This window comes from Budorcas taxicolor, chromosome 2 (assembly GCF_023091745.1).
Source record: "Budorcas taxicolor isolate Tak-1 chromosome 2, Takin1.1, whole genome shotgun sequence".
In the NCBI taxonomy this organism is placed as follows: Eukaryota; Metazoa; Chordata; class Mammalia; order Artiodactyla; family Bovidae; genus Budorcas; species Budorcas taxicolor.
This window is the reverse complement of record NC_068911.1, coordinates 26,963,271-27,539,986: the sequence shown is the minus strand read 5'-3', so window position 1 is coordinate 27,539,986 and position 576,716 is coordinate 26,963,271. Positions and strand designations below refer to the sequence as shown.

The following is a 576,716-nucleotide window of genomic DNA, read 5'->3' as shown; positions in this document are numbered from 1 at the left end:
AGGGCACTGTCCTAGACACTGTTCTGGAGACATCAGCAGATATCTACTGGAAAACTGGAAAATAGTCCCTCCTTAATAAAAAGAGAAAGAATGAGCCTCTCTCAATACCCTGGCTCACCCATCTTAACATCTTTTTCTTCTCTTGGAAGGCAGTCATAGTGCCTGGAGCTGTGGCAGCCATTTTGCAACCATGAGACAACAAACACGAGCATAAAAAACCATTAAGCTAGAGACTGGAGTCCGTACTGGAAGTGATCTGGATCTTTAATGGCATAATTGAGTTGCTGAAACAAACCAGGAGTGTCTGCCTCTAGCCTTCTTGTTAGTGAGATAAGGGATGTTTACATTGTTTAGGCAACTGTTGATTAGAATTCTATCACTTATAGCCAAACAGAATCCTAAGTCTTTCGAATTCAATCCCCCTGTAATGTTCCCAGAAGCTGTCTCTTCCTCACCAAACTCTGTTCCTTGCCATTTCAGACCTGCTCATCTTTCTCATCTGAGCTCTAGCTCCAGCCACTTAACAAGGCTCCCTGCCTCCGTTCTCACCCAGACTATCTCCCACTCAGCAGCCTCTGTGATATAATGTTCCTTCCCAATTTGTGCACCTGACAAATGCTTATTCATCCTTTAGGAGCATTTAGGGTCAAAAATCAATCACCATGTCCTTTGAGAATCCATCTCAGTTTTCCCAGGAAACTTCACAGCTCCCTTCTCCTTTTCCACAGGTGGTACTATTTCCATATACATTTCCGAGTCCTCCTTCCTCCAGTCTTGTCTCTTCCACTATGGTACCTGTATCTCAGTAGAGCCCTGTTTGTCCAGGTAGCCTGTGGTCAGAGACTTCTTATTCCTTTTGTGAACTTAGCATCTAGCACAGCCTTTGGCACCTCCTAAGAACTCCATAAATATTCATGGAACAAACTCAGCCTTCAAGGCACAGGAGATAAGGTGGTGAACAAGACAGAATGGCCCCTTCTACGCTCCCGGTTTACCAACTCCAGCTCAAGAGACTCAGTAAACAAATGATTGCAGACACTTAAGCTTGGAAAGTGTGCGGGAAGCTACCAAGGGAATTAGCAGATGCTGTGAGGAGTGTAACACGGGATCTAATTTAGACTGTGGAAGGAGAGGTCAGACTAGGGCTCCCCGAGGAAGACACTCATGTATATTAAAACCCTCAAGGCCATGCAAGGGGAAGAAATTGAGTTTTTCCAAAGAGCTAGAAAAGAGTCATTGGGTCTGCAACACAGTGAGGAAGGGGAGGAGGGATGGGAGAGGTTGCAGGAGGTGACTAGGGGCCAGACCACAGGGAAGACCACAGACTTGGAAAACTGTGGGAAGGCTTTTTCTCTTTAATATAAAAAGTGAATTTTTTCGTGTTAAAAATGTCCAATTGTGTCACATGTGGTGTATGTTTTAAATAAATTTAGTCCAATAATCCTGACATACAGAGAACATTGATCATCAAATTATCAAATCAATAATACCTTTCTAGCATTTATTAATAATGCGCACATAGCTTATCTTATTATTGGAATGAATTAGCATCTATTTTTCAGATGAACTGGAGCACACAAAACGTTGGTCGTTCATCTTAAATTTCAGTTTTAAAATAACGGGCTGTGGTGACATTTGGTTTAATTTTTAAAAGTATTTTTATGGTGAGACTTCCCTGGTGGTCCATGGGACCATGGTTAAGTATTCACCTGCCAACGCAGAGGACACAGGTTCGATCCCTGGTCCAGGAACGAAGATCCCACATGCCGTGGGGCAGCTAAGCCCGTGTGCTTCAACTACTGAGCCAGAGAGCCTAGAGCCCGTGCTCGGCCATAAGAGAAGCTACGGCAACAAGAAGCCTGTGCACGACAACGGAAAGTAGTCCCCACTCACCGCAACTAGAGAAAGCCCGAGCGCAGCACAGACTGGTGAAGACCCAGCACAGGCATGAATAAATAAAGTATTTGATGGTGGGAAGACCACTTAAAGTGAGATCTGGCCTCTTAACACGATTGAATTGTCCAACAGAGGATGGTTGCACGGCAGGTCTCCAGATCATAAGTGCCACGTTGCACGGCAGGTCTCCAGAGCTGAACCACGTGACTTCACTGAACCCTATAGCCGCTGATTAGCAACTTCCTGTTTCCTTCCCCACACACCCTGGAACCATCATGCCAGTCCTTGAGTCTACGAGTTTGCCTATTTTCGATGCCTCGTATAAGTGGTCTTTCCGTGCGTCTTTCTCGGATGGGCTTATGTTGTGCTTAGCACGGTATCCTCAGGGGTCGTTCATGTGATTGCGGAGTCGCACAGTGGCCTTCTGACTTATGGCTGAACAGCACAGTGATGTTTGCCTCTACCGCGTTTTCTTCGTTCATCTGTTGACGGACATCTCGGTGGTTTCCACCCGCAAAGGATTTTTGATGTTTCTCCCAAGTGCAATGGGGAGTGACTGGATAGTTTCAGGAAGATGGGGTGACAGTGATCTAATTTACATTTAAGAGAGTCGCTCTGCTGGCTCTGAGGAGAAGTTATTGGAAGGAAACAAGAGTGAAAGTCGAAGGTCAAGTTAGGAGTCCATTTCAGGGAAAGATGACAGCTTGAGTTGGGGAGACCGCAGTGGGCTAGGCAGATAGGAGGGAGGTTTGGGAGTCAAATTGACAGGACTCGGTGACAGGTTGGATGGGGAGCTTGGGGAGCAGGTGAGACAGTTTCAGACACGCAGCGCTGTCTACCTTCACCCTCCTGCTTGGCTGCCTCCTGACTTCTCTTGGGACATGGAGCCAGGGTCATCCGTCTCTGAGTGGCTGCCAGGCTTCTCCTTGCAAACAAACCTGCTTTGTGGGAACAAGGTCAAAGGGACGCCTTTCCTTCTAGAAAAATCAATGAAACTCATAAACCAGAAGAAAAAATATTAAACCTGCCTGCCTTTCTTTCCACACATCTGTCCGTACAGAAAGATGCATGTGCCATTTCCTAGTAATTAAATCATACAGTTGAGAGGAAATGCAAGGGATCATTCAATTCTCCAAACTCTGTTTCCCAGGGAAGATGCTTCTCCTCTGCCTCCCACCCCCGCCCCCAGGAGCCAGGTGTGTGCAGAGCACCGCCAGCCTCCCTCTGCAAGCGCTGCTCCTCGTGGCTGTGGTTCCTCTGACCCAACCTCAGTCGGGACTTCCTGTTTTGCCCTCTCAGAGCCCCCTCCACCCTCTAGCACTTATCACTCTGTATTTAAATAATTAATCGTGTAGGCAGTTACGCGATGTCCCATTAGGATGGGAGACATGCCTGGTGAGCTCAGGCTGCTTTCAGAGTTCAGACTTATTTAACAGCGCTGAATTAACTCACTCCTGGGGCTCACCCAGACATCTGAGCACCCCCTGAATCATCTCATGTCCTTGTGAAAGGGCACTCCGAACCCCAGCCAGCACCCTCGCCCACCAACTCAGAGGAAATTCTCCCATCTCAAATCTCGGCTCTGATGCTTACAAGCTTGCATAGCTGAGCTCTCTACTTCTCTGTGTCTTGTTTTCTGCAGTGAGAACTGTACCACTCACCACAACATAGAGGTGAAGACCCTGGCGTCAGTGTGGTTCACGTTCACATCCCAGCTCTGCCACTTCTCTGCTGTGTGACCTTGGGTGGGTCACTTAACCTCTCTGAATCTGCGCCTGCTTTTCTAAATTGAGCCTCAAGAATATGCATGACATAAGAATGCTTTGAAAATTAAATGAGGCTTTTTTTTTTTAGATTGCCTCAAATTTGGCATTTATTTGATGCCCAATAACTGTTAACTGTTATCATGATTATGGCTTGTTTATCATCTCACATAACTGTTGCAAAGAAAGCACTTTAGTGTGTGAAATAGATGCTTAAATGGCACCATTATCAACACAGGGGACAACAATGGCTGGCCCTTGTTGAGTGCTTACTAGATGCCAGACATATTCTCAGTGGTTTACTTACATAAACTCAGCAACCTTGAGCGGTGTTGATAATATCCCCATCTTAATATAGGGAAATTGGAACAACTCAACAAACATTAGATAATAGTATCATCAACAAACATTCAACCAGCACCTGCTATCTGGCACGTACTACACTCAGCACAGAGAATACAAATGTTCCCATCTAGAAACTCACAGACCAGGAGAAGAGGTAAATAAACACGTAACTAACTTAAAGTGCTCTGCTCACAGCATGAATAAAATTGTATGCAAATATTGAGTTAATAAGCAATTTTTCTGAGACGTAGGAGAGAGGATTAAACTGAAAATATAGAAGAGAACTATGTAAATATGAATGCATGCACAAAAAAAGGAAAATCGTATCATTAGCAGTTGGAAATAGCTCCTCAGCTATCTGACCAGGTAAGAAAGAACATGCTTCAGGTCAAACAATAAAGAATCTGCCTGCAATGCAGGAGAGCCAGGTTTGATCCTTGGGTCGGGAAGATTCCCCTGGAGACGGGAATGGCAACCGGCTCCAGTATCCTTGCCTGGAGAATCCCACGGACAGAGGAGCCTGGTGGGCTACGGTCCATGGGATCACAAAGAGTCGGACACGACTGAGCAGCATTAACATTTAATGGACTTGATGGTGATGGGTGCTAACAGAGGAAAAGAGAGCCGGATAAGGTGGGAAAGATGAGTCTTGGGAGGGAGAGTGGAATTATTATGTATATAGCATGTTGTAGTCACAACAAAGCACCTCAGCCTGGGGATCCTAAACCACAGGCATTTATTTCCCACAGTTCTGGAGGCCAGAAGTCCAAAATCAAGGTGTTGGCAAGGTTGCATTCTCCTGAGGCCTCTCTCATTGGCTTGCAGATGGTGGCCCTTTGCTGCCCCGTCACATGTCTCCTGGGGTCTCTTTTTGTGCCCCAATCTTTTCTTATAAGGACACCAGTCAGACTGGATTAGGCCCCACCCCAACAGCCTCATTCTAACTGCATTACCCATTTAAAGACCTCATCTCTAAACACAGTCACATGCTGAGGGACTGGGGCTTAGAATGTCAATCTATGGATCTGGAAGGAGGGGAACAGACAGCATGCAGTCTGTAACAGGTTACAGAAGGCTTCATTCATATGCTTACACATGATGGGAACTTGAGGGAAGCGAGGAGTCACATGGACATTGGGAAGAGTCTTCCAGCAGAGTAACAGCAAGGGTTGGCTTGGGTAGGAACTGACCCAGTGACTTTGAAGAACAATAGGAGACAAGAGCGACTCAAGCTGACTGAGTGATGCCGTCAGAGAGACACCAGGGAGGATGAGTCTTATAGTCTGTGCTTAAAACATGCATTTTATTCTTGGTGCAGTAGATGGGATTTTGGAGAGTTTTGAACAAAGGGATGATACAGATTGCATTGCTCTTGGTTTTAGATGATTGCTCTGGTTGCCACACTGAGAGCAGAGTTCAGGGAGGCAAAGGAAGAGAAAGAGAACTGGTTATGAAGCTGTTGCCAGAATATGGGCAAGGAATAAGCGTGCCCTGAGTCCTGGTGTCAGTCCCGCAGTAGGTGGCAGGTAGCCAGGTAGAATAGGAAGGTTTTGAAAGTAGAGCTGAGAGGACTTGCTGATTGGTTGGATGTGGGTCAAAGGAAAGGAGGAGATAAGGAGACCCCTGTGTTTTGCCTGGACCACCAGAAGGATGGAGCCTTGTTTCCTGAGATGGGAGAGGCTACAGTTGGACAGGTGGGAAGCAGGTAGGTTGGAACCCATTGGACCATTTGGTGTGAGCTTTGAAGAACAATAGGAGACAAGGCACCTGCAGAGATACTGAAAGAGTTTCAGCAGAGACATCTAGATTTGGAAGCAGAAACTTGAGAACCATCAATGTATATACACCTTGGCCTCCTGATGCAAAGAGCTGACTCATTGGAAAAGACCCTGATGCTTGGAAAGATTGAAGGCAAGAGGAGAAGGGGATGACGGAGGATGAGAAGGTTGGATGGCATCACCGACTCAATGGACCTGAATGTGAGTCAACTCCATAAGATAATGAAGGATAGGGAAGCCTGGCATGCTGCAGTCCATGGGGTTGCAAAGAGTTGGACATGACTTAGGGCTTAATAACTGAACAGCAACAATGTATAAACAAATACTCTGCAACACTTGAGACTAGAAGATACCGTGGACTGGATGAAAACAGAAAAAGAAAAAAAAGCTCTGAGGAATTGCTCCCTGGACCACTGCAAGGCTAAAAGCAGAGGCTTCTAGCCAGGAAGGCCATGAACTCAGAAGGGGAAAATAAAATGCATCTTCATTTTCACCGACTCCTAACTGAAATTTGATATGTCCCTCAATTATGAATGAAGAAATAAAACACAGCAGCATTAAGTATTAGTGACCACATCACCAATAGGAATCACAGCTAATTATCATGTTACTAGTGTTACCAGTATTTCAAAATATCATTCACACTTATCACTATTTAAAAATTAGGAAGTCTTTAGACTTGCCACTGAATCTTTTCCTTTAATGTGTTAATAAAGAAGCCCATATATTACCATTTCACACATTTGTTTCATTAAATATTTTGATAACTTTTTAAATGAAATTTGTTTGCAAAGGCAATGCATTTTATGGATTTTTTACAAATCATTATTCTGCAAAGATATCCACAAGCTTCGTCTGCCTGCCAAAGAGGTCCAAGCCACCAAAAAAAGGGGGGGGGGGGGGGAGGGCTCAGTTTTCTGGTTTAATGGCTGAAGAATCAACAAAGAAATTTGAAGAGGAGCCAGGCCCAGACTGATTCTGCAAACCTGGTTCTTCTCCCTGCCTCCGCCCTCCCTTCCTGATGACCACATCCTATTTATCTAGCCCTTGTGTTCAGTGCAACTTGGATTCTAAAATGAGCAAGCCAGAGCCTCTTCTCCCAATGACCCTGTTTTCCAGAAAGGGCACAAGTACCCAAACAGACATTCTACTCATCAGACACTCTTGCAACTTACAAATGATACTCAGGCGCTCTGTGCAAGCTCCCAAGACTATACTTTATAGCTTTCAAATGCAGGTTTTTACTGCCAGGGAGCAGAGAATTGACACTGTCATTGTGTTCTTTTGTGGCTTACTTTCTTCTGGAAGTATTCAGCTCAGAGAGGAGATCTCTTTGGAGAGGGTAGTCTTTCTGTGCTGAATTCATCACAGGAGTAAGTCGCTTAAAGAACACCTCCTGCCTCACGGGCTGCTCAGGATAAGAAGCTCCGTTCCTCTTGTGACTCTTCTGTTTTCTCCTCACTCACTTAAGTCCCTTCCCGGCCCAGGCTGGAGTTAGGGATGGGGGAGGGGACCAACAGCAAGAGCTATTTTCATTGTTCTTTTGCAGATTTTCTATCCAGAACCTCATGGGTGCCGTTTACTCCACTCCACCTCTGAAAATAGAAGCACCAGAATGTTCAGATCCACATTTTGGGCCCTGTAGCTTGAGGCCTTCTATCTCACTGATGCCATATTTGGAGCTAACAAATGGCTGAGTAGATTTTCCTGGCTCACACCCACTGTCTCGAAGCAGCAATCAGGCGGGGAGGGACATCTCAGAGCATCATCTGCACCACAAGAGGAAACCCAGAGCGTCAGAGAGCAACACCCTGGCTGTACGGCTAGGTGTGTGCTAGGTGTGAGCTCAGTCGCTGCAATTGTGTTGGACTCTGTGTGCGACTGTAGCCTACCAGGCTCCTCTGTCCACGATTCTCCAAGCAGGAATACTGGAGTGGGTTGCCATGCCCTCCTTCAGGGAATCTTCCTGACCCAAAAATGGAATCCGTGTCTGTTCTGTCTCCTGCGTTGGCAGGCAGGTTCTTCATCAATAGCACCACTTGGGAAGCCTTGTACTGTTGGGAGATGTCTTCATATCCCTTTTCCATGGCTTCCAAAAGTAATATAGAAAAGAGTTTATTGCAAAAATAAATAAATAAATATATATATATATATATATATATATATATATGTCTATTAAGAATCTAGGAGACATCCTGGGCCAGCTTCATTTTCTTCCATTGTTAAAATGGGGGAGATGGTCTCAACTGCATGAAAGAATGTATGTGTGAAGAGTGGGATGTATGAATTTGCCTTAGTTGAGAGAAGACTGTCTCATCTTGGAGAAAATATCTTGGTAAATACTTTAGATTTAAAGGGCAAAGGTAGAAGGCATGAGACCCCAGAATCTCCAGTGATGGAAGACTTGGCTCAACTGCTTGGTTTAGAAATAGACAAGAAATAGAAAAGAATAGACATACCCTTTAATAAACAATGGGAACTTTCTTTTAACAACGTACAGTGGAGTGGGAAAGGCCTTTCCAACCATCTATCTATTCAACAAACATCTTTAAGTGGCAGGCACTGGTCTAGGTGCAAGGATCCGTGTTTCTGTCTTCAGATGACTTTCCATGAATATAAATGAAGAAATAAGGTGTAAAAGTAAGGCAGCAAGAGGGGCTTCCCTGGTGGCCCAGTGGTAAAAAATCTGCCTGCCAATGCAGGAGATACAGGTTCAACCCCTGATCTGGGAAGATTCCACATGCCGCGGATCGACTAAGCTCGTGTGCCACAACTACTGAGTCTGTGCTCTCAGAGCCCTGGAGCCCCAAACTGTTGAGCCCACGAGCTGCAGCTACTGAAACCCACACACTTTACAGACCGTGCTCTGCAGCAAGAGAAGCCACCACAGTGAGAAGCCCGAGCATTGGAGCAAAGAGGAGCCCCTGCTCGCCGCAATGAGAGAAAAGCCCAATTGCAGCGATAAAGATCCAATGCAACCAAAAAAAAAAAAAAAAGTGCTGGTGGTATTAGTACAATTCAGCCATTCTGTTCTCTGCTTCCCTGGAATAAGACAGGGCATTTTGACCATCTGTGGATGCGCAGTCAGTCATAATGCCTGTGCCAGTTTGTCACACCTGCCTGTGAGGTTTCTACCAGCATCTGATGGGTAGAGGCCACCGTTAAAGGTCCTACTATGTGTACAACAGCCCCCACAGCAAAGAGCTATCTGGCTGAGACGCCAATAGTGTGGAATCTGAGAAGCCCTGCTGTGGAGGGAGTTGGCAACGTGCACGCCCGTGTCCACTCTTACTCACGCATGCATCCTTTAAACCGATGTTTGTTGAGACGACACTATGTCCAACACTCTGCTGCATGTCAGAAAGGCAGCAGTGACCAAGAGACGATCCTTATTCTCATGGAGAGTCCTTGTAAGCTGAGGAGGAAAAGTCACTCCACGAATAATTACTTAAGAGTTATGGTGCAGGACACGAAACAGTATATGGTCCAGTGTGGGAGCTGGGAAGACTGCTCTATGGATGCGGCCTCTGAGCTGATGCTGGGAGGATCTGGTGGTATTTAACCTATGACCTCAGTATTCCAATCATTGTGTGTTGGGCCACTGGGTTCAGCAGCTCCTTGGCATATAACTATTTGTGAAATCAGAGACAGATGGAACAGCACGGCAGATAGGAACATGGATTCTGAAGCCAAACTGCCTTGGTTTGTAACCACCTTGGGTGACTTCCCTGCCTCAGTTTTCTCATCTGTAAAATGGAGATGAAAATAACACCTACCTTGTTGGTTCCTGGCGAAGGTCAAATGAGTGAAAAAAATCATTGAATAATGGGAAACACTCATACAGTAAACTCTACATAAGTACTGGTGATTATTAGAGTAAATATTGTTATTTGCAAGGATCAGGTCTTCTCCACTGAAATCTGTCCCACTTCTCTGGGAAATGGTGAGATAGCACATGCCTCAAATGGGCTAACCACTAAAGTACTTACCTGCTCATATTTTCTATGTAATCTCATCATTTTTAAGTGAATTTGACCATCTTACTTTAACAGCAACAGCACCTGAGGCTGGGGATGGGACCTACATTCTTCTTAGAAAAGTGAACAGTTAGTGTTTGACCTGCAGGGGGCAGAATGTCAAAGATGCAAAATCCAATTGCTCTCCACTGGTAGTATTTTTGACTCACTTTCATAATCTTGATTCTTTAAATCCCAAAGAATCCCAAATTCTTTGCATAAACACATCCAAATTTTCCCTTCTATGAAGCTTATACTCCATAAAAAGGAGTAACATGTTATTTTTATAGCAGGTACTAAAATACTCTTTAGGGGATCCTATCTTTTTTTGAAAAACACTTTGATAAGCTTTAACTGTAGAAGGACAATTTAAAAAAAAGAGATAGATGACCAGGCTTGTACCCCAGACATTTTGAGTTGGGAAAAGTGAGAGAGAGAGAGGAAATGGGAAACGTCACAGAAGAAATCCTGAAAAGAGTCCAGGAATGGTCAATTTAAAGAAAAATCAGAAATAGGCGTAACTGAAGGATTTTTTAGATCACATGTTCCTGAAAGTCAATTTTCAAGTTGTGTGCTGAGTAGAAATCATCCATCACCTTAAACTTTCTTTTTAGATGGCTACACACCATATTAAAAAGCAGAGACATTACTTTGCCAACAAAGGTCCATACAGTCAAAGCTATGGTTTTCCCAGTAGTCATGTATAGATGTGAGAGTTCGACCATAAAGAATGCTGAGTGCCAAAGAATTGATGCTTTTGATCTGTGGTGTTGGAGAAGTCTCTTGAGAGTCCTTGGACTGCAAGGAGATCCAACCAGTCCATCCTAAAGGAGATGAGTCCTGAATATTCATTGGAAGGACTGATGTTGAAGCTGAAACTCCAACACTTTGGCCACCTGATGCGAAGAGCTGACTCATTGGAAAAGACTCTGATGCTGGGAAAGATTGAAGGCAGGAGAAGAAGGGAACGACAGAGGATGAGATGGTTGGATGGCATCACCAACTCAGTGGCATCACCAAACATGGGTTTGGGTGGACTCTGGGAGTTGGTGACGGACAGGGAGGCCTAATGTGCTGCGGTTCATGGAGTTGCAAAGAGTCAGACACGACTGAGCGAATGAACTGAACTGAACTGAACTAAACACACCATATAAACATCTTTTGTGAATTCTCGGTGCAGAAAGTTAAGGAAAAGTTTCTGGTGTCCATATCTGCAGAGTCATCCTCAGAGTGAGACTGTGGTGAGATTAATAGGTAACTAGAGGTATCTTCCCTGGTGGCTCAGATGGTAAGGAATCTGCCTGCAATGAGGGGGACCCAGGTTTGATCCCTGGGTCAGGAAGATCTCTTGGAAGAGGGAATGTCTACCCACTCCAGTATTCTTGCCTGGAAAATCCCATGAACAGAGGAGCCTGGCGGGCCACAGTCCATGGAGTCGCAAACAGTCAGACACAACTGAGCAGTTAACACTGTCACTCACTTTCAAAGATAACCTTAAGAATATATGACCCTGGAATCTAAAGAAATCTCGGAGCAGAGATTAAATTTTCCAGCTGAGTGTGGGATGGGGGTGGGGGTTTGTCTCAATAGTAAGAAAACAAGGAAGGATGTTCTCAGATGAATTGTGAGTCACATGCCCCTTTCTTTTGTAATGTTTCACACTGCAATACATGGATCACAGGAGGAAATAGTTTATGGACCATTCTTATGATTCTTTGGGGCAGTCAGACATAAAAGTCAATAAAAGAAGACATTAGGTGCTCAAAATAAAGTAGGTGAAAGCATAAAAATCTCAACCTAAAAACTTAGAGCCTAACTAACTAAAAAAAAAAAAAAAAACCTTGCTAACTGAAACAAATAATTCAATAAAAAGGCAAGAATGCACTGGTTGTACTGATGTAAGCTTCACTTTCCTTTCTATATAAATAAGGTATTATTTATTCATTTTTAGCATTATTTTTTGAATATTTATATATTTATATGGCTGCTCAAGGTCTTAGTGGCAGCATGCAGGATCTTTGGTTGCAGCACGTGGGACCTAGTTCCCTGACCAGGGATGGAACCCGGGCCCCCTGCACTGGGAGCTCAGACTGTTAGTCACTGGACTGCCAGGGAAGTTCCTAAAAAGATATATTTAAATTTTTATAAGAACTTAGTCTTCTCTGAAGGTGTCTTGTTTTGCCTGGGCTCATCACCCTGTAGTTGACATCTTTCTGAGATGAGAAGAGATAGAAACAAGAAAAAGCTGCAGGTATCCCTTGTTGCCTTGAGCATCATTTTACCACACTTCCCAGATGGTTTGTTTATTTGTTTTGTGAATTGAAGGTTTGTGACAATCCTGCATTGAGCAAGTCTATTGTCACCATTTGCTCAACAGCATTTGCTCACTTCACATCTCTGTGTCACAGGTTGGTAATTCTCAAAGTAGTTCAAGCTTTTTTGTTATTATTATCTTTGTTATAGTGACCTGTGATCTATGATGTTATTATGACTCACTGAAGGCTCAGGTGATGGTTAGTACTTTTTAGCAATAAAGCATTTTTTAATTAAGGCATGTACATGGGATTTTTTTTGGAGAAGGAAATGGCAACCCACTCCAGTGTTCTTGCCTGGAGAATCCCAGGGATGGGGGAGCCTGGTGGGCTGCCGTCTATGGGGTCACACAGAGTCGGACACGACTGAAGAGACTTAGGAGCAGCAGCAGCAGCATGGGACTTTTTTAGACCTAATGTTTTCCCACACTTAACAGACTACAGTACAGTGGGAACATAGCTTTTGTATGTGCCGGGAAACCAAAAAATCCATGTGACTCAATTTAATGCAATATTCACTTTATTGCATTTATCTGGAGCCACATCCACCATATCTCCGAGGTATGCCTGAACCCCAATTTAAAAATGAGGTGCTTTCGAGTGTTCAACATGATTCAATTCAACCAGAAAATTCTGGAATCAGCAGAACTGTATAGAAAGAGCATGGACGATTCATTCTGGCAGCTCTGTGCTGCACTTCTGGTTCTGGGTGGCCGCAGGCAAGCTGCTAAGCCTCTGGCTCCTGGAGACTCGGTGTCTCCCACTCTCATGCGGGTGGAATGGTGCCCACCTTACAGGCTACTGGAAACATCAGATGAGACCAAGAGGGGTGCATGTATCCGTCTCCAGGTGATTCTCATTATTCGCAGGAGTCAGGCGCCATAACGTTGTAAGAAAACCAATTCAGTGAACACTGAACCGTCGCTGTTAGGGGAAACACAGACTAGGGTCCTGTGAGACTCTGGTCATGGCATTTTCAACAAACCATCAATATATCACTTGGTTTTCAGTGTGTGTGTGTGTGTGTGTGTGTTTAAAAGCACTTGAATATTCAGGGCGATCCTAAAATGTTGCTCTCAGGGCCGCAACACTGTGACCCCAGCATGTCATCCAGCCATTCTCTCCGTAAGGCGCATCCATGCCTTCTTGCTCACCAGACAGCACCCCAGCTCGACACGTGCGGATCACTGTAAACAGTAAAATCCCCAATAAAAAGTGCAAAACTGCAAGAGCAGTGGTGCTAAACAGACTTCAAAAAGAGCACTCGTTTACAGTATAAGAACTGAAACGACAAAACCTGGCTGTTTCATCAAAGCTGCATACATCAGCTGGAATCTGCACAAGAGTGGCTGGAATTTTTTGCAACTCTGTGCGTGGCTGTGAAGGATCACCAAAGTATTGCAAGTTTTGATTTGGGGATGACGGGTACATTGTCTTGGGCAGCAAGATCAAACCAGTCAATCTTGAAGGAAATCAACCCTGAATATTCATTGGAAGGACTGATGTTGTGAAGCTCCAATCCTTTGGCCACCGGACGCGAAGAGATGGCTCATTGGAAAAGACCCTGATGCTGGGAAAATTGAGGGCAAGAGGAGAAGGGGGGTGACAGAGGATGAGACGGTTGGATGGCATCACTGACTCAATGGACATGTGTTTGAGCAAACTCCAGGAGATGGTGAAGGACAGGGAAGCCTGATGCACTGCAGGTCATGTGGCTGCGAAGAGTCAAACACAACTTAGCCGGTGAACAACAAGTAAGTTGTAGCGAGTAGGCAAATTTGCAGATACACAATATGGAAATAATGAGATTGTGTTGAAATAGGTAGATCTGTGTGTGTGTACTTAGAACTGAATAAATGCTTAGTTTCCCTCTTTCTCTTTTCTCAATAATGTGCTAGACATGACTGGGGAACCAAGGAAATTTGAGACAAGCATGTACAATCCCAGGTTGTCAACAGCGGGAGGGGGGGGGTGGGGGGTGGGGGGAGGGGGGGGGAAGCAAACAAACACAAACAGCAGCTGAAAATTAATTAAGATAGGAATTATAAGCAGCCCCTCACAGCCTGAGGGGTGCCACAGGAAGTGGGTGATTAACGGCCACCTGCCTGATTCAGGCAGTAAGGTCTACAGCTGGAATGCAGGCAGGTCTTAGCATAAGCCTTGCCTCCCTCCTCCGAGGAAGGTGGTCCTGGACAAACAGAACATTGGCAGTTCTTCTTACGGCTTCTAGAGTGGAATTTGTCTCAGTGGTCATAGGCAAGACCTCTCTCACCAGCTGTGTGACCTTAGGCATACGGCTTAACTTCTCTGAACCCTGGGAGCTATGTGTGTGAAAGTCGCTCAGTCGTGTTCGACTCTTTGGGACCTCGTGGTCTATACATTCCATGGAATTCGCTAGGCCAGAATACTGGAGTGGGTAGCCTTTCCCTTCTCCAGAGGATCTTCTCAACCCAGGAATCGAACCCAGGTCTCTTTCATTGCAGGCAGATGCTTTACCAGCTGAGCCACCAGGGAAGCCTTGGGAGCTAGAACTTAGATGTTAAATTCCACTCTCCATCCAAAGGAATGCCCATGATCTTTTGGAAGAGCGCTGATGGATCTGGAGGGGATCTTGTTTCCTGTGCATTGAAATCATCAGAGAAAGGATTTGGAAGAGATCCTGTGAACGGCTGTATCAGCAGCGGACATATGCGTGCTCTCTGTGACCAGCCCCTAACACACAGGTACTGTTAGGGAATGAATAATTGTGTCCCCCCAAAATTCATAAGGTGACACCTAACCCCTAAGGTATGGCATCAGGAGGTGAGGCCTTTGGGAGGTGATTGTGTTATGAGCATGGAGCCCCCATGAATAAGATTAATGTCCTTATAATAAGGACCCCAGGGCTTTCCAGGGGGTGCTATGGTAAAGAATCCACCTGACAATACAGGAAACAGAGGAGATGTGGGTTCGATGATGCCCTGGAGTAAGAAACGGCACCCCACTCCAGTATTCTTGTTTGGGAAATTCCATGGGCAGAGAAGCCTGGTGGGCTACAGTCCGTGGGGCCGCAGAGTTGGACACGACTGAGAGGCTGAGCACACTGAACATACAATAACCCCAGGGAGCTTCCTCCCTGTTACAACGGCCTGAACAGACAGAGACAGGCGCTTGGTTTCCTTCTCTGTGAAGCAGAGGTAATAATAAGGCCGACTGCAGGTCCTTTGTGGAGTTGCTGTCAGTTATTACACGGCAAGCACCAGAAACAAGGCTCTGGAGGATCTCAGCAAACACCAGTCACTAGCAATAGTCATAACCACAGTGGCGGGAAAAGCAATGTGAGAGTGTTGTTCCCTTCCTTCCCAAGCCTCAGCTCATGCCCCAGGTCTGGAAACAGCCACCTGTAGATGGCGAAACTCCAGAAAAAAAGGTTCTAATTCCTGAGCCCTTCCATGAGCCAGGAGCCAGGCCAGCTCTTTGCAAGCATGATCTCATAACATTTGCTCTTTTCATAACAAGGCTTTCTCAACTGCAGCCCTACTGACATCAGGGCCAAATATTTCTTTGCTGGGGACCGGTCCTGTGCACTAGGAAGTTGAGCAATATCTCTGGCCTCCAATCATCAGGTCTCAGGAGCATCCCATCCCCCCCCCACCCCCCCCCCCTCCCCACTGCCATGGCAATCATAGATGTCTGCAGACTCTGCCACGTGTCCCCTAGGGGGCAAAGTGTCCCCGCATTGAGAATCTCTCTGCTTTACATTCTCTTTGTTGTTGTTCAGTCGCTCAGTCATGTCCGACCCTTTGCGACCCCATGGACTGCAGCGTGCCAGGCTTCCCCATCCTTCACTATCTCCCGGAGCTTGCTCAAACTCATGTCCATTAAGTCGGTGATGCCATCCAACCATCTCATCCTCTGTCACCCCCTTCTCCTCCTGCCCTCAATCTTTCCCAGTATCAGGGTCTTTTCGGATGAGTCAGTTCTTCAAATCATCTTTACAAAGCTATAATTCTCATGGTTGTTTTTCAGATGAATAAATGACATTTAGAGAGTCAAGCTACCAGCCCACCTGCTAGGAAGTGAATTTATGACCAGAACCTCTTTTGCATGCCCAGGGTGAGAATTTATGAGTTACTGATTTCCGTGCCTTTCTACTGAGCCTTTGACACTGTTGATTGTCACAGAACTCTGGGGCTGGAACTGTGTTACTGAGAGACGGTGCCCTGTTTCACGAACCCTTTCAGAAGGCCAGAGGGCCATGGCGCCCTGAGGTCCTCCTGTCTCCCACCTCCTCTCTGGCCACAGCTTGCCCACCAAGATTTTTCAATGTCATTCGAGTCTGTTCTTACCCAGCCTGCAGTTCCTCCAGCTGCCGGAGCGTCTGTGACTGGAGGCTTGACTTTCTCGTGTTTGAGGATTTCATCTAAAGGATTCAGACAGACGATAGACAACTGCCTTCTCTCCTGCTGTGTCTGGGTGACAGAATCTATCCATTTCCTTCATAGTGGATAGGACAGTGCTTTGAGACTCTGGACCAAGGACTGCCAGTTTTATCTAACCCAAAGGCCTTTGTTATAATAAGTAATATTAATGGACTCCTTACTGTCCCCAAGTGAAACCCACACGTAATAGAGCCTATCTCTACTCATAACTATTAAAAATGTCACATTACATAAAAATAATCTATTAGACTCTGTATTTCAATATGTAACTACTCAGGCATGATTACAATTAGAAAGCTTAGGGAAATAATGAAACGTGTAAACCTGCATGGGCTTCCCCGGTGGCGTTAGTGGTAAAGAACCCACCTGCCGATGCATGAGACATAAGAGACACAGGCTCAATCAGTGGGTCAGGAAGACTCCCTGGAGAAGGAGATGACAACCCACTCCAGTATTCTTGCCTGGAGAATCCCATGGCCAGAGGAGCCTGGGGGCTACAGTCCACGGGGTCACAAAGAGCCAGACACGACTAAAACGACTCAGCACACACAGACACACAGAAACCTGCATACACCAGCACCACGACTGGGGCAACTGCAAACCCAGGTGTCAGGGGGCTTGGATTTGGTGATTCAAATTCACGAGCAGTGTGGCCAGTGGTAACATGATTTTCTGAGATGGTGAATAACTCTTACTACGGTTCTGAACGTATAGAGTACACACTTGCCTTGATTTTCACAGTATCTTTAGAGAGTTTAACTTTCTGGAAAATTTGATATATATTAAAAGTGCAAAAAATACCATGTTTAAATTTAAAAGACTTCTTTTAGCAATAGACTTAGATAGTAATAAATGGATTTTTCGCCTTTACAAATTGCTGAACGTTGAGCAGGATGGCAGGATGGCCCCAGGCATCGCTGGCAGTCTCGTTTCCTGGACTCTGCCTACCAAATATGACTAGGACCCTTCCATCGTCATCATGATAACAAAAAGTGCTCCCTAAGTCCTCCAAATGTCCCCCAAGGGCCAAGGGGCAGTGCTACTCCGAGGAGCACCGCTGGTCTTACCTTCAGGTAGCATTCTCCCAGCTTTCCAGCAGCCTCAGTTCACCTCTTCTATTCTGGTTCAACCCCCCAGGCCCAGTCCTCATCGCCTGTAAGCAGGTCTCAGTACCCACTCCCCGAGCACTGCCCTTACTTTCATCTCTGTCTTCGTTTCTGCCCCCTGGTGAGTTTCCTCTTGGGCTGTTAAGTTTGAGTGGGTATCCTCGTGTTTCTATGATGCGTTGTCCAGCCTAACTAGGCATCTGAGGCAAGAGAATTTGCTGTCAGCCTCAGCTTCACCCGATAATTTACTGGGAATCACGTGTGATTCCATTTTCTCCCTGTCTCACGGCAGCTCCTGTCCTCATGGCGACGTTGTTCAAGTATGGCCATTGCAAGTCCACCCCACACTTCTGCTGGTCATTCACCCCAACCACCCCAGACCGGGGTTTCTCAAGTCCACCATTTTTAGTCATCACACCCCTGTTAGGACACCTGTTCCAAGTTTTTCATGATTGAGCCCTTGGTTTCTAACTCACCCCTGCAGTGTCAGGACATCTGGTTCTAGAAAGTTCTCAGTCATGGCCTCACACTCACCCGGAACCAACCTGCCCCCCATGACAACCTGGTCTCAGCCCCCTCCCCAGCCCAGCTTCTCCCTCTCTGCGGTGAGTCTCCCAACTGCCCACCCCCAGGGCATCCCTCGGGATTTGTGATGACATCAGGCAGGACCACATGAGTTAGGATTTCCCTGGTGGTCCAGTGGTTAAGAATCTGCCTTCCAAATGCAGGGGACATGGGGGTTCGATCCCTGATCAGAGAACTAAGATCACACACGCCGTGGAGCAACTAAAGCCCATATTACAACTACTGAGCCTGCGAGCCACAACTAGAGAGTCTGTGCACCACCGTGAAATAAATAAAATACTTTTAAAAAAAACAACACATGAGTCAGCAGAGATATCCCATAATCTTGACCCTCAGGTACTCAGGGGTCAATGTGTCAATCCCTTTCTCCCCAGAAGGGGTCTCAGCTGTGCCCTGCTCCCTGTAACAACCCTCTGTATTAGTTTTCTGTTGCTTCTGTAATAGATGGCCACACTCTGAGTGGCCTCAAACAAATGAATTCTCTATTGTTCTGGAGGTCAGACCTCTGAATCGAGTCCTGAGGCTAAAGATGAGGTGTCGACAGAGTTCATTTCTTCTGTTGACGCCAAGGAAGAGTCTGTTTCTTTGCCGTTTTCAGCTTCTAGAAGCTTCCTCAATCCTTGGCTCATGGCCCTGCATCATATGGTGTTTTCTTCCTCTGCTTCCATCATCATCCCACCTGTTCCTCCACTGACCTCCTTGCCACCCTTCCATATGATTACATTTAGGGCCCACCCAGATAATCCAGGGTCACGCCGTCCCCAGCAAGATCCTTACCAGAGCTAAAGAGCTCCTCCTGCTAAATAAAGGAACATTCCCTGGATCCAGGAATTAGGACTTGGGTATCTTTGGGTGGGTGAAGGGGCATCAGTCAGCCCACTACACTCTCCACCACTTTATAAAAGAGAATGGGAGTGCTGAGGCCATCAAACTAGAGAAGAAAAATGTTTACAAGCTGTTGCACACACCTAGGCTTTCCACAATGACTCAGCAGGTAAAGAATCTACCTGCAGTGCAGGAGACACAGGAGATGTGGGTTCAGTCCCTGGCTTGCGAAGATCCCCTGGAGGAGGAAATGGCAACCCACTCCAGTCTTCTTGCTGCCCTCTCACCATTGGACAGAAAAGGAGCTAACAAGGTTTACATGGAAGTTTCTTGTCTTGTATTAGTAATCATTACAAGAATGGGTCTCACCTTACTATGAATCTTGCTGATAAGAAGTACAGAATTCTAACAACAAACAGAACACACTTTCTGTGCCAAGTCTATACCTGTTTTATCTCCTTTGAATTACCCTCGAAAGCCTACTGGTGGTACCTTTCCTATTTTCTGGACAAGGTAACTGAGGCACAGCTAAGTAGCTTGTCCAAGTTTTCCAAGTTAGTGAGAGGCAAATCTATAATTGGGAGCCACACACATTTGGACTTAAGAGCCTGCTTCTAACAAGCCTGCAGATCATTCTGCTGCCCAATTCTACCACATTGCTGTGTGACCCCAAGTCAGCCCCCTTCCCTCTCTTGGTGTTGGTTAAAGCAGAAGTAATAAGCTAGGTCAGGATTTCTCAACCCTCACTCTACTGACATTCCGGTGGCGGGGCCTGTCCAGAGCACCATAGGATGTGGAGCAGCATTCCTGGCCTCCGCCCACTAGATGGCAGGAGCATCCCTCCTTGCACCCCCATCTCCATTGTGATAACCATAGATGTGGAGGACAGAATCTCCCCTGGTTAAGAAACACTGAGCAGTCACCCACCAGGACTTGCCAAACTTAAAATATTCTGAGATCATTTCTTTCCATCTTTCTTTAGCTTCAATTTAGGAATCGCTTTATATTCAGGAAGCTCTCTCAGCAGGCAAGAGTTCAAATGCAATGTGCAAGCTAACCAGTCTTATAAATTAGCACAAACATATGTCAGTGGTAATTAATTAAATACCTCCATTGCATCACTAATAGCACTGGCTGAGGACAATATTACCATTCAGAGTATACTGTTACCATTTCTCAGTTTTGTATCACATGAGGTATAAGAGTAAACAGTTTGTTTAGGGGTTTAAACAAAAGCTGTTGCTTTTCATGTTGAAGGAAAGAGGAATCTCCCCAAATAGAATCAGAGTCTGCTCACCCTCCAATCTTGCCACTTTCTGCAAAATCCTCTCAAGGAGTCAATTTACATACAGTGGACAAAAAAACAAAAAAGACTGGCCCTCAGAGTCAGCTTATCTTTTTCCTTCTCCCTGTGGTCTCAGGATTGTGAGCATGCCTCTTAGCTTCAAGATTTTCCATTACATTGTTATAGAAGCTCTCCAGCCCAACTTCTACCTGGCACATATATACTGTGCTCATATCATTTGACTTCATCTCCCATTTAAATGAGTTTGGGGTTCTTTGGGTACTGACTGAAGCAACAAAAAATATAGACAAATGTCCAATTTTGTATTCCAATTCTACCACTGGTTGCATGATTCTGGGCAAGTGGTTTAATGTCTCAGCCTCTGTTTTATCATCTTTAAAATGGGAGTGTTTTATCATCTTTAAAATCCACTTATCTCATGGATTTCCATAAAGATTAAACTAAATCATATCTATTAAGCATCTAGATAGTGCCTGGCAGGTACTGGTGGCTCCCTTTTGCCAAAGTGATGAGTCAGAAGGCAGAGAAGTGGCTTTGGGCTTCCCCCTTAGCTTCTTCGGAGAAGGCAATGGCACCCCACTCCAGTACTCTTGCTGGAAAGTCCCATGGATGGAGGAGCCCAGTAGGCTGCAGTCCATGGGGTCCCTAAGAGTCGGGCATGACTAAGCGACTTCACTTTCACTTTTCACTTTCATGCTTTGGAGAAGGAAATGGCAACCCACTCCAGTGTTCTTGCCTGGAGAATCCCAGGAGTGGGAGAGCCTGGTGGGCTGCCATCTATGGGGTCACATGGAGTCGGACATGACTGAAGTGACTTAGCAGCAGCAGCAGCAGCTTAGCTTCTTGCTCTCACGATTAAAGAATAGAGCTCACGTACATGAGATGATCTATATGTATATTAAGAGAAGGAAAGAGGTAGAATAGTCAGTCTGTGAATAATGAACATCTGACTATGCATAATCACTTTGGGAAACACAGATCCTAACGTCTGACTCCATGCTGGCTTTAAGCAGGATCAAGTGTCCAGCTTGATCATGAGCTCAGTCTGGGAAGCTTCACCACACACAATTCACATGCACATGTGGTCAGCCCGAAAAATCAGATCCACTGGGCTACCAAGCTCCAGAGGAAAGAACAGAAGAAATATTCCATAGGAGTAAGTTTAAGTTTAGCAAGAGAAACTATTCTTGTGTGTGTGTGTGCTAAGTCGATTCAGTTGGGTCCAACTCTTTGCAACCCTATGGATTGTAGCCCAGCAGGCTCCTCTGTCCATGGGATTCTCCAGGCAAGAATACTGGAATGGGTTGTCATGCCCTCCTCCAGGGATCTTCCCGACCCAGGCCTCTATTAAAATAGCTATCAGTTCTTTGGCTAATGACCCCTTTCACCTCCTGTATCAGTAAGCTTTTACTAGGTTATGCTATGCAAAAGCAACCCACAAATCGCAGTGGCTTACAACTTAGCTTTATTTCACCACTTCTTCATATTCTTGGAGTCACAGATCTTCTTCAACTCTATTCCACATATATTCTCATTTCAGGATACAGGTTGAAGGAATAGCATCTGTCAAACAAAGCCTCGTGACAATCATGGGGCAAAGGGAAAGAGAAAGAGATCTGACTGAAACACACATTTCTAAAACTGTTCTTTGAACGTGCTTTGCATTACATCTACTCATACGCCATTGGGCAGAGCAAGTCATGTGGATAAATCTAACATCAATGGGTCAGACAACAGAAAGAGCTAGTAAATATGTAAGGACACATCTCTGAATTGTGTTTGGGGTAGAGGTGGCTTATGCTCCAAGCATTTCCAAGCCTTCTCTGATTTCAAACAAATTTTCAATTTTGAGAAGACAAACCAAGTGAAAGGCTTCTTATACACACAATGAGAAGGCGCACTCTCAAAGTTCTTCCTGAAGGTTCTTAAGGTCTATGGACTCCAACTAGGGTCTTTCTAACAGATTTCCAACAGATCTTGCAAATCTCTAAATTTATTTTTGCTAGAGCAGGGAGGTATTTGTTTATGAGGACAATAACCCATGACAACATCTTTTTCAGGTATCTTTGTGGCTTGTAGGCATTTCCAGCAGAGGACTATTACAATTTCTTTCTAGACTTGCTACGGCTATGAAAAGAATCTGCCTGCAATGCAGGAGACCCAGGTTCAATCTCTGGGTCAGGAAGATCCCCTGGAGAAGGGAATGGCAACCCACTGCAGTATTGTTGCCTGGAGAATTCCATGGACAGAGGAGTTTGGTGGGCTATAGTCCATGGGGTCCCAAAGAGTCAGACACAACTGAGTGGTTAACACTTTCACTTGCTTTCATGGCTATGACAGACTTCACATTAGTAAAAGATGAAAGACATATAGACAGAATGGGATATGTATGCACCTTGGGAGGAGTGGGCCCCGAAGGAATATAGAAATGCTGTCACCAAATAATAAAAAGGATGGTGAACAGCCAAAACAACAAGGATTGAGGAACACCAGCTCTTCCACTGGTTCCGGAAATTTCCTCCACGTCTAAGATGCTTTAAGTCTAAGTTTAAAAGTTAATTTCTCTACCCAGACTTCAAACCAACAGCAAAATCATTTTCTAAGTATGATACTTTCCTTTACACCACTCACTCTCCCCACTGCCACTAGGAAAGAGGATCCCAAGTTGTCCCTCATTAACTATTTTATTCAAACAAAGGACCCTTTTCTTCCAATTCACTAGCTCCCCCACCACCCCAAATCCCATCACTCATCTTCCCAGTTTTCTGATTTCCCTCATTTCCCCAATGACTTTCCTTGGAAAACTTTGCTGTCCTTGCAGGTCTAAGTCAGCATTCTGAACATTCTTGCAGCAGCAGTATGAATGTTCACACTGAATGTGTTATGTTCACTAAAGGAAAAAAGCTCACTCACTTTGTTATCACCAATAACTATCTATCATATTGGCTACCTAAGGAGTCCCTGATAATGTTCTAGGCTTTGTGCTCCAGAGTTTTCACTTGTGTGAATCACCTCTGAGTATAGGAGAGAATATGACTCCAATTGAAGAGCTGAATCAGATGGGGGCTCAGAAATGTGAAGTGCGTGCCCAAGGTCGCAGAAGCTAGAAACTGGCAGAGCAGGCATTTAAACTCAGTTTTGCCTGATCTCCGTGTCCATCTTCCTTCTATATCATGCTTGCCTCCAAACAAATACTGGATGAAACAAGCATTATGAAGGGCATGCCACGCTGGGCCGGAACAATGCCCATTAAGGGGAATTCACACCTACCTTGTACTTCCTGCACACTTCGATTCACTCAACAGACTGAGGAATGGAACAGGAGACACTTATTCCTCTCCAGACAATAAATCATTGGCTTTCTATCTGTCACCAGCTCGATTTCCCAAAGATTTGTTTTCGTCACTTTAATGAATTATTGGATCACCTGGAAATTGCTCAGAATTAACCTGTGGCTGGCATTAATGGGTCTGCAACACAAGTGTCAAGCTCTCTCTAACCAGTCCTATGCATCCTTTTACAAAGAGACCGGCTGCCTAGCACAAGGCGGTTCATTTAGTCTGTTGCTACGTCTGCCCGGGTCTGCTGCGGGGAGGCGAATACGCGCCGGAAGAGCCTGCAGCGAACAAAATGGCGTCCTCTCCCCCAGGGGCCCCTGGGCGCTGCCTGCTGCTTCCGCCCTGCCACGTGGGTGGAATCACCATAATCCCATTATGACTTGCCACACCATCCTCAGTTCTTTGGAGAGCCTTAGCAAGCTTCGAGCTTCTTTACTAGAATCCACTCTGTGTCTTAAACATGCTTGAGTCCTCTAAGCTTTTAACTCCCATCTATCCCGAATTCGAACAGTTCTCTCTATCTCCCCTACTTCCAGCCTTCTCGAGCTACCCCTACTTCACGCCTCAAGAGCTAGCATAAAGCAAATTCTTTGTTCTCCCGGCTTCCACTCTCAACCTTCAATATCCATTCACTACAGAGTGGCTAGAGTGATCACTTTAAATCAGATCATGCCAACTTCCACTAAGCTTAAAGTTCCCCGTGGCTGCCCACTCTACTTGACAGAAAATCCCCAAGAGCCTCCAAGACCTGGCTCTGTCCTCCACACCAACTCCTTATCTAGTACCTTGCTCCAAACTCTCCTTTGGCTCCCATCACTTGGGCCTTTGTCCCTCCCACATTTCACTCTCCTTTTCAGTCTCGTTTTGCTAACAGTCCATCTACAGCGCTATGACAGAGCGAGGCACATAGCAAGTACTTACTGTGTTGACTCGATCAATTAATCGGTCATTTTCAGAGTCTTAAGAAGATGGTGGAGAACGGGGAAATTGAGGGCTGCTGATCCCTGTGAGTGGTTTTGCAACAAAGCTCCACTCATGAGAAGCCCCATCGCTCACTGAGCTCCTCTGCTCCCTCCCTTCATGCTCTGGTGTTAATTTCCAGGTGGTCAGTCGACTCTCTAGATGAGGAAGTGGTACACTTCTGCAAAGGGCTGGATGGTAAACATTTGCCCCATTCAGTAGATGTGACAGAGAACCCATGCTGCCTTTTCCAGGAGGCATTCAATCTCTGTCACAACTTCTCTACACTGCCATTGTAGGGCAAAAGGTCATAAACAACAAGTAAAGGAACAGGCCTTATATTGACAGTAAAACTTTATTGACCTCCTGCAGGCTGGAGCTGGTCCACTGGCTATAGTTTTCCAAATCCTGTTTAAACTACAAGTTTCAGGAGTAACCGTAATACAAGGCTGGCCACCACTCACTAAGGGCCCACTGAAGAAGGTCCAATACAGTAGAGATGAGAATTCACCCACTGCTGTGGCAATCAAGAAAGCCCTCTCCATGGTCTTCCCTTCCTGGGAGAAGTCTTTCACATCATAAATGTTGGAATCAAGCCTGTCATCTATTACAGCTTCCTCCACAGGCAAGGTATCCAGCCATGAGTGTGTGTTGGTCACTCAGTTGCATCTGACTCTTTGTGACCCCATGGACTATAGCGCACCAGGCTCCTCTGTCCATGGGATTCTCCAGGCAAGAATACTGGAGTGGGTTGCCATTCCCTTCTCCAGGGCATCTTCCTAACCCAGGGATCAAACCTGGGTCTCCCGCATTGCAGGCAGATTGTTTATCATCCGAGCTACCAGGGACAAGTTATCAAATTATTTCTCCTATAAAATGGAACAAAAGCCCTTAGAGTTTTTTTAAAGAGCAAAGGAGACAATGTTAAGTGATTCCAGGTGAAGTGAGAATCACCCAGCAAACATGTAAACACATGTGCAGGCACATGCCCTGCAAATACAGTTTTGATTGTCAGTTTGCTCAGCCAACAACCTGGCTTTTGTCCTCCCAAGTGATGTTTGCAGTCTAGAGGCACAGCTGAATTGCTCAGGACAACAGATGACATTCTTTGTAATGCTTTAGGGAAAGAGGCGAGAGAAAGATGAAGCAACTGGCAAGAAGAGAAGATTTGAGTTAAAAAAAAAAATGAAAACAGGTGTTTGAAAGGGCTTTTCATGCTGTATGTGATATCTGATATAAAATCTCTCCCTTCACCACCCATAAGACTTTCTTATTACTGCATTGGGGAGTTGGATCCATTTGATTTTTAGGGGGCTTTAAGGCATGAGCTGAGGACAAGTGCTCCCTTGCCTGGCATATTCAAGATTCAGTAAATGCTAGCTGGGCTTCCCTATTTGATAGCTCAGACAGTAAAGAATCTTTCTGCAATGCGGGATACCTGGATATGATCCCTGAGTCAGGAAGGGAATGGCAACCCACAGTTAGTTCCCTTCCCCTTCTACCTTCATCATTTTGCCTTTACAAAAAAAAAAAAAAAAATCTTGGTGATTCAGACTCAATACCAAAAATCAGTAAGTCTCAAGTATGGATGTTTGTTAAAGGAACAGAGTAATTCAAATGAGGCTTGCCCGATAGAGATCCCTCAAGGACACGCAAAGATGGCAATAGAGATCCCTCAAGGACACATAAGAATGGTTTGCAATTAGCATACTCATTCTTAATATATAAATGGGTTATTCTAAAGTGCTGAAGTATGCTTAAAAGCGATTTGATTCTCAGTAGTTCAGGCATTCTCTTTGCAGCCTTTCCTCCATGCTGTTTACATTTCTCAAGAATGGGGAAACCAGAGACCAACCCTTCACCTGAATTATAACAAATTACAAGTTAATAATTATCCCAGCACTCCCTGGGAGAGAGAACTCAAATTTGAGCCCTGGGAAAGAGAACTCAGCTGGGTTCCAGTTGATATTTTCCCATATGTGTTTGTTTGATCTTGAATAAATCACCTATTCTGTCTGGGTTTCAGTATCTTAACATATTCAAAAGCATCTTGTGTGTATTGATTGGAAAATTTAATATTGTTAAAATGTCAGTATACTGAAAATGATCTACACATATTCTTGACATTGTCTAACATCTGAGCTGTGACTCATCTCCTGGGTGAGGTGCTCTAAAAAGTTATCATTTTTGTTACTTGTCCTCCCCTTGTCCTGGAAATATGTGTATGCACACACACGCATGTGCGCACGTGCACACGCGTGCACGCACACACACACAATTTACCTCTTTTCTTGCTAATGTTTTTGATATCATATTTAAGAATTTGGTGCTAAAGCCAAGATTGTGAAGTTTTACCTTTATGTTTTCTTCCAAGGATTTTATGGTTTTAGCTCTTATATTTAGGTCTTTGATCCCTTTTGAGCTGAACTTTGTCTGTGGTGTGAGTTTGGGATGTAACCTCATTCTTTTGCACATGAAAATCCAGTTGTCGCAGCACCAGCTGTTGAAGAGACAATTCTTTCTCCACTGAATAGACTTGGCACCCTTGTCAAAAATCAATTGGCCATAGATTTATTTCTGGACTCTCAATTCTATTCCATTGGTCTGTATGTCTATCCTTATGTCAGAAGCACACTATTTTAATTATTATATCTTTGTAATAAGTTTTGGAATGGGGAAGTATGAGTTCACCAACATAATTATTTTTCAAGATTGTTTTGGCTACTCAGGCCCCTTGCAAATCCATATAAATCTGAGGAACAACTTTTTCATTCCTGCAAGAAAGGCCATTATAAAACTCATAGGCTATTGAATCTGTACATCACTTCTATGTATTGACTTCTTAACAATATTAAGTTTTCCAATCCATGAACACAGGATGTATTTTTATTTATTTAGGTCTTCTTTAATTACTTTCAGTAGTTAGAATAATTACATTTTTGTAGTTTTCAAGATATAAATATTTACCTCCTTGGTTAAATGTTTTCCTTTGATATTTTGTTCTTTTGATGCTATTATACAAGGGATTGGGCTTCCCAGGTGGCAGTAGTGGTAAAGAATCCACCTGCAATGCAGGTGATACAGGACACTTGGCTTCAACCCCTGGGTCAGGAAGATCCCCTGGAGGGGGGCATGGCAACCCACTCCAGTATTCTTTCCTAGAGAATCCCATGGACAGGGCTATAGTCCACAGTGTTGCAAAGAGTTGGACACAACTGAAGCAATTTAGCAGGTATGCATGCTTTCTTAATTTTCTTTTTGGATTGTTCATTTGCAGGTGTATGTATTCAATTTGTGTTAATTTTGTCCTCTGCAACTTTGATAAATTTTATGTTAGCTCATCAGTAGCTTCTTTGTAGATTCTGGGAATTTTCTGTGTATAAGGTCATGTTGTCTACGAACAGAGATAATTTCCTATCTTCTTTTCCAATTTGAATGCTTTTCATTTCTTTTTCTTATCTAATTGCTCTGATGAGAATTTCCAGTACAATGTTGATTATCAGTTAAAAACAGGCATCCTTGTCTCATTCCTAGTCTTAGAGAAAAAGTTTTCAGTCTTTCATCATTGAATGTGTTAACTGTAAGTTTTTCAGGAATGCCCTCTATTATGTTGAGGAAGTTTCCTTTATTCTATGTTTTTTTTTTGAGATTTTTTAACCATTAAAGGGTGTTGGATTTTATCAAATGCCTTTTCTTTATCATCTGAGATGATTTTTTCATCTGAGATGATGTTTTTCTTCATTCTATCAGTTTTATGTGTTATATTGACTGACTTTCTTGCATTGAGCCACCCTTGCATTCCTGGGATAAATCCCACTTGGCCATGATATATAATCTTTTTAATATGCTGTTAGATTCTACTTGGCAGTATTTGTTGATTTAAAATAACATTTTTAATAAAAGTCAAATCCTCAGAAATCCACTGTAGCCATATTGTAATGAACAGGAGCTCTCTGTCTCCTGCCTACATATAACTAACTTATCCTCTTAGCAATTGCACTAGATTTTTACTTTGCTGTATACATGATAGCTTAAATAACTGATCTTTTATATTCTTAAACATATATATGTTCTTGCATGTGCCTGTGCCCATGCGTGTGTGTGCACGTGTGTGTGTGTGTGTGTGTGTGTGTGTGTTGTTGAGGCAGTACAGCACAATAGTCTACTCCAGGCTTTGGAAGCAAAAATCTCCCAAAGTCAGAAAGATCTGCACTCAGCTCCCAGTTCTGCCACACACCATTTGTGAGAGCCTTATCAATGTCTTAGCTTCCCTGAGCTTCAGTTTCATCACAAGAACAGTTTCATCTCTAGCTCTCAGAGCTGTTGAAAAAAAAAAAAAGAACAAACGAGAGTCTGTATGCAAAATATTTAGCACAGTGCCTAGTATAGGACAGAAAGTCTCAATAAAAAGAGCAATGTGCTTATCAGAATAATTTAGATTTAACAAATTACAAGTGTGTTGTTTATGCATTTTTTTCTCCCTGGGAGGTTAGTTTTGTCGGGAAAAGCTGCTCAGTTAACATGAACTTGAAGTGGCGGCTGTGGTTACACCTACTCAGCAAGATGTGCCAATGAAATAATTCCATCAGGCATCCAGATATGTTCACAGAGAAGACTGACTGGAAGGATGGACATCTTACTCACATGCTGAGTGCAGTGGTTCTGCTTTGTCAGCATGGGAAGGGAGGCAGTGCTCAGCCTCATCTAGCCTGATATTTCCTCTCTGATCTCCATTCTGGGCCAAGGGGAGGTGCATTCCATCACTAAGGTGGTGGATGACTTCCCAGGAAGGAAGCATGGCTGAGTGGGTATCCTAGACTAGAAGCTGTTGGAATTAAAAAAAAAAAATCAAGTATTTGAGCTGCAGTCTAAAGTCATGGCCTTGATTACAGACTAAAAGAAGAGAAACTGTTTATACCACTGCCTTGTTTCTCGGTCTTTTCTGAAGAAATGGTACTCTGTTTAGGGTAGACTCACCTTTCTGCAACACCCCATGTGAAAGAAAAAATTGCATCCAATTCCAGAAATGATGCAGCAATTATAAAAGCTGCAGTATGCGCAAAGAATCACTATGACCAAAGTTCAGCATTGGGGTGATTGTATGCTGGCTAAGAGCAAGGGCTCAGCCAACGGAACGCCTCCCCTGAGGTCCACAATGTCCCACCAGTGACCTGTTAGCTGTGTGATCTTGAACAGGGCACTTCCTCTCTCTGCACCTTGGTTCTATCCTCTGTAAAATGGTGTAATAATAAAAGCTCCTGGGGGAGGAGTAGATGAGGCTATGTGTTAAGCTCTGAGAGCAGTGCCCAGAACATCATAAGTATTCAATACATAAGAGTGATGATTCATTTAGCTAACATTTATAAGAGTTCATGACAGTACTCCCAAAGGGTGGTTGTGAGAAACAAATGAGATTTCACAGCTCAAGTGCTTGGAACAGAGTCAGCGCTCAAATCAAGGTTTACTATCAGTATATTAAGGGGAAGAAACAAAATACTGATACAGAGCATGATCTCATTTTTCAAATATGCAGAGGAAGGGGAACGGGTACAAAGCTCCTTCTTCTCCTTCCCCGAACCCCTGGTGTTGCTCCAGAAAATCTCAAATACCTAACAACACACTCCACCCTGGAGTGTTAGGAAGAGCAGGTTGCATGTAGCTGAGAAGCTTTCAATACCCAAAGGCAAGAGTTTCCTAATGGGATCGTGGGCATCTCCACCAGCTGTGCCAGATTCTGACCCTCATTCAAGACCCAGGTCTCTTGGAACAGAGGTCTTCACCCTGCAAGTCATGGACCCCTTTGCAGTCAGAAAGCCCATGACTCCTTCTTACAGTGATGTGTTTAAATGGATAAGACAATCTACACGGGATTACAAAAGAAGCCTATAACTTGACATAAGCTGTGATTTTTATAGGGCTTCCCTGATAGCTCAGCTGGTAAAGAATCTGCCTGCAGTGTTGGGAGACCTGGGTTCGATCCCTGGTTTGGGAAGATCCCCTGGATAAGGGAAAGGCTACCCGCTCCGGTATTCTGGCCTACAGAATTCCATGGACTGTACAGGTCACAGAGAGTCGGACATGACTGAGCAACTTTCACTTGCTTCATGATTTTTATAAGTGAAAGTCACAGATTCTACTAATACCATTATCATTTTTGTTTGTATTCATAACTGATTGAAATGCTAATTTTTAGTAGAAGTTAGTTAAAACTGAAATGTAAAATTTCCTCTTTCAATGCACAGACTCCTGAATTTTATTCACAGATATTGTGGGTCAGTGGTCCAGAGGTGAGAAACCTTGCTGGGACAAATATCTACTAGGCCTGCCCTCTTAGGCTTCCCTGGTGTCTCAGACAATAAAGAATCTGCCTGCAATGCAGGAGATCTGGGTTCAATCCCTGGGTCAGAAAGATCCCATGGAGAAGGAAATGACAACCCACTCCAGTATTCTTGCCTGGGAAGTCCCATGGACAGAGGAGCCTGGGGGGCTGCAGTCTGTGGAGTTGTAAAGAATTCACGACTGAGAGACTAACACTCAGGTAGGCTGACTGAGTCGTTAAGATTTTGTTGTTTATTTCAGGAACAGCAGACGTTCCATTATGCTCCTTGAAATCTAAGTGAATTGATTCAGAACACATAGCTTATCACCTTCTTTTAATTATGAGATTGAGAAAAACTACAAGTGCACCTTATGTTGAGGGGAAAATCCATCTAATTGGAATTGAATGGTATCAACAGCTAATTCTTTTTTTTAACACAATGATTCTACATAGAGTAAATTGGTTTGGCTGATCAATGGAAAAGAATACTCTTTTAGGGCTTAATGAGAATAATTCCTTCTTTCCTTACAAAGTTCTCACAGCTAGACGGATGTTCCTCTTATCAACAAGTTTGGAAGTGATGCTACATTGCTTTTCATTACAGAAAACAAAACACACAACCTTTTCTGAACCTTTTCAGCACCACAGATTTTATATGCACACACATGTGTGCACATGGATATGAGTACATTTTATCCCAGAGTTATGAAACTGTGATAAATAATTCTGTACCTAACAGAGAAAGCCTTTTGAGATTCTTTCCAGCAAGAAACAGCTAGAAGAGGTGAAGGACACAAGAGGCTAGAGGGAGTGAGAGGGCAAAGCGATTCCTGATTCCCCTGAAACAGACATGTTTCCTTTTCTATCTTCCATGATCAGATTAGTTACGGTGACTTTGCTATCAGGGAAACCATCCTTAGAACATTTAGCCCAGTTTCAAGGATCAAAAAAATAAAAAGAGTTACAGAATGTCCCTCTTTCGATTTTTCCCTGCCTATGATTATCTGTTGCTTCTCAAAGCTGAATCCTGAATATAGTCATTTCCTACTGTATCTGCAGCACAGACCCAGAGGACACACTTTTCCTAAATATATGCTATTTAACAATTTAGCTAAGTAAGGGCATCTCAGAATAGCCTGGTATAGGTTATGTGCATGTGTGCTAAGTCACTTCAGTCATGTCCAGCTCTTTTCAACCCTATGGACTATGTGGCCCACCAGACTACTCTCTGTCCATGGAATTCTCCAGGCAAGAATACTAGAGTGTGTATACATGGCAGTGCCCTCCTCCAGGGGATCATCCCGACCCAAGGGTTGAACCCGCATGCATCTCTTACACCTCCTGCACTGGCAGCTGGATTCTTTACTATATGCATCACCTGGGAAAGCCCCCGGTATAGGTTGGGCTGTGGTTATTTCAATACAAAACCAAGTCAAAAGTTCAATTTTGTCAAGACAGTCAATTCTAGGAAGATAAAAAGGAATAGAACTATCTATGAGGGTGAAAATTCTTCAGTTCAGTTCAGTTCAGTCACTCAGTCGTGTCCGACTCTTTGCGACCCCATGAATTGCAGCACGCCAGGCCTCCCTGTCCATCACCAGTTTCCGGAGTTCACTCAGATTCACGTCCATCGAGTCAGTGATGCCATCCAGCCATCTCATTCTTGGTCGTCCCCTTCTCCTCCTGCCCCCAATCCCTCCCAGCATCAGGGTCTTTTCCAATGAGTCAACTCTTCGCATGAGGTGGCCAAAGTACTGGAGTTTCAGCTTTACCATCATTCCTTCCAAAGAAATCCCAGGGCTGATCTCCTTCAGAGATATGGACTGGTTGGATCTCCTTGCAGTCCAAGGGACTCTCAAGAGTCTTCTCCAACACCACAGTTCAAAAGCATCAGGCTATTGAAATCATTCAATTTTATCTTCCAGGACAGTCTAAAGAGGGAATTGAAAGCCTACTTGAACTTAAGACTAAAAAATTCAATATGTTTATGGATGTTTGCCTCATATATGTCTATACTATGTATGTGTTCACCATGATCGTGCCTGTATGTGTCTGACCCTCATGTCTGTGTGTATGTCAGTGCTGATGTGCATTATGGGTGAAATGATCAGCAGATGTTGCCTTTGCCTGGTCTCCAAGATTATGTTTTGTGGGTTGCTTACAAATGCCAGCAAAGAAAATTCAGCCATGCTTAGTATAGTCAAGAGCCCTAGATGTTGAGAATCTGAATCCCTGAATCGATGAGATACCGTGACACTGCATTTCGATGAGCAAAGGTGGAGAAGTTGAGTTACAAGTAGGAGTTTTGGCAGCAAAAATATCATTTTAATATTCTGCTGGCAGCTCTCTACAATGGATGGATTGTAGAGCTCATCTACCTCGGGATGGATTTTTTAAAGACAAACCTTGAGACATTTTGTCAAGTGAATGAACATTAAATAGAAAAGTATAGGAGACACGGATGTAAAAGCTGATTGATACCAGGCTGGGGAGGACCCAGAATACCAGGTTGAAGCAGATGGCCTTGGAGAACCCATCAGTGGCTCTGGCCAAGCAAGGCATGGCACAATGGGGGGCAGATATGCCATAACCAGGGAGGTTCTGGCATTGGCATGGACCAGTGTGGGTGCATTATAACAGGTACACTGGGTGGTTCTTCATGGAAATGGAACTGAGTCAACATGAGTCCCAGTCCTCCACTGACTGCACAACTCCAGACTCTGCTTGGCTCTCAGCTTCTAGAATTGTCTAAATGCTCATTCCCATTTATTCTTTCATTAGTTCATTTAACCCATGTCCATTATGGGTCTACCATGTTTCAGGCTCTCTCATCAGCACTGGGATTTGAGCAGTAAATGGAAGCAAACCAAATACCTGCCCTTGTAGTGTGTCCATTCCTACTGGGAGGAGATAGAGACAAGATATACATAAAACTAATAAATTATATACTATGTGAGGCAAGAGTAAGCGCTTGGGAGAAAATCTGATAACATAGACAAGGGAGTTGGGAAGAGATGGGCAGCTGAGAAGTTTAGATCAGGGAAGATCATGATGTTCCAGGGAAATGCGAGGATGTAAGGAGCAAGCATGTGTCTGAAGAAAGAGAACTTTCAGCAGAGGAAACGGCAAGTTTAGAGGCCCTGAATTGGGAGCTCGTCTGCCATGCTCAAGAGATTATGAAGAGATCAGCGTGTCTGGAGTGAACGTGGGGGAGGTGAGGTCAGAGAGATGAAGGAGCTCACAGTAAAGGCATTGATTCGATCTGACTTCTAGAAAGAGTGAGCTACAGGAGGTGGGGAACAAAGCTCGCATTCTTCAAACCAGCATTAGGACCAACAGAACTAAAGGACATTACAGTTGCTGGCATGTTTGCTCAGAGCCCTTCACAGTTGGTAACAACATTGACAAGTTGTACGGTGAGCAGGGTTCCTTGTGTAGTTTCCAGACAGTCTGAATTTAGAGCCCCTGAAAAAGCAGAATCCAGTTGGTTGGAATCTCTGCTCATCTTAAAGGACCTGAGGTCTGTGGTCCAACATCTGCCAACCCTTTCTCTCCAGACGATGGACTCATCATCCAGTTGGATTGATCCACTAGGCACTGAGGACCCGGGGTGGGGGTGGGGGGCAACCTAAAATACCAAAAACCTGATTTTGAGGGAAACTATGAGGCTCAGGCTCCCCTTCATTCTGCCCTGGTTCTGCCTTCTTTCCAAGCACATCTGGATTTCAAAGGAAATTGAAGACATGTGGCACCAGTGAGTCACAGATGTTGAACCCATCAGATGGGTTTTACACAATCCATTTGCTATTTCAGTTTTTTTTGATCCTAATATCTCCTTCCTTTCCTTTCGTTTTCCTCCTCCTTCTTCTTATAAACATTCTTCTTACATGCAGAGATAGAAAGTGTTTTGGTTGTTTTATTTTTTGGCCAACCAGAGCCCTACCTAGGCTTCCCTGGTGGCTCACCTGGTAAAGAATTTGCTTGCAATGCAGGAGAACTGGGTTCCATCTCTGGGTTGAGAAGATCCCCTGGAGAAGGGAAAGGCTACCCACTCCAGTATTTTGCCCGGTGAACTCCATGGACAAAGGAGCCTGGCGGGCTACAGTCCATGTGGTCACAAAGCGTCAGACACAGGTGAGTGACTAACACACACACATAGGACCCTACCTTCCTCTTCCTGCTGATGCCACTTGGCACAACCTCCAAACTGGCTTCTTGTCCAATTAGTCCCCTTTCTCGCCAGGAGGAAGACATCTCACTCCATCTTTGACCCTTCCAGTCCCACGTCTGCCAGATCCACAACAAACAGAAGGTGAGGGTCTTTGTGGTTCTTCTGGGAGAAGCTATAATTTGGCAGACTTTGTAATTTGGGGATTTTTATCTTTATTCTGTAAATTACCTCAAAGGGGATGTCCCTTAAAGAGAAGTGGTGCATTAATAAGGTTTCACAGTGTGGAACAAGTCATCACTTGCTTATGTGCTCAACTGCTGTTTGAAGAGAAATGGTTCTTGCTTGGAAAGTGTATTTTGGCAGGGTGTATAGTATAATAGACATTCAAAAATCTTGATTCAATCCAGTTTGGCATTACTTGAGAGCAATCTGGCTTGAAAAGATTTGAGAGTAGCTATGAGTTTGGCCTTGTCCACTTTAAGAGTCCTTGGGTTTGGTGAGACTTTATGAGCATGTAAAGTTGTCCTCACTAAAATATCTCCCTTCTCATCACAATAACACACTAATTCTCTCTGTTCCTTGGAGGGCCAATAAGTCCATATCTCATTTTTGTTTGCAGTTAAACACTTGCACATCTTTGCTCCACTTAGGACCCACCTCAGTGGTCCTAAAACTTAGGTAGCTTATCCAATCCAAATGGAGTCAAGCATCTTAAACAAGGAGCAGACTATTGGAGCCTCTTTACACCATCACTGTTGTTGTTGTAGCTACAAGATATTACTGTTGAAGATCAGTTCTGCACAGCTCCGAGGTGCTCCACGTTGGAATGTAAATCCCAACAGAAGCTTCAGCGGTTCTTTGAGGAAAAACAATCCCACTTCCGTAAGATTCAGCATAGCCAATGGTGTTTTATGCTCAGTTTTGTAAAACTGTATTTCTTTAACACTCCAGAAATCAGCCACTGGCCTCAGGCACAGAGCATGATATTAGGGTGTCTGAGTTGGTGGGAGCTTACTGCACCCAACAAGGCTATACCCAAAATATCTCTTCTTTATAAAACCACAGACTCTATTTTTGAGCTTAGCACGATAATGATCTCAGGGCTGTAATACAGTTAGGACTTCCGCTTTCTTTAAAGTAATCTGATTTCAGGGGTATTGTTCTCGCCTGCCCATTTGACTTGGTCAGAGCCTCCTGTCAACCTGGTCAGATCTGTTTAACTCAGAGTGGAATAGCAGAGATGAGCTACCTGCTGAATAACACCCCTCCACAACACACACACACACACACACACACACACACCCCTCTGTCGCAGGAGGACCCTGGACCCAGATGAAAAACTACATTTCCCAGCTTCCCTTGCAGGAAGGAGCAGCCAATGAGAAGGGAGTAGAGGCCATTGGGTGAGATTTGAGGAAAACGGCTGATCTTTTCTCCTTGCTTCCATCTGGAGGCCAAACTTGTGAGGTGAACCCCACACCTCACCAAAGTTCTCTTGGATCATGAAGTGACCTTGAGGATAGAAACCATTAATTAGGTAAGGATGTTAGAGTGAGGAAATAGGAAGACTTTGGGTCCCTGATGACCAGGAACTTCTGGAAGACCTCAGACTGCCTTTAATTCATCTTTTAGCTGGACTCCTCAAACTTTAATGTACATACAAATCATATGCTAACATGCAGACTCTGATTTGGGAGATCCAGGGAGGGATGAGATTCTCCAATTCTCACATGATTCTAGATTAAGGTTCCCAGATAAAACACAGAAAAGTGAAAGTGAAAATCACTCAGTTGTGTCCGACTCTTTAAGACTCTATGGACTATACAGTCCTTGGAATGCTCCAGGCCAGAATACTGGAGTGGGTAGCTGTTCCCTTCTCCAGGGGATCTTCCCAACCCAGGGATTGAACCCAGGTCTCCCACACTGCAGGCAGATTCTTTACCAGCTGAGCCACCAGAGAAGCCGAAGAATACTGGAGTGAGTAGCTGTTCCCTTCTCCAGGGGATCTTCCCGACCCAGAAATCGAGCCAGGGTCTTCTGCATTGCAGGTGGATTCTTGACCAGCTGAGCTATTAGGGAAGCCCTTAAAACACAGAGCACCCCATTACATCTAAATTTCATATAAACAAGTAAGTTTTTAGCATAAATATGTTCTAAATATAGATGCATGAGATATACCTATGCTCAGAAAAATTTGTGTAACTATGACCCAAATATCACGCAGTGAGTTAACAGGGGAACATCCTTTTAGGTACAGCAAAAAATGTATATCAGCTCTAAGGAACTTAGACTTCACAAAGTGGGTGGATTTATAGTGTTTTTATTTTTTTTTAGTATTGATAGCAAAGGAAAAAAGCACCCAATCTAAGTCAGATTTTTAAAACATCAATGGAAAATGTACTTGGGATACTCCTGGACTGCAAGATGAGATGTCCAGCAAGTCACCATGAGCAGCAGCTGGGGCATCAGCAGTTTGAGGCCAGAGGACTCTCTGCCTGTCTCCCTGATGTTGGCTTTTGTCCTATTTGTGCTTCTGTCTACTCACTATGAACCAGCTTCTTCTTTTTCCCACTGGCTCCTAATCCTTCTCTATTTTCACCTTGTCCAGATTTTCACCACCATGCCAGCCCCAACTCCAGGTCTCCTGGAGTAAAAGAGGCACCATGACGACTCAGGGCATGGACTCAAATTCACAGAGTGGTTCCTCATTGTTGCTGTTAATACAATGGTAGGGACGTTGTCATACTCTGTGCATTAGCTTCCTTGTCTGTTAAATAGGGAGACAGTGGTACCCACCGTGTAGGATTGCTGTGAGTTTGAAATAGACCAGAAACTGACACAAAGTAAGCACTAAATAAATCCATACTGGCTGCTATCACAGCATTGCCTTGACCTCAAGTTCTCATTAGTTTTAAATTTCTGGGTGGGAGGAGGAGGATCTGGCTTCCTCAGCTCCCTGGGGCTGTCAGTGCAGGGGCTGTGAGGAGGTTAATGGTGCCTCTGGGAAGGTGAGACCTCGGTGCTGTGGGAACCCAAAAAAAGAGCATCAGCCTTGCCTTATTTGGAAACAGCATCACAGAGAGGTGAGACTGAGCATCCTGAAGACATGCAGGGGGTTTCCAGGAGGGAGAGGACAAGAGCATTCCAGGCAGAAGCGTAGCAGAGCAGGATGAGCACAGCCCTTAGCACGTGGCTATTTCTGTGCCCCATTACTCTACACTGCATTACTTGGCAACAGGTCTTACTCAGCCATTGCTTGGTCTCTCAGTGGGCCCCGCCCACAAGCAACCAACTGTCAATGAGCGACCGTTACTTGTCATGCTCACCTATTGGTCAGTGTCGCAGTGGGCCCCGCCCACAAGCAGCCACCTGTCAATCAGCAACCCTTCGTTGTCTTGGTCAGCGCGGCAGTGGGCCCTGCCCACCAGCAGCTGTCAGTGAGGGACCACTGGGGAAGTGACTCAGTCAAGGGTCAGTGGTGTGGTGGTCATCAGGTGGAGAGTGAGGTTAGAGGCAGATTCAGGCCTGCTCCCAGAGGCCCTCCAGCTCACCCAGCCTTGGGCCAGTGGGTGAGCTGGAGGGGTCCAGAAGCAGACTGGAGAAAGCGTCCTGCAGGGGTTCAGTGCCCTTACTAAGGCCCCCACTAGCCTTGGCCGAGGCCTTGAGGCAATGGTGAAGCTCTCCCTCACTCCTCTGTGGCCTAATAGCAGAGGCCATCTGCCTGGGTCACAGTCTGTCACGGCCTCTGCGCTTAGCTGGCCTGCGGAGACTGAGGCCAGTTGGGCTGGGCGCCTGGCTCCCTCACGGACGACAGCTGGGCAGGAGCGGGGAACCTGGCTCTGAGGGAGCTGCCAGTTGAGATCTGTCTGCACTTAACGAGGACTGGGACCTTGGAGGGTGAAAGCTGTGCCTTGGGACTTTGTCCTTTCTTGGTCAGAACAGAGAATAACACTTGTTTTGTAGAGATTTACAGAAAAATCATTATCTGACCATGACCTGACCTCAAGAACAAAGGTTCTGACACCAAAGAAGTTAGCAACAACCAACAGGAGTGAGACAGGAAGGAAGGAGAGGTTCACCGCTGCCTTAAGACCTGAGCCAAGGTAAGTGGGGGGCCTTAGGGTTCTGGAGCCCTGTAGGATGTAGTCCCCAGTCTGTTACAGCTCACCCACTGGCCCAAGGCTGTGTGAGCTGGAGAGCCTCTGGGAACAGGCCTGAATCTGCTGCTAACATCACTATCCACCTGATCACCACCACACACTGACCCTTGACTGAATCACTTCCCAGTGGTTCCTCACTGAGAGTTGCCAGTAGTTGTACCCCCTCACCTTTTGCTTTTAAAGGGGCTTGCTGAAAGGTTTCAGTAACTGTGGGGTTCTTAGGCCATGAGCCACCCATCTCCTTGTATAAATCTGTAATAAACCTTTCTCTTCCAGACTCTATAATGTTTTAGTTTTGATGGGCCTCACTGTGCATCAGACACATAGACTTGAGATTCGGTACCAGAAGGAAGACCTTTAAACAAAGGAACAGAAAGTGTGGCAGAGCTTGATACCCTCTTGGAGTTTCACTAGCCCAGCAGTAAAGACATGTTATGAGATGGAACAGCAAGAGGTTAAGATGAGGTCAACAGGTAAGATAAAGAAGGCCCTTCATTGGCAAACTCAGGAGTCTGAACTTCATTCAACTAGTAATTGAACTATCTCTGCCCGGAGTCCAGGAACTCCTCAAGATCCCTTATGCTTGATCAGAGGTCTGTGAGCTCACTTTGAGAATTTTTCTTAGAAAATTTCTGGTGGGATAATTAGGGAAAAGTTAACGTCACCTTTCTGAGCCTCACTTCTCTCATCTGTAATATGACAATAATAATCACTGCTGTATGTTGTTCAGTCACTGAGTCATGTCTGAATCTTTGCAACTCCATGGACTGCAGCATGCCAGGCTTCCCTATCCTTCACTACGTCCTGGAGTTTGCTCAAACGCGTGTCCACTGAGTTACTGATGCCATCCAACCATCTCATCCTCCACCCTCTTTTCCTTTTGCCATCAATCTTTCCCAGCATCAGGGTCTTTTCCAGTGAGTCAGCACTTCCCATCAGGTGGCCAAAGTATTGGAGCTTCAGCTTCAGCATCAGTTGTTCCAATAAGTATTCAGGGCTGGTTTTCTTTAGGATTAACTGGTTTGAGCTCCTTGCTGTCCAAAGGGATTCTCAAAAGTCTTCTCTAACACCACAGTTCGAAAGAATCAATTCTTTGGCGCTCAGCCTGCTTTATGTCCAACATCCATACATGAATGACTACTGGAAAATCCATAGAGACTTTTGTTGGCAAAGTGCTGTCTCTGTTTTTTAATATGCTGTCTAGGTTTGTTATAGCTTTTCTTCCAAGGAGCAAGCATCTTTTAATTTCATGGCTGCAGTCACTGTCCACAGTGATTTTGGAGCCCAAGAAAATAAAATCTGTCACTATTTCCATTTTTTTCCCCATCTGTTTTCCATGAAGTGATGGGATTGGATGCCATGATCTGAGTTTTTTGAATGCTGAGTTTTAAGCCAGTTTTTTCACTCTCCTCTTTTACCTTCATCAAGAGGCTCTTTAATTTCCTCTTCACTTTCTGCCATTAGAGTAGTATCACCTGCATTATCTGAGGTTGTTGATATTTCTCCTGGCAATCTTGATTCCAGCTTGTGAAACATCCAGCCCCACATTTGACATGATGTACTCTGCATATAAGTTAAATAAGCAGGGTGACAATATACAGCCTTGATGTACTCCTTCTCCAATTTTGAACAAGTCTGTTGTTCCATGTCCAGTTTTAATTGTTGCTTCTTGACCTGCATACAGGTTTCTCAGGGGGCAGGTTAGTTGGTCTGGTATTCCCATCACTTTAAGAATTTTTCACAGTGTATTGTGATCCACACAGTCAAAGGTTTTAATGTAGTCCATGAAGCAGAAGTAGATCTTTTTCTGGAATTCCCTTCTTTCTCTGTGGTCCAACAAACGTTGGCAATTTGATCTCTACCTTTTCTGAATCCAACGTGTACATCTGGAAGTTCTCAGTTTACATACTGTTGAAGTCTAGCTTGAAGGATTTTGAGCATTACCTTGGTTGCATGTGAAATGAACACAATTGTGTGGTAGTTTGAACATTCTTGGGCATTGCCCTTCTTTGGAATTGGAATGACAATGGATCTTTTCCAGTACTGTGGCCACTGCTGAGTTTTCCAAATTTGCTAACTTCTTGAGTGTAGCACATTAACAGCATCATCTTTTAGGATTTGAATTAGCTCAGCTGGAACTCCATCATCTCCAATAGCTTTATTCATAATAATGTTTCCTAAGGCCCACTTGACTTCACACTCTAGGATGTCTGGCTCTAGGTGAGTGGCCACACCATCCTGGTTGTCTGGGCCATTAACACAATAATAATAGTGCCTGCCTTATTGGGTTTTAAGGATCAAATAAGTTACTATATGGCAAGTACTAAGAACAGAGCTTGGTGCATAGCAGTTGCTCAATAAATTCATTACTGTTATTCTTATTAGTTCAGTGAAGTTTAAAAAATGAGTCTGGGCACTTTTAGGTCATTTGGGTGGCCCACTTATAGCCTGAGACAACAATGGGATTATAATACCTGTGTTTGCATTAGTATTTGTGATCCCACTGGTACCACTTAGCATATCTTCATCATTGTGGATTAATGGAGAAAGAACAAAGGTGGATTTTATCCATCAAGGGTGTTTTTTTGTAGCAGGTGAGGTTCCTATAGTGTCAGGGTATGGTGTTCCAAAAAGGTGCCCCATCTTGTTCATACAGAGGAAAGTGATGGAGGACTGACTCCCAGAGCACAAAACAGAATCTCCACGAGAAGGAATCTACATCACTGCAGCCAGCAGGGTGCCATAATGTCTCTGCCAAGGGCACTTTAGTTTTGGCACAACAACATCATCCATCCCATTAAATTAATGTTATTAATTTAAATGTTATGGGTTTCATAGTCTTACATTTTTAAATTTATAAATTTGGCTTTTGTTTTATAAGAGCTATTAGCATATGGACTATATGCCAAGCTTTATGTTGGTACATATTTAAATAACAATATATTAGTAAACATAATTTAGGTCAATACTAGGAGTCTTCAATTTTTGTATTATCATTATTACTCACATTTGAGAATATTGTAGACAGCCGGGAGGGCGTTGAAGAGCTGAAGTCTGTGTTTCAGAAAATCCAGGAAGTGTAAGGTTCTGTTGTCTCAACAGCACAGGTTGCTATGAGAAACTAACAACCTTGTGGAAATAACACTATGTTTTCTTGTCTGGACTCCGCATCTGGAGTAGGTAACCAGCACTCGTGGTTTGCTTGGGAGCAGGGCCAACTTCATGAGCCTATGACATGTGCAGGGTCCCACACTCAGAAGGAGACCACATTTCCTATAATGCCCTGTCGTCACAGTCCTGAAATTCTTCATTTTGAACGAGGGCCCTGGTCTTTCATTTTGCATTAGGCCCTGCAAAATTACATAGTCGGTTCTTCCTGGACGGAGGGGATTCCCTGAACATGGAGCATCCAGTGCTAAAATCAAGACCATCTTAGCAAACTGGGAGGGTTGGTCACCCCAACGGGCACCTGGTGGCTTTACTCCCAGTCTCCTGGCTGCTTCAAGAGGGCATCTGGCAGGGGATCTGTTGAGCTCTCAGGTCAGGAGGATGCACACACCAGGCTCAGGATTCAGTTTCCCAGGGAGCTGCTCACTGCAGAGCTGGCGGATGACTGGAGATGGCTGCGGAAGCAGCTGGATCTCATTTGGCACTAGGAGTGAGTCAGTTGGGGAGGAGATGGCCTGGCTCCTTGTAAATTGTTGGGACACACCAAACGAAACAATATCTGCACATGTCTCCTGGCAGGCTTACTTTTTCCAAAGTTAGCAGAAATCCCCTGACTGCCTCAAGAAGTAAAAGATGCTGCTTCACCTGCAGCAAAATCCCCAGCAGGATAAGGGCCTGACTTATCCATAGCCAGCTCCCAGATCCAGCCTACCTCTACAGTCTGCAGCTTAATCTCAGGTAATAGGTAATCAAGGAAGAAAAGAAAAGAAAAAAACACACACAGTTACTATTTTAGCTGTCAGGCCTCCCTCATCCAAAAGAAGGAAGGTTCAAGGAACAGAGAACAGAAATGCTAAGGTCATAGGGAGCCACAGAAGTAGAAGCCTCAGGCCAAATACTTCTCTGCCATTGCAGCAAAATGCCTTGCCTTTCCTCAGAAGGTACTCATGGCCATTCAATGGCGACTAAAAAGAGTCATCCCTCTCTGGAGTTTAAGCCAGTCTTTTAAACAGCATCAGGCTACATGATCCGCTGGACTTCTGAACACAGAATCAGTTCAGTTCAGTTGCTCAGTTGTGTCCGACTCTTTGAGACCCCATGGACTACAGCACGACAGGCCTCCCTGTCCATCACCAACTCCCGGAGCTTGTTCAAACTCATGTCCATTGAGTTGGTGATGCCATCCAACCATCTCATCCTCTGTCATCTGCTTCTCCTCCTGCCTTCAATCTTTCCCAGCATCAGGGTCTTTTCCAATGAGTCAGTTCTTTGCATCAGCTGGCTAAAGTATTGGAGTTTCAGCTTCAGCACCAGTCCTTCCAATGGGTATTCAGGACTGATCTCCTTTAGGATTGACTGATTGGATCTCCTTGCATTCCAAGTGACTCTCAAGAGTCTTCTCCAACACCACAGATCAAAAGCATCAATTCTTTGGCCCTCAGGATTCTTTACGGTCTAACTCTCACATGACTACTGGGAAAACCATAGCCTTGACTGTATGGACCTTTGTTGGCAAAGTAATATCTCTGCTTTTTAATATGCTGTCTATGTTGGTCATAGCTTTTCTTTCAAGGAGCAAGCGTCTTTTAATTTCATGGCTGCAGTCACCATCTGCAGTGATTTTGGAGCCTGTGTCTCATGCTTTCCAAGAGCTCTTTTTCATATGTGAATTGTTATTTGGAAAGTATTATTTATATATATTTATATATATATATATATATATATATATAAAGTCCCTTCAGTCGTGTCCTACTCTGCGACCTCATGGACTGTAGCCCGCCAGGCTCCTCTGTCCATGGGATTCTCCTGGCAAGAATACTGGAGTGGGTTGCCATTTCCTTCTCCAAGGGATCTTCCTGACCCAGGGATCAAACCTGCATTTCTTAAGTATCCTGCATTGGTAGGCAGGTTCTTCAGCACTAGTGCCACCCGGGAAGCTTATATATATATATATATATATGCATGCCGTGCCTGTCCACTTTTCTTTGAAGGAAGTGTCCATGATCAAACATATTTGAGGACTATTGGCTCAGATGTCTTAAACCATGAAGGCAAAAGAAGCTGTAAGTTTCCATTCAGGCTCTTTTTTCCTTCCCACCATTCAGTGGACTATGTGCACCGGCTGTGCAGATGACATCATAAAGATGCAATGAAGAAAGGCACACAACTGATGTCCCCCTAGGATCAGCAATCTGATGCAAGAGCCAGGGAGACACATAGAAGGATTTAATCCATGTTGTTTAGTAAAAGACGGAGAGTGGGATTTAAACAATGGGTAAGGAGTTGTTGGGTGAATACAGAGCAGAAAGATACTTTAGGCAAAAGAAAGAATTTGAGCAAAAATATGGAGAGAATAGTATTCAGTTTGTGGTTTAGACAAGGATGCTAGTGGGGAGAGTGGAGCTGAATGTTTTTTTGGCTGATAGTAGTGAGGACAGAGGAGGTGGAAGAGGACGGATGGGCTGTTGCCTACAACAGTGCTTGCAGCCTGGTAGTGAAAATGCAAGTCGCTCAGTTGCATCCAGCTCTTTGCAACCCCAGGGACTGTATCCCTCCAGGCCCCTCTGTCCATGGAATTCTGTAGGCATGAATACTGGAGTGGGAATATAAGGGAATATTGGAGATGCCCTTCTCCAGGGGATCTTCCTGACCTAGGGATCAAACCTGGATCTCCTGCATTGCAGGCATATTCTTTTCTGATAAGGGTTCAATAACTATTTTTTGAGTGAATAAAGAAAGAAATGAATGAAAGACAACCTTGAATGCCAGGCTAAGGACATAAAATTTAACTGTAGGCAATGAGAAGTCACAATAATAATACTAACTGACATATATTATCTTCAGTAGTTTTGAGAACAGGAGGTGAGCTGCTCGGAGCATCACTTAGGGAAAAACAGGGCACAAAATACTGCATCACGGCATAGATTCTGGGTTGGATGGGAGACATTAAAGTCCGACTTCTATGTTCCTCCCCGGTGGCTCAGCAGTAAAGAAATCACCTGCAATGCAGGAGACAGAGGTAGACCCGGGTGCAATCCCTGGGTCGGGAAGATCCGCTGGAGGAGGAAGTAGCAACCTACTCCAGTGTTCTTGCCTGGAAAATCCCACGGACAGAGAATCCCGGTGGGCTACAGTCCTTGGAGTCACAAAGAGTTGGACACGACTGAGCACAGTATACATTACATTGTATCTACCCTGATAGAGCTTAAATTACTTTGGTGGAAACTGAGGTTGTAGAAACATCAATGCCAGAAAAACAAGGAAATGTAGAGCCAGGAAGGAAAAAGCAGGGTAGTGTGAAATACAACAAGGAGGAGGGCTTCCGTAAAGCATTCCTACGTCAGGTGAGAATTGAAGGCTTACAATCAGTTCACCAGGCAAAGGGAGTAAAGCAAACATTTCAGGCAGAGGGACCCTTAATGCAAAAAGGGCTTTGGTGAAGGAGAGAAAATGAAACAAAATAACAACAGTAGCAAAGCTGGTGTGACTGCAGCGTTGTGAGTCAAACTGAGAAGTGTGGGCCCTGATAGGCTGGAAACAGGCAGGGGCCAGTTTTGAGCCAGGCCTGGAAGACTTTGTTAAGGATTTCCATTCTCAACCAAAGAGCAAAAAAGGGCCACTACAGGGTCTAAGCAAAGGAGTGATGAGCTTCAATTTATGACTTTTAACAGATCACAGTCAAGGGCATGAGTCCAGATGATTTGCCCCTGGATCAAAGACCTGCTTATCTTTCTTTCCTCAGGATAGTCAGATGACGTGCTTTTGTTTGCTAGTGGTATAACTCTGGAATACAAGTGTATTAACCATATAGATTATGGTTAGGTGATTCCAGAGTTCACTCAGCAACTCAGCAATAGCTTCTCTATAATTCTTTGTCCCTTTCCTCATTGTGCTAAGTTGGCTGCCACGGCTCCAAACATCACGTCCTCACTTGACAATATGCAAAACAGAGAGAGGAGAATGCCTTCTACTCACATCTTCTCCCTCCTCTTTTATGAACAAAAGGTATATTTTCCAGAAACCCCTCTGCAAATTTCCTCTTTATGGAGATTTGGTCACTGGGCACACCATCATGTCAAGGGGGATGGTAAGGCAGTGATCAGGGAAGGAAGGAGGGAAAGATAAGGATTACTCAATGTTGCATTTCACCTCTTTCCCTCATTGCACAAGAGGGTGATTATCTGCTTTTGGACAGCTTTGCTGTGGGGGAAATTCAGGAGGCAGATATACTTGTCTATCTGCATACTTAGCTCGTTGACCTTAAATAAGGCATTGGGGAAAACAGTATAAAATAATGTAATAAACACTCATCCAGCTTAAGGAAAACATCTCAGCAACCATGGGACCCCCGATTACTCTCTATAAGATCATCTCCATCCCTTTAACCACAATTTTGTATTTGAAGCTTATAATCCCTTGAATTTGAGCATGCCTATTACATGTTTATATCCTGAAAAGATGGGCCTTCCTGGTGGCTCAGCTAGTAAAGAATTTGCAATTCAGGAGACTCCCGTTCAATTCCTGGGCTAGGAAGATCCCCTGGAGAAGGAATAGGCTACCCACTCCAGTATCCATGGGCTTCCCTGTGGCTCAGACGGTAAAGAATCCATCTACAATGCGGGAGACCTGGAGTCGATCCCTGGGTTGGGAAGATCTCCTGGAGGAGGTCATGGCAACCCACTCCAATATTCTTGCCTGGAGAATCCCCATGGACAGAAGAGCCTGGAGGGCTACAGTCCATGAGGTCACAAAGAGTTGGACATAACTGAGTGACAAAGCACAGCTCAGCACATCCTTAAAAGACACATGGTAATCTTTGATATATTGTTGAAACTTGATACGAAAGGATCCTGTACTAATACACTCTTTGGCAGTTTTTTTCATCCACACTGCTTCCTTCCCCACATTAAAGATGGTATGCATATCTCTAGTTCATTCAGCTTAACTGACATATACTCTTTCAATGTTTAAATATTTCAGTTTTTTTTTTTCATCCTTTCTCTCACTGACAGACATTTGGGATTAATAGCATTTGTTTCCACTATTACAAATGGATATTTTTGTATATGTTTTTGTATATTCCTCTGTGTACATGAGTATGTTTCTCCAGGGCATATAATGGGAGAATCGCTATATGGAAAAAGCACAAAACTGAGAGTCAAACCCCCTAAGACTGGATTATACCAACAGTTCTGCCATCTTCTCACCTCTTTGGTGAGTCCCCTAACTGCTCTCCCCCAGGTTCTGCATCTGTGAACCACGGGATAATGATGTCGTTATGAGAATCATTATGAAAATTAAATTAAATCGTGTCCACTGAATACCTAACAGAGACCAGGCACAGGGTAGGTTTGTGTCCCCCGCTACCTCCCCCAGCTATTCCCTCAGTACTTCAGCTGTTTCATTATTTATAAAATGGTGATTGTATTCCTCATCTTGCTAACTACCCAGAATCAAAGGGGATGCGGCAGTAGGTAAAAATCTTATGAAATTGCTGCCTTTATAAGACAAAGAAGTTCTAATAGCAGCAATCTGTCACACAATTCAGCATGATATATTGAAGTGCTTTGAAAGTGAAACCCAGCATTCATTCATTCGTCAGATATTTTTTGAGATCTGCTTCACACCAGGCACCGGGTCATCAAAGGCTGAACAAAGAGACCCAGACATGGACTCCCAATCCTGCAAAGAAATGTGGTGAACAATTATCACACAAATACGTATAAAATATGCTAAGTGTGAGGAAAGAAAATAATAGCTAGTAATAATAATAACAATGGCAAGTAATCTTGGTACTACCCGTCCTGCCCGGGAGCTAATGTAATTCTCACAACAACCCTGTGAGATTGATATTATTATTGGGCATAATATCAATTATTATATTGATATAATAATAATATGATATTATTATAGCAGGAAGCAAATGGCCTAATCCAAGGTGCAACTGAGGTGAATGTAATGAATGGGATATTGACCAAGGTGTAGGCAGGGCTGAAGGAAACCCACCAGGATGGGGAGACTGCCAGGGGCTGGCAACATGAGGGAGCTGTGACCTCCTTGGTGCTAAGGGAATATGGCGGGGGCATTTTCTAGAACTTAGTACAGAGCTGCCCATCAAGAGCCTGGAGAGGGAAAAGAGCCACCACCTCGCAGGCAGGGAGCTGGCTGAGTAAACCGTGTGATGTCATCTCCATCTGCCTTTCATTGACTAAATCCAGCCAGAGGACAGGGCAAAGCATTGACCAGCCCAAGGGAGCACAGAGGAGGGCGAAAAGGGTGGCCAGACAGGGAACCTGCAGTACCAATCATTATCCATATTAACGAATGACGGTGAGGCACAGGGAAAGGAAAAAACATTGTTGAGATCAAGGATAATCACAAGCAACCTTTTGCTGCTATGTGTGATCCAGGAGGGCTTCTCAGAGGAGTTGACCCACCCAGTGAGCAGGGACCAGCAGAAGAAAGAATGTCCAGAGAGGGTGTGCACAGGTAAAGATCCTAAGTGAGGGAAGTTCCCGTTGTGCTGGACAAATGGGAAGAAGGTCAGCTCAGAGTGACTGCAGGATTGGAGTCAGGTGAATAGAGGCACCTCACCGAGTATTACCGTGATTGCAAACCGACTGGCTCCAGAGGAACATGGCTGAAAGGCCCCTGACCGCTTTCCTCTCTAATCTGGATTCACAAAGGCCCGCTGTAGACACCAGGGTGGTTTCTCCTCACCGGGTCACGCCGCTGGTGCGTGGTCACCTAAGAGTGGCCAACTCCTCGGCGGGAGGTTCTTGGCAGGATGCCCGGGCCAGACCGGCTGAGCTTGGCTGGAGGCTGCAGGACCCTGCCACGGGGCCGTCAATCCGCTCAGCGATGAGCGCTGCCTAATGGCGTGGAACGTGTTTAAAATGCAACCCAGGTGCCAGACCCTATTCTACATGCAGTACCATTAGGGAGGCTCCATCCTCGGCCGAACAGGACTCCCGTATCCACAAGGGCACCACTTAGAGTGAGACTGGACTGAAATTGATTTTGGAGGAGGGTGACCTCCCCGAGTGAGGAGCAGACGGAAGGGAAGCGGGGAGCATCTCTGCTCTGGGCACCGCCAGGCAGTCACTATGGGTCTCAGTTACCGCTGGTTCCTCACTCTTGCCGGTGCCTGCAATGGACAAGGCACCCGTCAGAGGGGAAAACAAAGTCTTTCAGCTGTTAGCTTGTTGGAATCCAGGTGCGGGCCTTGTCTAATTTACATATTTGTTTTAATAATTTGTATGTATGTATATCCACTGGAGAATCCCAGGGACGGGGGAGCCTAGTGGGCTGCCGTCTATGGGGTCGCCCAGAGTCGGACATGACTGAAGTGACTTAGCAGCCAGCAGCAGCATGCATGTATATATCCACCCATCCACTCATCTATGTATGTATGCATGTGTCTACCTATCTATCACAGATAACCACAGGGCTCACATTTTTTTTTATTGCGTATTCCATTCAAGGAATGGTTGTAATCACTTTAATTTATTTCTTCCTCATAAAACTCCTGTGAGCTAGGTACTATAATAGTTTCCATTTCATGATGGTAATATAGAGGCACAGAGTATTGATGTAGCTTGCCTAGAGGCATTCAACAGCTAGTAAATTAGAAAGTGGAGATTTGAACCCGAAAAATATGACTTCAGAGGAAGGCTAAAGGATCTGTAAGTGACCACATGCATATCCTCCACCTTAGATTTATAATCGTTGCTACATGGAAATTTCTGCTCTCTCTCCTTCCTCTTTGTCTCTCTCTCTCTCCATACAATACAATGCTATATGTAATTGTATCTCAATGAAGCTAGGCAATAAACAGAGTTAGATGAGAATATATTACTCACAGAAGATGCATGCTGAGATATTAAGGTTGAAGTTTCATGCCATACAGAATTTATTTGCAAACAGTTCAGAAAAATATTCAGAAGACAAAAAGATGGCCAACAATCACAAGAAAAGATGGTCAGCATCGCTAATTCTCAGAACTGTAATGAGGTATCACCTCACTCTGGTCTGAATGGCCATCATTAAAAAGTTTACAAGTAGTAAATACTGGAGAGGGTGTGGAGGAAAGGGAACCCTCCTACACTGTTGGTGGGCATGTAAATTGGTGCAAAAACTATCAAAAACAGTATGGAGTTTCCTTAACAAACTAAAAATAGAACTACCATATGATCCAACAATCCTACTCCTGGGCAAATATCCAGAAAAGATGAAAACTCTAATTAAAAAAGCTACAGGCACCCCAGTGTTCACAGCAGCACTGTTTACAATAGCCAAATTATGGAAGCAATGTAAATATCCAATAGATGAAATGATAAAGATGTGGTGTGTACCTGTATCTGTATATATATGTGTATACATATATACATAGTATGCTGTATATATATATAATACATATGTACATATATACATATATTTAGATAGATAGATATATACATATGGAAAGTGGAAGTGTTAGTCACTCAGTTGCGTGTGACTCTTTGTGACCCCAGAGACAGTCCCAGGCAAGGATACTGGAGTGGTTTGCCATTTCCTACTCCAAGGGATCTTCCCAACCCAGAGATCAAATCAGCATCTCTGGGATTGGCTGGTGGAGTCTTTACTGTCTGAGCCACCAGGGAAGCATATATTACAATATTATCCAGCTACAAAAAAAGAATGGCTCATGAAAAGAATGAAATAATGCCTTTTGTAGCAATATGCATGGACCTAGAGATTATCATGCTAAGTCAGACAAAAACAAATAAATGAAATGACTTACATGTGGAATCTTTAAAAAAAAAAAAAGACACAAATGAACTTGTTTACAAAACAGAAATAAACTCACAGACATCAAAAGCTAACTAATGGTTACCAAAGGGGAAAAGGGGAGAGGGATAAATTAGGAATTAAATTCGTGGCTAACAGATACACACTGCTGCTGCTAAGTCGCTTCAGTCATGTCCAACTCTGTGCCACCCCATAGATGGCAGTCCACCAGGCTCCACCATCCCTGGGATTCTCCAGGCAAGAACACTGGAGTGGGTTGCCATTTCCTTCTCCAGTGCATGAAAGTGAAGTCACTCGGTCATGTCCGACTCTTCGCGACCCCATGGACTGCAGCCCACCAGGCTCCTCTACCCGTGGGATTTTCCAGGCAAGAGTACTGGAGTGGGGTGCCATTGCCTTCTCCGAGATACACACTACTATATGTAAAATAGATAAACAACAAGGACCTACTGTATAACACAGGAAACTATATTCAATATCTGTTTAAGAATTGAGAAAGAATTTTTATGGAATCACTTTCCTGTACACCTGAAATAAGTCAACTAAACTTCAGTGAAAGAAAGACAAGCATGTGTGTCAGTGTGTATGTGATGAAAGCTTTTAAGATCTACTCTCTTAGTGACTTTCAACTATACACCATAGTATTGTAAACGATGGTTGCCACGCTGTGTACTGCATCCCCAGAACTCATTCACTTCACAGCTGAAAGAGTGTGCCTTTTGACCTCATTCCCCGCAACCCCACCCCCACCTCTGGCAACCTGTTCTTTGTTTCTATGAGTTCAGTTACTTTCGATTCCACATATAAGTGAAACCATCCGGTTTTTGTCTGTCTTTGCCTGACTTATTTCACTTACCGTAATGCCCTCAAGGTCCATCCTTTCCACAGACAACGAGATTTCTTTCTTTTTTATGAATGGCTAATATTCCTTTGTGTATATGTACCACTTTTTCTTTATTCATCCATCTGCAGACACATATCCATGTCTTGACTGCTGTGAATAATACTTCAGTGAACATGGGATAGTGATTTCATTTCCTGTGGATATTTACCCAGAAGTGGAGTCTGGATCATACTGTAGTTCTTAATTTTTTTGAGGAATATCCATACTGTCTTCCATAGTGGCTTACCAATTTTTATTGTCACCCACAGTGTACAAGGATTCTCTTTTCTCTCCATCCTCAATAGCACTTTCTTTTCTTTTTGATGATGACCATCCTAACTTGTGTGCAATGATATCTCACTGAGGTTTTAATTTGCAATTCCCTGATGATTAGTGATATTGACCATCTTCTCCTGTATCTGTTGGCCATTTGAATATCTTTTTTTTTTTTTTTTGAAAAATGTATATTCAGGTCCTTCCTCCATTTTTAGTTGCATTATTTGGATTTTTTTTCTTTTTACTGTTGAGTTTGTGTTCTCAAACCTTGCCAACTACATGTGAACACGCTGTCTTGTGATTTCTTTTCAGCTAGTAATCAGTTAAATCCTCAGGGAAGCGAGGACTTTAAGTGGTTGTGGCCAATAGAAGAGACTCAGAAAATCTGAGCAAGAGAAAGTCCTTTGCAAGAGGCAAGAAGGAAGTAAAACCCAATTTCACTGAAGGTGAACTATCTTCAGCTGAGTGGTTCTACACTTTTTTCCTTGATTATTGAAACTTGCAATGCATGAAGGTAAATTTCAATCCCACCTTCCCTGTCTCTGCCGAAAAAATTCCAGCTCGCCATCAAGATGCCCAAACATCAGATAATTTCCTGCCTTTGTTGATTCATCTAGAAATTTCTCTGCCACTGCTGCAAGGCCACTTAGATATGATTCTATTTCCTTCCCTTGGCATCTTTTACATTTTCTCTAGCCATGAGTGGAATATTTTTCAAGTCCTGTCTGCTATTTGTTTTTTTTTTTTCCTGCCCCAAGCCCATCTTCTTGTTCCTGATAGGTGGCAGGAAAGCTGGTCTTTCTGACAGCTGGATAGGCTTAAATAGATCACAGCCCATAATGGGACCCTACAATAAATAGCTATATTGCTCTGAGCAATGGCCTTTCTCAGAATGAGTTATAAAGCTGGCTGACGTAGTAGCATGGCACATTTGTACACCATAACTCCTGTTCAGTATGTTGTATTCCACGGGGAGCATCCTGAGACAAAATACGGTATTTTGCAAAATCCTGCATGAACTATCTATTTGTGCAGAGTTTTAACAAAAGTTCCTTCTCGAGCCTTGCATGGAGCAGGGGTTTGAAGATGATAATTCAATAGCAATATTTATTGAGTTCTTACTGTATACCAGGCACTGTGCTAACTATTTTGCATGCCTATATCTCATTTAATCCTTGCAATGGGTCTCTGAATATAGGTACTGCTATCATTTTAGTTTCACCAATGAGGATCGGAAAGGGGAAGTCATCTGCCCCACCCCCAGAGTTTCTAATTCAGTATATCTGAGATAGAGAACTTGCATTTTCACCAAGTCTCCAGGTGATGCTGCTGGCCTGGGCCATACTTGGAGAAGCACTGAGAGGTTTTTTGATGTTGCTTTTCATTTTTAATGTTTTTATTGGCCTATAGTTGATTTACAATGTTGTGTTCGTTATCACTGAACTTTTGATTAGCCCTTCTCCTGCCGGTGCTTTTTCGCCTCTTCACCTGGATGGACCCGCACCACAACTCAGACCATAAGTTGCCTTCTCCCCATTTAAGACCTGAGATCCCGAACAGGGAAGTGGCTTACTCAGGAAGGACCAGATGTGGCTGACTTCACGTTCACCCGTCTCTACACTAAAGTGCAGCTAGCTTCTGAAGTAAGAAGCTCCCATGGACCTAGATGCATGGAGGGTTTCTGAAATAAATTTTGTTGGAAGATTCTTGACATGGATTTTAAAATCTGTAGTCAGGCAGAGAATCTTGGTTAGGATTTGCCCATTGCTATCCTGGGATCAGGATGCTGTGTAGAGCATGAATAAAGCAGAGACATTTATAGTGCTTCTTAATCCAACCTGGATATTTTCTCACATGGAGCTGGGGAGGAAGGTCGCAGACACTTGCTCCTCCCTATGTATTTGAGGGTCCCTGACTCCACTGCCCCTGCCCAGAAATGATGACCCTATTCCTTCTCAGCGCTGTGAATGGCCCTCTGGTGGACTGAGAGAGTTAATGCAATTTCTGACAGGTTTAAGCCAGGAAGCACAGAGCAGTAGACTGACTTGGCTGCATGGAAAGAGCCTCAATCCTGGCTCTGCATCGGAATCACCTGAGGCAGGTGGGAAATGCCAGCAGCCAGCCCTGACGCCAGAACTGCTCGTGAAAGTGAGCTGGGGGAATCCAGCGTCTCAGGCACCCCGGCTTTAAGAAGTGTTCCAAGCGAATTCTAAGATCAGTCAGGCAGGGGTGAGAACTGCTGAAGCGTGAATCAGAATCCCCTAGAGAGCTTGTTAAACCATAAATTTCAGGGCTCCACACCCAGAGACTTCAATTCCCTGGGTCTGGGGAGGAGGAGAATAATTTGCATGTCTCACCCGCTACCAGGAGATGCTGACACCTGTCTCTTCGCCATACCCTGCAGAGCAGTCATGCTCATCCGTGTCAGTTTCAGAGAACTGAACTCAGAACACAGAACTGAACACCTAACCAGTTACTGGCACATTCGAGATGAGAATTCAGGTCTTCTGACTTTTGCCTGAGGCATGCTTTGCTACTTTGCCCAGAGTCTTCATTCAGCCATTCAGCAAACATTAATTAAGGACCAAATAAGTAGTAGGTGCTATTCTAGATTCTGGAGGTTTAGGATGAGACAGACAGACACACTTTCTGGCCTCCCAGAGCCTGTAGTCTAGTGAAGTGGTTCCAACCACAGGTGATTTCATGCCTGTCCCCATCTGGGACACTTGGCAATGTCTAGAGACATTTCTGGTTGTCACAACGGAGATGGAGGGGGAAGGATGCTACTAGTGTCTAGCGGGGAGAGGCCAGGGATGCAGCTAAACATCCTCTCTGCATAAGAGAGCCCCTGCAACACAGGGACCCAAATGTCAATGGTGCTGAGATTGAGGAGCCCTGAGATAGTGGGTAAGACAGACACACAAACTGGCAACTAAAAGACACGAGAGGTAGAGAGTACGCAGAGCAGGAAGACACGGTGTCCCTACACAGATACACCAAATTATAGCGACCTATGAGAACGATCTGAAGACTAGCAGAAAATATTTTCCACAATTAAAGATGTGAAGAAGGAACCACAGTGAGATGGGTAGGAGGGACTGAGGAATGATATAGTCAGGACCCTTACCCCCAGATCAGCCACCCACAAACAGGAGGAATATCACAGTCCTAGGCGTTCTACCCAAGGAGCAAGGGGTCCAGCCCCCACATCGGGCTTCCCAGCCTGGGGGTCCTGCACCAGGAAGGGCAGCCCCCAGAATGCCTGGCTTTGAAAACCAGTGAAGCTTGTGTTTAGGAGAGCTAGAGGGGTATTGGGAACAGACTCCACTCTTAAAGGGCACACACAGAATTATCATCAGCTCTGAGTCTCAGTGTCAAGACAGGAGTTTGAAAGGAGCCCAGGTCATACACTTGGCCATCTTGGAGAGCCTCCTGGAGAGGCAGCAGGCACTGAGACTCCCCTTGGGGAGACACACATGGCAGGCAGCCATGGGGGAGTTTTTCTACTGTGATAACGCCAGCACTGGAAAACACCATTTAAAAATACTCCCTTTAGTGAATCAGCACTAGGGACCCAACCCCACCCACCAGTGGACCAGTCCCAGTGCTGAGTGCCCCCAGGCTGTACTGACAGCCACACAGGGACCTAGCCATGCCCAGCAGTGAGCCAGCAGCAGGCCCGTGTCTCCCAGACCACACAGCCAGCCATGCATGAAGCCCATCTGGCCTTCCAGGGGCCCCACAGTCCCTGAACAGGGCACCGCCTCATAGCTTCCCAGGTTGGGGGCCTGCTCTGCAGAAATCAGCCCCACCACAACAGAAGGACACAAGCAGCCCGCACAGGCACCGCTAAAGCACACAGGTCTGGAGACCAGAGACGAGGGTGCTGCGGGGCCCCATAGGATGTCTCCTATGCACGGCCACATCTTCAAGATTGGGAAACATAACTAACCTTCCTAGCACACGAAATAAACACAGAGAACTGGGCAAAGTGGAGGGACAGAGGAACGTGCTTTAAATGAAGGAATAAGGCATATATACCCAAAAAGAACTAAACAAAGTGTAGATAAGCAAGCAAACATGCATTAATAGGATCATATACCATGATCAAGTGGGATTTATCCTATGACTGCAAAGAGGTTCAATTTTGCAAATCAACCAATGTAATACACCACCTTAACAAACTGAAAAATAAAAATCATGTAACCATCTCAATATGTGTAGACAAATCTTTTGACAAAATTCAACATCCATTTATGATGAAAATTGTCAACAAAATGGGTATATAGGGAACATACTCTCTAATAATAAACATAATACAGGGCATACCTAACAAGCTCACAGCTAATACCACACTCAATGGTGAAAAGCTGAAAACTTTTCCTCTAGGATCAGGGACAAGACAAGGATGTCCACTCTCACCACTTTTAGTATTGGAAGTCCTCACCACAGCAGTTAGACAAGAAAAAGAAATAAAAGAAATCCAAGCTGGAAAGGAAGAAATGAAAATGTCACTATTTGCAGATGACATGATACTATACACAGAAACTTCTGAAGACACTACCAAAAGCTCTTAGAACTAATAAATGATTTCAGTGAAGCCTCAGGATACTAAAATGATACACAGAAATCTGTTGCATAGAAATACACTAGTAACTTATTCTCAGAAAGAGAAACTAAGGAAACATTCTCACTTACAATTACATCAAAGAGAATAAAATACCTAGGAATAAATTTAACCAAGGAGGTAAAAGGTTTGTACTCTGAGAATTATAAGATGTTGACAAGAGCAATTGAAAATGATTGAAACAAGTGGAAAGATATAGCATACCATGCTCACGTTTTGCAAGACTTTGTTAAGATGACTGTATTACCCAAGATGATCTACAGATTCAATGCAATCTCTATCAAAGTACAAAAAGCATTTTTCACAGAACACAAACAAGTCATTCTAAAATTTGTGTGAAAACATAAAGATCCTGAATAGTCAAAACTGTTTTGAAAAAGAAGACAAAGCTTGAAGTACCACACTCCCAATTTCAAACTATACTACAGAGTTATAGTCATCAGCACAATACTGGCATAAAAACAGACACACAAATCAGTGGAACAGAATAGAGAGCCCAGGGAAAAAAAAAAAAACCTCACACCTACATGATCAATTAATCTATGAAAGGGGGCTCCCCAGGGACCTCAGTGATAAAGAATCCACCTGCCAATGCAGGAGATGCAAGAGATGAGGGTTCAATCCTTGGGTTGGGGAGATCCCCTGGAGGAGGAAATAGCAATCCTCTCCAGTATTCTTGCCTGGAAAATTCCATAGGCTAGGGTCCTACATAGCCCATGGGGTCTCAAAGAGTCAGACACAATTAAGTGTGTGCACGCAAACACACACACACACACACACACACACAATCTATGACAAAGAAGGCAAGGATATACAATGGGGAAGAGACTGCCTCTCCAATAAATGGTACCGGGAAAACATGCAAAAGAATCAAATTGGACTACTTTCTCATACCATATGTTAAACTCAAAATGGATTAAATACTTAAATGTTAATACCTGAAGCCATCAAACTCTTAGAAGAAAACATAGGCAGTACACTCTTTAACACTGATCTTGGCAATATTTTGGGGGGCCTCAGGCAAAAACCCAAAAATAAACAAGTAGAACAGCATCAAACTGCAGAAGTTTTGCATAAGAATCTATCAGCAAAATGAAAAAGCAGCCTCCTGAATGGGAGGAGACTTTTGCAAGAAATGTATCTGCTAAGGGGTTAATATCCAAAATTTACAAAGAACTAAGATGATGCTGTGAAAGTACTGCACTCAATATGCCAGCAAGTTTGGAAAACTCAGCAGTGGCCACAGGACTGGAAAAGGTCAGTTTTCATTCCAATTTCAAAGAAAGGCAATGCCAAAGAATGCTCAAACTACCGCACAATTGCACTCATCTCACATGCTAGTAAAGTAATGCTCAAAATTCTCCAAGCCAGGCTTCAGCAATACGTGAACCGTGAACTCCCTGATGTTCAAGCTGGTTTTAGAAAAGGCAGAGGAACCAGAGATCAAGTGGCCAACATGTGCTGGATCATGGGAAAAGCAAGAGAGTTCCAGAGAAACATCTATTTCTGCTTTATTGACTATGCCAAAGCCTTTGACTGTGTGGATCACAATAAACTGTGGAAAATTCTGAAAGAGATGGGAATACCAGACCACCTGACCTCCCTCTTGAGAAATTTGTATGCAGGCCAGGAAGCAACAGTTAGAACTGGACATGGAACAACAGACTGGTTCCGAATAGGAAAAGGAGTACATCAAGGCTGTATATTGTCACCCTGCTTATTTAACTTCTATGCAGAGTACATCATGAGAAACTCTAGACTGGAAGAAACACAAGCTGGAATCAAGATTGCTGGGAGAAATATTAATACCCTCAGATATGCAGATGACACCACCCTTATGGCAGAAAGTGAAGAGGAGCTAAAAAGCCCCTTGATGAAAGTGAAAGAGGAGAGTGAAAAAGTTGGCTTAAAGCTCAACATTCAGAAAACGAAGATCATGGCATCTGGTCCCATCACTTCATGGGAAATAGATGGGGAAACAGTAGAAACAGTGTCAGACTTTATTTTGGGGGGCTCCAAAATCACTGCAGATGGTGACTGTAGCCATGAAATTAAAAGACGCTTACTCCTTGGAAGAAAAGTTATGACCAACCTAGATAGTATATTCAAAAGCAGAGACATTACTTTGCCAACTAAGGTCCGCCTAGTCAAGGCTATGGTTTTTCCTGTGGTCATGTATGGATGTGAGAGTTGGACTGTGAAGAAGGCTGAGCACCGAAGAATTGATGCTTTTGAACTGTAGTGTTGGAGAAGACTGTGTTGTTTTCCAAACTGTGACTGTTTTCCAAAGAAGATTCCTCAGAAAATTTAAAATAGAGCTGCCATACAGTTCAGCAACTTCATTCTGGGTATTTACTGGAAGAAAACAACACTGGACTGCAAGGAGATCCAACCAGTCCATTCTGAAGGAGACCAACCCTGGGATTTCTTTGGAAGGAATGATGCTAAAGCTGAAGCTCCAGTACTTTGGACACCTCATGCGAAGGGTTGACTCATTGGAAAAGACTCTGATGCTGGGAGAGATTGGGGGCAAGAGGAGAAGGGGACGACCCAGGATGAGATGGCTGGATGGCATCACGGACTCGATGGACGTGAGTCTGAGTGAACTCTGGGAGATGGTGATGGACAGGGAGGCCTGGCATGCTGCGATTCATGGCGTCGCAAAGAGTCGGACACGAGGGAGCGACTGAAATGAACTGAATACAGCTCAACATAAAAACAAAAAATTTAAAAATGGGCAGAGGACCCGAATAGACATTTCTAAAGAAGACATAAGATGACCAACAAACATATGAAAAGATGCTTGATATCACTCATAATCAGAGAATCCAAACCAAAAGCACAGTGAGATACTACCTCACACCTATCAGAATGACAATCATCAAAAAACAACAAACAGCAAGTATTGGCGAGGATGTGAAGAAGAAGGGATCCTTGTGTACTGTTGGTGAAAATGTAAATTGGTGTATCCACTGTTTTCCAAAGAAGATTCCTCAGAAAATTTAAAATAGAGCTGCGATACAGTTCAGCAACTTCATTCTGGGTATTTACTGGAAGAAAACAAAAACACTGAAAAAAAGACATGCACACCAATGTTTATTGCAGCACTGTTTACAATAGCTGCACAATGGAAGCACCTTAATTGTCCATCGACTGATGAGTGGATAAAGATGTGTGTGTGTGTGTGTGTGTGTGTGTGTGTGTGTGTGTGACGGAATGTTACTTGGCCATAAGAAAGAAATGTTGCCAACTGTGACAACATGGATGGATCCAGAGGGTATATACTATTTTACTACATGAAATAAGTCAGACAGAGAAAGACAAATACTGGGTGATCTCAATTATGCCTGTGTGCTCAGTTGCTTCAGGCATGTCCAACTCTTTGCAATCCCATGGACTGCAGCCCTCCAGGCTCCTCTGTCCATGGGGATTCACCAGGCAAGAGTACTGGAGTGGGTTGCCATGCCCTCCTCTAGGGGATCTTCCCAACCCAGGGATCGAACCTGCGTCTCTTATGTCTCTTGTATCGGCAGGCGGGTCCTTTACCGCTAGCACCACCCGGGAAGCCTGATCTCAGTTATACATGGGGTCAACAAACAAAGCAAAATACAAAGAAACAGGCTTATAGACACAGAGGACAATGGGTGCTTTCCAGACGAGAGGAGGAGCAGGGTCGGAAACAGTGAAAGTGATAAAGAGTACAAACCTCTAGATATAGAATAAGTCATCCATGGGAATGTGATATACAGCATTAGAAACATGGTCAATAACGTTGTAATAACTTGTTATGGGAACAAAGGGTTACTAGACTCACGGCGATCATTTCATAACCTATGCAAATGTCAAACCACAGTGTAATATACCTGAAACATTACACTGTGTGTCAACTACATGTTTTTTTAAATGTGAATGTTTGCCAACTGGAATTATCTCTCTCCAGAGGAATTTATTGTATTTTCAGGTAATTAAATATGTATCTGTCCCATTTAACTTTAATTGTCACATTATATTCTATGTAACACATGGCTGTAATTTTTGAAGCATTCCCAGCTGACGGGCATACACAATGTTTTCTCTCCTGTTGCTAATACAAACTGTCATTTGGTACAATCTTTAAAAATTTTCTATGGATATGTACTCATTTTTGCCATTAGAGATACCTTAATATATGCAATAATTATTTGTGCTAATGGTAAAGTCATTTTTGAATTTTATGTATGCCAATGGCCAAGTCATGATGCAGTTGAAATCCTCTGAAAAAAGTCTTTACGAGTTTGCTCTCCAGTCTGGAATGCTGCCTTTTGCCAAGCCCCCTAGTTCTCAGTGCCCAGTCAGGAGACTGTGGAACTGGGGATAGAGGTGATGACATAGAGCACGTTAGAGTCATCTGTTCATTGAAGGTTTTCTGGCTTTTGTTTCCTTCTCCTGCTGATGAGTTTCACATTAGCCACAAACAACACAGATAGACTTCAACATAGGATTGTATAAAAACTTTGATATCTTTCCACCAAGAAAAACCACTCAGTAACACAGGAATCATTGATCCAGGAAACAATGTGGATGAATCTCAGGAGAGTTACCCTGAGTGAAAAACTTCAAACCCAAAGTATTACATACTTGGTCATTCCACTCATATGACACTTCTGAAATGGCACGTTTATAGAAATGGAGGACAGATAACAGTTGAATGGTTGCCAAATGTTAGGTGGTGGTGATAGCTGGAGGTAAGTGATCATGGCTATAAAAAGGCAACCGGGAGGATAATTGTGATGATGGAAATGTGTATCTTGAACCATATCAAGTCAATGTTCTAGTCTGTAGAGACTACAGTTTGACATTGTGGAAACCTGGGCAAAGGACACAGGGGATCTTTGTGTATTATTTTTTGCGGCAGTGAGTGAACATAAAATTATCTTGAAATAAACATTAAATAATACACTGTGGATGACACCTGTGATGGAAAGAGTTGAGAGTGCTCTTGGATCCAGAGAAAGACACTTAACCCACAGATATGGGATTTGGAAGGATTCCAGGGAGAGGAAACCTCTCAACAGAAAACAAAAAGATGAGTCCACTGAGAGAATAAGGGATTGGGGCAGAAAGAAAGATTCAGACAAAGAAAACAGCATGTGCAAGGAAAAACAAAGCATAGTAGGGGAATAAGACCGCTCACTTACCTTTTCTGAGCACACAGCATCCATCAACTATTTTTTTGGAAGCACTGTACAATCATCATGCATTTAACACTTAAAATCACCTTAAAAGTAAACACTTCTATTATCCTCTTGTTAAAGACATGGCACCTGTGGCCCAGAGAGGTTAAATGACCTGCCCGAGGTCACACAGCTGATATGTATTGGAGCTAGAATTAGAACCAGGCATCCTAGCTCCTAGACTACCTAACTTTGATCACTTTTCTACACGGAGATGATGATTCACTATTTGAGAGCTTGAAGGTAAAGGGGTGGGGGTATGGATGGGTATGGGGAAGGTGGGGCCAGGATGTAGGGGACAGGCTGGCATGGTCATATGAGACACCTGAGTGGCAAAGGCACCAACTAACAGCAGTGGGAAATCACTGAAGGGTTTAGCTGGAAAAAGGGATGTATTTAGATATTCAGGAAGTAGCATTGGTCAGGGAAGAACCAAGATTAAGAGTGAACTGAGGCAGAGGAAGCTTTTAAATTCATGATGCTAGAGCAAATACTGGCGCCCTTTGAATTCCAGGAGAAGATGTGCATTTCCAGGTTTCTTGGGACATTTCATCCAGCCAGTATCTCTCCCGAGTGTCAGCAGATCAACCGTCAGCCTGCGACAAGATCAGAACAAAGTGGGGAACAGGCTTCATTGCTACATTTCAGAAGGAGTCTTCTCTGTGGCCAGCCCACAAGTATCATTTAGCCCGCTAGCTAACTAGAAGCTTTAAAATAACAGAATTGTTTAGTAGTAGAAAAACACAGTTATTAGCTCTGATTATAGGGGAATCTGATGGGGCCATGAGCGTGCTCTGCCTGTCTTCTCCTAACTGGCAATTTCAAGCTGCCTCTTTTCCCCCAGATTTCAGAGAAGGAGGCACCCAAACCTTGCAAACAGCTCCGCATTGTTTATTTGTTATTTTTAAACAAATCAAACGGAAATTGATCTGCCTTCTTGGGAATGCACGGTGGCTGCCAAATGGTCTGGCTCTCCGACAGGTTTTTGTGGCGAACACCATCCGTTAGCCGTGATCGCTCCAATTGTGAATAATCAGGGAACTAATTACGGGCCTTGTGGCATCGCCCTCACCAGCAGGTAACATAATTCACTACTAAGTGGGGTGAAAATGAGCCTCCCGTGCTTTGAAGGAAGCTGTCAGTCCCCATAACATTCCAACAGTTCGCTAGTGCAGGTTTCCCTCAAGGAAGATCTAGCGAGCCTCAGCTTCAGGGAGAACGCTGACCATCTGCCTGCCTGTCCATCTGACCATCTGTCTACCTGCCCATTCCTTCCTTCTCAACATGTATTTATTGAGTCTCTAAGTCAGGCAAGCCAATGGAGTTTGTACCCTACAGGCTAGCCAAGTAAGTAGATAAAGGACATCATTGTTTAATGGTGATAAAGCCTGGAATGAAAGGCAAACACACATTCCCATAGAATAGATTCCTTAGAAGGGAGGCATCTCTCAAGAGACACCATTTCCCAGAGACGTGATGGATGAGAAAGATGTGGTCCAGCTAAGATCAAGGAGCAGAAGATTCCAGCAAACGCAGAGGCCTGAGGAAGGAGCAAGCTCGAGGTTCAAAGGCTGGAGTAGGTTGAAAATGGACCAGGTTGAAAGCAGAGAATGTAGGGAACCAGGCTGGTGGTGTCTGCTGTGCAGCCATCGCCAGGAGCTTAGGTGTATTCTGAGGGCAGTGGGATACCCCCAGGGAGTGTCAAGAAACAGAAAGGCAAGATGAGTGTAAGAACAAGTGGAAGATGGGGGAGCAGGGCAGGAATCCTGGGCGTGTTCTGGAGGTGGAGCCCAGAGGCGCTGGTGATTTTGTTTGAATGATGAGCATCGTAGGTCCTTGGACACATCACTCCATTTCCTTCTGAGACCAGAGCTCTCTCTGTAAAGGATCATTCCCCTCACCCTGTATTTCTTAAGCATCTGCTGAGCCTGTGGGTTGGAATTCTCCTTTTAGTGCTGTCTACTGGAATATTCAAGGGCAAGAGGTTTTTTCTTTTTTGAAAATCACGGTGGTTTCCAGAAAGACTGCCATACAAGTAGGAAACAATACGAATTGGTTTTGGTTTTAATTTATTTCCAGGTCACAAAAACCTCACAAATTCTCATGAGAAGTGATATGGACTGCCTTCTAGAAAAATGCATATGCTTATAAGATCTTCATATGGATACAATCTGTGAACACTCTGGGGATTCGTGAGCCCCCAGTAAATATTCCTGCCTATCAATTGACAGGACACGGAGCCCCTTAATCTGGAAATCTTTAAATAATATCCCCATTGTCAGCAGACCTGGCCACCAAAAGTTCTTGCCCGAAGTAACAGAATCAAGGGCAATGCCTCAAGGGTATACATTATCTCATCCAGTTGAAAATGGAGATAAACTCTCGCTGTTGAAACCAAATGTGGAGGAAAAGAGTCAAGAGCCAGCCAAGTGTCGGGTCTGCCTTGGCCCCACACAGGACAGACTAGTGATCACAAATGTTACCTGAGCACCAGGCAGCTGGGACTCAAGACCAGCTCTGGGGCTTGCTAAGCTGTGCGAGCTTGAGTGAGGCAGTATGTCTTCTAAAGTTTCATTTGTCTCTGGAAGGGGGACGACCATAGCACTTTCCTTCCAGGTTTGGGGGGAAGATTAAATAAGATCATGTCGACAATATGAACTTCCCACGGTCATTATAAGCTGAGCAGGTCTGGGCGAGTTAAGACAGCTCAGAGCCTCCTGTAACAACGCACCTCCCCTACTGGGCTGGAGTTTTTGGAGAATCAAAGGGGAGAATGTACACAGAAACCCCCTTTATATCCCTAATGGACAATACTTACACTGCTGTTGCTCTAAGGAATCATCAAGACGGGCTTCTGAAGCTCCCCTGCTCATAAAAGGGAGGGTCTATGATTTAAAGCAAATAAACAAATTTTCCTTTTAGTCTGTTGCAACTGCCTTTGAAATCATTGATGACATCCTAAGCAACTGGGGCTGGAAATTTTTCGCCTACACTCATAAAGCAGGTTGAATAGAATGATTGTTGAATTCAGCTGAGGAGCTGGTGAATCACAGCTTGCTGTTGGGTGTGTTCCAATATGTGGCCACATCTGGATAAGCAGGATCTGCATGGGGGAGACTCGGATCTGGAGACGTCTGGTCATGTGAGGTTTCTCCTTTGATTCTTGCCTTTGTGTTTAAAAGGCTTCTGGAAGTCCTTCTTCATTAGTAGGAGCTAGGGGACAGTGGAAGATTTGGTGAGTTCAGACCATGCCGGCATCACTGGTGTCAGGGTGACAGCTCCTGTCACTGCAGGGGCTGGACAAGGACAGGGCACGGGTTGCATACTTAGTCTAAAGCAGCACTGACCGCTAAACATTTGTATGCCCATAAGGAGAAGCTAAAGGCAAAGGAGAAAAGGAAGTGAAGTCACTCAGTCGTGTCCAACTCTTTGCGACCCCCTGGACTGTAACCTACCAGGCTCCTCCGTCCATGGGATTCTCCAGGCAAGAATACTGGAGTGGGTTGCCATTTCCTTCTCCAGGGGATCTTCCCGACCCAGGGATTGAACCCGGGTCTGCCGCCTTGCAGGCAGACACTTTAACCTCTGAGCCAGCAGAAAAGGAAAGATAGACCCATTTGAATGCAGAGTTCCAAAGAATAGCAAGGAGAGATAAGAAAGCCTTTCTCAGGGATCAATGCAAAGAAATAGAGGAAGACAACAGAATGACTTAGAAGACTAGCGATCTCATCGGAGAAGGCAATGGCAGCCCACTCCGGTACTCTTGCCGGGAGAATCCCATGGACGGAGGAGCCTGGTAGGCTGCAGTCCATGGGGTCTCAAAGAGTCGGACATGACTGAGCGACTTCACTTTCACTTTTCGCTTTCATGCATTGGAGAAGGAAATGACAACCCACTCCAGTGTTCTTGCCTGGAGAATCCCAGGGGTGGAGAAGCCTGGTGGGCTGCCGTCTATGGGGTCGCACAGGGTCGGACACGACTGAAGCGACTTAGCAGCAGCAGCAGCAGCAGCAGAGATCTCTTCAAGAAAATTAGAGCTACCAAGGGAACATTTCATGCAAAGATGGGCTCAATAAATGACAGAAATGGTATGGACCTAACCAAAGCAGAAGATATTAAGGAGAGGTGGCAAGAATACAAGAAGAACTATACAAAAAAGTGCTTCATGACCCAGGTAATCACAATGGTGAGATCACTCACCTAGAACCAGACATCCTGGAACGCAAAGTCAAGTGGGCCTTAGGAAGCATCACTACAGACAAAGCTAGTGGAGGTTGAATTCCAGTTGAGCTATTTCAATTCCTAAAAGATGATGCTGTGAAAGTGCTGCACTCAACATGCCAGCAAATTTGGAAAACTCAGCAGTGGCCACAGGACTGGAAAAGGTCAGTTTTCATTCCAATCCCAAAGAAAGGCAATGCCAAAGAATGCTCAAACTACCACACAATTGCACTCATCTCACATGCTAGCAATGTAATGCTCAAAATTCTCCAAGCCAGGCTTCAACAGTACATGAACCATGAACTTCCATATGTTTAAGTTGGATTTAGAAAAGCCAGAGGAACCAGAGATCAAATTGCTAACATCTGTTGGATCATGGAAAAGCAAGAAAATACCAGAAAAACATCTATTTCTGCTTTATTGACTATGCCAAAGCCTTTGACTGTGTGGATCACAACAAACTGTAGAAAATTCTTAAAGAGATGGAAATACCAGATGACTTTACCTGCCTCCTGAGAAAACTGTATGCAGGTCAGGAAGCAACAGTTAGAACTGGACATGGAACATCAGACTGGTTCCAAATTGGGAAAGGAGTACATCAAGGCTGTATATTGTCACCCTGCTTATTTAAGTTCTATGCAGAGTACATCATGAGAAATGCTGGGCTGGAGGAAGCACAAGCTGGAATCCAGATTGCTGGAAGAAATATCAATAACCTCAGATATGCAGATGACACCACCCTTATGGCAGAAAGTGAGGAAGAACTAAAGAGCCTCTTGATGAGAGTGAAAGAGGAGAGTGAAAAAGTTGGCTTAAAACTCATTATTCAGAAAACTAAGGTCATGGCATCCAGTCCCATCATTTCATGGCAAATAGATGGGGATGGAAACAGTGGCTGACTTTATGTTTGGGGCTCCAAAATCACTGCAGATGGTGACTGCAGCCATGAAATTAAAGATGTTTGCTCCTTAGAAGAACAGCTATAACCAACCTAGACAGCATATTGAACAGCAGAGACATTACTTTGCCAACAAAGGTCCATCTGGGCAAAGCTATGGTTTTTCCAGTAGTCATGTATGGATGTGAGAGTTGGATTATAAAGAAAGCTGGGCGCCAAAAAATTGATGCTTTTGAACTGTGGTGTTGGAGAAAACTCTTGAGAGTCCCTTGGACTGCAAGGAGATCCAACCAGTCCATCCTTAAGGAAATCAGTCCTGAATATTTATTGGAAGGACTGATGCTGAAGCTGAAACTCCAATACTTTGGCCACTTGATACAAAGAACTGACTCATTAGAAAAGACCCTGATGCTGGGAAAGACTGATGGCAGGAGGAGAAGGGGATGACAGAGGATAAGATGGTTGGATGGCATCACCAACTCTATGAACATGAGTTTGAGTAAGCCCCAGGAGTTGGTAATGGACAGGGAAGCCTGACATGCTCCAGTCCATGGGGTCCAAAGAGCTGGACACGACTGAGCGACTGAACTGACTGAACTGAAACTAGAATATTTTCTCGATGTAGCCACTATGGAAAACAGCATGTGTGCATGCTCAATTGCTCAGTTGCATCCAACTCTTTGCAACCCTGAGGACTGTAGCCCTCCAGTTCCTGTGTCTGTCCAGGAAAATCCTGGCAAGAAAACTGGAGTGGGTTGCCATTTCCTTCTTCAGGAGATCTTCCTGACTCAAGGGATCGAACCCACATCTCTAGTGTCTCCTGTGTTGACAGGTGGATTCTTTACCACTGAGCCACCGGGGAAGCCCCAGAGAACAATATGGCGCTTCCTAGAAAAAAACAAAAGTAGAGCTGCCATATGATCCAGCAATCCACTCCTGAGTATATACCTGGAGAAAACCATAATTCAAAAAGATGCATTCAACCCAATATTCATAGCAGCACTATTTATGATAGGCAAGACATGGAAACAAGCTAAATGTCCATCAACAGATGAACAGATAAAAATGATGTATATTATATTATATATATATATATCAATGCAGTATTACTCAGCCATAAAAAAGGATGAAATAATGCCTTTTGTAACAACATAGATGAACCTAGAGATTACCATACAAAGTGAAGTAAATCAAAGACAAATATCACGTATCGCTAATATGTGGAATCTAAAAAAACTGATGCAAAGGAACTTATTTACAAAGCAGAAACAGACTCACAGACATAGAAAATAAACTTATGGTTACCAAAAGGGAAAGGTAGAGAGGAGGGATAAATTAGGAGGTTGGGAGCAACATATACACACGACTATACATAAACTAGATAAACAACAAGGACCTACCATATAGTACAGGGAACTATAGTCAGTATCTTGTGATAATTTATAAGGGAAAAGAATCTGAAAAAAATATATATATATATATATATCTTTGTACTTTGCTGTACACCTGAAACAAATACAATGTTGTAAGTCAACTATACTTCAATTTTAAAAACTCATATTACGAATTGAGGGCTTCCTTGGTGGCTCAGTGGTAAAGAATACAGCTGCCAGTGCAGGAGACATGGGTTCGTTCCCTGGTCCAAGAAGATCCCACATGCCTCATGGCAACTAAGCTCCTGCGCCACCTCAACTACTGAAGCCTATGCATCCTAGAGTCTGTTCTCCATGAGAGGCCATCGTAGTGAGAAGCCCGTCACCGCAGTGAAGAGCAGACCCTTCTCTCTGCAACTAGAGAGAGCCCGAGAGTACCAATGAAGACCCAGCACAGCAAATAAATGAATGAATTAAGTTTTTTCAAAAAAACAATATTGAATGGCAAGAGAAGCTATTATGAATTATGTTCCCTCCCTCCCAAAAAGCCATGTTGAAGTCATAATTCCCAGGACCTCAGAACATGAATTGTTTGGACACGCGGTTGCTGCAGACCTCATAGTTAAGACGAGGTACATTAGAGTCAGGCCACATGAAGACACAGACACACAAAGAGAATGTCACATGAAGACAAAGGCAGGGTGATGCAGCTGCCCACCAAGGAACGCTAACAATGGGCAGCCTCCGCCAGAAGCTAGAAGAAGGCAAGGAAGAATTCCCTGTAGGGTTCAGAGGGATCACGGCCCTGCAGGCACCTTGATCTCAGACTTCTAGCCGCCAGACTATGAGACAATATATTTCTGTTGCTTTAATCCACCCAGGTTGTGGTACTTTGTTTCGACAGCCCTAGGAAATGAAGGCAGGGAGCTGTTAATGCTATATTGCTAAGTGAAAGAGCAACTGATAAATCAGAGCACAGACTATGATCTCATTTATATAAAAATCATGGTTATGTAATTTTAAACAACAGGAAAGATATACAATAAAATACTACCAGATTTATCACTAGGGGATGGGATAGCAGGTTTAAATTTTTGTTTATTCTTCTAATCCATATTTTGAAATTTTTCAAAACAAACAGATGATTAGTATAACAGGAGGAAAAGATTATTTTTTACAACAGAGATAAATTGCCCCTGGAAATATGCTCCTCGCACATACACCTTATACCAACAAACAGCATACTGAATTTGCTTCCTAAGGTCTCAGCCTCTCTTGCCCACACATGCTCAGACTATGACTGTTCACTGAGAGAGGAGCAGAGGAGCACTGAAGGAGGAGGGTTTATCCCTCTTCCTCTTATAATCAGTGGCTCCCCAGTACCATCAGAGCACAAGCCAAGCAATATCTATCATTCCCAACTCCTGACAGCATCTCCACTCTCATTTCCTATTCACAACCACACTCCAATACTGATCAGCTTAAAACACACACACACACACATCACTTGTACTTATCCGGGTAGTAATATTTAGCCTCATTTCTTAATGAATCTTGTGTGTTGCTCTTCAGTCACTTAGTCGTGTCTGACTCTTTGTGACCCCATGGACTGAAGCACGCCAGGCTTCTCTGTCCTTCACTATTTCCAGGGGTTTGCTCAAACTCATATTATCAAATCAGTGATGCCCTCCAACCATCTCATCCTCGGTCATTCCCTTCTTTTGCCTTCAATCTTTCCCAGCATCAGAGTCTTTTTCAGTGAGTTGGCTCTTCACATCAGGTGGCCAAAGTATTGGAGTTTCTGCTTCAGCATCAGTCCTTTCAATGAATATTCATGACTGAGTTCCTTTAGGATTGACTGGTTTGACCTCCTTGCTGTCCAAGGGACTCTCAAGAGTCTTCTCCAGCACCACAGTTTGAATGCATCAATTCTTCAGCACTTAGCCTTCTTTATGAGCCAATTCTCACATCCATATGTGACTACTGAAAAAAAACCATAGCTTGGACTATATGGGCCTTTGGTGGCAAAGTGGTGTCTCTGCTTTTTAATCTGCTGTCTAGGTTTATCATAGCTTTTCTTCCAAGGAGCAAGCATCTTTTAATTTCATGGCTGTAGTCGCCATCTGCAGTGATTTTGGAGCCCCCCAAAATAAAGTCTGTCACCGTTTCCATTGCTTCCCCATCTATTTGCCATGAAGTGATGGGACTGGATGTCATGGTCTTAGTTTTTCTAACATAAAACCATGTTCTGCCATACCTTAGTGCCTTTGCTCATCCTGTTTTCTTTGGCAAGTATGACCTCTCCAGCTGAGTTCCAGTCATCCTTAGATCCTTGACTTAAATACCAGTTTCTCCAGGAAGCCCTCCTTGATGCCTCTGCTTCTTTAGGTTTTGTTGGGGTTCTTACCCTGTGTCGTCACATCATCTGGGTATCCTGATGCCCCATCTCTAGTTGTAATCCTGGCCTCCTTCTGTTTCTCCCACTGCAGCTTCGATTCCAGGAGGACAGGAAACAGTCCCTGATCATCTCTGTGCTCAGAGTGACTGGGCCTGGTACATAGTAGCAGCTCAATAAATTCTTGTTAAACTGCTTAGAAGCCCAGATAGCTGAAGGCAATATGACTGTTGGACTGTGTTATCTAGAGACTGCATCTCCTTGCTCCTGCCTTTGCCCCCTTCATCCCACCATCCACAAACCAAAGATATCATTTTCACTTAAGTTTAGGCCACCCTACATGGGTCCCCATTACTCTTAGAATAAAATTCAAATTCCTTGTCATGGAAAATAAGGCCCTACAGGATTGCCTCTGACAATGCTAGCCTCAGCTTATATGGTAGAGGTGCTATGAAATTTGCTGAATGATGAAACAGATGGTAGGTAGGTGGATAGATGAGTGGATGGATGGAGGGATGGAGGGAGTATAAACTTACAGGAAGTACAACTTGAGTATTTATTTCTCTTCAAAGAAACCCTTTGAAAACATTCCATAGCAAGGGAAAAGTAGAAAGGACATTCAATTTTTAGTTTTACCACTGATTATCACCTCTTTTTTCATGCATTTTGCCGCTCTGGGACTCAGTGGTCTTGTCTTTTCACAGGGCATTAAGTTAGATGGTTCAACAAAGTTCTCTGGAGATGCTTCTATGACCAGGTCCCCAGGCATCCACAGGGTATTGCCTAATGATGCCTTCCTCATCTACTCTCATCTCTTTTTTTCTCTCTTCCAATCCCACACTGGTGCCTCAGACAGTAAAGAATCTGCCTGTCATGCAGGAGACCCAGGTTTGATCCCTGAGTTGGGAAGATCCCCTGGAAAAGGGAATGGCTACCCACTCCAGTATTCTTACCTGGAGAATTCCATGGACAGAACAATCTGGCCGGCTAAAGTCCATGCAGCCACACCCAGTGGGACATGACTGAGCAACTAACACAACCCCACAGTAGGGAAAATTCTGCATAACCATTAAACTTTGCTTTAGTGGACTTTGCTTTTATTGACTGATGACTTCAGTGTCTCATTTCTTCCTCCCAGCTGCCCATCAAGGTGTCTTTCTTAAAAAAAAAAAAAAAGTTTTATTCCCAAGAGGAATTTTCAAGCCAGCTAGCAAGATAATGGAAATTTCCCTACGAAACAATATCCCTACCAATCACTGAGCAGAGAGAATGTCTGAAGAAATTTTCCATTGCAGGATTCAAATGTCCCTACGACATTTCACTTCAAAGTCAGATCATAGCTCCCTCATATGATTTTTTTCTCACAGCTAGAATTTCACCTGAAGTTTTCAGTTGTAGGTCAGAGGTCCCCAAACACTCTAGAATCCATTCACTTTCCCTCACCTCCTGTTCTGCTGATGAAATCTCGGCCAGAGTCACCTCCTCCCTGAACAAAGGGGATGACCTCCAAATTGGTCTCCATGCCTCCTCCACTCCCCCTCGAAGATATTTTTGCCACACAACTGGCAGCACATTCTTTTTTTATTTAACAATGTAAACTAGGGGACTTCCCTGGTGGTCCAGAAGTTAAGAATCTGCCTTCTAATGCAGAGGACACACCCTGGTGGGGAAACTAAAGTCTCACATGCAAAGGGGCAGCTAAGCCTTGGTATTGCAACTAGAGAAAGCTGGCATACCACAACAAAGGGCCTATACACCCAAAATAAAATAAATATATATATATATAAATATTTTAAAATAAAAATTAGTGCATAATAATATAAATTGAGCCGCCATTGTGGAAAATAATTTGTCTGTTCCTCCAAACAGGAACTATGCTCTATGTGCGTTAGACATAGAATGCCCATGCTTGTGTGCATGCTAAGTCATTTCAGGCGTGTCTTGCTCTTTTCAAACCAATGGACTGTAGCCTGCCAGGCTCCTCTGTCCATGGGATTCTCCAGGGAAGAATACTGGAGTGGGTTGCCAGGCCCTCCTCCAGGGGATCTTCTTGACCCAGGGATCGAACCTGCATTTCTGATGTCTTCTGCGTTGGCAAATGAGTTCTTTACCATTAGTGCCATCTGGGAAACCCAGAACGTGCATATGACTCAGCAATTCCATTCCTAGGTAGAGACCTTCAAGAACTGAAAACAGGTATTCAAACAAAAACATCTGCAAAATGTTCACAGTAGCACTATTCACAAAGTTGGAAACTATCCAAATATTCATCAACTAGTGACCGCATCAACAGAATGTGGTCTATCCTACAATGGGATATCATTCAGCCATGAAAAGTATAGGTCACATATTGTAGGATCCCATTTCTATGAAGCATCCAGAACAGGTAAATGAATAAGAGACAGAAAGCAGATTAGTGGTGAGCAGGGCTGGGAGAGTGTTACTCAATGTCTACAGCTTTCTTTGGGGTGATGCAAACGTTTTGGAACTAGAGATGGTAGTTTCACAACATAGTGGATGTACTAAATGTCACACAATCGTGCACTTTAAAAATTACTTAATTTTATGTTAGGTGAATTGTACCTGTATTTACAAAAAGTGCAAATCAGTCTATGTCACCGAATGACAACTCTCCAGTGGCTTCTCCTGAGAATCTGAGTCAAGCGCATGCTTCTTCCCTTCAGGTGAGTTTCCAGAATCTGGTTCCTACCTACCTCACACTCTCAGTTTTTGTCTTCTGCCTTGTAACCACAACCTCCAGCCACGCCGGCACCCATTGGGCCCAACTCCTTCCTTCCCCAGGGCCTTTGCTCCTACTCTTCCCCCTGCCCGTGAAGTTATTTCCTAATCTGCAAAGTTCCTCCTCCAGGCAATTGCCTTAAACATTGTCCCTTTGTGGACACTCCCTTTGATGATTTCTCCTAATATTGCCTTACATTTCATCTCTGTTGACCTCATTATCTTGCTTTATTTTTCTATTAGCTCTTCTCATCTGAAATTATTGTATTAACATGTATTTTTTAATTAAGGTAAATACACATAGGGCTTCCCCGGTGGCTCAGTGGTAAGAATCCGCCTGCAATGCAGGAGACTCAGGAGACTCACGTTTGACCCCTGGGTCAGGAAGGTCCCCTGGAGGAGGGCATGGCAACCCATTCCAATATTCCTGCCTGGAGAGTCCCATGGGCAGAGGAACCTGGCGGGCTAGAGTCCATAGGTTCAAAAAGAGTCCAACACGACTGAAGCAACTTAAGCTGCTTGCACATATAACATAAAATCAACCGTGTTAAGTGTATAGCGTTGGCATTAGGCATTTTCACAGTATTATACAACTACCACCTATTCTAGTTCCACAATGTTTTCATCACCCCCAAAGGAAACCTCGTGCCCATTAAGCAGTCACTCCCATCTTCCCTCTTTAGCCCATGCCTCTGACAGTCTATTCTCCGTCTCTATGGATTTACCTATTCTGAACATTTCATATAAATGGAATTGTACAATATGTGGGCTTTTGTGTCTGACTTCTTTCACTGAACGTAACATTTTCAAAGTTCATCTGTGTTGTAGCAAGTATCAGAAGTTCATTCCTTTTTTTAAAAAAATTATTGGAGTATAGTTGGTTTACAATGTTGTGTTGGTTTCAGATGTACAGTAAAGTGAATCAGTTATACATATATAGATATCCATTATTTTTTAGGTTCTGTTTTCATATAGGCCATTACAGAGTCAGAGAAGGCAATGGCACGCCACTCCAGTGCTCTTGCCTGGAGAATCCCATGGGCGGAGGAGCCTGGTAGGCTGCAGTCCATGGGGTCGTGAAGAGTCGGACATGATTGAGTGACTTCACTTTCACTTTTCACTTTCATGCATTGAAGAAGGAAATGGCAGCCCACTCCAGTGTTCTTGCCTGGAGAATCCCAGGGACGGGGGAGCCTAGTGGGCTGCCGTCTATGGGGTCGCACAGAGTCGGACATGATTGAAGCGACTTAGCAGCAGCAGCAGCATTACAGAGTATTGAATAGAGTTCCCTGTGGTACGCAGTGGGTCCTTATTAGTTATCTCTCTTATATATAGTAGTATTTATATGTCAGTTCCAATCTCCCAGTTTATCCCTTCCCCTGCTTACCTCCTGGTAGCCGTAAGTTTGTTTTCTACATCTGTAAATCAATTTCTATTTTGTAGACAAGTTTTTTGTACCTTTCTGTTAGATTCCACATGTAAGAGATATCATACAATATTCATCTTTCTCTGTCTGACCTTCTTCACTCAATGTGACAGTTTCTAGACCCACCCATGTTGCTGCAAATGGCACTGTTCCGTTTTTTGATTGGCCAGGTAATATTCCACTGTGTATATGTGCCACACCTTTATCCATTCCTGTCGACAGACATATAGGAAGGAGAAAAGGGTGGTCTTCAGTTTAAAGCAACAGTGTCCTTTGCTACGTTAGTGTCCCTTCAGTTAGGCTCCAGCTTAGGCAAAATTCTCTCCCAGGACTTTCTGAAAATAGCTCACTTCACTGAAGGAAATCCAGTGTGCAGGAAAATGTTTTGGAAAAACTGCGAGCTTCCAAGGAGCAGGAGAGAAGCTTGGAAAGAATGTGGGTGCATCTTGCCAAAGAGTGGGATCCACATCGACCTTCACCCAGCTCCACAGAGCCCCCAGAGCACTTGCTGTCACCATCCCCCTAGCCGGGGCAGAGAGAAAGGAAAGCTTTTTCCATCCCAGGCTCAAAGCCATGCAATCAAGGATGTCGCCAAGATAATACACCCCCTCAGGATCTTAATCCCCAGGTGGATGAGAGCAGACTTAACGACTCCAGGACCAGAATTAGAGCCCGAGCTATTAAGTGCTTCATGACTCTGGTGAGGGAACAGATCACTTAGTCCAAGTCTATTAAAATATGTAATAAATGACAGCAGCTGGTAATGGCTCCAATATGGCAACTTTAGCAAAAAAAAAAAAAGGAGAGAAAGAAGACATTTTACAGTTGGATATTGTCCTGTCTCTTTTTCTTTCTGTGTGTCTCCCTCCTCTGCCTACACGTATGTATGTACATGTGTGCACACACAGATGCACAGACACATACTCACACAAGCACACACACGCACACCTTTACTGGAGCCCCATGACACTTTCCTCTGCAGAGAGGCCAGAGGAAGAACATTATAAAGTCAGACACAATTGGGTTAGCATCCCATCTTTTCCGCTAATCAGCTGTGTGAACCCAAACAGCTTACTTTACCTCTCTGAGCCTCTATTTCTTTTCTTGTAAAACAGGAAGCTCAATAATGCTTAGACCAATCCCCATGGCAAGCATGACACAGCTGCTGGATCAGGTGCACCCCTGAAGTTTGTGGGGTGAGTAAGCCTCCTTTTTCATCCCAAGGAGCCTAGGTGTCAGGGGAAGGAAGGGGCCCAGGGCTCAGGATGCCGTTTTTCAGAGTCATGGCAGCCATGTCCAAGGAAAGTCATCTCAAAAAGAAGGCCAATTGGAGGCATTTGGTGATAATTAGAAATCACAAAGAACAACGCGTAACCCAGCAATCTTTGAAATACGCATTAGCGCAAACCCTTCAGGCAAAGGCAAAGCGAGCCACAGCATCATTCAGCACTAGAATGCAGACTGACACGCTTTAATCCAGCTCTTAAATTTTTAATTATATTAATCTAATTTTAGACAGTAATGAGATTGTGGTGCACAGCCTTTATTTCCATTTCAGGTTGTCTCCTTTCCTTCTCAATCACCCACACTCTCCAACAGCGCCAGGCACTGGAGCCAGCCAGCTCCCTCTTCCTCGGAATGCTGGTGATGGCTTCCCAATGCCTCTGCCTGGCAGCTCAAAGCATGGTCTGCCCACCAGCAGCAGCAGCGTCACCTGGGAGCTTGTGAGAAATGCAGATGCTCAGGCCCTGCCCTGAATCAGAATCTGCAGTTTCAAAAAATCTGCCAGGAGTCCATTAAAGCATGAACTACTGCATTTAAGGACCCTCAAGACAGTGGGTGATCTTTCTAAACACAGCTGGCCCCTGGAACCCCGGGGCCACGGTAGGCTGCAAACCTAGCCAAAGCCAACTCCTCACGCTTCCTGAGTTTCTGTAGTTGTTCTTATTTTAATCAGGCATGGAGATGTGAGTAAGCACACCATCCTTTGGCAGCACAAGACTAGTTCTTTCCCTGTTGGCAGCTGCAGCCAAAGGGGCCCTGGAAAGAATAAATCTGGTGCACCTTTACTCTATGTTGACTGTGCCAGGTCTTGTTCTCAATGCTTTGAAAGTGAAAGTCACTCAGTCGTGTCCAGCTCTTTGCAACACCATGTACTATACAGTCCATGGAATTCTCCAGGCCAGAATACTGGACTGGGTAGCCGTTCCCTTCTCCAGGGTATCTTCCCAACCCAAGGATTGAACCCAGGGCTCCCGCATTGCAGGCGGATTCTTTACCAACTGAACTGCCAGGGAAGCTCAAGAATACTGGAGTAGGTAGCCTATCCCTTCTCCAGCGGATCTTCCTGGCCCAGGAATTGAACCAGGATCTCCTGCAGTGCAGGTGGATTCTGTATTGGGGGAGCTACCAGGGAATTCTCAATGCTTTATTGGTAATGAAGTATCCCTTGCAGCATCCCTGGGAAGTGGGTGCCACTATTAGCCCCATTTCACAGATGAGGCCTAACCAAGGTAAGTGAATTTTCCAAGGTCACAGGCAGGCTTGGAACCCAAGAGTCTGATTTCAGAGCCTGAACCTTATCAATTGTGTGCCCCCACAGGGGCATCAACCTACGTGAGACCCTGATTCCTTCACTCAGCAGATATTTTCTGAGCCAGGAATGTGCCAATCACTGGGGGGGAGGACTGTAAGTGAAGACAGAGAGTTCACCTTGGGGATCTAGGTCTAGTGGGAAAGAAGGACATTAACCAGATAATTACACACACACACACACACACACACACAGTATGCATATGTGTCCTTACCGATGGAGAGGGCATTAGATAGAAGAGGCACAGAGTGCTCTAAGAATAACTAGCTGGGGGACGTGCCCAGTGTGGGTTCAGGGTGGGGCCCCCACCCAGGAGACCTTTGAGCTCAGGGATGTTTGAGCACAGGGCTCATGGAAACATTCGCTAACAATGGGACATGAACAGTCCAAAAAGAAAAGGTGTGAGGGTATGGGAAGCAAAGGGGGTGGAAAGAGACAGGCCCCACCAGGAATGCCTCAGAGACCATGCTAAGAGCGTCATTATCCATGGCATCCTTCTCTTCACAATTTCCTCCCAGCACAATTTCCCCTCTCCTGCCTCACCATACCCCTGCTTCCTTGCCCCTTCTCCAGGGTCTTCCCTTCCTCTCCTTCTCCTCCTTCTTGGTCCAGCCCTGCTCCATGTCGGCACTGATCTGTGGCTATAGTCATCAGGTCAGGGCTTGTTGCATACGAGGAGCCTAATTCCAGCAGGCTTAAACCGGAATGGTCTAGCTTCAGGAGCAGTTGGATCCAGGTGCTCTACAACAGCATTGGGAATTCCTTTTCTCCATATTTGGACTCAGATTTCTTGAGCTGGCCTCATCTCCAATGAGTTCAATGGCCCTCTGCAGCTCCAAACCTAGACATCCCATTGGCTTGTTACCAGCCAATATTACAAGCTGATATTTTCCTGGCTCAGCAAATATCTCTCCTAATGGTTCTGTGACCTTTCCAAGGAGAAGTCCAGCGGCCCAGCTTGGATGATACATCTGTCCCCAAACTAGTCACTCTAGCCAGGATACATTAATGCTTTGGTTTGCCAAGCCAGGGGACGATCCCTGGAGCCCAAGTTTCCTAAAGGATCATAAGAAAGAATTTGAATAGTTGACATTTCAGGCATAATGAGCATGTGGGGAGGGGCTAGAGGAAAAAGAACCATGGCTATCTTCTGGGTGCCCTTCAATACTTTGCTTGCAATCATCCTTGACAGTTGCTAATAGCAGGGGCAACTGAATCATTCTTTATTGGAATTTGCTTCAATTATAAAATGCCATTGGTTATTTTTATCAGTAAAATATAAAAAGTAGACTTTTATCAGAAAACACAGGCTTGCTTTAGAAATGTCAGTGTGGTAAGGACAGCATCTTAAAATCAACAGGATTTATCAAGGGTTCTGCTAGTAAGCATGAGGTTTGGGGTGAGGTGCAGAGAATTAAAAAAGTAAATTCTCACCTCATTTTCCCAGAGTTACCATGTTCTGCTTCCTAACCCCTAGCAAGGTTGGTTATGATAGCTGATAAGGCTATATTCATTATCTACTGAGGCTAAAATTCTGTATCTTGGTGGAGAGAAGAAGACAGACAGACAGAAATAAGGTTGATAGAGACAGAGCAAGAAACCAAAAATAAGTACATAAAGATTGGGTTACCATTTACAAGACAGTTTAGGGAGATGCCCCAAGTATGAAGTTAGTCATGATTTCCTTGTAAGTGGGTATGATTCTTGTGCCAGAGGGCAAGAAGCATTTTGATCTCAAAAATTCTAAAGAATTACGGACTGTTTCTGTTTCTGGGAGGGAAGAGGGAAAAAAAAGCAGATCAGAGCATCTTCCTCGTTCCCAAGACAGAGCTGGCCAGCAGCCTCCGTCTCCAGGGGGAAGCGCCGTGGCTCAGGCATGTGGCCCCTGCAGCCAATCCACACACATCCACCCCGCACTGTTGTTGACAAGACGTTTACAAATTCAGGGAGAGAAAAATGTGGTCGTTTATACTGCCATGCTCTAAAGCTTGACATCAGTGGAGCTACCGGAGTCCATGAATCACCGAAGGAGGTAAAAATCCAATAATCGTGGCAAAGTTAAATAAATTACACTTCATCCATATCATGGAATAATATGAAGCCATTAGAAAAGTGAGCTAGACCTCCACTGAGTGCCACAAAAAGGCCTCCAAGAAATACTAAGTTAAAATAGAAAAGCAAGTTGCAGAACAAGACATATAGTATGAGTCCATCTATTTATGCTAGGGAAAAATAGCTTTGCATGTAAATGCATAGGTAAAGGATTTGTACCAAACAATACCAGTGACTATTTCCTGGGAGGAACTGGGCATAGTAGGATTGAGATTTCCATAATTTCTTTATCTATTTAGATTTAGATAAAGAAACAGTTTTCTACTACTGGGCTCTGTTTCAAGGGAAAACAATATCTATATATCTATATTATATCATATACATGATATCATTGTACTTAGCCATGTGAGAAATGACAATGGAAGTTAGCAATCTGGGGAAACAGAAAAAAGTTAATTTATTTACCTCCAGCCTCATTAACATCCCCTGCCCGTCTACCACCAGAACTACTGATACCCTACCTCTGGCCACACTGGCCGCTGCGGTTCTCCTTTCCAGGCTGGAATACTCTCCATACCATCACTTTCCACCTTTCTGCTCTGTCTACAGGGCTGTGCTCATACAGAAGCATTTTGTTCAGAAACATGTAGAATCAAGAGATAATACTGTTACCACAATTCCCACGGTGCTTCAGTCAGGACAGGCAGGGTTATGCTGCAGTAACAAGACAGCCCTAAATCCCAGTGCTTCAGAACGGCAGAGCTTTACTTCTTGCCCATGTTTCATGTCAGATCTTGCCACAGATCAGAGCTGACTCTGCTTCAAATTGTCTTCAATTCTGGGGTAAGAGTTTGGCCTCTGGCACATCCTCTAGGATGTTGCTAGTTTCCTGTTAAAGGCAAAATGAGATCAGGGTGAATGACACAATGGTTCTTAAAACTTCTTCCTTGGAAGAGAAGAGGCTCATGTCACTTCTGCTCATATTTCAAAGACTCAAGTCTCATGGCCAAGGCCAATACCAAAGGGTCAGAGAAGTGTGAGCCTCCTGGGGTAGGGACATATGATGGGGAGGAGGCAGCAGATATTTTCCAACAGTAGTATATCCCCTCATGCATGATTTTCAAAGACTTGAACCACAGCAAATGTCCCTGGAGGGCCTGCTATATGCTAACTACTGTACCACTTGAGGGGATATGAAGACAATTCATAATGTTAAAATCTAGACATTTTTATGCCTTATGACAACAGATACTATGCTAACATGTTGCATGAATTAACTCATTTAATGCTTAAGTCAGCTATTATTGGGGATGAGCAAGCTGGGGCTGAGAAAAGTCAAGTCATTTGCTCATATGCACACAATCCCTCTCCTCCAGGAGTTTAGTCTGCAGGTATCCTAGGATGTGTCCCAGACTTGGAATACGAAAACTGCTCAAGACTTCATGTTCTTCAAGAACTTATTTATAGACTCAATCACCCACCACATATACGAACTGAGCTGGGTTCTTAGGATGCTTTAGAAGAGAACTATCACCAGGACATTAGTTCTTCCTGTTACTCTATTAGCTATAGGACCTAGGGAGTTACTTTCCTCATCTAGATCTGAGGATGAACGTGGAGCCTGCTCTTTATTCAATGGGATCTACACAGCACCTCCTCTATGCCAAACAAAGTTCTAGGTATCAGTGCCGCAGCAATGAGTGGCTCTCCCTCCATCCTTATTGGGGGCTGAGAGTCTAGTGGGGGAGAAAGAAATTAATCAATATATAACTTAATGATAATATAATAAGTTCTATAAAAAGTAGTAAGGCAGAAAAAGGAGTTTGGTGATGAGGGTACTATTTTAAATAGAGTGGTCAGTAAAGAACTTACTGGTGAATTGATACTTCAGCAGAGACCCAAATACGGCAAGTGACATATAGTCATGTGAGGTTTTAAGGGAGCATGTTTCCAATGGAGAAAATAGCAGATACAAAGCCTGTGAGGCTAGGCTGTGTCCCCCGTGTGTGGGAAACAGAGGAGGCCAGTGTGGAATGGCTGAAGCCAATAAGCAAGGAGGACTCTAGTAGAGACAGACAAGTGGGACCACATCATAAATGATCCCATGGGCTGTGGAAAGGGGTTTCAGTTTCATCAGCCATGAGGGTGAAATGAGATAATTCCTGGAAAAGTGCTTAGCACTTCACCAAGTGTGTAGAGAGCCTGCAACAAATGAATGGATATCAGTTCTTCATATCATAAGTGCCTAAAGATGTATGCAAGGCCTTTATGTGCTAGGCATTTTCCTGGAAGCTTGGGAATCACCAGGGCATGTGGCACACAAAGATGCTCTCATGAAGTTTGATTTGAACATGAGAATCAGACAACAAAATAGATAACTATAACAAACAAACAAGTAAGTGGTGAGGTGTGTTGTAAAAGGGGCAAGTGCTATGTGTAGCAGGTTAGGAAGGGGGTTCAGGCACAGAGCAAGGTGGTGTCATGCTGTGATGTTAAGTCCTGTTGAATGGGTGAGTAGGCTTCATGAGAATGAAGTCTCAGGTGAGGACTTCAGGGAAGCAGATTTCTGGGGGAAGAGCATTTCAGGCAGAGGGAACCACTGGAGCAAAGCCCTGGAGGTGGGGGTGTCACTGGTGTATTCACGGGACATCAGTGATGCCAGAGAGGAGCAGGGGATGAGGTCACAGGGGTGATGGGAGCCAGATCACGCAGGGCCTTGTAGGCCATTGTAGAAACCTGGGCTTTTGCTCTGAGTGCTGAGGGTACCACCAGAGGGCTCTGGGCCAAAGACAGATAGGCTCCAAGGTAGGTTTTAACAGGGTGGCTCCAACTGCTGGTTGAACAGGCGGCTGCTTAGAAGCAGGAAGACCATTAGGAAACTGATGCAGGAATCCAGGTGGGAGATGCTGGTGGCTGTGGCCCAGCTGGTAGTGGGAAAGGAAAGGAAATTGAAGTCGCTCAGTCATGTCCGACTCTTTGTGACCCCATGGATTGTAGCCTACCAGGCTCCTCCCTCCATGGGATTCAAGAATAGGATTCTGAGTATATTTTGAGGTTAGAGCTCCCTCCTCAGGCCCCTATTTCCTCTACCCCCAACCTCTATTATTCCTGCCATAAACAATCAAGGAGAGGGGAGCCCACCATCAGCGTCCCATGCCTAAGCTCTAAGCTCAGGACGTTGCACGCGTCTCTATTCCCTGCTTTGCTGGAGAGCTCTCCATTTATTGATGGCAGCTGCTCCCACCTCTGATGGCATGGAATCAGCTCCATTAAGCCCAGATTGGCAATGTGAGGCTGGGCGAGAGAGGAGCACAAAATGAAGATGCCAGCAGCAGAAAGAAAGACAGCCCTTGTACAAGAGGAATTTCCTGTCTCAGTCCTCTCCTGGTGTTATTTCTAGAAGCCCCCACCCCTTTAACCCTATATACACCCGCTTAAAGTCTTGAGAGAGTGATCTTCCCTGGTTTCTTGTTGTCAAGCAGACATGCATATTGGGTCTTTCTATTTTAAAGAAATAACGTATTCGTAGTTTCCCATGTCCCTTCATCTATTCATTTTGCAAATAATTTTTTTTTAGTGCCAGGCATTCTGATAAGTGATAAAGATAGAGTGGGCACAATCAATACAGCCCTTGACTGCACAGAGCATATAATTGAGTAGAGAGACAGATAATGAATAAGTAATTCAACCTGTAAACAGTGGAACACTGTGGTCAAGAGGAAGCAGGGCTAAGGATGCAGGCTTTGGAGATAGCTGTTTGCTGGAAGATATCAGGAAAAACACCTAGCCACTCTGTGCCTCAGTTTCTTCCCTTGTGAAAGGAGGTATAATAAGACTGCCTACTTCCCAGATTTGTTGATGGATTGAATTCACATGTATACAGCTCTTATGAAAATATCCAGCACATAGGAAACATTGTCTCAATGTTTGTCACTATTATTATAAGCATTTAATTCAGGTTATGATTATTCTGGGCTTCCCAATGGCTGAGTGGGTAAGTAATCCACTTGCAATGGAGGAGATACAGGAGATGTGGGTTTGATCCTTAGGTCAGAAAGATCCCCTAAAGGGGAAAGTGGCAACCCACTCCTTTATTTTTGCCTGAAAAATCCCATGGACAGAAGAACCTGGCAGGCTACAGTCCAAAATGTCTCAGAGTTAGACGCGACTTGAGCACAAGCACAAAACAATGATAATTCTTTGAAAGGACTGTATAGCTTTTGTACAAAGGTAGAGAAGGTCAAAATGTGTGGAGGGCAGTCTCTCCACGGAGGCCCTGAAGGACAATGAGGAGGCACCTTTGCAAAAGTGTAGGGGGAGGGGCCACAGGGCAAAGTGTTTGAGCAGAGAGAAGGGTGATGGGCGAAGACTCTTGTTCAGGGGACAGGATGGTTTGGTGGCGGAGCGGGGTGGGGCGGCTGTGGAGAGGGTGGTACAAGGCGCATGAGCCTGCAAAGTCGCCCGGTCCTTTCCTGCGGCAGGAGGGCAGGTGTTGGGGAATTGACTGAAATAGCCAATAGCAAGCTTATTGGCTCAGGAGATTTTGACACGGATCCTTGTCACGTGGTCTTGCCAAAGCCCAGGTCACTGTCAATCACTGCAGGTACTTGCCCTCTTTTCCTGCTTTGTCTACTGATAATCCCTTTGAAGACCCATATCCAACGCACACCCCAGCGACCCAGCATCTGCCCCACCCCTTTGTAGCGTAGTTTCTGATGTGGGACTTTGACCCCGAGCATATATGATTGGATGAGAAGGCAAAAATGGGCCAATCAGATTCTCCCCGGGGAATTTTGAGTTGTAGTGTCTGATCATTTTTGCTTGTCAGCTACTGAGACTAGGTCTGAGAGACGCAGCACCGCTTACAATAGCTAGAACACGGAAGCAACCTAGACGTCCATTGGCAGACGAATTGATAAGCGAGTTGTGGTACATATACACAATGGAATATTCCTCAGCTATAAAAAAGGAATCCATTTGAGTCAGTTCTAGTGAGGTGGATGAAACTCGAGCCTGTTATATGGAGAGAGAAAATGAAGAAAAAGGATGGTAGCCACGTTTGGGCTGTGGGCAGGAGAAGCAGAAAAGCTACTCTGCACAGAAAGAGTGGGGAAAATAAAAAGCAGATCGGCTGAGAGCAGCAGAAAGGAGGGAGAATGCAGCTCCAAGAAAACAGAGAATAGAGGAGCCTCAGACCCTGATCTGTTCAGTTCCTGGATCTTGAGTCCAGATGAGCCGCAAGAGGTACCCTTGTGCTGATCAGGCTTAGACTGATTTGAGTCAGCTTCTCGGGCTTGCAACCCAGCACCCCCTGAGTGCCTCCTTGACCATTCCACAAAATGCCAATTACATTGTTGAACTTCTAGGTCTAGGGAGTGGGCACAATAAAGTTTCATGGACACTCTGAAAAATCTTCCTTGAGTATTTTATTTTATATTTGCTTTCTTGTTCTAGGCCAAGATTTCTTTTTTTATTGAAACATTATTTACAATGTCATGTTTATTTCAGGTATAGGAAAATTGATTCAGTTATACATAAAAATATATATCTATTCTCTTCTAGACCATTTTCCATTATAGGTTATCATAAGATATTGCATGTAGTTCCCCATGCTACACTGTATTTGTTACTTATCTATTTTATATATAGTAGTTGGTATATTTTAATCCAAACTCTTAATTTATCTCTCCGCCCCCTTTCTCCTTTGCAACCATAAGCTTGTTTTCTATGTCTGTGAGTCTATTTCATGAGCCTTTTGAAGTAGAAAATTCTCCGTAACTAATACATATGCATTCCAACAACACAAAATCCAGCTCAACATGTAAGCTCTTTGTACATGGGTTACACCAACAGCAATAGTTTTAGGTGGTTTATCCTAGAATTTCTACATACCTGGGCATTTCATTGACTGAAATATTTGAAGGAGCATAGATCATTTGGACATTGTACAAAGAGATCTATCTGCAGAGTAGAACTCATAGATTTATTTTTTAAACTTTCTTTTCCTGATTAATTAGTTGTAGAATTAATACTAATAGTTAATATTTATCAATTAATTATTATATGTCAGATACTGCTTTGGGGGCTTGACATGAATTAACCTATATCATTCCCATAGCAATCTTATGATATAGGTGCTATCATCCTCATTTAAGGGGGCTTCCCAGGTAGCACTAGTGGTAAAGAATCCACCTGCCAATGCTGGAGCCCCAGGAGATTGGATCCCTGGGTCGGGAAGATCCCCTGGAGGAGGAAATGGCAACCCACTTTAGTACTCTTGCCTGGGAAATTCCATGGACAGAGGAGCCTGGTGGGCTACTGTCCATGGGGTTGCAGAGAAATGGGCATGACTGAGCAACTAAGAACAAACATCCCCTTTTAAGATGGGAAAACTGAAGCACAAAAGATGAAGAAACTTGCCCAAGAGCATCTGTTAATAAATGACAAAACTGAAGTTAAACCTCAGTTGTCAAGTTCCAGAGTCTAGGCTTTCAGCAATCACACTACTTTTGTTCCATGCTCTCCATTTCATGATCTACATAGCTGGTTGCATAGCTTATTTTTATAGCATTATCATATTTCTGATAGTTACTATTTTATTTCTAACACCTCTGAGGTGTTAGAAGGGTTCTTTCCCCATCTTCTCTGCTACCACCTCATCCCTTCATCCCCAAATGTTTGGTAGATGTAACTACAAGGCATTATTTGCAGATGAAACAGTAAAGCCACTAGGTAAATAATTTTTTTACCCAAGGAAATGAAAATGGTAGCATTTATTTAGTACTTAGAGTACGCCAGGTTTTGCCAGTTGCAATCAATATTTCATTTAATTCTTAATTTTCCTTGTGAGGAAAATTACTTCCTCTCCCTCACTTTGCAGACAGTAAAACTCAGACTTGAAAAGATAATGTGACTTGGCCAAGGTCACAGAGCTAGTATATCATGGAGCCAATATTTAGACTCCTATCATAGGACACACATGTGCACACACGCCAATTACCAAGACCCGTGGCCCCAGAACTGGAAGGAAGGACAAGATAGAGCCCAACACAAGCCTTGTAATTCAGACCAGTCCCTCTTGAACCCTAGAGACTCATGCCTGAATGCTAAAAAGTACAGGCTACAGCAAAAGAGGTCACAACCAAAAGGTAATCCAGGGGCTAAGATTTCACCTTCCAGTGGGGGGAGTGCAGTTTGATTTCTAGTTGAGAAGCTAAGTCACTGCAGATGGTGACTGCAGCCATGAAATTAAAAGACACTTTCTCCTTGGACGGAAAGTTATGACCAGCCTAGATAGCATATTAAAAAGCAGAGACATTACTTTGTCAACAAAGGTCCATCTAGTCAAGGTTATGGTTTTTCCAGTGGTCATGTATGGATGTGAGAGTTGGACTATAAAGAAAGCTGAGTGCCAAAGAACTGATGGTTTTGAACTGTGGTGTTAGAGAAGACTGTTGAGAGTCCCTTGGACTGCAAGGAGATCCAACCAGTACATCCTAAAGGAGATCAGTCCTGGGTGTTCATTGGAAGGACTGATGTTGAAGCTGAAACTCCAATACTTTAGCCACCTGATGCAAAGGGCTGATTCATTCGAAAAGACCCTGATGCTGGGGAAGATAGAGGGGAGGAGGAGAAGGGGATGACAGAGGATGAGATGGCTGGATGCCATCACTGACTCAATGGATATGGGTTTGGGTGGACGCCGAGAGTTGGTGATGGACACGGAGGCCTGGCGTGCATGGCCTGGCATCATGGGGTCGCAAAAAGTCGGACATGACTGAGCGACTAAACTGAACTGAACTGAGAAGCTAAGATCCCGCAAGCCTCACAGCCAAAAAGCCAGAACATAAGAACAAAAGCAATATTGTAACAAATTCAATAAAGACTTTAAAAAAAGGGGGGGTTGTTTTGGTGAAATTTCTGGGGACATTGATTGCACCTAAGGTTAATAGTAGGCTCAGAAGTATTTGTTTCAACAGGGACTTTTGGGTTGAGTTGACATTGTGCTTCCAACACCATCTCATCACCCTTGGTGCTAATGGTGTTCTCATCCCTCACCCAGAGGGGACAGTGCCGAGCAGAAAGAAAAAAGCAGGCTTCATAGGATGGCCAAGCAAACTGTGCTTGTGAGGATAGGCTAGACATTCCCCCAGGGGCTCTTAGAAATGGTGAGGTTGCTGGTAATAACATATTGGGGGCTTCAGGTGGAGACGGGGGTTATCGCCACTGGAAGTAGAAACAAGGTTCCAGGGTATGTGTCCAAGATGATGAAGGTATTCTTGTCGCATCATGGTCCATCACACACAGACTGAACACCCATCAAAACAGCACAGCTTTATCACCCCAAATTCACAGAACACCTATCGGGTGCTGGACACTGTGGGGTCAGCACTCACGACAGAAGAGGCAGTACATCCACAGGTAACCAATCAAGGTGAGGCCATCAGATAAGAGCAGTGACAACAGGCAAAACAGTCGAAGGTGCTTTCACACATTCACATGTGTCAGCAGTATACTAGGAACTTCATTGACTCCAACCCTCATAAAAGCAAAAACAAACAAACAAAGACAATAAAAAGCAAGGTAGATGTTAACAGTCTCCAAGGATGAGAGGACTGAGGCTTAGAGAGGTGAATAATATTCTCAAAGCCACACAGCCAGGAAGCAGTGGTACCAGGATTCAGGCTTCAAGATCCCTCTGGCTCCTGAGCCCAAGTGTGTCAACATCTGGCTAATGTTTGTCAAGTTGCTTTTCTTCCTTACAATGGACCCCAGACATTCATGGAGGTGTTCCCTTGGAGAGACTCCACTCTCACCCCATGAGATGACAAAGGTTGATGCTTGAAGAACACAGAGAGGTGAGGAGACATCGCTGTCTCCCCAGAAGCATTCTAAGCGTGCGTGCTTGTTCCATAAGTTTCTGTAGGTGAGTTTGATCTGGCTTTTATTTTTTCACGAAGCCCATAAATAGTTGATGTGGTGAGGCTGACCACCTAGCCATCCTTTCTATGGTAGGGTCTGCCAGTTTCATAAGGCTGGGAGACATGTTTTAGCCTAAAATAAAATGTCTCAAACACAGAGCTGCTAAAATAAGCGTTTCCTCCCTCCATGGGGAGGCAGGAGGCAACATGAGCAAATGGGAAGGCCAGGCATTGTCCATGCCTGCAGAGACCAGAGTCTCAGGCTTGGGACTCCAAGCAAGGCTGCATGCCAAACTCCTCTTCCCAGCTGGAGACATGGAATAGAAATGCAGGTAGGGAAACGTCAGTGTCAGGTTTCTGATTTTCAAACAAAGAAATCAGTTCAGGATGGTGTGCGCTGAAAAGAAACATATTAGAAGTAAATTGTGAACCCGTAGGATCTTGGCCTGCAAAAAAAATATGCAGTGGATTGAATCCTGGCCTGCAAAAGAATATGTCCATGTTCTAATCCCTGAAATCTGTGAATGTGATCTTCTTTGGGAAAGTCTCTGAAGAGGTAATTAAGGTAAGGATCTTGAGATAAGAAGACATCATTCTGGGTTATCCATCTGTGTCCAAAATCCAATGACTGCTGTTGCTGTTTAGTCATTAAATTGTGTCCAACTGTTTGAGGCCCCATTGACTGTAGCCCACCAGGCTCCTCTGTTCATGGGATTTCCCAGGCAAGAATACCTGAGTGGATTGCCAGCTCCTTCTCCAAGGGATCTTCCTGACCCAGGGATGGAACCCACATCTCCTGCATTTGCAGGGGGGTTCTCTACCACTGAGCCACCTGGAAGACCTGCAAATCCTTAAGCAGCAGAGATTTGACACAACTGGAAGTGAAGACACAGAGCAAACGGGAGACCACGTGACCAAGGAGGCAGATTGAAGCGATGGGGCTGTGAGTCAAGGCTTGCCAACAGCCACCAGAAGCTGGAAGAAGCAAAGACCCAATTCTCCCCTACAGCCTCCAGAGCAAGCATGGCCCTCTGACACCTTGATTTTGAACTCCTGACCTTCAGAAATATGAGGGAGCAAATTTTGTTGTTTTGACCCACCAAGATTGTGGTCATTTGTTACAACAGGAAATGAATGCCCATGAAGAGAACCAAGTTTTGAGGCTCTGCTTAGGATAATCCTTAAACTCACACTGCAGAACTGGTGCAGCAGAGGCATCACCACCCCCATGGGGGGCTCCATGGACCTTGCAACGCCAGCCCCTGGGATGCTCTACTAAGCCATTGGCCCCTGCCGACCCTGGAAGCTGGAAGAAAGCTGCTGCCGTTATGAGTGAACCAGCTTTCAAGGCAACGTCTGTACCAAGCAATCTGATTGGTGGAAGCAGTGTAATATGCTTTCACTCTAGCTGCAAGGGAGATGGGAAAGGCAGCATCTGGCTTCTGTTGTAAAAGGTGGGAACTTAGAGCAGGTAAATTCCCCAAACACAGGAAGTTACCGGGCAGTCAAAAAGAGAGAAGGGTATTCTCTAGAGGTGACTTGCTGAGCAAACCCCCATCCTATTCCCTGACTCCTCCTGTTCAGCATCTCCAGGTATTAGCAGCCCCAGCCTCAGGTGTAATAAGGCATGGATATAATAAACTGGAAGTGCATCCCAGGTGCCTCAGTGCTAAAGAATCCACCTGCCAATGCCAGAGATGCGGGTCGATCCCTGGTTAGGGATGATCCCCTGGAGAAGGAAATAGTAACCCACTCCAGTATTCTTGCCTGGGAAATCCCATGGTCAGAGGAGCCTGGTAGGCTATAGTCCTTGGGGTTGCAAAAGAGTCAGACATGACTTAGCAACTACACAGCAGCAGCATACGAAACTGTCAGGCTTGCTCCCCCAATTTCATTATTGCAGCAGCTGGGTTTTGTTTTCACTTTTGTTTTTCAGTGTTGACTTACCCTTTGTTGTTGGCGTTTGCTTCCTATTGAAGGCTGTGAGGTTACAGGTCACATTGCATGGTCTGGCCCCACCACTCTCCTCGCTGCTCCCTTGGCTGCAAGCCACACTGACCTCTCTGTTGCTTCTTCTTCTTCCTCTTTGTTTTAATGACACCATGTAATCTTTTTTGGACTGCAAGGAGATCCAACCAGTCCATTCTAAAGGAGATCAGCCCTGGGTGTTCTTTGGAAGGAATGATGCTAAAGCTGAAACTCCAGTACTTTGGCCACCTCATGCCAAGAGTTGACTCATTGGAAAAGACTCATGCTGGGAGGGATTGGGGACAGGAGGAGAAGGGGACGACTGAGGATGAGATGGCTGGATGGCATCACGGACTCGATGGACGTGAGTCTGAGTGAACTCCGGGAGATGGTGATGGACAGGGAGGCCTGGCGTGCTGCGATTCATGGGGTCGCAAAGAGTAGGACATGACTAAGCGACTGAACTGAACTGAACTGAATCTTTTTTATAATATTTATTTCATTTATTTGGCTGCATTGGGTCTTAGTTGCAACACTCCAGATCTTCACTGTGGCACACACGCTTCTCTCAAGTTGTGGCTCATGGGCTTATTTGCCCTGTAGCATGTGGGATCTTGGTTCCCTGAACAGGGATCAAACCCATATCCCCTACATTGGAAGGTGGATTCTTAACCACTGGGCCACCAGGGAAGTTCGTCCACTGTTTCTTGAATATGCCAGGAGCCATTTGACAAATTCCTGCCTGAAATTCACTTTCCTTGAAACTGATATGATTCACCACCTCACTTGGTTCAGCTTCAGTTCTTGGCCCAAGTGTCATCTCTTTTGAAAACCCTTTCCTCACCACCCAGTTTGAAATAGCAACCCCTACCCATCATCTCCATCTTTCCACCCTGCTTTGTTAGTAAAAGCACTCATCTAACCAGTGTAAATTGCATTTATTTGCTTGTTTTTTATGGCTCCTTACCCTCCATAAATTCCACGGGAAAAGGATCTTTTTGTTTTGTGTTCTGCTGGGTCCCCAGTGCCTAGGGATAATTCCTGGCATGTAGGTGGTGCTCAGTAATATTAGTTGAATGCAGAAATCATGTTATCACTAATAGTTTAAATATTTTCTCTCCCCCAGTAGGATTTAGCCATTTTTACAAAATGATTCAATCTTATTATTCTGTATTCCCCTCGGAGCCTAGCAGAGTGCTGAACTCATAGAGGACCCCAGGGAGTATTTGCAAGAAGAATAATTGAGTAGGCAAGCACATTCACACTCTTGTTAAACCCAAACACTTGTGTATACAAGCAAGATTCTCAAGTGGAGATTTCTCCTAATGGTATTTCCCAGCTTTAAGCTGGCATCCAGTATAATTAGATCTGCCTTTCTATAGCTCTATTCTTACGTACAGACAGCCAATGTGGTTTTGTACACATAGTATCTGATTCTAGTAGCAATAAGCGTCCACCAAACTTGCATGTTTTTACTCATTAACAGCAGAGTTCTCTTTTCCCTCAAAGATTCCCTGGAGGAGGACATGACAACCCACTCCATTATTCTTGCCCAGAGAATCCCTTGGACAGCAGAGCCTGGTGGGCTACAGTCTGTAGGGTTGCAAAGAGTCAGACAGGACTGAAGTGACTTAGCCCGCATGCACGGGGCCATTATGAAAAGAGGTTTCTTAATATTTATGTACACACTATATTTACATTATGCATATATTACATAATTATATACATTATATTTATAGCATATATTATGTTTTAAAATAATATATAATATTATAATATTCCCAGGTGGTGCTAGTGGTAAAGAACCCGCCTGCCGTTGCAGAAGACATGAGATGTGGAATCTTATGGGTGAGGAAGATTCCCTGGAGGAGGGCATGCCAGCCCACTCCAGTATTCTTGCCTGGAGAATCCCATGGGCAGAGGAACCTGGCGGGCTACAGTGTATGGGGTCACAAGAGTCAGATAAGACTTAGCGAGTAAGCCACCAGCACTAAACACTGTCTTCCTTTTACAGAGAAACAAAAGGTTGAGAACTATTAACAAACATGTTTGGCACCATCCTGAGATGTTCTATATAATATTTTTAGTAATTACCACTGGTATTTATGTTCATCAATCTACAGAATGCTAATATAAAGGAAAGTTCAAGGTTGCTTAAGGAAAGTAGGATGTGTAGTTTAATAAAGGAGGTATGAGGAATGAAATTGCATTTTGTTAAGGGAAAAGGAAAAAGGTCTGACTTATAAGTGTGTGTTTCTGAATGGGAAAATAAAGTTATAGATACAGAAAGGGATGAGAACGGTTTGTGGAAAGTGGGCCCATAGAGAAGAGTTTCATACATGGTACAAGTTTCCTAGGGATGCTGAAATGCCTTTGGTAACCGATTTGAAGTTTATTTACTTCTCAAGCAATCTCTTCTGTATTTGCCTTTGAAATATTTTATTGTTACTTTGGTTAAGTGAATATTGTTTCACGATGACCTATGTGCCGATCTGAATGTGTGTTCAAAACGCTTTGATATTTTTGACAGAATTTCATAACATCAAATTCTAATTGCCAAGAGAACACACTGATCATAAAAAGCATCCTCTTCCAACAATACAAGAGAAGACTCTACACATGGACATCACCAGATGGTCAATACCAAAATCAGATTGATTACATTCTTTGCAGCCAAAGATGCAGAAGCTCTATACAATCAGCATAAACAAGACCAGGAGCTGACTGTGGCTCAGATCATGAACTCCTTATTGCTAAATTCAGACTTAAATTGAAGAAAGTAGGGAAAACCACTAGACCATTCAGGTATGACCTAAATCAAATCCCTTATGATTATACAGTGGAAGTGAGAAATAGATTCAAGAGATTAGAGCTGATAGAATGCCCGAAGAACTATGGACAGAGGTTTGTGACATCGTACAGGAGGCAATGATCAAGGCCATCCCCAAGAAAAAGAAATGCAAAAAAGCAAAACAGTTGTCTGAGGAGGCCTTACAGATAGCTATGAAAAGAAGAGAGGTGAAAGGCAAACGAGAAAAGGGAATATATACCCATTCGAATGCAGAGTCTCAAAGAATAGCAAGGAGAGATAAGAAAGCCTTCCTCAGTGATCAATGCAAAGAAATAGAGGAAAACAATAGAATGGGAAAGACTAGAGATCTCTTCAAGAAAATTAGAGATACCAAGGGAACATTTCATGCAAAAATGGGCACAACAAAGGACAGAACTGGTATGGACCTAACAGAAGCAGAAGGTATTAAGAAGAGGTGGCAAGAATACACAAAAGAACTATACACAAAAGATCATGACCCATATAATCACGATGGTGTGATCACTCACCTAGAGCCAGACATCCTGGAATGTGAAGTCAAGTGGGCCTTAGGAAGCATCACATGAACAAAGCTAGTGGAGGTGATGGAATTCCAGTTGAGCTATTTCAAATCCTAAAAGATAATGCTGTGAAAGTGCTGCACTCAATATGTCAGCAAATTTGGAAAACTCGGCAGTGGCCACAGGACTGGAAAAGGTCAGTTTTCATTCCAATCCCAAAGAAAGGCAATGCCATAGAATGCTCAAACTACTGCACAATTGCACTCATTTCACAGGCTAGCAAAGTAATGCTCAAAATTCTCCAAGCCAGGCTTCAACAGTACATGAACCATGAACTTCCATATGTTCAAGCTGGATTTAGAAAAGGCAGAGGAACCAGAGATCAAATTACCAACATCTGTTGGATTATCAAAAAAGTGAGAGAGTTCCAGTAAAAATCTACTTCTGTTTCATTGAGTATGCCTAAGCTTTTGACTGTGTGGATCACAACAAACTGTAGAAAATTCTTAAAGAAATGGGAATACCAGACCATCTGACCTACCTCCTGAGAAATCTGTATGCAGGTTAGGAAGCAGCAGTTAGAACTGGCTATGAAACAACAGACTGGTTCCAAGTTGGGTAAAGAGTACATCAAGGCTGTATATTGTCACCCTGCTTATTTAACTTATATGCAGAGTTCATCATGAGAAATGCTGGACTGGATGAAGCACAAGCTGGAATCCAGATTGCTGGGAGAAATATCAATAACCTCAGATATGCAGATGACACCACCCTTATGGCAGAAAGCAAAGAACTAAAGAGCCTCTCGATGAAAGTGAAAGAGGAGAGTGGAAAAGTTGGCTTAAAATTCAACATTCAGAAAACTAAGACCTGGTCCCATCAGTTCATGGCAAAAAATGGGGAAACAATGGAAACAGTGAGATACTTTATTTTGGGGGGCTCCAAAATCACTGAAAATGGTGACTGCAGCCATGAAATTAAAAGACGCTTGCTCTTGGAAGGAAAGCTATGACCAACGGAGAGAGCATATTAAAAAGCAGAAACATTACTTTGCCAACAAAGGTCCATCTAGTCAAAGCTATGGTCTTTCCAGTAGTCATGTATCGATGTGAGAGTTGGACTATAAAGAAAGCTGAGCGCCAAAGAACTGCTAGTTTTGAACTGTGGTGTTGGAGAAGACTCTTGAGAGTTCCTTGGACTGCAAGGAGATCCAACCAGTCCATCCTAAAGGAAATCAGTCTTGAATATTCATTGGAAGGACTGATGCTGAAGCTGAAACTCCAAAATTTGGCCATCTGATACAAAGAACTGACTCATTTGAAAAGACCCAGATGCTGGGAAACATTGAAGGTGGGAGGTGAAGGGGATGACAGAGGATGAGATGGTTGAATGGCATCACCAACTGGATGGACATGAGGCTGAGTAAGCTTCAGGAGCTGGTGATGGACAAGGAAGCCTGGCGTGCTGCAGTCCATGGGCTCACAGAGTTGGACACGACTAAGCAACTGAACTGAACTGAACTGAATGAAGTTCTTTTGACCTTTAGCTAACTTTGGGGTACTTCAGAGGGCCCGGAGGCATTTCTCAAGTGAGAAATTAATTAGGTTCATTTGGTATGGGATGTATTGTCAAAAAGTTACAAATATCATGGTTATATTGTATGATAAGTCTTACTATTGCAAGATTCTAGAGATTATATAGAATTCATAAAGATCTGATATGATATATCCTGATAAACTGTTATAATTCATAATTCTAGTTATTATATGAAAGTGTTACATGTCACAGCCGTAAGCAAGTTACTTTTTAAAACAGATTTTAAATGTGTCTTAACTCTTTTTGTCATTATGGACTAGATAGCTATGATTTCACTCTGATGCTTTGGTAAAAAAAAAAAAAAAATACTACCACCTTTTCAAGGTTTATAGGAAAGACCTACTAAGATTAAATTAATATTAACCAGATAAACAAATTTTGTTATTAACAGTAAGCTGTTCTCAGACTGGAATTTAGTTTTCTCTCTCTGCTAAGAGAACAAAGTTTTCTTGGTATGTGGCTTTTGATAACAGACTATGTGAATTTTTGCCTTTAAGTGATTTATATATTTTTTTAATCTTTTGCTACTTTGTAAAGTAAATAAATATTATTTCACAATGATCTATGAAGATTGTGGCACACACAGATACAGTTCATTCTGCTTCTTCAAAAAAATTAACCCCCTCATTTTGCTATCCTGATGTCCTTAGGACACGGCAACAGTCTAGTCCTAAATCAAGGAATTTAAAATGGGTTAAACCATAGCTGTAAATCAAACAGTCAGGGTTATGGGAAATCCAAGATGGCTGCATGGCTTCTCCTGGTTCCCTGACCATCCTCATTTTTAATAAATTTATTTATTTTAATTGGAGGCTAATTACTTTACAATATTGTAGTGGTTTTGATGGGATAAAGCCTTCCCTGGCTGCAGGGTTGTGCATGTGTGCTAAGTTGCTTCAGTTGTATCCGACTCTTTGCAACCCTATGGACTATAGCCTGCCAGGCTCATCAGTCCATGGGATTCTCCGGGCAAGAATACTGGAGTGGGTTGCCATGCCCTCCTCCAGGCAATCTCCCTGACCCAGGGATCGAACTCACATCTCTTACATCTCCTGCATTTGCTGGCATGTTCTTTACCACTAATACCACCTGGAAAGCCCACCTGCATGGTTAATGCCTTCACACACACAAAAATTATGTATTTCACTGAACATTAAATTCTAGTTTTGTTACTTTGAAATCTATGTTGACTAAGACTTACTTCCCAGATATTTCCTTGCTGTTATCAAATATTCTGTGAGCTACAAGGAAGGGACATAAAATTACATGTGTTTATCAATGAACCATATGCTAATTGAAGCCTATGGCAAAAACAGCAAGGCAAAAGAGCGCCTTTATGCTTCTGGGTTGGGCAATTTCCAGAGACTGGTAGAAATTACACTACCTTTGAAAAACAGCTTTGACTTGTTTGGGGGCTTTGATTGATATGAAGCAATTGACTATAGATCACCCTATAATAGTAAGACCTCAAGTACCAATCATGCAATGGTTACTAATACAAAGTTCACCCAGAACCCACAGGATTGGGCAAGGCCAGGAATCCAGCATAATTAAATGGAAGTGGTATATTCAGGACTGAGCCAAACCTGAGCCACATGGAGTCACTGCCTTCCATGACAATGTCCTAAATTCCTACAGAAGGCCTTGAGCAAGAGGCTGTAATTAGACCTGAGGTAACTGTCTTTTTTTCTTTTAAATTAATTATTTTAGTTGGAGGATAATTACTTTACAATATTGTGATGGTTTTTGTCTTACATCAACGTGAATTGGCCACCAGTGTACATGCGTCTCCCCCAAGCTGAATCCCGCTCCCCTCTCCTTCCCCACTGTATCCCTCTGGGTTGTCCCAGAGCACCGGCTTTGGGTGCTCTGCTTCATGCATTGGACTTACACCGTTCATCTGTTTTATGTACGGTAATGCATATATTTCAATGCTATTCCATCAAATCATCCCACAACGGAACATTACTCAGCTATAAAAAGGAACACATTTGAGATAACTGTTATTGCTGTTGTTTAGTCACTAACTCATGTCTGACTCTTTTGCGACCCCATGGACTGCAGCCCATCAGGCTCCTCTCTCCATGGGATTTCTCAGGCAAGAATAGTGGTGTGAGTTGACATTTCCTTCTCCAGGGGATCTTCCTGACCCAGGGATCAAACCCGGGTCTCCCACATTGCATGCAGATTCTTACTGCCTGAACCACCAGGGAGGCCCATTTCTTTAATTATGAATCTCATTAAATCTGTTATTTTACACTATCCAATTTGTCAACATATTAAGCATAGAAGATTGCCACAATTAATCAAGGTACAATTGGCACATTACAAGCTGCCTTGGCAAATACAGAAAATTGGTTATATTGGCTCATTAATTCGAGATAAAGGATGCCAATATAGGTGCATGGCTGTGGACACATATTCTGGATATTTAGTGGCCATTCCCTTTGGGAAATCCAAAAAGACTAATACTATAATTTCATGAAGGAGTTATAGACCCAGACTACCAAGGAGAAATCTGAGTAATTGTGCAAATTGAAGGAAAGAATGATCTATTTGTTAATAAGCATAATCAATTTGCAAAATTGTTGACTCTTCCATATGAAATTGCCAAAGTACAAAAAAGAAGAACCTCTCATCTTATTCCACTCCAGTATTCCTACCTTGAGAATTCCGTGAAAAAGCAAAAAGATATGACACCAGAAATGACCCCTTCAGGTTGGTAGGTGTCCAATATGCTATTGAGGAAGAGCAAAGAAATAGCTCCAGAAAGAATGAAGAAGCTGGACCAAAGTGGAAATGACACTCAATTGTAGATGTGTCTGGTGGCAAAAGTAAAGTCTGATGCTGTAAAGGACAATATTTCATAGGAACCTGGAATATTAGGTCTGTGAATCAAGGTAAATTGAACACAGGGGAAACAGTAGAAACAGTGTCAGACTTTTTTTGCGGGGGCGCTCCAAAATCACTGCAGATGGTGACTGCAGCCATGAAATTAAAAGACGTTTACTCCTTGGAAGAAAAGTTAAGACCAACCTAGATAGTATATTCAAAAGCAGAGACATTACTTTGCTGACTAAGGTCCGTCTAGTCAAGGCTATGGTTTTTCCTGTGGTCATGTATGGATGTGAGAGTTGGAGTCTGAAGAAGGCTGAGCACCGAAGAATTGATGCTTTTGAACTATGGTGTTGAAGAAGACTCTTCAGAGTCCCTTGGACTGCAAGGAGATCCAACTAGTCCATTCTGAAGGAGATCAACCCTGGGATTTCTTTGGAAGGAATGATGCTAAAGCTGAAGCTCCAGTACTTTGGCCACCTGATGTGAAGAGTTGACTCATTGGACAAGACTCTGATGCTGGGAGGGATTGGGGGCAGGAAGAGAAGGGGATGACCGAGGATGAGATGGCTGGATGGCATCACGGACTCGATGGACGTGAGTCTGAGTGAACTCCGGGAGATGGTGATGGACAGGGAGGCCTGGCGTGCTGCTATTCATGGGGTCACAAAGAGTCGGACACAACTGAGTGACTGAAGTGAAACTGAAAGCAGAAGATGGCAAGAGTGAACATCGATATTTTAGGAATTAGTGAACTAAAAAGGACAGGAATGGGTAAATTTAATTCAGATGACCTTTATATCTACTATTGTGGGGAGAATCCCTTAGGAAGGTGGGAGTAGCCCTCACAGTCAAAAAAAGAGTATGAAATGCAGTACTTGGGTGCAATCTCAAACATGACAGAATGATCCTGGTTCATTTCCAGGCAAACCTTTCAACAGCACAGTAATCCAAGTCTATACCCCAACGACTAACACTGAAGAAGCTGAAGTAGAACGATTCTATGAATAACTCCAAAACTTTCTAGAACACCAAAAAAAAAAAAAAAAAGATGTGCTTTTCATCATAGGTGATTGGAAAGCAAAATCAGGAAATCAAGCGATACCTGGAGTAAAAAGCAAGTTTGAACTTGGAGTACAAAATGAAGCAGGACAAAGGCTAACAGAGTTTTGCCAAGAAAACACACTGGTCATAGAAAACATCCTCTTCCAACAGCCCAAGAGATGACTCTACACGTGGACATCATCCAACACAGATTGATTGTGTTCCTTGCAGCTGAAGGTGGAGAAGCTGTATACAGTCAGCAGAAACAAGACCTGGAGCTGACTGTGGCTCAGGTCACGCACTCCTTACTCCAAAACTCAGGATTAAATTGAAGAGAGTAGGAAAAACCACTAGGATACTTAGAGTGCTCATGCGTACTCAGTCACTCCAGTCACACCCAAGTCTCTTTGACACTGTGGAGTGTAGCTCTCCAAGCTCCTCTGTCCATGGAATTCTCCAGGCTAGAATTCTGGAGTGGGTTGCCATGCTCTCCTCCAGGGGATCTTCCCAGCCCAGGAGCCAAACCCACATCTCCAACGGCTTCTGCATTGCAGGAAGATTCTTTACTGCTGAACCACCGTGGAAGCTCAGACCATACAGGTAAGACCTAAATCAAATCCTTTCATTCCAATCCCAAAGAAGAGCAGTGCCAAAGAATATTCAAACTACCATGCAATTGCGCTTCTTTCACATGCTAGCAAGATAATGCTCAAAATCCTTCAAGCTAGGTTTCAACACTATGTCAACCAAGAGCTTCCAAAATACAAGCTGGATTTAGGAAAGGCAGAGGAACCAGGGATCAAATTACCAATATCTGTTGGAACATAGAAAAAGGGAATGCAAAAAAAAAAAAAAAAAATCTACTTCTGCATCATTGATTGCCCTAAAGCCTTTGACTGTGTGGATCACAACAAACTGTGGAAAATTCTTAAAGAAATGGGAATACCAGACCACCTTACCTGTCTTCTGAGAAACCTGTATGCAGGACAAGAAGCAATAGTTGGAACCATTCATGAAACAATGGACTAATTCAAAACTGGGAAAGGAGTATGACAAGGCTTTATATTGTCACCCTGCTGATTTAACTTCTATGCAGAGTACATCATGCGAAGTGCAGGACTCGGTGAATCACAAGCTGGAATCAAGGTTGCCCAGAGAAATATCAACAACCTCAGATACACATGACATCACTCTAATGGCAGAAAGTGAAGAGGAACTAAAGAGCCTCTTAATGAGTGTGAAGGAGGAGAGTGAAAAAGCTGGCTTAAAACTCAACAACCAAAAAACTCAAATCATAGTATCCAGTCCTATCACTACATGGCAAATAGATGGGAGAAAAATGTAAACACTGTCAGATTTTATTTTTCTGGGCTCCAAAATCACTATGGATGGTGACTACAGCCACAAAATTAAAAGATGCTTGCTCTTTGGAAGAAAAGCTATGACAAACATAGACAGTGTATTCAAGAGCAGAGACATTACTTTTTCTGACAAAGATCTGTATAGTCAAAGCTATGGTTTTTCCAGTAGCCATGTATGGATGTGAGAGTTGGATCTAAAGAATGTTGAGTGCCGAAGAACTGATTCTGTTGAATTGTGGTGCTTGAAAAGACTCTTGCGAGACCCTCAGACTGCAAGGAAATCAACCAGTCAATCCTAAAGGAAATGAACCCTGAATATTCATTAGAAGGACTGACACTGAAGCTCCAATACTTTGGGCACCTGATGGGAAGAGCCGACTCTCTGGGAAAACCCTGATGCTGGGAAGGGTTGGGGCAGAGGAGAAGGGGGTGACAGAGGATGAGACAGTTGGAGTGCATCAGCAATTCAGTGGGCATGAGTTTGAGCAAACTCTGGGAGACAGTGAAGGACAGAGAAGCCTGGCACGCTACAGTCCATGTGGTCACAAACAGTTGGACATGACTTGGTGATTGAACAACAGCAACCCACCTTATTAACAGTTAGAGGTGATGGAAGGTTTGGATCCACAAATGAGATACATGCAATTGGAGCTGAAGTCTGTGTGAAGGAAACTAACCATCTTCCCATATCTGCTGATGCGACTTCTCAGAGGAAGAATACCGTATTACTGATGATATCCAACATGAAACATGGAAATATGTGCCATTAACCCCTGTTATTCTCATAAATAGATTATTCTTGAAAGCCTAACTATAAAGTGGATTGTCATTCATGCCTCAACCGCAAGGGTAGGCTACAATTAAAAGAAAAATATGTGTATCAGGGATGCATGTATACCTGCGGCCGATTCATGTTGATATATGGCAAAAACCATCACAGTACTGTAAAGTAATTATCCTCCAATTAAAATAAATTAATTAATTTTAAAAAATTTTTAAAGAAAAATATGAAGAAAGCTCTTGGGTATTCGTCAGCTGGAGAAACACGGGCTGGACCTCAACTCAGGATAACTTCACCTGTCCAATGAAAGCTCTGTCCTTTCTTAACCTTGACTTTCTAGGGACAAAATTTATCAATATGCTAGATTACACATCACTGGTAAAGATATAGCTCAAGCCTTGAACACAAGTATTATGTGCCAATTTCATCTGTTACTTTAATAGTTGTACCCACTTACTGATAGACCGTGACAAAGTTACTGAGGGACTGCTATGTGGACCAAGGGAAGGGCTACCCACCCCAGTATTCTGGCCTGGAAATTCCATGGACTATAGTCCATGGGGTTGCAAAGAGTCGGACACAACTGAGTGAATTTTGCTTTCACTTTCATGTGGACCGAGGTCTCATGTTTGGGAATCCTGCTAATTGGAGAATTCCACCAACTTGTGAATGGACTATCTTCCCTAAATCCTTTGATATGTTTTTTGAAATAGCCCCTCAATTTATATGTATTGTAACCAGTCGATATAGAAGCTACTTCTGTGTATCAATGAGGAGCTCCTTTTTCCAGCAGCCTAACACATGGAATGGGACCACCTATTACTTCCCTCCTCCCCAAGTGTGCGTGCATACGCGGTTGCTTCAGTCGTGTCCAACTCTCTGCAACCCTATGGACTATAGCTGCCAGGTTTCTCTGTCCATGGGATTCTCCAGGCAAGAATACTGGAGTGGGTTGCCATGCCTTCCTCCAGGGGGTCTTCCTGACCCAGGGATTGAACCTGCATCTCCTGCATTGCAGGGAGATTCTTTACTGCTGAGCCACTGGGGAAGCCCCTACCCCCATGAGAATTCAGGTACTGCGGACTCAAATGTTGTTCCCTACTCTTTCTTTTCCTAATATTAACTTCCCCTCAGAATCCTTACCTAAGATTTTGCAAGGAACCATTTGCAAAATTTCATAGCAACCATAATGGCAACTCAATAGAACATTCTGTTGTTACTACTATTTTTGCCAATAAGTTAATGGATGTAGGAGTTGGTGTACAAAAATATACTTCTCATTCATGGTGGGACGTTTTCTTTTCTAAATGCCCTACTTCTCAAAAATTGTTTGCTGCATTGTTTAACCCATTCCTGTTTCTTTGATCACTTTATTTCTATTGGCTATCTGAAATTGTTATTTGACTTACAGAATTAAGAGGACAACTTGTGTTCTGTTGCCTTCTTCCTATACTCTTCAGCCTCAACTACCCTGAGCCTGACTAGTAGGGAAAGTAAAATGGAGGTTTCAGAAGCAGGAGAGCAGGCCTCTGACCTGCTTCTGACCTGCCTGGACACTGCCTGGATTCCATGCTTGCCTGCCAGGAATCACAGCAAGTCAGGCAGCACTTTGAATAAGAAAGCCCCTGAGGGTCTGGTCAATCTCCGGGGTCTAACAAAATCCTGAGACTCACAAGGTGAAACAAACAGCTTAGCCTGGGATTATAGACAGGAACCCCAAAACTCCAGTTTGAAGTCTCACTCACGGAGTGGACGCACTGCCAGGGACCTTTTCCCAACTGGGACTCCAGATTGTGGTTACTCGCAACTTCCCAGGACGCTGTTTGAAGTCTGGATGTGGGTCAGCCCGATTTGGTGGTGTACGTGCTGTTACTGTTCTCCGCTGTTTCTACTTCTCTTTTCTTTTAATGACTGTGTATTGAAATTAAATTAAATAATCCTCAATTAAATATTAACCTTTATTTGGGTGTACCAAATGGTTTCTTTTGTTCACAAATCCTTCGAACAGGGAACTAAAGTAAAACTTTTGGCAAGACACATCCATCAGTCTGCAATTCCTGGGGGCCTGCTCTGCAGCAGGCACTTGCTGGGCACTGCGGTTGCGCAGTGAGAGTGACTGCCAAGGCTGACCAAGCCAGCAGACCATTCATACCCTTCAGCCCCTGGCTGTGGCCTGGCTGGGTGCCTTTGTACAGTGCGTGAAGGTACAGCCCTGACCTTTATCTTCATGGCGTTACTCATCGAAAGGTGGTGGGGGCGGGGAATACCTGAGTGTACTGAATACGCCACTCATATAAGAGTGAGAAGAGAGGCACAGGAGTGCGTGAAAAAGGAAACTAAGCCAAATCATGGGGAGCCAGGGAAATCTTTCCAGATACAATATTTGATCTAAGATGAGATGAACAAGTGTAAATGGTGCAGTGTGTGTGTGTGTGTAAGAGAAACAGGGGCAAAATCCGGAACCCAAGCTAAAGGAAGAACTTACAGGAAGAAGAAGCTTGATGCTCAAGGCCCTGCAGAAGTCCAGCAGAACAGGTGCCCAGCAGGCAAAGGGAGGAGCAGTGTGCAACTCAGGTGAGACCAGGCCGCCTTCAGTTTAGTCTCAGCAACATTATGCTAAAGACAAACCTAAATCCCCAAGAGAAGCTGGGCAGAGTGATAGGTATCTTTCCTAGAGAATAGAAGCCATCAGCCCCCTCTCCTGAAATTCTCCATCAGCCATCTTTCCCAGGGCTTCAAGAACTGTTATGTGAAACCGAAAACGATGTTCTGCCTCTTAATCAAGGACAGAAGAGGAAGTGTGTCTAAGTGACTCTCCTCTCTCATCTTTGTGTTAGTTACATCTGAGTATGTCTTTTTTTTAAAATGAGACATTTATTGCTTTTTGAGCATCAATCTAGTAATAACCCTGACAGTCTCCACGTATGAGACCCATTTACTATCACTCCATCTTCCCAGCATTGCCTGCAAGTATGGCAACGACAGATTATTTTTAGCCATCCTTTCTCAACATTTTTCGTTAACTCGACATTGATGAGGGGTTGCCCTGAGCAGTGTCCCTTGCCTAAGTTCTGGCTTTTTCATCCTTACTGCAGAAAGTGAGACAAATATTTACACAGGACCCTGCAGGCTGTATTATGTATTTTGGATTTTTTCCTAAAAACAATAGGAAGCCAGTGGAGGATTTTGAACAGAGGACTGTGATGTGATTTGTGATCTGAAGTAAGAATAGTTCACCTTTCTCGACTCAGCATAAAAGTTTTCCCAAGGCCAGGAGAGATCACCTTTTTCAAGTTGCCGACTCCACATCTCAAAAGAAGGCAGTGTCTTGGGTCTGGCCCCTTGCTCTGGGAGGCAGTCTCTCAGCCCTGTGAACACCGTGGGCCAGGTGATCCTATCCTGTGGGCAGCTGTGTGTGGTAGGATGCCTGCCAGCATCCCTGGCCACGCCTCACTAGATTCTGGTAGTAACACTTCAGGTCCAACAACCAAAAACGCCTTCATCTTATCAAGCGTCCTCTGGGAGGAAGCTCTGCTGCATGGCTTAGTACTTACACTTTTCTCACTTCATCATGGGGTTATCACCTAAACGCCATCTACCCAAGATACATAGAAGGATCAGTTTCCGTGGATATTGACATTTAAGCCCTCCGTTTAAGCTCTGGTGGAGTTTATTCTTTCATCAATGAGACTTAAGGTGCTCACTGATCTTTCAACCACCTTCTGGGAACCTTTGTCAAGTCCCGTCCCATTCACCTGATTCGTATCCTCTTAGCTTGAATGGGTTCCCCTTTCTCAGTTCTGTGGGCATCATCCAGAGTGCAGGGGTCATATACAGACTTGGACATTGGGTAGCCATGAGATAACAAATATATTTTCCTATACTTGGAACTGCAAGGCTTCTTATGATTTACTGGGGATGTCTCCAGGCTCCTACATTGTTTGAAATTTTTAAGAAATGACCTTGAACATAAATGAGTTTTCACTAACAAGTGAGAGAATTCATATTTCTAAAGCAGGAAGCCATCCTAAATACTTTCCAAAAAGAGGTCTATTGTACTCACTAGGGAAAAGGAGGTTCAGGCATATACCCTTGATTGACTATATTATTCAGTCATTTCAGACTCTCTAAAAACACCCTGGGCTTGGGATTCTCTATTTCCAAGCTCCCTGTGCTCACTAATTTTTCTATAGAAGAGCAGGTGGCCCAGCTGCCACAAAGTACCTGGAGTTTGGTTTATTGGAAAAGAGACGACAGAATGTCAATTTCCCTCCTAACTGTGTGTCATCGTCAGGAATCAAATAAGCAATTACACAAGGCTAAATTGAATTCATTTCAAATTCAGATGGGCGGCCTGCACCTAGGATGTCCCACCAAGGGGACACAGCCTTTCTGACTACGTATATAGTGACAGCAAGGCCACAGATGGTGGGTCTTTGAGCCATGCTGCCTCTCCCCTGCTCAGGGTTGCCCTCAGATTGTCACTAAAACAGTTTCCGGCCTGGACTTCCCATATCCACTGTCCTGATCTGTCATGCCCTAGCTACTCCAAGACTAGAGCTGTGAAAAGTGGCAGTGAATGGCTCTAATGATGGAATTTTAGGCAACAAGTGTAAGTGTGGGGATCTGTCCATAAAGGATCAGCCCCTTTGTGGCCCCTCCTGGGGCTTCTCTGGAGCATCCTTCCAGCTGGTCCTGCCAGCTACCACGGTAGTCTTTGAAGATGAGAAAAAGAGGAAGAGGTTGAAAGAAAGGCTCATTTTTTTAAATGTCAGTCATAGGATGGTACAAAATTAAATGAACTAATTCAGTTTAGCCCATTTAATTCTTGATTCTCTAAAATAGGTATTGCTGCAATTTTCTCCATTTTTACAAAATCTTAGTTGACAGAGACTCTCACTGTATACTCATGTTCTCTACTATATCTCTCTGCTTTTGTTGGTATTTGTTTTGAACCACGTAACTGATTATAATACAAAAGGAGTTCTCACACTGTTGTGAAATTTCTAGGCCTCACATCAAACTCCCCAAACTGGGGATCTAGCAAACGTACTGGGTATCTCCAGGGAATCTGACTTTGAAGGACAGTGGGATTTGATTATTGAATTTCCATGGGACTGGGGGAGACAGAGACTCTTGGAGGGCACAAACAAAATCTTGTGCACACCAGGACCCAGGGGAAAGGAACAGGGACTCCACAAGAGGCTGAGCCAGACCTGCCTGTGAGCATCTGAGGGTCTCCAGTGGAGGCGAGGCTGGCAGTGGCCTGCCGTGAGGACAGGGGAACTGGCCGCAGCAGTCGTAGGAGGCACACGTTGGCACAAGTCCTCTTGGAGGTCACCAGTAGCCCTACCAAAGAGCTTGTCAACTCCAGGACTGGGTCACCCAGGCCAAACAACTAACAAGGAGGGAGCACAGCCACACCCATTAGCAGACAATTGGATTAAAGATTTACTGAGCATGACCCCAACCACCAGAGCAAGACCATTTTCCCAACAGCCAGTCCTTCCCATCAGGAAGCTTACACAATCCTTTTATTCTCATCCATTAGAGGGCAGGCGAAAGAAGCAAGAACTATAATCCCACAGCCTCCAGAATGAAAACCATAATCACGGAAAGCTAACCAAAATGATCACATGGATCACAGCCTTGTGTAACCTGATGTGAACTGGACGTGAAACAATGTACTGGTTCAAAATTGGGGAAGGAGTGCGGCAAGGCTGTATGTTGTTCCTCTGCTTATTTAACTTATATGCAGAGTACACCATGCGAAATGCGGGGCTAGATGATTCACAAGCTGGAATCAAGATTGTCAGGAGAAATATCAACAACCTCAGATACACAGATGATATCACTCTAACGGCAGAAAGCAAAGAGGAGCTAAAGAGCCTCTTGATGAGGGTGAAAGAAGAGAGTGAAAAATCTAGCTTAAAACTCAGCATTCAAGAAATGAAGATCATGGCATCCGGTCTCATCACTTCATGGCAGATAGATGAGGAAACAATAGAAACAGTGACAGATTTTATTTTCTTGAGCTCCAAAATCACTGTGGTTGGTGACTGCACCACGAAATTAAAAGACACTCGCTCTTTGGAAGAAAAGCTATGACAAACCTAGACAGCGTATTAAAAAGCAGAGATGTTATTCTTACGACAAAGGTCTGTAGAGTCAAAGCTACGGTTTTCCCAGAAGTCATGTATGGATGTGAGGGTTGAAAGATAAGACTGAGCACCAAAGAGCTGATGCTTTCAAATCCTGGTGCTGGAGAAGACTCTTGAGATTCCCTTGGACTGCAAGGAGATCAAACCAGTCAATCCTAAAGGAACTCAGAGAATATTCATCGGAAGGACTGAGGCTGGAGCTGAAGCTCCAATATTTTAGCAACCTGATGTGAAAAGTGGACTCATTGGAAAAGATCCTGATGCTGGGAAACATTGAGGGCAGGAGGAGAAGTGGGTGACAGAGAATGAGATGGTTGGATGGCATCTCCGATTCACTGGCCGTTAGTTTGAGCAAACTCTGGGAGATAGTGAAGGACAGGGAAACCTGGCGTGCTGCAGTCCATGGGGTTGCAAAGAGTTGGACACAACTTAGTGACTGAAAAATAATAACTTTTTATAGCTATTGGGCTGTAAGCAGGAGTGATCCACATCACTGCCGGGCCAATGTAGTTAAGAGGCCTCCTCCTTGCCTCTCTTCTCCTATTGCAAGAAACATGGAGGCCGTGTGGTCCAAACAGTGCAGTACCAAGATGGCCGAGGGCACTATTAATTATGCTTATACACTCATGTTTTTTAAATTAATTTATCTATTTTAATTGGAGGATAATTACTTTACAATATTTTGATGGTTTTTGCCATACATCAGCATGAGTTGGCCATAGGTATACAGGTGTCCCCCTATATTTGAGAGAGTTTTTAGAAGGTTGATACTTCTCGCACATCCCAGCCAAGTTCCTTTCCCCTTCTTGTACACTTTCGGTAACAAAGGTCTCACCACCTTCTGAGCTCCTTGTAAGTAATTCAGCTGTGTCTCCAATAATCCTTATTCTATCCTTGGGAGCCACACAGATCAATGATCTTTGCTCATAAGCAGAACATCTTTCTCAGGATTTGGGCAGAAGTACTCTGTCCTCTGTGAGTTTTCCTTTTCCCCAGCTTAGTTGTTTAAGCCGTTCCTTCCCTGGTGGCTCAGACGGTAAAGCATCTGTCTACAATGTGGGAGACCCAGGTTCAATTCCTGGGTCGGGAAGATCCGCTGGAGAAGGAAATGGCAATCCACTCCAGTACTATTGCTAGGATAAATCCCATGGACAGAGGAGCCTCGTAGGCTACAGTCCATGGGGTTGCAAAGAGTTGGACACGACTGAGCGACTTCACTTACTTACTTACTTTCTTTTGCTTGGTGTTGAGTTCATTCACCTCTCATAGCTCAAGTAGTAAAGCAGAAGCCCATAGAAGGAAGTGATGCATCAAAGTATAAATTATTCCTTAACGACAGAATCTGGCATTGAATTGTCTAAGTTCCAGAAAGGAAAGGATTTGAGTCTATTTGATTCACTCACTGTTGTGTCCTAGGACAGTGCTTAGCATATTGTATGTACTCAGTTAACATTTATTGAGCAAATGGATGAACCCAAGAGTCCCAGCTCCCAGTCATTTTTCTTCTTTTTCCTTTAAACAGCGTAAAGAAATCAACAGTCAATCATAAATTCCATGCTATACTCCTATCCAGGAACCCCCAAGCACAAAACACTATAACACATCTATAATCCAAATAGAGCAAGTATCAAATAGGCTTGGGCTTATAAGGCATTTAAACTTGCCAAAGAAGATAGTGTGTGTCCATGTATATATAAAGATGATGGTGAACGTATGGTTGACCACTCCACCTTCCATCCCCATAGCCTTAATTTTGTTGGGTCTTTAGTAAAGCTGTTCTCATGGAGAGTGTTGCAGATGCTCTGTATTCTAATTCTCTCCACCAGTATCATGATAATCACTAAAGTCTTATTAAGACACATGTATTTTGAGGCATATTTCAATAGTTTGGATAATAGCTTCATGCATTAGAGTTAAGCACAATAACAAAATGTACCTACTTTTTGACATTAAAATTGTTATATACATTTTTTTTTTTTTTTTTTTTTTTTTTGCTGCAACGTGGCAGTATAATGCAGAGAAGGCAATGGCACCCCACTCCAGTACTCTTGCCTGGAAAATCCCATGGGCGGAGGAGCCTGGTAGGCTGCGGTCCATGGGGTCGCTACAAGTTGGACACGACTGAACGACTTCACTTTCACCTTTCACTTTCATGCATTGGAGAAGGAAATGGCAACCCACTCCAGTGTTCTTGCCTGGAGAATCCCAGGGATGGCAGAGCCTGGTGGGCTGCTGTCTATGGGGTCGCACAGAGTCGGACACAACTGAAGCAACTTAGCAGTAGCAGGCATTATAATGAGGGTAAACTTTTCTTTTGAAAAGATGAATACAATTCTGAAATGAAAATGAGTCCTGGTTAATAAAACCACAGATAAGTATACCTTTACATGATGCCATTATGTTTAGTCATAATTTAAATATGTTTGTCTTACTGCCCAGTGGATGAGGCAACATCTTCCTGGGAAAAATGTTTGGGGGGATGGGTGCAGATCCCAGCTCTGACATGAGCTATTGTGATCCACCTTTTCATTATGTGTAAAGTGAGAATAAGATAAAATTCATTTAAAAAATGCTTTTGGAACTCCTAAGATATGTCATGAACTGAAAGTTTGTTTCCTGTAGTAAAGGGAAGAACAGTCACCAAATAGCTAGTTATCTGAATGACTAAGTGGGTAGGTGGTTGGATATATATGTAGGTGGATGGTTAAATGGATGGATGGATGGATGGATGGATGGGTGAATGAATAAATGGATGAAAGATGAATAGATGAACAGCAAGATAGATAGGAAGGATGGTGGAGAGTTTTTCTTTGCATTTTCAGGATTCTCCTCTTTTATCCAATAATAGCAATCCAATTCTCCTTAGGGAATCACTCTTCATCAGTCTCTGCCCATATATTTCACATGCCTCTGGCCATAATCGTGACCAAAAGACCTATTTTGACCAGTGAGACCACTGAGACTGATTCAAGGCTAGGCAGAGCCCAAAAGCTCTAATTCCAGAACTAAGGCAGGTGTGACCTAGAGAGAGGCAACTGTTTTCTGCTGGACTTGTATTTGGGAGGCTTGGCTCTTGCTTGGTAGGCTGTGGGTGAGGACAGAGAGAGCTTACCTAGGAGTAAAATCACCAGAGAAGAAAGCAGTGGAGTGGGGAGTAAAAAGCAGAATACTGATTAAACGACTTGAACATCTGATTTCTGCCATGCCTGATACAAACATCTAGGCTTTGGAACTCTTGAGATTTTATATCTCCCCCTTTTCTGGCATAAGTTTTTCTTTTGGTTGTTTGCAATGAAAAGAGTTTTTGTTTTGTTTTGTTTTGTTTTGTTTTTTTAAAGAAAGAAACAGATACCTAACCCAGGAGAGGGCCTCAGCTATTGCACAATGTGTGGTGGAGGTTGGATGCCAATCATGGCGTTCCATTCACTACCTCTTGGACGAGTAACCACAGCCTGTGGGCCATGTGACCTGCCTAAACTCTGGGATATATAGTCTAACTTCAAATTCAACAATTTGAAAGTCAGCTCCACAGGGCTACTTCTCAAATATTGATATTTAATATTTAGTTTATCAGTCTAAATATTTGCATTTCAATGGCCAAAGAGAAAGGCCAAACCTTTTACTGATGGCCATCCATTCAATTGAGTAAGTAAACTCAGTTGTGAGAATGTCTCCCTTCCTGCCGAAGAACTTAATAAAATGATTCCATCTTGAATTTGCTTTGAATGAACCAAAAGAATGTAGATGGTAAACATGTTTATTTTCCCTGAAGCAGTTCTTGTGTATAAAGTGTTGCCCAGCATTGTTTTTGATAGATGATATCCTCTCAGGATCTTTTCAGCTTTAAAATCATGAGGTTACATGAAAAGAGCAGTGAGAAACTTCTCTTAGCATCATCATGTAAAATCCTCCGAGCTCAGCACAGTGCCCAGCACAGAGAAGATTCTCAGTAATTATTTGGTGAATAATTGATGAATAAATTTTGTCTCCTCCAGAATTCTCATCCTTTACCTGCTCAGTTAGGAAGACCCTGACAGGCAAGGCTCACAAGAGGCAGTTAGATCCCAAAGAAACAGTCCCAGAGAGTAAAATATGTCCCTTAAAACTCCTTTTCAGTTACCCATGCTGTAAAAAAGCAGATGTCTCAGTATGTCCAACTGAGTCCATTTTCCATCCATCTTGAACAGACTACTGTGTCTTGGGCTGAGCAAGTGATGAAAAGGCTGAGTTCTGTTTAAGCAAACCCCGCTGACTATAAACAACAGCCTGGCCCTCAGTATGGGGAAACACTTGTACTATGAGAGGCAAAGGGATGAGAGGAGGGATCTGTAGAATCAGATTTTCCATCTTCTGCTTTCTTGGACTGTGAGTGGGATGGAGGTTGAAGTGATGTATGTGATTTAAAAGAGGTGGGGGTTCAGGATGGGGAACACATATACACCCGTGGTGGATTCATGTCAATGTATGGCAAAACCAATACAATATTGTAAAGTAATTAGCCTCCAATTAAAATCAATAAATTTATATTTTTTAAAGAAAGAAAAAAAGAGAGTATCTCTCCTCTTCCCTGGTCTCCTTCTCCTCCTTCCCTCCCTCCCTCTCTCCCTTCCTTTCTGTCCCCTCTCTCTCTCAACTCTTGCCCTCCCCACTACCCAACCCCATATAGTATAATTTTGGATAATGAACATATACTTCTGATGCAGCTATATTGCACAATTACACTTTCACAGACCAAAGGCACAAAAAGGAGGGTTCACTCTGTCCCCTGATGCCCATCTCAATACAGAACCTTTCAGGGTTGATAGAAAGTATCCTTCCTCCTTCCATATTCTGGTGATCTTGAGGAAGCAGAAAGATCAGAGGAAAATGCTTCAAGCAAGCTCCATATTAAACTCTGAAAACCATCATGGTTCATTCTTTTCCCATCCAAATAAAACCCCTGTCTTTACAGTAAATGCGATGAATAGAAACAGCATCCTTGGAGATTTATATACATCTTGTAGGCTTCTCCCCTACCCCCGCCCCTTTCTCTCTCTTCTTCCCCATCTTCTTTTCATTTTGCAGTGCAACAAAGTTTCACAAGGAAGGGTTTTATAGGAAATCCATGTCTGGGGATTTATTCAGGCTTTTATCATAAATTATGGCAACACAGAACCAGTCTCTTGCTATACAGCTCCAAGTATTTCAACAAGGTGATTACAATGAAGTCCTCGGCTCCTCAGCTGGAGTAGAGCTTGTGAGTGTGCAGCTGTTCTCCCAGATATGAGTGAGACAAACGCAGTACAAAAGCTTCCTTTGATGAGAAGGCAAGGCTGAGTTTTGGAAGGGAAGGCAGTCTTTTTCCCCAAAGAATACTATGTTGAAATAGAAGTGTCTTTTTAAAACCCAGATCAGCATCGAATCTACAGGGCATGGAAATGACAGCACACAAGGCTAAAAAGCCTCCCTGGATGAGAAATGAACTCGTCCCTTGATTCATCTTTGCAGTTAATATAATGACCTTTAAAATCGGGTTGCTGAGAATTGGACAAAGTTTTTAAAAAATCAAGCATGAAGGCCCTGAAAAGATGATAAGGGATTGTTGAAATGCCTGCTAATCAGGTGCCATGCCATCTGTGACCTACAACATAAACCAAGGGAGCAACTGAGCCATTTTCCGCACTGTTTTTGGATAAAAATCTAATGTGAGAATGAAGAAGTACTTCAAAGATCAATTTCCCTTTTGAGCTAAATTTCTATGGTCCATCCAACCCTAGATGCAGCCTCTATGGAGGACATCAGGGATGGTCAGAGGTGCAGCTAATCATCTCAGATGAGCACGGTGGTCCCCTTCTTCTATTAGATGATGCCATTGATTCATCTGGGCTTTCAGCAGGAACTTGTGAATCCTTTCTATTTCAACAGGTTGAGTTTTATCTGCAGAAGCCTGGATCTTCTTTGTCCTTCATTTCTCAACGTCACTGCCAGCTCCTCCAGACGTCCTCCCAGGCCACTTCACTGGAAGACTCTTCCCATACCTCAGTCACCAGCTACCATTCCCCATTTTATTTTCCTCGTGTGTTTAATATCTATACTTTCTCATTAACATAACCCACTCCAGTGTTCTTGCCTGGAGAATCCCAGGGATGGGGATTCTCTAATTCTGAGAATCCTTGTCTGTCTTATTCACCATGGTGCTGGTACTGAGAATAATGCCTGGAACCCTTGCAACACTGAAAAATTAATTCTGAATAAAGAAATGGCTATCCTTTCTAACAATTTTTCCACGTGTACTTTACTTTGTGTAAGCCAAATATATTTTTATATGATATATAAGATTCTTCCAGTTAATAAAGAAAGTGTGATATGTATATATGTATGTATGTGTGTGTGTGTGTGTGTGTGTGTGTATATATATGGGCTTCCCTTATATATAGTATATATATATGGGCTTCCCTTATGGCTTAGCTGGTTAAGAATCCGCCTGCAATGCAGGAGACCTGGGTTTGATCCCTGGGTTGGGAAGATCCCCTGGAGAAGGGAAAGGCTACCCACTCCAGTATTCTGGCCTAGAGAATTCCATGGACTGTATAGTCCATGGGGTTGCAAAGAGTTGGACACAACTGAGTGATTTTCACTTCACTTCACTTCATATATCTATACATATGGAATACTACTCAGTCATCAAAAAAGAATGAAATAATGTCATTTGCAGCAACCCGGAAGAACCTAGAGATTATCACACTAAGTGAAGTAAGCCAGAGAGGGAAAAACAAATTCCATATGATATCACTTATGTGTGGAATCTAAAATATGACACAAATGAAACTATCTAAGAAGGAGACTCATGGACACCGAGAACAGACTTGTGGTTGCGAGGGTGTCGAGGGGAGAGACGGATTGGAAATTTAATATTAGCTGGTGCAAGCTAGTATATATGGACGGGACCAACAAGGGCCTACTGTGTAGCATGAGGAACTATATTCAATATTCTGTAATAAACCATAATGAGAAAGAATATATATGTATAACTGAATCACTTTGCTATGCAGCAGAAATTAACACCTTGTAAATCAACTGTAGTTCAATAAAAAAAATTTTAAAAAGGAGATTCTTCCTCTTGGAATTCCACGAAAACATCCTGCAGCCAGCTCCACGAGGGCATGAAGGGACAAATTCACCCTCTCTCTTTCAGGAGCACAACAGATACAGTTGGAAACATGAATCCACCTTGGAAACTGTCGAGGCAGCTGTGGCAGGTCAGATCTTCTAGAAGCAGCTGTTGGCTTGGAGCCTGGGCTACAAGGTGTTTATTAGGAATCAACACCTGGGAAAAGAAGCAGGTTGGAGATAGGGGTGGTAAGAGGTGGAATCACAATGCAGGCATGTCTTAGCTATGGGGCAAGTGCTGGGTGACATCAGAATGACCCCAATGAGATCTTAGGTCATACCCCTGCTTCACTAAATCATAGTCTGTGGGCTGACTGAGGGCCTGAATCTCTGGAGCTGGGGCTGACCCAGAAAGAGCTGATAGCTGGAGATCATCTTCCAGTTACACTCCCTAGAGCTGGGCAGGGAGTCCTTCTTCCAAGGACCACCTGGTCAGGACACCTCCCCAACACTTCAACGTTGCAAACTTCAAGTGCAAACCAGCCTTTCCGGAAGACTGGCTACTGGGAGTCCACTGAGTTCCCACTGTCTTTGGAGATGAGCCGCAAATAGTCCAATTCTTAAATTAGAAGTCACGTCCTATAAGTGCTTGCTGACTTGACAGCAGCAACACTGACATAATTTCACAAATAATGATGTTATCTGAGGGAAAAGTTGCATTAGATCAATTACCACTCTATTTCAGTGCCATCTCAGTAGTGTTCAGTGTTTATTTCAGTTCACCTATTTTTAAACCAAAGCTCTCAGGCTTCTGAACCACAGCCATGAACATACCTTCCTTTTCTAGTCCTTGACAGCATCTTAGCCTCTTGCTCACACTGTGAACTAAAGACGATGATTTGAATATCACCCACCCCAATCTTACTTCTCAGTTGCCTTTCTTTGTGTCCTTTAATTCGGGGGGAGGGGAAGTGGTTTTTCAGCTACAAGGAGAGTCAAAAGCTTAAGGCTCAAAAAAGAAAGGAGAGAATATTGATATCTTAAGAGAATGAAAGGAGATGATTTTAAACTGAGACAAGAGAAGGTTTGGATTATATTAGGAATATTTTCCTACTGGAGAAGGATGTTGAAAACGGTTGGGCTGCCAAGAGAAATCGTTAGACCGCACACCAGTGTGGCTGGGGTTTGGGACTCAATTGTGTTGCCCCCAAATTCACCTGTTGATGTCCTAACCCCTTCTCCACACCTTAGAATGTGAACTTTTTTGGAACTAACTACAGAGGTTGAAGTGCAACCATTAGAGTAGACCCTAATCCAAAATTACTGGCCTCTTTCAAAAAGGGGAAATTTGGACGTAGATGAAGTGCAGGTGGCTGCGACCTGTGCACTAAGCGCAGGCGGCTGCGACTGGCGCACTAAGCGCGGCCAAGAGGAGCTACCCCACGTCCAAGGTCAGGGGCAGAAGCCGGGAGGACCCCATGCCCGAAGGGCAGCGGGCAAGAGGAGTTACCCCACATCCGAGGTCAGGGGCAGCAGCCGAGAGTGCCAGGCTCCAACAGCGTAGGAACGGCCGGGAGCAGACACCCCGCACCCAAGGCCAGGGGTGGCAGCCGGGAGGAGCAACCCCACGTCCAAGGAGCTGTGGCTGCGTGGGCGCAGGAGGGCCTAGAGGAGCTATCCCACGTTGAAGGTCAGGAAGGGCGGCAGTGAGGAGATACCCCTCATCCAAGGTAAGGAGCAGCGGCTGCACTTTGCTGGAGCAGCCGTGAAGAGATACCCCACACCCAAGGTAAGAGAAACCCAATGAAGATGATAGGTGTTGCAAGAGGGCATCAGAGGGCAGACACACTGAAACCATACTCACAGAAAACTAGCCAATCTAATCACACTAGGACCACAGCCTTGTCTAACTCAGTGAAACTAAGCCATGCCCGTGGGGCAACTAAACACGGGCGGGTCATGGTGGAGAGGTCTGACAGAATGTGGGCCACTGGAGAAGGGAATGGCAAACCACTTCAGTATTCTTGCTTTGAGAACCCCATGAACAGTATGAAAAGGCAAAATGATAGGATACTGAAAGAGGAACTCCCCAGGTCAGTAGGTGCCCAATATGCTCCTGGAGATCAGTGGAGAAATAACTCCAGAAAGAATGAAGGGATGGAGCCAAAGCAAAAACAATACGCAGCTGTGGATGTGACTGGTGATAGAAGCAAGGTCCGATACTGTAAAGAGCAATATTGCATAGGAACCTGGAATGTCAGGTCCATGAATCAAGGCAAATTGGAAGTGGTCAAACAAGAGATGGCAAGAGTGAACGTCGATATTCTAGGAATCAGCAAACTAAAATGGACTGGAATGGGTGAATTTAACTCAGATGACCATTATATCTACTACTGTGGGCAAGAATCTCTCAGAAGAAATGGAGTAGCCATCATGGTCAACAAAACAGTACGAAATGCAGTACTTGGATGCAATCTCAAAAACAACAGAATGATCTCTGTTCGTCTCAAAGGTAAACCATTCAATATCACGGAAATCCAAGTGTATGCCCCAACCAGTAATGCTGAAGAAGCTGAAGTTGAACGGTTCTATGAAGACCTACAAGACCTTTTAGAACTAACACCCAAAAAAGATGTCCCTTTCATTATAGGGGACTGGAATGCAAAAGTAGGAAGTCAAGAAACACCTGGAGTAAAAGGCAAATTTGGCCTTGGAATGCAGAATGAAGCAGGGCAAAGACTAATAGAGTTTTGTCAAGAAAATGCACTGGTCATAGCAAACACCCTCTTCCAACAACACAAGAGAAGACTCTACACATGGACATCACCAGATGGTCAACACCGAAATCAGATTGATTATATTCTTTGCGGCCAAAGATGGAGAAGCTCTATACAGTCAACAAAAACAAGACCAGGAGCTGACTGTGGCTCAGATCATGAACTCCTTATTACCAAATTCAGACTTAAATTGAAGAAAGTAGGGAAAACCGTTAGACCATTCAGGTATGACCTAAATCAAATCCCTTATGATTATATAGTGGAAGTGAGAAATAGATTTAAAGGCCTAGATCTGATAGATAGACTGCCTGATTAACTATGGAATGAGATTCGTGACATTGTACAGGAGACAGGGATCAAGACCATCCCCATGGAAAAGAAATGCAAAAAAGCAAAATGGCTGTCTGGGGAGGCCTTACAAATAGCTGTGAAAAGAAGAGAAGCGAAAAGCAAAGGAGAAAAGGAAAGATATAAGCATCTGAATGCAGAGTTCCAGAGAATAGCAAGAAGAGATAAGAAAGCCTTCCTCAGCAGTCAATGCAAAGAAATAGAAGAAAACAACAGAATGAGAAAGACTAGAGAGCTCTTCAAGAAAATTAGAGGTACGAAGGCAATATATCTTGAAAAGATGGGCTCAATAAAGGACAGAAATAGTATGGACCTAACAGAAGCAGAAGATATTAAGAAGAGGTGGCAAGAACACACAGACGAACTGTACAAAAAGATCTTCATGACACAGATAATCATGATGTTGTGATCACTCATCTAGAGCCAGACATCCCGGAGTGTGAATTCAAGTGGGCCTTAGAAAGCATCACTATGAACAAAGCTAGTGGACGTGATGGAATTCCAGTGGAGCTATTTCAAATGCTGGAGATGATGCTGTGAAAGTGCTGCACTCAACATGCCAGTAAATTTGGAAAACTCAGCAGTGGCCACAGGACTGGAAAAGGTCAGTTTTCATTCCAGTCCCAAAGAAAGGCAATGCCAAAGAATGCTCAAAGTACTGCACACTGGCACTCATCTCACACGCTAGTAAAGTCATGCTCAAAATTCTCCAAGCCAGGCTTCAGCAATACGTGAACCGTCAACTTCCAGGTGTTCAAGCTGGTTTTAGAAAAGGCAGAGGAACCAGAGATCAAATTGCCAACATCCGCTGGATCATGGAAAAAGCAAGAGAGTTCCAGAAAAACATCTACTTCTGCTTTATTGACTATGCCAAAGCCTTTGACTGTGTGGATCACAATAAACTGTGGAATATTCTGAAAGAGACGGGAATACCAGACCACCTGACCTGCCTCTTGAGAAATCTTTATGCAGGTCAGGAAGCAACAGTTAGAACTGGACATGGAACAACAGACTGGTTCCAAATAGGAAAAGGAGTCCGTCAAGGCTGTATATTGTCACCCTGCTTATTTAACTTATATGCAGAGTACATCATGAGAAACTCTGGGCTGGAAGAAACACAAGCTGGAATCAAGATTGCCGGGAGAAATATCAATAACCTCAGATATGCAGATGACACCACCCTTATGGCAGAAACTCAAAAGAGGAACTTTTGAAGAGGAATTCAAAAGCCTCTTGATGAAAGTGAAAGAGGAGAGTGAAAAAGTTGGCTTAAAGCTCAACATTCAGAAAACGAAGATCATGGCAACTGGTCCCATCACTTCATGAGAAATAGATGGGGAAACAGTGGAAACAGTGTCAGACTTTATTTTGGGGGGGCTCCAAAATCACTGCAGATGGTGACTGCAGCCATGAAATTAAAAGACGCTTACTCCTTGGAAGAAAAGTTATGACCAACCTAGGTAGCATATTAAAAAGCAGAGACATTACTTTGCTGACTAAGGTCCGTCTAGTCAAGGCTATGGTTTTTCCTGTGGTCATGTATGGATGTGGGAGTTGGACTGTGAAGAAGGCTGAGCAATGAAGAATTGATGCTTTTGAACTGTGGTGTTGGAGAAGACTCTTGAGAGTCCCTTGGACTGCAAGGAGATACAACCAGTCCATTCTGAAGGAGATCAGCCCTGGGATTTCTTTGGAAGGAATGATGCTAAAGCTGAAACTCCAGTACTTTGGCCACTTCATGTGAAGAGTTGACTCATTGGAAAAGACTGATGCTGGGAGGGATTGGGGGAAGGAGGAGAAGGGGACGGCAGAGGATGAGATGGCTGGATGGCATCACGGACTCGATGGACGTGAGTCTGAGTGAACTCCGGGAGTTGGTGATGGACAGGGAGGCCTGACGTGCTGCAATTCATGGGGTCACAAAGAGTCGGACACGACTGAGTGACTGAACTGAACTGGACATAGATATAGACAAAAGATAATGTGAAGAGACATGGGGAGGAGAGGGACGGTGTTCTGAGATGACTATTCGGCTGTTTCTCCCTCCCTAGCTCCCCACCCCCCCCCCACCATGGGTTTCTCCATTACTCTTACTTGACTACAGCAATTACAGCATTCCTGACACCAGATGTGGGTGGGATTTCCCCCACCAAGCACTTTCTGCCACACCCGCTGGATGTTCCTCAATTTCACTTCATTCTGACACTGTCTACCTGGAGACAGTATCAGATCGTATAGGTGAAGAGCTCCGTGTCACAAGATTGCCTCACCCTTCTTCAGATGCCAGTCACAAGTTGTAGGTCTCCAGATGAGCCACAACTTCTGTCCAGCATGGCCACAAGTCAGGAATTCCCATAACCTCCTCCTGCTTGGACTGGATGATTTACTAAAACTCGGGGAAACATACTTACCTGTTTACTAACAGTTGTGACAAAGGAGACAGATGTACAGCCAGATGAAGAGATAAATATATAGTGAGGTCTGTGAAGGTTCCAAGCTCAGGATCTTCTGTCCCTGTGGAGCTGGGATGAATTACCCTCCTGAATGGGCTGCCCAGGTGGCGACAGTGGTAAAGAACCCGCCCGCCAGTGCAGAAGACATTAGAGGCCTCGGTTTTATCCCTGGGTTGGGAAGATCCCCTAGAAGAGGGATTGGCAGCCCACTCCAGTATTCTTGCCTAGAGAATCCCCATGGACACAGGAGCCTGGGGGTCTATATCCTGTAGAGTCAAAAAGAGTCCAATACAACTGAAGCAACGGAGCACGTACACACACGCCATCCTGAGTATTCACTGGAAGGACTGACACTGAAGCTCCAATACTTTGGTCACCTGATGCAAAGAGCTGACTCATTGGTAAAGACACTGATACTGGGAAAGATTGAGGGCAGAAGGAGAAGGGGGTGACAGAGGATGAGATGGTTGGATGGCATCACCAAGTCAATGGACATGAGTTTGAGCAAACTGTGGGAGGTAGTGAAGGACAGGGGAGCCTGGTATGCTGCAATCCACACCAGACACAACTGAGGTTGCAAAGAGTAGGACACAACTGAGAAACTGAACAACAGCAGCAACCCTCCTGGTACATGGATGTGTTTGCCAATCTGGATGCTCTCTGACCCCCGTACTATTGGAATTTTATGGAGGTTTCCTCATGTGACCATGGTCCATTATTAACTCCATTTCCAGCCCCTCTTCCCTCTCTGGATAATGGAGGCCTGGGGCTGAAAATTCCAAGCTTCTAAATCATGGCTTGGCCTTTCTGGTGACCAATCTCCCATCCAGGAACCATCCAGGTGCCCATCCAGAGTCACCCCAATAGAACAAAAGATGCTCACAAGGCTTTCAGGAGCTCTGGCCCAGGTAACCGGGACAGAGACCAATTTATATGTTTTCTATTATCTCACACCCTAAAATTCTAGGTTGAAACCCCCATCCCCAATGTGATGGTTTTTAGGGGTGAAGCCTTTGTTTAAGCTCCTCAGTTTCTGCAAATTTGTTAAGGCAGCCCTAGCACACTAACCCAGATGGATGGGATCAGGTGAAGGCTAGGTGATCCTTATGAACTGTCCTAGCTCCATGCTGAAGGACTCACTGAGTCTCAGAAAGCAAGGGGATTTAACAGAGTCCTGCTGTCCATGAGAATACGAGAAAATCATTTCCCCCTCCCTTTACCCTTCTCTTGACTCCTTTACCTTTTCGTCCCCTGCCCTTGGGTCTCTCTGAGATGTGTTGGTGTAAAACATGGGATTTCCTGCATTTCAGGGCTCTTGCATATCAGATAAGCATAAAAGATAATCAGTGTGCAGATGCTGAAGAGGGGAATGCATAGGACAGCACCAATAAAGTACAGGCACATCGCACGTGATCAGCAGACAGACACCGTAACCATCAATATTGGGGTGAGCAAGAGCTCCACATTATACTTTATCTGCTGTAAGTAATGATAAGAAATTGTAATTAATGGGTGAATCATTATTAATATTGGTAAATCAAAGTCCTCTTTTAATCTCTCTGTCATTCCTGGGATGTGTCATAAATCTCACAAGCCTCAGTTCAAAGCCTAGATCTATCATTAACAGGTGACAAGACCCAGGTAAGGGGCTTAAGGCATTTGCAGAGAGAAAGATATGGAAGGGGGGCCCTGAAGACACTGAACAGGGGCTACAGGCTGGGGAGACAGACCCATCCTGATGAAATAAGATGAAATAAGGGAAAAGAGAGTAGAGAATGTAGTAACTGGGCCATGGCAGATTCATGTTGATGTATGGCAAAACCAATACAGTATTGTAAAGTAAAATAAAGTGAAAAAAAAAAAGGACAGGGAAGCCTAGCGTGCTGCAATCCATGGGGTCATAAAAAGTCAGACAAAATTTAGTGACTGAACAAAAAAATAATAAGTTGAACACATTAGAAAATGGAAAATTTGGAAATAAAAATTAAAATATATTGAACCAAAAAAACACCACATCTGGGTAACTTTGGGGAAGAGGCAAGAGGAATGATTATTTTGTTTCTGACACCCCTCCATGCCCCACTCCGGCTGGTTAGTATTGAAGGCAGAGCCCTTAGTCCTGAACACCAAGCTCCTTACATCTTTTATCCTAAGCTTTTATTTTATATTGGAGTATAGCTGATTAACAACATTGTATTAGTTTCAAGCAAAGTGATTCAGTTATACATATACACATTTCTGTTCTTTTTCAAATTCTTTTCTCATTTAGATTGTTATATAATATTGAGCAGAATTCCCTGTACTATCCTATACATCCTTGTCAGTTATCCTTTTTTTTCAATAAAATGAGACTTTTATTGACATTTGATAAACAAAAAATTTGAAAAACTCCACAGTAAAATACTGTAGGTTTTACTGTAAAAATGCTATTTTTCTGGGTTAATATTTCACAGTATACATTTCTTAACAGAAGGAAACAGTAATCACACTTAAAACCTTCTATCTAATAAGGAACATGTGGAAACAGAGCTTTTTCATCGATGAATTTTAAGCTATGAAAACTATTCGCTAAGAGGTATGTAGTGCTGATAACGAAAGAAGTCTCATATTTAGCATTTTTCTCCCCATCTTCCCAGAAACTATCAAAAGATCAGATTCTATGGGTGATAGAAAAATGACAAGTTTCAGATGTTGCTATTCAAAAGTTTGAACCTTGGCAGCTGGAACCCAGATGGGGCCCAGTGAACTTCTGCTAGGGTTGCCATAACAAAGCATGTAGACTGGATGCTCACACTACGGGCATTTATTTTCTCACAGTTCTGGAGGCTGGAAGTTCACGGTCCAGGGTGTTGGTTTCTTCCTAGGTCCCTCTCGTCAGTTGGTAGATGGCCATCTTCTCCAGGGTGTTCCTTCTGTCCGTGTCTGTGTGCAAGTTTCCTCTTCTTATAAGGAAATCCATCAGACTGGATGAAGGCACACCCTAATGACTCCATTTTAACTCAACTACCTCTTAAAGACTGTATCTCCATATCGCATCCTGAGATTTTGGGAGTTAGGATTCCCAGATGTGACATTTCAGGGAACACAGTAAAGCCCAGAGAAACACCACCACCCCCTCCTCCCCCAACCTGTGTTTCCTCGCAGTTTGAAATGCATGCCATTGATAAAGTAGCATGGTTTCAGATATGACCTGGGCTGGTGTAACGACACTGAAGCAACTCTCTTTCCAGATGTCTTCCAATCACTCTGACCAGCTAGGGAGACTGTCTCAGCTAGGTGCTGACGACTTTAACACTTCTCCAGACCTTACAGGTCTGTTCTTTTAATAACGACAGCTATCAAGCTAACTAACTAGAATAAAAGCCTGGCTTATTTTCCATATATTTGTTTTTCCAGTGACTTCCTCATCAAGGCCAGGAAAAACAGCCTTTCCTTTTAAAGAACTTTATGACATTTCCTTTTCAAATAAATGTACCTTTTAAAAGAAGAATGAGTCCATCTAAAGAGCAAATCAGAGTCTGAATGGTTCACAGAAGTGATAGTCTGCGGAGGATTTCTGCAATGACTGAAGTTTAGGAGACTTTTGTCTCTATTGTAGCCACAGGAATGACAGAAACAGAAAGAATCCATAAATCAAAGGCTGAGAAGAAAAAAATTCCTGAAGGGATGCTGCAGCTAGGAATGGTGGGGCAATTCTGTAGGGTCTCAGGCTAAGATTCTGGGGTCTTAAGCCAATGCTACAAAGCTGACTGGCCATTTCACACCAGAGGAGTGGGTCGCCTCATTTGGGAACCCTTTCCTTTTCAGCCTTCAGCCTCTGAATCCCACCTGTTCTCCTATTTCTCCATCCTGGACAGGACTAAGAGTGGGTCAGCATCAATAGAGCTTTTCTGAATTTACTGAAGCCATCCCACCAGCCAGGGTCAGGATGTCGCCCTGGGTGGTTCGTCAGAACCCAGACATCAAATGTTGTCCTGGGCCTGCATCAGTCCAGGAGTTCTCTGGAGTGAGGAACTCTCCATTGAAAGATGGCCATAGTGACCTGAGCCAGACCTCAGCAAAGCCAGGGAGAGGACACTTGGGGTCTTCTACCTTCTCGTCCTTCACCCAGCTTCCTAGTCTGGGTACTTCCAAATCTTTCCCCACTTCCACCCAAGTTCATATTCTCAACTAGGTAGCTAAGATCTGCCTGCCATATCAGTCAGTGTTTGCCAGAGAAACAGAATCGACAGGATCTGTGTGTGTGTGTGTGTGTGTATGGAAAGAGGTTTATTGTAAGGAATTGGCTTACAAAATTATGGCATTACGGAAGCCGGTAAGCCCAAACCTAGAGTGGGGTTGGCTGGCTAGGGACCCATGAGTCAATGGGACAGTACCAATGTGAAGGCAGTCTGCTGGAGAATTCCCTTTGGCTCAGGGGAGCCCAATCTTTCTGTTCTATCCAGGCCTTCAACTGATTGGATGAGGCCCACCCACATTACTGAGGCGACTGTGCCATATATTCGCTATATCTCTGGACTATTTCTGCCAGCTCAATGATGGTCACTTAAGCCTTGACATACCCTCTGTATCCTGCAGCTTGAAGGAACCAAATTTCTATCCACGTTAATATTCCTGGAGAAGCATCAACACAGGAGGCAAAAGGAGTGAGGGTGTCCCACGTGGAGTCAGCATGCCTGGTTCAGAGGTTGGGGTTGGCCTTGTAGAGACAAGGTTTCCCAGGTGGCTTAGATGGCAAAGACTGCCTGCAATGTGGGAGATCCAGTTTCAATCCTTGGGTCAGGAAGATCCCCTGGAGAAGGGAATGGTTACCCACTCCAATATTCCAGGGACAGAGGAGCCTGGTGGGCTATAGTCCATGGGGTCGCAAAGAGTCAAACATGACTGAGCAACTAACACTTTCACTTTCACACTTGTGGGGACAGGAAAGGATGTCCCTCTCTCTCTGTTTCCACTGTGGGCCCCAGAACAGTTCCCCTGAAGCTGCTGGGGACACCTGTTCTACTCACCTGTTGTTCCCCTCTAGTGGATCCCAGGATCCAGGTGCAGGGACAGGTACCGGGGAGTCACACTGGGGTCACAGGTCCAAGACATAACTTCTAGCCCTGTGTTACCAACAATAAAGTTGATACTTTAACAGTTATTTGTTCCTGTGCCTATTTCTCAATTGGTTCATAATGCAAAGGTGAACACATGATGTTTACAAATTGCACATGACAGGGGACAACTTCTACTTTGTGGGTTAGTCAAGAATTAACGAGTAGGAGCAGCTCAGAGAAAATGACCCTCAGCAGCGAAGTCAGAGTCTGCTTTGGGTGAGATGGTGTGGACTACATCCCACATCCTAACCCACTGTGCTTATCAGACAGTTAGTTGTAGGCTGATTCTGCCCCTCTGCATGGGGAATTGCAACCAGTTTACCCAACAGACACAGGGGATGGCAGGAGGTCTGCAGAATGCATACTGCGGTTGATCAGTTGGCCAGTTGTTCTGCTCATTTTTCCCTTCATCAAGTATAGTTTAGTTTTGTTTCTAGGTAATTAATTTCTATAAAGACAGGGAGGAAACTATGAGGGAATTGGCAGGCCAGTAGGGAAACAAGATCTCTCCATACATCAGTCACTTCCAAAGAGTGAATTCTTCAGCTCCAAGACCAGCAGAAGTCATTTGATCTATTTAACAACACAGGATTCCCTGAGTTAGTCCCATTTATTTCAATGCTGAGGTTAGTGGGCTAATGGGGATCAAGGTCTCAGCCAACAGCTTGCTGGCTGCTAGTCTTTTGTGTTGAAAAGATACCTTGAAAATACATAGACTCAAAAGCTCATAGGAGCAAATGTATCCTGGGGAAGATGGAACTCTAGGCCAAGCATGGGGTGTCTCTTAGTCACCTATTGTAATGCAATCATTGATCACTTCATCTAGAATATCTCTCTCTCCCACACCAAAAAGTTACTTGCTAAGCTCTTTCCCATTTTTTTTTTTTACTTCCTATCTATACCCTGAAATATTTGGAGAGAGACTTTCTTGTTTACACAGAAAGTCATGTATTGTATGATCCCTCTTATGTAAAATATTCACAAAAGGTAAATCCATGGAGACAGAAAGTAGATTAGTGCTTGACAGGAGCTGAGAATGGGAACAGAGATGAACTGTAAATGGGCATGTGGCTTCTTCTAGTGGTGATGAAAACGCTCTAAAGATAGATTATGGTGATGGTCATGCAACTCATTAAGTTTGCTAAAAATGATTATACAACTAAAATGGATAAATATTAGTCTATAATTTATACTTCAATAAAGTTGCTTGTAAATAAAATGAGGAAGAAAGAGGACTCAGGGAGTTGCTGATGTTTGCTCCCATTCTCTAGGCCTGTCGGTTTCCATCAGTCTCTCTGGCTTCCACCTCCAGCTAAGATCTCTTGGCCTCAAGGCTTTTTCTGGCCACCAATACTCACTCTGCCCACATGTGTGGCAGACTAAAGTGCCAAGGAATCCATGTCCTTTGAGAGCAACCTTCAACCAATAGCTGCTAAGAATTGGTGTACAAATACCTTATCAATTTAAATGTAAAAAGCTCTCTGCCCTAGAGGCATGTTTTGTATGGTACTTCCCAGAGTTCTCCAGGTGGACCTGAAATTCCAGTTTCCTGCAGTAATGACTTGCTCCAGGAGATACATTTTACAGGCTTCCTTCCCTCCCTTGCCTCCATTTCCCACTCCTGTACTGACATTTCATACCAAATTACTTCCACTTAAATCTTTGTCTCAGAGGCTGGTTTTAAGGTAACCCACTAAAGAAGATGTGTTGGAAATTGCAAAGAAGTAACAATCATTTAGATTGGAGTTGATCGATCCCTAGACTTTGGAGTCAGATTGCCTAGGTTGGAGCCTCAGCCCTACTTTACTACTCATGTGACTTTAAGTTTCTCTATTCTAAAATCTCATATCACCTCTGTGTCTAAACAGGATAACTATGCCATCTCAGTCACAGGGATGCTGGGAGGATGCAGTGCAGGGATACAGCTGGAGCTCTTAGAAGAGGGGCTGGCACATAGTAAATGTTTAATAAGATGTAATTATGTGTGATTTTATGAGGCAATGACTGGTCTACCAAATAATAACAGACATTGGAACCAAACCGAAAAAGAGGGTAGGGGTGGGTCTTTCTGGAGCTCAGCCATAGAGGGTACGTTTGTAGCCAAGATCGTAACGCTTTGGGCTTGTTGCTTGGATGACACCCTCACCAAATAACACCAGCCACTCTGGGGGTGGGCAGACAATGGAACAGACAGTGCCTTATTTTGTCTTGATGACTAAATGGGATTACCTATTCCTCCAAAGGGACCCATTTTCCTAACAGTAATTATCAAAAATTAACAGGATTAGCTTTATGACCTTCTGAAAAGTAGAGGACACTATCATATTTTATTTCGTTCCATGTTGAGCCCACGTTGTTTATTGGATCATATTTTATTTGGTTCCATGTTAAGCCCAAATTGTTCATTGGATCAATAAGCAATCCTGCTGTGACTGTGTTACTTTGAAAAGTGGTTTCCTTTCTCTTAGCCTCAGTCGTCATCTGTCAAAAGGCAATAAAAATACTCAACTTAAAGGGATACCCTGAGATGTTACAACTCACTGTATGTAAAGAGACTCGTGTATAAGGTCTAGCATGGAGCAGATAGCCAACATTTACCCTCTTGTCCTCTCTGGTGATGCTTCTCCAGCGATGTTAACTTGGAGAGAAGTTGGGCTCTTCAACCTGTAGGAAATAGGGCATGTGTCAAAGCAGAGGTGATGATCATTAAATTGACAGAAATAATCCAGCAGGCCCAGCAAATGTGTGGCACACCCCCCCATTCCCCGTCCACGATAACAGCAGACATTACTAATCAATCATTCCTCTTTTCATTTGAGTTTGGATACAGTTCCAGAATCTTTTCCAGCAGAGCACTCAAGGCCACCACTACCAACTGATGAAATTTGGCATGCAAGATGAAAGTTATTTGCCAACCTCTAGTGTAAGCTTAAAAATAGTGACATTTACCACAAGGTCTGGTATTCAATAAACACTTAATAAATAGGTGACTAATGAATAAATGCAGTGAGATTAGTTAATACTGCCATCACCTATGTCTTCATTAGCAATCTCACTCAATGATCAAGTCCAAATTCCTCCAACGTCCTCCTCCCATAATGTGAATATTTCCTTGTGGTTGAAGGATTTGGAGGAAACCTGGAAAGCTCATAACTATAGGTTCAAAGGAACCTCCTATGAAAACACATATATTGGTATTATCTCATCTTGGGAGATTAAAGCTCCTTTGAGTTACAGCATTTTTATCTAGTGCTGGCTGCACAGAAACTTCTGAGATGTGTAAGCTTCTGAAGCAGCGCTTATTCTGGCAACAAAGGAGAAATCCTTAATTGGTAGAACATAGCCAACTATTTTCTGACCAGGAGGCACATCTCAAAACTGCATGTCAGGAGGATACTACTGAGCTGAAATGCTGAAGCCGATGGTGATCTCCTTAGGAAATTGGTTTTAGCCATAGGAACGACTGCCCTTTTAAAACAAAAAGACCAGCATCTGACATCAAGTCTGTAATTCCAAACATCCCATACTATTAGTCACAGCAAGATCAATTCTTGGTCCAATGTTCGCTTTTTTTCTATTATAAATTTAAAGGTATTAATTATATTTATACCATTATGAAATTCAAACATATTCATTATAAATGCAAAAAAAAATTGAAAGAAGAAAACAAAATTACCATAGATTCACTACTCAAAGATAGTCAGTATTGGACTTCCCTGGTGGAGCAGTAGATAGGAATCCACCAGCTAATGCAGGGAACATGGGTTCGATCCCTGGCCTGGGAGGATTCCAAATGCGGGCGAGACAGCCTGCTCTAAAGCCAGTGATCTGTAACAAAGAAACCATCACAGTGAAAAGTCCATGTTCCACAACTAGGGAGTCGCCCCCCTCACAGAAACTAGAGAAGCACACAGCAAGGAAAACCCAGCCCACCCAAAAATAAAACAAATACATAATTAAAAAGTCAACTGTGAAAGCTGACCTGCATCATTAATTTTTAAAAAATAGATAGCATTAAAATATGGAGCATTTCCCCATTGTCATTTTTCTATGCATAAATAAGCATGTTTGTGTATTACATGTAAAGACTTTACATTCTACTTTTTTGTTCTCCAATTTAACTTAACATTTCTCCATGTTTTTGCAAACTCTCCACACATATTTTAGTTGTTGTATAAACATTCCAATAAGTGAATATGCCCTAATTTACTTAACCTTTAGATGATACTGTCCAACATTAGGTTATTGCTGATGTTATTTCTATTGTCAAAATGCTATGATGACTTATTTGCATATAAGGTTTTTTCTGTATATATGAATGTATGAGTGTTTCCTTGGAACACTTAGATTCTAATTCGCTCTTTGTCCTTCTCTCTCTCTTTCTCTCAGAGGTATAGAATACATAAAATGATATAGTATGCACATTTCAAGTGTAGAGCTCAACTACTCTTTACATATGTATCCAGGTACCACTATCCAGTCAAGGTGTAGTATTTTTCCAGCACACCAAAAAGTACCCACGAGTCCCTTCTATAGCATGATTTTTCAATAAAAATTTGCGCGTAGCACCCTACAAAGAAACACGTCTCCTTCTTTGTCCTACAAAATTAACAGTTTCTTTTCTGACCCAGAAAAGTCAGAATCACTATCACTGTGTTTGATTATAGTGATGTCTTCCTTTCCCATCACTCTGGAACCTCGGTGTATGCTAGGTCCCTCTCAAAGATGCTCAGAGGTTGCTACCACCATCCTTAAAGGAACTCAGAGGCACGCTAGTCAAACTCTACAAATGGCATTTAGTCCTCCTTCCATCTGTCCTTGGCATGTTGTTTAGAAAGTTTAAAATACTACTTATTTTCTCTCCAGTTTAATAAATGGCTTTGGAAGAAGCCAGTGATTTTCTCTCTAGCAGTTGTGGAACTTGATAAAAATAATTTGTGAGATGATAACTCACCAGGGATAATTGTATGAATGCCAAAATAAAATACCTATGTATACAAATAAATGAGTAAAAATTAGAAAGAAGAAAAATAAACAAAGACATTTCTCTAATTCTTTCCTTGATCTAATTCTAAATTACCACCACCCCATTATCATCATCACCATCATGTTTATTGAATACCTGCTGTGTGCCAGACATTACCTAAATTATTTATATACATTTAATTCTCATTTGATGGATAAGGAAAGTGAGGCCATATGCCACACAGGAAGTAAGTATCGAGATTGGCATTTGAACCCAGTGTGGTTGCCTCTGAGACTAGCCCATTTAGTCACCAAGCCATACCTCTGCTGAGGTAACGCACACATGAAGTTCTAGGTAATGGTGATTCACTGAGCTACCATTTAGATTTCCGACAACTTACCTATTTGCAATGGTATATGCCAATTCTGGGCTTCCTAGGTAGTTCAGTTGTAAAGAATCCTCCTGCCAAACAGGAGATGCGAATTCGATCCATGGGTTGGGAAGTTCCTCTGGAGAAAGAAACAGCAACCCACTCTGATATTCTTGCCTGGGAAATCCCATGGACAGAGGAGCCTGTCCAGCTGCAGTCCACGGTGTCGCAAACAGTCGGACACAGTTTAGCAAGGAAACAACAACAACAACATGCCAATTCTAAAATAAGGAAGCCTGCACTTTGTATCCTTGATAAAATAGGTTCCCTATGTTCTATACAGGTTGTAAACCAATGTGGAAAGGAGCTTTATTGTGGCTTAATTTACATACTGTAAAATTCACCCGTTCTGGCATATTTACAGTTATGCAGTCACTACCACAGTCTAATTTTAGAACATATCGATCATCCCCCAAAGAAATCATGAACACATCACAAGTCGCTTTCCATATCCCCCTTTTCCCAGCCTCTGCCAACCACTAAGCTGTTTCCTGTCTCAATGGATTTGCCTCTTCCAGACATTTCATAAAATTGAAGTCACGCAGTACATGGACTTCTGTGTCTGGCTTCTTTCTTGTCCATGTGGTGGCATGAATCAGTCCTTCTTCCCTTTATGTTATGCAGCAGTTGTCCAGCGTGCCATCAATATTTTCACCACACTAAACAGCTTTCTCATTCTTTCCCAGTATATAAAGTTGAATTTGTTCAAAACTGCATTTCTCTCTCAGATCAAGCGCTGCCTGACCTCCACACCTTATTCTTAAAGAGTTGCTTACTCCTTTTTTTTCCTTTCTTTCTTTGTCTCTTCTGAATTTTTGTTGTTTTAGTTTGATTTACTTATACTCAAGACCTTAATACATCTGGAATTTTCTTGTACATTCCCAGAGGAAAATCTGTTAGGCCAGGAACTTACTTTACAAAGGCCATATTCCCTACTGGATTCAGATATCATCTTTGTCATATAAAGTGTTTTCTGTAGGAGAGCTAAATGATCTACCCACATTTTTCTATTTCAAAACCAGCAATAACATATTTATTTGCTACATTTGACTTATATTCTGACGTAAGTTGAAGCAAATCTATCCTTGCCATTTATTTGTTTATTGGCTATTTTAGGGCATCTCCTTTTCCATTTGTTTAATCCAGTTTCCTATATCCCCTCTCCTCATTACTAAAACCAAATTGTTAATATTATAATTGATTCTGGAATTTTAATTTAATTTCACTAAATTTTACATCGCACTTCCCCATTCAAAAAATATGGCATTTATTTCCATTTGTGTGGATCTTATTTTATGACATTCAATGAAATTATGACAATAATTTTCTAAAATAGTTTTCTTCATAGAATTCCTGAGCTTCTCTTCTTAACTATACACCAGGTTATTTTATAGTCAGTGCTACTGTGATTGGGATATTTTTCCATCTACATTCTCCCCATATCCATTTCAAAGTCATTATTGTTAGTACAGAGAAAAGCTATTAATGTTTATATAATTCTGTTCTTTCTAGTCACCTTGCAAATACTAATGCTAGTAAGATTATTGTCTTAATTTTTACAGAGATTTAATTTTGAGCAAAAGGAAAAAGGAGGTGGCAGAGGATGAGATTGTTAGAGAGCATCACTGACTCAATGTACATGAATCTGAGCAAACACCAGGAGTCAGTGAAGGACAGGGGACCCTGGTGTGCTGCAGTCCAGGGGTGGCAAAGAGTCAGACATGACTTCATGACTGAACAGCAACAAATTTTTACTAGTTTCCTTAATACACAAGCAAACCATCAGTAAAAATAAAGAGTTTAAATTTTCTTTCCAATGCTTACACTGATTATTTTATTTTCTTATTTTAATCATTTGCAAGAATTTTGTAGCTATTTAAATAATGCACCATTTGGAATACAGTTTTTTATTCATTAACTTATATTTAGGCAATTTCCTTCTATTAGTGGTTTATTTGTTGATTTCTTAGGAATGGCCACCGATTCAAATGGCTTTTCAGCTTCACCTCTAATATTGATGTAATGAAAAGATTATGCTGATACCTCCCCTGATCCAAACCACCCTTGAATTCCTGGAATAAATCCTCCCTGGCCATAATACTGTATTCCCTTGGTGCCAATAGTTTAGTGAAAATGCTTGCCTTTATTCATAAAAAAAGTAAACTTATTCATAGTTTTATCTTTCGGTGCTACCCATTAGAACTGGGTTTTGAATGAACTGAAACACTTCTAATTACTTTCTGTGGGCAAGGTTATCAACCCTGGCTACACATTAGAATCATCTGGAGAGCTACTGTTAGATACTCATGCCTGGTACAACCCAAAGCTATTGAATAGGAAACTCTGGGGATGGGATTTGAACATCAGTAGTAAGCAACAACTAAAAACAGATCTGGAACATTGAACTGGTTCCAAATTGGGAAAGGAGTTTGTCAAGGCTGTGTACTGTCCCCTTGCTTATTTAACTTATATGCAGCATCAGTTCAGTTCAGTTCAGTTGCTCAGTCGTGTCCAACTCTTTATGACCCCATGAATCGCAGCACTCCAGGCCTCCCTGTCCATCACCAACTCCCGGAATTCACTCAAACTCACGTCCAACGTGTTGGTGATGCCATCCAACCACCTCATCCTCTGTCATCCCCTTCTCCTCCTGCCTTCAATCTTTCCCAGCATCAGGGTCTTTTCCAATGAGTCAACTCTTTGCATGAGGTCACCAAAGTATTGGAGTTTCAGCCTCAGCATCAGTCCTTCCAATGAACACCCAGGACTGGTCTCGTTTAGGATGGACTGGTTGGATCTCCTTGCAGTCCAAGGGACTCACAAGAGTCTTCTCCAACACCACAGTTCAAAAGCATCAATTCTTCGGTGCTCAGCTTTCTTCACAGTCCAACTCTCACATCCATACATGACCACAGGAAAAACCATAGCCTTGACTAGATGGACCTTTGTTGGCAAAGTAATATCTCTTATGCTATCTAGGTTGGTCATAACTTTCCTTCCAAAGAGTAAGTGTCTTTTAATTTCATGGCTGCAATTACCATCTGCAGTGATTTAGCCCCCCAAAATAAAGTCTGACACTGTTTCCACTGTTTCCCCATCTATTTCTCATGAAGTGATAGGCCCGGATGCCATGATCTTCATTTTCTGAATGTTGAGCTTTAAGCCAACTTTTTCACTCTCCTCTTTCACTTTCATCAAGAGGCTTTTGAATTCCTCTTCACTTTCTGCCATAAGGGTGGTGTCATCTGCATTATCTAAGGTTATTGATATTTCTCCCAGCAATCTTGATTCCAGCTTGTGCTTCCTCCAGCCCAGAGTTTCTCATGATGTACTCTGCATATAAGTTAAATAAGCAGAGTGACAATATACAGCTTTGACGTACTCCTTTTCTGACTTGGAACCAGTCTGTTGTTCCATGTCCAATTCTAACTGTTGCTTCCTTACCTGCATACAGGTTTCTCAAGAGACAGGTCAGGTGGTCTGGTATTTCCATCTCTTTCAGAATTTTCCACAGTTGATTGTGATCCACACAGTCAAAGGCTTTGGCATAGTCAATAAAGCAGAAATAGATGTTTTTCTGGAACTCTCTTGCTTTTTCCATGATCCAGCAGATGTTGGCAATTTGATCTCTGGTTCCTCGCCTTTTCTAAAACCAGCTTCAACATCTGGAAGTTCATGGTTCATGTATTGCTGAAGCCTGGCTTGGAGAATTTTGAGCATTACTTTCCTAGTGTGTGAGATGAGTGCAATTGTGTGGTAGTTTGAGCATTCTTTGGCATTGCCTTTCTTTGGAATTGGAATGAAAACTGACCTTTTCCAGTCCTGTGGCCACTGCTGAGTTTTCCAAATTTACTGGCATGTTGAGTGCAGCACTTTCACAGCATCATCTTTTAGGATTTGAAATAGCTCAACTGGAATTCCATCACCTCCACTAGCTTTGTTCATAGTGATGCTTTCTAAGGCCCACTTGACTTCACATTCCAGGATGTCTGGCTCTAGATGAGTGATCACACCATTGTGATTATCTTGGTCATTAAGATCTTTTTTTGTACAGTTCTTCTGTGTATTCTTGCCATCTCTTCTTAATATCTTCTGCTTCAGTTAGGTCCATACCAGTTCTGTCCTTTATCGAGCCCATCTTTGCATGAAATGTTCCCTTGGTATCTCTAATTTTCTTGAACAGATCTCTAGTCTTTTCCATTCTGTTGTTTTCCTCTATTTCTTTGCATTGATCACTGAGGAAGGCTTTCTTATCTCTCCTTGCTATTCTTTGGAACTCTGCATTATATGCAGCATACATCATACAAAATGCTGGACTGGATGAAGCACAAGCTGGAATCAATATTGCAGGGAAGAAATGTCAGTAACCTCAGATACACAGATGACACCACCCTTATGGCAGAAAGTGAAAAGGAACTAAAGAGTCTTGATGAAAACAAAAGAGGAGAGTGAAAAAGCTGACTTAAGACTCAACATGCAAAAAACTAAGGTCATGGCATCCAGTCCCATCACTTCCTAGCAAATAGATGGAGAAACAATGAAACAGTGAGAGACCTTATTTTCTTTGGCTCCAGAATCACTGCAGATGGTAACTGCAGTCATGAAATTAAAAGACACTTGCTCCTTGGAAGGAAAACTATGACCAACCTAGAGAGCATATTAAAAAGTCAGAGACATCACTTTGCCGACAAAGGTCTGTATAGTCAGAGCTATGATTTTTTCAGTAGTCATGTACAGATATAAGAGTTGGACCATAAAGAAAGCTGAGTGCCTAAGAACTGAAGCTTTTGAACTGTGGTGTTGGAGAAGACTCTTAAGAGTCCTTTGGACTGCAAGGAGATCAAACCAGTCCATCCTAAAGGAAATCAGTCCTGAATATTCACTGGAAGGACTGATACTGAAGATGAAGTTCCAATACTTTGGCCACCTGATACCAAGAACTGGCTCTTTAGAAAAGACCCTGATGTTGGGAAAGATTGAAGGCAAGAGGAGAAGGGGACGACAGAAGATGAGATGATTGGATGGTATCATGGACATGAGTTTGAGCAAGACTTTGGGAGTTGGTGATGGACAGGGAAGCCTGGCATGCTGCAGTCCATGGGGTAGCAAAGAGTTGGACATGACTGAGCAACTGAACCAAACCGAACTGAACTGAGTTTTAAAAAATATGCCAGGTGAGTCTGTCATTTGGTCAAGTCTCAAAATCACTGTCTGTGATTTGCAATTATTTGAATAATATTGGAGCACCAGCGACTGGGCACCAACTAGCTGCTCTGGGAATCTGGCCTTGCAAACCAGTGGTCAACACCAGCCCCAGACCCTCCCGGCCCTGTAGCCATCTGCCATTGGACACAGCCCTATTCACGAGAATTCTGGCACCAGCACCAGCTGCTGTTGACCCCAAAGGGAGCTACCCTAGGGCCCAGCACAACACAACAGCAGGTCAGCATCCTCTGTATGAGGCAGGATCTGACTGCCAACTGGGCCAGGGGCCAGCCCTACCCACCAGTGTGCCAGCAGCAGTCAGCACTCGCACAGCAAAAGGAAACATTCCGCCTGTGTAATGGGTGACCCTAGAATGTATAGCTTTTGTGTCCAGAGGGAAGTATGCTGTTGGGATTCAGGATAAATCTTACATAAGGCCACTTCTCCAAGACCTGGAAATTTAACTAACCTACCTGTGGCATGTTAAATCTCTTCAATTGTGTCCGACTCTTTGCAATCCTATGGACTATCAACTGCCAGGCTCCTCTGTCTGTGGCATTCTCCAGGCAAGAATACTAGAGTGGGCTGCTATGCCCTCCTCCAGGGGATCTTCCCAACCCAGGAATCCAACTGGCATCAATTATGTCTCCTGCACTTAGCCATCTGGGAAGCCCTACCTACTATGTGGACATAAATACAGTAAATTAGGCAAAAGTAGGAGACTGAAGCATATGTTTCAAATAAAGAAAAAAAGATAGAACTCCAGAAGAAGAACTAAGGGAAGTATAAATAAACAGACTGATAAAGAGTTCAAGGTAATGATTTAAAAGATGCTCAATGAACTTAGGAAAAGAACTGATGAACATAATAAGAAGTTTAAAAGAGTTAGAAAATATAGGGAAGACCCAAACAGAGCTAAGGAATGCAATAACTAAAATGATTTTTTTAAAGACAGCACTAGACAAAATCAACAATAAAGTAGATGGCACAGAAGAATAGATCAATGAATTGGAAGGCAGAGTAGTGGAAGTCTGAAACCCAAGCAGAATAGAAAAATAGAAAAAATTTTGGAAAAAATGAGGACAGACTGAGAGGCCTCCGTGATAACATCAAGCATATTGACATTTGAATTAAAGGGGACCAAAAGGAGAAGAAAAATAGAGAGGGGGAAGGTGATTTATTTGAAGAAATAAAGGCTGAAAAATCTCCCTAACTTGGGGGAAAAAAAACAAGCTTTCAGGTGCAGGAAGCACAGAAAATTCCATACAAGATGAATCCAAAGAGGTCTATGCCAAGATACATTATACGTAGCAAAAATTTAAAAAAATGAAAGGAGAATCTTAAAGGCAGCAAGAGAAAAGCAACTAGTTAGATACAAGGGGACTCCCATAAGACTATGAGTTGACTTTTTAATAGAAATCTTGCATGGTAAAAGAGAGAGGCACAAGATATTCAAAGTGATGAAAGGAAAAAAAAACCTAAAACCAAGAATACTCTACCCAGCAAGGCTATCATTCAGATTTGAAGGAGAGATAAAGAGTGTTACAGACAAGCAGAAGCTTTCAGTTCAGCACCACTAACCTGGCTTTAAAGAATTGTTGAAGGGACTTCTCTAAAAGGAAAGGAAGAGACCATGAATAGAAATATAAAAATTACAAAAGGATAAATCTCAGTCATAATGGCAAGCATATAGTAAAGCTAGTGGACTAACTACTTACAAAGATAGTAGAAAGGTTAAAAGATAAAAGTAGTAAAGTCATTTACATTTACAATTGGAGAAGGAAATGGCACCCCACTCCAGTGTTCTTGCCTGGAGAATCCCAGGGACGGGATTCTATGGGGTCGCACAGAGTCGGACACGACTGAAGCGACTTAGCAGCAGCAGCAGCAGCAGCAGCAGCAGCAGCAGCAGTTAAACGATACACGAAACAAAAAGATGTAAAGTAGAATGCCAAAAACGTTAAGCACTGAGTGGGGGAACAACAAGTCAGAGTTGTTAGAAGACGCTGAAACTTAAGAGATCATCAACTTAAAACCCCATATAGTTACATATAAACCTCATGGTAACCACAAGCCAAAAATCTGAAAAATAAATCCAAAACATAACATAAATAGGCAATCATTGAACCATGAGGGAAAAGACAAAAGAAGACAGGAACAAAATTGTGCTACAAAGCAACCCGAAAACAATGAACAAAATGGCAATAAGAACATACCGACCAATAATTACATTTTTTAAAAAATTATATAACATTTATTAAGTAGAATAATGCACTCATTCAATTAGGAGATGTGTCCAGTACCAATAATCTCCTTAAATGTAAATGAACTAAATCCTTCAATCAAAAGACATAGATTGGCTGAGTGGATTTATAAAGAGGTGTACATATATATCATACAGATGTATAGATATTTATGATGTCTACAAGAGACTCACTTCAGATCTAAAGGCACAAACTGAAAGTGAGGGGATACAAAAAGGTATTCCATGTAAATGGGAAAAAAGGAAAGCTGGGGTAGCAAATAATGCTTACATCATGCAAAATAAACTTTAAAACAAAGACTGTAACACAGGCAAATCAGGGCATTACATAATGATACAGAAAATCCATCAAAAGATGTAACAGTTACAAATATATATGCATCCAACACAAGCACATCTAAATAAATATCAAAAATATTAATATCAAACCCTAACAGGAAAAACTGACAGTAATACAGTATACTAGGGCACTTTAACACCCCATTCACACTAATGCACAGCTCATCCAGACAAGAAACCAATGGGAAACACTGGCCTCAAATGACACCTTATACCTGATGAACTTAGTAGCTGCATACAGAGCGTTCCAACCCCAAACAGTAGAACACACATTCTTTTCAAGTACACACGGAACATTCTCCAGAAAAGAACATATGCTCAGCCACAAAACAAGTTTCAATAAATTTAAAACCACTGAAATCATACCACGCATCTTATTCAACCACAGCAGTATGAGATGAAATCAACTACAAGAAAAAAACCCTCAGAAAAATACACAAACATCTGGAGGCTAAACAATATACTGCTAAACAACAAATGGGTCACTGAAGAAATCAAACAAGAAATCAGAAAATATTATATGGAGGCAAATGTTAATAGAAACAAAACATTCCAAAATCTCTAAAACAGCTCAGGAAACAGGAAAAATATCAAATAAACAATATAACCTTACACCTAAAGGAACTAGAAAAAAAGAACAAATGAAACCCAAAGTTAATTGAAGGAAATATATAATAAAGATAAAAGCAAAAACCAAAGAAACAGAGGCTAAAAAATACAATAGAAAAAAAAAAAACACAATGAAACTAAGAAGTGGCTCTTTGAAGATTTTTTTTAAATGGATAAACTTATAGCCAGATTCATCAAGTAAAAAATAGAGGACCCAATTAAATAAAATCAGAAATCAAAAAGAAGAAGTTATAGCCAATGCCACAGAAATTCAAAGGATCACAAGAGATTATTGTGAACAATTATATACCAGTAAAATGAACAACCTAAAAGAAATGGATGAATTCCTGGAAACATATAATCTCCCTAGACTGAATCAGGAAGAAATAGAAAATATAAACAGATCAATTACTCAGAATGGAATCAAATCAGTAATTTAAAAAAAATCTCCCAAAAAACAAAAACCAGGACCAGATGTCTTCACAGGTAAACTTTACGAAACAGTAAAAGAAGGGCTATACTGAACTGAACTGAACTGAATACCTGTCTGGGTATTTACCTGAAGAAAACAAAAACACTGATTCAGAAAGAAGTGTGCACACCAAAGTTTATCATGGCCTTATTTACAATATCCAAGACATGGAAGCAACAGAAGTGTCCACTGACAGACGAAGGAAAATTGTACATGTGTGTGTGTGTATAGACACACAGACACACACACAATGGAATAACACTCTAACACAGCGAAGAATAAATTCTTGACAATTGCAACATCCCAAACAGATCTAGAGGCTAAAGTGCTAAGTTAAATAAATCAGACAGAAAAAGATGAATACTGTATGATTTCACTTATATGTGGAATTTTAAAAACAAAGCAAATAAACAAGCAGAGCAAAACAGAAACAGATTCGCAGATACAGGGAACAAATTGTTGGCTGCTGGGGTGAGGGGCGGTGGGGATGAGCAAAATAAAGGAGGAAGATTAAGAGTCACAAACTTCCAGTTAAAAAATAAATAAGCTACATGTAAAATAATGAAATTAGAACATTCTCTAACACCATACACGAAAGTAAACTCAAAATAGATTAAAGGCCTAAATGGAAGACCAGATACTATGAAGCTCCTAGAGGAAAACACAGGCAGAACAGTCTGACATAAATCACAGCAATATCTTTTTGATCTGTCTCCTTGAGTAATGGAAATATAAAATATAAGCAAAAATAAACAAATGGGACCTAATTAAACTTGAAAACTTCTACACAGCAAAGGAAACCATAAACAAAATGAAAAGACAACCTACAAAATGGGAGAAAATACTTGCAAATGATGTAACTGACAGGGGATTAATTTCCAAAACACGTAAACAGATCATACAGCTCAATATATAAAAAAATTTTTTTTAATGGGTAGAAGAGCTAAATAGACATTTCTCCAAATAGGACATACAGATGGTCAAAAGACAAAGATCCACATCTGTAATTATTAGAGAAAAGTAAATCAAAACTGCAACAAGATAGCCCTTCACACCAGTCAGAATGGCCTTAATCAAAAGTTTACAAATAATAAATGCTGGAAAGGGTTTGCAGAAAAAGGAACATGCCTACACTGTTGGTGGGAATGTAAATTGGTATAGCCATTATGGAGAACAGTCTGGGGGCTCCTTTAAAAACTAAAAATAGAGGTACACTGTGACCCTGCAATCCCAACTCCTAAGCATGCATCTGGAGAAAATCATAATTTGAAAAGATACGTGCACCCCAGTGTGTACTGCAGCACGATTTACAATAGCAAAGACATGGAAGCAACTTAAATGTCTATTGACAGATGAATGAATATATTGGTACAATGGAATATTACTCATCGTAGAAATTATCATTCTAAGTGAAGTAAGTCAGATAGATACAGAAAGATGAATATCATAGGATATTATTTACATGGGGAATCTAAAAAAAAATGATACAAATGAACTTATACACAAAACAGAAATAGACTCACAGACATAGAAAACAAATTTAACGTTACCAAAGGGAAAAAGGGACTGGGGAGAGAAAAATTAGGAGTTTGGGATTAACATACACACACTACTACATATAAAACTAAAAAATACATAATCAACAAAGACCTGCTAAATAGCACAGGGAACGATACTCAGTATTTTGGGAAAAGGAATCTGAAAAAATTAATATATATGTATGCATAGTTGAATGATTTTCTATATACCTGAAATTAACACAACATTGTAAATCAACTATACTTAAATTAAAGAAATAAAATAAACTGAAACAAACATGCAAATAAATAAGTCACAGGATAGAATGTACAGCACAAAAATGTAATCAATATGTATGGTGACTGATATTAACTGGACTTACCATGATGATCACTCTGTAACGCATCAAATCACTATCTTGTACACCTGAAACTAATATAATATTATAAGTCAATTATACTTCAATAGAAGGTAATTGGAGCAATTTGCTTTTCATATGACATTATATAGAACTCAGCTAAGAATCTCTCTGATCTGCAGCTCTTTTAGAATGCTAAACTTTTCATCTCTTTTAAGTAATTGGTTCCTTCAAATGTTCTACCTTTTCCAGAGTCATTTTATATATATATATATTTTTTTTTTTCCAAAAAAGTAGCCATTTCATATGACCAAACTGTCTTCCTGAGTCAGACTTATGTGGGGGTTTAATCTGATATTTTCATTTTTCCAATTAAAATTTTTAAATTGATATATAATTGATGTATAACATTATATGTATAGCATTAGTTTCAGGTGTACAACATAAGATTTGATATTTGTATATTGCAAAATGATCACTATGAGTCTATTTATGATCCATCACAATCAGTCAGTTCAATTCAGTCACTCAGTCCTGTCTGACTCTTTGCAACCCCATGGACTTCAGCATGCCAGTCTTCCCTGTCCATCACCAACTCCCAGAGTTTGCTCAAACTCACGTCCAACGTGTTGGTGATGCCATCCAACCATCTCATCCTCTGTCATCCCCTTCTCCTCCTGCCTTCAATCTTTCCCAGCATCAGGGTCTTTTCCAATGAGTCAACTCTTCACATGAGGTCGCCAAAGTATTGGAGCTTCATCGTTAGCATCAGTCCTTTCAATGAATATTCAGAACTGATTTCCTTTAGGATGGACTGGTTGGGTCTCTTTGTAGTCCAAGGGACTCTCAAGAGTCTTCTCTAACACTACAGTTCAAAAGCATCAATTCTTCGGTGCTCAGCTTTCTTTAAAGTCCAACTGTCACATCCATCCATCATCATACATAGTCATAATTGTTTTTTCTTCTGAATGAAGATTTTTAAGATCTGAATTTTTTAACAGCTTTCAAATGTATAATACAGTATTATTAATTATAGTCACCATACTTCACAATACATTCCCCAGACTTATCTATTTTATAACTGGAAATTTGTGCCTTTTGATTCCTTTCACCCAATACGGTATTTCAAAAATGAGCTTTTGAGCTTGTTTTCTTTTATGCTGTTCGTGCCTTCTGTTCTATTACATCAGATTTTATAAGTATTAATTTGCTGTTCAGAATGTTTTATTGTATTTTGTTCTTATTCTAACATCTTGGGGTTTATAACAAGTTCTCTTATTGTTTTATTAGTTATTCTTTACAGTAAAGCATTGAAGTTTATTAATTTTTCTCTGACTACAGCTTTTATTGTATTTCATAGACGGTTATAAACTGTCACTTTATTTATTGCTTTAAAAAAGATTGAATTTTGTTGTCTAAGATTGTGTGTCTCAATTTTTAAGTTCTAAGAAATGAATTTCTAATATTATTGAATTATTATCAGAGAGAATTTGGCTAGAATAAAATCTCTTTATTTCATTTGTTGAGACTTTATATTCAGATATCATGGGTACTAGAAAACAATACTTTCATTAATATAAGTCTGTTTCTGTACATATATATTGAGTTTTTAGGTTGCAATTTCTCCTGTCCTTATATATTTTTATTTCTATTTTTTTCTTTATATGGTAAAGAAGAGCATTGATTTCTTCAAAAACATATGTATTTTTTTCATCAAGTTCTGATTATTTTTCTAATAGTTTTCAGTTTTTGAACTTGGTGTTACTTTGTGTTTGGCACGGGTTCAAGTGAGTTTTAACCATAACTCATTCATTTAAGCTCCAGGCAACCCTCGGAGGACGCTAAGAAGGATGTGAAACAACTTTGCACAGCTTCAAAGGTAAGATAAAAGGAGCAGATTCAGGGTCCAAACTGGGATGGTTTGGATACAGTCTTGTCCTCAAGTAATACCCTGCATCTGACATCTGTGGCCTGGTTGACTTTCCACTCTTGCAAATGATCTCCTCATTATACTACTACTCTTGGAACTAAATCCAGTGGGTCCCAGCTAGTGCCAGGCTCAATCCAGGACTCAGCACCCTTGTTGAGATGTTTTTGGATTATGTCTAAAAATGTGATTAATTCATTGATCTATCTAAAATATAGTTCAACACCTACTATGTGCCAAGGATTTAGTGCTGGAAGTAGAGTAGTGAATAAAACTGATTCTACCTGCCCTCATGGGGCTTATAATCTATGGGGTGAGATGGTCATAAAGCAAAAACTGTAATAAATGATTTTTTCTTTTTTATAAAATAATAGTTATTTATTTATCTGGTTGTGCCTGGTCTTACTGCGGTATGTGAACTCTTAGTTGTAGCAGGTGGGGGGTCTAGTTCCCTGACCAGGGATTGAACCTGGGCCCCCTGCACTGGGAGCCTGGAGTCTTAGCCACTGGACCACGAGGGAGGTTCCATAAATGATTTTTATACAAAAGGAAATCAGTGCTACAGTAAAGGTGATTAGGAGTGTTGACTGCAGTTTCACTAGGATAGTCAAGAAAGGCATAAATGAGCTGACATGGGTGCACAAGCTTGAACAGGGTGAAGGAGGGAGGTGTGCAGAGATCCTCTGCAGGGTTGTAACTGGTGAAGAATTTTCTATACCGAATGAATAACCAGGGCAGTGTCATGAGAAAGGCCTGACTGGTGTGTTTCAGAGACAGCAAGGAAGCCAGGGTAACGGAGGAGCGTGAGCGACAGGGAGGGGAGCTGCTGCTCAAGGTGAGAGATGATGGGCTTGAGAGCAGTTTCATTGTGTGTGTGAAGCCCAGGGGGAGGACAGGGAGCAAGAACCTTGTTTAGGAGAAAGTAGGGAAGTGCGTACTGGAGACAGGGAGTTAGGTAACTCTTCTGAGGACTTCTGCTGCAAAGGGAAGAGAAACACGAGAAAGCAGGACCAAGAGAGGACTTTGGTTTTGACCAGAGAAGTAGCAGTAAGTTTGAATCCTGAAAAGCATGCTACTCTAGAGAGTGGGGAGGCGAGAGAGGGACGTGGTGGAGTGATGTCCAAAAACCAAGAGAAACAGGGGCATCTCGTGGGCAAATGAGAGTGGGCTAGCCAGGAGCCTGGCTAGCATGTCCACCAAAACATGGCGGATGCAATGAACACTGAGGTATGTGTCTTTTTGAATTATGTACCCCAGTGTTCATTGCAGCACTCTTTACAATAGCCAGGACATGGGAGCAACCTAGATGTCCACTGACAGATGAACGGATAGAGAGGACGCAGCACATCTGTGCAAAGGGATATTACTCAGCCATAAAGAGCAACGAAATTGGGTCATTGGTAGAGATGTGGAGGGACCTAGAGTCTGTCATACAGAAGGCAGTGAGTCAGAAAGAGAAAAACAAACATTGCATATTTATGCATATATGTGAAGTCTTAAAAAAGAAAGGTACAGATGAACCTATTTGCAGCGCAGGAATAGGAATGAAGATGTAGAGAATAGCATGTGGACGTGGAGGGGAGGGGAAGGTGGGATGAATTGGGAAATTAGGATTGACATATATACACTGCCACGTGTGAAACAGATAGCTATGGGGACCTGCGGGAGGTCAGCTCAGTGCTCTGATGACCCCGATGGGAGTGATGAGGGGGGCGGAATGGAGACCCAAGAGGGAGGGTTAAATATATACATATAGTTGATTTACTTCATTGTATAACAGAAACTAACACAACATTATAAAGCAATTATACCCCAATAAAAAATACCTTTTGTCGAAGCACAGGCAGGGGAGTGTGGAAATGAGGCAGAAGGAGCTTGTGGGAACCCTTTTCTGCTTGCTTTCTCCTTCTTCAGTGACCCACGAAGCAGGTCCTCAGGCAGGCGAGGGAGAGAGGGGGTATCAGAGACTGAAGGGCATGGGAGAGTTACTGGACTAGCAATACATGGAGGGACAGAGCAGCCTCAAGGGCCCACCTGAGGCGCATGGTTGTAGAGGAGAACCTGTCCCTTTATGACGGCTGTGGGACGTGACACCCAAGAGCAGGGCAGCTGTGTTTCTTAAACATGGAGGGCATCACTTCGCCCTGAGAGAGAACTACTCAAGCTTTCAAAGAGGAGCAGAGACAGATGTTCAGACAGACCTGTGTGTTCACATCTCTGGTTCCAGCTTCTTCCCAAGGCATAGCTTTATCCGTAACCTTCTTTCAGTTAGGTTGTTCGATTCCATCCCATATCTCAGTGTACCAACTGTAGAAACAGAAGCCCAGTTTGCGTGGCTTCAACCACCTGAGTGTTCATTCTCAGGTCTGAAACAAGGAGCAAGGGTGGGCCATATGCAGTAGATCACAAAGGCATCAGGGACCTAGGCTGATTCTCTCCTTCTGGCTCGTTACTTCTGAGTAATGACTTCTATCCTCATGGTCCTAACATAGCTGCTGGAGTTCCAGCTATTGTTTCTACATTCCAGAAAGAATGGAAATAGCAAGGGATTAGAGGGCACTCACTAACTGATTTAGCACCCTCTCCCAAAGGATATCTTGGAAGCTCCACAAAGACATCTATTGCTCTTTCTTTGATCACCTCAAACTACAAGGAAAGTTGGGGACCATTGTTTTCTGCTTGGGCATATCATCACCCTAAATAAATCAGGACTTTTTATCAAACAAGAAGAAAAGAACAGGTATTTGTCAGGCAGCTTGCAGACTGAAGCATATCCACTTTTCCCTTGAGTCTTTTTGAAATGGATTCCTGAGGTATACAAGCAAAAGGGACTTGAGCTACACTAAGGAATAACAACAGGTACAAGGTGAATTGAGATGAGGGTGAAAAACAGAGGCTGCAAACAAGATGGAAATGAGTTTGGGGTACAAGGCTGAAGCTACAACTTAAAGACACACGGACTAGACAGAAACACTGGCAACACACTGAACTTCTGAGAGGGGTAAAGTTGATAAAACAAAAGCGAATTTGGACAAGAAAATGTTTGAGATAAAATACACCAGTTCAGTTCAGTCGCTCAGTCGTGTCTGACTCTTTGCAACCGTGTGGACTGCAGCACGCCAGGCCTCCCTGTCCATCACCAACTCCCAGAGCTTATTCAAACTCCTGTCCATCGAGTTGGTGATGCCATCCAACTATCTCATCCTCGGTTGTCCATTTCTCCTCCTGCCTTCAATCTTTCCCAGCATCAGGGTCTTTTCAAATGAGTGGTCTTCTAACCTTTTTTTTTTTTTTTTGTAAGATGGTATCCCTTTAACTTTTTACTTTATTAATGGCCTTTTTGCTAACTCATTCTATATTCTCATCATACCCAGGAAAATTGTCGAGTTTTCACTAATCATTGTTTGAAAAAATCCAAAACGACAAAAGAACTTCCATGAATTAGGTAGCATTTTTCACTTACACGTTACAAGAGCATATATACACATTTGATAAAAACAGATCTAACCTTTACTTATTCAGTCGACAGATGAGGGAGCTTTAAAGAAATCAGATTCCCTAAAAGCTGGATTTCATGAGATAGTTCTTGAAACACTCCGGTGGAACCCTGTCAGTGAGGTCCTCTTGACCAGCCTGTTGAAACTTGCCCTATCCTGGTCATTCTAATAGATAGCCCCTTACACTTTTCTTCACTCTTTACTCTCTGATAGTACTTGTTCACATATTTATTTGCTCATCTTGGTTGCATGTATAATCATAGAATTTAGAATGCAGTCTCCAGGAGGGCAGGGACCTTCCATGTTTTATTCAACGCCCCCTGCATGAGCACCATCCTGGGTATCATAGGTTCTTGATAAATATTTGGTGATTACTACTGTTAACACTCTCCGTACAGGGCTTGGCATATGATAAGTGCTCCGTAAACGTTTAACTCTCACCATCACAGTCATCATATCATCATCCACTGTCATCACTGCTGTCCTCCCACAGTTCTAAGCCTATAGCCCCAGGGACCAGATCGTGCACCACTAATACACACAATAATGGAGAGGAAAAGGAAACCCACTTCAGTACTGTTGTCTGGAGAATCCACGGACAGAGGAGCCTGGAGGGTCATAGTCTGAGGGGTAGCAAAGAAGCAGATGTAACTGAAGCAACTTAGCACGCATGCAATACACATAGTATACGCTTATTTTGAAGAGAAAAAGTCTACCAAGCTAGTTTGAGACTTGGACCCTTTTCAACCATCACATAAATGAGAGGCTCAGTTCAGTTCAGTTCATTTCAGTCGCTCAGTCGTGTCCGACTCTTCGCGACCCCAAGAATCTCAGCACGCCAGGCCTCCCTGTCCATCACCAACTCCTGGAGTTCACTCAGATTCACGTCCATCGAGTCCGTGATGCCATCCAGCCATCTCATCCTCTGTCATCCCCTTCTCCTCCTGCCCTCAATCCTTCCCAGCATAGTATTGAACAAAGGCTGTGAGAAGACTGGGCGTGGAGAAAAGGGCTGGTACAGAACAAGGTCAGATAATCCCCTAAGCAGTGGTGGTGGTGGCTGATTGTCACGCATCCTTTCCTTAGCTGGTGTCTCTTCCTCTCTCAGACCACTCTCCAGTCCTGACCAACCCCCCCACCCCGACCCCTATGCTACCCTGGCAAATCGGTGGGATCTTCTTCTACACGGGACAGATGCCAGACCCAGTTAGGACCCCCACTTATTCTAGTTGTCTCCTGCAGATCTTATCTGCAGGCAAGTATTACACACTGTCAGAGGAATGTTATTTGCTACCTAGAGCTCCCTCTGCTGATACAGTGGGCAGACGGTTCTCCGGAAAAGCCGCAGGTTTCAGAAGCACAGCTGGGCGTCTAGCGGGGCATGTCACCTGCGTCAGCCTGTGGTCTGATCAGAGGCCGTTTCCTTCTCTTGGGTGGGGTTGAGGGTGATGGGTGTCCATGTCCTCATGTGTTTTGGGGAGCCCTGGGGCAGGGGATTTCAGCATCCTGGCTCTTCTGACCTCTACGTGCCCAGGAACCCTGGCGCTTGCACGTGCTTGTTGGAGAGTCAGGAATTCTTGGGGGCAGGACAATGGATGGATGTTTCATGCATAACTCTCTAACTGACATTCAGGAACAGGTGACCCTTGTTTATGATTTCTGTCTGAAGCAGAAGTGAAACCTAAGGGGAGGTTTTAAATTTTTTAAGAGCAAAGTCAGAGTCAATTTGTAGAGTTTGGGTAAACAAAATAAACTCTGCAATAAACCAAAAAGAAACAGGGACATGATTGAGATTTCAAAAAAATAAAAATTATGTATTTGACTTTATTTATTATTCAGCTGAAGTTTATTTAGATTTAGAAGAAGGCATGTCAATCCCCAGTCTCAGGTGCCTTCCGTCAGAACTACTGGAGAGAAAGGGAGGGCATCTCCTTTATAGACCAGCCTGCTAACATTCCTTCAATTCTGCCAGTGGTCAGTACCAATATCTTATAGGGAATGTATTATGCCACTCCACTGCCTCTGCCCTCTAGTAGCCTTTGTGTGTGTGTGCTTAGTCATGTCCAACTCTTTGCAACACTTGGACCATAGGGCGCCAGGCTCCTCTGTCCATAGGATTTCCCAGGCAACAATACTGGAGTGGGTTTCCATTTCCTTCTCCAGGGGATCTTCCTTACCTAGGGATGAAACCCGAGTCTCCTGTGTCTCCTGCAATCCAGCCAGATTCTTTACCACTGCGCCACCCAGTAGCCTTAAGACATGGATATTAGTCTTCTTCACCTTTTACAAATGGAAATGCTGAGGCTTGGTAACACTAAACAACTTGTTTAAACTCATACAGCTAAAAAGTTGCTGTGATGAGGTCTGTGAACTTCAGGTATCAGGCTCCTCGCAGCAGCTGTCTTGCTGCTGGAGGAACATCCCAGGCTCATTGCAGCAGCATGTCTGTTATTGGTGTTCATTGTTCAACCAAAGTTGACTCTACCCTGCATTATGGAAAGTGCCAGAAACAGCAGAGATGAATGAGACCAGTTCCCTAACCTTGGGGTGCTTGGCAATCCTCCATGCAAATCAAGGACTAGGTTGAGTGCCACTTCTTCCAGGCTGCTTTCCCTGACTACTCTTTTTTCCCTCTGATATCTTTAGACACTGCCCTACTGTTACAAAGGAAATGAATAATATCTTACCTTTAATGAGCACTTACTGTGTGCCAATCTCTATAGAAAAAAATCTTTATATGCGTTATCTCATTTAATCCCTATAAGAAATCTATGAGCAAAGCCCTATTATCATCCCACCCCATCCATTTCACAGAGCTTCCCAGGTAGTGTAGTGGCAAAGAATCCACCTGCCAATGCAGGAGACTCACATTTGATCCCTGGGTTGGGAAGATCCCCTGGAGTAGGACATGGCAACCCACTCCAGCATTCTTGCCTGGAAAATTCAATGGACAGAGGAACCTGGTAGACTACAGTCCATGTGATTGCAAAGAGTTGGACAGGACTGACTGAACACAGATGCACCCATTTTACAGATGAAAAACTGAGGCATAAAGAAGCAAAACAACTGATGCCGAAAGTCTCAGTTGAAAAGCGGCCCAGCTGGCAATCTGTTTGACAGCTCCTTGAGGGTAAAGACTCCCCCGACTCTGCCCCGCCGGTTTCCGTCTGATCCCCTAGCCTCGTGCTGGGAAAACCAGGATCTCAGAACTACTGATTCACTGATTTACTCTCCCCTCACTGAAAAGTGGTGATAAAACAAGATTCAGGGATGGGGCAGGGAAAGGTATCCCACAAATCAGCTAGAACGTCTTCAGAGCTCTGGCTCTCAGTTAATGCAAGCGTAGGAAGCATACTTAAAAAGAAAAATTCCTTAGGGAATCTTCCGCATTTCTATATCACACTTGCCCAGCATGATGCCTAGCACATAACAGGGTCCAATACATCTGTGTTGAATGACTGAATGAGCTTTTAAAATTCTCAAGAAACTTGCTGCTGTTGTGAAAGTCTGCTGCTGCCAGACGCTTAGGCATTACCTGGGCCCCACAAAGATGCTTGAGGTACTGCTGTCTTGATCTGTCTCAGGACAGGAAAATAGTCCCTAGGATCCCGCTTTCCCATTCCCTCTATCTCAGGTGATTTTTCATCCTGAAAACCTCACGTAAGCTGTTTATGGCATCCATAACCTGCCAGAGCTTTTAAACCTCTTTTTGGGGCGGTATTTTATGCGTTGAGATAAACAACTCTCTCTTTCTCCAGGGACCCAGGGGGCTGGATTCTTAACCTCACTCCAGCCTGTGGCTCTCGAGAGAGCTGAACAAGAGTGTGGGCCCCAAAGGACTGTGGTTAAACAGTCCTTTGGTTAAACTGTGCCACGTGGAGGAAGCAGATAACATCACTGCTGCCTAGAGAAGAAACACAGCAGAACCATTGAAGCAAAGATGGGCTAGAGGGCAGGGATGTCAAGTGTCTCCAGGGCAGTCCCGGCTGGGCTGGGAAGCTCTCTTTAGATACTAAGCAGGAGTTCTGGGGACACGACATGATGATCTTGGGGACCATCTCATTGAATTCTTCATTTGGCTTTAAAGAAACTGAAGTCCTGGGAAAGGAGTGGCCTGTCCAAGTCAGGTAAGCATCACAGTGACTTCATAGAGTAGAAGCAACCTTCCCTGCACCTATTCCCACCTTCCCGTAAGACCTTGATCCCTATAGATTCTATAGGGTGGGTGGAGGGAAGCTGGCTTTGCCCCAGTGCCAGAGGAGGTGTATGGGACCTTGGCCAAGCTGATGAGCACATTCTATCTTTCTGGCCACAGTGCTTGGTTTAGGGGTGACCTGTGACCCGAAGCTGGCTCAATCAGAAAGAATATGTGGACCTTTGAGGAGAATGCTGGGAAATCCTGACCTTCCTTCTCTTGGGCTAGAAATGAACAAAAGATACAATTAGTCTGAGCAACTGATGCCAGGCTGTGACATGAAGAGAGAAACTCAGGATGAAGCTGGCCTCATGAAAGGCAGAGAGGAGAGACGGAAAGAAAAGCAGTCCCAGGACATAGTTCTGAGTTGCTGGATCAAACCTCACCTGATGCCTTTTCTCTGGAACATTTGGTTATATGATGCAGTAAACTCTATTTTTAAAGACATAATAAATGTTGTATTACTTGTAACCAAAATAGTCCCAGGTGATAAATAGATGGCCAAGACTTTTGCCTCCGTTCTATCTCACTCCTGGTTAGATGGGCTGAGTCCAAGGGGGCGGCCTCTATGCTTGGCCACATGCCCAGCCAGGCTTGGATAGTCTGAAAGCTGAGCCTCGTCTGGAGTTTAGATCTCCCTAGTTGGCATTTTACGATGCCAGTTCAGGGAAATGGGTTGGCTTGTTACATGGATCCAGAAAGCACCTTCTCAGTGGCCACCCCCACTGCACGCTCATGAACCCAGAGCACTTCGTGCACGTCTCCAAAGCAACACTGACCTCACTGTTAGTTAGTGACCAACATGCACAACTGGCTCCTCGAGACTCCAGGCTTGCTGAAGGGGAGGTTAAGCCTCACTCACCTTTGGATTCCTGCACTTTGCCTTGATGTGCACAGACTGTTGTTGAGCAAGTGAAACAATCTCTTCCCTGCCTCCTCATTATTCTTTCACTTTCTTCCCTTTAAAGTTAGGATCAGGTAGAAGAACACAGTGGATAAGATGCAAAGCCTTCACCCTGAGTCCCCAATTCACAAGCTGGGGGTTTGATCTGCTATGGTTTTTGGATAGTGCTGAGTCTTATCTGGGACACCCACTCCTACTATGCACTCACCACGTGCTCAGGGCTGCTGGGCAAGAGGACACCGGAGGGAAAGACTGGAAAGACTGAGTCAGAGATGGCTGACGATGAAACTTGAGTCCACTGGGATCTGTGAGCCTAAACCCTCATTGACAGAGGAGGACGCTCAGGCCCAGGGAGGAGTTCTTGGCTCAAGGTCACCGGGACAGTCCAGCCTTGATGGGAAAGAACTTGACTTTGCGAGGTAAGACCCACTTGTTCTCTCAGGAGGTGAGTCTTGGGCAGTCAGTCAGGAAGGCGAGCTTCAGGGTGGATGAGAAGGACCTGGTGGAAGGCAGGGACAAGCCTTTGGGGCTTGCAGCCTAAGGGTTGAGGAACTCCACGGAGTCTCTCTCTCCCCAGGAAAGCACTTGTTTGCCAACTGGGTTTCGAAGTCTCCTGGCTTGTTGGTCCTTAAGGATCAGAGGAGTGACTCAGTGAAGCACTTAGCACATCTTTGGCACTAGGGGACGGGGTGTGATTCAGGAGTCACGCACACTCCAGTGTAGCCTCCTCCCCTCCCCTTCAAGCTAGGGATCCAGGGATCGGCCGCGTGAGCCCTTTCCCTGGCTCAGACACTCCTGACACGTTTTTCGCGTCTCCACCTGCCAAGCAGTCTCTGCCCAGAGAAGACGCCTGGACCGCAAACTCCGGGCGGGGAGCTCGCTCCACTCAGCTGTTTCGTGCTTGCTTCCCACATGGAAGGCTGGATCTCAGGACCCCCGAGCCTCCCGACCTCTGAGCGGGCCCGCCCTCACCCCAAGCTCCCTCTTCCTTTCACGCCTCCGGCCTCGTCTCCTCTGCCGCGGGCGGGGACTGTCCCCCTTCCCCCCACCCACTCCCGCCGGGGTCCGCGGGACCCGGGGCCCTCTCTGCTCGCCGCCGCCCCCTTCCTCTCCCTCCTGCTTTCCCCTCCCTCGCCCCGCCCCCAGGCCCGCCCCTCTCCGCCCAGGCCCAGGTCGCCCCCGGCCCGGTGCCCGCAGCCCCCGCGCCCCCCGGCCCGGGGCAGGGGCTGCGGGGCGGGCGAGCCCCGAGGCCGAGGCCCCCGCCCTCCCCGCGCGCCCCGCCCGAGCGCGCGCACCCGCCGCCCCCCTCCGCGGCCTCCGGCTCCCCGCCTCCCCGCCTTCCCCTCCTCCTGGTGACGTCCGGGTCCCTGCCCGTCTGAAAACTCCGCGCCGCGGCGGTGGAGGCGGCGGCGGCGGCGGCGGCGGCGGCGGCGGCGGCGGCGGCGGAGGAGCAGCGGCGAGCCGAGGCGGCGGCGGCGGCCCGAGCGGGAGCCCAGGCGGCGGCGGCGGCGGCGGCCGCGGGAGCCGCGGGGAGCGCGGGGGCGGCCCGGAGCGCCCCGGGTCCCCGCGCCCCGCTCGCCCGCCGCGCTCCGAAGATGGTGGCGGCGCCGTGCGCCCGGAGGCTGGCCCGGCGCTCGCACTCGGCGCTGCTCGCGGCGCTCACCGTGCTGCTGCTGCAGACGCTGGTCGTGTGGAATTTCAGCAGCCTCGACTCCGGGGCAGGGGAGCGCCGCGGGGGCGCAGCGGCCGGCGGTGCGGAGCAGCCGCCCCCGGCCCCGGCCCCGCGCCGCGAGCGCCGGGACCTGCCCGCCGAGCCGGCTGCAGCCCGAGGAGGAGACGGTGGTGGCGGCGGAGGAGGACGGGGGCCCCCGGCGCGGGCGCGGGGAGGCGGCCCCGGAGCACCCCGCGCACAGCAGCCGGCCAGCCGAGGGTCACTGGCCGCGCGGGCGCTGGTAAGATGCCCTTTCGGCTCGCGTCCTGGAGGGAGCGATGGAGGGAGGGAAACCGGAGGGCTGGCGGCCGGACCCCACGCTCCCCGCCCCCCAGCCCTTGAACCCCGCTCCTCAGATCGGGACTCCCCAAGCCTGCTGACCCCACATCTCTTTCCCCTGGAAGCCGGGCCTGGGTCCCTGCCCCATCCCTAGTCTGAGGACTGCCCCCTGGGGGTCTGGGGAAGTTATCTCCAGAGGAGGCGCTTTTGGGGGTTACCGGAGCCTGGCTGGGTGCCTGTCCCCGTCACTCTAGCTGGGCGCCCCGACTTGCTCTGTGCTTGTGGGTGTTGCTGCCTCGCCCCGGGTCTGAGCGCCTAGACCGTGCCGGGATCCGCAGCCGCTGTTCCGGCGGTGGTGCTCAGCGCATCTCTGGTGTTTGCCTAGCTGCGTGCACACCACTCAGTCCTCCGTCTGCTGCCTCGTTGTCTTTGCCTGGCCTGAGAGGGGTCTGGGATCAGTGTCCCAGGTCCTCACCCGTGGCCCGGAGTCAAGACTCTGTCTCCAGTGCCCGGTCTTACTTTGAGTCTCCTGTTTTGCGTCCCTGGATGCCTGAGACTCCTCTCTCCCTTGTCCATGTCTAACCTTGCTCTCTCCTGGTGCCCTGTCTCCAGTATCAGGGCATGGCCCCTTCTCCTAGGCGTTTGTGTCCAGCTCTCTGTCTTCGTGTGTGGCTCATTCCTGTCACCAGCTGTGTATCAGATCACAGCACCTCAACTTAGGCTTCTGTGGGTTTACTTTGCCCTCCTTGGGTGTGAACAATCCAGGCTCTGAAACTGTTCCTTCCGCAGATCTTCTGGGGCCATCTGGGTGTCTTCTACCCTGCCCCCGACCTCTCCCGGGAGGCCTTTTGCACCTTCTTTGGCCCACCTTGCTTAGCCCTCTGAACTCAGAGCACACAGGAGAGGTCAGAGTCCCCAACTTTGAGCCAGGGTCTCAGCACCCTGTGGGCGTGTCTGTCTTCAAGCTTACGGATGTGTCTGTATCTTCATGATGTGTCTGTATCTTCATCTCTGCCGCTTGCGCATGGAGCTTCTCCCAACCCTCGGGGACATTAGACACCAGGGGGTAATTTCAGGCTCTTAGGCACTGAATGCATGTCTCTGTCACCTGTCACTTTGGGAGCCTTCACTGAAGGCTGCCTTCAGACACAGCATGATGCCCTTTGATCTGCCAAACTTTGGAGGCAGAGAGGCACCCTTCTTTGCCAGAGTGCAGTTCTTTGTGTCTGTGGGCTGAGCCAGCCCAAGGCGTGATGCGATGGCATTTCACGTTGCTGGCTGGTCTGTGTGGGTAGCAGGGAGAAGTCTTTTCCTCATTCCGGGGGAGGAGGATGGGGTGAGAGTCCCGGTGGGGAACCAGAATGTTCAGAATGCCTCTTATTTGTAGCAAAGGGTACTCTCAGACACTGCCTTTGAACTCCAGGAGTGGATAGTGATGTGTTTGGGCAGAAATGCAATTAGAAGTTCTTTCTGGAGTCGGAGCCCTACGGGGAGGTGGGGTGAGAGGAGGTTCAGGACAGGCACTGCTAGCCCAGTGTGGGAACATGTAGGATAGCCATGGAATTGTGGTGCTAACTGTATCCTTTGCATCTGGGGTCCAGATGCGCTTCAGGAGGCGCTTTTCCCCATGCACATACCACCTGTTGAAACAAGTAGAGGGAGGGAAGCAAGCCTGGTTGGCTGATTCCTCCCTGGGTCTCTGACATTTGGGGTCCTACATCCACATCTGCTCTCTGGGTGTGCAGTTCTGTGTCTTCCTCTCTCATCCTCCAGCTGGGCGGTGCTGAGGTTAGCAGTTGGGAAGGTAGGAAGGAGCATGCCTCTTTTCCTTTTCTATTCCTGTTGGGATGCCGGTTCCAGCAGCTGAGGTGCTTTGCTTTTCTGCAACTCTGCTCTCATCTGCAAGTTCAGTGACTGTCCCCCTGCACACACCTCCCAGGGTCTCAGTTCATTCCAATACAGACACATCTGTATTTGTTATGCCCCTTTTTTCTGTCCTCCCCCCTTGTTTGTGGCTGTCTACCATGCAGTTGTTCACTGCCGTCTCGCCTGGATTTGTACTGGATATTTAATCTGTTCGTCTGTGTCCTTGCTCTTCCCTTCCCCGATGATGTCTACCCCCGTGCCCTATCAGATCCTGTAATCACAGCGCAGACCTGCAGGGTGGAGCCGGGGGCCCATCCTTCTGTAGCTGTGCCCACCCAGCCCCTGCCCTTCCATGGAGCTCAAGGAGACCAGAAGGGGGCAGGCTGTTCCCAAAGTCTGGCTTTGCCTGAGCTTAGATTGCAGCCTAGGAGGAGAGGACCAGGCCGTTTGGGTAGGCCACTGAGGCCCTCAGACCATGCGGTCTGTTTGCAGACCCCATGGAGGCTGCTGGTGCATGATGCCTCGGAGGGAGATTGGGGAGTGAGACTTAAAAAAATTCCCCGTGACTTTACAGAGCTGGTGAGGCGCATGCTCGGGAGATGATGTTTCAGCTCTGTGCTCTGAAGAGGGTGGGGTGGGCAGTTGTGCTTTTGGATGCAGAGACAGCACTGGTGGTAGTGGTGGTGGTGGGTATGTCTCAAAGAGTGTCAAGCCGACACTGTGTTCAGGTTATTTTCTAAACCAGACTTCGCTGCTTCCTTGTGCTCACCTTTCCAGAGCTTCTGCATTTGTACTTTTTCTGTTTGGGGAAGGGCCTGATTGTCGTTTTGGTGCATTTTGAGATGCCAAGAAGAAACACCCAGTTTCTCAAGCAGACAGAGCCAGAGAGCTTGCGGATGGTGGCAAGACGGGCATTTCCCTGAAAGATTTGCAGGCTTTGCCTCTCAGCCTCTCCCAAAGCTCTTACAGATTAGAGTTGTTGGGCGGATGGCAGCTGAGTTCCCTGGCTGTGGCACTCATTCCTTCACCGGGTCTCCAGTACGCTCTGGGTTTTACTGTCATCTCAGAATGTAAGAAACAGATGGGCTCACTTATAAAGGGAGTGAAAACGTCGAGGGGAGTGTCAGAAAGATCACACTACAGGTTCTGAATCAATTTGGGGGAGAATGAAAGAAGCTGTGTGTTAATGTAATGAATGTTTATTTTCTTTCCCCTTGCCTCCAGTGATCCTCTGAAGTCCTCACATTATTGCTTGAGTCCTTAGATAAACTATTACTCAGTAAGTTTCATTTAAGAAACCTACTTTTTTTATTGTCCTGACACACAGACACAGACACACACACACACACACACACAGGCACAGGCACACACACGTACATACACTTAAAGTAGAATGGTCTTTCTGTGTTGTCTGACCCCTTTGAAATGTTGATTTTTCGGCAGAAATTCCTCATACTTCACATTACTCAGATAACTCAGGACTTTTTCAGACATTGGCAGTGACTTTGAAAAATTGGTTCACTGTATCCAGATCGCCTCTGGTTCTAACAGCCTCAGAGGCGTAGCTTTTCTTTCTATCCAAATGTTTTGAGACCAGAGAGAACAGAGGGTAGTTTATTGATGGTTCGTTTTTCTCACTCTCAATGGAGTTTTATTTTGCTTGAGCAGTGCATTACACTTTGTATACAGAAATATGCATCACTGAACAATATTTATCTTGATGCAAATGCTGCCATCTGCTTAATCATATCCTGAAAAATGTTAAATAAAATAGACAAATAAAGGTAGAAATTATTATATGCATATATATGTAATATTTACACTCACTTTCCTTCCAGTATTTTTACACTTTAGACATTCTCTCTAGTTCATCAACTCTTTTTATTTTAACCTTCCAGAAGGTTGAGTGACAGATGCTTGCTGTTTTGCAAATAGGAAGCCAAACTGTAAGTTCCTTTTTGCTGGGGATTGTCCAACTTTGATCCATCCTGTTAATAGAAAAGGAAATTATTTTGATCTCGAGCAGATATCTGACATCATTGTGTATGTGTGTGTGTGTGTGTATTTCCCCAGAAACAACATATCCTTAAGCAAGTGTCTGTCCTCCCACCCAGAGCTATTTATGATCAATGGGGCCATAAATCTACATGCAAAAAGAGGAAAATGCACGGTGCCGTCATAATTGGACTGCCTGGTCTCTAGCTTGGTCAACACCGCCCTAAGACTTGTCACTTATGATAAATCCTCCATTTTTTTCATTTGCATCTCCCACTTCTATTGCTTGCAATCCCTATCTACCAGAACCAAAGAGAAAATGCTTTGAGGAAAATGAAAAAGTGAATACAAACTCAACCTCATAAAACCCAAGCTCAAAGGAAGGGCTGTGGGAGCAGGCGAAAAGTCACAGGAAACCTGTGCCAGGCCCTGGTACGAGAGACAGAAAGGCGTTGGTTGCTAAGTCCTGTCTGACTGTTTGTGACCCCATGGATTGTAGCCTGCCAGACTTCTCTGTCCTTGGGATTCTCCAGGTAAGAATACTGGAGTGGGCTGCCATTCCCTTCTCCACGGGATCTTCCGACCCAGGGACTGAACCCAGGTCTCTAGCATTGAAGGCAGATTCTTTCCCATTTGAGCCACAGGGAGGGATACTCAGGGGACAAAGGCCTCGTTAATTGCCCTTGGGTCCACTCCTGCCAGGTTCAGATCCTGGCTTGGTTCTGGGCCATCCCTGGGATCTTGGGCAAGTTATTCTAACTTCATCCCTCTGAAAATCGGGGCCACCTCATGGGGTTATGTGAGGATGAAATGTAATAAGACGTGTGAGCCAGTTTGTGCCTGGCACATAATAAATGCTCAAATGTGAGCCATTATTCTTAAAAAGAAACTCTTCATATGTTTGAAAATAAGCAAATTTTTGCAATTACTCATTTTTCCAAGCCAAGTAGGGTTTGAGTGTAATCCAAGGCAGTAGAATGCGTCCAACTCCTCTGTGTGTCAGCCTTGGAGCAGGATGGAATGTGGGAGAGACAGGAGTACTAACATTTATGGAGTGACAACTGTATGCCAGGCATCCTTTGGGTGTTTCACATCATGATGTTAATTGCTCAGACACACACAGTAATTCAAGATGAAGGAAAGGGTTGCATACAAAATTGAGACTACAGTCTCCTGGCTAGAAATCACCAGTTTTCTGGGTACAGTCTTCAACAGTATGTGAACGGAGAGCTTCCAGATGTTCAAGCTGGATTTAGAAAAGGCAGAGGAACCAGAGGTCAAATTGCCAACATCCATTGGATCATAGGAAAAGCAAGAGAGTTCCAGAAAAACATCTACTTCTGCTTTATTGACTATGCCAAAGCCTTTGACAGTGTGGATCACAACAAACTGTTGAAAATTCTGAAAGAGATGGGAATACCAGACCACCTGACCTGCCTCCTGAGAAACCTGTATGCAGGTCAAGAAGCAATAGTTAGAACCAGACATGGAACAACAGACTGGTTCCAATTTGGGAAAGGAGGACGTCAAGGCTGAATATTGTCACCCTGCTTATTTAACTTCTATGCAGAGTACATCATGCAAAATGCCGGGCTGGAAGAAGCACTAACTGGAATCAAGATTGCTGGGAGAAATATCAGTAACCTCAGATATGCAGATGACACCACCCTTATGGAAGAAAGTGAAGAAGAACTAAAGAGCCTCTTGATGAAAGGGAAAGAAGAAAGTAAAAGAGTTGGCTTAAAACTCAACATTCAGAAAACTAAGATCGTGGCATATGGTCCCATCACTTCATGGCAACTAGATGGGGAAACAATGGAAATAGTAAGAGACTTTATTTTCTTGGGCTCCAAAATCACTGCAGATGGTGACTGAACCCATGAAATTAAAAGACGCTTGCTCCTTGGAAGAAAAGCTATAACCAACCTAGATAGCATATTAAGAAGCAGAGACATTACTTTGCCAACAAAAATCTGTCTAGTCAAAGCTATGGTTTTCCAGTAGTCATGTGTGCGTGTGAGAGTTGGTCTAAAAGAAAAGCTGAGTGCTGAAGAATTGGTGCTTTTGAACTGTGGTGTTGGGAGGAGACTCTTGAGAGGCCCTCGGACTGCAAGGAGATCCAACCAGTCAATCCTAAAGGAAATCAGTCCTGAATATTCATTGGAAGGACTGATGCTGAAGCTGAAACTCCAATACTTTGGCCACTTGATGTGAAGAACTGACTCAGAAGAGACCCTGATACAGGGAAAGATTGAAGGCAGGAGGAGAAGGGGACAACAGAGGATGAGATGGTTGGATGGCATCACCAACATGCTGGACGTGAGTTTGAGCAAGCTCCAGGAGTTGGTGATTGACAGGGAAGCCTGGCATGCTGCAGTCCATGGGGTTGCAAAGAGTCAGACACAACTGAGCTACTGAACTGAACTGGGTACCAGTTACATGGTGGGGATAATGAGGGCTCTGCAGGTGTTATCTCACTGTCTCAATGAATCATCTCAACTCTGTGGGATAGAACTGTTACTGTCCCTCAGTTCAATTCAGTCGCTCAGTCGTGTCCGACTCTTTGCGACCCCTACTTGATAGGAAAAATGGGGCTCAGAGTGGAAAAGCAGCTTGCCCGCTAAGATTGTGCTGAGGAGCAGCGGAACTGGAATCCAGACCTAAGACTGCCTCATTCCACTCAATGTCCAGATTTCAGAGTGCCTTGTCTGTAGAGGTCTTTGAAAAACCCTATATGCAGCTGGGTCATTGCTGAAAATCTTCATATCACCTTCCTTGTTGCAGATTCATAAAAATGTGCCAGCCCTAGAAAACGAGCAGATACGCAGTTTTTCTTGAATCAGGCCCCTGAATAATGAGATCAGGTAGAAGGGCTTCCCTGGTGGCTCAGACAGTAAAGAATCTGCCTGCAGAGCAGGAGGCTGAGGTTCGCTCCCTGGGTCAGGGAGATCCCCCTGGAGAATGGAATGGCAACTCACTCCAGTATTCATAGGGAAATCCTATGGCCAGAGGAACATGGCAAGCTACAGTCCATGGGGTGGCAAAGAATGGGACACAGCTGGGTGACTGCCACTTTCCCTTTCAGGAGGGTAATCATAATAATAGCAGTGATGCTTCTGTAGCAGTTATGGCTTACCAGCAATTGTTTTAGTTCTTATGTATTTTATTTCTTCAAGGAATGTACTATTACGTTTCAACAGCCAACAGTCATGATACTTAATAGAACCAGGCCCTGTTTGAGGTGTTTCACAAATATTAGCTCATTTAAACCTCACACTACAGTGAGGAAACTGAGATGTGGGGAGCTTAAAACAGTTTTCCCAAGGGTCACAGTACCAATGGCAGAGCTGGGATTTGAACCCCGGCAGTCTGTACTCTCAATCATTCTATTCCACAGCCTCCCTCTTCTAAGCATCTTGTGAAGGTCCCCAACCTTGGAACCGCAGACTTCATTTAAGGAGGCACATAGGTAATTGATTCAGTCACAATTTGCCCAGTCCCAAGGACAGGATTTTATGGTCCAGAAAAAGAAGGTATCACCCGTTAGTGAAATATGCATCGTGCACACTAGGGAATAATTGAACCTGAACTGCTGGAAGTGGAGTTGGTGGAAGAAGGTGTTTTGAATTCAGCTCCCCCTGCCAGGGGAGGAGGGGAAGAGGGTGCTACACAGGCTTCCTTGGCCAGAGGGACAGCCTTTCATTCATGGTCAGCGGGCCTCCTGCCTCTCTGCTCACCCATGACTTGCCCCCAGGAGCCTGGATGAAGCTGGAGGTGTCACCAGGAACACGCAGTCCGACTGTCTTTCGGGCACTTCCTTCCTTCCGCCTGCAACAGGAACTGTCCGTTTGCCCGCAGATACTGATCGAGTTCTGTCATTCTGTTCTGTCTCAGCCCTGGTTTGTCCCAGGCAGGTGACTGCTGGCTTATCTCAGCGTCTCATCCAGGCTGATGTGTCCAGGGATGTTAATGACAAGCGTTTCTCCCCCCAGGGGATCCTTTGCTGTAATCCTTGGCCACGCATCACGTGGTTTAAGCCCAAACAAGTTGAGCTCATGGGGCAGAAAAATTGATGCAGACATCCCCTACCCAAGGGGTACAGACATCGTAACTGTGATCCTGATGACGAGGAGGACTTCTGTTTATTGAATGTTTGCCTTGCTCTTGACGCTGTGGAGATACTGAGAAGACACGATCTTATTGAATCCCTGTCCTGCAAGTTATGGACCACTAGTCTCATCTCTGTTTCATCTCTGATTACAAATAAGGAAAGCAAAGCAACGAGTTGTATGAAAGTTAAAGAGCTGAGAGGCAGCCAGACTAGGAATTGAAGGTTGGTGGTGACTCCAAAGGTTGAGTTCCTTTGTTCCAAAGGTCTCTACCCAGTTCAGAGTCAGTAAGTCCCTTGTTCTTCACACCTGCCCTCTCTCACTTCTCTCCTTTCCCTATTTGCATGCATGCATGCGCGCATCCATCGACAAGCCCACCCTTCCACCCACCCTCCGCTCCAACAATGCCGAGCACTGAGACTGCCTTTGTGAAATAGGGCAGTTGTGCCCCTGCCCTCCTGGAGGGCCAGTCCAGCTGGCAAGGGTTGGAACCACGGCCTGTCAACAGAGAGGTTCCCCTCTGGTCCTAGCCCAGTTCACTGTACAGTGGCTTCTTTGGGACACAAGAGAAAGGTGTCCTCCATTAGATGGGAGCCAGGAATAGTGTGTTTCAGGAGCCTGAAAGCCCTCAAGTCTCCTAATACCCGCCCCAAAACTGCCAGACTTGAGGCTGGCCTGTCCCATCTGTGGAGTTCAAGCTCATTTTCTTCTGGTTGAATAGGGAGCCCAGAGATGAACGCAGAGGTAAGGTTTGTGGGGAGTGCAGGTTGCTGCAAGTTGCAGGGCCTGGGAGGCGTGTCATGCAGTGTTAGGACGGAGGATCAGTGTGTCATGCACACGTCCCTTCGCCTCTCTGGGGCAGGGTTTCCTTGTCTGTGATGCAGGGACTTTCCTAGCTGGAAAGGCATGGTGATAGGGCACCGCCTCCCGGCTCATGGTCCCTGCTCCCACCGTCCCCGATGTAGCCTCACCATGAGGGATGCTTGCAAGATGGGCCCTCATGCTTGTAGCCCGTGGGTAGGTTTTATTTAACCCCCACTGTCTTAAAATAAAAAATGCACCGAAGTGTAAGGGTTAGGATAGAAGACAATGTGGTCGTTTGGAATGCCTTAAAAAGTCGAGATCTGACAGCCCGGGGCCACATTCTTTCCTGTTGTTCACTGGCCAAGTCAGAATGGGCTTCCTGGGATCCTCCAGGTTCCTGAGACACCCCCCACCCAATATCTCTTCCTTCACCTGTGACGCCTGACTCGGCCCTTTTGGCTGAGAAGTTTGCAGCCTCTGCCTGGAAGATGTCTGTGTTCACTGTGCTGAGCTAAAAATAAGTGTCTGTGGTTCTTTACAGTGATCCGCATGTGGCTTATTCATAGCACTTCATCTCGATTGCGTTTACCTTCCCCTGTGTGATGGACGTTTCCTTCCTTCTCTCCCTGCCGTTACTGTACTCCCAGAATATGCAAATTCTTATGCGTGTTAGGCATTAAGACATGGTGAAAGAAGTGTCCGCCACAGGAATAGAGCCATGCATTCTACCGTTTGGTCAGCCGGCTTCCCTTTTGCGGGGGGTGTAGGTCATGCCCTGTTTTGAATCATCTGCCTTCACTTCTCTGTGCTCCTCACCACCTTGTGCCCTCCTCCCCCAACAACACGTGTTGGGATGTTGTGAGTTGTCAGAGAGCTGGCCTGGGGGCTGGACGAGGGGGTAGAACAGTGTAATATCCTGGAGTGTCTTAGCTCAAGTGCCGACTCTGTCAAGGGGCAAACCCTGACTTTCACCTCTTTGTGTCTTTTTTGGCATTTCTGCCAGATGATGCTAATAAACCCTGCCCTTCCCTAGACTGGGTTTTGAGGATGCGATTTGATAAATAGATGAGAAAGTGTATTGAGGCTCAGAAACCCTGCATGAATGTAAGGCGGTGCTCCTGTCTTCAGCCTTGAACAGAAGAATGTGTGAGCAGTCAGACTAGTTGGCTATCACTGTGTAATCCCTGGTGGAGCAAGAGAGAATGAGTGAGTAAAATCCATCAGAGGTTTCCCATCTGTCCATTAATTCAACAGGTAGTGCTTGGCGCCTGCTGTGTGCACTCTACAAAGTATGAGGGGAAAGTCAGCTGTGCCTGCTCTCATGGGGTTTATGGTCTAGAGGCAGAATGACCCCCAAACACACACATCTTTAAAAATATCAAGTTGTTCCAAATACAGTGGCTTACAGTTCGAGTGCTGAGAGAAGATACGAGGCCATGTGTGAAGATTTATTCACGATGCAGTTGATTCATTTTATTTAGTTTCGCTTGAGGACTTATTTTGGATGGATATCTTTTGCTAGAATAGCTCTAGACTGACCCCAGGAATCCCAAATGTAGTATGCATGTGGATTCTGATTCATGTATGATTGAAGGTGCTTTGTGGGCACACAGTCTCTATTATAGTAGCTTTTAATAAAGAGTTTGTATTCATAGGTGTGCAACATTTATTTCCTAACTTTTGCCTATATTTTTAAATGTTTTTTAACCAAAATGTATATACACAAAAGTACACATTATTCTAAATGTACAGCTTGATGAATTTTCATGTAGTGAATACACTCAGTAACCTTCACCAGTTAAAGCAGAGATATCACTTTGCCGACAAAGGTTCATCTAGTCAAAACTGGTTTTTCCAGTAGTCATGTATGGATGTGAGAGTTGGACTGTAAAGAAGGCTGAGCACCAAAGAACTGATGCTTTTGAACTGTGGTGCTGGGAAAGACTCTTTACAGTCCCTTGGACAGCAGGGAGATCCAACCAGTCAGTCTTAAAGGAAATCAACCCTGAATATTCACTGGAAGGACCAAGGCTGAAACTGAAGCTCCAGTACCTTGGCCATCTAATGCAAAGAACCAACTCATTGGAAAGGACCCTGATGCTGGGAAAGATAGAAGGCAGGAGAAGGGGACGACAGAGGATGAGATGGTTGGATGGCAGCTATCACCAACTCAATGGACATGAGTTTGAGCAAGCTCTGGGAGGTGGTGATGGACAGGGAAGCCTGGAGTGCTACAGTCCATGGGATGACACAGAGTCAGACAGGACTAGGGATAGAACAACAATAACAACAACAGCCCCCACCCAGACCAAGAAGCAGGGCACCTGTGACCTCCCAAATGCACTCAGCCCTTGCTTCTTGGTGAGGGTTTTTGACACTTGACATGGCTGTATATATCTTTAAATGTATATTAGGGAAAATAGGGAACTAGAGCCAGTCAAGCAAAATGGTCATGTCAGGGCCCTTACTGCCTAGCATGCAGGTCAAGTGACATTTAAGTAAAAATGTTGGCTGACATGTTGAAAACACCTAAATTATAGTACCTAAGCATATTGTGCTAATGCTAATCCTGACCCCAATTTAGAGGTATGATTGATGGGGGCAATGGAATGACCAAGGTTTGGTAAACATTGGCTTAACCAGTTTGAAGATACCCTGCACTTCTGGTAAACAGCTGTGTTGTTTTGTTCTCAAGTCCAAGTGGAAAGGATTTAAGCTAGATGTTGGGAGGAACTGTGCTCTGGGTCTGTTTAGGTGGACGTCCCTGTCGTGGGCCCTCTCTGATGTTCTGGGTCACTGTCTGCAGCACTCCTGTAGTTATGGAACATCCCAGGCCTGTCTTCTGGACTCGAGTCTGAACCCTTCCTGGCGTCTCTTGGCTTCGCGCTAGGCCTCTGCTTCACACTGACTCTTTGTACTCTGGTCCCCCGTGTGTTGGACATGAATTAGGCATGATGAATGGGTCCCCAATCGGGCCCATAATGAGTACATTAACTTAGCCCTGAACCAAGACTCTGTCTTCAGAACCAGGATAACAGAACCGCAGCACTGGAACAGCAATTCAAAAGGGCAATGGAGACAACTAATCATTTTATAAAGAGCAAGAGAGGAAGCAATAAAGAGAGAGCCCAAGGACAGCATGGTAATTTCCCAAAGTCTTAGCACTCAACCAGACTCAACGTTAATAAAATAAACAAATGTTTTTGGTAATGGAGAGCTAATGTATACATTATTTAAGGGGAGTATTAAAACCAGATTAGATAGATCAAGTCATACAGTGGTTACCTCATTAAGCCTCCTTTCTTTGGGGATCTGGAAAACTTGTCTCTTTTCCTTCTTTCCTTGTGAAATGGTGCTTTATTAATTAGAAATGTAATGGGACATCTTTTTTTTTTTCTTCTTCCCAGACTGGTGGCTGTTTTCTATTTATTTTTTAATGTAGGACCATGCTTTGCAGATGTTCTCTTTTAAATAAAAGCCTATTCATTGTCTCTCTTCCTCTCTCTCTTTTATCCCCAGCTCAGAAGGGGCAGCTGTTAGGAAAGGCACAAACAGAGAGCCCTGTTTGCTTGTCATCAGGCATTACAGAGGATTCCATTCCCCCATGTAAAATACTCCCCTTACCTGCTTTTTCTCGTCGTCCTGCTGAAGAATAGTTTTCAAATTGCTATATCTGATTCCCTCTTGTTTAGAAGAAGAGGTGATGACAGAGGACAGGGTGGAGATGACCTCAGGGTGGCTCTTATGAAATAAAAGCTGGCCTGTTTGCAGATGGGCATGGATGATTATTAACTCCTCTTAGGACAAGTGGTGACTGCTGTTTGACTTTCTTTTAGAGTGAAAAAAAAAAGATCACGGGGCACAAACAAATGCTTTATTAGAGCGAGCAGGTGGTAGAAACCCCAACAAAAGTGGCTGCTGGAAAAAACAGGTGAAGGGAGCCGGGGCCTATGCGTTGGATCTGAGTTACAGGTGGAATAACAGCAGCAGCATAGAGCTGGCTTTCTTCTCTTTGCTTTCTCTTTTTTTTTTTTAAGTTAAATTACTCTCCATCATTTTAAAATCAGTGATTTCAAATAGACATCTGATTTGAAGTTGCTATTAAAATTTTTGAAATTCTGGCCTTTCTTCCCGAAGAGGTAATAATTTTAGGGGGCAGGGGAGTGGGGTTACCCTGCTTTCCATTTTGCCACGGCTCCCACCAGTCTACCTGACTTACGTGTGTTTCTTGCAGGACCGCTGTTAGGATTTGTTTATTACTCTCAAAATACTACTACTACTACTATTATCTATTAAATACTTTGTGCGAGGCACTGTGCTAAGCAGCATATCATGAATTATCTCATCTAATCATTCCAACCGCCTTACGATATTATTCCCATTCACAGATGAGGAACTGAGGCACAGAACTGCTCAGAGTCGTAGACAGTAGACTTGGAATCTAAACTCAGGCAGTGTAGCTGGGAAGCCTGTGTATCAGATCACATGCTTAAACTGCACAAAATGTTTTAAGAAAGCAATTCTGGTGAGGAATTCTTCACTATACCTCTGCAAAAAGGTAGCACTGTTTGCCCATTGCATGAATGGAACTGCTGAGACACATCAAGTTCAAACCATGATGTAAAATGCAGATCGTGACTCACTGTCTCTAAAGAGAGCACGGGCATTAAAATGACCGTGGACTTAAGCACTGGTGAAGCTGGCACTCTGGCTGTGGTAGAAGGACCCCCGCCAGGGTGCCCGCCATCCTCTCACGCAGAGCAGGGTGGGGTAGTGGCCTCTACCCTGTATCCTTGTGGCTGCGAGGTAGCACCTACAGGGTAACATTTTGATAAGTTGCTGAGCTGTATTAAAATAATAATTACAGCAGTAATTACAAGCATGGATTTTGGTGAGACTCAGCTGCTGACCGCGAGGGAAAATAATTAACTGCATATTCTCTCAGAATCACATGGAAGCCAGACCTGGCCTTTTTTCTTTGTGTGGGTCCAGCGCGGGGTCTTTTGCAGGTTGAAGGCCACATGTTTTGCCAGATGCTATTTACATTCACAGTATGGATGGCAGATTTCCACACTAGGAGGAGCTGGTCATTGGGCTAACATCATAGCTTCCCATAAATACAGACAGAAGTGACCTGATGGGGATCCATGGGCGCACCATCCTTTAACTCATGAAATGCACCTCACCCTGGAAGCAAATGCAGAAACAGCTAGAGGGAAAGTGATCTAAATCTGCTTTTAATAAATGTTTTTAAATACTCTAGCATTGGCCACTATCTGACCATGGTGATAGATGTGTAGCTAATTTAACTGGATGGCTGTGGGTCTCTTTAAATGTCTGGTTTTGAAGCTGGTTAAATGGTCCTGCCTTGATTTTAACAACTTGCTAAATTTCACTTAAAATAGAACATACGTACAGAAAAGGGCAGAAATTGTGAATGTACAGCTCAACCAAGGGCCCACATTTGAGTAACAAGGACTCCGATCAGAGCCCACAGCGTTACATCTCCCTCCTCCCCAGGGTCCTTCTTATTTCCACTTCTAATCCCTACGTCTCCAAGGGTAACCTTTGTCATGACTTCTGACCCCATAAGTTATTTTTGCTTCTTTTTAGAAATAGAATCACGTGGTCTGCACTCCCTTTTGCCTGGTTTGTTTTGCTGAACATCATTTGTGATTACATTTTATGAGATCACATCAGTGGTTGGCAGACTATAGCCCGTAGGCCAAATGCAGCCCGTTTGTTGTCTGTTTTCATAGGCTTGTGAGCTAAGAATGGATTTCACATTTTGAAATACGTGGGGGAAAAAAATCAAAAGAAAGATATTTTGTGATATGAGAAAGGCACTGAAATTTAAATGTCAGTGTGTATCAATAAAGCTTTATTGGAACCTGATCATGTCCATTTATTACATACCAACTGTGGCTGCTTTTGCCCCCTAAAATGGCAGAGTTGAATAGACTAAACAAAGGCCAGAAGATTTACTATCTGACATTTTACAAAAAAGTTTCTGACTCTCTATCTGCATTGTTTTGCTGCTGCTGCTGCTAAGTTGCTTCAGTCGTGTCCGACTCTCTGTGTGACCCCATAGACGGCAGCCCACTAGGCTCCCCCGTCCCTGGGATTCTCCAGGCAAGAGCACTGGAGTGGGTTGCCATTTCCTGCTCCTTTGCATGAAAGTGAAAAATGAAAGGGAGGACACTCAGTCGTGTCCAACTCTTAGCGACTCCGTGGACTGCCGCCTACCAGGCTCCTCCGTCCATGGGATTTGCCAGGCAAGAGTACTGAAGTGGGGTGGCATTGCCTTCTCCGCGGCATTGTTTTATGTATTTGCAATTGTCTGTTTACATGGCTCTATAATATCTCATTGTGGAGCATACCACAATTTGCATATCTGTTCTGTTTATTGGGAAGATCCCAGTTTTTGGTCATTACAAAGAGCACTGCTACGTACATTCTTGGGCAGGCCTTTAGGTTAAAAAGAAAAGAAAAAGATGTTTCATAAGCATTTCTATGGGTATTTATGTAGGAGAGGAATTGATTTAACTGCTCTTCATCATTTGTTTGTTTGTTTTTTTAATGGGTTGACTTGACAAGTGTATTTAAAATTGGAAGTCTTACTTTCCCTACTAGGGAGTAAGGCTCGGTGATATTTTCATGTATGGAAGCTCTGAAACCAGGCTTACTTTAAAAAAGGTAATTAGTCTTGCAAAATTGAGCATCCATAGAGCCGCAATTCATTAGTGGATTACTGTTCTTCCACCTCAGTACCTTCAAGGATATTGGGAACATGCCTGATGTTAACTGCTTTAGTTGGTTCTGGGAATGGTACCATCATTGAATTTCTTATACCGAAGCCATATTGTCCAAAGGCTGCTTATCTTTATGCAGCCAAACAGGTCTGCCAGAATTAGGAGAGTTTTTCTGATGTCACTTTCTGCTTTGATTGACTTCTGTTTATCTCTGGCTGTTCTGGTTTTCTTGCTGGGCAGTAGATGAATACAGCTCTGCGTCTCCAATAAGATCTCTAGCCTTCAGTAGCATATGTCATTTTGCATCGAAACAGCGAGCTGAAATGCCCCTTCAGGGACTGCAGACATTGTATGTGGCCATAGCAATGGAGCTCAGAGACTCCCCCTAAGGAGCTGCCTTGCTGTGCGTTGTCAGGATCTTTTAGCAGCGTCAGTCCTGCGTCAGTACCTGCACCGCTGGTCCTTTTCCATTAGCTGTCCTACTTTTGTAGGCAGAGGCCCTGACAGAGTGGAGAGAAGAATGTCAGGATTCCCTGGGATCCACTTGTCTTTCAGGTTTGCTTGGCACTGGCTGACAGATGGCTTAATACTCTTTCTGGGGCTCCTCAAAAAGTCGTAGCAGCTTCCTTTTTCAGACCGGCCCACTTTACAGGGGGTAAAGTCTTGTTTGTTTTAATCTTGCCTTCTGTTTGTGCCTTGTGCAATTAACAGAATTCAGGAATGTCACCAGAGAAGATGTCACCAGAGAAGGTGCTCAGAGGATGTTTTCGTATTTCTTTTGGAAGACAGCTGCTTCTGTGGTGGAGGAGTTAGTGGAATTGAAATGCAGTCTCAGCTAAAATGTAATGGTACAACTGGCTCAGTCTCAGGCAGCCTCAGTTTTAGTCTTTAAAATGGGTTTGTAGAGCAGTGCCATTACAGGTAAAGTTCCTAGGTGTTGAATTTCTAGATAGGAGAACTTTAATCTTTAGATTCTGATAGATTTTCCCCCTCCTTAATAGTTTGTTTACTTTCTTTCTTTGGATTACTTTTGAAAAGATAAACTTTTTTGGTAAGTATTCTATGAAACTGTTTACAAAGGTATATGTGTGTTTGTGTTCTAGGAGAAGCCTTTTCTTTCTAAAGATTCTTTTCTAGATGTTCTATGATGCCTTAATTAAAATGGATAATTTGTCTCAAAAGAGATGTAATAGATTTCAAAAGTAGAAATCATCCAGGCTTGACTTATAAAACAATAAGACATATTAAAAATTAGCCTTCTAAAAGGCTATCACTTAGAAAATTTAAACAAAACAACAAAACTCTTCTATATAACTCTTTAAGGAGAAATCAAACTTGGAATTTTAGATTCTAGGGTGATGGATGAAAATGAGAATACTTCATGTCAAAACCTGTGGGATGAGGCTAAAACTGTGCCCAGAGGAAAATTAATAGCCTATTATAAAAGCACTTTATTTATTTTTAATATAAGTTTATTTATTTTAATTGGAGGCTAGTTACTTTACAATATTGTACTGGATTTCGACGTTAAATGCAAGGGATGAAAATGATGGTTTCCAATTTTTATTTAAAAATCATCATTGAGAACCTGAAAGAATATAAGAAAGGGGCTAAATAGAAATAAAAACAGGCATTCATGAAACAGGACCCAAACATGGTAGCGTTTTTCTACAAGATCCTCTAACTATGAAGCACAGAATATTGATCTCGTTCCTCTTAGGGTTAGAACCTGTGAATGGGCTGGGTGTTCCTAACTCACATTGTCTGCTCTGTGCTTCTGTTCTGGCTGTTGAGTAAAGGAAGTGGTGGGTAGCAGGAGAAGTCTCTGAAGTTTCGTGTTATTTGGGCGGGGTGGGTTAGGGGAAGTTATCGCTTAGCCGGCCCACATCAAGGCAGAGCCAGCCTTCTGCACTGTGTTCCTATTGACCAACTTCCTCTTGCCTTTAAGAGTAAGAAGGCTGGCAAGGCGTTTTGTTGCTTTGTAGAATACGCTGACACTCCTGCAGGTGCCCAGAGAGCTTTGCCCGCAGGTCTGATGCCTTCCTGGTCTTGTAAAGCCAGCATTCTTCTTGTCTTGCGGTTACGGTTGAGGTTGGGTGGGGCCTGGGGAATGGAACCTGGGGAGCCAGGCAAGAGGCTTCTGTCTGGCTACTTTCTGGGAGGAATGGGAGACCAACCTTGTGGGCTGGGCTTCCGTTTTGATATCTTCCAAGCAGCATCCATTGATGGTCTACTGTGTATCATGTGCTGCACATTTTATGTGCCTTATCTCGCATATAATTACCATGTGTCTAGATTTCCCCAGGGTAGTCACAGGCCCTGAATCATTCATTCATTAGCAGTATTACCAGGCACGTGCTGACACATGCTGGGAGCAGTGGGCAAAACAGGGTCCCAGCCCCCCTGGAGTTCACATCCTGGAAGCAGGGACAGTGAGTGATGGAAGAGTTATCAGGGCAGGCTTCCCTGGCAAGATGACATTTAGAGTGAAATAAATAGAAGGTGGTCAGGCAGGGATTGGGGGAAGACGGGGACAGAGTGACCTTCACGAGCAAGGGCATAAACAGGGCATAAACAGCAGGAAGAGGGCCTGCAGGGGCTTCGGGGCCACTGTGCTGCACTCTCTGATGTAGGGTTCCTCTTAGCCTTGTCAGTGTATCCATCAGCCCCATTGTCCTGAAACCTCAAAATTGTTGACTGGTTTAGACTTGTGATTTGGAAGTGATCCTTGAACAGAAGAAGGCTGAGTGCTGAAGAATTGATGCTTTCAAGTTGTGGTGCTGGAGAAGACCCTTGCGAGTCCCTTGGGCTGCAAGGAGATCAGACTAGTCAATCCTTAAGGAAATCAATCCTAAGTATTCATTGGAAGGACTGAGGCTGAAGCTGAAACTCCAGTACTTTGGCCACCTGATGCGAAGAGCCAACTCATTGGAAAGGACCCTGAAGCTGGGAAAGATTGAGGACAGGAAGAGAAGGGGGTGACAGAGGATGAGATGGTTGGATGGCATCACTGACCCAATGGACATGAGTTTGAGCAAGCTCTGGGAGAGGGGGAAGGACAAGGAAACCTGGCATGCTGCAGTCCATGGGGTCGTGAAGAGGTGGACACAACTTAGCCATTGAATAACAACAACTCGAACAGATCGAAAGGTTTACTGTTGGTTGTCCAAAACCGTGCTGTCTCTGATGGTCTTTTCAGCACTTCTCTGCCTTTCTAGCCACTCTGTCTCCAAGAGGAGATGTTCCTGCCTTCTCAGGGCCCTCTCATATTCCCACCTGCCCCTCTGGAATGATGTCCCCAACTCAGCAATTTCCTCTGCCTTCATCTCATATACAAACTCACCCATCCATGGTCCCGTTCTCAAGGGGCTTGTTTGGTACTGGCATCCCATACCAGCTCTCGCTTAGTAGCATTGTCCCAGAGAAGTGGCAGCGAGGGGCCTGGCAGTTGTGTCTGGCTATGGCGGTGGTGGGCGCTGTGCTGTGCTGGGGTCGCTTCTGCATTTCACAAAGCGGATCTGGTGTCTGACTCCCGGAAGAACAGATCCTCTGTCCATGGGATTCCCCAGGCAAGAATACTGGAGTGGGTTGCCATGCCCTCCTCCAGGGGATCTTCCTGACCCAGGGATCGAACCCATGTCTCCCACATTGGCAGGCGGATTCTTTACCCACTAGCACCACCTGGGAAGCAGCTCCTGTGCAGAAGTGCATCTTATTCCTCCCGGCCCCTCCACCTCCCAGATTTACCCCTCTGCTTAATGATAAACTCCAGTGTCATGAGAGACCGTATCAGGAGTCCCCATCACCAGCACAGCTGATCTCTGCCGCTCCCCTGCCCCCATCAGGGCCTCCCCAGGGCTAGAACAGTGAATGGCACACAGTAGATGCTCAGTAGGTGTTTTTGTTTGTTTCCTTCAGTCATTGCGTGAAAGATCAGATTTACTAAAAGAAAGAACTAGAGGGCCCTGTTTCCAAATGACATTTTACCATCTGGAGGCAAAGTTTTGCTAGAACGTGAATCGTGTGTAGTTTCGTTGGTTTCTCGTTGGCTCCCCAACCCTACTGACAGCACCTTAGGGTTTACTGTGTGGTTTTAGTACCTGGTGCAGGGGCCTGTGGATGAAGACATTCATGATGTTACTGAATTATAGTAATTAAATGATAATAATAATAGCAGGTGCTATTTATTAAGCACTACACATGCCAAGCATTTCACTCTTAATGCTTCCAGCGCCCTGGGATGTGAGCATTGTGGAAGTCACTGTTTTGTGGACTGAGGAAGTAGGGCAAGAGAGGGGAAGTGACTCTCCCAAGGTGGCACAGCTGGTAGGAGACAGATCTGGTTTCACCCAGGCAGGCTGGTGTGGAGCCCACGCTCTTAACCACCGTGGCACCTAATGCTAAGTCCTCTTCGTGTGACTGAGAACTGGCTGAACCTGGTTGGACCAGGGCAGGTCCCCTCTGCCAGCCCTGGCCCCGCCCCTTCCTTCCTGCCCACGGGCCTGGCAGACCTCCGCTGCTTCTCACCTCTTCGGGGACCCCCGTTTTCCAGAACCACAGGCAGGGCGAGTGAGAGGCTGGTCGCTGTGGCATCTTCACCGGGGATGGGGCAGCACACGTGGTCCTCTCTCCATTGCCATGCTCGGCTGGCCCCATGCAGACGCACAGGAGAGCTGGGAGGAGAGGCACAGGCTTGGCCAGGTCTTTCCCAAGAGGGAAAGAGGGATGGGCTCTCCAGGTTCGAGGAACCGTTCTATTACTGTTCATCTTTGCAGGAAGAGGAGGAGGGGGAGGAGACTAGCAAAGGGGGGAGAAGAGGAGGAGGAGGAAGAATTGGAAGCAGGGAGGGGTTGCCTGGATAACTCGGCTCCTCCTCTCCTTCCTCCCTCCAGAGAGATAGGAAGACTGGATCCTGTTCCCAGCTCAGCTGTGAATGACTGTGTGACCTTCAGTCGGTCATGTGTTCTCTCTGTACCTGCTTTCTCACCTAAAATTAATACAGTGATTGTAATGATGGTAATAATTGAATTCATTTTAAGATGCATATGTTTACATTTAACAAATAGCATTTCTAACATCTGGCATGAGTTTTACAATTGATGTGTGTCCTTCTTTTATGCTTCCTCATGCAGCCTCTTGCGCTGGAACAAATCAACAGTGCATCTCAGAAGCAACAGGGTCTTAGAATTAAGAGGCTATGGTGTCTGTGAGGTACCAAACAAGATGCTACCTGAGTGCTTTCACATGAGCTGTTTTATTTATTACAAACTACAGCCCTAGGCGAGGGTAGGTGCCATTACTCTCCCATTTAACAGATGTGGGAACTGAGGCTCAGAGAAAAAGTAGCTTGCAGGCAAGGTCATGCCTGTTTAAGCAGCAGAACTAGTGCTCGACCACTGATGAGTCTGTTGCCAGAACCTGCAAGTCTTTCCCAGGGGTGTCTGCTAACATCGCTTTCCTTCTGGCCGCTCAGGGATGTGAGAACTTGCTCCTGAAGAGAGCCTCACGTTTTTAGAGGAAAAATGTTAATGGTGGTCTTAATGGCTCATACGCCCCTGCCAAGCACCAAAAGTTCTTGACCATGAGCTTGAAAGGGTGATAGCATGCCTGCGAGACCCTCACAGGTCGCGCTTTCTGTAGAACACAGTGTTTTCTGAGCCTGAAGCATTTTAGAAAATAACATGGGATTCATCCCAGAGCCTGGCAGAGGGTCTGGAAATCCTGAGTCCTGTTTTCCAGTTGGATTAAACTGAGGTCAGACTTTCTGCCCCAAAGCCTGAAGTGAGTCATGCAGGCTGGGAGCAGCCCTTGGCGGTCTGACCCCCTCCCAGGCTCTGGGCAGTGAGGGGCCTTGCCCACCCATCTGTGTGCCCAGTGTCAGGGTGGGTAGTATTTGCTGGGCTTTGGGGGTCTCTGGGGAAGGGAGAAGATAAACAGGGGGCTGCCTGGCAGCCTGGAGCAGGGCTTTTGGGCAGAGTCCAGAAATTATCTTGCTAACAGTGACAGTCTGAGTCTGTGGGAAGTGGGGTCCTGAATAATTGATTGCTGCTAACTGAATTGTGAAAACCATTTTCAGAGATTCCAATCAACAGGCTGATGAGGGGGTAGACAGGATGAGGGCTTCCTCCTCCCTTGAGCCCAGGGGACCTGCTGAGGCTCCCCCTTGTCTACCCAGCGAGCTTGGCCATGGGCCCTGGACTTGGAGGTGGTTCTGGTTGCCCTGTGCCCTCTGCGGGGACCAGCTTCAGGTCAGGAGGAGGGGTGGCCTTGGTTCTGCTGGGTGGGCCCTTCTCTCTCCCCCGAGGGTGGGCTGGGCCTCCGCCCTGAGGGGGGCCCCAGGTTGTCTCAAATGCAGAGCGGCTCCCCACATCCACAGGCGGGGGACACTGCATTGTGGGCCCCAGGACGCTTTGGGGCTCGTTCAGCCCGCTTTGTTTGTGGAAGAGAAGCATCGCCTCATTGTCAGAAGCTGAGGGCCTGGGCTCAGATCCTGGAGCCACCCCTCACTATTGGTCTGAGTTCGGACCAGTCACATTACTGTTCTCTGCCTCAGTGTTCCACCTGTAAAATGGGGCTGATGGGGCTCCCTCCTTTAAAAGATTGTTGTGACAGTTAAGTTGGTATTTAAACACAAAGATAGATAAATACAAGTGCACGTAAAGTAAAGCTGCAGTGGTTACATCATTTGGTCCTCTTAACAGCCCGTGAGGAAGGCAGGGTGAGAAAGGACGGGCAGAGGAGAGGACACGGGGAGCAGCGGAGGCAGAAGAGGCCCCGTGTGAAAGCCGCACCGCTGGTTTAAGGAGGACAGCCAGCCTCTGGGTTTGTCGGAAGCGAGGTTGAGAACAACTGACTGCTGCTAACTGAGTTGTGAAGGTTCCAGTCTGAGTTCAAAACCGAGTGCCACCAAGGACCAGCTGTGAAACCCTGCTTGGTGTTGCTGGGCCCTTTAGAACCTCACTGGATCACGTGCAAAATGGGGTGATAATATCACCTCCCCTGTGGGGTGAGGGCTTCCCTGGTAGCTCAGCTGGTAAAGAATCCACCTGCAATGCAGGAGACCCTGGTTCGATTCCTGGGTCGGGAAGATCCTGCTGGAGAAGGGATGGGCTACCCACTCCAGTATTCTTGGGCTTCCCTTGGTGGCTCAGATGGTAAAGAATCCACCTGCAATGAGGGAGACCTGGGTTCGATCCCTGGGTTGGGAAGATCCCCTAGAGAAGGGAATGGCTATGCACTCCAATATTCTTGCCCAGAGAATTCCATGGACAGAGGAGCCTGGCAGTCTATGGTCCATGGGGTTGCAAAGAGCTGGACACGACTGGGTGACTTTCACTTTCACTTGTGGGGTGATGTGCGCACAGATGGCCGCTCATTCATCCACCCAGTAAACACTTACTGAGTGCTTAGTACCTGCCAGGCACCTCCAAAAAGTTTGAACTATATTTATGAACCAAGTTGTGGCCCCTGCCTTGTGGAGTTACCATTCTAGAGGAGGAAGGCAGTTAGTGTTAGTCACTCAGTCGTGTCTGACTCTTTGTGACCCCGTGGACTGTAGCCCACCAGGCTCCTCTGTCCATGGAATTCTCCAGTCGAGAATACTAGAGTGGGTAGCCGTTCCCTTCTCCAGGGGGTCTTCCTGACCCAGGGATCAAACCCAGGTCTCCTGCACTGCAGGCAGATTCTTTACCATCTTAGCCACCAGGGAAACCCTAGAGGGGGAAGGCAGATAATAAATAATAAACATTTTTATAATTGGAGGAAAATACCTTTTCAATGTTGTATTGGTTTCTGCTGTATAACAACACAAATTATACATATATCAGCCATAATTATACATATATCCCCTTCCTTTTGAGCCTCCCTCCCCTCCCCATCCCACCCCTCTAGGTCATCACAGAGCCCCAGGCTGTGGTCCCTGTGTTATACAGCAGCTCCTCACCAGCTATCTGTTTTGCACATGGTAGTGTATAAATGTCAATGCTATTTAATAAATACAATACACATTTTAGAGAAGGGATTGGCTAACATTGCAAAGGACCAGAGAGTAAATATTTTAGGCTTCATGGGCCATAAGGTCCCTGTTAGTGCAGTTGGCTCAGTTGTGTCCGACTCTTTGTGACCCCATGGACTGACTGTATAGCCCTCCAGGCTTCTCTGTCCATGGAATTTTCCAGGCAAGAATACTGGAGTGGGTTGCCATTTCCTTCTGCAGGGGATCTTCCTGACCTAGGGATTGAGTCTGGGTCTCCTTCATTGCAGGCAGATTCTTTCCCATCTGGGTCACTGCAGAAGCCCCGAGATCCCTGTTATGACTACTCAACTCAGCCTGGAAGTCTGGGAGAGAATGGATACACATATATGTATGGCTGAGTCCCTTTGCTGTTCACCTGAAACTATCACAATATTGTTAATTGGCTATACCCCAACAGAAATAAGAAGTTTAAATTAAGAAAAAAAAACCAACAAACAAAAGGCAACTCTGGACAGTATGAATGAAGGGAGTATGAATGAAGGGGTGTGGCTGTGTTGCAATAAAACTTTATTTACAAACTTAGGCAGTGGGCTGGATTCACCCCACAGGTTATCATTTGCCAACCCCTGTTCTAGAAAAGAGAATCAGAAGGTCGTAAGTGGTCTAAGAAAGAAAGAAAAAAGGCCTACTCCAGGGTGAGTCAGATATGCAGATGGGAGGGATAGTGCGTGTTGGAGTTTGAACACAGGCAGACACGTGTAGCCTAGTGAGGCTTCTCAGGACTGGAGGGTTCAGGGCCGGCTACAAGGCGCTCTCTCAACAGGGAGTGGAGCGAGCTTGGTGACACACCATAGATGGAGCTGTGTCTCAGGGCCCATCCTTTCCCTCTGACACCCTGCTGGGCACAGAAGGGAGACTGATGGGACCCAGATCCCACCCTCCAACTCCCACCAGAGTGAGATTAGTCACTGGTGGTCGTTAGCATGGTGAGAGATGCTCAGAAGTGGCCTCTGCTTGCTGGTCTAGCAAGCATGGTGGCCGTCAACATGTCTCACCAGGAACCTACCTAGCCATTGTTGCCTCTGTCTGGAACAGGGAGATGTTTTTCTTGCGACTCCAGAGCTCAGAGGTGAAAACTACTTTCTGGGGTGTGTTTGAACTTGTGCACTTAGTACCAACCTTGGACCAGATCTTTTTTACCCTTGTACCTCCATAAACTTTTCCTTCTTTCTCCCACTTACTTACCTCAGCCTGCCTGAGGTGCCTCTGCGTCCCTGACCCCATGTATCTTATCCGTATATGAACTTCTTCCTTGTGTTCCATTGTTGAGGGAATCAGGGGCTCATACCCCCACAGTCAGATGATCTAAAACCCCATAGAAAGTTTCTGACACCTTTTCTTCTTTCTCTGACTTGTGAGAGGGCTTTGCTTAACTCTACATTGTAGCTGAACCTGTGGGAAAGCTTGAATGCAGAGGAAGTTGGTGCTTTTTAGCTTTCTTGTCAGGTAGGTGATGGGGGATGAACCTGATGAAAGGAGAAAAGAGGTTCTGGGCCAGGAGAAGCCCTGGGTGGGGAAGGGAAGGGGGCCTTCGTTCTTTCTTCCTGTGGGTTTTCAACCTGAGCTGGTGAACACTGGGTGCTTGTAGGCTGGTGCCTGATGCCATGATGGAGTTAGAGAGAAGTGGCTGTGCTAGGGAGGGGACATGGCTTGGCCAGAAAGCAGTGCTTGTGCAGAGAAAAGATGCCCCTTCCTATGAGCACTGCCGTCTTGGACAGTGGAATGTGGCTAGATTTCCCCCTCATCGGGCCCTGTGTGCAGTGCCCAACCTGCACAGCAGTACATGGCGGCTCTGTGTTGAATGCCACTGTATTTAGTAGCAGGTGGTTATTTTCCCAGGGTACCTTATTTTCTCAATTCCAAACCTAAAGAGCTATTCCAGGCTTCATATCTGCTGGTGCTCACCCAAGTCCACTGTTTGGCAGACCCCCATGGCCCGTGCCTAAATTTTCCACTGGGAGTTGGATTCTCAGCTTTCCCTCAAGAGGCTGATATTGTCTAAGATGTTGCCTTAAGGCCTGTGGCCTCCCAGTGAGGTGTCTTCCGCTTGTGTCCAGACTTCCTGAGGCCCCCCCTCCCCACTCTTTATCCTGTTAAAAATAAACACCGTTTTCTTCACTCCCTTCAGCTGCTGAGTTGTGCCCTGGAGAACAAGAGTTTGTGTTTCCTCAAAAAGGCTCCAAAGGAAGACAAAAACTGTAAACAGCTGTTTTTTCTCTGGTGACAGTATTCAGACAGTAGACCGTCTGAGGGTATTAATCAGCTGCCTTTTCTGTGGCAACTTTGCATCGCAGGCTGCGAGGAGCCTCCATGCTGGGGTGGCGGTGGCTGGGACTTCCTGAATGAGCAGGGGGCTGTCATCGCATGCAAGCCAGGTGACAGCCGCCACCTCCGTGCAGCCGTGGGGCCTGCTGCTCTTCCCAGACAGATGTCTGGGCAGCTGGTGCGAGGCTCCCAACGTTCCTCACTGGCAGCTTCTTGAGAGAGAGTCTTGATTAGAAAAGCGGCCCCAGCTGGCTTACTCCACCTGGTCACCTCTTTCTTTGAAAATGGATGGCATTCACTCAAATACCAGTCATCCAACAAATATTGAGCACCTGCTGCATACTAGGTACCGTGCTAGCTTCTTGGGATAAATCAGTGACCAATATTTAGTTCAAGAGGTATTTATTGAGCACCTACTATACACAGGTGTTGTACTAATTTCTTGGGACATGTGTGAACGTTTGAAAACAGATACCCCCTCTTCATCTATTCATTCCTTCAACTGCATGTCAACAGATATTTACTGAGTACCTACTCTGTGCCAGGTACTGTTCTAGGTACTTACTATGAAATGATTAACGAGATAGGCATTGCTCCTACATTCCAACCAGGGAATAGACCATTAACCTCAAATATAGAAATAGGATCAGTCCAGGTGACAGTGAGTGTGCTCTTGAAGGGGAGAGAGGGTGGTTGTGATGGTGTGAGGCTGGCTTAGCTGGGGTGACAAGGGGAGGCGATTTAGCAGGTGACAGTCACAAAAGGGATGTACAGCTTTCCAGGCAGGAGGCTCAGTAAAGGCAGAGCCTGGACTGAGTTTCGGATTCAAAGAAGTGACCAGAGGCTCCTGGGCGCAGGCACCACTGTGAGTGAGGGTCGTGTGGGTGAGACAGGAGGGGTGTCTGCAGGGCTAAAGTATGTGGGTCTTGGAGACTAGAGCCAGGAGCTCCAGTTTTATTCAAACCTTGTGGGAACTCATTGAGTTTAAAGCAGGAAAATGATCTGCGTTGAGCTTTTAAAAGAAATCCTTCTGGTCTAGACATGATGACAAAATGCAATGTGGTTTTCTGGATTGGATCCTGGAACAGAAAAAGAAAAGGTCATTAGTGGAAAAATCGGTGAAATCTGTATGAAGTCTGCAATTTTGTGTTGTAATGAGTAGTGTTGCACCAATGTAGATTTCTTGGTTTTGATGAATGAACCATGGGCAGGGCAAGATGTGGCTATTAGGGGAAGCTGGGAGAAGGGTACACAGCAACCCTCTGCAGTGTCTGTGCGATTTTTGTCTCTACCAACCTAAAGTTATCTGAGAATAAAAGCATGACGTTAAAGAACCCTCTGGGTAACCGGTATTAGGGGAAACACTGAAAAAAGGTGAGGGAGGAGGCGGGGAGAACAGCTAGGGGGCTTTTGAGGTCAGCCAGATGGGAGGAAAATCATGGCAGGAAAATCACAGTGGGGATTCTGAACTAGGAGAGGCGGCCTCCTTAGGTGAGTGGTGGGTCTGAAGAGCTTTCTGTCACTGACCTAAGTCAGCCCATGTGTGCGTGTGTGCATGCTAAGTCACTTCTGTTGTGTCTGACCCTTTGTGACCCCATGGACCGTAGCCCACCAGGCTCCTCTATCCCTGGGGATTCTCCAGGCAAGAGTAGGTTGCCATGCCCTCCTCCAGGGCATCTTCCCAATCCAGGGATCGAACATGCGTTTCTTATGTCTCCTGCATTGATAGGCGGGTTCTACCTCCAATTCAGCTAGTGCTTTTTTGAAAATATTCTAGGTGCTGAGTGCCATTCTGGGGATCAGAGTTAGTCCTCACTCCGCTCCTGGTCAGTATGGCCTCTTATTTCTACCTGCCTCATTCTCTTGTTGGAAATTACCAGATCACCTTTGGTAGTGATTTGAAGTTAGTGAGAAAGATAAAGAGAGAAACAGCGATAGAGAGAGACACTGAGAGTGACTGAGATTCTGTGTGTATGTGTGTGTAATGCCTGACAAAGGCTAAGACACATGGAGTGGGGGTTAATGTTATTACTGGTATATAGCAAGCACTCAGTAAATACTATAGTTATATAAACATGTTATTATATGTGCATAGAGTGAATATGTAAATATTATAAAACAAGGACAGTGACAGTAAGCAATTAGTTAGCATTTGCTGTTTGCCAAGCACATGTTAAGCCCTTCACTTGAATTTTAATCCATGCAGCCCCATGAGGTAACGACTGTTTGTGTGCTCATTTTACAAAAGGGTTTCAGATTGTTGCTCAAGGTCACAGAGCAGAGCCAGGATTTGCATACAGGCAGTCTGGTTCCCGTGCCCCCAGTCTCTAAGCATTGAGCTCCATACCTACTGTAGAATGAATACAGAGTGAATTGGTAACTTTTATTATCTTTGCTGATTAAAGAGACACATAATTCTTTGAGGAAAGTTTAGGAAACCAAGATGAATGTGTGAAGAAGAAAATCCGAATTTCCCACACCACCCCTCTCGGTTTACTCCTGGAGGATGGGAATAAGTGGTTGTGTTTTCTTTTCTCCTGAGAGTGAGAAAGGATGTGGAGAGTTGGGCTCAGGAGGTTATGGGGGAAGCGGAAAGAGAGCTGCAAAGACTTATGGGAGCATGCTTTGCACATCTTCCCAGCATTCCCTGGGGTTGTCCCTATCCCATTCCTCGGCAGGAGAATCCATCAAGCTCACTGAGACCCAGAGTCGAGGGACTTTCTGAAGCTAAAAAGATACTCCAGTCAACCCGTGGCAGCTGATAATCCTCTAGGTAGTTGAGCCTCCTCAGCTTAAACAGTGGTTCAAGGGAAGAGACAGAGTTTCCCATGATTCTTTGCTTCTGATTCTCCATCAGTTGTAAGCTTTGTACCATTGGTTTGATAACGGTTATTTTTTTTTCTTTTTGAGAAGGGGATTGTATTAGGTTTCCCCAGGGTAACAGAACCAACAGGATGTATATGAGGAGAGAAATAGATTTATTATAAGGAATTGGCTCACACTCTGGTGGAGGCGGGGAAGTCTGTGATCTGCACTTGGCAGGTACAAGAGAGCCGAGAGTGTGATTTCAGTCCAAGTCCCAAGGCCTAAGAGCCCAGGAGGACCAATACAAGTTTCAGCTTGAAGGCCAGGCAGGCTGTTTCAGTTTGTACCTAAAGGCAGGAAACAAAAAACCTCCTCCCCGTTTGAAGGCTGTCAGTCAGGAGGGGTTCTCCTTACTTGGAAGAGGCTCAGCCTTTCTCTTCTGTTCAGACTTTTGACTGATTGGGTGAGGCCTACCCGTGTCACCCTGGAGAAGGAAAGGGCAACCCACTCCAGTATTCTTGCCTGGAGAATCTCATGGACAGAGGAGCCTGGCAGGCTATTGTCCATGGGGCCTCAAGAGTCGGCCACAACTTAGCAACTAAATTACAGAACTACCCGCGTCAAGGAGGACAGTCTGCTTTAAACAGCCTACCAATTCAAACGTGAATCCCCGCCAGAAACACCCGCACAGACACACCCAGAATAATATTTGACTAAAGGGTGGGGTAGCTGGTGACCCAGTCAAATGGACATAAAATTAACCATCACTGGATTGGGAGTGGGGGTTGGGTGGAATTTTGATACTTAAGCTCTGGCAGCTCGTTTTTGGGTCATGCGCAGAGGGTTGTTGCAGAGAGCTGGATCTTTATCCTTCTGATCTGACTCTATCTTTATCCTCAGCCATTATCTGGCACTTACTGTTGCTGAGGATTTCCTTAGGGAAGACTTAATCCTATTCATTATCTATTCTTGCCATTGCTACTTAGAGTACTTGATATTAAAAATAAAGTCTTAGTGGAGGCAAATCTTTAAGGAATTAAAGCAAGGGTCAAAAACCCAAATGTCCTTAAGGCTAGGCAGTTGTATGGGGTGTGTGTGGGGCGATAGGGAGTGATGGGGACAGTGGTGAACAGAAGACCAAGTACCGCCTTCCGTGGATGGTGGCTTCTTGGCTGTAGCTGCCTATAACTTTGAGAGAATCAGGCCCAAGGTGATCTGCTCTTTTGAGTTTTATGAGTAACCAGAAATTTAGATTTTGCAGTGTGATCTCATATGTATTGGCAACTAATTCAGATTTTTTAATTTATCTATTTTAGTAACATCTTGTGTGACGCAAACAAAACATTTTGTGGACTGGATTTGTCCCGTACACCTCTGTGTAACCAATTGAATTAAATTATGACTTTAATAATCAGAGTGAGAATAAGAATAATAAATGATTTTAACAAGACAGCTGCCGTCTACTTAACGTCCGTTGCACGCCTGGCACTACGCCAAGCCCTTCACTACCTTGTTTGCCTCAGTCATCAGAACAGAGGTGGGTGCTGATGTTATGCTCATTTTACAGACGGGGCAGAGTGAGGTGTTCACAGACACACTGTTAGTAAGTGTTGGAATTTGGTGTTTCTAGATCAGCTGCCTTTGCTTTAGATTCCTGGATAATGATGACTCCCACATCCACTGGAGATTTTCAGCCTGGGTTATCACAGACCACAGCAGAGAACCCAGGAGGAGCTTACACAAGGAAGCTCATATTTTATTGGGCAACTGTGCTGTAGACCACACTAAGCACTTTCAAATATAAACACAACAAACCTTTGCATTGCCGCAGTGATGTGGATTTTTTCCCCTTATTGCAGATGAGAAAATAAAACTATGTTTCTGTCTTCCCAAGGTCACATAGCTAGTGAGGGCAGAGGTGGGCCTGGAACCCAGATCATTGCACCCTAAGGTCCATGGTCTTGCTACTGTTCTGTATAATCAAGGTCAAAGAATTGAAAAAGAGCTGGTACAAGTCACTGACCAAGAATATAGTTGCACTGACTATAGCTAGATATGAGTATGGATATGGATCCTCGTTCAGACAGTCATTCTGATTTATTCTTTTTGCTTACCTGTGTGAGCGAGCACATCTCCATAAATTGATAAAATAGTAAAAGTTTGACATCCATTTGTGCTTCTGTGTTGAAAATGGCTCTCAGGAAGGTTTTTGTCCTCTGCCTTTTCATTTGTCCAGTGACGGCATCTGTTCATTTCTGTCTTCACAAAATAAGTGCAGATTCATCTAAAATCTTCTGATTGGTGCCCTAGTTTTTGCTGTAGAATCTCCAAAGGTTCTGTCACTCACCTTTGTCTTTATAGTACAAAGAAATTTACCATTTATACTTTTAGCCCCTTATGTCCCATAGCATGAGATGTGTTTCATCAGTGGTATTCAGATTGATCATATGTGGCACTGTATTAATTACCTATCATGCACAAATTATACCTAAAGCTTAGTGGTTTTAAACAGCAGGCATTTATCATCTCAGTCTCTGTGGGTCAGGGATCTTTTATATAAACAGCTTAGCTGAGAGTTCTTATTCACAATCTGTCTTGAATCTGAATCTCATTTTCTTAATTTTTCTCAATGAACACATATTATTTTAATTAGAAAAGATAACTAAAGTTATTCATTCATTCTGCATTTGAGCTGGTGGCTATAGTTGTGGTCTCATCTGAAGGCTCAACCGGGGAGGGGGGGAGATCCACTTCCCAGCTCACTCACACGGCTGTCAGCAGGCCGTGGCTTCTCAACGCCTTGTGGTGGACTGGGGCCTTCGGTTCATTGCTGGTGGTTATCTGGATATCTTTCTGAGTTCTTCACCATAGGGCAGCTCACAGCAGAGCAGGTGGATTCCCCCAGAGCTAGTGGTCCAAGAAGAGAACCATAGGAAAGAGAGCTGCAGTTCTTGTATAACTGAACCTTGGACATGAAATACAATCGCTTCTGCCATATTCTGTCCATGAAACATGAGGCACTAAACCTCAGCTCTCCTTCTAGGGGAGGGATTTGCGGAATGGTCCACCCAGAATGGCTGTGTACACCAAGCGGCATCCAGGATTCAACCTCTTTGCTGCAAGTATTGTGAAACACGATTTGGCTCTGGAAAATGGTACTGGAATCCAGGAAAGTGAATCTCACTCTCTTTTGAAAACTAGCCAGATTTATATTTCTTCATACTTCTAAAAGGTCCCCCGCCCCCAAGAACAATTTTCTGTAAACTGGTGCATGAAGAGAGGTATTTCGAAGGAGTGCTCTGATCCCACTTTCCCTCTGCTCTCTTTATCTAGAGAACTGCTCCATAAAAAGTGGGCTGTTGATCTTGTTGGACCTGGTGACACTTTTCCAGGGCCACCCTCCAAGAGAGACATCATTCCAAGGGCTACAATGTGGACACGAGTGCATGCCCAGCAGATGTGGGTGACATTGTGCACATTGGCTTAACATGGGACCATTTCCTGGAGTGAGCCCAATAAACATTTGGTACAGATAAAGATCACTTGTCCCCAGATGCCTTCTTGGTTGCAGTGGAGCCAAATATGAGTGGAGGCAGAGGATGCTGGGCTTGAAAAGTGCTCTTCTGTGGCCACGTGTGGGAGTTTAGTCCAGGGAAGTGCCAGTAAAGTGGGAAGCAGGCAGCTTGCATCCGACACAGGCCCAGATGGCCCTGGCCTTCTTGCCTTCCTGTCTGAGATGTTGGGAGTTCGGCAAGCTTTTTTTTCCCCTTGACATAATCTTCAGTGTTATTTGCAGCAGTGTTGCAAATGTGAGCTAAAAGACTGAGTCACGTGACTCTCAGTCCCATGACCTGTGTTCTGAGCCTGGCTTCAGTCAGTTACCTTTCTGTAAAAGGGGAGCCGTGATGTTTGCCTGTTGCAGAAGGGTCTTCACGAGGATTAAATGGAATGGTGCATTTAGGTCATTTAGCATGGGTCTAGCAACCAGGAAGTACAACAAGGAGGACTGATCATTATTTTTGTTGTTATTACCATGATCGGCCACCTCATCTGGATGGCCTTCTGCACTGTTCTCTCTGGGAAGCACAAGTGTTGAAAGTGAGTGGAATAAGTCTCTATTTCCCTGTGTGACCCACGCAGTTATATAAAACCCTCTGCTCCTATATTATGAGCTTAACAGAAATGCTAATTTTACAAAAAGGAAAGTGCCAGTGGAGACTTAAATTGTTTTTCTGAGGTGTTATGTAATTCTTCAGCACATCTCATTTAATCATCCTATATTGAGGCCATGTCTTAGCTCTGTGGTCATTTGAATAGATTCCTTTCTGGATTCCTACCTTTAACTCCAAGAAATTCCTTAGGGTAAACTTCTGCTTTCCATTTTTATAAAATGACCTCATTCCTGGCCCATAGCTGAGAGTGACTGCAGTTGCTTTAAATAAGATGATCAAATTCAATTTATCAGACATTGGCTGAGTCCCTACTATGTGCCATCCACCGTGTCTGGAGCCACAGCAAACTTCCTTGAAAAATGAGGGGGCATCATGCTTGCAAGCAGGGACTCAACCCAGGCAGCCTTCAGTCACATCCCTCCACCTCCTGTCTGTGTGACTTTAGGGAAATCACTTCATCTCTCTGAGCCTCGATTTCCTCAGCTCTAAGATGGAGACATAATAGTACCTAGGCATCTAATTTAGTTGGACATAAGTGAGCCAGTAGTCACATATGGATGTGAGAGTTGGACTATAAAGAAAGCTGAGCGCTGAGGAATTGATGCTTTTGAACTGTGGTGTTGGAGAAGACTCTTGAGAGTCCCTGGGACTGCAAAGAGATCCAACCAGTCCATTCTAAAGGAGATCAGTCCTGGGTGTTCTTTGGAAGGACTGATGCTACAGCTGAAAGTCCAATACTTTGGCCACCTGATGCAAAGAGCTGACTCACTTGAAAAGCCCCTGATGCTGGGAAAGATTGAGGGCAGGAGGAGAAGGGGACGACAGAAGATGAGATGGTTGGAAGGTATCACCAACTCAGTGGACATAAGTTTGGGTAAACTCCGGGAATTGGTGATGGACAGGGAGGCCTGGCGTGCTGCAGTCCATGGGGTCACAAAGAGTCGGACACGACTGAGCAACTGAACTGAACTGAACTAAACTGAAATGAAGTCATATGTTTCACGCCTCCTGTAGTTCCCAAGCATTGTGCACAGCATCTGTCCCCAGCCACGCTCAGGCAAGTGGGACAGGAAGAAAATAAAGCAGATGAGACTCTTTAGAAGATTAAGGGGACTTCCCTGGTGGCTGAGACTCCGCGTTTCCAATACAGGGGGCCTGGGTTCAATCCCTGGACTAGATCCCGCATGCCGCAACACCCAGTGCAGCCAAATAAATAAATCAGAATAAATATTTAAGAAAAGAAGACTAAGCCTTGGAGAGAGGGTACTGGGTTTTCAGTGCTCACGATCCTGTTGGTCTTGTCAGGAGGAGCCATGCTGTCTCAGCCGTGTCGCTGGCCCCACATCTGCTGCTCCCTGCATGTCCCTCCCTGGACTGTCATCTCCTGCGGGCAGGCCCCACTGGATGCCAGCTCCTTGCTTGGAGCCTGGCACGTGGCAGGAGCTTTGTAAACCTTGGCTGAAGGAGTCGATGACATCGCCAGACATTCTTTTTCTCGTCAGGCACAGTGTACCCCCACAAGCTCTGAGGCCAAACTTAGATGTAACCAAAGCCGCAGCTGCCATCCGCCAGAGACAGCCTGAAATAGTCCTGGAGCCCCTCGTCATGTGTGTTTCTTCACTACTGCAGCTGCTGGGGCTTTTTTTTTTAAAGCTTGCTTGTGCGCTAGGACAAAGTGGCTAGATGCTGGGTTGCCTCTCTTTGCCAGACAGGGTCCCAGAGGGCTTGGTGGCAGCCCTCCGGTTTTACCTGGCTTTCTGAGGTGGACTGCTGGTGGCTGCTTGTCTTTCTGCTCTTGAGTCAGCCATGTGAAAAGTTGATGATTGGAGAGCTCTGTGTGACCTTCTAGGACAGGTCCCAGTAGGATGGAAACTTCCAGCCTGGTGACTCCCTGCCTCTCCAGTGTGGCACTGGCCACAGTGGACCCCTGAGCTACTTACCCCAAGGGCATCTTTAGCTGCATTCCTGCCCGGCCGGCCGCCTGCAATGTAAATGGCCCATCCATCCTCCCTGCTGAGAGAATGAGTGAGAAATGGAAAACGGAGATGAGTGTGGCAAATGCAGGGACCAGGCAGCCAGGTTATCTGTGCTCTCATTACCTTCTCACGCATCCCTCCTTTCATCTCTATGACTACAGGCACACTTGTGGTTGGGGCCACTAATCCATTTATTTCCATGGCTAATCTCAGGGTTAAAGAGAGGAGCTGGCTTGCTAAGGCTTCCTAACCCAGATCTTTTGCTTCCCCAGTTTTTCCCGTAGCTCACTTTTCTTTATAATTTTTTTTCCCAAAAAATTACAGATAATGCACTTTTCTTGTTGGAAACTGAAGACATACAGAATAAACATTGTATTGTTAACAAACCTTCACTGGCTATGGCCAGAAGAAAGAGGGATGTGGGGTGAGGTGATTCCTGGATGGGAACCCCGTATGTAAGTCACTGGAGGGTGAGGATGCTTGGTCAGCGAGGCTGAGACGTGGCTCGTTCCGGGCTGTGCCAGAAGGACTGCTCCTAAAACATCACTTGACATTGATGATGGTGGAGATAATCTGCAAAGATTGGATCCAGAGGGAGAGGAGAGAGTTTCTGAGCCAGAGCGACTCATTCTGGGGCTGTCCACTTAAATAAAGCCCTGGCTTAGAAAACCCCAAACACGCTAAAGTGGATACTGTAATGGGATTTATGCAATACTCTGTTAAGGGCAAACCCAGCCCCATAAATACATGTCCGAAATTCAATCTGCTAAATGAAATGTTAAAGGTGCCAAATGGATTTCTTGAAAGGATCAGAGCTAAGATGTAGTTTGCCTGCACTTGATAAGCTTATCCAGCCTTGCCACTGGGAAAGAAAAAGAGAGAGAGAGAAAGAGAGGAAATGGAGTTACGGATTTTACTGTATTCTCCAGTATCTTAGATACTTTCCTTTTCAATGGGAAGGGAGAAAGAGATTATCAGACCTCTGGCTGTGAAACCAGTGTTCCTGATTCAACTTCTGGGCTACAGAGAGAGAGCTGTTAATTCACGAACTGGAGGCCCAGTTCAATTCTCCCAGCCCCGAAGCCTCCTGTACAGGACTCCTCCTGTACCTGGTTGGCTCAGCTACCTGGGTCCGGCCCCCAGTGACCGAGGTCATGGCTGGCATGTGGGTCAGCTCGAGTCCCAGTTCCCATCCCCGAGTTCCGCCTTTGACTTTGGCTGCTGCCGTCCAGTGTGTTTGTGAGTGATGAAGTGAGTTAGGAGAGGAAAGCTGTAGTAGACACTGGGGATCATCCTACACACTTCCTCCTGGCTTCCTCCCTCTTATGTTTCATGATTTTCCATCAGCTAGGACTATATCATCTCCTGCAAGTGATTTGGATTGTTCTGTTCCCACCCCCCTGCCCAGAGAAGGAGATAGCACGCATGTGTGCTTGCTCAGTCGTTTCAGTCGTGTCCGACTCTGTGGCCCTATAGACTATAGCCCGCCAGGCTCCCCTGTTCATGGGGTTCTCCAGGCAAGAATACCGGAGTGGGTCGTCATTTCCTTCTCCAGGAGATCATCCCAACCCACAGATCGAACCCACGTCTCCTGCAGCTCCTGCATTGCAGGCAGATTTTTTTACTGCTGAGCCACCTGGAAGCCCAGGAGATAGCATAATAGCTTGAAATTTCATAAGATGTTTTTGGTACCATTTGGGGGCAAGCCAAAGCTATACCGCCAGGGAGACGTTATTTTTACTTTCTTCCAAGCATAGAAGTTGCTTCTGGCATTGGAATGTGACCCCAGAGAGTCACTTTCAGGGTGATAGTGTGTGTCAAAGAACATGCTGTCTTGGTAGGTGAGTGAGTTTGTGGGTGCATTTGGAGGGTTGGTGAATTGGCTCTCAGCATACCAAGCTTCCCTTTTTCTCTCTGTTTCCAGCTGATGGACTAGGTCTTCACCATAGCTGCCATCACTTCTGACTCCCCTTGGGCTGAGGTCTTTGTGAGCCTAATGGGCTGGGGTTGGGTTGGAGGCTCAAAGCTGTGAGTGGAGGAGCCATCTCCAGAGGCACCATCCTGATGGGCTAGGTGACGATGCTCCAACCACAGGTGAATTCCGTGCTTGCTGGCACACCAAGGACTGTTCCATGCCTGTTTATTTCCCTCCTTTGGCGAGTCAACACCTTCAGGGTGTTTGCCTGTGTCAAAGTCCTGGCTTCCCTGGTGGCTCAAACGGTAGAATCTGCCTGCAACGTGGGAGACCCAGGTTCAATGCCTGGGTCGGGACGATCCCCAGGAGAAGGGAATGGCTACCAACTCCAGTATTCTTGCCTGGAAAATTCCATGGACAGAGGAGCCTCGTGGGCTATAGTCCTTGAAAAATTCCATGGACAGAGGAGCCTGATGGGCTAGTCCTTGAGATCACAAAGAGTCGGACACAACTGAGCGACTAACACTTCAGCCTCAGCTGGAATAAACAAAGGGTCTTCTGGGTCTGTTGCAGTGTATGGGATTCCCAAGTATTTTAAGAACTAGAGAGTGACAGGGAAGGACACGATGGGAACATTTAATTTTTAAAACAACTTCATTGAAGTACAATTTATGTACCATAAAATTTACACATTTTAACGTGTACCCAGTGATTTTAATGTAATGTCTCTCCAGTGATTTTTTTAGTAAATTCACCAAGCTGTGTAACCATCACCATGCATGCATGTGGGCTAAGTCACTTCAGTCGTGTCCGATTCTGTGTAGCCCTATGGACTGTACTCCTCCAGGTTTCTCTGTCCATGAAATTCTCCAGGCAAGAATACTGGAGTGGGTTGTCATACGCGTCTCCAGGGGATCTTCCCGACCTAGGGATCGAACCTGCATCTCTTTTGTTTCCTGCATCGCCAGGCAGGTTCTTTACCACTAGCGCCACCCGGGAAGCCCAGCCATCGCCATAGTCTAGTTTTAAAACATTTCCATTGTGCCAATATTAAATTCTTCAGGCGAGTCTGTAGTCACTCCCCAGGCATCTGCTCTTCTACTTTCTGCCTCTATAGATTTGCTCGTTCTGGGCCTTTCACAGAAAGGGGCTAATACCATATGTGGTCTTTTGTATCTGGCTTTTCTGCCTTTGCATAATGTCATTGAGGCCTGAACTTGGGGCATGCTGCTGAGTGGTGTTCCGCTGGATCATGGCCATTTTCTGTATCCATTCACCAGTCGATGGCTGCTTAGGCTGCTGTGAATGGGGCTGCTGTGAACATTTCTGCCCAAGTCTGTATGTGAACATGCTTTTTCATTTCTCTTGGGTAGACTCCCAGGAGTGGAATTTCTGGGTCATGTGATAAATTTATATTTAACTTTTTTCAGGAATTGCCAGACTGTTTTCCAAAGGTTTCCCAAGCTGCATCATTCTACATTCTCACCGACAATGGATGATCAGAACCATTCATTTCTGCTCTTACTGTGAGCTGGACAGTGGCGTTGTTTACTAGAGACCATTGTAGGTGAAATACAAAAATTGCCCCCTGCGTGTGGAGAGCAGGCCCTCAGTGGGATCTCGACAACACACCAGAAGGGTCTCGACCCCAATTTCCACATGCGCGTCCCCAGCAGATGTCAGAGCTTCCAGCCCAGAGGGGCCCCTGTCCTTCACTCCCACTGCCCTCCCCGACTCCAGCTTTGCTAGCTCCAGCTCCCTGTAACCCTTCTCATTCCAGAGAGGATTCGCTCTTATAAAAAGTTCTGCATCACACTGGTGCTAATTTAGCGACTTTATTGGACAATGTGATTTACCATCCATGGCCGCCTTCGAATGGATTCATTTACCTGCATTGATTGGTATATGCCGCTGTTAACTGTCACCAGAAAATCACAGCAGTCCTTAAAAACTGTGTAGCGTTTGCTTCTGATAATGATAGTTAACTCCGTCCTTGATCGCCAATGACATGGTAGTCCTCTCTTGGAGATGGACTTAAATCGCATAGCTCTGTTCCTCGATGATGAGAAAATAAATTACTTTTTGATGCTGTGTTCTGCTAAGCATTTCATAAATTTGGGTTCTTTGGTAGGTTCTCTTTTTTTTTTTTTTTGGCGGGGGGTGGGGGGAGGTCTACTCCCTTCGCTACTCAAAGTGCCGTCTTGGACTACCAGCACTGGCATCCTCTGGGATCCTGTTAGAAATGCAGAGCCTCCGACCCCACCTGCAATTCCCAGAATCAGAATCTCGTTTTAACCGATCCCCAGGTCCTGTTCATGCACTTTGAAGCTTGCAAAGTGCTGCTCTAAATCTGGAATCAGCACCCTTGGAGCAAATCTGGCCAGATGCTTGTTTTCATTAAGAAAAAAATTTTTTTGTGTGAGAACATAGCCACGCCCATTCTTTCTGTATTTTCTGTGGCTCCTTGGGACTCAGACTGCAGAAGTAAGAGCTGCCTTATGGCTGGCAGAACTGAAAATGTTTACTTTCCAGACCTTTGCAGAAAAAGTTGGTAACATTTGATCTGGAGATGGTTATATTCTTACTTGTTTTTTATTATATAACTTTGATTAGTTGTAACTTACTTATTTTTATTTACTTAATAAAATGTGTTAACTTTTCTTATTTGACTTTTTCATCTTCCATTTATTATAAGCTTTGGGTCATGACACTTCTTTTTCCCTTTTTGATTTCTTTAAAATTGGAGGATAATTCTGTTGGTTTCTGCCATACATCAACACGAATCAGCCACATGTGTACATATGCCCCCTCCCTCCCATCCCGCCATCCCACCTCTGTGTTATGAATGCCCTCCATTCCCAGATTCTCTTTGGAGCCTGCCTGTTAGGATAAAGTGACTGAACTTTGATGAAGTTTAGGGTTTGGGTTTCTTAGCCACAAACTGAAAAACTCAAAGGACCCCTGATTTCTTAGATGCCACCCGACTCTACTTGAAGAGTGCCCTGGGTGAGCATTGTTTTATGTCATTTTATTCTTTGCAAGAGAGGATATTCATTATTTGTGAAACTGGAAGGCCATATTTGTTATTATTTGTAAAGGCGTAATATAGAGACATTCACAAGTAGAAGAAAGCAGAAAAGAATTCCTTGTCAAATCACAGGGTGGGGTTAGAGTGAGAAAATCTCGTGAGAGTAACCACAGGAGGCACCCAGAGGGGGAAGTGAGCAGAATTGGCTTCCTGGGTGCGCCTGGTGCCCTGGGTTCCCTGCTCAGGAGGACACACCCTGTGCTCATTTCACGCTCAGTTGTTACCACTTTGGAATTCTTAATAACTTTAAAAACAGATGCCCTCACTGTTTTTTTGCATCAGGCCCTGCAACGTAGGTAGCCAATACTGGTAGCCAGTGATGGGGTCAGAAGACCCACATGGTGCCTGTTCCTGGGGGCGCTGAGAACTGAGAGCTGGGTGCGTGACATCCCGTTAGCCAGCGGCTGTGTTATCCTGGGCCAGTGATGGTATCGCAGCCGTGTGTCACCACCCACCCTTCGTGTGTCTGGCTGACTTCCTCTGCCTTACTGTGTGCCATGAGAAGAAACAACACTTTGAATGGTTTCTTAAATTAAGCCTTTAGGTGAATCTGCTCATGCAGAGGCATCTCCAAGTGAAGTTCGGATTATCCCCAGTCAAGGTCGGTATTTGAGCCTCACAACTCTGATGTGATTGCTTTCAGGGCTTCTATGTTGCACTTTTCCCTGCGGAGTCAGTGAGGGATGCCGCTTTTCCGACAGGGGTGCTCCTTAAAGAAACTGGGATCCCATCTGGCTTAGGTTGAGGTCTGTGGGGACATCTTAACAGTCGGAACTTCAGGCCACAGGTCACTGGTGGAAGGCGCCCAAGGGTGCCGCTTCCTCTTGGTCCCTGTGGGGGGGAATTGCATCCAGTGACCCTGCAGGTAGCTGATTGAGGCTGAAATAGCAGCTTCCCAACCCAGCAGGGACCAGAGCAAGGAGCATTGCTGTAATCGCTTTCCTGCCCCCCTCTGAACGGTTGTTCATCAGGAGTCTTGTGGAAACAGAAAAATGAAAGGAAAGCAAGAAACAGGAGACCTAGTTTGGTGAACCCAACGGAAAATTACTGTTCTACCAAGAGGTCTCCAAAGGGCGGCGAGTGAGCTAGGCACTAGGGATGTTGCAGAAACTTAGACATGCTGGTGACAAGATGCTGTTAACACTTTTTGAGAGACTAAAGGACATTTGATGATCATAATGATAACCCTAGGAGATTATGTATTAGTCATCCCAGCTTGGTCATTTATGGAACATCTAGTGTCTGTCACGGCCTGCGCCAACTCATGCGTATCTCTTAATTCTTGCCCTGTGTACAGCCCAGCTGTCTCTTACAGATGAGAATTCTGAGGCTCTCAAGGTTTGACTTGGCCCAGAGCACACAGCTGGTCAGTGATAGGATCAGATTTAAGCTCTGTCTGACTCCAGAGCATGGGCCGCTTTCCCTAAGCTGCCCTCTGACCTCACCACTCCCTCTGATACCCCTACAGCAGTCCCTCCCCAAAATCATGTCAGGAGCTGGTTGGTCATGGGTTGCACTAAGTGGGGTTCTGGCACATCTAAATGTCAGCTATTTTTACCCAAAGTGTAGCTCAGGTGAATTTAGGTGGTAGACAGGTGAACATTTTTCCTTAAAATACAAAGTATTTATTATATTTTAAGGAAAAAGTATATTTTTACTGGTATATTAAACCTGTGATTTATAGAGTGAACAGTTCTTTTTAAAACATGAATGTAAGTAAAGAAACAGTCTTTTAAATAAAATTGGTATCTGTGAGATACACGTTTAGCCCGCTGGTTCAGCCGTACTAGAAGCATCTTACCTGAGCAATTGGACAACCTTGGAGGCAGTGTCAGTGGGTGAGGGGTGGGGAGCGTGGTCAGGCAGAGCTGGGTGCCTAGACAGGGAAACTTTGTTCTTGGGGGGAAAAATGTCTGGAGCAAAGTTGTCATCATCTTAGGCTTTTTTATCCATGCTGATGGCCATCACCTCCTCCTCTTCCGTGGTGACAATCTCACCACTTGTTGCTCAGAAACCAGAGAACTCACTGCACTGTCTTTTGAAATTATTCACGAATATTAACATGAGCCCTCACCATGGCCTGGGAGGTTCCACATCCCCTGAGTTTTACCTGCCATGGTCTGGTCTTGTGCCATTCTCCACCACGTTAGCCACACTGGCTTCCTTTCTGTCTCTAGAATAAGACAAGCCTAAACCTACTGTCGAAAATTCTGAGAGATGGGGATACCAGACCACCTGACCTGCCTCTTGAGAAACCTATATGCAGGTCAGGAAGCAACAGTTAGAACTGGACATGCACACAGAATGGTTCCAAATAGGAAAAGGAGTACACCGAGGCTGTATACTGTCACCCTGCTTATTTAACTTCTATGCAGAGTACATCATGAGAAACTCTGGGCTGGAAGAAGCACAAGCTGGAATCAGGATTGCCAGGAGAAATATCAATAACCTCAGATATGCAGATGACATCACCCTTATGGCAGAAAGTGAAGAGGAACTCAAAAGCCTCTTGATGAAAGTGAAAGAGGAGAGTGAAAAAGTTGGCTTAAAGCTCAACATTCAGAAAACGAAGATCATGGCATCTGGTCCCATCACTTCATGGGAAATAGATGGGGATACACTGGAAACAGTGTCAGACTTAATTTTTTTGGGCTCCAAAATCACTGCAGATGATGATTGCAGCCATGAAATTAAAAGACGCTTACTCCTTGGAAGAAAAGTTATGACCAACCTAGATAGCATATTCAAAAGCAGAGACATTACTTTGCCAACTAAGGTCCATCTAGTCAAGGCTATGGTTTCTCCAGTGGTCATGTATGGATGTGAGAGTTGGACTGTGAAGAAAGCTGAGCGCCGAAGAATTGATGCTTTTGAACTATGGTGTTGGAGAAGACTCTTGAGAGTCCCTTGGACTGCAAGGAGATCCAACCAGTCCTTTCTAAAGGAGATCAGTCCTGGGTGTTCTGTGGAAGGAATGATGCTAAAGCTGAAACTCCAGTACTTTGGTCACCTCATGCGAAGAGTTGACTCATTGGAGAAGACTCTGATGCTGGGAGGGATTGGGGGCAGGAGAAGAAGGGGATGACAGAGGATGAGATGGCTGGATGCCTGATTCAATGGATATGAGTTTGAGTGAACTCCAGGAGTTGGTGATGGATAGGGAGGCCTGGCGTGCTGCAATTCATGGGGTCACAAAGAGTTGGACAAGACTGAGTGACTGAACTGGACTGAACTGAAACCTACCCCAGGGACTTTGCACTTGCTGTTCTTTCTGCCTGGAACCCTTTCCCCTAGACATTTGAATGGCAGATGCCTTCTTATCCTTGTGGTCTTAGAACTCCCCTGTCCACCCACTTTAAGTCCCCCTCTTCCTGCAATCACTTTCTATGTCAGGGATCTCTTCTGTAAAAGACCAGATAGGGATGTTTTGGGCTTGTGGGCCATATGGTCTGTGGTGTACCTATTCAGCTCTGCCATTGCTGTGAGAAAGAAGTCGGAAACAAGATGTAGATAAATGGATATTGCTGTGTTTCAGTCGCTTTATTTATAGAAACAGCAGCAGGCTGGATTTATAAAATGATAGCCTAGAGCAGGGCCGGGCAAACCACTGGCTGTAGATGCCCATCCCTGCTCTGTACTGTTATTTTATTGTTGCCATAATGTTTATCACTATCTGAAATACTCTTGTTTGTTTTTAGCTTTGTCTGCTTGTATCTAGAGTGTGAGCCCCATGCTGGCAGGAGTGTGTCCTACCTTGTTTAGTGAGATATCCTGATGCTTAGCTCCCCACACGTGGTGCGTGCTCAATGAAGATTTGTTAGATGAATGGACACTGTCCCTCATCAGATTCCTGTGTTCATTCATTCTCTGAGCATACATGGCTCACTTACTTTGCTGCTTGCCTCATATGGGACCTTGGAGGCAGAGCTCACGGACCAATACATGCACAGCTTTGGAAGCAGGCTATGGTGCCACACAAAGTTCAACCAAGGAGGTTCAGAAGCAGCTCAGCACAGCAGGGCATTGACTCTGAGGAAGTCAGAGGAAGCTTCTTGGAGGGCGTGGCATCTGAGCTGAGTCTGAAGGGTGTCTTTGAGCTCCCTGGGCAGATACTAGAAGGGCATCCACACTCAAGGAACAGCCTGAACCAGGGGCATGGCCTCAGGGACCAGCTATGTCATAGCAAGGAAAAGAAGCTCAGGTGAATGAAGTAAATACAGGCCACGTGTAGCCACAGGTGCCATGAGCAGCAGTCGATGAAAGTTGGGTGAGTTCTTGGGAACAGTTAACAAAGCGCCTTTCCTGAAATGTGGACTTGGGTCCTGCACATTCAATGTGGGATTTCTACAAACTGAAAGGTTGTATCGCTCCATAGACATTTAAGAATTCTTAGTCCATGGACCTGATTAATGCTGATACACCTTCTCAGTTTATTTAGCCTCAGCTATCTAACGGAGAAGGCAATGGCACCCCACTCCAGTACTTTTGCCTGGAAAATCCCATGGACCGGGGAGCCTGGAAGGCTGCAGTCCATGGGGTCGCTGAGGGTTGGACACTACTGAGTGATTTCACTTTCACTTTTCACACATTGGAGAAGAAAATGGCAACCGACTCCAGTATTCTTGCCTGGAGAATCCCAGAGACGGGGGAGCCTGGTGGGCTGCCATCTATGGGGTCGCACGGAGTCAGACACAACTGAAGTAACTTAGCAGCAGCAGCAACAGCTATCTAAAGGTGGCCATTGGGAGGGGAGCTACTCGACATCCTATATAATTGGTCCAAAAAAAAATAGGTTTTTGGCTTTTAAAATCTATAGACAGTGCTAATGAGCTGCCTTCCCTGGCTCTCACCCTGCCCTATCCACGCGTCTAAGTCTCATCAGTTGTCAGCAGGGAGTTAAACACACAGAGAAAGGGCAGCATATGGTGTGAAAGAGTGGAGAATCGCAAGCCCCAAATAAAATTTTATGGAGGTGGGCCAGCCCTGCTGTTTACGAGGCGCTTAAAGGGAAATCATGACCTGCAAAGCTGAGAGCTGTTCCTCCTCATCACCCTGGAGGCCTGGAAAAATCCCCAAGATTCTGCCTCCAACTTTCTAAGCCTTGGCCAAGCCCTAATGAGCCTGGAGCCAAGGTCGGGGGTGGAGGTTGATGCTGTCACAAGCCTTGGGGCTGCACTGACAGGAGGCCCATGGGAAAGGGAGGCAGACAGTGATCCAGCACCTACTGTGCGCGAGGCGGTGTCTATACCATACCTAATGAGCATGTGCGGGGACGGGGAGGGTGTCCATGTTCATCAGTGTCTCCATGACACTTTCCCCAGCAATAGTAATTATATATATGGAGAGAGAGAGAGAGAGAGAGAGAGAGAGAAGGGCATAGCAACCGACTCCAGTATTCTTGCCTGGAGTATTACATGGACAGAGGGGCCTGGCAGGCTGTAAGTCCATCGGGTCACAAAGAGTTGGACACCACTGAGCGATTAACACTTTCATATATATATAAACACTTTCATTTATATATATATAATCTACTCACTTTTTACTTATTGTCAAACTTACCCTATACTGTCCATAAAGTCATGGTGTTAACAAGGCCTGTTTAATTATAGAATGTGCTGTGTACTTAGTTGCTCAGTCATGTCCTACGCTTCACTACCCCCTGGACCGTAGCCTGCCAGGCTCCTCTGTCCATGGGGATTTTCCAGGCAAGAATACTGGAGTGGGTTGCCATGCCCTCCTCCAGGGGATCTTCCCAACCCAGGGATTGAACCCAGGTCTCCCACATTGCAGGCGGATTCTTTACCACCTGAGCCACCAGGGAAGCCCAAGAATACTGGAGTGGATAGCCTATCCCTTCTCCAGGGGAATTTCCTTACCCAGGAATCGAAGTGCCTGTATTGCAGGCAGATTCTTTACCAGCTGAGCTACCAGGCAAACCCTTCATATAGGCTACATCAGTGTAAATACATAACTACTGAAATTTTTCAGAAAGGTTTGTTCACAAACCACATAGGATAACTTGTGTGCTGCTGTTTCTAGTATTATGCTAACTCTGGTGCTTCCATTTTATAGCTGAGGAAATAGAGATCCAGAGAGATTTAGCAGTGCAGCCCAAACTCACAGAGCTAGGAAGCGTCTGGATTTGAACACAGATCTTTCTGGCTCTAAAGTCCAGGCAATATGCACCATCTTCTCAGAGGGAGAAAATGGGAAAGGATGTCCACAGCCCCCATTGGACGGACAAAGCTCTCAGGACAGGCACAGAGGGTAGGACTGAGGGCTGGTCAGACTTCCTGCTCCTTCTTAGGAGGCCAAGACATCTTCGGCCTCTGACATCTCTGTTCCCATGGGTTTTGGCTACAGGATGTGCTTAGACTAAGACTTGTTCTTGGGGCATTGCCATCACAGCACGGTGAGCCTTTAAGCATCTCATCAAATAACATTGATCAGTATTGACTCCTGCACAGGAGGGTGAGTTGGGGAGGAATGGTGCACAGTATGGCCCCGCAACCCCACTGCCAAGCCCCCAGGGCAACGGGAGGCCTCCTTTGTACCAAAGGCTCATTAGTATTTAGTCCTCATGGAGGAGCCTCGCAGGGGAAAAAAATCACCTTAATGGGCTCTGAATGAGTCCAACTGGCAGCTGTTCCTGGATGGCCACCCTTGCCCTTGAGGCCAGGCAGTGACTGCCATTTCACATGGCATCAGTGAGCAGGTAACACCGCTGAAGGAGCAGACCCACTGGGCAGGGAGGGCTTCAGCCACATATGGAGTTTGCAGCTTAGGGATAGAAGGAAGCAGGCCTGTATTCCACAGGCAAACCCAATGAGGTGGCCAGGAGGGCAGCAGGAAGAGTAACCACAGTCAGCCACAGTCATCACATTGTTCCTTAAAACTCGCAAGTGTCCAGGGGTCAAGGTCTCCATTCTGGACATCTGGGCTTGGAGGCAGTGCTGGTCTATATGGGGCCTTTGCTGGGAGGATGAAGGCACTTTTTTGGTGGAGGACTAGGGAGAGTGTCCAGCTGGGTGAGGGCCATTCTCCCTGGGCACAGCTTGGTGAGGGGCATTGGCTGGGTTTCAGCCCCACGTTTGCAGTCTGCACACTAGATGTCCATTCACAGTGGCCTCGAATGAACTTATTTACAAAACAGAAATAGACTCACAGACATAGAAAACAAACTTCTGGTTACCAAAGGGGATAGCGGGGGATGGGGGGAGATAAATTAGGAGTCTGGGGTTAATATATAGTTCCCTGTCCTACTGTATAGAACAGGGAGCTGTATATTCAATATCTTCCATGCATGCATGCTAAGTTGCTTCAGTTGTGTCCAACTCTTTGCAACCCCATAGACCGTAGCTTGCCAGGCTCCTCTGTCCATGGGATTCTCCAGGCAAGAAGAATACTGGAGTGGGTTGCCATGCCCTTCTTCAGGGGATCTTCCTGACCCAGGGATTGCACCTGCATCTCTTACTTCTCCTGAATTGACAGGTGGGTTCTTTGCCATTAGTACCACCTAGGAAGCCCACTCAATATCTTATAATAACCTATAATGGAAAAGAACCTGAAAACCTGAAAATCTATATATCTTTATATATAGATTTTATATATAAAATCTATAGTGGAATCACTTTGCTGTGTACTTGAAACTAACTCAACATTGTAAATAACTATAAAAAACACTGAATATTAAAAATACTACATGTACTAGCTCTCTCGTATACAACAAGCTCTTTGAAAACCTAGTGAATTGAAAGGACAATCTTGTCTTCTTCGTGGTTTTGTGGGTGAGGGATACAGGAAGGGCTCTGTCGGGCGGTTTGCTTCTGCAGCAGGGGCTGGAGGACCCAGTTCTAGGATGACCTTTTCATTCATGTGTCTGGTGTCTTGTTCCGCCTCAGCTCCCTCTCTGTCCATGTGGCATCTTGTCTGCCAGAGCCTCTTGTGTAACTTGACTTGCTCACAGTGTGATGGTCTCAGAGGAGTGAGGCTGCTTCTGTGGCCGCTGGCCTCCAGGAGGCAGGGGAAAAAAGCACAGCATCACCCTGGCCAGTTCTGTGGCTCAGAGCAGTCCAAGGGCCCACCCAGATTCTAGGGTTAGGAAAATAGACCCACCTCATGTTGGGATGCGGAGAGGGAATATGCGTGGCAAGGTCACCTTGCAGAAAACTGTATGGGATGGGCAACATAATTGTGCCATTTTTGGAAATACAGTCTGCCACTCCTTAATTGGCACAGATTTTTCAGGGACTTCACAATGATTCTTCTATCTTGGACTTACCTCAGCCTCCCATAAAAAGAACAATGAGCAAAGCCCTGGCGTATTTTTTTAAGATCAAAATATATGTCGAACTATTAATTTTGTTAACAGAGTCCAGTTTGATCTGAACGGTGATGCTAATAAGGTGAACCAACTTGCAAAGCAAAGAGAATCTCAGCATGAGCATAGGTGTAGGAAAGGGACACCGGTGCTTGCCTCTGGTGGTTCAAGAGCCCCGCGGCAGAAGCCACTTGCTTAGGTTTGCTGAGGTCCCAAAGGTGGGGCCATCTGGCTTGGACCAACTCACCATCTGCCCTGGTGTTTAAATTCAAAGTGCATTTTATTTACTGAGTCAATTAAGAAAGATTCAGTTGTTGAAATGGAGGCAAATTCAGACAGTAAATTGATGTTTTCAGTTGAAACTTGCTTACAAGCCAAGCCCTTGGGTCATTATTGGACATTTGCCTCCCTTTAAAGATATGAAGTGACAAATAATATGCACGCCCATTCAATTGAACATTTGGACCCTTGGCCGAAAAAAAAAAAAATCTGATAATTAGTCAAGAACATTTTTTTGGATGTTGCTAAACTTTGCAGAGAACAATGGAAAGAGATATTGCTTATTAATTATAACTGGAGAGGAGTTATCCTGTTCTCTTGAGCTGTTTCATGTGCAAGGGGCTGGGGCTGAAAGGGGTGGTTTGCAGCCACTTCTCTACCGCTTATGAATTGTGACCTCGGGCCTGTCACTGGCATTTGTCGTGAACTTCACTTTCTTTACCTATAAAATGAAAACAGTTATACCTATTCCATCCACTCCTGGGTCTGATTAAGAATAAAATGATGCCATACTGTTTGTTTTTTTTTTTAACTGCTTTGTGAGTTTAGAAATCCTTTGTATATTGAGCCATTATTGCTGATAACAATTAGCATAGCAAGTTTCTGTTGCCTGAGAATGAACACAAACATGCCTTTGTGACTCATTTAAACATTAATATATCGAGCCTATAATTATTTTAAAATACATAGATTAAGAAATTAACCATATAACTCTGACATCTAGAGTTTGGGTGCAACTCATAATTTGTGCACTATGCCTCATATATACATAAGTTCAGTTATTTTGCCAGTTTTGGCTAACCTAGATCGTACTTTCCGAAAGTGAAGGCTTCCATAATGACAGAAGAGTAAGGAAGCCATTTGACAAGGTTTTGCTGCTTTGAATAAACTTCACATAGTAGTTGAGCTTTATTGTTGAATGGGCTAATAGTAATAAGTGGATTACTCTCATTCTAATAGACACAGATTCAGTTATTTGTCAAAATGGCATTGAAACATGTATAATATCATATATTAACGAATCGCCAGTCCAGCTTCGATGCATGATACTGGATGCTTGGGGCTGGTGCACTGAGATGACCCAGAGGGATGGTATGGGGAGGGAGGAGGGAGAGGGGTTCAGGATGGGGAACACGTGTATACCTGTGGCAGATTCCTGTTGATGTATGGCAAAACCAATATAATATTGTAAAGTAATTAACCTCCAATTAAAATAAATAAATAAAAAAATAATAATTTATTGAGGGCTTATGAGGGGAAGTTCTCTTTGCTGTGAGCTGCCTCAGTACTTTCCAAATATCCCTTTTGTGGAATGTTGCTCTCCTGATCCTCCCAAATGTTAGCTCTGTCTGACTCTTTGAGACTCCATGGGCTGTAACCTGTCAGTCTCCTCTGTCCGTGGGATTCTCTAGGCAAGAATACTAGAGTGGGTTGCCATTTACTTCCCCAGGGGATCTTTCTGGCTCAGGGATCAAACCCACGTCTCCTGCTTGGTGGATGGATTATTTACCACTGAACCACCTGGGAAGCCCCCCACCCCAATTTATAGACAAAGAAAAGAGGTCAGTGGATTATATTTTGCTCAATGTTAAATTTTTTTACATTAATTTCTTTTACTGTATCTTTTTCTTACATCTTTGGCACCTGAACCTACTTGTCCGTGCTCAAATATAGTACAAGTTGTCATTTACAATGCATTATTGAGTACTGAAAGTCATTTCCATCACAGGCATTGTCTGTTTCATGGGTTCTCCAAACATGGTCACTCCCAAATTTAAAGATGATTGGATTACACTCTGTATCAGGGATGGACAAATCTGGCCTGCTGTCAGTTTTGTAAATAAAGTTTTATTGGAACACAGCTGCAGTCATTCATTACATGTCATCACAGCAGCTTTCACCCTAGGGTAGAATTGAATAGTTGCAGCAAGAGGCCTTATGGTCTGCAAAGCTGAAAATATTTACTGTGTGGCATTTTACAGAAAAAGTGTGTCAGCTACTATGCAGTACCATGGTGAGGACTAACAACACAAAAACAAGCTGTCTTTAACCCTGAACTTCCCCTGGAATAGACAGCTGCTGGGGCTACCATTGTGTTGTGACAAGGCTCGACTTCCTCCCAAGCATGTAGCAAATATAATAGGCAGGAAAAAAAAAAGATGTTTTCCTTTTAAGGGAACATGAGGTTATTATGGTTAAAAAGAAAAGGAAGAGGAATTTGGAGAGCTATAAACTGATTTAGGGGCTTCCCCAGTGGGTCAGCGGTAAAGAATCTGCCTGCAATGCAGGAGACCTGGGTTCGATACCTGGGTCAGGAAAGATCCCCTGAAGGAGGGCATGGCAACCCACTCCAGTATTCTTGCCTGAAGAATCCATGGACAGAGAAGCCTGACGGGCTATAGTCCATAAGGTGGCAAAGAGTAGGGCACGACTGAAGGGAGTTATTATGCAAGCGTGCAAACTGGTTCAAATCTGCTGCTGCTGCTGCTGCTAAGTCGCTTCAGTCGTGTCCGACTCTGTGTGACCCCATAGATGGCAGCCCACCAGGCTCCCCCGTCCCTGGGATTCTCCAGGCAAGAGTACTGGAGTGGGTTGCCATTGCCTTCTCCGGGTTCAAATCTAGCCTTCACCATTAATTAATTCACATATTAAATTCTTCATGTAATCCACAGATAATATGTTGGAGAAGGAAATGGCAAACCACTCCAGTATTCTTGCCCGGAGAATTTCACGGAGAGACTGACCAGCTACAGTCCATGGGGTCGCGAAGAGATGGACAGGACTGAGCAACTAACACTTAAACAACATGTTTACTAGGCACCTAGTCACAGTTGCTGCCTCGAGAATGTACACCTAGGATGTACATTATCCTGGATCCCATGGGTACCTGGCTATCTATTGCTGTGTAACAAACTGCTGCCAAACTTAGTGGTTTAAACAGTTATTTATTATTATTTCTCCAAGTTTTGTGGGTTAACTAGGCTTTTAGCAGGATGCTTCTCCTTTGGGTTTTCCAATGTGTTACAGTCAGATATAGGGCCTCCCCGGTAGCCCAGCTGGTAAAGAATCCGCCTGCAATGCAGGAGACCCCGGTTTGATTCCTGGGTTGGGAAGATCCTATGGAGAAGGGATAGGCTACCCACTCCAATATTCTCAGGCTTCCCTGACGGCTCAGCTGGTAAAAAGTCCGCCTGCTACGTGGGAGATTTGGGTTCGATCTCTGGGTTAGGAAGATCCTCTGAAGAAGGAAACGGCTACCCGCTCCAGTATTCTGGCTTGGAGAATTCCATGGACTGTATAGTCCATGGGGTCACAAAGAGTCAGACACAACTGAGCAACTTTCACTTTTACCGTCAGATATGGGCTGGTGCTGCCTTCACTGGTTTGGCCCAGTGCGTCTCGTTCACAGGGCTGGCTGTTGGCCGGGAGCTCAGCTGGAGCTGTCGACTGGAGCACATGTGGCTTGGGCTCCTTCAAGCATAGTGGCTGGGTTCCAGGAAGAGACTTCTCAAGAGTAAATGTTCCAGGAGTCCCAGCAGGAGCTGCTTAATAGCCTAAGCTCAGAGCTCCCAGAATATTACTTCCACCACATTCTATTGGTCAGACAAGTCACTAAGTCTAACCCAGTTTGGAAGGGAACATAACCCCACCTTTCCTTCAGGGTAGCATCAGAGAGTTTGTGGCCTCTTGAATCTGACACATAGGCCTACAGTGGGGAGCCTGCACACAATGGCTCTTTTGTTAAACTGCAACATTAACAAGTTCTGATGCAGAAAACAAAGCCCTGTTGATAAGAGAGCTTTTAATAGGGTGGTTTGGTCTGGAAAAAAAACAGAGAAGGCTTCTTGGGAGGTGGATAAACTGAGATGTGAAGGTCAAGTGGAGTTAACCAGAATGAAGAAAGGAGGATAGACCTGTGCAAATGTCCTGAGGCAGGACTGCAAGAAGGCTGGTGTAGCTAGAGCTGAGAGTGTAAGGGGATTGTGGTAAGAGTTAAGTTTACTGGCTTGGTGATGACTGTGTCAGTTCCTTGTCTTTCTAAGCTTTGAAAATGGGGTAATATTTACCACATGAGTCTGTTTTGAGGATAAATTAAGAATGAGTCAGTAAAGCCTTGCCCAGTGAAATTTTCTTTCTTGTTAGAAATGGTTATTAGCAAATGAAAAAAGCATCCACTTGGCCCCTCTTCTGTGTCCCCTTCTCACTCATCAGACCACTCTCCAGGGTAGAAGTGAGCTTGCAGCACATGGCTTTAGAGTTGCAGGCTCTCCATAAAGTCTTGCCTAAACTGTGAAGTGCTGTCCTGGGACTTGTGAAGAGTCCCAGTGAACTTAAATCACTGCCTGGCTATTGTTTTGAAGCGACACCAACCCCAAACTGTAGCACGTGTGGCTGTTACACAAGGGTTACATTTCTTTGCCTGCCCTCAGTGCTGATTTGCATGACTTTTCCCCCAGCCATCACCACCCCACCCCACCTGACCAGCTGACGTTAACACATGAGTTCACTTATAGCATATGGGAAAGGCCCTGACAAAAAAGAATGCTCTGGTTCAAAATGTGAGGTGTGCTGAGTCTGAGAGATTCCCTCTACTCCCACCATATATGGCTTTCCTTCTGTTACTAAGTGGCCATCACTCTGGATTTCAGATAGTTCCATAAACATTTCTTATTTCAGGGCCCTCATGCCTGCCTTTCTTCTGCCTAGAACGTTCTTCACCAAAGAGGCCTTCCCCGGTCTCTAGGTTTCTTTCAGCCCCACAGCAACCTCTGCTTCCCCTTCACAGCTCTGGTCTCCATCTGCATGGCCTTACTTACTGCTGCCACCAGCCTCTGTGACCTTACCCCAAACGATCCTGTAAAAGTCATAAAGTCTTGGTGGCCTCAGCTCCCGGGCCTGGAGCCTGGCACCGAGCTCAGGATATATTCGTTGAAGTTGGGGGATAAGAAATGAGGGAGGTTGAAAGTGCAGAGAGGAGAGGAGAGCTTTTAGAATCAGAAATCCTGGTTGCATGCACCAATTCCTAGCTTGGTGCTTTGGGGACTATTTACCAACCTCCTGAGCCTCAGTTTTCTCATCTGTATAATGGGGATGATAATCATCCCCACCCGGTTGGCTTGCAGTGTGAGGATGGTTTTCAGTGTTTGTACCAGATGTGTGTTAAGTGCTGAACCAAGATCACGGGGATGATCTTTCCTCCCACAGGGCTGGCTGCTCTGGGTGCCTGATTTGAAATGGTAGCAGTTAACACCCAGATGGCATCCTCTGTGCCGGGCACTTCCCCTTATTAATGCGCTTTCATCCTCACCTCACTTCCGGTGTCACAGGTCCCACTGAGGAAGGGCAGTTCAGGGTGGGAACAGCTGAGCCAGGTGGCAGAGGAAGGATTCACACACACCCAGGCTGTCTGGCTCCAGAGTCTTAACCAGGGCTCTCAGCAGCCCATCTGGGATTTGTTTTTCACCTCCCTTTGCAGAAATGTTCTTTTTCTCATTTCTCATTGTATGTGTCAAGGCTTCCTGTGGTTGCAGTCGAGACACACTGATTAGTCAAGTGGAGTTGAGGCTGGAGGTGGGGAGGACAGGACACTCACAAGGAGACCCACCCATGAGCCACCCCATGCTGTGCTCTGGTCTTGGTTCATTAAGGTGACTGAGTGATGACCTGGAGAGGCCAGGGCCATGGAGAGAAAAAATTAATGTGACTCACGGTTTCCCTGGAAATGAGATGCAGGAAGTGGAAGACGGGAGGGAGGGGAGTGTCTGGGCCAGAGCCTTTATTGAGGTTTCTGAGGGCAGGCAGGCAGGGTAAGGCAGAGTGAACAGCTTAGGGTTGGCTGGTCTGATCACTCTGAGGGGCTCTAGGCTCTAGGGGTAGCCTCTGGTTGCCTGAAACTGAGCCCTAGCAGGGCTGTTGGCTCATCAAGGTGGTCATTAGGGGGTTGCTGACTAGGGATCGGTTGGCTTGTATATGGACCCAGTGCTGTCTCCCAGAGCTGGCTCACCCTGGGGTGGGGGACAGAGGTCTATTTCCCCTTGGGTCTATATGGTCCTCACATGCCAGAGCATCAAGAATCCAGAAAACAGGAAAATACAGTTAATGTAACTGGCTCTGTGATGGGGATAGAACACAGAGCATCTCCTTCCTTGCTAAAGTGTGGGCACCAGGAGTGACTGCTGGGGAGTCCAACCTGAGGCCCCCGAAGTGCAGCGTTGATTCGTCTTGTCATCAGAAATGCCATTTCTTTTCTGAATAAAGTATCCGCTCCCAGAGGCACAGGTAGGCCAGCTGTTGCCTTGCCTCTGCAGGCTGCGTGCATTGAGTATCTGAGTGTCAGGCTCGGGGCAAGGCACTGCGGTACAATGGTGAGCAGTTAGGCTCATTCCCTGACCTCCTGACACTTCCAGTCTAGTGGAAGAGACTGAGTTTAGTGAAACGGGGCAGTAGGGAGGTCAGTCCTGGAGATCATGGAAGTCTTCTTGGAGGAAGTGACATTGTAGCTGAGTTTGGAAAGGTGTTTTGAGAATGTTTGGTAGGAGCTGGGAGGAGAAAATGGGATGTAGTAAGCCCAAAATACACTTTTCTTCCAGCATTGAAGGAACTGTGAACATCTGTGCCAAAAACCAGACCCAGTACCTCCTTGAGGGGTTCAAATCTAATCTTTTGTGAAGGTGGGATTGCTTTGTGAGGTGCTTTGCCTCATGGCTTGTGCGATAATGAGTTGCAGGGAAGATGGGAGGTGTCACTCTATGTATTCACCTTCTAGCCACACTCAGCCTGTATAGTTACTGGAGTAAGTGACTGAACAGATATTAATATTAAATATGGGCTGGATTGCAGATCAGGGGTAGGATTTGACAAGTTCTATACCCCTCCTTGGGGCTTTCTTCATGGCTCAGTGATAAAGAATCCACCTACAATGCAGGACACCCAGGTTCCATCCCTGGGTCGGGAAGCTCCGCTGGAGGAGGGCATGGCAATCCACTCCAGTATTCTTATCTGGAGAATCCCATGGACAGAGGAGCCTGGCAGGCTGCAGATCATAGGGTTGCAAAGAGTCAGACAGACAGAAGTGATTTAGCATGCACATACCCCTCCTTGGGCTTCCCAGGTGGTGCTAGTGGTAAAGAACCCGTCTGACAATGCAGGAGATATAAGGGATGCATGTTCGATTCCCAGGTTGGGAAGATTCCCTGGAGGAGGGCATGGCAACCCACTCCAGTATTCTTGCCTGGAGAATCCCTTGGACAGAGGAGCCTGGTGACTCCAGTCTATAGGGTCACAAAGAGTCGGACACCACTGAAGTGACTTAGCACACACGCACACGTGGCACGCACACATACCCCTCCTTGCTTCTCCCGACAGTGGAAGCATCAGGAAAAGCCGCATTACATCTGTAGACACACCCTGTCCAGGTGTTTCTTGTCTGGGAAAGCAAATATGATTAGATCTCCTTGGAGCTCCATCACTGGGGTCAGCTCCCAAAGTGGTCGATGGTACTTGACTGGGAGATCCAAAGTTTGAGGCCACCCCATTTCCATCAGGGTCGGAAAGATACTTTGATTGTTTAGGTTCCTGAGATCCTTTCTGCCTTGTCCCTTCCCCATTCCCCTGGGAATTGCTAATCTCCACGTGAGTCTTTTTCTCCCCCAGTCCTTGGTATTTGTGAAGCTGGAATTTGGTTGTCATGGCATTTAATCTGTTGACATGGGTTTTATTCTGCCCCCTAAGTACACTGTGGGTAGTGTGGTTGAGTCCAGGCAGGGTTAAGCCTGGCGTTCTGGAATCCTTGGGAGGGGGGTGTATGTGTGTGAGTGCTCACACATGTGTGCTAGGAGCACCTCACATGGGTGTGACAGTCATGCCCTCCACGTCGGTGCTATTCACACAGTTTCTCGTGTGAGTGATTCCCTTAGACTCAGGTCAAACTGTAGCCATGAGAATGCAAATCCTACCTCATCAGCATATGGACCCTCACCTCCAGGATCTGTGCATAGCATTGTGGGGGCATTTGGGGACCCAGAGAAGCAATCTTGCATGTATTTCTCACACATGCCCTTCAAGCCAAGTTGGTGTGAGCTAAGACGCTCTGGTTGCTGTGCATTAAAAATGTGATTATATTACAGTGGGGGCAACTTTTATTCCCCTTCTGTATCTCCCTCCACCAAGAAGTTGGAAGGATTTTCTAAAAATTACGCAGCAGTAGAAAGAAAGCACCCTTTTCCTGAAAGCCTCTTTGCTACCTACTGTCGAGAGCCAGGCTGAGTGTCAGAGTAGAGTCCATGATTTAAACAGCTGGATCAATTGTGTCCATGTAAGCCTGCAGTGCGGGAGACCTGGGTTCAGTCCCTGGGTTGGGAAGATCCCCTGGAGGAGGGCATGGCAACCCACTCCAGTATTCTTGCCTGGAGAATCCCCATGGACAGAGGAGCCTGGCGGGCTACAGTCCATGGGGTCGCAAAGAGTCGGACACGACTGAGCAACTAAGCACAGCGCAGCACAGACCAGAGAGAGGCCTTTAGTTGCTCAGTCATGTCCAGCTGTTTGGACAAGAAGAGAACAGCAGCGTTCTCTTCTTGGACGGTTTATGGAGTCCCTGCCTGTGTCTTACAGCCAGGAAGCAGCTGGTCCTTCTCACAGGACAAAGCTGAAGCAGGATGCACCTTGGTTACACTGTTTGACCCAGAGCTGTTAGAGATAGGGGGTCTCGGAAAAGACACCCCCTTGAGCAGTGACCCTCCAACCCAGAGCCAACTAGTCAGTGTTTTCATTTGCAGTTTTTCTCAATTCAGTGTCATGAGGCCTTGTGGCCAAAAGACTTCTTCAAAAATCAATAAACTTTCCTTTCATCAAGTGAAATGACAGGGATGCCTTCTAAGCAGTTTCATGGTGGTGGGGCATTTTTAATAGCCCGAGGTGATACTGCCAGCATTCCTCTGAGAGTGAGACAATATAATTCAATTTGGATATATTATAATTAATTAATTGCATTAAGTAGATAGCTCTTGGCTTTAATGGTACTCAAGAAACTAGCACCGCACCGCAAAGGGGGTTGTAATTTTATTATTTTAATTTTTATTATCAGTATCAATAATAGCAACTCCAACTAACACTTTTGCACAAATTTATGTTCAGGCACCATGTTGAGTTCTTGGCTTAAATTAGCTTGGATCTGGTAACTCAGACAGTAAAGAATCCACCTGCAATGCAAGCAAGCCGAGTTTGATCCCTGGGTTGGGAAGATCCCCTGGACAAGGGAATGGCTACCCACTCTAGTATTCTTGCCTGGAGAATCCCATGGACAGAGGGGCCTGGTGGGCTACAGTCCATAGAGTTGCAAACAGCTGGACATGACTGAGCAACTAACACTTCTACTAAGCCTCACAGCTAGGCTGTGACAGATGTGCTATTGTGATTTGCATTCTGCACTGGAGGCTGAGTCATTGCCCGAAGTCCTCTAGGTCATAAGGGCTGGATTGTAGGGTTCAGACCCAGACAGATCAGTTCCAGCTCACAGGTACTTTACTGCCGAGCGGTAGCCTGCCATCTTTATTAGAATGTTTACATCAGTGTTTGGAATATGCAAGAAGCCTTATGCACGGTGATGATGGTCAGCAACAGAGAACCAAAGTGGAGTGGACCCAGCGGCCTGGGAATGTTCAGGTTTTCTCCCTACACACTTAAGGCTGTAGTGCACATTTTGTATCAGCATTTCTGGATTTCATGTGGAAGCCGATGGAATGAGGAAGCGAGGCTAGCTTTTTGGTATGAAGGGCAGCAATGCAGGTGTTGGCTCTGGGGCAGCCAGCCTGTCGAGGTTTGGGTTCTGCGCCCATCACAAGCAATGTTAACCTGGGAATAGCCATGACAGGGTCTGTACGAGTCAATCCCAGTGTGGTTGGGTCATCATCTGCCCCGGCAGAACCTCCAAGCTTGACTCCTGTTACCCCAAAGGCCTTTCAGGCCACCTGATATCATTTAGTGCATTCCTTTTGAGTTTGTTGTTTTCAACTCAAACTTTATCTTACACACACCCTTCATATATCAATACTGCAAAAACAGTTGAGTAACTTTAGCAAGGATTCTTTCTCAATCCCTGACAACCCATCTCATCTGCTTGCTAGAGGAGCCAGGACCATAACTGTGATTCAGAGTGAAGGGCGTGCACATCATTGTTCATGGGCTGTGCACGAGGGTGGCTTTGAGGGGCTGTTGTGATATGGGGAACACAAGCTGTTGGGATTTTTTAATTCTTCAGTCCTAATATGTGTGTTTCAGTTTCCTCCTTGTCTTCAAACTACGGCCTCTTGCAAATCCCGTTCTTATTTTCTGCTTTCCAGTAAACTTCAAAATAGAATTAAATTGCAAGTTGGAACTTGACCTGTTACTCTTTCTAGCTCTGAAGGAGGAGATCTGGGTTCACTTTGGCAGCTTCCTGCTCTTTCCATTCACTTTTAGTAGGTGGTTCGGAAGAAGGTCTTTGTAATTTTCATCTTTTTTTCCCCTAGACTAAGGCTTTCTCCAATTTTAATATGTGTCATTATGGGCAGATCCTTTGGCCCAGTTTCTAGAGCCCAATTTGTGTCCTGAGTTCTGTCTAAATCTGGCATCTGAACCCAGAACAGGCTGGGGGATGTCGCTGGAGGGTGTCCAGTGTCCCTCCCCCAAAACATCTGGCACGTTATTCTTTCAGCAGCTAGAAACGTATCAAGTAAGGCTATTATGGTCCCATCTACTGAGTTTTGAATAAACTGGAGGAACATTTCTGTTTGAGGCTAGCAGTTGGATACCTGGTCAGGAAATTTCTGGGTGACCTGTTATAATCACTCAGATGTGAAACAGGAGTGAGTGGAAACTACAGCTGAGACTGGCTCCACTAGAGCAGTGCTGTGACCTTCCTGAGGCTTTGGTTCTGAAGACTTCACGAGAATTTGTGATATATTTGTGTATACCTTTTAGTTGGGCTTCCCTGGTAGCTTAGCTGGTTAAAGAATCTGCCTGCAATGCAGGAGACCCTGGTTCGATTCCTGGGTTGGGAAGATCCCCTGGAGGAGAGCATGGCAATCCACTCCAGTATTCTTCCCTGGAGAATCCCCATTGACTGTAACCTGCCAGGCTCCTCTGTCCATAGGGTTGCAAAAAGTCGGACACGACTGAGCAGCTAAGCATAGCACACCGTTTAGTAAGTGCTTACCAAGCACATGCCACTGGACCCAATAAAAACTTTTAAAAGCAAGATCCCCTTTCTTCCTTAAAAAGAAATCTGTATGATTTTGTTTTGCAGGAGTGGTAACTGAGGCTCTGAGAGGCTAAGTAACTTGCTCAGGGTCACACAGCCTGTAAATGATAAGATTAGAATGCAGATCTCCCTGATTCCCAGGGCCGTGGGAATTGACCTTCCATAGCAGGAGTCCCACAGATGGGTGGTGAGGAGACAAATGAATGAATGAATGAATGAATGAATGTGGCAGAGGAGTTCAAATAAAGAGAGTGACTTTGAAAGACTGTGTGACACTTGCAAGAAGGACACTCTCTGTTCTTTTGTTTCCTTTTCCTTTTGCATTCCCGCACCCAGCCCAGTGTCTAATATATTCTAAACACACCAGATAATTTGTTAAATGAACGCTGAATTCACCAGGAACAGAAAAGTCCACTTTTTTTTTTCTTTTCCCTTGAATTAATGATTTAGCTGTTCAGCATCTTCCTCCTTATTCTAAAGGGCCTTGGGGGTCCCTTTTGACCCCCATCTTCTAAGGGCTGTTGGAGAAGGTTGGCATGAACACAGCTTCTCTTCCTCAGGGCCTCCTTCTCCCCATCTGCTTTCCAGATGAGCAAATGACTCATCAGCTCCCTGCAGCCTTCCCAGACCTGCTTTTTGTCTTTTCCCCTCTCTTTGCTAGTCTCCTGAGCACAACTCTTTTGGCCGCAAGTGATGGAAACCAGCTCAGTGTTGTTCAGACCCCAGGGGATCTCCCAGATGGTGGTTCACAGAACCCTAGGAGAGACTTCACCGAAGCACAGAGAGGGGCAGTGGTGTGCTCCAGGTCACACAGCTATTAACTGGAGGGAAGCCTGGGGAGAGCTTGAGGATTACTGCATAAGGGTGGAGACTGTTTTATTCACCGCTGTGTGTGCTTAGAACAGTAACACCCAGCACAGAGTACTGCTCAGTAAGTACTGTCGATGGGATGAAAGAGTGAATGAATATGTGAACAGATGAAGTCTTAGTCTTGGAACTGCCCTCCTCCCCATGGTATACCTTCCCAGATGGCTCAGTGGTAAAGAATCCGCCTGCCAACACAGGAGATGCAAGAGAGTCCAGTTCAATCCCTGGGTTGGGAAGATCCCTGAAAGAGGAAATGGCAACCCACTCCTGTATTCTTGCCTGGAAAATCCCATGGACAGAGGAGCCTGGTGGGCTAGAGTCCGTGGGGTTTGCAGAGTCGGACGCAACTGAGTATACTTCATGCCTCCCCATGGTGGGTGGGAGGCGGGGGTAACTGAGATCAGGGAGGAGAGTCAGCAGGGCCTTTTCTAGCCCCTCTGGCTGCCTCCTCTCATCACAGGAGGCCCCGCCGCTGGCTTCTGCTGGCTCCCGGCCCCAGGTTCTCGCTCTGCCTGGAGTCTGTCTCAGCCCCCAGGTAATGCGTGGCTTGCTGCCCTTAGTCCCTGCTGGAGTGTCTCCAGGCTCCCCAAGGCCTCAGGGTGAATGAATGGGCTTTCAGTCTTTTTATCAGCCTGTCTTGGCTGTGACCACAGCAAGCTGTGGCCCCCGAGGAAGATGCCAGAAGCAGGGTCTACTGCCAAAGCGCTCTCTGATGCCATCCCCGGGAATTCCGACTCCCTGGGGCTCCCAGCGGGTGAGAACAAGGGCCTGCTGTGCCTGAGACCCCTGTCTTTGGGTGGGGCGCGCGCTGAATGGAAAGTCAGCCGCTTGGGCCGCGTGGCTTGGCCTCTGCGAGCAGGGATGCCTCATAAAGTGACTTTTCAAGGCCGTGTCCTTCCACCGGGCCTTGGCAGCCAGGCCGACTCTGCAGAACTGAGTGGGCCTTGTGTCTGTTGGGAAGAAAGATGTGAAAATGCAGGCTGGAACGGACGCGGGGCTCTGATTCCAGGGGAAACGGTACCGTCGTGCCGCCGCCTGAGGCAGAGGTGACAGGCAGCACGTTCGTTCCTGGACAGGAGGCCCTCCCTGGGTGCTGTCCCCTGCACAGTCTCTGTGGGGCCAGCAGTGTCACCGTGCGAAAGGTGGCGGGGCTGCCAGGAACCCTCGATCCTGGTTTCTCATCTGAGTCACCCTCCAGAAAGCTCTGTGCTCATATTTACTTTGTGCTTTGTGTGAATGGCACCCCCTGGAGGTGTGCAGAGGGGTGGCCCTGGTGTGGAGCTGGGGGTGCAGATGTTCATACAGGCGCACCTAACTTTATGGCTTTCTCCATTATTGCCCTTCGCAGGCTTTGTGTAATTTTTTTCTTTCTTTTTTTTTTTTTTTATAAATTGAAGGTTTGCGGCAACCCTTTTGACGCAAGCAAGTCTGTCCGTATCACTTTTCCGACAGCGTTTGCTTAGTTGATGTCTCTGTCACATTTTGGTACTATTTCAAATTTTTCATGATTATTACATTTGTTAATGTGGTCTGTGGTCACTGATCTGTGATGTTACTGCTCCGACTCACTGGAGGCTCAGGTGATGGTTACCAGTTTTAACAATAGAGTCTTTTTATTTTGTTAATTTACATCTATGTATTTTTAATTGGAGGATAATCGCTATACAATGTTGTGTTGCTTTCTGCCATATAGCATCGTGAACCAGCCATAGGTGTACATATGTGCCCTCCCCGTTGAATCTCCTGCCCACCTCCCATCCCATTCCACCCCTCTAGGTTGCCACCAGCACCAGTTTCGAGCTCCCTGAAGTCTTTTTAAATTAAGGCACGTGCATGGCTTTTTGGACATAATGCTATTACACACTTACTAGACGAAAGTATAGTGTAAACACAACTTTTAATACACACTGGAAAGCCAAACAGATTCATGTGACTCGCTTTATTGTGATTTTGCCGTCATCGTGATGATCTGGAGCTGAGCCTGAAGTTTCGCTGAAGAAGCCTGTGTGTATGCCTGTCTCGTGTGTGTGGACACAAGTCTGGATCTTGTGTGTATGCACAGTGCTGTGCGCACGAGCGTGGCTGCCTGGATTCGAATCACGACACAGCCCCTTGACAGAGCAACTTAAAAGCCAGTGACCCTGGCTTTTCTCACCTTTGCGAAGAAGGCGATGATTGTTCTCACCTCTCAGGACGGTTGCGGAGGGTAGATGAGGCAGCCCCGCGGAAGTGATAGATTAATGTCACTTCCTGCTGCTCATCCTGTGTCTTGACTGTATGTGTGTGTGTGTGTGTGTGTGTGTGTGTGTGTGTGTGGCGTGTTTCACATCATCAGTTTTGATAGGAATTGTGTCAGCTTTGTCTCTTGCTTTCTGAGCTAAAGACGCAGCACTTTGAGTTCTGAAGGGGAGGTGCCAGCCTCAGAGACTTGGGGTCTCACTGGACCTGCCCAATCTGTTCTGCCTCACTGGGTTGGGGAGAGGTGTCCGTCCTTCAGTGCCCGGTGTGCCGCTCAGCTCACTCATGCTTGCCACCCTCCCTGTGAGACACACACACACACACACACACACACACACACACACACACACGATCTTTTTGACATCACTGCGATTCCTAGGGGCCATTAAATAATTCTCCGTGGCTGTGGTCTGCACTGCAGAGACAATGCCTCTGTCCTGATGCATAGGGAGGACTTGTCTTACCCAGACTCTGGCTCCTAAGGGCAGCCCTGGTGTTTCAGGCAGCCCGTCTGCCCTCAGAGCTTGAGGTCTGGGAGGCCAGCTCTCAATCAAGACCTTGTGTCTGAAATAGAGACGAGGCTGAGCTATTCTGGGCTGGGCCTCCAGAAGAGGGGCCTCTCGCGTCCTCTGGCTGTGAGCAGCCTTCCTGGCTGTTCGTCCGAGATGGATAGGTTGGTTGGTTGTCTCCCCTCCTAGACTGTAGACTTGAAGAGCGCAGTAGGCACCAGAGCTGTGTTATTCTCCGAGGTACCTGACACAATGAGCTGTACTCACCGTTAGTTGACTGAATGCTTGATGTAACTCCTGGCACCTGTCCTTACCATCCACGTGGCCGTAGACTAAGACGACTGTGAGCATTAGGAGAGAGTTTGGTTTCCTTGTTGCATAATGAATATGAACCCCAGAGAGGACCAATTAATTTGATGGCAGCCACTGGGGAAATTTGTCGGCTAGGTCCTTGGTGCTTATATTTAGAATACGGTGGCTCTGGTTTGTTTTTTTTTTTCTTCCTTCTCAGAGAAATATTTGCTTTATCTCTGACAGTGTGTATTTTATTGGAATAGAGCAGGAGGATGTCGACCTGCAACATGAAAACATAGCTTCCAAAGAGACTCTGTCAATGGCTTAAAATTAATAAAGGCTCAGCAGTGGGTGGTGGGGACAAAAAGGGGGGCAGGGAGGTGTTGATTAAAGTGCTGCCATTTTGCTGTGGGGACACAGTGCTTTTCTTTTAAAGGTAGGTTAAGGGGATGAAAATCTGAATTGGCATATCTATAAAGAAGTTATTACTTTAGCTGTGGGATAATTTGTTGAGAAAATGCCATTCTTTTCCCAATCTAGGGCCCTGGGAGCATGTGGCAGGTCGGGCTGCTGCTGCTGCTCTTGCACGTAGATGCTGAGAAGTTGCCGAGTGGGAGAATGAACTTCGGGTTAACGCCTGTCTGTTCTTAAATAAATGGAGTTTTCATTTTCCCACCCTGTAATGAAGGAAGAGAAGAGCTTGCCTGGCTGCTTTCTGTGCCAGGGCCAGAGTTGTCCATCCCCTCCCTCAAATCTGAGGGTCCTTCCAGCAGCATCGGAACCTCAAGCAACCCTGGTTCTGCCCAGAAAGACCCGAGGGAACCCAGGTCCTTGTTCTTCACAAGGATGGGGTTTAGAAAGGGTTCTGAAACTCTCAGCTCCTGACCCCATGCTTTTCTGCCACCGTGAGGGAATCACCTCTCATGGGTTGAATTGAGTCCCTCCCCAAAATGCATGTTGAAATTCTAACCCGGGGTACCTTGGAATGTGACCTTATTGCAAAGAGGGCCATTGTGGATGTAGTTAGTAAAGATGAGGTCATTCTGGAGTAGGGTGGTCCGCTAATCCAATGTGATTGGTGTCCTAATCCAATATGATTGGTGCCCTTATCGAAAGAGGAAATCAGGACACGGACATGCACACCAGGCGACTCAGATGAATGTGAAGGCAGATATCGGGATGATGCTTTTATAAGCCATGGAATCCTGAGCTCAGAGAGAGGCATGGAACAGATTTTCCTCATTGCAGATAGAAGGAACCAACCCTACTGACGCTGTGACCACAGACCTCCAGCCTCCAGAACTGTGCGACCGTACATTTCCATTGTTTAAGCTGCCCATCTGTGGCTCTCTGTGACCATTTCCATAGAAGTGAAGATATCATCCAGGCTCTGCTGACCTATCACCCACCACCTAAAAACCACTCATATCCACTCAAATCTATGTCTCCATGCTGTTCCCTGGGGGGAGGCCCTTAACTACTGCTTGTCTACCTAGATTTCAGCCCAGGATGCCGTTTGCCCTTTCCAGAAACAGTCCGCCTTGTATTGTTCCTGGGCAGGTCCAGGCCTCCCTGTGGGTTTGTGAGCCTCAGAAGCCAAGCCAACCTCTCTCTGACCTGCTTCCAGCAGGTGCCTAATCAGTGCTGCTCAGATTCATTAGACTGTTGACTCTGACCTCTGAGACCTGCACACTTGTCCTTATTTTTCTATAGTTGTAAACTCTTGCCTCAGTAATCCCTTGGTGAGCATATGCTCCTGAATCTTCATGCAAACTATGTGAATTCAAGACACTCTGTTATCTTCAAAGCCTTGAGTATGTGAAAGAGCACTGTAAACTTAAGTGTTAGTTGTTCAGTCGTGTCTGACTCTTTGCAACCCCGTGGACTGTAGCCCACCAGGCTTCTCTGTTCATGGGATTTCCCAGGCAAGAATACTGAAGTGGGTAGCCATTCCCTTCTCCAGGGGATCTTCTTGACCCAGGGATTGAACCCAGGGCTCCCACATTGCTGGCAGATTCTTCACCATCTGATCCACCAGGGAAGCCCAAACTGTAAAGTGCCCTAGAAAAATCACAGCGATGACCGATTCTTTTGTTGGAATGCCTGAAGAGGGGTAGTGAGCCTGAGTCAGAGGTCCTGACTTCTGTCCCACTTTAGCGTTTCCCAGTTGGGTGTCCTTAAGGGAGGCACTTAACCTCTCTGAAGCTCAATTTTCCCATCTGTAAAGTGGCAATTATTGCCTTGTTTACCTCCTGGATTAGTAGGGAACTAAAGAGTTTGTATGGAAGCCCTTTGACAGCAGTGGAGAGGAGGCCATAGACACAGATCAGTATAAAATGGGGGCAGGAAGTCGGTCTGGTGGAGACCACGGAGTGCTGGAGAGGACTGTGGGAGGGCAGGCCCAGTGGGACAGATGCTCAGAATTCCACAGGAGAAGCCAGAAAGCTGTGTTATCATGAGACAGTCCAGTCTTCTGGCACCGTCTCCAGTCTTTTAAAGTCATATGAAACAGGTTCTGGTCCCATGCACGGTAGAATTTAATATAGGTAGTAGTTGGTGGGCAGGGCTTGCTTCCTTGCTTTTACCCAAACTCTGTGAAAAAGAAAAATTAATACTGGCCAAGGAAAAGGTAGGCTGTCACCTCCTCCAGGAAGCCTTCCCGGATCTCATTCCCACCAATTTGAACTGGATGAGAAAGGACCAGATAATAAATGTTATAGACACTGAGGACCATTCAGTCTCCTTGGTAACTAGTCAACTCTGACTCTGCACTGTGAAAGCAGCCATACATAAATGAATGGGCATGGCTTTGTTCCAATAAAACTTTATTTATAAAAACAAGCCATTGACTGGATTTGGCACGTGGACTGTAGTAGCTTGCTGACCTCTGAGTTCTTTTATACATTGTCCTAATGCTGTGAACTTAGCCCCTTACAAGCAGTCTACTATTACACTTAAGAATAAAAACTTTAATTGAGCACTTACTGTGTGCCAGGAGCTGTTCTCAGTCTGTCATTTGCAATGAGTCAGTTCTTACAAGTCTTTGTGGAAGGCTTGACTGCTACGCCCATTTTACAGATGAGGAGACTGAGTTTTCGAGAGGTTTAGCAAATTGCCCAGAGTCACCCAGCTCAGAAAGAGCTTTCACAGTGTATTAAAGTGAACTCTGCGTCTCTGGCTCACCCAGAGGACTGTTTCTCTTCTTCTTTGGGTCTCTTTGGTGCCTAGCACAGAGCCCAGCTCCAAGGATGTCACTCACGAGGGAATGGCAGGCATTGTTTCTGGTTTTGCAGGCTGGTCCAGGAGGGGAATAAAAATGCTACTTTGCAGTCGTTTCCAGATAGACTGCAGCAGGAACCTGCCCCCAGACTTTTCCAAGCAGGCCTCTTTGCCTCCCTAGCACCAGGAATGTGGTAAAGACTGCTGGGGGTGGAAACCCTGGTTTGGGCTTGCATGGGCCTGATCGTGAACATCTGGTTCTCTGAACGGCCCTAAAATCAGGCAGACCCATGACAACATTGATCTCTCTGCTTCATTGCCTTCAGAACTTTCACAGCCTCTCAGAGCTGATTGGAGGGACTCGTGAGTGGAATCTCCGCTAACCAACCAGCGGATGGGTGTGACAGAGAAGACAAACGAGGTCTAGGTGTGTCCCTGAAGAATTCCATGTCAATGTGGCAAATTGATTCTATTTGAAAAGCTCTTCAGATATGTCAGTATATTCAAATAAGTCTTCCTTGGGAATCCTCTGGGCTATGAATGCTCTCCTGGTAATTTCCTTGCTTTGGGAGTTTGGCTTTGGTTTAACTGGGGCACCTCTATTGTCCTGTATTCCTGTTAGCAGAGCTCAGAGTGTCCTAAGGAGTAATGATAATGATTACGATGATTTTTATTGAGACCTTCTACTGGTCAGGCACCGTGCCAACTGCTCATTTGACCCTCTCAACTCCTCTCTAGGTTATGTACTGGCCTTTTACATGTGGGTAAACTGAGGCACAGGGGTTAAATAACGTGCCCAAGGGCACATGCAATTGGTAAACGCTGGGATGTGAGCCCAAACAGACCAGCTGCAGGGCCTGGGCTCTTTACTGCCTGCCGTGCTCTTCCCTGCGCGCGGCCTTATGTACTTCCAGAACTGATGCCCTTCTCCGTGGTCAGACATGGAGGCTCAGGCCTGGCACCTGCAGGCCAAGGTCATGGCAGAAGCCGGTGAGCTGGCGCTGTCGCCTCCTGCCTCCAGAGCTGGTCTCCCCAACACCTGCCTCCCTGATGGAGAGATGGTTACTCCTGCGGTTGTCACCACCTCTGTCACCCAGCGTTGTGTGGCTACGAGCCCTTGAAGTACAGGTAGTGTGATGAGAAATTTAATTTTAGTTGATTTTAATTAATCTAAATTAAAAACCCAATACAGTTATTGGAAACCTTCCAAATGTCTGGAACAACTTGAGCCTGAGAATTTATTTTTTCCCTCTGACACTTTTACGAACCAAAAATGGAGCCTGTATTTCTAATGAAAATTTAGCATCTCGGTTGAGATATACTATAATGTGAAACACACCACGCCCTCCAAATTCACCAATTTCCTCTCCTGATGTGGTTCAGCCGTGTTTTCTTTCAGTGGATGTTTAGTCATCGGACAGCTATTTCTTGGGCATCAGCTATGGACACATTTTCTGTGCATGCAGAGGGTGTAGCAGTGAACAAAACCAGGGATCAAAAAAGAATTAAAAAATCAAGCGATAAGTGTTGTACATGGAATTAAACCGGGATGATATGAGGGAGAGGCTGGTCACCAGAGAGCCCTTTGAGGAGGTGACGTTTCAGGGCAGAGGGAAGAGACCTTTGGGTGTCAGAGAAAATGGAATGTTTTGGGAGCAGACAGCAGACCGTCAGCACTGGGGCACAGGATGAGGGTGAGTGGTGTGAGACAAGCCTGAGAAACAGGCAGGACGAAGCTCCCGCAGGGCTCTGCAGGCCAGAGTGAGTGGGTTAGACTGTATTCCCAGGGAGATGGGAATGTTGGATGGATGAGTCGCTACTTTGTATGTCATCTAGTTTATAATTTTACAAAGGTCCATCCAGTGGCTGGGTGGAGATGGGACCCCAGGCCGGGAACAAGTGTTGATCTGCAATGACCTGGACTTGGACTGGCATGGTGCTAGCTCAGACCAGCTGTGGACAGCTCTGGAGACATTTTGGTGCTAGGTTCTATGGACTTGCCAGTGGATTAGAGATGGATTGGCGCTGGGGGCATGAAGGAAAGAGGAATCAAGGTGACTTTTTAGCCTGAATGCCAGGGTTGGTGGTTCACCCATCCACTTAGGGTCCTTCATGTTGCTTCCAGCCCACAGTATTGTTTTGATTTCCTTCCTGCTCTATATGGTGAGGTCTTTCTGGCAACTGATCAATGTATATATATAGCCTCAACCTTTTGGGATACATCTCTTGTGAATGGAGAAAGCTGGACTTGGCTTGATTCAGGGCTCTGCTTCCCCCCGCCCCTTTCTAAGTCTGTTCCTGCTGATGGAAATGACGTGGGTACTAAGAAGAGACCTCTTGAACCTGGCGTTGACATTCCGGTGTTTTTCCCTCTGTGGGGAGATGCTAAAGATGCCAGAGAAGTGGGGGGTGAAGTGATTATTTAATTGTGTGCAAATGAGAAGCAGTGAGGAAGGCAGACAAAGGGCACGGCAGGAATTCTGTAAGAGCAACCTGACACAATCCCATTTCCTGACTTTAGGGTCTAAATGAATTTCTACTTGACTAAAAATACCTCAAGAGCTAGGTGGCAGCTTAAAAAGCTGTTGGTAAATTTAAAACAGGTTTACATGCCACTGATTTTAGCGGAACATAAAAAGTTAGGAGAGATTGTCGGCTGCACATTTTAACTCCTGCTTCTCCATCCTGTCTTGTGTCTGATCCACTCTGATTCTCCGGGGATTTGGGATGGCAGGTTGTGTGTATTAACTTTTTTTTTTTTTTTCCTTTTCACTTCTTAATGGCCAGGGACTCCACTGAATGTATTTTCGGCTTAAGTTCCAACTTGCTTAAGAGAAGATGAGATGCAAATGTCCTGGGGCTGAGTCCAGGGGAAGTTCAGTGTAAATCAGTCACGGATGCCTTGCTGGGTGAAAGCTCTCAGGCTACATACTTCTCTGCAGGACAGCTCTAGAATGTCTCCACCCCATTTTCTACCTTCTGGGTCTAGTAGCCTTCCTTCTAGATTATCTTGGAAGTAAACCATCACTAACCAGTATGAAAGAGTCGGACACGACTGAGCAGCTGAACTGAACTGAACCTATATGAGAGCAGCTAGTGCTGATGGGATTTGTTTTAAACACTTTCTGGTGTTGTCACATTGAATGCACACAACAGTCCTCCTGAGTGTTGACAGGGTTGAATTTTACCTGAGCCCTGTGCTCCTGGAAAAGAGCAGAGTTATCTCCCTGGCTTCTTGTGTTTTGAAAAATCGCTGAAACTACAAGAGCCATTCTTCTCTGTTTGATGTGTACAGTGCACAAATGCCCCCTTGTTCACCGATGAGAAAGTCAGGCATACCCTCTGCATTCCCATGCGTTCCCTCATAAATGATTAAACTGAAATGTTTGCCACCTCTGATCACCTAGAACAAAATACTTGTTAACCAAACTTTGCTTCAGCTTCTCTCCTTCCACCAACCTCAGCCTGAGCCAGCAGATGGCCCCTCCTGAGAACAGGTTGGCTTCAGGGTAAAGCATTCTCTGATCTGTGGGATCCCTCTACCCTATCATCTGACTTTCCCACACCCAATTCTTTCTGGTCTCTTTTATTCCCGTCTGTAAAGGAAAACCCCCGACCTTTGAGATGCTTGCAGATCTTATGGTCAAAGCAGTCTCCTTAAGCAAGCATCCCCGTCCCCTTTTTCCAGAAGCTCTAAGCATTGCAATAAACCTTTCAAATAAAGTCTGTCCTTACCAAGTCCAGATTTGTTTTCTTTTAGACAGCATCTATTTTGAAGATCCCCATTTTGCCGAGGAGGACGTTGGGGTTCGGGAAGGTGGTAAGAGGCAGAATGGGAGCTCTGGTCTCTCTGAACCCCGATTCATTGCCTGTGGCATTAATACCTTCATTGCCACTTAGTCGCTAAGTTGTGTCTGACTCTTTGCGATCCCATGGACTATATAGCCCGCCAGGGTCATGGGATTCTCCAGGCAAGAATACTGGAGTGGGTTGCCATATTGAGACTCTGTTTGATGGATTTTGGACTTTATCTGAACTCCATCTGGTTCTCAATGTGAAAATTATTATTATAGTTGGGAAATTAACACGTTGAGTTCACGTAGCCTCTTTATTTTGTAGCTCTGGGAAGAGAGAAACTCATGCATGATCCTGACTTTATGCGTCTCCCATCCCATATATCTGTACATCTCATATACCTGTACTGATACCAGCGAAGGGAAATAGTGGGATCAGCAACAGACACAGGCACTCTGGCTGTGGAGCGTGGGTCTTGGGGAGGTACATGGCCCTGGAGGACGGGTACGACGTGGTGATGTGGGTGTCCAGACTCTCCCGGATTATTGGACATGCATGTGTGAGGATAAGAAAGAGGATGAGGAGCAGGGCAGCGGCAGGATGGGTGGCCTCGCCTGCCAGGCTGCCAACCGCACCTTCTCGGGGCAGTGGGGAGCCACGGCAGGCCTTTAAGCAGGTGAGTGTCTGATGAAAATGAGAGTAACAGTGATCTTGCAGATGATAGCCTGTTCCTCCGAGTTTTTATAGCTGCTCTCCCAAGGTGCCCTTCTCCACCAAGTGGGGCATGCTTCACAGATGTTATCTAATTAATCACCAGCACTTCCCTGCCGGGGGAGGCTGGGGGGAGCTCATGTCCCCATTTTTCAAGGGAGGAAGACGAGGCATGAGCAGCCCTCAGGTAGCCTCATGAGGCGGTGCCAGCCCTGGGGGAGCCCCTGCCACGAGTTCTTCATGCTCCCTTCACCGTCCCCCCAGGACCCCTGCCCACCTTTGGGGAGTTGAGGCCCCCACGAGAGACTGGTTTGTGCTCAGAGATGTTCTAATGACAGAATCCCCTGCATTAAGGATGGAGGAGAGGGGTCTGGGCATTGAGTGTTTAGGGGTGCCAGAGTGTGGGTAATCGGGGGGTGACAGGTGGCTTTGGGCACACTGGGGGCCCTGGCGTCTCCTTCCTCTGTTTCCACAAAAGTCTCTTATAGGGTGTTTATCATCTTTCTGTGTATTTGCTGACCTCCTCGGCTGTCTTCTGTGTCCTCTTGGAGGCGAGGATCCTACCTTTGGTAATCTAACCTCAATGCTTGGTTCCTGGACTTTGTCTTGAGTATCCACTCAGCCCGTCCACTGGCTCTGGAAGGACTGTGTCCCCTCTCTTAGCCTCAGTTTCCTCGATCACACAGTGAAGGTAGCAATGACACCGTCTGCACTGGATCACTTTGCTAGTTAGATGAAAGAATGCATGTTATGTGGTCCACAGCACCTGGTATATTACGAGTGCTTATGACATTCAGTCACTTATCCATGTTTTTATGGTAGGGGCTTAAAATAAACATGCTGGATCACTGCTCTGAACTGGCTCATGGGTACAAGTGGATGTTCTTTAATGCAATTGATGTGCCACCAAAATATTGGGTAGGAATAGGATCCTTTGAAATGGAATAGTTTTCTGCTGTTGAAATCCATTATGATTTTAAAGAAAACATGCACATTTTAAAATTTCTGGTTGGGCCTAACTAATCACGCTTTTGCTCCAAGTTCCTGGGCCCCTCTACCTCTCCATCAAGTATTTAGTAATCCATAAACAAGGCTTAAGCTGCTATTTAAAGCAACTCTGCTGTTAATCCTTTTGTAAGAGCAAATCCTTTTGGAATGTGAATAACCTTCTCTCCCCCCGCCCCCCAGCTCCTCCCTTTGGCTCTCATTGTGTGGAGTCAGGTTTTCCAATTTTAGTTTTAAGGTAGGATCCATTCATGGATTGAGCATTTGAAATTCTGAGCTGGAGGGTGGATGGAATTTTAAGAATGGCTAACCCAGAATTCTCTTTTAAAATATGGGAGGGTGGGGGCCTGGGGAATGAGGGCTTTACCCATCTGGATATTGGCAAAGCAGAGGCTCAGCCTGTGTCTCCATAAGTATTTTTTAATTGCTACATCAGTGACACTTTTTTTTTCAATTATCATTAATTATTTTAATATGGCAAATGATACTGTTTTTTTTTCCCCTATAAAGATGCTAATACAAATAGTAATCAATGTGCTTACTGTGTGCCAAGCAATTTTCTAAGCACTTGCTGCGAATTAACATTGCATGTTTTAGTTCATTTACCCCTAACATATGTTTTACAGATGGGCAAGTTGAGGAAAGAGGTTAACTCCCTTTTCCAAGGTCACACAGTTAACAAAGTGATGGTCAGCTCTCAATCAAGCTCATCAACTTGGTTATCCAACTATACTGCCAGAAAGTTTTATTTCTAAAATAGATGTACTTCAATAAGAAATGAGACTTGGTGGAAGAAAATATTCAGTCGTACGAGAGGCTAGAGAATCATGAAACAGTTGTGTCGGCTTTGGAAGTGTGGACTTGTTTACAGGCACTATCCATGGTGTCAGACAGGCCCTTAGCAGGTTTTTAGCAGGGAATTGTGTTTGGTGCCAAGTAGAGCAGGAGGCTGCAGAAACACAGCTGTTTGGAAACGGACCAAGTCTGTTTCCTGCCGTCATGGAGCATAAAATCTAGTGGATGAGAGACAATGCGCAAGACAAGTAAGATAGTGCAGCTTGGAGGGGGTTGTATTACAGATTACAGTTCTGGGGGAAATCAGACAGAGGTGTGTGTGTGTGTATCTGTGTGTCTGTTCAGATTGGAAGCTTGGAGGGGGTAGTATTGTAGTAGGAAGGTGGACCCCTTCCGGGGCCCAAAACTGGGCTCTTGTCTAACACTCGGAAGTGAATTGTCCAAGGAGACACATGTGCTGACAAAGCAAGAGATTTTATTGGGAAAGGGCGCCCAGGCGGAGAGCAACAGGGTAAGGGAACCCAGGAGAACTGCTCTGCCACATGGCTTGCAGTCTCGGGTTTTATGGTGATGGGATTAGTTTCCAGGTTGTCTTTAGCCAGTCATTCTGACTCAAGAGTCTATCCTGGTGGTGCACGCCTTGTTCAGCCAAGATGGATGCCAGAGAGAAGGATTCTTGGAGGTGGTCAGACATGTGGTGTCTCATTTTGACCTTTCCCGAACTCTTCTGGTTGGTGGAGGCTTATTAGTTCTGTTGTGTTATGCAGATAGGGGCAGAAAGCAGGGGCCTAGCTTTATCAGGATCATCTGTCTGTCACCTCTAGGAAGGTGGACAGGAAAATGACATGAACACGTTTGTCTCTTCATCTGCTTGTATCTCCTGTCCCCTCATTGCCTCTCTGAACCGGGAATAAATGCAGAGAACTTTCAGGCCCGGGTCTCTTGGTGGCTCCTGCGGCCCTCAAGGACTCTGCAGTCATCTGCAACCAGGAGTCTTTTCAGTCCTGAGGTTGGAAAAGGACGCCACCACCCGACACCCCACCGTCAGGTGGAGATTGATACACTGTGCCACGGGTGATTTATTTTTAGCTTCCTCTTGAGAGAGGCAGCGAAGGCATGGTTAGTTTATTATTAAAGAGAACCATTTATTCGTCTGTGTCTTTACATATTGGTGATGTCAAAGAGAAGTCAGGTGGGTTTGGAATACGGAGTTGTACTCAGACTCAGAGCTGCTCCCTGCCTCCAGCTCCATCAGCAGCGGGAGGCCTATTTCTAGCCCGATCTCTTCTCTTGGCAGGACTAAGTGGGATGCCTTCTGAGCAGGGCAGGCAGTAAGAGCCAGGGTGGTGTTCACAAGGGGGCTGAGAGCGCCCACATGCCATCGGAGGTTACTTCTTAGCTCCAGCTGGTTGGGAATGGGGACCAAACAGGACCAGATTTTCTGATTTTTCAAGCAAGTTTGGACACCCAGAATTTAAATGCATGGTCTTGCTGAAATTTGGATATGGGCAGCCAACTGAAAAACTTTTTAAAGGCTTCATAGGCCAAAACCAAAATTGATCTGAGACTGAAAATATATCTGGCTACTTAGTGCCTTTTGTCTGAGGGACCCTCAAAAAAGCAGCTGAGAAAGCCAGCTGGGTGTAGTATTCCAAGACTTGGTAAGAAGTAAAGAGGAAGACATTGGCAAATCACCTGTTTTTCTGGGACTGACTGTCTAGTCTAGTTCCTTCCGTCTCATCTGCTTTCATTCTGAGATGCTGGGCCCAGGGCTGGCTGGCTTTTGGGGTTCCCCTGGATGAGCTTCGATGCCTAAGCCATTTTTTAGGTGACTTGCCAGTGATCCAGGACATTTACGGAGCACCTTGTCTGAGCTGAGGCTCCATGCCAAGTGCTTTCCATACAGTGTCAGCTCACACTATCCCCTGCAGGTAGGTCCTCATGGCATCCCACTTATGAATGGGAAGTGTGGGGCTCCTGGAAGCTAAGACCCTTTGCTTAGGATCACATGGCTAGAATGCAGCTGAGCTGGAAAACTCACCTTGGTCCATCTCCAGGGCCTGAGATGTTGAAACACACAACTCTCTCTTTGACATAAGCCACTTCTTAATTCAACTTCTACAACTGAAGTCTTCCTTTTGTTAAAGCCATTCATCTAATCATTGCCATTCAGAGTCAACATTTGCTGTGCAGGGACCATGTATTAGGCAGCCTCTTTTCCTCTGGGAGATTGCATGGATGCATGCGTACTCTGCTCTACCCAACTCTTTGTGGCTCCATGGACTGTAACCCTCCAGGCTCCTCTGTCTGTCGGGTTTCCCTGGCAAGAACACTCTGGAGTGGGTTGCCATTCTCTGCTTCAGGGGATCTTCCCGACCCAGGGAGTGAAGCTGTGTCTCCTGCTTGGCACATGTTTAAAGGGTGCCGTTTGATGAGTTTGGATGCATGTGCTCACCTGTGATGCTGTCCCTGCAACTGGATGATGAACTTCATGGCCTGAAATTTGCTTGTGATGCTTTGTAATCCCCATCCCCCACCCTTAACCCATTCCAAGGTGACCACTGGTCTGCTTTCTGTCACTATAGATCAGTTTCCTTTTCTAGAGTTTTGTATAAATGGAACGATAGAATATGTACTCTTTTTTTGTCTGCCTTCTTTTACTCAACATGATTATTTTGAGATTCATTCATATCAATAGTTCATTTCTTTTTATTGCCAAGTAGGATTCCACTCTGTAGATGTACTGCAATTTGCTTATCCTTTCATATTTGGAAATTTGGGTGGTTACTTAACATAGAACTTAACTCCTTATTGCCAAATTCAGACTTAAATTGAAGAAGTAGGGAAAACCATTAGACCATTCAGGTATGACCTAAATCAAATCCCTTATGATTGTACAGTGGAAGTGAGAAACAGATTTAAGGGACTAGATTGGATAGATAGAGCGCCTGATGCACTATGGACAGAGGTTCATGACATTGTACAGGAGACAGGGATCAAGACCATCCCCATGGAAAAGAAATGCAAAAAAGCAAAATGGCTGTCTGGGGAGGCCTTACAAATAGCTGTGAAAAGAATAGAGGCGAAAAACAAATGAGAAAAGGAAAGATATAACCACCTGAATGCAGAGTTCCAAAGAATAGCAAGAAGAGAAGAAGAGATAAGAAAGCCTTCTCTAGCGATCAATGCAAAGAAATAGAGGAAAACAACAGAATGGGAAAGACTAGAGATCTCTTCAAGAAAATTAGAGATACCAAGGGAACGTTTCATCCAAAGATGGGCTCAATAAAGGACAGAAATGGTATGGACCTAACAGAAGCAGAAGATATTAAGAAGAGGTGGCAAGAACACACAGAAGAACAGTACAAAAAAGAGCTTCACGACCCAGATAATCATGATGGCATGATCATTCACCTAGAGCCAGATGTCCTGGAATGTGAAGTCAAGTGGGCCTTAGGAAGCATCACTACGAACAAAGCTAGTGGAGGTGATGGAATTCCAGTGGAGCTATTTCAAATCCTAAAAGATGATGCTGTGAAAGTGCTGCACTCAATATGCCAGCAAATTTGGAAAACTCAGCAGTGGCCACAGGACTGGAAAAGGTCAGTTTTCATTCCAATTCCAAAGAAAGGCAATGCCAAAGAATGCTCAAAGTACCGCACACTTGCAGTCATCTCACATGCTAGTAAAGTAATGCTCAAAATTCTCCAAGCCAGGATTCAGCAATACGTGAACCGTGAACTTCCTGATGTTCAAGCTGATTTTAGAAAAGGCAGAGGAAGCAGAGATCAAATTGCCAACATCTGCTGGATCATGGAAAAAGCAAGAGAGTTCTAGAAAAACATCTATTTCTGCTTTATTGACTGTGCCAAAGCCTTTGTCTGTGTGGATCACAATAAGCTGTGGAAAATTCTTCCAGAGTTGGGAATACCAGACCACCTGACCTGCCTCTTGAGAAACCTATATGCAGGTCAGGAAGCAACAGTTAGAACTGGACATGGAACAATAGGCTGGTTCCAAATAGGAAAAGGAGTACGTCAAGGCTGTATATTGTCACCCTGCTTATTTAACTTCTATGCAGAGTACATCATGAGAAACACTGGGCTGCGAGAAGCACAAGCTGGAATCAAGATGGCTGGGGGCAATATCAATAACCTCAGATATGCAGATGACACCACCCTTATGGCAGAAAGTGAAGAGGAACTAAAAAACCTCTTGATGAAAGTGAAAGAGGAGAGTGAAAAAGTTGGCTTAAAGCTCAACATTCAGAAAACGAAGATCATGGCATCTGGTCCCATCACTTCATGGGAAATAGATGGGGAAACAGTGGAAACAGCGTCAGACTTTTATTTTTTGGGGCTCCAAAATCACTGCAGATGGTGATTGCAGCCATGAAATTAAAAGACGCTTACTTCTTGGAAGAAAAGTTATGACCAACCTAGATAGCATATTCAAAAGCAGAGACATTACCTTGCCAACAAAGGTCCGTCTAGTCAAGGCTATGGTTTTTCCTGTGGTCATGTATGGATGTGAGAGTTGGACTGTGAAGAAATCTGAGTGCCGAAGAATTGATGCTTTTGAACTGTGGTGTTGGAGAAGACTCTTGAGAGTCCCTTGGATTGCAAGGAGATCCAACCAGTCCATTCTGAAGATCAGCCCTGGGATTTCTCTGGAAGGAATGATGCTAAAGCTGAAAGTCCAGTACTTTGGCCACCTCATGCAAAGAGTTGACTCATTGGACAAGACTCTGATGCTGTGAGGAATTGGGGGCAGGAGGAGAAGGGGACGACAGAAGATGAGATGGCCGGATGGCATCACTGACTCGATGGACGTGAGTCTGAGTGAACTCTGGGAGTTGGTGATGGACAGGGAGGCCTGGCGTGCTGCGATTCATGGGGTCTCAAAGAGTCAGACACGGTTGAGCGACTGAACTGACTGACTGAGTGACTTAACGTAGAAAGTTTACAGGAGAAAAAAAAAGTTATTTATAATTCCTCAGTATGAATAATCCCTAATGGATTTGCTTTTTAACAATTTTTTTTTTGTATCTGGATAAAAACCTCTGCATGCGTGCTAAGTCACTTCAGTTATGTCTGACTCTTTGTGACCCCATGGACTGTAGCCTGCCAGGCTTCTCTGTCCATAGCGTTCTCCAGGCATGAACTGGAGTGGGTTGCCATGCCCTCCTCCAGAATAAAACCTCTACCTGATTCCAAAGCTCAAATCTGCAAAACATGAAATATTTGGAGAAGTCCTTCTTTTTACCACTAAGTACCAATTTTTATTAGTTTTTATCTTATCCTTTAATTTTTTTTTGTCTTCATGTATTTTTACTGGTATAATACATATAATATAAACCTTACTAGCTTAACCATTTTTTTTCAGCTTAACCGTTTTAAGTGTACAGTTCAGTGACATTATGTTCATTTATTATTATTATTAGGCAACAGTCCTGAGGGGCCATTCATATATTCATTATGTTATATTTATTATGTTCATCCATATGCTCCCATTGTTGCAAGCCATCACCACCATCCATCTCCAGAACATTTTTCATCTTCTGCAAACCCAACTGAAACTCCATAAGCACTAATCAATGATTCTGCATTCTGCCCTCTCCAGCCCCTGGCATCCACTTTTCCATTTTGTGTCTCTATGAATTTGACTGTACTCAAAACCTCGTAGCAGTGGAATCATACAGTATTTGTCCTTTTGGGCCTGACATTTCTCTTCGCGAAATGTCCTCAAGGCTCATCCATGTTGCAGCATGGTCAGAATTTCCTTCCTTCTTAAGGCTGAGTAAGAGTCCTTTTCATGTATATACCACGTTTTGTTTATCCATTCATCCCTCTGTGGATACTTCGGTTGTTTCCAGATTTGGCTATTGTAAATAATGCCATTTAGACAAGGGCATCTGCTTGAGTCTCTGCTTTTAATTCTTTTGGATACATACCCAGAAGTGGAATTGTTAGGCTCTATGGTAGTTCTGTGTTTATTTTATTTTTTTTTTTGAGGAACCACCATATTATCCTTTCAGCTTTAAGTGGCATATGCTTTTTAAATAAAAGGAGTTACAAGTATGTGACAAAAAAATAAATAAATAACACCCATGAGAGAAAGATGCAAATAAAGTAGCATTGTCTCTCCCCCATTTCTTCCAGTCTCTCTTAAAAGACATCATTGCTAACAAATTATTGTGTATCCTTCTTGGGGAAATACCAACATTTTCAAGTGTGTCTTGAGAGAGAGAGAGAGTGTGTGTGTGTGTAACTGAGTCATAGCCATTGTTTCAAGGAGGGGGAAACCGAGAGGCCTCACTTGGCTTCTCGCCAGTCCTGAGGATGACATGAGCTTCAGAGGAGGCTTGGAGATCACTGCAGCCCCTGGTGCACGGATTACTTGCCCTCTGCCTCCCCTACCCCCAGCCAGTTACCCGAAGACCTGCACATCCACAGCCCTGGTGTGGCTCCCTCCAGCCCCCACCCACCGCAGCCAGTCTGATTTCACTCCAAAGCCCTCCATGGGATAAGCTCTCATTTTCTTGCAGTAATAGTTTGCTTAGAAGCCCTGGGGCATCACTGCTGGGACAGACTGTGCTAACCCACAGGGGGTTTCTGTCTCTCAGCCGGCCTTTCTGATTTAAAGCTGCCTGTCAGATGCTGAGATTACGGTAGAAATAAGCTGTTTGGGCTGAATTTTGGAGAAGAGGCTGCCAGATGGGAACTCTGGAGTGTTTCCTTCTATATTTAGCCTTTATGGTGAGCTGACTGAAGTGAGCACAGTTTATTTTAGGAGGTAACTCCTTGGAGCAGGCATGGTGGATTGGGCTGCTCGCCCGGGGAGCGTTTGAAAGATTGCAAAGACTGACATGGAGGATGTGGGCTCTGACAGTTCTGGGAGAGAAGAAGATGCGCTTTTAGCTGCACTCACCTCGGTGGCTGGCAACAGTCCTGAGGGGCCGTTGAGAGCTGCACCCACTTAACAGGTGAAGCAGTTGAGACTCAGTGACTTTGTCAAGTACCAACGATTGCAAACTGGTTGTAATAGAGCTGAGATGGGACAGAGGTTTTCCAGCTCCTTGTATCATATCCTTTTGGTACAAATTAAGTTCCTTGGGGTGTTCTGTGCATGGAAAAATACTGAGGAGAAAGAAGAGGGTGGAATGGGCTTTAATCTGAGGTTGATAGGAACTTGTATAAAGAGCTGGGACTTCAGAGTAAAGCTCTGGTTCAGTCAGCCTTTTCCTAGCTCTGTGACACTGGAGCGATTATTTTATTGTCTTTTAGCCTCAGTTTTCTCAGCTGTGAACTGGGGATATCTTCTTAGAGTGTCCTCATGAAAGTGAGAATCCAAAGGAGGGAAGGCCCATAGTGTATCTGGCACATAATAGATGCTTAATAAAGAACAGTTGTTATTACTGTTATCAAAAGAGAAGCAAGGTTTTAGTGTTATCTTCTGAAAAATTACTTCAATTAGAAGGTGACATCTTTGATAGAATATTAAAAGATTTTAGGTTGAATTACACAGGCATGTATTTAGAGGGTCATCTTTTGGAAAATGGCCATTACCAGTTATCTGGCAGATGGAAATTTCCATCAGAATTTCCTGCAAGGGCCTGGCTTCTTTGAGCAAATGTAGTAGACATAATCAAAATTGCATATTGTTTACAAGGTGGTTATAATAAAATGATTTTTTTAGTAAAAAAAAATAATGTCTTGGAGCAAGTGAACACCCATTTGGTATGGGGACTGCAGTATCTCTGTCTCTCTCTTTCACACACACACACACACACACACACGCACTCAGACATACTGTCCCACAGCGGGAGATAACCATCTCTAGATTCTTTGTAGCTCTTTGCTTCTAGAACTTGGTCAAGGTCAGGAATTTATTTTCCTTGATCTGCACCCCAACAGGCTGATTCAGAACTGCAGGTTCAGCCTCCCTTTTCTAGGTGAGGTGGTTCAAATGCTCAAAGCTTTCAGTCATCACATGGCCAAGCCAAAGGTAGAAAGTCAGTTGTGTCTGGGCTTTGAGGACTTCCTGATCATTCTGGTTATCTTTTGAACAGGAGGGATGGAGAGTGGATTGATTGCTGTAATCTTAGCTGCCATCCCACAGAAGGCACGGTCGTTCAGCTTTCTTGATTAGGATGTGTGTGTCCGTGGGATCTTTAAGGATGTGGTGAGGGAACAGTGAGCCAACTGAATGGTTTTCAAAGTCCTTCCTCAGGAGATAGAGTTTGCTGGCTGTCTTGCACACCGGATTTAAGCCTTGGCCTCACTCATTACCTGCTGTGTGATGTTAGTAACTGTCTTTACCTCTCTGAGCCTGTGTTTTCCTTATATTAATACCTGTGGTTATTGTGGATTGAGCGACCAATTTATCTTAGTTTGAGACTTTCATGATTTGAGTATTGAACACCCAGATAAACTGCGATGGTGACCACGTTAGTTACAAGGTTGAAATAAGCCAGAGCACAGGGCACATAGCGGATGTTAGGAAATAGAAAAATGAAAGTTGTTCAGTCGTGTCTGACTCTTTGCGACCCCATGGACTTTAGCCCACCAGGCTCCTCTGCCCATGGAATTCTCCAGGCCAGCATACTGGAGCAGGTAGCCATTCCCTTCTCCAGAGGGTCTTCACAACCCAGGGATCGAACCCAGGTCTCCTGCCTGGCAGGTGGATTCTTTACTGTCTGAGCCACCAGGGAAGCCCCAGGAATTAGTATGTACAGCCTGGTTTTGTGTGTATGTTGGGGGGATGTTTTTGCTATTCATTTCTTTTAGCCTGTAAATGCCTCTGGCATTTTCCTAAGTCACAGAACTCCGAGTTGCAAATTGACATTTGTATAACCTAGATCGATTTCTTTTGTCTTTCTTTGTTGTAGACAGAAGAAAGATATTCTGTATACTGTGACAAAGTGACACCACTTTCTTCATTGTCTATAGCAAGAATGAGAATTGATTAACTTGCAAAGTTAGTAGATCCTAGCCACCTGTGGCTTAACCTGTGGGCTGTGTTATGATCTCTAAAAATGAGAAATAGAAATGACTTGAAACTCATCTTGAATCTTCAGCATACTGGTTCAGCAAACTTCAGCAAACTGAGTTGGTTTTCAGAAGTACCTGTGGATCCAATATGGAAAGCCAAGTAGATATAATCTGGAGGGTAGCACTGAAGCAAGTTTCTTATGAAGACGCACGTCACACCGCACTAACCTTGTCAGTGACTCCTGAGACCCAGACCTCTTCCTGGGAGACCCCACCACCCGGGCCCTACACCAGGCTTCCTACCTTGCTGCTTGCCACCCTTCCCCCCCAATTCTAGGCTCAGCCCTCCTTTCTTTGTTTCTTAAAAGTTATGTGTTCTCAGAGTTATAGAAGGAACTTAGGTTGCCAGGGGGAAGGGATAGTTAGGGACTTTGGAATGGACACGTACACACTGCTATATTTAAAATGAATAGCCAACAAGGATGTATTGTACAGCATATGGGACTCTGCTCAATGCCTGGGTGAGAGGGGAGTTTAGGGGAGAATGGAAACATGTATATTTATGGCCGAGTCTCTTTGCTGTTCATCTGAAACTATCACAACATGGTTAATCAGCTATACCCCAATACAAAATTAAAAGTTCAAAAGGGAAAAAATAAAAAGGGTATGTGTTCTTTCCTACCTCAGAGCCTTTGTTAATGCTCTTCCCTCTGCCTAAAATGCTTATCCTTTCTCCCATCTCAGACCAGTTGCTGTTTCTCTGAAGCCCAGTTTAAGTTTCACTTCCTAAAAGAATCTTCGTGTCCCCCACCCTGGTTGAAGTTCCTCTGTTTTGTGGCCTTCCTACATCATCTTCTTTGGCAGCGCTTATCACAAACTTAACTAGACCATCAATGTGGTCATCAGTTGTTTGATAAATGATAATTGACTCAATCAACCCCTACTCTGTTTCTTTGTGTATTTATCGACAAGGTGACAGTTGTTGAATTTTACAACCAAAATGAGAAGCTATGGGGGATCCCCAGGTGGCTCTAGTGGTAAAGAACCTGCCTGCTGATGCAGGAGATATAGGAGGCACAGGTTCTATCCTTGCGTTGAGAAGATCCCCTGGAGAAGGGCATGGCAACCCACTCCAATATTCTTGCTTGGAGAATCCCATGGACAGGGAGCCTGGTGGGCTACAGTCCGTAGAGTTGCACATAGTCAGACACGACTGACATGGCAGCACGCATGTACGCCTGAGAAACTAGAGCAGGGTGCCCAAGAACAAGGTGTCTGGAGCCAGGTCTCCTGGATTTGGTCTAATTCTGACCGCAACAGTTTGCAGCTGTGTGACTTTGGGCGTGTTGCATAGCTCCTCTGAGCCCAGTTCCCTCTTCTATAAAATGGGGGCTAGTACCAGCCCCACCCTTACGGGGTAGTTGTGAGGATTGAGTGAGTTAATACATAAAGAGGCTTAGAATAATGCCTGGCACCTTGTACGTGTTGGCTGGGGGCTGATGTCACCGTTAGTTCTACTCCTAGTAGCAGTAACTGTCTTGAGAAATGTAACTTAGGAAAATGCGGAAAGGAGAGGTTGGTAGTTGTTTGTGCCACATGATGACTTCGTTTAACTGGCAAGCTGTGTCATCATAGAAGAGTTGTTTAAAGCCTCAGTCTCCTCATCTGTAAATGGGGTCGGTGCAACCTACTCAGCGTGACCTACTCACAGGGTTAGTGTGCATTCAGAAAGATTCATCGGACAAGTGAGCCCAGGCACGCAGCAGGTGCTTGGTGGCACTTAGTGGTCCAGGCACCATGATAAACTCATTCACGGCTCCGCAGATGCCACAGCTGGGGATGCCTGAGCTGTGCTTGGGCTCCAGGAGCCGGACTGTAAATCCAGGCTCCATGCAATAGGCCTTCTCGGTGATTTAAAACAAAAAATAATGACGGATGATCCAAGGTGCTGGTTTTATATGGCAGCTAACGAGATAGCAGAGCAAGTAATTGGAGAAGGTATTGCTAACAGACACAGTAAATATAGCTGCGATTACATATTAGCAGTTATCAAATGGCTCGTAATGCGGTGAGTATGTGTGAGGTCAAGAAGGCGTTAGAAAACAGATGTTTAAGTGTGTTACAGCTTTATGATAGAACCTGTGCTTTGTAAAAGAAATAGTTATTGGATGATTATTATGAACCAGACATCATCAATGTGCTTTACAAAATTTTTCAAAACTGTTTAGTTTGTTTTGGGAATAGCCAATTAACAATGTTGTGATAGTTTCAGATGAACAGCCACGGGACTCAGCCATACAGATACATGTATCCATTTTCCCCCAAACAACATCCCCCCCCAAGTTGCTACATAACATTGAGCAGAGTTCCTTGTGCTCTACAGTAGACCCTTGTTGGTTATCCATTTAAAATTGAGTGCTTTATAGGTGTTGATTCAATTACTCCTGACAACGGGGCCTAGGCGGTAGGCATTATTAATATCCCTGTTTCACATATGAGGAAACTGAGGGACCAAGAAAGTGAGTAACTTGTTCAAGGTGGAACAGAGCAATTGACGGACCCAGCATCTGGGCAGAGGTCATCTGACATAAGAGTCTGTGTTCTCTGCTGAAGCACGTGGAAGGAGATGATGACTGGAAGCGGGATCTTTCCTACCCAGGGATCAAACCTGGGTCTCCCGCATTGTAGGCAGACACTTTACTGTCTGAGCTACCAGGAAAGCCCCTGGAAGTAGATAATTGAATGCAAAATACCCACTTTCTCCTTGCAAGGGACAGACCAGCTGTCCTTGGTCCTGATATCCAGGCCTTTCCATTGATGCAACTTGTCTAGTGGATTCTGGAATATTAGCATTGGGAGAATGTTAGTGCTCAAATCAATGGAAGCTATATAATTTCTTCTCTGTACCTTTGACACTCTGCCCACCCTCCCTTCATGCCCTCTCCTGAAACTGTTTTTTCCTTGAATCAGTTAAAATGTGTGAGTAGTTTACCCTACCTGCTGAAAGCAGGGTCTTAATTAGCCTTAATTTTTGAAGTCGGCAGCTGTAAACTGTGTTGAAAAGATTGAAAAGATTAGTGCACTAGTAATAAGATAATTGTCCCTGAGAAATGCTGTTAGCATGTAAACACAGTTAGCGTGTGAAATCAGAACAACTGTAATATTTCCCCCATTTGGTGTTTAAAGATGCTCTTGCATGAATAATTATAACTAAATGCAAAGTGCAGGAATGAAATTCTGCATGCTTTTATTCTTTCTCGTTCATGTCACAGTTCTGAAATAAAAGTCTGCTCAGTGGAATCTCTCCTGTTGCTGCTTCCCCGCCCCCAGCGTCCATTTGAAATTAGAACCAGGAGTAGGATAACTCAGGGAAATTCTCCAGAATGAGGGATGCTAGGCAAACGAAATCCACAGATCCCCCTGCAGCTTTTTAGCAAGGCTTTGGCTAGGAAATACCACATATATGTTCATGTGAATGTTCTCAAATGTTCACATATGTGCACACACAAACATGCGCGCACACACACACTCATATACAAAGCTGGAGAATGGTCTCAGCTACATAGAACAGAAGCCGAGGCAGTAAACCTCAGTGTGCCTTTTTAGACCTAGAAGAGCTTCAAGAGACTATACTGCACCTGCCTGGACTCTGAAGGCTACTCTTATGAGTTTTTGGTCCTTGGATACATTGGCAATGTACTTTCATTTTACAATGTCAGCACGACGTCATGTCTTCCCAACAGACCTCATGCTACATAGCATGAATCTCAAATATGCTGTGTCGCCTATAAAGTTGGGCGTTGCCTATAAAGTTGACCCTCTCTGCTTCCTCTTCTCAGACGTCAGCCAACCAGTAGGCTGAGCTCATCTACTTCTGCTCCGTCTTTCATTCCCAAGGGACTTGTCTTGACTTACAGTTGGGAAGACATCCTGCAGCTATTAAGTGGGCTGGGTTCTGAGCATGGGTCTCTCAGGGTCCATCCCAACATCGCTTGAGCTTCGGTTGATTTTGGTTCAACAAGAATTTGCCCAGTGCTGTTTGTGTGGCAGGCCCAGAATTTTGGTAAATATAAGCACAAAGATCATCTTGGAAAATGGGCCCAGTAGCTAAAAGAGTTGTTCAAATAGCAGGGAGGGAGGAGAGCAGAGAATCACCCCCCAAACTTGTGGACTTGCTCCTGACCACGTGTTCCTGGGTGTGTGTTTATATACATTTTTTGAGTCCAGTTTTGGATTTTGTAGCCAATTGAATTTTGTAGCCAAGTTTGCTCTACAACAAATCCATATCCCAGCCTTCTCTCCCATCCCAGGGCCTCTGCTGAGAGCTTTGGGACTTGATATACAAGAGGCTACAAACCCCAGTGCCCACAGTAGCTACATGGCGGCCTTAGTGAGGGGGTCAGGCACGTGCCCTTAGCTGGAGGGCGGGCACATGCCCCATCTAAGAGAGACAGCCTTTTCCCAGATCAGCAGTCAGGGCCTTATGAAATTGATGGATTCCTGTTTCCAGGTCTCCTCATTTTCCAAGAAATGCCAGAGCTTTGTAGTTGTGCATGAAACCTCCTGAACTGTAAGTGCTGGCCTCACGTGTAGCATTTTTCTTTTGGAAACATGGCACGGGCTGAACAAAACCCATCTGAGCTGATTACTGCCTGTAGGCCCCACTTTGGTGTTTGCTCTGTGGGCAATAAACTCCCCAAGATGCTGTTCTCAAGGAGCCTGTAAAACAGACATTGCTGCTAGGTGGTCAGCGATGAGCCCCACCGCCTCATGGATTTGGTCAGTTTGAGACGGAAGACTTGAACTTGCATCCTGCTTCTCTGGGCTCATCCTTTCTCATCCTGCCTCCTCCCGCCCCCTCTGTTTGCATAGATGTCTCAATGAAGTTCATGGGAAAAGAACACTTACTATCCTGAATAGATCCTATAGTTATGCCAAACATGTCACGCGTGTGAGTTTGGGTCCCCTCCCCCCCCCCCCCCCCCCCCCCCCGGGCAGGAAAGCCTAGAAATCAAAGGGGATCATTGTAAACGTGGGTCAGCCGAGCCGCCCTGGGCACCGTGGTCATCTCCTGGGGGCTGATTATCAGCTTGCTTGAGGATCTCAGGCTCTTGCCTGACCTTGGCACAGGGTCTGGCGAGGTTGGCTTTCTGGGTGGAGAATGGGTTGTTTCAGAAGCAAAGCCATTGAGACCGAGTCGAGGAGAGAACTCTATTCACTGGTGAAAGGAGCTCATTGTACAGACTCGGTGGGCCCAGCAGGACCCCTTGCCTCTGGCTTCCTCCTCCTCCCTTTTCCCCAGCTGGGGCTTTGTCCGCAAGCCCTGCACGATGCTTTCTCCCGGGCTGCGCTTTCTTCCCCCCTTTTCCTGTCTCAGCAGCTTTGGGACTGCCCTGTACAGAAGGAGAGTTGGGCTCGCAGCCCCTGCACACGTTCTTGGCTCCTTGGGCCAGCTCTGTCGTCGTGGGTGATGAGAGAGCTTCCTTCTGGGAGGGCTAGGAACAAATAGCCAGTTCACAGGCAGCTGCACGCGGTGGACGTGCAGGAAGCAAGAGAACAGTGGGTGCTAACAACCTCTTCCTGTGCCACACTCTGCACCGAAGCCTTCCCACCAGGCACCCCCCAGCCTGATGCCCAGCGCTGCCGCCTGCCCCACCCCCTGAAAAGTCAGGACCACTGGGCCCCAGGTAGAGGCTTGTCACTGAGTGAACTGCAGAGCTCCGCTTCCCTGTGCTTTATTAGAGCTTTTCTTTCTTCCCTCAAGTCCCAGCATCCTGAGCTTTTCTTCCTTGGGACCAGGGCTGACCGTGGAATCATGTTGATTGAATAAATCATCTGGCGGGTAAAATGGTACTGTCCCTTGTGAGGAGCAGTAAAATATGGTCATTGAGAGACGGGAGATCATGGGGACTTCCCTGGTGGTCCAGTGGTTAAAAATCTGCCTTGCAATGCAGGAGACTCGGGTTCAGTCTTAGTCGGGGAACTAAGATCCCATGTGCCATGGGGCAGCTAAGCCTGTGCACCGCAACTACTGAGCCACAACTGGAGAATCTGAATGCCTCAACAAGAGATCGCTCATGACACAATGAAGATTCCCCCATACAGCAATGATGTAGCCTAGTAAGTAAATAAATATTTTAAAAAAGAGACGGGAGGTCACAAACTCCCCAGCCCTGCAGGTGGGGTGGGGGCTGTGGCCAAGAGGAGGATGTGTACCCATCCTAAGTGGGCGGCAGCTACTCACCTCCAGCTGTAGCCATGCCAGCCCACATCCCCATTTGGCCGGATCTTCTGACATTAAAGAAAAGCCAGAAATCTGTGTATGGTGAAATCACCCACTTTTTAAATGTTGGCAACTGGCTTTAAAAAAAATAAAAATATTGTGCACTATGTACGTCAAACCATACCACCTCCGCACACTTTGGTTAGTTTTTTAAAACTTCTTAAGAGATATGAAGGTTAAAGGAGCCTGGCTCTGCTTTTTGGGCAAGTCTTTCTGAGATTCTGTTTCCTACTCTGTGAATTAGGAATACTGTAGGAGATCCATAGTCTGGAAACAGGCGAATATATAAATAATGTCATCAAGAGCATTGCCCAATGAGAAGAGAAAAAAATAAAATCATGTATGTCTCCAGACTTTGTGGCCATCTTGTAGTAGCTGCCCCAGGAGGATGGAATGAGCATTTACTGAAATGCACAGAAATGAACAGAGTGTTTCATAAGGACTTAAATGAAAGGTATCGTAATGGCCATTGTCCGTTGGCTCGCTCAGTTACCTTCATCCTCGTCACCCTCATTAGCATTAAGACATACAGGAGAAGGCCAGGGAGGCAGGAAGGAGCACTAGTCTCCCCGGGACCCAGCCCTTTGAAACCTCATGACCGTGACCCTGACTCTCTTTGTACGAGGCCCCTGCGCACCTGTCTCCTGCAGACCCACTTGCCAACCATCTCTCTTCTAGCCTAGGAAGGAGGCTTCCCTGTTCCCAGGTAAAGCTCTCCGCTCCACTGCCATGTGTACGCGTCCTGGGATCCGGTTCCCCCGTGGCTTGAATCAGCAGTCCTGTGTGTGGCCTCTTGGAGACATTCCAGACTTGCAGCACTGCTGAATCATAGTTTCTCCAGAGCTGGGATATGCTGTCTTTTGGACAGAAGTTGTCCTAGCTAGAGGCTCTGGTAAGGATCTGAAGAAGAGGAAATGAAGAAAAGGAGTGTGGGAAGGACTCACATAGACACTGATTTTCGCAAAAGAAAAGGATGAAGCCAGGATTTTGTATCAGGAAACTTGGATTCTAGGCTGGGTTTTGCTCTAAACGGTGTGTGCCCTTAGGAAATTACTTTCCATTCTGAATTGCATATGCTGCTGTTGCTATTTAATCACTAAGTCGTGTCCAACTCTTTGCAACCCCATGGACTGTAGCCTGCCAGGCTCTTCTGTCCAGAGAATTCTCCAGGCAAGAATGCCAGGAGTGAGTTCCCATTTCCTTCTCCAAGGTATCTTCCCCACCCAGGGATCGAACCTGGGTCTCCTGCTTGGCAGATGGATTCTTTACCACTGAGCCACCTGAGAGGCCCCGGATCTCATATTCCATAATAGAAAATGATGGGTTTGATCTAGGTCAGGGCAGGAAATGCATTTCATCTCACTGGAAAATAGGAATGTACCAATAGTGTCTGTTCACAAGCTGTGCTGGGAATTTGAGGCCAAGTAATTGCCTGGTAGTATCCACCTTGGACATCCCATAGGGAAGCTGCTGCTCACCTACCCTGTATCTCTTCAGTGTCTTTCTGGTATTCACAGTTTGGGATTCTTGGGCTCAAATCTTTAAACTAGATCCTTGTGGAACAGAAAACCTACCTCGCAGTCCCAGAAGCAGTGGAACAGAGCGCTGTGTGTGTCTCTGGACAGTGTCTCCGGGACAACTTGGCAGCACTGTTTCCACTTGGGCCACCTGCCATCTTGGTGACCACAGCAGATGGGTGTCAAATTGGTAGGTGTCGCCTGGCCTGTGCCTGGGAAAAGCTAATTATTGGGCTGGGCTGGAGATGCGGCTTGTATTCTGAGCTTAGGAAGACTTGTGTCCCAGCAGAGTCCGGGGGCCAGCTTCAGAAGGACTGTGAGCCCGGACGGTCTACCAGTGCATCTTGTCTGGCTGTGTCGGGTGGAGGTTGCGTTGCTCAGTTTCCTCTTGGCATGCAGCAGGCATGTCTTGTTTCTGGTCTGAAATGCCTTCTAGCCATGAAAAACACATTCTATAAAGTGACAGTAATTGTCCTCCAAGAAGAACTAATATTTGTGGCTTGCCTACTCGCCACCAGGACTGAGCCAGGTTCTGATACTCCATCTCTGTCAGTCTTTACAGTAACCACTGAGATAGTTATTATTATTACTCTTGCTGCTGTTATTAATATTATTATAAGTTAAGTAATTAGCCAAAGATCCATAGCAACCAAATGGGACGATCTGGTATTTCCTAATACCATGTGATCCAGTTCCCTGCTCCATAAGGCTTCCTAGCGCCAACAACTCCCAGACCCATGAACCGTGCTTAAGGGATTCTGATTTACAGTGTGGTCATACCCCTGGGAAACAGCATAGTCTAGTGGTCAAAAGTACAGCTTCAGGGCTTGGGCTGTGTGTGTGTGTGTGTGTGTGTGTGTGTGTGTGTGTTAGTCACTCAGTTGTGTTTGACTCTTTGTGACGCCATGGCCTGTAGCTTCTGGGCTCCTCTCTCCATGTAGTTCTCCCTGCAAGAATACTGGAGTGGTTGCCTTGCTCTCCTCCAAGGGATCTTCCCGACCCAGGGATTGAACCTGGGTCTCCTGCATTGCAGGCAGATTCTTTACATCTGACTCACCAGGGAAGCCCTCAGGAGTTGGGCTGTCCTGATCTAAACCTTGTCTCTGCGATTTAGTAATGAATGCCTTTGAGCCTCGGTTATACCATCCTGTAAAATGGAGCTGTTAATATTAATAATACCTATGAATAATCTGAGCTGTTCTTACAGCTCACTTATTATAATGTCTTGCTTCACTGTGAGCCCAGTGTTGGCTAATTTTCTGATTATCGTCAGTATTGATCAGCCACGTGACCCAGGATCACTGCATGAATAAGAGGGAGGTGACAGTTATGAGCAGTAAGTAACCAGGCAGCAGCCACACAGCTGGAAGCTGTACTTTCTGGCAGAAATGCGCATCCAGGGCCTCAGGCAGGTGTATTCAAAACGTAGTTCTGAGAATTGTAGTTCTGTGCACTTTGTAAAGGATTACAAAACCTCTGGAGGCCCACACAGCACAAAGTGTTCTGTATAACGGTTTAGATTTTTAGTGACTGTTTGCGCTCAAAGATACACACACGGAACTGAGAAACACCAGAGCCATTGCTGAGTTTCCATGCATCTGTGGTTTCTCCTCTCTTTCCAGGCTGGGGATGGTCAACTACTGATCCAAGAGCTTCGAGCTTCCTTTTGCAGTTCTTTGAGGTTCTGTTGCTCCCTTCTGAGGTCTGGACTTAAATATGTGGAGGGAATGCAGAAGATCTTAAAGGTCTCTGAACTTTTAGAACTTTCAGGACCAAAAAGAGACAGACAGAGCAAGGGAATTCCACCCCGTTTTCAGGGCCCAGTCACATCTGTCACCATCTCTCTGAAGCAGGGAGAGGCCCCTTGCCCTCTCCACAGGGTTTCTGCTTTCTCCCCTGAGTCCTCTTTGAAGGTGACTTCGCATTTTCCAACAAGGTGAGTCTGTGTGGTGCCGGCTTGTGCTCATGTTCCAAGGGCAGCCTTTCTCAGAGAACAAGGGTGTTCTGTGTCCTTGGTGTGCCTCCCTCGTCGCCTGGGGCCGCCTGGCCGGCACGTGTCCCGCCTTCATCTCTGGAGCCCCTGCCGTGTAAGATAAGCATGCCATGGAATCCCACAGAAAGCGCCATTGTGTGAGCACCCTGATGGCTGTGACCAGACCTTGAGAAAGAATTGAGAAGGGGTAACATGCCCCTGGGGGGAATGCTGAAGGGAGGGGAGTGTTGACCGGGTTTCTGGGGCAAGAGGGATACCTTCACCATTTACATGGGGAGAAAAGAAGGGGCAGAAACCACCCTACACCTTGCTGAAGACTGAATGTATGGTGGTGGTTTTAGTCACTAAGTCATGTCTGACTCTTTATGACCCCATGGACTGTTGCCTGCCAGGCTCTTCTGTGCATGGAATTCTCTAGGCAAGAATACTGGAGTGGGTTGCCATGCCCTCCTCCAGGGGATCTTCCCAACCTGGGGATTGAACCTAAGTCTCCTGCACTGCAGGCAGATTCTTTACCAATGAGCCACCAGGGAAGCCCAGACGGAATATGCGTGTCCCTCTAGAAATTCATATGTTGAAATTGTAACACCCTGCGGGATGGCGTTAGGAGTTGGGGCCTTTGGGAGGTAATTAGGTCATGAGGGAGGAGCCCCCATGAATGAGATTAGTGCCCTTATAAAAGAGACCCTGAAAAACTCCCTTGAATCTTCTGCCATGTGCAGTCACAGCAAAAAGACAGCTGTCTATGAATCAGGATGCTCTCGCCAGACACCGAGTCTGCCAGCACCTTGACCTTGGGCTCATAGACTCCAGAACTGTGAGAAATAAATTTCTGCTGTTTATAACCCACTCAGTCTGTGCTATTCCCTTAGAGTATCCAGGAGAGGCCGGGACACACCCATCATGAAATTTTTTGGAGGCACAAAGCCTGAGCACCGGAGTCCCAAGCGTGCGTCAGACACTTGGTGGCTAGCTGGTGTCAGAGGTTGGAGTCCTAAGTGAGATTTTTGGTTTTTCACAGGGTGTGTCCTTCTCACCTCGGATGCCTTTAGTCTTGTACTATTTGGAATATAATACAAGGGTTCTCAGGCTTCAGTCTGCCTAACTTGCCCAAGAATGTCTAATAAAAATGCAGATTCTTTGGATCCTTGCCCAGAGAGCCTGATTCAGTAAGTTCACACTATTGGAAACACCAGGATATTGGTTTAAGGACCAGTTTCTGGCAGTGTACAAACCTGAGCACCAGACCTGGCCCCATCTCTTATCAAATCTATGTTCTCGAGCAAATTGTCCTACAGGAGCATCAGTTCTTGGATCTGTAAAATGGTCAGTTTGAGACTTCCCTTGGCAGAGTTACAAGGAGTTCATGTGCTTGACACAAGTCAGCTTTCAAAATGAAGTAGGTAACTTGACCCATCTCACTGCTGTCCACTTAGGTACAATATGCTTCTCCGATGGCTCAGTGGAAAAGAATCCGCCTGCAAGGCAAGAGATACAGGAGACGTGGGTTCGATCCCTGGATTGGGAAGATCCTCTGGAGGAAGAAATGGCAACCCACTTCAGTATTCTTGCCTGAAAAACCCCAGGGACACAGGAGCCTGGCGTGGGGTCCAAGATTCAGATAAGACTGAGCGACTAAGCATACATGCACCCAGTTATGTACAATAATTCTCAGTCCAGAAGAATTATGATCGAGTAGGGTAGGGTGTAGAGGGTTATGTCTTTGCCTTCGTAAGCCTGGAAGAAGAAAACAAAGAGACGATTATCTTTGAGTTTCTAGCCAGAGACCAAACATTTAAAATATCTGGTTTTAGTTAATGTTCACAACAGCCTCTGATCAGTGCTATCCCGTTTTCAAGACAGGAGGTGACTGTGCATCAGAGTTGGTGTGAGACAGTCCAGGTTCACACCTGTTAAGCTGGTGTGATTGTTATCAGTGCCCGTTTTCACTTACAGAGTTTGCCAGACCATACAGTCTATGCTTTACTGTCTTGCAGTAGCTCTGTAGGAGAATATAGACCCTCCTGTTAATATCATGTAAATGAGAAAGTAAAGCTCACAGATGCTGAGGTTTGGCTGAGGTCACTAGTCCAAGTGGTTGTTGTGTGCTGACTCGCCAACCCCAGTTCTTGGGAGCAAAGCCTTTAAAGAAGTGATTCAGTTAAAATGTGGCTTTTAGAAGGGATTTCTAATCCAGTCTGAGGGTTTCCCAGATGGCTCAGGGGTAGGGAATCTGCCTGCCAATGCCGGAGATGTGTGTTCGATCCCTGGGCCAGGAAGATACCCTGGAGAAGGAAATGGCAACCCACTCCAATATTCTTGCCTGGAAAATCTCATGGACACAGGAGCCTGGTGGGCTACAGTTCGTGGGGTCACAAAAAGAGTTGGACGTGACTGAGTGACTTAAACAAAAACAACAGTCCAGTCTGATTGGTATCTTTATGAGAAGAGGAACTTTGGGCACACAGAGACACCCAGAGGCTCCTGTATGGAGTAAAAAGACGATGCGAGTACACAGTGAGAAGGCAGCCATCTGCAAGGTAAGTAGAGAGGCCTCCGAAGAAAAGAACCCTGCTGGTACCTTGACCTTGGACTTCTAGCTCCCAGAATTGTGAGAAAATAAGTTTCTCTTGTGTAAGCCACTCAGCCTGTGGTACTTTGTTATGGCATCCTGAGCAAGACTAGAACTTGCTTGCGCATGATCTGAACCCAGGGCTAACCCCAAACCTGTATTTTTTTCCCACAAATGATCCTTCTTTACCCTGTGCCCAGCCTGCAGTACAAGTGACCACATCCAGTTAGGCCTCTGGCCTGGCATCCACGCTCAGCTTCCACTGGGTGCTCTCGCCAGGGAGTACATTTCTCCAGCAGGCAGCGGTGCTGAGTTTTTGATCCCATGAAGAGCTCCTTGCGTTTTCCAAGGTGTTGGAAACTGGTGTTGAACAGTGATGAGTTTAGATCCAGTCTCTGCATGGTGGAAGCTCCCTCCTACGGCGAATCAGAGGACTCCCTGAGAGAGTGCCATCCAGCCTTCTGCAGCGTTGTCCTGGGTGTGTCTGTGCTGAGTCTTACTAGGAACCCATTGTCTATCTGCTGACTTGATGGGCCTCGGGGGGGAACTGACTCAGGAAGCCTGAGTCACAGGTTTGTCACCTATATCCCAAAGTCTTTGCTTAATGCCTAAGAACAAGCACTATCTTATGATATCTCATATCATATAAGACATAGATATGATGTCTTATCAAAGACAGGGAGGAAAAATGCCCCTTCCAACCACTGAGGCTTACCCAGGGCTCAGCATGACCAGGAATGCCAGAAACGTTTGATGCAGGCCTGGAATGAAAATGAACAAATTCCTCCTCTTCTCTCTGCATTCTTTATGAAAGCTTAATTGCTTGTTAAAATTAGGCCCATGGCCCTGATGGGCTCAGAAGTATCTGAGCCTGGTTTCCCTGGTCTTACAAGCAAGACTCTCGAGGTGCAAACAAGTTTCAATTTCTCCAGGACCTGTAATCAGGCTCCCACCTCATTTAAACAGTTAGCTTTGGGATAGAAGGGCTCACAGAGTGCCTTTAAACTCAGTTCTGTCTCCCTCATGGTGCCCGCCAGGCAGAGTGCTGGCTGCTGAGTTGGAGCATAGTAAACATGTGTGAACGAGTTTGGCTAACTCTGCGTGGTTCATGCTGTGGCACAGTGACTGCATTTTGTTTTTAGTCTTGACATGTGTGCTAATTTCTATCAACCGTGTCCACTACCTTTTTTTAAAAATACAGATGCTCTAAAAGGATGCCAGTAGTTAAGGTGGTATTTAACCTTTTACTTCCTGTATTCTTCCTTTTGATAAACATTATCTAGGTTGCAGGATTACTTTGTCTAAGGTAGGACTGTATTGTCTGATAGAGCTACTCTAAAATAGCACAGGTTTCTTGAATACAGGGTGTTGGGATTGAATCCAGGCTTCAACAATATCCGTGTAAACTTGGACAAGTTATTCAATCTCTGTGGTCATCAGTTTCCCCATCTCTATAGAGGGAATAATAGTAGTGCCTACCATAAAGTTGTTACAAGGATAAATGGAATGAAGTGTGTATAGAGGTTAAGCCACTGCCTGAAACATGGTATGAAGTTAACAAATTATTAGCCATTACTTAACAAGTAGCTTAGTAAGTTACTACTAGTATTCATGACTATTCTGAATCTTGGTCAAATAATATCCCCATGGAATAAAGTTTAGAATAAACCAAAGGAATGAGAAATGTCTTTATCTCAGAGCAAGGAGGTTCTGAGTGATGATCCCCTTTAATGTTGCTGTGCAGCTGAAAGTGTTGGTTGTTTAGTCGTGTCTGACTCTTTGTGACCCCTTGGAGTGTAGCCCGCCAGGCTCCTCTGTCCATGTAATTCTCCAGGTAAGAATACTGGAGTAGGTAGCCACCCCCTTCTCCAGGGGATCTTCCTGACCCAGAGATCCAACCTGGCTCTCCTGCATTGCAAGTGGATTCTTTACCATCTGAGCCACCAGGGAAGCCTCAATATGTTGTGATGGCACCTAAACAAATTCGGAAGAACTGGTATATTTAGTGAAGAGGGCTGAAGGCTGACTCAGAGGTAGTACCAGATACTGATGGTGAGTGTTTCTTTGCTTGGTCTAAGGAACATCTCGAATGGAGCCTGGTACATAGTAGGGTCTCAGTAAGTGATAGCTATTAGCTGTAGTTATTGCAGGTTTCTGGGATGTATTTGCAGACTTAGGGAGAATATGTATCTTTTCATTTCCAAGGCTGGGCTGTTTATACAATACATTTTAGTTCTATCAAGGTCTACCTTGGAGAGTATATTCACCACAACGGCACTGTGTAACAAGTCAATCTGAAACTCAGTGGCTTGAGATAACAGGCACATATTCTGTCTGTGAGTGAAGGTTGGCTCGGGGTTGGCTAATCGAGGCTGGACTTAGCTTCAAGCTGCAGATTGGATCGGGTCTGCCCCGAGTGCCTCTCATCTCCCTTGGACCAGCAGGCTACCTGGGGTGTATTCTCCTGCACTGACCAGCAAAAGCACAAGAGGTCATGCTCAATCATGCACACACATTTCAAGCTTCTACGATGTCTTAACTGCTAATGGGCAGGCCCGAGTTCAGGGAGGAGGAAGCTTGCTCTGCAAAGAAATGCACGATTATGTGACCAGAGGGTGTAGATGGAGGGAGTGGTGAAAATGAGGGCCACTAATGTTGTCTACCCAGTTCCCCACTTGGCTTCCCCACTTTAGTCATTGCAGTAGATGATATGAAAGGGCTTTCCTTGCTTTAGGTGGTTCCCTGATTCTCAGTCCCCACATTAAGATTCTAAAAGCTCTCCACTGTAGCATCCGAGCACGTTGCGAATTCCCCATTGGTCTCCAAGAGCCTTTCCTCTGACAGACAGGAATTTACTCTACTGTAAACCAAAGAGTCCCAGTTTAGACAGACGCGATGGATTAGGCAGACAGCATCATTGACCCGGTTCCACTTCGTTAGCCTTTCCAATTAAGGAGGATGTTACTGAAAGTGAGACCTCACAGAGATACCGTCATACCTTGAATCCTCTGGTCTGAGCTTCTGTAGGAAGAGTCTATGGGGTCGCACAGAGTTGGACACGACTGAAGCGACTTAGCAGCCGCAGCAGCAGGGAAAGTCTTATATCTCAAATGTGCACAGAGGGAGGGGAGCATGAATTTGTTGGCCAGTGAATCTTAAGTGTTAATGACATGGCCATTTGTGAGTTACTTTGTCTGTCTTCTTGGCTAAGTAATTAACATGCTAAATAGGTAGATTTTTGCTTTTGTTTTTCTAGAAGCTTTTCAATGAATATTAATCCTCTGACCCTGCACACAGAGGATCTCTGATCATGGAACACCAGATAGTTGGTGCGGTAGTGTACCCACAGGCTCTGGGTTTTGTCAACACGGATGTCAGAGGTTTCCTATGGCTTCCCGGGAAGGTCTTTTCCAGTGAAGTTGTTCATGGGGTTCAGGATGGCATTCTCCCCTCTCCCCCGCCTCCCCCGTGGGATTCTGAGCAGTGAAGCGTAAGCCCCAAACAACAGCCAAATGCGCTGTGAAGTACAGCTTAATTAATCTGGGCATGCACCCAATACCCCATCCAATGCTTTGCAAGGACCTGGCCTTAGAAAATGAAGCTAATGTCTGAGAAGCAGCTTCTTAGTTTCCAGTCAAAATCTGGATGCTGGGATCAGAATAAAGAGAGGGACAGACAGACACACAGAGACTGACTTGAGCTGAAGCACAGACTTGCGTGCTGTCTCTCACTAAACAGCGTGGATCTGACCCATGCTGCCTAACGTGGACCAAGACCATGGCCTTGCCTCCTGGACTAGAATGGGCCCTGTGCAGTGTATTTGGCCTGACCCTGGGAGCCTGGGAGCACAAGGTTCACTCTCTCTGCAGACAAGTGATACCGGAGCTGGCTGGGGGGCTCCATGAAGGATGCTACAATAATGAGCCTCACTTGAATAAAGAGTGGTTCAGGGAAGGTTCTCCCCCATTGTAGTGGCTACCTCTTTCCCCTTGAGAAGGAGCTGGTAAGGGTTTGAAGACAGAGGGATGCAGTATTTCTTACAAGACTTCTTCAAGGTTGTGGTTGTTGTTTTAATATTTATTTGTGTGGCTGTGTTGGGTCTTAGTTGGGGCACATGGGATCTTCCTTGCATCATGCAGGCTCTTTAGCACATGGACTCTCTAGTGTTGATCTTGGTTCCCCCAGCAGGGATCGAACCCTCGTCCCCCTGCGTTGCAAGGTGGATTCTTAACCGCTGGACCATCAGGGAAGTCTTTTTCCAAGTTTCTTTGTGGGCCAAAGCTGCAGTGTGGGGAGAGGGGGAAAAACGCCCCTCAGTATCTTCTTGGGGATGAGGAATGTTCAGGGCCAGGGTGGAGTGTGAAAATGAGGGTGAAATGTCCTCTTGGCATCAACCTCTGAGCTGCACCATTGAAGAGACGCTGGGAATTAGAACTGGAATTGGGAGAGAAGAGTCCCTTGTCTTGAAGGAAACAAAGTCAGAACAGACCAGAAAGCAAAGCGTTCCTGGGGTCAGGTGTCTGATGCTCATCAGAACCAGGCATCATTATCAAGATGCCACGGAGGAGCAGTGCCTCCATGGGTGACAGTTACTTAGGATGGTGCAGGGTTTAGATGTTCCAGCCTCTCCACACTTTTTTTAAATTATGGAAAGAACACTGAACATGAGGTCTGTCCTCTGACTGAAATTCTCAGTGTACAGTGCCATGTGGCTAACTCTAGGCTCCGTGTCATACAGCAGGTCTCTGGAGCGTATTTGGCTAGTGGGACTGAAACTTTATACCAGATACATAGCATCTCCCCACTTTCCCGCTCCTTCCAGCCCCTGCCAACCACCCTTCTACTCTCTGCTTCTCTGAGAGTTTATTTTAGTTGCCTCATAAAAGTGGAATTACGAAGTCTGTACCCCCATGGTCCTGGAAGCCAAATTCTTCATAGCCGAAACATGGAAACAACCAGTATGTCCACTGACTGGTGAATGAAGAAAGCATGGTGTGTATATATATGCACTGCCTGCATGCTCACTCACTCGGCCGTGTCCCCATGGACTGTGGCCCGCCAGGCTCCTCTGCCCGTGGGATTTTCCAGGCAAGAATACTGGAATGGGTTGCCATCTCCCCCTCCAGCGGATCTTCTGACCCAGGGATGCATCCAACCTAAGTCTCTTGTGGCTCCTGCAATGGCAGGCAGATTCTTTACCACTGAGTCACCTGGGAAGCCCCATATATATACACAGTGGGATATCATTCAGCCTTCAAATAAGAAGGAAATCCTGCCATTGGGAACAACACGGGTGAACCTCGAGGACGTTGTGCTAAGTAAAATAAGCCCATCACAGAAAGACGAATAAGGCATGATTTCTACATTTCCTTCTTGTTCACAGCAGAGGCCAGGGGGCTGGGGCGAATTTGCATGCTTTCTGGAAGCCTGTGTTGGAAAATCTGCTTAGATAAAAGCAAAGATTCCAATTGAGTTTGCCCTTCGGGGCTCTAAAATCGTGCCCATTCTCAGTCAGAGGCAGCTTGAGGTTACTTTCCCAGAATCATGAATCCAAGATGATTAAGTGCAGGGCCAACATAGTCCAGACAAAAATAGCCTTTATGTGCTGAGCTTCCTGTTTTCTTTGGAATCCACTTGCTGAAAACTGTTACCTCCTCTCCAGGCCTCCCTTCCTCCTCTGTACCCACCCTGCCCCCATCCCCGGAGTTCACGTTTAATGACCCGAGAGAATTTACCACCGAGCATTTCCAGTCAATTGGCTTTTGTCACAAGTGAATGAATGGGACTTTCTCTGGCCTTCTCTCTCCTGAAAGGAATCTTCCCCAGCCCATTGGAATGTGCCACACAGCCCGGGAATTAAGCTCGTTCTTGTCCCTCTGTCTCATTCCTTCCCTCATTCGTTCCCAGATCAGACACAAAGTGGTGGCCTTGCCCCTCATCGGGACTTTATATTCTTTCAGGTTCATTTCTAATCCTCATGCGGACCCATCTTCTCCTTCCCGTCGATGCTTTGAACACTCTTTGAGAGGCTCTGCAAGGGGGCTTTGTTTGTTCCTTCCTTACGCTTGCACTTGATCTTCTTGCGTGATCTCCTGCGGGTGTCCCTGCAACCTCCTAGTGAAAGGTTTTATCCTTCTTCCTCACGTGGGTGTGGGAGGAGGTGGAGAATGTCGCACGGAATGGGGGCGACCGAATGGGGCCACGCTTCCCCTGCGGTTGCTTGAGCACCGCAGAGGTACAGCCTCGTTTTAAAGTGGTGCCGGGGTAGTAGGCTACATTTCCCCACCACTCACAGGCATTTTCTCCTTTTTCCCCACAGGACCCACAGCCAAGCCCAGTGATCACCCTGGAGACCCAGGTGAGTACCTCCCCATGGTCTCTGTCACCTTCTCTGTCCTGATGCTCTGGAGCCACTTCTCCAGGGAGCGTTTATCAACATCCTCTTGGCTCCAGGACTCAGAAAAACGGGACAGACATGTAATGGCTGTCTCGCTGCCCTGTTCAGACGTTGTGTGTGAACCCAGGTTCTGAAAGCTCCATGGGAAGAATCAGACCTGGCAACCACAAGTTTGTTTTCTAAGTCTGTGAATCTAAGGAGGTGTATCTTCGGGTTGATCATTTCCTTAGCTCTGTGGGCTGGTCAGATACCAAAGAGAGAAGACAGGGTGCATCCCAGCCAGCACCCCACAGCTAACAGAGTGTGACAAGCGAATGCACGTAGCTGAACTTCTCAAGGCTCTTCAGTGACTCCTGCAGCTCCAGGGACCACCTGCCTCCCACTCTTTACCCTCATCACGAGCATCTCTGCCCTGTCTTCCCCAGGGGAGTGAGAGGCACGCCCACCCTACTCCTCCTTCCTGCATGGAAGGCCAGAAGTTGTGAGGAAAGTGGATTCTCAGGGTTCCTTTGGGTTCTTTTGTCCTCTCCCCACCTCCATTTACTTATTTGGCTTCAGAAATATTAGTTGCTCGGTCATGTCCGACTCGTTACAACCCCATGGACTGTAGCCCACCAGGCTCCTCTGTCCATGGAATTCTCCAGGCAAGAATACTGGAGTGGGTTACCATTCCTTTCTCCAGAGGATCTTCCCAACCCAGGGATCAAACCCGGGTCTCCCTCGTTGAAGGCAGATTCTTCACCATCTGAGCTGCCAGGGAAGCCCAGTCGACTTCAGGGATAGCCAGAAAACAGAGCCAGCATGAAGGAGCAGTGGTGGGATTTTAAGGGGATAAACACCCAATTTTAGCTCCTGTTTGGTCGTCCTCTCATCTGCTTTTTCCCAAACTCCTGCCAGCCAGGAGGTGATGTGGCTGTCACCTCAGCCACATTTGCCATATGTGAATTGTATATTTTGTTTATCCTAAGTCACCTACAATACATTTTCCCTGACGTTAACTTGTTTTACTTTCGGAAGTAGACTTACCCTAAACTGATGATTCCCAATCAGGAGCGTCTTTGACCTTCAGAGGATGTTTGACAATGTCTGAAGACATTTTTGGTTATCTCACCTTGGAGGGGGCTCACTACTGGCATCTAGTGGGTAGTGACCAACTGCTGCTGCTAAGTCGCTTCAGTTGTGTCCGACCCTGTATGACCCCATAGACGGCAGCCCACTAGGCTCCCCTGTCCCTGAGATTCTCCAGGCAAGAACATTGGAGTGGGTTGCCATTTCCTTCTCCAATGCATGAAAGTGAAAAGTGAAAGTGAAGTTGCTCAGTCGTGTCCGACCCTCAGCGACCCTATGGACTGCAGCCTTCCAGGCTCCTCCGTCCATGGGATTTTCCAGGCAGGAGCGACCAGAGAGGCTGTTAAATATCCTACAAGGCACAAGACACCCCCACAGGAAAAATTATCTTGCCTGAAATGTCGGTAGGGCCGAGGTTGAGAAATGCTATCTCAGGGAATAATATTGGTGAAATTACAAGTTTTATGAGCCAGTTATGTTTTTTATTTTTTTGCAGAACTTTTAATATTGAATTAATAGAATTAAAAAGCTCCTTTGGGTGCCCTTTAAACTCATCACAGCATCCTCTCAGATTTATGTGCATTGCACTTTGGGAAATGTGTCTCTCTCCCCAGTCTACCCCATGGATTATGAGATGCTGGCCCTTCTCTATCAGTCTTTCCCCAGAGAGAAAATTTATGACTCAGAAAATCCCTGGGCACATAGTCTGCACCCGGAATTCTGGAAGCCAATCTGGGATACAGTAGCCTAGATGGTTCTAGATGGTTCTGGATGGTTCTGTTCTTGCCCCAGCTGCATCTTTTACTATGGAAATTGCCCCACCAGTTCTGCAAAACCTTCATGGGCAAGAACAGTCTGTGTGCCCTGGCTCTGGCTAGTATGTTGTGCGTGACAGTTCCCCCACCTACACAGTGACCTTGCCCACAATTACGTCCATGGGCCCCAGATACCTGAGCCCTGGTTTGCCATGTGCCACAGCTGGCTTTCTGCACTGGTGCCATGCTGCTGGGGAAATGACTCAGTTTGTCTCCAGACAGCAGTGCATCAGTCTCATCTGGCGCTCGGTCTTTGGGGAGCCATAGGATACTGTTGTCTTTCCCTGAGTTCTGATCGCTGATGTTAAAGAGATGTTGGAACCCAACCAAAGTGCAGAAGTGTTCTTTGTAACTGTTGGCCCAAGCCCGTGGCCAGCTTTGACTCTGTGCTGGGCCTCAGCCCATCGTGGGACTCACAAGGGGATCTTCTTCAGCTGCCTGCAGGCAGGGCAGACGAGAGGGGCAGAGGAGAGGTTTTCTGGCAGAACATGGTGCCCCAAATATCGCCCATATGGCCTGAGAAAGATGGCAGATGTGGCCGAGTATGGAAGAGCCAGCCAGGCAGAGGTGAGTGGAGGATATCTTCTGAGCCCTGGGTCAACGCCCTCTGCCCGCTCCCACCTCTCCCCGCCCCAGTCCCCTTTGCTCCCAAGAAAGGCATCACCTGCTCCGTTCTGGAACACAGGTGCCACAGGTGTGCCTGATTTCGAGATTTCATTGTGAGCTCTGTCCGTACATCAGGCCACAGCAGCATGGCTTGCCCGGGGCTCAGCCTGCATCGGGACGTTGGGCCAGGTGGGGGCCCGTCCCTCCACGCATCCTCTGTCTCCCTGGTACTCACTGCCTCGGCCTCCACCCAGTGTTCCCAGGCAGCTGTACCCAGTTGGGGGAGATGCTTTGATCGGCTGCTGAGGCCTCTTCTCTCCGCAGTCAGCACAGCCAAACTTCGCATCTGTTGGCATCAGCAGGACTTTCTCTGCTTAACAGCCAGATTAATGAATGAGGAAGTCGCATAATCCCTTGGGTCAGTTTTCTCTCGGCAGGCTGTCCCTGGGGGTACGGAGGACTCCCTGACTTGCGGTTGTGAATGCATTTCTGGTCTCCAGATGGTGGTTACCCGGGAACCAAGTGATCTAGAGATGCAAAAAGAATGTCTGAAAGGAGTGTGAATTTGGTTAGCAGCGCTGGTGTGATCCCTACTCTTACTGACCTTTACCATTTGCCAAGAACTGATTTTCCCCACTGAATCCTCAAATGCCATTATTCCATGGGTCTTTTCATGATATCCAACTTCCAGATGAGGACCCTAAGGGTCAGAGAGGTTAAGTAACTTGCCCAAAGACACACAGGACCTAGCATTGGTGAGTGTCAGACTTGGGGCCATATGACATCGGAATCTTCTTTTCTCAACCTCTCTCCTATTTTTCCACAAAAAATAAAAAAAAATTGCTTTGGCATCGTTGGATGCCATCACTGACTCAATGGACATGAGTTTGAGCAAGCTCTGGGAGTTGGTGATGGACAGGGAAGCCTGGTGTGCTGCAGTCCATGGGGTCGCAAAGAGTTGGGCACGACTGAGCAATTGAACTGAACTGAACCAGTAGAAAGACTTGCTAATGCTCAGAAAAGCTGGAGGGATGAGCTTGATGTATGCGCCCCAAGGTCAGTATAGATAGATAGTGCTTTGTACAATTTTCTGCAGAGGTACTTAGGTAAGTAGGTAGAGGAATGACAGATAGATGGTAGGTGGGTAGTTGTATAAATAAATAGAGATAATGCTTTCTGTGATGCCTAATTCTTTGACAGGTTGCCACTAGGCTTGTGAGTCAAAGGGTTTAAACAATGGACCCAACAGAAAATTTATTTTAAAAACAACAAAAATGAAACATCTTCCTGTGCAGCAATAGTGTTTTGGTGAATTTGAATGCTTATTATTAACTTTTCCCAGGTGGCGCAGTGGTAAAGAATCTGCCTGCTAATGCAGGAGACATGGGTTCGATCCCTGGGTTGGGAAGATCCCCTGGAGTAGGAAATGAATGCTCATTGTTTGATTCTGTCTTTCTCATTGGTCCCCAAGATAGTTCATCATTTCTGAGCCCACTCCTGTTGGCAAGGTCTCTCGCCATTTAATTTTAGCATCTCTGCTTCCCATCCTATCACCCGCCCTGCCCAGCATCATCACTGTCAATTAGTTCATGGCCTCAGCTCCAACACTGAGATCCCCTGGGAGCGATAATAAAGGAACTCTTCAGTAGAGTGAAGATACATCAGTCTGCGTCTCTGTGAGAGGACGCAGAGCAAACCTTGCTTGGAGGGGAGCAAACCTTCCTTTACTCTGAGATTCCTCTCCGGGTCTGAAGATCAAGGGCAACAGGAGGAAAGCTCCTGACTGCTCAGCCTTCAACAATCTACCCGGTCCTTGAATTTCTTTGGTCAGCCAACAGAAGGTACAAGGGCCGGGAGTTGCATTCACATTATTTAAAGATAGTGCTGGGGTCACTGAGGATGTGATCAAAGCTCCCGAAGAAAACGAGCAGTGGGTGGAAGGAAATCAGTCCAGGAGAAGTTCATCCATTTATCCAGGTGGTTACCCAGCAAATAGTTCGGGGTCCAAGAGGAGGCCCGGCCTTGATTCTAAAGATACAGCAGTGAACAGGACAAAAGGAGCCTTGCCCGTGGAGCCCCCATTCTGCCTGGGGGGGTCAGTGAATTTAGGAACAAGTAAGTACGCCCATACTTTCGAGGACTATTGAGTAAACAAAAACACCACCAGTGTGTCTGTAAGCGGGAGTGACCGGACACCACAAGGGGGAGGGTGCGCAGGGAGGTCACTTTCTAGAGGTGAGTTTCAAGCTCAGGAGGTGACGTTTGAGCTGAGAGCTTACAGTGGGTAGAGTTAACCAGGCAAAAAGGTGGCCCTAATCCTGTTTGGAGAGTTTTTCATATTACATCTGAAGTGAAGTGAAAGTTGCTCAGTCATATTCAACTCTTTGTGGCCCCCATGGCCTATATAGTCCATGCAATTCTCCAGGCCAGAATACTGGAGATATAGCCTTTCTCTTCTCCAGGGGATCTTCCCAACTCAGGGATCGAACCCAGGTCTCCCACATTGCAGGCGGATTCTTTCCCATTACATCTGGGTTCCTGTAAAAATGGTGCCAGTTTTCCTTAGAATCAAGTGTTAGCTCCTTGGAGCTCTTTTGATGACTTTGTGGCATTAGAACGTCAGGATGAATGAGGAATTACCTTTCTCAGGCAAGGGTGATGGGCAGGAGCTGAGGTGGGACCCAGGGAGAGGGGCTTAAATGAGGGCTGTCAGGTCAGACTAGTGTCTGGAGCAAGCATTTTGACAGGGAACTCCTGATCCGAGCAGTGCTGATCATGGGACTTCCATGAAAAATCAGCTAATCGTCATCATCCGCTAATTAGCTGGCTTGAGTTTAGCTGAATTGAAGTCTGAGTCTAAACTAGTGGTTCACAACTTGGGGGCAGTTTCACTACCTTTACGCCTGGGGACACTTGTTGATGTCTGGAGACATGTTTGATTGTTATAACTTAGGGGCTGGGGAGAGCTGCTGTTATCCTGTGGGTAGAGGCCAGGGATGGTGGTAAACACCCCACCAAACATGCAGTCGCCAGTGTCAGTAGTCCCAAGCGTGAGAAGGGCTGGTGTAACCTCAGTTGCTATGTGGACAGCTTAGTTTACAAAGACGGCCCCGGCCACGTAATTGTGAGCGTGTAGAGGGCATAATTCCTTCCTTCCTTGGTGTTCTCTTTGTTTGTGTTCAGTCATCACCCTCTCTGGTTAATATCAGACCTCCGCCTCCAGGCTCTTGGCCGTGACACATCCACGCCGCAAAGCCTCTAGGTCTGAGTTGCCAGAGAGTGCTTGCATGCACGGGAATGACTCACGGTGCTTATGAGCGCGTGCACCATGAGTGGAAAAGGGAAAACACCTCTCAGAGATGGTTTCCTGAGAGATCCAAGGGCCCAGCAGTGCAGAAAATACACAGCATTTTTTTTTTTTTTTTTTGAGTTAAAATGCCTAGCTATTTGGCTGGATTTGGAGAGGGCTGGGCCAAGGCTTTTGGACCAATGGAGCAAGACCTGTGAAAAACTCAGCTTTAAGGCCCAGTTCCTCTTTCAGAGGCAGACCACAGCCTCCTCTGTGCAAACTTCTTTCTCCCGAAGCTGTTCCCCGACTCCCAGGATTAAAGCAATTGCTGTCTCCTCGCCTGGCTTCCAGCTCTGGGCTTCGATTAACCTTTCCCTCCGTGGAGAGCGGCTTGGGGAGTAATCAGGAGCCTCTGAATGGCTCTTACCTGAATCTCCAGCCCATTAATTCTTATGGTGCCCGGCATCTGTTGAGAAGACAGTGAGAGCAAATTGCTTCGCAGCCCATCTGCTTTCCTCCTGCCAGCCTCCTTGGGGGAGCAGGACCTCTCTGGAGCAGATAGGGCTGGTTTTGGGACCAGCCAAATCTCTCCACCACGGTCTTTGCCTCTGGTTCTGATTTGCCGGGTCTTTAATTAGCCTTGGTGGGAGGGGTGGGACAGGGAGGTGACTAGTTGGGCCCCTGCCTGGGCTGGGACTTGGCTCGCCAGGCAGGGAGGCTGGACTGGGCAGGAGAAACGTTCTCAGAAAGGGTTTGCGGTCCCACAGCCATGGTGCTGCCCTAGTCTGCATGACTCAGGACCCGTGCGTTGATGCAACATTCCACAAATAGCCAGCAAGTTCCCCAAAGGGTAGGCAAATGCACGATTTTGAAAAATAGATTGTGTTGAGGTCATTATTGCTCTGTTCTTGGTGGGAGATGACTTCTTCCAAGACGTTGAAAGTTTGAATTTTAGCCCTTGACTGAGAACACTTCAAACTGTAGCTCTTGTCAATAATGTCCAGTGTATTGACACAGCAACTGTATGTTCACTCTGAGCTGAGAACGACCCATATAACTGTACATTTAGTACTTTTAGCCAGCGTTCTCTAAGCACTGTGAACATGGGCTGGGCAGTTTTCTAAGTAAGCTCTTTGCATGGATTCACTCAGATTTCACAGCTGTCTCCTGTGGGAGATACTACTGTCATCCCCATTTTACAGACGAAAAACTGAGGCATAACCAGTCAGGCTGCTTGTCCAATAGCTAGCTCATGGAGCAGCTGGGATTTGGACCTGGCAGTCTGACTTTCATTTATCAGGAAATAGGTGGCGCTTGTGGTAAAGAACCCACCTACCCGTGCAGGAGACATAAGAGATGAGAGTTCAATCCCTGGATTGGGAAGATCCCCTGGAGGAGGGCATGGCAACCTTCTCCAGTAATTTTTGCCTGGAGAATCCCATGCTATAGTGCATGGCTTTGCACAGAGTCAGGCATGGCTGAAGCGACTCAGCGCATAACACGCATACGTGATGTACGTACATCAGTGCATACAGTCAGCAGTGTCTAAATTCTCCATCTTCAGATTCAGCCAACCGTGGATCAAAACTATCTGAAAAAAAATCCCAGAAAGTTCTAAAAAGCAGAAGTTGAATTTGCCACATGCTGACAGCTGTTTGTATAGCATTTACATTGTATTAGGCATTATAAGGAATCTAAAGGTGATTTAAGGTATAGAGAGGGAGGATGTGTGTAAGTTATATGCAAACACTGTGCCATTTTATATAAGGGACTTGAGACGCTATGGATTTTGGTCTCTGTGGGGAGGCCTGGGACCAGTTCCCCCAGAGATACTGAGGGAAGATTGTATACACAGAATACATATAGGTGTGTGTGCATGTGAAGTCAGTTCAGTCATGTCTGACTCTGCGACCATAGCCCACCAGGCTCCTCTGTCCATGGGTTACATTATAGTAATAATATGTTACACATTAGATGTCATATGTTATGTATTAAAAAATATAATTCTGTTTCTATATCTAATTTATATCTATCGAATCATTATCTCATGTGTATCTATATCTAATGTATATGAGCATTATATTGCATAATTATAATGCACGTGTGTAATGTGTACAATATAACATACATATGTTCCATATAGATTAGATAGCTATAGAAATCAGGCAGGGAGATACAGATTAGATATGGAATACATGTATGAACAAATATGGTATAGCTGTGGGCTTCCCTTGGTAGCTCAGCTGGTAAAGAATCTGCCTGCAATGCAGAAGACCCCAGTTCCATTCCTGGGTCAGGAAAATCCCCTGGAGAATGGATCGGCTAGCCACTGCAGCATTCTTGGACTTACCTAGTGGCTCAGATGGTAAAGAATGCACCTGCAATGTGGGAGATCTGAGTTCAGTCCCTGGGTTGGGGAGATCCCCTGGAGGAGGGCATGGTAACCTACTCCACTATTCTTGCCTCGAGAATCCCCATGGACAGAGGAGCCTGGCGGGCTCTAGTCCATGGGGTAGCAAAGAGTCGGACGTGACTGAGCGACTAAGTACACAGCACATTCTAGAAGTAAACAGGCCTCGTTAATAGCTCAACTTCATGGACAGTATAGGGTAAGGTTGACACTAAGTAAAAAGTAGAAGACACGACTGAGCGACTAAGCGCAGCACAGCGTGGAATAGCCATAAATGTAGTATAGACCTAGAGGAGATACAGCTGTAACGACAGATGGAGTTATAGCAGGGGCTTCCCTGGCGGCCCAGATGGTAACGGACCTGTCTGCAATGCAGGAGACCTGGGTCATATGTATAGGTATAGCTACAGTTTAAGTGGAGATGGAGAAAGAGGTAGTGATCTCTCCCTTGGCAGTCCCCAGCAGTCAGGTTTGGAAATACCTGGCTGTACAGAATGAATTCCAGGTGCACAGCCGAGGCTCCGTGCAGTGGGAGGTCCCCTTGCAGAGAGCGAGCAGAGTGGTCACGCCGTGAGGAGGAGACGCATTTCCCATCCAGTAGATACATCATCTCAAGCAGCCCCCAACGTCAGCTCAGAAGGGAAGCCCACAGTGCCCCCAGCTGAGCAGCAAGGAGCACCGCCAGATTTGCACTGAATTACACGCTGGAGGTTTGATGAGGAGGGGCTGCTGCTGTTTGGCACACGGAGCACACGTGTGCATGCTCAGTTACTTCAGTTGTGTCTGACCCTTTACGACCCCATGGGCTGGAGCCCTCCAGGCTCCTCTGTCCATGGGATTCTCCAGGCCAGAATACTGGAGTGGGTTTCCATGCCCTCCTTCAGGGGATCTTCCAGACCCAAGGATCAAACCCATGTCTCCTGTGGCTCCTGCACTGGCAGGCAGGTTTTTTTTGTTTTTTTTTTGTTTGTTTGTTTTTTACCACCAGCGTCACCTGGGAAGCCTATACCACGAGTTTTGAGGCTTAGTCTGTCTTCTCCATGGGGTTTTTGGGTAAGGTGATGTGATCCCGGGAGCTTGAAAAAGAGAAGGTTCCAGGGCTAGAATGTTCAGGCTGGGTTTGAAGATTCTAGTTATCAAGGTAATTTGGCCAAGAAAATTACTATCGCATAAAACAGCAGCATGATGTGGGTCCTGGTGGAGGACGGACATTCAACTCCCAGGGGCCAGACTTGGAGGATTTAGGAATGCAGAGCATCCAAATGCTGTTTCTGCAACATCGCTCTCATGTTTTCTCCATGCTAGGACTTTGCTAAATGCTCTTTATGTGTCACCTTATGTAATCGTGACCTGGGGAAGGGCCATGTTCCCCTCCCTTGCAAGTGAAGACACTGAGACACTGACAGGTTAAGTCCTTGGTCCAAGACCACAGCCTCCCAAGTGGCAGAGGAAGGACCAGGGCAAGGCCTCCATTTCCTGCAGCATTGGCTGTGCCCCCTGCCCCTCAGGGCTCACCAGGGTCCATCTTTGTGCATTAAATCTGAGAAAACCTGGAGTGGCCTCAGCTTTTGTGGTCACCCAGTATGTTAGTTTTAGACTTGCTTTCAGGTGATAATTTGCTGTTGCCAGTCAGGTAAGCCACACATGGCTCCTGGCTACGGGACATTCACACTCACCCTGGACAGTCAACAGCCCCACGCCTCCCTCACGCACCCTCTTGCTGACTCCACCACGGGCACTAGGTCTCAACACCCTGAAATGTGCTGGGCGTCTCCCATCCCCAGCCCCATCATGTCCATTCCCCATCCATCCATGCTTCTCTGGGTCCCAGAGGTTGACCTTGATGGGTTTCATCAGTGTGGGCTTCTCCCTGCTCTGGCCAAGGGGAGGCGCTGGCAGGAGACATGAGGAGAGGGGGGCCATGGATGGGGTCATTTGCTATGGGTTGGCTGAGTCGCCTGAGCGGGGCTCAGCTCCCGTAGGGCTGACCTGTCCCATAGCTACAGCGACTCGCCCTAGAACCTGATCGCACGGACTCCCGGAAGTGACAGCTGCCCGCTGTGGCCAGCACCGCTCTGTCAATTTCCCTTATAGAAAATGTCCCTTTGGAAAGTGTCCTCAGCTGTCCCCCAGGAGAGTGGCATCTGTTTCCTCGGGGCCTGGACATTGAGCTGGCCTCTCGCCCCTTCCGAACATAGCACTCCCAGCGGGGCTTCCCATGGTGAATCACTGTCCTTTTTGGCCCTGCTGTGTGGTAGAGTAGGGGGTCCTCAAACCAGAGGAAGGCCCCAGGATGGGTGGGAGAGAACAGTGACTCTCTTGTGGGTGTCTGAGCATTTTTCAGGGCGGAAGATCAGAGCTGTTAATTCTATTTGCGACAGTCTCCACCCCCTCCCCACCCCCCCAACCAAACTGAGGAGCCAACAGTCTCAGCATTGCTGTGCTAAATAAAGCATGAGAGGAACCCACGTGTGTGGGAAGGATGCCCCAGGCAGGGACCAGGCTGCTCTGAGTCTTGTCACTCACACCCTTGTGCCCGTCTTGGCTCCAAGGCAGTGAAGGGTGCCTTCACCTGGAAGGGACCAAGATCTAGGCTGGCGAGGTGGGGAAGGCAGGGCTTCGACTCCTCCCCTGTTAGCCCAGAGCAGACAGACAGACACAGAGAGACGTCAGGGTGTTTCTACCAGCAAGCAAGGCCTTGGCATACTCTCCTTTTCTCATTCTGTCACTCCTCCAGGAAATATAACCGTCTTAGCATTTGAATCTGATTTCTCAGAAGTGCCACCCCGTGTCCTCTGCCTCTGAGCACCCCTGGGAGGTCTAGCACGTGGCCAGTACTCCAGCCCCAGTGGTTCTGGCTGGGGGGCGGGGAGGTCATCTCCCAGCAGGACAGAGAGGTGGGGCCCCGGGCCCAACCTCAGTGCTACCTCCCTGCTGGGTTCCAGTGCCTTTCTGAAAAGGAACGTCTTGTTAATAACCCCTTCTAATTTTCTTCTGGGAACTGCAGCTCTTATTTTTCCACAGAAAGGAAAGGGACTGAATGGAAAAACTCAAGTTAACTGTGGTGCAGCTGCCAGATGGGTGGGGCTGAGGACTGTGGGGCAGCTTTATTGTCCTGAGAAGGAAAAGCCCAGCCAGCTCAATGCTTAGAAGAAAGAAACTCCAGCTACACAAGAGGCTTAAGCGACTTCTTTGCCAGTGGCTCGCCTGCCCCAATTATAGCTGGTACAGTTGTAGGGGGGCAGGAGCTAACTTTCTCAGGACATCCTAGACCCAGAGTCATACACAGGCTTTCTGGTGGCATCTCCAACTGACACACAGGGTTTTTATTTGTTTGGTGTGGAGCGGGGGTTTGGAGGGTTTGTGGTAAATTGGAAGGTAAAACCACATTGAGCCTTGAGACATCAGCTAGTGGCAAGGACCAGCTGCCCTCTTTGGATGGGGCCCAGGGTCACCCTCGTGATCTGTTCCACTCATTCTCCTTGCTGGCAGGCTCCTGGAGCACTGTGTGTGTGGTCCTCTGTGCAGACAGGATTCTGCATCCCACTGGGGTTCAGGTGCAGAGTAGTTCAGGGCAGCCTGACCACGCCACACAGCCCCTTGGTGGGGCAGGAAAGGGCCTTGTAGACTTTGCAGCAGACCGCCTGGCTCACTGCTGACCTGCCGTGAGACGTTCCATATACCAGCTGATGTTGTACCTCAATTTCTTTAGAAAATATGAAGGTACCAGCAGTAGCTGCATCCTGGGCAGTTGGGATGGTCAAATGGGCTAATATGTATGAAGCAGAAGGTGAAAGAGGAGAATGAAAAAGCTGGCTTAAAATTCAACGTTCAAAAAAATGAAGATCATGGTATCCGGTCCCATCACTTCATGGCAAATAGAGGGGGAAAAAGTGGAACCAGTGTCAGATTTCATTTTCTCGGGCTTCAAATGCAGACAGTGACTGCAGCCACGAAATTAAAAGACGCTTGCACCTTGGAAGAAAAGCTATGACAAACCTAGACAGTGTACTAAAAAGCAGAGACATCACTTTGCCAACAAAAGTCCATGTAATCAAAGCTACGGTTTTTCCAGTAGTCACGTGTGGATGTGAGAGTTGGACCGTACAGAAAGCTGAGCACCAAAGAACTGATGCTTTCAAACTGTGGTGATGAAGAAGACTCTTAAGAGTCCTTTGAACAGCAGCAAGGAAATCAACCCAGTCAATCCTAAAGGAAATCCACCCTGAATATTCATTGGAAGGAATGATGTTGAAGCTGAAGCTCCAATACTTTGACCACCTGATGCAAAGAGCCGATTGACTGGAAAGGAAACCACGATTCTGGGAAGGATTGAAGGCAAGAGGAGAAGGGGTTGACAGGGGTGAGATGGCTGGATGGCATCACTAACTCAATGGACATCAGTTTGAGCAAGCTCGAGGAGAGAGTGAAGGACAGGGAAGCCTGGTGTGCTGAAGTTCATGGGGTCTCGAAGAGTCGGACATGACTTAGCAACTAATCAGCTACAGTGAGAACCATGCCTGGCAGGGAGTACACATTTAGGATCCCTCTTACAGTCCTGGCTTCAAATCCTGGCCTCTTCCCTTACTGAATGCATCACCTTCGAGAAGGTTTTCAACTTCCTGAGTCTCAGTTTCCCTACTGGATAAAGCAGCCATGACACCTACCTCCCTGGGCTCTTTAGAGGGTGGGGTGAGTGTGCCCCATTATCACTTATAAACACTGACCCCACCCCGCTTTCTCTCCTGTGTAAGGAGCAGGCGCCCAGAGTAAGGCTCTTCGGCCTCCTTAATTTGTCTCCCCAGCCTGTGCCCTGGCCAGGATGAGGACACTGGCACTCTGTCCTTGCCGGGATTTTTTTTCTTCCTTCTTTATTTGGATGGCTGGTTCCCTCTTTGTAGAGAGGGGAATAGCGTTCGTTAAAATACTGGGATGTTTCTGATCGCTGAGCCAGGTACTTGTGTCCTATGAATGGGCTGGGACGTTTGCCTGCCCACAGGGCAGGGGCAGGCTGTGTTGTCACCGTGTAAGAAAAGCCCGGGTCTGCCTGGACTCCGAGCAGTCCACTGAGCAACACAGGCAGGCACAGTTCTTCTAATGAAAGAGCATCTTCTTGACGTGACGTGAGGTGAGGTGAGAGGTTCCCCTAGCCCGGGCAGTGGAGCTGCCCCTGGTCAAGAGCCCCGCAGCTTCCTTAGCCAGCCGGCTGTCGACCATCTCAGTAACCCCCAGGCAGAGGATGGGCCGAGTCTGATCAACTCTTTTGCCTCTGACCTGCCCATCACTTAAGGGTCCCCCTTCCCCAGGGCTGCCTCACTGTTCACCCTGCTCATACACCAAGCTTGCTCAGCCGAGGCACTCCTGGCCTTTTGGACTGGATGGCTCATCATCATGGGCACTGTCCTGGGCAGCAGAGCTGGGACCTACCCACTAGGTGCCAGTGGCACCCCCTCCTCCGTTGCTGCAACCCACAATATCTCCAGACACGGCCAAATGTCCCCTAGGGGCCAAGTTGACCCCAGCTGAGAACCACTGGCCTGAGTATGGTTTTTGCAGTGACTATGTCATAAAACAGTGCTGGGAAGGGTTAGGTGAAGTCCACGGGGTTGGACACCCCCGTATAAATGTCACTGAATTTTAAGTCTTCGCTCTAAAGTGACTTTATGGGGGTGGAGCAAGAGGGTAGAGTTTATACAAATCAGCACATGCCCAGCCTTTCGGGGCTGGTGAGATGAGATACAAAGGAAAATGCAAATGTTCCAGCAAAAGGTTAAAGGGCCCTAGTGCACTCCTGGGGTCTGGAGACCCTAACCCCATCTCTAAACCCCAGTCTAGTCGTTTTTAGACTGAGTGCCTGGTGAGCTGAGGGCTGAGTTCCAGGCGGGGCTCCTGAAACCTGCAGGCGTCAGGGTTGGCAGATTTGCTGTGGTTTGGTTCTCGCAGGAGGGTGTGGGCTTGCCTGACACCCGGAAATAGTCTGTGGCTTTGGGACTGACTCTGTAACGTGTTCAAACTGGTTGGTTTTACTCCCTGGTTACTAGGCTCTCACTGTACTGCATTCATACAAGCAGGTCTTTACACCCTGGACTCTATGAAAGGGTCCTATGTGCGGAGCATCGATTTAGAACAACCAAACCACTGTGTGCCATGCCAGAAGTTACTTGTTTACGTGTCAGTTTGTCCTTGAGCGTTTCTCCACCCTGTTCTCTGTGGCTAGAAACGTGTTTGCTTTTAATCTTTATTCATTTATTTATTTTTAAATTTTCCTTTTGGGACTTGAGATCTTTTTCTGGTTCTGTTTTTTTTAACTGTTGCTATGCTCAATAATGGACTTCCCAGGTGGTGCTAGTGGTAAAGAACCCACCTACCGATGCAGGAGACATGAGATGTGGGTTCAGTCCCTTGGTTGGGAAGATCCCTAGAGGAGCGCATGGCAACCCACTCCAGTATTCTTGCCTGGAGAATCCCATGGACAGAGGAGCCTGGTGGGTTACAGTCCATAGGGTCGCAAGGAGTCAGATATGACTGAAGGGACTTGGTACACACGTACACATGATCAATAATGTATTATATTCTCCTTTTGTATTATATTATCAGTTAGTTCATTCATAGAATATTTATTAAGTGCCTGCTTTGTGCCAGACACTGCTTTAGGGGCTGGAGAGACAACAGTGAACAAGACAGAAGTCTGTGCTCTCACATGCTCTCATTCTAGGTGGATGGTGTATGTTTTGATGTTATGTCAGATGGTTACAGTTGCTAAGGAGGACACTTGGGTAGAGGAGGGATGGGCCAGACCAAATCAGTTGAGGACTTTGACTTTGGTGGAACTGGGGTGGGCAGCATGGAAATGAGGCAGTGTTTGAACAGAGACCTGAAGAGCGTAGTGGGTGAGGAACAGAGAGCGGCCAGTGCAAAGGCCCTGAGGTGGGTTGTGCTTGGCATTGTTGTTGCACCATAGAAACCAGCGTGGCTAAAGCAAGAATGAGCAAGGGAAAAAGGGAAGGAGGTGGGGCCAGGTCTTTAAAATCTTGTTGAACTTAGAAAGGACTTTGCTTATGTTCCACCCTGGGGAGCCCCAGGAGGAATTTGAGCAGAGGAGTGACATGGCCTGACTTTTAAAAACGGTATTAGTTACGCCCTGCTGAAAACGCGTGGTCGTCAGTCAAGAGCAGGCCCAGGGAGACTGGCGAGGGAGGAGGCTGTTGAATATCCAGAGCCGTGCAGTGATGGTGTGGACCAGCTCCCAGTGGAGGCCATGAGAAGCGGTTTCATTCTGGACACTGGACCTACTGTGGGTTGAACGCATATAAAACAGTACAATCACACACTAATAAATAAATACAGTCAAATAATACAAAAGAGTGTGAAGTGAATCCTTATCCCCCTTTTTTCCGGTCTTCAGTGGTAACTGCTATTATTTTCTTATTTCTCCTTCCAGGTATTTCCTTTGCATGTTAATGTGGGTGTGATGAGGGGGTTGCATAGGCAGGAATTTTTGTTTCCTTGAAACAGAATCTAAAGAAAGATATTTTATAATAACTCTGTTTTTCTCTATATATCCTAGATGTCTGTTTATAACAGCATCCATCACTCGTCTTCATTGTTTTTAGCTGCTTTCTGTTTTCTCCAGTTATCCGCAGCACCCAGCATGGTGTCTGGTGTGTAGAAACTGTTCAGTAAATATTAGTTGAATGAATGAAACATCCCATCATCTATTTAACTGATTTCTTGATGGTGGACATTTAGATTGTTTCTCTCTCTTTTTCCTGTCTTCATGCTGATGTTCTTGTACACACACCTCTCCACAATTGAGTGTGTACATCTGTAGGGTGAATGCCTGTATCTGGGGTGGCTAGTTCAAAGGGTGTGTAGGTATTTAGGTTTTGGCAGGCCTAGTGGAACTGTCTTATGGAGAGGTTCCTTCAAAACACCTATCGAAGTGATTTCCTGTTTCTTCCCTCAAAAGCACTGGTGATTATCAATCTGTATAATCTGTGTCAAAACAAAGAGTAAAAACAGTACTTACTGTTTTGATTTGCATTTTAGATATGAGTGGGTTGGAGCATTTTTAAAAAGTTGTATCTGTTGGTGAATCTGTTAGCTCCATTTTCCTGGATGCCGGATGGCAGAGCTCTCATCCTTGGCCTCCTTGAGATGTGCTGGGTGATACCCGAGACTTGCCAGGCACTTACCGTGCCAGCACGGTGCCCACTGCTACATGTGTGCTAAGTCACGTGCTGATGCGCCATCCAGGAACACTGGGAAGAGGTGTGGTCAGTGTCCTCACTTTTAGATGATGAAACAGGCTCAGGGAGGAGCTAAGTAAGTTTTCAGAGGTCACCTGGAGAAGGCAATGGCACCCCACTCCAGTACTCCTGCCTGGAAAATCCCATGGATGGAGGAGCCTGGAAGGCTGCAGTCCTTGGGGTCGCTGAGGGTCGGACACAACTGAGCAACTTCACTTTCACTTTTCACTTTCATGCATTGGAGAAGGAAATGGCAACCCACTCCAGTGTTCTTGCCTGGAGAATCCCAGGGACGGGGGAGCCTGGTGGGCTGCCATTTATGGGGTCTCACAGAGTCGGACACAACTGAAGTGACTTAGCAGCAGCAGCAGCAGCAGAGGTCATCTGTCATGTGAAATGTACGTGGGGAGCTTGCAGACCTTGTTTTATTGCACTTTGCAGATATGGTTAAGTCCTCTGCATAAAAGCAAGTTCCATTCTGAGAGCGTGTTCCTAAGTCCAGTTTGTTTGTAAGTCCAGCAAAGTTAACCTAGGTACCCAATGAACACAATTGGCTATATAATACTGTACCGTAATAGGTTTATAATACTTTTCATACAAACAACACATAAAAAACACAAAAAATGAAGAAAACATTTTTAATCTTACACTAGTGTCTTGAAAAGTACAGTGGCACAGTACGACACCTGGCATGCAGGGCCTGGCACACATATTCATATCTTTGATAGCTCCCAACTGGAAGGCTTATATGTGGGGACTTACTGTACTGTTTGTTTTTTTTTGCAAGTTAAAGTCTTGGGCAGCCATGCTTTGAGCAAATCTGTTGGCATCGTTTTCCCAACAACATTCGCTCACTTTTTGTCTGTGTCATGTTTTGGTAATTCTTAACCATATTTCAAGTTTTTCATTTTGTTATGGTAATCTTCAACCTGTGATCTTTGATATTACAATTGTAATTGTTTGGGTATATTTTAGCAATAAAATTTTTAAATTAAGATACGTACCTCGTTTTCTTAGACATATTTTTGCACACTTAACAGGCAACAGGATGGTGCAAACAAGTTTTACACGTGCTTGGAAAACAAAAAATCATGTGACATGTTTTATTGTAATAGTTGCTTTACTGCCTGGTCTAGAATCAAGCCCACAACATCTCTGAGGTGTGTCTGCATTGGAACTGGGCAGAATTCTTACCCAGTGTGCCAGACAGGTTGTTGGATTTGGTAATGGCCATGATCCCCCCACTCCCACCTCCTTTAAGACTTGACCTGATATTTGGAAAACAAGCCGGAGCATGTCCTGGCTTGAGGGAGTAAATGGACCAGACGTGGCATGTGGCTGCACGTAGACCTGGGGCCCAGCCTGTGGTGTGAGACCTGGAGACGCAGCTCTGAGCCAGCCGTACTTTGCCCAAGGCCACACCAGAGTCCGGGCCACCTTTCCCCACTGAACACGTCTCCTCCTGGAACTGGATCTGGGGGCTGACTGCAGAAGTGTCTGTAGTTACAACCGTGGCTCAGATCAGGTAGGTGGAAAGATGGAGAGAAGATGACAGACTGATGGAAAGAAGGAAGGATGGAAGGAGGGGAGGGAGGAGAACGGGAAGAGGGAAGGATAGATTAATAGATGGAAATAAAATCTTGGTTCATATTAAAAAATTCCTACTGTACCCTGGGGGTTCCCTAGTGGGTCAGAGGCTTTCCTGGTGGTTCATTGCATCTCCAGTGTAGGAGACACAAGTTCAATCCCCGGGTCAGGAAGATCCCCTGGAGAAGGAAATGGCAACCCACTCCAGTGTTCTTGCCTGGGGAAATCCCATGGACAGAGGAGCATGATGGGCTACAGTCCATGGGGTCGCAAAAGAGTCAGATACGACTTAGCTCCTAAACAGTGACAACCACAACAACAGCTGTACACTGACCGCTGCTTCCTGTACCAGGGATTGGAAGATTACAGACCCAGAGCCCTGCGCCCAGGGAGCTCACATCCACAGCAGGGCATTTAAACCTTTTGTGTCATGGACTTCTTTGGCATCTGCCAAACATATGTCCTCCTTCTCTGAATCTTCTTAAATGCAAAAAAAAGAGAATGCATCGGATTAAAAAGGAAAGCAGTTATATTGACATACAACTATCAAAATATATATAAAAATAACAAATACATGGAGTTATAACACATTTGCATCTTTATTAACACATTAAGTAACTAGATTTGGCAGCAGGTCTAATAACTACCGTAATTATGAAGTAGTGACAAGTGTGAATAATATTTTGAGACATCTGCTACTAAAGCAGTGTGATATGAAAAACTGTAATTTCTGTTGGAGTCAGTCTCAGGTCTCGCTAATACCTCTGCTGTCTGGTGCCTACATTCATAACTGAAGGACATGCTAAATTCAGTTAGAGTTAGTGACAGTAATGAAGAAAATAAATATGTATACCTTCAAGACCCCCAGAATTCTCTCCACAGAACCCCATGTCTGTGGACCCCTGGGCTAGATGGAGAGATGAGTCATCAGGAGACGGTGTATACTCATTTTACACATGCAGTGGTGGTCAGGGTCACGTGTATTATTGAAATACGTTGTCTTGCTGTCTCTTTTTCTCTGTCCGTTTGTGTTTTCCCCAACCATTTACAATTGAAATTGTTGTAGGATAAATGAACTTTGATATCGCCCCCTCGTGGCGTCCTGCCAGCTCAGTTCAGTCTCTGTCGTGTGCGACTCTTTGCGACCCCATGGATCGCAGCACGCCAGGCCTCCCTGTCCATCACCAACTCCCAGAGTTCACTCAGACTCATGTCCGTCGAGTCAGTGATGCCATCCAGCCGTCTCATCCTCTGCCGTCCCCTCCTCCTCCCGCCTTCAGCCTTTCCCAGCATCAGGGTCTTTTCCAGTGAGTCAGCCCTTCGCATCAGGTGGCCAAGTGTTGGAGTGCTGTCAGGTCTGTGATAATCTGGGAGCACCTAGTGCAACCCAGAGCACTCCTGGAAGGCTCCCTGGAGGAGCTGTTGCCCACACCATTGCCCTAAGGTAAGTGAGGGGGGCCAGGAGCGTCAGGGATCAGGGGCATGCAGGCCATTCCCAACAAAGAGAACAGAGGCGAAAGGATGGCTTCTATCAGGAAATCACAAGACATATGATATTAATGGTGATCAGGGAGAGCAGCAGAGCATGGCGAGAGATGGGCCTGATGAGGTGGGCGCAGGCCCGAATGGTGCAGACCATTCAGGGAGCATGCGCTTTATCAGGTGGGCAATGGGGAGCTATCAAAAGTGTTTGCGCAGCAGACTAACATGGTCTAAGGCCTGTGTGAGAAGATCATTCTGACTGCCGCTTGGGGAATAGATTGGAAAGGGGAGCCTGGAGGCAGGGGCGCCAGAAAAGGGGCATTCAGTCCAGAAGAGCAATGAGGAATGCGTGAAATGGGCAGGGAAAGAGTGGAGGGGTCAGATTTCAGGGTCATTAATATGTAGAATAGACGGGGCAGGATTTTGGCAAGTAGAGGGCGTGTCGGGAAGGGCGCAGAAAAGAATTCAGGTAAGAATGTGTGAATAAAGGACCAATTTGGAGGGGAGAAGAAATCTCTGGACACAGGAGTTTGTGCAAAACCGTGTGAGGTCGTCAAGGAGCAAGTGGAATGGAAAAGATCTTAAGGAGCCTCCCATCCCTGTTTGTCCAGAAGGCCAGCCCTTGGGAAGGGGCCTTCCCAGGAGTTGGAAATATGGAAACTTGCACCCAGGACCTATTTTGGGTGGAACTGCAGTGTTGCAGGTTTAACACAAGCCACTGTCTTCCAGGAGTGAAGCGAGGCAAAGGGTAGGAAGAACTAAACCACGTTTTAAAAGAAAAACCTGCACTTTGCAGGGATTTATATGCCTTTCTGGGGCTGAATAATAAATTTTTTTACAGCTACAGCTGGCTTTATATATGACCTTATAAAATGCCATGATCGCGTCTAACGAATATTGTATTGCAGAAGATACGATTTCCTTTTCCAAGGGCTTTTTAAAGCACCGTCTCTGGCTTGGGCAGGCAGAAAATCCCCAGTGCACTTCATGCGAGGGGGCAGCGAGCATCTTCCCTGGACTGCTTGTCACTGTCAAGGCTTTCAGGCCCCGAGGAGACAGCCACTGGCAGGGAGGGGGGCTGATCTGACACGCGTGCAGAAGCCCCATGTTCGGGGGATGCCGACTCAGCTGGACCAAAGGTCAGACTGGCCCTTCCCCAGGGCACTCAGCCTGGCTAGACTCGCTCTGACCAGCTTAGAAGTTGACCTTTCACCGGTATGAGTGTCTTTTTGATGGTCTGGAGAGGCCCTGGGAGAATTCACATATACACACACACATATACACACACACACAGACACACACAGACACAGACATAAACAGACACACAGACATACACACAGATACACACAGAGACACACACAGACATACACACAGACACAGAGACACACACAGACATACACACAGACACAGAGACACACACAGACACACACGGAGACACACAGACACACACAGAGACACACACAGACACACACGGAGACACACACACAGAGACAGACATACCCACAGACAGACACACACACAGACAGACATACACACACTCATACAGAGACACACACAGACATACATAGACACAGACAGACACACACACACAGACACACACACAAAAACATAAACAGACACACACAGACATACACACAGAGACACACAGACACACACAGACACACATGAAGACACACACACAGACACACACGGAGACACACACACAGACACACAGAGACAGACAGACATACCCACAGACAGACAGACACACAGACAGACATACACAGACATATGCACAGACACACACAGACAGACATATACACAGACACATACCGAGACACACACAGACACACAGAGAGACACACACAGACAGACATACACACAGACACACACAGAGACACACACCCAGACACAGACAGACAGACAGACACACACAGACACACAGAGAGACACACACAGACATACATACACACAGACACACACAGACACACACCCAGACACACACAGACAGATACACACACACACACAGACAGACACACACACAGACAGACATACACACAGACACACACAGACACACACAGACACACACGGAGACACACACACAGAGACACACAGAGACAGACATACCCACAGACAGACACACACACAGACAGACACACACACAGACTCATACAGAGACACACACACACAGACATACACAGACATATGCACAGACACACAGAGACACACAGAGAGACACACACAGACATACATACACACAGACACAGACATACATACACACAGACACACACACAGACACACACAGAGACAGACAGACATACCCACAGACAGACAGACACACAGACAGACATACACAGACATACGCACAGACACACACAGACAGACATATACACAGACACATACCGAGACACACACAGACACACAGAGAGACACACACAGACATACATACACACAGACACACACAGAGACACACCCAGACACAGACAGACAGACAGACACAAACACACAGACACACACAGACAGACACACACAGACATACGCACAGACACACACAGACAGACACACAGAGAGACACACACAGACATACATACACACAGACACACCCAGACACACACCCAGACACACACAGACAGACAGACACACACACACACAGACACACACACACAGACATACCCACAGACACACACACAGACAGACATACAGACACACACACAGACACACACAGAGACACAGACACACACGGAGACACACACACAGACACACACAGAGACACAGACACACACGGAGACACACACACACAGACACACATACCCACAGACAGACACACACACAGACAGACACACACACAGACTCATACAGAGACACAGACATACACAGACATATGCACAGACACACAGAGAGACACACACAGACATACATACACACAGACACACACAGACACACACCCAGACACAGACACACACACACACACAGACACACACACAGACATACACACAGACACATAGACACACACACAGACATACACAGAGACACACACACAGACACACAGAGACACACACCCAGACACAGACAGACAGACAGACAGACACACACACACAGACACACACAGAGACACACACAGACAGACATACACAGACATACACACAGACAGACACCCACAGACACACACACAGACAGACACACACACAGACACACAGACACACATGGAGACACACACAGAGACACAGACACACACGGAGACACACACACAGACAGACACACACACAGACATACACAGACATATGCACAGACACACACAGAGACACACAGAGAGACACACACAGACATACATACACACAGACACACACAGACACACATACAGACACACACCCAGACACAGACAGACAGACAGACACACACACACACAGACATACGCACAGACACATAGACACACACAGACACACAGAGACACACACAGACAGACATACACACAGACACACACACACAGACATCCAGAGACACACACAGACATACACACAGACACACAGACACACACACACAGACACACAGACACACACACACACACACAGGTGGGGAATGGGGTTCCAGTGTCAGCATCATCTCATTGACCTTTGACCGCCCTTCTCTTTTCTCTGTTCCCAGGCCCCACACCCTGGCCTTGGGCATCTGCATTCAGAAATCGCCATCCTCTAGAAGTCAGGATATTTCCCTGCCAGAGAGGTGCGATCAGACAGCAATTTCTAGAAGCACAGAGGGGCAGCAGTGGGGCCCTGGCTGAATTGTTTTCTGGTTAACTGGGAGTTATGAGAACACTTGTTTCAACCCTTACTTTTGAAGTATTTCCAGAGTGTGTCAGTCCGTATTCCCAGTGCGGTAACTGAACGTGTTTGAGGTGATTTAATTACACAGGTGCCAGTTTCTCCTCTGCATCGCATGCCCCTACGCTCCGTGTGCGTCCACCTCCGCACCTTTCTCTAGGCCTTGTGAGTGGCAGGGGTGACTTTCCTCCCCCTCCTCCTATGCAAAGCCTTCCGAGCCAGCCAGCCAGGCAAAGCCAGGTTTCAACTTCTGATAGCAGCCTTTTCCAAAGTGTCGTGTAAACAAGAGGAGCACAAGATCATTCCCAGCAGTGCATGAACAAACTTTAAAGAAATTAATTGCTGTCTGTTGATATTTCTAGTTACATTCTATTTATAGCAAAAATTATAGTGTTTTCCCTTTGGTTCGTGGGTAACATTTCCTTTTTAAATTAGTTCATTAAAGAAGCAGATAGATGAGCTGATTTAAAGAGCACTGGTAAATAAAGAAAACAAAAGACACTACATGGATCAGTCACAATCCTAAATGTTAGCAGATGAACGATTAAAATTTGGGAGGGGGTGACCGTTCCTTGCAGTCCTCTTCCTCCTGGGATTCCCAGTGGAGACAGGGGTAATTCTTTCATTTTTCTGATCTCGGTTTTGTCATCATGGTCCCTGTCTTACATGTTGGCCAGCCCTCATTTCAGGCGGCCAGCAGCCAGTTTTTATTGGACCCGTGATTAAGTGATTTTTTTCCCATGTGTGATTTGTCACTGCCCTGCTAGACTGCAGGCTCCTTTGGGGAAAGTTTTGTAAGCACCATCAAACTCTGCACGTTCTTGGGGGGTCAGTAGGATAAAGGCCTCTTTAGAGAAGCACTTACTGTTTTTGGCTCTGAAGTGTGAGTCCGTTTAAAGAGAAAGGTAGGGCAAATACTCTCATAGTCCGAGTCTGAGAAACAGGCAGGTGGTTCAGTGGAGGTGATCATCGGCAGCATCTCCCAAAGCCGCCATTCTGCTGGGAAGGGCCCTAGCTGTAGAGAAAGTCCTTGGCGGCCCCTCCTACAGGTCCTAGGAGACCCGTGTGTGCATGCTCAGTTGCTTCATTCATGTCCAACTCTTTGCGACCCCGTGACTGTAGCCCACCAGGCTCCTCAGTCCATGGGATTCTCCAGGCAAGAATACTGGAGTGGGTTGCCATGCCGTCCTCCAGGGGAGCTTCCCCACCCAGGGATTGGACATGCATCTCTTACGTCTCCTGCATTGACAGGCGGGTTCTTTACCACTAGCGCTTCCTGGGAAGTCCGCTAAGAGACCCACTAGAGCTCAAATACTACTTGTCTATTATGACACACCACTGGGAGGAGATACTTAGAAGCGATTGTTGACCGATGCTCAAATAGTTGTAAACACCCAGAACCAGCATTCTCAGCTGTCACTTCAGACATCAACTCCAGAGCTGCCCTGTCCAGGATGGTGGCCACGAGTATGGGGGCTGCCAAGCACTTGCCAGAAGCCTGGTTCAAGGTGAGCTGTGCTCTAGCTGAACCAGTATCAGAGTATCACATCCATACTTTTTCATCTTGATTGCACAGTGAAAATGATAATATTTGGATACATTAAGTTAAGTAAAATAGATGGTTCAAATCAATCTCTCCCATTTCTTTTTCTTTTTAAAACCTGTGGACAATTTTAAGTTACATTTGTGGTACACACAATGATGAAGGGAATTGGGCTGGATCAGAGCCAAACCTTAGAAAACCATTTTTATTTTTCTAAATTAAAAAAGTTTTTTTTTTTTACCATGTGGCTTGTGGGATCTTAGTTCCCGATCAGAGATCAAACCCAGAGCCCCAGAAGTGAGAGTGCCAAGTCTTAAACACGGGACTTCCAGGGAATTCCCCACTTTTTAAATTGTGATGTTCCTAAGCTCAGGGTCTCCTGAGAGGAGGCAAAAAGATTTCAGCTAATTGATGGTTCTGGTTAGTTGAGTTCACTTAATCAGGGCTTTACCTCTAATTGCGTTCACTGTCGTGTCTCCCCGGGTATATGGCCTACCACTTGTTATCAATTGCTCCTGAGTTCTCCTGCCTCCTGCCTGGGCTCCACGTGGAAAGCTGCAGGTTACAAAAGTCAGGGTCCTGCCCGCAGACACGCAGTAGAGTGATGGTGGAATGTTGAAAGAAGAAGGACTTCTGGGCTCTGTCACTGCTCAGTCTGAGGATGAATCAAGCTCCAGTTATCTGAATGCCAGAGCCCTCGGCCCCCTCTCTGCTGACATCTGCCAGGAGGCACTTGGCAAGGTGACCTCTTGAGGGGGCTGAGCAACAATATATTTTATCAGTGTCTTAACAGGCCTCCCTTTTCAGGAAGCTGTTCAGTGTGTGCAGCAGAGATTCCTTCCCAGGGTCCTGGGAATGGCTGAACACACGACCCCCAGTGCCGACAGGTGAGATGCGCAGCAGTTTATTAATCCCAGATACTCACAGCCCCGGAGAGGACGATGCCACATGTCACAAAGGGCCACACTGGAACTTGTGCTCAAGGACAGAGTGACCGTCCAGGGCCTGTGGGAGGCAGACTTTGTACTTGGTGCCCCAAGAGGGTGAGGTGACCTCTGGCTCCCACATGAGGATGTGATTGTCTTGTTGTGAGTAATTGTGAGAACTGACAGGGAACTGAAGCAAAGGTGAGCAGGAACTATGCCTGGTTCCTGTAATAAGGAGGGTTGTTTGGCTCGGGGACCTTATCCTGGGGAGCAGAGAGGGCAGGGGAATTACAATCAGGCCGTTTGAGGCCCTCCTGGTTTTCCCCAGATGTAATGGCAACACATAATATTAATTGTAGCCCTTGCGCCCCAACGTGGTGGGGTGGAGGAACTGGATGGTGGAATCGTCATAGCTGGGTTTGAATCTTGGCTGTGTTAACTTGTTAGCATTTCAGCTCATGGGTCCTCAGTGTGCCCATCGGTAGAATGGGGATGTTAGCATCTTCCGTGGGTGTGAATCTGCTCATCTAGACACCTACCTATTCATCTCTCAGTACATATATACACGCACACACATACTTCTACTTAACAGAAGGGTGGTTTTCTCTCCACCACCACCTTTAAACACCAACAGCATAACCGTAGCCAAATCAAAAACATCGTTTAATGAAAAGCAGATGTGTCAGTTGAGCAAACCGAGTTCTTCCATCCAAAGGCTGCATCTGGCCCTCCATGAACTGTTTCCACTGACTTACTGAGGATTTGGTTTTGTCATAGCCAGAGGCAGACATTGGCTCATTCTGATTCCCGGCCAAGGAGCCAAGCTGTTCGTTTATGTAATGCTAAGAGGACAGAGCCTCCACCCTAGTGGAGACAAGGAAGTCCAAGTTCCATGGGCTTTCCTTGGCGTAGTGAAGGCAGCTGCCTGGGAGCCAGGCGCCCCGCGGCACGACCACCCTGTGCGATGCAGCCCCTCCAGAGGTGAGCCATTGTTTTCTTGGCTTAGAGGCAGCCTCGCCTCCACAGGCACCCAGGGGACTGGCTGGGACCTGGTTGAGCAGAAACACTCTCTGCGTGCAGAACAGTGCGGTGTCTGTTGGCTTCTTCCCTCCAGATACACACGCTGTCTTTTTTCAAAGACAACCTCATCCCAGCAGTTCAAGGGACCACCCTCGCGAGCCTCCTTAGCTGTTCCTGCTCCAGCTGACTTGTGTGTAGGGGATTTTACTGCTCCTTGTTCATCCCTCACCTTCTCCTCGGTCACCGCCTGGGATCCCAGAGTCACATCTGGGCTGAGCAGCTCAGGGGACTGCGCTAGTCTGGTTTTTTGAGCAGTGTGAGTGGTGGTGTTTTGGGGACCTGCACACGGCCAGCAAAATTTCATAATCACATGCCTGGGCCAGCCCATTCCTTAGCTCCTTCCAGGGGATGAATGGATATGTATGCACCTTGGGTAGCCTAACCCAGCCATCAGCTGTTTACAATTATCTGTTTACATTCATGAGTGTTTGTTCATAAGCAAGCAAACAGACAGTTCTTCAACAAGCCTGTGCTTTGTGCCAGATATAGTTCTTGTCCTAGTGGAGTTCACAGCCTTGTGTGCGTTTGTTTCCCTAGGTGTGTAAGTCTAGACCTGTCACTAATAAAGCAATGATCATTGATAGCACGTTCCCTGAATGTCAGGAACTGGGGCTGAGAATACTGTTTTCATTTAATCCTCACAACCTCATTCAACAGAGGTTAAATGTTTACTGTGTGTGAGGCATTACACTAAGCTTAGCATTTCAAGGTAGAACCTTCTACAACCTACCCTATTATTAGCCCTGTTTCACAAATAAAGGACCCAAGCTGAATAGTCGAGTGCCTTAACCTGGTAAAGAATCCACCTGCAATGTAGCAGACCCCAGTTCAATTCCTGGGTCAGGAAGATCCCCTAGAGAAGGGACAGGCTACCCATTCCAGTATTCTTGGGCTTCCCTTGTGGCTCAGACGGTAAAAATCTGCCTGGAATGCGGGAGACCTGGATTCACTCCCGGGTTGGAAAGATCCCCTGGAGAAGGGAACAGCTACCCACTCCGGTATTCTTGCCTGGAGAATTCCATGGACACAGGACCCTGGTAGGCTACAGTCCATGGGGTTGCAAAGAGTTGGACACGACTGAGCAACTTTCACTTTCACACACTTGGGGTTACACATCCAGTAAGTGGGCAAGCTGGATTTCACATGTCATGCTCCTAACCATCGTGTTTCTTCTCTATCCATGGATAGATTTCTCAGTGGGTATGTCTACAGATTCATGTGTTTCCATGTTTGTATGACCAGCAGATCCAAAGCCAGGGGTTACTGGGTTTGACAGTATACTTTATCCCTCTGGCTAAAGTATGCTTTACCCTTCTGGCCATGAGCCCTGTTTCCTTATCAAGGAATCAGTGGATGGTGTCTCTCTATCAGCCTTGCAGAATATGAGCAGGAGGAGGGTGAGATAATGTTCAAGAAAAGCCATTTTTCTGAAATAATGGTATGGATGAAGAACTAAGGAAAGTGTCTCATGGAAAGAATGGCTATTGGGTGAAGAAAATTAGTTTTTATCAGTTCTCTACCAGTTTTCCATTTGATGCTCAGCAGAGAGGGTATTATTATCCCCCATATTGTGAAAGTGGAATATGGAATCTGGGGTAATGAAATGATGGAGACAGAATTCAAGTCCGGGTCTGGCCTTGTCTGTAGCCCGTGTTCTTTGCTCTAGACCAGCGGTTGGTAAACTATGGCTCATGGGCTCAATACGGCCAGCTGTCTATTTCAGTCAGTGGAGTTTTATTAGGAACACAGCCACGCCCGTTCCATACATACTGTCCCTGGCTGCTTTGAGCTACAACGGCAGAGCTGAGCCATTGTGACAGAGACCATATGGCCTGCGGAGCTGGAAGTCTTTGCTCTCGGAGCTTTGACTGAAAAAGTTTGCAAACTCCTGTTCTAGACTCTAATATAAGACCTGTGGTACAGATGCTTTTTTTTAACTAGGTAAAAAGAAATGCTAAGCAATGTGAAAATGCATATATACTGTATATCCTGCACGTGTTCAGAAAAAACTCCAGCAGTCTGAAGCCTTCGGGACATAAAGACAGTCCTGATTTTCTCAAGAGATATGTTTTACCCATAGGGAATATTTCTGCATTTTATCTCCCAGTCTCCTACTTTCTGAGGCGGAGGATGCTGGACCTGGTTTAAACTTCTTTGAAGAAATCTCACCATCATTTCAAGCAGTAGGTTTTGGATTCTGCTAGAAGCACTGATGACTCCCAGTGGCAAGGAGAAGGATGTAGCTCTTCACTCAATGGTTCCGGAGTCCTTTTTAAAAAAATCTTTGTGTCTCCCTTTCAGTCATTTTTCCTGCTCTTACATTTCTTGTCCACTGGTATTTCTCACTGCTTTCAATGTGGCTGATTGTAACCCTCGACTGGCTGTGCTTCTTAGCTCCAGAAATCATCACGCTCATTAGAAAGGTGCAAAGAGTGAATTGGTTGCATTGGAGAACCAGGCACCTGTGTATCCGTCCTGTCCTTGGCTGCTCTGTGTGGCTGAGCTCCGTGGAAGCAAGGCAATGCCGTATGTGTTGGTTTCCTCCTGGCATCCAAAGGCAGGAAGTGGTCTGAGTTGCCTCTCTATGATGGCCCTGGTGTCCCCGGGTTCAGATTGACACTAGCCAAGGAAACAGCAAGCCCCGGAAACAGATGTGAGTGTGTCTGGCGCCTCACACTTCACAAAATACCAAATCTTATCCTCAGCTTTGAGCTTCAATGACCAGGGCTGACCGAGAGTTACTTTCATCTTCATCACAGATGTTAGCAGGAATAAGGCTCAACGCGGTGGAATTTAAGACTTGGGAAAACTCAGAGTTGCCTTTGAAATCCAAGCACAATTTCATAGTTAGAGATGTGTCTTTAAAATAGAAATTGTAGTCAAGTATGAAAAGGCAATTGTTCATTTTTAATCACCCAGCCCCAAGTGTGGTTACTTATTTTTGTTGACAGGTGTGAGTGATGCTTATTGAAAATAAGAATTGTGAGTTGTTCTTATCGGAATGGACACACTTGGTCTGCCAAACACTTATTAATAAATCTGCTTTTTTTTCGGTGGCTGGTTGTTGGTAAATAGAAATAGCTAGAGATGAGGGCAGGGTTAGATGGGGCGTGTGTCCTGTGCTTAGTAGGACCATGCACTTGGTTGAATGCTCTGTTGTCACTACCTTGAAATTCTTAGGAAGTTTTTAATAAGAGGCCCTGAATTTTTATTTTGCACTCGGTCCCACAATTTATGTAGTGGGTTCTGGCTATTGTGAGTAGGATCATGGAATATCAAAGCTGGAAGGAACTTCAAGATCAGACTCTTAAAACCCCTCATTTTATTAATTTTTAAATTAATTTTTATTGAAGTATAGTTGATTTACAGTGTTTTTTTCATTTCTGTTATACAGCAAGTGATTCAGTTGTGTGTGTATATATATATAAATATAAAATATTCTTTTCCATTCTGATTTATCACAGGATATTGAGTACAGTTTCCCATGCTACACAGTAGGACCTTGTTGTTTATCCATCCTGTATATAATAGGTCACATCTACTAACCCCAGACTCTCAATCCATCCCTCCCTTACCCCTCTCCCCCTTGTCAATCACAGTCTGTTTTCTATCTGAGTCTGTTTCTGTTTCCTGGATAGGTTCATTTATGTTATATTTTAGATTCCACGTATAAGTGATACCATATAAAACCCCTCATCTTAAAAAAGGGAGAAACTGAGGTCAAAGCAAAAATGGAAGTGACTTGCCTAAGGAAACAGGACAAAGGATGGCAGCTTCAGACCCGTGGGACCCCCGATCTTCAGGTCCCTCGTGATTACAGCCTCTTCCACCTACACAGAGGCAGCACTTCCTGCCCAGTTCATGATCATGATCTTGAATGGAATGATGAACGAATTTAACCATAACCTAGCAGTTAATACTGATGAATTTAAATTTACCATTTATCCCCCTTTTCCCAACACACGTACACAAAGAGCAAGTAACCTGTTTTGTCGGTAATGTTTGAAAGTGGTATTTACTATAACAGAATTCTTATTGATGTTATAAAAATTAGGACAAAACTGAGAAATGCTAGCAATTTCCCTGAATTAAAAATTTGAATGTCATTTTCTTTCCATTTTACAAAAGTCACACATGTGAAATTGCTGTTTTTGTAGATCAAAAAATGTTGAATATTGACAACTGATGTTCAACCAAAGTGCAAAAGCATTTCCTGAAATCATAGAGTATTTTTTGTAAATGTCATATTTATTGGCTGTATAAAATTCCATCATGTGTCTGCATGCAGTTATGTAACTTTATTGAGTATATAATAATTAGCATACTTATAGCATCATATGTAAATAATTATATACAAATAACTGCATGTCTTCTTATGATAAAGCATCTTGTTCCTTTGCTTTCATAGATGGAATATTCTTTTAAAAATCACTTTGATTTCTTTTTTATGCTAAAAAGTGGTATTTTATTTAAAAAGTTTGAGAAAGATGGAAATAAAATGAGAAGTAAAATCATCATCCTGAAATATAATCTTCGGGGCACTTCTTTCTGGTCTTGGTTTCCTACATTTATATGCATTTGAAAGCCTGCATTTTTTTGTCACCGAACAACATGTGGTGCACATTACATGGGATATTATGAATCTGATTAAGTGTATTCCCAGTAACTGTGGGAAAGGAACTCCTCAAAGTGAGGTCCATGGATCGCGGCCAGTCACAAAGCATTTGTTTGTCACCGTCTGCACTGAGACAGCTTCAGAAATTGAGAGCAAGCTTTTAGAAACATTAATAGTAATTGGGCATTGCTTGGCACCCAAGCATGGACAAGCATCTCAAGTTTTTTCTTTTTTTTTTTTGATACTTCAATTTTTGTTTTATTTTACAAATCTATCAGTCTGAGATAGAGAGGAGGAAGAAGGCTTTTCATCCCAGCGGGATGGAAAGGCACTGCTACAGATCCCAGCTAATGCCTGGGCTCCCATGCCGGGAGTGTGGGTGCCCCTTTCTGATCTACCCACACATGCGCTGCGGGGCTTTTAAAATTCCTCGGGCAGCTCTCTTGCTGTCTTTTTAGTTTTTTTCTGTCTTCTTTTGCTGCTTGCAATGAGCATCTTTCCCTTTCTCTGTTCCTGCCTTTTCCTCTTCTTTTCCCTTTTTCTTCTCATTTCTTCTCCCTCTTATCTCCTGGTAACAAGGGAGGAGAAAGCTAGCAAGCCCCAGATATAAGATGAGTTGGGAAGTATGTCTGAACTGGGGTCTCAGAGTGGCTCCATCTAAATTAAACATGCTTTCGCATCCAGATGTTGTTAAATGTCTTCCTGCAGCCGGAGAATAAGGCTTTTCCTTACTTGCAACAGTACTGGTTGCGTTTTAGGTCCGAAGTTGGCCAGACTTTGAATAACTTCGCTATGTTCTACAGTTAAACATTTTTCCACGTTAGCCACACTTTGTCACCTTCTCTCTCTCGCTCTCTGCCTTTCTTGATGGAGAGTTGAGAGCTAACTGGGCATTTTGGGGGACACGGGTAGTACCTGATCTTTTTCCCAGTGGGATCCAAAGCCCAGAGAATACAGCTGCACGTTGGTGGTGTCTTGTTGCCAGCGAGCAGGAGCGAGTGGCATCGTTCTTTGAAGTGTGGGTCCTCAGAGTCCATCAGCCTGATGTCCCCTGGGCGACATGCACAAGTCCAGTGCTGGCGATAAAGAAAACCGCGATGACGAAATAACTGGCTTTAGTTAAATAATTTGCTGTTTACGGCTGCTCTGTTTATGAATCAGTTAAAAGCCCTTTTAAGTGAAATTGGATAGACTACAAAGTGTTGGTTTCATGTGTTTTATTTGCAGTTTAATCAGCGTGATCCAGCTGCTGGAGTGGGGAAGAGTCGAGCCGGGGTTTTAATTATCCCTGCTTTGCCGGAGTTAGGAATTCCCGATGGTGCCGTCTGCGTGAAGATGCCAAAAACTGCATTGTTCTTTAATTAGCTGTTGTAATTGTTTTAGTCTAATCTCCATGATTAGCAGCAGCATTAAATACAGCAGGAAGAAAAGGCCTGTCCTCTACACACTGCCCCAGTAAACAGAGCCTTTCTCCCTTCTGGAGAGGGATATCAGAGAGAATCAATTAGAACTCAACCAGGGTTGATTGGAAAATGACAAGACCAGCCACCATGAAGAAGAAATGGCTCTGAGACATGGGTTTATGGTCCCACTGCCAACTGTCCTGGCATGTTCTGCTGCCCTGCCCTGTCCTGGAGGCATTTGGACAAGCCCCATTGGAGGTCTCTGTTCCTCTCTGGGGCTGGGGAAATGGACTGGTCAGGCACCAGCTCTTGTTTTGGCTTCTGGTCCTTTGCTTCATGCATTCAACCACAAGCTTTTCTTAAGCATCTCTTTTGTGCCGGGCATCAGGCCAGGCGTCTGGGCTATAGCTTGGATCAAGGCAGGCACAGTCCCTGTCTGCACAAATCTGTAGTTTAGAGGAGGAAACTGACATTAATGGAACACTTGCATGAGTTCATTGTAAACTGTGAAATGCTGTGAAGGAGACTGGGTTTAACAGAGGTAACTCACCTGATCTGAAGGTCAGAGTGGGTGTCCCAGAGAAGTGAAGTGTATAAGCTGAGAGCCAGTGGGGGAAAAAAGTTGGCTGGACAGAGAAGCCAGACAAAGAGAGTTTCAGGCAGAGGGAACCACTTGTGCAAATATCCTATGGCAGGGAGAAATTCAATCCTTCCTTTTCATCATTTTCTTAGAGGCAGTAGAGTGTGATGGGCATGATCCGATTTCTGGATACAGGCTCCCGGGGTGCAAATTCCCCCTCTGCTATTTACGAGCTGTGTGAAATTCTTCAAGTGGCTTCGCCCTACTCTGCCTCAGTGTTTTCAGGCTGCAAAATGGGGATGACGATGATAACCATAGTGGTATCTAGTTCACAGATTTGTTGTGAAGATGAAGTTCCTACACGGTAAGCATTCAGAACATTGCCTGGCATATGGCGAGGGTCAGGAAATGTGAGCTGGGGCAGCCTTGACTTTGGGATCAAAAAAGGGAGCTAAAATCTAGATCTGGTGTGTGCAAACTTTGTGACCTTAGCCTGGTTACTTACCCTTGCTGTCCCTGCTTTCTTATGGGTGAAGTGGGGATATTGCCTTGTGCTTAAGTAAGATACATCAGGGAGTTAGTCTTCTTGTAGTCCGTTGAAGATACTCAGAGACTAGCAGCTATTGTCATTATTCATGAGAATCTGCTTGGCACATGGCTAGAGGTTGATATTCAGAAATGACAAATTCCCTTGATTTTTTATGCTTTCTTCTCATTTTCTATCATCCTCCCCACACCCACAGAAAAGATGTCTCTGTGGCAAGGTTTTTCCAACCTTGATGCTGTTGCTGTCTGAGGCTGGATAAGTCTTTTCTGTAGTGGTGTCCTGTGACGGTAGGGGGTTTGAGCATCCCTGGAGCCTACCCACAAGATGCCAGTAGCATTCTCTCCCCCACGTGGTGATATCCAGAGTGACTCCAGACATTGCCAAGTACCCATGTGGGACAAAATTGCCCCCTGTTGAGGACCACTGCTCTAGGGAGAAATAGAACAGATAGGCCGGCTGTTTCGTTAGGAATGATCATAGGAGAGTAGGCTGAAAACGTAAAAATCTACTGGCAAGGGGGGAGTACAGCAGATAGCTTTGAGGCCCTTTGAGCCTGAGGAGTTTACAGTGGGTCTCGATTTCAGTGCTGCCCTGGAATTACCTAGGGAGGATAAAGCTGATGCCTGTGTTCCCTACTATAGCGGCTGATGTACAGGTGACCCTTGAACCACTCGAGGCTTAGAGGTGCCTCCCTGCTCACAATTGAAAATCTGCATATAATTTAGAGTCGACCCTAGGTATCTGTGCTGCCTGGTATCCACAATTCCTGGTGCGCAAGGTTCCTTATCCTCAGATTCAACCATCTTTGGAGTGTACTATGACAGTATTTACTATTGAAAAAAATCTGCATTTATGTGGGCCCTTGAAATTCAAACCCATGTTACTTGAGAGTCAACTCTAATTGAGCTGAATATCACCCAGGTATGAGGATAACGTTGAGCTTCCCAGGTGATTCTGATGGGCTGCCTGGGTTGAGAACCACTGTCTGGTTGCAGAGCGTACATAGCTGTGAAAGGTAAGATACCTGGGTGGACCTTGGGTTTTTGTGCCACAGAAGAGTAGTGACTGGAGTATTATTACTGCTGCTGCTGCTACTACTGGACGCCGCTTATTCACATCGTTGTTCAGTCGCTTAGCTGTGTCTGACTCTTTGTGACCCCATGGACTGCAGCACGCCAGGCTTCCCTGTCCTTCACCATCTCCCAGAGTTTGGCTCAAACTCATGTCCACTGAGTCAATGATGCCATTGAACCGTCTCATCTGGTATGTTTATTCACGTACCAGACCTAATTCTCAGTGCATTACATATGTTAACTCATTTAATGCTGAAAACAAGTCTGTAAGGTAGGTACTGTTATCAGTGAAAAAAGTGAAAGTGTTAGTTGCCCAGTTATGTCTGACTCTTTGTGACTCATGGACTGTGGCCCACCAGGCTCCTCTGTCCATGGGATTCTCCAGGCAAGAATACTGGAGTGGGTTGCCATTCCCTTCTCCAGGGGATCTTCCATACCCACGGCTTGAACCCAGGTCTTCTGCATTGCAGGCAGATCCTTTACCATCTGAGCCACCAGGGAAGCCCCCCTGTTTTAATGGTAAGAACACTAAGGCAGAGCTTACAATGTGCTAAGTAACTTCAGGTGTGTCTGACTCTTCGCAACCCCACGGATTGCCTGTCAGGTTCCTCTGTCCATAGGGTTCTCTAGGCAAGAATACTACAGTGGGTTGCCAGTTTCTTCTCCAGAGGATCTTTCCTACCCAGGAATCGAACCCATGTCTCTTACATCTCCTGCATCGGCAGGTGATGCCACCTGGGAAGTGCCAGATCTTATAAAGGGGCCACTTAGGCCAAGACAGAGCCAGAAGGAAGGCTGTTCCAGGCAGAGGGAAGAGCAGGCACAGACTCCCAAAGACTCGGACGGAAGATATGAAGAAGTCTGGTGGGGAGAGGGTGTGATGAGTGGGCTTGGCAGGAGGTTAGGACATGAGGTTAGAGAGGTGGGCAGCAGCCAGTGACACGGCCGTTATCCCAGCCAAGGACTGAGGAAAGGGGGTGGAGTTGCTTCCTTTCACCAAGGTCACAGAGCTGCTGTCAGAGCCGATTCCAAACCCAGGCTACGTGACCTGGACGCGACATGGCCCAGAATGGCTCCTGTTTCCTGCTCTGCCCTCGGTCACCCTGTGTGTTCTGAGATGGGGTTTGGGAAAAGCAATGGAGACAGCGTTCTTCCTGTTTTTCTTCTAGGATCTAAGAGGCAGAGAGGAACTCCTACAGGTTCCCAGTTGACTTGAATATGGCAGGCATTTTATACCTCTTTTGTGACCACTTATTAGCTGCTTCTGAAGTGCCAGGCTCTGTAACAGATATTTTCCATGTATTTCTGGTCATGGTATTGAAAGTAGGCCCTTTACAATAGATGGACAGTCATTATCCCCATTTTATAGATGTGAAAACCAAGGCCTAGAAAGTGGAGGCAGCTCTTAGCCCAGCCTACTTGACAGACAGCCGTGCTTTCCTCCCCAGTGCTTTTCTGACTTGTCTCTGTGTTGTCTGTGACACCTGGGTGTTCATTATATACATTGGCAGCATCAGTTGTTGAATTCAAGGGCCAGGTTCTGAGCTACAGTTGCTGTTGGGAATCTGCACCATTGATGCCTAACATTGGATTTTGCTGAGGCTCCAACTAGCATGCGGGAAACAGACCTTTAGCTAGTGAGAGAAGCAGGCCAGGTCACCTGACCCTGTACATTAGGGATGTCCTGTGCTGAGGCAGTGTGGATTAGCGGTTATGAACCCAGGCTTTGGACTGATGTCAGGCAAACCCCGGTTCCAGTTTCCCTCTCATTTCTTCTTCGAGTATTTATGCAGGACCTACTGTGTGCCAGTATTACTCCAGACACTGAGGAGTCCAAGGTCCCTGACCTCATGGAGCTCAGTAAGCAGAAACAGACTATGAACACCTAAAGAAATACATAAATAAGAAGCTTCAAGGACATGGAAAGCTGCCATAGAAAAATTAAACAGGGTGATGAGATGGATTCAGGGTTTGTGTCAGGGTAGGTGGTCTTGGAGCCCAACTTTGAATGATGAGAGTCAGTCAGACAGACATTCAGAGCTGCAGGGGAGAACTCCAGGCAGAGGAGTCGGGTGTGTAAGTGTCCTGAGGCGGGAATGAGCCTGGCTTGGTGCTTGAAACATAGTGATGAATGAGGCGAGGAGGAAGGAGCTGATGGAGGTGGGCAGTCCGCGGATCCCATAGCGTCTCACAGGCCATGAGAAGGAGCTTGGGTTTTTATTATTTTATTTATTTATTTTAAAAGATCCTATGTGATGACGCATCGTATCATAGTTTATTGGCGTTTTTTTTTTCCCCACTTCTTAACTTTTGGTGGTGTGTGGGATCTCATTTTTCCAACCAGAAATCAAACCTGCATCACCCTGCATTGAAAGTGTGAAGTCTTAACGACTGGGCTGCCAGGAAAGTCCCTGAATTTTATTTCAATTACAAAAGAATACATGAGGGTCATGGGACACTGCATGTAAATATCTGTACAGTGCCTGGCACCGTGTGCTAGTTCCTCAAATGTTAGCTGTTGGTGTTATTATGTATTTATGGTTACTTTGTGTTTGGACATTCATTCCCCAGACCTCTGGTGTGTCTGCCATGAATCTCAAAGGTTGCCTTTTTTCTCCCCTCATAAATGACCTGAGGAGAAGTTACAGCTCAAGGAACCACGAAGAGATGGCATGAGGCAAGCACCTAGAAATGGATTCACATCACAATTCATTGCTGCCAATGACGAGAGGCCCCTTAAATCTGGCTGGAGCTTAAAAGTCAGTTCTTTCGGATACCAGGTTCTGTGAAAGATTAGCTTTAATCCCAAATCCTTCCACTCTCTAAGTCAGCCAAGTAGAGGTAAAAGAGAGCCTCAGGAGAAGGGGCCCCCTGACTCAGAAATCTGCATGGAGTTGGGAAGCAAGATAACTGTGCTCCCTCCCCCAACCCTCAACTGTCATTCAAAACTCAGTAAATACTGGCTGCCAAAATCCTCCAGTCTCCCAGGCCCAGAAGACATGTGTAAATGTCTCTTCTCCATGTGGCATCCAAAGACGGAGTCAACACACTTAATTTCCTGTGGATTCCACTGTTGGTTGCTACAACCTAGAAAATTGATCAGATAAAGGCTGTATACTGAAGGGAGGACAGTTTGTGTTGTGAGTCGTGGAAGATGGCGGCAGGAAGGCCAGCCAGCCAGGTGGGATCCTGCTTAATCCCGCTTTGCTCTCGCACTCTGCTGGGGCTGAGTGAGATGGGCAGGAGCTGATGGAGGTAGGAAGTCAGCGGATCCCATAGCGTCCGGGTGCAGCTTCCTAACCCTCTTCTCTGAGTTTTGCAGGTTGTCATCACATTCTTGTTGGCCCCATATCAAAGCCCAGAGATCTTGATTTAATTCAGTGGTAAGAATCTTGCAGAGTAATCTGCTGTATTTAAAATGAATAACCTCATGCATAAGTTTGGTTGAGTCCCTTCGCTCTTCACCTGAAACTACCACAACATTGTTAATCAGCCATACCCCAATATAAGATGTTTTTGATGTTAAAAAAAAATTAAAATGAATAGCCAGCAAGGACTGTATAGTACATGGACCTCTCCTCAATGTTATGTGGAAGCCTGGATGGGAGCTTCGAGGAGAAGGGATCCATGTATATGTATGGCTGAGTCCCCCTTCACTGTTCACCTGAAACTATCACAATGTTTGTAATCAGATATGCCCCAATACAAAATAAAAAGTTTAAAATTAAAAAAAAAAAAGAATCTTGCAAAGAAAGATCCAGGCTAGATATTCTGATTTGAGTTTAGAGCAATTGGATATAAAGGTCAAGGGCACAGGCCTCAGAGGCAGACTAGGGATCCACCCAACAGGTTGGTGACCTTGTGAGTTTCCATCTCCTAACCTAGGAATTGTTCTGTGTCTGCCTCAGAGGGTTCAGAATTTATTAAGCGCCTGTTATGTGTCAGGTCCTGGGCCGTGGTGCTGGAGGAGATGCAGTGGAAGGCATGGCTTGGTCTTCATGAGATGACCAAGATGGTGGAGAGATGGGCCAAAATCAACCCACTGAAACATGGACCAACACTGCAACAATGACCCACTGTGACTGGGTACTGGGAAAGAAGAGAACGCTTAAAGGACGAGGCGGTGCAGATGCCCAGGGTGACAGACACACAGGGCACACAGGGCAAGAAATGGATGGAGATCAACGTAGCTGAAGGGAAAAGATGGAAGGAAAGAGGCCTGAGCTGGGACTGAATGGAGGGATGAGTTCAGAGTGCGCCAGGCCTGGTAGGTAGCACTCTGGTTTTATTCTAAGGCTGTGCACCATCTCTGGCCTGGCACTTTGCTTTAGCCTCCACATCTGCTTGCTTCTTCTCCCTCCCCTTCTCTGACTGCCACCCCTCAGCAGATATTCTCAGCTCAACTTCCGGAGAGCTGTTCTTTTAAATCATGAGTTGGATGAGGTCATGTCTCTGCACTCAGCCTTCCACTGGCTCTCATGCCACTTGAAGTGTGAGCCAAAGGCCCGGCCTTGGCAAAGCTCCCACTGACCTCTGGACTTGGTCACCCACTGCCTCCTCTCTCCCTGACCCTTTCAGGCACATCACCCCAGGACTGAGTTTTTCTTGTTTCTTTGACTGAGCTTCTAGGTATTGGATTGTGAATCATATGACAGAAGGCATCCCTTTTTGCTTAGGCCACCAGGAAGCACAGAGCCTTGTCTGTTATCAATTGTAGTCATTCTTTTAGCTTTGGTTGATAAAGCTTTCCCTCCCTCACAGTAGGTATTGATCCTCTAGCTCTAGGTCAGCAGTTTTCTGGCTTTTTTTGTCTTTCGTGGCAGGCTTACCTTTTATGGGATAGGTGGGGGCTGGTATAAAGTGCAGTTTGGTTTCACATGCTGCACTAAACTAATTTGTGTGTCTGTCTCCTCTCCCCTAAAGTAAGAGCAGACACATTAATGCCATTCGTGGAGAAAGAATTCATAGTGGTGGGGGTTGGGGGTGGTGTTGAGAGAGGAACCTCTGGTGCTCTGAGGGAAACCTGCAACGCATTTTCTGGGATGTAGAATCTAGCAGTTTCTAGGGGGCTTTAAAAGTGACTTTGACTCAGCCAGTGTGCAGCTGGGGTGGGCTGACTGCACACTCCATCCTCTGCAGCCCCGAAGGTGCTGGTGTGTGGGCGATGCGTGGGAGGTTCAGTCAGAGCCCCATCAGGCTCCTTGCCAGGGAGTGGGGAGCTGGTGGACATGCGGGGACCATGGTTCATTACCTCGGGGCCTGTCGCTACAGAGCTTTCTGTCTCCTGATCCAAGGACTACAGAGAGCTCCTGAAATGACTCCTGGACAAAGTCTGCTTAGAAGTCAAAACTAGCAAGTAGTAAATTAACCAGTTTGCTCTGGCCTGTAGAACATTTTTAGACAACTGGGTTTTCATCTTCTCTGGGCTAGAGAAGCGCTGTCCAGCGCTCCTGGAGCAACAACCGTGACTCAGTGACTCGCCCTGCTGGGGCTGCGTTTGGAATCTCTGGACAGAATAGAAGAGACCCCCGCTTAACGCTTCACTCTTACCCTTTCCCATACAGAGCTCTGTGGGTTAGCCATCTGGGGTGGATCCTTCTAGCCTAATTTTCACTTTCCAGTTGGGGAAATTGAGGCTTAGAGAGGTTAAGAGACGAGCTTACTGATGGGGCCCTGACAATAGTTGCTCCACATGGAGGCAGAATTGTTCCCAATAACAAAGCGGATTTTTTAAAACATGTTTCCCCCTATGGTTTGAATTGTTTTTCCCTTAATGAAAGGAAACCTTTTTTACCTAACTATACCAGCAGCATTATAGCAATATGAACAGAGTGCCACGTTGAAGAAGGAAAGAATTTACCCACAGCTCCACCTCTCTGGCTAGAAATCAAGCAGCGTCCGTGGGTCTGGGTAGTCCCTATCTGCACACACAGATCATCCTTACAGAGTTATAAGCACAAGGAACATTCCCTTCCAAGGAGCCCCATATGCCATAAAAGTAGCGGCAAAGAGGAGCCTTGTCTGGTGGGTGGCTGCCCGCGAGGCGGCGTCTGGAGGCCCTGCTGGAGAGGGAGGCCTTGTTCCGTGCTGTAAGGCCTCACTGTGTGCCCCCTTTCCCCGCCCCTGCCCACCCCCACCCTAGCCCCAGCAGCCAGAGGCCAAGATTTTGGCCAAGCAGGCCATGCTCCTGCTTCCTGCCCTCACAAGCAGGCCTCTGTGGGGTTGCCAGGAGCCAGGGAAGGGGCTGAGATGTGGAACAGCAGATTTCTGTCTGGTCCTGATGCTGGCAGACAGCCCAGGGCAGCCTTGCGAACATCAGACCAGGTACTGGGGGCAGGCTGGCAGACAGGAGAACGTTGGGGCCAGAGCGGGACCGCTTCAGACCCGCCGGGGCAGGCCATCTGTGGCCACGGCCCTCTCCTCCAGCTTCTCCGCTCAACTTCTGCCAGTGGGCCCTTTCCCAAAAGACCTGGTCCCTTAGGACAGGCCTGGAGCCTCCATGTGGCACCCAGCAGTCCTTCTCAGATATGAATACCCCTGGGAACAGCCCTGATCCGTGAGAACTTGCATAAATACCAGAACTTGCCAGAGAAGCAATAAGGAGCGTCAACTTTAGATTTCAGGAATTTATTTCTGCGTCCTGCCCTCCTCGTGCAAGTTTGAGGCTCTCTGTACCTCTGTTTCCTCATCTGCAAAATGAGATCCGATAGGCTTGTGGTGAGGAATCAATAATAAACAACACACGCACACACACACACACACACAAATTAGTGCAAGGAAAATTTGAAACCTAACTAAGGTCTGTGGTCTGGTTAGCAGTACTAGGCTGATGTTCATTGTCAGACTCTGACACAGCGCTGCAGTTACATATGATGTCACTTTGGGGGATGCTGGGCCAAGGAACATGGCCCTCCCTGGAATATCTTGGTGACTTTCTGTGAGTTTGTAACTTTTTTAAATTTTTATTTGTTTTTGGCTGTGCTGGGTCTTTGTTACTGTGCAGGCTTTCCTCTAGTTGTGTTGAGCAAGGGCTACTCTCTAGTTGCAGGGCACGAGCTTCTCAGTGTGGTGGCTGCTTTTATGGAACATGGACTCTGGGGTGCATGGGCTTCAGTCATTGTGGCTTTCGGGGTCTAGATCCCAGGCCCAGCAGCGGTGGCTCTTGGGGTCTAGATCACAGGCCCAGCAGCTGTGGCTCTCGGGGTCTCGATCACAGGCCCAGCAGCTGTGGCTCTCGGGGTCTCGATCACAGGCCCAGCAGCTGTGGCTCTCAGGGTCTAGCTCACAGGCCCAGCAGCTGGGCTCTCGGGCTTAGTTGCTCCGTGCATGTGGGATCTTCTCAAATCAGGGATCAAACCTGTGTCTCCTGCCTTGACTGGCAGATTCTTTACCACGGAGTCACCAGGGAAGCCCTAAATAGATCTTTGTTTCTTTAAAAATAAATAATTATTTACTTTTAAAAGTTGAAAAAGAAAGAAAAATGTGTTAAGGCATGTAAGGCCTCAGGACCAGGCTTGGGGCGTGGCTAGAACCTCGAGTGTTGGGTGAGCTGATGGCGACACAGGTGATCACTGAGGATGCTTCGGTCCACGGCAGATCCTGCAGACCGAGGGGAAGCAGGGTTTCTGTGGCCTCCAAGTCCCCTCTGCTTCTCTCCCCTCCCCTTGCCTCTCCTGTCTCCCCCCAGCCAGCTGATGAAGGGCATTCCCTGAGCACACCTTGCTTTTTCATGCTCCTAAGTATTGCCCCTGCGGCACCCTCTGTCTGGATTGCCCCTCAGACCTTCTTGTCTGGTGAGCTTCAGCTCACACTTGCCTTTCTGGGACCCCCCCCGTCCCCGCTCCGCCCCACCCCGACCTCTTCCTGGACCCTCACAAGGCTGCAGAGCCATTTTTCTCAAAAACATGGTCCTGCATGGACAGCATTAGTACCAGTGGGAACCTGAGAAAATGCAGGTTTTCCTTCCATGCCCCTGGCTTCCTGCATCAGAAAGTGGGGGTGCGGGAGGGAGAGCCACAGTCTAACAGCCCCCGCCCCCTGTGGCTCTGAGGAGCCCGCTCTGTTGTTGCTCAATCACTCTGTCGTGTCCGACTCTGTGCGATCCCATGGACTGTAGCCCACCAGGCTCCTCTGTCCATGGGATTTCCTGGGAGCCCAGGCCTTCTTTGACTTTAACACCAATCCCCACCCCACCCTATCCCCCCAGGCGCTTGTTCAGGTGCAGACAGGGTGGGGCCTGGGAGTCCGCATTTCCAGCCAGCCCAGGTTATGCAGATGCTGCTGGGCTCCTGGAGGTCACAGTCCACATCGCCTTTCCACTGCCCAGGCAGTAGGGACCTGACAGTTTGTTGTTGTTGATGAAACAGTGGGTGGATTTGCAGGGGCTGGTTATCCCAGACTGAGGGGTGGTTCTTCTCATGGAGGGCTAGGGGCCGGAAGCCAGGATCTGTCTTCATGTGACCACGGCTGGAGGAGGGAAAGCTTGTAAGGTGGGGAGGGAAGGGTCAGCTATAGTCTGTGCAGGCAGGCAGATACCGCGCTCTGCCTGGCCCCGTTTCTCACCTAATGGTGTTTGGGAGTGGAGCCACGGGATGTGACCCCTGGAAGGGACACTCTGTTCACACTTGGAGCAAGCCTCTCTCTTCCTCCCCGTGTTTAAACGTTTATTTATTCTCTAAATGTGCGCTGAAACTGAGTAGAGCAAAGACATGTTAGTGGGCAAAACAGATTCCCTCTCTGCCTCAGACAGTGTCACCGTCTGATTTGGAGACAGATGTCAGTCATTAAACGAGGCACTGATAAGTGTGAAGTGAAGGCTGAGCATCCTGAGGGTTTCCACTATGAAGCCTGACCAGGGAGGGGCAACAGAGTGTCCCTGCGGAAGTGACATTTAAGCTAAAGCAAGGACGTGGAGACTGGAAGCAGCACGTGCAAAGGTCCTGGGCTCAGTAGGAATTCATTGCTACTCATAATGACTGGAGAGAAAGCCAAGAAACAGGAGAGAGTGGAGAGGGGCCAAGGAGGAGGGCAGGGGCTGTGTCTTACAGGGCTCTGCAGGCTGCAGTCAGAATTCTATCTTTAACTTCAGAAAAATAGGGAGAATTGGAATGATTTTAAGTGAAGGAGTAGCATCTGATTTGTCTTTTCCAAGGATCTCTCTGGCTGCCAGCGGGAGAAGGGATGGATGGGCAGGTAGAGTTTGTGACGGGGCCTAGTCAGACATCATCTGCAGCTCTCATCCTGTTGCAAGTAATGGAGGAGCTGGAGAGAAGTGGATGTGGCCAAGGGAGACCTAGAACTGAGTAGGGGATTGGAATTGGGACAAGAGGAGGACGAGGTATCCAGTAATCCAGTTCGGTTGCAGTTCATTCCTAAAGGTAGAACCTGGCAGTTTTAATCTAATCCTATCCTCATAGAGGTGATAAGTTCCTGCCACCAGCCTCCAACCCAGCTGCCTTTGAGCTCACATCACATTTCTCCTCTGCTTCTCCTTTTTCCCTGGGGTCCCTCCACCCATATACCTGTGAACCTATGCATTTTGCTTTCTCGCTCCATAACCTCCCTAAGCTTCCTGTAAGGGTTGTGTTCAGATGCTAAAGAGAAGCATGGGTTTTGCCAACTCTAAGCCCAAACCACAAACCCACAGCTTAACTCCATACCTCTTTATCTTCTCGACTGCAGTGGCTCATCCACAAAATAGGGAGATTAAACCATTTGAAATGAGAAGGATCCCTTTGGAAGGAGAGGGACAAGAGGCAGGTTGAGGGGGCGAGTATTTACTGCGATCTTCACATGAAATCTTCAGGGCTGGAAAAATAGTTTCTCAGAAAAGCCACCATCTTCACAAAGCAGAGCACAAATGATGCACTATCCGACGGTTTCAGAGAAACTGAGCTGATGTCTGTCCTGGACAACCTCTCTCCACTCATTCATCATGAGTGAGGCCGGGCTGCAGCAGCGAAGGCAGGCGGGGGTGGCTCACTCCCGTGCCCTCGAGCCTCAGCCCTTGCCAGCAGGTAGTTGTTGAGTGAGGGCCCACTGTGTGTCAGGCACTTCTCAACCAGGGGCCATGGTGCCCCCAGAGGATGCTTGGCAGAGTCCAGAGGCAGTTTTGGCTGTCATAGCTGGGATGCAGAGTGAGAGATGCTCCTGACATCTGGTGGCTGGAGGCCAGGGATGCTGTTCAACATCCTGCAGTGCGTAGACTGCTCCCCAACCATCTGCCCCCAAACGCCAGTAAGACTGAGGCTGAGAAACCGTGGTGTAGACCACTTGTGCTTCCCTGAGCCTCCCTGAGCCTCCACTGGGCAAATACCTTTAGAGCTCTCCTTCATGCTGGGCTCTGAGTGGGCCTTTGGTTTTCCATGAACCTTCATTTCTTGTCATTCACGTTTGTGTCCCTCTGTCCCCATCCACCCAGATTCACTCGGCACCAGCCATGGCAGGAGGCACCGTGCTAACCACATTTCCTATTTTACCTATAATCCTCATGGCTGTTAGAGGAAATAGGCATTATTTTCCCCACAGAAAATAATGAATTCCATTTACTGAGCCTCTCTTGTGTGCCAGGCACTGGGGGAGATGCTGATTTCTACAGCTCACAGCACCTCAGGCTTGAATTAGGTTCTATAATCCCATTTATCGCAAAGTTGGTGTTTGAATGAGAGAAGGGTCTCGGTCAAGTCCACGTGCCTGGGAAGTGGGAAGGAAGCTAGCGATTGAGGGCATCTTTGGGTTGGTTTGCGGGAACATGGGCGGGTGTCTTAAGACTAAACCAGCCTGTGAGGAGGCGGACGGAGTTTCATTCTTCTCTGCACCCCGGCCACCTTAGACGAGCCAGGGGAGCAGTCCTCCCTCACTCATGGTGGGGAGTGGGGAGCAGGTCAAGGGGGAGGAGCTCTGTGGGGAGAAGGGCCTGCCCTTCTGGGCTGTGCCTCACGTTTCATAGTACAGGGATGTCACATAGCAACTTTTAAGGCATGTTTTGTCAACTCCGACACACTGCTGACATACTGATCTGGATCTTCGTTGTGTGGGGCAAGAGGGCTGTGTGCATTTTAGGATGTTTAGCAACCTGGCCTCTTCCTACTAGAAAGCAGCAGCACCCGACCCTTCCTCCCTGAGTTGTGAAAATCAAAAATGTCTCCTGGTATTTCCAAATGTCCCCTAGGAGGCAAAATTGCCCTGCTCCCCCAAGTCAAAGACCACTCCCCTGAAATAAGCAGCCCCAGTTTGGTAGGAAACAAAAGCATGGCCCAGAGGGAGAGGTTGATGACTCGAAGGATGATAGTGAGTAGTGGCGTCTAAGACTGAACTCTGGCCCCCTGGTCTCCCAGCCAACGGAGCGCCCAGAATGTGGACAGCCATTTTGGGAGGTTGGGGTCGTGGACGTGTCTGAAGGAATGGGCCACCCTTCTCAACCCCCAACACCCCGTCACCCTGTTACAGAGCCTTCATGCTCTCCCACTCCTCACGGCCCACTGTGGACTCTTAAGTGATGCCAACAGACTGGCTGATGGACGTGCTGAGGCTCCATTACACCGACCCTGCGTTGGATATTACCCAGAGGGGCAGTGCATCTGCTGTGTCTAACACCCAATGGCAAGCCTTCCCTGTTATCCCTTGTGAGCATCTTTATTTTAGAGACTTCTGGGCATCAACCCCTCTGTAGACCCAGCAGATGAAGGCTGAGCACTATCGGCCCATCACTGCCCACTCTTCAGAAGCCATCCTCACCCCTGCTGGGCACTCCCTCCAGGAGCAACTGCCCAATTGAATCCCACTTATAGACTCAACCTCCTAGGGTGCAGGAAGGCCCCTGGGCATGGAAGCCATCCAAGCCCCGATCAATCACTTCTTTTATTCAGGGCAGAGTTACAAATGGGCCAGAGTCATTGGAAAGATTTTCCACCTCACTGTGCAGAGAAACCCTTATGAAAGGTGTATTGATGGATCCCCTTGTACCAGGATGTTACTGGTCTCAGAAAAGCAGGAAATAAGTATCTGCTGGCTCTCATTCTGCCACAGAAACCCTCTTTCAGGTCAAATTTCCTCTGTGCCCAAGCACATTTGATTTAAATCATTTCACTGCAAAATATAAATAAAATAGAGATGACTGCTGTAATGAAAAAGAGAAACACCCCAGTGATGTAGTTTTGACACCCAGAAAATAGGACGTTAAAACTACAGGTTCATATAACTAACGGGTTCTCAGGCCCCAGGCACTGGCCCACTTATTTCAGGCAGCACAAGCGAGTAACCATCCGGACGTGTACCACCAAAGAGATCAGACTCTCAGCTTCAAGACTCAGCTGTGACTCACTTCATCTGTGTGACCTCGGTCAATCATTGCCTCTCTGCGCCTTAGACTCTTCCTCTGTATAATGAGGAGGCTGGAATACATGCCTCTAATATCCTTTGGCTTCATGAAAGTAAGAACATTTATGAGCTGGAAACTCAAGTGTGCTGCTGCTGCTAAGTCGCTTCAGTCGTGTCCGACTCCGTGTGACCCCATAGACGGAAGACTGGGGACTGATGTTCCATTTCCCCAAAGGATTGCTGTCCTTGCGAATGGTTTGGAGATATTGTTGTAGACTAAACGTTTGTAACCCCTGCCTCCTTGCAAATTCATATGTTGAAGCCCTAACGTGCAATGTGATGGTATTTGGAGATGGAGTATTGGGGTGGTGATTATGGTTCAGCAAAGTCGTGAGAGTGGATTCCTTGTGTTGGGGTTAGTGTCCTTGTAAGTAAAGGAAGCTCTCTGTCCACGGTGTGAGGACGCAGCAAAAGGCAGCCATCTGCAAGCCAGGAGGTGGCTCTCACCAGCACTGCCAGGCTGGCACCCTGATCTCAGGCTCACCTACCTCCACAACCGGGAAATAAGTGAAGACACCCAGTGGTATTTTGTTACAGCAGCACAAATGGTCCAAGGCAGAGGGATTCCTGCAAGTTGTGAGCTTTCAGAGGTGTATACAAAAGGGACTTTTAAAAAGTTCTGTTCATAGCCAGTGTTTCAGAAGTGCCTGTACTGCATAAAGTGAAACACACACGTCTGGTGGCATTGTATCCTACTTGGAGTTCAGTTTTAAAAGTCAGCAAAAATCCTGTGTGGTCTGAATGTTTGTTCTCTCGTGTGTTCTCTCTCCTCCCTCATTCTTCCTCTCCACTTCTCACTTTTTCCCCTCATTCTTTCACTCTTCTCCCCTCCCCAATGACCTCCATTTGAATTCTCTTCATTCCAATGCACCTATGGTGTACCCCCACCTGTCTGAGCTCGGGCTTGTTCCAACAGAATTCCAGAGACTGAATGGCTTATGAACAGCAGACCTTTTATCTCTCACGTTTGTGAAGTCTGGAGGTCTGAGTTCAGGAAGCAACACAATCAGTTTCCCTATCTTTGGCCTCAGACTTTGCATTGTGTCCTCACATGCCAGGAAGAAGGCAGGAGCTCCCTGGGATCCCTTGTATAAAAGGCACTAATGCTGTTCATGGGGGCCCCACCCTCATGACCTAAACACCTCCCAATGCCCTCCCATTGTGGGGATTAAGATTGTAACATGAATTTAGGTGGGAAACAAATGTTCAGCCCCTAAAACCGCCACATGGTATCTCCTAACAGGAGGATGCACTTGGTAAGTTCTCTGGAGAGACACCTGCATGGAAGGGAGAGGAAGAGCTTTCATTTGCCCTTTGGCTCTCAAAACCCCTCTGGACTGACTTTATAATTGTCCCCTGTCTCAAGTGTACTTCCTTCTTTGTGTGTCGGGGAAGGGGCTTAACACAGCAATTTTCCCTGGCTGAAGAGGCACACCCCCTGCCCTCCACCACCACAGCTAGCCTTATCCAAGGCCCGAGGAGTGACGGGTGAGCACAGCCAGGTTCAAAGCAATGAGTAAGCACGCCTACCTGGCTCCCCATGGCTGCCCGAGTATCTGTAGGAAGAGGGTCGGCACACAGGACTGACTGTTTCTCACATGTGTGGTTTCCAGATCTGGCTATTTTCATCTGGAAATAAAAGTTCTCATGAAGCCAGAGCCTATCATGTTATCATTATGAATGCATTAGTAGAGCAATACTTCACCTGTTCAGCAAAAAAGGTATTCTGCTTTATAAATAAATGTCCCAGAAAACAAAAGCTGACCCCTGTAAGACACAGACACACACACACACGTTAGTTGAGTTGTCTTCCTGGAAAATGTGTCACGTCTTCTAGGCTTTGTCAAACGTGTTCTTCAACAACATGCAAAGTGTCCTCGCTGGCATCATCGTTGTCATCATTGATTGTTGTGCTGTGCTGTGGCTCTGTGATGCCTGAAGGAGTTAACGATGTGTGACAGAGCCCCTTGCCCATCCACTGAGTGGCCCCCTCCCTCTGCACCTTGATTCCGCTCTCTCATCCCTTCCTGTTAGCATCCTTCTCAGTATACTTGCTTCTGAGAAGTATGCTTCTCAGTATACTTTATTCATCTCCCCCCATACCAGCCTTCATCTCCTGTCCTCTCATTCACACACACATACACATTCTCATCTGCCGTCATCAAGAATCCAGAAGGACATTGTTTTCAGGAATCAGAGAAAGTGAATAGATTAGCGACCGTAGATTTATACTCACATCGGACATGTGAACTTGAACCCTAGTCTGAGAGATGACCAGGTGGTCCTGATGCCAGGAACTGGATGAACTTCGGAGTCAGTCGTGTGCGATGGGGGAGCACACAGGGTGACTGGGTGTGCCTGCCACTGACCCTGGAAAGTGTGGCTCTGAAAGTGCACGTGGGCTTGGGATCAGGACCTCGTAGCCACCCAGACGCCGTGACCCTGCCTTTTCTGGGTTTGTGGCTCTGTCCTGGGTGAGTGTGCCAGGAATCCCTGCGGAAGAAGGTCAGAGCCACGACCTCACCTCTCCTCTCCGCTGCAAAGTTGGGGAACGTGTACACACTTCGGTTTACTTCTCTCTGCGTGCTCTGTGAACACTCGGTGGAAGCAGACACTTCCTCACTCAGTTTTACTGGCCAGGTGCAGAGAAGGAACTGGGACTCGCTTAACTGGTCCTACAACTTCAATGACAACCCATCCAGTTCCCAGGACTTATGGGAGAGGAAAAAAAAAAAAAAAAAAAAACCTCAACCTACGGATTTACTAGGTTTTGGCAGGTGATGCATTTGGACGTAGATTTACAGCAGGTTTAGGGCCAAGAGCACATGTCAGCTGTTTCAAAGGAGCTGAGAGCAGGAGTCAGCTGAAATGAAACGTGTTACAGCCTCTGAGCGCTTTCTCCTTCCCGGTCCAAATCCGGGGTCCATTATTTCACGCCGCACCTGTGCTCCCCACACGGGGCTTCCGTAACCCATCCACGGAGAACAAGCCCTTAGTAACGGCTTTAGTGGGGGGAGAGGGGAAAAAGACATACGGCTAAGGATGTGCGTCTCTGCATCTGAGCCTACATCTGCCATTTCCTCTGCCTGGAGCCCTGCACCAAGTTCCAGTAGGGTCACTCCCTCCCCTGGCTCAGATCACCTTCTCGGGGAACCCATCCCCACAGCACCACTTGTAAACTACAAACTTCCACTGTCCTCTGTCCCTCCTCTCTGCTTGGTTTTTCTGTGTAGCTGTTATCAGCAACTGACCTACTATGTGCTGATGCTGCCTGCTTCCCCCATTCCCATGTAAACTTCATGCAAACCTGACATTATGTCTTATGGACTATATATATATAGGCATACCCCACAATGCACGAGACCTGAGTTCGATCCCAGGATTGGGGACATCCCCTGGAGGAGGGCATGGCTACCCACTTTAGTATTCTTGCCTGGCGAATCCCATGAAGAGAGGAGCCTGGTAGGCACAGTCCATAGGGTTGCAAAGAGTCGGACAAAACTGAGCAACTAAGCACAACACACACATGTACATGTTGTTGTTGTTGTTTGGTTGCTAAGTCGCGTCCAGCTCTTTGTGACCCCATGGACTGCAGCACGCCAGGCTTCCCTGTCTTTCACTATCTCCCAGAGTTTGTTCAAACTCATGTCCATTGAATCAGTGATGCCATCCAACCATCTCATTCTCTGTCACCCGCATTCCCTCCTGCCCTCAATCTTTCCAAGCATCAGGGTCTTTTCCAATGACTCGGCTTTTTGCGTCAGGTGGCCAAAGCATTTGTACACATATATTTATATACATGTGTAGTTCACACAGATGGTTTGTTCTTATATCCTGAGGTCTGCTACGTCACTGATCCTTAACAAATATGAGGAAAATGTGTACACAGTGACTTCAAGATAAACCTCAATTTCAGAAATGTTAAAATAAAGAGAACAAAATATGTTCATCTTAAAATCAAGAGAAGAGAGTGAAATATCCTGGAAAAATGCCTCTATTACTTAGATCAACTAGTCATACTGATTCCTGGAATCAGCATGAGGAGGCTGAACGTACTTTAAAGACATGCTGGAGTGAAATTGTTCCTCTTCTTACTCCCAGCCTTTGTAGTTATCAGTAGTAAGGAGAATAAACCAGTATGGTGGGCGCCTGTGTTCTAGGCTTATTTCTGAGGGCTTCTATGCATTCTCCCGTGGAATCCCTACAACGGCATGCTTACTGTGCCAATTTAATAGAAGAGAATACTGGGGTCTCAAGAGGGCATCAGAATTTCATTTTCGTTGGTTTAAGAATTTTTAAGTACTCACAAATGAAATGTGGGCTGGGCAGACTCTCTGTAAGGAGCCAGATAGTCAATATTTGGGGCTTTGTGGGCCAGATGGCCGCTGTCACAACTACGCAGTGCTGCTGTGTGGCTCTCCAGCAGTCGTGGTCGACGTGTAAACGAACAGGTGCGCCTGGGTTCCAATAAAACGTCACACAAAGCAGCTGGCAGGCCAGACTGGGCCCAGCAGGTAGAGTCTGCTGATTTCTGAGTGAAGTGTAATCTTCATGAGGGCAAAGGACCCTGTCATTTTTTTAGTTCATCATTGTATCCAGTGCAGGGGACACAGTGCTTTGCAGTGGTAGGTCTTGAATGAATGAATGAAGAAACCAGGGTGCTGTGGGCTATCAGTCTGTTGAGACCCCATGGCTAATGCTCCCTTTTCCTCTCCATACATACACTTCTCTGCTCTTCCCTTGACCTTCTCTCCACCCTGCCTCTCCTCCTTACCACTCCAAGCTCAAGGGCCAGCCCCCCGTCTTCCCAGCCTCCCTCAGAAGGCTCCAGGGAGTTGGGCGACATGGTCCCATGGGTTCTTCTGCCAGCGGTGGCTTCTTCTGGAACCTCTTGGAGTTCTATGTGTACTGACTGATCTCTTCACACCCCTCCCTGTTCTAGGGAGGGGTGTATGGCAGTCGCTAAAACAAAGGAAGATTGCGTAGATTAAAATGAGGCCAAAGGAAGGAAACACGAGGTTGGGGCCTTAACTTAGAGTCAGAACTGACCGTGAAACTCAGGCCATGAAGACCTCCCTTATAGCGGAACTGGAGATTTGGTTCCAGGCTTTCTATCAGCCGGCAGGGAAAGCAAACCTCCTCCCTTCTACCACTCTGTGTCCAAACAACTGGCGCAGATCATGGCTTATGGCAGGCGGAGCTGTTCTCAGTGCTCAGGTCAGTAGGAAGTGTCTTCTGGGACTCACAAGAGGCCAGTGTGTGGGCAAAGGAACAGCAGCTCTAAGGCTTCCTCATGGTGGACATGCTGGGAGTTCCTGGCCATCTGCTACCCCGATCCCTGGACTGGACTCGCCATCTTGCACTGATGCTCGATGGAGGGAACACATCTGGGTATCTGGGTGTGGGTGGACCAGGCAACCCCAGACTGAAATTTCAGGGCAGCTTCATGAACACCTGAACCCTGTGGTCTCTGCGCACCCCTAAGGCACTGAGTGGAAGCTCTGAGTCAGGGAGACTAGGTAAACACCTCTGGCTCTGCTCTTGACCTTTGGCCTGCTCCCGTCACTTCTTTGGATCTCACGCTTGTCATCTGAGAAATGGGCATTGATATTAGTATTCAGCATCTGGATGAAAAGACAGCCTGGTGTGGCTTCTGCAGCTCACACTTTGTTCAGGCCTCACAGCAACGTTGCAAGGTAAATGTCATTCCCATTTGCCTCATGCTGCTGAGTGCTTTAGATCAGGGCTCCTCAACCTTTTTTTTCATTAGCACCCTCCCAGGAAGAAAAATTTAATTTAATTTAAATTCTCCCTAGTGAGAGCAATTAAATAATAAGGGATAAGATTGATCAGGTAGAGCTGAGCCTTGGAGGACCACACACCATTGTAATAGCAAAGATTTTTTTCACCACCTCATCCTTTGAGTCAGTGTTTGCCCGTTGGCAGGGTGGGGGGAATAATATCACCCCTTGAGCATGCGTGTTTTAGACATACTGCTCCTTCTCAACAGTCCAAGTGACAGAGGAAGAAACTGAGGCCCAGAGAGGTACAGTAACCTGCACCAAGTCCCACAGCTGGAGAGAGAGAATTGGAATTCAATCTTAGAGAGTCAGCCAGGCCCAAGCCATGGCTAGAGTGTCTTGAGCCTTGCTTTTTTCACTGATCTGTGTACCTCGTCACTCCCCTGTTTCAGTTCCTGTAGACTCACCTCATTCTTTCTATTGCCACGTGGTGTTCCATTTGCATCAGCATAGCCCAAGTTACTTATCCAGGCCACAGCTGATGAGGGCTGGGGTTATTTCCAGCCTCTTGCAATTACAAACTCGGCTGTAACAATCCTCCCCGCATGTGTGACATTTTACTTAAGTGCAGGCAACCCTGAAGGTTAAATTCCTAGACACGGAATCACTGCACACTTGCGCAAAGATAGCATTTTGGTTGGGAGTGTGGAAACAGCTCCACTGAAATTCTTACCGAGCCATCCAAGGTCAATTGGACCACTTTCTTAGCTTCTAAGCTACTGTTTTGACCCCCACATCCTGCCTGACCTGGTTATTGATTTAGACGTGGGCTCCCCACCCCTCCACCCCTGCCACCTTCCATGCATTTGGTCACCGGATTGTCCTCGTGTCATCTGGTATTTCCCTACGAGGCTTTGCACGGTTATTTTTGAACTTCACCTCTCATCTCATTAAAAGAAAGCCTGGGCAGCCAGCTTTCATTCCTGCTGCCTGGGTACATGCTTTGAAGAGGGCTTGGAAGGAGGCGACACATAGCTTCTCCCGGGTCTTGGTGCCTCATGGGTTGTGGGGAGAGTAACATCCTTGCCATGCTGCTGGTCCTTTTGAAGCTTTCTCTAAGAGCTGCATCTCCCTTGGTCTGCGTTTATAAGGGATGGGGCTGTGCTTTGGCAGTCAGGGAGATCTAGCAAGAATGGTCCTGCTTCCATGTCTGCAGGGGGCAAATTACAGCTACTTCTCCTAGACCTTAGTGGTTGAGTTGCCGTGGCTGAGTCAAGACTAAATTGAACTTAGCTACCATGATCTCAAGTTAGAAAACCATGGGAAGGGGACTGGAAGCCTCTCTCTGCAGCAGTGTGGGCTGTGGTTAAAGTCTGCTGCGCTGTTAAAATCATCGGGGTAATTACCCCAATGGTGTTGGGCAGTGGTTTGTTCTGTACGTCCCTTGAGGAAGAGCTGGTGCGCAGGGTGGAGGGGCATGAACGGGGTTTGGTGCAAATAGAACCCTCTAACCTATTTGGTTGTGCAGCCTGGCTGTCGCTGTACTGCAGCCCCACTCCCGCGCTGTCTACTGTCTTCTCCAACTCACCTGGGCTCATGAAACGTGGCGGCCAGGCTGACAATTGCGTGTCGCTGGATTCCACTGTGGTGGTGCGGTTAACCATGCTTTCTCGCTCTGTCTGGAACACATGAGGTGCATAGGCAACAAATGTTTACCTGATTCCTGTTAGGTACTAGGGAGTGTTTATAGACCATAAGCAATAAAGTAGCCTGCATTCTAGTTGGAGGACACAGCTAGTAAGCAAATATACAGCATCTGGGATATAAGTGACCCAGGAAGGAACATAATAATAGGGATAGGAAATGCCTGTTGTTGACTGAGGGGAGCTTCTTGGAGATGTCTTCTGAGCAGTTTCCTGAAGAGTAAACCATGAGGATATCTAGGGGGAGATTGTTTCCAGGTGTTGAGAGCAGCAAGTGCAAAGGCCCTGAGGTCAGTTACCGCATTTACCTTGAGAAGCACCACTTTAAGGTCTGCAAAGGGCATCACAGGGGGTCAGAGCTGAGGGATATTCAGTCAAGCCTCTACCCTATAGGATGAAGACTGAGGCCAGAGCAGGGGGAGCTGACTCCCCAAATCAGACAGTTGCTAACAGAATAATTTTTCAGGACAATTGACTCCTGTCTTCACGCTTTGAGGGGCCTCCGGGGTCATGTCAGTCAAGCTGGTTCAACTTCTAACATCTCCATTTACCAGCTGTATGGCTTAAATTACTTTATGTTCCTGAACCTCAGCTGCCTCATCTGTGAAATGGGAATAATGAGATCACTTACTTTCAGACTTGCTGTGAGGCTTAAGTAACACACGGACTCAATGTGTGACGTGCAGTGGCTTAGTCTCTAGTGAACCTCAGGGCCCCAAACTTCTTGGTATTGACCTGGACACAGTGTACCCCCGCCCACTCCCTCACCCCCAGGTAAGACACCATCCTTCCTTAGGAGGCTGTCGTGTGACCCAAAACACATTTTGCGTTTGTTTGAATTTTTCTTCGGGGGCTCTGTGTCCCTGATGGAGATTTTTGGCAAGTGCGGCAGGGATGGACATGCTTCTGCTTCCTCCTCGGTAAAACAGAGCAGTAAGGCTCATAGCTGGCAGCAAGGCTCATAGCTGGCAGCAAGGCTCACACCTGAGAGCCAGGTGTGTTCCAAGGACCTGGCCTGGGAGCACACATGGGAAGTTCCATGTGCTCTGTATGTGGTGGTGTCACTCACACATGGAGAAAAAGAGGATTCCACTCCCTGGCTAAGAGGTGGTTTCATCCCTCTAAACTGCAGCATCCTCTTATTAAAATGAGACACCCGAGACTTCCCTGGTGGTCCAATGACTAAGACTCTGAGCTCCCAGCGCAGGGGGCCCAGGTTTGATTCCTGGTCAGGGAACTTGATCCCACACGCTGCGACTAAGAGTTTGCATGTCACAACTAAAAAGATCCAGCATGCCTCAACTAAGACCGGCATACCTATGGCCAGTTCACGCTGATGTATAGCAAAAACCATCACAGTACTGTAAAGTAATTATCTTCCAATTAAAATTTCAAAAAAAAAAAGACCTGGCACAGCCAAATAAATATTTTTAATGGGACACCCTATACCACATTGGGTTGTTATGAGAATTCAAGAAGATAGTAAGTCTAAATATTTAGTTCAGCATCCAGCACCCTGGAATCAGTAAATATGATTCTGTCTTCTCCATTCTTTCCCTTCCCGGCCAAAGTGATTTCCAAGAGTAATTCCCAGTTATTGCTGTTCGGTTCCATTTCACAGATGAGGAAACTGAGTCTCAAAGAGGTTAGACTATTTAACACAGTCAAGAAGTGAAGGAGCCAGGGTTTGAACCCTGGTGGTTTGACTCCAGCCTGGAGAGCCTTCCTCTGCCCTTCCCCATCTCAAAGCCCCCTCTGGATTTTTACTGCCTTGATGGGATTAATCCATGAGCTGACCGAGGAAGGCCAGACCGCGGCCACTAATCTGTCCTTCTCCATCTTTGGTGTGAGCTAAAGAGTCAGCCCAGCCCTGGAAAAATCCACCCCCATTTGGCCCCGGGCTCTGGGCTCCTGGCCTCAGCTGACCTCATCCCCAGTGATCCCCGCTGACATTCATGTCAGATCCACTGCACAGTTTTATTTTCAGAGCCTCTTAGATGTCTTGCACGTCTAATTCCTCTTCCCATGGGGCCGTGGCTAATTAGCCTTTGATTATTCACAAACACAGAGGCAGGAATGGGGCCTTGAGTCCTCCGTGCTTTAATCACTCACATGAAACCCAGGCAAGACTGTCAGTTTTTGGAAGTGGTTTGGCCAGGATTTGAAGATCAGAGATGAAAACATTCAAGAAATCACTAGTGAGGCCCCTGCCCTCAGTCTTCTCGTGGGGAAAAGCAAATGCTGAGCTGCTCTCCTCCGGCTCCCCCATCACAGCCCCGGGTCCTGGCAAGCATGTTTTTAATTTTTGCTTTTTTTCACTTGGGAAGATCCTGGCCACCTCCATGTCACTGCAGCCAGCTTTCCAAGAAGTTCCTTCTGTTGTCACCAGGCCAGAGACAGCTGGCCTCCTTTTAGGTTGTACATAAAGTAGGACATTTCCTAGCCAGGAGTTCCACTGTGTGCTTTTGGCAGGAAGAAAGGTCCCCTTTCTTTCATTCTGACTCTATTTATGGGAGAAACGGTTCTAAAGGAGATGAAACACCTTCCGACTTACGACTTGTGTTATCATCGGTGCAGGTGTAGGGTTACTCATTCATTTAACAAATAATCTCAAGTCACTCAGGACTGAAACCAAAGTCCTTCCACTGATCTAGATTTGCACTGGGTGACGTACTGGCTGAATAGTATCTGCTGAGCCGTCCTGTGCAGAGTCGGGGGAGGGGGGTCTTCCCTGGTGGCTATGACAGTGAAGAATCTGCCTTCAATGAGGGAGACCCAGAGTTTGATCTCTGGGTTGGGAAGATCCCCTGGAGGAAGGAATGGCTGCCCACTTCCGTATTCTTGCAAGACAGAGGAGCCTGGACAGCGTGGACAGAGGAGCTTGGTGGGCTACCGTCCATGGGATCGCAGAGTTGGACACTTCTGAATGACTAACACTTCCACTTGCTTTTCCTGGGCCATGTAGGAGGTTAGCAACTTCCCTGGCCTCTACCCGCTAGATGCCAGGATCCGCCACCCCCAGCTGCGTCAACTAAAGACACCTCTAGACATGCTGAATGTCCCTTGAGGGGTGACACTGCCCCACTGAGAACCAGGGTTCTTGAAGGCGTTTGGGGGTCTAACCCCCACCCCCTTTCTCTGAGAGAGTCTTCTGTTTCTCATTCTTTTACTTCCTCCGTTCCATCCACCCTGGCTTCCTTGCTGGTCCCCACTGGCAAGGTGAGCCACACCAGGCACACTGTCACCTCAGGGCCTTTGCGCTGCAGCCCCATCTTCCTGAAATGTTTTTCCCCAAAATATCCATACAGCCTGCTCACTCACCTCCTTTAAGCCTCTGCATAAATCCTACCCTCTCCGTTGAAAGTCTGCCTTGAACATTCTTTTAGACGTTGCCCCCCACTCAGCCTCCTAATGCCCCTTTAAGCATGTTCTTTTGTCGTTGATTTTTGCTTTTTTCACTTCGGAAGATCCTAGCCACCTCCATGTCACTGTAGCCAGCTTTCCAAGAAGTTCCTCTCTCTCTTGTTCTCCTGCTGTCTCCCCACTCATGATTACTATTACTGTTATTATTTACTGTTCTCTTGATGTTCGAATAAAGTTCCATGAAGGCGAGAGTTTTGTCTGCTTTCTTCACAGATGCCTCCCAAGCCCTTGGATAAGTCCTTCTTTGGTGACATAGCTCTCCTGTGCCTGCTGTATACACACATCAGGCATTATGTGGACACCAGGAAGAGAAGGGTGAACATGTCGATCAGGGTCCTGCCCTAAAGGAACTCAGAACTGGCATCATGAAGATTGGACTTGCCCAGAGCTAGAGGATCATGTTCCCCGGTGCCACAGAAATAAGGAACGTGGGCTGGGCAGATAGAAGTCGGGGCCCTCCCCCAGGGCTGCAGGAGACAGGGCTGAGTTTGGGGCTTTTCTCCCTGCCCCCTTCCCCAGGCCTCCCCACGTGACTGTGGCCGTGGCCAGGCCGTGTCCCCTGGAAGGCCCCACAGCCAACCTCCTGTGGAACTCATTGATATTCAGGCTGCCCCTCGCTCTGAATAAACATTTCCCTGCCATCTTCCCTTAGGCAGCAGCTTTTGTCTGTGGCCTGAGAGTGTCAGAAAGGCGATAAAAATAGTGTTTAGTTACCTGCACTCTGCTTATTTTGTACTTTCCAGCAGTAACACGTCTTCTGACATGTCAGGTCGACTAGCAAGCTCATCATTTCTCCCCAGCGTAGCATGGCCTTGAGACAGCCTCCTCTGAGGTGCGTGTCATCCGACCGGCACCTTCAGCTGTCAGGGACACCAGCCAGGCTGGCCCAGCCCAGCCACCTCCCCTTTCCAGAAACCTCCCCTTCTGTCCCCTATCTTTGTCAGCAACCCATAAAAAATGGGACAGAAGCAAGTGTAGAGGCTGTGTCAGGCAGAGGAACCCATGCTCGGGGACCACCCTGACCCTGGTAGAGGCTTTTGCATCCAACCGCAAGACTCCTTTGGGGACTCCTAATGACATTGGCTGGAACATTTTCTTTCTGTTAATTTTCTCCATCAGTTGGTGGCTATCTTTGTTCCCATATTGCAGATGAGTAGAGTGAGGTGCAGAGAGATGAAGTGACCAGCTCAAGATCACCCTAGGCTTGAGCAGTAGGAGGTGGAGCCAGGGTCCCAAGCCCCTCCTGTCGGAGCTGTCGTGACATCTCCTCCCACCCACGCTGAGGTCTCCAGGGTGTCTTGCCTGCAGCTGCTTTATGATGGCCTTTCTGAATAGCAAACAATGGTCACTAGTGTTTACTCTTAAGAGAGAGATTCTTTTTGCACTTAAAATCTTTAAGTAAGAACCCTCCAGCCTCTGATTTGGGAGTAAATACATAGCTTTCCACCTCTCAAGTGTCGCATTACTTAATTGGTGCAACTATCCTAAGGGGACCACGGTGGCTTTGCTAAGTGGTGGTTACATTAGGGAGATGCTCGAAGGTCAGGGGAACGAGAGATTAAAGAGCAGTTGTTGAATATTAAACAGAGGTTTCTGGAGCTGTCTGAAGGCATTCAAGTTGGGATGACAGATCCCTGTCCTGCCCACCCCTCCTCCCTCCTTGTTTCCCAGAATCTCCGGACATCAGCTAGAGAGCAGACAGGGAATCCGCTTCCCCATGTCCTAGGGCAGCGTTCTCCTAAAAGGGCTGCTCTGCCACTAAGGGCTTGGGGGCAGACATGCATTCTCTGTTCCCCTTTGCACACAGCTGCAGATCTGAAACTTGGCCCTGGAATGCTCCCTTGTGGTCCAGGAGCCCGACTCAGTTTACAGCTCCATCGCATGGAGCCAGCGGAGCAGTGAGTGCCAGAGGCTGGTCCCTGCCTCTCACATGCAGTGCCCCACGTGGCCCTCTCAGTGCTTGGGGCTAAGGTCAGTTGGACATGCCTTACATCCTTTCCCCGGAGGAACGGGATAGGGCATGGAGAGAAATGGAGAGTGGGTTACATTATCCCCAGCTGCCTCACTTTGTACAGAAAAGGGTTTCAGAAAATTTGTGTGGCCCAGTGGAGATAATATCAGCCTAGACACGCGTTTTCTCATTCGCTTCCACTTTAAAGTCAGCGATTTCTCTGCTTCACTTCTGATTGCTATTCTGGTGGCACAGTCTCCTCCCGAAGAGATTTTAGACTTCTTCATCTCCAGTCTGCTCATGTGATGCTCGGTAAATAAACACTTGACTGTACCAGGGATGCAGGCATGCAAACCAGCCAACTTGTCTGATTTCAGAAGCTTTTCTGCAGAGCCCTGCAGCAGGTCATTCTAAATCAGCTCAGCAGATGTGAAGACAAAACTAACACACAGAAAACACAACACAATCAGAGTCGATAACACTGAAAAATGAGGGGTGGCAGTCTTCCTTTTTTGCAAAAATGAGGAACCCCATGTTTGACACAGAAGAAAATAACTAGCTTTGTTTCCCTCTTTGCAGTGTCTTCTAGGAAGCTCAGAGACAGAATTCATACCTCTCACAAGTGCCCAGGACTTGTGGTAATTTTCTCGTTGCTTACCAAGTTCCTGTTGGCAAGTTAAATTTCCTATTTCTTGATTCCCTTCCTTACTTCCCCCTGCCTCCTGTGCTTTGTCTGTGTAATTTTTGGTCAGTGGAACAGTGTGTTTTGCTTAAGCTTGTTGTACCGTGAAAGAGCAGGGGTAAGTAGCTATTGAGATTAAAATACAGTTTGCGGCTATGTCTTTTGTGTGTACTTGCCTTCTATTTAAGCATGTTTTGTCCCCTGCGCCTCTTTGCAGTGTACTCCAAATGTGAGGACTCAAAGCTTATTTTGGTCTTCAGAACTCTAGGAAAGCACTACTCAGAGGTCTCACTGGCCTTGGAATGTGTAGACGCTGTACAAGGTGGGCACCGAACGCCCAATCCTGAGCCAGATCCGCACCCATTTATCGACTCTGGGCAGAAAGTCCAGGATGTGTGGTCCTTTCTTGAAAATGTCACTAAGGGACTGGGGACTGTGGGCAGGGCTTTTCCCTTCCATGGGCCTCAGTTTCCACATCTCTATAATATAATGGCAAACAATTACCCCTACCTGCTGACCTCATAGGTCCCATGTCTTACATGCCATACATCAAATGAAACTCCTTTTTAAAACAAGGCGGTAGGCAGGTGGCCCAAGGATGGCTGGGATTTAGTGGCAGATCCAGAGGTGTTGACAAACACCTGGACATTGTCACCACCCACACAAATATGACCATCGCTAGGTCAGTCGTTGCCTCTCGATTAAGAGAAGACTGAACTGAAACAAGCTGGCCGTGAATCTCAGCTCTGTCGCTTGCTAGCAGTGGACCTTGGGCATTGGTCTTCGTTTCTCCATCTGTATAATGGAGATAATTATGTTAGAAGTGGTTAACACAGCTTCTCTCAGGGATCAAGCATATGTCGTCAGGAGCCATTGACAAGTGCATGCTTGTGGCCAGATTTGGGCTCTTAATTAGGTGGATCAGGCTGATTGGGGTGTTCCAATTACAGAAGGGGGCTCTGGACATGGAGTGCACGCATGGCTCCACGCAGTCAAGGACTCTGTCCTGGGAGGCACAGCTTTCCTCTTTGCTCTTGGCCATCGTGGTAATGGTGGCTGCAGAAACAGCTCACTCATTGCCAGGTCCTGGCACTAAGGCCCGCTGTTCTTGAAAACTGAATTTCACCATAATGAAAAGTGAGATGGGTTTTCCTCTGCCTTCCTAGCTTTAAGACTTTAAAACTTAAGTCAGTCCAAATAGACATCTTTATTTCTACTTAGAAGGTTGTTAAAAATTATGGAAAGTTTGACACTAACCCTGACTAACCTTGGATGAAATTTTCAAGACGTGGCTCTTAGCTTCTAAATTGGATGAGCTCCTTTGTTAAACTCTCAAGTCTGCTTTTTTTTTTTCTAATGGGGGGGGAAAGCCAAGCTTGGAGTTCAGTTTAATTGCCAACAAGATTCTGTATTCTAAGTAGGGCAAGTAAGAAGTGAAAAGGGCAAGAAAGAAGTGGAAAAGCTGAAATCTATTATAACATTTTATTTTCTGGATGAGATGTACATTCATAAAACTGAAAATCACCAGGGTTTCATTTGTTCCAACCTCAATTTTCAATCTCTGCAAAAAGTCATCATCACATGCCTTGCCTGCTTCTTAGAGAGAGATTGCTCCAGAGACCGGGTATGTGGAGTGATGAAAAAGCTCTCAGAATTACTTCTGTATCACTCTGGATTTTTTTGCAGGGAGCGGGAGAACGGCTTTTTTTTTTTTTTTTTGGAGTGAGTCAAATTTCTACAGCTACAGAACTGAAACTTTTTCTTTAAATGTTCTGAACAGGAGTAATTTGCATTCCCAACTGTCACAGCGATGATGTTGGGTCTTGGATTTAGAATATAATCATAAGTTTTTAAAGTTCCCGTACCTGGGGAATCCAGAGAGCTATCAACCTAACATTAGGAAAACATATCAGTCAAACTGATTTTTGGAAATGACAGAGATTTGCAAAATTAGGGAGTGGAGTTACACACATGCTGGGAAAACAAAGCCACAGAGTTTAGAGTTAGTTGTCACATGCCATGGAGCAGAATATCAAAATGGCGGAATGTAATGAGAGGTTTTACATGGAAATGCTAGAGAAAGAAAAAAGTGAGATTATAGAGAAAGGGAAGGGAAGAAAGGCTGGTGCAGACAGTGATGGTGTAGGAAAGTGATCTACAGCTCATGGCCCAAATCTTGCCCCCTGTTTGTTTTTGTGAATAAAGTTCTGTTGGAACACAGTCACGCCCAGTTGTTTACGTATAGACTGTGATTACTTTGGCTCTACAAGGGCAGAGATGAATAGTTGCCACAGAAGCTATATGGCCTACAAAGCCTAAAATAGTTATTAGCTGGCCCTTTACAGAAATAGATTGTTGACTCCTTGTTTAGGTCATCATGGATGAAAATGCTGGCAATCAGGCAGAATCCCTGCTCCCTCACTTATTAAGTCTTCCCCGGTGGCTCAGACGGTAAGGTGTCTGCCTGCAATGCAGGAGACCCGGGTTCAATCCCTGGGTCAGGAAGATCCCCCGGAGAAGGAAATGGCAACCCACTCCAGTACTCTTGCCTGGAAAATCCCTTGGACAGAGGAGCCTGGTAAGTTACGATCCATGGGGTCACAAAGAGTTGAACACGACTGAGCAACTTCACTTCATTTCACTCACTTTATTAGCAGTGTCTTTAGAAAGTAACAACATGTCTCCAAGTCTGTTTCTGTGTATAACACTTATTATACCATTGGGGTGATTTAACAAAGCGACCCAAACTCAGTACTGTAAAGCAGTGTTTTTGTTATTAGTTTTGCTTCCAGGTCTTTGGGTCAGTGGGATGGTTCTTGGGTCTCAGCTGTGGCTCCTGTGATCTTGGTGGGCTCTCAGGTCTAGGGATCGGCTGGCTAGGGACTGCTTTATGACTGACTCAGCAGCCACATGTGGACTCTACTCCACGTGGTCTCACATCCCGCAGCAGAGGAGCCTGTTCACGTGGCAGTTACAGGGTTCCAAGAGAGAGAGTGAAAGTATGCAGGGCTTCCTGAAGCCAGACTTACAACCACATTGTGGTCACTTCCACATTCATTTGGCCAAAGCACATCACATTACCAGGCAGCCCATATACAATATGTGGGGAAGCTGAGTCCACCTGTGACAGAAGAGATGCGAAATCACATTGCCCAGGGTGGGGATATGGCGGACCGTGGCTCGGGGCCACTGGCTCAGTGGGTCTACATCTAGTCAGACAAGCCCCGTTGGGAATGAAAGAATCCTGACCATGACTGGCATGTGGGAGGCAGGTAGGAAATCCCAGCTGCTGCATAAGTGAGGCTGCACGCCAGGGTTGTACTCCGAGGAATGTGGTTGTGATCAGTGTATCTCATGGCCCCTCTGCTTGGGCAGAGCATCAGCTTATGTTGAGGAGGGGCAGGTAACTACTGCAGGACCACCACTGAACAAGTGTTCTGAATACAGTGCTCAGCACCTGTTAAAGTCTCACTCCGTGTTCATCTTTCTTCAGTTCAGTTCAGTTCAGTCGCTCAGTCATCCGACTCTTTGCGACCTCATGAATCGCAGCACGCCAGGCCTCCCTGTCCATCACCAACTCCTGGAGTTCACTCAGACTCATGTCCATCGAGTCAGTGATGTCATCCAGCCATCTCATCCTCTGTCGTCCCCTTCTCCTCCTGCCCCCAATCCCTCCCAGCATCAGAGTCTTTTCCAATGAGTCAACTCTTCGCATGAGGTGGCCAAAGTACTGGAGCTTCAGCTTTAGCATCATTCCTTTCAAAGAAATCCCAGGGTTGATCTCCTTCAGAATGGATTGGTTGGATCTCCTTGCAGTCCAAGGGACTCTCAAGAGTCTTCTCCAACACCACAGTTCAAAAGCATCAATTCTTCGGTGCTCAGCCTTCTTCACAGTCCAACTCTCACATCCATACATGACTACTGGAAAAACCATAGCCTTGACTAGACAGACCTTAGTTGGCAAAGTAATATCTCTGCTTTTCAATATGCTATCTATGTTGGTCATAACTTTTCTTCCAAGGAGTAAGTGTCTTTTAATTTCATGGCTGCAATCACCATCTGCAGTGATTTTTGAGCCCCCCAAAATAAAGTCTGACACTGTTTCCACTGTTTCTCCATCTATTTCCCATGAAGTGATGGGACCAGATGCCATGATCTTTGTTTTCTGAATGTTGAGCTTTAAGCCAACTTTTTCACTCTCCTCTTTCACTTTCATCAAGAGGCTTTGTAGCTCCTCTTCACTTTCTGCCATAAGGGTGGTGTCATCTGCACAGCTGAGGTTATTGATATTTCTCCCAGCAATCTTGATTCCAGCTTGTGTTTCTTCCAGTCCAGCATTTCTCATGATGTACTCTGCATAGAAGTTAAATAAGCAGGGTGACAATATACAGCCTTGACGTACTCCTTTTCCGACTTGGAACCAGTCTGTTGTTCCATGTCCAGTTTGAACTGTTGCTTCCTGACCTGCATACAGATTTCTCAAGAGGCAGGTCAGGTGGTCTGGTATTCCCATCTCTTTCAGAATTTTCCACAGTTTATTGTGATCCACATAGTCAAAGGCTTTGGCATAGTCAATAAAGCAGAAATAGATGTTTTTCTGGAAATCTCTTGCTTTTTCCATGATCCAGCGGATGTTGGCAATTTGATCTCTGGTTTCTCTGCCTTTTCTAAAACAAGCTTGAACATCAGGAAGTTCACGATTCACGTATTACTGAAGCCTAGCTTGGAGAATTTTGAGCATTACTTTACTAGCATGTGAGATGAGTGCAATTGTGCAGTAGTTTGAGCATTCTTTGGCAGTGCCTTTCTTTGAGATTGGAATGAAAACTGACCTTTTCCAGTCCTGTGGCCACTGCTGAGTTTTCCAAATTTGCTGGCATATTGAGTGCAGCACTTTCACAGCATCATCTTTCAGGATTTGAAATAACTCACCTGGAATTCCATCACTTCTACTAGCTTTGTTCATAGTGATACTTTCTAAGGCCCACTTGACTTCACATTCCAGGATGTCTGCTTCTAGATGAGTGATCACACCATCATGATTATCCAGGTCGTGAGGATCCTTTTTGTACAGTTCTTCTGTGTATTCTTGCCATCTCTTCTTAATATCTTCTGCTTCTGTTAGGTCCAGACCATTTCTGTCCTTTATCAAGCCCATCTTTGCATGAAACGTTCCCTTGATATCTCTAATTTTCTTGAATAGATGTCTAGTCTTTCCCATTCTGTTCTTTTCCTCTATTTCTTTGCATTGATCTCTGAAGAAGGCTTTCTTATCTCTCCTTGCTATTCTTTGGAACTCTGCATTCAGATGCTTATATCTTTCCTTTTCTCCTTTGCTTTTCGCCTCTCTTCTTTTCACAGCTATTTGTAAGGCCTCCCCAGACAGCCATTTTGCTTTTTTGCATTTCTTTTCCATGGGGATGGTCTTGATCCCTGTCTCCTGTACAATGTCACGAACCTCATTCCATAGTTCATCAAGCACTCTCTCTATCAGATCTAGGCCCTTAAACCTATTTCTTACTTCCACTGTATAATCATAAGGGGTTTGATTTAGGTCATACCTGAATGGTCTAGCCGTTTTCCCTGCTTTCTTCAATTTAAGTCTGAATTTGGTAATAAGGAGTTCATGATCTGAGCCACAGTCAGCTCCTGGTCTTGTTTTTGTTGACTGTATAGAGCTTCCCCATCTTTTGCTGCAGAGAATATAATCAGTCTGATTTCAGTGTTGACCATCTGGTGATGTCCATGTGTAGAGTCTTCTCTTGTGCTGTTGGAAGAGGGTGTTTGCTATGACCAGTGCATTATCTTGGCAAAACTCTATTAGTCTTTGCCCTGCTTCATTCCGTATTCCAAGGCCAAATTTTTTACTCTGGTTGATAAACACGAGCTCTGGTTATTGTGTCTACCACGAGCCTCTCCCTTCTAGACAGAGTTGGTGTCTGTTTTTCTTCTTCAGATGCCCAGTGCCTCCACCCCTTTTCCCCCTCCCCCTCTTATTCCTCTTTTTCTCTCTCTTACCCTCTTCCTCTTCCTCACTTGGCTTCTCTCTCAGGGACATTTAGCAGAGAGCCCAGCCCAGTGAGCCTTTAATGCAAAGTGACATCTGCTCGGAGTCGAGGGCCCTGGGAGTGCTCCCCAGCAGCGAGTGCCTTTGCCTGCAGGAGCCTTGAGCATAGTGGAGTTCTGGGAATGGCTAAATTGCAGCCTGACAGTGTAGATCAGGAAGGGTCACTGTGCAGAGAGGCTGCCTGATTGGGATGGGGAGATAGTGCCACCATGGTGCTGCGAAGATTCTCAACAGTTGTCTCACAGTGGAACATCACCATTTGTGAGCCCAGAGTCTCTCTGAGGCTGTGATGAAGGATCACAACCCTTGGGGGTGAAAGGGGTCTGTTCTGGAAGGACCTGTCCCGACCACTACACCTTGACTGAGCTTTTGCCCATTTAGGGGTACTGAACTGGGCATTTTCTGAGAAGCCTTAGATGAAATTGAATCTAGAACTGGGTTAGAAAAGAAGGGTGTAATGTCTGAGGTGGATGATGGCGCATCTATAGTGGTTAAAAGCCATATGCAAGTTGGACCTGGGTTGGAATCTCAGGTCTTCCTTTTACCTGCTGGGTCAGTGCTTCTGTGTATAGTTGTCCAGGAGGTACACTGCACAAGGGAGCAAGTCGGAGCTAAAATTCCAGATTGCTCTTTAGTCAGCAAGGCATGCTCGTAAACTCAGCGCTCCAATTGCCCCAAGTAAGAGACAAGTCCAGTTCGTAATTTTCAAAAAGCTGCAGTTTGAGCATGCAGTGACGTGGGCTGGGTAGCACTGGAAGAGTTCAACCTCTCTGAATCTCAGTTCCCTAATCTATAAAACAGAGGTGACAATAGTACCAGAATTATTAGTTTGTTTTTTACACAAATGTTTGTAAAATACTTAGAATAGTAGAAAGGCCCAATCAATAATGGTTACCCCTAGGGGCTTAAAGGACAGATGACCCGAGTTCAAATTCTGTTTTGTCACTTGCTAACTATACAACCTTGGGCAAGTTATTTAAACAGTCTCAGTTTATTCATCTTTTAAAATGAGGTGATAAGAATAATAATACCTTCCCATGGGTCATGCTGAGGATTAAATGAGTTAATATACTTCAAGTGCTGGTTCAGTACACACGTACATATCAGCCTGATAAGCCGTTTTAATGGTGTTATGACCATGGGTCCACGTGGATGACAGATCAGTCTGAGCTAGTGAATTTGCCATGAATAAGCGGCCGTGGATATCGAGGGTGAGTGGTTTGTATGTTGGCAAGCTGATGCGCATTTCCACTGTTCCGCCAAGACTAGGAAGAGATTCTTTGAAATAGTAGTTCTGTCCTTCCGCTTGCCATCCTCTTTCCTAGTGATCTAGCCAGTACCACCCACTACTACCCACTTATAACCCGCTCTCTGTCCACCATTTCAAGTAAGGGTGGAGCTGAAGGGGCTCAATTTACAGGCTTCAGCGAGCCTGGCTCATTTCCCCAGTCCTACCAAATACTAGCTGTGTGATCTTAGGCAAGTTTCTTAGCCATCTTAAGCCTCAGTTTCTTTGTCTATAAAACGGGAATAATAAGAAGTTGCAAGTTTACTGTTAGTCAAGTGTCTAGCGTGCATGAAGAGGCCCGCTACAGCTTCAAACATTAGCTGCTGCTGGTGTTATTCTTGGCATAACTGGTATACATGTGTGCAGGTACACACACACACACACACACACACACACACACACACACACACACACCAGATTTGCAGCTAGACTCTTGGGAGTTACAAACATGAGTGAGTTCTGCTCCTCAGAAGGATGTATTTGGATAGAGGTTATACCCATGCTGGGCTTCCCAGGTGGCTTAGTGGTAAAGAATCCACCTGCCAATACTGGAGATGTAAGAGATGCAGGTTCGATCCCTGGGTCAGGAAGATCCCCGGGAGGAGGGCATGACAACCCACTCCAGTATTCTTGCCTGGAGCCTACTATGGACTGAGGAGCCTGGCAAGCTACAACCCATGGGGTCACAAAGAGCTGGACGTGCCTGAAGCAACTGAGCACGCAAGCACATCCTTGCTAAGCAGTAACCCCAGTGCAGTGTGGAGGTAAGAACAGAGTTCTGTAGGCCCAGAGGGAAAGGAGCACGTCTGGTGCGCGCACGGCTGTAGAACAAAAGGGAGACGCGAAGCAGGAGTCCTTGGAATGGTAGCTTGTGGGTGAACCGCATTCTCAGCCCAGGCAGCTGCGGAGAGCAGCCCTTCCAGGCAGTGGGGAAATGCGCAGCCGGACTTGAATGCTGACTCTTACTCTGGGCATGAACACTCAGTGCGCACTGCATTCCAACAGGTGGGCGCCTCCTACTCTGAGACCACTGTGGGGCAGGGGCTGCCCGAGGTTACCAGGGATCGGAGCCCCAGAACTGGGGGGAAACACCTAAGTTATTAATTCTGCCGCTGAGTCGCCAGAAGGATGTCTCCAGGGACCTCCTGAGAGCAGGTCAGTCAGATGCACTCGGTCCAGGACAGGTAGTCAGGGCTTCTGGAGGGCTTCGAGTTAATCAGCTCTACCCTGATACCTGAGGCTCACTAAACTTGATATTTAGACCCATTTACCGGCAGGAGATCACACTGGGGTGCTGGGTGATTATGGTCACCCAAGCTTGCAGCTGAACACTATTAAATAAATTCCCATCACTTCTGGATTTACTTGTACCTATCCCCAGCCATCCCTGACAACATAATGGAGTCGGGGAGAGGCCCGAGCAGCACTCAGGAAATGTGTTCTCATCATCCTGGACTTGGTGAGGGGTACCTCTGTCCCCACTCCCCCATTCTCTGCCTGCACCTGTGGGTGGTGAGAGAAAGGCCCCCTCCACACACACCAGCCAGGAAACAGGAGGTCTGATCACAGCACAGTCTCCTGCTTCAAAACCTCCTCTAGTGTGTTTCCAAGGCCTCAGAATGAGATCTGCGTGGACAGTAAGGCCCAGCCCCATCGGACCGCTGCCTTCCTCTGCCATCACACCTTGGACCCCGTGTCCACATCACGGCCCCACCTGCTCCTTTCTGCTGCCCATGTAGGCCAAGCTCCTTTCTGCCCCAGAAACTTTGTTCTTCTGTTCCTGCTGCCTGGTGCTCCCGCCCAAAATCTTCCTATGTCATCTTCTTCTCGCCATGAGGCCCAAATGCCACCTCTTCAGAAACGTTTTCTCTGACGCTCATCTGAAACGTCACCCCCCACCTCTCTCCTGCTCTGTCTTCCTTTAAAGGACTCGGCCCCATATTATGTCACATTTCACAACCGTTTGTTGCTCTGTTGCCTCTCTGAGTGTAGAACATAAGTTCCATGGATCTATTTCATTCACTACCCAGCACCCAGGACAATAGGTTTTGCCTGGAAGGTGCTCCTGTATTGGAGGGATGGATGAATGAATAAAAAGTAGCAGTAACAATGGATAGAATAAAAACACTAATAATAGGATTAATAAATAGGAAATAGATGGGGAAACAGTGGAAACAGTGTCAGACTTTATTTTGGGGGGCTCCAAAATCACTGCAGATGGTGATTGCAGCCATGAAATTAAAAGACGCTTACTCCTTAGAAGAAAAGTCATGACCAACCTAGACAGCATATTCAAAAGCAGAGACATTACTTTGCTGACTAAGGTCCGTCTAGTCAAGGCTATGGTTTTTCCTGTGGTCATGTATGGATGTGAGAGTTGGACTGTGAAGAAGGCTGAGCGCCAAAGAGTTGATGCTTTTGAACTGTGGTGTTGGAGAAGACTCTTGAGAGTCCCTTGGACTGCAAGGAGATCCAACCAGTCCATTCTGAAGGAGATCAACCCTGGGATTTCTTTGAAAGGAATGATGCTAAAGCTGAAACTCCAGTACTTTGGCCACCTCATGCGAAGAGTTGACTCATTGGAAAAGACTCTGATGCTGGGAGGGATTGGGGGCAGGAGGAGAAGGGGACGACCGAGGATGAGATGGCTGGATGGCATCACTGACTCGATGGACGTGAATCTGAGTGAACTCTGGGAGTTGGTGATGGACAGGGAGGCCTGGCGTGCTGCAATTCATGGAGTCGCGAAGAGTCAGACATGACTGAGCAACTGAACTGAACTGACTCGTTGAGTGCATGCCATGTTCCTGTCGCCAGGTTAAGCGCTTCACCTACATTTTCTCATCTGATCTTCACAACAAGCCTATTGAAGTCAGTGCTCTTTCCTCCCATTTTACAGATGAGGAAACTGAGACTTGGAGATGTTAGAAGTAACTCACCTAAGATCGCCATCGCGTAACGGGTGATACGGAGATTCAGATCAGGTCTTAACCCCCGCTCTGTGTTGATCTGGAGTTGCGAAGACAGGAGGCCATTCCCTCTATACTCCTTCTTTGGCTGAAGAGTTGCAGGGAGTCTTCTTGCTGTTGACAGAATCACAGCTGGCTCCTTCAAAGACAGTGAAGTTGGTGAGACTCTGTCTGAAAGTTAAAGTGATTTTCAAATGGAAACATCAGTGGAAAAATACTGGCCACAGGCACCACCATCGAACCGCACCCACCTTGGGATGGTGGTGATGGGGCTGTGTGTCTGACCCTGAGAAAGGCCAGAAGCCAGACTTTCCTTGCTTTCCTTTATTCAGAAGATGAGCTGTGGTTGTTTTGAAAGTCCCAAGTGGATATGTGGCTTGAGCCATTTACATCTTTTCAAACTGGAACCTTTTTTTTTTTTTCCCAAAGGGAAATCTGAAACTGAACTTGAATCTCACTGCTGAGTATGAAGGACATTGACATGGACTTTGAAAGACTCTAGAATGTCCACTGAGAACCTGGCTGTCAGGGAAAGCCAGCAGCATGCATGTATGTGTGTGTGTGCGTGTGGGAATACACAGCCTGGACCACACAGCATGTGGCCTCTTCCTTGATGCTCTGTGTCCTTCTTCTCTGATGTGAGGGGACGGCCCCCCACCTTCCTTTGTGTCCTTCTGAGTGACTGTGTCTGCCACTGGCCTTCAGAGTTTAAGCTCTTGACAGATATTAAAGAACAATTCACTTATTACAGCTAAACAGAAAAGCATATGGAAAAAGCAAACTGCATTAACATCTGTCGCCCGGGTTCCATCTGCTCCCGTTGGCTTGGCTTCGCCTCCAGACATGCCAGCCTGTCAGCTCTCCGCGGCCGCTCCTCTTTCCTTCCAGGTCAGGATGGGAGATCATGCCCGTTCACTTCGATTCACTCACACAGGACCAGGCACATCCTGGGTGTTTTGGAAACGTGGAGAAGTGCATGAAAGGCAAGAAGTTGGGAGACAATGGGCTCTGGAGTTCATACCGTAGATCAGCTGCTGATTAGCTGTGTGGCCCTGGGCGGGTGACATGCCGTGTCTATACCTGTTTCCTTGTCTGTCAGATGGCCTTAGCAATAGTGGTAGCTACATGTGAGGATCATTGTGAGGGTGAAATGACATCATGACCTAAATCCTTTGCAATGGAGCAGAGGGTAGGGGCATAGAGTAAGTGGGTGCATGCCCAGGCGCCCAGTCGTGTCCAGCTCTTTGCAACCCCACGGACTGCAGCCTGCCAGTCTTCTCTGTCTGTGGAACTTTCCAGGCAGGAATACGGGAGTGGGTTGCCATTTCCTTCTCCAGGGGATCTTCCTGACCCAGGGATTGAACCCAAGTCTCCTGCATTGACAGGTGGATTCTTCACCACTGACCCACCTGGGAATGCCCACAGTAAAGTGTGCTGTAAATCCTAATTCTTGCTTTCAGTAAGAATGTTTATGCCCACCCCCACCTGTGTTACTCATCCCTTTTTCTACAGTTTTATGACTTGACTTAAAAAGGGTCGCCTACAGCATGGTCTTTCAGCCCCCTGGGAGTTTCCACTGTGCCACGGACACCCTTAAGGACGCAGTGCCTTATCCCTCGCCACCCTCCTTGGAGAGCTCCAAGCTGGAGGCTCCCAGAGCATCGTTCCATGGGGGGAATGAGAGGTGCCCGTGCCCCTCGCAGAACTGGGCCCACTCAGGGCCAGGCAGCCTCTTCCGTGCTTCGCCTGCAGCTGCCTCCTCCCACCTGAGCTGATTCTTGCCTCCAGCGAGCAAGACAAACCAAATGTTGTTATTTTAGTATCTGGTCGCCTGTCGGAAATAATTTCTAAAAACGTTTTTCCTCTTTTTCTCCCCTGGCTCCCGTGAAGCAGCCACAGCTGTAGAGGGATGAAGACAGGACAGCGGGTAGCCCCTGGCCCTTGGGGGAGGGGCTGCAGTGTGGTGATCAGTTCCTTACAGGCTGGGGTGAGTCTTCAGCAAGCCACTTCACCTCCCTGTGCCTCAGTTTTGTGGCCTAGAAAATGGGAATGCCAACTCTGCTGGCCTCCAAGGGCTGCTGTGAGGTTTAAGCAAGTTCGTCCATGCAAGGTGCTTAGAAGGACTCTTGGCATGTGGTAAGCGCTGCTCATTGCCACTGTTGTTCCTGGGAAGCAGAAAGTGACCTCAAACAGCTGTGGGCAGGGGGACAGCCTGATTAGGGAGGAGGAGTTATTGAAGCCAGTCCTGATCCATCCCTACACTTGGGAACTTGGTAGGGGGCGGTGGGGGGAACTTCACTCCCTTTCCTAAGATTTCTGGTAGGGCCCATAGACCCTAGAATCCTAGAGCATCCCTGTGATAAGGAACTGACTGTGGGATAAATTGTTTCAGTCGTGTCCAACTCTTTGCAGCCCTATGGGCTGTAGGCTCCTCTGTCCACGGGGGTTCTCCAGGCAAGAATACTGCAGTGGGTTGCCATTCCTTCCTCCAGAGGGGTCTTCTGGACCCCAGGAATCCAATCCACATCTCTTACCTCGCATGCATTGGCAGGTGGATTCTTTACCATTAGCGCCCCCTAGGAAACTCTAAGGAACTGACTGGTCCCATGTGTTTCCAAGATAGGTGTGTCCTTCCAGGATGATTTGGGACACTCCATGGGCTTAAACAAACTTGATTCATCCAGTGAGAAAGTGAATGCCTTTTCCACAGTCCTTAAGTCTGTGTGATGACACCAAGGAGAACGTCTCAGCTTGGTGATAGCATGATTTTAGCACCTAACCCTTGCACACCTCCCTTTATAACAGAGTGAGCCCTGGGCTCCTAGCCTTAAGCAGTCAACTTGATCTACCCCAGGATGGGATACCATTGTTTTCTTTTCCTTGTGTTCAGATTTTTAGGAACTCCCTCATAGCTCAGTTGGTAAAGAATCCGCCTGCAATGCAGGAAACCCCGGTTCAATTCCTGGGTCGGGAAGATCGGCTGGAGAAGGGATAGGCTACCCCCTCCAGTATTCTTGGGCTTCCCTGTGGCTCAGCTGGTAAAGAATCTGCCTGCAGTGTGGGAGACCTGGGTTTGATCCCTGGGTTGGGAAGAACCCCTGGAGAAGGGAAAGGCTACCCAGTCCAGTATTCTAGCCTGGAGAATTGCATGGACTGTATAGTCCATGGGGTCCCAAAGAGATGGACTGAGCATTCACTTTCACTTTTTCTGGTGATCAACTTTTCACAGTATACGTGTAGACATTTGAATGGTAGCCAATTAAAATCAATAAGTAAATGGGGAAGGTGTTAGAACATACTGTCCTAGCCCAGCACTCCCAGTTTGCAGAATGATGGTGAACAGGGTCCAGAGAGTGCCAGGGCACCTGACCTGAGGCTAGAGAGGACTGAGTTGGGCGTCAGCACCTCTGGCTACACATCGGGATCACCTGGGATATTTGAAAAGTTCTGGTCGTCTGGCTTCAGCTCATACCACCTCAGTCAGTATCTCCCTGGTGGATGAAACTGGACACTGCCAGGAAGTGACCCCTTGAGCCATTTTCTGCACGGAGAGTGAGCCTGGGGTGGATCTGCAATTGCAGGCGTGGCAGTCCGTGGAGAAACTGCCAGCTCTTTTTCTGTATGTGCTGTGCTCTGCTTAGTCGCTCAGTTGTGTCCGACTCTCTGTGACCCTGTGGACTGTAGCCCGCCAGGCTCCTCTGTCCACGGGATTCTCCTGGCAAGAATACTGGAGTGAGTTGCCATGCCCTCCTCCAGGGGGTCTTCCTGACCCAGGGATCGAACCCGCATTGGCAGCTGGGTTCATCTAGGAAGCCACCCGGTGGCAGGCACTGTGGTTTAACTCCTCAGTCTCTGTGGCCATGAACAAGTGCCTTTACCTCTCTGAGCCTCTGTTTACTCATTTGTCAAAAAGGATGTCCTCCGACTAACAGGAGTGTTATTCTCAGTGATAATCTGTGTTTTCAGCTCCATCCTATGTACTTTCCCAGCAGTGACTTGTTTCACCCTCGTACCGATTCTGTGAGTGCTCACAGCTGGGAAGCCTGCTCCGAAGCACAGCATTTTGAAATGATGCAGAGACCCAGGTATTTTGCTTCAGTACCTGAGGCCCTGGCCTCGAGTACAGCTGTACTCGGGTACAGCCTCGAGTACACTGCCTGCTGTAAGGCTGTTGCTGTTGTTGTTTAGCCGCTCAGTCGTGTCCAACACTTTGTGACCCCATAGACTATAGCCCCAGGCTCCTCTGTCCATGGGATTCTCCAGACAAGAATACTGGAGTGGGTTGCCATGCCCTCCTCCATGTAAGGCTGTTGGGAACATTCAATAGGAGATGGCATGAAAAATGCTGCCCAAGCAGCAGTGATGAAAGGTGCATTGCGGGGGAAGGGGCTGCATCGTAAAACCCTGAACACCCCGTGTCAGCTTGGATTATCCCGCTGTCATCTGTGGGAGTGAGGGTTCAACAGACAATATTCTGTTCTCTTTCCAAGATCCAGCCAGGAGGGGAAAGTTCACGGTTGGCCTGGTCCAAGTTCGGGCACTTAGGATGCTTGAGAGATAAGCCTGGGAGATTAAGAGCACAAGCATTGGAATCAGACCAACCTGGGTTTGATCCCTTCCTGCCCCGGTGACACTGAGTCATGTGACCTCCTCTCTGGGCTTCAGTTTGCTCTTAGGTCACGTGTGGATGCTAATGTCTCAGAGACCAGCGTAGGGACTGCCCTGGGGGTCTGGTGGTTAGCTTCCACTGCAGGGGGCATGGATTTAAACCCTGGTCGGGGATCTTAATCCCCCATGCCACGAGGTGCAAGCAAAAAAGAAAAAAAAAAAATCAGTGTGAAGGTTAGCTGAGGGGTAAGGTGTAGGTGATCTCCCAGGTAGCGAGTGACAGCTGGGAGGGGACGAGGCAGGCGGTAGGACAGAGCAGGACACTGGCAGGCGAGCAGGGCCTGCTTTTTTGGGGGATTTGCAATGACTTGGGCATCTAGCCGGGATTTAGTAGTCAGCATGGAAGTCCCTCCCTGACTTGCTGCCTCAAACTCTTCTTGTGTGAAAAAATCTTAATGGGTATAGTGTCTGAGGGAAAGGAAAGTGACCTGCCCTGGGGCAATAAGGGGCCAGGAGACTGGAGCAGACCCTGCAGGGCCCCCAAGAGGCTGAAGACTGAGAAAAACTTCTTAGAGACCCATCCAGAGAGAAGGCAGCCTGTCTTCAGAACCTTGGTGCAGCTAGCAGCTTGCACTCTGTAAAGTTCACAGAAAGAGCCATCTAGTGGCCTGAACTACTGTGGTCCGTCGGGTCTGCCAGAACCACCTTCTGCTGGGTCGTTTGAGGATAAAGGGGAGCTCCTTTGTCTAGAAGTCAGGACTCATCTGCCAGGGAAGGTCCACTGAGCGGCCCCTTGAATAAGGGATTTGTCCAGTAGCAGGCCCTTTCCTACCTGGATGGCAGGTGTTCTGGGGAGGAGGGTCATCTCTAAAACAGGAGGGGCAAGAGGAGGCAGAAACAGCCCTCTCCCCTGTCACCCAGGCACCCAGCCCTGCTCCAGTTCCCCTTCTCACTTTCCCAACTCTCTGGGGCTGGCCTGGCCTGGCCCTTCAGCCTACTTAAAGAACCTCTTCCAGCTTCAGTTCCCTCATCTGTGAAATGGGTGACTATGTATAACTGAATCACTTTGCTGTACACCTGAAACTAACACAACGTTGTAAATCAACTAAACTCCATTATAAAATTAAAGACTTATAAATAATAAAATTTCGAATCAAAAATTAAATAAAATGGATGGATAAAACATTAGATACTTGGCATTATATCTGCGACACATCTTATCTGTTTTTCTTGAGTCGTTGGTAAATTGCTTGTCTATTTCATTCTATTAGAATGTGCGTTTCATAAGAGCAGGTGTCTCCAGATCTTAGTGATAGACAGGTACTTCTGCCAGGGACAGTGGCTGGCACATACTCGGCACTCAGTAAATACACATGAATGGATGCCCCACAGAAGATTATTATAGAAGTTGGGATGAAATGATGCTGGTGATATTTACCTTCCATTCTCTGTGCTTTGACCTGTGCCTTTGCACTAAGTTGATATATCTTCTCATTGATTTTATTAGGTTTAGATATTATTATACTTGTTTTACATAGGAAGGACCAAGGCTCAGAGAGGTTTGCTAACTTTCCCAAGGTCACACAGCTAGCAAGTGGCAGGGCCAAGTTTCAAACTCAGAAGAGTGACCTCAGAGCACGCTCCTGTAACCCGTCAGCATGTCCCGGGGGCCATGATTGCCCATTGCCCCCTTTTGGCTCAGCACAATGTGAGAGATGAACAGCAGCCACATCCCCTCTGAAGGGAGGGGCCAGAACTCTCCTTTCAGGGGAGAGCAGGACACTCAAAAGTTGGTTGTGAGGAGGTTTTCTGTCCTGAAGCCCGACAGAGAATGTCAGGGGCTTGTAAGAAGCATGGTTACGAACAGCACATGCCACCCAGGAAGCACAGCCCCCTCAGGCCAGGAGGCAGAGGTCATTTTCCAAAGGTGTTAAAGTGGGCTCACCTCCATCCACAGCCCCCAGCGGAGGTGGCCATTCTTTGTCTGCCCAAGTGCTCAGTCACTCAGTCGTGTCTGACTCTTTGTGACCTCAAGAACTATAGCCCACCAGGCTCCTCTGTTCATGTGATTCTCCAGGTAAGAATACTGGAGTGGATTGCCATGCCTCCATCCAGGGGACCTTCCTGACCCAGGGATCGAACCCATGTCTCCTGCACTGCAGGTGGATTCTTTACAGCTGAGCCACCTGGGCCATTCTGCACAGCATGCCGAACCCTCACGTGAACAGGAAGTGTCAGTGCGGCCTCTCCAGTTTGCCGAGGGTTAGGCCCGTAAACCGGAGAAGGCAAGGGCACCCGACTCCAGTACTCTTGCCTGGAGAATCCCATGAATGAAGGAGCCTGGTGGGCTGCAGTCCATGGGGTTGCAAAGAGTTGGACACGACTTGAGCGACTTCACTTTCACTTTTCACTTTCATGCATTGGAGAAGGAAATGGCAACCCACTCCAGCGTTCCTGCCTGGAGAATCCCGGGGACGGTGGAGTCTGGTTGGCTGCTGTCTGTGGGATCGCACAGTCGGACACGACTGACATGACTTAGCAGCAGCAGCAGCAGCAGGCCCGTAAACAGGCAACCTTCTTCGGGAACTTAGTCTGTAAAACTTTGCATGGAGGCCCCGTCCCTGGGAGGGTGGGCCAAGGCAAGCACAGGCTCATAACAGAGATTTAGGGAGATGACAGCAGCATATTCATTTGTGCCTCTGCCTAGTAAAGATAATTTATTGGCAGCTGCTGGGACGCTCAGCCCTGAAATCACATGGATGACAGTATTAGGTGTCTTTCCCTTGCTCCCTCTCCCCACCCCAAATGGCTCTGACTTTCAGATGGTGTAAATTAATTGGGTGTGTGTGTATAAGTGCATATATATTTATTTATTTACAGGCATCTTTCCTTATTTATCTCACTGGCTCCGTGAGCATTTACATTTCTTCAGAGACTCTGTAGTAATGAGCTTACAAGTGGGTCATTCATTACCCACTTGTGGCAGGAGGCGGGGGGAGGGCATGGGGATTCATCAGCAGGAGGCCCATTTGTCTCTCAAGGGCCCCTTCGCCAGAGGACCAAGATGGGAGAAGAGCACAAACAGGAGATGCCGAAACAAGGAGTGCTTCCCAGGAGCTGGGACAAGAGACTCAGGGAAGGTGTGTAGGGAAACAAAACCATGACAAATAGCCTGTTTAGGGTTGGGGGAGTACAGAACTGAGTTAGCCTCAAGTTATGGAAGCAAAGAATTGATGCTTTTGAACTGTGGTGTTGGAGAAGACTCTTAAGAGTCCCTTGGACTGCAAGGAGATCCAACCAGTCAATCCTAAAGGAGATCAGTCCTGAATATTCATTGGAAGGACTGATGCTGAAGCTGAAACTCCAATACTTTGGCCACCTGATGCAAAGAGTTGACTCACTGGAAAAAACCGTGATGTTGGCAAAGATTGAAGGCAGGAGGAGAAGGGGATGACAGGATGAGATGATTAGATGGCACCACCAACTCAATGGACATGGATTTGAGCAAGCTCCAGGAGATGGTGAAGGACTGGGCAGCCTGGTGTGCTGCAGTCCATGGGGTCACAAAAACTGAGTGACTGAACAACAAGGGAGACAAAGCAGAAAGGCAAGAGGACTTCACACCAGGGACTCAAGTTATTCAAGTAACCCTCTGCCTGCTGACCCCCTCTCTTCTTTAAAGGTCTCAGCCCACTTAGTGATTGCTTTCTGTTAGGGTCTTTGCTGGAGGTGGAGTCACCCCCTAGGGGTTGTTTTGGGTACCCATGGGACACTCCACCAAGGCTGGTTGTTAACAGCCCTAGGGAGTAGAGTGTAGGTTTTATACCCATGTTTGTGTGATTTGGAGCATGTTACTTAACCTCTCTGTGCCTCCATTCATTCACCTGTCAAATGTTAGTTGTTGTTCAGCCGCTAAGTTGTCTCTGACTCTTTGTGACCCCACGGACTACAGCACGTCAGGCTCCTCTGTCCTCCACTGTCTCCAACAGTTTGCTCAAATTCATGTCCTTTTCTTCTGCGATGCTATCTAACCACCTTTTGTGAGACATCTTCATTATGACCTGTTCATATTGGGTGGCTCTGCAAGGTGGCTCATAGCTTCATTGCAAGCTTCATAGCAAGCCCCTTCACCATGACAAGGACGCTAATAGTACCTACCCAAAAGAGTTGTTCTGGGATTTTTTGTCAGCTGTGTTGTTAGTCAGTTGCCAAGTCGTGTCTGACTCTTTGCAACCCCATGAACTGCAGCATGCGAGAAGTTCCTATCCTTCACTGTCTGCCGGAGTTTGCTCAAACTCCTGTCCGTTGAGTCGATGATGCCATCCAACCATCTCATCCTCGGTCGTCCCCTTCTCCTCCTGCCTTCAAAATCTCCCCGCATCAGGATCTTTTCTAATGAGTCAGTTCTTTGCATCAGGTGGCCAAAGTATTGGAGCTTCAGCTTCAGCATCAGTCCTTCCAATGAATATTCAGGACTGATTTCCTTTAGGATTGACTGGTTCCAAGGGACTGTCAAGAGTCTTCTCCAACACCACAGTTCAGAAGCATCAATTCTTCGGTGCTCAGCTTTCTTTATAGTCCAACTCTCACATCCATACATGACTACTGGAAAAACTGTAGCTTTTACTAGACAGACCTTTGTCGGCAAAGTTGAGTCTCTGCTTTTTAATATGCTGTCTAGGTTTGCCATTGCTTTTCTTCAAGGAGCATGTGTCTTTTAATTAGGTATAATTAAAAAGCATCTTTTAATTAGGTATGTATATTCAGGTCTAATTGACAAAATTGTAAGATATTTTAAGTGTTCAATGTGCAGGTTTGATATAGAGATACATTTCCCCCCACTGAGTTCATTAACACATTGTTCTGGAATTTTTAAGGATAATCAAGTGTCAAGTGTTAGTGCAGTGCTTAGACTTAATGTTCTATAAGTGTTAGCTACTATTGTTGTTATTACTAAGTTTGAGTTCCGCTGGGCTTGCTTGCCCGTGATTCCCTGTCTGCCAGTTAAACATGCTTTTTCCTCTGAAGTTCGGGCAGGAAAACTGCTTTCTTTGTGAAAACCTCCTCTGCTCTCCTTGGACCTGGATTCTTGATGAAACCCTTGGCACACATTCATCGCCACTCTGCCTCCCTTAGCTCTCGTCCTGAAACACTGTATGTCCACTCCCACTTCCCTCTCGTGTGTCAGAACTCCACCAAGAACAGGAAGCGTGTCTTAAGTCCCTTTCCTCTCCTCTGCCTCCTCCATGCCTGGCAGGGAGTAAGCACCCAGTTAAAGTATGTAGGGTGAATGAGCCAGTGATTCTCAACCCTGTTGCACCCAGCCCCTCTTCATGAAATAAATCTTTTAAAATAATTCCTTTTATCTATTGTGAAAGGAAATCCATACTTGTTACAACCTACTTACACTCACAGCTCTGAAACAGATCAATATATTGCCTTGATAATAATATAACGAATGTGTTCAAAGTAATTTGAAATAAAACTAATGTGTATTTTGTTCTGTAAATGATCAGGCATAACACCTCCAGACAAGCACTTCCCAAACTGTAATGTGCGGACAAACCCCCAGGGCATCTTGTTCAAATGCAGATTTAGTGGTCCAGGCGGGAGCCTGAGAACCTCCATTTCTAAAAGACTCCCAGGGATGCTGATGTTGCCAGCTGTCGGGCCTCCCTTTGTGTCAAGGGGCTAGAAGACACATGAGAAGGTCAGGTGCCGGATGTTGACTCACCAAGAATTACAATCACAAATGCAGGTGGGGAACAGGTGTGTTTGTTGGTAACCTACAGACATAGCTTGTGTGGCTGTTGATGACAGGATTTTTTAAAAATCATGCTAAAATTCTGAATGATGTAAGATCTCCCCTTGAGTTAAAGATAGTTACTTTCCTGGAAAATTCAGTTCTACTAAAATCACTCAAAAGTACTCTGTCATATGTAAATTTGTATGAGGTTCCTGACCTGCATAATTAAAAACCAGCTGTTCGCCCACATGACAGGTAGAGACATTCAGAAGTCCTGCTGGATGTGGGATGGTTCTTCAGTGCTTTGGAAATATGCTTGCTAGGGATCTGGTGGCCCCCATCGCTCTCTGCCAGGAACATCCATCCCACAGTCATTGTGGCAACCAAAATGGCCAACGTGTTTTCAGAACACCCCTCGAGGGGCAGTCTCACGTCTGTGGAAAACCCTGGAATAAAAGGATTCCTTAAGGACTCTTGAGATCTTTGAGGCAAGGCTCTGAAGTTGCGTTGCTTGAGAATCCTGGGTCCTTGGTTTTAAGCAGGCTCACAACGTGCAGTGGGTGAGGGGACCTGCGCCACCTTGGACAAGCGCGTGATGATCTGTAGAGCAGCCGCCCCTTCTCAATACTACCAGCCACTGCTCAGTCCCAGGCGGGCATCGCATGCAGAATCCCAGCCCACTGCTGCCAGGCCTCCTGGTGCTGCAAGAGAGGGTGGAAAGCCAATTTTTAAGATGGAATCTCTAGACCTTGAAATGTTGGCTGGAACTATAAACTGAGACATGAGTACCCCGTACAAAGCAAACCAACCCCTTGATACAACCATGAAGTCCCAGTTATCACCTCTGGTTTAAATTGGGGGGCTTCCCTGGTGGCTCAGTGGTAAAGAATCCACCTGCCATTATAGGAGACACAGGTTCTATCCCTGGGTCAGGAAGATCCCCTGGAGAAGGAAATAGCCGCCCACTGCAGTATTCTTGCCTGGAGAATCCCATGAACAGAGGAGCCTGGCAGGCTATATAGTCCATGGGGTTGCAAAGAGATGAACACGACTTAGCGACTAAACAACAACAGCTTAAATTAGGGATGTGCCAGCAGCTTGGGGTCTAGCCACTTGCTTGAATGAATGTCTCCCCTCCTCAGAGTGACCCCATTTCTAGCTGGGGAGTCTAACCCTCCTCCCACTTCCCCCCTTGCAGGCGCAGTTTCTCCCCACCTCCTCCAGATCCTCCCTGCTCCCTACAGTATGCCTTTCCTTAGTTAACTTGGGCCCTTTCTGTGGCCATCTCTTTCTCCCTGGCCTAGCTCTTCTGTTCTGTCCACTTGGACTGGTCACTTGGGGCTGTTGTTGCCACATGGGAGCAGGGCTTGAGCCACTGAGGCTGCAACAGGGGTCTCTGGAGCGCATGACTGTGGAGCCGTGCTTCTCCACCAGGGGTGATTTTTGGCCCTGAGGGTATGTCTGGCAGTGTCTAGAGACATTTTTGGTTTTCACATGAGTGTTACTGTCATCTAATAGGGAGAGATCACAGGTGCTGCTAAACACTCTAGAATGCACGGGACAGCCTCCACAAAGAGACGTGACTTGCCCCCAGATGTCCCTAACATCACAGTTGAGAAAGTCTGTCTTGGAGAAATCCAGAAGGCTTTGTTACTGAAGCTAGACTGGCTTGTTCATTGTGACTGTCACACCCTCCTGGTGGGGCTAGAAGGACATTGTGGGTCCAGTCCGGACTCCTGTGTGGACACAGCAATACGGAGTTGAGGTCCAGGCCACGTGGCCTTGGGCAATGTCAGGGATAAACAAGGCCATAAGGACAGATTTCAACGGGTGAGATCTTGTTGCAATGGGGGAATGGGTCCAGTGTGAACTGAACGCCACTGAGACTTGTACAGAGAGACCGGTCTCTTAAAGGGAGTGTGAGGGCATAGTGAGGGGATGAGCAGGGCTTGAGCAGAGTCAGGGCAGTGAGAAAGGACAGAAAGCAGGAAGGGGGTGGGGGGCCCTGTCCCCATGAAACTCATCTAGGTTTGCCGGCTGGCGCTTCTCCAAGCTAGTCCTCTCCCTTGCATAGGGGCTGGGAGGGATGCTGGGGCCCTGTCTTAGGGGGTTAGCTGGAGCAAACTCGATTCTGTGGGCAGCCTTCTGTGTTCTCAGGCAGGCGCTAGAAGGGGACTAGAATCACCCAAGGGCTGTGTCCTTGAGCTGTCAGAAATGATGTTAGTGTTTGCTCTAGTCTTTACAGGCCAAGGTTGAGGCCATGTTGAGAAGGGGCTCAGAGGGGCTTGGCTAGAGTTTGGTCAAAGGGAGCATCTTTGCCAGCAAGTTGGTCTTCCTCCCAGAGGGTGTCCCAGGCCTTTAGGGTTCTGCCTCCCTCTATAAAACTATTTATCATCACTGCATTTCCAGTTGACCTAGATTTCCACCTGTGTGTGTGTTTATCGCGTATGCAAGTAAAATACAAACCCACAGGCCTGCTGTATAGGGAAAAACCCAACGTAAAAAAGTCCTCAACTTTTTATTTCCTCAGTGAGTAGTATTTCGGATGATAAGTCTGTATTATGTTGGCAATTCTCAAACTTGTTGGTCTCCATGGACCCCCTTCTATTTTCAAATATTGTTTTGGACCCCCAAGGAGCTTTTCTTTATGTAGGTTATATCTATCAATTATTTGTTCTATGTTGAAGTATAAACTAGGGCATTCTCAACAATGGTTATTTATTGATTTACTTAAAATAATCATAACTCATTATGTGTCTGTATAAGTAAAAACTTTTATGAAAAATACGAATGTTTTACACAACCAAAACAAATTTCGTGAGAAGAGGCATTGTTTTGCATTTTTGCAAATCTTTGTAATATCTGGCTTAATAGAAGACAGCTGGATTCTCACATTCGCTTCTGCTTTCAATCTGTTGCGATTTCACACATCATGGGTCCTCTGCAAAACTCCACTGTGTGCTTGTGTGAGAGGATGAGTGAATAAAGGAAAATAACATCTTCAAATTATGATGAAAGTAGTGACCTTTAAGGGTCCCCCTAGGGGTTCTCAGAGCACATTTTGAGAACCACTTCATTAGATCATCACTGTAAGCATTAATTCCAGTTTAATCCATTGTAGCTAACATTTATTCAGGTCTAGGCTTTATCCTGAGTGCTTTACATGTGTTAACTCTCTGAACTCTCATAAAAGTGCCGTTAGGCAGGTACTAGTTATTATGCCCATTTTACAGAGAGGAAGACTGAGGCTCTCAATGTTAGATACTGTGCCTGGGTCACACAGTGAGCAAGTGGCAGAGGCCTGATAGACTTGATTGCACTTCACCTCCCCACCTTGCCCTTCCAAATGGCTTAAGTCTACTCACTGGGTGATGGAGCACCAGCTAAAAATGTCAACTGAGTGCTGAGTATGTATCAAGCCTCGTGCTAAATGTTCTGTTGTTGACTAGAATTAAATATGGGTGCGCCCTATTATTTAATCTCTCCCTCACCTTTGCAAAGTAGGTCTTCCGACCCCTTCTTTTTTGGTAGATGAGAAAATTGAGGCCCTGAGAGGCTAAGCTCCTTTCCCCGTATCTCAGAGTTAAGGGGCAGAGGCTGGATTCCAAGTCAAGCCAGTGGTACCCATGCAGTTCCCTCCCTCCTCACCCAAAGCTGCGCATCCCGTTAACATGACTAAATCTGCTAAATTACACCAGGCTTATTATTGAGGGTTTTATGAAAGCCTGGCCTGCCCGTGCCCGGCAAGGCCCCGAGTTTCTGAGTGCTGGCCAGCCCTGCCATTCTTTGTGCATACGAATGAGCCAGCGAGGGGCCTCTGTGAGGTCTGTTTGCATTGGCAGCTGGGGTAATTGCATGTCCTAATTGGGTGCAGCTATGCACACTGCAACTGCCCTGGCACAGCCGTCCTTTTGGAAGCAGGTGCAGGCTTCTCCCCCAAGTGTCCCTCTCAATGACCCTGGTCACCTTGGTGATGGGACTGAAGCCTCAGACACTGAGTTCACCAGTGGACAGCTACTCAGCTGGCCGTGCGTCCACATGGCATGAAAGGAAGCTGTAAGTGGGTGGTGATGAGTGAGCGGGTGGGATGGGCGCCCTCACGCCTGTACGGTGCACCTGGCCGGGGCTCCCTTCTGGCACCCTCCCTGGTCCTCAGAGCAGCCGAGAGGCGGGCAGCGTTGGTGGGTGTGGCCTCTAGACCTCAACTGCCTGGGTTCCAATCCTGGCTCCTCCACTTCCTAGAGCTGGATTTAGTCCCTTAACTTCTTGGAACCTCCGTACTCCCACCCAAAACATGGGAAGAATAATAGCATTTCTTTCATAGGATCCCCGTGAGAATCAGATGAGTGAGTCGGTAGAGAAGGCTTGGAAACAGAGCCTGGGGCGGAGTCAGCACTGTGCACGTATTTTCTAACAGGTGCATGTCACGTTAGCACCTTGTATGCGTCAATCACTGTGCTTCAGCGGTTCTCAGTTATGGGGAGAGAGGTGCCAGCCGCAGCCCCTGGGATGGATGAGGGATTTGAAGATGAAATCGTCTATCCCAGGTCAAAGCGCTACTGGAGAAGACAATCACAGGATGAAGCAGGGAGGAGACCATGCGCTTAGGAGCACCCATCTACCCCTCCATCCCTGGTCTCTTAAAAATCCATCAGCTATTCCTCAACGATTTGAAATGGCAGAACTTTGTTAGTCAATCGTATTGATTAATGGTCGATTCAGAGAATGTTCAGCAGCATCACACAGAACCTGTTATCTTATAGATGAGAAAATCTGACAATCGCTAAAGCAAGACAGACCCCTGGGTCTCCTCCTTTCCTGTTTGGTGTCCTTTCTATACAAAAATAAGAGCAAATGTTTATCAATGAGTGGAGCATGTAGAACCCACCTCCACTCCAAAACAGGACTTGGGTGTGGCGGGAGGGGGGATTTAATTGATCAAGCAGATTCAGTTGATCAAGCAAGGAAAAATCCATCCTGAAGTCTGAACAATTAAGAACCAGGAAGGACAGAAGCAGACCCAGGTGTCTCCAGCATAGCAGCTTGGGTCATGTAACCCACCTCTCAAAGCCATCTTGTGTGTGGCATATTTCTCCCTGATTGAGATTGGCTCTAAACATGCCCAAGGTTGAATGGGAGTGGAGGACGTTATTGCATTTAATTATTTCTCTGGAATAAAAATGGATTCTAGCAGCAGCTTAGAGGTGAGGCAACAGCAGAGCAATTAAGAGTTTGGGAGCTCGCATGTGAACATTTGAAAGTGCAATCATTGTAATAAGTGCATTAAAATAAAATAAGTCAAAGGGTTGCATTTACATAAATAACCCAAGGTGAGAGTGTTGGATTGCTTAAGAATAAAAGGGACGCAGCTAGTAGATCTTCGTGAAGAAATAATCATCCATCTGTCTTCCAGGTGGAGACCATAATGGGTGAGACACTGGAGGTCCAGTATTAATTGGTGGGGAAGCTTCTTTGCGTTTTCTTCTTCCTGCTTTGGGTGTGGCAGACACACTCCAGAAGTTTTATATACATTCATCATCACCAAACACCCATGACGCCTTATTTTCGAATCCCTGTTTTCCAGATGAGGACACTGAGGCAGGCAGAGTTCCGATCACACTTCCAGCATCACTTTCTTTTCTTGGTCAGGTTACTCCACTTCCCTGTGCCTCAGTTTCCTCCGCTTCGTTAGGACTCATGCTGTGGCTTCACTGGGTGCCCGAGGGGATTAGGGACACAGGGTGCATGAAGGGCCAGAGTTTAAGGGGACATGGGTGCCAAAGGTATGATGATTGTCTCACATGTGTTTGCCTGGAAACCTCCCACAGTTGGTTTGTACAGGGAAGGGAACCTGGGCTTGGATGTCTGGATCTTGATTCTCCTGGGGGAGGAGAGAAGAACTGAGGCCCGTTAGCCTCTTGGCGAGCAGGTGAAGAGTTAAGGGGAAAGTGAGTGATACTTCTCCAAGGTATAGAAGGGCTGAGGGATAAATGGATAGAGCAAATGTAGTGTATTCGTACAATGGAATATTATTCGGTCTAGAAAAAGAAGGAAATCCTGCCATATGTGACAGCATGGATGAAGCTCAAGGATGCTGGTATGAAAGAGGGATGAAAATGAAAGCTGCTCAGTTGTGTCCCCATGGACTGTAGCCCACCAGGCTCCTCTGTCCATGGGATTCTCCCGGCAAGAATACTGGAGTGGGTAGCATTTCACTTCTCCGAGGGAACTTTCTGACCTAGGGATCGGACTCGGGTCTTCGGCATTGCAGGTGGATTATTTATCATCTGAGCCACCAGGGAAGCCCAGAGGATGTTAATACTGAATGAAATAAGCTGGATGCAGAAAGACAAATGCTGCTTGATCCACTTACATGAGAATCTAAAATAGTCAAATTCAGGGCTTCCCTGGTGGTCCAGTGGTTAAGACTCTGTGCTTCCAAATCAGAGGGTGAAAACTCAATCCCTGGTGGGGGAACTGAGTATGATTTCATATGCTATGTGGCATGCCCCCCCACCAAAAAAAGAGTCTGCCTTCAACTTTACATAAATAAATAAAACAATCCAACTCAGAGAATCAGAGAGTAGGATGGTAGTGGCCAGTGGCTGGCATAAAGTCTTGGTGGTGTAGGGTGAATACATTCTAGAGATCTGCTGTATGGCCTTGTGTCTGTAGGTAGCAGACTGTATGGGGCACTTAAAATGTTTGCCGAGAGGGTAGATCTCCTGTTACGTGTTCTCCCCACAGTAAAATAAAGTGCACAAAAAAGAAAGAAAACCGCTGGGGGAAGGTGTTGGAGAACTCAACCGCTGTAGAAAACAGCCCTGACTCAGCGTGACCGAGATCTTAGGCTCCTGAGTGATGCCTGATTCTCACTGACTATGCCTCAGTGACTTTTCTGGAAGCTATCGAATACCTGTGAGCTCTTCGTGCCAGAAGACAAAATATTTCCCTTTCCTCTTACACTCAAATCTTTTGGTTTCCCTTGACAGCTGAGTAGCCCGTGGGGCCAGGGGGAAGGCCATGGGGTCACGCAGAGCTGACAGTCCCTGTTGTGTGGGTGTCTCTGAGTGGACAACCCTTATTAATCTCGAGTCCTATTAGAACTGATGGTGGCCCCTGGTCCTGATGTCACAAATTAACCAGAGGAACCAGCCGTTTTCTGACGGTCAGATTAGCTTCATTGATTAGTGTTTCCTGTGTCTGGTGTTGCTTAAAGAAGTTCTGCCAGAGAGTAGTGGAGAATGTGAGCTTTTGAAATTTTTATGGAAGTTTTCTGCTCAGGGGATAAACTGGTGATTGTCAGTTAATAAGGAAAGAGAACAACCCAGGCACTGCACTTAGGACGTTTTTGATAAGAGTGGATACACGTGGCTGTGGGGGTTTCTGCTTACTCTCTGCCTTCTTGTTAACTTCTAGAGAATGGGCTTAGGGACAGAATTTAAACTCACATCCTTGGACAGCAAGTGTCATCAAACTGATTTTTTGGCTGTTGGAGGCAAAAAGTAATATGAAATTGGGTCTTGTATCTGAGGTCAGCTAAGAGGAAGAAAGCAGATAGTTGTCTCCTGTATTAATCAGGATGAGTTAGAGCATGCTGCAGTCACGAAGATCCCCAAGCCTCAGGGACAGAAATCCACAGAGGTTTATTCTGCCCATGGAGGGCTGGTGGAGTTACAGGGCCTTCACCATCGGGAGTGTGGCTGGATGCTACCGGGGAGGAAGGGACAAGGCACATGTGCCTGGCCCCGGTCACTTGTCTTGGCAAGTTGCTTGGCTATGCTTCATTTGCAGGGGATGGGAAGTGCAATTGTATCATGTGCCAGGAAGGAAGAGAACTGGAATATTTGTCAAGAGCTTTACTGAATAGCATCCCCCCATCCAGTCCATTCCAACCTAGGCTAATGTGTGCAAAGACCCCATCCACTCTGTCACAGAGAAGGGACACTAAATGCTCCGCCCTTGACTTTTCAACTGAACAGAAGAGGCACAAAACTACCACAAGTTTTAGAATTAGACAGGTGCAAGTTCACAGCCTTCGCTAAATAACATCACACAAATCACTGAATATCCCCAAGCTTTTTTCTCCTCTTTTGTAAGATGAGGGAATGGTAGTATCTTCCTCTGTTATTCAGAATTTACTTCTGAAGGTTAAATGATTTACCACATGGACGGGCTTAGCACACTGCCTGGCACCTGATAACATGCCCTAGTGGGTGAAAGCAACAAGCAAGCCTTGGTTCCTCTTTCTGTAAAATAGTGAATCAGTACCCCTTAGGGAGTGATTTTCAGCATGCGGTAAGTAATACCTGTGAATCAGTGGCATATGGCGACTGGCTCACAGGGACAGCTCAGAGAATTCATCTGAGAGGTTGCTTGGGAGTTTTCAAGGGCCTCTGGACAGAAAGAAAGAAGAGGAATAGCAGTGAAGTTTGTGTAGGTTTCAACAAGAGGCATGGCCCCTACTTGAGGGGGATTTCCTACAAGATGCATGCAGGAGGTGAGAAAAGCCGGAAATAGGTGCTAGAACCGGAAGTTCCCCTTTACGGACCAGCATGTAAGGTTGGCTCCCGTGGATGACCAGCAGCTTCTCTGTGGCAGAACACAGACTGCACTGTCTCTCGGCGTCTCCTTGTTTCAGGCTTCTATCCATGGCCTCCAGCCGCTGCCACCCTGGCGCTATGTGGCCCCTCCTTACTGTCCTCCCCCTCTCCTGTGACTTCCTGACACCTGATGGCCACTGGCCAGCCTAGAGACAGCTCTTTGGAGATGACATGCCTGTCCCAGATCCGTTTAGCTGGGTGAGAGTGAATGGGAGGGAATGCCGGGCTTAAGGGGACAGAGTGAGGGGAATCACAAGGGCTCTGCAGCTCCCTGGAAGTGGCTGGTGGATCTCATGGCCCAGGGCAGAAGTCAGCCACCTATCTGGTTTGAATCCCAGCTTCACGACCAACCACCTGGGTTACCTTGATGGGTCACTGATGCCAGTGCAGTACCTGCAAAATGAGAATAAAAGTAACATCAACTTACAGAATGGGCATGAGGTATCTTAGTGTTGCTTTCATTCCTATGGACTCTGAAATTGGTAGTTGATGCTAGGGGAGATGAAACAAAGGTAAGAATTGGGTAGACACATTGCTGGACCAAATGGGGACATTGGAGACAAGGGCAAGCAAACCAAGCCCAGAGAAGGGGAACATTCTAAACTCACAATCCTAGAGAGCTGGGGTCTGCAGTGTTTTTTAAAGGGCCAGATAGAAGTATTTTAAGCTTTGCAGGCCAGATAGATAGTCTCTATGGCAACCACTCACCTCTGCTGTTGTAGCAGGAAAGTGACCATGGACAACCCATAAATGAATAGGCATGGCTATGTTTCAATAAAACTTTATTTACAAAAACAAATGGCATGGAGGATTTGGCTCAGGGCAGGCAATAGCTTGTAGGACTGCTAAAGGAGGAGAAGCACTTAGTGTCCGCTGCACGGCAGCCCCTCCTGGGCACCAGCACTGCCTCCACAGCTCTGTTCCTCCAGCGCCCTCCTTGAGAACCTTCAGTGGTCACATTTAGGAAAATGAATGAGGATGTCTGCCCTCAGGATTGCTACTCATTGCCAGTGTGTTACTATAGTAATGGATTTAAAGAGTCAATTAGCCTCAGTTCTCCGTGGCCTCTGTGTCCCCTCTGACTGACTAGCTTTGGCCCAGTGGATTCTCTTTCAGGTTAAGGTCTTCGTAATGGGCTCTAAACAGAAGTGCTGTATTTTGGAAATGATGCAGAATGTTAGTTGACCAGTGCATTTGATCCAAGCTCAAAATGGCCAGGGCCCACATACCATGGAGAAGCTGAGTTCCAGGTGCCCCTGTTCCTGGAAAGACTCATTGTCTCAAAAATGACTCTTGGCTTTTCTCTTGACCCACCCCGTGCCGGCCGGATGACTTAATCAGTTCTGCTCCAGATATGAGCATCAAGAGTCAAAGCTCAAACACAAAACTGTCACCAAGTCTTGGGTTCATTGTAAGGATTGTCCTATAAAGGTCACATTCTTGCCGAGATAGCTGGTGATGTCTCCCCTCCAGAATTAACTATGACATGGTCTCATTTCTCTTATGGGCATAGATCTAGGAGCATGTCTTAAAGGCAATGGAAAGTAAATATTATCCTACCAGTGTTTTCTCCCCTTATAGCTTTATTATGGCTTTGCTAGCCATTAACCATCACAGCGTTCTCTGCTGGAATTTAAACAGGAAATTCAGAACAAACTGTCTAGATTCCAGTGGCAGAAACACTCAAGGAGACTTACATGAAAAGGGAGTGTGGTTAATAACAAGCATTGAGGATCATAGTCCAAGCATGTTAGAGGTTGCAAAGTTTTATTTTCTAGTTGAAACGTCTTGTATTTCCAGGTTGAGAAACGGAGTTCAAAGAGAAAGATCTAACATGAAGTCTAAGGTGAAGCTCATAGCAAATGCAGGGCGTGTGACACCAGGGCTCAAACCTCCAAACCTACGAGCCCCATCCTCCAGAGCCCACCTGCTTAGCCAGACGGCTCAGTCAAGATTCTCTTCTGTGTTTTGTCTCTATCTTCTTTAGGACGGCTACTTCTCTCACCGGCCGAAAGAGAAAGTGCGAACAGACAGCAACAATGAGAACTCAGTGCCCAAGGATTTTGAGAACGTAGACAACAGCAACTTTGCACCCAGAACTCAAAAGCAGAAGCACCAGCCCGAGCTGACGAAGAAGCCCCCGAGAGGACAGAAGGAGCTTCTGAAGAGGAAGCGGGAGCAGGAGGAGAAAGGGCGGGGGCGTCCGTCCCCGGGGAAAGGTCCCAACGAGGTGCTGCCTCCCGGCGAGAGGGTCGCGGTGAACGGCAGCCGCGGCAAGGACGCCCCTCGACCGCCCCACGCCCGCAAGAGCGGGGGCAGCTCCCCCGAGGCCAAACCCGACCAGCCCCTCAGGTGTGACATCTCGGGCAAGGAGGCCATCTCCGCGCTGTCCCGCTCCAAATCCAAGCACTGCCGCCAGGAGATCGGAGAGACCTACTGCCGCCACAGGCTCGGGCTGCTGATGCCCGAGAAGGTGACTCGGCTCTGCCCGCTCGAAGGTAAGCCCCAGCCCCGCTCTGCTCACGTCCGCAGACCTTCTCCGAGCGACTGCCCTATTTTTCAAACCCCAAGTCAAGACAGGAGATCATTTGTTTTGGACCTTCCTGCGAATTCCAAAATCTTGCGTGGGAAGTTTCCCCAAATCAAATTACCTTTTGTTGCAGCGTTAACCAGTTGCCTTTATGACAAAGGATAAAATGCAGTGCAATCAGGGCTAATGTGGAAGATGTAGGTGGCAATAGTATTGATACGGATTGTTTTCTCTCTCAGCAGAATATGGGGATTAAAATTGACATGAATATTACTGTAATTGAATAGGATCTGAAAGGATCTATTGGTTGCAATGACATTGGGAGCTCTGAAAAAACATCCTCCATCTACAATTTCTTCCTTCCGTGTTGCCTTCCCCTTCCGCCCTTCCGCCCCGCCCCCCCCCCCCCCCCCCCCCCCCCTCCTCCACCAGCCTCCCTGCTGCCCCACACTGGGCCCCCTTCTCCTTGCTGATGACCTCTGATGATAAATCAGATCTCTCACTGCCATGCAGTACGAGGTCCAAGCTGTAAGAGTGATGTTCATAAGTGCAGGGGAGGGTCCTCAGAAACCGGGGGCCTGGGCGATGGCTCTGCACAGGTGAAGTATCATGGTGTGTGCATCTCTGCATCTCGCCTCTCACCACAGACACGCGTTCCTTGCTGGTTCATTTCACCTTTTCCAGTGCCTGCAGAAGGCGAGTAATAACAGGTACTGAGCGCTCGCTGTGTCCTGGGTACAGCACAGGCAATTTGCATTACATCAGCTCTTCTCATCTGTGGCCCAGTGAGGTTGGCACTGTCATCAGGAGCATGTCATTTTTCATTTGAGTGACATAAAATAACTTCCCCCAGGTCTTATGGATTGTAGGAGGCCTCACAAGCCTACAGGTAGAGACATCCTGAGATAGAGATCCCACCATCCTGGGTGAGGTCATATTTTCTCAAGGTCAAAATAAATGAATAAATAAATAAATAAATACATGTTATGGCAGAAAGTTTCAAACCCACCTTGGAGAAGGGAGACCCTTCATGCTCCCACCGTCTGGCTACAGAGAACTCGTGGGGGTCAGTGCTGTTTCACCCACATCCACACGCCTGCCCTGCCTCCCGCGGCCACACACACAAGCTCACTGCAGGTCAGCAGATATTCTTTTTCTTATAGAAGACCTTACATCCCAAATAGTTTGTGAATTAGTCTGCTCCATGGGTTTCTCCATGCAGACGGCGTCCCAAAGACTTCTCTAAAAAGAAGAAAGTGCCGATATCACTGGGAGCAAACAGAGAGCGATGCATTGGAAATGGAGCAATGTGTGTTCTAGTTCAAGTTTCCCCAGGAACTCACAGGGAAAGTGCCTTCGGCTCTCTGGTTCCAGCTTCCTTATCTGTTCAGGGAGCAACCTGCATTAAGTACTCGAAGGGTCTTCCCACTCAGCCCTCCCTGGAGGTCCACTCACAATTTGCTCTTGGTCATCCCTCGTTCTCATTGGCCACAGTCAATGCCAGGGGTACCCCGCTGTCCCTCACTAAGCGACCAAGGGCTCCAAATATTAATACCTCCTTGTTGCTTCTAAATCAAATACCAACGAATGCTCATTGTGTGGAGGACACATGGGGAGACCTGGGTGGGGCAGGGGTCCATGAGTGGAAGAGAAGAGGGCCCACGAGGTGCTGGGTCAGTCTTGGTGTCCAGACAGAAGGTCAGAGCCTCAGGAAAGCTGACTGCAGAGCTGGGCTGGGTGGCGGGGTGGGAGCAGAGGGCTCTTGGTTCCCCCAGCATCAGAGGATTTGGAGGCCAGGCAAGTAGATGCCCGATGTCTCATCAATCCTGCATCCCTCTTGATGCAGGAGGTGCAAGGTGAGAACGGCTCCCAAGGAAAAGAGGACTGGGTCACCTCTAGAGAAATCCTGATTCTGTCTCTCCACTGGACAGATAAGAAACAAGGCCCAGAGAGGAGGAGGCTTATGGTCAAGGTCACCCAATCAGAGGCTGAACTTGAGCTGAAATTCAGCTCCTCATCCCTCACACATGCTTCTCTGTTGACCTCCAGTCACAGGATGGAGGGTATGGATCAGGTCGGGGGTGGCCATGTGGGTGAGTGGGCAGAGAGACCCGGAAGGGTCCATGGCAAACCCTTCATGGGGCCCCCTCTGGGCGGGGTGCAGTGGGGACAGCTTCAACCCTTACCTCAAATTCATCTGTATTTTAAAGTGCTCAGATGGAAATGTGTATCTCCACTATACTCTCCAATAGAAAGGTTTAAAAAGAAAAGGTTCGTGTCTCCCTTGCACAGGGACTCTTGTCTAAGCGGTCCCAGGGTTCCCATTATGTTGTTGACTTGGCAGATGTTTAAATTAATAAGCAGAGATGTTTCCAAAATCTTTCCCTTACCTAGTGCGTGGCCTGGCAGAGGCCTGAGCTGCCTCTCTTTCCTTGAGAATAGCAGGGGGCACTCGCTGGGTACCAAGGGTTGTCACACTTTTTCTATAGAGGGGCAGAGAGTAAATATTTGAGGCTTCATGGGCCTTGCAGTCTCCATCACAACACCTCAACTCTGCTGTTGTATCACAGAAGCAGCCAGGACGGTACATACACAAGTGCACTTGGTTATTCTGAAAAAAACTCAATTTATGAAAGCAGGCGGTGGGTAGCACATGGCCCATGGGGCCATAGTTTGCTGATCCCTGCTAGGTACCAAGTCCGTGTAGTAGTACCTCCAACACTTGCCTTCCACCCCATTGAACCCTCATACCAGCCCTGTGAGGTCGGTCTCTTTATCAACCCATTTAATGGATGAGGAAATGGAGGCTCAAAGAGGTTTAGTCCGTGGGCAGAGGTGCACAACTAGCAGGCGGTGGGGCTGGTGTTAGCTCTCGGGCGCCAGAGCCTGCAAGCACCCCAGATTCTTTCCCTTCTCAAGAGGCAGGCAGTTTCACCTTAGTCCAAATTCTCAGACCTCGGGGATGTTCTGAACCTGCTGGCTGTCTCTCTCCACCATCTGTAGTTGTAGGGAGCAAGAGGGCTGTTGTGGCCAGTGGAGGAAGGGGTCCCCACACTTACTGGGGTCCCTCTGAGACACCCCTAGTGAAGCTGTGCAGCACAGGGCATCCCCCGTGATCTCAGCTGCGTCGGCCAAGGTGTCATACCCTTTGGGGGCCTGGGAGCTGGTTGATAAGATTGGCGTGTAAGGGCCTTGGCACACCCAGCCCCAACAGGGACTTCATTCACTGCACCGCAGCCTCCCCCTTTTGCAATAAATTTACTGTGAATAGACTAATTGCAAAATAACCCTAATTGGGTAGTTATCAATGAACAACTTCCCGTGGAACAAAACGGCTTACAATTAATAGCATTTAAGCCATAAACTATTCTTCTGCAGAAAGCTAAGATGTAATTACACCCCATACGGAGATGGTGTTCCCTTTCTGGAAACCATGGCACCCGGATTTCCCTCTGCTCAGGAGGGATTTGAGCTCCAGCTCCGTGGTCCTTTTCTGTCCTGTTCAGTGAGGAAGCCAGTGTGGAGGAGAGGGGAAGTCAGCATGTGTGTAAACATCTGCAGACATACACGTCCACACGCAGACGTGGGCACCGTTTGTCACCTTGCCAAGCTCAGCATCATCCGACAGGATGCCGGAAGTTGAATATAATTAAGGAAACACTTCCTCATGGCTGGAAGTCTGAAAAATTCCGAGACAGGGAATAGGTGTTAAGTGTCAGCTGGTGTTAAGGGCTGCCGTTGATCCCACCCCCATGCCTCCAGTCCCTGTACCCCAGCAGCATTCAGGGGAAAAGGAGCATCTAGAACCTTGGAGTGGTGTGCTCTGTGCGGACACCTTCCTTGCCTTTGTGACCCACCAGCTCCACTCTCTGCCTCCTGGAGGAAGCAGCTAGGATGCTGACACGCTTTCACAAAGAAAAGACCAATCTATAGACCATCCACTCAGAGCCACGAGGAGTGAGATGCCATGTGTCCCATCAGACCCCAAGCCTGGCCTCAGAGAGACTTATTTCTAATCCCGCAGCAGCCCCTCATTGCTCCCAGAGCCCCTGTGCTCCATGTCACCAGTCCCTACCCCCTCACATATTCCTGGCCCCAGTGGCCCTGACCCCACTGCCCTCACCTCACCCCTGCAGTTGCCTAGGCCTCAGATTCCTTCCTTGGGCTCCAGAATCACCACAGGGCCTCCAGGCACTCCCAACAGGATTTCCTCAAGTTTCATGGAAATTGAACCATGTTGTATGGAGGGCCCAGGGCTGCATGGCTTGGAAAAACGGTTTTCCATCCAAAGATCTGCAGACATTGGGTTTTGCATCCTGGTTCTGTTCTTGCTAGCCGCGTGACTCTGACTTCCTGTGCCTCAGCTTCCTCATCTGTAAAATGGGCACAGATCGTTGTGCCCTGTCTTCATAGGGCTGTTGGCTGAAATGGGATCATGCGTGTGAAATGCCTGGTGCACAGGCAGGTAAGGTACAGAGAATGTGTTTGGCTGTCAGCTGCAGCGTCTCAGTGTGGTGGAATAAGTGAAGAGGGTGTTGAAGAGTGGAGGGCCCGCTGCATGGTGACTGCCCCTTGCCCAGCTGCAGTTCTCTCGTTCTGATCTTCAGACAAGGCCCTGTGTGCTTCAGTTATTCTCTTATGCTCGTCCACGCCACCTCCATTGTTGCCCCTACTGCCCACTACCCCCCATCTTCTGTGGCTCTCACCTCATCCCTCTCCAGATCTTAGCCTAAATGCCACCTTCTCGGGGAAGCCTTCCTGCATCACACCTTCCCTGGGGAACCCTGGCCACAAGGGACATACCAACCCTGGTGAGGGGCAGACATGTCTTTCCCAGTGAAGACCATTTGACCTGAAAGAGGCATTCTAGTCAGGCAATGCCTCATTATATTTGGAACAATTAAATGTCGCCTTACCTGGTAGTTCAGTTCAGTTCAGTTCAGTTGCTCAGTCGTGCCCAACTCTGCGACCCCATGAATCACAGCACGCCAGGCCTCCCTGTCCATCACCAATTCCCAGAGTCCACCCAAACCCATGTCCATCGAGTCGGTGATGCCAACCAACCTCTGTCATCCCCTGTCATCCCCTGTCATCCTCTGTCATCCCCTTCTCCTCCTTCCCTCAATCTTTCCCAGCATCAGGGTCTTTTCTAATGAGTCAGCTCTTCGCATCAGGTGGCCAAAGTATTGGAGTTTCAGCTTCAACATCAGTCCTTCCAATGAACACTCAGGACTGATCTCCTTTAGGATGGACTAGTTGGATCTCCTTGCAGTCCAAGGGACTCTCAAAAGTCTTCTCCAACAGCACAGTTCAAAAGCATCAGTTCTTCAGCGCTCAGCTTTCTTTATAGTCCAGCTCTCACATCCATACATGACCACTGGAAAAACCATAGCCTTGACTAGATGGACCTTTGTTGGCAAAGTAATGTCTCTGCTGTTTAATATGCTGTCTAGGTTGGTCATAACTTTCCTTCCAAGGAGTAAGCATCTTTTAATTTCATAGCTCAGCTGGTAAAAAAAAAAAAAAAAAAAAAAAAAAAATCTGCCTGCAAAGCAGGAGACCTCAGTTCAATTCCTGGGTTGGGAAGTTCCTCAGAGAAGGGATAGGCTACCTACTCTAGTATTCTTGGGCTTCCCTGGTGCCTCAGCTGATAAAGAATCTGCCTGCAATTCAAGAGACCTGGGTTTGATCCCTGGGTTGGGAAGATCCCCTGGAGAAGGGAAAGGCTGCCCGCTCCAGTATTTCTGGCCTGGAGACTTCCATGGACTGTATAGTCTACAGGGTCACAAAGAGTCAGACACGACTGAGCGATCTTCACTTTTCACTTTCAAATGTTGAGATGCTGTCTCCAAAGCCCTCATGGGCGACCAGCCTCCTTCTACCTTGAGTTACAATGCCTCAAAGAGAAAAAAAAAAATTTCATACCCCGGTTCCTCTGGCACCTCCTCGCCCTTTGCTCTACCAGGTAAAGCCAGTGTCCAGGTGAAGAGTGAGAAATAAAATCAGAAGTTCCAGGGAAAGCAGTCACTGGGAGCGGGGTGGGCTTTATGGGGACTCTGGACCGAAGTGGCTGATGGTTCTCTGATGAGTGATGAGCGAGGACTCTCTCTTTTGAGTCAGCCGACCGGCTGCAAAGTTACAAGCATGTGTACATGGCTGGGGCAGCAGCTCCAGTATTGGGGTGAGGATGGACAGGAAGGAGGTTTCTGATGACAAGGCAGCTGTCCCTGGATGCACAACCCATCTACCCATCAGGCTTTGCAGGACACCAGAGTCTCCCGACAAAAGTGCTTCTGGCCAGAGGTGGCCAGGTGTGAGGAGGCTGTTGTCTGTGACAGAAAGAGACTGGCAGATGGCACCGCCAGCTGCCGTAGGGCTGGCTCCCGAACATCTCCACACCCTGGGGGCAGTGGGGTGGCTACACACATGAACAGTGTGGAACGACGGCTGGCAGCCTGGCAGGGAGGAGAAAGGAGACGTGGATGTCAGCTCCGCTGCACCAGGGCCCTGGGTGGGGCTCCTGCCTCAGTGTCCCCATCTGTCGGGCAGGGATACTGCTTTCTCCTAAGGATCTTGGCTGCAGGGCCCAGATGAGACAAGGAGGGAACAGCCATGGACAGCTCATGGACAGCAGTCAGATGACCCTCCTGCAGCCTGGCCAACTGGACGGGGCCAACTTGCCAAAAGGCAAGGCTCATAGAGGACCCATTTTCATCTCATGCTGAGCAGGGTGCAAACCCAGTAACAAGGTGGTTTCCAGTCACAGTTCATTGTGGTTGAAATAAAATCCCAAAGGTCTTCCTTGGGCTTTTAAGGAAAGGGTGGGACTCTGACCATGGTGAGTCTAGAAAAAAATCATCAAACCCCATTCACTGGGCACCCGGTAAGTGCCAGGTGACGTCCCAGGCCAGCGCTCCCCAAATGTGTTCTGTGAAAGGCTAGATCGTAAGTTTGGGCCTTGCAGGCTGTGTGGTCTCTGTCGTAACTACTCCACCTGACAAGAAAGCAGCCACAAGAAGTACATAAATAAACAACCAGCGTGGCTGTGTTTGTGTTCCAATAAAGCTTTATTTACAGTCAGCAGAATGTGAAGTTCACATAATTTTCATGTGTTATGAAAGGTTACCCATTTGAGACTTTTTTCCAATTATTTAAAAATGTGAAAACTGCTCTTAGCTCACAGGCCACACCAAAACAGGCAGCAGTAGGCTGCCCTTTGCTGACCCTTGCTCTAGGATCTGGGGACAGAACAGTGGACAAAGCACAGGATGCCTTGTCTCTGCAGGGCATCTGCTCAGGGCACAGGGTCTGCCGACATAAGCTGGAAGGTGACTTTGGGAGGCGTGCAACCCGATGGCCCCACCTTCGTGGAGCTTCTGCCCTAATAGGAGAGGCCAGAGGAGGCAGGCGAACCAATAGACCTACAGTCTACTGCCTGGTGTGATGAGAACTCGTAGACAAGCGTAGCAGTCTACAAGACGGGGGTGCAGTGGACACTGTAGGTTAGGTGGCCACAGAAGGCCTCTCCGAGGATCCTTGATGTCATGTCACTGGGAAGATGAGACAGTCCTAGCAAACAGCTTGGCGTGTTCTGGAAGCATCCACAAGGTGAGTGTGGCTGAAGTTAAGGGAGCAGTGAGGGGAGTAGGAGGAGGAAGGTTCACATTCTAGGGGGGCGGCCAGGCTGTGGCCAGGTGTTCTGATATTGATATCAATGATATGTGAGCCGGAGGAACTGAACAGTTTAAACATGATCTGATTTTGCTGTTTTTAAAACTTCATGCTGCTTTTAAATTTTTAGTCTTATTTTACTTTGATAAGAACACTTAACATCAGATCTGCTCTCTGAACCGATTTTAAGGGCCCAGTAGCACCTTTTCACTTATAGACACAATATTGTAATTGCTTGAACTTACGCATCTTACTCAGCTGAAACCTTGTACCCACTGAACCCCATTCCCCTTCCCCCAGTTCTGGCAGTCACCATTCTGCTCTTTGCTTCTGAGTCTGACTGTTATACATTCCTTATATAAGAAGAATCATTCAGCAGTTATCCTTCTGTGTCTGACTTATTTCACTCAGCATAATGTCCTCCAGACTCATCCATGCTGTTACAAGTTGCAGGACTCCTTTTCTAAAGGTGAGTAATATTCCATTGTGAGTGTATACCAAAATTTTTAATCCTTTTATTTGTCAGTGGTCATTTACGTTGTTTCCACATCTTGGCTTTCATTAAAAAAAAAAAAAAAAAGCTGTAGTGAACAGGGGCATGCTCGTATCTCTTTGAGAATCTGATTTTAATTCTTTTGGATAAATACCTAATGAGATATCACCTCATACATGTTAGAGTGACTGTTATCAAAAAAGCACAACTGTTGGTGAGGATAAGAAATTTACATTTTGGTGCACTGTTGGTGGTAATGCAGAATGGTGCAGGTGCTGTGGAAAATAGCTTGGCGGTTCCTGAAAAAATTAAAGATAGAACTACCATATGATCCACCAATCCCACTGCAGACCTGCTTTAGTTTTAAAGAGAGTGGAAACAGGGAAGTCGTGGGAAGGTCCTTGCAACAGCCCCCGTGAGAGGATATGGTAGAGAGGAAAATGCTGTTGGGGTTGTCTGATGGACTGGATGGTTGACCACAGTTGGTGATCTGGGCTCAGGGGTTTCTTTGGGGCACAAAGACCACTTAAGCCTAACCTTGGGCAAACATTTATTGAGCTCTGCTGTGTGCCAGGTCATGTGGTAAACAGTCCTCCAAGGCCCCCCATTGGAAGGGGGTTCCCTGTAAACCAACTCAGGTTGCCTTCACCTTCTAAATGGGGCTTCCCTGGTGGCTCAGATGGTAAAGACTCTGCCCGCAATGCAGGAGACCCAGGTTCGACCCCTGGGTCAGGAAGATCCCCTGGAGAAGGGAATGGCAACCCACTCCAGTATGCTTGCCTGGAAAATCCCATGGACAGAGGAACATCGTGGTGTTTTCCCCACTCCCCGTCCTGGAATAGTAAAGAAATTCAGCTGCCAGCCATGTGGCTTTTGAGAAAGCTAAATATGCAGTTATGGGAAATACCATAAATGCACCCCTGTACCTCCCCCCGCCTCCACCTCCCCTTCCTCCTCCAGGAATGGCCTGCCAGCTGCGTGGCTCTGTCCTTCACTCTGAAACTTGTCTTTAGGGTGTGTTTGTTCCCTAACTGCCATGCCTGAAAGGCAGAGCTGAAAGGTTTAGGCAGGGCAAGAAGATCAAAACAGCAGCTCCTGAAAGAGTGGGATTGATGCCCTTTCTGGCCTCATCTGGGCACACTCATTCAGAAACTTCAGGCATACATTTCCCAAGCCTTTCATAGTGCATCTGAGACAAGGGGATCATGGTTAGATGGATTTCTTTTTCCCCCTTCTCATGTGCTCACAATGACACCTAGAGTCTAGGGGACTGGGAGCTCATTGATTACCCTGCATTTGTGGACTGCTACTTAGAGCAGCTTGGCAGAGACCCCGGCTAATCTGGGGCTTTGCAGGCCAGTAGGAATTTTGTCCTTATCTGAGTGACTTGGGGGAACTGCTAGAAGGATCTGAGCAGGACTGGGGAGTGGGGGTGCTGGCCCGATATGTTTAACACGAGCCCCTGGCTGTGTGTTGACAGTAGACTGTAGGGGCTAATTGGAAGCTGGGAGAGCTGTTGGGAGTTGGCTGGTATATTTCAGGCTGGCTTCCCTGGTGGCTCAGAGGTTAAAGCGCCTGCCTCCAATGCGGGAGACCTGGGTTCAATCCCTGGGTTGGGAAGATCCCCTGGAGAAGGAAATGGTAACCCACTCCAGTATTCTTGCCTGGAAAATCCCATGGATGGAGAAGCCTGGTAGGCTACAGTCCATGGGGTCGCAAAGAGCCGGACACAACTGAGCAACTTAAATAGAATAGATAACAAAGGCAGAAGTGAGCGGGCAGATCTGATGTCCGCAGAGCCAACAGCATTTGCTCTTAGAAAGCGCCCCCTGCTGTCTACCTGTCTCTGCCTCAGACCCGCTCTCCACATGTCAGGGACTCTTGTCTTACTCGTCTGTGAACAGCCACTGCTTGGCACATCACAGGCTGCAGTCTTATCCTCCCTGGGTAAGAACACAATACAGTTGTTTTGAGTTTCCATGGCTCAACCTGCCCCTCCCAGGAGCTCTGCAGAGACCTGTGTGCACAGGACGAAGTGAAGTGAATGGAACGGTTAGAAGTCCGTGAATGGCACAGCCACCAACTGGGGACTGAGAATGCTTGTCTTCAGCTCCCTTTAGCATCTGTTCATGCGGCAGTTATCCAGTGAGCATCCGCCCTCTATGCTGGGCCCCAGATTTGGGGGCTTTGTTTGGGAGGAAAACAGACAGAATCCCCATCCCTGTGGAGTTGGCAGCCTGTTAAACGTGGGAGGGGAGACACAGGAGTCCAGTGAGCACAAACCTAAGTGCAAGATTGCCGCAGCACCACCAATTCTGTGGAGACATGCGGTGGACTTTTAGTGGGACTGAGAGATGAAGAGTAGGAGGAATTAACTAGGAAAAGGGCAGGTGGCGGGGGTGATATTCTCAGACAAGGCTACATCATGTGCAAAGGCCCTGGGGTGGTAGGACTTTGTGGGGAAGTAGAAGAATTAACAAGACCACTAGGGGACCTCTGAGTGTGAGCAGGAGGGTTGATCCAACATCTTTCCCAGCTGGATTTTAATTCCAGTGGATTTAAATAATCTACGTCTTTGTCTTGAGTGAGAAGAATGGAGCAGAGGAATCTGGTAGGCATCTGGTAGCATCAGTTTGGCAGGGACCAAACTGAAGTCTCCAGAGAGTCAAGGGAAGATCAACCCCAAAGATGAGCAAGGTTCTGGCAGACTGGACCTGAGGACAGCTCCCCTCCAGTGAACCACGCTCCTTGTACCTTTGGGCCCTGATGCCTTTGGACCCCCACCCCAGCCTGGGCTCGAGCTGCCCATTCCTGGGGGCCTCGCCTCCTGTGGCACCTTTGTTGCCCAGGACCTTCAAGCAGCAGAGGGAAACCCTCAACGCCTCCAGTGATGAAGCAGACTCATGCAGGCGCTAGGCCCTGGGCAGTCTGGCTATTGCTGAGCTCAGGCAGGCTTAGGGGAAGGTCTGAGTCAGGCTCTCCTAGGAAGCCTAGAGGTCCCCTCTGCCACTGAGCGAGCTCCCAGACCCTCAGACAAGGCCCTTGTTTCCTCTGAGCCTCACTTCTTACCTATGAAATGTCCAATGCCCCTCCTGCCTCCTCAGCTTGCTGCCTGAATTACTGTGTTTGAGAATATTTAACTTTTTCCCTCTACTCAGCCAGCGAATATTTACAAGCACCTGTTAAAAATCAGCAGTGGATTATTATGGTTTGGAAGCCAGCCTCCACATGGGCATGTGGGCCTGCTTCCCCAGCCGGGCAGGTTATAATGCTTGCCTCAGCTTCCGTGTGTCTCACCCAGAACCTGCTCTAAGACCAGGCAGACAATGGCGAGCCACCAGGACAGTTTCTTTTGCTCTGAGCCATTCCTTCCGTTGGGAGCAGCTGGTGATATGTTAGCCACTTAGGGCTGGGAAATCAGAGACCTCGTGCAGAAAGAGCCCAGGCCTGGCCCTCATTGTGGCCTGTGGATGACAGTCAGTCCAAGCTTGTCCTTCCTCTTTGCACAAACCAGGAGTTGCTAAATCGTGTCTGACTCTTCGTGACCCCATGGAGTGTAGCCCACCAGGCCATGGGATTCTCCACGCAAGAATACTGGAGTGGGTTGCCATTTCCTTTTCCAAGAGACCTTCCTGACCCAGGGATGGAATCTGCATCTCCTGCATCAGGACGTAGACTTTTTTTTTTTTTGCCTCTGAGCCACCTGACAAACAAACAAAACCAGGTTGCGTTTTCTCCTCTTTCATTTGTTGCAATTCATTTTAACATCACTTCCTTCTGGAAGTCTTCTGGGACTCTCTCCCCACATCTCCATGAGGAACCCAGACTGTGTACCCCCCATATCAGCATACCTGCTCCCCGCTGGAACACACATCACATTATCCTGGAGTGGCCAGAGTCATCTGCAGCCCCCACGTAGCCATGAGGCCAAGTCTCACCTGTCTGTGTTCCAGGTCGTATCGCCAGACCCTGCTAAGCAAGGTGTGTTCACTAACCCATGTTACACATGGGGAAACTGAGCCTCGGTGAGGTCGAGTAGCTTGCCCAAAGTCACCCTTGCGTGTGGGGAGAACTTTACAACTTCAGATTCCGTTCTGTCTGCCTGACTTCAAAACCCAGGTTTTCAGCCTCTCTGCTCAGCGGTGCCTTTAACAAACCCGCCTTCGAAATGTGTTGAATGACTAATCCAGTTTCTCCAAAGACAAAAGGGAAACGGAGAGGCAATGTTAACACCTAGCTGTTCATTACTCTCCTTCCCTGCAGTCAAAAAGAGCAGGGCACTGAGGTCTCTGTGCGAGAACCTATGCTTAAATAATAATGCTTAACTTTGACCTGGGAATTGCTGAATGCCAGGGACTGTCTTGACCTGGGAATTGCTAAATGGCAGGGACTATGTCTTGACCTGGCAATTGCTGAATGCCGGGGACCATGTCCTAAGTGTTTTAGCTGCATGATTTAATAGATCATTTATTCTTCTAACGACTCTGTATTCCAGGAAACTGACACACAGAGAGGGAGGAAACTTACCTAAAATCACACATTTGCTCAGTGGCAGAGCGAGGCTCTGAGCTCAGAGGCTTTGGTGCCAGAGGAGAAATGTTGAACCTCTGTGCTTCTCTGCCTGCAGCCGTGGCTGCCTTGAAGCTGCAGTTTAACTTCCTCCTGCAGCTCTATCCGTCTGTTGCAAAGAGATCCATGCAGTCAGGTAATTCACCTGGGGCTGGAGGGGAGCTCATCCCATCTGAGACCCTCAGGACTCACCTGCAAAGCTGTGTGAGTGAAAAACAGCCAGCAGCAGTGGCTTTCCATTTTTTTCTGCCGGTTTCTAGTTGCCATGGTATATTTGTGTTAGTGTAACAATGACAAAGCAATAATTTTTCATTGTATCCTTCAGTCACCCATGAGAGATTGGATTTAGGTCACAATTTATTACCCCATGGAATTGAATCCAATTTTTAACACCATGTCAGCCATTCCGGTATTAGAGCCTTTTAATGGCTGTGAAATTTATACAATGATAAAGTAATTTAAAACATATGTAGGAAGAGCATCAGGCAAATTGATGTATAGAGAACCCCGTGGTAAAAATTGAATAGGAGATAAACATGGAAAATGGTGATTGATTAAAGGACAGTTGAAATAGGGCTCGCTTTGATAAACTCCTAATGGCGAAATTAGTAAATTAATTTATTCCTCGGAATTTTGAGGAGGGTTTATGTTGCCCTAAATCAGAATGGAGGATGAGGCACAAAGTGCAAGTTAATAGCTTACCTCGGAGCGTGGCACGGTTTGAACAGGAAGCCCTGGCTGAGTAACAGGGAGGCTGCCAGGAGCCCGGCCAGTGAAAGGATGTTTCCAGCGGCCAGAGTGAAAGGATGGGGAGAATACAGGGCAGCAAGAAGGGAAGCAGAAATTTTTTTTTTTTTTAATTTTTAAAGCTTGCTCAAATACTACAGAAAGCAAGCTTGTTATAATACATTTATTCAGGTGGGACCATATGCATCCTCATTATTTCAAAAACCTGGAAAACACAGCAAATAACCTGGAAAATCTTTAAAAACATGGGACAGGGAACCACTGCAAATACATTTTCAGTTTTGTTTAGATCTTTAAAATCAACAGTTGCAAAAATGTTGGTTTTGGAATGAAGAGTTCATAAATGATAAGAATCTGGAGCCTACAAAAATATAGAACCTGGTTTGGGACATGGGAAAATTCAAAAATCATATGCAGTTGATATCTGGTTCTGGAACTTGCTTTTTGCTTTTTTCATTTGAACACGTATCTGGGTCTGAGACCTGTATCCATCTTAGGAGATGGTTGTTGTTCCGTTGGTAAGTCACATCTCACTCTGTGACCCCACGAACTGCAGCACGCCAGACTCCCCTGCCCTCCACTATCTCCCTGAGTTTGCTCAAAGTCAGGTCCATTAAGTGAGTGATACCATGCAACCATCTTATCCTCTGTCACCCGCTTCTCCTCTTGCCCCCATCTTTTCCCAATATAATGTTTATTTACCCAGTCTCTTTTATTGTCTGTATAATTCTTTGTCGTGGCTGACTGTGACTCTGGAGTATGGCTTCACTGCAGTTTAACCATTCCCCTACTGATGGGCATTTAGGCTGTTGCCAGGTTTTTGCTTTACTGGGTGGGTCTTTTCTCAACTCTCCCAAAGATAGTACATAACCTGTACCATTTTAGGTACATGGGAGAAAAGCTAACTTGCTGCTTATGAGGAGAAGGCAATGGCACCCCACTCCAGTACTCTTGCCTGGAAAATCCCATGGACAGAGGAGCCTGGTGAGCTGCAGTCCATGGGGTTGCTGAGTGACTTTGCTTTCACTTTTCACTTCCATGCATTGGAGAAGGAAGTGGCAACCTACTCCCGTGTTCTTGCCTGGAGAATGCCAGGGATGGCGGAGCCTGGTGGGCAGCCGTCTATGGGGTCACACAGAGTCGGACACGACTGAAGCGATTTAGCAGCAGCAGCAGCAGCTGCTTATGATGGATGCCTTAAGACACTAGAGCTTAATTCTCTTGGGGATTGACCGCTCGGAACATCTGAGAAGTAGAATTGGCGGGTCCAAAGGCTTCTCTGTTTTCAATTTTGATATATGCCATCAGACTATCCTTCAAACATGCTGTACTAGATGTGGCAGCCCATTCTATCTGGTGTTAGTCATGTACAAATGTTGGAAACTTCTAGAACATCCTCATCCTCCTAAAGGGATCTGCTTTCTTCACAAGAGCCCTAGTCAGGTTTCAGATTACTGAAGGCCCTACATCCCAACCTTCCGAGGTCCCGGCAAGTCTCTTGTATACCCCACAGATAGTGGTTTGTACATTGAGCTCCTTAATACATGGGCTCCCGTACGCACCGCCCCCACCCCAGAGATGCTGTTCCAGATCTAGAATGGACCTAAGATATTACATTTCTAACAGCTGCTACTCCAGAACCACACTTGGAGAAGCACTGACCTGGAAAAATGATCTGTCCCCTCCAGTTCTGCCCTTCCTCCCAGTTCCTGATGAGGCAGTTGGGCCCCCAAGGGGCGTCTGGCCATATCTGGAAACATTTTTGGTGTCACAACCTGATGGGGGGCATGGTGCTACTTGCAGCTGCTAGGTGGAGACCAGGGGTGCCAACAAACCTCCTATTGTACACAGAACAGCCCCCACAATAATTTTCTGTCCCAAAATGTCAATAGTGCCTTGGTCGAGGAGGCCGGTTGTGGTCCTATTGGGATGGTGTGTCTGAGACAGGGCCATCTTCCTCCTTCTGGGAGCCTTCATCTCCTCTGATGACTAATTCACATTCGGCATGGATGTGTTGCATCCCAGCCTCTTTCCTGGCATGAAATACCTCTGTCTCCCCCACCATCCTTCTCAGCCCTTGCTGCTCCTTTCCCCCAAAGACGTCCCCCCTTCCTAGTCTGAAGAACCACTAACAATTAGACACCATGGATTGATGGCTGACTTTTGCCAGGCTGTGTGCTGTGTATGTGAAATTGTGGTTAACAGTGAGAGCTTTAGTCGCTCAGCCTGGGTTTGAATTCTGACTATGCCAGTCACTGGCTGTGTGACCGTGAACTTCACCTCTCTGTGCCTCAATTTTTCACCTAGAAAATGGGGATGATGACTGACTTTCTAATTTATTCCCACACAGTCTTGATTTGTGCCTGTTGTCCCAGGACAATTGTTACTAGTGCCTCTTCCCCCTCTCAAGAATTTTCCAGTGTGGGCAATGAATTCTATGGTCCCTGTCATGATAGTAAGAGTCTCACCTTGCAAGGCTGTTGTGAGGTTGAGTGAGGTGATCTGTGTGGAGTGTTCATGCAGAGGGTGCTCTAGAAATTGCTTGATAAGCCTGCTCTTCTCTTCTGGGTCTGTACACAAAAGAATTGAAAGCAGGGCCTCAAAAAGAGATCTGAACACCCGTGTTCATAGATACATTAGTCACAAGAGCCTAAAGATGGAAAGAGCCCACGTGTCCATCAACAGATGAATGAGAAGCAAAATGTGGTCTGTCCATACAATGGAGTATTATTCAGCGTTAAAATAGAAGGCAGTTCTGGCACATGCTATAACATGGATCAACCTGGCAGACATTATGCTAAGTGAAGTCAGATAGACATAAAAAAGACAAATACCGTGTGATTTCACTTATATGAGGTCCCTAGAGTAGTCAAATTCATAGAAATAGAAAATAGCGTGGTGGTTGGTTGCCAGGGGCTGGGGGAGGGGAAAGTGGAGAGTTGTTTGTTAATGGGTAGCTTCCATTTTGTAAGATCCAGAAAGTTCTAGATTGTTGTATGACACTGTGAATGCACGTAATGCTACCAAACTGTGCTTAAACTCAAAACGTACAAATGGTTAAGATGGTGAATCTTATGTTCTGTGTATTCTGTGCTCAGTTGCTCGGTCGTGTCCGACTCTGTGTCCCCATAGACTGCAGCCCGCCAGGCTCCTCTGTCAATGGGATTTTCCAGGCAAGGATACTGGAGCAGGTTGCCGTTTCCTCCTGTCAAGGACCTTCCTGATCCAGGGATTGAACCCACATCTCTTGCATCTCCTGCATTGGCACGTGGGTTCTTTACCACTGTGCCACCCAGGAAGCCCCTGTGTATTTTGCCACAATTAAAAATATAGTTAGTTCTTCAGACATTGCCTCACATCAGCCTCATTCGGACTCACCAAGGCAAGCTTCATCCTCTTCACTTTACAGACAAGGATCCTGAGACTAAGCGAGGTTGGGTGCTTTGTCTACACACAGAGCCAAGTCGTGGAGAGAGGACGGGACGTTAGATTGGGCCTCAATCAGAAGGCTGCTGAATTCTGGACGAGGCCTTTCACCTCTACCTTAGGTAGTGAGGAGCCATCGATCGGTTTTCACAGGAACAGTGGCATGATCTGATTTATGCTTTATAGCATGAATTGGCAAACTTTCCACCAAAGACATGTAGGGCGTAAACAAGGTCTTTGAAGGACATAGAAAAGTCTCTTTCTTAACTTCTCCACTCAGTATGTAAAAAGTATGGAAATCAAAACAGGCTGGATCTGACCCAAGGATTACAGACCCCTGCTTCATTCTGAACTGACCCCTCTACCCTCTCAGCTGTGTTGGGTTGGAAAGAGAGTTGCAGGAGGCGTGATTCTTCTTTGCCTCTTTCCAACCATACTCCCAAGAGAGTCCCCCACGTCATCACATGGAACTTGTTTAGGAGCCTCCCAAGGAAGCAGTAAGCCCCCATTGGTGGCCCATAGGTCCCAGCCTAGATGCAGCCTTCACTCCCCCTAATTGTATTGAAAGCCCCTGAGAGGGAGGACCCTGAGAAGATGACATAGAGGCCCTGTGAAGCCACAGCAGCCAGGCCAGGCATGAAAGCCCTGTAGTCTGCACCCCAGAAGCTGGCTTGACAGTGTTGTATTTTTCAAGACTTTATTAGCATTGCAGCCAGGGACCCAGAGAATTTAGAGGTGCTGTTGCCATCGCTTTCTCAGCCTAGACCTTAAGGGGCAATTAACCTGGTTATCCAGGCCTCCCTCCTCCCCTTGTTTATTGCTGTGAACACAGGAAATGCACTGTAAAGGTGCATGAAACGCTATCAAGGAATTTAACTATAATTTAAAAGGCTCCATGGGGAGGACCCCAGTGGCTGATTAATAATACATTTGCAGAGCAATAAAAACTCCAGCAGATCAGTGGAGCTCAGCCTCCAGACTTCATTTATGCAGCTGGAATCCTATGAGCGCCCTCTCCTGGGAGTTGTCTACACTGGGGTTTCCTGGCTCACATTACACTGGGCCAGACCCTTGCAGAAAAATTGCAAGAACGGAACCCCCGAAATGGTGGACAAGGACTTGGGGTTCAATACTTGGGATTCTGGAAGTGAACCCTGGAGAGCCAGGGCTAGCTATAGAACCTTGGGTGGATTGTTTAAACATCTCTGTGCCTCATTTTTCCCATCTGTAGAATGGGACTAAAGAGAGTATCTAACTTCTTCAGTTCAGTTCAGTTCAGTCGCTTAGTCATGTCTGACTCTTTGTGACCCCATGAATCGCAGCATGCCAGGCCTCCCTGTCCATCACCAACTCCCGGAGTTCACTCAGACTCATGTCCATCGAGTCAGTGATGCCATCCAGCCATCTCATCCTCTGCCGTCCCCTTCTCCTCCTGCCCCCAATCCCTTCCAGCATCAGAGTCTTTTCCAATGAGTCAACTCTTCGCATGAGGTGGCCAAAGTACTGGAGTTTCAGCTTTAGCATCATCCCTTCCAAAGAACACCCAGGGCTGATCTCCTTTAGAATGGACTGGTTGGATCTCCTTGCAGTCCAGGGGACTCTCAAGAGTCTTCTCCAGCACCACAGTTCAAAAGCATCGACTCTTTGGTGCTCAACTTTCTTCACAGTCCAACTCTCACATCCATCATGACCACTGGAAAAACTATAGCCTTGACTAGATGGACCTTTGTTGTAGCTTCCGTTAAATGAGATGATGGGTGTAAAGCACAGAACACGGTACCTGGCACATTCCGAGCAGGTGCTCTTTCCGTAAGAACTCTCTTATTTCCATCACTCTCATTTGGATCAGTATTCCCTTCTGAGGAGCTCAGGTACTGAGGCTGGCTCAGGCTTGTTTCTGACAAGATTTACAAAGTCAGTTTTTATTTTCACATATCACTCAGCACCAAGAATGTTCATTTCTGCCTCTTGAATGTTACTCAGTGGTCCATGTCTCTCTGTTTCCTCCGCATCCTCTCTGGACATGCTGCCAATGTGTGACTTGTGCCAATCCCTTCCAAACTCATCTTTTTATATCTACTCTGCTGCGCCCCCACCCTCCCAGCCCCATGCCAAATGACTCTCCAGTTTGCATCCAGAGTGTTCTTAAGGTGGACATTGTTGCTTGTCTGCCAAAGGCTGCCTACGGCACCTAGGGCAGGTCTTCTTAGGGTGGTCTTCGGAACCCCATGTGATCACTGCATCTCTCTCTCCAGCTTCATCTCCCATCATTCTCACCCCTCTTTCCCCCAACTCCATGGCCCGTTAGAATCCTGTATTTCCCAGAGAAAGCAGACTTCAGCCTAAGCCTTTCCTACATGCTGGTCTCCCCGTGAAGACCCCTGTTCACGTGTCTCTCCTGATATGATCAGTCCTCGGATCTGAGCTTAAATCAAGTCATGCTTTCTCAAGGGGACCTTTTCTTTTATAGTACTTATTTTGGTTTGTCACATACATGTATTTTTGTGGTGATTTGTTTTAATTAGACTCAAATATCCAGGAAGATTGGTTCTACATTTTTATTCACTACTTACCCTACCTGGTACAAAATAAGTACCCAGGAAGGATGGATGAGTGGATGGATGGATGGATGTGTTGATAGATCAGAAGATGAGTGGATGTGTGAATGGATGGCTGAAAAGATGAGTGGATTAAATGGATGAATGGACAGACAGATGAATGAATAGGTGGGTGGGTGGATTAGAGGAGTCAAAATGCGCTGGCAGAGTCCAATAGGCATGCTTTGGGGATAGTTCAGGTGAGAAATGACCATGAGTCCAATTAAGAAAGAGGAGAGGTTGGATTTGAGAACAATTCAGAAGGCAAATTTGTTATAACTTGTCCGTTGGTTGGCTAAAAAGACGAAGGATGCAGAGGAATCAAAGAAACACCTGGGTTGTTCATAGAGTGACCGGCTGGTATTGGGAAAACCAGCTGAGATGGAGAATTTACATTTACTGTGTCTGGAAAAGGAAGCTGATGATAGCACATACGTCACTGTTGTGAAAGTAAATAAGATGACATAAACTCCTTGGCTATTTTGCAAAAGCTGATGGAAGTGGGAACATTTTTCCAGGTTTCTGAACTAAACTGGAGTCTAGTTCAGGTTAAACTTTTGAAATAAGAACAGATGTGCAAAATCTTAAAACAGCCAAGTGTTTGGCAGGATTGAGAATAGGCTGGCGGGGGGGCGGGGGGGGGCAGGGGGTGGGGTGGGTGAAGATCAGTAAGGGACGGGGTGTCCAGTGGGTCATGAAGATAAAGAAGAAGGCAGGGGTCTGGTCAGGCAGGGCCTTGTAGGCCGTGACAAGGGATTTGGAATTTTTCTTTAGTGAGGTCCAATGGCATCAGAAAAAACACACCTGATTTCTTAAAGACAGAGTCAGTCCTGGCATGCATGGGCTGGCAACCTGCTTCTGTAAAATCCCGAACGCACCCATTCATACACATATTGTCTGTAGTTGGTTCCCAGACTCAAGCACAGAATGAAGTAGTTGCATCAGAGACTAAATGGCTCCCGGAGCCTAAACTCTTCACAGTTTCTGCTTTACAGAAAAAGTTTGCCAGACCCTGTTGAGATAAAAGCTCCCTCTTGCTATGTCCTGTGTCTATTCCAACATTTCACAGACTTGCTGTTGCCTTCAAAACTGATTTATGGGAATAAATTACAAATTTAACAAGCAATGACTAAAACTTTTCAGCAGAGTTTCAGTTGGTTTTCAGGGATGGATGGATGGAAAAGTCAAGGGAAAAATGCTTTGATTCCAGTTCATTATTAAAACAAAAACAAAAACAAAAACCCTCCATCCTGTGTCCCAGATACACCTACAGTCATTGGAGAGATGCTGCAGGAAGGTTGGGTGCCTGACACACAACAGATGCTCAACAGATGTTTGTTGAATGACTAATGGATGAATAATGACTTTCTGAGGGGTTTGGAGCTGGCCTCTCACCTGGAGTGTTTTAATACTGACTTGGACTAGGTCCAAGACTTACCAGCCCGCTGCTGCCTTTTACCTGGTTTACCAGCTAACTTTCCAGAACAGGCTAAAGACCCAGTGTTCACCCCAGTGGTAACAGAGGAGCCCCTGAATGTGGACAGCAGAGAGCGTGGATACCGCAGTGGCCTCACTGGGAGCAGAACTGGGCCCAGATGAATAATGGGATCATCATTTTTGAATGCTGGTGAGAAATGCTGATGATTACCATCTTCGGATTCTAATTACACCGCTGCATCTCTCAGGAAGGAAGAGACCTTTTGCCACAGGCACACTTGCAGCTCGTCTGAAACCCATCGTGGGCTCTGGTTAATTACACGTGTGCTTCCTGAAACTGTGAGAAAGGTCCTGACAAATGAATTCACTACCTGCCAGGACAAAGGCCGTTGATCTTAAATCTTAAACATCACCAGCATCTTCAGTCAAGACATAGTGCTGTGCCCAGCAGGGAAGGTGAGGGCAGGAGCTACTCTGAGGCACACCAGCTTGTGGGGGGAGAAAATTCCAATTGGAAAAACACAGTGAATAATCTCTCCAATATTTCATTGAGCTTCTTTCCAAACTGAGAATGGGGCAAAAATACTGATAAACACAGATCTGACTCTGGAAACCTTTTAAATAGCAGTAGTAGTAACAATGATGGTGATGGTAATAATAATAATATTGTTTATTGATTACCATTATTTCTACTTCTAGACATTGAAGTCTGAGAAGTACCAAAGCTTTACTACCAAGCAGTTATAACATGCTTACACCTTTAATTTTTTAAATCCCTGAATGAGATTCACCTGAAGGTTGCTCTTTATCTTACTTGCTTATTGAACATCCTACTTGCTTACTTATTGAACAGTGAGCATTCTATCTTGGTGAGTCCCAAATCAGGCATCTTCTCAGTTACAGAATCCTACACTCAATTGCTAGGCAGATATTATGGTTGCATTGTTTCCCCAAAAAGATGCTGAGGTCCTAACCCCTGGAACCTGTGATGTGACCTTATTTTGAAATAGGATCTTTGCAGATGATTGAATTAGGATGAGGCCATTGTGGTGGGCCCCTAATCTAATGTTAATATGACTGGGGTCTCTATAAGAGGAGGAATTTGGACATAGAGATGGACATAAATAGGGAAAGTGATGTGAAATGTAAAAGCGGAGGTTTTGGTTATGCCTTGGTGAAGCCAAGGAATACCAAGGGCTTAGTCGCTCAGTCATGGCTGACTCTTTGTGACACCATGGACTGTAGCCCGCCAGGCTTCTCTGTCCCTGGGGATTCTCCACGCAAGAGTACTGGAGTGGGTTGCCGTGCCCTCCTTCCCAACCCAGGGATCGAACCCAGGTCTCCTGCATTCCAGGCAGATTCTTTACCTTCTGCATCACCAGGGAATACAAAGGGTTGCCAATAAACCATCAGAAGCCGGGAGAGAGGGATGCAATATCTCCCTTGCAGCCCTCAAATCTCCACTTCCAGCCTCCAAAACTGAGACAGTCTGTCTGTTGTTTACAGCCCCCATCCATGGTACTCTGGTACCAACCCCAGGAAAGTAACAGAGTAGATGTCACCGCACAGAGGTCCTGCTGACATCTCAAACTCATATCTGTTGCTCAACTGTGCCCCCTCCACCACATCTAGCCTTCTTGTATTCTCTGTTTCAATCAGTCACTCTAGCAAACGACCCAGATATTTTCTTTGCTTCTTAATAGCTATTTAAGCTCAAAACAGAGACATTTAGACCCCACACCCTCTGACTGTTGCTCAGCCTTGGTGCTAGGGCTGGTCAACTGGCAGTACTGGGCTAGATGTTAAATTTTCTGAATCAATTGCTAATAATTGAAATTGAGGATCCTCATTTAAATTTCCAGCTATGCATTGAAATTAATGGGAAGTTCTCGCAGCCCCAAGCCTGCAGTGCCCCATGTCCCAATATTTGTCTGTTTCTGAGAAGTAACATCTTTTGGTGGAATAGATTCTCTCCTTTGCAGTCCGCACTACTCAGTCTGGTCTCCCTGCTAGGCCCCCCTCACTCATCAGGTTGCCTGCCTGGCCCCTGGTTACAGCAGGATGACAGGGGACCAATTCCAGCACAGTGGGTAAGAGAGGATAAGCTTTCAGAATTTCCAGTGTGAGGAGAAATTAAATCATCCCATCAGCCAATGAGATCCCAGTTTCTGCTGAATCTCTCCCACCGCTTAGTGATTTTGGTCCTTCTTTCTCCCCATCAGTTTAGCCTCGGATGAAATTATATGCATGCATGTGTGTGCTCAGTCAGGTCCAACTTTTTGCAATCCCATGGACTATAGCCCTCCAGGCTCTTCTGTCCATGGAATTTTCCAGGCAAGAATACTGGAGTGGGTTGCCATTTCCCACTTCAAGGGATCTGCCAACCCAGGGATCGAACCTGTATCTCCTACATTGGCGGGTGGATTCTTTCCCACTGAGCCACCTGGGAAGCCTCTAATGGAGTATGAAGTATGTGGTTAAAGATATAGGGATGATGACACCTAGGAACTAGCTTTGGACAGAAGCTGTTTCTCGAAGGATGCTCAAGGTGCGTTTACCAACACCTCGGGTTCTCTGTAAATAGCTGTAGGCACCAGGCAAACGTGTTTCCAGCCTGAAAGCTCCATGAGCAAGAGAGACACAGTCCTTAAAGGAACTGCTCTGAAAGCACTCTTATCTCAAATGCATAATTCCTACCCTGACTCAGAATACTGGAGTGGGTTGCCATGCCCTTCTCCAGGGAATCTTCCTGATCCAGGGATTGAATCTGGGTCTCCCACAATGCAGGCAGATTCCTTATTGTCTGAGCCACCAGGGAAACCCTCAGCACATAGTAACTCCTCAAAACAAAACAAAACCACATGACACTAAGGATAGAGACTTGCCTCTCAACTGCAGGCCACTTTCAACACACAATCTGCAATTTGAATGGCTTTGTCTTGATATTTCTGGAATCAGGAAGTTTTTCTTTCTGAAATCGAGAACTTCATTTAATTAAGCATCAAGAACCTTTATTTTCAAACTGAATTGGCATGAGCTCTATTTCACACTAAAAGGGATGAACAAAATGAAGCAATGCGATTCTACTTTTTCTTTCAGGGAGTTTCCCTATTTTCTCATAATGAGAGATCATTAAAATAACTAGAAGACAAATGGCACCAGATTAATAAAAATGTAGATCAAATGATCCTCTGTTACCTATTTTTGCTCAATTGCAGTTGAGGAATACATTGATTAAGCTGCAAGCAAACCATTATGGTCGTTTTCATTACCAGAGTGTAATCTATTTTATTATGATAGGATAATAACTAACACAGTCTTGCAGACAGACATTTCTCTGTGGGCTAAGTAGTCATTTACAATGAATCTGCACCAAAGAACTCTGGGTTCATTTTGTTCATGGTGGAATGGAGCCTTCAAGTTGGGAAGGGAGCCTTCAAGTTTCATCTGGGAGAAGATGGTCTATTTTCTTTGTATCTATCACATAGCTCAGTTTGCGGATTCACAGGTGGAGGGCACTTGGAGTATTGCTGTGAAATCTGTAGTGATCCAAGAGAGATTTCAGACATTTCAGAAAAAGATGGTGAACGAACTGACTTTAGTACTTTTTTATTGTTTTTATCTGCTCTGTACCCCATAGTGGATGTGACTGATTTCTCGTGTGCTTATTTATTCATTAAGCTTATTTACTCATTAAGCATTGATTCATTATTCATTAGGCAAATATGTGATAGGGCATGGCTGAGTGCCCGTCTTGGCCATGTAGAGATCAGTATCACCAGACTTCCAGTTGCTCACAGCCTAGTGGGAGAGGCAGGGGTGCAGCTGAGCAGAGAGGGAGAGAGAGAGGTAGGCACAGAGATTGTTGTTGTTGTTTAGTTGCTAGGTTGTGTTCAACTCTTTTGTGACCCCTGTGAACTGTAGCCCACCAGGCTCCCCTGTCCATGGGATTTCCATAGACAAGAATACTGGAGTGGGTTTCCATTTCCTTCTCCAGGGAATCTTCCCAACCCAGGGATCAAACCCACATCTCCTGCATTGGCAGGCAAATTCTCTACCCCTGAGTCACCTGGAAAGCCCTATGCACAGAGATTACTCACAGCAAAACCAGAGAGATGACTTTACCACTACATGCAGGCAGCCTCAGAAGTATAGCCCCTAGAGCAGCCACGATGATGAGCTTGGATGCAAGAGCCAAGTAGCTTGTCTGCATTTGAACCCAGACTCCATCCCTCACATGCTAGGAGTTCCTGGGCCAATCTCTTACCCCTCCAGTCCTGAGTTTCTCCTCTGCAAGATATGGGTGATAACAGGACTCCCCCCACCATTGTTTCAGTCTGCGAAGGAACACTTTGCATTCCCTGTGTATCACCTTGTGAATACTTCATTATGGAGGAACCACGGCCATGGCATTCTTGATTTACCCATGAAGAAACTTAGCTTTTAGAGAGAGTAAGCACCTTGCCTGAGGTCACTAAGCCAGCCAGAGGCTGAACCAGCATAGGAAGGCAAATCTCCTACCCTCCCAAACACATGCTCCTAACCAGTATGAAGTGAGCATTTTCATACATCCATGTTGTTTATTGCAGGGTCACAGAATACCCTGAGGGGCCAGGCAGGATGTGAATGCCCGGAGCAGGCAGGCAGGGATGTGACGGACTGAATAATATCACAGGTTCATCTAAAGCCCCAGATCATTCTTGCCTTGTGGGTTACAGGCTCAGACTTGCTCACTCTTCTAATGTTTTCTGAAAATAAGAAACCTGAATTTTTGTCCACAATCTCTTGATTTAACTGACAATTATTTTAATTTTTAAACAGAGTGTGAGCCCAACACAACCTGTGTGTGGGCTCGGCAGGCCTGGGGGCTGCCAGCCTGCAAGCTCTGCTTTGAAGGAAGACCTTTCTGCAGGCCACTTGGTGCCCTAAAAGCCTCCTGCACTCTCCTCCCTACGTCAGTCTCTGCTTGGAGGACCCTGGCTAGGCTCTGGGCAGTGAGAAATCTCTGGCACAGGCTGGCATCAGGGTGCCCAACTGCTTCTTTTCCAGCCCTTCTTTCTGCTGGGCTCAGCCCCAGCACCCATGATTCACTGTTCTCAAGGACTGTCAGGGTCCATCCTGTATGGAAGCTTGTCTTCTGGGGCTGCCCCTACTCTGACTGATTTGAATGAAGCTGGGGATGGGCCTGCCTTGGGGGCAGGGGTGCAAGATTCCCCTGAGTTGTTTCTGTTCTCATTGTTTCCTTGGGTTGGGAGAGACAAATTGGAAAGCTCGGGTACCTTAGTAATCCACCCTGTTCAGTGTTAGCCCATGTTTATTAAATAGTCATTCTTTGCAAGGGTCAGTTGAGGGGAGGGGTGCCCTGCACAGCAGGAAAGACATGTTGTGTTGGAATCCCAGTTGCATATGGCGGGTATGGTCAAAGTCTTAACAAAAATGCTACAGAACACACATGAGGAAAAATTATGCCCAAAGGATGCAATCAGTGAAAAGTGTTATAGTCTCTGAGCTACACTGTAAGTGTGGATATAATTCACCAGTTCAGGGGAGAAGAGGAAGGACAATTCAGTCAGAGAGAATACCACCACCCTCACCAGCACCACCATCATTCAATACCGTCATCAACCACTAAATATCACCACCACGTGATCATCATCACCGTCACCACCACCATCTTCACCATCATCAGTGCATCAATAGTCAACATTACTGAGAGCTTACAATAAAGCTGTTTATGTGTTTTACCTAATTTGAGCCTCGCAACCCAGTGACATGGGTACTAAACATATTCTCATTTAAAGATGAAGAAATTGAGGCTTAGAGAAATGAGGGGACTTACCTCCCCACAGCTCATTAGTGTGACTCTAGATTCAAGCCAACACCTTGACTCCTCCAGAGCCTGCACTCAACCCCTTCACCTCACTGCCAGTCATATGCCAGTGCCTGAAGGCGACAAAGGCCTCAGAGTGCATGCAAAGGGCTTAGGATGCTGCTGGTGCATAGTAAGTGCTCAGTAAGTGTTGTTCAGTTGCTAAGTCGTGTCCGACACTTTGTGACCCCAAGAACTGCAGCATGCCAGACTTCCCTGTCCTTCACCATCTCCTGGATTTTGCCTAAATTCATGTCCATTGAGTCAGTGATGCCATCCAACCATTTCATCCTCTGTTGCCCCTTCTCCTCTTGCCCTCAATAAGTGATAGATACTATATATTCTTACAGAAGAACATTCATGGCTATTGTCTAATCAAAGGGCTTCTATAGTTGTCTATATTTATGAAGTAGATCAAAGTGCAGAGAAGGCAATGGCGACCCACTCCAGTACTCTTGCCTGGAAAATCCCGTGGATGGAGGAGCCTGGTGGGCTGCAGTCCATGGGGTCGCACAGAGTCAGACACGACTGATGCGACTTAGCAGCAGCCGCAGCAGGTCAAAGTAAAACAAGTTTTTATTTGGCTGCTAGACTCATCAGACGGAGAAGGCAATGGCAACCCACTCCAGTACTCTTGCCTGGAGAATCCCAGGGACAGCAGAGGCTGGTGGGCTGCCGTCTATGGGGTCGCACAGAGTCAGACACGACTGAAGTGACTTAGCAGCAGCAGCAGCAGACTCATCAGAGCCTTCCAAGTGTGAATACACGTTGACAATCTCAGGAAACTTTCCCTCCTGAGAGTATATTCAAGATAAGGTTTCCTTCCCTCCTACACTGTTGGTGGGAATGCAAATTGACGCAACCACTATGGAAAACCGTACAGCGGTTCCTTAAAAAATTAAAAACAGAACTGTTATTCTTGTTGTTCGGTTGCTTAATCGTGTCCAACGCTTTGTGACCCCATGGACTGTAGGACGCCAGGCTCCTCTGTCTTCCACTATCTCCCAGAGTTTGCTCAAATTCATGTCCATTGAGTCAGTGATACTATCCAATGATCTCATCCTCTGCCGGCCCCCTTTCCCTTTTGCCTTCAGTCTTTCCCAGCCTCAGGGTCTTTTCCAATGAGTCACTGCAATAACTCAGCAATCCCACTCCTGGGCATATACTCAGAGAAAACTCTAGTTTGAAAAGATACGTGAACTCTATTGTTCATAGCAGCACTATTTACAAAAGTCAGGGCATGTAAACAATCTAAATGTCCCTGAAAGATGAATGGATATAGATGTGATGTATCCTGTATCTCTGGAATACTACTCAGTCACAAAGATAGAATGAAGTAATGCCATTTGCACAACGTGGATGGACCTCGATTACCTAGAGACCCTATAGAGAAGACTAAGTGCCAAAGAAGTGATGCTTTTGAACTGTGGTGTTGGAGAAGACCGTTGGGAGTCCCTTGGACTGCAAGGAGATCGAACCAGTCCATCCTAAAGAAGATCAGCCCCGAATATTCATTGGAAGGACTGATGCTGAAGCTGAAGCCCCAATACTTTAGCCACCTGATGTGAAAAACTGACTCACTGAAAAAGATCCTGATGCTGGGAAAGATTGAAGGCAGGAGGAGAAGGGGATGACAGAGGATGAGATGGTTGGGTGGGATCACCGACTCAATGGACATGAATTTGAAAGCAAACTCCAGGAGATAGTGAAGGACAGGGAACTCTGGCGTGCTGCCGTCCATGCGGTTGCAAAGAGTCAGACATGAACGAGCGACTGAACAGCAACAAGAGATTATCATCCTAAATGAAGTAAACCAGACAGAGGAAAAGCAAATATATAGTAGCACTTATATGTGGAATCTGAAATATGATAAAATGAACTTATTAAAAAAACAGAAATGGACTCACAGGCCTAGAAAATGAACTTATAGTTACCAAAAGGGAAGGGAGGGGGAGATAAATCAGGAATTTGAGGTTAGCAGAGGTTATATGTATATAATCCCACGGACAGAGAAGCCTGGTGGGCTACAGTTCACAGGGTCACAAAGAGTCGGACACAGCATAGTGACTGAACAAGAACAACTAATCCAGCTGACCTCATTTTTTTTTCCTTTGTAACAGGCTTTTATTTTTGCTTTATTTCTATTACAGTGTTTGAAACCCAAAGAAATACATTTTCTCGTCAAATTTGGATGTGTGTATAAATATCATTTGTCTAGACTTAGCACACTCAATGCCATGGTTTCTTGGCCTGTGTCTGCTCTGAAATCATTAAGCTTCGTCTGTCTACCCAGGGTCCCTGAGAACACAGAATACAATAGCCAGAGTGTATAGCTGTTAAAAGCGAATTTAAAAAGAATAACCACTGCGAAGAAAGGTTTGATTCCCCTTCCTATGGTCAGTAGCTGAGAACCAAAGCTGTTTTTGAGGGACATCTGGTCTGCTGGTCTGTCTTGGGTAGCTGGGACCTCATGCCCCTTTGTTTCTTTAGTGGTTCAATCAAAGACAGTTCCCACAAAAGCTGGCTAACAAAGCCAGTACTCAACTCCAGGGCTTGAACTTTCTCGCCATGGCAGAGTTTCATCTTCCCAGACCCAGAGGCCAAACATCTGACTTACGTAGGGGAGCGGGGCTAGAGTTTAGCAGAGGGGTCCCCAGCTGACCTCACTTTAATCTAGCTAATGACATCCACAAAGACCCTGGTTCCAAATACAGTCAAAGTAGACATGAATTTGGAGGAGACAGCTGTTCCACCTGGTGGATCAGGAAGATCCTCTGGAGAAGGGAATGGCTACCCACTCCAGTATTCTTGCCTGGAGAATTCCATGGACAGAGGAGCCTGGCGGGCTACAGTCCATGGGGTCACAAAGAGATGGATGCACTTAGCACTTTTTTTCACTGACATACAGATTTTTTTTAACAAATTTGACTTCATAACCATTTTTTAAAAATTGGGATATGGAGCGTAAGAATCAGCACTTCTGGAATCTTATGAAAAGCCAGAAGCTTTAGCAACACTAGACAGTATCCCTGATGGTAAGAACAGTTGGTTAGGACAGGGCAAGCAGGCCCATTCTAATCTGCCACAACCTGCACCCAGAAGCTTCCCTCATTGACCTGACCTGGGTAGACCTGAATGGGCTGGAGTTTGAGCTGTCTGGCAAAAGCCCTTGCTCCCTAGGCCTAGCTCAGTGCTGGGAGCAGATGCCCCACTTTCTAAGCTCCTGATGGTCGGATGGAGATCAGCTGTCACTTTCCCTGATGTGCTTTCTGGTCCTGGGTTTAACCACAGTCATGTTCAGCCATCCAGCGTAAAGCACACAGCTGGGATTACACAGGCAGAACCCCCCATTCAGCTCTCCTGGGGTGTTGGACCAGCACTGGCTAGGTCTGCTAGTGTTTCTCTGGTTAAAGTTCAGGAAGCCCATTGTCCATGGCGGTGCTTTTGGACTCCCACTTTTGAAAGGCATGGTGCCTGCTTTAGAAATCAAACAGTTCTGCCTTTGAGTTCTAGCTTCAGTTCCAGGTAGCTATGAAAGTGTAAGTCGCTCAGCCATGTTCAGCTCTTTGCAACTCCGTGGACTATGCAGTCCATGGAATTCTCCAGGCCAGAATACTGGAGTGGGTAGCCATTCCCTTCTTCAGGGGATCTTCCCAACCCAGGGATCCAACCCAGGTCTTCCACGTTGCAGATAGATTCTTTACCAGCTGAGGCACCAGGGAAGTCCAAGAATACTGGAGTGGGTAGTCTATCCTTTCTCCAGTGGATCTTCCCAACTCAGGAATCGAACTGGGGTCTCCTGCATTGCAGGTGGATTCTTTACCAGCTGAGCTGCCAGGTTCTAGCTTCAGGTCCAAGTAGCTAAATGGCTTTAGAACAAGCATACCGTCTGCTCAGCCTGAGGATTTTGTGAGAACAGGAAATAACGTATATAAAGTGACTCAGATGGTCCCAGGTTTGAATTGGTCACTCAATAAATGCAACCATGAAAAATGATTACAATCCTTATTGTTGGATGAGTTCCAAGTCACCAGACAGATGGCAGGCGCATTGCATTCACAGGTCAGTGAGAGCAAAGTGGATGGAGAGGAAGGAAGACAAAGCCTCCCCCAGTCACAAGCTTCAGTAAGGAGGATGGCAGGATTCTAAGTCACCCATTGGCTGTTTGAAACACGAAGTCTTATAAGCAGCAACCGGGCATCTCTTTTCCCCACCTCTGTGTTCTGTGCTCGTTTCATATGCACCATCCAGTGTTAAGGTGACACCTTATTAAACAAGGCCTGCTTGTGACCCAGCAAGTCACAATGAAGACAGGAATTAAGATATAGCTTCCTGCAATGCCTAATTGGATTACAAGGATCATGGGAATGTCATGTTGACTATGAAATGTGCAGGGGATTATTCAGTAATGACTTTTTTCTGTCGTCCTTCACTTATCCTGTCAATCGGGAATAGCTTTAGATTAGGTTAGAGTCCCAGTGGAAGGAGGGCTGTCTTCCTCATTTACAGTTGTGCGTCCCTGGACGTGGAGGGAGCAGACCGATGATAGGTAATTGATTGTCCAGTGATGACGGCTGCCGTGTGTAAGCCCCCGACCCTGGTCCTTATCATGCATCAGGATTCCTGATCCAACCACCCAGCAGTCAATGGGTGTTTCTACTCTGGGGTCTCCCCAGAAGCCCAGGAGTGTCTGTGTTTACTTTTATTCCCTTAAATCGGTGAGGTCACTCTCGACGTAAAGCCCTAAACATCTTTTGTGCCCATTTCCTCCTCTGCAGCCACGTTCTTCTCATTAGGCCTATATGAGCTCTTTCTCATGGTATTCCTGTGACTTCCCCACTCTTTCTCTTGCCTCTGTGCCTCTTCAGTTAAAAGAGCAACAACAACAAAAAGAACAAAAAGCATGGCTTCCAGATGGAGCTTTTAAAAACATCCTTTTGTGGGACTTCTCTGGCAGTCTGGTGGTTAAGATTCTACCTTCTAATGCAGGGGGGACATAGGTTCCATCCCTGTTCAGGGAACTAAGATCCCACATGCTATGCGGTGTGGTTAAAAAATATTAATACTAAATAAAAATGTCTTCCTGTTCATATTCATCCCCCTGGTGAACATGCTTCCATCACAAAACCAGTAAATACATTGCATGTTTGGGTCTCCTCTTCCCACCAGGGCCCAGGCAGATGTTACTAATCAATCACTGTTTCCTGCTTAGCAGGAGTTGAATGGAGCTTTGCTCTGAGCTTATTGTTGTAATTATTATTATGCCAACAAAGGTCCATCTAGTCAAGTCTATGGTTTTTCCAGTAGTCATGAATGGATGTGAGAGTTGGACATAAAGAAGGCTGAGCACTGAAGAACTGATGCTTTTGAACTGTGGTGTTGGAGAAAACTCTTGAGAGTCCCTTGGACTGCAAAGAGATCCAGCCAGTCCATCCTAAAGGAAATCAGTCCTGAATATTCATTGGAAGGACTGATGTTGAAGCTGAAACTCCAATACTTTGGCCATCTGATGCAAAGAGCTGACTCATTTGAAAAGACCCTGATGCTGGGAAAGATTGAGGGCAGGAGGAGACGGGGACGACAGAGGATGAGATGGTTGGATGGCATCACCGACTCAATGGGATGAGTTTGAGTAAACTCCAGGAGTTGGTGATGGACAGGGAGGCCTGGCGTGCTGCGGTCCATGGGGTCGCAAAGAGTTGGACATGACTGAGCAACTGAACTCAACTGAACTGATGAGCTTATTGGCACTGAAGTTTCAGAGTTCTTCATCATCTGCCTTCTGCCTTCCTGCCTTGTTTGTCTCTTGCTATTCCCTCTCTCTCCCCACCTTTGCTGTGGGATTTGCCTCCCTACAATCCTGAGCTCTGGGTAGTTACACTATTACAGGCCTTTGCATGTGCAGTTTCTTCTGCTTCAAATGTCTGCCTGGAAAACTCCTTCACTCAGGTGTCATCTCAACGAATCCCCAAGATGTGGGCATTTTTCTTTAAGCCCATTGCTTGCGCCTCCTTTTCAGCAAATGTCCCATTGCACAGAAGTGGTTGGTTTCATGTCCAGCCGCCCACTAGTTTTTCTGCACTGTCACAGAGGGGACAGGGACAATGGCTTATGCATCACTGCATCCCCAGCGCCTATCATGGCTTCACTGTGGCCAGTAGCTGACCACAGGAAGTGATTGCTTAAGTAGATCTTTTATTGAATGCTTCCTGTCAGACTCTAAGCTAAGCACTCCACATGCATCCTCCTTCTCCATTCTTCTGTGAGGTAGTTAGTGGGTTTTGGTTTGTTTTTCCATTTTGCATGAGAGAAAACAGGCTCAGAGAGATGAAGGCACTTACAGGCTCAAGGCCACACTGTGAAGGACCCAGTTCTGTGCAAACTGCTGTGTGCCCAGGGTTTGGCTATGTCTGGACACATAGTTGGTTGTTACAGCTGAGTGGAGGGTTCTTTCTGGCATCTAGTGGGTGGAGTCCAGAGATGCTGCTGAACATCCCACAATGCCCAGGACAGGCCCCCAGTGACAGAGGATTGTCCAGCCCCAGTGTCAATATGCCAAGGGTGGGAAACCCTGCCCATAACTCTTTGCACATAATCATAGCCTCCCTCTAGTGTGTGTTTGACTTAGCATTTTTATTGGTTTTGGTTGCTAGGGCTCACAAATTACATAAATATTTTTAGAAGGAGCTGCCCTCTCTTTGGTTACATCAAGATTGGGTGGGGGCACACATCCAGGTGTGCGTTCTAGATCTTGGGACTTCAGAAGAGATGTTAAACTGTGACAACTCCCCAGGATGAGAAGTCTCAGCATAAACCATCTCCTCCGCAGTTGGTCCATCTCCGTTGGGTCACCTCCAAACCCATCGCCTTATGCAGATTTCCAGCAGCTGAAATAAATCCTTGCAGATTTGGTGGGGAGGGAGCAGATGTTCTTAAGAGCAAGGTAAATAAGTAATTTAGATAAATCCAGAAAACCCATGATCCAAATCTGCTTATGCCCTGTGAAGTCAGCAGAGGGTTAACGGAACCCAATCCATTTTCATCAAGAAATTTGAACTTTGGTCCCAGTATGCAACTTAACTGCAAATGCTACATTATTTATTATTCATGGGGCATTGTAACTTACCACAGTCTCTGAGTAATCTTTTTAAGCCTGCCAAAAGAACTGGTGTTAATTGCTTACACTGGAACATATTTGCTGTTGGAAATGTCACACCGTAATTATATCCCATTTCACTGTCTGACAAGTAATATACTAAAAGAAAATTGGGTTTCTTTTTTTTTCCCCCCTCTTCTTCCTGTGATGTGTAAAACCATTACCTAGACCCTTCAGGCAGCAAGCAGGTAGAAGCTTTCTTTACTTGTCAAGAAAGAAAACTTTCAGGGCTGGGTGATCGTGATACAGATGAGTAGAGCTGGTTTCGTGGAAAGACGTGCCAGCTGGGCAGTTGAGCACATTTGACTTAAAGCTCTGCTTTCACTCTCTTGAAACTTTTCATCATTTTTGAACAAGGACCCACATGTTTCATTTGTGCTGGGCTGTGAAAATGATGGAGCCCAATCTGCAAAAGGTGAAGGAACAGGGCAGTGATATGACCCATGGAGATATGGTCAAAGGTGAGGTGAGAGTTGCTGTGAAAGGGAATGTAAGAATTTCTGGGGCACAGACCAGGTACAAACTAGAAAATACATGTGTATCTGTATGTGTGTGTTTATGTGTTATAAGAATTGGTGGCTTGTGAGGTCAGGCAGGGCAGACTGATCAGATGGCTCTTTCTGGAAGGCAGGTGACTATATTTGGGTGGTTGAGCTTCTCCTAAACCCAGGCTTGGTCAGATATAGCACACAGCCCACTCCTGTTAAGTCAGGTTTTGCTGGTATGCAGCTACATGTATTCTGTTCGGCGTTGTCTGGGGCTGCTCTCTCATACAAGGACAGAGTTGAGCAATTGCGGTAGAGACCATATAACCCACAAAGCCCAGCAGGTTTACTCTCTGAAATTGCAAGTGTTAGTCACTCAGTTGTGTCCGACTCTTTGCGACCCCATGGGCTGTAGCCCTCCAGGCTCCTCTGTCTGTGGGATTCTCCAGGCAGGAATACTAGAGTGGGTTGCCATGCCCTTCTCCAAGGGATCTTCCTAACCCAGGGATCAAACCCAGGTCTCCCACATTACAGGCAGATTCTTTAGCATCTGAGCCACCAGGGAAGCCCTCTCTGGCTCCCTACAAAAGAAGTTTACTGAGCCCTGTCTAAACCATGGGGGGAGCTTCATCCACCTGGCTGCACGGGGGACCCAGAGGTCATGGTCAGGCAGCCACATTCCCGTCTGTAGAACAGAGGGGAGGATAGATTTTGCTGAGTGTTTAGCTGTCTCTGCCACACAACCTACTTTACAGATTCAGAAGCAGAGGTGACTTCAAGAGATCGAGCCGTTTGCTTACAGAGAGAGGCCTGCCCGACTTGAAAGTATTAAAGTGCATGTTCTTTTTTTTTTTTTAAGCTAATATAAAGACGTGTACCTGTCGCTTCCCCATTTCTCCAACATCCTTGTCTTTTCCTTTCTTCAGTAAACAAATATGCATAGTTTCTCTTTTGTCAGTCTTATTCCAGGAGCTGACACCATGGTTTTTGAGGGATGTAGAATAAGAAATGAAGTCTGCTTGTGTCGAAAAGGTATTACAAATTTATTCTATAAATACTGAACCAGAGTACTATGTGCCAGGCCATGGGCTAAGTCCTTGGGACACAATATTGAATAAGTTGTCTAGGCATCAGTACTAAAGGTCCGTGTTTTCTAAATTGTAGTAACTTACCTGTGTCAGGTCACAAGCAGACATGAATAGGGCACTCCGCTCAGACGGGGAAAGGAAAGTAACTGAGGGACTTCCCTAGTGGTCTAGTGGTTAAGACTTTGCCTTCTAATGCAGGGAATGTGGACTTCTAAGACTTCCACTCCCTGATTGGAGAGCTAAGATCCCTCATGACTATGGGCCAAAGAACCAAAATACAAAACAGGAGCAATATTGAAACAAATCAAATAAATATTTTTTAAAAAGAGAGGGAGAGAGAAAGAAAACTAGCTGAGTCACAGTAGAGCTTGCCCTGGAAGCAAGATGAAGCATGAACACACTTGATCATCACATAGAAGGTGATGTTGCTAAAGGTATTTGTTCATTCAAGCAATGTACAGACAGCTTAGGCTAACTAAACGCCTACACCTGTGCCTAGCTCCTGCCCTCCTGTCATGCCCCTGACGGGTTGCCCACAGACTGACACTGTGGGTGTACGTAAGAGCTTCCAGGTACTAGATGGCTACTCTGTGTCACACCCTTTAATTAAAACACATAGGTTAATCCTCCCAAGTATATTATTTCCATTACATCTGAGGAAATTAGGCTCAGAGAGGTTCTTGGAACTTCTCCAAATCACACTGCTAGTAGGTTCTGGCTCTAGCCTTTTCTACTTTCAGAGCCCAAATGTGCAGTTGGTACATTTCTTAGGGCAACATCTGCTGCCGTAGGAGACACACCCAGTAACGTGGTGGTGGTGGTGTAGTCACTAAGTTGTGTCGGACTCTTGCGGCCCCAGGGACTGCAGGCTCCTCTGTCCATGGGACTTCTCAGGCAAGGATACTGGAGTGGATTGCTGTTTCCTTCTCCAGGGGTCAAACCTGCATCTCCTGCATTGCAGGCGGTCTCCCTCATTGCTGGCGAATTCTCTACTGACTGAGCCACCCGGCAGGGAAGCTGCCCTGTAACATGCGATGCCTCAAACATGAAGGAGGCTCAGCTCTCCACCCTGTGCCGTCCAAAATAGATGTTCCTGAATCGGCTCCCCTCCAAGTGGTGAACCAGAGACCCAGGCCCCTTCAGTCCTGTGGCTCCACCAGCCTTCATGTCCAGATCACCGCACTCTTCTCTGTCCAGAAGTGCAGAGGGGAAAGTGTGGAGGAGGGTGCGGGGACGTTCTTGTGGGTCAAGCCAGAAACACGTGCTCGTCACTTGCACTGGCATTTTATCAGCTAGAGTGCAGCCATTTGGGCAGACGTGACTGCAGAGGATGGCAGGAAGTCAGGACTAATGAGGGGTAAGGAAAAGGCAGACAGAGGTTTGCTGAAGAGCCTCCACCCGTTTACTCCACTGCTCTGGTCTTGCTTCCCTCCGCTTTGGGTTATTTCTAGCCAAGGCCAGGTCCCCTGGCCTCCTTTGAGATCTGTGACCACGTGGCCCTTTTCCAGCACAGGGGTCACCTTCCCTGATGCTAGAGACGCATCTCCAGGAAGCATTTCGTGTTAATGTGGCTGCGAGTCTGACAGGGATACGGGGCACAGGGGGAAGGCAAGGTTAGTAATTTAGTTGTCATCTGCTGACAGGTTAGTCTTAGAATATGTTCCCTGCAATTCAAGGCTTGCGAGAAAGAGAGAGAGACGGTGTGAGGCACTTAACAAATGTCAGCTTTTTTCCCCTGGCACCACGGCTGTCTCACACTGACCCTGACATGTTCAGGGAGGGAGTGTCTCTGCATTGTTCAATCAGCGCCTCCTCGCCTCACTCTTGGTGTTCTCATCTCGTTGTTTCAGCAAGGTTCCCTTGCCTGGGGTCCGCATGTAGAGGTCATTGCAATCACCAGAGGGCCCTGTGAAAACTGCCTGGAAAGTGAGCTCCGGGGAGGAACCCAGGAATCTGCATTTTTAATAAGTGGCCCAGTGGATCTTTTGCAGGTCAGTGGTTTCACGCAGTTTCTCAGGCTCAGCACTTGATACTTGGAATCCGATGAACCCTTGGTCATGGTACGATGTTTAGCAGCATCCCTGGCCTCTACCCTCTTGATCCAAGCAGCACCCTCTGCCCCAAGGGCAATAACTAAAAATGTCTTCTGAAAAATTGCTAATTGTTCCCAGGGATGGGGGTGCAGAATTGCCCCTGGTTGGCTTAGAGCATGACTCACCACATGTCTGTGCCATAAACTGTGAATGTTCCCCCAAGGGACCCATGTTCTCCTCTCCGCTGCCCACTCCCATGCTTCTGGCTGGGGTCCCAGGGCTGGGTCTCCCTAATAGGGACGTGAGTGGAAGTGACGGCTCACTTCCTGGCCACAGCAGTTAAGAGTGGGTGTGAACCCCACCCTGACCCTTGACCCCTGACCCCTCTGTATGCAGCAAGAGGACTCTGGAGTCAGATGGTGGAGTTGAAGTGGAAACAGAGTGGGTCCTCAAGTCACCTCTTGGAGGACGGACACTGGGGGAACTGCCAGAGCTACACGTGAGTGAGAAATAAACCTTGGTTGTGTCCAGCGGCTGAGATATGAGGGCAGACACATTACTGCAGCAGAGCTGTGTGTAGCCCTGACTAACACAGGTTCCCATGCTCAGAGGCTCCTGAGTGAGGACCTGTCCCCTTCTTTCCCTCCCCCGCCACCTGCAACGGGTTCGCAACACATTTAAAGCAGAAGCAGGCAGTAGCTCTGAAGTCAGATTAGCCTTGGTTCAGGTCCCAGCTCTACCACGAGCCCTGTGACCTTGGCCTCTCTCAGTCTTGGTCTTTCCCTCCTCTGCAAAGTTAGGATACTGATTGTATCTGCCTCACAGTGTTTTCTGATGATTCAATTGGAGAAAAGTTTAAGAGAACAAACAGAAAACCAGAAACACACTTGACACTGTGCCTGGCATATTGTGAGTGCTCAATAAAATGTGAGCTGTTTCTTGGGTCAGCATCTTTGGCAGAGTCCTGTGTCTTTCCAATTGATGAGTTCCCCATAGGTTTATTAACCAAAGGAAGTATTGTTAGTCCTTCAGTTATGTCCAACTCTTTGGGACCGCTCCTCTGTTCGTAGAATTCTCCAGGCAAGAATACAGGAGTGAGTTGCCATTTCCTTCTCCAACCAAAGGAAGAGTCTCTGTGAATATCGAAAAGGAGTGATGGCAAGTGGACGAGGACAGTGTCCCCCAAACCAATATATATGTCAGAAGAATAGTGGGATTGGAGGTGATTATTGCCAATGGAGCAATGAGGACACCCAGTGCAAAGCTGTCAAGGTGGGAGTCAGGCAGAGGAATGTTTGTTTATTGCCTGATTGCCTGCTATGTGCCAGGAGACAGAGATATAAAGGAAAGCCCATCTTTTCACATGCCTTAACTCTTGTGTCATCTGCGACTTTAAAGAAAGGAAAGGCAATCAACAAGCAAAGGCACATTTCCTGCCCTGGGGGATATTCCAGTCATAGCCGAAAGGAGAAGCAGAAAATTGTGTCTGCCCACTAGCAAACAGGAGGGCATCAAAAGTCAACAGGTGCAACTAGAAATTATCATACTTAGTGAAGTAAGTCTGAAAAAGACAAATACCATACGGTGCTGGAGAAAACTCTTGAGAATCCCTTGAACTGAAAGCAGATCAAACCCTAAAGGAAATCAACCCTGACTATTTATTGGAAGGACTGTTGCTAGAGCTGAAGCTCCAATACTTTGGCCACCTGATGCAAAGACCTGACTCATTAGAAAAGACCTTGATGCTGGGAAAGATGAAAAGCAAAAAGAGAAGGGGGCAGCAGAGGATGAGATGGTTGGACGGCATTACCACCTCAATGGACATGAATCTGAGCCAACTCCAGGAGACAGTGATGGACAAGGAAGCCTGACAGGCTTCAGTCCATGGGGTCGCAAAGAATCAGACATGACTTAGTGACTGAACAACAGCAAAATCACTGTTACATGTGAAATCTAAACCGGCAGGAATGAACCTGTCTGTAAAACAAACCAAATCACAGACATAGAGAACAGACTGGTGGTTGCAAACGGAGAGGGGGTGAAGAGGGGTGGACTGGAAGTTTGGGATTAGCAGATGCAAACTAGTATGTCTAGAATGGATGAACAACAAGGTCCTACGATATAGCACAGGGGATTGTAATTAGTATCCTGGCATAAACCATAATCGAAAAGAATATGAAGAAGAATGTGTATAACTGATTCACTTTGCTGTACAGCAGGTATTAATACAATGCTATAAACCAAGTACACCTCAACAAAAAAATTTTAGTAAAACAAAATAGATAAAGAACAAGGACCCACTGTATATAAGCATAGGAAGCTATGCTCAGTATTTTGTAATAACCTATATGGGGAAAAATCTGAAAAATAATATATATATACACATACATATATTATATATAATTAGTCCAATTTGCTGTACACCTTAATAACACAATGTAATAAATCAACTATACTTCAATTTTTAAAAAATGAAAAGAATTAACAGGGACATTGGCTGGAATATCCTTAATTTATCCAGTGTGAGCTGCCACTGCTTCTCCTGAGCACATTGTACTAAGAAAGCTTAGGTGCCCTGGCTTGGGTGACAGCTTGCTCAACTTTCAGTTTTGCTCATATATTTTTTTAAATGACAGTTTCAACAAATTCTACCCACTGATGCATTATTTAACCAGCTGCCATTTCTCTGCCATTCTCATTTAGGCATCATCTGTTAGGTTTACACATTGGTACACCCATGAAATTAACATTACACGTGTTTCCTTTTGGAGCTGACTGAATTTCATTTAATTTAAATTGTTGTCACTGTCAGTAGCCTTCCAAAATTGCAGTAGTGTGGATCCTGCCCCCTCAAAGGCTTATCTTAACCCCAGCCTATCTCAAAAGCTACAACCATGCTTTCCCCTGGAGCTCTCTGGTCTAATGTAGGTCTACACATAAGATGACCTTAGTCTACCAGTTCATTGATAAGGGTTCTTATTTACAGAAAGATATCCTCAGAAGCCCTGTGGCTTGAACAAAGCTTCCAAACCGAGGTTGAGAAATCAGGATCTTTTGAGTCTTCTAGGCTAGCCAGACATCCTGGATTGCAAAGTCAAGTGGGCCTTAGGAAGCATCACTATAGACAAGGCTAGTGGAGGTGATGGAATTTCAGCTGAGCTGTTTCAAATCCTAAAAGATGATGCTGTGAAAGTGCTGCACTCAATATGCCAGCAAATTTGGAAAACTCAGCAGTGGCCACAGGACTGGAAAAGGTCAGTTTTCATTCCAATCGCAAATAAATGTAATGCCAAACAATGTTCAAACTACTGCACAATTGCACTCATCTCACACTCTAGCAAAGTAATGCTCAAAATTCTCCAAGCCAAGCTTCAACAGTACATGAACCGTGAACTTCCTGATGTTCAAGCTGGATTTAGAAAAGGGAGACAAACCAGAGATCAAACTGTTGGATCATAGGAAAAGCAAGAGAATTCCAGAAAAAACATCTACTTCGCTTCATTGACTACACTAAAGCCCTTGACTGTGTGAATCACAACAAACTGTGGAAAACTCCTAAAGAGAGAGGAATACCAGACGTCCTTACCTGCCTCTTATGAATCTTTTATGCAGGTAAAGAAGCAAGTGTTAGAACAAGACATGGAACAACAGACTGCTTCCAAATTGAGAAAGGAATATGTCAAGGCTATATATTGTCACCCTGCTTATTTAACTTATATGCAGAGTACATCATGTGAAATGCCAGGCTGGATGAAGCACAAGTTGGAATCAAGATTGCCGGGAGAAATATCAATAACCTCAGATATGCAGATGACACCGCCTTTATGGCAGAAAGTGAAGGGAACTAAAGAGCTCTTGATGAAGGTGAAAGAGGAGAGTGAAAAAGCTGGCTTAAAAGTCAACATTCAAAAAACTAAGATTATGGCATCACTTCATGACAAATAGATGGGGAAACAATGGAAACAGTGAGAGACTTTATCTTCTTGGGCTCCAAAATCAGTGCAGATGGTGACTACAGCCATGAAATTAAAAGATACTTGTTCCTTGTAAGAAAAGCTATGACAAACTTAATGTGAAAGTGAAGTCATGTTCGACTTTTTGTGACCCCATGGACTGTAGCCCACCAGGCTCCTCCATCCATGGAATTTTCTAGGCAAGAGTACTGGAGTGGGTTGCCATTTCCTTCTCCAGGGGATCTTCCTGACCCAGGGATCGAACCCGGGTCTCCCACATTGCAGGCGGACCCTTTACCATCTGAGCCACCAGGGAATCCCATGACAAACTTAAATAGCATATTAAAAAGCAGAGATGTTATTTTGCCAACAAAGATGTGTATAGTCAAATCTATGGTTTTTCCTGTAGTCATGTATGGATGTGAGAGTTGGACCATAAAGAAAGCTGAGCGCCGAAGAATTGATGCTTTTGAACTGTGGTGTTGGAGAAGACTCTTGAGAGTCCCTTGGACTGCAAGGAGATCCAACCAGACAATCCTAAAAGAAATCAGACCTGAATATTCACTGGAAGGACTGATGCTAAAGCTGAAGCTCCAATCCTTTGGCCACCTGATGTGAAGAACTGACTCACTGGAAAAGACCCTGATTCTGGGGAAGATTGCAGGCAGGAGAAGGGGTGACAGAAGATGAGATGGTTGGATGGCATCCCTGACTCGATGGACATGAGTTTGAGTAAGCTCCGGGAGTTGATGATGGACAGGGAAGCCTGGCATGCTGCAGTCCATGGGGTTGCAAAGAGTCTTACATGACTGAGCGACTGAACTGAACTAAAGCTCATCAAGGAATGATGGAAAGTCAACTGAGATAAGAAGTCCCAAGCCAAAATGTTAAGGGACTTGATTAATACGAATACAGTGGTGGCAGGCAATGGTTATCCCCCCATGAGCCTCTAATGGTAAAAGACAAGATGTAGTGTTTGTTCATTCCACATTCATCTAGAGACTCGCTAGGAGCGAGACTGTGCCCATCTGCTCTAGGCCAGACCCCTCAGTGTGTCACCTGTAGCAAGGATCTGATGCACGTGTGTGTGCTCAGATGCTTGAGTTGTGTCCGACTCTCTGCGACCCTATGGACTGTAGCCCTTGCCCAGGCTGCTGTGTCCATGGGATTCTCCAGGCAAGAACACTGGATTGGGAGGTTATGCCCTCCTCCAGGGGATCTTCCCGACCCAGGGATTGAATCTGAGGTTCCCGCGTCTCCTGCATTGTAAGCGGATTCTTTACCGGCTGAGCTGCCAAAGAAGCCCCAAGTATCTGATGATTTTTTCTCAAATAAGTGATCTGCAGTCATACCTTGGAGGTGTTCTGGGTGTGATTCCAGACCCCTGCAATAAAGCAAGTCACACAAATTTTTTTGGCTTCCCAATGCATGTTAAATTTATGTTTACACTATACTGTTGTGTATTAAGTGTGCAATAGCATTATATCTGAAAAAAACAATGCACGTGCCTTAATTTAAAAATTCTTTACTGCTAAAAAATTGCTAACCAGCATCTCAGCCTTTAGTGAGTCGTACCAGTGATATCAAGGATCACTGATAACAAATCTCCATAAAAAGTATAATAATAATGAAACAGTTTGAAATATTGAGGGAATTACTAATATATGACACAGAGACACAAACTGAACAAATGCTGTTGGGGAAATGGCACCAACAGCCTTGCCTAAGGCAGGGTTACCACCAACCTGCAGTTTGTAAAAACACGAGGTCTGCAAAGAACCATAAAACAAGGTGTGTCTGTACCGTCCTGCTGTGCGCAACCCCCCACCCCAGGCCGTAGCTCTCACAGGCGTTTATAATCATGTATCAGATGAATGAATGAATTGTTGTCACAAGCTTAGGAGACTTTGAAAAGATTTTTTTTTTTTAACAGTGAATCTTAGGCTGTGCTCGTGCTGAGATGTCAGCCATAGGCTGATGGCATCTATTCACTCTCAGAAAGGATCGTGACAAAGGGAACAAGCACCAACGAGTGCACACCTGGCACAAACGGAAGTCAGCTCCGGTGCACATTTGGCCTGGAGGTGAAGGGCGGGGGAGGTGGGCGGGGCAATTGCAGAATAATTTTCCAGTGCTAGAAAGGCTGGTCTACAGCAGGAGCCACCGTGCTATCTTTGAAGGTGAAATCAGGACCAATGGCTGAAACCTTCTGGCATGTGTATTTTGGAAAAAAGAAAAAAACAGCTTATGATCAGCACTGTCCACAAGTGCGGCTGGCTGCTGTAAGGCAATGATGTTCCCGTCTTTGGGAAGCATTCAAGAAAGAACTGATTGCCCTTTAGTTATATTTTCACAGTGTTTTTGTTATTGTTGTTCAGTGCCTACATTGTGTCCAACTCATTTTGAACCCATGAACCACAGCACGCCAGGCTTCCCTGTCCTTCACCACCTCCTGAAGTTTTCTCAAACTTATGTCCGTTGAGTCGGTGATGCCATCCAACCATCTCATCCTCTGTTACCCCCTTCTCTTCTTGCCCTCAATCTTTCCCAGTATCAGGTTCTTTACCAATGAGTCAGTTCTTTGCATCAGGTGGCCAAAGTATTGGACCTTCAGCTTCAGCATCAGTCCTTCCAATGAGTATTTAGGGTTGATTTCCTTTGTCATTACACTACAAAAATTTCAAAGACACAGAAAAAGATGGTAAAGACAAAAAAGGAAACAAAGCCCCGTCCTTCTTAAAAATTCTTCAAACTACAGTTTCTGCCTCTTCAAGACCTTGACACAAGGCCTTTCTTTTGCCTGAAATGACACCTCCTTTCCCAGCTCCCTCTTCCTCATGTTTCAGATCTGGGCTTCTCTGCTGAATATGCCAAGGGCATATTGCTGAAAAGAGAATGCATATGACACAGCAGAATGTACGTGATGATATATAATGTGTATGCATAAAAATATTTGGAAAATGTTCTCTGAAATGTTACCAATACTGATATCCAGATGCTCTACTATTCAAGTTTTTCCCCCCCCTTTCTTTATATGTTCTGTATGCTTGAATTTCCTACAATGAATACATATTATCTGCGTAGAGAAACCAAAGAAACCATCCAGAACTGACAAAGGAGTGCAGACAGACTCCTCGTTGGTTTAACCCTGGATCTGCAGCTCCCAAGTGCCATGCTCTCTGCCCTGAGCATCTGTCCCTGTGCCTGGGCCTCAGAGGTGCAGGGAAATGAATCTGTCATTGTCCCAAGTTCACCTGGGATGCTCTGTTCCCCATCGCCTCGAGCCCTCTTGTATGTGTGTTTTGATATCTATTTCTTCCTTCCCCAGGAATGTATTCAGGTGTCCCCGATGCTTCTAGAATTGTCACTGGACATTTGATTGGGTCCCAGGGAGGCAGAAAAATACATAATCCCTGCCCTGTAGGAGCAAAACCTAACGTTGTATTGGCCTGACTGTGAGTTTGCTGCTACTGAGATCGACTAGAAAGCCCATTAGCACTGGGAGTGGCTAAGAGGATACCCCTGGTGCTTATTTCTCAGGAAGCAGGATGGCGGAGGATTCTAGAATCAGCTCCATTATTTCCTAGCTGTTTGACCCTGGGCAATCCCCTCTAGGCTTCCCTGATGGCTCAGTTGGTAAAGAATCTGCCTGCAATGCAGGAGACTCAGGTTCAATCCTTGGGTCAAGAAGATCCCCTGGAGATGGAAATGGCAACCCACTCCAGTACTCTTGCCTGGAGAATTCCATGGACAGAGGAGCCTGCAGGCTGTAGTCCATGGGGTCACAAAGAGTCGGGCACGACTGTGCAAGTAACTTTCACTTTTTCTCATCCCCTCTGTGGCCCAGTTTCCTCATCTGGGAAATGGGGATAAGAGTGGCACTCACATCAAAGTTTACCTCAATGACTAAATGACATAACGCAGGGACAAGCCTTGACCCAAAGACCAGCAAGGAGTAAACGGTGCACAAACGTGAACCAGATAATTACTCCCATCTGCATTCCGTGACGTGAGAGCATTAACGTGACAAATGGGTAACAATTGGAGGAAATGTCGCTTTTTAAATAGAAGGCACCTGCAGAACATATTTATGCTTTATGATCAGGAGGCAGCGTTAATGGCCCTTAATGTGATTACTATACGGATTTTTATTAGGAAAATTCCAACCAATTCGGCATTAATTAATGTACTGTTACTTTAGAGTGTTACTCTTCTGGTCTTTGGAGAGTTGGAGAAAATAAACCTGTTATTTTCTCAAACCCTTTCCTGAGAAGTAAATAAGAGTTGTTCCCTCCTCCAGCAGCTCCATTTGTAATAAAAATAGATGAGTCCCTGTGCTTTTCTGGGGCAGGATTTATGGAGCCTGGGAGAACCTTCAGGAGAGGAGAAAGGACAGAGATGAAAGTGTCAGGCGACAGGGAGGCTCTTAGGAGAACCTGCAAAAGGCAGCTCAGGCCCCGAAGGCAGGGAGCGTGGAGGGAGCAGGTCATCTCATCAGCCCAAGCCTGCAGGAGGGCCCGGGGGCTCCATGCTGCACCCTGAAGCCCACCTGCGCTTCCAGCTTCCACGCACTCTGTAGGCGCGCATAGCAAGCCGGTTGTGATGCTTTCGCACTGTCCTCCATTGCAACCCTTAAAATGGTGCCCTGCGTGGGGCCCCTGCTGTCTTTCCATCGCTACCTCACCCTGTGATCAGTTGCAGCCTCTGTGCACCAGCCAGACTGGCCCTCCTGCATGTCCCTCGTTTACCGCGCTCTCTCTCACCCCAGGGCCTTTGCATATGCTCTTCCCTATGCCTGGGGACACTTTCCCCTCCCCTCTTTTACCTAATAACTTCTTACTCAACCTGTAGATCTTAGTCCAAGGAATGCATCCCTTGACCTCCTTAAAGTAACATATTAGTCTGTGTGGGCTGGGCTGCCATAACCAAATACCACAGACTGAATGTCTACAGCAACAGAATCCTACTTTTCACAATTTTAGAGCCGAGATGTCCAAGGTCAGGGTGCCAACTGCTTGGGTTCTGGTGAGAGCTGTCTTCCTAGCTATCAGGCTGCTTTCTCCCTGTGCCCTGGAGTAGCACAGAGGCAGCAAGCTCTCTGGTATCTCTTCTGCTAAGGGTACTAATCCCATCAGATCAGGGCTGTCCCCTGCTGACCTCATTTAACTTTCACCACCTCCTAAAAGGCCCATCTCCAACACAATCACAAGGAGGCTGAGCCTTCAACATAGGAATTTTGGTGCAAGACACAATTCAGTTCATAGCAAGTCATTTCTTTAAAAAAGGCACAGAACAGTTAGGAACAGAAGCTGGTCTGATAATGTTCAACTGCATCGCAACTTCCCCGAAAGGGAACCTGGGTGAGTGCAGCGGAACATGAGCCGGGAAAGGGAGAAGGGAAATAGAATGCGGTCACTTGCATGTCACTATTCAAAGTAATAGTCATGACAGCTACCGCTTAATTTTCTTCATGCCTTGGAAATTATCTGGGAAATATTGATGTATTTATTCTGTCTTCCCTTCAGAAAGGTCTGCTCCTCGGAAGGCCAGGCTCTCTGAGGCATGTGCTTCGCTCTGCTCCTCTCCTAGAATGCTGATGCCTGGCATGTCATTGGTGCCTGTTCCACTTACTTTTTCTGAGTGAAAAACCACCCCAAACTTAGTGGAATAGAACACTGCCCATACATTCTGTGAATCTGGAATTTGGAAAGAGTACCCAGGAGATGGGTGGTGGCGTGGACAAAATTGCCCAGGTTAAGAACCACTACGCTGTATGAGACAGTTCTCTGAGCTTACGACTCCGTGGGTCCCTGCTATGAGGCAGGAGTCAGTATTTATACCCTTTTTGTACTGAGGATGGACTGGAATCCTAGAGGAGATATAACTTGCCCAACCTCACAGAGCCAGTGAGTAAAGAGCTGTGGTTTGAATCCATATCTTTCTGATTGCAAAGCCAAACTTCTTTTCACCTACCACCCTGCCTTTCCAGAGAGGCCGCCCATGTTGCCAAAAATGCAGTAGGCCATCTTGGCAGGGAGACATAAAGGGGGGGGGGGGCTATTTGGAGATGGGATATTAAGTGTCTTGTAACACAAGAGAAGACTCTACACATGGACATCACCAGATGGTCAACACCGAAATCAGACTGATTATATTCTTTGCAGCCAAAGATGGAGAAGCTCTATACAGTCAGCAAAAACAAGACCGGGCTTGTGGCTCAGATCATGAACTCCTTATTGCCAAATTCAGACTTAAATTGAAGAAAGTAGGGAAAACCACTAGACCATTCAGGTATGACCTAAATCAAATCTCTTATGATTATACAGTGGAAGTGAGAAATAGGTTTAAGGGACTAGATCTGGTAGATAGAGTGCCTGATGAACTATGGACAGAGGTTCATGACATTGTACGGAAGACAGGGATCAAGACCATCCCCATGGAAAAGAAATGCCAAAAAGAAAAATGGCTGTCTGGGGAGGCCTTACAAATAGCTGTGAAAAGAAGAGAAGCGAAAAGCAAAGAAGAAAAGGAACGATATAAGCATCTGAATGCAGAGTTCCAGAGAATAGCAAGAAGAGATAAGAAAGCCTTCTTCAGCGATCAATGCAAAGAAATATAGGAAAACAACAGAATGGGAAAGACTAGAGACCTCTTCAAGAGAATTAGAGATACCAGGGGAACATTTCATGCAAAGATGGACTTGATAAAGGACAGAAGTGGTATGGACCTAACAGAAGCAGAAGATATTAAGAAGAGGTGGCAAGAATACACAGAAGAACTGTACAAAAAAGATCTTCACGACCCAGATAATCACGATGGTGTGATCACTCACCTAGAGCCAGACATCCTGGAATGTGAAGTCAAGTGGGCCTTAGAAAGCATCACTATGAACAAAGCTAGTGGGGGTGATGGAATTCCAGTTAAGCTATTCCAAATCCTGAAAGATGATGTTGTGAAAGTGCTGCACTCAATATGCCAGCAAATTTGGAAAACTCAGCAGTGGCCACAGGACTGGAAAAGGTCAGTTTTCATTCCAATCCCAAAGAAAGGCAATGCCAAAGAATGCTCAAACTACTGCACAATTGCACTCATCTCACATGCTAGTAAAGTAATGCTCAAAATTCTCCAAGCCAGGCTTCAGCACTATGTGAACTGTGAACTTCCAGAACTGTTCAAGCTTGTTTTAGAAAAGGCAGAGGAACCAGAGATCAAATTGCCAACATCTGCTGGATCATGGAAAAAGCAAGAGAGTTCCAGAAAAACATCTATTTCTGCTTTATTGACTATGCCAAAGCCTTTGACTGTGTGGATCTAATAAACTGTGGAAAATTCTGAAAGAGATGGGACTACCAGACCACCTGACCTGCCTTTGAGAAACTTATATGCAGGTCAGGAAGCAGCAGTTAGAACTGGACATGGAACAATAGGCTGGTTCCAAGTAGGAAAAGGAGTACATCAAGGCTGTATATTGTCACCCTGCTTATTTAACTTCTATGCAGAGTACATCATGAGAAACTCTGGGCTGGAAGAAGCACAGGCTGGAATCAAGATTGCCGGGAGAAATCTCAATAACCTCAGATATGCAGATGACACCACCCTTATGGCAGAAAGTGAAGAGGAACTAAAACGCCTCTTGATGAAAGTGCAAGAGGAGAGTGAAAAAGTTGGCTTAAAGCTCAACATTCAGAAAACGAAGATCATGGCATCTGGTCCCATCACTTCATGGGAAATAGATGCGGAAACAGTAGAAAGTGTCAGACTTAATTTTTTTGGGCTCCAAAATCACTGCAGATGGTGATTGCAGCCATGAAATAAAAAGACGCTTACTCTTTGGAAGGAAAGTTATGACCAACCTAGACAGCATATTCAAAAGCAGAGACATTACTTTGCCAACAAAGGTCCGTCTAGTCAAGGCTATGGTTTTTCCTGTGGTCATGTATGGATGTGAGAGTTGGACTTGAAGAAGGCTGAGTGCCGAAGAATTGATGCTTTTGAACTGTGGTGTTGGAGAAGACTCTTGAGAGTCCCTTGGACTGCAAGGAGATTAAACCAGTCAATCCTAAAGGAGATCAGTCCTGGGTGTTCTTTGGAAGAAGGACTGATACTGAAGCTGAAACTCCAATACTTTGGCCACCTCATGCGAAGAGTTGACTCATTGGAAAAGACTCTGATGCTGGGAGGGACTCGGGGAAGGAGGAGAAGGGGACGACAGAGGATGAGATGGCTGGATGGCATCACCGACTTGACAGACGTGAGTTTGAGTGAACTCCGGGAGTTGGTGATAGACAGGGAGGCCTGGCGTGCTGCGATTCATGGGGTTGCAAAGAGCTGGACACGACTGAGCGACTGAACTGAACTGAACTGAACTGAATGCATGGGACAAGCCCAACCCAACAAAAATTGTCTGTCCCCAAACGCCATTAGTCTCAGTTGAGAAACTGCTTGAGAATGTGCAAGAGGTGGGGGGACGTATGAGGAATTTATCTATATCAAAGCCATCTGAAATGTTGTTTGACTGCAGCAGAGGCTGTTGTTTCCTTGCAAGGTTTAGTTTAGGAGCTATCTTAGTCCCTTGTGCATGAAGTCCCTTAGTCGCTAAGTCATGTCCAACTCTTTGTGACCCCATGGACTGTAGCGCACCAGGCTCCTCCATCTGTGGCATATTCCAGGTTAGAATACTGGAGTAGGTTGCCATTTCCTTCTCCTGGGCATCTTCCTGAACCAGAGATTGAACACACGTCTTTTGCGTCTCCTGCATTGACAGGCGGATTCTTTACCACTGTGCCACCTGGAAATAACCTTAGTCCCTTAGGGGTTTCTGTAACAAAATACTGCAGACTGAGTGGCTCACGACCAACAGAAATTTGTTTCTTATGCTTCTGGAGGCTGTGAAGTCCAAGTGCCAGCAGATCTGGTGTCTGGTGAGGACTATTTCTGGTTCACAGACATCTGTCTTCTCCCTGTGTCTTCACTTGGCAGACACATACAGGAGCTCTCTGGGGTCTCTGTTATAAGGTCATTAACCTCATCCATAAGAGCTGCGCCCTCAGGACCTGATCACCTTTCAAAGGTCCCACCTTCTAATTACCATCACCTTGGGGATTAGATTTTCAGCATATGATTCTGGGGGACACACAAACATTCACACCATCGCAGAGGTTAAAAGCTCTCATTTTAGTGGCCAACAAATGGATATTTGAATCCCAGTTCCACAGTGTATTAGCTGGCCCCAGGTCAGGTAACCACTCTGAGCCTTAACTTTCTTATCTGTAAAATGGGAGTAACTGCCTTCATAAGTCTGCTGTAAGAAGTAAAGAGATATTGTCTGTTTAATGGGCCTGGCACACAGGCTGTTTATCATAGCGCCCTCGTCCTTGTTGTGTGGGAAAAGTAACATGCGCAGAATGGACAGGAGCTTGCGGACCTCAGCAGAGCACTTTCACAGGTGCTGGGGAACAGGCAGAGCGACTGAGGCCCAGTGAATTGCAGCTGAATGCATCATCCACCATCAATATCCATCCCACCAGTTTCCATTTATTGAGCAGTCCATCATTAGAATATCCCAGGGCTCGCGACAATAAAATCAATAAGACGGTTCAGCCATGGGCTGTGGTTTAATAACTCCAGACTTGAATGAGGGGAGAAAAAAAAAATCAGTGAGCAGGAAAATTTCCTGAATGCTTGATCAGGGGTGGAGGGGGACATTTCTCAGAGCAGGAGAGAAATAACAAGTGAGCCAGCCTTGGGTCTCCAGCAGAGCAGGAGGCCATGAGCATGTGAGGTGGCACCCAGAGGTGTATGTGGGTAAAAATTCTTTCCACCTTGAGAGATGCACGTTTTAATGTTTATTTCTGTATTTGGCTGTGCCAGGTCTTAGCTGTGGCATGTAAACTCTTAGTAGCAGCGTGTAGGATCTAGCTTCCCAACCAGGGATTAATCCCAGACCCCCTATATTGGGAACTCAGAGTCTTAGCCCCTGGATCATCAGGGGAATCCAAGAGATGTAATTTTTAAAAGGTGGTTGAGGGCTTCCCTGGTAACTCAGTGGTAAAGAATCCACCTGCCAATGCAGGAGACAGGAGTTTGATTCCTGGTCTGGGAAGAGTCTCACATGCATCAGAGCATCTAAGCCCATGAGCCACAACTATTGAGCCTGTCCTCTACATCTGGGCACCACAGCTCCTGAGCCCATGCGCCCTAGGACCCGAGCTCCACAACAAGAGAAGCCACCGCAGTGAGCAGCCTGCACCCTGCAACTAGAGAGTAGCCCCCACTTGCTGCAACTAGAGAAAAGCCCACCCACAGCAAAGACCCAGCACAGCCAAATATAAATAAATAAGGAGTGTGAAAGGAAAAGAAGGTACAAAAGGTGACCCTCAACCCTAACAGCATGTGGAATCATTTGGGCAGCTCCAAAAACCTGCCAATACTGGTACCCACCAAAGTAATTAAATGATTATTTCTTAGGGTGGGGCCAAGGCATGGGTTTTGTTTTCTGTTTTGTTTTGTAAGGACGTTCAGGTGATTCTAACGTGCAACCAGAGGTGGACCTCACTAGCCTGGGCCGGTGGTTTCAAACATCAGCTTGCATCAGTATCGCCTGGAGAGCTTGTTAAAACAGGTTGCTGGTCCCCACCCCAAGAGTTCCTGATTCACAGGGAGTAGGGTGGGCCTGAGATTCTACATTTCTAGCAAGATCCCAGATGCTGCTGATGCTGGTGGTCAGAGACCACGTTCTGAGAACTTCTGTTCTAGAGCAGTAATTTCAACCAAGAGTGATTTTGCCCCTCCTCCCTGGGGACTGTAGTCAATGAATGGAGACATTTTCGCTTTTGCACAAATGGGAGGATACTGCAGGTATCTAGTGGGTAAATGCCAGGGATGTGACTTAAACATCTTACAGTGCATAGCATGACACTCATCTCCCACAGCAAAGAATTATCTGGCACCAAATAGCAATCATGCCCAAGCTGCAGAGCCCCAGTCTAAATTAGACAGTAATTTAGAAGCCGCTCACTGATTCGGGCAGGTGGTGCTAATGGTAAAGCCCCCACCTGCCAATGCAGGAGATGTAAGAGACCCGGGTTCAATCCCTGGGTCGTGAAGATCCCCTGGAGAAGGAAATGGCAACCCACTCCAGTCTTCCTGCCTGGAGAGTTCCATGGACAGAAGAGCCTGGTGGGCTACAATCTATAGGTCACAAAGAGTTGGACACAAAAGCAGCTTAGTATGCACATTGGGAATAAGATGCTTTGGGCCCAGATGAACTTGGCATTGGGAGCTTGGATGGAGACAGACGTGCCCAGATCTTGCTAAGAGCATGCATGGTGCATGGTGTCTGAAGTCAGGTCAGTTTGTTTCTCTTTCTTAATCTCTTGTCTACCTTCTGGCTCTGTGACCTTGGGCAAGTTCCCTACCCTCTGTGAGCCTGGGCCAATTATCTATAAATGAGGATAATTTCCAAATACAGCATTGCTGTGAGAGGTAAGAAGTCTATGCTAAAAAAAATAAATAAATAAAAACAAAAACAAAAAAAACAACTATATAAATATTAGATACTCAACAAATTGGAGTGCAAATCAAAAGGACAGCATTTCGCAATAGACTCCTGTGTCTCTGTCTGTCTCTTTCTGTGGCAGGAAGGTGGTCTCCCAGAGATGACACCAGAAAACTCCCAACAAAATCCTCCTGGGCCCCTGAAACCTGGAAGTGAATATGCTCTGGACCCACAAGTCCTTCCATGAAATATGAGGCTGCTTGGACATTAGTCTGTACCTGGCCTTCACCCTCATTTGTTTAACAAGCTCAGCACCTCCGAGTCAGGCAGCGAGCTTGTGGAGTCTAATTAATATTCTCTAAGCTTCCTTCACACTCCCTTCTATATGATTTTGCCACATCCACCTTCCACCTGTCCTTTTACTCCCATAGTTTTTTCACTGCAATAGACTCGCTTTCAGTTTTACTTAAGTCAATTTTATTTTGAAAGTCATTTTGCATCGCTGCCAGGAGTGGAAGTCTTGCTCTCCTTTCCGTAGAGACAGCAGCCATGCAGAGGAATCGGTGAAGTCACAGCGTGCAACATGCGTGCGTGCTCAGTCACTTCAGCCGTGTCCGACTCTTTGCGACCCCATGGACTTAGCCTGCGAGGCTCCTCTGGCCATGCGATTCTCCAGGCAAGAATACTGGAGTGGGTTGCCATGCCCTCCTTCAGGGGATCTTCCTGAAGCAGGGATTGAATCTGGGTCTCTTGTGTCTCCTGCCTTGGCAGGCGGGTTCTTTACACTAGTGCCACCTGGGAAGCCCCCCAAATCACAACAGTGGTCTTCAGTACCAGAGGTTGCTTCTCTTTCCTGCCAGAGATGCCAGCCCTACGGGCAGATCTCTCTTTGTTGAGAGAGGAAGCTCACTCCCCTTCAGTTCTGTTCAGTCACTCAATCATGTCCAACTCTTTGTGACCCCATGGACTGCAGCACACCAGGCTTCCCTGTCCATCACCAATTCCTGGAGTTTACTAAAACTCATGCCCATCGAGTCGGTGATGCCATCCAACCATCTCATCCTCTGTCGTCCCCTTCTCCTCCCGCCTTCAATCTTTCCCAGCATCAGGGTCTTTTCCACTGAGTCAGTTCTTCACATCAGGTGGCCAAAGTATTGGAGTTTCAGCTTCAGCATAAGTCCTTCCAATGAATATTCAGGACTGGTTTCCTTCAGGATTGACTTGTTGAATCTCCTTGCATTCCAAGGGACTCTCAAGAGTCTTCTCCAGCACCACAGTTCAAAAGCAGCAATTCTTCAGTGCTCAGCTTTCTTTATGGTCCAACTCTCATATCCGTACATGACTACTGGAAAAACCATAGCTTTGACTAGACGGACCTTTGTTGGCAAAGTAATGTCTCTGCTTCTTAATATGCTGCCTAGGTTGGTCATAGATTTTCTTCCAAGGAGCAAGCGTCTTTTAATTTGCGTCACTCCCCTTACTGTTAAGGAAATGTTTGCATTGATCTGAGACTCCCTCGGTGGGCTGGCTATAATCAGAAGGGCTGGATGAAAATTGAAAAGGGAATCCCTTACCCACTCTGACTTAGTGTCGTTTGGTGTCCTGTGTGGGGACCATGTCAGCCTTCCCTTGGGAGGAACTCCAGCGCCAAAGTCCTCAATGTCAGGTGAAGGTCAGGTCCTGCCCCTCCTCCACAGATTCCCTCCACCCGCACCCCCGTCGCGTGAAGAATTACAGGCTTCAGTGCATCAGGCAGGGCTCCAGAGTCACCCCACACACGTGCACCTGGCTTCTCCACTGTCAAGCTGCATGACCATCTTTTGCCTGAGTTGTAGTTTTTAGTCCTTTCAGCATCCCTCAGAGGTGAGCACTCATTGATAGATGAGGAAACAGAGGCAGGGAGCAGCCAGATGACCTGTGAGTAAGTTCATTCTGTTGGTTCAGGATGCAGAACCAGGCAGAAAGCCCTTGCATGGAATGCCTGGGTTCAGTCCTGCAGGATGAGTTACTCAAAAAAATAAGTTCCTAAAAATAAGGTTATCATTAGAGTGCAACTGACTTGGAATTCTCGGTGGCCAGTGGGAAAAGGAGCTCGCCCAACTATTTGGGAGAGAAATCAAGCCAGCCCAAGCTGAGTGTGTAACCAGTTCTTTAATAATAAGGCAAAGAAATAGGAATGAGGAGGAAGCAAGCAAAGAGAAAAGCCTAGGCTCAAAAGGTGGGTCTTGAGGAGTAGCAGGACTTGAGAAACAAAGCTACCCGCCAAATTACATTCGGTGACCATGTGTCCAAAACGCCCAGCAGCTCATTTGCTGCATCAGGTGTGCTTCTTCCCTCAGTTCTGCCCTGCTCTTCGCAGCCCATGGACTGCAACACGCCCCCAGGCTCCTCTGCCCATGGGGATTCTCTAGGCGAGAGTACTGGAGTGGGTTGCCTTGCCTTCCTCCAGGGGATCTTCCCAACCCGGGGATCGAACCCAGGTCTCCCGCATTGCAGGCAGATTCTTTACCATCTGAGCCCAACCAGAAAACACTTTTATTAAACCATGGGGTCATGGGAATTTGGACAAAGTTAAACTGAAAAAAAGAAAAAGAAAGCTACCATGGGACTTCTCTGGCAGTCCAGTGGTTAAGACTATGCTCTCCCAATTCAAGATGCACAGGTTCAGTCTCTGGTTGGGGGACTAAAGATCCTACTTGCTGCATGGTGTGGCCAAAAAGTAAATTAATTTTGAAAAATGAAGTTACGATATGATCCAGCAATTCCACTTCTGGGTCTGTACCCCAAAGAATTGAAAACAAGGTCTCAGAGAGGTAACTAAACACCTGTGTTCATAGCAGCTTTATTCACAAGAGCCGAAAATTGGAAGCAACCCAGCTGTCTACTGACAGATGAATGAATGAGCAAAATGTGAAACACACACACAGTGGAGTATCACTCAGCCTTAAAGAGGGAGGAAATTCTGCCACATGCTACAACATTTTGCTCCATGAAAGAAGCCAACTGTAAAAAGAACGAATAGAAGATTCCACTGCAATGAGGCACCTGGTGGTGTCAGATTCATAGAGACAGGAAGTAGAATGGTGTGTACTGGAGGTTGTGCTGTGCACAGTCGCTCCAGTCATGTCTGACCTTTTGTGACCCCATGGACTGTAACCTGCCAGGCTCCTCTGTCCATGGGCGTCTCCAGGCATGAATATGGAAGTGGGTTGCCATGCCCTCCTCCAGGGGATCCTCCCAACCCAGGGGTTGAACCCACATTTCTTATGCCTCCTGCACTGGCAGACAGGTTTTTTACCGCTTGCAGCACCTGGGAAGCCCTACTAGAGGCTAACAGAGGGGAATGGGAAGTTAGTGTTCATGGGTGTAGAGTTTCAGTGTTACGGGATGGAAAATGGGGCGGTGCTGGTTGCACAATAATATGAAGGTACTTAACACTAGGACTGTATGCTCAAAAATGGTTAAAATGGTGAATTTTATGTTATGTGGTATTTTACCATTTTTTTTTTTAAATAAAAAGAAGAAATGCAGGGTGCTTGGCGGGCCTGTGGAAGGGGGTGTGAAGACGGGATGGGGGGAGGGGTCAGGGATGGCTTCTCCTGATCTCGAAGGGCATGGCCTGGCCAGCTTTATCCTTGGACTGGTGCTTTCAGCTTCCCGACTCTACAGTCCCTGCTCAGTATCTCCTCCCTCACTTCCCATCAGGTCAGGCAGCCCCAGTGTTGGAGGGATGGTCAGGCACTTGCCTAGCTCCTCCCAGGGAGGCTTGGGGCTCCTGAGCAAGGAGAAGTAGAGCCCAGCCCCCAGCCAGCTCACTTGAGTGGAGACCCTCATGGGCAACAGCTCAAGCATGAGTCTTCCACTTCAGCTCCCCCCAGGCCCTGAACGGATGGAGCTGTCCAGTTTAATCCATCAGTCTAAATCATTCATTCACGGAGGGCTTCTCCCCTGAGCTTAGCTCTGTGCCAGGACAAGGAGGCTAGGAGATATAAAACCTTGGCCTTGGCTCATGGGGAGCTGCCAGCTATCAAGAAAGCCAAATTGATGTGGTATATGTAAGGGAGATGATTCAGCCTCAAGAGAGAAGGACACCTTGCCACTGGGACAGCGTGGTTGGAACTTGAGGACCTTGTGCTGAGTGATACAAACCAGACAAGCACAAACATTGCATGATACCACTTATACATGGAATCTTTTTGGAAACAGAGAGTAGGAAAGTGGTCACCGGGGACTGGGGGGTAGAGGGAAGAGAACAGATTGTCAAAGGACACACCCTTGCAGCAATAAGATGAGTAAGATCTGAGACTAAGCTGATAACACTGTATTGTATGAGGGAAAGTCACTGAGAGAGTAGAGTGTAAATGTTTCCACCCTCTAAATAAATAAGTGAGGTGATGATATGCTAATTAACTAGATGGGGGAATCATTTCACAATGTATATATGTATCAAATCACCCCAGTGTACACTTTAAATATCTTAAAATTTTCTATGTCAATTATGCTTCAATAAAGCTGAACAATGAAGGAAGATCGGGAGAAAGGACCAACAACGAGCCCTGTCTCAAGAGAGTTGTTGTTGTTCAGTCACTCAGTCATGTCCAGCTCTTTGTGACCTCACTGTTCCTGTCCCTCACTATCTCCCAGAGTTTGCTCAAATTCATGTCCATTGAGTCATGGACATGGTGATGCCATCCAACCATCTCATCCTCTGTCTCTCCCTTCTCCTCCTGCCCTCAATCTTTCCCAGCACCAGGGTCTTTTCCAATGAGTTGCATGTTTGCCTCAGGTGGCCAAAGTACTAGAGCTTCAGCTTCAACATCAGTCCTTCCAGTGTATATTCAGGGTTGATTGCCTTTAGGATTGGTTTGATCTCCTTGATGTCCAAGGGACTCTCATGAGTCTTCTCCAGCATCACAGTTCGAAATCATCAGTTCTTCAGCATTCAGCCTTCTTTATGGTCCAACTCTCACATTCATACATTACTAACAGAAAAACCATAAGTTTGACTAGACGGACCTTTGTTGGCAAAGTGTCGTCTCTGCTTTTTAACACTCTCTCTAAGTTTGTTATAGCTTTGCTTCCAAAGAGCAAGCGTCTTTTAATTTCATGGCTGTAGCCGCTGTCTGCAGTGATTTTGGAGCCCAAGAAAGTAAAGTCTGTCACTTTGTTTTGTATTCAGTGATGCTAATTCCGTGGTCAGGCTAGAGTTTCAGACTACTGGAATGTTACCTCCTCATCTGCTAGAATAAAGCATGGGTTTGTCTCTGATCCAGCCCTCTGCAGAGAGGGTAACTCGTCATCAGTTATTCAGTGCCTTGCAGCCTCAGAACCACCCCCCACGGTGAGATGGGGGTAATAATCATGGTATCTGCCTCCTAGACCTCAGGGAAATTAAGTAATGAGATCATGTGTGCATAGTGCTTAGGGCTCAGTATGCCTCAGACGTCATTATTGTTCTGGAAGAGTCTTGGGGACCAAGGAAGGGAAATGACTGGCTCATGGCGCCATGGCTGGTTCACAGCAGTAGCAAGATTTGGATCCAGACATGTGGCCCCGTGGCCTTTTCGAAATCCCTTGAGAGCAGAGGGCTTCTCTCAAGTTCTAATCACCACAACTCAGCATTGAAACTTCCCAGTGAGAGAAAAAAAAGCCCTTGGCCCAAGTCTGAGGAAGCACCTAGAACCTGCCAGGCTTTCTCCTCCGAAGCCCTGACTCCTGCTCAGTGCAGCAGCCTGGTACGCCAACGTGCCCTGCCCACGAGCACTACCCAGTGGGGTCAGGGGCAGATTGGTCATCCTCTCTGTTTTTAAGAAATGTATCGTGTTTTGGTTAGAACACTTAACGTGAGATCTACCCTCTTAACACAGTTTAGGCGCACAATCCAGTATTGTTGGCTATAGGTGCAGCATTGTACTCAGATCTCTAGCACCTGTTCATTGGGTTCATCTGGAGCTCTATGCCCATGGGTGGTAATTCCCTACTCCCCGAACCCTCAGCCCCTGGCCACCGCATTTCCCCTCTTTGATCCTATGAGTTAGACATGTGAGGTCACTCATAAGAGTGGAATCACGCCGGATTTGTCTTTCTGGGACCGGTTTATTCAGCTCAGTGCGTGTCCTCGACGTTCAGCCTGGTGGGAGTGCAAAATGGTTTAGCCACAATGGAAAGCAGTGTGGAGGCTCCTCAAAAAATTAAAAATAGAGCTACCTGTGACTAACCCGCTTTATAGAGAAAGAACTGACAATCAGAGAGGTGTCTTTTCATAGTCCTTGCTCTGAAGAGGCCGAGCTGGCAGTGGTTCTGAGCCGCGGAGCCCGCCCCAAGCCTAGGGCAGGGGCCTGGGTGCGCCCCTGACCCCAATCCTATTTGTAACACAGTCTTGTCTCCACTTGTCCCCAAGATCCAGCCACCCCTATAATTTGGAACCAAGTCAGAAAGCTCCCCTTGCAACAGCTCAAAGAGGCCCCTTCAGAGCATAAATAGAATTGCGGGCTTTGTTGGTGGAATAACTATTCCAGTCAAGAGGCTCCTTCGTTTTGCATTTGTTATTAGTTGTGATCAGAGGCAGATGCCGCAGAGGGAGACTCCGGGTGTGGGTGTTTATTTGCAGCAGTGAGCTCCCAGGTATACACAGCCCCGAGAGGCCACGTGGCCTTGAGGTAGAGCACTGGAGCTGAGCCCAGTGGTTACAAAAAACTTCATCCTGAATAGCCAAATCGAAATGGTGGCAGTAACGCTGGCAGTGTTGATAGCTATTCTAACGGACACAGACAGCCACGTGAGACAGACTCTGTGATGATAATGTACCCATTTTACAGATGAGAGAACTGAGGCCTGGAGAGGTGGTTTAACTGCTCCAAAGTCACACAGATCTGCCTGACCAGAGGCCATGCTCTTAACCACTGTAGCTCACTGTCTCCTCCCAGATCGTATCCCTAAAGGGAACCACAAGCATAGTCATTGCCAACATGTCGACATTTGCACAGCACATTGGTCCTTGCAGAGTACCTTCGTCTTCAGCAGCTCTTTAGAGCCCAAGGGTTGCATAGCCGTTATTTGACCCATGGCAATAAATTGGGTAATAGGCTGAAGCTGGCACAGCTAGTTGCTGGGCAGAGCCCTCCGTGAGCACTTGTCCTTGGCCTCCCCACCTGCATGGCAAAAATATACTTTATATGCCTGCCCACAACTGTGGCTTTTTAACATTTGTCTGAAGTCAGCTTCTCCTGCTGCCTCTAATCACTCTGATTCTTCCACTTATTTTCTGTTTTATGCCACAGGAATCTGATTACATTGTTAAATTCATAGCTTTTTTTAGGAACCGGGCAACATTTGGATCTCAGTCTGTAAAGACACACATAGCTCTGACCACATGTCATTGTTATCTGTCCTGCAGCTGAAAAAAAGCCAACTGATAGGCTTGTAGGAAGAGATTTTCATCTTCTGGAAATGAGGACAATTTGATGGAGCATAGTGGCAATAATAGGGCTTGCGTAAAACAGATCAGCTCCATTTCCAGCTCAACCAACTCCTAACCGGGACGTCTCTGAACTTCAGCTTCCTTCGCCATATCAGAGGAAGATAATAACCCTTTCCTCATAGAAGTTTGGATGGAAGTAAAAAAAAAAATCGTGCACAGAAATGGCTTAATACATAGCTGGCATGTTCAGTAAACAGTTGATATTAGAAGTATCAGTAAGCATCGCCTTTTAGGAGAAGACAATGGCAAACCCACTCCAGTACTCTTGCCTGGAAAATCCCATGGGTGGAGGAGCCTGGTAGGCTGCAGTCCATGGGGTTGCGAAGAGTCAGACATGACTGAGTGACTTCACTTTCATGAATTGGAGAAGGAAATGGCAACCCACTCCAGTGTTCTTGCCTGGAGAATCCGAGGAACAGGGGAGCCTGGCGGGCTGCCGTCTATGGGGTCGCACAGAGTCAGACACAACTGAAGTGACTTAGCAGCAGCAGCAGCAGCAAACATCGCCTTTATTGTTAGGTTGGCTGATAAAAGTTATCCGTCTTACAAAATGTAGTTAACGCGGAAAAGTATAAGGAAGAAATGAAAACTGTCATGCCACCATGGATCTTCTGTTAATATTTGGGGGCAGGTCTTTTAATTGTTATGGATTGCATTGAAGGACTTTTGTTTTGCTTAATATGTTACAGATAATGTTCTGTATCAACAAGTATTACTATGACCTTTGGGTCGATTCCTATTTTGGACCATTATAAACACCATGGAGATGGAGGCCTCAGGACCTTTGCACTTGCTATGACAGCTGCCCAGAATCCTCCTCCATCTGTGATAATTAAATGACTCACCCCCTCAGTTCACTCTGAGCTTGTTCAAGTGTATCCACTTCACATCAGCCTACATTTTGGCCACCATAGTCAAATAATCTGCCCTCCTTTAACATGCTTAAATTTTTTTCTTCATAGTCGATATCACTATGTTTGCAATTGTATTCTCTGTTTACTTGCTTTTTTAAAAATTAGGGTATCATTGCTTTACAGGTTTCCTGGGTGGTACTAGTGATAAAGAACCCACTTGCTCATGCAGGAGATATAAGAAATGCAGGTTCCATCCCTGGGTTGGGAAGAACCCCTGGAGGAGAGCAAGGCAACCCACTCCAGTATTCTTGTCTAGAGAATCCCCTGGACAGAGGAGCCTGGTGGGCTGCAGTCCGTAGGGTTGCACAGAGTGGGACATGGCTTAAGTGCCTTAGCACACACACATAGTTGCTTTACAATGTTGTGTTGGCTTCTGCTGTACAATAAAGTAAACCAGCTATAAGCATACATATATCCCCTCCCTCCTGGATCTCCCCCAGGCACCATCCGGGGCAGCACAGAGCTGGGCTCCCCATGCTGTGCTGCACGTTCCCGCTGGCTGTCTATCTCACCCGTGGTGGTGTATAAACGCCAGTGCCACCCTCTCGGTTCATCCCACCTTCCTTCTCCCTGCTGTGTCCACACGCCCATTCTCTGTCTGTGTCTCTACTCCCAGGCTGCAGCTAGTTCACCTGCACCATTTTTCTAGATTCCACATATATGCGTTAATATATGATATTTGTTTTTCTCTTTCTGACTTACTTCACTCTGTGTATTTGCTTACTTTTGTATTGGCTTTCTACTCCACTCACCTAAGCAGCATTCAGGAGAGGACTCTGTCATGTCCCGTGTGCACAGAGGAGATGCTGAATGGGTGACTAGATGAACAAAGAGCACCCTATTCATGGACGTGTGTGCGTGCTCAGCCATGCTTGACTCTTTGTGACCCCATGATCTGTAGCCCCCAAGCAGGAATACTGGAGTGGATTGCTATTTCCTTCTCCAGGAGTTTCCCAATCCAGGAATGGAAGCTGAGTCTCCTGCGTCTCCTGCATCAGCAGGCAGATTCGTTACCACAAGCGCCACCTGGGAAACCCTCTATACATGGAAAGAAAGAAAGAACGTGAAGTCAGTCAGTCATGTCTGACTCTTTGCAACCCCACGGACTGTAACCTACCAGGATCTTCTGTCCATGGGATTTTCCAGGCAAGAGTACTGGAGTGGGTTGCCATATACATGGAGACATGCATATTTGCCTTCTTCCCCCAGGATAGATTCTTAGGAGTGAAATTACTGGGTCGAGGGACCTGCATGTGTAACAGTATAATACTTGTTGCCACATCACCTCTGGCCAGGCTCTGCCAGCCCCTACTCCCTCCAGTGGGTGGGAGAGAGCCCCTCCCCCGTTCCTGCCCTTCTGGGAAGCTCACCACAGCCCACTGACGATCCCACTCCTGGTGGTGGAGGCCGGCAGCTTTCCAGGACCGCAGTCCCGGAAATGGTGACCAGGCTTGAGGAGGCCCACGCTGCCTGGTCTCTGGGGTGGTTTCCTGTCTCCTCAGCAACCCCATGTCCGAGCAGCTTGCTGGAAAGGTCGATGCAGGAGCCGGGGCTGTGGAGCAAAAATAAGAAGCTGGTGACTGGCAACTGGCCCAGAGTACCATGAACCTCGGCCCCTTTGAATGCCCTCCCTTCCCCCCCCTCCCCAACCGCTGCAACACAGGGCAGAAAACTCGCCCATTCACGCCCTCTTGTTTATTTGACAAAATGCCTCAGGGTTCTCCCATGTGCCAACGTGGAGATCATTGCCATTGTGGTCGCGGAGCCAGCCTGTGAATGTCTCAGGGTGAGGCCTGGGCCTCACCCTCTTCTTTCATCTCTGGGCTCATGAGAGTACAGGGCTGGCCAGGGGACAGGCGAGGGGAGAGTGTGTAAAGAATGGAAGTAGTCTGGGGGGAAGGGACCAGGCAGTATCTCCAGCCTGGGGGCATTTTTTGATTCTGAAATTCTGGAACTTTCATTGGCCTTTGCTTTTAAGGCTAGCTGCATCACTCTGGGGTCAAGTGGATCCAGCTTTTCCGGTGGAGAAGCTCCCCCCTTGCCCCTGCCTCCGTGTGTATGTCTGGCTGGGTGTGTTTGTCTCCGTTTTTGTCCTTGTGTCTCTGTCTGTGCCCGTGATTCTTCATGGGTCTCTCTGTATATTTCTTTCCCGTATATGGGGGAGGAGGAGGTCCTCCTGTCTCTCTCTGCTTTTCCCTGGATTTGTGTGTGCCCACCTCCACCTCTCATCCCCAACGCCATCTCTCTGTCTCTTTTCTGTGGATATTTTTGTCTTTCTCACCCACCCTTAATGCCCAGAATAGCTGGCTTTCCTGGTGCCTCAGATGATAAAGAATCTGCCTGCAATGTGGGAGACCCAGGTTCCTGGTTCAGGAAGATCTCCTGGATGCCAGGGTCCAGCCCCAGTGGATCCAGGGTGATTCAAAGGTGGGGATGGAGTCGGCGTCCTGGAAAAAACTTCTTTAATTATAGATATAGAGGGAGATTAGAAACAGATAGTGTAGTAGGAGAATTAGTGGAGAAAAGAGGCTGAATAACTGGTTTACATGGAATCCCAATCACCATCTACGTAGGCCACAGGCGTCTTTCCATTTTCCCAAAGGAGAGGAGGCACTGAGGCCTCCCCGGTCCAATCTCAGAAGCCCAGGCAGAATTAGCAGGCTTGGTGATTACCCACATTTCAGATGGTAATTCAGCCAGGAAAGCGGAGAGCAAGAAAGAAACGACACGGGGGAATCAGTCTTTCCAGAAACTGATCCGATTTCTTTATTTTTCAGGTTTGTTTATATACCTTTTTGTTATACATAGGGATGAATACAGAGTCACACGGGGGTCAGCAGACCTGACCCTTGTCACAATCAGGTGCTTCATATAAAATTATACAAAGGTCTTATGAGTTTCATCATCTTTTAGCCATGAGGTCTGATGACATTTTATGGCCCTTTCTGATACCGGTCAGTTAACCAGAAAACTTATTTTTCCAGGGGTGATTTTTTCTTAAATCAGGCGCCACCCTCCAAATAAAGTTGCATTCCTATAGGGTGAGGGTGTAGTGAGTTACAATTAAGAAAGGAATTTACTTAACCTAAGGTTTAACATGATTAATCTTAAAGGTTAATACTTATTTCTCCTATATGCTAGTTATATTCATTATAAGGACAGGAATATGGAGATTTAGCAGCAAGTATTTGCTCAACAAATGTAAACCCTTCACCAATGTTCCCCTTAAGATCTATTTTGTCTTAAGATAGTGATAAAGTTACATAGCATAGTGATTTATAGTGATTTATAACAAAGTACAGTGATCTGTAACAAAAGAGAAGATTCATTAACTCAAAAGTCTAGTATTGCTAACATCAAAAAACTACTATATTTCCTTTTCTATATTCCAAATACATTGATTAATATATTCCCAGGTGCCTAAGGATATGGAGGCCTGATGGCAATCATTGACTCATCAATGAAAAAAGCCCTATGCTAATACTGCAAACTCTCTGTGCTGTTTATGGCTGAGAGGCTGTCACACAAGCTAGTCTGTCAGCAGAGAGGTTTGTCCTGAGACATCCTTGTCACACCCAGGGCAGGGAATTAGCAGTAATTATTGGCAGGACAAATGAAAAAACCCTTCACCAATATAATTCCTAATCATCCTACTAATACTATACTAATGATCTTCTAACTTCTCAAAAGAGTCTGGTTTTAGAAAGTTTTAAAACATCCCATGCCTCTCACAGTTGGGAGGCTGTAAACAATCACATGCGGCCGGACGAGCCTGATCAGGCAGGCCAGAGAACCTTCAGAGTTCGTAAGTTAAAACACTCTTGTCACGCCCAGGAATTTTTATTGACTGGAGCTGCAAGTTAACTCCTTCTCTGAGAGAAATGGTTATGGGGGAGAGCTCCCCGTAAAGTACTCTGGTTTTGGGGTAGATGCTCGGGAACAGGGAGTTTCCTGAGGCTTGATCACGCCTTTGCGTATGCCAAGCTTCCTTCCTCATGACCTTTGCCATGGGTGGAGTTCCTCACACTGGCTCCCAACACCTGGAGGAGGGCACGGCAACCCACTCCAGTATTCTTGCTGGAGAACTCCATGGACAGAGGAGCCTGGCAGGCTACAGTCCATGGGGTCTCAAGGAGTCGGACATAACTGAAGTGACTTAGCATGCACGCATGCAGAGCTCTGGGGTTTTGTTCCCCCTTCTCTTCGGTCCTCCCCAGACTGTCTGGCCCAAGAATGACTTTAGACTGTTTACACCCAGGAGGCTCTGCAGCCAGTGTTTGCTTCCCCGGGTCTTCTTCCCCTTCCCCAGAAAGGAAGCACCTTTGATCATGTCTGTCTGTCTGTGAATCTGCTCTGCTTTCTAAAACCCCCAAAGAAAGATTACAAAAGGCTTTTCTCAACATCAACACTCAAGTCCCTTCAGAGACCAGCCATCTTCACACTCTTCCTCCCATAACCTGCTCATCAGTACAGCAGAGGGTGGGTGGAAGGAGCAGGGATGGATTTGGGGTCACACTCCCGCCTCTGTCCTCCCTTACCGTGTGGCCTGAGAAACACGCTGACCTCTCTGAGTCTCGAGTATGACAGTGTTTTCCTCCCAGAGCCAAGTAACGACCCACACATAGCCCCTGGCACCAGCACTCAGGAGACATCAGCTCCCCTGGCCCAGAGCAGCCTGCCTCCAGAATGGATTCACTTGCTCACTCATTCAACAACAGGGCAAGAGACGTCCCTGGCTGGAGAGCATGGCTGTTCCCAAAGGCCCCAGGAGCCTCCCTTGCTAGGACCTCCTGGTCATTGTTACCCAGAAACCCTGGGGCAGAGATGAGCAGTATTATCAAGGCCAGCAGGAACCCCTACAGAGTGGAATTCCTATGAAACATGGTGTCCAGATTGCATTTAAACCTTTGAAACATCACCCAAAGAAATCCAGGTAGAAAAAAGTGACATGAGTAGCCATTGTTTTTAATCTCCCTCCCTTTGTTTGATAAAGAGTCTCTGAGGGAGGTGAAGAGAGGTTACAGCTGGCCCTGCCGTGACCTGTGCACTGCCTTTGGGCTGCAGTTGCTGGAAAGAGAATATAAGCTTTTCTCTTATGTTATTATCTTTTTACTTTGGATTCTCACATTCCTTAACCCATTCATAATCCATGTGTGAAAGCAGGCTCAGGTCCCATATGCTTTTGTGCTCAAAGTTTTGTCCTAAACTGGCAAGTGGGAGGGTTGAAGGGTTCTGGGTGGTTGGATGGATGGATGGATGGGTGAATGAATGGATGGGTGGATGGGTGGATGGATGAATGAATGGATAGGTTATTGTGTGAGTGTTTAAAGGGACATAATTCTTCCAGGCCCACTTCTCCTGTACAACCACCAGGAAAGCCTAAGTGTATTTGTGAGTGGTTTAGAAAGAAAATTAGAGGGAGGTTAGGATAACCTTGTGGTTGCTGCCTAGCTTGTCTTCAACCAGAGCCAAGATGGTAATTATCCCCAGGATCGAATTTCCTGATTGAACAGTCAGGAGCCAAAGAGGGTAGGACATCAGGAGAGCATGGGGAAATGGGCTCAGAAGCTTTGGGCTAAATTCCTCGGTCTCTGCGGGCGTATTGTTCACTACTTCCCCACCCTCGAAGGGCACACATCTTTCATAAAGCAACTGAGCATTGTCTTCCATGTGTCCTAGTTGGCTGAGAGCTCCTCAAGGGAAGAGTTTTTCCTCCAATTTTATTTTTCTAGTACCTAGCATAGTATGTGGCACGTAGTATGTGAATGTGTGTGTACTTAGCCGCTTCAGTCATGTCCAACTCTGTGTGACCCTATGGACTGCAGCCTACCAAATTCCTCTGTCCATGGGATTCCCCAGGCAAGAATACTGGAGTGGGTTGCCATTCTGTCTTCCATTTGGGAATGTTTATAACAATTCTGCTTAGTTAATGAGATACCTTGTGAATTAGTTGTTGTAGGTAGATAGGCGTGCACTGGAGAACTGTCAGAGGCATTGCAGAGAAGATTCCTGTATCATGTGGGAGGCTTACTTTACATGGCCAATAAGGATACACCTTCTCATCTATCCATCCATCCACTCACCCATCATCCTCCAAGCAAATCATCCATGCTTGCACTCTTCCAACCATCTAATGATCAACTCTCTGATCCACGCAATATTAATGCAGTATAGGCTAAGTTAATATTGCGTGGATCAGAAAGTTGATCATTAGATGGTTAGAAGAGTGCATGCATAGATGGTTTGCTTGGAGGATGATGGGTGAGTGGATGCATGGATGGATGGATGGATGGATGGTTTTTTGAGGGGATGATAGGCATTAAACATTTTGCTAGGTGGATAGTTAACTGGTTTGTTGGATGAGTGGTTGAATTTGAATGGATGGGTGAATGAATGGACGGATGGATGGTTGAATTAAAAGATGTCACCTTATTGGCTACCTAAAGTCCACCTCCCACATGACACAGGAATCCTCTCTGCAATACTTCTGACAGTCTTCAAGTGCATGCCTATCTACCTGCAATAACTAATTGATAGGCTATTTCATTAAGCAGAATTGTTATTAATATTTATAAATTCTGGGCATGGTAATGTAGTGTATATTACTGGTTAAGGGCATAAGCTTTGAAAACAGACCTGGGTTTGAATCTCAGCTTAATTAAAGCAGTGGGACCTTGAACAAATAAATCCCCTGGCCTCTCTAAGCTATGGTTTCCTCATTTGCAAAACAGAGATAATGGCCCTATCTTGTGGGGTTGTTACGAGGATTAAATGAAATAATTAATGGTAAGGACTGCTCAATGCTCAAGAAGAGGTAATTGTTACCATACTAAAATGTATCCCCCTGTAACTTTTGTTTTCACCAAAAACCAGCTATGTTCCAGATATTGTTAATAATGTTGTGTATTCAGTGACAAATATTCTGAAATAGTCCCTCATCTTTTGGAGTTTAGTTCCAGTTGTGGATCCACACAATAAAACATATATATGTAATTCCAGACAGTGTTAAATGCAATGCACAAAATTGAAATAGGTCGAGATAAAAGAGAGTGATGTGGTTGGTAGGGGGCAGGTGGCCTGATTGTGACCTGTGAACTAGTGGCAAGAAGAAATATACAAAGATCTAGGGAGAGGGTGTCCCTGGGGGCAGGAATGGCCATGGAAAGGTTCTGAGGCAAAGACAGGCTTGCTCAAGGAAAAGACAAAAGGTCAAGGGTCAAGGTCGATGGTGGGGGAGTCAGGGCGCAGGGATCTGCAGTCGTAACTGCGGGAGGCAGGGCCGCGGGCCATAGAGTCTGTATCACATGATGAGGACACAGCCCACGCTCATCTCATCCCCATCCCGTCCTCTGGGACAACACAAAAGGAGCCACACTCATGTGGTGGCCGTTCAGCTTCCCAGTGACAGCCAGCAGGCTCCCTGACTCCTGACCTCCAGGCTGAACAGTACGAGTTCTCAGCTTTCCCAGTTGGTATTCAGAGAGACCTGCAGCTGCTGTGTGCTGAGTCCCATAAACCTAAAACCTGCAAGAAATCAGGTTACACCCAAAGGAAATTCAGCTCAGGAAAGCCAGGAGATTTCTGGTTGGGATTATAATGAACTGAACCAGTAAGCCGTGTTCCTTCCTGAAACCTTGCCCCTGGGGCATTTACAAGGGAAAGAAGGATAAAAGGCATCTTTGAGGCTGCTTCCAGGATAAAGGGGGCTTCTCCAATGGCTCAGTAGTAAAGAATTTGCCTGCAATGCAAGAGATACGGGTTCCATCCCTGAGTGGGGAAGATCCCCTGGAGAAGGGCATGGCAACCCACTCCAGTATTCTTGCCTGGAGAACCCCATGGACAGAGGAGCCTGGCGGGCTGCAGTCCATCGGATCGCAAAGAGTTGGACACGACTGAAGCGACTAAGCACGCACACACCAGGATAAATGACGTCTGGAACCCCTTATCTAGGAGCATCTGCTGTAGGATCTGGGCTTTTAAAGAAAAATAAGCAATGACGGGTGGCTGATCTCCCCCCAGGCTGATCCGGGAGCTCAAGCGGGGTCACGAGGATCTATCCCTCCCCCTCGCTCAGCAGCGTTTCCCTCCATGTTGCCTTTCCTCTCCATGGGGGGATAAAATGGCTCTTGGGATCTTCAAGTTTCATGGACTTTGAGACTCTTATCTAGTTCCAACAACAGTCTGGAATTCTGTCTTCTTGGCTAAAAAGCTTGGTTAAACTCTGAACCTTACTTACTGTGTCCTGACTGGCCAAGCCTAAGTCCTGTGACCACCCCTGAAACTGATACTAGATAGAGACCCTCTCCTTCCACACAGAGAATGGGGGAGAGGTTGATGCCCCTGAAAATATTGGGTGATAAATTTCTCATAGGCACGATGGATCAATTCTAGAGATCTGCTAATGCAACATTGTGCTTATGAGGGAGTCAATTCCCTAGTAGGTTGATAAGAAATCTGGGGTCGCCGAGGAGGAGAAAGGGGTCTGGAGCTCTCAAGGAGAGAGAGGTGTCTGAGGCTCTCAAGAGAAAAAGACAATTTTTTTTTCCTACATTGCTTTGTCTTAGTGATATAACAGTGTATCTTGCTCAAGGACACATTTCTCCTTAACCTTCTGACTAATCTTGTTACCTTAAAATTTGTATACTATGGGCCAGGGTCTGGTAAGACCTTTCTATTGTTAGCTCTAATCTTGTTAATTTCAGATGTATGTTGTGGGAGTGGGTCTGATGAAAGTATATAAGGCCTTGCCAAGACTAGCGTGGGGGCCACTCTCTGTCCCCCTTCTGATGTCTATGTCAGAAGCTTTCTCTGTCCTTTGTTCACTTTGATAAAACTCTGCTGCACAAAAGCTCTTGAGTGATCAAGCCTGGTCCCTGGTCCCAAAGCTAAATTTTCTTCGGAGATCACGAATCCGATACCGTTCACCATAAGCTATCACTTATAATCCACACTACTATCCTGAACACTTAAAAATGTATTAAGAGGGTAGCTCTCAGGTTATCTGTTCTTTCCACAATTTCAAAACAAAACAAAACAAAATAGATGCTGTTCGGAGGAGAAATGAGAGTGGATTCTGGACAAACAAAAACAGCACAGATATCTTAACATTTCCCAAATTAAAGTTAACTGCTCCTTCCTCTGTGGTTCAGAAATGTACCTCTTACGTGGCTCATCTCCTCCGGCTTTAATATGTGTACACGTGTCTCCATCAGTGTACACATGGAGGATGTGTACACTTTGGCTCCCTGAGGATGGAAACCATGTCTTTAGCTCCTCAGGGGCCCCCACTCCTGTTTACCAGGACAGAGTAAGGGTCCAGGACTTTCTTGGTTAAGTTGAAACCAGTTTCAGGGACCAAAATGACTACTGTGCCCCTCAAATAGTCCCAGGAAGAAGCATCAGAGAAACACCCGCTGAGGACAACCAAACTCACCCCACCTGTGATCTCCCTGGTTTTCCCAGGCAAAGCCAACAAGAACGTTCAGTGGGATGAGGATTCAGTGGAGTATATGCTGGCCAACCCAGTCAGAATCGCCTTCGTCCTGGTGGTCCACGGCCGCGCCTCCCGGCAGCTGCAGCGCATGTTCAAGGCCATCTACCACAAGGACCACTTTTACTACATCCACGTGGACAAGGTGAGGCCCGCCCTCTGATCGCCGTGTGCTGGCACTTCTCTGGGTGTGTGTCTGCCCCTCCCTTTCTGGGGAGCCTTGCAGGCTCAGCAGCTGCCTCCCCCAGACCATTGGCCTTGAAGTGCTGTGTAGGTGTGTGTGTGTATGTGTGCACGTGTGCACATGCATGGGTGTTGGTTTCAAAGCTCCCAACTGTGACGTTAGACTTCCTTCAATGACAATGAACATTGTCAGTCATACCTCTTTTGCTCATGGTCCTGCCCAATGCAATGCCTGCCATTCTATAAGGATAGCTAACCCAGGGGTGGGCCCACTTTTCCCATCAAGGGCCAGAGGGCAAGTATTTCAGGCTTTGTGGGCTATACACTCGGTCACAGCTAATCAGCTCTGGCACTGTAGCCTGAAAGCAGCCATGAAAACATACACAAATGAATGTGTGTGACTGTTTCAATAAAACTTTATTTACCAAAAAAATCATGCAGCCAGCTTGTTGACCCCTGAGCATCTTGTTCCAGAGGTTCCCGTTGGTCTGCTGATGTGACATGATTGTGTCTCTGGTCAAGAAGACAAAGGGGATGCCTATTCAAAAGTCTGATTCTAGCAGGCCTGCCAGAGGGTAGTAGAGAAAGTCTACCTTTCAAAATACTCCTCAGGTTTAAATGCAAGTGTTAGTCACTCTGTCGTATCCAACTCTTTGTGACCCATGGACTTTAGCCTGCCAGACTCTTCTCTGTCCATGGAATTCTCCAGGCAAGGATGCTGGAGTGGGTTGCCATTCTCTTCTCCAGGGGATCTTCCTGAACCAGGGATGCAACCATATTAGATACAACCATATTACTTAGCTTGTTATCCTCAGATCATATGTATCAGTCTTAGAGAAAAATGCAGACTCCCAGGCCCCAGCCTACACCTGGGGAACCAGTAATGCAGAGTCAGGACCAGGGAATCTGCATCTCAAATTGCTAAAGTAATACTTTAAAAATAATGAAGTTTGTATAACGATGCAGAAAGACACCCCGGGTCTGAATCAGTTACTTGGCAAAGTTCAGAAGCCCTGTCACCTAGAAGGGAAAGGACAGAGGGGGAGTAAGGGGCAGGGCTGGGGGGGTTTCCGCACTGCTGAATTTCACCCTTCCTCTCCTGGGAAAGCGCTCCAATTACCTGCATCGCCAAGTGCTTCAGTTCGCCAGGCAGTACAGCAACGTCCGTGTCACGCCCTGGAGGATGGCCACCATCTGGGGGGGAGCCAGCCTCCTGTCCACATACCTGCAGAGCATGCGGGACCTCCTGGAGATGACCGACTGGCCCTGGGACTTCTTCATCAACCTCAGCGCAGCTGACTACCCCATCAGGTAAGGCAGCCCTGGCCAGCCTGCTTTGAGGTCCTGCTTCCCCTGTCATATCTGGGAAGCCAGAGGCGGAAGCAACCTGCCTCCCGTCTGGAGAAGCCTTCCTGCCTCTGAGATGCTTACTCACTGTCTCTGTAAGGTCTCTCTACATGAGGGCCACACTGTGCTTGAGAATCATGTGAGCATTCACTCATTCATTCATTCAACAGAGATTTCTTGAGTACATGGTTTTCCCAGCTCTGTTTGAGAACATGCTTCAAAGCCTGAAACCCCTTGCCATGAGGTGCTTCCATTCAATTCAGGGAAACAGACAACTTGCAAACTAAGTATTTAAAATGGTACATCAAAAACTAAGGCAGAGAGCAGCAGGAGCAGGGGGGAGGTGGAGCTGTAATGAGAGTGGCCAGGAACATCCTTCCGGAGAAGAATGGAAGATGGTGATGGAGTGAGCCGCCCAGACAGGGAAAATGGTCCAGCAGAGGGCAGGACAGGGGCTGAGCCCTGAGGATGCCTGATGTGTTCCAGGAACAGCAGGGCTCAGTGTGGCTGGAATAGGGGGTGAAGTCGTAAGAAACAGAAGCCAGAGAGAAAACTGAGGTGAGATCATGGAGGGTCTAGAATTTGGCCATTACTCAAAGGAAGATGGGAACCACACGCCATGTTTGGAGCAGAGGAAGGTCAAGGTCTGACTTAGGGGTTAAACTGAAAAGGACAAAGTGGAAGAAGTGGGGCGGGGGGGGGGGAGGGGTGGTGTGTGGCGGTGACAGCCTGGGCAGAATCAGACAGGCATCCCTGGGCTGTTGGAATCCCATGGGTGGGTTTGCTTGGCTCCTATCCAATTTTAACACATGAATTGATTGCCCACATTCTACGACTGGTAGATTTCTACTGAAACTGCAGATCTCTAGTTTCTCTGGAGGCCCTCCCCAGGGCCTGTAGGCTACTCAGCCACAATTATGTGCGGGTGGTGGAGCAACCAGCAGCCCTGGGGCGGTGAGAAATTCAGATGCCACTCTGTCCCTTTGCACAAACATTGATCTACTCTTTACAAGAGGTGTAAGCAAAGAAAACCCCTGGAGATCTCTTTAAAGGGAGGAAAAAAGGCAACAAAGTGAACTATATTTCCTATCAAGAAGGCGGCTCTTTGCTTGACTGTGTTTTCCGTCTTGCTTATTGAAAGGCCAAAAAGGAGAAGTGGACAGGGTGAAGGAGAGGGCCTTCCTTTCTATGACAGCGCTGGGCACAGAATTTCCAGAAGAGCTAGATGAAGGAGTCTTGTAAAAGGTGTTTTATCAAGGCAATTCTCAAACATGCACAAGAATACAAGACTAGTATAATGACCCCTGCATCACCCAGTTTCAACTATAATCAGTTCATCTTGTATCCATGCCAATAAAGACCTTGACCCTCTTCCACCAGCCCTGGTGAAGCATTTCTAAGAGGTCAGATAATTATATCTGTAAATATTTCAGTGTGTGCATGCATGCTCAGTCATGTCCAACTCTTTGCGACCCTATGGACTATAGCCTACCAGGCTCCTCTGTCCACTGGACCCTTCAGGGAAGAATACTGGAGTGGGTTGCCATTTCCTTCTCCAGGAAGTCTTCCCAACTCAGGGATTGAACCCACGTCTCCTGCAACACCTGCATCGGCAGGTGGGTTCTTTACCACTGAGCCACCTGGGAAGCCCCAAATATCTCAGTAAACATATCTAAAAGATAAAGTCTCTCTTGCAATTTAATATCAGTACGATTGCATGAGTGCTAAGTCACTTCAGTGGTGTCCAATTCTGTAACACTATGGACCATAGCCCACCAGCTCCTCTGTGGTCCATGGGGATTCTCCAGGCAAGAATGCTGCAGTGGGTCGCCATGCCCTCCTCCAGGGGATCTTCCCAACCCAGGGATTGATCCCGCATCTGTTCTGTCTCCTGCATTGGCAGGTGGGTTCTTTACCACTCGCACCCCCTGGGAAGCCCATCAATATGACCTGGGGCTGGATCATTCTCTGCCGTGAGGCTGCCCTGCTCACTGCTGGTATTTGGAAGCACTCCTGGCCTCTACCCATTAGATGCCAGTAGTGGTTCCCGCTCCCAACCACTTGTGGCAACCACAAATATCTCCAGGTGCTGTGTTTCTGGAGGAGCAAAACTGCCTCCAGCTGAGAACTGTCCAGTTCCTGAGAAAGAGAACAGCCTGGACTTGGGTCGGAGATGAACTACTTGCCTTTGAGACATTTAAACATGGCTGGAACCTAATAAACAAAACAAGGGGGAGAGATGAGTATAGGGAAGTACAAGGCGAGGGTGAGCTGGAGCCTTCTCCCTCTCCCTTCCAAAGAAGGAGTGTGTTCAGAAATACCCCCAGAATGCCGAGCACAGTTGCTGGTGTGACAGACGCTCCCTTCAAAGGTCAAGATTCCCACTCCCCAGGCTCCAGACCTCCCATGGAGGCCTCAGAGGTCATGTCAGCCTCAGTCAGGAGGTGACATTTGACCAGGACCTCTCAAGGGCAGGTGGGCCAGCCTATGACCTTTCCCAGAAGAATTGCATCAAGTCTCAATGCTGCCCCCTATAGGCCCCGTAGTTGCAGTTGTAACAGCACTGGTCACTTAGCCAGGTCAGCTGGTCCAGGAGATCAGCATTTCTAGCATTTCAGTGTCCAAGAAGATGAGTCCTCAGACTCCCATGTGATGGCTTAAGGCTAGACTCTGAGTTCTGCCACCTCACTCGCAGGTGATCCTTGGCAAGTAAACACAGTTTCTGTGAAATCAGATTGTAGTCATGGAACCCAGAGAGTTTGGGCACTTAGCTCAGTACCTGTCAGCTCTGAATCCTCAAGCTGGATCCAAGGCTGAGCCTCCTGATCTCTGAGAAAGGTCCAGAAATCCTTTCTCAGACCATGTGCCCCACCCATTTGGGGGTTCGGAGAAGGGAGTCATCGTGTTCTTAGCTTTGATGCGCCGGTTGTCTGGCCACGCCTGCCGATCTGTCTCTCCTCCGCCTCCCACGGCCCTCATTTCCGTGTCCACCCCCTGCCAGTTCTTCCACCCACTCGCGTTGCCAGCATCACGGCCAGAGGCGCTCCACGCGTCAGGCACGGCTGGTTCCTCTTGCTGTTGTTTTCGTGAAGTTGCCCCACACAAAAACATATGAATTTTGCAGATGAATGGTTTTATCCTGGGCAACTCTGATAGGCTTTCACTTCCCATCTGCCACTCCATCTGTAGCTTCCAAAACCACGACTTCTCCCCTCCCAGGAAGGATGAGCAAACTTAGGAGCCTTCTCGAAGGGGCGGGAGTGCCCAAGTCAGAAGCTTCTATGAGACTCTGAAAACCTGGGTGGATATCCAAGGGCAGCGTTCACCCATCCTGGCTGCTCTGAGCTGTCTGTGATTTGTCATCGCCTGTCCAGTTCAGCTGTCTGGCTCTAACTGCCATCCAGATTCATTGGTCTCTACTGCCCAGTAGCCTCCATGAGACCCTGGATACAGACAGCCTGGCTGCAGATTCTGCCACCACCGATGGGCCATTTGAATTGGCACGTGTTGCCTCAGCTTTCTGCATCTCAGTGTCTGCACCTAAAAGGGACCCAGTATTGGTACCTATTTCATAGGGCAGTTAGGAGGATTAGAGGAAACATTGCAAGTCAAGGCCTTAACACAGTGCCTGACACAGAAAGTGCTCCCCCAAAGCAGGCAGTAGTTATCATAGTTGCATAATAGTGCTGGCCCCACAGGCTGGACTTCATCATCAGCTGAGTTGCTTTCCTTTTTCCCTTCACTCATGAAAAGACCAGAAAAATATTTCTTGAACTCACATCTCTTTCAAAAGTGGCAAATGCAAAGTAAGACTCAAAGACTGAATGTTTCAAGAGAAACAGGCGAGAACCAACTCGTCTGTGAACAGGAAGATGTTCTTGTGTTTGGAATATGCAAGCGAAGTTATGTTTAAAGAATCTAGGCCTTCCCGCTTCACTGTTGACGTGACCGCCTGGCCCACGTAAGCTCTGGTTGGAGCTGTTTATGCATCCAGTGTGTGAATGAAAATGGAAATTTTCAACTATCGAAACCCTGCTAGGTTTGGAATCATCAAAGAACATGATGCTTTTATTTAATATATTCTGTTTACTGAGTAAGGCTGGAAACTGCGCTAGCATTCTTCAGTCGGATGGACCACAGACAGGGATGAAACCAAAAGCATTATGCAGTTGGTTTGCGAGGTTTGGGCCAGTGGTAACAGACCCCACACTGTCTGCCCCTGGGCCCTGTGTCCTGCAGCAAACCAGATGCAAAGGCCGAAAGTGTCCATGGCCCCTCCAGGGCTCACATTCTGTCTGTGGTGTGTGTGTGCGTGCATGTCGTGTATGTGCAAGCCTCAAGCAAAACCCAGAATCTACTAATTCTGCCTCTTAGGGATTCACAGCAACAAGGTCTAACCCAGTGGGGCCCACCATGTGGACATTTAAGCTACCCTTAACCATCGACCCAAACCTCTCTCTTGAGATACCACCAGGGACCCAGGACAGGAGCATAAGAGCTTTTCTGCAGCTCCTCATCCAGAAAGACCAGCTCAATCAGACAGGAAGCGGGTGTCTGGGCTTCTCTGCAACATCCCCAAGATCAGTGTCTCCACGGCACTGATCAAGCAAGACAAATGCCCAGATCCAGCAGACGTTCCCTGTGTACCTACTGTGTGTCAGGCCCTCTGGCGGGGCCTTTAATGTGTGCTGTCTTAATCCTCATCCCTTAAAACATAGCTTCTGGTGTGTAAGAAAGTTTAAAGAGGTTAGTATTAGAACTTCTGGTGAATTGTGCAGGGAAGTTAACCCCTTGATAATACCTAGGCACAGAGTCTAGTCACCCTGGGACCTGGCATAGGACTGCGCATCTGTGCGTAGTCAGTCCCCTACTTTTCATTCCTCTAGTCAGGCCACTGATTCTCGAGTGGGTCAAGGAATTCCTGTTGTTAATAGCAAATCACAACCACAGCAAAATGCACTTACAGAACCCAGGATATCCCTGGCATGGTTTTTTATGTGCTGTCCATTGTCCTGGCATGGTCCTCCACACATACTTCGGAGAGGCCATTTTTCAGATGAAAAAAGTGAGGCACAGAAATGTTGAGGAACTTGACCACAAGGATACAGCCAGTGGTCTCTTTTTTCTTTTTTCAAAAATTGAGGTTAAATTCACTTAACATTAAATTAACCATTTTGAAGGGTTCTATCCAGTGGCGTTTAGTACATGCCCAATGTTGTGGGCTTTCCAGGTGGTGCTAATGACAAAGAATCCTCTTGCCAGTGCAGGAGATGCAGGTTCAATCCCTGGGTCAGGAAGATCCCCTAGAGAAGGAAATGGCAACCCACTTCAGTATTCTTGCCTGGAAAACCCCATGGACGGAGGAGTCTGGAGGGCTACAGTCCATGGAGTCACAAAGAGCTGGACATGACTGAGTGCACACACACACACAATGTTGTGCAGCCAGAACCTTTCTCTACTTGCACAGCACGTTCATTACCCCAAGAGGAAGCCCTGTCCCTCCCTATTCACATCCCACCATGAGCCCCTGTCAGTCACTAATCTGTCTCCATGGGTTTGCCTGCTTTGGATGCTTCATATGTATGGAATCATACCGTGTGTGATGTTTCGTGACTGGCTTCTTTCACTTAGGATAACATGTTCATGCTCTACCCACATTGTGGCCTGTGCCAGTACTTCATCCTTTTTATGGCTGTATACCATTCCATTGTGTGGCTGTGCCATAATTTGCTTTACCCACTCATCAGGTGGTAGAACCGGGATTCCTAAGAGCTCCCTGAAAGCCCCGTCTCTTGGCTAGCTTGGCTTGTGCCTTACAACCTAAGGTGAGGACCTCATCGGGTTTAAGAAGCTGCAACTCCATCACGTGGGCCTCTGCACAGCGTCGGTACCAGGACATTTACTGCCTGAGCTCTGATGATGCCAGGGTCAGGGTAGGGCTGCTGATCTGTGCACCCTGGTCCACAGAAGCCTGGTGACCTTCCCCGTTCAGCCTGGCCCTCCTCCGCCTGGTTCCATTAGAGAAGTTTGCAGTGATTCTGGCTGGTTGAGACCGATTTGGGGTTGAAGATGGAAAGATGACGGCTTAGGGATGGAGGTCCCAGTTTCCCTTTTTCCCTCCTTCCTTTTTTCACCATCCAAGCCCCTCTGAAAGCAACCCAAGGGTGTTTTGGGGAGGAAAGAGCTCAGGCTTGCCTGAGAGGCCAGCTGAAAATGGTCCCACAGGTAAGATCAAAAGATGGGGCTTCTCTGACTTCACTCATTCATGCAGCAGATACTTACTGACCACCTACTATGTGCCAGACACTATGCTGGCTACCAAGTGTTCAAAGGGAAAGAGAAACATGGTCAGTCTCTGCCCTCATCCTAGTGGTTTGAATCACCTGGGTTTGAATCCCGGATCTTCTGTTTGCTAGCTGTGTGAACAAGGACTTGAGAATATCGCTTAATGTCTCTGGGCCTCAGCTGCCTCATCTGTAGAATGGGTACAACGATGACACCGCCCCATACGCTTGCTTACAGAGAGAAATGAATTAATGTATGGAACGTGCTTAGCACCCAGCGGGCACTGTCTGTGCAACAGCCCTCGTTATTGATAGGAGTTGGAAACTAGCCAGAAAGATCACATGAATGAACACGTGATCACAAAGTAAGGCAAGTATTCAGAAAGGAAGGACAGATGAAAGAGCATTTAGCAAGTGAAGCTCACCTGCACCTTGCAGCCTGGGGCGGCCTCTCTTAGGAGGCAGCACATGAACTGAGGTGTGTGAGATGGGTAGGGCTTAGCTAGCAGTGTGTTCCAGGTAAGGGGATGGCATAAGCAAAGACCAAGGTATAAGAGGACCCCTGACAGGCTTGAGGAGTTAAAATAAGGCTGATGTGGCTGGAACACAACCAGCCAGAGTGCCTTACCACCAGGGAGGACGGTCCAGCCAGTTCCTGCAGGGATTTCTGATCACTTGTCCGGTGGTTGAATCCTTAGCCCAGGAGCTGTGCAGTTTTAATGAGAAGTCCCTGGAGAAGGGAATGGCAACCCACTCCAGTATCCTTGCCTGGAGAATTCTATGGACAGAGGAGCCTGACAGGCTACAGTTCATGGGCTCGCAGAATCAGGCACGACTGAGCGACTAACATTTCAAAGCTTCAGCATTATTTGCAACCTGGAGAGATCACTTTAGCTACTGTGAGATAACAGTGGGGAGGGGACTGGGCCGGTGGGGGAGGCCCGTGAGGAAGGAGGTGATTGCTGCTGTTGCCGTTGCTGGTGTAGAACCACATTCGGGGAGCCCTCCTCCCCAAACCTCAGGCAGAGGCAGGGGTCTCAGAAGCCATCGTGAGCTTCCTGAATCCAAGCAGTGTCTTAGCCTTTTAGGCACAGAGCCAGGCAGCTGCTCATATGTAGGGCCCAGGCCCCCCATCTGCACAAAACAGCCTTGTTCTCAGAAGACTTGCAGAGCACAGCTGGCACAAAGGACTCAGAATGGCCAGGGGCCTGAGGCCACAGTTTTAGAAGAGGACTGATCATGAGACAGGAGGGGACAGCTAAGGACTGTGAAAGAAAGTGCGAGAAACTCCTCTTTGTACTTTTGGCATTAACTGTGATAAAATGTGCATAACTTAAAACCTACCATCTTAACCATTTTCAAGTGGTTAAGCACATTCGTGAGTCTGAGTGAACTCCAGGAGTTGGTGATGGACAGGGAGGCCTGGCGTGCTGCAATTCATGGGGTCGCAAAGAGTTGGACACGACTGAGCAACTGAACTGAACTGAAGCACATTCACATTGGTATACCACGAAGCTCCAGAACTCTTTTCATTTTCAAAACTGAAACTCCACACCCGCTAAACTCCCCATCTCCCCTCACCCAGGCCCTGGCAACCAGCATGCTATTTTCTGTGTCTATGAATTTGACTGCTTTAGGAACCTCCTGGAAGTGGAATTAGACAGTATTTTTCTTTTTGTGACTGGTTTATTTCATTTAGCAGAATGTCCTCAAGGTTCATTGATGTCGTAGCAGGTGTCACAATTCCCTTCCTTTCTGGGAGGGAATAAATCTCCCTTGTCTGGAGAAACTATGTTTTGCTTGTCCACTCATCCATCACTGATGGACACTTGGGTGGCTTCTACCTTACAGCTATGGTAAATAATGCTGCTAAGAACATGGGTGTATGAATATCTCATCACCTCCCTGTTTTCAGTTCTTTTAGTTATGCCCAGAAGTAGAATTACTGATCATATGGTAATTCTATTTTTAGCTTTTGAGGAACCTCCATACTGTTTTTCATAGCGACTATACCAATTTACATCCTCACCAGCAGTGCACAAGGGTTTTGACTTCCCTATATCCTTGCTCATGCATTTTTCTTTTTGATAGTAGTGCAGGTATTTCTTATTCTTTTTAAGGAGTGTAAGTTCCCAAACACAAGGGCCCTGGAACCCTTGGAAGTTTTGAGTAGCAGACATAGCTCTCAGTAGACCCATGCAGTTAGCTCCAGGAAATTGTCTCCCCATAGGATCATGGCCCTCAAATGATTCTTCTAGAACTGCTTCCCAATCCATATCAGCTCCCCTTTCTAATTCCCCATCCTCTGAATAGGACCACCTGTTCACCAGCAGCTGGAAACCTGTGTGGCCTCCATCTCACTGTTCCAAGGAGGCCTGCGTATTCTCATTCTAACCCTGACACCGTTCCCATGTGCATTCTCACCTGTGATTCCTCCATCTCGGCCCAAGTCAGATCGTCATTGCTTCACACCTGGGTCTTCAGAGTCCCCCAAGAGGACACAGTCTGAGCCAGACTCTGAAAACAAGCTACAGCCTCTCCAGGGCCATATAGAAAGGCCAGAAGCCACCACCTTCTCTGGGAGCAGCTTGCAAAATATAATCATCTATTCAAACAGGTGTGCGGTTCACTTCCCGGCTGGGTGCTGAGCCAGGCTGAATGCCAGGGGCTGGGAGATGTGGCAGAGGAGTGGATCTGCCACGTTCACTGAGGGCATTTATAGTCTATGAGAGAAATGGAGAGCATGTTGATCAAATAATGTCAGGGTGCCGTGATGGGAGGAAAGGAGGAGGTCCCACCTTAAGGAGTCTGGTCAGGGAGATGAGGTGCTTTATTATGGTTTTTTAAATTGAGGGGTAATTGCTTTACAGAATTTTGCTGTTTTCTATCAAACCTCAACATGAATCAGCCATAGGTATACATATATCCCCTCCCTTTGGAACCTCCCTCCCATCTCCCGCCCCATCCCACCCCTCTAGACACAGAGAATAGACTTACGGACGTGAGGAGAGGGTGAGATCTATGGAAAGAATAATATGGAAACTTACATTACCATATGTAGAATAGATAGCCAACAGGAATTTGCTGTATGGCTCAGGAAACTCAAACAGGGGCTCTGTATCAACCTAGATGAGGTGCTTTTAAAGACTGAGGTTTAAAACCAAGTCCTGAAATGAGGCCCACTGTGCAAAAGAGGGGGTGGAGGTATGGCAGAGTGGAACAGCAGGTCACTGATCTGGGGGAGACACAGGTATTCATCCTCTAATTACAGTAATCAATAGCAAGGTGAGTGTTGGGTGGAAAATGTGTTAGCCTCAGTACTTCATGGGAGGTCATATTTGGGAGCCAAACACCAGATCTTTGGGTTCAGCCATCTCTCCCACTGACCACGTTCTCAATATCCAACCGCTTTTGTTCTTTGGATGTTCAAAGATGCACACCCTCTTTCCTGAGACCCCAAAGCCCAGGTGGACACCATCCAGGGAAAGCTCCACCCAGATAACGTGCAAGTTGGAAGAGTGTATCTGCTGTCACAGTTGGTCATGAGGCAACTGGAAAAACAGGCCTGTAATTACGCCATTAACAGATGTGTTTGCATCTAATAGCAAAATAATCATTTCCCTAGCCCTGTTATTTTCCAGCCTGACACAGCTCACTCCTGCCTCTGGAAACACAGTTTGCTTTCCCCTTGCTGGCTGTCCTGGGTTTCCCAAGCTGTGTATTTTTGGCTGGACAGCTCTACAAGCTTTCTGGAGGCGAGGACCAACCCAGAGCATCCCCTGGACAGAGCAAGGCTGGAGTTCTTATAGGACACAGATGAGAAGCACCAACTCCTCAGAAAGTTGGGGTGGAACACTCACTGTGTTGGCTCAAGTAGATAAGGAAGGACATCCCTGGGAGAATGTAGGGAGTTCACATAATCAGTGCAAAATGTGGCAAAACTCAAGGCAAGAATGACATGACTTTTCTCACTCAGGGGATGCCCTGTGGCTTAAATACTTTTCAGTCATAATGTCTGTTCACTGGCTGGCTGTTTTCTCTTCTTTCATTACTGAAAAATGCTGAGTGCTGGGGAAAGGAGGTGGATGGTTTTATCCTGAGTCATGTGCCCTGGCTTTGGCCAACCCTGCAGTCATTCCTTCATCCGTCACATACTTATTGAGATCCTATTGGATTCCAGGCAATGCTATAGGCCCACACTGTCCAGTAGAACTTACTGTGCTGATGTCTAGCTCAGCAGACACCAGACACATGTGGCTATTGAGAGCTTGAAATGTGCTCTATGGAACCAAGGAACCAAGTTGTAAATGTGGTTTGATTTTAATTTAAATGTAAGCAAATAGTATATTAAGCAGCATGATCCTTGTTGCTCAAGTTGAAGTAGTGAACACAATGATTAAAAGAAAACTCCTGCTCTGGTGGACCTTGTCGCGGGGCAGGAATGCTTCCACTGAGAGAATTACACTGCTCTGAGCAAAATAAGAGAGTGGATGCTGCCAGTTCAGAGACAAATATGATCTCCAGCCTCTGCCAGTTTAATTGTCTCATGCATCCCACATTGACCATGCATTGAATTTGATAAGGTATTTATTTTCTTCCTAATGCCTCCCTCCTCAGATCTCATAGTTCTTCCTCTTGGCAGAAGCTGTCTACATGTCCATAGACAGGATATTTCCAGCCATGGGCATCTTCCTATCCAGTGCATTGAGCATGTTTGCTTCTCAGGAAAGCATCATTGATGTGGTTTGTCCACCAGAAGCCAAGAGCAGGGATGCTGTGCCCTCTGGGATGCTAGAGCACATCCAGGTGTATCCTGGGAATTTGAATGTGAGTCCAAGTGGCCCACAGTGTGGGTGATCAGCCCTGCAGAGCCTCTTATCTTCCCCTGCCTCCCTCTCACACGTAACTACAGGTAGAGATTATTCTCAAGGGCTTTCTAGAAACAGCATGTCTTATAAGTTAAATAGGATAAAGGAGGGGAGTTTCTACCCCTTTTATAGATGAGCATGGCCCCAACAGACAGGGTTAAGGTCCAGTTTTGGGTGGCTAGGTGGAAACTCTTGTGTGTTTTGTTATCTTTATTATTCATCATCATCATTCATTTTCTTCCTTCCGCTTGCTATCATCTGAGTCATTGACCAGCCCAGAAAATGGTCAGTAGTGGACTCTCAAAGGAGATGCTTGAGGAAGCCCTTCAAGATTCTCCAGACTCCCGTAGAAGATATTAGCTAGAATTTCATGAGTCCAGTCGGTCTTTGTATCCATAGTTCACATCCACGTCAGCTGGATCTGGAACCCACAGGTGTGGAGGGCTGACTGTAAGATACTTGGGCATCCTTGGATTTTGGTACATGTGCAGTGGATTCTAGATCTGCAGAGGTGCAGATCCCGAGGGGCGGCTGTCTTTACTGTGTTCAAGATCCTGGGCCAAATGATTTCCATATGTTATCTAAAGTCACAGAAACCCCAGAATGTGGATGCTATGGCTGCATCCCATTTTACAGATGTGGAAACTGAGGCTGAGAGAAGTTAAGGAATTTACTCTGTGTCTCACAACCAGTATGGATCAGAGCTGGGATTGACATCCATGCTTCTTTCATCATTAGAGGAAAAAGAAACCTGAGTTCTTCACCTGCAGGTTGTATTGCACCCACTGGCAGTTCTGGACCGAAGCTGTTCCACTCATTCTTCCCCCTTCTAAATCCTCTTCCTCTTCATCTGCAAGAGAAGCCAGGAGGCAGAAGTGCCCAATAACCAAGCGAGGCGTGGTGCACATCAGTACCTGACTCCAGAGCCACTGGCATTTACGAGCTGCTGAGAGGTCATCACTTTCTGCTTTGGTCCTCAAAGCATGCTCAGAGGGTTGGCATCGAGAAGGGCCCTGAGGCTGAGTGGGTGTGAGTGACTTGCCCAACCAAAGTCACACAGCTTGGCAGGGGCCAAACCTGTGTTTGAAGGCAGGCGCAGCTGACTCCCAAGTGCAACGTCTTTCTACTCTGCCCAACCACCTCACCCAGAGGCTGGCTGGCAGTGGACCTGCCCCACCCAGGGAAAACGCCAATCACAAGAGCACAACCTTCCATGTTACCGTGACAGTAAGCGTGGTCCCATTTCCAGATGGGCTTCCCCTCTGGCTGATGGAAGACTGGGCTTTACCAGTCGTGTTTGCTCTGAGCGTGGAGGGAGGAACCAGCTGTCCTTCCTTAGCTGGCAACGCCTTGCTTTCAAATTCCTTTTTAGTCCTTTCCCTTTGGATTTCAGACTCTCCAAACCCTTCCCCCAAACTGCCAAACTGAAGTGCTAATGGAATTCTCACTCATTTAAACCTTAGCCTCAAGCAGCATAATTAAGACTGAATGGCTGCCGTCCCTCCAAATGTACACAGTTGTTCCACTGCAGAACGGAAATGATGCTGCCGTGTTCTGAGCCATTGCTCTCTCCATAAGGGCACGTGAGCAATCACACCACATCATCCTGACCTGGGTTTGAATCCTTTCTGCATCCTCCACTAGCTGCATGATCCCAGGACAGGTGGATCTGACCATCCTGAGTCTTGATTTTCTCACGTGTAAGAGGGAGACGATAACATTACTAGCAGCCGGGTGAGTATCCAAGCTCCGCCTGAGGTCCAGCTCTGCAGGCTGATACCCAGCTGCGTGTGGACACAGAGGCTCAAGCCTGGCATCCACGTTCATCCTCACGTTCATCCCTCCCACCATCTAAACGTTGGGCCCAAGATGCTCAGCCGTGGTGATGGCATAGAGAAGAGAGAGGTGGTCAGGTCTGCCATGGAGCCCTTAGCTTTCTGCATCCACCTAGTTGCACGAATGGAAGAGACAAGAAAAGATATGATGGATTCTGGCCCCAGGTGGTCAGGTGCAGCCTGGATTTGAAGCAAGAAACATGAGAAAAAAGTAGTGGAGGGCTTCCCCGGTGGCTGAGTGGTAAAGCATCCGCCTGCCAATGCAAGAGACGTGGGTTCAATCCCTGATTGAGGAAGATCCCACAGGCCGTGGAGCAGCTAAGCCTGTGTGCCACAGCTACTGAACCTGAGCTCTAGAGGCTGGGAAGTGCAAGTACTGAGCCCACATGCCGCAATTACTGAACTTCAAGCGCCCTAGAGCCCATACTCCCCAACAAGAGATGCCACCGCGATGAGAAGCCTCCCACTGCAGCTAGAGAGTAGCCACCAGTCACCACAACTGGGGAAAAGGCAGCGCAACAACAAAGACCCAGCAGAGCCATCAGTCAGTCAATCAATAAAATACACACACACACACATATATGTATAGTGGAATCCAGCTGCGGGGTTTCACCAGACAGTCAGCCAGTCCACTAATAATCATGCCCCAGCACTGAGTAAGCATACTGTCAATCCTTCTTCCCTTTGGGTGAACCGAAGGAGATGGGCAGAAGGAGGCCTGATACGGGAAACAAGGCCGGAGCCCTCTCCCCACGGAACTTTCCTCCTAGGATCATTATAATAAGGGATAATAAAACCCAGAGCCTAATGCAGAGCTGGGCATTTGTTACACATGACCAGAAAGTGGGTCTCGTTATTATTATAACAAAAATTCCTGGGCAGTTATTAATTCTGGACCAAAAACCTGGTCACTTCTTCTCTCCTTCCTTCTCTCCTATAATTTATGACTCCACAGTGTTGGTCACTCAGTCATGTCTGAGTCTCTTATGACCCCGTGGACTACAGCCTGCCAGGCTCCTCTGTCCATGGCATTCTCCAGGCAGGAATACTAGAGTGGGTTGCCATTGCCTTCTCCAGGGGGTCTTCCTGGCCCAAAGAGCAAATCCAGGTCTCCAGCACTGTAGGTAGATTCTTTACTGTCTGAGCCACCAGGAAAGACCCTGGTGGCTTCTGTACCCTTATACTAAATAGAAATGTGGCCCACAAGAGAGCAGGCACACACACACCTTCGAGGCAAACTGATCTCTATAGAGTCAAGAGCTGAGAGCTCTTCGCTGGCGCTGAAACATCTCTGCATGCACGGGAAGGTGAGCAGCCCTGGCCCCCATCATCCCTCCCTGCTGCACGGCTCTTTGAAAAGAGCTTTGGTGTTGATCAGCCTTCTCAACCGCAGTGGGCTCAAGTAACACTCTTGAGTCACTGTAGCTGCAGTCTCCTGAAGGTTCAAGGTGGAAACTCCCTCCAGAGTTCTACCCGTGGGTCTCCTCTTCAACCTTACCTCTCCCATCCCGTCCCCAGGCTCAAGTAGTCTGCCCTGACCAACCTGGTGGCCACTACAAGCCTCCCAGGCAGGGTCCAAAGCTGTCAGATGCCAGCTATGACATCTAGATGGGTTCACAGCCTGGGGGGTTGTCACAGAGTAGAAGCCAAGGCCGAGAGCAAAGTCCCCTCCCTCCTTCTGCTTACTCCTGTCCATCTGAAGTGAAGCAGCCCTAGCAGTTCCAGACTGAGCGTCTGGAGCCCACATTCTGGCCTTGACCCAGTGCCCATAACCCTGCTTAGTTAGAAAGGGAAGAATGGGAAAGAGGAGTCCATTGGGTGGTGCCAGCCAGCCTTCTTGGGACAGAGCCTCAGTGGGATCCCACATCAGTGTGCTGTTCCCTTGTAGAGGAGGAATGGAAATTGTGTCCCCAAGAGCCTCCGGCTGTCTCCTGTGTCCTCCAGAGAAAGTGTCTCCTTGGTGCCATTTAATTGTGTTCATCAGTCAACATTACTTGGCAAGCCCAGCCAGGGGCACAAACATCGCTACCCCTTTCTGAGTGTAATTGTGCTCTTCGAGATGCGGGAATGTGGTTTAAGGCCAAGCAGTTTTTGATTACAGAGTCAATCTTTGTTTAAAAGTTTGCCGCCCTGGGGAAGTTTCTAACAAGTTACTTTAAACAATGCATTCTCTGGACACCTACAGCTAAATGGTCCCATTAATCCAAATTGCTTTGCCGGGATTCAGTGCAGCCATTCAGCAACAGGGCAGTGTCCGAGACTGGCTTCATTGAGAGGGATGACTGCAAAACCAAGCGGTGGCTGCTTGTCATGAACCGATCTGCCAGGTGATGCCCACTCCCCCCACGTGTCCCTGCCTCTATTCATCCAGCCCCGAGCATGCACAGGGTGCTGTGCTAAGTGCTTCGATGGTCTCATGTAGTCTCGCCAGCCATCTGGTGAGGTAGGACCTCATCCTCCCCATTTGAGAGACGAGGGATGTGAGGACTCGTCCAAGGTCACTCATCTACTGAGAGATGGAGCTCAGACGTAGACCTTCCTGTCCTTGACCGCAAGCCAGGGCTTCCCAAGTCGGAACCACAGTGAGCCAGATGGTTTACAGTAGTATGCAGACAAGGTTTTGAAATGGCAATATTTATCTGTAATAGTACACATAAGGAAAAAGTAACATACCCCAGATCTCCAAAGTTGATGTTTTCTTTTTTTTTTTAATTTTAATTTTTACTTTATTTTACTTTACAATACTGTATTGGTTTTGCCATACATTGACATGAATCCACCAGATGTTTTCTTTTTTTAAAAAAAAGTTGATCTAAATAAAATGTTAGCAAAACAAAATACAAGGAGCGAGTGGCTCTTCAATCATTCAAAAATATTTATTGAGTGTCTACTGTACAGGGCTTCCCAGGTGGTTCAGTGGTAAAGAATCTACCTGCCAATGCAAGAGACGCGAGTTCAACCTCTGGGTCGGGAAGGAATGGCATTTCCTCCCGTGGAGGTCACAAAGAGTCAGACACAACTTAGTGACTGAGCGCACACACTTGCACGTCTGCTATACACAGCGGGCACTTTTTTGGGTTCTGGGATATAGCAGTAAGTAAAGAATATTCCTGGTGTGCCCCACCCCCATGCTGATGAGAGAAAGAAACGATAGATAAGCAGATGGGTAATGTGTGAGTTGGAAATGTGTCTGAGGAAAACTACAGCATTAGGAGGAGAAGGGTGGGCTAGGAAGATACTTTGATAAGGTAGATATGAAAAACAGTTGACAAGAAAATGTATGAATGACCAAAAAAGAACAGCATAATGGTAGGCGTTGACAAAACCTTCTTATAAAAGGCCAAATAGCAAATAAAATATTTATTAATTTTAGGTTAGGTTTTGCAAGCCGGATGGTCTCCATCACAGTAGCACACTTCTGCCAGTATAGCAATAAGGCAGGCATAGGCAGTATGTAAACAAATGAGCATGGTGGTATTCCAATAAAACTTTATTTATAAAAACATGTGTTGAGCCATAGTTCCCAGATCCCTGCACTAGACCATTCTGCTGGATCTCCCACATTTCAGATAATGGCCTTGCCCAGACCTGTCTCAGCCTTTGCAAATTTAGTTCCCCATACACCTACCCATCTTCCCAGGCACAACCTTTCCTGCATTGTCTCAGAGGAGTCTGTCACCCAGGTGCCAGCTTTGATGGACTTTTTGCTTCAGCTTTCAGCACCCTGGATAGAGAAAGAGTGGGCGAGATTCCCAAGGCCTTCTGGTCAACCTCATCTGGCGCCTGGCCTGGACTCCAGTCCAGCCATGGGTAGCTGAATTTGACGTAAAACAACAGTGTCCTTTTACTTTATTTTTCTCCAACCTGCCTGGCTTTACCAATCCTGAACTTGAGCTAGGAAGCAACACGTAAAATGCATCTCCCCCGTCAGTATTGCCAGACCAGGGCCAGCCAGAGACATGGCAATTTGTTCACAGAGGGGCTTCCATTACTGTAGGTCTATCTGGCCCCCTAGTATGTGTCAACGAGAGCAGACTGCATGTTCTTATCACTCAGCCTTCTCTGCATAAACCTGTCAGAAATGCCTGGTGCCCCTTAGCACTGTAATTCACCCTGTGCCACCTTCTTCAATCTGAATCAAAAAGGCTAATGACCTTGAACCCTGAGACTCGCTGATTTCAGTACTTACCCCAGCTTCCTTTCCCCCTCAAATCACAAGACTCGTTTATCTTTCCTTGGCTGATCAGGCAAACTGCTGACTAATGCCCTAATGCCAGCTAATTCTCGAAAATTTCCCAGAGTGTCTGGACACGTGTTCCTGTTATACCTTCTGTAAATCTGGTTAATCTTGTGTGTCTGGTTACCCATCATCTTTCTGCCTAGAGGTGTCTGGGCTCCCTGTCTATAATTTGTCCCACGAGACTGCCGCAGGTTGCACTGTTGATTTGGGAAGAGAGAGAGAAATTTTCAACCAATACAATGACCACAAAATCCTTTCTGATGAAATATCAGTTTTAGTTCCTCACTCTTTATTGAAGTATAGTTGATTTACAACGTTGTATTAGTTTCAGGTATACAGTAAAATGGTTTCAGTTATACACACACACATACATACATACACACACACACATACATACACACACACACACACACACACACATATATGGGTCCCTCACAATTTATTGATCCACTCATATAGTCAATCTGTTGACTGACTAGTCAGCACATGCTTAGTGGACACATAGAATATGCCAGACATTTGCAAGGATATACAGTTACAGCCGCCAATAAGCTAGTTAACACTCCTGTCCTCATAGATTAAGCCATTTAATAATGACATCCTTATGACATTGTTAGGCCAGAAGTTCATATGCATGTAATACAGGAAACCAACATTCAGCCTTTTCTCTTCAAGGAAATCAGGGAAAGCTCCTCTAGAGAAGTGTCCTTGGACTGAGAGTAAGAAGAAGAGAAGGAACCAACTGGGTGAAAAAAAAAAATAAGGGACAAGTGTTTTAGGCAGAGAGGGCTGCATGTGCAAAGGCCCTGAGGCATGAGGGAACATGGTTCATGCAGTAAGTCAAGAGAGTGTTAGGTGGACAGGGTGTGGTAAGGGGATAAAGAAACAGAATAAGGTTGGAGAAGCAGGCTGGCCCAGATGCTGTGGGACCAAAAAGCCCTGAAAGTGAAAGGGAAAGTTGCTCAGTTGTGTCTGACTCTTTGTGACCCCATGAACTATGTAATACATGGAATTCTCCAGACTAGAATACTGGAGTAGGTAGCCTTTCCCTTCTCCAGGGGATCTTACCAACCCAGGGATCAAACCCAGGTCTCCTGCATTGCAGGCAGATTCTTTACCAGCTGAGCCACCAGGGAAGTCCAAGAATATTGGAGTGGGTAGCTTATGCCTTCTCCAGCAGCTCTTCCCAACCCAGGAATTGAACCGGGGTCTCCTTCATTGTGGGCAGGTTCTTTACCACCTGAGCTACTAGGAAAGCCCCTAGTTTATACTAAAAGCAACAGGTTACCTGTGAAAAGTTTTTTATTGGAAAGTGCCATGATGGGATTCCTTTAGCTCCTAATCAATTGCTTGGCAGTGGGGAAAAAAAGGAGGAATAAAAGTCAAGAGCTATACCAAACTGCTGGAGGAGGGGAGATACAGTAGCTAACTTTTCTGCTAGTGGATATGTACATGACAACTCAGGTAATTACTTTCCATCAGGCTGGTCCCCCCCCTGTTGCTTCATTACAGTTATTTTCTCTCTCTGCTGTGCTTTTCCACCCCACAATGATTTTCTTAGTCTCCAGGCCACTGGGTTTCCTAGAGAGACACGGTAACCTGGAGTTGGACCCAAAAATCCTCCTCCTCGTCTCTCTTTAGCAGAAATTTTCTGGGACTGAGGCCATGGAAGGATTAGAGGGTGCATTGGGGAAGTCAGCTGACTCTGAATCCAGTCTGTCCCGTTTACTGGTTGTGACAAGTTGCCTATCCTCTCCTTTCCTCATCTGTCAAGTGGGGACCATCACGGTTACCTACCTCACATCACAGTCACAGCCTCCGCCGTGAGGATGAAGCTGTGAACTGCAAGTGCCTTGTCTGGCACAGAGAAAGTGCTCAGCCTGTAAATGTGATGATAGGATGACAGTAGTATAAATCCACTAGTTTGACAGTTTTGCAAAGTGCAGAAACAACATCTATTTCCACTAGGTCGTGTCTTCAGGTCCAGGTGCCCTGCCTGGCACATAGCAGGAGCTCAGTAAGTCCTTGCTGAAGTATGAGACCGAGGAGCAAATGGGTGGTGACATGTAACGCCACTGGACGCAGCGCCTGTTGCCGTTTATTCCCAAGTGATGAAAGAATCACTGATTCTTTATTGCTTGTTTTTCACTTCCATGATTATTACAAGCATCTCTGGGTTTTCTCCTGGACTGACGATCAGTGGAAAGGTTTTTGTCCTTACTTATTTCTTTTGGCTAAGGGCATTTTCAGATCACTCCACCTTGAAAATGGAAAACATTCCAGTGTCAGAGAGTCAATTTCAGACGAATGAGCTGTGGTGGGTTCTTGTAAGTCCTGAAGTTGGCTTAGCCACTTCTCCCCTTAACTGGGGGGGAGCGGGGGTGGCCAGCACGGGTACAGAGGAGTCCCACCTGGGGGCTCAGCAGGCCAGCATGTCACACCTGTCCAGCCACATGCCAGCTCCCTTGCAGCCAGGAGAGGACTGAATGTCGTATGTGATCCCCTGATGTCGTAAGGCGGGTATCTAAGCTGTCCCCACCTCCACGAGACGGGACTGGGAGACAGATACTGCAGCTGGCCACTTTCCCTCCAGTTTCCGTGACCAAGCCCTGTATCCTCCAGACCCCTTTGGTGAGGCCTTTGGAGACTGAGGTCAGGTGGCCAGTTACAAGTTCCTTCTCCTGTTAAATGAGGGCTGTGTAATCTGCATGAATAATTTAACCTCTCTGTACCTCATCTGTAAAATATGTGAGGATAACAGCACCCACTGTAAGCAGTTGCTGGGAGGACAAAATAAAGGGTCAATCTATATCAGTCACCTAGAATACAGGATTTATATCCTCAAGAGTCGTCATCCTCATTATCATCATCATCACTGTTATTAGATAAGTTTACCCAAGGTTTGGGGAAGACCTGATAGCTCAGCAGTCAAGAGTTCACCTGCAATGCAGGAGTCACAGGTTCAATCCCCGGGTTGGGAAGATCCCCTGGAGAAGAAAATAGCAACCCATTTCAGTATTCTTGTTGGGAAAATCCCATGGAGAGCAGAGCCAGGTAGGCTAAAGTCCAAGGGGTAACAAAGAGTCAGACACAACTGACTGACTGGACACACACACACACACACACACACAAGCTTTGAGAAGCTCAGTTTGCGCCATCGTACAATACAGCTCTTGCTGCCTACCTTTTGGAATGGTTCAAGCATCTAGTGAGTAGTGTATATTAGATATTTATAATATAACATACCAAGCACAATTCTTATTGTAGCTATGTTATAATGACTTGTTTTTTAGTTTGAATTTGGCCCTTTCCCTGGTCCGTTTTTATTGTCATAAAATACATCTATCATAAAATTTACCATTAGTGGAGTTTAGCACATTCACAGTGTCTTGCAGCCACCATCGCTGCCTAGTTGCAAACATTTTAATCATCCCCAAAGAAAACTCTGTCCCACTAAGCAGTCACTCTCCATTTCCCTTTCTCCTCAGTTCTGGCAATTACCAATCTGCTCGGTCTATAGATTTACCTATTCTGGACATTTCGCATAAATGGGATTGTACAACGTGTGATCTTCTGTGTCTGGTTTCTTTCATGACCATCATGATTACAAGGCCCATCCATGTCAGAGCACGTGTCAGTGTCTTGCTCTATTTTATGGCTGAGTAATATTCCACTGTGTGGAGAGACCACATTTGCTTTACCCATTCTTCTATCAGTGGACATTTGAGTTATTTTCTCTTTTTACCTACTGTGACTAGTGATGCTATGAATATTCATGTACAGGTTTTGTTTGAACACCTGTTCTCAATTCTTCTGGGTATCATTGTGACTTTTAACATATGTGGTTCAATTACAAAGAGAGAAAAGGAAGAAACAGCAAGAAGGTAAAGTAGGAAAAGAGAGATTTCAGCTTCTGCATCTGGGTTTCTTTTTCAACTAACCTCAGTTCTTCGGGAACCAACCACAAAGAGTTTTGTTGCCACTTTGTTCTTGGGGTCTTGTAAATAGCCCAAGGGCCATGTGTCCCCCTGGGGAAAGCCCTGATGATTGTTAACTGGTGTGCCTGGGGAAGCCAGCCAGCCATCCTTCCCCTCTCTCAGAGGGAATAAGCAACAGGAGCTCTGAGACAACCAAACACCTACTGTGTGCCAGGCACTGGGCTGGGCCTTTTATACAGGTAATCTCATGAAGTCTTTGCCCAAGTCAGACAAGGAAACTGAGGTGCAGAGAGATAAAGTAACTTACAAGGTCACACAGCAAGGAGGCAAAGAGGCAAGCTTTAAACCAGTCACCTGACAGAGTGACGTCCCTGCAGGACCGTGGCGCACCAGGCTGCCACTCGGCTGGACTCATCCCAGCTGGAAACCTGCCAGGTGTCTGCCATCACGAGCTTGGCGATTCCATTTCAGAGGCCTGGCACAGCCTCGGGGATTTCATTCAGCCTTTGGCCCCGTGTGTATTAAGTGACTCGTGGGTGCTAGACATTGTGTCAGCCCAGCCTTTCTCAGCTGGGCTTCCTGGTCTGAACCTCAGAACACGGAAGGTGATCAGAGTGACTATCTTCTCGGTTCTTGCAAGGCTGGAACATAACTAGAACCATTCCTGATGCACAGAGGGATGCTAATCTAGGACATACAGTGGATACCCTGGGTACCAGGGATCAGTTCTTACAAGGATGTGGTCTCAAACCATCACTGTGTGTCTCCAGCATCTAGAACAGTACCCAACACATAGCAGGTCTAACAGAAATACCTGCTGAATGGATGAGTGGGGATATAGTGATGTGAACGAAATAGACGCGAGTCCTCCTCTCATGGAGCGCACATTCCTGTTTTACAATTTACAGTTTGGTCCTTTTCTATAATCCAAACCATTTCAATATTCAAGAACCTAGCACTGAAAATAGTTCATCAGTGATCAATGAACTTGTGCTAGACATTTCCAGCATAGCCATGTGTGAACAGATCTTTGGAACAGTCCCAGATCTGTTAATTTTTTAAGTCACACTGTATCAGTCACTATAAGAAGCAAAGGGAAGTGGGACTAAGGCATTAACCCCCGTTAAACATGTCGGGGTAGCTGTAAATGAATAAGTTTTACCCAACAAGTGGAATGCATGAGTTCACAAATAGTTAAATAAAACCGGGGCTTACGTTATCCCCATTGAAATGGAACCATACAACTCAAAGTGATACCAGTGGTTTGAAAAAGCTAAATTCATGGCTACAGTTAGAACTCAACACAGTTCCAAGCAGAGAGGAAATGCTCAGCAAATGTTGAAGGAAAAGGAGAAAGGAAGGAAAGGACAGACGGAGAGACAAAATGAGGGAAGGAAAAAGGAAACGTAATTACATTCCCAGTAGTAACCCAGCTAATACTTAGGAAGTGTTTCCTGTGTACCGTGCACCCAGGCTAAGCACTTAGCCTAAATGCGTCAGCCCTTTTATTCTCAGAGCAACTCTAGGAAACACGTCCTATGGTGAGTCCGTTGTTCAGAAGACAACAGAGCAGCTCAGAACACTGTATCTGCACGAGGTCTGACGGTCAGTGAGGGCAGAGCCCAGTCAGTCCTGCTACTGAGGTTTAGTCAGATCCTCTAACCTGCCCACCTCCTTCCCACCAAAAAAACAAATACAGTCCGAGCTGGCTGTGTTCCTTAGTGATGTTTGAACATTTCTTTTTAAGCTACTATATCTTCTTTTCTCAACTAAACTTCACTCAAAACCCTAACACAGCTGGCAGTGCCTTCTTGCTGAAGAACCTCGAGTGAGGCCCCACCGGCCCAGCAGAGCCCAGGGCTGACAGATGCAGCTTGAGAACCACTGATCTATACGATGACATCTCTCTTAAAACATTTCCGAAGTTTTCTGTCTCCAAGAATTGCCAAATGCTTACACAGAGCCTATCTCCTCTGTTCAGACAGCCTGATTTCTTTGTTACATTCTCATCAGCCCCCTGAAATAATGCAGACAGCCTTGGAAGTCTGTGGGTAAAGAATACACTGGGTAGGAGTGATGTGTATGACTCTTGGGCCAGGTCATGTTCATGAGTCTGAAGATGTGGGTGCAGAGTCCTTAGAGGATTAGAGGTTTATTTAAATCAACTTCAAGGATGGAAGCAGAACAGATAGTGCGGGGCGTGGAATTCACATCTGCTCACTGGTTAAATAATGGTCTTTCAATGCCGGCCTATAGGAGTGTGATATGATAGGATATGATTGATGCGTGCGTGCATAGTTCATTGACCAGAACAAGTCACCCATTTGCTTGGGTAGCTGGCACATAGCAGGCTCCGCATAACCAACCTTTTAAAGGATTAAATGGAAACAAATTAGAGTCATTTCTCAGAAATGAGTTGTTGTTTTTTAGATGGGAAAATTATCAGATATAAACTTTGAAATGCATATTTTGGTTAAGTTCAGTAAGGATATTTAAGTATATTTTGTGATTTTACTTTGCTTTATATTTCTTATTTAAATTAAACTTTGCTTTGAGAAGAGAAAAAAAAAAAACGAATACACTGGGTACAGCATTTCCTGATCCTTCAGAATCTTTCATGAGCCAAGAATCTATGTCTGCTTAAAATTTGCAGGAGCGACTACAGCATTTGTCTTTCCGTGGAGGAGTACGTAGCTTCTCTTCTCTGTTGCATCTTGACTTTGCTCCAATACAGACAGTCTAGTGAGCCTGGCAGGCTTCCAACGTGCTCAGGGACAGTCCTCTGTCCTCTGAGCTAAGTCTCACCCCAGGACTGAAATCTGAACTGACCGAGCCCTAAAATTCTGAGAGGTGGAGATGCTTTTTGTATTCTACCCCCAGCAGAACAGACTTTAGTCCTAGAGAAGTAATAATAATAACAACAACAATAATGATAGCTAACATTTTAGCCTTCTGGGGACTAAGCTACCCAGCCTAGAGGGATCCCTGTTGCTTTCCCCTGTCCACCAGCCATCACCCCACTTCTGAAACCAGTTTCTGTATCATCCAGGATTGTTCAGTGGCTAGCAACAGTGTATGCCCTCTGATTTCATTTACTCTTCATAGACACCCTATGTATAACAATGGACATACATTGTACAATTACATACATTGTACATATAATTACATACATTGTACATTGTACAATGTAGGCATTGTTATCATCCTCTTTTAAAGATGAGGAAACTGAACTTGAAATAGATGAAATGACCTGCCAAAGGCCACACAGCTCATAACTGGTGTAACCAGAGCTTAAACCTACACCTGTCTGCATGATTTTAACCACTTCAAATACTGATGTGTTAGTCTTGGGGCCCTGAGGACACCTCTCTGCTGAATTGAAATGGATCAATTACTACCATAGGTCATTTACCATCATTTGCACCCAGGAGAATGTGAAATGGTATAAAATACCTGTTTTTAGCCATACACACAGAGGGAAAGTTGAACTTACCAATAGAGTTTAATTAGACTTCCCTGTAGCTCAAATGGTAAAGAATCTGGCTGCAATGCAGAAGACCAGGGTTTGATCCCTGGGTCTGGAAGATCCTCTGGCTAGAGGAAATGGCAATCCACTGTAGTATTCTTGCCTGGAAAATCCCATAGACAGAGGAGCCTGGCAGGCCACAGTCTGTGGGGTTGCAAAAAGTTGGACACTACTGAGCAGCTAATACACAGGGAGCTAAGTCCAAATTGAGTTTAATTTGGTTTCACGCTAATTAATGCTCTCTTATCTTTATCTTATACTTGCATGTTCAGTCGTGTCTGACTCTTTGCAACCCTGTGGACTGTAGCCCACCAGGCCCCTCTGTCCATGGGATTCTCCCGGCAAGAACAGTGGAGTAGGTTGCCATTTCCAACTCCTAGGAATCTTCCTGACCCAGGGATCCAACCTGCATCTCCTGCATTGAAAGGCGGATTCTTTACCACTGCACCACCAAACCCTTCAATTTATACTCTAGTCCTTGCCGCTTGAACTGACACTGAGCTGATTCTTGCAAAAGTAGGCATGAGTTGACCAGGCAAAGATGCAAGAAGGGTGTCCCTCGCATAGGGACAGTGTGGATGGGCCCTCATTCTGGAATGCAGCACGTGTGTGGAGCAGGTTCTGTCGTCCACTCTGAGACAGGCATGAGGATCCAAAGAGAAAGAAGCGTGTGGCTGCTAGAACCTGCCCTGTTTCAGGTCTGTGCTAGACACTGATGAAATAGAGATGAATCAGACACGGTTCATGTCCTCAGCTAGCATACTGTCAAGGAACTAGAACATACATCACTTATGTTACTGATAGGAATAAAAGCAGGTAAGATTTAAAAGGTCACATTTTGGTGGAAGATTGATAAGGAGTGGGAATGCCTTTCCTCCAGTATTTCTAAGCCAAGGATATAGTGACTTCCTTCTGAAAACTTCCATTCGTTGAACATTCCTGTGGGCCAGGCACTAGGGGCATCATACCCCTAACACATAGGCAACTCAGAGACCATTGTCATGCCCACTTTGCAGATTAGAAAACTAAGACTTAGGGAACCTACTTAAAATCCAATGGCAAGAAAGTGGCAAACATCAGAGAGAAATTTCTACCAATGCTTTTCCAAAAACAGATTTCATTGCAGCCAAGTTTTGGCTTTCCCACTTACATGACCTTTATTTTTAAGAATCAATCTTTTGATGTCCTCCCAAGGAGGCCTTGTATTTTCCCCCTCAAAACCAAATCAAATAACTGGCTGTAATCAGTCATTATAAAGGGATGCAGAATTTAGTTAAGCAAATATTCTGCTCATTTGAGAGGTCTTGTGACATATGAGGAAAACCAGATTTCAGAGAGTTGAGATACAAATAGACTTCTCTCTCTCACACACACACACACACACACACACACACACACAGCTGAATGGTGATTCACTTCTTCATTCGTGATTCCAGCAGTGTTCTTGGATCAGGCTTTGGCCTCTGTGTGCTGATTCTTGTCAGTTACCTTTTCATTACAGCCATCTGGAGAAAGAGTTGACGTGTTAAGAGTTCCCACTGATAGAATGTCAGATAAACTGCCTGTTAGAATGGCTGATGTGTGCTTAAAATGAAAAATGTGTGTCTTAGAAATGTTCTGTGAAAGTGTTTAAGAAATGGCTTGCCAGTTCCCGCAAATGCAATGAGCATGTTTTAATTCTGCATGGTTTTCGCCAGTAACAAAGATAAATCCAATTAGAGGCAATTGGGTTTTATATCCAGGTGGTTATCTAGCTTGCTGTCTGCCTGTGTGGAGGAGAAGAGTTGTCCCCTGGTGCCTTTGTGCTTTAGTCCACCTGGTGTCTTCCCCCATCCCAAGAGTCTCCCTGTTTGTCGACCTCCCCTGCTGTCCCTACTAGACGACAGGGACTGTGGCCATCTGACCCACTGCAGTTCCGGGGGTCTGGCATCTGACCTGCCAAAGTGGGGCGTGGTGTTTCCCAGGAGAGTAAACAGAACTTGCAAAGTTTTGGAGTCACACAAGAGCACCGAACGATTCTAGAACTTCAAGTTATCCCGAAGACTGAAAGGACAGGGCCAGCCCATGACCCACTTTGCAGCCTCGCTGAGGAGCTGGGACACTGTCCTGCAGGAGATGGAGCATCACGGAGGATATTAAGTCAAAGAAGGGGTGCAATAGGCTTATGTTTTACATCTTACAACTCCTTCCCCGAGGATGGATTAGAGAGGAGTTTGGAAGCTGGGGCGGCATTTTATCCAGTTCACTTGTCTTCAGGTGCCCAACTGTGGCTGTAATTATACCCATGGGATCCAGAAAGATTCCAGCATCTAGCTTTCCCTGTATCCTTGGGTCTTTTTCAAAAATTTTTCTTTAATTTTTGAAATTTATTTATTTTTGTTTGCACTGGGTCTTCGTTGCTACACTCGGGCTTTCTCTAGTTACAGAGAGCAGGGGCTTCTCTATAGTTGCAGTGTGTGGGCTACTTGTTGTGGTGGCTGCCCTTGTCGCGGGGCACAGGGTCTGGGTACAGTAGTGTCGGCTTCATAGTGTTGGATCGCGGCTCTAAAGCATGGGCTCAGTACTTGTGGCACACAGGTGTAGTTTCTCTGCAGCGTGTGGGATCTTCTCGGACCAAGGACTGAACCTGTGTCCCTTACAGGGGCAGGTGGATTCTTACCAACAGTATCCCCAGGGAACGCCAGCACTCGTGTCTTTGCAGTGGAAATCCACTGCAATCAAATCGAGGGTTGCCTTCTCTTATCTCCAGCTTCCTTTGCCCTTGCCTCTTCAGAGAACCCTGAACTTGGCCTTTCCTTTCATTGTTCTGGAGTTCTAGCCTTCCTGAGAGATTTCCTAGCAGGCAAGAAAACTTCACGAAGGTTCAAGGGTAAACCATCTGGAAAGTCGAGGAGAGTGATGGCAGTATCTCTCCTCCACCCCCAAAGAAATAAGCCTTATGGATAAAAGGGTCTAAATCCATTTTTGAGACAGAGTGCAGTGAGAAGGATCAGGTGGCTGGGCTCAGATTGTAGACAAGAGCCTCAGAAAGGCCCACACCCTGGACAGAAGGCTGATGGGCAACAGAGTATGGGTATGTGTGGCAGAGGTCCCCTTGGAATGAAGCAGGGGGCTTCAGAAGGTGGCTGTGGTTTCCTGGCTCTTTATAAAGAAATGGAGCACATTTCTGCAGCCTATTTACCGCAGGAAAATGGGATTGAAAAGAGTCTGCCCTCTGAACTTGGGTGATGCGGTCTGAACCTCCGCTTCACCTCTTTTAAGACTTCGGCCAAACTGTTAAATCTGGGTGTCCCGCTTCATTCACATATAAGCTAGCGCCCGCTTGATAGGGTTACTGTGGAAAGGAGGAGGAAGAGCACTTAGCACGCTGCAGGCAACAAAAGGCACGCTCTCTGCGCTGTTTGCATGAAGCGTTTCCTCACTGCCCAGCACCTCCTGCAGATCAGAGACATAGGGAACAGCATTCCTGGCAGAGGGAACAGGCCAGGCAAAGGCACAAGGTGGACGTCGTGCCGTCTGCCTCCATGGGCAAAGCCCTGCCTGGGGGGCAGGCACTCTGCTGGGCTCGGCAGCTGCATCTGTGAGCCGTGTTGGCTGGTGCTCCCCTCGGGTGCTTGTTAAACATGCCAGTGAATAACTGTTGAGTACCTACTGTGTGTCAGGTCCTGGAGGAACAGAACAGAATTAGACCCAGTGCCTGCTGGCCTCATGGCTCAGTTCCCATGTAATGATGTGAGCGCCAGCCATGCCCTCATGAACAGTTCCACATCTGGGAATTTAATCCTACAGAATCTTACCCACAAGTGGAAAGATAAATGTGTGACGATGTTCATAGAAGCAATACCTGTATGGGGGGAGGTGGGTGAGAAAGCAAGCTAAGTGTCCATCACTAGGGGATTGGCCATGCCCGTTCCATAGGCGTCTGTGCAGCCACTGAGAGAATGAAGTCCTCCTATGTGTGCTGATTAGACAGAACATGACGCATCATTACATCAAAAAGTCACGTGCGTGCGCGTTCCCATCTCTGTAATTAAAAATACATGTAAACACTACAGCATCTACTTCCTAGGGTCATCAGGAGCCGTAAGTGGGTTAATAGGTGCAAAGTGCTTAGAACAGTGTCTGATCCACACAGTAGGCACTCAAGTGTTAGATCCTGGAGGAGGGCATGGCAACCCACTGCAGTATTCTTGCCTTAGAGAATCCCAGGGACAGAGGAGCCTGGCAGGCCACAGTCCATGGGATTGCAAAAGGGTCAGACACAACTGAGTGACTAAGCACAAGTGTTAGATACTATTTTTACCTCCGCTCTTATTTCATACTCTATCTTGCTGTAGCCTAAGTTTCATAGTTATAATTTTAAAAGCGCAGGAAATGGTTACAATTAACCTTCCCACTACTGTGGTTTTCTGTACTCTTGGGCTCCTCATAGAAGGATGGAAGATGACATTTCTGCTAGGGTCACACAGCCCTTGGCAGATCCATGTGCCTGGGGTCACAAACTTGTCTTGATTTTCCCAGAACTGTCTGATTTTAAAACGAAAAATTCTGTGTCCTGGGCACCCCCTCAGTTCTGGGGGCATATGACCACTCTCCATATCCCTTTGGTGGCCCAGTTGCTTTAGGAAGAATACAGACAAGGCATCATTATTGCTTTTCATATATTAGGAGAAAACATAAAAATAATACATATGAATGGAATATTATTTAACCTTATAAAGGATGGAAATTCTGACCCATGTAACCACATGGATGAAGCTTGAGGACTGTGTGAAAGAAGTCAGTCACAAAAAGATAAATACTGTATGATCCCATTTACATGAGGTCTTAGAGTCTGACTGCTCTGAATATTCACAGAGACAGAAAGAGGGATGGTAGCCAGGGGCAGAGGGAGAACTGGGAGTTGTTTAGTGGATTCAGTTTCAGTTCTGCAAGATGAAGAGAGTTCTGGAGATGCATCGTGGCGATGTCTGTACAGCAGCATGAAAGTTCTTAACCAAACTGAACCAACTGAAAATGGATAAGATGGCAAATTTTATGCTACGTGTGTTTTGCCACAATTTAACATTTAAAATATAAAATAAATTTTAAATATTTTAAGTATCAAAATAAAAAGGTGCATCCACTACCACAAATATGGTTGCATACAGTAGTGCTAAGGTGGTATTTAAATTGAACAGCCATTGGAAATAACTGCACAGATGATACCCTCGTGGGAGAAACTGGGGAAATAATGTATATTCTGAGCTCAGACTGAAGGCGCCTGAGTCCTCAGCTTGCGCTCTTCCACAGGCCTCCATCCACTGCCCCCAACCACATTTCTGCTCCACAAATGGCCCACCCACTGCAAACAGGAGGGCTAAATCCAGTGTCCTCTGGGGTCTGGGCATGCCTGGCAGCATCAGTGGTTTGAAATCCTGAATCCTGACATTCACGATACTCTGCGCTGAGCCTGGCCTTAGCACTGTCAGCCTCACCAGCAGCCACGAGTACCTGGTAGCCAGGGCTTAGCGTCTGTTACCAGGAGAGCGGTGCCGGGCACAGCGTGGTGGGTAGGAGGGACCCGGAGGAGGGCAGTTAGCTCGGTGTTGTGCTCCTTCCAAGTGAGGCAGGGCAGGCCCATCCTCCTCACCCTGCCACAGGCTGCCAGCAGACAGGCTGGCCTGGGACTGGGCTGGGCACCCGTGGACCTGAGAGCTATACCCCTCCCTCCTGTGTGTCTCCACGTCCAGAACCATATGCACATCACACGCAGGGGACAGTGCGGTGGGTGACCTCTGGGAGCCAGTTCCTAACTCTGCCACCAGCTGGGAGACTGTAGACAGGTTCCCTCCTGTGGGGCATTTCCCAAACCATGCTCTGCAGAACATTCATGGGTATGACACTCAGAAAGCCTTCCAGGTTCAATTCAGGGTGTATCTTCTACTGCTATCCCCAGTTCAAAATGTCTTAAGCTTCTGATGTTCATGATGGCAGTAATAATACTATTAAACAGCAGTTAACCTTTAACAAAAGGCTTATATGGGCTGGATGCTACTGCACGCATCTTACATGCTTTATTTTATTTAATACTCCCAACACCTGAGGCTTATGGAGATGAAAGTAACTTGCCTGAAGTCTGGGCTCTCAAGAAGAGACCATGGGGAGAAGATGAAGGAAAGAGGAAGAGAATTAACTACCAATATTCATGCTCGGCTTAAAGCAGTGCTTCCTAAACTTTAAAGGGCACACACATCACCTGGGAGTCTTGTTAAAAGGCACGTTTTAACTCAGTAGGTCTTGGGTGGAGCTGAGGTAGGGCATGTCTAACAGCAGTGGGCCGATGCTGCTGGTCCCAAGACCAGGCTCCTAATGAGGAGGCTTTGGAACACTTGAGTTTTCTCTTGTGCCTGAGATGGGATTCATTCCCTCATCCATGCACTAATGCATTCATTCATCCGTCCATTCATTTGTAGATGCCATCTAGTAGCAAAGAACTGGAGCTTTGCATTTGGAACCGGGTTCTAATCCCAGTTCTGCACTGTTCAGTCAATGGGCGTTTTCTTTGAGCCTCAATTGCCCATCTATAAATGGGACTGAAACACATTTTAGAGACTCTTTTGTGACCATTAAACGTAATGAAAGTGAAAGAAAATTTATTAAACATAATAAATGGTAGCAAAAGTCTGCCTTGGGGGCCCAGGTCATGGTGGACATTCCATAAATGGTGATGCTTCAGGAGCTTATTTTACTACTCATGTGTTTATTTATTCCTTTCAAGCTAGGTGTCTAGATGGTTCTAATAGATTTGTTTACACTAAAACAAATGTATTTATTAAAATAAATTGTCATATATATTTACTTACATATTTCCATAAAGATGTCCCAGTAGCTCCAACAGCTATAGTGATGGGCCCCAGGGTCCCCACCATGAGTGCAAGACTGGTCTGCTGAAAGGTGGAAAGAAATTGGGGAGGAGACAGCCACCCGTTGATGAGCTGCACAGACCACTTGGCAAACGACTCCACCAGAAAGGAGGGGTGAGAAATGCTTGTGAAGGGGAGAGAGCCAGAGACTGGGTAAAATGACAGCCAATCCCAAGCTGTTAATTATCCAGAGGGAAATAAATATTACGTAGGCAATTATCAACAGGCGTCTGAAAGCCACAATAGGGAAACCTGGTCCCCAGCCTGGTCCCTGCAGAAGGGCTCGGCCACGGGTTTTATTTGGCATGCAGGGTTGGCTCTTCACCCAAGGAGGGGGCGGTGGCCGGGTAACCTTCGTGTCCAGCCAAGCCAGGACCCGGCGCTGTGCTTTGAAAATCGGCTTTACCCACAAGCTCTGGACCTGGAATCCGCAGCCCCCTCCCCATCCGCCTTCCCTCCCCGAAGATGTCATCTTTTGAGACGATTTCATGTGGAAGCATCGCTAAGTAAATTCGCTAAATGCCTATTCATCCCTGTCAGATGGGGATGCGGTGAAGCGGTAAATGTGAAAATGGCCCCAGCTCGGGGGCTCTGAAAGGCGCTTTCTGGGGCTGCCAAATGGAGCCGCAGCCGCTGACCCTGGGAGGCCCGAGGCTTCGCGAGAGGGGGCGTAGGATCCCCGGCCCGGCCCCTCCAATCCTCCCACCAAGGCCGCTGAGAGGCCCCTGTTTATTATTCCTGCTGCCAGGGACCCATTCAGAGGTTAACTTGTCCCTGTATTCATCGGGAGGACAATAATGAACTGTCGCGGAGAGTGGCGAGGGGATTGGTAAATAGGCACCGCTAAGCCACGGAGCTGGAATGGGCCTCTGTGATTTGGAAAGAGAGGTTGCTTAATTTCCTTTCCAGGCTGGTTTAGTTTCCACCTCTCCAGGACCTTCAAGAAGCCCTCTGCCCACCGCTCTCCATCACTGGGCGTGAGGCACGCCTGGGCTTCACCCTGCCCATCTGCGGAGATGCTCCAAGTGGGCATGGACACGTGGGCTTGGCCTTTTGTCTGCGTCCCCGGGCTTCACCCCTCTGCGTATCCGCAGGGCTAAGCTGTCTGCGTTTGCGCCCGTGTGGATTTACCTTGTTGCAGACACGCGGGGTTTTTCTGGCGTCCGCCAGCCACTAGAACGGCCGGTTTTGAAGTGGCTGATTTCCACACCAGGACCGGCTGTCGGCAGTGCTGGGTTCTGCTGCAGCGTCTCTTAACTGCTCTGTCCCCCCTCCGCTGGAATTATGAGTTGGTCAAGAAGAGTTGGCCAATCAGAGAGCAGGGGCTTGGCGTGGCGCGACTTCGGGTGATGCAGGGAAATGAGAGAGGGAGGGATGGCTGGGGGCAGCCCGGACAGGCTGGTGAGAGGCCAAGAGCAGAGCACCTTGCATTTATTGTGCACCTACTATATGCCCTTCATGCACCCAGTATACATCAGCATGTATATCTACTTTGTGCAGGGCAGCCAGGTGAAGGCTGTCACTCAGAGGTTGAATGACTTATCCTAGGACACACAACAGGGTCAGGAATGGAGCTGAGATCTATCTCCAGCCCGTTCTGCTTCCAGAGTGCATCGCTTTCTGGGGCACCCACCTGCCCCCTACCCTCCACAAAGTTCTAGCCACCTTTCTCTTCCCAGAGATGCACCTTCACCTGTTCTCCCAATTTGAAACGATGGTTAACCCTTTCCTTCTAAGTAAACCACCCCCAGCGGAGAAGCCGATGATAAAGGAGCTGTCACTTCAGCACCATTTACCTGTTTGGGTTTATTCAGCGTAAGAGGCGACTGCGTTTCTGGCAGATGGAGACCCGTGTGACTGCCTTTTAAAATACTGTCACAGCTGTATGCACAAGCTGATTAGCTGTGACTACACTGCTAGTGCTGAGATTGATGGCGATAAATTTGGGATAACAATGCTGGGAACGATGTCACCTGTTTGTATTGCACTTCATATTTCTTAAAGCTCTCTCAATCAGTAGCCCAGGGGTTAGGGAGGATTTAGCGTTCATTCATTCATTGACGCATTCGTTTTCTCAAAGTGCATTTGAAAGCATCACTTTCAACTCATCTCACCTTTAGTCATCCCTCATCCAGCAAGCATTGCTGTACTTCCTACTATGATTACTGTACCTCCTACTATGTGCCAGTGATGAGCGAGTTTGATTAGGTTCTGTCCTCATGGAGCTTACATGCTAATGTAAGCAAATTTAGCCCTTTCAGATGGTGATGAGATCATATGTAAATAGAGTGATATGTTAAGTGAAGGGGAGCGGGTGCTGCTTTAGGTTGGGGGGCCTTTCTGATGAGGTGACATTTGAAAGGAAATCTGGATGACAAGAGCAGACATAGAAAAATATGGGGCAGAATTTCCCAGGCAAAGTTCAGTTCAGTTCAATCGCTTAGTCGTGTCTGACTCTGTGCAACGCCATGGACTGCAGCATGCCAGGCCTCCCTGTTCATCACCAACTCCCGGACTTTACTCAAACACATGTCCATTGAGTCGGTGATGCCATCCAACCATCTCATCCTCTGTCATTCCCTTCTCCTCCCACCTTCAATCTTTCCCAGCATCAGAGTCTTTTCCAGTGAGTCAGCTCTTCGCATCAGGTGGCCAAAATGTTGGAGTTTCAGCTTCAGCATCAGTCCTTCCAATGAATATTCAGGGTTGATTTCCTTTAGGATGGACTGGTTGGATCTCCTTGTAGTCCAGGGGACTCTCATGAGTCTTCTCCAACAGCACGGTTCAAAAGCATCAGTTCTTGGGTGCTCAGCTTTCTTTATAGCCCAGCTCTCACATCCATACGTAACTACTGGAAAAACCATAGCCAGGCACAGTGAGTACAAAGGCCCTGAGGTTACTTTGTACCTGCCACTGAGGTATTCACTGATGTCTTACCGTTTGCCAATCCCAGTGTTGGGTCCTGGGGATTCCAAAACAAGTAAGACATTATGCTAATTCTCAAGGAGTTCACAGAATATGGGGGTGTGTAGGAGACAAACATACAAACAGTCCATTTTAGCATACTTTGGTAAACTCGGTGATGGAGGTACATGAAAGAAGATGCCTCATGCACCTGCGAGGTATAAAAGAAGGAGGGGATGTGGCTGCCGTGACAAAGAAGGGAGCCAGTCACAAGTGTCCATGGTCTCTGGAGGGCTCTGACTTTCCTCTTGATTTGCTTCCACAGGACAAATGACCAGCTGGTGGCGTTTCTCTCCCGATACCGAGACATGAATTTCTTGAAGTCACATGGCCGGGACAATGCAAGGTAGTAGATCTTCCCTCTACCCTTGTGCAAAAGATAAATGAAGTCTGAGTCTTCATTTGGGGGCTTCCTTCTAGGCTGGTTTGATGCAACCAGAAATACGTTGAGGACGGGAGAGAGGCATGGCACAGCTGGGCCTTGGCCCTTCCTGTGCAGAATCTGAAGTGGTCTCTCCCGCCAGTCAGAAACAGAGAAAACAGCGAGACGTGTGTCTCCTCGTGTCATATCAGCATATTCATGAGCCCGTGTTCTCATTATGGCAGCCCTCTGAGGAAAGCAGGGTAATCATTTTATACTCATTTTATTGGGAAGAAGACTGAGGCCCATAGTTCAAGTTCATGATGGCCCCAGATCATACATTTGGTTTGCCAGTCATTCGGCAAATATTCACATGGGGCCAAGTGTGTGCCAGGCACCCTTCTAAAGGTGAATGAGACAAAATCCTCACTCTCATGGAATTTACTTTCAAGCAGGAGAGAGTCTCACACCAGAAGGGAGTTGGAGTCAAGGAAACCAACTTCCAGCCCTGTGCCTTCACCGTTGCCTCATGCTTGCTGCCTAAGTTGTGGGCAGGGATTTGAGGCAGCAAAATCCTTTGTGCCTCTCTCACTTAAACTGAGCAAAGCCGAACAGCATCACTACAGTCCCCCCTCGTTATTGTTGTTGTTCAGTCGCTCAGGCCTGTCCAACTCATTGCAACCCCATGGACTGCAGCACGCCAGGCTTCCCTGTCCATCACCAGCTCCCAGAGCTTACTCAAACTCATGTCCATCTAGTCGGTGATGCCATCCAACCATCTCATCCTTTGTCGTCCCCTTCTCCTCCTGTCTTCAATCTTGCCAGCATCAGGGTCTTTTCTAGTGAGTCAGTTCTTCGCATCAGGTGGCAAAAGTATTGGAGGGTCAGCTTCAGCACCAGTCCTTTCAATGAACATTCAGGGTTGATTTCCCTTCGCTGCTGCTGCTGATAAGTCGCTTCAGTCGTGTCCGACTCTGTACGACCCCACAGACGGCAGCCCACGAGGCTCCCCCGTCCCTGGGATTCTCCAGGCAAGAACACTGGAGTGGGTTGCCATTTCCTTCTCCAATGCATCTCTGTGGCCAGAGGTCTGCTAGAAGGGCTACAGTCTTGAGCGCCCTCTGTAGGAGAGATCACATGATCCGCTTCACCATCTACACAGAAAAAAACATTACAAACCCACTCAGGATCACTCTGCCAGCTTTTTTAAAAGGCTTATTTATTTTTAATTGGAGGATAATTGCATTACAATGTTATGTTTGTTTCTGACATACATCGACATGAATCAACCATAGGGCTCTGCCATCTTAGAACCTTTTTCTAGCATTGAACTCAGAACTTAATCTGACGGTTCACAGGATAATTTTAGCATGTTAATGTGTTCTGTTTGGCCTTGGTGCTGGTTTTGTTCTGTTTAATTCAGGTGCTTCATTTGAAAATTAATAGCCCCATTTAAAAAATAGCAATATTTCCAGCTCATCTGAAAAGATCCACTTACATGTCCACTTACTCTGTGCCTGAATTTTCTCGTGAAGGTTGCGTTTTTGTCTTAGACAAAGCCCGTGTTCTACAGGACCCTGCAGTCCTTGCTGCCCTCTCCCCTACCTGGACCCATTGGCCCTTCAGTTTGCTCATCTCTGCTGTCGGTATTCTCCACCGCTGCTGCTGGAGGTGTCATTTTGGCTGGCTCTGTGATCCACTTTGCCCAGATATTCACAGCAGGGAGAGACAGAGGCAAGAAATGGGCTCCATTTCCCGAGTTTTCAAGAAGTAATCCCCAAATCCTTGGGTTGCATCACTTTCCTTAATTTTGATTTTGACTTCATCCAACTGTCTGTTGGATCTGTCTTGTCCAACTGACAGTCTGCGTTCTTTACATTTAATAGCATCCCCCAGACTTGAAGATGCTCTGTAAATTAGCACAGATTAGTATAGCATGTTTTGGCCACTAAGCTGGACAAACCTGGGCAGATAAAGAAGACATACACTGTAATACACTATAGCCACATAGTGTATTGTGTTCCTGCTAAGTGCCTATCACTCCACTGGCCCCTTTTCACACAGGATCCAACTTTATTTTTATAGTCACTCAGATTCCATGGAGGTGGTAAGTTACCAGAACTAGCCCAGATTTTGGTTCCCCATCCTTATATAGAGAATGAAGACCCTTATTCCCTTCCAGATAACTTATAATACATGATTTGTGCAAAGTTACATCATGAGAAAAAAAAAAAATCCACTGTAAGTTGATGAACTTGTGTCTAAATTACATCCCTAGTATTGTTGTTTTAGCCTACTCAGTATTTATTCTCTGTCTACTCTTTCCAGGCACTTTGCTAAGAACTGGGTATGGCACAGAGGTTAAGACTGTGAATTTTGGGAGTCATACGTCCTGGGTTGAAGTCCCAATCTACCATGTCCTGGCTGTGTTGCATTGGACTGGTGACCTAACCTCTCTGAGCCTATTCCCTTATCTGTACGAGGGAAATATTAATGGACTTATACTCAAGAGATCATTGGAAGGACTGAATGAGATGCTGTGTATAAAGCATTTGGCACATCATAAATGCCCTATGATGTTGGCACATCATAAATGCCCTATGATGGTGATGGTGGTGGTGATGGTGGTGGTGATGGTGATGGTGGTGGTGATGGTGATGGTGGTGGTGATGGTGATGGTGGTGGTGGTGTCATTGATGATAAACATCAGACTGGAATACTGCAGGCGGGAGAAATAAATACATGATGTACAGGCCAGGGTTGTGCCTTTGGGTTTTGTGAGTATGTCTTGTCCAGTTGATGTGCCTCCGGAGTTGACAGGTGGTACCCAAATGGCACAGCAGGATACAGGGCAGGATAAAGACTCAGGCTCAGGAGATACTGCTTGCATCTCCCTCTAAAACCCTAAAACCCAAGGCTCTCTGGACAGAAGGGCTCACAAGTTCCAACACTCATGCATGAGTCCTCAGCCAGGATTCACTCACTTAGATGAGTTAAGGGTTTAATAGTAAAATGAGCCATCAGCCACCACTTTGGCAGCTGGGGCCTCTCTGCTGTGGGAACAAGCCTAGCCACGCGCATCTTCCCTTGTCTCACCCACAGGGGCACCCTGGGCGAGGCTTGGCTCTGGTTCTGCACTGATTGTGTGTTCGGAAAAACTCTTTTTTTTTTTTTTCATGGGAAACGACAGAAACTCAGCTTAAACTTGATTAAAGGGTAAAGGAACTTAGTGGATGATTCAAAACATTAATGTCTGACTTTGGACATAGCTGAATCAAGCAGTTCAAATGATATCGTCAAGCCCAGACTCTCTGTTAGTTCTTTTAAAAATTATTTCTTATTGGTCTGGGGAGGGTTAAAATAAACACAGCACATCAAGTAGTCAGGTAGTTCACTAGCAGAAATATTATTTTTAATTGAGGAATAACTGACATATTAGTTTCAGGCATGAAAGTCAATGTGTTTGTTGCTCAGTTGTATCCAACTCTTTCTGACCCCATGGACTGTAGCCCACCAGGCTCCTCTGTCCATGGAATTCTCCAGGCAAGAATACTGAACTGGGTTGCCATTTCCTTCTCCAGGGGAGCTTCCCAACCCAGGGATTGAAACTGGGTCTCCTGCATTGCAGGCAGATTCTTTATTGTCTGAGCCATAGCATTCAATATATGTATATATTATAAAATCACCACCACAATATGTCTAATTAATATCCATCACCACCCATAATTACAGTTTTTAAGAACTTTGAAGATCATAGCAACTTTCAAATATGCAATATGGTATTATTAACTGTGGTCACCATGTTATACATTACAGCCCTCGACCATATTTATTTTATAACCGGAAGTTTGTTCCTTTTGATCACCCTTAGAGGATGAGATGGCTGGATGGCATCACTGACTCGATGGACGTGAGTCTGAGTGAACTCCAGGAGTTGGTGATGGACAGGGAGGCCTGGTGTGCTGCGATTCATGGGGTCGCAAAGAGTCCGACACGACTGTGCGACTGAACTGAACTGAACTGAATTGAACCCTTTAACTTAACTTCCATCAGTTCTCTTTCCCTTTGTGCTGGTTTAATTTTCTGGCTTCAGATGGTGACCCTTCTCAACATATTAGCCTCGTTTTACTGATGAGGAAACAGACTCAGAGAAGTGAAGTGACTTGCTTAAGCTCACACAGCGAGGGCAGGGCTAGAACTCAGGCCTAGAGGAATGTGTCCTCAGAGCCCAGACTCAGAATCCTGCACGATCCAGCCTGTCTGTGTTCAGGTCCTGCTTTCTTCCAATATTCTGGGTGGCTTCGGAGCAGCCACTCTGCTTCTCTGGGCTTCGCTGTGTTGGACAAACACAGTGGTTGAATGAGATGATCTCCAAATGCCCTCCCATTCTGATGTTCCATGCTTCAGGACCAGCTCTTGCGAAAGACAACGTGATGGAGGCAGAGAGTTTAAAAGACAGAAAGATGGAGAGGGACTAAAGCAAGCGGTGAGATAAAAAGGAGGCCGCAGGGTGCCTCAGTTTTTAATTCCATGTGGTTTCTAATAGCAGTTTCGACCTTCTGTCCCTAACTCCAGTCTTTAGCAGTCAATTTGGACTTCCAGCTCCCACTGCTAAGAGATGGCATAAAGGCGAACTAGTATTTTAATAGCTACCCAATTGGTCCTGACTGTTCCTATAATTAAATGAAGGAGAGTGTAGTGTTCACTTTATTTCCTTGTTTTCCTCCAAAAATCGAGTAGCTAGATATATTGAAAGACATGTAGTACAGTTATCATTTTCTCAGATAATCTCTGCAGGGCTAGCAGAAGCAGGTGCCCTGAATTAGCAGGTCTTGGCAAACATCCTCAGGAACTCCTGGTTTCTGCTCAGAGAGCATCAGAGAAGTTCCCCCAGATCTTGGTAGACTGATCAAGTCTCAGAGTATGGGGCCCCTTACAGGGAGATGGAAAGAAAAAATTATTTCCCTCGGCCAGAATAGAGTTTCTGGGACTTTCTGGCCTTGGTTGGTCTCAGTGCTCAAATAATTCAAGGTCTCTACGGTCCCAGTGCTCAGTCTTGGGGCATAGTGTGGAATATTGGTAAGAGCTTGGGCCCTGGAGTCCAGACACCTGTGTCAAAATGCCAGCTCAGCGTGTGATAGCCAGGGCACTCTGACAAATGGCTTTGATTCTCCATGCCTCCATGTCCTCATCTTTATAATATCCAGACATGGGGGGATTGTCTGGATCACATAAGATCCAGTGATGTGGGGATTGTGGAGGACTGAGTAGCCTCACAGACCACAGGAAGCATCTAGCCAGGTGCTTTTGAGTGTGTTATCCCATTTCAGAGATGAGTACAACTGAGGCTTGCAAAGTTGCTTTAACTTGCTCCAGGTTCCACACAGCTGATATTGGAGCCTGGTTTGGTCTGACTGTTATCACCCCATTTTAGTGACTACATCTGAGAGGACCTGTTACTTTGAGTTCTTAGGGTATGCAGCTGAAAGAGCAAAATTCTACTGATGTTAAGCAGAATTATTTTTTAAATGAACAAGGGAGGAAAATCAGCCCATCCCCTACTTTCTAGAGTCAGCCTCTCCTAAATTGTGTTCCTGACCCACCAGTGATATGTGAGATTATTTGGGGGAGTTCATGAAGGAGTGTCATGGGAGAATTTGTATTGAGCTTATGTGCATCAACAAAAATTTATATAATTAATCCAGTACTTCACAGCTATTATGCTTAGAATAAGATTAAGTTAAAAAAAATAATAACAGTTGAAGCTATCTAAAGTTGGTTTAGAAAAAAAAAAAATATTGCGGGCAGTCCCATACAGACTTCATAAAGCCTATAACATAGCTGTTAAGAATCCAGGTTCTGGAGCCAGACTGCCAGAGTTCACATGCTAAGCACTCATCAGGTGTGTGGCCCTGGGTAAGTTAAATCAATCACTTGTGCTTCAGATTCTTTATCTGCAAAATGGGAAGATAATAAAGCCACCTACCTAGAACTGCTGCAAGAATTAACTGAAGGGATGTGTGGATAAGCTCTTGGAATAGTTAATTATGCATGTTAAGTTGATGATGGTGGTGATGATGGTGGTGGCTATGGGGATAGTGCTGAAAAAACCTTGAAGATGGTATGTGTCCACATGATCAACTTTTAGAAACACTTTTTACAATTCTTAGAGAAAGAACTAGCATTTCACATGTAGGAAGACTAGACCAGAAGGAAGCTAGGAGGGATCCCAGCTCTCAGGTCACAAGTGGCATAAACAAGTTTCTTCCTATTCCCAGGTCTGGGATCCACCTGCTAGAAGTGGTGGTCCCCTGCTGGCATCAGAATGGCAGCTAAGCAGATTCGCCAGCTCTTCTTTCTGACATTGAACTAATCTTCAGGCCCAAAGCTCCCTTGATGTATAAACAGGCAACTGTTTAACCAAAAGTTGGCAAATCCATCGAGAGCCTGGCCAGGAACCTCCTCCAAGCAAATCTGCTTTCAGGAGGCCTGTTGGTGCCAACTTGCTTATCAGGAGAAGAACTCTCTCCCCATCTGTCTTATAGCACCATGATTGATGGGAGGAGATAATTAATATCTCGTCTCCAATGGGGAAAGCAGATTGCATTCCCCTCTCTCTTTTCTTAAACCCAACTGGCGAGTTTATCACTGTTTGCGTGTTCTCTTTATTTAATCCAGTTATGGCAGCCATGTCAAAATAAAGCTTAGCATCACACAGGCACCCGCGCAAAGCTGTGTACACAGCTCTGTGGGCCTCCTCCTGAGTTTTGAGGTCAACTTTAGAATTTTTCTTTTATTGAAACAATACATGTCAAAGCTAGAGCAAAGACTAGAAGGAAAGTTTGTGCAGTGTCGTCTCTGAGATAAAGAGTATGTTTTTTCATTTCCTTTTTTGCTTTATTTTTGTGTTCCATGCCTAGGGAGGCCTACATTACTTTTATAATTAGAACGTAATGCAGTAGATATTGTTTTCAAATTTGTGTGAAATTTAAAATAGGCAAAATCAATTAGTTCTCAATGGGCCTTTAAACTCTCAGAGGCACAAGCTGATTCAGGCCCTGAGTACTATAAAGAGCATGGGTCACCCATCCTGGGGTCCTTGGTTCCAGAATTTGGGCCCTGACTGCATTTCTGCTTAGGCTGGTTTTTCTTTCATTCCTAAATGTGAAACTCAAGTCAACTTTCTTCACCCAGAGTGTATGTAATATAGCGTTTACTGTGTGCCAGAGACTGTCCTAAATGCCTTATAGATATTAATTCTTTCAATTCTCACAACAGTCCCATGATATAAGTACAGTTATTATCATTCCCATTTTCTAAATGGGAAAACTGAGGCTAGAGAGATTAAACAACATACAGCTTGGGAATGGGGAAACAGACTTGAACGCAGGTGATCTGGTTCCAGGGTCTAGACTCCAAGCCACCGTGCTACACTGATTCCCTAGGTATGTTCATTGTGGAGTTTCCTGCCACGTTCAAGCTACAGGTTCTTATGGAGGACATGTTCCTTCCACCAGTCGGGTCAGACCTGCCTCTCCTGTGGCTGGTCTTATGTGAGGTGGTGAAGCTGAGCTTCTCCCTGTAGCTCTCACTCCCACCACTTTAGCTTCTCTTCACTCATTTGGGCTCCTGCACACGCTATTTCTGTCTCCTATAAAGCTCTTCCCCGCAGCTCTTCAGATGAGTGATTCCTTCTCATCCCTCTTGTCAGTGTCGCCTCCTCAGCAAAATCTTCCCCAACAATCTTCACTAATTAAGTCCCTGTCTCTTTATTTTCTGTCATTGCACTCTGTTTTCCTGTATAACACTTATCACAAATGTCTAATTATATGTTCCTGTATTTGGTAGCTCTTTATGACTACTTACTTATTTATTAGAGCAGTTTTACGTCCAGTGGTGAAGAGTGTGGGATCCAGAGCCTGACTGCTAGGTTTGAATCCCTCCCTTACCACTGGCCAGGTGTGTAGCCTTGGGAAAATTACTTAACCTCTCTGCATCTTTGTTCCTTCACTTGTAAAACAAACTCTCGTAGGATTGTGATGAAGACTAGATGAGAGAATATATGTTAAGTGCAAGGAAAGACTTAGAAAGTAGTAAGTGCTCAATAAATGATAAATATTATTGATTTACCTCTCATTCTAGAAGAGACAGAAGGACAGGGCTCATGTCCATCTCCTTTACGACCATATTCTCAGCACATAGACTTGGAGAGCTGCTGAATGAGCAAATGACCCAAGCTCTTTTGCTCTTCCAACTGCTGCGGAGCAAGGACTGACAGATGACTCCAGCCCAGGTCAGGAAAGGGCATAACCCATACTGACATGTGAGAAATGGCCAGTGGATCCCTTATGGAGCTGCCAGTTTAGGAACTTAATGACCTGAATCCTCACTGACTTGTGCCTTGGAAAGATGGGAGGGTTTTGTATTCGTGGTTCTCAGACAGAATCAGGGTGCACGTGAAGCTTGTCACACCTGCCACCACAACCAAGGGCATCACAGGAGACTCACTGTGCAGGCACTGGGTTTCTGTCCTTGGTGCTGAAATTACCTTGCTTTTCAGAACATAAAGGGTTTCTCCTTAGCCCTGACGTGCCCTACACATGCCTGTCTACAAAGTCCTAGAATTGAAATTCTAATTTTCCAGCTTGATGATGGAAAATGTTAAGTATCTCGGTGAACCTTCATTCAGTCGTGTCCAACTCTTTGCGACCCCATGGACTGCGGCATGCCAGGCTTCCTTGTCCATCACCAACTCCTGGAGCTTACTCAGGCTCATGCCCATTGAGTTGGTGATGCCATCCAAACATCTCATCCTCTCTCGTCCCCTTCTCCTCCTTCCTTCAAGCTTTTCCAGCATCAGGGTCTTTTCCAGTGAGTCAGTTATTTGCATCAGGTGGCCAAATTATTGGAGCTTCAGCTTCAGCATCAGTCCTTCCAATGAATATTCAGGACTGATTTCCTTTAGGATGGACTGGTTGGATCTCCTTGCAGTCCAAGGGACTCTCAAGAGTCTTCTTCAACACCACAGTTCAGAAGCATCATTTCTTCGGTGCTCAACTTTCTTTATAGTTCAACTCTCACATCCATACATGACTACTGGAAAAGCCATAACTTTGACTAGATGGACCAAGCACTTGCTAAGTGCTGAGCACTATGCTAAGCCCTCTCCATATAAAATATAATCACATTTAAATTCTGTGAGACAGGTATTATGATGATCACTGTTTCACATAAGAAGCTGAGGTGTCTTGTGTTCAGGTTGCCCAAGGTTAATGGCAGATCCAGGACTTGTACCAAACAGTCTAGCTCCAGAGCCCCACGTTTGGCCCCCATGTCACGTGGCTATTTTGTATGGGTCCTTCACTAGCTGGCTGACTTCTTACAATGTGTTTTCATGCTTTGCTCCATGATTTTGTGTTTAAACTGAAATGCTTAGGTTGTACTTATACTAAAGAGTAATCTGGGTTCAGTGACATATCACTGGACAGAAAAAGAGAAGAAGTATTTTTACAGGCTGTGTGACTTTGGATGACCTTGGCTCATACATCCTCTCTGGGCCTCAGTGTTTTGGGGATTTTTATCTATAGAATAGTTATATTAACTAATTGCTGAGATTTCTTCTTGCTCAAACATGCTGTAAAGTCTGAGGGGCAGAGTTCTTCCTTTCAGAATTCATTATACGACAAGACAGTTCTGGAATAATTCCACACTTGATGAATATGCCGAGATTGTAGCCAGGGAATTAACTGAATTGAGAGATTTCTTTAGTGTCTGTCTTTTCTGGGGCCATTTTCAAAGGCTACAGATTACTTTCTTAGCTAACTTTTTCTCCCATGGGGGAGATCAGAACCCCTCACCACCCTCCATCTGATTAACTCTGATGCTCACCTGGTCCTTGTGATGTCCCAGTAGAATCATATTTAGCTATGACACTGTCCCATATTGTGGCAGTAGAGACAAATCTCAGGAAGACAGACAATTCCTGAGAGCCCAGGAGATAAAATCAAATGCAAACTATCCCATGTTCGCCCTCAAGTAACCGGTTCTGAAGACAGAAGTTCCTTGTGAGGTTTGGCAAGAAGCCTCTTCCAACCAGCAATGAGCCATTTTCTCTTGGTTCATTCATTCCTGGGCTCTGTCTTTTTGAGGAAGAATAAGTTCTCAGATCCTTCGTTTGAGTCCTTTTGGAGGGACCCCAGCAAATTGGGATGAAGAATGGGAAAGTAGTTAAGCACTTGCATTGGATTCATTCAGACCTGAATTCAAGTCCCAGCCTAATCGCTATATGACTTTGGAGAAATTACTTAACTTTCCTGTGATTCAGTTCCTTCACTTGTTAAATGTGTGGAGGTAGGTGGGAGGGGGGGTTCAGGATTGGGAACACGTGTTGATGTATGGCAAAACCAATACAGTATTGTAGAGTAAAATAAAGTAAAATTAAAAATAAATAAATAAAATGGATAACCAACAAAGGAAAAAAAAAAAAGAAAATTTTGATACCTGGTTAACCAACAGCCGCTATGTCCTTATTGCCTGACAGATATGGATGTTACTCTTCCCTTTTTTCATTCACTCAACAAATATTTACTGGGCACACGTTGTATGCCAGGCACTGTGCTAGGCACTGTTCTAGGCACTAGGGATACCACAGTGATCAAAAAGAGACAAAAGTGGGGAAAGCATAGTTAGGGAGTTTGGGATGGACATGTACACACTGCTTAGTGTTATGTGTCAGATGGAAGGGGAGCTTGGGGGATAATGGGTGCATACATGTATGTGGCTGAACCTTTTCACTGTTCACCTGAAAATAAAAAGAAAATAAAAAGTTCAGAAAAAAAGACAAATATTTCTGCCCTCTTGGGGCTTATGTCCAGTAGTAGAAAAGGCAATAAATGAAATAGATACCTTGTGCATTGTATTAGAAAAGGAAAAGTGCTATGGAGAAAAATAAAACACCAAAGGAGGCTTGGGGAGGGGTGTCATGTCTATGAAAAAGGAACTGATGGTTGGGTCAGCCCATTGTTTGGGTTGAGTCTTACTAAACACTTTGCAAGGAATTTTGTAAATATCACCCATCACACTTTTGCAGCTGATTTGGGAGCTTGTCAGAACAGGTGTCATGGGCTCATCCTACAGGTGAGGCAACTGGCGTTCAGAGAGGGTGAATCAGCCCCACACCTCAGTGAGTGCAGAGACAGCATTGGTACCAGACCCCCTTCGTGTCTGTTCTTCTAGGATATCTCATGTTGACCCTAGGTTTCCCAGGTAACTAGGTCACCTGGAAACAAAACTAAAGAAGGGACAGCATCACTGGCCATCTTCTGTGTAACGGGCCTGTTGCTGCACATCTTCCCTCCATCCCTCAGGTGGGAGAGCCGTGCACCTTTTCCTGGTGAGCCAGCATTAATGAAAGACTCACCCAGATGTTCACAAACTTACTTTGGTTTCCAGCCTTTACCTTTTCAAATTACGGTAAATCCACACAGGGGAGTAAAAAGCAAAATCACTGCTTAAACAGCTTGATTGTTTTTGCCTGATAGATTCCCACACTCTGGGCCTCTTCCACCTTCTCTCAGTCCAGACCTAAGTTCCTGGTAGCCCCTTTCAACCCAGGAACTTTTCTGAGACCTGGGCAATATGTGATCTCTATTTACTCATAATTAACTAAAGCATGCTTTTGCAGCTTATCGGTTTTGAAGGGAGTAAGCCAGTAAGTACAGCAGTCAATCTCCCAAACGCTGTAAATATTTTATTTTGGAGATTACTGCATAAATATTGTATTTGGATATTGCAGTCTGGGACATCACATTAAAATTGCAAGATGATGCTGTTATCCAATCTAATGGAACATGAAATTAAAAAGCTGGTCCATGGAAAGAAAAATTTTGCATGTCATCCCACCTGTATTTCTTCTCTCTCTCTCCCTCAGTTGTCTTGATTATCATGAAAGTTTTGATAAAGTATCTAAAATTTAAAAGGTTTAAGCACAGTTAATTGTACCCACCGGACATTATCATCTAATTGGCACCAGCCAGAGTCAAGATAGGATTTTCTTTTCCTTGCCTCAGTGTCTTCCTTCAGTGAATCAGTTACAGCCAAGTTTGGTGTCAGTAAGTGCCATTGTGAGTGTATTGAAAACCTTTCACCAAGTCGCTCCCCAGAGAGAACGTGGCTTTGCTAAGGATAGTGAATTTTACACTTGGAAAGAAAATGTTAGCGAAAGGTCAGGACCAGGGACATTGGAAACCTGGGTCTTCTGGTTGGCTTCTGCCCTGTGTGTCTTCAGAAAACTTCTCAGCCTCTTCTGGGATCCCATGCATCCCTCTAGTGCTTGCCCCACACCCTCTTCCTCGGTATAAGAGTGACTTAAGAATGTCACAGCTAAGTCCCTTGTTGTTCAGTCGCTAAGCTGTGTCCGACTCTTTGCAGTCCCGTGAACTGCAGCACGCCAGGCTTCCCTGTCCATCACCAACTCCCGAGCCTTGCTCAAACTCATGTCCATCAAGTTAGTTATGCCATCGAACCATCTCATCCTCTGTCATCCCCTTCTTCTATTGCCCTCGATCTTTTCTAGCATCAGGGCCTTTTCCAATGAGTCTGCTCTTCACATCAGGTGACCAAAGTAGTAGAGCTTCAGCATCAGTCCTTCCAATGAATATTCAGGGTTGATTTCCTTTAGGATTGATTGGTTTGATCTCCCTGCTATCCAAGGGACTCTCAAGAGTCTTCTCCAGTGCCACATTTTGAAAGTATTACTTCTTCAGCACTCAGCTTTCCTTATGGTCCAACTCTCTCGTCTGTAGATGACTACTAGAAAAACCATAGCTTTGACGGTAGGGACCTTTGTCAGCAAGTGATGTCTCTGCTTTTCAATATGCTGTCTAGGTTTGTCATAGCTTTCCTTCCAAGGAGCAAGAGTCAGCAATGATTTTGGAGCTCAAGAAAATAAAATCTGTCACTGTTTCCACTTTTTCCCAATCTGTTTGCCATGAAGTGATGGGACTAGACACCATGATCTTAGTTTCTTGAATGTTGAATTTTAAGCCAGCTTCTTCACTCTCTTCTTTCACCTTCAACAAGAAGCCCTTTAGTTCCTCTTCATTTTGTGCCATTAGGGTGGTATCATCTGTATAACTGAGGTTGTTCATATTTCTCCTGGCAATCTTGATTCTAGCTTGTGAATCATCCACCCCAAACAGTACCTTAGAGACTACCTCACGCATCATTAAACTGGTGGTCTGTGGGCTGGATTCAACCTAGGGGTGTGTCTTATTTGTCAGAATTTTTTTAAGGGATTTGAAATTCTTTTAGAAAATGCATTCTCTACATCGTTGCTGATTCTACCTACACTGTTATCTTTTACTCAGCCTACCTCACACACTTACATTATTTGTCTGATCCCTGTAGGCATTTAATTTTACAACCTAGACCTAGCCCAACTTTGTCAGCTTCCCACGGGGAAAATTAGTCAAGGTCATTATTTTCCAAACTCACCTAGCTGGTTACTGGTAGGGTCACGTTGTGATGAGATGAGAAGCACATTTTCATAGAATTAAGTCTCTTCACCAATAGCATCATTATAATCACCATTTTTATTACACTAGCATCAATTTTGGGAGAAGGCAATGGCAACCCACTCCAGTACTCTTGCCTGGAAAATCCCATGGATGGAGGAGCCTGGTAGGCTGCAGTCCATGGGGCCGCTAAGAGTCGGACAAGACTGAGGGACTTCACTTTCACTTTGCATTTTCATGCATTGGAGAAGGAAATGGCAACCCACTCCAGTGTTCTTACCTGGAGAATCCCAGGGACAGGAGAGCCTGGTGGGCTGCCATCTATGGGGTCGCACAGAGTCGGACATGACTGAAGCGACTTAGCAGCAGCAGCAGCAGCATCAAATTTTTCTAAGAATTAAATCTATTACACCATTGTGCTCAGTGAATGACCAGTGTCTGGGGGCAGGTCCTCTATTTGTGCAGAAGAAAGTGTTATGGGTGTGGGTTTATTAGTGAGGTCTCAGGCAGTTCCCTCTAGTGAATTTGTGGGAGGCTCAGTGGGAGAGATTCTTTCTAGAATTGAGCGTGGCCAGCAGGGTGGGACCATCTTCAGCTGCTGTACTCTGCAGCTGCCTTGCAGTGTTCCAGTACCTGTAAGGTAGGCAGAAAGGAGGAAGCTTGGGTCAGTTCTAGTGAGTGCAGCATCTGTCTTGGCGGAGACAGGCAACTCCAATGTGAAGACGGAGGTGAGATCTGTCATGAAGACACAAAACCCTGTAGACACGCAATGGGGGATGCAGCCTGGCCTAGTGGAAAAGTGGCACTAATGCGCCACAGCCATGGCTACCTACTCTACCTGGAGGCTAAGAACATTTGCATCCATCACAGTAGTGATACAGGTGAAATTGTTAAGGAATGTATTAGTCCGGACATTTTCCTTTGCAAATGACAGAACCCTATTCCAAAATGCCTTAAGCACATTACTGACAAGTCTGGGGGTGAGTCAGGGACAGCAAGCTCCAGGGTCTCAAGCAAAGTCATTGAAGCTTTGTCTGTGTCTATCTCCTCTCTCTCTCTCTTTTCTCTCTTTGTTTTTGTGATACCTTCATGGTCAGACAACCTCTATACTCATGGTGACAAGATGGCTGCCTGCAACCCTCAGCTCACATTCTTCCAGACAAAAATCCCCAAGAAAAGCCTTCCTTCCTAGTTTTTTCAGCAAAAATCCAGAACCCAGTCTCAGACTCAGCTTGAGTTGTTTTCCCGTCCCTGAAGCAATTATGGCAGCCAAGCAATTATGGTATTCTCTGGTTGATCAAGCCGAGTCGTGTTTCCAACCCTGGTGCTGTGAGAGTTGAGGGTGGATGTCCAAAATAAAATCAGGGTGCGGTTCCCACAAAAGCAAGGAACGGATGCCGGGCGGACAGAGAGAAGGAAATGAAGTACCAATATGTGCTTCAGTGTGGAGGAACCTTGAAAACACGATGATAGCTGGAAGAGGCCCCACCTTGTGTGATTCCATCTCTATGAAATATCCAGACTAGGTAAATCCATGGATGGATGGCCAGGATCTGGAGGGAAGGAGAATAAGAAGTAACTGCTGATGAGGATGGGGGTTTCCTTTGAGGGTGATGAACTATTTTGAAGCTAGGTAAAGATGGTGATTGCAGATGAATTAATTCTGTTGAAAGGTATGTTTTTAAATGGTTGATTTTATGTTGTATGAGCTAGAAGAGCAGCCAGATCAGAAAACTTGTAAATTATAAACTCTTAAGGAGACAACCAGCTCCTGAGGGGCAGGGATCATCTTTGCTTCTCCTTGCTTTCCACCAGGGCCAGCCCATGCCTGGCACATAGTAGGTGTGAAATTAATGCTAAGTGAAAATGAGCTGAGAGTTTGGGCCAGAAGTCTTGGCCCTAGCTCTGTCCACCCTCCCAGCAGCTCCATCCACCTTACAAGCTCTTTGACCTTTGATTTCTGTGTCTGTAAATTAGGGAATGCCGATTTTGCCTTGCCCGCCTCACCGAATCCTGTGTGTGTGCACACATGTGTGTGTGTGTCCTAGAGGAGGAGTTATTAATCTGAGGTTCATGGATAGAATTTAGGGGTCTGTGACTTTGATGAGAAGAAAGTGATTTTTTTTAACTGCCCTGGGTCTTTGTTGCTCTATGGGCTCTTCTCTAGTTTCAGTGAGTGGAGGCTCCTCTCTCGTTTGCGGTGCACAGGCTTCAGTAGTTGTGGCTCCCAGGCTCTAGAGCACAAGCTCAACAGCTGTGGTGCAGAGTCTTAGTTGCTCCACGACATGTGGGATCTTCCCAGATCAGGGACTGAACCCGTGTCTCCTGTATGGGCAGGCAGATTCTTTACCGCTGGACCATCAGGGAAGCCCAGGAAGATAATGATCTTAATTTTCACTAAACGCTAATTGAAATCCAGCTAAATATAGGATAACAAACCACTATAGTATTAGCAGTTGCTCTTGGAATCATATATTTCCTTTTTTGGTCCATTCTTCCTGTCGTGTCCCCAACAAGTGATTGAACTCGTGACCCTTGCATTGTAAGTTCAGAGTCTTAACTACTGGACTGCAGAGAAGTCCCAGGAACCACGTATTTTCAAAGCATATTATAGTTGATGCATCCATGTCTAAATATCATTTATGCTCCCCTTTTCTTCAAAATTATAATAGTGTTTAGACCTACTGCAAGATCTTGTTATTAAGTGTGTTAAAAAGAAAACACATGTAATTACCATAAATTTGGTGTTTTAAAAAATATTTTACAATCCTCTATATAGTGTGTGAATCAAGAATCATGTGAATTGCTATGCCATCACTTTGGTATTTATAGAAATATTTTGTAACTCTGTGTATTTTTGTTGCATTTAAAAGCATTATTCTGCAATGGGATAAATTTAGGAGTGTAGGATTAACAGATAGTTATAAGTAAAATAGACGATCAACAAAGATTTACTGTATAGCACAGGAAACTATATTCAATATCTTTCAGTAGCCTGTAAAGGAAAAGAATCTGAAATATATGTATGTGTATGTGTATATATATGTATTTGTGTGTGTGTGTGTATAAAACTAAATCACTTTGCTATACACCTGAAACTAACACTGTATTGTAAATAAATATACTTAGTCTACTGATTAATTTTAAAAAATAAATTTAAAAATAAAAGCATTATTCTGAGACGAGGGTCTATAGCTGTATTCACCAAATTCCAATGCATCTGTGGCATGAAAAGGTGATTTCAGAAGTTCTCTAAAGCAGAAGCAGATGTAGCAGATGATCATTGCCATCTAACTGTGCTGGACAGGCAAGTGTCCTAAGCGCTCTAAGCCTCAGTGTCTTCATCTGTAAAATGGGCATAGTAATAGTACCTGCCTCATAGTATTACTGAGACCAGCCTCACTTGTGAAGATCAAATGAGAAACTACACACAGACCCCCTAGCTCAGCACTGAGCATGTAGTAGTGCTCAAAAAATGGCTTTATGGCCAAGACAGCAGTTTTGACCATTCGTTTTGGACTCTGGGTTGAGCTCTTTCATGGCTAAGCATGACTTTGTCTTGTCCAGGTTCATCCGGAAACAGGGCCTGGACCGGCTCTTCCTGGAGTGTGACGCCCACATGTGGCGCCTGGGGGACCGGCGGATCCCAGAGGGCATTGCTGTGGATGGGGGCTCAGACTGGTTCCTGCTAAACCGGAAGTTTGTAGAGTATGTGACATTCTCCACTGATGATCTGGTGACCAAAATGAAGCAATTCTACTCCTATACTCTGCTTCCTGCCGAGGTGAGTATCTGGGGAAACGTCCTTGAGAAAGGTAGGGGCTGGCTCTAGCCTTTGGAGCAAAGTGGATGCTGAATTTTTGATGAAGCTACATGGGGATTAGTACATTGTCCTCCAAACATCCAGAGGAAGATGGGGAACTGTGCGAGCTACCAGAGACCTTACTCTCACTGTAGGACCCCTGGTCCAGTCCAGTCTGGAGGGAGGTCATTGTATAGAGGAGATGCACAAGGCTGCCACCAGCCATCTGTACAGTGTCTTTAAAAGTGTAAAGTAAAAAAGGCAGTTCTTGCTCAAGACACTTGGCTCCCGTCGGTCATAAAATCATCACAATACACTAATTTTGTTAGAACAGCTTTATTGCCATTTTTTAGAAAATTGCTATTGAAAAAAAATACAAAGCTCTCATACCTACAATGTCGATGGTACCCACAGGGTTGTGCAGTTCATAACTTGCACAATTGTATATGCTGGCTTCTTTAGAGACACCTGTATCAACTTTTGACAGATGCTCCAGTCCCCAGTCCTGTAAAAGCTTTTCCAGTAGTTTTGGCCTCATCAGTCACATCAGAAGTTCCGGTGATCGCCACACCAGGGCTACTCTGGGGTTTGCTCTGCCTCCTGCATTGGCAGCCATTGTGGCCAAATGCTTAGGACCCACTATTTCTTGTTAGCTTTTGCAGCTATTTGAAAAGCTCTCAGAAGTCTGTGACCACTTCTCAGACCTCAGGGTGGGAACCTGTCTTAGTTCAGGGTACCAAAACAAGATACAGAAGAATGAAGGTACTTCTTGTAGTTCCAGGGGCTAGAAGTTGTAGGTCAACGTGCCAGTGTGGTCACGTGCCTTTTCTCTTTTTGGTTGCAGACTGCCTACTGACAGTTCCCACTGTGTTCTCACACGGCATAAGGGGTGAGGGAAGGACACTAATCCCACTTGTGTGGACCCTACCCTCATTACAATCACTTTCCAAAGGCCCTACCTCCTAACACCAGCACATGGGGGTTAGGGTTTCAACCTATAAATTTTGCGGGGATGCAAACATTCAGTCCCTTTCAGAAAGTCCTGTGTGTACGATTGCAGGCTATTCTGAAACAGCCCCAGCCCCATCTGGAAATGGGTAGGGACTCAGTGCTACAGTGTTGCTCCTGACAACAGCCAGCAGACCTGGGCAGAGAGATTCTAGATTAGTTCCCTGACCTCTAGCTCACTTTCACCCTAATCTCTAACTTCAGAAAGCTCCAGTGCTGGCTCTGTTTCCATTGAGCCTGTGACACCTCCCATGAGTGGCCCACCATTCCTGGCTGTGCCCCATCTCAGGGCCACTCAGGTTCTGTGTTTCTAGGCCAAACAAGGCAATGAATCTCATTTGATGGTTTCTACATCCCTCACCAACATCTGGGGCAGGGCCAAGCTCTGAGTAGGGCTGACTGCGGACATAACTCCTAAGGGATGATGGGCTTGTCATCACTGGGTCAGGTTTTGCTTTTCTGTATGCATGTTAAGTCATCAGCTTTTAATCATGTTTCAGCAAAAATCACTCTTCTCCATTCCAATAACCTCCTCATCCATTTTCTTTTCTGTATCATTACGAAAGGACACAGGACAATTGATAATCAGGTACCTACCTCACTGCTTGATGGAGAATATGTGCCTGTTTGGGCTTTTAGACAATTCAAGCTTAAAATGCAGCTTCACAGACATGTCATTTAGCATCACAAGAAGGTCAGCTGGGTGGTGTGGATAGAGCCTCATTTTATCCACTCAGCCATTGAGAAGAGACTATTTGGGGCTTTGTTTGATTTAATCAAGGTGTGCATTCCAATGCTGGCTCTCTCTGTCCCACCCACCCCACCCCCTACCCCACAGTGCACCCAGGCACTTTACATTCCAATGTCTCTATTAGATCCCACCTCCTGCATCCCAGCATTTCTGCCCTGCGCTTTTCCCAACCCTCCTCTAAGGGATGAACTTAGGAGAAATCTGAAGGCTGTGCCATGAGTTTGCAACAGGCGGACACATATTCCCCAATAGCTTCCCCTAGGAAGCAGACAGCAGGGGAAACCCTGGTATCTGAGGTTGTTATAAAACAGTGTCCAAATAGAAGTCAGTGTGTGTGTGTGTGTGTTTCTTTCCCCATCTCTCTCTCTTTCAGCAGCTCCAACAGTGTGTCTCTGCTCTGGCCTCTCTTTTCACTCTCAACATTGCATTTTTCTCAGATTCCTAGGAGAGGCTGGCCAAGAGTCTCAGGAATAGGGGGAAATGATGGTGTCTGGTTCAGCACCACGGACAGCGGGAAGCCCCAGCACACCCCATCTCCCTTCCTCCCTGTGTTCTAGTCCCTCCTCCTGTGACTGGGGCAGGAGGGCGTCCATGATTCTGGCCTCCCTCTCTCAGGAATGAAATTCCAGGGCTTCAGTCTTTGTTCCAAAATATCTCAGACTGGATCCCTTTTGTTTCAGATCTAGCTGTTTGTAAAATCAAGAGTCCTTTGGCCCAGGGTTTTCTAGAAAATTGCCCCAAAGTTTTCCTCTGGTCCTCAAGTGTTGACATACCTTGTGCTGTGCTTAGACACTCAGTCATGTCTGACTCTTTGTGACCCTGCAGACTGTAGCCTGCCAGGCCCCTCTGTCCATGGGGATTCTCCAGGGAAGAATACTGGAGTGGGTTGCCATGCCCTCCTCCAGGGGATCTTCCCAACCCAGGGATGGAACCCAGGTCTCCTGCATTGCAGGCAGATTCTTTACCATCTGAGCCACCAGGGAAGCCCAAGAATACTGGAGTGCGTAGCCTATCCCTTCTCCAGTGGATCTTCCCAACCCAGAAATTAAGCCAGGTCTCCTGCATTGCAGGTGGATTCTCTACCAGCTGAGCTGCCAAGGAAGCCCTTAAGGGACTTTTTCTCCCTGCTGAACGCATGTACTGGGTCATAAGAGATGTCTTGAAATCAGCTTCTAGGCTGCTGGGAAGAGACTTCTTAGAAAAACAGAGCAGTAACTGCTAAGCAGAATGCCACTCTGGACAAAACTTCCAGGGTGCTCTGGCTAGGCCTGCATGGAACTAACTCCATTTGCAGAGAGAACAGCTGAGTCTGCAAGAGAGTCCCTTCACTGTCAGGTGGTCCCTGGGAAGGACCCCAGCCCAGCCCAGTCGAAGGAGACTGGGCGAGGTCTCAAGCCAGGCCCTTCTCTCCCCCGCAGTCCTTCTTCCACACGGTCCTGGAGAACAGCCCCCACTGCGACACCATGGTGGACAACAACCTGCGCATCACCAACTGGAACCGCAAGCTGGGCTGCAAGTGTCAGTACAAGCACATCGTGGACTGGTGCGGCTGCTCCCCCAACGACTTCAAGCCGCAGGACTTCCACCGCTTCCAGGTGAGCCGCCACCCAGCCCGCCTGCCGCGCCTTCCAGCCAGCATCTGCAGGTGGCCCAGGCAGCCCCGCAGGTCATCACATCCCACACGCTTCAACACCAGCTGTTGATAATGACAACAACCTCCACAATAGCCAACACTTACTGATCACTAACACCATGCAAGGGACCATCTAACTGCTTGGCCCTTGTCGACTCATTAACCCCACAACAGAGATAGGTTATTTTAGAGATAGGGAAACTGTGGTAGAGAGAGATCAAAACCTTTATGCAAGGTCACATAGCCCAACATATCTGTTTGCAAAGGCTGTCCTTGCATCCATTTCTCTATGCTGCTTTTTGATCAGAATCTCCTGAAATATTTGTTTAAAATACATTTTTGGGTACAAACTTGGTTAGAGTGCAGAGTTTCTCAACCTCAGCACTCTTAACATCCTGGCTGGATAATTCTGTGTTAGGGTGGAGGGATGTAGGATGTTTAAACAGCATCCCTGGCCTCCGCCCACTAGATTGCAGAAGCAGCCCACTCCCCTCCACTGTGACAACCAGGATGTCACTGTTTAATGTCCCCGTGGGGATCCAGTAGCACCCTGCAGACATGACAACCAGGAATGTCTTCAGATATCACCAGATATCCACCGGGTGCAAACACATCCCCAGTCGAGAGCTTCTGATCTCCAGTGAGGCTCAGGAATTTTTATTTTTAATGTAACAGACTTAGCGAAGTTCTGATGAGAAGCCAGGTTTGTAAACCATTGTGCTCTGTGAACTTAAAGAAGTAACAAGAAGAAAGGTGCTTGCCATCACAGGTATCTCTGCAGGGCCCAGCAGTTCATGCTCTGGGGAGAGGAGAGGCAGCAGGGTGGCCAGTGTCCATCTGCTTCCCATGAGCCCCAAGGGTGCCTTGGACCCAGACCTATTCAGGATGGCAACCTCTTTCCATCCCACGTGAGCACGCCTCCTGCTCCCTCCAGGCCAGCACCCTGAATTCTTCCTCTTCTCCTCACCATGCCCAGCCTCAGCTGCCCAGAGCACACATTCACAGGCCACTCTGAGGTCACTAGAGCTACCACGTGGAGATGATATGCTGCTCTCCAAACCACTAACTTGGAGTGATGGGGGGTGTTGAGGGCGGGGACAGGAGTGCTGGGCTGATAACCCAGTCCAAAGTGTCCCTCCTGCCTCGCTCTGGCACATAACTGAACGATCCACGGGAGGACCCGAACTGCCCCCATGGAGCTTCCAGCCTCTTAGCCTGGCTCCTCAGAGTGTGGTCTGTAGAACAGCAGCATCAGCATCACCAGGGAGCTTGTTAGAGATGCAGAATCTCTGGCCCGCTGAGTCAGAATCTGCATTTCAACAAGATCCCCAGAACAGGGGGGCTGTTCTGTTTGAGAAGCATGGGGTTGGGGTCTTCTGTGTCCCAGGCTGTGTGCCAGGTTCTCTGCAGGTGTTGGCTTCACTGGGTAGAAATCATCTCCATTGTGCAGGTGGGGAAACCAAGGCACAGAGCGGGGACTTACTTGTCCATGGACACACAGTAGTGGACTGGTAGGGTGGGAGGTCCCACACGGGTGTTTCCAGGTCCAGACAGAGCTTTTTCCACCAGACCCTGCTGCCAGCCTGATTCCACACCTGGTGGAATGCGGAATACACAGCGGGTTTTGTCCCATCATTCGTATTCCCTCAAGGTTCCCACCTAACGCCTTTCGCCTGTGTAAGCAGTTGCTGCAATGAGTATTCTTGAGGCCTGTTTTTGGTGGAAGACTGAAAGCTACCCAGGGGCCTCCTCAAACCCATGTTAATTGAGGTTGGGCGAACTTGGGTGACATTTTAGCTCCATTGTCTGTGCATAAAGGGTCTGCTGAGCAGAAAGGGATGGCAGGGGGAATGTTTGACCTGTTCAAAGGGGGACAAAAGAAACACAACAATTCCCACTTTTGTAGAGGATCAGCCTTCACCCTCATTGCAAAGGACCTTCATCATTTCGAGCAAGGCGATAGCGCAGTTCTTGAGTGCACTGCCCTTCTTGGGCCATTCCAGGGCAGCAGCGTTTGCATTCCACTCCCAGCATCCTGGGGACGTTGTGGTCCCTGCTAAAGATGAGCTAACATAGAGACCGCATCACATGCTCACAGCTCTTCACAGCAAACAAAGATCAAGAATATTTCTCAACGTCTAGACTCAAGAAACTGCTGCCTATAAGAAACTCTGAGTTTTTATGGAAAGAACTCCAAGGACGAGAACTATAAACATAGAAACATGCTTTTTAGGAGCTCCAGGTATGATCAGAGAATCTTGGGAGGAGAAAGGAGGCTGCCCTGCCGCTGACTCTGGTGCTCTGCCTCCAGAAAGTGAAGACTTAGAAGTCCCTGTAGCAGACTTAAAGGCGTAGGGAAACAGTCTCATAACAGCTGCTAACACTGTGTGTCAGATTCTATGCTAAGTACCCATATTATTATTGTACCCATTTTAAGGATTGGAAAAACCGAGGCCCTGGATGACTTCCCCATAGACATATATAGCTCGAAATACATAGAGTGAGAATTTGAACCCACATGGTCTGGCTCTTTTTAATGCTCCTATAAGGGAACTGAGCTAACCCGTCGACTGCAGAGAAAGGGTAGGGGGTGGGTGTCCCAGATGTCTGTGAAGCAGAGAGCAGATGGGATATTCCAAAACATTAACAAGAGTTTTTGTTATTGGGGCTTCAGATTCACTTGACTAGCAGTGTGATCCTAAGATGATATAGTCGATAGAATTTGGATTTTAGAGTCATCTGGGTTTGAATCTTATGACTGTGTTTGTACATTATCCCTTCCGTTCTCTGAGTTTCCTCATCTGTAAAATAGGACTCATAGCACCCACTTTGCAGAGTTATTGGGAGGATTAGACATAATGACAAAATGCAATGCTCTGCCTAGAGTATATGCTCAGTTTTTATTGTCATTATTGTTGCTGTTAATGCACTGAAGTGAGAACAATGCTAGACCTCAATGAAGGTCAAAATTTACACAAGATCACGGGCCGCTCAAAGGAAGGGTCTGTGGTTTGGTTGTTTCCATAGCCCTAGACCTGCAGCCCGTGGGCTGATCCAGCCCGCTCCCTGTTTGTGTAAATGGCTTGTTTGTGGAGCACGGCCACAAACCCATTCATTTTCCAGTTTGTCTTCGGCTGCTTTCAGACTCTGACAGCAGAGCTGAGTAGTTGCAAAGCTGGAAATATTTATTATCTGCCATTTTGCTGAAAAGGTTCATTGATCTTGCCCCAGACCATGGTTTAAGACCTGGTAGATAACAAGTGCTCAGAACTTCACTTCTCTAACCCGTGACCCTGGATCTGAATCCTGGCTCTCCTATTACCTTACCTTACTGTGTGACCTTAGATAAGTCCCTTTCCCTCTTACGCATTCAGCCCCTTTGAAAATTTGGTTTACATAAGTAGCCCTCAAACACGTAGCATATCACCTGGGAGCTTTTTTTTTTTCTATACAGATTCCTAAACCTCATCTTCAGAGATGCTGACTCAGTCGGTCTGGGGAAGGACTCCAGAATCTGAATATTTTAAAGCTGTTTAGGTGACTGATCTGCAGCCAGCTCAGATGCCATTTGCCTTGTCCTCACACCCTAGTGAGCAAACGAATCGCCCTCGAAGCCTGTTAAGAGTACAGATTTCTAAGCCTCACTTCCAAGGATTCTGACCAGTAAATCCAGGGTGTTCCCTGTGAATCCATAAGTCGATTATAATGCCCAGGAGACAGTAGGGAGTGGTAGGGACTGTGGTGAGACACAAGGCCCATACCGGTCTAAAGGGACAGCCGCTATTCAGCTTTAACTATGTGTTAAGATGCAGGAACGTAGGCCTACCGTTGCCAGATCATTTCTTTTTCAAGGGAAGACAGAAGTTTCCATGAACTCTTCCACTTATAAAATGTTGCCAGTTAATTCAATTTTAAAACATTCTTCCGGACCACTGAAATACTTCAGTAGGCGGTATTTGCCCTAGACCTCCAGCTAAATGATTTCCGAGATCCCTCCCAACTATAACCATCTAAGATGTAATTATTTCACAAATATTTAAATGAGGCTGACTTCCGGTCCCTCACTGCTTTACAAATATTAACTCGTTCAATCCTAAAACCCTTTTGACAGATGAGGAAACTGAGAATAGAGAAGGCGGTGGGTGTCTGAACGGTGATGTGGATCCAGACAGGCTGGGATCGCAGAGCTCGCCTCCTCCATCCCCACCTCCCCCATCCCACTGCTGACTCTGCTCTCTTTATCCCACGAGCACAGCAGACAGCCCGGCCCACCTTCTTTGCCCGCAAGTTTGAAGCTGTGGTGAATCAGGAAATCATCGGGCAGCTGGACTATTACCTGTATGGGAACTACCCCGCGGGCACCCCGGGCCTCCGCTCCTACTGGGAGAACGTCTTCGACGAGCCCGACGGCATCCACAGCCTGAGTGACGTCGCGCTGACTTTGTACCACTCCTTCTCGCGCCTGGGCCTCCGCCGGGCCGAGGCGTCGCTGCGCGCCCCCGGGGAGAGCAGCTGCAGGTGAGCCGGGAGGGGCGGGGTGACCAGGGACGCGGGACAGCCCTCCTCTGTGGGGGCTGCGACTGCACGCCAGGCATCTCCCTAAAAATCAGCCACGCGACGTCCCAGCCTTCAGAGCCTTTCCTGTCTAAACCATCGTCACCCTTTTACCTTCTCAGAATAGCAGATCTAATATTTACCTACTTATTTCCTTTCTGTGGACTCATTCTTTTAAAAAAAATTATTTATTTGGCTCTACCAGGTGTTAGTTGCGGCATGCATTATCTTTCAATTGTAGCAAGTGGGATCTGGGCTTCCCTGGTGGCTCAGACAGTAAAGAATCTTGCCTTCAATGCAGATTCGCTCCCTGGGTCAGGAAGATCCCCTGGAAAAGGGAATGGCTACCCACTCCAGTATTCTTGCCTGGAGAATTCCATGGATAGAGGAGCCTGGTGGGGTACAGTATATGGGGTCACAAAGAGTTGGACACGACTGAGCGACACACACACACGCACACACACATGCGCACGCACACACACACACGCAGGATCTAGTTCCACCAGGGATCAAACCCACGCCCCCTGCATTGGGAGCATGGAATCTTAACCACTGGACCACCAGGAAGTCCTGTCTTTCTGTGGACTTACTCTTTAGGCTAAATATACATATTTTAGAAGAAAGCTTTATGCACCATATTAGATAGTTCTGTTTGTTTTAAATGGAAAATAATCATGAAAATACAGAACTTTTTTTTTTTTACTTTTTGTTTTAGAAAATGTCAGATATATACTAAATGGAGAGAAAAATGAAATCCCATCTCCCATCGCCAGCTCTAGTGATTACCGACTCCCAGCCAGTGCAGTTTCATCTCTGCCTTCACCCCCCTTCCCCCTCCTCCCAGATCAGTTTGATTGATGCAAATCCCATAAACATTTCCTGTGTCTCTGAAAATTGACTCCTTCTTAAAACACAACCATACTATCTTTGTCAGACCTGAGAACATAACCACTAACATCATGGAAGGCAGAACCATTATTTAAAACGTTCACGTAACCTTTAGAATCATCTCATCTACCACTGGTGGGTACTAGTTGATACTTCAGGAAAGAATGTTCTATAATATTTGGAAAGAAGAGGGAAGGTGGGGAAAGGATTCAACATCACCCCCACCTGCCCTGCCTTTCCCTAAGCCTACCAAACCCTTTTAATTTGGGGCTGCTTCTCTTCCTCTTCAGCAGTATGCATTGCAGATATTTCATAATTGCAAGGATTACGTGTCCTGTTTCTTTCGCTCAGCATTGTAATATTAGCCCCTCCTCTCCTTGCTCCTCTGCAGCTTTCCATAATGATAATGACCCTTTTTAATGCCGCTGGTATTCCATTGAGTAGAAATTCCAGAGTTTGCTTAATCCAGCCCTTTCCTGTTGCCATTGTTCTGATGAATATCTTTTTGCAGAAAGCCTTTTTTTTCCATTCTCCTTTCTGATTGTTTCCTGAGGATGGACTCCCAGAAGTGCCTCCAATCTGTCTCCTTCTCTTTCTTGTTCTGCCTCTGCCTCCTCCTCCCACCTTCCTCTTTAAACAACAAAGAAAAAATTATTAGCATCAGTCTTTCTCCTCTGAGCCTTCTATGTGTCCCTCCTTACCCTGCTCTTCCTTCCTCTCAAGAACAGAAGGGGGACAGGAAAGGGACTATTTTGTTCTACAAAACTCTGAAAGCATGGAAGGTTTTCCTGACTGGGACCCCATGCAGATCAGCTGGGTTTCCATATGCCTGCAACAATTTTCCCCTCAGCCTTCTCTCTCCTCTACCTACAGGTCCTGATTTAGTTTAAAAGAAGACCAGAATGGGTTAGAAACCCAAAAACTGCTGTTTGAACTCCACTCTTCCTAGCTATTGACCTTGGACAAGTCTTGAACCTCCCTGAGCCTCAGTTTCCTCATCTGTAAAATGGGAATAATAATAAGCCTTACAGCATAAGGTGTTGTTAGGTTTAAAGGGGATAATCCTCTAAAACTACTTCATTAGTCATGTATTATTATTATCATTGTCCCCATTTTAACAGTATTTTATATATGAAGTGCTTTAGTAAATGTTTATGCCATTGCTGGTATCTTAGTTGCCAGTATTCTTAAGCTGCAGCTGTGTGAGCTACTTGCTCCATCACTGGTCAGATGAACTGTCTATCGGTTCCTCTGTGCTGTCTTTGACTCCCCACTCAATCTACCTTTTCAGAGGCTTCCAGGGTCATCTCAGGTGCCATTTCCTCTGTGAAGCTGGCTAAAAGCTTCCCCAGTAGCCCACCCCCCACCTTTCCTCATTTGAAAGCAGATTTTCCTTTAACACTCCCATTGCTAGTAACAGCAGTGCCTCAGGTCAAGGTCATCAGTGAGATCAAGGTCATCAGTGAATGCCTTTTCCTCCCTGCTAGTCCAGGGGCAGAATCCCTGTCCCAGGAGCCACAGTATATGGCCCCAGTAGATGACACAGTGCCTGATGCTTGGAAGGCAAATATCGTTTCAAGAGTAGTTTTAATCCCAGGTTTCATAGCATTTGTAAGGTAAATAATCTTAGATGAAATTTTGAAAGACACCTCCAAGTGATTTACGATTGCTGAAATTTTCTTCTGCTATTTGTTTTGGGATTAAGCAAGCCATCAAGTTGCCTCAGGCCTGGAATCCTGTGGCTTCTACTTCATTTTTTACTATAATGGAACCCTTGTGCCTTGCTGTGGGCAAAGCCAATACATTTATTAATACAAGCCTAAAAATAAATCAGGACAAAGGACCCTTATCCCAAAAGGCAAAAGAGAGTAAATTCCTACCCTAGAGCTATCTGGGGAAAAAAGTAGAAACTTTGTTTCAAAAATCTCATTTTCTCTGGACATTTCATGCAGATTGTGGCTTTCTAGTCTATAGTATACACTTTCATAAAAAAAAAAAATGTTTATTGATTTTTTTTTTCTCATTAGAAGATAACATTTATTCATTGCAGAAAATTTCAAAATGGCAGATGGAGAGAACAAGAAAATGAAGGTTTGCTTGAGAATCCCTTTCAGAGATAAGGATATCAGTGTTTCATTATGGGTCCTCAAATTCAAATGTGGTCTAGGGCCAGGAAGGAAGCATGTGTCCTTAGCTAAGGATGGACTGATCCTATGGACCAGGGGCCCCCGGGGTCCCGGTACTGAATTCCATTACATCCTTGCCCTGTGGGAATGTACACTTGGAGCTACCAATCACATCTCCTGATTTTTTCAGACAAATTAGAAATCCACATTTTTGTGTGAGCTTCCCCAATTTTTTAATGCCCACCTCATTTAAATAAAAAATGAAAACACCTTTGGGCCAAGCAGATGCACCAGAGGCATCATTTAGGTTCTATTGTGTTGCATCTGGCATCTTCTGCTGCGTCTAGTTACAACTCTCCTCCCAGTTTTAGTTATTTAATTACCATATACAGTCTAGAGGAGGAACCAATGGACTTTGTGTTCAGTTCTGGTTGCAGGTTCCCTAGATGTATCTTAGAAGCAAAGGGTTCAAGAGAATATCCTTCTAGAATCTTCACTCAAACCTTAAGTATCAATTGAGCAGGCGTCATGAGGCAGGCTCTGTGTTAGGCACTGGGCACTCAGCCATGACCCAGACAGACCAGGCCCCAAGCTCAAGGTCCTCCCATTCTAGTGTGAAGACAGGCAGTACCCCAGCTCACAGCAATAGGAACAAAAGTCTCTAAAGATAAATGTTCTGCAGAGAGTGAGGATAAGTTCAAGAAACAGCAGTGAGTTGGTGACTTAAGAGTCAGCAGTCAAGGAAGATCTCTCTGAGATGGCAACATTTAGCCAAAAAGATAAGACAGAGCCCACCATATGATCAGTAGAGGAAAAGAGCATCCCCAGCAGAGAGAATGTCCTGTGCAAAGGCCCTGGGCTAGAAATGAGCTTAGGGTGTTCAAGACTCGAAAATAAGGTCCACGTGGCTAGAAGGTGGTGAATTGGGACAAAGTGAAACAAAATGAGGCTAGAGAAAGAGGCAGGACTTGGAGACCAGGTAAGGAGGTTGGGTTTTATCCAAGGATAAGCAGAGCCCCTTGTGGTATTTAAGGAAGGGATGACAGATATGGCTACTCTGAGAATCCGTTACAGCAGACAAAAGAAGGAGGAAAAGTAAGGCAGCTCCAGCAAAGTTCCAGGTAAGACATGATGGTGGCTTGGACCAGGATGCTGGCCATGCATAGGACAGTGGAGAATGGATTCAGGTGGAGAAAACAGGACTTCTTGGAAGAAGGAACACAAGCAATGCAAGGTTAACTCCTGGATTTCTTGACCATCACTTATTTACCTGACCCCTTAGCAGCATCCCATACAACTGACTGCCCCCTTCTGGAAACACTTGCTTCTTTTGATTTCCATGGTAATAATTTCTCCTGCTTTTCTTCAACTTTCACTAGTCCACCCAGCTTACAGAACGAGCCCTGACTGTATTATTTATCCATTGCAATAATGTCACATAACATTTAGCCCCAAGTCGGGGTTTTGAAACGATAAGCATTTACAGAGCCTTCAAGCTTGCAGGTGAGCTGAGCGGTGTTCCTGGGCTCTGCTGGCGTCTCTTCCACTTCTGTAGCCAGGGGCAGGTCAGGAGGGAGGCTCTGTTGCTCTTGGCTGGGAGTTGTTGGTGGGTCTAGGATGGCTTCAGCTCGGATACCTGGGGTGGCTCAGCTCTGCTCCAAACATCTCATCTTCCCATGCATTAGCCCACCTGTGCTCTCACAGTGATCACAGAGGGGCAAGAGAGGGGATGGAAAATGTGCAAGGCTACCTGGGATCCTGGCTCAGAACTGGCACAATACCTCATCTCCTGCTGGCCAAAGCAGATTTGAGAAGGGGAAATAGACCTCACCTCACTGGTGCAAGGAAACCCGCCAAGTCACCTGGGAAAGAGACAGAAGAAGTGACAATTTGGGGACATCAGTGCAGGCAACCCCAGGACACTTTCACAGCACCATCTATGCTGTCTCCACAAGGAGACATTTAAGTTTAAATTAACTCGAATTTAGAATGCGTTCCCTCAACCACACCAGCCGTATGTCAAGAGCTCCGTCATCAGCAGTGGTTAGGGTTACTGGGCTGGATGGTGCAGATGTAGAATGTTCCATCCTGGCAGCAAGTTCTGCAGCACAGGGAGGGTTTTCTGCTTCCAGAGTTCAGACCCAAGTGGACCTGCGACGGCCGGGAATGTGCAGTGAGCAGTCTGAAGACGGGGCAGGTTTTTTCGCTCAGAGCCCCGGAGGCACCTGATAACAAGGCAGTGATTTCAGCAGACGCATAACACAGAAAGGCAGCTTCCCCTTTATAATCAGACGTAAAGACTTAAACTCCAGGGCAGGAGCAGAGGGAAAGCAGTGAGCAGGACAGTGATTTGTGGAATGCTGGAACCACAAGCATCCTGTACGTGCCCTGCGCCTCACACAGTGCAGAAGCCGGCAGCTTTTCATTTTACAGCCAGGAAGGACAAAGACCTAGGCTTGTCCACGCTCATCCTTCCTTCTGTGTCTGCTCTCCGCCCTCCTCTGGGCATCTGTTTAGCTTCCCTGCCCCTTTCAGCCCCTTTGTGGATTAAAGACCTGCATCTGAAAACATGCCATTTGTCTATGTATTTATTTCCGATTGGCAATACTTTTTAAGCATCATACCCAGTGCATTGGTGAAAAGGACGGTGAGAGTGTAAATCGGAACAACCTTTCTGATAAACTTATACAGCAGACATCAAGAGCCTCTTGGAGATTAGAGAGGGAGAAAGATGTTTCCCAAAACGCTTTTGCTCAAGGATGCTTACCGCAGCATTGTTTAGAATGGCAAAAAAAATTAGAAACAAGTTGAACACTCAATGATGGGGAACTTTCTCTGTTTATAAAACCATATTTTGGTATTATAGTTCCATGTCACGGTATTACATCCACTGGAATAATGTATACACACACACAAAAAATCATGTTTTCAGAGACTATTCAAAGACATGATAATGATCAGGAAAAATACTATGAAGCAAAACCAGGATAGAGCCAGTGTATATATTATGATCCCAGAGAATAGAGAATTTATGTAAATATGTGCATAGAAAATAAGGCTGAAAGGAAATATGTCATGATGACATTGTTTGCACACCATTGTCCCTTCTCAGTACCCAGCACCAGAGAATCACTGAATATACCTGTGAATTGACGTCTTCTATCCCTGATGCTGGGAAAGATTGAAGGCAAAAGGACAATGGGGCAGCAGAGGATGAGATAGTTAGATAGCATCACTGACCCGATGGACATGAACTTGAGCAAACTCTGGGAGGTAGTGGAGGACAGGGAAGCCTGGCGTGCTGCAGTCCATGGGGTCGCAAAGAGTTGGACACAACTTGTTAGTTAGTTGTTGTTAGCAGTTGAACGACAGCAACTTGGAAGAAGCATCCAAAGTAGCCATTTTTATTTTCATAATTGTGCTTTCATACAGTCAGTATGTTTTACACTTAGGGTCAGCAGAAAAGTTATTGTTAATAGTTATTGAGATCCTAGAAACACAGGAACAGCCTTCAGGAATATGGTGAGCTTTGTATAAAGTGGGGGTTATCGTAGGAACAGGATCAGCATGATGGTGAGGAGCCCCGTTGTGACCGACACACATCCAGTCCTGACCCATGAGCTTGCATGAGCCTGTGTGTGTTTTTCAGGTACTATCCAATGGGCCACCCAGCCTCTGTCCACCTCTACTTCCTTGCTGACCGTTTCCAGGGCTTTCTGATCAAGCATCATGCTACAAATCTGGCCGTGAGCAAACTCGAGACCCTGGAGACGTGGGTGATGCCGAAGAAAGTCTTCAAGATTGCCAGCCCACCCAGCGACTTTGGGAGGCTTCAGTTTTCCGAGGTAGGAGGGCAGGACTCTCTCACAACGTTGCCTCTGGCTGCACCGTTGCTGGGTTCTATTCCTGCTCTGACACTTGTAGTTGGAAATGGAGGAGAAGGTGCCTTGAAGGACCCCAAGGATAAGCTTGCCCTGTGCCTGGAGAAGGTCCATGGTGGTGCGTATCAGTGCACCAACCAACCTGGAGCCTTAGGTATATGTTTATAGTAGAACTTCTATTCCTTTTCATTTTTTACCCTAATTAGTTGATTCCTTCTAATCCTGTGTTAGTAATAAACCAATAACAAGCCAGTTTCCTAATGAAGTTGTGGCATTAGACCCATTTACAGATTGGAGAACTGAGGCCTATGGAGAGTCAATAACTTTCTGGATCATAGCTAGGAAGCAGAAGAGCTCAACACTGAATCTAGATCGCGTAGGCCACAAATCCTATACTTAATTGTGCTTTTGTCTCCCCAGTTCCTAGAATAGGGTTTAACTCAGAGTAATCACCAGATCAGTCATTGAATGGATGAGTGTTGGATGCATGCATGCGTAGAGGATTGGACAGAAGTGTCAGTAGATGGACAGATGGTCTGATGCATGGGTGCATGGATCCATGGAACACAGTTTCTACCTCCCAGGACTGCATTGGCTTTTAGTTATTTTTCTGCCTTGGGAGATGGATTCATCTAGCACCTCCCTTGTAATATCAACACCGTCTTGAAACCTGAAAGGCGCTACATAATCTGGCCTCTGTCTGCTTCTCCAGTCTCACCCAGGACCCACTCTTTCTCCCACTCACACTTCTTGCATCTTTACCCACATTCCAAGTTCTTTCCTGCCTCAAGCTCGTCACATGCGGATCCTCCTGCCCAGAATACTTTCCCCCAGGCTTTCACCTTTTTCCTGTGGTCATTCTGATTTTAAATGGTGCACTTTCAGAGAAGCCTTCCATGCTCACCCACTTCTGTCACAGTTTTTCACCCCGTACGTCCCTATTTTATGTTTCTTAGCATTTATCATCTCAAATGACCTTGTTGATTTCTCTGATCACCTGGTGATTGTCTGCAAGAGAGCAGAGACTATAGCACTTGCTCACTGCTGTATCCTCAGCACACAGAAGAGGACACAGCCTTTGTAGATGTGAATAGGATTTCTGAATGAGTGAGTGTATGTGCTTGGGTAGTGATGCTGGTGGGAAGGGGAGGCATGACCAAGCTTGGTGAGTGTTGCCCACACAAAACTCCAGCACCTGATTTCTGCCTTCTGCATGTCAGCAAGTAGCTAAAGAGGTGGTCCATCCCTGGAGTTCAGCATTCCCAGTGAATTTGGCTGCTGGGTTAGGGGTAAAGAGTCTGACCATAGGATATGGAAAATCTTGGGGGCCAGGAGTGGGATGGGAGGAAGCATCTGACCTGCTTACATTTTCCAGCCCCTGTGGCCCTGCCTGGCCAACCTAGGCCTGACTGGATGGGCACCACACAGGCAGGGGTGGAAATTTCTTATGAAGTCACCATTTTCTTTCTTTTAAAAGGTTCATGTATTTATTTAGCTGTAGCGGGTCTTTTTGTTGCAATGTTCAGGATTCTCACTGCGGTGGCTTGTCCTGTTGCAGAGCCGGGGCTCTAGGGCACACGGGCTTAAGTAGCTGAGGCTCAGGGGCTCTAGAGCACCAGCTCAGTAGTTGAGGCTCACGGGCTTAGTTGCTCCATCGCAATGTGGGATCTTCCCGGACAAGGTATCAAACAGGTGCCCCTTGCATTGCAAGGCAGGTTCTTAACCACTGGACCACCAGGGAAACCCCAAGCCACCGTTTTCAATGAAGGCTCCAAATGGATTGGCTGGATCTGAGCTCCGTGGGAGCCCACTTCATAAATTACTGGTGTCAAGGAGCAATTAGATGCTGCCCCAGTTGGATTCTGTGCTGGGGGCCCAAGCAGCCGATTGAAGACATTAATGTCCCATTAAGGAGACGGATGCCTGGTCACTGGGCTCTCCCTGTTTATCAGCCTGCTGGTGGGTAGCTGGGCACTCCTGGCAGTGACAGATGTTGGCCACTCCATGACTAGTGATTAGTTAGGGCCTGTGCTATAGCTCTGGTACCCTGGGTGTGGGAACCACCCGGATTTCTGGCAGAGGAACAGTGTGCGGTGCAGGGAGCCTTGAAACTTGTGTCATGAATTTTTTTTCTTGGTTTTAAGGTAAATGGTGTAAAATTGGACTAGAAAGAGGGAATGAAGTACAGGGCCACTTTGTGGGCTGTTGAGAATCTCCATTGGGTCACACGGTCCAGGGGCTTTGCATAGGGCCTGGTTTGCACACTCCATCCCTGGGAGTCCCATGCTCATGGCACAGAGGAAAGCTGTTCCTCCCTTCAGCAGGCAGCCCCCGAGTGCCTCTGATGTGCGAGGGTGGGAGGGGCAGTGGTTAACTGAACAGACCAGATCCTTGTGGTCATGGCATTGCTGTTTACTGGGGCAGCCAGCCAGCGATTGAGCAAATAAGTGAGCCAAAGTATTCCAGTTAATGACAAGGATTATAAAGAAAATAAGACTCCATCCATGTTTTCTGAGGGCTTGACAGGCTGGTGGGACAGCTTTCTGTTACCAAAACAAACTTGGGTCCTCTCGCCTGGACTCAGTAGAACTTAGTCTATTGACATAGGGTTGTGTTGAAGGAAAAGTGCGGTGTTTATTGCAGATGCCAAGCAAGGAGACCAGGCAGCTAGTGTTCAAAAGGTCCAAACTCCCTGATAGCTTTCAGGGAAAGTTTTTTAAAGACAGGGTGAGGGAGGGCACTTGTGGGGTGCATGACCGGCTCGTGGATGTTATTCTGATTGGTTGATGGTGAGGTATTAGGAGTCAACATCATCAACCTTCTGGTTCCAACGGTTCTGGGCTCTCTGTGCTTGTGGGCAGCATACAGTTAACTTCTTCCACCTGCTGAGGATTTCAGTGTCTGCGAAAAGGCTCGAGGTTATGGCTCAGAATATGATCTATTGTCCCTGAGGAGGGACTAAAAGATCCTCGACTTCGTTTAATGGCTTATTGATTATTAAAATTATTAAAATTATTAAAATAATGATTATTATTTTGTCTCACTTGACTGTTTTCCTTTCTTTCTGCATTTTCTCACACCTCTGATTAAATTCTTTCTTTAGAGCTTGAAGAAGGCCTTGGAGGCTAAAGTTTTTATTATAGACAAGAGGCAGGTGAAGGACCTAGGGGATCTGTCCTGAGGAGGCCCCAAAGGGTCTTGCTGGGTTACACGTTGATGGAGCGAGTCATTCAGGAAAGCATTTCTAATGAGATAACTTCAGAGTTGAAACCTGTAAAGGAGTCAGCAGTGGGGAGACCTGGAACACTCTGGGATCGTCCAAGAGAAGAGCATGTGCAAAGGCCCTGAGGCCCCAGGAAGGAGCTTGGCATGGCCAGTGAGCAGGAGGAAGGTCTCGGGAGGACAGGGGACAGATCATGAGGGGTTTCACAGGCCCTGGAAAGAAGTTTGAATTGCATTTTAGGTGCAGTGGGAAAGAAGTCTTGGTGGGCTTGAAGCTGGGGAGCAATATATTGAGCTTGATCCTCAATACATACTTAAATTTGAGTAATTGATCACTTGATGGTAAATGGCAGTGGTGACACCTGGGCTGAGAGCTGGATAATGAGCTGGCCAGGAGGAGAGTGAAGAAGGAGAGAAGACCCAGCCCAAGAGAGAGCCAGGCACAGGCACAAGATCAGGGGCTGAGAAAGCCCTTCTGGCAGACGTGCTGAGAGTCTCCAGGGTGTCCTGGACAAGGGGAGTGGAGGAGGAGAGAGGGATGTAGATGAGGCTGGAGTTGGATCAGGAAGGACCAGGCCTTGCAGGTCAGGACAGGAGGAGAGACTGGACTAATGAACAACAGGAAGGAACTGGAAAGGATTGTATGGAGGGAAGTCGCAGAATGGGACATCTCTAGAAAAATCTCTGTGACGTTGGGGCCTGGCTTGCATCCTGCTCACTCATTCATTTATTCCCTCAGTAGGCAGAGTTGTTCTCACTCCTCCTGTGTTCCAGCCACTGTGCTGGCTCCAGGGGTCCTCAGGAGGAGCAGTCCCCGCTTGTCCTCTGAGGGATCGGTTGTTACTATCCGTGACTCCCTCTGCTGCCCTGAGGACAGCGCCTCAAGGTCAGTCTTCACCCAAAGACGGAAACTTGAAGCAGGCTGTGGGCCTGTGATTGTGTATTACAACCACCCCTGGTAGGTGGTAGTTGCCTGACACATCTGTGTTGGATAAATGAAGGAATGAATGAATGAGTGGGTGAGTGAATAGGAGGCAATCCACAGAAGAGTGAATAAGAACCCAGCCCCTGGGCCCAGACTCCCTGGGTCCCTCTTACTGACCAGAGCAACTCACCCAACTGCTCTGAACCTCAGAGCATTTCCTCCTGTGTGAAGTGACAGTAAGATCAAGGGTGATCCCTCGATGGAGGAGGGTATGTTAGCTGAATCAGTGCCCCTATGCCCTTAGCAGTAGGCCTGGAACACCAGAAACTCTGGATAAATATTAGCCATGGAGCCCTGTGTCTTAGGGATGGGTATAGTAACTCATGGCAGGAACAATGAAAACATAAACCAGCTCGTGTTTGCACTGCACGTGTGAAGTCTGCTCAAGGTGTAGACATGTTTACTCACACCTGCACCACCTCTGCTGCTCGTGGAAGGACCACAGAAGCAGTACAGGCCTCGTAGAGTGCTCATCGCCTGCTGCCATGTGGCCACATGCTGCGTCTTCAGAACATTACACTAAACCTCCTGGGGGAGAGAAGACCCCCTGATTTCATCTGACTTGAAATAGTAACAGAGCCCAGTGTCAGGGATCTATGTCGTTAGTTCATTTTTTTGCCAAGTTATTCATACATGCATTCACCAGGTGATTGATGGAGCATTGACTCTGTACCAAGCAGTGCTGGACACCAGAATTCAGCAGGGGGGCAGTCACAGGGATCTGAGCAGTGAGAGGCCGTTCACTAGGTTGTTCTGGATACTGGGTGGAGAGTAAATTGGATTCCCCAAAAGGGTGAAGATGGAAGCCAAGAGCAGATTTCTGGGGTCAGAGCCATACACACACACCCCACTGACTGGCAAGAAGGATGGATCAGCCAATCATCACTCCCCATAGGGTCCAGCTCAGAAGGCTTTGGGGAAGCCAAAACTGTCTCTTCCTTGGAAAGCCATCTGAACTCCTGCATATGATAAGTGATGCTGAGGGACCCTCCTTTTTCCTAGCTTATGACAGGGCAGTTCCAAATCCTGAGTTCCACTCTTGTTCAAAGTGATTGCTCTAAAAAGAGGCACGTGATCTGGAAAGCCAATGACTAAAGTGGAAATCAGCTGCACTTGTTGAGTGGCAGGAGTTATGTTTCCTTGGGATGGCCTGCAAGTGGGCATTCATTCATTCCACATGCACACCATGAACCAGACACAGGAGGCCCAAAGTAGATGGACCATAGGCCCCATAATACTTCAGACTAGATCCAAATCCCAGATCTCCTGCCAACTGCCTGTCCAGCCTTAAGTTACTGAGCAAGTAACTTAATTGTAGCCTCAGTTTCCTCATCTGTAAAATGGGTAAATGAAGCCCAGTAAGCAGGATCCTGGGCTTCCCTGGTGGCTCTCTGGTAGAGAATCCACATGCCAATGCAGGAAACATGGGTTTGATCCCTAGTTTGGGAAGATCCCTGGAGGAGAAATGGCAACCCACTCCAATATTATTGCCTGGGAAATTCCACGGACAGAGGAGCCTAATGGGCTATGGTCCATAGGTTCATGAAAGAGCTGGACACAACTTAGTGCCTAAACAACAACAACCAAACCAGGATCCTAGGCCTTTCTGGGATGGAGCAAATGATTTCAAGATTCGCTCTTGTGTTTCAGGTCGGCACTGACTGGGATGCCAAGGAGCGGCTCTTCCGCAACTTTGGGGGTCTCCTGGGGCCCATGGACGAGCCAGTAGGCATGCAGAAGTGGGGGAAGGGCCCCAACGTGACCGTGACTGTCATCTGGGTGGATCCCGTCAACATCATCGCAGCTACCTACGACATCCTGATTGAGTCCACTGCCGAGTTCACCCACTACAAGCCCCCTTTGAACTTGCCCCTGAGGCCTGGGGTCTGGACGGTGAAAATTCTCCACCACTGGGTGCCAGTTGCAGAAACCAAATTCCTCGTTGCACCTCTGACCTTCTCAAACAGGCAGCCCATCAAACCAGGTGAGTGCTTCCAGTATGTCTGCGGGGTAAGTATTCCAATGCAAAGGCCCTCCCAGGTCCTCCAGCTGGGCAGGCAGTCCTGCTCAGATGTGGGGCATGTGGGCCGCCTTTGAGAGCAGTGCTTGCCTCTCAGGATTTTTTCCTGCTCATTTGTCATACCAAACCTTCTAATTTTCTGCCTGTCTCTGCACACGGAGGTGATGTCGTCTGTATTAGACACCTATCTATTAGATGCTGTCCCGTTGGACTTCCAGAAGGCCCTAATCATATTTGAAACAGATGGGAAATAAATCCAGGCTGACATTGAGTTTCAGCATATCTTGTTCACTGTTTAAAATAAAAATAATTAAAAGAGGAATTTCTGTTCATCAAAAACATGATACACTGGGTGAAGAGACATATCACATACTAGAGGAAAATATTTGCCACACATTTTAAAAAGTGCTCATATTTGAATATACAAAAAGAACTCAAATTCAGAAATTCCCTGAGTCAGAGCAAACTATAAGCCACCGGCCAAAGCCAGCCGACTCCCTGTTTTTGTAAATAAAGTTTTATTGGAACAGAGTCACACTCATTTACATGCTGACTATGATTGCTTTGGGGCCACAGTGCCATCATTGCATGGTTGCCCACAGAGCCAAAAGTATTTGCTATCTCTGATATAAAAGGGCCAATCTCTGATATAAAAGAAATAAAAAAGAGTGAGAAAACATATATGCACACATATAAAAAGGTGTTCATCCTCATAAGTAATGAGAGAAATTTAAATTCAAATCCAAAAGAGATTCCACTTCACATCCACCATGTTAGGACATGTTTGAAGTTGAGACAACATTATTTGATGGTCAGGTTGGAGAATAATAACCGTCCATGCATGTCCTGGAAGCCACCAGCTTCCCAGGGGATGCAGTTGGTAAAGAACCCACCTGCCAAGGCAGGAGACACAAGAGATGTGGGTTCGATCCTTGGGTCAGGAAGATGCCCCTGGAGGAGTAAATGGCAACCCACTCCAATATTCTTGCCTGGAAAATTCCATGGACATAGGGGCTCACAAAGCGTCGGGCACAACTGAGCTCACACACAATGAAGAATGATGTATGTCCTGGTGGGAGAGCCACATAATAAAATGAGTTTGGAAAATGCTTTAGCATTTGCTGGTAAAGTTGAACATAGATACATACCACACAGACATTCCACCCGAGGTAGAGGCTTGTGCAGAAATACAGCAGAATTGTTCATAATAGCAGCAAGCCAGAACTTATCCAGATGTCCGCAATCTGATGGGCCATCAGTGTGGTCTGTTCTGACAGCGAAAGTCTACGCAGCAGGGAACCACTCCACATGCTGATCTGGACAAGCGTCTAGAACATAACTTTGTCGGGGGGTTGAATATAATAATTACAGTGCATGTATTTAAAGTTCAAAAACTGGCCAAGCCAACAATATGTTATTTCAGTATTCATGTATCAGTAGAAAGCTATGAAGAAATGATGGGAATTATTAACAGGAAATTCAGGATGAGTAGGTCCGGGAGAAGGGATATCAGACTCCTAGTGTATCTGCCTTTTTTCTTTTTTTCCCCAAAATGTTTCTTTTATTTTCCTATTTCCCCACCTTTCCTCTTTCATCATGGGGACCATCTTCCTCAATCCCCCGGTGACCCAACAGTAAAGAATTCACCTGTAGTGTAGGAGACATGGGTTCAATCCCTGGGTCGGGAAGATCCCCTGAAAGAGGGCATGGCAACCCACTCCAGTATTCTTGCCTAGAGAATCCCCTGGACAGAGGAGCTTGGTGGGCTACAGTCGCACAGAGTTGGACACGACTGAAGCAACTTAGCATGCACGGAGGCACTCACAACGTCTTCCTCCCTGTTCAGTTCCACCCCCTGGAGTGGCCACTGCGAAGAGTCCAGTGTGCATCCTTCTAGACGTTTTTCAGTGTTGGTAGCTCAGCTGGTAAAGAATCCGCCTGCAATGCAGGAGACCCCGTTCAATTCCTGGGTCGGAAAGATCCCCTGGAGAAGGGAAAGGCTACCCACTCCAGTATTCTGGCCTGGAGAATTCCACGGACCGTGTAGTCCACGGGGTCACAAAAAGTCAGACATGACTGAGCAGCTTTCACTTTCAAATACGAAATAAATCACAAAGATATTATCATTTTTGAAAAGTAGAATGATACACTTTGTAGTGAAACTTGCTTTTCTTCACTTTCAAGTCAATATATATAAAACTACCAGCCGCCTAGCATTCCTTTGAGCTTAGGATCCACAGTCTGTCCCCCATCTTGGTGGACACATACCTTCTTTTATTGTTGTCGTTACAGATAACACTGTAAAGAAGATTCTTGAACAGTGTATGCCCATGAAAATTCTTCCATAACACAGATTCCTAGAAACAGGATTTCTAGTTCTCCGGGTGTTTGAAATTCTCCATCTCCATCTAACAGATCACAAACCCAGAGGCAAGGAACGCTTCATAGTCTCCGTTAGCTAAAAAGAGCTCTAGGCTGGGTGTTATTTAGGAGTGACCCAAGGAGAGAGGGACATAGACATGGGGGAGGGCACTTGGAGTCCTAAGCAGGGAGAATTGATGTGAAGTCTGTCCATTTCTGCCAAGTTTCTGTGCTAACAGGCGGAAAGATCTGGACCTCATGTTTTCAGGAGAGGGACGTCTGCTTCTCCTCTGCCCCATGAAACAGGCAAGAGACAGTCCGTCCAGAACTAGCTGGGCCAGAGCCCACCCACTTTAGGGTCCTCGAGTGTCACCCTGAAGAGGCTCACATTTTTAGCATCACTAAGGGTTCCCAAAGCCAGACATAGAGGAGAGACATGAAAGTGACCATCTCTCTGCTTTCAATACACCTAGAACAAGAATAGCCCTGAAGCCATCCTACCTCAGTAAAATGGCCCAGGGCCATGCACAGGGTCCCGATTTTTCCTGTCTTTTTCTCCTGGGGTTTCTAAAGACAACAAGGCTCTTCCCGCCCATGCCCAGAACGAGCCAGGGGTCATTTTATCGCACTGGGAGCAGCCCCCCTGTTATTGGTAATTGTATCTGTTAATGATGTTCCAGTGTCAGGGAACAAGAAGGTGGGAGCAATGCAATTTGTAAAATGATTCATCAAGAGTAATTTGCTATTGATGCGCCCCTGGTAATCTCAAGAAATCTGATGAGGTGGAATTGAGGGAAATTTAATTAGAGAGGCGAGCAGCGCGGGCTGATGCTGTAATAGCATTTCCCACGTTAACCTCATTTTTCATAAGGGTTTTCTGCACCAACCACAATATTTGATTCCCAGTGTTCAAATGTTTGTTAATTGCTCTTTCCACTTTGCAAGTCCTGCCTTTTCTCAGTTTGGGTGTCTCCCCGATCTCCAGCTTCTCTTCTCCGCAATCTCTGCCAAGACGGGGGCAGGAGCTGCCCACCCTGTGGTGGGTATCAGGCAGAAATGGGCGAGAGCCAGACTTAGTAATGAACTTGAAAAAGAGAGGCTCTGCTAAATATAGCAAGACAGGACATGCGCTCCGTGCATGCTTTGCTGCTTTCTCCCACCTGTCTGCCTCCAAACCACAGAGTCCAGCCCCCCAGCTCCCTGGGGCATTGGGAACTGAAGGAATGACTTTCTTGTATAGTTGGTTTTTTTTACTGGAGTATAATTGCTTTTGATGTTGTGTTAGTTTCTGCTGTACAGTGAAGTGAATCAGCTATAAGTATACCTACATCCCCTCCATCTTGGACCTCCCTCCCACCCACCACCCCCACATCCTGCCTCTCTAGGTCATCACAAAGGACCAACCTGAGCGCCCTGTGCTTTATAGCAGGTTCCCACTAGCCATCTGTTTTACATATGGTAATGTATGTATGTCAATCATCATCTCCCAATTAGTCCCACCTTTAAATGCCACGGACGGAAGAGCGTGGTAGGCTACAGTCCTTGGGGTCGAAGAGTTGGACAGAACTGAGCGACTTCACTTTCACTTTTCCTTTCACTTTATCTTTCTCACCCGCCTGGTGTCTGCATGTCTATTCTCTATGCCTGCATCTCTATTCCTGCCCTGGAGATAGGTTCATCTATACCCTTTTTCTAGACTCCACATATATGCATTAATATACAGTATTTATTTTTCTCTTTCTGACTTACTTCGCTCTGTATAACAGACTCTAGGTCCATCTACATCTTTACAAATGACCCTTTTTTTTTTCCTTTTGTAGCTGAGTTCTATATATATATATATATATATATATACACACATCTTTATCCATTCATCTGTTGTTGGACATTTAGGTTGTTCCCACGTCCTGCCTATTGTGAATAGTGCCTCAACAAACATTGGATACATGTATCCTTTTGAATTATGGTTTTCTCAGGGGATATGTCAAGGCATATTGTTTTGCCTTTCTTTTTTCAAAATGTACTTTGAATTGAAGGATAACTGCTTTACAATACGGTGTGGGTTTCTGCCATACATCAACATGAATCAGCCATGGGTTTGCATGCGACCCCTCCCTCTGGGGCCTCCCTCCCGCCTCCCACGCTGTCCCACCCCTCTGGGTTGGCGCAGAGCCCTGGCTGGAGCCCCCGAGTCATACAGCCGATCCCTGCTGGCTCTGTGCTTTCCAAACGGTAGTGTGCATGTATCCACGCTGCTCTCTCCGTTCATCCCACCCTCTGTGTCCAGAAGTCGGTTCTCTGTGTCTGCACCCCTACTGCTGCCCTGCAAACAAGCCCATCAGGATCACGTTTCTAGATTCCATACATTTGCGTTAATATACGCTATTTGTTCTTCTCCATTGACTTACTTCACTCTGTATGATCAGCTCCAAGGTTCATCCACCTCATTAGAACTAACTCAAATGTGTTCCTTTTTATGGCTAATATTCCATTGTATGTATATACCACAGCTTCTTTTTCCATTCATCTGTCGATGGACATCTAGGTTGCTTCCATGTCTTAAGTGAGTGAAGTGAAAGTGAAGTCGCTCAGTCGTGTCCGACTCTTTGCGACCCCGTGGACTGTGACCCACCAGGTTCCTCCGTCCATGGGATTCTCCAGGCAAGGATACTGGAGTGGGGTGCCATTTATTGTAAATTGTGCTACAATGAACTCTGGGGTCCATGAGTCTTTGTCAATTATGGTTTCCTCAGGGAAAGGCATATTTTTAAATCAACTAGGTTTCTCGTTGCTTTTTGAAGTGCAGATATATATACCCTGTCTTTCTTCCTCACTCAGGATTGCACATATTAGAAAATAACCTTCTGATTATCCAGGTTGTCCTGATTGTCTCCAAGAGTGACAGCCACTTTCAAGTAAAGAGGAAGCATTGTCATCTGAATGCTGCATTGTCTTCGAAAGAGGTTCCTTCTAATCTCAGTGAGCTCGGCTATAGCAAAACCTGATTTGGTAAAACATGACTTACCAGAAACATGATCTAGTCTTCCTTTAAAATATATTCTTACAATTAGCAATGAAATAAGCCGTGAGTGGGAGCTTCCTCAAAACAGAGGTGTCTAGCTTCTTTTTGTCAGCCCAAATATCTGTAATTTCTGCTTCCCTGTCTTTAAGCCCTGGGAAACAGTCAGTGTCTCTCTTTTTCATATGTTACTTTACAAAGCACATGGGCTTTTCCCCGAGCCTCATACCAGTCTTGTGAGTCTAATTGCTGGAAGGGTAAGTATCCCCATTTTGCAGTCGGGGAGCTGACTCTGCAAAAGACTAGCCCCAGATGGAAAAATAAAATAAAAATGAAAAGCACTGTTTTAGCTTCCTGTGGATGTATGAGCTTGTTTACTGTGTTTACTAACACAGTGTATGACAATGACATGCTCTTGCTTTGGAGTCAGCCCGCCCTGGATTTAACTCCAGATCTAAACTATGGCTGCTTCTGTTTCCTCATCTGTAAAATGGGGATGATAAAAACCAGCCCTATAGTTGTGTGTGTGTGTCTGTTGTGTCCTAATAATGCCAATGATAATAGTCCTAGCTAAACTTTCCTGAATACTTCGAATATGCTGGGCAGCATTTTAAGCACCTCACATGAGTCAGCATACTTAATCATTCACAAACAAAGCTACGAGGCAGGTAATAATTCTCTACCCATTTTTACTGATGAGGAAGAAGTCAGATGGCTAGTGTGTGGGACGTGGGGATTGAAAGCAGGCAGCCTTACTATGGTGCCCATGCTCTGGCCTGAGACCCTGGTGCTCAGCAAGGCAGAGCTGTTTCAGAAGCCAGTTGCACCTCCCACTTACCCAGCTCTGGTCCAAGCTTTGGGCTTCCCAGGACTCCTTGCTGTGATCCATTCATGCACTACACCTTGGACCAAAGGAGAAATCCCTGTCTTATAGAAAGCCCACGGTGGGCATCCAGCAGCCAAGTGCAGGACTCCTGTCCAGGCTTTGAGATCCACAGACCCCAGTTCAAACCCTGGCTCCAACTCTCATTACCTGTGTGATTTGGGGAAAGGTGCTCAGTGAGGCTGAATACTTTCTGTTCCCAAAACCTAGAGTTCTCTTCTCCAGGATCTGTGTGTAGCTTCTTCCTTCACGTGAATCAGCACTCAGATCAGATGTCACCACCTCGGAGAGGTCTTCCCTGCCTATCTCATCTAAGATAAACACTTTGTCACTCTCTAACGCAGAAATCAGCAAGTTTTTACTCTAAAGGGCTAGATAGTAAATTTTTCAGCTTTGTGGGCCATGTACAATTTCTGTCACAACTACTCAGCTGTACTGTGGTAACAGTCATAGACAATATGTGTCCAAATGGGCATAGCCATGTTCCAGTAAAATTTATTTGCAACAACAGGTGGTGGGCCAAATTTGGCCCAAGGGCCTTAGTTTATCAAGCTGCTGCTCTGACTCAACACACCTCATTAATTCCTTTCATGACACTTATCAGTTTGGGGAATGACCTTATTTATTTATTTGTTTCTTTATCGACATCATTCTTCCTTCATTGTCTGGTTTGCTTTACCACAGAATAGAACCTGGCACTTAATATATCTGCATCAAATAAACGAATAAATGAATGCCTTGCAGATAGCAGATGTTTAGTAAATATGTGTTGAATGAATTACTGTCTGGGTTATAGTAGAAAGAAAGCAAAATCGCTTAGTTGTGTCTGACTCTTTGCGACCCCATGGCCTGTAGCCTACCGGGTTCCTCCGCCCATGGGATTTTCCAGGCAAAAGTACTGGAGTGGTTTGCCATTTCCTTCTCCAGGGGATCTTCCTGGCCCAAGAATTGAACCCGGGCCTTCTGCATTGCAGGCAGACGCTTTACCATCTGAGCCACCAGGGACTGTACTAGGGGCTCCATAAATACATGCTGAATGGATAAATGAATGGACCATGCGCTACACAAAGTGGGCTCACACCTCTTGAAGGAATGTCCTCGTGAGCTCAATTTCTTTGTCTGTACAATGGGATTTCTAAAAAGACTTCCTCATGAGATTGTCCCATGAACTGGACAGTGCTATGCAGTGCCCAGCATGGTGCCAAGCACGCAGTAGTAGGTGACCAGTCTGTGGCTCGTCTACTGATGTCATTGTTCCCTTTGGCTTTCAGAGGAGGCGTTGAGGCTGCACAATGGGCCCCTCCGCAGCGCCTACATGGAGCAGAGCTTCCAGAGCCTGAACCCCGTCCTCAGCCTGCCCATCAACCCCGCCCAGGTGGAGCAGGCTCGGAGGAACGCGGCCTCCGCCGGCGCCACGCTGGAGCGCTGGCTGGACTCACTGGTGGGCGGGATGTGGACTGCCATGGACATCTGTGCCACAGGCCCCAGCGCCTGCCCGGTCATGCAGACCTGCAGCCAGACAGCCTGGAGCTCCTTTAGCCCCGACCCCAAGTCGGAGCTGGGGGCGGTCAAACCCGACGGCCGGCTCAGGTAGCACTGGGCATGTGGGGACCCCGGCGGATCTCAAAGGGAAAGCAGCCAGATGGCCAGTGGGACCCAGACCCTGACCTCCTACCCCTGGGGCTGCCTTTTGTGAGAGGGGCTCTCCTGGCCATAGGATGATGAAGAAGGAAGGTTTGGAGGCCAAAGCAGGTTCTGCCAACCACCTGCACCCTGCAGGCTGGCTACTGGGGACAGCAATGGCTTGGTCCCAGCACCGTGGTGGTCTTACCTCTTCTGGTTGATCCTCGAGTTCTACAGGTTCCTTGTCTTCCCCCTCAATGACATGACCCCACCCCCAGACAAGTGATTCCCAAACTTTTCTTTTGAGCAGCAGAGTATTTGTTTTACCGAGTCATAGGTGGAGGTTCAAGCTACAGATGAAATCCAGGCTGCTTGGGTGGAAGCTGAGAGTGTGAGGTTCTATGTCAAAGCTCAGCCCACTGGGCAGTCCCTTTGCCAAGGGCATCTCCTAAGGTACCTCTTCAGAACCCAAGGGCTCTGCAGAAGCTAATTTGGAAAGCAGTACCCAGAGGGTGGGTTTGATCTCCAGCCCTGCCCTTCAGCTCATCTTCCTGCTCCTCTGGGCCAGGAAACCCTTGAGCCAGCCTTGAAGTGACAGGACATGAAAGTCACATTCGTGGGCTCATTCCCAGGGAGGTAGTAGTCTTGGCGGGGGTTGAGGGGGGGTGGCTTTGAGCCTCCCCCAAGCTCTTCGTGGGTTCAGGAGAGCCTTGTGACATGACTTGGCCAAAGTCCAACCAAAGTGTCACTGCCAGACATCCTGGGCTCCAGGCCACCATCTCTCTAGGTAGAAACGGGGTGATGCTCATGAGTCTGAGGCTAGCATCAAGCCCCCCAGCCATTCATGGGTCAGGAGACCAAGACAATGACCCTTCTGGTCTTTGACAGTGGGAACTTTGGGGGACCATGGCCGTGAACCTCAGAGATCGCTGGGAGCAAAACTCCTGAGCTGGTCAGCACAGCAATACCCCTCACCAGCCTGAGCCCTTCGTTCTAAAGTCGGGCACTCGGAACTTTGTGAAATGTGTCTTCGGTGCTGCTGGGAGCAACCAAACCACATGGAACAGACTTTATATAGCGAGGAAAAAGCATTTCAGATTCGGTTTTTAAATTCATGGCCTTTCTTGTCTGAGGTGCCAACCGGCCCTGCCTGACATGCAGTGTGAAAGTGGGAAGCTTTGAGTATCTGGTTGTTTAAAACCTAAAGAGTAGTGTTATTCAAATTGCTTGAGTTACTAGAAACCCAAAGGGTTTCCTTGCCATGTGCCCATTGGAGGGTTGCCCCGCTCATCCAGCAGTCCCTCCCTGAGAACGCCCTCCTCCACTGATCCCACCCTCCCTCAAAGGTTCCCTCGGAAAAGTCCCAGCCCTGGGTACATTGTCCTTTCCCAGGAGAGCCAGTCCTCGTTGGGTTTCTCTCCAATGTGGCTTTGAAGGTACTGCCGATTGCTCCCAGAGAACTGTTAGCTGTCGCCTCCTACTCACCCCACCCCAACCCTGCAAGGCAGGATGTCCTGTGGGCCATGGAGGATACAGAGAAGGGACACTTTAGATATTTATTATTTATATGTTTTAGTCAATGACTAATTAGTAGGTGCTGTTTTTGCAGCTTGTCAATTATGTTATCTTACTAACTGAAGCTGCCTTTATTCACAAAAGGCCCCCTCCTCCTGCCCTTCTAGTTCCCCCAGCCCCTCCTGTCTGTCTCCCTCCTGCTTTCTCTGTGTAACCATCTGTCTGTCTACCTATGTCTGCCTCTCTGTGTCTGCCTTCCATCCTCCATGTCCTCAGTGGAAAGCAAGGGAGTTGGACACCATGAGGGAAATGCTTCAACCAGCAACGTCCATGGGCTGAAAGTGGGGTGCCCTTGGGAACATCGGTGCCTCAGTTTTCTTCACACAGGGTGGAGGACCGCCCAGTTAGCTGGGGTGTTGGAATTCCTGAGCGGTCCCCAGCACCGGCCCCCAGCACAGGGACACAACAGGACTGCTACTTGTGGAGGTAGACACCCAGCTGCAGAGCTTGGGCCATCCATGCGTCTCCATCACCATCCTCCCACAGCCAGTCTAACCATGGGCCTCTCTGTGACCAGAGGACAGAGGGAAAGCAAGCTCCTTCCATGCCCAGGAGCAGAAGAGATCTATTTTAGGAGAAGGGTGGTGGGGGTGGCCAGACAGGCCAGGAGAACCCAAGGGCAGGGGCCTGGCATGGCTTTCTCAGAAAGCCCGCATAATGGCCACGTGATTCTACAAGCTCACGGGGAGCCCAGAGGCCTATGGCACATCCTCTCTCTCTGCCCTCAGCCTCTGCTTCTGTCCAAGGACTCTTTGAGCCTGTGGAAGCTGCCCAGGAAGCCAGCCTTGCACTTCCTGGCCAGGCCACTAGGACTCGCTATGGTCACTTATGGTGGCTTTGGGACCCCTGCCCTGGTACATCCCTGCACGCAGCATGAGCCCGCAGACTCCTCAGCGAGGCCCCTCCTGCACCCTGACATTGCTGACTCCTGTTCTATTGGGAAGACGTGGCGAAATGGCAGAGCTGGCTTATTACTCTGGGGATGATCCCCTCCTGTCCCCAGCCTGGGCCTCACTCCCCACTGACTACCAGGAAATTGGGAAGCTGAGCAGTCACACTGGATGTTCCTCAACATCTTCTGTTCTTGAACCAGAGAATCACTCTGAAGATGTTACATTTGGCTTCAAGGGAAAAAGGGAGAATTTCAAGCAAAGCCCAGGATGATTTGAGCCAAGGTGATGTTTTCCCAGGGGAGATGGTTTAACTCATTTTTACTGTCTACCTGAGAATGATTTATTAATTCAAGGCCATTGGTCAGGCAGCCTTGAGCTGTGGCTGCCTGAGGGTTTCAAAACCTGAGAACGTGGTCCCCTAGAAATCGTTTAAGAATTTAGAAGAGTGTGGCTGAGTCTCTGACTGGGTCCCTGGACTTTAGGGGGGTTGAGAGGTGGGATGTGGGTTTGGGGGAGAAGGATGCATCCAATAAGCTGTGATACTTTGTCCAGTTTCCCACTCACCCCTGTGATGTCAGGCAGAAGCCACACCCAGGAGGCAGACAACTCTGAGCCCTGCTTCGCAGCCCCAGCACAAAGCAGTCTGTCTCCAAGGAGGGCAGAGCAGTTGCTAGGACCCTCGCATTCTAAGAAGTGTGTGTGCTCCTCCCTTTGGAAAAGGACCTTCTGATCTGGCCAGGAGTCACTCTGCCTTCATTTGCCATTGTTGAACTTTCAGAATGCTAGTGGAGCTGAGGTTTGAGTCAGTTCCCCCAAAAGAGCAGATGACTGCTGCTCTGGGCACAGGCCAGGACTGGGGGGACTGTGCTTTCTTCTAGTTCTCCAGTTTGCAGGTGCAAGGAGAACCCTGGCTGGAACCTTGATCTCTTTGCCAAGAGGGTCCCTAAGAGAGGAGAGCGGTAGCAGCTGGGTGTGGGGGCCTGAGCAAAGACCCCTTTCATAGTCCAGTTCACTGGGGTTGCAGGACCCAAGCTCCCTCCACAGCACCCAAGGGGGATATACTAGAAACAGCTGTTGTCAAAGGCCTGCCAGGTCAAAGCCACACCCTCTGGCAGGGGTCACCCAGGGCTATGCAGTCCAGGACACTAACACAGATGAATGAAGCAGCTGGTGTCAGACAAGAGGGAATGGCGGGGACTGTGGTCTGCAAGTGTGCGCCTGACACAGACGAAAAATACGGCTGCCTCTCAGCTCCAGTCTGCAGTTGCGAGTGAAAATACAGGCACGGTACAGCAGAATCATCTAATTTGGTAAGAGAAGCCAAAACCCCATATTTTTACAGGAAATCTGATTTTCAAACATTGGCAGGTGTTGTTACCAGAGTTTAGGCAAAGGGTTCGGTCCACAGTTCCGCCTGTGCACGGCCCACTCTATGGAGGTTAGGTGTTGTCCTGGTGGAGGGGGAAAAGCCAGCATTGGGAAGGGGCAAAAATAACAGCTTATGCGGAACTCTGAAGGGAATGAGGGCCTCTCACTAGTCATTCCCATCCTGAAGAAAGTCCCTCAGAGAAGGGTCCCGCGAGAACTGGCTTGTTCAGCTCTCCTGATCTCAAGACAGTTTATACTGAAGGGGAGAGGAAACAGGATTTACTGACCTCAAGAGCTGCCCCTTGGACATCAAGGAGGTCCACACTGGCCCAGTCCCCACCTTCCAGAATTCCATCACACCAGGTGGACATGTCCAGGAGATTGTTCATGGGAGAGGTTGGCGTGTCAGCCCCGCTCGCTCCAGATCCTGGGTTGTAGCGGCCACCTTGCCAAGTGTCCAGAAGCATCTTTGGAAGCCGTGCTCATGGGAGGTCCTCTCTGCTTTTTGCCTCACCTACCTTACTTTGCCCATGGGCCAACCACAGGCGCTACCTCATGTGTCTGCTGAGAAGTTTACCTTGGGGGAGGAGGGAGAAGAATAAAGGTGTCCAAATCTGCTGGAGCTGAATGTATAATCTATGCAAATTCTCTCTCTGCGTCTCTCCCTCTCTCTGTCTGTGTGTCTCTCTCAGAAGTATTATTATTTTTTTTTAACCTGGCAAACGATACTGTACAGACCCCTCTTAAGACTGAGGAGGGCTTCCGCATGCCACCTGTGTCTACCCCTCACGTTGTCGTTGGTTCTGTCCTTGCCAAGCCCCAGGCAGGGAGATGGAAGCCCTCTCTTCCCCTTCCCCTTGGCTGGGAAAACTCCATCCACCTCTGCCTACAGGCCCCACGGGAAAGCAGGTTCTGCGTCTTGCCACCTCCGTTGCTAACTCCATCCTCTCCATTCCTCATTTGCCTCCCTTCTCTCCTTCCTCCACGCCACCTCCCCCCTTCAAAAGCCTTAGGTTTCTCTGTTTTTAAATGTGGCCTTAAAATTATTTTTGGAAAGCTGACCACCCTCTCTCTCCCGTTTCTACCAACATCCAAGAGAAAAGAGCATCTTGAAGCTTTCGGGGCAACCTCCTAAGCCAGGGGCTGCCAATCTGTAGCTTGCAGATGTGGTAGAAATGGCTTCTATGTGTCGTCTTGAAGAAAAATATCGTTCTATTTTTCCTATGGGTAAAATGAAGGCTTGGGTGCTCGTCTAAACCTCAGCCGACTGCCGAAGCACTCTCTTGGAGCATAATGCCGCTGTCGATAGGCTGGTTTAATTACCGGCAGGATGCCAACGTGGGCTTTCCAATCCTCCCCCTCCCCCGAAGACTTGGTGACTTTATGTACTTCATTCAAGGGTAAATCAGCAGAGTTTCTCAATTTATCTCTTCGTCCTTCCTGCCTGGAAAGTGATAGAATTTAATATTCCCGGTGGATGGTCATGTTCTCAAAGGGATCACACTCTCCCTGCTTTCAGAGTCCCTCCTTTTCCCTGCCATCGCTCCAGGGCTGATGGAGGCCAAAGACAACCCCAGGGTTTTCATAGGAAATTCACTGGAATTGAGCTCAATCGTCTTTGTCGTCCTTTGTCTCTTTTTTTGGGTATTACTATATTGTCAATAGCATTTGGGTATTTTTTTAGAGGCCTCACAATAAGTTATTACCGTCCCTTTCATTGTTTTTCAAAGACATGTGGTGATATAGTTTTTAAAAATAACTATTTTGTTATAGATCATAATATGCATAAAACTGTACAGAAATATTTTGTAATGTATTGATTTTAAAAAAAGAGAGACTCTGTAAATAAAGTTTTAAAAAAAGAGAGAATTCAAATGGCACACACTGAAAGATGTAGATATTTTGCTATTTATTTAAAGGAGTATTTTAAGAGATATTGAACTATCTGAAATTGACCAGTAATCAAATTCCAGTCATCCGAATGCTTTTCCTCACGGTAGAATGTGATTCTTGGAAACAATTGCACTACCCGCCCATTTTTGCACCTTTTCTGTCTTTTCATTTAGCAGAAAAATAACAAAATTGTGCCTTAGCTGTATTTTTTTGTCTAGGGGAGTTTGTTTCTGTCTGACAAAGCAAAATCTTTTGCAGAAAACAGTGGATGTATTGAATACTGTATCATACCAAAAACACTGCAGGTGTATATAGATGCTTTCTGTCATACTGTGTTTTCAGATGCAGAATTTTAAAATTAAAAAAAAATGCTGTCTTTATGGAATAGTAGGTGTGTGACTTTTCAATGGTGTCTTGCATCTTCATGTCATCCTATGTTCTCCCCGCTCCTCGGCACTGTCCTCATGCTGAGACCACCTCTCCTGGGAAATCCTGATGTGTGCACACACTCCCTGATCAAGCCTGCTGTCATCTCTCAACGTAGATGACAATGAGGAAGACTGCCATCTAAAGGGGCAAATGTTTTCTATAGCCAACTGGCCGGTTGTGTAGCAAGCCTGTTTTCCTTTCCTCTTCTCTACACAGCTAGACTACATTTCCCCCCAAAATTGTGCGTTAAACCTATTATATAAAAAGACTTGGGGTCCAGCAGTTAGGACTCCATGCTTCCACTGCAGGGGACACAGCTTCCATCCCTGGTCAGGAACAAGAATCGTGTGTGCCACGTGCCCCAAAAAAGGGGAACATTGGGGCCGGCAGAGGAGAACACTGGTTGCCAGAAGGAAGGGGGTAGGGGGTGGGTGAAATAGGTGAAGGGGACTAAGAGATATAAACCTCCAGTTATATAATAAATAAGTCACAAGGATGTAATACACAGCATAAGAAACTGAGAGTGATTGCTCAGTCGTGTCTGATTCTTTGATCCCATGGACTGTAGCCCGCCAGGCTCCTCTATGCATGGCATTTTCCAGGCCAGAATACTAGAGTGGGTAGCCATTCCCTTCTCCAGGGGATCTTTCTGACCCAAGGATCAAACCCAGGTCTCCCACATTGCAGGCAGATTCTTTACCATCTCAGCCACCAGGGAAGCCCTGGATCATAAGGAATGCAGTTAATAATGTACCCACTTTTGATGGGGACAGATGGTTAGTAGAGTTAGCATGGTGGTCACTTCATAATACTTCATAATGTATGCAAATGTCAAATCCTTCTGTAGTACACCTGAAACTAGCATACATCAACTAAATTTCAATTTAAAACAATAGAATAAAGTTAAAGTAACTGGGTGCTTGGAGGGCTGCTCCAGCTGAAGTGGGAGCAGAAATAGCCTTTGCAATGTCTCCCTCCCTCCCACTCAGTCAATCCATTTGGTGGCTCCAAGGGGGGTATGTAGCCAACAGGCCTTAAAACTCTTAGCTCTCAGGGAAGCAGCTGGGCCTTTGGTGAAACTGACTGGAGGCCTGGCTGCCAGGTGCTGAGAGTTGTATTCTAGGCTGAGTCGCTGAGAATGAGACCAAACTGAGAATAATTCATCCCTTACCTAAGGTGGAATCGAAAGAGTATAAAATTAGAATTGGTACCCAAAGGAGGTAGGTCAAGTGTTGGAGACTCTTGAGCCTGTGCCTCCAGACTTAGTTGATTTGGTCTGCTGGGAAACCGCATGCTGCCCAGCTTCTTACAAGAAAATGCTCTCAAATATGACTTTTGATGTTCCTATCTGTGTTAGTGAGAGTTCTTTCACTTGGAACCAACAGTAGCGTAACTCAAGGTTAATCAGATGGGGAAACTATTGGCTCCTGAAATTGCAGAAGAAAACAGTTCAAATGCAAAGGACAAGGATGAGAGATTCTCCAGGAGACTCAAGACTGGGAACTAGAACGCTGACACTCTTTGTCCCCTTTTGCTCCGTTTCTACAGCTCCCAGTTTGATTCTATTCCCCTCTGCAGACAGCCAGTGCCATATGATAGAGACAGGAGGCCCTAGAAGTCACTCCTTAGCCTTCAAGCAGCGCAGCAGAAAAACATCTATGTCCTTTGTTCTCATTGCCAAAGGAAGTGGCTCCAACAAATCACTGGGGCCAGGCAAACAAGGCACTATCATTGGCTGAGTCTGGATCATGTATCTACCCCTGCAGCCAGGTGATAGGATAAGAAACTGTGATTGGCAGCCCCATCCCAATCACATGGTCAGAATGGAAGAGGAGCATTTCTGATGTGCTGAACAAACAAAAGATGTTCATCCACTGGCCACAGCCAACTCCAGGCTCAGGTGCATTCTCAGCTTGCCAGTCCAGTTCATTCCTGCTCTTCAAATGCCCAAATTGTCTCCACCCAGCTCCTAGCTATCTCCCCAAGGAGAAGGATTCTGGGTAGGTCTTGAGCAAATCATTTTAAATAAATATCATATAGATGGTTCAGATTTCATCCTCACTTAATTAGTCATGAGACAGCATGACTCTCCTTTTCTCCTTGTAGCCTGGGCACAGGACTCATTTAAAAGACCCAAGTAACTGCCCTTTACTAATTATGGTGGGTGATTCTTACTTGCATCAAAAAGCAGAGTCTGTGCCTGCAAAGAAGAACAATATCTTCTCCAAGTTTGTGTAACATTGACCTCCTGGGATCCCAGTCTCTCCTTTGCCCCTGCAGCAGGCACCCAGATCCCCATGCTAGCAAACTCATCCATAATGAGGTGATGGAGCCTTGCTGAATTGGTGTCAATATTCTAAAAATGGGGATGAGGTGGACAGCAATGGTTCACCCAGTGAAAAGCACTAAAGCAGATAGACTGATGGGCATTATGGCAGACTGGGTAGGACTCAGGACAAATATGGGGAGTACTTTTCAAATCACACTACCGAGCCTGAATGCCTACCAATTTTCCCACGGCCCTAACCAAAATAAGGACCCTTCTTCCAAATGTGGAGTCAGATAATCCTGTGTCCAAACACAGATTTCCTTATGGATTAGCTGAGTCAGATTTGGGTCAGGGTCCCTAACATGTCTGAGCTTCAGTTTACCTATCTATATGGGGATAATTGTTACTTACTCATAAAGCTGTTGGAGAATTTTAGGAAGACAGTGCATGTGAAATACAAAGCCCGCTGTCTACACATAGGAGGGGCTCAAAAAATCTCAGCTCCTCTTGCCTTCACAACCGAAAGGTAAAGCTCCTTGAGGGCAAGGGATGATGTCTATATTTTCAGCACGCATTGAGGGGCTTGACACATAAAATGATGTCCCAGTGTTTGAGGAAAGAATAAATGAACAGGACTGCTACTATTTCCATAATCTCTTTAGGGGCATTTCATTTTGTCTGTCAGAACAATTGTTCTCTATTTGAGACTTAATGTCTTCTATTCATGATAAGATGGTGTCACCTTGACTTTGAAGATTCAAATGATATTTTTCAAATGCCCTGAACAAGGGAAACACAGCATTGCCCCCAATCTCTTTGGAGATTCTTGGGGATCCTCAAGTTCAGCTACCACCTAGGTTCTACTTCCACTAAACTGGTTCATTTGACAAATCATCTCTCTGTTCTGTAGATTCTTTATTTCAGTTCTAGGTACTTCTCCTGTAAGCAACTTTGCCATAAACATCTTTGCTGCAAAACATTTTTGCCTCACACCTAACTGGCCATAAGGCAATCTTGCTGTGAAAGATAACTGGTTGACAGTTTGGTTCTAAGTGGTTGACAGTTTCAGTTCCATTTCTCCATTGACACAGAACTCCCGTTTTTGCATTCCATCAATCTTAGCCCTCATAAAAGTCTGTACAGTGATGAGCAGGTTTGGTGCTCTTAAAATAGTGGACAATAACTATGTCTATGGACTTGATAGAAAATACTATGATAAAACTTACTGGACGTGTGACTGAGAGAATATAAAGTCAGGGCAAAGGCTGTACTAGAAAATGATAATGTCCTTTGCAAATCCTCCAGTGATTTAAAGGTGCAGAGTTGAATCCACACCTTCCATAGAACTTTGGAACGTCTATCAGTGGACATGTGACAATCTTCCAAGAACAAAGAGCTTTCTCAACGCGACTCAAAGCTCGGATGCAAACATGCATCCTAGAATTTGGAAGCTGATGCCTCTGTTAATGAAGAATTTTATCAAAATAGAAAAGTGTGATGCCAAGTGAGGAGACACATCAACAAGCCAAAAAACTGTATAAAATTCTATGAATGAAAAACTTGGAAGACAAGTGCTTAGATATAACAGGCAAAATATAATCAGTTATTTGCACAGTATTGCCATGAATCTAAACACATTTCAAATGTATTCAAATATATTTCAATAAAGCCTCTTTAATTTTTTACTCATTTTTCATGTTTCATTATGTCCTTTTTAATGCCCTTCTTTTATTTTTCCTTATTTTCTCTTTTACAACAAAATTCCCTTATGGTCAATTAGTTACACAGCAAAAATGTTTGTGGCTAAAAAGCTTACAGCAAAAATACCAGACATACATTTTCTTGTCTCTGCACTATGCTACTACTGCTAAATCACTTCAGTCATGTCCGACTCTGTGCGACGCCATAGACGGCAGCCCACCAGGCTCCCCTGTCCCTGAGATTCTCCAGGCAAGAACACTGGAGTGGGTTGCCATTTCCTTCTCCACTATATCACCCCCTAATAAACACCCCAAGCCATCACTCCCCCAAAATACTACTGCCAGGCTATGTAAACAGAAGATTTGCCAAAGCTTTCAGGTAAGAAATTGCCTGAGAATATTTCAAATGATTTAGAATTTAATATCAGATACTCCCATTCACAAAAGCCCCAAATCTCTGATCAGCCACCTGCCCACAAAACCTCCAGCATCCAGGCATGTGCGGGCCTCCTTCTCTTCCTCTGCCCTCAGGCAACCCTCCCATAAATGCTCTATTATCTCTTGTCCCTCCGCCTCTTTGCAGACCAGTCTCTCAGGGCCTCACACTCCACATCTACAGAAAACTCTAAAGGTAAGACTCTCCTTGTTTCTAGACAGACAGTTTTCTCCTAAGAGGAATGAGCTCTGGAAGCAGCTTCAACACCAATTACTCCAAAGCACCTTTCTCTCCCGGTTGTTCTGATTTAACACACTCCCTGGCTGCCAAGTGGTGTCTGAGCACTTTGGCTCCATTCTTTAGCTAATGCTTTTTCTTTTTCTTTTTGTAAAACCTTTGGGATCTCCCTCACCATCACAGTAATCTTTTCAGCATGCCTAGATCACGTCATGACCATCTGCTGATTTCACTGGGGTTGGATGGTGGGCAGGTAAGATGCAAGGGGCCAAAGGAGAACTTGGATGAACTCCAGGATCAAGAATCACTCCAAACTACGAACACTGATGTTCTTGGTTTGGTTCCAGTAAAGTGTAGTCCTTCCTACCAACTTTTATTTTCTGACCTAGACTATTCATGGCCTGCATCCACAGATTCTGACATTGAGCTTGCCATCAAGGACTCTAGGGTTTGTTCATCTAACATGGGTATTGGCCCAAACTTAGCTTCAAAGACTGGCAGAAGCGGGAGGAACATCGGGGATGTAAGGGACATGGAACCCTCACTAACCACCCCCTAACTCAAAGTCTGATCTTTATCCCGAAACCTAATTGTTCCGTCCCTCAGTGTCAGTGTTTTCCAATAGGAGATATTATTAGAATATAAGATTTACTATTATAGATAAGATTTATTATTATAAGGAGTTGGCTCCCATGATTATAGAAGCTAAGTCCGCAGATCAGCCGTCAGCCAGCCGAAAACCCAGGAGAACTAATAACGTAAGTTGCAGTCCATATCCAAAGGCCTGAGAAGCGGGAGTCGATGGTGCAGCTGCAGGTCCTCAGGCTGGTGACTTGAAACCTGAGAAGAGCTAATGTCTCAGTACTGGACTGAAGAAAGGAAGAGACCAATGTCCCAGCTTAAAGGATTCAGGCAGGAGGCTTTCCCCCATATGGGCAGGAGGGTCTGTCTTTTTATTCTACTCAGACCTTCAACTGATTGAATGAGGTCCACCCACATTAGGGTGAGTGCTTTGTTCACTCAATTGAAATATTGATCTTATTCAAGATACACTCAGACCAATGTTTAACCACGTAACCAAGACCCCTTGGCTCTGTCAAGGGGAAACGAAATCAACCATCACACTCAGCTTCTCTTTCTTTGTAATGGGCATAATACTGGCCACCTGGAGACAACACTGATGCAAATTGAAAAAGCACAAATGGCTAACATGGGTTTGAGTTCTGACCCTCTCACTTATTGGTTGTGTGACTTTGAGCTAGTCACTTGACTTTGTGACAGAGCTTTTTAATTTCAAGAAAGAAAGGAAAAGTGAAGTGAAAGTCGCTCAGTCGTGTCCGACTCTTTGCAACCCCATGGGTTATACAGTCCATGGAATTCTCCAGGCCAGAATACTGCAGTAGAAAAGGTGGTCTTTCCCTTTTCTAGGGGATCTTCCCAACCCAAAGAAAGGAAGAAAGGAAGGAAAAGAAGGGGAGGAAGAAAAGAAAACAGAGGTAGAGAAAAAGAGAGAGAGGGGGAAAGTGAGAGAGAGAAAAGGAGGAGAGGATAATCTTATCTGCCTCACCTATTAGTTACGCTTTCACGTAAGGTTAGTTCAGTGCCTCTCAACAATGGCCACACAATGGAATTACTTGGGGAGGGTTTTTTAATGCTGCTCGGGCACATTAAATCAGGAGATGGGACCCATGCATCAGTAATCAGTAAAGCTTCCTGGTGATCCTAATGTGCAGTCAGGGTTGAGAACCGCTAGATTAAATCTGTGAAACATTTCCCCAAATGTTGGGAATTATCATTATCACCCTATGCTTATGTCAGCCCTTCATGTAGTAAGAAGAAATCTCCCGTTTTGAGACTTTACACGTATATACCAGTGCCCCACGTTGTTCAAATTAGAGCCATAAGGATAAAAGTGAGGTTTAAGGTATTAACTACACTTGATCTTAGCCAAAAGGCCGAGAAGCAATCCTAAAGGAAATCAGTCCTTAGGTGTTCACTGGAAGACTGATGTTGAAGCTGAAACTCCAATATTTTGGCCACCTGATGCAAAGAGCTGACTCATTTGAAAAGACCCTGATGCTGGGAAAGATTGAAGGCAGGAGGAGAAGGGGATGACAGAGGATGAGATGGTTAGATGGCATCACAGACTCAATGGACATGAGTTTGAGTAAACTCCGGGAGTTGGTGACAGACAGGGAGGCCTGGCATGCTGCGGTTCATGGGGCCACAAAGAGTTGGACACGACTGAGTGACTGAACTGAACTGATACCTTATTTTATTCTGCTTTGTTTTATTGCACTTCACGGATATTGAATATTTTTAAAATTGAAAGTTTAATGCAATCCTCCATCAAACAAGGCTACCGAATCATTTTCCCAACAGCATTCACTCACTTCATGTCTTTGTGTCACATCTTGGTAATTCTCATGATATTTCAAGATTTTTCATTATTATTACATTTGTGATGATGACCTGTGATCACTGATATTTGATGTTACTAGTACAACTCACTGAAGGCTCAGATAATATTAGGCTTTTTTAGCAATAAAATATATTTTAATTAGGGTATGCACATTATTTTTTAAGCATAATGCTATTATTGCTCACTTAATAGACTACTGCTGCTGCTGCTGCTAAGTCACTTCAGTCGTGTCCGACTCTGTGACCCCATAGACGGCAGCCCACCAGGCTCCCCTGTCCCTGGGATTCTCCAGGCAAGAACATTGGAGTGGGTTGCCATTTCCTTCTCCAGGGCATGAAAGTGAAAAGTGAAAGTGAATTCGCTCAGTCGTGTCCGACTCCTAGCGACCCCATGGACTGCAGCCTACCAGGCTCCTCCGTCCATGGGATTTTCCAGGCAAGAGTACTGGAGTGGGTTGCCATTGCCTTCTCCGATAGACTATAGGATAATATAAACATAACTTTTTATGCACTGAGAAACCAAACGTTTGTATGACTCGTTTATTATAATATTCACTTTATTGCAGTAGCTTGGAACTGAACCTGCATATCTCTGAGGCATGCCTCTGTCAGGCCAGCACCCCATACCATCCCCCAGAATGAAAGCAATGGAAATTTGGATCCTGGAGAAAGTTGCAAGGCAAACTTTCCAAGAGGAAGAGGTCCAAGAAGCCTCACTTTAGGAGGTGGAGATAATAAGAAACCCTTCCATATCCCCCTCACTCTCAAAAGATGACTTTTTCTTCTGTCCAGAATATTCAAATCTGGGGAGACAGGAGGTATATTAATTGCTGCCCAGGGCTGGACGTATGGGCTGGGTTAGAAGATGGTAATAGCTAAAGGTTACTGTTTCTTTTTGAGGTGATGGAAATGTTCTAAAAGGGACTGTGGTGAGGATTTTTACACATGAGTGAATACACTAAAACCACTGAATGGTTGAGTTCTGTAGTGTGTGACTTTTATCTAGCTCAGCTGGTAAAGAATCTGCCTGCAATGCGGAAGACCTGGGTTCGAGGGTCGGGAAGATCCCCTAAGAGAAGGGAATGGTTACCCACTCCAGTATTCTGGCCTGGAGAATTCCATGGACTATACAGTCCATGGGATCATGAAGAGTCAGACACTATTGAGCAGCTTTCACTATCACTTATATCTCAAGCTGTTTCTTTTTTTAAAGATGAACTTTTTTCATATTAGTAGAGGATACAGAGGGGTGCTTCCCAGGTGGCTTGGGCTTCCCATGTGGCTCAGCAGTAAAGAATCTGCGTGCAATGCAGGAGACACTGCTTTGATCCCTGGGTCAGGAAATTCCCGGAGAAGGAAATGGCAATCCACTCCAATATTATTGCCTAGGAAATCCCATGGACAGAGGAGCCTGGCAGGCTACAGTCCATGGGGTCACAAAAGAGCTGGACACGACTTCATGACTAAGCAGCAACAGCAATGGAGAATATATAAGCATCAGATGGAAATGCTGCTTGACGTTAAATCATGTATTCAGTTGATTATTGCTTACTGACCTCAGAACATAAGCTTCATGAGGACAGAAGCTTTGTTTCACTCACCAGTGGTTCTCCAGAGTCCTAAACAGAGCCTGACACACAGCAGATGCTTGGAAAAGATTTGATGAATGAATGAATGAACAAACATCTTGACCAAGCCTACCAGTCTCTGAAGGAAATCTTCTCCTTGTTCTAATGAAATAAGTGTCCTTCCTGCTTGCAAAGGTCTCTGGGGTGACACTGGTCTTCCATAAGAGTACCTGGAGGAGGTTTCCCCAATAACCTGTGCCACTGGTATCATGCAGAACCCTGATTCCCAGGAGGCCCCAGATCCAACCATCACACCAGGATGCTCCTCCTCCATTTGACATTATCCCTTTTAAACCAGCTAAGTCAGTACCAATTAACACTCATTAATCTAATTTTCATGAAATTGGACAAGGAGACCCCAAAGTTCACACTGCAGAACAAATTACTGGAAATCAGAGTGAAATACCTCTTCTGGCTTAGTAGCCTGCTAAGATGTAAAGGGCCTTTCCAGTGGGAATTGGAAAGCAGGTACAGTTCAAGGTCACCTTGCATGCAGATTGCTGCCTTACCATCATCCGAGGCTTGAGAAATGAAAGGTCTTGTAATAGAAGCCCTTTCAGTCTCGTTGGAACCGGAGCATAGTGAATCAATCACAGCACCCTTTCTGGCTGGTAATTCCTGGTGCCTGTCTGTACAGATATGTCCTCTCATCCAACCTTGAGATTTGAGGAAGAATGGAATCTTCCATCTGATGAGTGAGAACATGAAGGCAAAGGGGATCAGCTTACATTTATGGACCCAGAATCAGTAAAGGAGTCCTGCAGTAAAATAGCCAAGCCTGTGAATTTTGAACTCATCCCCAAGTTTGAGTACTAACTTCACCGATCTCTCTCTGACCTTAGGCTGTCTATTGATTTCTAAGCCTCAGTTCTCTCATCTGCAAATTAAGTAGCAACTACAAATTGACTTCCCAGTGCTAAATAAGATAACACATATAAAACATTTATCACAGAGCCCAGCAAAAAGTATATTCTCAATAAATGTTAGCTTAAAAAGAAACCATGCAGGCTCTTTCTATTCTACGTTTTGTGAAAAACTTCAATATACCATGTTCTGATCAATAATCATCCCAAGCCTTCACTTCCCTAATTCCTCCTGAATGAACCTCAGCTCAGATAATAAGATGGGCATTAAATCCATGATGCATACAAACCTTCATCTGACATTTTCTGAAGGGTGAATAGGTGGATGGATGACTGAGAATCAGTCACTGAATTACTGTATGAATGGGGAGGCAAATGGATGAGCAAAAACTAAGGAATTAATGAAGATACAACCTCTTTGTACCATATAAAGGCCCTTACTTGGACTATATTTCAGGTCTGCTCAATTATCACATTCCCAATATTTTCCATGATATTTTTATGTTATATATATATATATATGACTTTTATATTTTTATTGCCTGTCTCCTCCTACTAGAATGTAATCTCCAAGAAGGCAGGGATTTTTGCCTATTTTGTTTACTTTGGTGCCTTCAGCACCAAGCATAGTGTCTAACAAATAGGAAAACCTAACCCTGGATTTGGAGAAGGACATGGCAACCCACTCCAGGATTCTTGCCCAGAGAATCCCATGGACAGAGGAGCCTACAGTCCATGAGGTCATGAAGAGTCAGACATGACTGAAGTGACTTAGCATGCATGCACGCAACCCTGGGTAAATATTTGTTAAAGGTACAATGTACCTTGATGCTCTCAGCCAACCAATGTGGAAGGTACAATTTTTGTTCTTGTGTGACTAACGAAAACACTGAAGCCCAAAAATGTAATTTGTCCAAGTACATACAGTTAATTAGTGACAGAGCACAGATTCTTACTAAACCTAAAGAGCACTCTTGACTTTTGTCAAAAAGGAACAACAGACCCAAATGGAATCTCTTGTGCTAAGCTCACATCACCAAACCAGGTCTTCATACCTAATCTAATTACTCTTTCAACCTCTTCCAGGAATGTAGTCTTAGCCAGTCAATTTGGAACTTTCTGGATAGCTTCAATGAAGTAATCTGCCACACAGAGCCTTCCCATCCCCCGGAGAAAGATGAGGTTAATCAGCCCACTCCTTGTCCCTTCCTGTTTCTGCCCATAAAAGCCTTCCATTCTGTATACCTCCTCAGAGCGCCTTTCTACTTGCTGGATGGGATGCTGCCCAGTTCATGAATTGTTCAATAAAGCCAATTAGACCTTCAGGATTTACTCGGTTGAATTTTTCTTTAACACTATCGAGCAGTATTACCGCATTTTAGAATGAATGAATGCAGGTCAACTCTTCTAAAGAGTTTCCTGGCTTCAGCTGGATTTCTGATAACAGAACGCAGCTGGTCCCTAAGCAATCTTTTTCCTTCCCAGGTGGAACCATGATTGAATGAGGATTGCAGGGCCCTGGCAGAGAAGACAAGGGGCATATCCCCCAACCTAGCACTCCTAGAGGCAGGCCAGACTCAGAGGAATGTGCTCAGGGAGTGCTGGACTCGAGTCTCTTTGTTTCAGCTTACAAACTCCAATTGGTTGCTAAGAGACTGTACAAAGGGAGGCCCATTAGAAGCCCTCAGAACCCACACACAGTTACATAATACCAGGCCCTTCCTTTATAGAAATGCAAATAATACACGTCCAAGACCAGCCGGCAATCTGTGCTGCCTGTGATAAGGGGATTTCTGTTTGGGGCCCCAAAGAAACCCCCTCCCAAGGGGGATGGGCTGTGGAGGAACCAAAGGATCCGGGAGGAGTGCCACTTCCAAAAGGACTTAAATATTAATTAACATGAGATCCAATCCCTACTCCACAATAACCGGATTTTATACAATCGGTATGCACATTAATTAATTCAATGATCCTATTGTGTTATTTCTAGCATTTTTTTTCTGGAATTTCCAATCAACAAGCAGGGAAAGTCATTTTATGACCCCAAATGTTGCAAAAATGACATTTTCTCATCAAGTATAAGTACTTCTCACTCTTGAAACTGTTTCCTGATCCGTACTTATCAAATCTAATTCAAACAAGGGGTAACAAAGAATAACCAGGTAATCTCTGTGTGCGCTTGTGTACCCAAAGTTAGCTTTACTTGGGATCTTCTGATATGGAGATGAATATGATTCCTGGTCAGCATAGGAAGGCAGGTTTTGTGATTCATTGTTTTAAATAACAAGAAATACGTAGCCAGGATAACTCACCCACAACTACCTAACCCATGGCAATTACAGTGCCTTACATTCAATACACTTTCTTCCACACATATTCACAGAGCATCTCAGTTCAGTTCAGTTCAGTTCAGTTGCTCAGTCATGTCCGACTCTTTGCGACCGCATGAATCACAGCACGCCAGGCATCCCTGTCCATCACCAACTCCCGGAGTTCACTCAGACTCATGTCCTATGTTCCGAACACATAGTTTAGTTTTCAAGGGGATGAGGGTACCACAGTGAACCAGAGAGACAGCAGCCCCATCCTCTTGGAGTTTACATTGTAATAGGGGAGAGAGCCTGGAAAATCCCATGGATGGAGGAGCCTGGTGGGCTGCAGTCTGTGGGGTCACTAAGAGTCGGAAACAACTGAGCGAATTCACTTTAACTTTTCACCTTCACGCATTGGAGAAGGAAATGGCAACCCACTCCAGTGCTCTTGCCTGGAGAATCCCAGGGACAGGGGAGCCTGGTGGGCTGCCATCGATGGGGTCGCACAGAGTCGGACACGACTGAGGCAGCAGCAGGGCAGAGAGGTAATACATATGTAAATAAAGAGTATCCGTTATTGACAAGTACTATGGACAGCAAGGGGATCAAACCAGTCCATCCTAAAGTGAATCAACCCTGAATGCTCGTTGGAAGGACTGATCAAAAGCTGAAGCTCTAGTACTTTGTCTGCCTCACGTGAAGAGTGAACTCATTGGAAAAGACCCTGACGCTGGGAAAGACTGAAGGCAAAAGGAGAAGGGGGCAGCAGAGGATGAGGTGGTTAGATACCGTCACAGACTCAATGGACATGAATTTCAGCCAATTCCAGGAGATACTGAAGGACAAGGGAGCCTGGCATGCTGCCATCCATGGGGTTGCTAAGAGTCAGACACGACTTACCGATGGAACAACGGTGAAGATTTTAAAGCAAAGTGATACAGTAGAGAAGGCGTAAGTAAGGAGAAGGGTAACCACACAACTTCCCTAAACCAGGACTATTGTCCCGGCTTAATTGTTATAGAGCCCCTTTCACTAGTCGAATAAGTCCTCTAGATTTGACCATAAATTATATGATCACCTTATTAGTGATCCTTCAGTGATAAGCTACATTAGACAAGGTAGTCAGGGAAAGCCTCTCTGAGGAGGTGACAATTCTGCTGCGACCTGAAGAATGAAAATAAGTCATCCTGTAAAGGGCATCCTGGGCTGAAAGAACCAGAAATATGAAGTCTGAAGGGAGGAATGAGTCTGACTTTCTGGAGGAACAGAGAGGACAGCGCAGAAGAACCATGATGACCAGAAGGGAGGGTGCAAGCTGAGACTGGAGAGATGAGCAGGGGTCTGATCACGGGGAGCCATGAACAGCTGTGCCCAGATCTTTAATTCTAAGTAACATGGGGCCTGTTGGTAGTTTTAAGCAAAGGGGAGTAGTGAGTCGAGATTTTAAAAGACGATTTTAACTGGCACAAGGAGAATGGATTTTAAAAGACCGTGGGTCATCACAGAGTGCCAGGCTGGGTTCCCTGTGTTACATAGCAGCTTCCACCAGCTACCTGCTTTACACATGCTGGGGTATAAGATGTCAATGCTACTTGTTCAGTTTTTCTCACCCTCTCCTTCCCCCACTGTGGGGTGGGAGGGAGACATAAGAGGGAGGGGATAGGTATGGCTAATTTACCTTGTTGTACAGCAGAAACCAATACAATATTGCAAAAATAAAAATAAATTAATTAAAAATAAACAAATAAAAGACCACGGGTCAAATAGAAGGATTACTTAGGATGGCACTGCCACAGCCAAGGTGATGGAAGTTGGCAGCCTGTAAGAAGATAGAGGTGGTAGAGTTGAAGAAAGAGGAATGGACTCAGGTGTGTTTTTGAGGGAGACCTCACTGGACTTACCAACGGGTTAAAATGCACAGTGCATCAGAGAAGGGGAATAAGCCTCAGTTTTGATGGGAATTACCTTGGGACTAGGATGCAGTGGGGCCCAAGAGTTGAGTGGAGATGAGACTCCATGGACAGACTAAGCACTAAGCTAGTGGGGCGATGCCAAAGGATGCTCAAACTACCGCACAATTGCACTCATCTCACACGCCAGTAAAGTAATGCTCAAAATTCTCCAAGCTAGGCTTCAGCAATACGTGAACCGTGAACTTCCAGATGTTCAAGCTGGTTTTAGAAAAGGCAGAGGAACCAGAGATCAAATTGCCAACATCCGCTGGATCATGGAAAAAGCAAGAGAGCTCCAGAAAAACATCTATTTCTGCTTTATTGACTATGCCAAAGCCTTTGACTGTGTGGATCACAATCAACTGTGGAAAATTCTGAAAGAGATGGGAATACCAGACCACCTGACCTGCCTCTTGAGAAATCTGTATGCAGGTCAGGAAGCAGCAGTTAGAACTGGACATGGAACAACAGACTGGTTCCAAACAGGAAAAGGAGTACATCAAGGCTGTATATTGTCACCCTGCTCATTTGACTTAGTACATCATGAGAAACGCCGGGCTGAAAGAAACACAAGCTGGAATCAAGATTGCCAGGAGAAATATCAATAACCTCAGATATGCAGATGACACCACCCTTAACAGCAGAAAGTGAAGAGGAACTCAAAAGCCTCTTGATGAAAGTGAAAGTGGAGAGTGAAAAAGTTGGCCTAAAGCTCAATATTCAGAAAACGAAGATCATGGCATCCAGTCCCATCACTTCATGGGAAATAGATGGGGAAACTGTGGAAACAGTGTCAGACTTTATTTTTGGGGGCTCCAAAATCACTGCAGACGGTGACTGCAGCCATGAAATGAAAAGACGCTTACTGCTTGGAAGAAAAGTTATGACCAACCTAGGCAGCATATTAAAAAGCAGAGACATTACTTTGCCGACTAAGGTCTGTCTAGTCAAGGCTATGGTTTTTCCTGTGGTCAAGTATGGATGTGAGATTTGGACTGTGAAGAAGGCTGAGTGCCGAAGAATTGATGCCTTTGAACTGTGGTGTTGGAGAAGACTCTTGAGAGTCCCTTGGACTGCAAGGAGATCCAACCAGTCCATTCTGAAGGAGATCAGCCCTGGGATTTCTTTGGAAAGAATGATGCTAAAGCTGAAACTCCAGTACTTTGGCCACCTCATGCGAAGAGTTGACTCATTGGAAAAGACTCTGATGCTGGGAGGGATTGGGGGCAGGAGGAAAAGGGGACAACAGAGGATGAGATGGCTGGATGGCATCGCTGACTCGATGGACATGAATCTGAGTGAACTCCGGGAGTTGGTGATGGACTGGGAGGCCTGGCGTGCTGCAATTCGTAGGGTCACAAAAAGTCGGACACGACTGAGCGACTGAACTGAACTGAGTGGGGCGATCTAAGGAGGGACCCCCATGGTCCAGGCACTGTAATGATTGCTGCACATCTGAATCTTGCCAAGCCTCACAATGGCCCCATAAGGGTAATATTATGAATGGGAGCAGGATTCACTGCCCCAAAGTATGTCTCTTTAGCATAAAGATTACGTTAAGCTGATGATTTTTAAGAAACAGCAGATGCAGGAAAAGTTCTGAAAACAGAGTAGAAATTATCCTTTTGTAAGAGACATTATATTTATGGGGAAATATTCATCTGCAAGGGTGTCTTTCTCTCAGTACCAGGAAGAGCAGGATGGTTCTAAATCACAGGAGACTCTTATCTGTGGAGAAGGCTTGACTTAAATCTGTGTATCAACCACAGCCTTGTTTACGATGCTCTGCCTGATAACCTCCTGTAACTGACACCCCAATATCTTTCGTCTTTAGCTGGATGCGGAACTAAAGGTAATGGCTTCAGCCGTCTGGGGCGTTACTCAGTTTTTCTGGGCATCTCGCGTGTATGCAGAAGGTATGCACGTGTACTTAGCCACTCGGTCATGTCTGACTCTGCGACCCTATGAACCGTACCCTGCCAGGATCCTCTGTTCATGGGATTCTCCAGGCAAGAAAACTGGAGTGGGTAGCCATTCCCTTCTCCAGGGAGTCTTCCCGACCCAGAGATTAAAGCTAGGTCTCCGGCATTGCAGTTGGATTCTTCACCAGCTGAGCCACTAGAAGGTGTTGATTTTATTAAACTTCTGTTTGTTTTTCTCCTGCTAATCTATCTTTAATTATGGGGTTGGAGAAGGTAATGATAACCCACTCCAGTATTCTCGCCTGGAGAATCCCATGGACAGAGGAGGCTAGCAGGCTATAGTCTATGGGGTCGTAAAGAGTAGGACACGGCTGAGTGACTGTCACTCTCTGACTGAGGGGGTCTCAGCCAAGAACCTAGAAGGGTATAAAGAAAATTACTTTTCCACCCCTACAACACAGATGAAGGAAAACATCCTCAGAGATGATACATGATTTGCACAAGTGACTAAGCTGTGCTTCAAAGATGTGCACTAGAATTCGTGTAACATCACACCCTACAGGAAATCCGGCAGAATTTCACATACACACACAGAGACTGATCCCCATTTTGCCAGATCTAGGATTTTTACTTTGAAGTAATCTTTAGATAATAAAAATTGGATTGAATTGGTTGGAACTTATCCTAGGGAAATGTTACAAGGTAATACTTTGGAGGGAGGTGAGGAGGGGGAAATATCCAGGGCAAGGCTGTAGCTTCTTTTCAGACTCTAAAGAATAAGGAACAGAGTCCAAAGTCTTGAACAAGCAATTGAAAGAACCTCCCAAGATAAGTTTAAAAAAAATCCCGTAGAGTAAGTTTTAAACATTTCCTTGGCTTTATTCAATGATTCCTGAGTTACGCAGCATCTAACACCTAGAAACGAGCTCTGGGAAGCTATGCAGAATGAAAGACTTATAAAGGCAGAAGGAAACAGAACAAGGAGATTATGCTAGACAATCTAGGGTTGGTCATGGCAAGGTCACTTTCCTTCAGGGGCTGGTGGGGGTCTGTCAGCAGGTGACCTCAGTGGTGCTGAGCAGGTGCCTCCTGACTGTCAAGATTCCATTTCTGAGAGGGCTGAAACAGTGGTTAAATTGAGTCTCAGTTTGGTGATGTGGGGCTTAGCATAAGCGACTACATTTGGGGTTTGTGTTTTAACAACAGTACAGTCCAGGAAAAAGTCTTAGAATGAAGGATTCAACCGCCAGGATAAATAGAGAGTTGTTTTTTTTTCCAGGAATCTTCAATTCTCGACGTGAGCCAAAGTTATTCCTTTTGAAATCCCAAGCCCTAGTAAGATTCCCTCAGCTCTGAAGTAGACAGAACACTGATGTCAGAGGAGATTTCCAGAGGCCCATTGCACAGACCAATGCATGTTTGAGAGTCCCAGCATCCTGGAAGTCTGCTTTGTCCAGATGGGACTGTCTGTTGCAAATCCCAGTTAGTCTCACCTTGGGAGGGTCTGGCTTTAATCCAAACTGGTCCTGACCACTCTTGCCTTTGGTGACAGTATCATCATTCCTCCCAAGGGCTACATTTCCCCCACCATCTGGCAGGGAATTATTTTGCTGAAATACAGTGAAGGCTGGGCTCAGGGAGGAGAGGAGAGAATCCACCGTGGTCTCAGGAAACAAGAGGAGGTTGAACACTTAGTTTCAAACAAATCCTATTAGCAATAACATGGATCCATGGAAAGATTCCGCTCAACAACTCTGAGGATAGACAGGAATGTGACAGTATAAACTTGCTGAACTTGTCAGGCTGAATGATGAAAAGTCAGTTCATTCTCAGTTTTCTAGATGCAGAATCTGTGCCACTATTTTCGCTGCTTTTAGCCTTAGTGAGAGAGAGATGCCAGCCCAGGGGCTGTCAAAGCCCTCACAGAGCAGGGTTATTTGATTTTTGGTTCATTTTAATGAACACATAGCTGTGGCCTCAGAATGGGAGATTCTACCTCCCAGGACGCATTTTGGAAATGTGTGGAAGCTTTGACGTGAAAGTCACTTAGTCATGTCCGACTCTTTGTGACCCCATGGACTATACAGTCCATGGAATTCTCCAGGCCAGAATACTGGAGTGGGTAGCTATTCCCTTCTCCAGGGGATCTTCCCAACCCAGGGATCGGACCCAGGTCTTCCTCACTGTAGGTGGCTTCTTTACCAGCTGAGCCACCAGGAAAGCCCAAGAATACTGGAGTGGGTAGTCTATCCATCTCCAGGGGATCTTCCAGATGCAGGATTCAAGCTGGGGTCTCCTGCATTGCAGGTGGATTCTTTACCAGCTGAGCCACCAGTGGAAGCTTTGAGCTGCCCTAATTGTGGGGGTGGGGCACCATGGGTATTGACAGGGTGGAGTCCATGCCACAGAGAGGGGCACTTCGGGCCCTGCAGAACTGCCCCACATCCCAGGCGACTCTCTAATGTCCCTCTGGACACTTAGTCACTGAAAAACTTATTTATAAAGTCTGCTTTCCCTAGAAACACAAAGGTATTTTTTCACAGTCTTAATTTACACTGAAATGTCTGCAGACTAAATTGTAAGTCTTGCTTTGTTTTATTCAGAACTTTACCAGGAATTTGTTCACTATTTTAGGAGCCCCCATGACTGGTGGCAAAGCCATTCAAAGTAGGAGAGTCCCCAGTAACACACATCTGTATCAGCGGGCTTCTGTCAGCATGCCATTCATGATGATTTTAGATAGAGATGCAAGAATCTGTCTTCATCATCTCTTCTATCGTCACAACCAAGCAGTTACATATTAAAATACAAATTATTTTATACAAACTACTTTCTCTTACTCTCCTGTATAATATAGGTAGGACATTCTATTAAATTTTATGAAATTATGTGTGAGTTATATACCCTATGAATTTCATTTCAGGATAGTTAAGGGGATGTCACAAAATATTAGTTATAAAAAAGGGGCATTGGATCTGACAGGATAGAGAACCATAGAAACACAATGAAATAACATTATCAAAGAAAAGTTTGAAGATGAAGAAAATCACCCTGGTCGGTGATTCTCAGCCATTCCTTCCCAGTCCTCTTCCTCACACTTGTTCCCTTTTGAAGAGTTGCAATTACAGTTCACATAACTATACAGCCCAAGTTACAGTTATACTTGCAATTACAATTTGGCTATTCGCAGCCACCCTTTGAGGAAATCCATATGATGGATCTGAAATCTGAGGCTCAGAGAATTTCTGCATATTTACAACATTTATGAGCACCTGAGTCAAGTTTTCCCTCCAACTTTGACTTCAGAATGGGCTGCTCCCAAACCAAGGTCTGTTTTCATGATAAATTGCCGGGGTCCCTGAAGTCTGAGCACGCCTTGCGTATGTCAGCTTCCTTCCTCATGACCTTGTCACGGGCGGGATTCCTCACACTGGCTCCCGGCATCTCACCCTTTTTAATTTTAATTAATTAATTATTTATTTTTTAAATCAGGTGCAGTTTGGTCGCGAGATTCCGAATGCTCTGCCGAAGAATCTAGACAATACAGGGAAGAATGATTACAAGGAGCAAGATTATAAACAGTAGACAGAATAGTCTTTCCAGAAATGAAGTTAGAGAAAGTGTGGAAAAAGTCATTGGTTTCTCCTGCAGTGGTAAAATCTAATCAGGAGTGTTCCAAGGTCTAAATCTGATTATGAAGTTTCCCTAAGTCTAAACTAATATCTGAGCTGTTCCAAAACACCTAAAACTTGATTTTTTAACATATTGGGCATTTACACTTGTTGAGTCAATGATTGCTGCCATAGTAACAATAACAGTTGTTGTAACACAGCAAGAACATAATTATCATATCAATAAGTTGTTACAGTTACAGGACATCTTTAAAACCACAAAAGAGCAGACATTATTTTGAGGAGTTAAACAAGATGAAAGCATCCATGGTTCACAAGTCACATTAGGTATGTTAAGTTTTCTGGAATCATTGGTGAAAAGAAAAACATAAGGAGAGGATAGACAAGCCAAAATAGAGTAAATAGAGTCATTTTCTGGTTGGAGTTGGCGCTGCAGCAGGTGTTAGTCCCGCCCGGATCTTGATGTTAATTTTGCCTCTTCTGCCATCGCGTGCGGCAGCCAAGCTACACGAAAATTTGAGCAAATAGTATACAGTTCCCATATATCTCCTTTCCCCATCAAGTCTCTATCCCATAGTTTTGCAGACGGACGCTGGCGCTGTTACAGGGCTGCGAGTGTGGTGTACTGGGTTCCGTCAGTCAGGCTGGCCCCGCCCGCAGCTTTCAGTGTGCGGCTGTTTCCCGTGGCGGTGGCGGCAGAGAAGTTCCCTTTTTCTTTTGTGTCAGTCCGGGATCCAAATTGACGAATCTGCGCCCTGTGGAAAAAATATAAACACTTCCTCGACCGGCAGTGAATTTTGGGTCGGGATCTTTTTGTTATCTGGAGGAGATCTTTTCGCTTTACCAATGGTTTTCCATTTTACTGTTCCAGACAAATCAGCATTTAATTTATTACAGAAAGAGCATGTTGTAAAATCTGATGGGGGAAAACTATACTTAAATTCTCCTTTTTTAATTTTTGAATTAACAAAGCATGTGAGGGTAAATGATGCAAGATCTGATCACAATAATTTCCTATAGCAATCTGCCAATCATCATCAAACATTTGAAAAGCATCAAGTTGTTCTGTTATATGGAATTACAATTCTTGATGGCTCTTTACTAAACAATTTAATGAATCAGTATACTTGAATTAATCTTTTTAATTAATATGTCAGTAATTTTTCCTTAGGCAGAGGCCATTGTTCCACCCACACCAGATCTTGAGATTTCCATGTAATGGGGTAGGCAGCAAAAATAATGGCCTCCATTATAAATTTGGATATCCCAATCCAGCACGTAGCTTGAGAGGAGTTGGGCAAATTGGCTCAATTATTCCTGTCTGTTGTTTACCCAATCCTTTTGATGGATCATAGCCCATCTGCAGCATCTGAGAGGTCACTTTATCATCAGGGCTAAAAAGTAACACTCCCATTTGAGATAGCACGTCCCTCCCCCACAGGGTAAGGGGGAGTGAAGGAACAACATAAGGTTGGAAAGTTCCACAGGTATCCTCAAATTGCCAATCTAAAATTTTTGCAATTTTAACTACTGTGGGGGCTTGAGGGCAAATAAAACAAAATTTGACTCCTGAAATCTATCAGAGCAACTTGCCAAATCATCACTATTTTTGTAAAAGAATTGCAGTTGATCCTTATTGAATGGAATTACTATATTTGCTACCTCTTATCCAAAAAGTTTCACACTTTTTTTTTTCTTCTTTTTAAAATTAATCGTGCCACCAAGTTGGGATAAGATAAAACTATTTTTCTTGGGGTCATTGGTAGATGGAACCAATGGGCCTTCTTGTCACAAGCATCCTGTAGGTATTTATTTTGTGGCAAGAATAATTTCATCTCCTCTTTTGGTAATATTAATCTTAATTAACTGATCATTTAAAGCCTCATTCACTTTAACAAAAGCCAACTCTGTCTCACTAGTCAACCTTTTCTTAGAACTGGGATTAGGATTGTTTTTTTAAGCAATCAAACAAAAGGCTTTAAATCTACAGAAGTCAGTTTTAAATGTGGGCATATCCAATTAATATCACCTAATAATTTTTGGAAATCATTTAAAGTTAGTAAACAATCTCTCAGTAGCTTTAAACGGACATTATCAGTTTTAAAACTTTTGGCAGACCTAAATATAAGAAGCAAGAAAAGAGGTGTTACACAATATCTTTATAAGCTTTTCCAATGATCTTTTTATAACCCAAATCTGGTCTATAGCCTTTTAGATGACAAGTAACCATTTAATCTTTGCTTGAATACTTCCAGCAACGGGGAGCTCACTACTCACCAAGGTTTTAAACTGTCTCTCACCCCTTTTTCTACAGCATTTCCATCCTGCATACCACTTTCTCTAATCCCACCAACTCCTTTTCAGAAGTATGTGTTGGCCAGGAGCTGGGCTAGTCGATCTCAGCAATGTAAGAAACGTCTTGTCTATTGTCTAACAGCCATGACATTTTATATCCTTGAATTAAAAAGTCTTTTAAAGGCCTAGAAGCTGCAATATTCTGCACCCAAAAGGCTAGATCTAGATCCTCTGGGGCTTTTTTTGTCTGGTTTTTCTGTCTGGTAATAAGGTAAAAGCAAAAGCTGTGCTATTTTTTTTAAATTTTTATTAATTGCACAGTTTTAGCAGGTGGCGATATCAAAACTTTAATTTTTCCAGTATAATCAGAATTTACTACATAAGACACTACCGAAATTTTTTGACAAGAAAGCAAGCTATGCCCCAGCACAAGTCTTACAATGTCCTCAGGCAGGGGACTAGCCACTGGAATCTGAGTCAGGAGTTATTATTATTAAGGTGGTGGAACGGAGGTCCAGGCCTGAGCTACCTGGGGTTGTTTGGTACGGGTTGTTGTCTCTGTTTAGCAGGACATTTTGGCAAAAAATGTTCTATTTGGCCTCAAGAGAAACATTTTGCATTTGTAAAATCCTTTTTATTACGAATATTTTTCTTTCTTTTTTCTGTTTTTCTTCCTTTTTCTTTTTCTTTTTCTTTTTTTTGGGTGAGGCCCCTCCTGAGGGGATTTTATGCAAGGAGCAAGCTCTGTTTTAAAAGCTCTTTTGCTCAAAAATATTTTAACTATCCTTTTATGGAAACCAAGGACATTGCTCTCGTAACACTAGCCTTTTTATCTTTAATTTGTCTTTTGTTTAACAGTTAAAAAATTACTTCTATAAAGAGTTGTCATTGTTTTGAGTCATTGTTACCCGTGTCAGAAAATTAAGAGTTATAGAAAAGTCTGCCTCAACAAAAGGTTTTACCTTTGGCAAGGGGGGTTTTGTTTTCAACCCTAAGATAGCAGGTTCCTTTTAACCTCTAGAGCACAAGGTTTGTCTTAAACCCTTGAACACTTCCCACTCCTCCTCACCCTGTCTATCCTACAGGGGGGTCCGCCGCACCCTGAGTGGGGTCCTAGCCGTCCCGAACACTCAACACTGGGGGAGTACCCGAAAGTACTCCGGGGGGAGTGATTAAGTCACTCCGCGGGGAGCAACAGAGAGTGCTCCGGGGGGAGCAACAGAGAGTGCTCGGGGGGAGCTTTTGCTCCGAGGAAACTACCTTCGAATAGCCTGTTCCGGGCGCCACTTGCCGGGGTCCCTGAAGTCTGAGCACGCCTTGAGTATGTCAGCTTCCTTCCTCATGACCTTGTCACGGGCGGGATTCCTCACACTGGCTCCCGGCAATAAATGTTAGCTTTTGCTGGTGCCATTTGTGGCTCAGATGGTAAAGAATCTGCCTGCAATACAGGACAACTGGGCTCGATCTCTGGGTTGGGAAGATCCCCTGGAGGAGGAGAATGGCAACGCACTCCAGTATTCTTGCCTGGAGAATCCCAGGGACAGAGGAGCCTGGTAGGCTACAGTCCATGGGGTCGCAAAGAGTCAGACACTACTGAGCAATTTACACTTTCAATTTTGCTGGTGCAAATGATTCTTGGATACAAGTAGTAGAGGCCAAGGGTGCAGGAGAAGAAGACTGGAAGGAGACGAAAAGAAAGAGACGATGGAGAGTTAGAAAGTGGAGGGAGAAAAGGTGGTGGGGAGGCTGATGGCTAAGGCAGGTGGAAATGGTATGGACAGAAGGGAAGAGAGAGAGCAAGAGAAAGATAGAGAAGTATTCATCCAGTGAGTTGTTTTATCCACAAGAAGGAAAACAAGATTTAATTGACAGATTTACAAGCTAAGATAAAATAAAAATGAAGGGTGGGAAATCAAACAAGGCCAGCAGCCCAAGCGTCTATAATCCCAACCCGCAGCAGCACCGACAGGCATCGGGCGTGTTCATTCAGGACAGGATCTGGGTCTGTTTTCAGCACCAGCCTCTGGTGGTGTCTGGGCCTCATCAGCTGGTACTCCCGGGGTCTGCATGGGGTCCATGCTGAGCCTCAGAACTTGAGGGTGAAGCTGAGACCTGTAGCTGAGGCCCCCTGGTTTGTGGTGGCTGTCACCCAGCTATGTGCAGTCCCAGCCTTCCTCAGGGGGCTTCAGGCTGGTGCCAACCTTCACTCTGCTGCTTGCGGTTGGCGGGCCATACGGGAACATCAGGGAGCCAGTGGGATGGGGTGGGAGCACCTCATGGAAATACTCGGCTTGAAGCAATCTTCTGAGTTGACCCTGCACCCTGGGAAGCAGGTCACAGGTGGAAGCCCGAGTCAGAGTGGAGGATGTCACAGGGGTGCTTGGTGGAGGTCATCTTCTGGACTTCAAGGAGGTCTTTTTGCAGCCAGCCTCCATTTTCTCACTGGGGGTCTTCAGTTCCATAAATATCTAATTGATCTGATCAATTTCCAGCTTCCCAGGTAACTGGCTTCTGAGTCAGCATCACCCCCCACGATGCAACCCACCAGCTACATGTCCACTGATGTCCTGTTCCTCAACACAAAGCAGCTGTTCTGGGGTAGAGGACCACGGGGTCATGCCAACCACAGTGTGACCTTCAGTAAGGGTGTGGCCTGACCCCCACTTTGCTCAGCAGCAGTTTGGCCAGCTGTTCTGGATCCAATTTTTCCTGCAGAAGCTGGAAGGAGCATCAGGGTCTTCACCTCCTCAACAAAAAAGACTGCTTCACAGTCTCCATCAGGCTCTTGAGATCGTCCATGCAGGTCCATGCAGATCTTTACACTGTAGACCTGTCCATGTCCCCCTACAACCGTTCCTCTGATGGTGACGATGCTGGGGTGCTGGGCCTTGAGGATGATGGTGACTCTCCCCCAGGAGCATGATCAGAAGCCCTCTTCTCCGCTTGCAGCCCCTTCATAGCCACAATCCATCTGTTCCCTGTCCCTGCTCCCTGCTCCGCCCCTGTGCCTCCTTCCCTCCTGCGCGCTCTGACAGCACTGGAGGCACAGGGCTGCTGGGCGGCTCCTGTTTGAGCTCAGTGGGCTCCCAGGTTGGGCTTCACAGATCTCCTTAGACCCAGCACTGCTCTGAGGGGAGTCCTCGCCCACCAAACGCCTCCCTCCCCTTCTTCGGTGTCCCCAGAACTTGGTCAAATCATACTCTGGAACAACTGTCGGATGACTTCACTCTCCAGCTCTTCATCCTCATTCATTGCTTCAGCCAACCGTCCAGAGGGTTCTTGGAGCTGCTCCCTGCCTCCTGGCGGGCCCCCTGCTCAGTCTCCCCCACTCCCCTCCTTCTCCTTTCCTCCCCCACCCCCTCATCTTCCTTTGATGAACTTGGGCTGGAGTCCACTGACAAGGACTCAGCTGGTTTTCCTTCCAGTGTCCCTGATCTCCTGTGAGTCAGACAGCAGGTCTCTCTTTCACTTTCTGCTCATTTACTGGCTCCCCGCAGGATCCCAGAGTGTGCAGCTGTGTCCAGCGGCAACTTCATTTAATGCCATGCTCCTGTCTCAAGGTCCAGTAGTGGACGCGCAACTGCCCTCCAGCCTCATGCTGCCTATGTTCTGCCTCCTCCTGCTGCTCCTTTCTAACTGCCCAAGGTGGCCCCTTCTCTCCTGAAATGTTCTCTTGCCATCTCCCACCTGCTTTGTCTTTCTCAGCGGACTTTATCTTGTTCTCAGATTTCTTTCACCCCGGCAAGCATCCCACCTTCTTCTGAATGGCTGTGATACCTACCTTTCTCTTTTTGTCTTTCCTATGATGAGCTTTTTCTTTCCAATATATTCTCAGGGGATTTGATAGCCAAAGAATCGTGGTCCTCTCTTCTATCTTCCACAGAATCCTCTCTTCCAAAGTACCCCTCCCTTCTCTGATCGCTCTGGCCACGAGTGGTCCCTCAGCTTCCCCTCCTCAAGGGAATCACATTTTGCACCTAAGTCATCAGAATTTGTTTAAGGATTTTATCTCTGCTTTCTCCTCTGGTTCTTTCCATGGTACCTTTGCCTGAAGGCTTTCATCTAAAGTTTTCACTTTCCAAGAGAACTTTGCATCACCCATTTGAGTGAAATACCCTGTGCTGCCATCACTGGTCTCAGAACCTGAGACCAGAACCTGGTCACTTCCTGTGTTAGCACAGACTGATTTATGTACACCAATCCAAGTTGTTTATTTAAGCCATCTGCTGCCATAGCAAAGAAAGAGAAGATCAGATTCTGGTAGGAAGGGAAAGAGATGGGGAAAGAGGAGATGCAGAGGAGAGGAGCTGGAGGGGAGGGGAGTAGCCAGGGAGGAGGAAGAGGAAGGAGAGGCGGGGGTGGGAAGATGGAGGAGCTAGTGGAAGACCCTGAAGTAGCATTGAGCTCTGCTATCTGTGACCACAGGCCAGTCACTTCTCTCTGTGTCTGCTTTTCCATTTATAGGTCTGTCTTGTAATTGCACAAGGTTGCAGAAAGGCCAACCAGCACCACAGATGAGAGAACGCTAGAAAAGTTTAAAGGTCTGACACTGAAGTGGAAAGGGCCATGCTCTAGCTTTCTGTGGGGGCCTCCCTGCTGGATCCTTGGTGCCCCAAGTGGGTATGTTTGTGAGGATCCTATGTGTGCCTTCTCTCACAGCCCCACCCACACAGAGGAACCAACTGAAATCCAGCCATCAGCAAGCAGCTCATATGCCAAGATTTCCCTCAGTCTATGCCGTTCCCATGCTAAGAGGATAGTCTTGGCCCGACCAGAGGGATATGTGAAGCATTTGTCACTGAGGTCCATTGAATTTTATTAGCAATTTTCTCCTTTGTTAGCAATTTCACATTGCATATTAGCATTTGTTTTCATATCATATTAGTATTCATCACAAAAGGCTAATCCCATTAGCACTTTTTACATTGTGTTAGAGAAAACAAATAATCGTTTGGTACCAATGCGTCACTGCAACAAGAATGGCCTTGTTCACCTGCTGTTTACTGCAGATCTGCCCCACCTCTCTGCAGAATTACCTACAGAGAAAGCTCACAAATTTAGATTCTATGAGCCACGTGAACTGTTTCAGAATTGGGATTTGCACTTCCCAAAATTCCCACCCAATCGTTCATGCATGCAGTTAATATTTATTGAGCTTATACGTGTACCAGGTATTATGCTAAATACTGGAGATGGAATGGCTAGTAAGACTCTTTGGACAAAAGACAACCAAATATTTTCTTCAGGTTACAGTAACATAGAAACAAATTGCAAAGATATATTTAAGCAGACTTTTTAAGAGCATCTTGTGCCTGCCTGAACCTATTAGAAATAATCCTGTATTTTCATTATATTTCATAGTTCAACATTGTCTTGATTTGTTTCTGAAAAAGTAAGGTGTTTTGAGCATTCTGAGCTTTACAAATGTAGAAATTTGTAGCATACACACAAAATTTAAATATATTTTATTTCTCTAAAAAATGAATCTACTTTCTTATATTTTCATTTTTTCTCAAAGAAAAATTGACCACACCTCACTCATCAGGTCCAGATACTGAAATTCTTGCAATTTCTGGTAAATGGCTCATTTACCAGGGGAATGGCTATTGGAACCCTGACAAGGGTATGTCACCTGCAGGTCCCAGAGGCCATGCAGATGACATGTAAATATGGGGGAAGAGACTTTGCCAACTGCAAAACTTGCTACAAATGTGTAGAGCTATGATTACAAATCAAGTTGATGTGTGTGCTAGGGGAAAACGTAATGAAGACCAAGAGTTAAGAGTTTTTAGAAATACTCTTAATTTAAGTATTTAAGAAATCCTCTTTTGCAGAAGAAATCTTTAGCTGCCGGGTGAGGTCTATGAACTTCATCTCAGAAAATTTAGGTTTTTAGATATATAAAGTAAATTACATAGTAATTCAAAAGAAACATTATATTGCACTATAATCACCGCAATATTTTTTTAATTGTGATAAACCAATATATGAGGTTATTTTTTAAATTTTAAACATTTATTTTTAATTGGAGGATAATTGCTTCACAATATTGTGTTGGTTACATACATACATCTGGCATACATCAACATGAATCAGCCATAGGTATAAAAATGTCCCCTTCCTGTTGAGCCTCCCTCCCACCTGCTACTCCATCCCATGATTCCAAGTAGTCACAAAATGCCAGGTTTGTGACTACCGAAAAATATTTAATGGAAAACTTAATGCAGTTAAATGACTAGATGCTCCAGTAATGACTGGTGCTCTTAAAGAGCTTTGTAAAGAAATCAGTTATTACTTAAACATGAAAGTGTTAGTTGCTCAGTCATGTTCAACTCTTTTAGACCCCATGGACTATAGCCTGCCAGGCAACCCCATCCATGGGATTCTCCAGGCAAGAATACTGGAGTGGGTTGCTATTTCCTTCTCCAGGGGATCTTCCCAACCCAGGGATCGAACTTGGATCTCCCACATTGCAGGCAAACTCTTGACCATTGAGCCAGATCAAAGAGAGGCCTGGTCCATAGAGGTGATGATGACAAGGATGACGATAATGATAACTGTACAACCTTTTGGGCCCTGGTTCTTCATCCCTCTCTGTATCCACATCCTTGCCATAAAACTTTGCAATTCCTTTCACAAAAGGGAGGGGGTGTATTTCCTACTCTGACTTTGGGCTCAACCACATGCCTTGCTTTGGTAAATGGGATATTAGCAGACATGACACAAAGAAAGTGAAGTCGCTCAGTCATGTCCGCTCTTTGCGACCCCACGGACTGTAGCCCACCAGGCTCCTCCGTCCATGGGATACCCCAGGCAAGAATACTGGAGTGGGTTGCCATTTCCTTCTCCAGGGGATCTTCCCAACCCAGGGATTGAACCCAGGTCTCCTGCATTGCAGGCAGACGGTTTAACCTCTGAGCCACCAGGGAAGAACAGGAGGGATCTAAAATAAACTTGTGTGGTTGAGCAGACTCTTTTTGACTCTACCATCACCGTGAGAAGAGCTTTCCCTGGGTAGTTGCCTCCCTTTCAGCCCAAGCCCCAGAAAAAACACATGAGGGTCAGAGCCACCCTATGGAGTGAAATAGATACTTATAATCATGTGCCGTTAAGATTCTGTAGATGTTTGTTATGCAGCAATAGCCAGCTAATACATGGTGGTGAGGGCAATGATGATAATAATAAACAAATCCAAAGGAATTTTCCTCCAGTTAACAGATAAATTAAAACTGATAAACAAGTTTGCTTCTATTTATAGAGTAGACGAGGGCCTGGGTTGTGAGATCTGACCTGATTCAAATCCAGGTTCTGCAATTTACTATGTAATTAGAGCCTTCAGCCCCTGTTAATCTCAGTGTCCTCATCTATAAAAGAAGAATCATATTTTTCTTACTGTGTAGTCATGCAGAATAAATCAGATGATGCCTAGTAAGAGCGTGGTACAGAGTAAGCACACAACAAAACAAGAAGAAAGAGAGGGAAGGGAGGAAGGGAAGGAAGGCAGGGAGAGGGAAGGAGAGAGGAATAAGGAAGGAAAGTTCATGAAAACAGAAAGTTCACCTGGAAATGAGGGCAAAGATTCACAGTTCACATTTCACCTGCCTCCAAATTCTTTCCATCCAGCCTAGATACTGAGAAGGATGTTGCACCACCCTCCCTGGGCCTCCCAAGACAGCCAGCATCTCCAGGAGTAGCTTGCCTGGTGTTTAATGCTCTCATAAGGCCTCTCTACCTTTTAAACCCATTGCCACAGGAATATTGCTCCCATACTGGCAAAAGACTGGCAGAAATAATGAGGAGGAGGGAAAAAAAATCTACCCTCATGTATTCTCACTGGGAAATTATCCCTAGCCTTTGATACATTAAAATGAAGAGCCAGTAAATGCCTGTTGTCATGGCAACATTTTTGCATGCCCCCCCCATGATTGGTGGTGCAAGTTCACTTTCCTATGGGTGTTGCAGCCTAATTAACTGTTATTTTTGTCAGTGTGGAGGAAGAGCCCACACTTGGGGGGGTTTGGCAGTGATTGCAGCCCCTGCGGACCAAGTTAATTTTCATAGACTACAAAGAGAGAAATGGCTGAGTCCCAATCATATTTATAGTCTCAGGAAAGTTGCCAATGTTTAAGTAAGAGTCAGAGAAAATATTCAAGCACCTCCAACTTCACTCTTTGGCAATTTCAATTTCTCTAGCAGCCACAAAACTTATTTGGGTTGGAGAGGGGTTAATCGCAGCAGTTAACCCACATGAAGAATCAGACTTTTGTTCCTGGTTCCAACTGACTTGGCCCCCACTGCCTGCACCTTGCCTGCCCCACCAGGCCCTCGTACATTCATACGCCTGGCCTCGCTAGAATGTCTAGCTTTGCACCATCATCCCATATAGGCTGGTACCACATAGTAACAGCATGCAAGCCGGACGAGCAGGGACATGTGAAAGCTGTTCGATCTATTTCCCTATCTCCACACCCAACTGTGTCCCAATTATGCTAGCCAACTTGGTGGAGCTGGTCAATTCCCCAGAGACCTCCAGGAAAGGAATTCCATGTTGCCACAAGTCTGAACATCAGAAAACTGTCTTATCTCAATTTAAACCAATTTGCTTTCAATTTAGATTCTTCGGCGAGCTGGACTTGACCTGTTATAATGTGAACTGCTTAACTCATACTCTCTCTCTTGTTTTTTTTCCTGCTTCCTGCCATGTGTTTTTCAAAAACGGAAACACTCTCCTCTTCAGGAAAGGGGAAAACAAATGTTGCACTGCTAAGAACACAGGTTCCATTCTTAGGAGAAGTAAGCGCTTCCTGAGGGTCTAGGGGCTTCGAGCTGATAATATAGCACATGCTTTGAGGGCTAAATAATGTAGAGGATATGGGTGGGAAGTGAAGTTAATCTGGGAAGAGGGGAGAAGTGGAAGAAACCTCGGATTGAACCCCTAGTGCAGTGAACCTAATGCCCAACAGCTGTCTCAGAAGGTCTTGTTGCTGTTCAGTCTGAGTTGTGTCCAACTCTTTGTGACTCTGACCACTCTGCTCCTTTGCATACCCTTTCTTTTTGTTGGGAGACGTCTCCACTTTGTGATAGAAGCTTAAAATTTTCTTTCCCAGGAGCTCTTGCAGCAAGGACATAGGCATGTGGAATAAACTCCTCTAATCAGCCAAATCTGTGCAAGACTTTGAGGGGAAGCTGGTTGCCCCCAGAAATCTACTCTGGGAAGAAGGGCAGCAGGAATGCTCAGCTTCCAGAGGCAAGAAAGACAGAGATTGTTGCAATAGCATCACTTGCAGGGTGCCAACAGTTGGACCATAATGTCTGGATGGGTAAGCCCCTTGCACAAGGCTGAAGTGCAGTTTCAGCTACGCTTCTGAATCTATGACTTCTAAGCCAGGTTCTCTAGAGATTTTGTGAGTGTGTGTGTGACAGATAGTCTTTAATAAAAAATCTCTGTGTATGTGTGTGTGTACATGTGAATACACACATGTGTTGGATTGGGGGTTCGAAGTAGAATGAGGCTGGTCCAAGGAATCTTTGAAACAGTCCCCAGTTCTTATCCAGGAGATCACATCTCGGATTATCTGACACCATAACCTACAGAGCCACCGTGATCTTGAACTAATAATTAAGTCAGAGTGGGTAATGTCTCACTTCTTGGAGATAAGACTTTTCTGGCATCCAGGGAACTGGAGTTTGGTCCTGAGTTTGAGAAGTAAGAAGTAACTGACAAATATCTGGCTCTTGATAACTGTTGAAAGTGTAATGTTATTATAAGCAGTGGCCCTTCACAAACATTTCACCTGTTTGGTTAGAGCTGTGTCTAAGTCAAGAGGGGACCTGTCTTTCCACCCAAGGCTCTGTCTGTGGTCACACCCTCATGAAGGGATTATCAGTTCTATGTGTGATCCCAGAACCCCGAGTTTCCTTTCCACAATTTAAGGTTTTCCACTTGTAATTTCCCTTGTGGCCATTCAACCATCCATTTGACAGCTTAGTAATAACTGAGTGCCTACTGTATGCCTGGCACTGCACTGACCACACAAGAGAGAGATGTAAATCAAAGGTCTTCCTTGTTGAGAATATCTCAGTGCAGAGCAGTGTTTAGCAGAGAGGAACACTTATTTTTTCCAAATAAGATCTTATGCAAAAGGCACTGAAAAGAGAAATAAAAGTGAGAAAGCTATAACTGAAGCCAGGAGGGGTCTGAGCTCAACCCACTAAACTTCCTCCTGAATCTTACTTCCCAATTCATTCTAAAGGATCGTAAGGAATTCTCCCAGACCTCTAGGAACTTTTAGCACAAAAACTGAAGGGCACTGACCTACGTAGGATGCATATGGGAATCAGGGCTGGACTTTTAAAACATTTTTTTTCCTATGTGTTCTCTCTCTTGAGGAGTTGAGGGAAATCTTTCTGGTTCTTCTCCAGTTCTGTGTTTCCATTTCTGAGCAAACCTCTCTGTAAGCTCATTCTATCTTTCCCCCTTATCTTCATTCCCTCTGTCTCTCCTCAAATATCCACCTCCCCCATAACCTTCAGAACCCAGAGAAGACTGGAGACGATGAGGCTTAACAAGTGTGGTGGGCATTTTTTGGTTTTGTCTGATCAGCGTTTCTTTCTTCTTCTGGGTACAACAACCCCATTGTCCTGAGAGGGGTCACACCTTCCTCCTGCTCTCAGACCACATCACTCAGGGGATGGTGACGTCATTCTTGGCTCCAGCTGGAAGTATGTGACTCAGGCTGGCCAATCAGAGCCCACCACATCCTTGATCCTTGGTGACCGGTTTATTGGAAGTAGGTGGCCTAATCAGAGCTTGGAGAAGCAAAAGTTTTTCTACTGAGCTTGAGGTGTGAGACTGCTAGCCTGATTGTCTCCAGAGTGTGATATAAAGGGAATATAGGTCTCAGACCAGCACACCTTCTTGGCCTCCATACGCACCTCATCCCACAGATGAGAGGCAGCTGGAAGGGGTCAGGGGACCAGAGTGTCCTGGTCTCAAGTACATCCTTCACCAGGGTTCCACTTGCTCAAGATCTGTGTGCTCATCCTTAAAAAGACACCCCTCCCCATCATTAGATCAGCATCGTTTAATAGTAAAGGGAGTGGTCTCCATTCCTGCTGCCACCAATCATGGGCTGCACGAGTCAGGGGCCAAGTCACTTGGCCTCTCAAAGCCTCAGTTTCCTCATCAGTAGATTAGGGATATTAGCACTTTTGTCATTGATTGTTGTGAGAATTTAAGGAAGTCATAGAAGTGTGTACTTTATCACAGTACTTGGTTTTTAGCAAATATTCTAAAATAATCACTATTAGCTCAAAAGGGAAAAAAACAAACAAGAGTAGCTATCCAGGCTCTAGAAGACTTTGAATTTTCCATGGTCTCCCTCAGTAGGCAGGGGAATAGGCAGTCAGTATATTCTATCCCTTAGAAAGAAAAGACTGTGGTTGGGGCGGGGGGAGCGGGGGGGGCCATGAGGACTGGAATATAGAACTTCAAGGAATGGTTTAAGACTTAGTCTTCAAAGAGCTGCCACTCCTTGACAGGAGCCATTTTATGCTTGACTGTCAGCTGTGACAAGCGGGAAGTGGCCGATCTCTGCAGAGGGGCAGATAGTGTAGCTCTCACGGTGTCATGCTGGGTGTTGAAATGCTGCTCAAATCGATTCCCCCACTCCCTCTTCAGTCTTGCCTTGCATTTATTGCCCTCTGATTCTTATTGAGCAGCCAATGAGCCCCACCAGTCTCTGCTCTATTCTTATTGCCAGCCAGAGCAAAAAAAGGAGGATTCTGTTCATGCCCACGGAATAACTCAAAACAATGGTGAGCTCGTGCCAGTGGCTGGCTCTCTGTTGTTACTATAGTTGTCTCCTTATCAGCCATTATTATTAGCTTCTGTTGGAGACTCAAGCAGTGTCTGAAATCTCAGCCCCCTTCATTTCTCCTCTGCTTTGAAGGGAACAGCTATACGCAGCCCACCAGAGAGGCGATCTCTTCCTCTATCATTTTATGCCACATTACAACAGAAGTTGCATGACTCCAAAGGATGTTTCTGACTTTAAAGTTCTTATGATCTATTTGTCCAATACACATGTTGAATTAGAAATTCAGTTGTCACTCCCAGATAATAATGCTCAGAATGGTGCTGCCTGCATGAATCATTATCTTTGGCCTGGAGTTGTTCTACTAATGAATATGCATGAGCCCAGAGAGGGGGACTGTGAGATTTGCACAACCTGTTTCCTGGAGGAGCCTCAGATGGTTCAGCTCAATGTTCTGAGCTGAAGCTTCCAGAGCCAAGCCCAGCGTCTGTCTCACCACCCACAGCTCGTTCAGGCTTCTCAAAACACCTGCTCTCTGGTGATGGTGAGCGCCCGGTGACAGTGGGGAGCCCACATGGTCAGGAAAACGCTGCTGCTCATTCATTCATGAGCCATGAACTTAGCGGAGGGTCAGAAGGCAGCAGAAGTGGAAGTGGGCTCAGAGTGTCCTTCAGAAATGCCAGCTGGAGAGTCGAGAGACCACGAGGGATGCCTGCTGGCTCTGCCCCTAGGAAGCAGAAATTAGAAACAGGAGTCTAAAGAGCGATTATCAACGACAGACAAATGCTGTCTGCTGGCTACAGCCATGATGAGAAAAAGGAGGCTCTTCCCAAGTGAGCAGCTGAATGTCAAACAAAGGCGAGAGAGGGAGATGCATCGGTGAGAAACAGCTGCCCAGGAGTCCCGTAGCAGCTTGGCCACATCTGCATGGTGTCATGGTTTCAGGTCCTTTTCTCAAAATCTAGGCCTCAGTCTCTAAGACAGAGCTCATTTCCTGCCCCAGAAGAGGCAGTTCTTCAGAACACATCCTGCCATTTCTATGGATTTCTCATCCGATCAAATTTTCTTTATGCTGAAGCTCTCTGTCATATCCTCCAGCTTGACTGGAAGGGATCATGTTTATGGATCAGATTCTCTGTTCTAGGCACTGCCCCAGATAGAACTACTGTCATTTTTGAAATTGTGTATATCAGTGTCCTCTTTCCTCCATGAGAGCACCCACAGCCCTGGAAAGGAAGGCTTGGGATAGTTACGGCAGAAACACAAAAAGAAGGGAGCAATGTCCAGCGTTTGACTCCCTAAAGAGGCTCTCATTGCTCACCGTGAGCCAATAGTCTCTCTTTCCAATATGGAGAAAGACTGACAGATTGATTTATTAAAGGAATTGACCCATGTGATGACAGAGGCTAAGAAGTCCCATAGTCTGCTATTTGCAAGCTGAAGCCCAAGAAAGCTGGTGGTGTATCTCAATCTGAGTCCAAAGGCCTGAGAACCAGGAATGTTGATGGTGAAAATCTTGGTCTAAGTCTGAAGGCTCAAGAACCAAGGTCCAAGGGTAGAAGATGTTGGACATCTCAGCTTAGACAGAGAGAACATATCTCTACTTCCTCTGCCTTTTTCTTTTTTTTCTATTCAGGCTCTCAATAGATTGAATGATGCTCATTTGTATTGGTGAGGGTAGGTCTCTTCATCCAGTGTACCAATTCAAATGCTAGCTTCTTACAGGAACATGGAGGGACCTAGAGATTATCGATCATACTAAGCGAAATCAGAAAGAGACAAATGCCGTATCATTTATATGTGGAATCTAAAATATAATACAAATCAACATATCTACAAAGCAAAGATAGACTCACAGATATGGAGAATAGGCTTGTAATTGCCAAGGGGTTGGGAGTAGTAGGGGAGGAAATGATCAGGAGTCTGGGATTAACAGAAGCAAATTAGTATATATGGGATGGATATACAACAAGTCCTACTGTTATAGCACAAGGAACTATATTCAATATCCTGTGACAACAGTAATGGAGAAGAATATGAAAATATATAAATATATATTCTTTTCATAATGGAAAAGATATGAAAATATACATACATGTGTGTGTATATGTATATATGAATATACATATGGGCTTCCCTGGAGGCTCAGTGGTAAAGAATCTGCCTGCCAACGCAGGAGATGTGGGTTTGATCCCTAGGTCGGGAAGAGTCCCTGGAGGATGAAATGGCAACCTACTCAATATTCTTGCCTGGGAAGTTAATCCAGTGGACAGAGAAGCCTGGCTGACCATAGTCCATGGGCCACAAAAGAAAATTAATACATTTTATTTTATTTATTTTTATTTTTTAAATTTAAATTTATTTATTTTAATTGGAGGCTAATTACTTTACAATATTGTATTGGTTTTGCCATACATCAACATGAATCCGCAACGGGTGTACACGTGTTCCCCATCCTGAACCCCCCTCCCACCTCCCTCCCCGTACCATCCCTTTGGGTCATCCCAGTGCACCAGCCCCAAGCATCCTGTACCCTGCATTTAACCTAGACTGGCGATTCATTTCTTCTATGATATTATGCATGTTTCAATGCCATTCTCCCAAATCATCCCACCCTCTCCCTCTCCCAAACAGTCCAAAAGACTGTTCTATACATCTGTGTCTCTTTTGCTGTCTCGCATACAGGGTTATCATTACCATCTTTCTAAATTCCATATATATGCGTTAGTATACTGTATTGGTGTTTTTCTTTCTGGCTTACTTCACTCTGTATAATCGGCTCCAGTTTCATCCACCTCATTAGAACTGACTCAAATGTATTCTTTTCAATGGCTGAGTAATACTCCATTGTGGAGGCATGTGTACCCCAATGTTCATCGCAGCACTGTTTATAATAGCCAGGACATGGATACAACCTAGATGTCCATCAGCAGATGAATGGATAAGAAAGCTGTGGTACATATACACACTGGAGTATTACTCAGTCAAATTAATACATTTTAAATCAAGTATACTTCAATAACATGTTTTAAAATGCTAACTTCTAGGAAGACCCTCACAGACACACCCAGGCATAATCTTTGATTAGCTATCTGGGCATCACTTACTCAGTCAAGTTGACACATCAAGTTAATCCCTACAGTGGCCACCCTGCAGTGGACACCAGCACAGGACATGCAGAGCCAAGCCAAGACCCAGAATCCCACCGTGGTGGCCAGAAAAGACAGTGGACATCACATGGACAGAGACCACCTCTCCTTGGCTTTGAAACACCTAACCTCTCCATGAGGTCGGACACCACCTCCAAGAAGTGGAGGAGAAAGAGCCCTGGAGAGAGGAGAAAACCACCCCCTGAAGGCTTCGACTGTGACTGTTGGTCAAGACTGAGTTAACTGGGAAAGGGCTGTAAAACCAGTATCTCTTGAACTCCTGTCCTAGGCATTCCAGGGGTGGAAATATTGAGCACGATGAGATCAGTTACAAAAAAAAAAAAAGGAAGACTCTACACAGATCCCTCAGTCATCTGAAGTCTAGAGAGAAAATGTTAAATCTCCTGCATGCAAGGCTGGTCCAGGGTCCCAGGGGATCTCAGAGCAGCACCTGATGGGCAAGGCCAGAATCATGAGCCTCTGATGCAAAGCCACCGCTTTTCACAGCAGCAGGCAATGCCCAGCTGGGGAAGGGAGCATTCGCGCGTGCGTGTCCTGCAGTCCTCTTACTGTACTTGATATCCTGGAATGTTCTTTTTGCTTACTCGTTTCTCCACGGCAAGCCCTGGAGTGGCATTTGGTCTAATGAAGGAGTGACAAGGACAGAGACTGATAGACTCTAACATGGGACGTGGCCAATTTGAAATATGACAGAAAGCTCTGTGGGCTCTGTGGGAGCAGAGAGGAGGGGAAGCTCTTGCTGCCAAGTGAAAATTCGAGCATTTTGTGGCAGAAGGAACATTCTTAATGGCACATGCACTGCATCCTGGCTACTCCAAGTGGGGGCCACCACCAGCATTCACTGGGAGTTAGGGAGAAATGCAGCCCCCAGGTCCTGCCCCAGTCCTGCTAATTCAGAATCTGCATTCAGTGCTCTGTGACAATGCAGAAGGGTGGGATGGAGTGGGAGGTGGGAGGGGCCTTCAAGAGGGAGGGGACATATGTATACCTATGGCCAACTCATGTTGGCAAATAGCAGAAACCAACACAATATTGTAAAGCAATTATCCTCCAATTAAAAATCAATAATTTTTTTTTTTTTAAGAAAGACTGCGTTTTAACAAGATCCTGGGGGATTCACATGCATGTTAAAGTTGGGGAAAACATAAGGTTGGCTCTCTATTGTGAGGAGCCTGGAGAGTCTCAGGCCCCTAAAGCCCTCCATGGTCTGGCAGGAAGCAGCTGACAGCCCACACACCCACCCCTCTCTGGGTTCCCAGAGCCTGAGCTGTGTCACAAACTTTCCAGGACATAATCAAACTGAGAGTCCCCTGAGGCACCAGTGCACAAACTGTGGAAATCAGATTTTCCTTTAAATCAAGCCTTACAGAGTGTTTAAAATAGAGTTAGAAATGCCAGAGAATCCCACCTGCTAAGGAAAATTATACAACATGGAGCCAAAGAAGAACTTGTCAGAGGGAGAAAGAAATCCAAATGCACATCTCAAGACAAAGAGAGCGAGAGAGACAGCGTGAGGCATGGTGAGAAGCAGCTACCGGGAAGGAGGAACAGGAGGGAGAGAAATGGGACAGGAGGAGGTGATGGAGGGAGAGAGAAAGCCCAGGAGTGTGGTGGAAAAAGAAGGTTGGGGAAGAAATAGATGGAAAGAGCTGAGGGGGTAGAGAGAGTTGAGAGCAGAGATGGGGGAGAGAGGAGGGCGGGAGGAGGAACACGGAGAAGAGTTGGATGTGCTTGGGAGAGAGACGTGATCAGGAGGAGATGAACGAGGGAAAGAGATAGGAGTGAGAGAGGAGAAAGGAGAGAGGAAGAAAGAAAGACAGAGATGTTAGGCTGGAGAAAGAGGAGGGGAAAATGAGAGGAGAGAGAGGGTTCAAGTGAAATTGGAAATCAGAGGTGGAGAGGAAGAAAAAAATCACCAAAAGAACTTGTTGGACCAGCTCCACTTGCTGGAGTCTATCAGGTCATGACACAGCGAGAAGCTTCCCTTGTCCAGAGCCTGGGGTGCTCTGTAAGGGGCCCCAACTCCCTTTCCAAGAGGTCTGCACCCCCTTTCCAGCCGCAGCCACCGCCCCAAGCAGCAGGCGTCTTTCCCAGATGCACTTGGTGCACTCACACTCCCGTGCACTCCTGCCTTATCCAGGGGAACTCTCAAGCGCTCTTCAAGACTGAATTTCAGTCCCAACTCCAGCAGCTGTTCCTGGCCCAGCTGGCTTCACACAGAATGAACTGTTCCATCCTATACTCATCACAGCGATTCCACTCATCAGTTCCTTTATGGGACCTCATTTCTCCCCAGCAAAGGTTCTTATCTGCACGTGTCTCCTCAAGCAGACCTTGGACTCCTCGAGTACAAGGGACGATGTCTTATTCAGTTATATAACCCTGTCTGCCATATGCTTTGAACTACCATAGGCTTTGTCAGAATTGGTACTCAATAAGGGTTGGAGATCAAGCTTGAATATTCATTGGAAGGACTGATGCTGAAGCTGAAGCTCCAACACTTTGGCCATCTGATGCGAAAAACTGACTCATTAGAAAAGACGCTGATGCTGGGAAAGATTGAAGGCAGGAGGAGAAGGGGCTGACAGAGGATGAGATGGATGGATGGCATCACCTACTCAATGGACATGAGTTTGAGCAAACTCTGGGGATGGTGGAGGACAGGGAAGCCTGGTGTGCACCAGTCCATGGGGTCACAGAGAGTGGGACATGACTGAGTGACTGAACAAAAATAAAAAAGTGTTGGCAGAATAATTGTATTCTTTCTGAGAGATATTGAAAGAAAATAATATCACAGCCTCAAAGATAGTAGAATTTTCCTTAGTGCAAATGAGTAGAAGGCCACAATCTAGATTCCATAAGACCAATATGTGATTTAAATAAGCATTACCACTCTCCATCTCCATGCCAGTGGCAGACATCTCTAATCAATCAGGGCACTCTCCCACTGAGCCCAGATGTGACCTCAGAATCTTTCCCAATATAATTGTAACCCAAACAGACACTGACAATCGACTGGTTAGCTTCTTGATTGCTATCACCCACACATTCAAAAGAACTAGCAAAATTGGTTCTGTTGAGTAAAAAATTTTTGCATGCAGTAAGCCTTTATGAAACTCCAGTACTTTGGCCACCTCATGCAGAGAGCTGACTCATTGGAAAAGACTCTGATGCTGGGAGGGATTGGGGCAGGAGGAGAAGGGGACAGCAGAGGATGAGATGGCTGGATGGCATCACTGACTCGATGGACGTGAGTCTGAGTGAACTCCAGGAGATGGTGATAGGCAGGGAGGCCTGGCGTGCTGCGATTCATGGGGTTGCAAAAAGTTGGACACGACTGAGCAACTAAACTGAATTGAACTGAACTGAAGCATTTATGAACATATGCAACATACATGTTTAAAATAATTACTGATAAAAGCTATTCATTGTTGTACAAAGTGCTTTCCATACATTATCTCAGTTAATTCTCAGAAAAACCTCATGTGTTTGGGGGGGTGGGGTTCAAGATGGGGGCACACATGTGCACCCATGGCTGATTCATGTTGATGTATGGCAGAAACCATCGCAATATTGTAAAGTAATTATCCTCCAATGAAAATTAATTAGTTAATTAAAAAGAAAAAAACTCATGAGTTTGGTACCGCAATTACCCCCAATTTACAGGTAAGAAAACTAAGTTTCGTGATTCGGTCGCTGCCCAGGTTAATAAATAAAATGGAAATTAATGTCTGTTTGTCTTAAGTCAAGATAAATGCAGTGAACAATTATGCTACAGTGGATGGAAGTCTTCAGTAGGAAAAACAATTAGTAAATTCAATGATCACCTGTTCGAATTATTTCTGAGGTGGTTCTTATCACTGTTGTTAATCGTTTCTTCATTTTGCCATCAATTTTTAAAAGTTGCCTCAAAGAACCAGATCTAGCCATTCCTTCTGTGTGTCTACATCTTTGAAACCAGGTATAAGATTTCACCCATTTTATAAATCTGTCATCATAATAGTCACGACTTACTGAGAATTAGCCATGTGCCTGGTACAACGCTAATTAGACAATAGCCTCGTCTGTCCCTCAGTATTCATGTGTGCGTGCTAAGTTGCTTCAGTCATGTCTGACTCTGCAACCCTATGGACTGTAGCCCATTAGGCTCCTCTGTCTGTGTCATTTCCCAGGCAAGAATACTGGAGTGGGTTGCCATTTCCTTCTCCGGAGGATCTTCCTGACCCAGGGATCAAACCCTGGTCTCCCTCCTTGCAGGCAGATTCTTTACCATCTGAGCCACCAGGGAAGCCCACTCCTCAGTATAATAATCCTCTGCAAAAGGCTAATTATAAGATGCAGAAACTGAGGTCTAGAGAGGATTCCAAATGTGCTTAAGACTGCACAGCTGGTGAGAGTCAGCATTTGAACTCAGGCCATCTGACTCCACATCCTACATCCCCCATCCCCACACAGAGCCTCCAGCAGGTCTCAGTACAGCTCTTGCCCTAACACAGCTATAAACACACAGGATAAAAAAGACATAACAAATTCCATGATGCCTATAAACTAGAGTTTATTTTTACTTCCTAGTAAAATTGTTCCCAGCGCTGACTTACTTAGCAAAACATTAGGGTTATTTTTTTTTTAATCCCATCTTTTTGCTTTCATTCAATTAACTGCCATTCTTTGTCTATAATTTTCAGATTCCCGTTTTCCACTTCAAATCTATCATGTAAGTCGATGTTAACAAAAAGCAAGCACAGGAGCTCCTGGAAGCGGCTCTCTTCCATCTGACGCTCTTTCTCCACCTGCCTGACAGCAGGGGCCATCACAGCCTGCCCATTTCAGCTCCATGGTTCCTGCCGTTCAGCCCCTGCAAAACTACCAGCTTCTCCTCAACTGAAATATCACAGCTTTATTATTTGCAGGGAGATTCAGCTGGCCAGGGGAAGAAGTTGGAGGTTGAAGTGTCTTGAGCAGAGGCAGAAATCTTGGGTGAGAATTTGTAGAGAGAAGAGGTTGGAGCTTCTGGACTGCGGCTTCTTTCTAAACGCATCCTTTATTAGGTCACCAAATAAGGAAACGATGATGTCTCTTTTTACCTGGTATGCTGGGATGGCAGCCAATTGCCTCTTAGGCTCTGCTGATCTTGTGCAAAGAGACAATGTATTAATAGCAGACCAGCTAGATCCAAATCCAGCTTTGCTCTTTCCTCCTCGATGTGTAACCTTGGAAGGTTGATCAGCCTCTCTTGGCTTCACGTTCTCATCTGTAACATAGGGGTAAAGAACTTACTACAATGTTGAGAACTGACACTAGTTTCTGCCACGTGAATGTTAGCTATAAATATGAAGCACATTAACATATCAGGTTGGTGGACTATGTCTAACGTGTAGATACTGAAGGATTGATGAGACCTTATGTCTCCAGGGGAAGCAACAGGACACTCCCCTCTACCACAGCAGCTTCAGAATGGGAGGACTCAAGGGTGCTTCATCCTCCCCACTCAGGACATACCCCCCTTCCTGCCCTTTCCTTGTTCTCATCTCTTGCCTTGAACGACAAAGATGGGTAATAAAAATATGTCAGTCACATCATAATAACAGTTTCCATTTTTTAATAGCCTATGCTGTGCCAAGCATTCAGATAGGCAATTACATGCATGCCTTCCTCCTCCTGACAAGCAGGCAGGGTGCACATTAGTATCTCCACTCACTGGAGAAGCACAAGGAAGCTAAGAATGATACACAGGGGCACAGGGGTGGAGCTGGAATTTGAACGCGGTTCTACAGTCCATGGGGTTGCAAAGAGTCAGACACGACTGGGCGACCGACACACTATCTGATTTCAGCTCCTGCGCTCCCCTTAGCAGGCACCCTCTGAAAGCAGAGCCTAAGACATGGGCACGGATGCAGGAAATATGCTTGGGAGGTGACTTGGGGGCCAGGAGAAGCGAGAGGACAGAGTGTGATGGAGAAGGATGGAGGGGCACCAGAGTGTCAGTGGGGCTGCTACCATGGTGAGCAAGCAGCGCACAGTCCTGCAAGGACCTTCTGAGAACCCGTGGAGAGTGCTGCTCAGCCTCACTCCAGCAAGTGTGGACCTGGGGCATTTCTCCCCTGATACCCATTGGTCGAGGGTGGGTGTCCAGGGACACTACCTGCCACATGCAGCCAGGTAACTTCTGCATATGCACTGAGCTCCCTGGTCCTAAAAAGCCAGAGGCTGGGAGAGGGGAAAGATAACCTGCAGTTTGCACCTGAGGTGAGAAACCTGGAGCATGCACACAGCTGGCCACATGTGAAATCAGGTGAGCCAAAGGGGTGCCTCTCCGGGCACCAAAGGTGTCCATAAACAGTACCGCCTCACACAGACTCATTAGATTCCTGGATATGTCTGAATGGGAGAGTGCACTTTTTTAGGGGAAGGGGCTACTATAGGTTGAATGTATACACTCAAAATTCATATGTTGAAGCTTAATTTCCAGTGTCATATTAGGAGATGGGGCCCTATGGGTGGTGATGAGGTCATGAGGGTGGAGCCCTCATGAATGGGATTAGTGCCCTTATGAAAGGGACCCCAGAGAACTCCCTTGCCACGTGAGGACACAGAGAGAAAACAGCTGTCCTTGAACCAGAAAGTGAGCTCTCAGCAGACAGTGAATCCGCCAGCTGCCTGGATGCATGCATGCTAAGTCGCTTTAGTTGTGTACGACTCTGTGTGACCCCAGGGACTGCAGCTCACCAGGTTCCTCTGTCCATGGGCTTCTCTAGGCAAGAATACTGGAGTGGATTGCCATTTCCTTCTCCAGAGAATCTTCCTGACCCAGGAACTGAACTCAGGTCTCTTATGTCTCCTGCAATGGCAGGCAGCTTCTTTACCATTAGCGCCACCTGGGAACCCCAGGTGCCTTGATCCTGAGCCCAGTTTTCACTTCCCAGGCTCCAGAACAGTGAAATATGAATCCTTGTCATTTTTAAGCCCCCTAATCTGTAGTCTTGTTACACTGACCCAAAAGGACCCAAAATGACTTCCTTATAGCTCAGTTGGTAAAGAATCCGCCTGCAACACAGGAGACCCCGGTTTGATTCTTGGGTCAGAAAGATCCCCTGGAGAAGGGAAAGGCTACCCACTCCAGTATTCTGGCCTGGAGAATTCCATGGACTGTATAATCCATGGGGTCGCAAAGAGTCGGACACGACTGAGAGACTTCACTCACTCACTCAAAAGGACTAAGATGGGTACACGCATTTCTGTTGCTTCTCACTTGACCTGGGAGGAAGACAAGCAAGATGTTATCACCTAAACTATTCAGCTGCCGAAATAAAGGAATCTGGATGAATATGTGGGCTTCCCTGGAGGCTCAGTTGGTAAAGAATCCATCTGCAATGCAGGAGATTGGGGTACAATCCCTGGGTTGGGAAGATCCCCTGGAGGAGGGCATGGCAACCCACTCCAGTATTCTTGCCTGGAGAATCCCCATGGACAGAGGAGCCTGGCGGGCTACAGTCCATGGGATTGCAAAGAGCTGGACACAATTGAGCAACTAACCACACACACAAAGGAAAACACAACCTTCTCTCATGTTAAACTACCAGGCTCCTAATTCTGCTCTGCCACACACTTGCTCTATAACCTTGGGGAAATTATTTTAACATTCTCCATTTCCATTTCCTCATCTGTCCATTCTTCCAACAACACATGTCTACACATGTGCAACAACACATGTGCAATAACTATCTATCTCTATGTGTCAGGCCTCATTCTAGGTATGAGGAATACTGTAGTGAACAAAACAGAATCCCTCCCCCTCAAAATCTCCACTCTCACTCACCTGACTTGCCACAGGGTGAAGACAGACAATACACGTAAGAAATGAAGACAGTGTAAGAGACTGTGGATTAAAGGATGGAAGGGAGATATAGATGTGTGGGGTGAGGGGAGTGAGGAGAGGCATTCAGCATCAGGATGATTATCGGTTAGAGCCTTCCTGGCAAGGAGGCGTTTGCATCAAGATCTGACAGGGATGGAGGAGGAAGCATGTGGCTACCTGACAGAAGGGCTTTCCAGCCAGACGAAGACAGCAAGTGCAAAGGCCCTGGGGTGGAATCTCACCAGTGTGTCAAGGAATATCAGGAGGGCTGTGTGATGAAGTGGATTGAGTGGGACGGGGGGATGTGAATAGGTGATGGAATCAGGCAGGAAAGGTGGGGAGTGGAACCCTGAGGACTTGGGATTTCACTGTGAGTGGGACGTGAAGCCGTAGGAGAGTTGGAAGCAGAGAAGTGATGTGCTGTGGCATATTTTTATACCATCTCTCTGGCTATGTGAAATATCAATGACCTCAGATGGCACCTCAGATGCAGATGACACCACCCTTATGGCAGAGAACAAAGAGGAACTGAAGAACCTCTTGATGAAAGTGAAAGAGGAGAGTGAAAAAGCTGGCTTGAAACTCAATTTTCAAAAAACAAAGATCAAGGCATCCAGTCCCATCACTCCATGGCAAATAGATGGGGAAACAATGGAAACAGTGAGAGACTTTATTTTCTTGGGCTCCAAAATCACTGCAGATGGTGACTGCAGCCTTGAAATTAAAAGACACTTGCTTCTTGAAAGAAAAGCTATAATAAATCTAGACAGCATATTAAAAAGCAGAGACACTGCTTTGCCATCAAAGGTCCGTCTAGTCAAAGCTATGGTTTTTCCAGTAGCCATGTATGGATATGAGAGTTGGACCATAAAGAAATCTGAGTGCTGAAGAAGTGATGCTTTTGAACTGTGGTGTTGGAGAAGACTCTTGAGAGTCCCTTAGACTGCAAGGAGGTCAAACCAGTCAATCCTAAAGAAAATCAGTCCTGAATAACCTTTGGAAGGACTGATGCTGAAGTTGAAGCTCCAGTACTCTGGCCACCTGATGCGAACAACTGACTCATTGGAAAAGACCCTGATGTTGGGAAAGATTAAAGACAGGAGGAGAAGGGGATGACAGAGGAGAGATGGTTGGATGGCATCACCGACTCGATGGACATGATTTTGAGCAAGCCCTGGGAGTTGGTGATGGACAGGGTAGCCTGGTGTGCTGCAGTCTGGGTGTTGCAGAGTTGGCCATGACTGAGTGACTGAACTGACTGAACTGAACTCTGGTTGTGTGTTAAGAATAGGCTGAGGGGGCAGGGGCAGAAACAGGGAGAGAGTCAGGAGGCCACTGAAGTGATGGGAGTAATATATGATGGGGACGTGGGCTAGGGTGATGTCTATGCAGGTGGTGAGAAGTGATAGATTTTGTAAAATATGCTTAACACTTTCCAGACCTTAGACACACCATCTCATCCAATTTTCACACAATTTGAATGAGTTAGTGATGATCACTGCCCATTTTTACAAAGAACAAGAAGCTGAGCACCTGACCAAGAGCACACACCTGAAACATGGTCAGACCAAATCGAGGACACAGGTCTCAGGTCAATTCTTTTGAGTATTTTCCCCAATCCAGTAATTCTCCTGCTGCATTTCAGTCAATAAATTGTGTTGTCTATAAAGACTCCCACTTCTTGAAAACAGTGCTTCCTAAATGTTCCCCACCACCAGGCCCTCACTTCTAGAGCCAATCAGGAATTGAGAATTAAAAATGTTCTTGGCAGATCCAAAAACCCAAAAAAGAAAGAGAGAGAGAAGCAGAGAAGAGTAGCCACTGAAAATTCCAGTGCTTTGCCAGCAGGGATCAATCCCTTAGGGTATTTTCCCCCTTTACTTGAGGTTGTAAGTGGAAAGGTAATTAAAAGTGTGACTTGATTCAGAGGGGCACAGAGGATGTGACGCTTTAAAAATATCACAGTGTTGGGCTTGGCAGTGATTCTGAGAAATGCCTCCCCGAGACTTCAGACATCTGCACACAGGATGATATGGAGGGAGACTTCAGCAAGATAGAACAGTACCATCCAACGTGTTATTATGTATAAAGGTGGTGAAATGTACTGCTCCAGCCCTGACCTCCCCCTGTAGCTCTAAACTTGTGTATTGAGCTGTGGACCTGCCTCTCCACTTGGATAGAAAATCAGCATTTCAAACCTGTAAGCCCCAAACAAGCCCCCAGTTCCCACCACCCCACCTGTGCCTTCTGATCTTTCCAAGTCAGTTAGCACACCCCCACCCACTCAGTGCCTCAAGCAAAAACTGAGCAGGAGTCCTTGACTTCTCTCTCTCTCCTCCTCCTCACCTCTAAGATCCAGTGTCTCTTAAGCACTTGCTGTTCCGCTTGCAGAATATGTCTCTACCTTTCCATTCTCTCCACCCCACTGATAATATTCTGGGCGTCACCGTCTTGAGCATGAGTTTCGGCCACAGCTCCTAGCCCTGCCCCCCTCCAATCCATACGGAGCCAGCGTTAGCTTTTTACAACATAAATGTAAACCTGAACAGGTTTTTCAGTGTGTTCAGTGGCTTCCCATTATTCTTAGAATAAAAGACAATCTCTTTAAGATCTTGTGTGATCTGGCAGCTAACTTATTCTCTAATCTCTGCTAATACGGAGATTATGTCCCATTTATCACAGTTTACCAGCCACCTGGCCTCTTTCCTGATCCTTTGATGCACAAAGTCCTTTCCCTCCTATGGGCTACGCAGATGTTGTTTCCTCTGCCTAAAATGCTCTGAAAGTGAAAGTCACTCGACTCTTTGTGACCCCATGGACTGTAGCCTGCCAAGCTCCTCTGTCCATAGAATTCTCCAGGCCAGAACACTGGGGTGGGTAGCTGTTCCCTTCTCCAGGGGATCTTTCCAACCCACGGATCCAACCCAGGTCTCCTGCATTGCAGGTGGATTCTTTACCATCTGAGCCACCAGGGAACTCTAGGATCAGCTATTTTCAAGACTGGTTCCTCCTGCTTATCCTTCAGCTCCCAGATCAAATACACTCTCCTCGGAAAGACCTTCTCTCATGACCCTTTCCCAGACTTTCTCAACCTCAGTTCTGTTGTCATCTGGGGCTGGGTCACTGTCTCTTGTGGGGACTGTCTTGTGCATGGTGGGAGGCTTAGCAATATCCCTGGCTTCAACCCTCCAGATGCCCTTAGCACCTCCCTCCAAGTCATGACTACCAAAAATAGCTCAAGTTATTGCCAAATGTACCCTGGGGAGGGGATGAAACAAGTCATCTACTGTTAAGAACCATTTCCCATCTAGAGTTTCCCTGGCAGCTGTGTTTTATCTCTTAGCCCTTTTGGCTTTTTTCCCCCCTATATAGTTCACATTCGCTGCAGTTAGCTTTTGTATTTTTATATGTTCTCATGTTGCCCTCAAGAATGTCATCTCCAAGAAAGAAAGAACTGACTATTTTATTTATAGTCTGAACTCCCAGAACCTAGAAAAGTGGAAACTATGTGACAGATATCCCCTGAATGAACAAAGGGTAGCTGATGTTCTTTAAATGCCTACTGTGAGCTGAGCTCTGTGCTAAGTGCTGCTTGTGTGTTAGCTTATTTTAATGCAGATAATGAGATCGGTAATATTGTTATTCCCACTTTCAGGTGTAGAAAAGAAGGATTCAGAGAGGTCCAGTCATGAAGCAAATAAGGGTCAGAACCAGAATACAAATCCCTGAGTTTGCTTAACTGCTGGGCTCTATTGCCTTCCTGTCTCCATTGATGAAAATAGCAACCATACAATCTTTCAAGCTGAAGACTTTTGTTTTGTTTTTTAATTTTTATTGGAATGTAGTTGATTCACAATGCTGTGTTAATTTCTGCTGTACAGCAAAGTGAATCAGTTACACATATGCATATACCCACTCTTTCGTAGATTCTGTTCCCATATAGGTCTTGACAGAGCATTGAGAATAGTCCCTATGCTATAGAGTAAGTCCTTAGTGGTTATCTATTTTACATAGAGTAGTGTGTATACATCAGTCCCAATCTCCCACTTTATTCCCCCCCTACCTTTTCCCCACTGGTAACCATGACTTTGTTATCTACATCTGTGATTCTATTTCTCGAACTGGAAGCTTTGAATAATCATTCTTGACTCTTCCTTCCTTTCTGGGTCCTATCAACCCTTCGATCCCATTAATTAGACCTCATAATGCTGCTTATACTCAGCCCCTCCTCTCCTTCTTGTTGCCATCAAATTCAACAGGGTCCTCATCAATTCACAGCTGGTACTGGCCTCCTGAATCTGGCCTCTACACTGCCAGCCTCTACGCACTCTTTATCACTTCTATATGGCACCAGCGTTCACATCTCCATCAGCTCAGGTCATGCTCTAGCTTTGAAAATGTGTGTTGACTCCCTAGTACCTAGAAGACAAAGTCCAAACTATTTACTGCGACCTTGCGTAATTTATTGATCCCTCTGAACTTCAGTTTCCCATCTATAAGAATGGGGAAAAGAAAATAACCTTTTCAGAAATATTTTAAGATTCAGTGGGACAAGATAGGTGATCACTTATAACGGATACTCAATAATGTTGATTTCCTTTCCTTTCTTCATTATTCAGATGTAATCTGAACCCAATCTACTTCTTCAGCTTCATCTCTAGTCGGTCTCCCCACTTATTCTCCTCTTCTTTGTGAGTTCCTATTTGTCCCTCAACTCACAGCTCAAAAAACTTGTTCAAAAGGTCACAATTCAAAAAACTCACGGTTCAAAGTGGGCTTCCCTGAAGCTCAGTTGGTAAAGAATCCGCCTGCAATGCAGGAGACCGTGGTTCAATTCCTGGGTTGGGAAGATCCCCTGGAGAAGGGAATGGCTACCCACTCCAGTATTCTGGCCTGAAGAATTCCATGGACTCTATAGTCCGTGGGGTCACAAAGAGTCCGACGTGACTGAAAGAATTTCACTTCCTTTCACAGTTCAAATGTCTGTGACACAGTCACATCTCCCCCACTGTCTCTGGCAGAGGTGATGATACCAGGTCTGGAGTCTCAGATCTCTACTCTAGCATTTGACATGGTGTCCTTTAAACACTGAGTCATCATTATTTGTCTACACAGCCTCCTTCTCTATTAGACCAAGGGCAGGAATCTGCATTTCTGGATGCTTAGCACTAAGTAATGGGCCAAGCACATAGTGACTACTCAATACTTTACATGTAGGAAGATAACAACACAATTCTAGAATCACACAGACCTGGGAATCAATACTAACACTGCCCCAAATTTGCTGGATAATCTTAAGGAATTTATGATTACTTTCTGAACCCTGTTTTTTTTTTTCTCTCTTAAGAAATAGAGATTGTTAAATATTCCTTAGAGGATATAGTAGATAATTAACGTAAGATAGCTAGCATAGGCCTACACATGGTTATCATTCAATAATGGTATGATATTATTCCTACCCAAATTCATTTGCTAATTACTGTATTCAAGTAAATTAGAATATACTAATACTCTAGGGAATTAAGGAAGCTAAAATATCGATACTTGAAACAACTTGGAAATAGTACAAATTTTATACTTTTAAAGAGTATAAATTTTATACTTTCTGCAAAAGTATGGAAATTGCATAATATAAACCTCATTAAGGCCCAAAACAATAGTTGTTACATAGTGGTAGGAAGCTGGTCTGGAAAAGTCAGGAAATACTTCCTGGAAGAGGTGGCATGATAAATAGCCTTCAAAGATGGCCACCTCCGATTCCTTCCCTGCTTGTTTTTACATGCTGCTCTATGCACCAAGACATGAAACCATTTCTACTCCCAGTGAAATCTAGGCTCCCCAGTGACTTATAAACAGAATGAAAATGGAACTAACTCTTATGAGGCCTGGCTGCTGCTGCTGCTGCTGCTGCTGCTGCTAAGTCGCTTCAGTCATGTCTGGCTCTGTGTGATCCCATAGACGGCAGCCCACCAGGCTCCCCCGTCCCTGGGATTCTCCAGGCAGGAACACTGGAGTGGGTTGCCATTTCCTTCTCCAATGCATGAAAGTGAAAAATGAAAAGTGAAAGTGAAGTCGCTCAGTCGTGTCTGACTCTTAGCGACCCCATGGACTGCAGCCTACCAGGCTCCTCCGTCCATGGGATTTTCCAGGCAAGAGTACTGGAGTGGATTGCCTTTGCCTTCTCCGATGAGGCCTGGCAGCTTCCACTTTTTTCTTGGAATCAGCCACCATGATACGAAGTTCTTGAGCAGGACTACTGAATTATGAGAAATAACACAGACAGAGAGATTCATGTGAAGGAGAACTGAAGTACCCAGAAATGTGAGGGAAGTTTCTTGAACATTTGATCCTGGCCCAAGCAGCCAAGAGGGTATCTGAGTGAAAGACATCAACCAACACCAATGGAGTATAAGAACCACCCTGCTGAACCTTATCTCAACTCCAAATTCATAGAGGCATAAATAATAATAAGCTATTATTGATTTAAACCACTAAATTTGGGGACTGTTTGTTGGAAAGCAATAGATAAAAGAAAGAGGTGGGAATTTGAATGTACATAGGCCTGACATGAAGGGGCGGGCACAGTGAGAAAGGCTTTCCAAATAGGGAAACTCAGTGTAATGTTTGGATTAATCTAATGATTGCTCCAGGCTTCCCTGGTGGCACTGGTGGTAAAGAATCCATCTGCCAATGCAGGAGATGCAAGAGAAATGGGTTCGATCCCTGAGTCAGGAAGAGCCCCTGGAGTAGAAAATGGCAAACTTCTCCAGTATTCTTGCCTGGGAAATTTCATGGACAGAGGAGCCTGGTGAGCTACAGTTCATAGCAGAGAGTTGAACACAACTGAGCAACTAAGCCCAGCACATAGCAATGACTGATCCAGGCTTACGTTTCAGCTTCTCAACCCACAGCTTCCCATCTGTGACTCTCCAAGCAGGCTGACTGCCCCTCAGGCTTTCTCTCAACTCCCAGCCTTTGGACCTGCTCTTCACACTGCTTCACTATTTCTAGTCATCTTTCATCCCCACTTTCAGCCTCAAATGTTGTTTCTTAAGGTTAGCCTTCTTTTGCAGTGTCCACAGGTCCAACATGTATCACAGTGTTGCTCTTGTCAGACAAATGACCTTATTTTTTCACAAGATCATTAATTAATTGAGAGAAGGGAAAGTGTTTTCTGTAGAATGCAAACTAATTGATGAGGAAGGAATAAAAGAATTATCATTGGCAACCATCACTGTGATAACTGATAAGGTACAGGATATTTGCATAGCCTCAGAGTGTATACCCTAAAAGTTCTTTATTAATTACAAAGGCATAAAAGTAATGCTATAATGGAGAAACTTTTAATCAAGTGATCAAAGTTAATACCAACTGTGATGGAACAAACCAATGTCATACACTTACTGAACGATTACTGAGGATACAATATCCTCAGTATTTTGCCAGATGTGGCAAAATGTATAACAAAATGTATACCTGACAAAAATGCATAACCTGAATCTAATCAGGAGACAGCTGACAGACCAAACTTTATGGACATTCTTAACACTTTTCAAAACATACTAATATTCTAAAGACAAAGAAAGACTGAGGCAACATTCCAGAGTAAAGACAGAGTCATGAAAACTAACTGCAATGCATGATCCTGGATTGAATCCTGAGCCTGAAGAAACATGCTCTAAAGGGCACTATAGGAACATTCGCTGAAACTGGAATAAAGTCTATAGATTAGATAATTATATTGTGTAAATACTGAATTTTTCCTTATTTTGATTACTGTACTGTGACTTAAAAGATGGTTTCTGACAAAAATAAAAAAGCATTTCATGGTAAATGGGGCATGATATATTAAACAAAATGTTTAAAAAGCACTATATATATATATGCACATGTAGAGAGAAAACAATAAAGCAAATGTGGAAAATTAACAGTTGATAAAAACAAGTGAAGAGTATACATAGTTTGTACTAGTTTTATAACTTATCTATAAGTTTAAAATTATTTCAAACAGAAGCATTGGAAAAATAAAATATAATGTCAGATATTTGGTGGATAAAATATAATATCAGACACTACACAGCCACCAAATTGGCTAAAATGAAGAAGGCGGACAATATTAAGAGTTGGTAAGGATAAGGCAAGAGAAACTCAAGTAAGATGGTAGGTGCTGCAAGAGGGCATCAGAGGGCAGACACACTGAAACCATACTCACAGAAAACTAGCCAATCTATTCACACCGATCACAGCCATGTCTAACTCAACGAAACCAAGCCATGCCGTGTGGGGCCACCCAAGACAGATGGGTCATGGTGGAGAGGTCTGACAGAATGTGGTCCACTGGAGAAGGGAATGGCAAACCACTTCAGTATTCTTGCCTTGAGAACCCCATGAACAGTATGAAAGGGCAAAATGATAGGATACTGAAAGAGGAACTACCCAGGTCAGTAGGTGCCCAATATGCTACTGGAGATCAGTGGAGAAATAACTCCAGAAAGAATGAAGGGATGGAGCCAAAGCAAGAACAATACCCAGCTGTGGATGTGACTGGTGATAGAAGCAAGGTCCAATGCTGTAAAGAGCAATATTGCATAGCAACCTGGAATGTCAGGTCCATGAATCAAGGCAAATTAGAAGTGGTCAAACAAGAGATGGCAAGAGTGAATGTTGACATTCTAGGAATCAGCAAACTATAATGGACTAGAATGGGGGAATTTAACTCAGATGACCATTATATCTACTACTGTGGGCAAGAATCCCTTAGAAGAAATGGAGTAGCCATCATGGTCAACAAGAGTCCAAAATGCAGTACTTGGATGCAATCTCAAAAATGACAGAATGATCTCTGGTCATTTCCAAGGCAAACCATTCAATATCACAGTGATCCAAGCATATGCCCCAACCAGTAACACTGAAGAAGCTGAAGTTGAACAGTTCTATGAAGACCTACAAGAACTTTTAGAACTAAAACCCAAAAAAAGATGTCCTTTTCATTATAGGGGACTGGAATGCAAACATAGGAAATCAAGAAACACCTGGCATAACAGGCCAATTTGGCCTTGGAATGCAGAATGAAGCAGGGCAAAGACTAATAGAGTTTTGCCAAGAAAATGCACTGGTCATAGCAAACACCCTCTTCCAGTAACACAAGAGAAGACTCTACACATGGACATCACCAGATGGTCAACACCGAAATCAGATTGATTGTATTCTTTGCAGCCAAAGATGGAGAAGCTCTATACAGTCAGCAAAAACAAGGCCAGGAGCTGACTGTCTTATAATGAATTGTCAATAATGAACTCCTTATTTCCACATTCAGACTTAAATTGAAGAAAGTAGGGAAAATCACTAGACCATTCAGGTATGACCTAAATCAAATCCCTTATGATTATACAGTGGAAGTGAGAAATAGATTTAAGGGACTAGATCTGACAGACAGAGTACCTGATGAACTATGGACGGAGGTTCATGACATTGTACAGGAGACAGGGATCAAGACCATCCCCATGGAAAAGAAATGCAAAAAAGCAAAATGGCTGTCTGGGGAGGCCTTACAAATAGCTGTGAAAAGAAGAGAAGCAAAATGCAAAGGATAAAAGGAAAATTATTCCCATTTGAACGCAGAGTTCCAAAGAATAGGAAGGAAAGATAAGAAAGCCTTCCTCAGCGATCAATGCAAAATAATAGAGGAAAACAACAGAATGGGAAAGACTAGAGATCTCTTCAAGAAAATTAGAGATACCAAGGGAATATTTCAGGCAAAGATGGGCTTGAAAAAGGACAGAAATGGTATGGACCTAACAGAAGCAGAAAATATTAAGAAGAGGTGGCAAGAATACACAAAAGAACCGTGCAAAAAAGATCTTCATGACCCAGATAATCACAATGGTGTGATCACTCACCTAGAGCCAGACATCCTGGAATGTGAAGTCAAGTGGGCCTTAGAAAGCATCACTAGGAACAAAGCTAGTGGAGGTGAAGGAATTCCAGATGAGCCGTTTCAAATCCTGAAAGATGATGCTGTGAAAGTGCTGCACTCAATATGCCAGCAAATTTGGAAAACTCAGCAGTGGCCACAGGACTGCAAAAGGTAAAAAAGGCAATGCCAAAGAATGCTCAAACTACCGCACAATTGCACTCATCTCACACGCTAGTAAAGTAATGCTCAAAATTCTCCAAGCTAGGCTTCAGCAATACATGAACCATGAACTTTCAGATGTTCAAGCTGGATTTAGAAAAGGCAGAGGAACCAGACATCAAATTGCCAACATCCGCTGGATCATGGAAAAAGCAAGAGAGTTCCAGAAAAACATCTACTTTTGCATTATTGACTATGCCAAAGCCTTTGACTGTGTGGATAACAACTGTGGAAAATTCTGAAAGAGATGGGAACACCAGACCTCCTGACCTGCCTCTTGAGAAACCTATATGCAGGTCAGGAAGCAACAGTTAGACCTGGACATGGAACAACAGACTGGTTCCAAACAAGAAAAGGAGTCCGTCAAGGCCGTATATTGTCACCCTGCTTATTTATGTACTATGCAGAGTACATCATGAGAAACGCTGGGCTGGAAGAAGCACAAGCTGGAATCAAGATTGCTGGGAGAAATATCAATAACCTCAGATATGCAGATGACATCACCCTTGTGGCCGAAAGTGAAGTGAAGTCGCTCAGTCGAGTCTGACTCTTTGCGATCCCATGGACTGTAGCCTACCAGGCCCTTCAATCCATGGAATTTTCCAGGCAAGAGTACTGGACTGGGTTGCCATTTCCTTCTCCAGGGGATCTGCCTGACCCAGGGATCAAACCCGGGTCTCTCGCATTGCAGGCAGATGCATTACCATCTGAGCCACCAACAAGCCTCTTGATGAAACTGAAAGTGGAGAGTGAAAAAGTTGGCTTAGAGCTCAACATTCAGAAAATGAAGATCATGGCATCTGGTCCCATCACTTCATGGGAAATAGATGGGGAAACTGTGGAAACAGTGTCAGACTTTATTTTGGGGGGCTCCAAAATCACTGCAGATGGTGATTGCAGCCATGAAATTCAAAGACACCTACTCCTTGGAAGGAAAATTATGACCAACCTAGATAGCATATTCAAAAGCAGAGACATTACTTTGCCAACAAAGGTCCATCTAGTCAAGGCTATGGTTTTCCCAGTGGTCATGTATGAATGGGAGAGTTGGACTGTGAATAAAGCTGAGCCCCGAAGAATTGATGCTTTTGATCTGTGGTGTTGGAGGAGACTCTTGAGAGTCCCCTGGACTGCAAGAAGATCCAACCAGTCCATTCTAAAGGAGATCAGTCCTGGGTGTTCATTGAAAGGACCAATGCTGAGGCTGAAACTCCAATACTTTGGCCACGTCATGCAAAGAGTTGACTCATTGGAAAAGACCCTGATGCTGGGAGGGATTGGGGGCAGGAGGAGAAGGGGACGACAGAAGATGAGATGGCTGGATGGCATCACTGACTCGATGGACGTGAGTTTGAGTGAACTCCAGGAGTTGGTGATGGACAGGGAAGCCTGGTGTGCTGCAGTCCATGGGGTTGCAAAGAGCCAGACACGACTGAGCAAACGAACTGAACTGAACTGAAGGATATTGAGCTACTGCAACTTGCTTATGTTATTGGAATGGAATGCAAATTGTTACAACCACTTCAGAAAACTATTTGATTGGCAATGGCAACCCACTCCAGTATTCCTGCCTAGAGAATCTCATGGATGGGGGAACCTGGTGGGCTGCCGTCTATGGGGTCCCACAGAGTCGGACAAGACTGAAGCAACTTAGCAGCAGCAGTAGCAGCAGCTGAAATTTAAAATAGCCATACCATGACTCAAAAGTTTCAGGCTGAAAGATAGGTCTATAAAAATGCACATAGGGCTTCCCTGGTGTCTCAGTGGTAAAGAATCCACTTGCCAACACAGGAGACACAGGATTGATCCCTGGTCTGTGAAGATACCACATGCTGCAGGGCAACTAAGCCCATGTGCCACAACTACGGAGCCTGTGCTGTGGAGCGTGGGAGCCACAGCTGCTGAGTCCACATGTCACAACTGCTGAAACCCAAACGTTCTAGAGCCGGTGCTCTGCAACAAGAGAAGCCACCACAATAAGAAGCCCATGTACTGGAACTAGAGAGTAGTCCCTTGCTCAGTGCAACTACAGAAGAGCCTGCTCAGAGGACATAAATAGACACTTCTCCAAAGAAGACATACAGATCGCTAATAGGCACATAAAAAGATATTCAACATCACTAATTATTCAGTTCAGTTCAGTTCAGTTGCTCAATTGTGTCCGACTCTTTGCGACCCCATGATTCGCAGCATGCCAGGCCTCCCTGTCCATCACCAACTCCTGGAGTTCACTCAGACTCACGTCCATCGAGTCGGGGATGCCATCCAGCCATCTCATCCTCTGTCATCCCCTTCTCCTCCTGCCCCCAATCTCTCCCAGCATCAGAGTCTTTTCCAATGAGTCAACTCTTCGCATGACGTGGCCAAAGTATTGGAGTTTCAGCCTCAGCACTGGTCCTTCCAATGAACACCCAGGACTGATCTCCTTTAGAATGGACTGGTTGGATCTCCTTGCAGTCCAAGGGATTCTCAAGAGCATCACTTCTTCAACACTCAGCTTTATTCACAGTCCAATTCTCACATCTATACATGACCACTGGAAAAACCATAGCCTTGACTAGACGGACCTTTGTTGGCAAAGTAATGTCTCTGCTTTCCAATATGCTATTTAGGTTGGTCATAACTTTCCTTCCAAGGAGTAAGAGTCTTTTAATTTCATGGCTGCAATCACCATCTGCAGTGATTTTGGAGCCAAAAAAATAAAGTCTGATACTGTTTCCACTGTTTCCGCATCTATTTCCCATGAAGTGATGGGACCAAATGCCATGATCTTAGCTTTTTGAATGTTGAGCTTTAAGCCAACTTTTTCACTCTCTTCTTTCACTTTCATCAAGAGGCTTTTTACTTCCTCTTCACTTTCTGTCATAAGGGTTATTGCGATTTCTCCTGGCAATCTTGATTCCAGCTTGTGCTTCTTCCAGCCCAGCGTTTCTCATGATGTACTCTGCATAGAAGTTAAATAAGCAGGGTGACAATATACAGCCTTGATGTACTCCTTTTCCTATTTGGAACCAGTCTGTTGTTCCATGTCCAGTTCTAACTGTTGCTTCCTGACCTGCATATAGGTTTCTCAAGAGGCAGGTCAGGTGGTCTGGTATTCCCATCTCTTTCAGTATTTTCCACAGTTGATTGTGATCCACACAGTCTAAGGCTTTGGCATAGTCAATAATCACTAATTATTAGATAAATGCAAATCAAAACTACAATGAGATATCACCTCACACTAGCCTAAATGGCTATCATCAAAAAATCCACAAACAATAAATGCTGGAGAGGGTGTGGAGACAAGGGAACCCTCCTATACTGTTGGTGGGAATGTTAATTGGTACAGCTACTATGGAGAATAATATGGAGGTTCCTTAAAAACTAAAAATCAAGCTATCATATGACCCTGCAATCCTACTCCCAGGCAAATATCCAAAGGAAAACATGATCCAAAATGATACACGCGCCCCAATGTTCATTGCAGAGCTGATTACAATAACCAAGACGTGGAAGCAAACTAAATGCCCATCAACAGAAGAACGGATAAACATGTGGCACATATATACCATGGAACATTCAGTCCAGTCCAGTCGCCCAGTCGTGCCCGACTCTGTGCGACCCCGTGAGTCGCAGCGCGCCAGGCCTCCCTGTCCATCACCACCTCCCGGAGTTCTCTCAAGCTCACGTCCATCGAGTCGGGGATGCCATCCAGCCATCTCATCCTCGGTCGTCCCCTTCTCCTCCTGCCCCCAATCCCTCCCAGCATCAGGGTCTTTTCCAATGAGTCAACTCTTCTCATGAGGTGGCCAAAGTATTGGAGTTTCAGCTTCAGCATCATTCCTTCCAAAGAACACCCAGGACTGATCTCCTTTAGAATGGACTGGTTGGATCTCCTTGCAGTCCAAGGGACTCTCAAGAGTCTTCTCCAACACCACGGATCAAAAGCATCAATTCCTCAGCGCTCAGCCTTCTTCACAGTCCAATTCTCGCATCCATACATGACCTTGACTAGGTGGACCTTAGTCGGCAAAGCAATGTCTCTGCTTTTGAATATGCTGTCTAGGTTGATCATAACTTTCTTACTCAGCCATTAAAAAGAATGAAATAATGCCATTTGCAGCAACATGGATGGACCTGGAGATTGTCATATTGAGTGAAGTAAAGTCAGACAAAGAAGAAGAAATAGTGTACGATATCTTTTTTATGTTGAATCTACAAAGAAATGATACAAATGAGCTTACAAATCTGAAACAGACTCACAAATTTAGAGAATGAATTTATGGTTGCCAGGGGAAGGACTGTGGGAAGGGATAGTTAGGGAGTTTGGGATAGACATGTACCCATGGCTATATTTAAAATGGATATCCAACAAGAGCCTATTGTATAGCACATGGAACTCTGCTCAATGTTGTATGGCAGCTTGGAAGGGAGGGGAGTTTGAAGGAGAATGGATGTATGTATATGTATGGCTGAGTCCCTTGGCTGTTCACCTGAAACTATCACAACATTATTTATTCATTGGCTATATCCCAATACAAAATGTTTTTTTTAAAGTCTGCTCAACAACAAAGACCCAGCACAGCCAAATAAAATAAATAAATATTTTTAAATGCACCTATAAGCAAATTCTGCAAAAAAAAAATGCATTAGAATAAACTATTGCTTGGCTGTACTTCATTGCCAAAAAATAGAAACAACTCAAATGCACACTACATAGATAAATACATCATTGCATATCCCCTAAATGGAACCTACACAGCAATGCAAAATGAATTATTTCTAACAACTAGGAGAAAGAAACTCATAAAAATATTAAGCAAAATAAATCAAAGTAGTGCATCTTCTATACATTTATATCAAATTCAAAAACATAAAAAACAAACTTGCAATTTTTAGAAGCCAGGATAGTGGTTACCCCTTGTGGGTAAAGCATTCTTCTAATGCTTTGTTTAATGATCTGGATGCTGCTTCCTTAGTTGCGTCCCTTTTGGAAACTCATTGAGTTTTACCTTAATGACTGGGCACTTTTCTGTATGTACGTCACTCTTCAACAAAATGTTTACATTGCTTTTTAAGGATGATAAAAATGCCTTAGAGTACATACCAGGCACTGTTTAACTGTTTTCCATGGATTTCTGGAACAGTTCTTGTTTCTTCAAATTCACAAGTCATGAACTGTGTGCTATTAGGGGGCAGTATTGCCACACATCTGTCATTTTTGTAAATGGAGAAACTGAGGCCCAGAGTGGTTAAGCAACTTGCTGAGGGTCACACAGCCAGGACATGGCTGCTGCTGCTGCTAAGTCACTTCAGTCATGTCCGACTCTGTGCGACCCCATAGACATCAGCCCACCAGGCTCCACCGCCCCTGAGATTCTCCAGGCAAGAACACTGAAGTGGGTGGCCATTTCCTTCTCCAGAGCATGAAAGTGAAAAGTGAAAGTGAAGTCTCTCAGTCATGTCTGACTCTTAGCGACCCCGTGGACTGCAGTCTACCATGCTCCTCCATCCATGGGATTTTACAGGCAAGAGTACTGGAGTGGGGCGCCATTGATCAGAACTCAATTCAGGGGGTTCAGCTACCTACAGAGTCTGCAGTTCCTAGATGCTACATTCCACTGCATTTTAATGAAGAGCCCTTTGGTGCAGAGAGGATCTTCTTCATTCCTTCATCAAAGGGCCTCCTGAATAAACCCAGGATGTTAGGCATTATGCAAATGAACTTAAAGAATCAGACTCTGCTAATAAAGATGGAGAGAGGAACACAGTGCCAAACTGAAACGTGATAATGAGACTGATCTTAATGCCACTTCTCAGCCCTTATTTGCAAAATTAAGATCTAAGAGGAGGAGGGAAAAAAAACACCTCAACCATAAAAGGCAGGGTGGATACCCATGAGATAAGATGGTTGAAGAAGTGCTAATGACCCAATTAAAAAACGGAATGCAGTTCTGTGATCCTTGTTCCAATTACCATAGAATCTGGCCTGTATGTTCACTGCTGCAAGAGAAAGTGTAGGAGGATACTGATGTTTTGAGTTTGTTTTTTTCTACCTGTGGCAGATACATTTTTTGAATTATTAATCTGCAGATTTTCACTGCATATATGTTTGGTTTTCCATCCCAAGTTGAGCTCACGGGTCTTTGCTGAGCAGACTGCAAAGTTTTTACAGTCAGTAAAATTTACTATATTCTGTTAAAGTTTCACATGAAGAAAGGGATGAGGTAGCTTTACCAGATTCAGGGGAGTAGCAAATGGCCAGAGGGTGTCAGGGATAGGAAGAGGGTGAAGATGGAGAAAAAGGGTCCCTTGAAGAGCAGAAGCTTTGACCTGTGTAGGAGCAGTTTCCGGAAAATCAGGACAGGATATAAGGAGCCCCTGTAGAAGCTGGACCCCAGGCACAGGGACCCTCAGCCTTACCCAAGGGTCTTGGGTTTCAGGCTTAAAATAGAAGGGGAAGGTCCACAGACCACATGCTTCTTAGGCAGTGGGTCTCCTACAAATAAGTGAGTGTGAGCGTGCCAAGTTATTTCAGTCGTGTCCAACTCTGTGCAACCCTATGGACACTAGCCTGCCAGGCTTCTCTGTCCTTGGGGTTCTCCAGGCAAGAATACTGGAGTGAGTTGCCATGCCCTCCTCCAGGGGATCTTCCCAACCCAGGGATCGAACCTGCATCTCTTTTGTCTCTTACACTGGCAGTTGGGTTCTTTACCACAGTGCCACCTGGGAAGCCCACAAATAAGTATTCAACTCAACAAAAATTGAATGAAGCTCAGTACTGACTGAAATCATTATTTTTTTTTTTACAAACCTTAAAGTTTGAGGATTTGGGGTGAAACTGAATTAAAATAAGGACTGTAAGGAGTGGTATTCTTTTACACTTGAGTTTAAAGATTTAGATGCATATCTCCTCCATATGAAATGAGTGAAAACTAGTCCATGTAGACTCTAAAGAGCATTTTGCATTGAGAAAAAAAAAAATCACTTGCATGGAAAGAAGGTTATCTCCTCAGCTTTTTCTGGTGGCTGCTTAATAATTCCCCAAGCCCCACTCTGCTGTGACAAGCAAGCCTGGATTTGACTGCACATTCCTTCCTCTTGACCTTGGGGTCCCATTGGTCATGAATTCCCGACGTTAGTATTTCTGTCAGGCAGGGCTGCTTTAAGATGACTTTGAGTCTTAACAAAACTGAATTAAATATTCAACCAAGAGGATCTCCCTCCTGTGAGTAAAGATACAATTGAAACTTGTGTGGTGATGCTATTATCATCACATGTTATAAACCAGGTGTATCATGCCAGGATATTTAAATTTACCTGCAAGCCAACTGTTCCCACTACCAGAAGCAGCAACAGAACTATTCAAGTACAGAACTGGGGAAAGAAAATGAGAATCATCATGGAAGCTGGAGTCATTGGCCCAGATGTGTAGAAGGCTTGCGGTGATGATAATTACACATCATTAGTGCATTTGCAGAATGAGATCCCTTCTTTCAGCAGGAGAGGGAAATCTACCCAGTGTAGGTGAACACACAGCATCATGCGAGCCATTCATTACTGTCTGGGCTCCAGGAAAAGTGCCTCCTTTCCCAGAAACTTTTTCTGCAGGCACGAAGATACTGGAATATTCAGTGAAGGGTAATTGGCTAACAGACAAAATGGCTGTTGTCTGGATACCAGACAGGACTGTGTAAGCAGAGTGTCAAAGCTGGGTAGCAGGAGAAGATATCTTGATTAAAAATAACAAGTATTAGCAGGTGTATATGAACTTCCTGATGTTCAAGCTGGTTTTAGAAAAGGCAGAGGAACCAGAGATCAAATTGCCAACATCCACTGGATCATGGAAAAAGCAAGAGAGTTCCAGAAAAACATCTACTTCTGCTTTATCGACTATGCCAAAGCCTTTGACTATGTGGATCACAATCAACTGTGGAAAATTCTGAAAGAGATGGGAATGCCAGACCACCTGACCTGCCTCTTGAGAAACCTATATGCAGGTCAGGAAGCAACAGTTAGAACTGGACTGAAACAACAGATTGGTTCCAAATAGGAAAAGGAGTACGTCAAGGCTGCTTATTTAACTTCTATGCAGAGTACATCATGAGAAACGCTGGACTGGAAGAAACACAAGCTGGAATCAAGATTGCTGGGAGAAATATCAATAACCTCAGATATGCAGATGACACCACCCTTATGGCAGAAAGTGAAGAGGAACTAAAAAGCCTCTTGATGAAAGTGAAAGTGGAGAGTGAAAAAGTTGGCTTAAAGCTCAACATTCAGAAAACGAAGATCATGGCATCTGGTCCCATCACTTCATGGGAAATAGATGGGGAAACAGTGGAAGCAGTATCAGACTTTATTTTGGGGGGCTCCAAAATCACTACAGATGGTGACTGCAGCCATGAAATTAAAAGATGCTTACTCCTTGGAAGAAAAGTTATGACCAACCTAGATAGCATATTCAAAAGCAGAGACATTACTTTGCTGACTAAGGTCCGTCTAGTCAAGGCTATGGTTTTTCCTGTGGTCATGTATGGATGTGAGAGTTGGACTGTGAAGAAGGCTGAGCCCCGAAGAATTGATGCTTTTGAACTGTGGTGTTGGAGAAGACTCTTGAGAGTCCCTTGGACTGCAAGGAGATCCAACCAGTCCATTCTAAAGGAGATCAGCCCTGGGATTTTTTGGAAGGAATGATGCTGAAGCTGAAACTCCAGTACTTTGGTCACCTCATGCAAAGAGTTGACTCATTGGAAAAGACTCTGATGCTGGGAGGGATTGGGGGCAGGAGGAGAAGGGGACAACAGAGGATGAGATGGCTGGATGGCATCACTGACTCGATGGACGTGAGTCTGAGTGAACTCCGGGAGTTGGTGATGGACAGGGAGGCCTGGCGTGCTGCGATTCATGAGGTCGCAAAGAGTCAGACACCACTGAGCGACTGAACTGAACTGAACTGATGGACATCATTTGCAAATCCTCTCTCACGTGAAGACTTCGTGTAGAGCGGGAGAAATGAACGGACTTGGAGCCACAGGGCAGCATTTCACTGGTGTTTTTGGCTGGATGCATTTGTGAGGGTGATGTAAGCAGCTCATCTTTGGAGAGACAACATGTGGAGTGCTGATATTGCAGAGGCACCCACATAAGGGTTCAACTCATCGAACAGGACTGGTTGCTGACTGAGGGCTCTGAGGGCTGTGGGACTATGTTGACAAAAGGGAGGTTAAGTTTGGGTGTCCTAGGCAGGCAAGATTCAAATCCCTGATCCCTTATGTATTGGCTCCATGACTCTGGGTAAGTGACATCACCTCCCTGATCCTCCCATTCCTTCATCTATAAAGTGATGGCTTCTCTCAAAAGATTGGCTTTCCAGGTGGCGCAATGATAAAGAATCTGCCTCTCAATGCAGGAGACATAAGAGACACAGGCAGGAGACACAAGAGATGCAGGCTCAATACCTGGTCAGGAAGATCCTCTGCAGATGGAAATAGCAGCCCACTCCAGTATTCTTGCTTGAAAAATCCCACAGACAGAGGAGACTGGCAGGCTACAGTCCATGGGGTCGCAAAGTGTCAGACACAAGTGAGCATGCACACAGACTCTCGAAAGATTATTGTGAGGGTTCAGTGAGATATTCATGTCAAAGTACATGGCTCTGTGCCCCCCACACAGAGCTTGCTCACAAATGATAGCCGTTGTCCTCAGGAGGAAGGTGTAGAGGAGAGCGACACTGTGAGAAGTGTATATTTGGTCTCATCCCTCAGTGCCTGACATGGAGCTCCTGAACCCTCAGAACTTCCTGGGTGAAGAAAACATCTTTTGTTCTAATGAGATGACTCCCGATGGGCTCCTGGATAATTTCAGAATGGAGGTGAGTCACCAGAAAGACCAAGGTCTGTGTCCCATTCCCCCGTCCTCCAGGGAGGATGAGTTAATGATGGGTCATGCTCAAGTGAGGAAGCCTCTGTGAAAATCCGTAGACAATGGGTTTTGAAGACCTTCCAAGTTGGTGAACACAGCCACGTGTTCGGAGGGTGGCACACCCCAACTCCATAGGAACAAGCTCCTGTGCTCCGGACCTTTCTAGATCCCCACCCTATGTACCTTTTCATCTGGCTATACATTTTATATCCTCTGTAATATTCTTTATAATAAACCACTCAACATAAATGAAGAGTTTCTCTGAGCTTTGTGAGTGGGGTGTGAGAACCTCCAATTTACGGCCAGTTGGTCAGAAGTATAGCTCACAACCTGGGACTTGTGATTGGCATCTAAATTGGGGGATGGAGGTGGGCAGTCCTGTGGTACCGAGCCAGTCTGTAGGATCCACGCCAACTCTGGGGAGCTTGTGTCAGAAATGAGTGATGAGGCCCAGGTATTGTCTGGAAAATTGGAGAGTCGGTGGGTGTGGGGAAAATCTTGACACACAGATGTCAAAAGTGTCCTGTGAGTAGAGAAATCATTTTCTTAAGGGTGCCTTCCAGGCAGTTTGTGGCTCTGTCGATAGGAAAAGCACCAAGACAAATGTATGGGTATATGGGTGCTGCGCTCAGTCATGTCCAACTCTTTGTGACTCCCTTGGACTGTAGCCCGCCAGGCTCCTCTGTCCATGGGATTTTCCAGGTAAGAATACTGGAGTGAGTTGCCATTTCCTCCTCCGGAGATCTTCCCAGCCCAGGGATAAAATTCATGTCTTCTGCATCAGTAGGCAGATACTTTATTACTGAGTCATCTGGGAAGCCCATATGGGTAGAGGAAAACAAATATAAATGTACTCAGACTTCCCTTTGCCTCAACAACTTGAGGGACAAATGAGGTCATGAATAACAATTCATATTTCTGTGACTTTTTACTTCAAATGTAAAATCCAGGACTTCTGGACCCACATTCACATTTCACATGGTCCCTTGTGAAAACAGCTTTTTTGGCTTCTCCCTACAGCACCTTCTCCAGTCCTACCATGATGGAAGATGCAGAAATAAGTTAATGGGGCCAGGTAGGGGGCTGCTGTTGATGCTGCTGCTAAGTCACGTCAGTCTTGTCCGACTCTGTGCGACCCCATAGATGGCAGCCCACCAAGCTCCTCTGTCCCTTGGATTCTCCAGACAAGAATACTGGAATGGGTTGCCATTTCCTTCTCCAATGCGTGGAAGTGAAAAGAGAAAGTGAAATCACTCAGTTGTGTTTGACTCTTCACAACCCCATGGACTGTAGCCTACCAGGCTCCTCCGTCCATGGGATTTTCCAGGCAAGAGTACTGGAGTGGGTTGCCATTGCCTTCTCCTAGGTAAGGGGCAGACATTAAAATAGAAGCTAAAGTTTACTGAACACATATCTCTATGCAAGACAGCAGGCTGAGTCCCAAGCATGCACTGCCATACTTCAAAAAGCATGCATTGCCAAACCTTCAAAATGACCATAGGAGGTTCGTAGTAATTATCCTCATTTTGTGGATATGCAAACAAAGCTCAAAAGTTTAAGCAACTGGACCAGTATCATAGATGTAAGAACTGGGACCAAGAATGTCTGTCCCCAAAGCCACAGTCATCATGACTTTGTTCTCCTGAGGTATCTTGTGTACAAACCACCTTCTCAATTGCCCCTTATATTTCTATCACCACCATAAATTAGCTCATTCAGATAGATGCTTGATGGGCCCATAAGACATCCTTAGATAACTTGAATCCAGGCAAAAGCAAAAATTAGGCTCAAAATAAACCACCACACCTCTTGACATAAATCAGGGCTTTCATAAACAACAGAGAAATTGCAAATGAGCTGAGAGCCCAATAACTTGCCCCAAATTCAAAAAGGCCATTAAAACCAAAAGTTAATAGACTTAGAGCAGCCTACTGGGTAGAGAGGCCATTAATATAAGATAAATAATGGTAGTAAGGTGAGTGAGAGCAGGCTTATAAATTCTCACTTGCTTGTTAAGGGACGTGTCTTTTGGCCTCACAGTTATAATGTATGTGACTGCAGATAGGTGAATTATAAATGTATGTTTTCCTTAAGTATCAAATGCAGGCTGTTTTTCCTCCCAGATACAAAATAAATAACAAGCCAAAAAGGAATGAGTTAAGATTTTGTTTATCTTCCTTTTATCAAAGAGAATCCTTCATAGCTGGAAGGGAACTTTGAGACTGGCTATCTTTTCCAACTCCCTCCTTTTGCACATGAGCAAACTTGCCATTTTGGCCACACCAGAATTTCAAATGATTTGAAATTCAAACACACTAGTGGAGCCAAACATTTTAATTGACTCCTTACCACTGACAGCTCTAATCAAGGTCTAAGTCTTCTGTTCAAACACAACAACTGATTAGCCTTAAAGATGAATGGACACAGAATCCTAATTCATATTGATTCTAGCTTCAGGCCTTTGCTCTTATTTCAGTCCTGTACTTACATGGTTATTATCCATATTACAAAGCAGTATTGATCGTTTTCCATCTTCAGCTGAAGCATGAATCTTTTGAGGAGATGTTTTGAAGGTCATCTGAAACTGTGAGGATTGTATATGCTGATAAATAGAATAAATATGATCTAGGATGATGAATGGAACCATAGATGAGTTTAGAGGAATCCTAGAGCAGAGTAGCCACTATCTCATTCTCCAGGACTCTGTAAGATTACATGGAAGATCCTTATCCAACATGGCGCCCAAGCCATAGAGTAGGAGAGGCTGAGGGGACTGTCTGGGTGGTTAGGGGTGAGGGAAGCCCTGCAAACCCTGACCACATCGGTGTGGTGTGGGGAAAGTAGTTGAGAGCTCTCGATTTCCTGAGAAAGCCACAGAAGTGGCTGCGAGAACAAGGAGACCAAACAACGTCCTCATGGTTGGGGGTTGGGGATTGTGGAAGCTTTGACTTCAACACCAGAGGCTAATGTCGAACCATGGTCAGCAGCAGTACAAGTAAAGGGCATGAGGTGGAGAGAGCAAGGGTTGATACTTCTCCCCATGCCCTAAAACCAAGTCTTCACTTCACACCAGGATCTACAAGCATTCCCAGTGAGAAGGACAGAAGGGAATTTGAGAGAGAAATGGGTCAAATGAGTAGTATCCAAAAAACAGACTGACTTATAAGCCACAAGTGATTTCATTTCCTCTAATTCAATTTTCTAGTGCATAGTGGAAATGAGTGCTTGAGAGTGAAATTAAATTCAGTTAGAGGAAAATAAAGTTCCACTTTCACCGATCTGAGTTTTGTTACTAGGAAAATACCTGCTGCATAAAATAAGCTCCTACTACAGTGTCATGCTTAATAACTCTTGGCTGTGTGACTACTGTTACTATTAATGTTACTATTGTTGTACTCTGAACTCCTCGAAGCAAGCATAGTATCATCTGCTTCTGTGTCTGCAAGGGTCATTACAGAATTTTACGCATTGGTTGACTAAATGACTCAAAACTTGAATTTACCCTAATGAGCACTCAATGCTATCATTTGTAAAACCCAGGGTCCAGGTAGCACCTTCACTGTGCAGTTTCCTGAGTGACTGATGACAGAACTCCATCAATTAGTGTTAGGCCTAGAGCATGAGTGAGAATTAAACTTCTGCTGTGCTGAGCTACAGAGTTTGGGGGTTGCTTGTTACCACAGCGCAACTCAGCTCATCCTGATACAAACTAAAATGTGAAACATATTCAAAAGAAAGTACCTAGTCTGTGACATGCCCTATTACTTCTTTTATGAATTTAATTTTTACTATCTGCATTTTACAGTCAATGAATATACAAGTCAATTATATTAAATGATTTGTCTAAGACCACACAGTTAGTAAAGGACAGGACCATCCAAGTCCAGAATCCTAGGATTTTCCATTATACCAGACTGTCCCCAAATTAACCCCTTTTTGTAGCTACTTTTCAACTATGCATTTTACTTAGAATTTTAGTGATATAGCTATTTGATTTATATTACTTTCCACTTCTCCAAGCAGTCCTAAAGTAAGTAATGTTTGGGATTGGGTACAAGGAATGCTAGATGACAATTTAGAGAAATGCCAAGTAGAAATGAAAATGTGTTATTGTAACATTTGGGGTATATGTCACCAGTAGGAGCAGTCACTATAATGTGGCAGAAAACTCTGGTGGAGAAATGAACTGTCCTGTTTTCCTGTAGGTTAGAAGAGAATAAAAAAAGAATGATAGAAATATTGGCAAAGATGGGGAACAACCAGAACCCTCACATGCTGCTGGTGGAAATGCAGACCACTCCAATTACTCTGGAAAACAATTTGGCTCTTTCTAACAAAATTAATATGCAAAGATGGGCTCGATAAAGGACAGAAATGGTATGGACCTAACAGAAGCAGAAGATATTAAGAAGAGGTGGCAAGAAT

The 576,716-nt window shown here is 46.0% G+C and overlaps 1 protein-coding gene across 1 annotated transcript; it reads left to right on the top strand.

Annotated features, from left to right (window-relative positions):
• The first annotated feature begins 153,996 nt into the window (after window positions 1-153,996).
• XYLT1 (xylosyltransferase 1) lies at window positions 153,997-501,665 on the top strand. Its single transcript, XM_052635619.1, has 12 exons — window positions 153,997-154,353; window positions 255,122-255,160; window positions 347,416-347,926; window positions 418,836-419,008; window positions 420,155-420,357; window positions 455,219-455,299; window positions 472,396-472,612; window positions 475,808-475,984; window positions 480,278-480,540; window positions 487,240-487,435; window positions 493,329-493,662; window positions 501,233-501,665. Exons 1-12 carry the CDS (start codon window positions 153,997-153,999, stop codon window positions 501,553-501,555), a joined length of 2,874 nt encoding a protein of 957 aa, XP_052491579.1. The 3' UTR covers window positions 501,556-501,665.
• The last annotated feature ends 75,051 nt before the right edge of the window (window positions 501,666-576,716 follow it).

Coding starts and splice junctions, on each gene's coding strand:
- XYLT1 (XM_052635619.1), top strand. CDS start 153,997: ATGGTGGCGGCGCCGTGCGCCCGGAGGCTGGCCCGGCGCTCGCACTCG. Junction 420,358..455,218: donor GCAGCTGACTACCCCATCAG/GTAAGGCAGCCC, acceptor TTGCTTCCACAG/GACAAATGACCAGCTGGTGG. Junction 455,300..472,395: donor CATGGCCGGGACAATGCAAG/GTAGTAGATCTT, acceptor TGTCTTGTCCAG/GTTCATCCGGAAACAGGGCC.